At 45.4% G+C, this 576716-nt stretch overlaps 1 protein-coding gene across 7 annotated transcripts; it reads left to right on the top strand.

Moving 5' to 3' along the window:
• Nucleotides 1-116237: 116237 nt before the first annotated feature.
• Nucleotides 116238-533968, top strand: DACH2 (dachshund family transcription factor 2). Of its 7 annotated transcripts, XM_073589879.1 has the most exons (13): nt 116239-116704; nt 152544-152621; nt 284844-284959; nt 357329-357460; nt 426340-426498; nt 433675-433847; nt 454918-455053; nt 463354-463428; nt 509693-509838; nt 510225-510372; nt 517780-517923; nt 519514-519579; nt 533169-533968. In XM_073589879.1, the coding sequence occupies exons 1-13, from the start codon at nt 116322-116324 to the stop codon at nt 533204-533206; spliced, it is 1794 nt and encodes a 597-aa protein (XP_073445980.1). In that variant the 5' UTR covers nt 116239-116321; the 3' UTR covers nt 533207-533968. The 7 variants fall into 7 exon arrangements, with proteins under 7 accessions (XP_073445985.1, XP_073445982.1, XP_073445980.1 ...); XM_073589884.1 differs by lacking the exon at nt 426340-426498 and having other exon boundaries at nt 116238-116704; XM_073589881.1 differs by lacking the exon at nt 463354-463428 and having other exon boundaries at nt 116238-116704.
• Nucleotides 533969-576716: the final 42748 nt, after the last annotated feature.

The following is a 576716-nucleotide window of genomic DNA, read 5'->3' as shown; positions in this document are numbered from 1 at the left end:
AGCAGAGAAGGATGGGGAGCTCACCTAGAGGGAAGATACCTGCAAGGAACATGGCCCAAGAACATCAGCTTACAGTCCTCAAACTACCGAGAACTACGAGCAGTTTGGGAAACGCTGAAGAGAAACAAGTCATGCCTACAGAACCAGCATATAAAGATCATGTCGGACAACGTGACCACAGTGGCCTTCCTACGCCACCAAGGGGGTCCAAGGCACGGGAAGCTTCAGGACCTAGCGGCTCGCATCCTCACCTGGGCAGAAAACAACACCCGTTCCTTGTCAGCAATACACCTGGAAGGCTCCCAAAACAATATAGCCGACTACTTAAGCAGGCAAGAAGTCCAGGCCACCGAGTGGGAGCTAAAAGAAGAGATCTTCATGAACTTGTGCCATCGCTGGGGGACACCCCAACTGGACCTCTTTGCGACAAGAAGAAACGCCAAGCTGGAGAGGTTCTACTCCCTCAATCCGGCGGACCATCCGGAAGAGATCGACGCCCTGAACCAGAGCTGGAGAGGGGGACTACTATACGGGTTCCCCCCTATCGCCATAATACCAAGGGTTCTCAGAAAGATCCAGGAGGAGGGAGCTCGGGTGATGCTAATCGTACCCTTTTGGCCCCGGCGGAGTTGGTTTCCCCTCCTCAAGAAAATGGCTCAGAAGGGACCACTCCATCTACCAACGTCGTCGGACCTACTTGCCCAGGGCCCAGTTCAACACCCAAACCCAGGAAGTTTGCAACTAGCAGCATGGATCCTGAGAGGGACATTCTGAAGTCGAGTGGCCTCTCGGACCAAGTGATCTCTACATTACAGGCCAGCCGTAAACCTGTCATGCGGGCAATATATCGTAAGATCTGGAAGAGGTTCTGCTCAGAAAGTGGTAGTGCCCCTTTAGACCTGTCTCGGCCCAATATCCCTCAAATCCTAGATTTCCTACAGGCAGGATTTGATAAGGGCCTAACCCCGAGTACACTCAAGGTCCAGATAGCGGCCTTAAGTACTTTCTTCAATTTCTCCCTATCCTCCCATCCATGGATAGCGCGATTTACCAAAGCCACCCAGAGGTTAAGACCCACATTAAGAAGGACGGTCCCCCCGTGGGACCTAAATCTAGTCCTCAACTCTCTGTGTAGACCCCCTTATGAGCCAATATCAGAGGTAGACATTGCAAAGCTCACACAAAAAACCGTATTTCTGGTAGCGATCACCTCAGCCAAGCGCTTAGGGGAGATCCAGGCCCTCTCAGTCCAGAACCCCTACATTCAGATCTTTGAGGATCACATAGTGCTCAAGCTAGACCCGAGGTTCCTCCCGAAAGTAGCATCTCCGCAAAATCTAAACCAGGAGATAATCCTACCCTCATTTTGTCCAGACCCAAAGAATGATAAAGAAAAACTGTTCCATTCCCTGGATGTTAGACGTGCAGTCTTCCGCTACCTAGAGGTCACCCGGGATTGGCGACAGGACACAAAACTATTTATCTAGTACAGCGGTAAAAATAAGGGTAAAAGCGCAGCTACACAGACCCTGGCAAGGTGGATTAAGACAATTATCACCTCGGCGTACGAGGCCGAAGGGTTTCCTATACCGGTAGGACTTAGGGCCCATTCCACTAGGGCAATAGCGACATCATGGGCAGAGAGGGCGGGGGCCTCAGTAGATCAAATATGCAGGGCCGCCACCTGGTCTACACCGAACACTTTCTGTAGACACTATAAGTTGGACACTTTGACAGCTAGCCAGTCGACCTTCGGTCATAGAGTGCTACAAGCAGTAGTCCCACCCTAAGCGAATTCCTACTTTGGTATTCCCCATGGTGCTGTCAGGATAGGACGTCCTGGAAAACGGAGATTAGACCTACCGGTAATGTTATTTCCAGGAGTCCATCCTGACAGCACTGGTAGTTCCCTCCCTAGGATTTGTACTGGTGTCAATATGCTTGTACCAAATCTCAATAAATTTTAATTGCATCCATACTGGTGTGGTACTTGGAAAATCACTGGAGTGTGGTGTGGGAGGGGACCTTTTAACCTCTCGTGTATTTCCTGTCCCTGTAAGGATGAAAGGTCAACCCCCCATGGTGCTGTCAGGATGGACTCCTGGAAATAACATTACCGGTAGGTCTAATCTCCGTTTTTCAGTGTTGTTTCATACCTCACCCTGTATCTCAATGTATGGGCCCTGAGGGGGATGGTTGATTCATAGAACAAGCCCTTGCAGCATGCAGACATTCTAAAACAAATTGAGCAGCGGGGCCAAGAATCTCCGAATTTATGGTCTTTCTTTAAAATTAAAGGGCACCAGAGGTTGATTCCTGACCCCCACATCCTTGGCAATGCATATGTAGACCACGCAGCCAAGGAAGCTGCACTTACGGGCGATGACAAATATCCCCAAGAAGTCATCGCTGCAGTCACTAAAAAACCCCGAGAGCCCCCCTTGTTTTTTCTCCTTCAAGATCTCGTAAAGACACAAGAGAAGGATGGAGACTCATCTCTGTTCAATTCCCTTGAGTCCCTGCCCATTGAAGGGGACGGGCTAGCGCCTTACATCCCAACAACGATTAAGTCTTTGCTCAAATTTCAAGCTACAAAGGTGTTAAAATTGTTCATATTGATCAGTGTAGACTTCTTAATTATCTTACTGGGATTTCTGGTAAGGACTGATACTCCACTTTTTTTTTTCTATTTTCTCCAGGTCAGCCGAAGATTTTCATATTCGACTCCTAGAACCATGGATTTATTGGATGATCGGGAGAAGATGCTTCACACTATACAGTGGGACTCTGATAGTGTGAGAGGGGGAGAAGATCAGGAAAATCCAGAAGCCAAAGAATGAGAAGAAAAAAACGAAAAGACTTAACTATTGTGCAATTTTTCGGGACTATTTGAATTATTTTTTTTTATTATGTGTTTGTGCTATTTTTAGGGACTCTTGCCCACACACACACACACACACACACACACACACACACACACACACACACACACACACACACAGCACTGAATTACCTCAATATTCTTATTGTCAATAATTCACCCATGAATATTACAGCACTGTATGTTGTACTCTGGACAGAGTACAAGAGGGGGATTTGTAAAAGAATGGTCAGCTATAATATACTGAGCTGCCATGAGCAACGAGGCAGCCATCTTATGAAAGTTAGGAAAGAATATATTCAACTTTTAGAATAGAAATAATACGATGTACTCTGTAAAAGCAGATGGGGGATGTAAAATGAGATCATGCCCATTAACAAATTTAGTAGATGTGCATACAGGTAAATTGGATCAGCCTCAGGGCAATGAGAAAATAGAACCAACGAATATATGGTAAATATGAGTATTTATGATAGTGTTAGTAGGAAACAGACTTCTGCAATTGTCAAATGTATGAATTTATGGGTTTAGTCTAAGAGCAGTAATAAGATTAATGACAGTAGTTAGAGATAATATTGGATTTATGTGTTTTTTAATGTGGTCTGGTGAAAAGCTAATTACTGATGTAATGTTGTGCCATTTCATCCTTTGTCCAAAAAGATATGATGTAACCATATACGCCCTTTTGCTATAATATGTATACAGCTTTCTTTGTTTGCATAATGTATAAAAAGCCCCTGTTACTGTTGCTCGGGGCCATTCCATCGCCATCATGCCACTGTGCCTCACTATGGCCAGGGCACAGAGCCTTATCATCGCCAGACTTCCTAGCGAATCTCTGCCCGTCTGAATTCCTGTTTTTACCCGCATATTTCAACTTCTCTGACTTTCTGTTCTGTTTTGCCATGTATCGCCGAATAAACTTCGACCTCAGCTTGATAAGAGATCGTCTACGACCTTTTTCCCGGCTCTTCCAACTCTCCCAATTAGGACTTTTTCTTACAGGGTGTAGGTGTTAGGTTGGGTGGTAGGAAAAGGAGGGAGGTGGGTTTATCTTGTGGGACTATGGGACACTGGGGTGTTTGGGGAAACACTGGCACTGCCTGATCTGGCCTATGGACATTGGACATGGACTGAGGCATGAGACGCAGGACCAGCTCTAAGGTCAGTGCGGGGGTTGGGAATGGTGGGCTTGAGTGTGGGGTGTTTAGTTTAGTCTTGTATATATTTGTATAGTTTAGTTATTACATATATATATATGTAGAATATTTATTTATTAAAAAAATGCTTATGTATATATTTGTCGGCCTTTGTTTATTTTATTGTTTGTTATTAGTTTGTTTGGTGACCGGACCAGAAGGTAAGTTATTATTAGTTATTATTCTGAATATATATATAATATGTGTGACAGGAGGGAATGAGCGGCTGGATCGGTGTTTAGTATGCGGATTATTTTCTGGCTGATATTCTTGTTATGTTTCTTTTATTATTATTGTTATGTTTTTCATTTTTATAATAAAAGATCTACAGGATGTAACTCAGGAATGTAATGTATGTACACAGTGACTGCACCAGCAGAATAGTGAGTGCAGCTCTGGAGTATAATACTGGATGTAACTCAGGATCAGGGGTGGATTAAGGGTAGCCAGGGCCCGGGGCAGTTCAGACTCTGTGGGCCCCCCTCGTCACGTGACGGGGGTCACGAATCGTAGAGCCACACTCTACATAGAGAATAATGGGGCCTCCAGCACCGACCTCCACCCGCAGAGCCACACTCTACATAGAGAATAATGGGGCCTCCAGCACCGACCTCCACCCGCAGAGCCGCACTCCACATAAAGAATAATGGAGCCTCCAGCACCGACCTCCACCCGCAGAGCCCCACTCCACATAGAGAATAATGGAGCCTCCAGCACCGACCTCCACCCGCAGAGCCCCACTCCACATAGAGAATAATGGAGCCTCCAGCACCTACCTCCACCCGCAGAGCCGCACTCCACATAGAGAATAATGGGGCCTCCAGCACCGACCTCCACCCGCAGAGCCCCACTCCACATAGAGAATAATGGAGCCTCCAGCACCGACCTCCACCTGCAGAGCCCCACTCCACATACAGAATAATGGGGCCTCCAGTACCGACCTCCACCTGCAGAGCCCCACTCCACATACAGAATAATGGAGCCTCCGGCACCTACCTCCACCTGCAGAGCCCCACTCCACATACAGAATAATGGGGCCTCCAGCACCGACCTCCACCCGCAGAGCCGCACTCCATATACAGAATAATGGGGCCTCCGGCACCTACCTCCACCCGCAGAGCCGCACTCCACATAGAGAATAATGGAGCCTCCAGCACAGACCTCCACCCGCAGAGCCGCACTCCACATACAGAATAATGGAGCCTCCAGCACCTACCTCCACCTGCAGAGCCCCACTCCACATAGAGAATAATGGAGCCTCCGGCACCGACCTCCACCCGCACTCCACATAGAGAATAATGGGGCCTCCAGCACCAACCTCCACCCGCAGAGCCGCACTCCACATAGAGAATAATGGAGCCTCCAGCACCGACCTCCACCAGCAGAGCCACACTCCACATAGAGAATAATGGAGCCTCCAGCACCGACCTCCACCCGCAGAGCCACACTCCACATAGAGAATAATGGGGCCTCCAGCACTGACCTCCACCCGCACTCCACATAGAGAATAATAGAGCCTCCAGCACTGACCTCCACCCGCAGAGCCACAATCCACATAGAGAATAATGGAGCCTCCGGCACTGACCTCCACCCGCAGAGCCCCACTCCACAGAGAATAATGGGGCCTCCAGCACCGACCTCCACCCGCAGAGCCCCACTCCACATAGAGAATAATGGAGCCTCCAGCACCGACCTCCACCCGCAGAGCCCCACTCCACATACAGAATAATGGAGCCTCCAGCACCGACCTCCACCTGCAGAGCCGCACTCCACATACAGAATAATGGGGCCTCCAGCACCGACCTCCACCTGCAGAGCCCCACTCCACATACAGAATAATGGAGCCTCCGGCACCTACCTCCACCTGCAGAGCCCCACTCCACATACAGAATAATGGGGTCTCCAGCACCGACCTCCACCCGCAGAGCCGCACTCCACATACAGAATAATGGGGTCTCCAGCACCGACCTCCACCCGCAGAGCCGCACTCCACATACAGAATAATGGGGCCTCCGGCACCGACCTCCACCCGCAGAGCCGCACTCCACATAGAGAATAATGGAGCCTCCGGCACCGACCTCCACCCGCAGAGCCGCACTCCACATAGAGAATAATGGAGCCTCCAGCACCGACCTCCACCCGCAGAGCCACACTCCACATAGAGAATAATTTAGCCTCCAGCACCTACCTCCACCCGCAGAGCCATACTCCACATAGAGAATAATGGAGCCTCCAGCACCTACCTCCACCCGCAGAGCCGCACTCCACATAGAGAATAATGGAGCCTCCAGCACCGACCTCCACCCGCAGAGCCACACTCCACATAGAGAATAATTTAGCCTCCAGCACCTACCTCCACCCGCAGAGCCATACTCCACATACAGAATAATGGGGCCTCCAGCACCGACCTCCACCTGCAGAGCCCCACTCCACATACAGAATAATGGAGCCTCCGGCACCTACCTCCACCTGCAGAGCCCCACTCCACATACAGAATAATGGGGTCTCCAGCACCGACCTCCACCCGCAGAGCCGCACTCCACATACAGAATAATGGGGTCTCCAGCACCGACCTCCACCCGCAGAGCCGCACTCCACATACAGAATAATGGGGCCTCCGGCACCGACCTCCACCCGCAGAGCCGCACTCCACATAGAGAATAATGGAGCCTCCGGCACCGACCTCCACCCGCAGAGCCGCACTCCACATAGAGAATAATGGAGCCTCCAGCACCGACCTCCACCCGCAGAGCCACACTCCACATAGAGAATAATTTAGCCTCCAGCACCTACCTCCACCCGCAGAGCCATACTCCACATAGAGAATAATGGAGCCTCCAGCACCTACCTCCACCCGCAGAGCCACACTCCACATAGAGAATAATGGAGCCTCCAGCACCGACCTCCACCCGCAGAGCCGCACTCCACATAGAGAATAATGGAGCCTCCAGCACCGACCTCCACCCGCAGAGCCGCACTCCTCATAGAGACTAATGGAGCCTCCAGCACCGACCTCCACCCGCAGAGCCGCACTCCACATAGAGAATAATGGAGCCTCCAGCACCGACCTCCACCCGCAGAGCCGCACTCCACATAGAGAATAATGGAGCCTCCAGCACCGACCTCCACCCGCAGAGCCACACTCCACATAGAGAATAATGGAGCCTCCAGCACCGACCTCCACCCGCAGAGCCGCACTCCACATAGAGAGTAATGGAGCCTCCAGCACCTACCTCCACCCGCAGCGCCGCACTCCACATAGAGAATAATGGAGCCTCCAGCACCGACCTCCACCCGCAGAGCCGCACTCCACATAGAGAATAATGGAGCCTCCAGCACCGACCTCCACCCGCAGAGCCGCACGCCACATAGAGAATAATGGAGCCTCCAGCACCGACCTCCACCCGCAGAGCCGCACTCCTCATAGAGAATAATGGAGCCTCCAGCACCGACCTCCACCCGCAGAGCCGCACTCCACATAGAGAATAATGGAGCCTCCAGCACCGACCTCCACCCGCAGAGCCGCACTCCACATAGAGAATAATGGAGCCTCCAGCACCGACCTCCACCCGCAGAGCCGCACGCCACATAGAGAATAATGGAGCCTCCAGCACCGACCTCCACCCGCAGAGCCGCACTCCACATAGAGAATAATGGAGCCTCCAGCACCGACCTCCACCCGCAGAGCCGCACTCCACATAGAGAATAATGGGGCCTCCAGCACCGACCTCCACCCACAGAGCCGCACTCCACATAGAGAATAATGGAGCCTCCAGCACCGACCACCACCCGCAGAGCCGCACTCCTCATAGAGAATAATGGAGCCTCCAGCACCGACCTCCACCCGCAGAGCCGCACTCCACATAGAGAATAATGGAGCCTCCAGCACCGACCTCCACCCGCAGAGCCGCACTCCACATAGAGAATAATGGAGCCTCCAGCACCGACCTCCACCCGCAGAGCCGCACTCCACATAGAGAATAATGGGGCCTCCAGCACCGACCTCCACCCACAGAGCCGCACTCCACATAGAGAATAATGGGGCCTCCAGCACCGACCTCCGCCCGCAGAGCCGCACTCCACATACATGGCTGCTCTCAGTGCTCTGTGCTGTGCGCACAGGACCTGTGATGAGGTCACAGGAGGGGAGGAGACAGGGGTCACATGATCGGGGCCCTGACACCTTACCTCCTGTGATCTCATCACAAGCCTTTGCACGCTACTTGTAGATGCTGCTGGTAGCAGAGCACATAATGCCGCCCCCACGGTCACTCACTTTTAGGCTGTGTGCACACGCTGCGGATTAGGTGCGGATTCATCCGCGCGGATTTTGTAAAATCCGCAGGTGAAACCGCAGGTCAAAAGACCTGCGGTTTGACCTGCGGATTGCTCTGCGGTTTTGCCCTGCGGTTTTTTATCTCCTCAATGGAGGAGATGGCAAACCGCAGCAGAATCCGCAGAAAGAATTGACATGTCAATTCTTTCTGCGGATTGAAAACCGCAGATAATCCGCGCGGAAAATTCCGCACCGTCTGCACTGCGGTTTTTGATTCCCATAGGGAATCATGGTACTGTACACCGCAGCAAAAGCTGCTGCGGGTCCGCAGCGGCCAAAACCGCTGCGGAACCGCAGCAAAATCCGCAGCGTGTGCACACACCCTTAGGTGGGGAGAAGATGGAGTGCCATTGCAGCAGCCAGCAGGAATGTGGTGGGGGCCCCCTTAGAAGCTCTTGTGGTGGGGGCCCCGGGGCTGAAGCCCCGCCTGCCCTGCCTATAATCCGGCCCTGCGCGGTGGCGGATTATAATGGGGCAATTTACTGGCCTGGGCTGTGGGCCCCTTAACCCCACTGGGCCCGGGGCAACTGCCCAAATTGACCTCATTATAATCCGCCACTGCTCAGGATCAGTAATGTAATGTATGTACACAGTGACTGCACCAGCAGAATAGTGAGTGCAGCTCTGGAGTATAATACTGGATGTAACTCAGGATCAGTAATGTAATGTATGTACACAGAGACTGCACCAGCAGAATAGTGAGTGCAGCTCTGGACACACCCCAGAAGAGGAGGAGCGTCGCAGCTGAGCCTCTGCAGGCTGGGGTTTTGCTAAGCTCCTGGGAAGGGAGGTTTTTTTTCCTGCAAGGACTTTCCATCTGCCCCCTTCCCAGGAAAGAGGACTCTACCTGGGACTGAGCGCCGGGGCTGTGCCCCTGGCTCCCACCCTCCGGCAAGCCAGCTGGGGGTGGGGGGCCTCATCCACCACCAGGAGGCCCAAGGCACAGCCAGCCAGTCCCAGGGATGGGGAAAAAGAGGACCCCAGGGGGCCGCAAGGCTCCAGGGTCCGGGACCCCCGAAGTGAAGGCTGTGGCGGGCCCTTCCCCCGGAGGTGCAGCAGCCGGCAGAGGTGAGGCGGGGCCCCCCCTTAACATCTGGGGCTCCAAGGTTGCGGGAGAGCCAGCTACCACCTACGCCTCCCGCATTCATGCCCACCTCTCCGAGTATGAGGAGGCCGGCAAGCAGCTCAGGAGACTCCGGGGGGAGTTGGAGGGAGCCCGGGTCATCAGTAAAAACAGGCTCCCTGCCTCAAAGAGAGCGGAGGTCACCGCCACGGTCAAGCGGCTGAAAGGGGAGATTCGGGCCCTGGAGGACCGGCGAAGTACCATCATGGCCGGCAGCGGCCCCTTCCAGGAGAAGCTGCAGAACGAGGACCGGTTCAGGGCCATGGCCGGTGGGTCTCCTGGGGGGTCAGGAGTCCCCATCCAGGTGGAGGAAAGCGAGGAGGTGGAAGAGCAAGATGGCGCCCACACCACACCCGGGCCACCTCCACCTGAAGACCTGGTGGACACCAGCGTGAGCCAGGTAACATGCAGCGGGATAGCCCCCGAGCAGGTGGCCCTCCCGCTGGACTCCAGTAACGCGGAGGAAAGCGGGAGCAAGGGGGAGGATGGAGGGAGCGGGAGTAGTTCTGAGGGGGGCTGCCTCATCCTTAAACAAGTACGGCAGACGGAATCCCCAGCACGGTTTGGCACGCTGTTGTTTGGGTATGAGGTCTGCCCGGAGGATGAGGCAACCGGGAGGAGGAGAAACAGGAGGCGCAGGCGTAAGGCCTCTGAAGGCGTGGAGGAACAACTGGTTTTTGCTCCTCTTCCCGGGGCCCCTCTGTCCCGCTGTGTGGAACCCGCTACCCACCCCGGCTCGGGCCCTGTGGTGGGTCCGCAGCGAGGGAGCGGGGAGAGAGATGACTGTTGTGACCTGACTGTCGCATCTGGTGACAGTTCAGACCAGGGCAGTGACATGGAGGTCGGTGCTGGTTGTGGTGTTGGTGGTGGTGTCCAGGCTCAGCCCTCGGTGGCAGGGGGGGCTGGCCTGGCACCAGGTAAAGTTGGTACAGCCAGGGCCGCACCTCCGGTGGCGAGTGCTGGGGCTTCTGGACCCCCCACGTACGGATCCGCTAAGTCTGGATCACTAGTGGGGGTCCAGAAGCCTAGGAAGGGCGAACAGAACATCAAGCAGCAGCTGAGGCGGTGCAAAGTGCTGGTAGCTCCCATGTCGGCACCTGTGGTGAGAGCGGGGTCTCCGGCACGTCGACCCAAAAAGGGGTCCGTGCAGGGGGCTCCGCCGCCGCTGGGCGACGAGGGGGAGTGGCCGGCCTTGCCTGTCTCAAGTGGTGGGCATAGGGTGGCGGCGGTGGTCCGTGAGGGGGGCGTGGCCTCCCCGAGTGTTGCCCGGCCTGCAAAGGCTGTGGCGTGCGGGGGGGGCATGTCCTCCTCGGCCGTCGTCCCATCCACTGCGTCTGTGTCGCCCGGGGGGCGTGGCCTCGCAAGGGGTCGCTGCTCTGCCCGTGGTGGCTGTGACTGGCGGGGGGGCGTGGCCTCAGCGGTCGCGGCTCCGCCCGCTGTGCTCGCGTCACCCGGGGGGGCCGCGGCTCTGCCTGGGGTGGCTGCGACCGGCGGGGGGGCGTGGCCACTGCGGGCCCGCTGCCCTCTGTCCCACCCACCCTTCCAAGTAATGCTGTGCTGCCCCCAAAAGCTGGCGGGGAGTTGTCGGGGTCCCCGGCCCACCTACCTTCATCTGAGGGTACGGGGACTCTGGCGCTCCCTGGCAAGCCGGCGGCGGGGGTGAAGAAAAGTGCAGGGCAGGGAGCGGTGCCAGTGGCCGTCCCTGCCCAGAGCAAGGAAAACTCAGAAAAAGAAAAAAAAATGGAGCTGAAACCAGGAGCTGCTGTTGCTCCTAGGCCCAGCCAGGGCAGAGTGCATGATGTCATCTGCACTGAGGCATTTAAAGGGGCAGCAGCGCTCCTGGACAGGAGCTGGAGTAGCTCCCAGCAAGAGAGCTCAGGGCCCCCAGCAGGCAAAGAGAGGAACTACACTGGTTCGGGAAATGTAAAAAATGTAAATAATGTTGCTATGTTCACCAATTGTGCGAGTGAGAGTGAGTACGAAAGTGGAGTGGACATATTTGAGGAGATGTTTGCTGAAGTGAATGGTGATATGAGTGACATGGATGAGGGAGTGAGTGCTACTGTGAATGTGGGTGACTGTGCTGGGGTGAATGCAAATAATAAAAGAGTGAATGGGAGAGTGAGTGGGAGGACGAATGAGGGTGCTGGCACAAGTGGTGGTAGTGGTGGGAGGGCTGGCCCGTCTGCCCCCCTGGCCGCAAGACCCCAACATAGTTATGCGGGGGCCGCGGCTGGGGGTCGGGGTGGTCCTCGGGGTGGTCCTGGGGGGTCTCCTCACCTCCGGGCTCCAGGGACGGCGCTTTGCACCACCGTTTCCAGGAGGCCCTCAAAAAAGGAGAAAGGTCGATAGTGGTAGAGGGGAGGACAGTGGACTTGTCTTTCTGGATAGAGAGACACGGCCTTGCTGCCTTCCAAAACCAAAGGGAGGGAGGGACTGTTTGGTCTCTCCCCACAGTCGGGCAGGGGCCGCAAAGGAGGAATGTGGTCCGTCTTAGGTGGGGGGGCAGTGAAGCTTGTCCACCTAGGAGCAAGGTGGTGGAGCTCCTCCTTAAGATGGGCTTCGGGGCGAATGACGTCTTTGCCCTGATACATCCTTCGGCGTCCCGCTTCTTCGACGTCAGCTTTGTGCGGCCAGAGGGGCTTGAGCTCTTCTGGTCTAACTATGAGCTGGTGCGGGAAGAGCCCGGATGGCGAGACTTCGTTGCGCAAGCGGTGTCTCGCCAAAATTCCGTCAAGCGAGTGACCGTGGTCACTTGTAACGAGTCACTTGCCGGCGTGGACATTATGACGTGGCTTTCCCGTTACGGGGAAGTCACCGAGGTCCCCAAAAAGAACAGGGACGAATTCGGCATCTGGTCGGGGGGCTGGACCTTCATGGTTAAACTGAAGCTTTCCGGCGGCACGGTCACCCACATCCCTTCCTCGGCGTTCCTGGGAAGGGACAGGATCCTGGTCTTCTACCAGGGGCAACCGAAGATCTGCCCCAAGTGCGGCGACCCCACTCACTTCAGCGCTAGCTGCAAGGTACAGAAATGTGCCTTGTGTGGTGGGGTAGGTCATCTGGCCGCCTCGTGTAAAGACATTCGGTGTCACTTGTGTGGTGACCTAGGTCACCCTCTCAGCCGCTGCCCTCGCTCCTTTTCTAATGCCGCTGCAGGCCCGGCGGGAGGAGTCCGTGAGGGAGAAACCTCTGACAGCGCTCCTGCAGCTGTGGCAGGTGGTGGCGGAGGGGAAGGGGCTGAGGGACCGGTGAGGAAGGGCAATGCCAAGGTGAGGGGCCCCGCGTATGTGCGGAGGCAAGAAAAACGCCATGGGGTGGGGGGCAGGTGAAGTCTCGGGCAATCGGGTCGATGCCTGCTCCTCCCTCCAGGCCCGTGGCAAAAGCCTCTGAGGTCCTGAGGGAGAGTCTGGTGAGAGAGGAGATCAGGAGGATGGAGAGGGAGGATAAAGCGGCTGACTCGGACGGGTCCTCACAGTATGAAAGTGTTGATGAGGAGGTCCAGGAGCAGCCTACAGCAGCGGGTGGCAAAAGTAAACGTGCCAATCATAACAAATCGGGGGGGAAGAAGGCTGGCAAGCCTTCAAAATCTCCCCCGCCCCAGACCACCAGGGTGCGCACGGAAGGGCCCGCTGACCCCCCCTCTGATTGATCTCTCCAACCGGTTCAGCGTCCTCGGAGGCTCGGATGATGGGCCGCAAGACGAGGATGCTGGGCCGGGGGTACCACCGGAGGGTCCTTCGGGGGATGGTGGGGTCCGTCCCTCAGGGGGCAGTGTTCCTCCTGGGGGGGGACAGACCTGGAACCCGGGGGCGAGGACACCGGGGGGGTGGGATGGACACAACGGGAGCTTCCCTGAAAAGGAAGGTGTCCGACCCCTCCCCAGGTGGAGGTGATAGCAGTGGTAAGAAGTTGGCCATCCAACTTGATCACCCATGATGGCGGAACTCGCCCCGTTGACGCTGGCATCTATTAATGTTGCCAGCATAAAGTCAGATGCGACTCGCTTCACGGCCTTTGATTTTTTTCTCCCGGATTGAGGCAGAAATTTTATTCTTGCAAGAGACCAGACTAACAGACATGGGGGCCATCTATAAAGCACGGAGGGAGTGGAGGTGCGGGCCCTCATACTGGTCTCTTGCGGCCGAGCCGTATAGCGGGGTGGCAGTCCTTTTTAAGACTGCAGCTGTTGAATGCCGACGGGTTACTGAGTTGGAAATGGGGAGGTGCCTGATCCTAGATGTCTTCATGAGGGGACAAGAGCTCCGGCTCATCAACATCTATGGCCCGCAGTCCAAGTGGGACCGCAAATGTCTCTTCCTGAGGATCAAGCCCTTTCTTTTTACGAGCCGGCAGGTGGTCTTCGGTGGGGACTTCAACACCATTACGAGGTCCCGTGATCGGGGGGGTCCCGGAGATCGCCTGGCTTATGATAGCGTCGCGTTGAATAGCATAGCCAGTGAAGCTCGCCTGGTGGATGTCCACATCCGGCACACCCCAGGTCACGGAGGTTTCACCTACCATAGGGGTAGCTGTAGGTCTAGAATAGACAGGTTTTTTTTGAAGGAGGATGCCATCTTTTCTGCTGTGTCCGCCGTTGAGGTGGAGTTCTCCGATCACTGTCTAATTTTCTTTTCTCTGAATGTTGCAGAGACTCATCGGATGGGAAGAGGGCTGTGGAAGCTCAATTCGTCCCTGCTGGAAGAAGCGGAGGTGAGACAATCCTTCGAGGATTTTCTTCAGAGCCAGGTACCGCTGTTGGATCTCTGTAGTAGTAAGTCAGAGTGGTGGGAGATCTTCAAAAAGCGGGTGGCGGGGTTCTTCCGTCAGCTCTCGAGCCTCAGGAGTCTGAACAGGCACCGCTTGTACCAGGCCCTGGGGAGGAAACTCGAGCAGCTTGTCTCGACTGGAGGTGACCGTGAGGAAATCTCCAGAGTGAAATCTTTGCTCAAGAGGTGTCAGTATGATAGACACACATCTTTAGTTTTTGAGAGGGACTTCGGGAAGTACCGCTCGCCCGACCCTTACAGAAACTGTAAGATGTCAGTGAATTGTAAGATGGTGACAGGACTGATCGACAGTACGGGGTCCCTGAACAGATCCAAATCAGGGATCCTGGAGGTGGTCAGATCCTTCTACTCACACCTCTTGGAAAAGAAGGATCTGGATCGGGACAGGATGTCGGCTTTCCTGGCTGAAACCGTCCCTGAGCCAGGGGGTGATCCCTCTCTTGGTGTTTTGGCAGAGGAAATCAGGGAAGAGGAAGTGAGACTGGCCATTGATGGGCTTCGGCCCAAGAAATCGCCAGGTCCGGATGACTTAACATCCGAGTTCTATAAGACTTTTAGGGACTCCTTGGTCCCCCTCTTGACAGGGGTGTTTAATGAGTGTCTCTCCTCGGGCACTCTTCCCGACTCAATGAGGAAGTCAGCCCTCATTATTCTGTCAAAGGGTAAGGATCCGTCCCGTATCGAGAATTGGCGTCCCATAGCGCTTCTCGATACGGACCTGAAGGTTCTGGCCAAGGTGCTGTTTAATCGGCTGGTGAAGTTTGCACCCCGGCTCCTTTCAGGGGCCCAGCATTGCTCTGTTCCAGGCCGCAGTACTTTTAGTGCTGTGCTCGGTGTCCGAGAGGCAGTGGAGCAGGGTAGGGCAGGTCACTGGAAGGGGTACCTGCTGTCATTAGATCAAGCGAAAGCCTTTGACCGGGTCAACCACGAGTACCTCTGGTCCGTCCTTTTGAGGTATGGTCTGCCTGGGAGATTTGTAAAATGGTTAGAGGTCTTGTACCAAGGGGCTGAGACTTTTCCGCTGGTGAACGGTTGGTCAGGTCGCCCTTTTGAGGTGGGTTCTGGGGTCCGTCAGGGCTGTCCACTGAGCCCGCTTTTATATGTGTTCGCGATCGATCCCTTCCTAAGGAAGGTAGATCGTGGACCGTTGGCGGGAGTCGGGATGGACCAGGCGGGCTCTGGGTCCTCTCTCAGGGTGGTGGCGTATGCCGATGATGTTTCCCTTTTCGTGTCCTCGAGAGGGGAGGCGGATTGGGTCATGTCGGAGGTAGTGCGCTACTCGGTGGCATCCGGGTCCATGATCAACCGGGATAAGTGTGAAAGTCTCTGGCTGGGAGGGGGAGATCCCAGGTTTGGTCTCCCGGGCACCCTTCCAGGGCCCCAGGCCACCGCCACAATTCTAGGCATCGAATTTGGCCCCGGGGATTACCCCCAGCAAAATTGGGAGGGCAGACTTAAGATCGCCGCCCAAAAGGTGGACCAATGGAAGGGTTGGTCTTTAACCCTGAGGGAAAGGGTTGCCCTGGCTAAAGGCTTTCTGCTACCTTTATTAATATACCTGGGCAGTGTGTGCATCTTGCCGGAACCTCTCTGGACACGGGTCTATAGCCTGTTCCAATTGTTATGGGGGAATAGGCTTAAATCATAGAATCATAGAATCGTAGAGTTGGAAGGGACCTCCTGGGCCATCTGGTCCAACCCCCTGCTCAAAGCAGGATTCGCTAAATCATCCCAGTTAGATGTCTGTCCAGCCTCTGTTTGAAGACTTCCATTGAAGGAGAACTCACCACTTCTCGTGGCAGCCTGTTCCACTCATTGATCACTCTAACTGTCAAAAAGTTTTTTCTAATATCTAATCTGTGTCTCCTCCCATTCAGCTTCATCCCATTGCTTCTAGTCTTTCCTTTTGCAAATGAGAATAAAGTTGATCCTTCTACAATGTGACAGCCCTTTAGATATTTGTAGACAGCTATTAAGTCTCCTCTCAGTCTTCTCTTTTGCAAACTAAACATTCCCAAATCCTGCAACCTTTCCTCATAAGACAGGGTTTGCAGACCGGTCACCATTCTGGTCGCTCTTTTCTGAACTTGCTCCAGTTTGTTGATGTCTTTTTTAAAATGTGGTGCCCAAAATTGGACACAATATTCCAGATGAGGTCTGACCAAAGAGGAGTAGAGGGAAATAATTACTTCACGTGATCTAGACTGTATGCTTCTGTTAATACATCCTAGAATTGCATTTGCCTTTTTTGCTGCTGCATCACACTATTGACTCATATTCAGTCTGCGATCTATTAGTATACCCAAGTCTTTTTCACATGTGCTGTCACTTAGCCCTATTCCTCCCATTCTATATATGCTTTTTTCATTTTTATTGCCCAGATGTAGTACTTTGCATTTCTCCCTGTTAAAAACCATTCTGTTAGTTGCTGCCCACTTCTCCAGTTTATTTAAATCTTTTTGAATCCTCTCTCTCTCTTCTCTAGTATTAGCTATCCCTCCTAGCTTTGTGTCATCAGCAAATTTAATCAGTTTACCCTCAATTCCTTCATCTAAATCGTTGATAAAGATGTTGAACAATACAGGGCCCAGGACAGAGCCCTGTGGTACCCCACTTGAGACATTCTTCCAACTGGATGTGCAGCCATTTACGACCACTCTTTGGGTCCGATCACTAAGCCAGTTATGAATCCACCTAACAGTTGCCTTGTCCATTCCATACTTAGTCATTTTTTCAATAAGGATTGTATGAGAGACTTTGTCAAATGCTTTGCTGAAGTCAAGATATACTATATCTACAGCATTTCCTTGATCCACCCAATCAGTAATACCATCATAGAAGGAAATTAAATTAGTCTGACATGACTTATTAGTTACAAACCCATGCTGACTCTGTTTAATCACTTCATTCTTATCCAGGTTAACCTAATCAAGAGGGAGGTTACATACCGTACGAGGAGACTAGGCGGGTTGGGTATGGTCAACCCGGTGGTGTTTCTAGTAAACACCTTTCTTAAGACTAACATCTCCAACCTCTGGCTAGAGAGGGCTCCTCCGTGGGTAGTCTCCTGCAAGGGTTGGCTTTGGCCTTTCTTCCAGGAATGGGAGACAGGAGGGCAGGTGAAGGACCTACGCACACCTACGCACACCTCATGGGCATCTCCCGGCTTACGCTACCCCGGTTCTGAAGGTGATCCGCCGGTGGTGTCTGGGAATGTGGGAAATCAGGACCATGTCGAGGCAATGCCTTGACAGGAGGGTCCTGTTGACCCATTTACAGAAGCCCCTGGCCCTTAAGGATTGCCCAGGCCGGGATCTGGAGGTCGGGCTGGGGCTTTTAAATTCTAAGCGGATCCCCATGAAGTTTTGGGACTTGACCTGGTGTTGCTTCCACGGGAGGCTGTATGTAAAGGATAACTTGAAGTGCAGGAAATCCGATGATCGGGGTTGTCCCCGTGAGGAGTGTGGCGACGTGCTGGAAAGCAAGGAGCACTTCCTGCTTCAGTGTCCCTTTAAAGCAGAGGTGTACAACAGGGTGGGTGCTTCCATACGCTGGCCGCGGCTGGCGTCCCTCTCCTACGCTGAGTGGGCCTATGGAGCGTTCAGATCCCTGGTTGGCCGGTTCCCGTGCACTTTATTCCTAGTCAGTGTAGTGGTTAGGTTCTACACTTGGAATGCACGGTGCCTAGTTTCGACGCGGAAAAAAACCCTCCCAAGGGATGAGGTGGTAGGAAACATCTTGGGTGACCTGGTGAAGGTCCGTTCTTTGGAGTTCGAAAGGTTGGGTGTGAGGAAGGCCTCTTGGCTTTGGAGAGGCCTCTCCTTTTAAAAACGCACTCAAGGGAGAGCTAGCTCCGTGTGAATGAGGGTAGGGATAGCATAAGTTTCACTGGGTGTGCTAGGGACAGAAGTAGGGGCAGATAGGGACAGGGAGGGACAGGCACTGAGGGACAGATAGAGAGTTAGTTATGATAAGTTAGGTAGAGTAGGGACAGGAAGGGACAGATAGGGACAGTTTCTTTAGGGACAGAAGCAGGGACAGTCTTAGTTGTTGAGGGACAGGGTGAATGAGTTAGTGAGGGACGGGGCCTCGAGAACTCCTTTTCCTGGTGGTGGGCTAAAGCATGCCACTCTAGTCTTTTGTTTTGGAAACATAGAGCATTGATGGATATTGGGCTTGCAGGCACTGAACTTGGGCCTGTAAGAAAAGTTTTGAAGGGTATGGTGTATTTAGTAATGATGAATAAGGATGTTATGACATTATATTTAATTGGTGTATTATGTGTTATATTGTATTGTATGTTATTATGTGTATGTGTTATTATTTTCTGTTAGTTAGAGGGCATGGGAGGGTATAGTGAGGTTGGGAGGGGGGTGAATGGGGGAGGTGAGAGTGGAAAAAATCAAAGGAACCCAAGTCAAAGGGAAGTGGCAAGTGGAGATGGACCATGGAGGAAAAAGGCATGCTGGAGCACATCGGAGGCAAATGGTGGAGGGTTTTTTTTCTTGAGGGGCATAAAACTTTCGTGCTCCTCAAGTAGATGTGATAAGGCCACGAACTTTTATGGACCTTGTGGAGTGATAGGCCATGGACGTATATGGACCTGTGGTGAGGGAAAAAGGTGGGGGGGGGGAAAAAAAAAAAAAATGAAAAAAATATAAAAAATATATAATAAAAAAAAAAAAAAAGGATAGGGGTGTTAAGCTCAGTGGGGGTTTTTCTTGCCAATTTAATGGCTAAAGTTATTTTTGAGGCAGTATGGGCCGGAAGTATTTCTTTTGTTATTTGTATATAGGTATGGGTGGGAAGCGTGAAAGGGTATGCATGAGGATGAATGGATTTTATCTGGGTTTTTATTTTTATTTTTAAATTGTATAGTGTTGTTGGAGAGTTCCTGCTGGGGGCCCTCCAAGCTGGAAAGCTTGAGGACCACAAAGGACATTGCAAGTTTTGCACAGGCGTTGTATGTTTCTGTATGGTTTTGTCTTGGTTTTTAGTTCTGGAATGTTGTTTTTTTCTGCCTAATGTATTATGTATTGTGTTTTGATATTTTTATAATAAAAAGAGCTACAGGGTATAACTCAGGATCAGTAATTTATGCACACAGTGACTGCACCAGCAGAATAGTGAGTGCAGCTCTGGAGTATAATACAGGGTGTAACTCAGGATCATTATAAGTAACAATGTGTACACACAAATTTCATTGTTTATCTAGAATAAATTTAGTAATAAATAAGATGTGGGATAGATGTAATCTGTTTTTACAATTCTGATACATAATATATAATTATTGTTGCACTTTTCAGAGAAACTGTTGATATTTTATTCACACTATGATTGTTACATATGAAGTCTGAGTCTTTGAGGACCAGTGACTGTTATATATAGTGGTACAGTAAAGGGTGTTTTGCGATGATGTCAGGATCACGTGATCAGTCCATGTGATGTCTGCCTCACTGGTGGGAGGGGTTAGGCCCTATGTAATGGAGGTTGGTAATTGCCACAGTGTGAGTGTGTTTCTGAAAGCTACAGGAACTTGTGTGGACTCAGCCTGGAACTTGTATGCAGGATTCCCGTGCTGCAGAACTATAGCAGCAAGACTCGGAAGAACCCCGGGAATGGCACCTGGCGGATGCCGCAGGACCTGGCAGCCGCTTAGTTACGCCCGTCCCGTGCAAGGGGTGAGTCTGGGACCAGTGGTTCTCCAAGCTGGCTACCAGAGCGAATCAATAAAATATATATAATTATATTTTCCCTTCAACCATGACAGCACCACATGAGAGAGGGATCCGCCCCGCCAGGACAGGAACCTACTGAAGCATAAGGGGCGGCACCTCTCCCCCCGCTTCAGTTGGGTTCCTGTCCTGGAACGGGATCCCAGTCTGACAGCGGCGGTGCCTGTCATGGATGAAGATGGACCCAGGGCCGTCCTGGCGCGGGAAGAGCAGGTTCAGCTTACCTGCAACGCTGGCCATCGGTATCCTGGAAGCGCAGTTCCCGGGGTTCCTCCTGCAGGCCCCGGGTTCGTGCGGGTGCGGCATGGCGTCCTCAGTGCGGGGCTCTCCTCCGTGCCTCCCTCCCCCTGGGCGTCAGGGGAAGCCGGGAGCGGTTTCCGGCGTCTGACGTCAGCGGCGCGGTGCACCTTGGGAATGCGACCGCTGATGTCACAGATGCGACGAATCATGGCGCCTGGTGCGGCACCGGCCACAGAAGGTGACGGCCGGCGGTCGCAGGGGGAGGGGTACCGCTCACCGGATCACTCACCGGAGGCATCTATAAAAGAGGGAGCAGGGTGGCCAGGTGTGACAATGGAGTCTCAGGAGGAGCGTTCACCATCTCCAGTGTCTCTGCCTCCGTCGCAGACCTCTGCACGCAAGCATGGGAGCCGTTCAAGCGGCAAGAGCAGCAGCCGCCCGAGCCATAGATCGAGGGATTCCTCGAGGTCAAGAGAGCGCAGGCCGCATGCTCCAACACAGCCTCCGAGTCCGGTATCCGACTTTTGGGTGGTGAGTGATCTCCGTGAATGTTAGACCAATATTAATAGGGTCCCTCTTGTGTGTTATTTTTTCCATAGGGAAAAGGCAAAAAAGCAGTGAGCAAAAGAAATAATAGAGAGTGTGCTATATGCCAGAGCCCCTTAGCAAAAGATTGGCAAAAGGACCTTTGCGCCAGATGTATCCAGCAGACTATGGCGGAGGAGGTGCCGAGCCTGGCAGCTAACCTCAGATCAGTCATAAAGTCCGAGGTAGAAGGGTCACTTAAAATATTATTAAAGAAAAAGAAAAAAAGTAGGAGAGTCTCCCCAAGTTCTTCATCAGGCTCTTCCTCGTCTGAATATCAGATTGAACACGGATCTTCCTCCTCCTCGGATAGTGATACGGGGGCCAGGCCATGTTTCCCAGTAGAGGATACAGATGCTCTCCTTAAGGCCATTAGGGCAACCATGGGCCTACAGGAGGAGAAAGTAACTAAATCCCTAGAGGATGTAATGTTTGGGGGGTTGCAGGAAAGGAAAAAGCGCACCTTTCCGATCAACGACAAAATCCAAGCACTCATTGAAAGAGAGTGGAGGAAGCCTGAAAGATCGGGTAGTCTTCCCTCCTCCTCAAAAAGGAGATATCCCTTTGAGCCTAAAGATAGACATCTGGGACAAGGTCCCAAAAATTGATGCGGCAGTATCCAGATCATCAAAAATATCGGTCCTGCCCCTAGAAGACTCAGGAGTGCTGAGAGATCCGCTAGATAAGAAAGCAGACTCCTACCTAAGACATACATGGGAAGCAGCGGCAGGGGGCCTGAAACCGGCAATAGCCGTCACTTGCACAGTCCGATCCTTAATGATCTGGTTACAACAGCTGGAAGAAAAACTCGCATCCAAGGTGTCAAGGGAAAAAATTTTGGGAGAAATGTATCTGCTACACGGAGTAGCCGCCTTTTTGGCTGACACCTCTGCCGATTCCATGAGGTTGACGGCGAGGGCAGCGGGGTTATCAAACACCACAAGGCGGGCATTATGGCTTAAAGGCTGTCCAGGAGATGTACAGTCAATAGCTAAATTATGCTCTCTGCCGTGTGATGGACAATTTCTTTTTGGAAAAAATTTAGATGACATCCTTGAAAAAGCTGGGGATAGGAAGAAGGGCTTCCCCAGATTTATGGGAGATCAAAGAAGGCCGCCCTTTCGGAGGGGAAAATTCAATAGAGGCCGTCCCCCGGGGGATCGAAAAAGATGGGAGGACAAAAGAAAGAAAGAATCCGGATTCGTGTTTGGAGGAGCCACTTCATCCGCAAAAAAGTCCCCTCAATAATGCCAATGTCCCTGTGGGGTGGACACTGATGCTCTTTTATCAGGAATGGGAAAATATATCTTCCAACACTTGGATTTTAAACATCATCAAAAAAGGCCTAAAATTTCCTTTATTTTCAACGGCCGAGAGCATCGTTTGTGGTGACCCCCGTCAGGAAAGGGTTAGAAGAGCAGTCGGCACTAGAAGCAGAGATCCTAGGTCTGCTGGACAAACATGTTCTGATCGAGGTTCCGAGCGAACAGGAAAGGAGGGGTTCTACTCACCCCTCTTCCTAATAAAAAACCGGATCATTCATTCAGAACAATTATAAATCTCAGAGGCCTCAACCAATGGATAGAAAACCAGACTTTCAAAATGGAGTCAGTCACTTCGGCCATAAAGCAATTGTGGTGTATGGCCGTAGTCGACTTAAAGGATGCCTATTGCCACATCCCGATCCATCCAGAGTACCAGAAGTACTTAAGGGTAGCTCTCTACATCCAGGGCAACCTCAGACATTTTCAGTTCAGAGCCCTCCCATTCGGCATATCCATAGCCCCGAGAGTGTTTACGAAGGTAGTAGCAGAGATGACAGCCTTCCCCCGAATCCACAACACAATTACAATACCCTACTTATACGATTTTCTAATTGTGGGCAACTCGGAACGTCACTGCGTTGAACAAGTGGAAAGGGTAACAGAGACCCTGCAGAGACTGGGCTGGATGGTAAATATCAAGAAGTCAGTGCTACAACCCCTAAAAAGACAAACATTTTTGGGACTCATCTTGGACTCGGAACAGCAAATTTGTCTTTTACCAGATGCAAAGGTGGAAAAGGTGAGGAATATGACCTTGGCAGCAATAGACCAACCTCACACGACCCTGAGAGGGGCAATGTCCTTACTAGGCACTCTGACAGCCTGTATCCCAGCGGTCAGTTGGGCACAATTTCATACCCGTCAACTGCAAGCAGAGATCCTATCAGCACAGAAATTGCTAAGAGGGCATTTAGAAGGAAGGCTGGAACTTTCCAGAAAAGTCAAAAACTCTCTCAGATGGTGGCTGGACAGAACAAATCTAGCAGCAGGTACATTGTGGCACAGGCCAGTATCCGACGTGACTCTAACGGACGCAAGCTCCTCGGGGTGGGGAGCATACCTGAGAGGACAGGCAGCCCAGGGGTCCTGGGGACGCCAAGAACAAAACGCATTATCCAACTTAAAAGAATTAAGGGCAGTAAACAAAGCCCTAAGGACATTTATCCCCAGTCTAGAAGGTCGCAATGTCCGGATCATGTCGGACAACAGAGTGACAGTGACTTATATCAACCACCAGGGAGGGACAAGGTCACACTCCCTAATGAGCGAAACCAGCGAGTTCTTTCGCAGAGCAGAACGACACCTACACTTTCTAACGGCCTTACCCATCAGAGGGGCAGAGAACATACAGGCCGATTTTCTAAGCCGCAACACGTTAAGACAGGGAGAATGGGCCGTAAATCACTTAATGTTCCAAAAGATAGTACAACTCTGGGGAGAGCCAGTAATAGACCTCTTTGCCAACAAAAGCAACAGGCAGGTAAAGAGATTCTATTCATTGAACCCAAAAGAAGACCCATGGGCAGTAGACGCATTGCAAATTCCGTGGAACTTCAAACTGAGTTACGCCTTTCCCCCGGTAGCTCTTATCCCGGTGGTAGTGAAGAAAATAAGAGAGGATCAGGCCAGAGTGATCTTGATAGCCCTGTTCTGGCCAAAAAGGCCCTGGTTTTCGCTACTACAGATGATGTCCCTCTCAGACCCATGGGTGCTGCCAGAGATTCCAGACCTGCTAACTCAGGGTCCAGTATTCCACAAGCAAGTCAAGGGGTTCCATCTGACGGCGTGGATTTTGAGAGGTCACTTTTAAAAAGTAGAGGGTTCTCCCCGGGGTTGGTGGCTACACTGATGAAAAGTAGAAAGCCAGTAACAACCAATATATACGGTAGGACATGGAATAAGTTTCTGCAGTTCCTAGGAAAACCGCTAGATCAAGAACCCCTGATCAAGGCTATCTTAGAGTTCTTGCAGGCAGGACTACAACTAGGCCTAGCGGTAAACACACTCAAAGTACAAGTTTCAGCACTAGGCGCTCTATATAACTGTAATATAGCAGCAAATAGATGGGTAGCTAGATTCATTAAATCCTGTCACAGGTCTAGACCAATCCCCTTGCTAAAAGTAGCTCCCTGGGATCTAAACCTGGTGTTAAAAGCTCTCACGAAGGAGCCATTTGAACCTGTCCAACAAATACCAGTGAAATACCTTACCCTAAAAACCATTAATTTAGTGGCCCTTACATCGGCACGTAGAGTGAGTGACTTGCAGGCCCTCTCAGTTAACCCACCTTATACCCAGGAGTACCAAGACAGGGTTGTCCTAAAAACAGACCCTGCTTATTTACCGAAAGTTGTATCAGATTTACATCGTAGCCAGGAAATTGTCCTCCCCTCCTTCTGTGACAATCCAAAATACACGGGTGAGGAGAAATTCTATAATCTAGACGTCAAAAGAGCCCTCTTAGAGTACATTTCAGTGACTAGCCAGTGGAGGAGGTCCCAGTCCCTATTTGTAGCCCTCCAGGGTGCCAGGAAGGGTTACGGAGTATCAAAAGGGACTATTGCCAGATGGATTAGGGAGGCCATTAGTGTAGCCTACTCAGCTAGTGGCGTTCCGATTCCTGACGGCATCGAGGCTCATTCCACCAGAGCCGTGGCGACCTCCTGGGCTGAAAAAGCAGAGGTATCAATTGAGCAAATTTGTAAGGCCGCTACCTGGGCCTTACCCTCAACCTTCTTTAAACACTATAGATTAAATCTATCCTCCCCTGCTGACTTATCCCTTGGTAGAAGGGTGCTGCAAGCGGTGGTCCCTCCCTAAGGTGTTTGGAAGTCTCCAAAAATCTCTCATGTGGTGCTGTCATGGGTGAAGGGAAAACCACCATGGTTACTTACCGGTAGCCGTTTTTTCCAGAACCCATGACCGCACCCGTATATTCCCCCCTCCTTTTTCACCGTATGGGTGTGCACAATAGTCGGGTGCATTTGTGTGATGTGGTGATGGATAAACGTGTAACTAACCGGGAAGTCCTCTCAATGCTCTGTAATCCAACTGAAGCGGGGGAGAGGTGCCGCCCCTTATGTTTCAGTAGGTTCCTGTCTTGGCGGGGCGGATCTCTCTCTCATGTGGTGCTGTCATGGGTTCCGGAAAAACCGGCTACCGGTAAGTAACCATGGTGGTTTTTCTCTTCTATCCTTTCTTTTCTGCCCTGAGTTACTGTATAATGTGAAGCAAGAAAACAGAGGGACATGGAGGGTTAATGTATCCAGCGAGTCCTGTAACAGATGACACCTGAGAATTGGGATTTTATTTACTCGCGCTCATCTGCATTTTGAACATATGTTTAGCACATAAATGCAAATCAGATGTTTCTCTTGCCAGGTATTAAAATAACAAAGAGAATGGATAATAGTCTGCCCCTGTCCTGCCATACAGAAAATGTCAGAAGTGATTACTCACCTGAGCGGGGGAGGGGTTGGGGCAGATGTATCGCAGGTATGTGACTGTCAGACGGTCCGGACAGATATTGTGGATGAATCTTCACCCAATGCGAGGGTCCCCATCGCTGCACGATGTTGTTACACCGCCTGCAGCCGCATTGTTGGACCTTGGACCTATACTAACAGTGATCTGCTCTAGGGTTAGTTTAGGCATTTTGTTATCCTGGGCACATAATTATAAAGAAACCTAATTAATCAGTGTAATATTCATAAAAAATAACTCACTGTATGAACAGCAACGTGCATTCCCATTAAAATCAACAGGAAGCGTATCCAGAGGGTATATGAATCAGTTTCTCATGAGGATTTTGCAGCTCCATCCATTTACAACCTAAGGCTATGTGCCCACATTAGCGTTTTTAAACGCTCAGGAAACTGATTCCCCCTTCCCAGAAAATGCGCGTCTTTTTTCTGCGCGTTTTTTGCAAAAAAGCCGCACGTTTTTCATGCGCATTTTCTGGGAACATTGGGGAAGGCTAAAAACGCTCAGCAATGCGCAAATGAATGAGCATGCTGCGTTTTTAGCCGCTAAGTGATTCCTGAGCGGTTAAAAACGCATGCATTGGCACAAAAAGCCAAAATCGCATGCAAATTAATTTGAAGCATCTTTTAAGCGTTTCTGCAGCGTCTGAGCCGGCACAAACACTGCGGAAACGCTTAAAAAAGTGCAACGTGGGCACACAGCCTAAATAAGAAAAAAACACTGTATGAGCAAAAACAGAAAGGACACTCTTGTAGGTGTTTACTGTAGGCCACCTGGACAGACTGAAGATATGGATGAAATCTTTTTACATCAGATGTCTCTGTTCTCAAAAAAATACGACATGGTGATCATGGGGGATCATAACCATCCAGATATTTGATGGGAATCTCTCTCAGGCAAAAGTAATAAGTCCAGAAAATTCTTATCTTCTGTCGCTGACAACTTAGGGTATGTGCACACGCTGCGGATTGGGGTGCGGATTTGGCCGCGCGGATTTTGTAAAATGCGCAGGTAAATCTGCAGGTCAAAAGACCTGCAGTTTTACCTGTGGATTAGCCTGCGGTTTTGCCCTGTGGTTTTTCATCTCTACAATGGAGGAGATGGCAAACCGCAGCGGAATCCCCAGAAAGAATTGATATGTCAATTCTTTCTGCGGTTTAGAAACCGCGCGGAAAAATCCGCACCGTACTGTACACCACAGCAAAAACTGCTGCGGATCCGCAGCGGCCAAATCCGCTGCGGAACCGCAGCAGAATCTGCAGCGTGTGCACACACCCTAAAACTTTCAAAAAGTGGAGGAGAGAACAAGAGTATCTGCAATCTAGGACCTAATTCTTACCAACACGGAGGAAATGGTTGAACTAAAGGTGGCCCTGAATTTAGGAGGCAGCGATTGTGCTATCCTTGAATTTTGGATTACAAGAAGAGGAAGACCAGCGAGAACTCAGAAAGACAGATTTTAATAGACTCAGAAATAGGGTAGGAAAGATGCAATGGCTGGTGTTCTAAAGGACAGAAATCTCCAAGAAGGTTGGGAGATTTTACTAAATGAAATTGTCACTGCACAATCGGTAACAATCCCAAAAAGAAGGAAGAATTGGAATTTAAAGAGACCATTGTGGATGAACACAGAACTTAGTCACTTGTTAAAAAGGAAAACAGAAATGTATATCAAATGGAAAGAGGGGGCATATCTAAAGGAGAATATAATGCTGTCTGCAGGGAATGCAGGGCAAGGATAAGGCACTTGGATAAGGAATGCCATAATTAACCAGAGCCAGCATTAGTTTGTAGCAAACAAGTCATGCCAGACTAATCTAACTTCCTTCTATGATGGAATCACTGACTGGGTGGATTAGGGAAATGTGGTAGATATAGTATATTTCGACTTCAGCAAGTATTTGATAAAGTATCTCATACTATCCTTATTAAAAAAATGACCAAATGTGGGATTTGACAAGTCTATGATTGTGGATTCATAACTGGCTCAGTGATCGTTCTCAAAGAGTGGTAATAAATGGTTGCACATCCAATTGGAAGAGTGTTTCCGGTGGGGTACCACAAGGTTCTGTCCTGGCCCCCTCCTTGGTCAGGCCTCATCTGGATACTGTGTCCAGTTCTGGGCACCACAATATAAAAAAGACATTGAAAAACTGGAGCAACTTCAGAGTAGAGCGACCAGGATGGTGAGCAGACTGCAAAGTATGTCTTGCGAGGAACGTTTAAAGGATCTGGGAATGTTTAGCTTGTAAAAAAAGAAGGCTAAGAAGAGACTTAATAGCTGGCTACAAATATCTGAAGTGCTGTCACAGTGTAGAGGGATCATCATTATTCTCATTTGCATATGGAAACACGAGAAGCAATGGAATGAAACTGAAAGGGAGAAGACACAGATTAGATATTAGAAAACAGTTTTTGACAGTGAGGGTGATCAATGAATGGAACAGGCGGCCCCAAGAAGTGGTGGTGAGTTCTCCTTCAATGGAAGTCTTCAACAGAGCCTGGACAGACAAATGTCTGAGAGGGTTTAGTGACTCCTGCATTGAGCACACGGTTGGACACGATGACCTTGCAGGGTGCCAGTAAGGGTTACGGAGTATCAAAAGGGACTATTGCCAGATGGATTAGGGAGGCCATTAGTGTAGCCTACTCAGCTAGTGGCGTTCTGATTCCTGACGGCATCAAGGCTCATTCCACCAGAGCCGTGGCGACCTCCTGGGCTGAAAAAGCAGAGGTATCAATTGAGCAAATTTGTAAGGCCGCTACCTGGGCCTCACCCTCAACCTTCTTTAAACACTATAGATTAAATCTATCCTATATATAGGTGGACATGGCTCACTGGTTAGCACTGTACTATGTGTAGTGCAGTATGGTGACTCAGTGGTTAGCACTGTATTATATATAGGGAAGCACGGTGACTCAGTGGTTAGTACTACTATATATAGGGTAGCACGGTGACTCAGTGGTTAGCACTACTATATATAGGGCAGCACGGTGACTCAGTGGTTAGCACTGTACTATATATAGGGCAGCACGGTGACTCACTGATTAGCACTGTACTATATATAGAGCAGCATGGTGGCTCAGTGGTTAGCACTGTACTATGTATAGGGCAGCATGGTGACTCAGTGGGTAGCACAGTACTATATATAGGACAGCATGGTGGCTTAGTGGTTATCACTGTACTATATATAGGTCAGCAAGGTGAATCAGTGGTTAGCACTGTATTATATATAGGGCAGCATGGTGGCTCAGTGGTTAGCACTGTATTATGTATAGTGCAGCGTGGTGACTCAGTGGTTAGCACTGTACTATATATAGGGCAGCACGGTGGCTCAGTGGTTAGCACTATTGCTTTGCAGCGCTGAGGTCTTGGGTTCAAATTCCACCAAGGACAACATCTGCAATGAGTTTGTATGTTCTCCCCGTGTTTGAGTGGGTTTCATCCCAGCCTCCTAAGACAGGGAATGTAGATTGTGAGTGAGCTCCGATGGGGACAGTTATGATGTCTGTAAGGTTCTGGTTTGGCTTTGTAAGCATAATAAATAATAACTTACCAATTTTGCAGACTGATGGCAAAGCTAAGGATTATATGTATGAGCCCTATATCTGTGTGTCTGTGTCCTGCGTGACGCATAATATGAAGGCATGTCATCAGATAAGATATTTGTGACTTGTTTGTTTTTCATCTAAACTAGAATCTGCCTTTAAGGCTGGAGCCACACTAGCGAATAAATCGGACGAATGCAATGCAATAAAAAAAAAAATCGCATTGCATTCGTCCCAATGTTTTCTATGGTGCAGCTCCCATCATCTGATTTTTTTTTTTTTCGGAACGTTTCCTCGGACCGAGACAATCGCAGCATGCTGCGATTGTCACTGATTTTTGGATCGGACTCGCCAATGCAAGTCTATGGGTGCGATTAAAAATTTGGATTACAAACGGACCACAAGTGTGACTTGCGATAAAATCGCAAGACTTCTCCAGGTCAACAGGAAAGAACATCAAGCATTGGCATTGGATGTCAATTGGATGCTTAGATGCAAATAAAATCGGTTCATCGCCGGAAATTCGGATGACAGACGGATCCCTGGACAAGAAACCTTTGTGCGATTTCGTACCGTAAAAATCGGACCGATTTTTTAATCATTGTGTGTGACTCCAGCCTAAATCTCATTATCATGTGTGAGGTGTTCCTGTGCAGGGTATACAGGTGCTAGGAGGAGAGCAGGTATATACACAAGCAGGCTGTAATATGTTAATATATTTGGAGTCTTTATAAAGCATTGTAAAGCTTTTTTAGTTACAAAGTATCAAAACAAGAATGTGGTGCAAGATGTGTCCACTGGGTGGCACTGTGGGAGGGTCCTGGTCTGCTGGAGTTTTGCACTGGTTTAGAGTCACCACCAGTAGTTGATGCATTTTAATAACTGACTGAAGAGATAATGAGAAATATCCATCAGCAGTACACAGGGGAGACCCCCTCATATGTAACCCAAAATCTGAGCCAGGTGTTTATAGACAGGATGGAGGAACAGTGTGAAGAATATGCGGGACCCCGATCACTAAAGTCAGAGGCCCCTCTATTCACAGGACTGATGGACACAGCTGAGCCCAGTGCACAACAGGAGTAGTAGTCACCTAGAAATCATTACAGCAGAATAGATTTGGAAGAAGTAAAAGAATCACTGGGGTGTTCTCTGGCTCAAAAATACTCTGTGCTGCTGGACATCCCACTCTTCCCACTATGTTACTCTCAGTCTGATATCAGCAATCTCTCCTCAAATACTCTGTTCTGCTGGAGATCCTGCTGTTACTACTGCCTCTCACAAGTTTAGCAAACATGTCTTCTGAAATACTCTGTGCTGCTGTGGATCCTTCTCCATCCACTATGTAGCTGTTAGTCTATGACCTTACTTGAGATCCATACAATCTACTCCTGAAACACTCTGTGCTGCTGTGGATCCTTCTCTATCCACTATGTAGCTGTCAGTCTATGACCTCCCATGAGATCTACTCCTGAAATTCTCTGTGCTGCTGTGGATCCTTCTCCATCCACTATGTAGAGGTCAGTCTATGACCTCCCATGAGATCTACTCCTGACATACTCTGTGCTGCGGATCCTTCTCTATCCACTATGTAACTCTCAGTCTATGACCTCACTTGAGATCCATACAATCTACTCCTGAAATACTCTGTGCTGCTGTGGATCCTTCTCCATCCACTCTGTAACTCTCAGTCTGTCACCTAAGGCTTCTTTTACACTTCCCGTGGTTTTTGCTTTTAGGATCGCCCATTTTTAGGTTTTGAAAACTAGGGTGAAAAAAAAAACGGCGTTCCGCAAATACTGTGTACCGCAAAAGCAAGCTTCCGTTGTTTTTGACGCACCATTGATTTCACTGGGGGCCATGTTCATAAGCCGTGAAAAATATCGAGCAAGCTCGATATTTTTTCATGGCCGTAAATACGGCCCTCATGGCCATACGGCAAGTGTAAAAGAAGCCTAACATAAGATCTGCACACTTTGCTCCTGAAACACTTTGTGCTGCTGGAGACCCTGTTCCTTCCACTATGTTGCTCAGAGTTTGACGTCTCACAAGATCAGCCCACTCCTCCATCTTTTACCAGGTTGCTGTTAGTCTCAGGGTCTTTCTACAAGATCATCACTCTACTGTCCTGAAATACTCTGTGCAGCTGGGGACATTGCGCACATGATATTACACTGATTTGCTCCTTTAGGATGCATATGATGACATGCAGGCTTCCTCCCCTAGGAGATCATACATGGCGGCAGCGCAATGAACAACGTTCTTCTGCAGAAAGTTTTCAGGTGCAGATGAAGCCTGACGTGGATGAGTGACAGTCGCTCTTCGCACATTGCGTCCGCCACCTCTGTCACGAATATGGCTGATCCTCCCCAATGCAGAGATCCAGATGTCCCGGCATTCCTTCACTGCTGATGGATGGAAGAGAAGCGGCGCTCTAATTAATTTAATAGAGTATAAATGAGCTGATTATTTATCATGGCTGACAATTGGAATTATCAGATCGCTCCGTTACAATCAGCGCTGATCCGTTATTTATTGATTCCGCTTCAGGCACCCATTAAAACAGCGCATTTCATTTCACAGCGGCTCGCAGCGCAGACACAGATGTTACGACTCACAACTTCCATCTCAATATCTGGAGCTGAGGTGAGAAACGCGACAGCCGCCATCACTGTCAGGGAGATCCTGCCAAATATGAGATATTACCAGCAGGAAAAGACGGGGAGTGGACAGTGTGCGGGGGAGTACAATGGTGGAGGCAAATGCAGATATATGGCACTGTGCAAAAGATAAAGGCATGTGTGGAAACAATGGTGCGGAGTGAGAAGCGTTATACACGGAAATGGCTATAGTGTATCTTTATCAATGAATGAAGAAGAGAATGTAAATCCATCAGTATTTGGTGACTGACCATCACCTCCATCATAAGTATCTGGTGACCGCCCGTCGCCTCCATCATCAGTATATGGTGACTGACCATCACCTCCATCATCAGTTTCTGGTGACCGCCCGTTGCCTCCATCATCAGTATCTGGTGACTGCCCATCGCCTCCATCATCAGTATATGGTGACTGGCCATCACCTCCATCATCAGTATCTGGTGGCCGCCCATCGCCTCCATCATCAGTATCTGGTGACCGCCCGTCGCCTCCATCATCAGTATCTGGTGACTGCCCATCGCCTCCATCATCAGTATCTGGTGACTGCCCATCGCCTCCATCATCAGTATATGGTGACTGACCGTCACCTCCATCATCAGTATCTGCTGACCGCCCGTCGCCTCCATCAGTATCTGGTGACCGCCCGACGTCCCCTTCATCAGTATCTGGTGACCGCCCATCGCCTCCATCATCAGTATCTAGTGACCGCCCATTGCCTCCATCATTAGTATTTGGTCACTAGGACAAAGGTCTGAAACGCGCATCGGGGTGTGTGACTCACCAGCATCTACAACCCGCCAGGTAATCCCATTCTCCTCTCCCACCTTTCCCACAATCCTGCAGTGACGCTACTCCTCTGTACATAGTACCCTTTCACAGCTGCAATTTCATAATTCTAGGGCATCTGTCCAGACACCTCTATAAAGGAACACCTATACTGAAATGACTCATTTGAGATAAATACTTCTCCTTGCTGTTCCTGGGTAGTGTGCCTGGGTCCTGGACTCTATATTATACCTCTCTGAGGGATACCATTACATTTTTTGTAACATAATACTGCACATATATTTACCTGCTCTGCTTGATCTATTTTAATCCATATATGTCTTTGGCATATACCTTACCTGGTGGTCTTTGGTTTTTACTCTTAACATTTTTACTGTGTTTAATCATGTTATCATTTTATTAATTGTGCGGGCCCCCTTTTGCTGTGGTGTTACCACTTACTAATTTCTTGTTTCAATAAAGGTATTTTATTTTTATATAACTGGTTACATTTTTTCCTTGACCACATGTTCGGCTTCCTCCTTTTGGTCCTCACAATCTCTCCCAATGCTCTGCCCTTCATCCTCTTTGCAGATACAGTATATATCATCTCTCACACAGGAAATGTTATATACCACTCTGTTTTAGTGTATAAGTACAATTGTGCTCAAAAGTTTACATACCCCGGCAGAATTTTTGCTTTCTTGGCCTTTTTCAGAGAATATGAATGAAAATATCAAAACTTTTTCTCCACTCATGGTTAATGGTTGGGAGAAGCCATTTATTGTCAAACTACTGTGTTTGCTCTTTTTAAATCATCTTTTTATGCTTTAACCCCAATTTTTACAATTCTGACCACTGTCACTTTATGTGATTATAGCTCTGGAACGCTTCAACGGATCCCACTGATTATGACATTGTTTTTCCGTGACATATTGTACTTAATGGTAGTGGTAAAATTTATTCAATATGACTTGCGTTTATTTATGAAAAAAATGGAAATTTGGCAAAAAGTTTGAAAATTTTGCAATTTTCAAACTTTTAGTTTTTGTGCCCTTAAATCAGAGAGTGGTGTCACACAAAATAGTTAATAAATAACATTTCCCACATGTCTACTTTACATTAGCACAATTTTGGAAACATAATTTTTTTTGTTAGGACATTATAAGTGTTAAAAGTTGACCTGCAATTTCTCTTTTTTCCAACAAAATTTACAAAACCATTTTTTTGGGACCACCTCATATTTGAAGTGAGTTTGGGGGGTCAATATAACAGAAAATACCCAAACGTGACACCATTCTAAAGACTGCACCCCTCAAGGTGCGCAAATCACATTCAAGAATATTATTAACCCTTCAGGTGCTTCACGAGAGCTAAAGCAATGTGGAAGGAAAAAAATGAACATTTTACCTTCTTCACAAAGAATTTACTTTGGAACCAAATTTTTATCTCCACAAGGGTATCACGAGAAAATGGACCAGAAAATTTGTTGTACAATTTCTCCTGAGTACGCTGATACTCCGTATGTAGGGGAAAACCACTGTTTGGGCTCATGGCAGGGCTCAGAAGGGAGGGAGCAACGTTTGACTTTTTGAACACAAAATTGGCTTGAATCTATGGTGGCACCATGTCGTGTTTGGAGACCCCTTGATGTGCCTAAACAGTGGAATCCCCCAATTGTAACTCTAACCCTAATCCCAACCATAACCCTAACTTTAGCCCAACCCTAACTTTAGAAATAATAGCAATAAAATGGCTTTAAACTTAACTTTTACTAGTTAGTTTCTAAAAGGAGGTCAATGACCTCAATAAAAACATTTGAACAATTTACCATCATACAAAATACAACAACAAAATATAAATTGTCTCTCTCAGCTCCCTCTTCGGGAAGAATAGCCGGCAGTTCAACTTCCTGTTTGAGAAGAGGGGCCAGTTTTAGACATTTGTCACACTATATAAGATAATTGTGTGACTCAACAAGCAGCTCAAATGCCATTATTCAAAGTTCAGAAAAATGAGCTAATTTTTCACAGATATGCAAGAAAGCAAAAAAAAAAAGCAATGTCTGCGTTAGGAGCCAGGCTCCTGCGTCTGCTCTGCAGGAATCCAGACCCTTACATTCTGCGGTCTCTTGCTCTTTATCTACCGCAGAGGAGATTGCCTTGCAGCAAATCTCTCCAGGGGCTAAAGGCCCCGTCACACTAAGCGACTTACCAGCGATCCCGACACCGATATCAAGGTGTCAGGATCGCTGGTAAGTCGCTATGTGATCGCTGGTGAGCTGTCACACAGACAGCTTCCCCAGCGATCAGCACAGCGATGCCGAGCGTGCGGCATCGCTGGACATCGCTGTAAAAAATAATAAAAAAAATAAAAAATATAGTTATTCCCACCTTCCGACGTCCTGTTCAGCCATCCGGCCTCTCTCCACGCTCCGGTCCCAGTGATCCTTTGCATGAATGACCGCGAGACTTTGTTATCCCTCGAGACCGTGACATCTCACGGTCATTCATGCAAAGGATCACTGGGGCCGGAGCGTGGAGAGAGGCAAGATGATTGAACAGGACGTCGGAAGGTGAGAATAACTATATTTTTTATTTTTTTTATTATTTTTTACAGCTGATCGCTGGTCTCCCGCCTGTCACACACAGCGATGAGTGCTGGCCAGCGGGAGACCAGCGACCAAAGAAATGTCCAGAGGTTTCTTCCAGCGATCAGCGATACCGGCAGGGGGGCCGCTCGCTGATCGCTGTCACACACAGCGATCTCGCTGGTGAGATCGCTGTTACGTCACAAAAGTTGTGACTCAGCAGCGATCTCGCTACCGAGATCGCTTAGTGAGACGGGGCCTTAAGTCTCTCTGTCCTCCTACTGAGCATGCTCATGAGACGGTTTCCCATTGGTGATCGGGAGTCATGTGCTCAAGTCCTGCTCCAGATCTCATTGGTCCATCTCGGAGATCTGGAAGCTTCCGGAAGGTCCCGGCTGCTATAAAAAGCACGCATGGCCATTCCGCCATGCGCTAGTATAGACTATACTGCTATGTGTGAATGGTGACGGATGTATGATTCTAGTGACTGACTTATTATGAAACCCCTTCCCTCTGATATTACGCATGTGGTTAGGGAATTAGTTCAGTAGTCTGCGCTAGTCTGTGGCAAGCCTTAGGCCACTGTGCACACCGCACCTCTGCGCTAGCGTCCGACATAGCGCCTGCTTTGTAGCTGTGTCATCCAGCGGCAGTGTCCTGCGCTGCAGTTGCAGCCCTTCTTGGCGTTTGCAGTAGTGACGCCGCACACACACGGTAGGTCTAGACGAACGCAGCCCCTCTGTCTTAGTTCCTGCTCCTGTGACCTTATACCGTGTGTGCATTTACCTGAGGCCTGTGACTCTAACAGGCTCAGCCTTTTTGTATGTTTTTGTTGCGGCACCTCTGTGTGTGAACAGAGCCCGCTCTGCGCACTTTGGGTGAAGTTGAATCCGTGCGCATTATACCGCCATATCGCTCTTCTGTCATTACTCAGCAGCGGTTGTAACACCTACTGCACGGTGGACCCCGAGCGGTGAACGCACTTTATTATTTTATTTAGTGCGTTCCGCCGTTCCTAACAGTCTGCCACATATATACTTGATGCAATAAATAAAAGGAACAATCTCACCAATTGTTGGTTTTTCTTTTTCTTTTCTTTGGCTGCAACTTCAAGAACTGGAGGTCCCAGTGTAAATCCCTGTCAGTTCCTGTTTCTGGTTGACCCTGGTACCCCATATCTCCCACTCTTACAAGGGCTGTCCACAGCTAGCCCTGATTGCTAGCCAGCCATGAACTGACTCTGCGTGCCTCCGACGCGTTTCCTCAGCAAACTGGTTCATCAAGGGAATGGCACAAATAATCCTTATCAGGAGCAATTGGGCAGCATAGCTCCACACCAGCGATCTCAAAAAAGGCAATATCCACAGCAGAAACCACCCCTCTTAAATAGAATGTATCATTAGTGAGTCAAACGTCAAACCACCTGGTCTATATTAGATCAGGGTTATCATCATAGTGGGAGCTACCTTGTAAACAGGATATCCGATTCGCTCCTTATCCAGGTGGAGCATAGATACACACATTAACCCCCACAATTTCCCTCACCTGTTCATATTATTCTCCATCCCATCATGGGATATATACCGATCTCCATATGCATCCAGTATCGCCATATCCCCGGCATTAATTTCCAGATCGCTGTATCGCAAGTACATTCCATGAGCCTCACTTCCTGTCTATGGCATGCATATGGAACACATAACAACCACCGGATCATTTCCGGGTTTCCACCGATCATTACAGGAAAGATGTATATCTTTGTACCGTGTTAGCCAGTAGATAGAAATATATTCAGAACTGAGAGTCCTCAGAGGTTGATACCATTTAATGGCTAACGGAAAAGATGGTAACACATTGCAAGCTTTCGAGACTACTCAGGTCTCGTCATCAGGCATTTACTAATACAAAATCTGAAGAATCACATTTATGCACAACACAGCACAGAAAAAATGCAATAGATAAGACAAGTGACGTGAAGCAGAACTATCGTTATGGGAGAGTGATGGACGGTTAGGGCTGGCTCCAGGTTTTTGTGTGTCCTGGGCGAAAGAGTGTCAGTGGGCCCCTTTAACACATACCACAATTCATTATGCTCCGATACGGCAGAGAAATATTGGTAAAGTGCAATGACAAATACACTTCTTACATTACATGACTGATATCTATTTTAAATTCTACAATAGCTCAAAAACCGGACAGTATATTCCTCCATACAGTATTATGGCCACCATATAGTGCACCATACAGAATAATGAGCCCCATATATTGCTCCATACAGAATAATTGGTCCCATATAATGTTCCATACAGTATATGATGAGCTCCACATAATGCTACAGTATATGATGGTCCCCATATAATGTGCCATACAGTATAGGACGATCCCCATAGAGTAGAATGAGCCCCACATATTGCTCCATACAGTATAATGAGTCTCATATAAAGCTCCATACAGTATATGAGGGGGCCCCATATATTGCTCCATACAGAATTGGCTCCATATAATGCTCCATACAGAATAGGCCCCATATGTGCTCCATATAATGCTCCATACCCTAAATGATGCCCCATAAATAATGAACCCCATATGATGCTCCAGTATATGATGGGCCCCATGGATGATGCTCCATTGTATGATGGACCTATATTATGCTCCATATATAATGGGCCCCATATGCTCTAGTATATGATGGGCCCCATAGGATGCTCCAGTATATGATGGGCCCCATGGATGATGCTCCATTGTATGATTGGCCTATATTATGCTCCATATATAATGGGCCCCATATGATGCTCTAGTATATGATGGGCCCCATAGGATGCTCCAGTATATGATGGGCCCCATGGATGATGCTCCAGTGTATGATGGCCTTATATTATGCTCCATATATAATGGGCCCCATATGATGCTCTAGTATATGATGGGTCCCATAGGATGCTCCAGTATATGATGGGCCCCATGGATGATGCTCCAGTGTATGATGGGCCCCATTTATAATGCTCCAGTGTATGATGGGCTCATATAATGCCCCAAACATTAAAAAAAGAAACACCTCTCCTCGCTGGGCACTGCTCTATTCTAGACTCCTCAGCGTTGCCATATTCCAGATTTCTGTACTTGGACTGTTCAGGCAGATGGCGTACAGACGTGACATCATCGTGCTCTCTGATCTGAATGTCACTGCCAGGAAACGCGGAAGAGGTCACAGCGGTGGAGCAGGGAGAGGTAAGTATTGCAAGTGCTGGTGCCCTGAGCAAGCACTGGTGGCCCACTCATGGGCGACGGCAGTGGCACAGGGCCCCTCATAGTACGATGGTGTCTGTGATGGCGAGTGGGCCCCCCCACCGTCAGAGACTTTTGCGTACTGTGAGGGGCCCTGTGCCAGTGCTGTCACCCACGAGTGGGGCCCCCCCCACCTGCTCAAGGCCCCGGCACTTGCCTGGGTCCGCCAGGTGCTGACGCCGGCCCTGTAGACAGTTGTGGTCGTAAATATTGGACCAGTTCATAGATAAGGAGTGAAAGTTTTATTGTCTTCTGATTGGGGTCTGGTAATGTGTTGTGATGCTCCCACAAGGTCTTAGGAGCAAATTTCTTAATTGATGTAAAAAGACATAAATCCATTCGACACATTCATTCATGCTCTGAGTGTGTCAAAGGTTGTCATGAGTTTATACTCCCAGACCCTTCTGTCTCTGAGATTTGAAATTAACTTTCAATACAAGTAATTTCATATCTATGGTGCTGTGGTCAAGCATACAAAAATATTTTGCCACAGGTAGGTCCATTCTTTTTTCTCTCATTGTGTGCCAATGAGAATTCATCCTTGTTCTCAGTTTTTGCCTTTTCTCACCCACATACAGACCCCTAGTTGGACATTTAGTACAAATAATGAAGTACAGCACATTAGATGTGATGCAGCTGAAAGTACCTGGGATCTTGTACTCCTGATGTGAGTTGGGGATCTTTATCTTGTCCATGGTCATTAAAAATTGACAGGTTTTACATTTTTTCTGGTTGCAAGGAAAGGTTCCTGTAGCTGTTGGGGAGGATAGGGAGCGTCTGACAATGATGCTTCTTAGATTTGGGGGCTGCCTAAAACACAGATGTGGGGGGTCTGGAAATATGGATTGTAATCGGGCATCTTTTTGTAGTAAAGGTTGTAATTTCCATGCAGCTCCCCTTAGCACTTCCAGATTTGGATTGTGGGTGACTACTAGAGGCACCCAGTTATTTTCTTCTTTAGCTTTGTAATGTAGCAGGTGATTCCTTGATATTCTGGTGGCTCTTGTAATCTGGATTTGAATTGTTCTTGGATGGTAGCCCTGATTCAAAAAGGTCTTTCTGAGGCGACCAAGGTTTTCATCTCTATCCATGGGGTTGAAAAATATTCAGGATTGAGAGTCCTCAGTAGTTGATACCTTTTAATGGCTAACTGAAAAGATGGTAAGACATTGCAAGCTTTCGAGACTACTCAGGTCTCTTCATCAGGCTAGACTAATACAAAATCTGAAGTCACATATTTATGCACAATACAGCCTAGAAAAAATGCAATAGATAAGACAAGTGACGTGAAGCAGAACTATCAATATGGGAGAGGGAGAAACATAAATATAAACATTGGACCAGTTCATAGATAAGGAGTGTGGATGTTTTATGGTCCTCTGATTGGGGTCTAGTTCTGTGTTGCCCCGCAAGGTTTTAAAAGGAAATTCCTTAATTGATGTAAAAAGACATAAATCCATGCGACACATTCATTCTGTCACGCCGTGCTCACCTGGGGGCGGGACCTCGGTCCCGACGTCATCTCTTCCGGAGCTGCGGTCACTCCGGGGGTCCCGTAGGGTGCGCACGCGCAGCTCTCGTCCCCGGGCCTCCTCCTACATGTCACGTTTGCGCTTGCGCGCTCCTGTCAGTGCTGTATAGGGCTTGGTCCTCTCTATGGTAATGGAGGACCTGACCCGGAACCTGTAGTGGTCATGTGCTTTCTGGCTAGTTCCTGACCCGGAACCAGTAGTAGTCATGTGCTATATCAGACGACCTCCCCCTAGGGGAGGTGCCTGATTATTGTTTTGCTTCCTGGCTTGGTCTGCCGTGTCCCTGCCTGGCTGTGCGCTGTACTCAGGTCCTCTGCCTTGCACTCTGTTGTGCCTCTTGGCACACGCTCTGAATCTGCACTCTGCTTTGTACTTGGTTGTGCCTCCTGGCACACGCTCTGACCCTGTGTTCTGTCTCGTACTCGGTTGTGCCTCCTGGCACATGCTCTGACACTGTACTCTGTCTCATACTCGGTTGTGCCTCCTGGCACACGCTCTTACCCTGTACTCTGTCTTATACTCAGTCGTGCCTCCTGGCACACACTCCGATTCCGTGCTCTGTCTTATACTCAGTTGTACCTCCTGGCACACCTGCTGCCTGACTCAGTGCTCTGACGTGCTCCTTGCACGCTTCCTGCTTCACTCACACCCGGACGAACGAAGTCTCTGTATACCACGTGTTCCCGTGTCCACACTTTACACGTTCCTGCAGACACTCTCACCCACTCGTGTCTCCTGTGAGCCGGCCGCCTGGTGCCAGCAGTCGTGGTGCCTCACCCCCTGGGGCTTGCCCCTGACACTCCCTGTATAGGGGGTGGTCTTCACTAGGTCAGCTCGCCCTGGGAGGGTTGGTGTCACGACCCAGAGGGTCCACTCCAGGAGTCGTCACACATTCCAGCACTGAGAGTGTCAAAGTTCGTCATAAATTTGTACTCCCAAACTCGTCTCTCTCTCTGAGATGTGAAGTTACCTTTCAATACCAGTAATTTCATATCCATGCAAGATATACATCTTTCCTTTATCCATGGGGTTGGAATCTATACGATTGTATCTGATGGCTTGGCTGTAGACAATAGAATTTTTTATGTGTTTTGGAAGCTGTCCCATTTAAAGTATGTTGAACGGTCTATTGGCTTCTGATACAGGGATGTCTCTATTTCATTGTTCATTAGCTTAATGATGGTGTCTGAAAAGTTAATCTCAGTGCAGGAATAGTTGAGTTCTAAGTTGATGGTGGGATGAAATTGTTAAAACTGTTCATAGAACGTCTTTAGCTGCGTCTCAGACTCCGTCCAGATGATTAAAATATCATTAATGTAGCGGTAGTAGGCCAGAAGCCTGATGGGACATGAGGACAAAAAGTCACTTTCAAGCTTGGCCATGAAAAGATTTGCATATTGTGGAGCCATTTTACTTCCCATTGTTGTGCTAGTCTCCTGTAGATATATCTTGTCAAATTCAAAGTAATTGTGGGTGAGGATGAATTTTATAAGGTTCACCACAGAATCAGCATCAGTCCCTGTATTTTCCATGAAGAATTTGCAGGCATTTAATCCGTCCTGGTGTGGGATATTAGAGTACAAAGATTCCACATCCATGGTGGCCAGGATGGTTCCTTCTGGTAAAAGACCTATTGCTGCTAGTTTATTCAATAGGTTAGTTGTGTCTTGAATGTAGCTGGGTGTATCCTTTACCAGTGGTTTAAAAATGTGCGCTATACATTTATTTCTCAGTGCCAGTAAAAAGTGGCACTGAGGCATAAGTACCCTTAACTGCCACCGTTAAAAGGCATATCGACGGTCGTTAAGGGGTTAAAAAGAGAAAACACAGTAGTTTGACAATAAATGGCTTCACTGAACCACTAACCATGAGTGCAGAAAAATTTTGGTGTTATCATTCATATTCTCTGAATAAAAGCCAAGAAGGCCAAAATTTTGCCGGCATATGTAAACTTTTGAGCACAACTGTATCTACTGCTACATCCAGCACGTGTTTTAAACACTCAGTTGAATCTAGCAGAGGACACCCCTGGACCTCGGCCAGGTAAGAAGAAACTTTTCTTTTCTTGTAAAGCCGCACTATGGGGGTGCATTATACTACTGTGTGGGTGCATTACACTACTAGAAAAACCCTCAGTGCTAGTGGGGATGTCACTGAGGCACTCCAGTTCAGCCCAGCTGGGAACAGAGCCTCAATGACCGGATCTAACCTCGATGACGTCTCCACCGGTCACTGAGGCCATGCTCACAGCCGCTCAGTCACCAGTGGTTCTCAGCCTGGACGGTCACATCTTGGTACCATCCAGGTTGAAAACTGTTTATCCCCCAGACATGGATTATGGCGTGGGACAGAGCAACAGACAGGTATGGAATATTGTTGATTTTTTTATTTTAGTTTTATTACAGGAGATCGAGGGCTTCGGTGGAATTAGGTGAGTTTGTAAGTATGGTTTAATTAAGATTATTAAAGGAGTCTGTATCATTCTTTCAATTAAAGGACTTTTTCTGGGTGTCTGTGTTTTCTTACAATGTAACTATGGGGATAGTAATGGGGGTGTCTTATTGATGCCTATTACTAACCTCAGGGCTTAATGTCACCTGACAATACAAAGGTGACATCAACCCCACAAATATGAACCCCACTTGCCACCACTACATCGCAAGTGGTAAGAGCCGGGCAAAGCGCCAGAATTGGCACATCTAATAGATGTGCCTTTTATGGGCAGCTGTGAGCTGCTATTTTTAGGCTTGGGGGGCCAGTATCCATGGCCCCTTACCAGCCTGAGAATACCAGCCCCCAGCTGTCTGCTTTAGCAAGGTTGGTTGTCAAAAATGGGGGGGACCCCACCTCATTTTTTAAAATTATTTAATTAAAAAAACAGTGTAGGGACCCCTCTATTCTTGATAACCAGCCTTGCTGAAGCTGACAGCTGAGGGTTGCAGCCCCCAGCTGTGAGTTTTGCCTGACTGGTTAGCAAAAATACAGGGGAATCCACGCTGTTGTTTTTATTATTTATTTACAGCGCAGGAGAGGCTGATGAATACCCCCATCCACCACTCCTGCTCTCAGTTATTAGCGGCTGCAGGTGTGTGAAGATAGGATCAGTAGTACCATCAGCTGACAGTGACCGTAGGTAACCTTTATATCTCAGATCACAGCTGAGCGCTCACGTTGTCTTTTGACAGCGTGGGAACGGCAGCTCTCTGACCGGTGGGGATGATTTCACCACCAATTGGAAGCGGTGTTTGCTGCGTTGCCATGCACATGACAGCGTGGCAAACACTGGATGTTTGGGCCCCCCATTCAAGTGAATGGGGTCCGGGTCTAGGTTCGGGTTTGAGTCCTGATACTGTTCTGGTACCCGAACCCGAACTTTTTGTAACTGTTCGGCCGAACCAGATGGACCTGAACATCCAGGTGTCTGCCCATCTCTACTCCTGTGTATAATGTCACTGATGATCACTGTGTTACCTGTACACTGACACTATATACATAACTCCTGTGTTTAATGTCACTGGTGATCACTGTATTTCCTGTACACTGACACTATATACTTAGCTCCTGTGTATAATGTCACCCAGGGCTGCCACTAGGAATTTCGGGTCCCCATACTGACAAAATTTTTGGGTCCCCCTTGAGACTCCACCCAGGCTACACCCCAGCCCAACCTCCACCCTTTGAACTGTCCAAAGTCCCACCGTGCTCTCTTTGAAAAACTCCACTTCTCATCTATCACATATTAACAGTTCCCATCACTAGATCACACATATAGCCAGCAGCTTTTGTTTTGGCCAAAAGATTTTTTAAGCCGCCACCATAACACGGTAGACACTTTTGGCTGTGCCCTAATCTACTGTAACCGATTAAATATTTGTTAGAATATGCAATACAATTTAGGCATATTTTTATTTTTCAATTTTTAAAATGACCAATAATGGCAGGCACGGCACTGATTAAGGATCGTGCCTCTGACTGCGTAGCCCCCATAGACTTAGCTAGAGGGTCAGATTATGGTGCTAGAATTCCCCCCTCCCACTATTCCCTCCTGGTGATGCTCTATTGGGACCCCCAATGACCAATGGGGGAAAGAGGAAGGGGTGGCCAGCTACACCCACAGGGGTTAAATCCAGGTACCAGGGGTCAGTGCTTCCTCTTTCTCCTCGGCTGACCCCTGGTAGCTTTTGTCCTGCGGACCACCGGATCTCCTCCTTCTCCATGTCTGATCCCATGATTGAGGCCCTGCGGCAGAGAGCAGCACAGGAAGGTGAGCCATGGGTGCGAGCCCTTTTACCTGGCCTCGGAGTTCACCTCCCTGTGCCCTCTCTGGCCCCTCCGGCGCCCCACGAGGCCGCATGGGACCCCTCATTTCCCGACATTTTAGGCCCTGGCCCCTCTGGCACTGAGGTCGCCTCTGTGCAGGAATCTCCCATAGAACCCAACCCCACAGGTCCCCTGGTCTCTTCCCTGCCTGCCGTCCCGTTAGAGCCCAGTTCCTCACAGCCCTGCACCCCAGGCCCCGAAGCGTCCTCCCTACCGGCCCCCCAGACAGATCCCGGGTCTTCAAGACCTGAGAGGCCCCCAAAGCGAACCCACCTCCTGCGTCCTTGCTTAGCTCCAGTCGCATCGCAGTGTCCTGTTCTGGCAGACGCTCCATGCGTTCTTCTAAGCCCCTGGAGCGTCTGCGTGTTGATGGTGGGGCCGTGCGACGGGTTCCATGCTCCGCTGCATCTAGGCCCCTGCTCAGGACAGCATCGCAGTGGACCCCTGCAGGTTATGAATGAGTCACCGTAGGAGGCAAAAACAGAAATACTAGCTAAGTCCTGAAAACCAGAGAAGTTGGCAGCTATCTGATTGCAGACCCCTGAACCTATCAACAACAGCTAGCAGTAGCCGTGGGGGATTCCTACGGTGCCCTAGACCCCTCGATCACAGCCGGAGAACTAAATAGCCTAAAGACAGAAAGGGAAATCTAAACTGCCCCAGAGCAGACCCCAAAGCAATAGGCAGCCCCCAAAATATAATGACGGTGAAGCAAGATGAAAAAACGCTAACACAGATAGAAAGATAGGCTGAGCAAATGATGGGGCCCAAGCTAACTAAATAGGACAGGATAGAAAAGCTGCTGTCTGCAATCCGCAAAAACTCTATCAAAACAAGAGCCAACAGACTGATCGGAAAAAAGCCCTGAAGACGCTAGACTTCAAAAAGACTAAATCAGTACTCAGGTATTTTCTGAAGACAGAGCAAAAAGGAATTCAACTCACCCCAGCAGGGAATGGCAGAAATCCAGAAAAACAAGGCAAAACAAAACCAAAACACAAATGCAAAAAGCAGAGCAGAAAACTTAGCTTTTGAGGAGCAGGAATCAGACTGGTCTCCTAGAATCCCTCAGAGAAATCACCAGCAAGGCAGAAGGGCGTTGGCTGCCTTATATCCAGTCAGCAATTCCCGTCACCCAGTCATCATCATCCTGCTCAGGTGTTTGGTAATCAGCCTCACTACCTTCCTTCACCAGAAGAGGGAGTTCGTCAGACCTCAATGGTGAAGGGGAAAATGAACTCACAACAGTACCACCCCCTTGAGGAGGGGTCACCGAACCCACATCCACGCCACCAGGGCAATCAGGGTGAGCCCGATGAAAGGCACGCACCAATCTTTTGGCATGAATATCAGAGGCAGAGACCCAGGAATTATCCTCCTGACCATAACCCTTCCACTTAACCAAATACTGGAGTCTCCGTCTAGCCAGACGGGAATCCAGTATCTTCTCTACCTCATATTCCATGTTACCTTCAACCAATACAGGGTCCGGAGGTGCCACCCCAGGAACTACTGGTTCAACAAACCTCTTCAACAAGGACTTATGAAACGCATTATGGATTTTAAATGTGACAGGAAGAGCCAGCCGAAAAGAGACCGGATTAATAATCTCCCAAATCTTGTAAGGTCCAATAAATCTAGGCTTAAACTTAGGAGAAGCCACCTTCATAGCGATATTTTTTGATGATAACCAAACCATATCACCAACCTTAAACTGGGGACCAATGGTCCTATGTCGGTTGGAAAACCGCTGGGCCTTTTCCTGGGAGAGAGATAACTTATCCACCACTTGGTCCCAGATCTGGTGCATTCTCTCCACCACAGTGTCAACACCTGGGCAGGCAGAAGGCTCCACCTGCCCTGAAGAAAATCGAGGATGAAACCCAAAGTTACAAAAAAAAGGTGACATCAAAGTGGCAGAACTAGCTCTATTATTTAAAGCAAATTCGGCCAAGGACAAAAATGAAACCCAATCATCCTGATCAGCGGAAATAAAACATCTCAAATACGACTTGACCACGACTTGATGTTTAGCTCCCTCCAACCAATGTCTCCACTCCTCAAATGCCCATTTCATGGCTAACAGTTCCCAATTCCCCACATCATAGTTACGTTCAGATGGGGAGAACTTTCGGGAAAAGAAAGCACAGGGATTCATTTTAGATGTTACAGGATCCTTTTGGGATAAAACAGCTCCTGCACCAATCTCAGAAGCGTCCACCTCTACCTGGAACGGGAGTGAGACATCATAGTTGCCGCAAAACCGGGGCAGAAGTGAATCTTCGCTTCAGCTCCTGAAAGGAAGAAACAGCCTCCGGAGACCAATTCAACACATCAGCACCCTTCTTAGTCAGATCAGTCAATGGCTTGGCAATACTAGAAAATTTTGCTATAAATTTCCGATAAAAAGTAGCAAAACCCAAAAACTTCTGGAGGGCCTTCAAAGAAGTGGGCTGAACCCAATCATAAATGACCTGTACCTTGGCCAGGTTCATTTCAATAGTTGATGGAGACAAAATAAATCCCAAAAATGAAATCCTCTGTACCCCAAAAAGGCATTTCGATCCTTTTACATACAGGGAATTCTCCCTCAAGATCCGGAACACAGTCCGAACATGTTCCACATGAGAATACCAATCCTTGGAGAAGATCAAAATATCATCCAGATAGATAATCAAAAATTTATCCACAAAGTCTCGGAAAATGTCGTTCATGAAGCACTGGAAGTCAGAAGGGGCATTAGTGAGCCCAAAAGGCATCACCAGGTACTCAAAATGTCCCTCCGGAGTATTAAACGCCGTCTTCCATTCATCCCCATGCTTAATGCGGATAAGATTATACGCCCCTCCTGAGGTCAAGCTTGGTAAACCAGCAAGCACCTTTAACTCTGGAGAATAGATCCGAAATCAGGGGTAACGGATACTGATATTTAATAGTAATTTTGTTGAGGGCACGATAATCAATACAAGGCCTTAATGAACCATCCTTTTTGGCCACGAAAAAAAACCCAGCACCTAAGGGTGAAGAGGATGGTCTAATATGACCTTTCTCCAACGCCTCCTTAATATAGGATCGCATAGCCTCGTGCTCGGGTAAAGATAAATTGAAGAGCCGACCCTTGGGAAATTTACACCCCGGGCTCAGTTCAATTGCACAGTCATAGCTCCCATGAGGAGGCAAAGACGCAGACTCATTCTCACTAAATACATCATAAAAGTCCGCCAAATGGTCAGGAACATCATGCGACTGAGGAGAAGTGGAAAAAATCGGAGCCTCACTAAGGGCACACCGACAACCCCAACTCACGACAGACACAGATTTCCAATCCAAAACTGGATTATGAATTTGCAACCAGGGAAACCCCAGAACAATGGTATCATGCAAATTATGCAACACCAGAAATCTGCAATTTTCTTGATGGTCTGGGGCGACCCGCATTACCACCTGGGTACAAAACTGAGGTTTATTTTTCGCCAAAGGAGTAGCATCAATCCCTCTCAAAGGGATAGGTGTCCACAGAGGTGTCATAGGAAATCCACAACGTTTAGCAAAATCCAAGTCCATTAGATTCAGGGCTGCTCCCGAATCCACAAAAGCCTTGGCGGAAAATGTGGACAGGGAGCAGATCAGAGTAATTGCCAGAAGAAACTTAGGTTGAACACCACCTACAGAAAACGTGTGTGCAAAACGTTTCTCTCGTTTAGGACAGACAGAAATAATATGCGAGGCATCTCCACAAAAAAAACACAGCTTATTACGCCTTCTGAACTCCTGACGTTGCTCCCTGGAAAAAACTCTATCACATTGCATAGGTTCAGACACTTGTTCAACAGGTGGCAACACCTCTCGTGCAGTCCTGCGTTCATGTAAACGCCGATCAACCTGAATGGCTAATGACATAGAATCGTCAAGACCAGAGGGAACAGGAAATCCCACCATAGTATCTTTTATGGCTTCTGACAAACCCTTCCGAAAGAGAGCTGCCAAGGCATTATCATTCCAGGTAGTAAGGACCGCCCACTTTCGGAATTTCTGACAGTACAATTCTGCAGAATCTCGACCCTGGCTCAATGCCAACAGGGTCTTTTCAGCCTGATCAATAGCATTAGGTTCGTCATACAACAACCCCAAGGCTTGAAAAAATGCGTTCACATTAGTCAGAATAGGATCATCTGGTTTCAAAGAAAACGCCCAATCCTGGGGATCGCCACGCAGCCAAGAGATGACAATTTTAACCTGCTGCGCGGAGCTCCCTGACGAGTTAGGCTTCAAGGCAAAAAATAATTTACAATTATTTTTGAAATTCAAAAATTTAGACCGATCCCCAAAAAACACATCAGGAGTAGGGATGTTTGGTTCAGCAGCATGTGAATGAGCAAGGTAGGTGGAAATTCCCCGCACTTCCGCAGCGAGCTGCTCCACACGATCAGACAATTGCTTTATCTCCATTGAGAGAAAAAAAAAATTCCCCCTACGGCCTCAGAGATATAGAGGAAAAAATATACACACATTTTTTTTTTTACAGTTCTTTCCTGCTATTGAGTACCCTAGGATCTGCGGTATGGCTGGTGATTCTGTTATGAATGAATCACCGTAAGAGGCAAAAACAGAAATACTAGCTAAGCCCAGAAAACCAGAGAAGTTGGCAGCTATCGGATTGCAGACCCCTGAACCTATCAACAACAACTAGCAGTAGCCGTGGGGGGTTCCTACGGTACCCTAGACCCCTCGATCACAGCCAGAGAACTAAATAGCCTAAAGACAGAAAGGGAAATCTAAACTGCCCCAGAGCAGACCCTAAAGCAATAGGCAGCCCCCAACATATAATGACGGTGAAGCAAGATGAAAAAACACTAACACAGATAGAAAGATAGGCTGAGCAAATGATGGGGCCCAAGCTAACTAAATAGGACAGGATAGAAAAGCTGCTGTCTGCAATCCGCAAAACCCCGATCAAAACAAGAGCCAATAGACTGATCGGAAAAAAGCCCTGAAGACGCTAGGCTTCAAAAAGATTAAATCAGTACTCAGGTATTTTCTGAAGACAGGGCAAAAAGGAATTCAACTCACCCCAGCAGGGAATGGCAGAAATCCAGAAAAACAAGGCAAAACAAAACCAAAACACAAATGCAAAAAGCAGAGCAGAAAACTTTTGAGGAGCAGGAATCAGACTGGTCTCCTAGAATCCCTCAGAGAAATCACCAGCAAGGCAGAAGGGCGTTGGCTGCCTTATATCCAGTCAGCAATTCCCATCACCCAGTCATCATCATCCTGCTCAGGTGTTTGGTAATCAGCCTCACTACCTTCCTTCACCAGAAGAGGGAGTTCATCAGACCTCAATGGTGAAGGGGAAAATGAACTCACAACAGGTCCCACTCCCCTTGCCACTCAGCCCGGGCCCTCCTCTCAGCCGACTTTCTCACCGTCGGCTAGAAGGACTCCATCGGCCGTGGCCAGGCCTCAGCCGCTGGCTCCACCTCCCCTGGCTTCTCCTTCTGACGTCGCGTGGGGGGCGGAACATCCCCGCGTCATTCTGGCTCTTCCACTGCGCCCTGGGGGGATGTGAGGGGCGCGCCGCCAGTTCCGGCCGCTGGGACAGGACCACAGCCCCAGACGCCTATGACTCTGCCCCTCGCTGCCTCCTCTCGCCCTCCAGCGGGAGAAGGAATACCGACCCCGCCTCGCCTCCTCAGTGGGCGTAGGGATGCCACCCACTAGGGAAGGCAGCGGAGCCGGTTCAAGAGCCTCAAATGCTGCTGCAGAGCATGCTGTTCCATCCTACCAAATTGAGCAGCGAGCTCTGCACCAAAGACAGTATAATGCACCATGTCACACAAGTACACCAATAAACACAAACACATGCAACACTAACAAGTTAACCGCACATTATACACTGCCAACACCCCCAATGACACAGACATACACATGCAGCCAACCCACTCACGACGACCCGTCAATCACATGCTGCGCACCCCCTTGCCTCATATCACCGCCCTCCTCAACGCCCCTTACTGTACCCGCGATCACGGCCCTTGACCAGCACGTGTAACACAACATCCATGAGCAAAGTAAACCAAAGAAAAGAGGCATGTAAAAGAAGGGATCACCAAAACAATATAATTAAATACAAAAATATAAACCTTTAATGGAACCAACAAGAACAAAACAACACTCAGTGCAGGTTAAAAACAATTAAAACCGCATAAATGCAACCATTACATACAGACCCCGAAAAGGGTACATGCCTCTGTACAGACCCCACAAATTACAATGCAAATGTTAAATCACAAAATCACATTAAAAGGCCACCAAAAGCACCTAACACTCATAAATCTATGGTTACTGCAAGATAAGCAGAAAAAAAGGTCCAAGGAACCTAAATGCAGTTACCCCCCGAAGAGAAAAACACCATATGACCTGCTATGGGTAAGGAGATGCTGGTAGGAAGAGGTTCAATCCTGCAGAGAGTGTAGGTGGAGTGGCGTGGGGAGAGGCAGAGGCATAAGTAACGCCCTCCTCAACGCCCCTTACTGTACCCGCGATCACGGCCCTTGACCAGCACGTGTAACACAACATCCATGAGCCACGTGCCCCCATCACACCCACTAGCCACAGCGGTCAAAGGCGTAGACGCCGCAGAGCCCATCCTCCTCTGCAGAGTCCAACCACCAGTCCAACAGTCCCCGCAACCACTGCTACCACCACAGACGCAGCACACGTAGCAGCCACCACAGATCCCGGTCAGCCAGATGGCATTCCCCGTCCTCTTCAGAATGGTTCGACACATCCAAGAGTCGCAGCAGACATTCTCATGCCTCTGTCCGAAGACGCCGTTCACACCGCTCACCTGCCAGAGAGCTTTTGTCTCCACACAGAGCTGCCTCTGGCCGTTTTTTTAGCCACGAGTCTGCCGAGGCTCCACCCTCAGAAGGAACCGATCAACATCAGGCGCCGGCTAGGCCGCTGCCGTCATGTGCGCCATCCTTGGCTGCCAGCCGCATTGGAGATCCATCCATGCATCCACAACCCGCCCTTGTCTTGCAACGGGCATCATCACCAGCTAACAGCAAGGGAGTCCAATCCTCAGCTCCCTGGGCCTCCGCTCACTATCAAGCCAGATCTGCAGTGGGAGCTGGAGTTCCTCTACCCCTGAGAGAGGCACTGCCTGCGCCAGACAGCGGTGAGTTATGCACAGTCGTCAAGCACCACACCATACACAACGCAGGAGAGTCCGATTTAGCGTCAGCCATCAGGGGGCTTGTCCAGCAGTTCTCACGCTCAGGTTCATCACCCGACACCAGGACAACACCGCAAACAGCCTACGCAAGAATGATTCTTACTGTGGAGTCGGCCCTTTGGGCACACACATAGGCCTAGAGACAAAGCATAAAATCTGGAATAATGACTACGTGGATATATGGTCGCTGCTATCAGCAATCCACTACCTTGACGATTCTTATTTGTAGGCCCAAGAGACTCTAAACTCTGCCACTTCCTTCTCGAAAAATTTAAGTTTATTGCGGGTAAATTCGGGGTACCCTTATCACCTGAAAAAACAGTAGGCCCCTGCAATGTTCTGCCCTTTTTGGGCATTGAAATAGACACTAAAGCGATGGTTTTTCGCCTGCCAGCCCATAAATTGGAAAAAACACTGAGGATGGTGGAAGTTTCTGCGAGGTCAAAAAAGTCACACTTCAACAACTGCAGTCCCTGCTAGGTTTGCTCAATTTCACCTGCAGCATAATGCCGGTTGCCTTTGATCCGCGCTTCGGTTACACCGGCTACTTGGCAAGTCTACGGTAAGGCGTGGAAGGAATAGAGCTCATTAATTCATGGTAAGCCAGTCGACAGATGCGACTGTGCGAGATGCGAGGTTTTGGTAGAATTCTTAAACCGGCTTAAGCTAAGAGGCGCATCGGGTACATCTGCGCAACACAATTTATTAGGCTTAGGCTACTTTCACATTTCAGTTTTTTAGCATCCGGCACAATATGTTAAAACCGGATCCAGCGTCGGATCCGTTTTTTTCTCATAGAGTTTCATTAGTGCCGCATTGCGCCGGATGGCCATGCGTCACTTCTGGCTTTTGCTGGATCCGGCAAAAATTGTCTGTCCGGCGTTTGGAAAAAAACGTTCCATGTAACCAGACCGCTTTTTAGAACTGCGCATGCCCGGAAGATGTTCCCTGGCATGAATTTTTACCCTGGAAGTGTTGAGAAAATCTCTCTCTCTCTCTCGTCATGCGATGTTCCTTTAAATTTCTGCTCCAGCGTATCCGGCCAAACGAAGGATCCGGTGTCAGCGTTTTCTGGCGGATACGGTATTGCGACTTTTCACTGCAGGCCGCCGGATTACTAAACCTGAAATGTGAAAGTAGCCTTAGTGTTCTATTTTTAGCTAATGGGATGGGTGGACGTCACCAAATATTTTTTCATTAGACAGGCCATTAAAGGCTGGATAAGACTTCAACCTAGCCAGGAGTGTCGTCGTCCTATCTCCCTGAGCCTACTGAGCGATATTATAGCAATCAGTGTGCAAATCACAGTTCGAAGCTGCCCTGCTATCAGCAGCTTTTGCTATCACCTTTTTTGGGGCACTTCGCATTAGCGAGCTAGTTAATCAGTGATGATGTAGTGATATGCAGCGACGCTCTGCGCATTCGCATCGTGCGGAAATCCAAATGCGATCCCTCCGGCAGAGGCTCATGGGTCCTAGTGAAGTCATCCAATGGCCCTGTATGCCCGATAAAAAGTAGTCAAGCGCTACGCGAGCCTAAGACAGGAAAGCAGATTCTTCCTCGCACAGACGGGTCCCCCCTTACCAAGTACCAGTTTAGCGTGATTTTTAAACAGTGCCTTCAAAAAGTAGGCGCTAACCCATCAGAATACGGTACACATTCCTTACAAATAGGAGCCACCACTGAAGCGGCCACAGCAGGAGTATCGGAAGAAGAGGTGCAGAGAGGATGGAAATCCTCATGCTTCGCCAGGTATATAAGACCAGATTTGCTCTATTAACACATCTTACCGTTCGCAGGAGTCTGTAAGCCCACAGTGTGGATAGTAGGACACTCGTACGTCTTCTGGGCGAGGAAAAGGGCCGAACTGCGGCCAGGCGGGCTAAACCTGGGTTTGCCAGGGCTAAAGGTCAATTGGAGAGGAGTCAGAGGCCTAAAATGGCAACAAATGTTCTCTGAGGTGCTATAAAGGCAAAAGGACCGGTGAAATTGGTATTGCATGCTGGTGGTAATGACCTGTGTACAAGGAAAAGTACTGCGCTTTGCACGGTAATAGCTGCGGACATAAAGCACTTTACGTATCTGTTCCCACACATGGTGTTGGTATGGTCAGAGATAGTTCCGCGAGCGGTATGGAAAGGAGCAGATAAAACCAAAGGCCATTGAAAGATCAAGGAGAAAGGTCAATGCAAGGATGGCTAAGATCGTGAAAGGAGGTTTCGGCATCGTGGTATGACATTACCAATTGGAAGGAGGCTGCCCAGGACTCTTGAGGCCGGATGGAGTCCATCTGACGGACATTGGGCTTGATATACTTTATTTTTGTCCGGCTTGCAGGATGGGGTTGAACAGGCCCTAAGGCTGATGGGTGGGGGTCGGAGTCCTGTGTAGGTCATACACATGATCCTCCGTGGTGGAAATGCCGGGAGGAGCAAGGGTCTGTAACCCTCATTAGCCGGTTCGCATGTCTATCACAGATGGGGCCTGCGGCGATTGAGCCAGTTGCAGGGAGTAATTTGCCCCTCCCTGCATGGTGTAATTTAATTAATAAACTGTGACCGACCTGTTCAACCCATCCCTGGCCTGTGTTCGTTTTATTTGGGGGGGTCCAGCGGGAGGGGGGAATGCACCGTCTACGCCGCAAAATGGGTCTGCGCAGTCAGATTAAGGATCGTGCCTCTGACAGTGACTTGACTATACAGGGAGTGTCAGGGGCAAGCCCAAGGGAGTGAGCCACCACGACTGCTGAGACCAGATGGCCGGCTCACAAAAGACACAGCTGAGACGGGTGCGTGCATACACGAGAGGGACCCCCGGAGAGCCCACAGGGACCCGGCACTGGGGACAATGAGGCAAGACAGGCGTGACAGTGGGGATCATGCAGCGCAAGCAGCATGACAGGCATGACGGGCATGACATGAGCGCAGTCAGACAGGACCTCTGTCCCCATTATTCTGGCTCCTACAGACCAGTTAGATGCTCCTAATCAACTCGTTACCTGCATTAAAGACAGCTGTCTTACATAGTCACCTTTATAAAAGACTCCTGTCCACAGAATCAATCAGTCAGACTCTAACCTCTACAACATGGGGAAGACCAAACAGCTTTCTAAGGATGTCAGAGACAAGATCATAGACCTGCACAAAGCTGGAATGGGCTACAAAACCATAAGTAAGACGCTGGGTGAGAAAGAGACAACTTTTCGCGCAATAGTAAGAAAATGGAAGAAATACAAACTGACTGTCAATCAACATCGATCTGGGGCACCATGCAAAATCTCACCTCGTGGGGTATCCTTGATCATGAGGAAGGTGAGAGATCAGCCTAAAACTACACGGTGGGAACTTGTTAATGATCTCAAGGCAGCTGGGACCACAATCACCAAGAAAATCATTGGTAACGCATTACGCCATAAAGGTTTACAATCCTGCAGTACCCACAAGGTCCCCCTACTCAAGAAAGCACATGTGCAGGCCCGTCTGAAGTTTGCCAATGAACACCTGTATGATTCTGTGAGTGATTGGGTGAAGGTGCTGTGGTCAGATGAGACAAAAATTGAGCTCTTTGGCATTAACTCAACTCGCTGTGTTTGAAGGAAGAGAAATGCTGCCTATGACCCAAATAACGCCAACCCCACTGTCAAGCATGGAGGTGGAATCATTATGTTTTGGGGGTTTTCTCTGCTAAGGGCACAGGACTACTTCACCGCATCCATGGGAGAATGGATGGAGCCATGTATCATAAATTCCTGAGTGACCACCTCCTTCCCTCCGCCAGGGCATTAAAAATGGGTCATGGCTGGATCCTCCAGCAAGACAATGACCCAAAACATAGAGCCAAGACAACAAAGGAGTGGCTCAAAAAGAAGCACATTAAGGTAATGGAGTGGCCTAGAGAGTTGAAGCTCCGAGTTGCCAAATGTGACAGCCTCAAAATCTTAATGATTTAGATCTGATCTGCAAAGAGGAGTGGACCAAAATTCCTCCTGACATGTGCGCAAACCTCATCATCACCTACAAAAAAGTCTCACTGCTGTGCTTGTCAACAAGGGTTTTGCCACCAAGTATTAAATCTGGATTGCCAGAGGGATCTGCTAGCACCACGACAAAGTCCTGCACTGACAGGAAGGGTCCCCGGCGTGTCTCTTCACTCACCTGTGCTGCGGTCAGGTCTTCCCTTCCCCATGCTCTGCATGCTTCCAGTCAGTCCTCTAGCCATGTCCTTAGGGCACATGCGCGTGCACTCCCGCCCTCTTAAATGGTCAGCATTTGCACTTGCTATTTCATTCCCAGCCAATAGCTGTGGGACATTATATATTGCTTCCTCCCCACGTGGGAGGTGTGACGACGAGCGCACCCTGTGCCACCAATATGTGACGATCCCACCACTGACACGGGTGGGTCAGCGGACGGAGGGACGCGACGCACTGCCGGCACACGGCTATCACAGGCACAGTGGGGGCTTATCTTAGTTATCCCACCACCGGCACCATGTGACAAAAATATACAGCAAGCTAATCTTGCTCTAACAATTTACCGCAGGGGGGTTATTTTGGATGCCCCACCACTGCTAACAACCTTCCAAGAACTGCGGGGATTTATGTATATCCCACTTTCTCAGTTCCACTTTGGAACTTGCAGCTCTCCGGCGCCCCCCCTTACCCTCAGGTCAGTCAGGGAACTGCACCTAGGATAATTAGTCGCCGGATGGGCTGCTTGTTGTGCACGGGCAGTTAGACTACTGCAGTAAGGGAATTATCAATGCGTTGGCCTCAGCCACTCATTCAGCAATATAAGACCCTTCCGGACTGCAAACTAACCTAACCAACCACACACACCACGTTGTCACCAGCCACAATTCACTTAATCAAAGAGTTAATCAAGAGGGTCTGTGGCAAACCCCCAAATTAGTAGCGATTATCTAAAAAAGGCGCATAGTTCATTTCTTAGAGCATGAAGGCAGACTGATAATTTTATCATTTATTCCCAAAAGGTGGGCAGTGATTACACAGATAAAAAGTTGTTATAAAGTTGAGACATTAAATATGTACATTGCGAATATACAAAAATAACATGGATGAAAAGACAGAAATTACACTTACAGTTGCTTATGGTTCTTTAGGCAATCCCATGTGGCTCGGGGGATTGGCAGCAGCCCGACATCCCAAGACATCGGGTAGGTCTTGTCAGCATGCAATCTGTAGCTCAAACTGACTGAATTTTGGGAGGGAATACCTTATCCCTTTGGGTTTGTGACCTCAGGAAATGGGCGGTCTGGTGAGGTCCAACCCCCCTACTCTCTAAGTTGCAATTTATCTAAAAACTTATAATAACCATATCTTAACGAGGGAAGCTCGCATAAACTCACCAAGGGTATCATGTTTCCCATTTTATCGAACCCAATAAGACAACACCAAGCATGCTGTAATTAAAACACTCCATTTGGGAGCAATCCATATCTCAGTTTCTGGAGGGGTTAGAGCCGTGAAAATTAGAGGTTAGAAAGCTGGTCTCATGCCCTTCACAGAAATGTAATTATTATATCTCTGCCACGAGGGAGGGGCACGCTAGGGCTTTTTTAAAATATTTCCTGTACCTGTAGCCAGCCTCATGGCCAGGACAAAGACACTATTTCCACTCAGCTTAATTAACATTCCTAGCTGTGGTGAGGAGCCAAATGCTTGTAACAGGAAGTGTCCTATTACCAATGTGGACACAGAGCTGTTAAGGAGGGGGGGATGCTGCAGTTATGTGACAAGATTTTCTCATCAGAGTGAAATGGGAGATTCTAGAATGTTCCAGAAACATCATACTTTACATAACATTTTTCATTACACCTCCCCCTTTTAGAGGGCGCTACGGAGGCATAACCTGACGGTAATCTGACATGCGCACCTCAGCAGGTTCGCCCCGGCGGGACAACCCTTCTGCATTACCATGTTCGCTGCCCTTTTTGTGTTATACAGTAAAGTCGTACTGTTGAAGGGCAAGGCTCCAGCGGAGCAACCTTCCATTGGTTCCGGACACTGTGTGCAACCAGCTCAGAGGGTTGTGGTCGGTTACCACCGTGAAGGTGCGCCCGTACAGGTAGGGCTGCAAATGTTGCAGTGCCCACACCATGGCCAGACACTCCTTCTCAATGGTGGAGTATGCCACTTCCCTTGGCAAAAGTTTCCGGCTCAGGTACAACACGGGGTGCTCCTGGTTCCCCGAGTCGACCTGGCTGAGCACAGCACCGAGGCCAAACTCGCTGGCGTCGGTCTGTACCAGAAATGGGTGACTGCTGTTGACTGCTTTCAACACGGGTGAGTCACACAGGGCTCTTTTCGAAGCTTGGAAGGCTGCCTCACAGTCATCTGTCCAGTTGACTGGGGTAGCCTCTGCTTGGTGAGGTCAGTCAAGCATTTTGCAAGGGCGCTATAGTCCTGTACGAACCGCCTATAGTACCCTGCAGTGCCCAAGAAGGACTTCACCTGTTTCTTGGTCCTGGGGGTGGGCCAGGACACGATTGCATCCACCTTTTCTGGCTCCGGACTCATGGAACCCCCGCCTACCCGGTGCCCCAGGTAGTGGACCTCGCTCATGCCTATCTGGCACTTTCCCGGCTTAATAGTCAAGCCTGCCTGATGAAGACGCTTGAGCACCTCCTGGAGATGCTGAAGGTGTTCCTCCCAGGTGGAACTGAAGATGGCGATGTCGTCGAAGTACGCCACCGTGTACTCATCCAGTCCCCGGAGCAGGTCGTTGACCATCCGCTGGAATTTGGCAGGGGCATTTTTCATGCCGAAGGGCATGACTGTGGACTCGTACAGCCCAAAGGGGGTGATAAAGGCAGATTTCTTCTGCGCCTCAGGGCTCAGGGGAATCTGCCAGTATTCCGACTCAAATCCATGATGGATATGTACCTTGCTTACGCCAATCGCTCAAGCAGATCCTCGATGCGCGGCATCGGGTGGGTATCAGAGGTTGTGATGGCATTGAGCCCCCTGTAGTCCACGCAGAACCGAGTGGTTCGATCCTTTTTAGGCACGAGGACTACAGGCAAGGCCCACGTGCTTTTTGACCGTCGAATCACCCCCAGCCTTAGCATCTCATCGATCTCTTGGCGCATGACCTGTTACACCTCCTCAGAGATCCGATAAGGTGTTCGCCGTAGTGGGGCGTGATTCCTGGTGTCCACCTCATGAACCGCTATCTCCGTCCTCCCAGGTCGGTTGGTGAACACGGCCCGGAAGGGTTCCAGGGTGGCCACCAACTGCGACCGCTGGGATACGGTTAACAAACCACTTATCTCCACGTCCTCAATGGACCCATTGGCCTTGGCTTGGGCCAGCATGTCTAGGAGGGGATCTTCCTCCCCATCCTCGGGCAGGTTGCAGACCGGTAGGACGCAAGCTTCACGTTCGTGGTGCGCCTTCAGCATGTTGACGTGAAAGGCCTTGCGCCTACCCCGAGCATGGTCAAGTGTGACCACGTAGGTGACCGGGTTGAGCTGTTGGTGGACGACGTATGGGCCTTCCCAGGCTACTTGAAGCTTATCCGTTGGTACGGGGACCAGTGCCCACACCTTTTGACCCACCTGGTAGGTCCACTCCCGGGTGTTCTGGTCGTACCAGTGCTTCTGGTCAGCCTGAGCATGCGTCATGTTGTCATGCACCAACTGCGTCAAGGTCTGCATCTTGTCACGGAAGCGAATGACATAATCCACGATGGACACTTCTGTGGGGTTTGGTTCATCTTCCCAGGATTCTCTTATCAACCCAAGGGGTCCCTGGACTCGCCTGCCATACAGGAGCTCGAAGGGGGAGAACCCCGTCGAGGCCTGTGGAACTTCTCTGTAAGCAAACAGCAGGTGTGGGAGGTACCGCTCCCAGTCGCGCCCTTGGGTCTCAACCAGCATGCGGAGCATCTGTTTGAGGGTACCGTTGAAGCGTTCACACAAACCATTAGTCTGTGGGTGATACGCACTCGATACCAGGTGCTTCACCTGAATTTTCTCACAGAGAGCCTCCATTAGGCGAGACATGAATTGGGTCCCTTGATCGGTAAGCATCTCCCTGGGAAATCCTACCCTTGAAAAGATGGTCACCAGTGCGTCAGCCACCTTATCTGCCCTGGATGAAGACAGAGCTACTGCCTCTGGGTACCGGGTAGCGTAGTCTACCATGGTGGGAATGTATTGCTTTCCGGAGCTGCTGTGGACGGCCAGCGGGCCTACAATGTCCACCGCGATTCTCTGGAAAGGCTCCTCTATCACTGGCAAAGGGATAAGGGGAGCCTTAAGAGCAGGCCCTGCCTTACCCACTTTTTGACAGGTGGCACAGGAGCGGCAGTATTGTGTTACATCTGTCCCCATCTTGGGCCAATAGAAGTGTTGAGACAGCCGTGCCTTTGTTTTGCTGATCCCCAAGTGTCCAGTGAGTGGAATCTCATAGGCAATCCGCAACAACTCAGTTCTGAACTGAAGGGGGACAACCAGCTGTCTTTCCCTCAACCACTCCTTTTGGGATTCTCTGGGTACTGTCTCCCGGTACAACCTTCCTCGTTCCCAGAACACCCTCTCCTTATCAGGCTCGGAGGTGGGCGTCTCGGAGTGGTGTCTCAATTTCTCCAGGCTTGCATCTGAGTGCAGAGCAGCCTGGAACTCCTTGCTGGAGGCAGCCAGAAGTGACGTCAGAGTTCCTTCCTTATTGGGACCCTCTGGAACCTGCTCTGGGTCCACCTCTGGTTCATTCTCTCTTGTAGCAGAAGAGGGTCCAGAAGACAGGGCGCTACCTGCGATCTGGGCACTCTGACTTCGTGTGACAGCTGCTACGTATGCTGTTTCCCTGGGGATTTCTACAGACCCACCAGTCGGTGCTGCTATGGGCTCTACCTCCCCATCCACCCCCAACACTTCAGGAGCCGTGCTACTTATGGGCCAGTTACCTTCCTCGGTGGCACTGGTCAGTTGCATGGCATTACCTTCCTCATGGTGTCCTTGAGGCTTGTAGCAAGACGGGCCCCCACCAGTATGGGTTGAATGTTGTCGTTAATCCTCCCAACCACACCTCCCACCAAAAGAACAGAGGCGTTGGGCCCAGAGGCCTTGGCTGTGGGGTTCTTCAGCTTTTCCGGACAGGTGAAACAGAGGTGACCTGTCCGATCGCAGTTGTAACACTTGCAACTGTCAGTAGTAGGCCTGGTGTTGGCAACTGGGACAGGGCCTCCGGAGAGACGGCTAGCTGGGGCACTGGGGTTTGTTGCAGGCTTTCCCCCTCTCCAGCTGGTGGTGACTGGCCTCCGCGTCTCTGGCTTCCGGTTGGCCTCATAATTGTCGGCGATCTGCGCCGCTTTGTCCGCATTCGTTGGTTCGCGGTCCAGGATGAACTGTCAGACCTCAGCTGGGCAGAGATGCAGGAACTGGTCTTTGATCATCAGGTCCCGCAGCAGCTCAAAGGAGTCAACGGACAGTCCATGGATCCACTGGTCAAAGTGGGTCCTTGCACCACATCGCTATAGCTATCTGTTATGAGTTCATTTTCTCCTTCACCTCTGATGAACTCCCTCTGCTGGTGAAAGGAGGTAGTGAAATTGATCTGGATGGGAAGAACCTGTCATCTGAACAGATGGAGTGCGATTGGACATCCGGAATTTCTGAGTGGATATAAGGCAGCCGACGCCCTGCAGGGTTGCTGGTGATCTTTCTGCTCTGAGCTCTGGCATCCAGTTTAGTTCCTGTCTACTAAAAGCTAAGTTTTTGCTCTGCTATTTTTCCATGAGATTTTGTCTCTTTACTTAGTGTTTGTGTTCAGCCTGTCCTGGTTGGGACGGGCTGAACTCCATTTTTGTCTCTGATCAGTTTATCTCTTTGCTCTGTCTTCAGAATATACCTGAGTGCTGATATAGTGATTTTGAAGTCTAGTGACTTCAGGGCCTTCTCTATCAGACGTGTTGGACATTATTTTTGGCAGGGTTTTTTGCATGATTGCAGCCAGCATCTTTTCTGTCCTTTCCTATCTAGTTAGTTGGGCCCCATCATTTGCTCAGCCTGTCTTTCTGTCTGTGTTTGTGTTTTCATCTGTTTTTCACCGACAATACATGTTGAGGGCTGTCTATTGCTTTGGGGTCTGCTCTGGGGCAGTTTAGATTTCCCCTTTCTTTCTTTAGGCTTATTTAGCTCTCCAGCTGTGACGAGGGGTCTAGGGCACCGTAGGAACCTCCCACGGCTACTGTTAGTTGTGTTGAATAGGATCAGGGGTCTACAATCCGCTAGATACCAACCTCTCCGGTTTTCTGGACTTAGCTTGTGTTTTTGTTTTTTCCTTCTCCGGTGACTCATTCATAACAGAATCACCAGCCATACCGCAGATTCTAGGGTACTCAATAGCAGGAAAGAATTGTAAAAAAAAAAAAAAAAAGTGTCAGAATTTTTTTTTTGTGTGTATATTTTTTCCTCTATTTCTCTGAGGCCGTAGGGGGAATTTCTTCTCAATGGAGACTAAGCAATTGTCTAATCGTGTGGAGCAGCTCACTGCTGAAGTGCGGGGAATTTCCGCCTATCTTGCTCATTCACATTCTGCTGAACCAAAGATCCCTACTCCTGATGTGTTTTTTGGGGATCGGTCTAAATTTTTGAATTTTAAGAATAATTGTAAATTATTTTTTGCCTTGAAGCCTAACTCATCGGTGAGCTCCGCGCAGCAGGTTAAAATTGTCATCTCTTTGCTGCGCGGCGATCCCCAGGATTGGGAGTTTTCTTTAAAACCTGATGATCCTATTCTAACTAATGTGAACGTATTCTTTCAAGCCTTGGGGTTGTTGTATGATGAACCTAATGCTATTGATCAGGCTGAAAAGGCCCTGTTGGCCCTGTTGGCATTGAGCCAGGGTCGGGATTCTGCAGAGTTGTACTGTCAAAAATTCCGAAAGTGGGCAGTCCTTACTACCTGGAATGATGGTGCCTTGGCAGCTCTCTTTCGGAAGGGTTTGTCAGAAACCGTAAGAGATACTATGGTGGGATTTCCTGTTCCCTCTGGTCTTGACGATTCTATGTCATTAGCCATTCAGGTTGATCGGCGTTTGCGTGAACGCAAAACTGCACGAGAGGTGTTGCCACCTGTTGAACAAATGTCTGAACCTATGCAATGTGATAGAGTTTTGTCTAGCGCGCAACGTCAGGAGTTCAGAAGGCGTAATAAGCTCTGTTTTTTTTGTGGAGATGCATCTCATATTATTTCTGTCTGCCCTAAACGAGAGAAACGTTTTGCACACACATTTGCTGTGGGTGGTGTTCAACCTAAGTTTCTTCTGGCAATTACTCTGATCTGCTCCCTGTCCACATTTTCCGCTAAGGCTTTGGTGGATTCGGGAGCAGCTCTGAACCTGATGGACTTGGATTTTGCTAAACGTTGTGGGTTTCCTATGACACCTCTGCGGACGCCTATCCCTTTGAGGGGTATTGATGCTACTCCTTTGGCGAAGAATAAACCTCAGTTTTGTACCCAGGTGGTAATGCGGGTCGCCCCAGACCATCAAGAAAATTGCAGATTTTTGGTGTGGCATAATTTGCATGATACCATTGTTCTGGGGTTTCCTTGGTTGCAAATCCATAATCCAGTTTTGGATTGGAAATCTTTGTCTGTGGTGAGTTGGGGTTGTTGGTGTGCCCTTAGTGACGCTCCTGTTTTCTCCACCTCTCCCCAGTCGCATGATGTTCCTGACTATTTGGCTGATTTTTATGTTGTATTTAGTGAGAATGAGTCTGCGTCTTTGCCTCCTCATAGGAGTTATGACTGTGCAATTGAGCTGAGCCCTGGGTGTAAATTTCCCAAGGGTCGACTTTTCAATTTATCTGTACCCAAGCACGAGGCTATGCGATCCTATATTAAGGAGTCGTTGGAGAAGGGTCATATTAGACCATCCTCTTCACCCTTAGGTGCTGGGTTTTTTTTCGTGGTCAAGAAAGATGGTTCATTAAGGCCTTGTATTGACTATCGTTCCCTCAACAAAATTACTGTTAAATATCAGTATCCGTTACCCCTGATTTCTGATCTATTCTCCAGAGTTAAAGGTGCTTGCTGGTTTACCAAGCTTGACCTCAGGGGGGCGTATAATCTTATTCGCATTAAGCATGGGGATGAATGGAAGACGGCGTTTAATACTCCGGAGGGACATTTTGAGTACTTGGTGATGCCTTTTGGGCTCACTAATGCCCCTTCTGTCTTCCAGTGCTTCATGAATGATATTTTCCGAGACTTTGTGGATAAATTTTTGATCATCTATCTGGATGATATTTTGATCTTTTCCAGGGATTGGGACTCTCATGTGGAACATGTTTGGACTGTGTTCCGGATTTTGAGGGAGAATTCCCTGTATGTCAAGGGATCGAAATGCCTTTTTGGGGTACAGAGGATTTCATTTTTGGGATTTATTTTCTCTCCGTCAACTATTGAAATGGACCCGGCCAAGGTACAGGCCATTTATGATTGGGTTCCGCCCACTTCTTTGAAGGCCCTCCAGAAGTTTTTGGGTTTTGTTAATTTTTATCGTAAATTTATAGCTAATTTTTCTGGTATTGCCAAACCATTGACTGATTTGACTAAGAAGGGTGCTGATGTGCTGAATTGGTCTCCGGAGGCTGTTTCTTCCTTTCAGGAGCTGAAGCGAAGGTTCACTTCTGCTCCGGTCTTGCGGCAACCTGATGTCTCACTCCCGTTTCAGGTAGAGGTGGACGCTTCTGAGATTGGTGCAGGAGCTGTTTTGTCCCAAAAAGATCCTGTAACATCTAAAATGAATCCCTGTGCTTTCTTTTCCCGAAAGTTCTCCCCATCCGAACGTAACTATGATGTGGGGAATTGGGAACTGTTAGCCATGAAATGGGCATTTGAGGAGTGGAGACATTGGTTGGAGGGAGCTAGACATCAAGTCGTGGTCCTTACTGACCACAAGAATTTGATTTACTTGGAGTCGGCCAAACGCTTGAATCCTAGACAGGCTAGGTGGGCCTTGTTTTTCACACGTTTTGATTTTGTGGTCTCTTTTCTTCCGTGCACTAAGAATTTCAAGGCAGACGCCCTCTCTAGGAGTTTCTTTGCTGATTCTCCTATTTTGACCAAGCCTGCTACCATCTTTGGTGAAGGGGTAGTTCTTTCTGCCATCTCGCTCGATTTGAGTCGTGCTCTGGAAGAGTTTCAGGAGGACAAACCTGAGTGTTGTCCCATTGGAAAATTGTATGTTCCTGACCAGTGGAGGAAGAGAGTAATGTCTGAAGTTCATTGCTCCGCATTGGCTCGTCATCCAGGTATTTTTGGTACTAGAGATTTGGTGAGTCGGTCTTTTTGGTGGCCCGCCTTGTCTCGTGATGTCAGGAATTTTGTGCAGTCCTGTGGGACTTGCTCCCGGTCTAAACCTTGTTCTCGCTCTAGTGGGTTGTTGATGCCTTTGCCGGTGCCCAGGAGGCCATGGACCCATATTTCAATGGATTTTATCTCTGATATGCCTGTCTCTCAGAGAATGACTGTTATTTGGGTGATTTGTGATAGATTCTCTAAGATGGTCCATCTTGTACCACTCCCTAAGTTGCCATCTTCCTCAGAGTTGGTGCCCTTGTTTTTGCAACAGGTGGTTCGCTTGCACGGGTTTCCTGAGAACATTGTATCTGACAGAGGAGTTCAGTTTGTTTCTAGATTTTGGAGGACTTTCTGTTCCAAGCTGGGAATTCAGTTGTCCTTCTCCTCTGCGTTTCACCCTCAGACCAATGGGCAGACGGAGAGAACAAACCAGACTTTGGAGTCGTATTTGAGATGTTTTATTTCTGCTGATCAGGATGATTGGGTTTCATTTTTGCCCTTGGCTGAATTTGCTTTAAATAATAGAGCTAGTTCTGCCACTTTGATGTCACCTTTTTTTTGTAACTTTGGGTTTCATCCTCGATTCTCTTCAGGCCAGGTGGAGTCTTCTGCCTGCCCAGGTGTTGACACTGTGATGGAGAGAATGCACCAGATCTGGGACCAAGTGGTGGATAAGTTGTCTCTCTCCCAGGAAAAGGCCCAGCGGTTTTCTAACCGGCATAGGACCATTGGTCCCTGGTTTAAGGTGGGTGATATGGTTTGGTTGTCATCAAAGAATATCTCTATGAAGGTGGCTTCTCCAAAGTTTAAACCTAGATTTATTGGACCTTACAAGATTTTGGAGATTCTTAATCCAGTCTCGTTTCGATTGGCTCTTCCTGTTACATTCAAGATCCATAACGTGTTTCATAAGTCTCTGTTGTATTGTAAGGGTTCCAATGGATTGTGATGAATAAGAAAATGCTCACACAAGAATCAAATTTACTAAATTGATTTACTTAATAAGTGATAAGATCAAATAATAAACAGTATAAAACTATAAATACATATGCATTAATCAGAAACAAGCATTATTCATACGTTACATTATTCAGATAGACGTCGACCAGTCATCCTCCAGGAGCCAAGAGAGCCAGAGAACATGTGTCCTAGTTCTTTTAAAATGTCCAGCTAAAAGGTGTGTCCAGCCCCACCATATGGGGAATGATGTCACAAGTCTATTGTCCATTGGCTATAAACACATCCCCTCAATACCTGTTTTAACCAGTATATAATACAGGAAGCTAGAGGGGGCCTCATGTGTGCCACATGGCAGAAATACAGCAAGCTGGAGGAGGGGCTTCGGAGCACAAGATAACATCCATGGGGAAAGTTAACACACCCAATCTAATTAAGGTAGTTGCCTTGAATATCAATGGTCCTTTGTTGATGGATAAACAAATGACCAGTAATTTACATTCCTTTATCTTAAGTAAGTTTCAGTGACCTTTAAGCTTACTCATCTCAGTGTATATTATATTAAACTGATTGAAACCATATAAAAATAACTTGTACTATACATTCCACCCCTGGTTTCAATCACTTTAATTAATTAACCTGCCACTAAACTGTACCATTTATCATTATGTGCTTTGCTCCTTTATATATATATATATATATACACACTCACTGGCCACTTTATTAGGTACACCTGTCCAACTGTGTGTTAAGACTTAATTTCTAATCAGCCAATCACATGGCGGCAACTCAGTGCATTTAGGCATGTAGACATGGTCAAGACAATCTCCTGCAGTTCAAACCGAGCATCAGTATGGGGAAGAAAGGTGATTTGAGTGCCTTTGAACGTGGCATGATTGTTGGTGCCAGAAGGGCTGGTCTGAGAATTTCAGAAACTGCTGATCTACTGGGATTTTCACGCACAACCATCTCTAGGGTTTACAGAGAATGGTCCGAAAAAGAAAAAAAATCCAGTGAGCGGCAGTTCTGTGGCCGGAAATGCCATGTTGATGCCAGAGGTCAGAGGAGAATGGGCAGACTGGTTCGAGCTGATAGAAAGGCAACAGTGACTCAAATTGCCACCCGTTACAACCAAGGTAGGCAGAAGAGCATCTCTGAACGCACAGTGCGTCGAACTTTGAGGCAGATGGGCTACAGCAGCAGAAGACCACACTGGGTACCACTCCTCTCAGCTAAGAACAGGAAACTGAGGCTACAATTTGCACAAGCTCATCGAAATTGGACAGTAGAAGATTGGAAAAACGTTGCCTGGTCTGATGAGTCTCGATTTCTGCTGCGACATTCGGATGGTAGGGTCAGAATTTGGCGTAAACAACATGAAAGCATGGATCCATCCTGCCTTGTATCAACGGTTCAGGCTGGTGGTGGTGGTGTCATGGTGTGGGGAATTTTTTCTGGGCACTCTTTGGGCCCCTTGGTACCAATTGAGCATCGTTGCAACGCCACAGCCTACCTGAGTATTGTTGCTGACCATGTCCATCCCTTTATGACCACAATGTACCCAACATCTGATGGCTACTTTCAGCAGGATAATGCGCCATGTCATAAAGCTCGAATCATCTCAGATTGGTTTCTTGAACATGACAATGAGTTTACTGTACTCAAATGGCCTCCTCAGTCACCAGATCTCAATCCAATAGAGCATCTTTGGGATGTGGTGGAACGGGAGATTCGCATCAGGGATGTGCAGCCGACAAATCTGCGCCAACTGTGTGATGCCATCATGTCAATATGGTCCAAAATCTCTGAGGAATGCTTCCAGCACCTTGTTGAATCTCTGCCACGAAGAATTGAGGCAGTTCTGAAGGCAAAAGGGGGTCCAACCCCTTACTAGCATGGTGTACCTAATAAAGTGGCCAGTGAGTGTATATATATATATATATATATATATATTTGCTACCAATAGAAAACCGCTTGGTAAAAAATAACATCCTGGGCTTAAAACGGAACAAAAACAACATTGGACCAACAGGTAATGAAATATCAAATGTCTGTAGAAATCTTCTTTCTTCGGATCTTCTTGACCGCAATTTTTAAATGAGTCTCTGTTGCAGGGAAGCATGGGGATTATTATGCCCTCATCACTTTGGGGTGACTTCACTACTTTCCCTGGTTAGCAAAAGAACAGACTCTGAAGAGCAATCTGTCCCTGCCCTTCATGACATTAACCCCTCGTTTCTCCAAAGCAATGGGTGAGGGAAATGCAGGTGTCCATGGCTGAGCATAAGAGTACCTTTCATATTCTATTGCTGCAGCTGTTCAGGGCCTCACTTTATATGCCATTTGCATCAGCTGGCAGTCATGAGGATTCACCCTGGTTGACGGTTCAGCATCATCTGGGCTCAGTCTCAGTGCTCAATTGGACATCTTCAGTCTACACACAAGACACAGCCTGCACTGAGGGAAAGTGAAGTTCACAATCATACTTGAAAGTTCCAAAGTCTTGGCAGAGCTAACTCAGTCCAAAGCAACAGTCCAAAATAACTCAGTCCTGGTGGCTTGTTTTCCACCCCTTGATCAAATGTTTCAAACAAAATTACCGTAGGTTTGTTGGTCCAAATTGTGCCCAGAATGACCTTTGAAATTTTCTACTGTAGCAAATATTTCTACTCTAGATAATAATACTACATAAAATATATATCATATGTGTATGGACTTATACACTGATCAAACACATCAAATTCATGTCAATCACATTTGCATAAGAACGATGATCATAATTACCAGTACAATTATGTTCATGGAGATCACAAAATAATGTTACTACTAATCAGAATCAGTACAATTACATGTTAAGGAAAACCGAACCCAAACCAATTTGCTATTAACCTAATTCTAGCAAATTATTATTTTTACATAATATACATATTACATCAACACACACTCTGGCTAAACCTATTGCACTCATTCAGTAAGCAGAAGAGATTCTCATTTATACAGTATATAGACAAACACACACTTTGGGTACCCACACATTTGCATTGCATGACTCAGGTGTAGGTGAACAAAGCTATATCAAGACATTAACAAACTAGCATTCATTGAAATCATTTAACATATATGTTCTTCAAAACCCAATTTGCACGGGAGCTCCCAAAAAATAAAAAATGTTAAAACTCAAAAATAAGTCATAAAATATAATCTTATATTAGATGGACTCCTTTTTCACTACTGCAGGAATGAACAATTTACTGTGCACTGTATTTACATGTTAATTAAATGGCCAAGGTTTATTCTTTCACTCCTGCAAACAAACAAAAGGTTACTTACACACCCCACCCCCCAATCCAACATGTAGTGGACTGAAAAGAGAAAAAAAAACAATTCCTTTAAAAACCAAGAATGCTAAACACAGTACAATTAAAATTCAGAAAATGAGCTCATAAAAAATACAAATATACCAAATAAAAAGTAAAAATACCACGTGGATTTTTTCTTTGGCTGTGAACCAATTTTAATCAAGGGATATCCATGACAAATACACAAAGCACATACAATGACAATACAACACTTAGTACAAATAAGTCATCTATTATCTTGTCAACCCCCCAGTATATTATCAGTCATCTAACTTTAGGTCAGTCTTAAATTCATTGTCTGTACTGTCACTCCCTCTTTGCCTTGTATGGTTCTCTCACAATGGCTCCCACATACAGAATCATCTTATATCTGCTGTGGTCTTTTGCCTTTTAAAACATCAAGGTCTATTACAAACCCTCAGGTGAGGAATGCACATTTATGCATCACCAAGACCAAACCCAATTCATCATAGATCAGCCAGCGCATACGTCATAGTATGCTCACAGGAGTATTTCTCATCATATATCAGCCAGTGCATACTTCACATTATGCTCACAGGAGTATTTCTCCAAGAAACTCTAGATTGAAAATAAACATCATTAGACATAAAAAAAAATGGTAAAACTGTTCAAACAACAATTTTCAGGGATATTCAAGAACTTTTATCTAAAATGTGCATTTAAAATTAGTCCATGAGGGAATCTTGGCAGGGGGTGTAGTATGCCATGGTATTGGAAGAGTGCAAGGGGCGGTTACAGTGGGGGCTTTGCATGCCTCCATCAGGTGTCCCACCTCTATCTTTCCAACCCCACATCTCATTTGTCGCCACCCTCTTGGGTCTGGCAAGTTGCAATTTACCTTTTCTCCTCAGATCTTGCCATCTCCTCAACAGGTCACTTGTAGAGATCCCATCTATCTCCTGGAATGGAACCCCACTAGCTATCAGGTCACAAAACAACTCCGTCATGCTCTTTCTAATTTGAGTATCATCCTCTTTTCTCCTTTCTTGATCTACTCTCTCTACTGTACTATTGTTTGATACTTTTGCTCTCTCTAGAGCAGATAGCTGGGAGATTAGATTGCATGCTGTGTAGACAGTAGTGGAATTTCCCATAAGTGCACTGAACATAGTGAACAATGGGGCTTTGTAAGCAGCTGGGGCGCCTTCTATGAACTTATTCTTCATCAATACTGTCAATATTGCAGCATCTGGTCCCTTCCAATCCTCAACAACAGCAAAGTGATCATTCAGGTCAGGCAAAGGATTGCGAGTTATACCTCCTATGCATGCAATTTCTCTCAATCTCTGAACTCCATCTGCAAGAGTCTCCCATCGTGTCTGTGGTATTAATTCCATGGGAGAGTCATACACTTGTGCCACAGAATCCCTCACCAAATGCAACAAAGAGAAATTCTCTGCAGTGTCCCTTGCACGTCTCATTTTTAGACGTACCATAGGATCAGTACAAATACTACAAAGTCCTATTGCCTCAAGACGGTTCAAGATTATAGTATCGGCTCCCTGATCCCATAATCTGAGAATCCATGCTAACAAAGGTTCTCCTGCTTGCTGCCTGTACCTGGTAGCTAATTCTGTTAATTCTCCAGCTGTATAATTCCTAGTTACTTCGGTCATTGAAGCTTCTGCTCCTGTAGCTGCATTTCCTGCATCCATCCTATCTCCACTACGCTGTGTGACTTCTCTCCTAGTTTTAGTAGTCACAATTGGTCTGGCTTGCTTTTCTTCCCCATTTGTCTCGCTGTCAGAGCCTTCCCATTCTGGCAAATCTGGCCATTTCTCACGTGCAATCATGGTTCTAATCTGTGCAGTACAAATATCTGACACTGGCCGCTGTCTCCTCCTGCGCCTATTCTTATTCACATTTTTCATTACATAAGCTTCAAAATTCCCTTGCATATTGTCATGCTGTTTCATTTGGTCTCTCAAGGCTGATTGCAAGCTAATCCTTTGCTCTATAGCTGTATGCAGCTCTAAACGCAAATGATCTATCTCCTCCTGTAAGTTTTGAGACACTTGCACAAAAATCCATCCAACGGCTGCTGCAGCTTTGTGCTCTTTTGCATCATACCTTGAGAGATCAAATTTGCCAGCCACATCCTGAGGATGCGATAAGCACTGTCCCTCCATATATTTGTTACATTCCTGTGCCATTTCAGTCCACTTTCCTGGTAGTACCCATTCTGGCAAAGATCTGACACTACTCTCAACGGCTTTCCTACTCTTAACAAACTTATTCAATTTTGCAAACATTTTTATTCAAAACAATCCCACTTCTGACACCAATTTGTATTGTAAGGGTTCCAATGGATTGTGATGAATAAGAAAATGCTCACACAAGAATCGAATTTACTAAATTGATTTACTTAATAAGTGATAAGATCAAATAATAAACAGTATAAAACTATAAATACATATGCATTAATCAGAAATAAGCATTATTCATACGTTACATTATTCAGATAGACGTCGACCAGTCATCCTCCAGGAGCCAAGAGAGCCAGAGAACATGTGTCCTAGTTCTTTTAAAATGTCCAGCTAAAAGGTGTGTCCAGCCCCACCATATGGGGAATGATGTCACAAGTCTATTGTTTATTGGCTATAAACACATCCCCTCAATACCTGTTTTAACCAGTATATAATACAGGAAGCTAGAGGGGGCCTCATGTGTGTCACATGGCAGAAATACAGCAAGCTGGAGGAGGGGCTTCGAAGCACAAGATAACATCCATGGGGAAAGTTAACACACCCAATCTAATTAAGGTAGTTGCCTTGAATATCAATGGTCCTTTGTTGATGGATAAACAAATGACCAGTAATTTACATTCCTTTATCTTAAGTAAGTTTCAGTGACCTTTAAGCTTACTCATCTCAGTGTATATTATATTAAACTGATTGAAACCATATAAAAATAACTTGTACTATACATTGTTAAAGAGGTTTGTTGAGCCAGTAGTTCCTGTGGTGGCACTTCCTGACCCTGTATTGGTTGAAGGTAATGTGGAATATGAGGTTGAGAAGATACTGGACTCACGTCTGGCTAGACGGAGACTCCAGTATTTGGTTAAATGGAAGGGTTATGGCCAGGAGGATAATTCTTGGGTCTCTGCATCCTATATTCATGCCGAAAGATTGGTTCGTGCTTTTCATCGGGCCCATCCTGATCGCCCTGGTGGCGTGGATGAGGGTTCGCTGACCCCTCCTCAAGGGGGAGGTACTGTTATGAGTTCATTTTCTCCTTCACCTCTGATGTCTGATGAACTCCCTCTGCTGGTGAAAGGAGGTAGTGAAATTGATCTGGATGGGAAGAACCTGTCATCTGAACAGATGGAGTGCGATTGGACATCCGGAATTTCTGAGTGGATATAAGGCAGCCGACGCCCTGCAGGGTTGCTGGTGATCCTTTCTGCTCTGAGCTCTGGAATCCAGTTTAGTTCCTGTCTACTAAAAGCTAAGTTTTTGCTCTGCTATTTTTCCATGAGATTTTGTCTGTTTACCTAGTATTTGTGTTCAGCCTGCTCTGGTTGGGATAGGCTGAACTCCATTTTTGTCTCTGATCAGTTGATCTCTTTGCTCTGTCTTCAGAATATACCTGAGTGCTGATATAGTGATTTTGAAGTCTAGTTACTTCAGGGCCTTTTCTATCAGACGTGTTGGACATTATTTTTGGCAGGGTTTTTTGCGTGATTGCAGCCAGCATCTTTTCTGTCCTTTCCTATCTAGTTAGTTGGGCCCCATCATTTGCTCAGCCTGTCTTTCTGTCTGTGTTTGTGTTTTCATCTGTTTTTCACCGACAATACATGTTGAGGGCTGTCTATTGCTTTGGGGTCTGCTGTGGGGCAGTTTAGATTTCCCCTTTCTTTCTTTAGGCTTATTTAGCTCTCCGGCTGTGACAAGGGATCTAGGGCACCGTAGCAACCCCCCATGGCTACTGTTAGTTGTGTTGAATAGGATCAGGGGTCTGCAATCCGCTAGCTACCAACCTCTCTGGTTTTCTGGACTTAGCTTGTGTTTTTGTTTTTTCCTCCTCCGGTGACTCATTCATAACAGCTATCGTGTGGGCCACGTTGGAGGTTCCGGAACTTCTTTCGGTACACCTCAGGTGTCAGCCGGTATTTGGCGATCAGAGCCTGCTTGATGGCATCATAGTCGTCGTCTTCTGGCGGGAGAGAAGCGAACGCCTCCAGGGCTTTGCCTTTTAGCCCCGGGGTCAAGTACCTTGCCCATTGGACCTTATCCAGCCGGTACTGTCGGCAGGCTTTCTCAAAGGCTCGCATAAACGTGTCCAAGTCCCCGTCCTTTTCCATCATGGGAAAATGCTCTGGCCGGGTTTTATGACTTTTGACGCTGCTGGGCTCACGGCTTTGGGCTATGGAGGATGTTACCCCTTGCCGGAGCATCTCCAGTTCATGGGCTCTCTGGGCTTCTCATTCAGCCTCTTTTGGCTTGGGCCTCCTGCCGATATTGCTGGATCAACCTCACCCGTCCCTCACTGGCTTTGGCGGGGAGTTCGTCCAAGGCCGCTTGCAGGTAGGGGCCCAATCTGTCCGGATTGTATGTGGAGCCAGCGCTCAGGAGTGGAGCATCTGCTGCAGGCCCATTGTTACTTGAGCCCGCTTCTGCGTTCACTGGGCTCTGGTCTTTTCCCGTTGCACCAGAGCCGCGATCAATTGGGCTTTGTTTTCGTTCGTGGTGTTGATCCGCCACACCCGGCAGAGGGCAATAAGAGCGTCTTTCCTTTACTGCTTATACCACTCTGCTCCCATCGTAGCTATGGTTGTCAAATAAAAGATAGAAAAGAAAAACAAAGAGGGAGGGAATACTCGCAAGTACACAAAATTGTCTCAAGGCTAGTAACCACTGAGTCGGTTCTCCAAAACCTATGGTGCAGGATTCCCGCAGGAACTGTGCAGGTCTTTAGTGAGAGGAATGATTTCTCAAACCAAATCACTAATGATCTATGAATATCCCACCGCTCTGCCACCAAATTGTGACGAAGAGCGCACCCTGTGCCACCAATATGTGACGATCCCACCACTGACACGGGTGGGTCAGCGGATGGAGGGATGCGACGCACTGCCGGCACACGGCTATCATAGGCACAGTGGGGGCTTATCTTAGTTATCCCACCACCGGCACCATGTGACAAAAATATACAGCAAGTTAATTTTGCTCTAACAATTTACCGCAGGGGGGTTATTTTGGAGGCCCCACCACTGCTAACAACCTTCCAAGAACTGCGGGGATTTATGTATATCCCACTTTCTCAGTTCCATTTTGGAACTTGCAGCTCTCCTTACCCGCATGTCAGTCAGGGAACTGCACCTAAGATAATTAGTCACCGGATGGGCTGCTTGTTGTGCATGGGCAGTTAGACTACTGCAGTAAGGGAATTATCAATGCATTGGCCTCAGCCACTCATTCAGCAATATAAGACCCTTCCGGACTGCCAACTAGCCTAACCAACCGCACACACCACGCTGCCACCAGCCACAATTCACTTAATCAAAGAATTAATTAAGAGGGTCTGTGGCAAACCCCCAAATTAGTAGTGATTATTTAAAAAAGGCGCATAGTTCGTTTCTTAGAGCATGAAGGCAGACTGATAATTTTATCATTTATTCCCAAAAGGTGGGGAGTGATTACACAGATAAAAAGTTGTTATAAAGTTGAGACATTAAATATGTACATTGCGAATATACAAAAATAACATGGATGAAAAGACAGAAATTACACTTACAGTTGCTTATGGTTCTTTAGGCAATCCCATGTGGCTCGGGGGATGGGCAGCAGCCAGACAACCCAAGACATCGGGTAGGTCTTGTCAGCATGCAATCTGTAGCTCAAACTGACTGAATTTTTGGGAGGGAATACCTTATCCCTTTGGGTTTGTGACCTCACGAAATGGGCGGTCTGGTGAGGTCCAACCCCCCTACTCTCTAAGTTGCAATTTATCTAAAAACTTATAATAACCATATCTTAACGAGGGAAGCTCGCATAAACTCACCAAGGGTATCATGTTTCCCAGTTTATCAAACCCAATAAGACAATACCAAGCATGCCGTAATTAAGACACTCCATTTGGGAGCAATCCATATCTCAGTTTCTGGAGGGGTTAGAGCCGTTAAAATTAGAGGTTAGAAAGCTGGTCTCATGCCCTTCGCAGAAATATAATTATTATATCTCTGCCATGAGGGAGGGGCACGCTAGGGCTTCTTTTAATATTTCCTATACCTGTAGGCAGCCTCATGGCCAGGACAAAGACACTACTTCCACTCAGCTTAATTAACATTCCTAGCTGTGGAGAGAAGCCAAATGCTTGTAACAGGAAGTGTCCTATTACCAATGCGGACACAGAGTGTTAAGGAGGGGGAAAGGGGGGATGCTGCAGTTATGTGACAAGATTTTCTTATCAGAGTGAAATGGTAGATTCTAGAATGTTCCAGAAACATCATACTTTACTTAAGATTTTACATTACAGGAGATGCCTGAGTAGCCTTCCTATTTCACAGTCTAAGTTGTGTAAGCTTGCATACCAGTCCCCGCTGCACTCAACTGCAGATTCTGCCTGCTGCACTCTGATACAAATACTGCTTGCTGCACTCTACTACAGATCCTACCTGCTGCACGCAACTGCCTACCCTGCCTGCTGCACTCTGATGCAGACCCTGCCTGCTGCACTTTGATACCATCATTACCTCCTGCACTCTGATGCAAACCCGGTCTGCTGCACTCAGGTGCGATCTCTGTCTGCTGCACTCTGATGCAAACTGTCTGCTGCATTCTAATAATGAGTGCAGCTCTGGAGTATAATACAGGATGTAACTCAGGATCAGTAATGTAATGTATGTACACAATGACTTTGCCAGCAGAATAGTAAGTGCAGCTCTGGAGTATAATTCAGAATGTAACCCAGGATCAGCACAGGATTAGTAATGTATGTACATAGTGACTGCTCCAGCTGATTAGTGATTGCAGCTCTGAAGAATAATATACGATGTATCCAGAGCTACCAATTCAGCAGTGACGCTAAGGCTATGTGCACACGGTGCAGAATCACCTGCGGGTTTTTCCGCGCGGAACCGCAGGTAAAACCGCATGTAAAGTGACCTGCGATTTTCCTGTGATTTGGTCTGCGGTTTTGCCCTGCGGTTTCACACCTCTACTATGTTAAAGGTGTGAAACCGCTGCGGAAACCGCCCAAACAATTGACATGCTGCGGTTTGTAAACCGCAGCAAAACCGCGTGGAAAAAAACGCACCGTGAGCACAGCGTTTTTGAAAACCCATAGGGTTTCATTGTACTGTACTTGGTCTGCGGAACTGCTGCGTTTCCGCAGGGCCAAAACCGCTGCGGAAACGCAGCAGAATCCACAACGTGTGCACATAGCCTCAGAACACCTAGCCATTTCTTTTCATATAGCTGTTAGGATTTGGGTGCAGCGGATGCAATAGGATGATGAAGTCTCGTGTGATGTTCTCAGGGGCGTAACTACTGAGGTTGCAGGAGTCGCAGCTGTGACAGGGCCCCTGAGTGCTTAGGGCCTCGCCCAGTCCAGCAAAGCAGCAGGCTTCATGTGGGACCTGGGCTTCCATCACGTCCTGCGCCCTGAATCCTCCAGCATGGACTCGGTTATTCCTCCACCTGAGCTCTGCACTCCACCCCCCAGTGTCTCAGGTGATGGAGGATGAGACCTGCTGCCATCACTCAAAGCCGACACCTCTTAGTGACCAGTCACATGGAGCTCTGTGACTACAGAGTGCAGGTGGAAGGCACGCACGATAGCTGTTGTGCGTACAGGACTTGTGATGAGGTCACAGTGTGTGCAAGACTGCTGTGCTGGTTGTCATGGATGAGGGTAAGTTTGTGTGTGGGGTCAGGAGGGGTTTACAGTGTGGATGTAGCAGAGCTGTGTTTGTACAAGGTGTACTGAGCAGAGCCCTGTGTGTACGAGGTGTATGGAGCAGAGCCACGTGTGTACAAGGTGTACGGAGCAGAGCCATGTGTGTACAAGGTGTACGGAGCAGAGCCGCGTGTGTACGAGGTGTACGGAGCGGAGTCGGGTGTGTACGAGGTGTACGGAGCGGAGCCGGGTGTGTACGAGGTGTACGGAGCGGAGCCGCGTGTGTACGAGGTGAACAGAGCGGAGCCGCGTGTGTACGAGGTGTATGGAGCGGAGCCGGGTGTGTACGAGGTGTACAGAGCGGAGCCGCGTGTGTACGAGGTGTACGGAGCGGAGCCACGTGTGTGCGAGGTGTACAGAGTCATGTGTGTATGAGGTGTATGGAGCAGAGCCATGCGTGTATGAGGTGTGTGGAGCAGAGCCGCGTGTGTGCGGAGCAGAGCTGCGCGTGTACAAGGTGTACGGAGCGGAGATGTGCGTGTATTTTGGCATGGGGGCCCCATTTGAAAGTTCGCACCGGGGCCCATAACTTTGTAGTTACAGCCACTGGATGTTCTTATACATACACAAGCCCATGAAGGACTGTAAGTAAAATGAATGATAACTTCTGGTATTGAGATCTGGGTGATTTATCTCTATTGTCACAATGCTCTGTTCTCTGTTCCATGGCTAAAAAGAATTCGAAAACATCATGGATTTCCCAGAGATTTATCTTGGTTTCAATCACAATTCGGCAGAGAGAAATACAACTTTATTAAGGACTCCAAAGGCATTATTTTAGACTTTGTACACAAGTTTCTCTCATCATCCACCTGCTGCAGTGATTTATATGACAGGGTCCTAAATAGAAATCATGTGGTCTCACAGCAAAAGTTTCACTTGGGGACCCCCCTCAAAAAAAAAAAAGATATTTTTTCCTCACAACTTTTAAGGACAAGTAAAGGGACTTGTATAGCTGCACAAAAACACTTAGCGCTCATGACCCCATTATATTCCTTACATGAGGAGCAATATTACAGTAGTTATATTCTTATACATAGAGGTAGTATTATAGTAGTTATATTCTTGTATATAGGATCAGAATTATAGTAGTTATATTCTTGTACACAGGAGCAGTATTATAGTAGTTATATTCTTGTACATAAGGGCAGAATTATAGTAGTTATATTCTTGTACATAGGGGCAGTATTATAGTAGTTATATTCTTGTATATAGGGAGCAGTATTATAGTAGTTATATTCTTGTACATAGGAGCAGTATTACAGTAGTTATATTCTTATACATAGAGGTAGTATTTATAGTAGTTATATTCTTGTACATAGGGGCAGTATTACAGTAATTATATTCTTGTACATAGGAGCAATATTATAGTAGTTATATTCTTGTACATAGGAGCAGTATTATAGTAGTTATATTCTTATACATAGAGGTAGTATTATAGTAGTAGTAGTTATATTCTTGTTCATAGGGGCAGTATTACAGTAATTATATTCTTGTACATAGGAGCAGTATTATAGTAGTTATATTCTTGTACATAGGGAGCAGTATTATAGTAGTTATATTCTTGTACAAAGGGGGCAGTATTATAGTAGTTATATTCTTGTACATAAGAGCAGTATTATAGTAGTTATATTCTTGTACACAGGGGGCAGTATTATAGTAGTTATATTCTTGTATATAGGGGCAGTATTATAGTACAGTTGTGGCCAAAAGTATTGACACCCCTGCAATTCTGTCAGATAATACTCAGTTTCTTTCTGAAAATGATTGCAAACACAAATTCTTTGGTATTATAATCTTCATTTAATTTGTCTTAAATGAAAAAACACAAAAAGAATTGTCCTAAAGCCAAATTGGATATAATTCCACACCAAACATAAAAAAGAGGGTGGACAAAAGTATTGGCACTGTTCGAAAAATCATGTGATGCTTCTCTAATTTGTGTAATTAACAGCACCTGTAACTTACATGTGGCACCTAACAGGTGTAGGCAATAACTAAATCACACTTGCAGCCAGTTGACATGGATAAAAGTTGACTCAACCTCTGTCCTGTGTCCTTGTGTGTACCACATTGAGCATGGAGAAAAGAAAGAAGACCAAAGAACTGTCTGAGGACTTGAGAAACCAAATTGTGAGGAAGCATGAGCAATTTCAAGGCTACAAGTCCATCTCCAAAGACCTGAATGTTCCTGTGTCTACCGTGCGCAGTGTCATCAAGAAGTTTAAAGCCCATGGCACTGCGGCTAACCTCCCTAGATGTGGACGGAAAAGAAAAATTGACAAGAGATTTCAACGCAAGATTGTGCGGATGTTGGATAAAGAACCTCGACTAACATCCAAACAAGTTCAAGCTGCCGTGCAGTCCGAGGGTACAACAGTGTCAACCCGTACTATCCGTCAGCGTCTGAATGAAAAGGGACTGTATGGTAGGAGACCCAGGAAGACCCCACTTCTTACCCCGAGACATAAAAAAGCCAGGCTGGAGTTTGCCAAAACTTACCTGAAAAAGCCTAAAACGTTTTGGAAGAATGTTCTCTGGTCAGATGAGACAAAAGTAGAGCTTTTTGGGCAAAGGCATCAACATAGAGTTTACAGGAGAAAAAAAGAGGCATACAAAGAAAAGAACACGGTCCCTACAGTCAAGCATGGCAGAGGTTCCCTGATGTTTTGGGGTTGCTTTGCTGCCTCTGGCACTGGACTGCTTGACCGTGTGCATGGCATTATGAAGTCTGAAGACTACCAACAAATTTTGCAGCATAATGTAGGGCCCAGTGTGAGAAAGCTGGGTCTCCCTCAGAGGTCATGGGTCTTCCAGCAGGACAATGACTCAAAACACACTTCAAAAAGCACTAGAAAATGGTTTGAGAGAAAGCACTGGAGACTTCTAAGGTGGCCAGCAATGAGTCCAGACCTGAATCCCATAGAACACCTGTGGAGAGATCTAAAAATGGCAGTTTGGAGAAGGCACCCTTCTAATATCAGGGACCTGGAGCAGTTTGCCAAAGAAGAATGGTCTAAAATTCCAGCAGAGCATTGTAAGAAACTCATTGATGGTTACCGGAAGCGGTTGGTCGCAGTTATTTTGGCTAAAGGTTGTGCAACCAAGTATTAGGCTGAGGGTGCCAATACTTTTGTCTGGCCCATTTTTGGAGTTTTGTGTGAAATGATCAATGTTTTGCTTTTTGCTTCATTCTCTTTTGTGTTTTTTTTTCATTTAAGACAAATTAAATGAAGATAATAATAGCAAATAATTTGTGTTTGCAATCATGTTCAGGAAGAAACTGAGTATTATCTGACAGAATTGCAGGGGTGTCAATACTTTTGGCCACAACTGTAGTTGTAGTCTTGTACATAGGAGTAGTATTATAGTTGTTATATTCTTGTATATAGGGGCAGTATTATAGTAGTTATATTCTTGTACATAGGCAGCAGTATTATAGTAGTTATATTCTTGTACATAGGGGGCAGTATTATAGTAGTTATATTCTTGTATATTGGGGCAGTATTATAGTAGTTATATTCTTGTACATAGAGGCAGTATTATAATAGTTATATTCTTGTACATAGGGTAAGTATTATAGTAGTTATATTCTTGTGCATAGGAGCAGTATTATAGCAGTTATATTCTTGTACATAGGAGCAGTATTATAGTAGTTATATTATTGTACATAGGGGCAGTATTATAGTAGTTATATTCTTGTACATAGGGAGCAGTATTATAGTAGTTATATTCTTGTACATAGAGGCAGTATTATAGTAGTTACAGTATATTCTTGTACATAGGGGCAGTATTATAGTAGTTATATTCTTGTGCATAGGAGCAGTATTATAGCAGTTATATTCTTGTGCATAGGAGCAGTATTATAGCAGTTATATTCTTGTACATAGGAGCAGTATTATAGTAGTTATATTCTTGTACATAGGGTATGTATTATAGTAGTTATATTCTTGTACATAGGAGCAGTATTATAGTAGTTATATTCTTGTACATAGGGTATTATAGTAGTTATATTCTTGTACATAGGGGGCAGTATTATAGTAGTTATATTCTTGTATATAGCGGGCAGTATTATAGTAGTTATATTCTTGTACATAGGGGCAGTATTATAATAGTTATATTCTTGTACATAGGAGCAGTATTATAGAAAAAATTTGGAGCTCTGGATCAGAGCAGCAGAGCTCAGACTTTTAGTCTAAAATATTCCATAACCCCATCCTGACTGTGCTAATTTTTGAGATTACCATTTTGTTTAGAGATTATTTGTGGGTTTCGTGGTTACAACATTTATTGTGGTGTAAAAATGACATTCTGACATCAGGATTCTTCAGATCAGGACAAGTATAACATTACAAAGTGTACACAGGGTTTTTCTATATATAAGTAGTTAAAAAAAATTATATTATTTTACAAAGTATTTTTTAAACTTTCTATCAATGGAGTTGAGTGTTGTTGCCATTTTCATCTCTTTATTGCATTGTTTGGGGGCACCTTGATTGGAAATTGGTAATTGTTTGTCTTTTTTATTTTATTTTATGCATGACTAAACAATGTTATTTATAGGTCAACAGCAAAATAGTTTAATTTTTTTACTGCTTAATTTAATAGTTCACTTAGGAGACTTGAGCCTGCGATTGCTTAAACTTTATATTGCAAATATTGCAATAGGTATTTCAGCATATTCTGAATCCACAGTTTGTGCTTCATGGGTAGATTGTGGAAGGAACGTGTTCTGCTGAGGCCGTGTACCTTCTGTAATAAATGTTTTTTGTTTTGGTTTGTACTCTCTAATCTGTAAAATCTCAACCAATGTTACTGCTCATGGAGCGCCCCGCGGGGCCTGGGGGTTTTCGGTACCGGTCCCGTCGACTTCCATGGGGGACGGCGTCACGTCGGCGGCGACCCGGTCCGTGGCCCAGAGGTGTCCAGTAATAAAATAGGGGAAAGTTGTGTGGTATTTTTGTGATAAAAAAATGAAAATAAAATTATTAGATTGTGAAATACGTGACGCCACCTGTGGTATTCTAGTCAGAGGCGACCAGCTCTGCGGTGTTGCTTCTCTGGGATGGATGTTAGGTGCAGCTATGATGTTGTAGCCCTCCACAGGTAGGGCTGTAGTCCCAGGGCAAAGATGTTAAATAAATAGTCAAAATGGCTGTAAACGTTGGGGTGCAGATAAATGAGAGAAAGACACAGAGGGGTGCAGTTTCTTTACCTTTTACTGGTAATAGGTTGCAGTCCGGAGTATCACATACAGTCTGGCTCGCCTGGAGGCATTCAGGGGATCCACCTTGCCAGGTGGGGATTTAGGACCTTCCTTTCTGCGCTATGTGTGTGGGTCTCCGCTGCATATAACTATGCTGCGACCCTCTATTCGTGATGGTTTCACTAACCTGTATGGCTGTCAGCGTGAGCCTATTCCATGGGTACCGTTCTCTTCACCGCCAGCCCCGGGCTCCTTATCCGCTGGAGTGCCCTCAGGTGTTCAATGTGCACAGGAATTTACAATCCCCTGTACTTTCAGATTCGGCTATCAGGGGGTACAGTTCCTGTCAGCCTAGGACTCTGATGTCCCTTTTCTCTTTATTAGCGCTTCACTCAAGGGTCTGCTATATGCAGTATTTAGCTTCCCTAGAGTCTCTGCTGTTGTCCTTTCCCTCTTCACAGATCAGCTCCCTGTCTTCATCTAACAGGATCTTCCAGAAAGATCTCTTTACCTCACGTCCTCACGTTTAAAACTGTCATTTCTCCTCACAGCTCACAGCTGTTTCGTTTCCATGACAACCCCCTCAGCTGATTTCTAGCTGACTCACCAACCCCCTCTGCTGGCCAGAATTTATAAGGCATCTCCCTTTTCTGACCTGCAGCAGGAAATTGTGATTAAATCTTTGCTGCCTGGCATGGGGTTCCTTTCTGCCTCCAAGCATGACTTTACCCATTAGAGGGAGGCGATGTCACTGTGACAACCGGACTCTGGGGTGTCACATTCCCCCCAAATAAGTTCAGTACTCCTGGACTGAGGAAAATATAACAAGAATTGCTAACAACAACAATTAATGCAAATCTACAAAGTCTTAAAAATGTAAAAATTATCAAAAACCAGACAAGAAAAAAAGAAAACAATGCAGTTACTGCAGCGAACAGTCCTTAAGCTGCTGTCCAGGAATTGTCTTTGTGCTTGTACCTGGAGTTTGGTTGGTGGGAACCGCCTTAACCCACTTTTTTTGTCGTCCCTGGGCATGGCTACAGGGCACTCTGTAGATGGGCCTGTTTTTCGGCCACGCCGGCGGCTTATTTCAAAGGCCTTTTTGGAGTAACTATTTACAAATACAGTTCTGACCACACATAGTCCTGTGGCCCAATTGTCCTTTAACTGGTTATTGCGAATACTTAAAAAGGTTCTTACAGTAAGTCTCTGTAGGCTCTCATGCTTAACGGTTACTACTATATATTCTCATTACTTTATTTACATTATGCAATCTCTGTAAGGGGCAGGGATTTGACCTCTAGTACTATGAGTGGATCTATGCAGTATAGGTATTTCTGATGACCTGACCTGTTCTCTGATGTCTACTGTTGGTGCACTAGTCACTACACTATAAGTAGACTTGTGTAAGATAGGTATTCTAGACTGCCTTCTCTCTACTCCTAGACTCACCATGAGATTGTCAGATTCGCTGTTAGCAGGGGACAGATTTCCGCATTCCTCTGCAGATGTGGTATCTGTTACTGGAGCCATTTCATTTAGAGTCTCTTCTTCATCTGGTGGAGTAGGCTGATGAAAGGTTAGTACTGGTACTACTATTGCCTGATTTACTTGTGTCCACGTCCGAGGAAATTCTCCAAGTATAGTTTGAATCTTTTCTTCCACCTCTACTGTAGGCTGTGGAGTGTCTTGGACTTCTTTCTTGTACTTCAATAAATCAGGGCACATCTTTAGATGATCTCTTGAGAGTGCTTCTAAGGTTTCTCCTCCATCTTTGCTGATGATGCATACTTTGGTGTTATTAAAGTCTGAAGGTATCACAGTGTATGGCTTTGCTTTCCACTGGTCATCTAGTTTGTGAACACGTCTCTTTCTTTTAAGTACTTGTTCTCCTGGTGTCAAGGGAACTGCAGAGGCGTGTTGGTTGTAATTCCTTTCCTGTCTCTGTCTTGCTTGGGACAAACTTTTCTCCACACATTCTTGTACTTTGCGGTATTGTTGCTGCCGCTCTGTATCCCAGTCTGCATCTGGTGATGTCTCAGGTGTTAAGACTCCCATGTCTAAATCAATGGGTAACTTGCCAGGTCTTGCTCTCATCAAGTAGGCCGGAGTGCAATTGGTGGCGTTTACCGATATATGATTATATAGATCTACCAGATCTGGCAACTTCTCTGGCCACTGGTTACATTCTTCCAGAGGTAAGGTCTTCAATAAGTCAATTACCACCTGGTTCATCTTTTCACACATGTCATTTGTCTGTGGATGGTATGGCGTCGTTCTGATTTTCTTGCAACCGTACATGTTGCAGAACTCCTGAAACACTTCTGCTTCAAAGGCTGGACCTTGGTCGGTGAGCACTTGTTCAGGGTATCCGTGCGGTCGACAAAAGTGTTGCTGAAATGCCTTGGCTGCTGTCTTCGCCGTTTGGTCTTTAACAGGCACAACTACCAAGAACCTTGAGTAATGGTCCACGATGGTCAAAGCATAGGTGTAGCCATTCCTACTCGGAGTTAACTTCACGTAATCCAAGGCTACCAGTTCAAGCGGCTGTTTTGTGATGATCGGCTGTAATGGGGCTCGCTGGTTGTTTCAGTCTTTTCTGCACAGGTTGCATGGGCCACATTCTCGGCACCACTTCTCAATGGAACTCCTCATGCCAACCCAGTTGAATCTTTCACAAAGTAGAATTTCCAACTTCTTCCAACCGAAGTGTCCTGCTCCATTGTGGTACGCCTCCAAGACCATGGGAGCATCCCTCTTTGGGTCTACCACCTGCCAGACCAGTTTGTGTGTGTGCGAGTTGATGTTCCTCCGACACAGTTTACCCTCGTAGATAAACAGCTTGCCTCTCTCCTTCCATAGTTGCTGTGCTTCCTGTGGGTCATCTGGACCAGGGTGTGCATCAGCTTCTGACAGGCACTCCTTTACTAGGCGAACAGCTGGGTCACTGTCTTGCATCTCTGCCCACTCATGAAGGGGTAATGGGTTCAACGTTACCTCTCGTACGATAAAGCACTTATTCCTTACTCCTTGAGAGTGCTGGGCTGCATTTGGATGGTGGAAGGTTGGTAACTCGATTTCTTCGAGTTCTTTTGGATCTTCTCCCCCGTCTGGTGAATTGGGCATCCTGGACAGCGCATCCGCTTTAGCGTTCTTATGTCCTGCTCTGTATTTGATGGTTAACTCATAGTTGGACAACCGGGCCATCCATCGCTGCTCAAGTACCCCAAGCTTCGCCGTTTCAAGGTGGGTTAGCGGATTATTGTCCGTGTAGATGGTGAACTTTGCTGAAGCAAAGTAGTGCTTGAAGCGCTCTGTTACCACCCAGACTATGGCGAGGAACTCCAGCTTAAAGGAACTGTAGTTGTCGGGGTTCCTCTCAGTGGGACGAAGATTCCTGCTGACGTAGGCAATCACTCTCTCTCTGCCTTTCTGCACTTGTGACAGCACTGCTCCCAATCCCACGTTGCTGGCGTCAGTGTAAAGTACAAATGGTTGGTCATAGTCAGGGTAGGCCAGGACCTCATCTCCTGTGAGGGCCAATTTCAACTTGGTGAAGGACTCTTCTATCCTTTTGTTCCACTCGAACGGAAGATTTTTGTTCTTGGCCTTCTTGGATTGGCCCACTAGAAAATCTTGCAGCGGTGCTGCTATCTAGGTGAAGTCCTTGATAAATCTTTGGTAGTAGCCTACTAACCCAAGAAATTGCCTCACTTCATGGATAGTGCTGGGTCTTTTCCAGTCCCAGATAACGGTGACTTTGTCAGGATCGGGTGCTACACCTTCCGCGCTCACCACATGGCCTAGGTACTGCAACTTGGGTTTTAAAAGGTGACATTTGAACGGCTTTACTTTCAGGTCAAAGTTTGACAGGGCTTCGAATACCTCGGCTAGGTGCTTCAAATGGTCTTCGTAGGTTTTGGAGAAGACGATGATGTCATCCAGGTACAGCAGAATGGTTTCAAAGTTTTTATGTCCAAGGCAGCATTCCATTAACCGTTGAAATGTTCCTGGTGCATTGCTGAGCCCGAACGGCATGTAGTTAAACTCGCAGAGGCCCATTGGTGTTGTAAACGCCGTCTTCTCTTTGTCTGCCTCTACCACAGGAACCTGCCAATACCCACTGGTGAGATCTAAGGTAGAGAAATAATTAGCAGTTCTCAGTGCAGCTAGTGATTCCTCAATTCTAGGCAATGGGTACGCGTCTTTATGTGTAATGCTGTTAATCCGCCTGTAGTATACACACATCCTCATAGTATCATCTTTCTTCTTAACGAGGACTAATGGAGCTGCCCAGGGGCTACAACTACTGTATCTCTGATTACCCCAGCCTCCTTCATCTCCCGTAACATACTCTTGGCACATTGGTAGTGTGCTGGGGGTTCAGGCCGGTGTCTCTCTTTAATGGGAGGATGATCTTCGGTGGGCATATGATGTTGAACCCCTTTTGCCTGCCCAAAGTCTAGAGGATGCTTGCTGAAGACCCGTTCAAATTTTCGAGCCACCCGGTAAGCCCCATGCTTTTGGTGCGAAGGGGTGGAGTCAGTGCCTACGTGTAGCTGCTGACACCAATCCTCCTGCTGCCCTTCAGAGCCATTCTCTTCCACCTTGTCAGACAGAAGCAAGGGTTCTAGTGTCTCGATTGCATTGTTACTGACGGTGAACAATTTAGCAAGGGTGGCATACCGGGGTAACTGGACCTCTCTCTCCCCACAATTTAAAATGCGTATTGGTACTCTCCCCTTGCGGACATCAACTACCCCTCTGGCTGTCAGGATAGTGGGTCTACTATCAGAATACATGGGTTCTACCAAGGCTTGGCAATCTTGACCCCTTAGGCCTATTGCTGCCCGACACCAAATTAACATATCACTTCTGGGAGGTACTGCAATGGGGAAAGGATCACTTACTCTGACAGTGCCGACTTCTCCACCAGACAGCTCTACCTGTTGTCTCTGCATCAGGGCTCTGATCTCCTTTTGCAGGACCCGTTGCTGACTGGAGCTGGCGGTCTCGGCTACCTGTTGTAACAAAACAATAATTTCTCCAAGACAATTTTCAATTACATTAGTGCCTAAAGTGATCATAGGATGGCATTCTCGTTTGTCAATATCAACTATTATCAAACCTTGCGATTGCAATTCTACTCGGCCAATTTTGATGGTCACCTCTTTATATCCCATCTGAGGCAAGGGCTGACCATTACTGGCAAAAATGGTAAGGTCTTCATCTGGGCTATGAGTAATGTCCGAATCTGCCCAGTACTGCTTAAAAAGAACATATGGTATCGTTGTCACCTGGGAACCGGTGTCCAGTAAAGCATTCATCGGAAAACCGTCAATCACGACAGGCAAGACTGGTCGTCCTCCTACGTACTTGTCTCGCCAATTTGGTGGGCCTGGTCGTCTTACTCCTAGGGGTTGGCCCTTTGCCCCAGGGGTTGCTTGTTTAAATGACAGTATCTTGCTAGGTGTCCTGCCTTGTTGCAGCGGCGACAGATGGGCTGTCCATCCTCATCGTAACAATCACTGTCTCTCCCTCTGGTCGGTGGGATCCTCTTCTGCTGTCGCCACGGGACATCTTCTGGACTGGAGGCCAGCTGGATCGTCTTCTTTGGAATCACTTGCAGGGACTGCACAGTTTTTGTGAGTGTAGCCACACTTTTAGTTAGTTCCTTGACTTGGAGACGTAAGTCTGCAGCAGAATCCTTATCTTGGGACAGCTTGTCAGTCTCAATAGGGGTCTTTGGAAAGAATGCTGTCTCCTGCTGGAATGTAATTGCAGGATGCTTAGAGGGCTCTGTGCTGCTAGGGTTCGGTGCACGCAGCACTCTGATGGCTCTATCCTTAAGGCCCTTTTACATTTAGCGATGCACCAGCGATCCGACCAGGTCAGGATCGCTGGTGCATCGCTAAATGATCGCTAGTGAGCTTTCACACAGAAAGATCTCACAGCGATGCAGCAGCAACGCAGCGCACGATACTCACCTTTCACACACAGCGATGAAGACGTCCTCCCGCCCGCCTCCACGCGTCGCTCGTCGTCACAGCAGGAAGCCCCAGCAGGAAGCTGACGACGAGAAATGGAGCCGGACATTCTCGCGCGATCAGCGATAACCAGCGCTAGCGATATTGCTATGTGTAAAACCCCCTTTAGTGTGCAAAGTCCTATTCAGGATTTTGTAGCGCCATTATGCGCCGCTGTGTCCTTTGGTTGTTAAGGCCCGTCACACTAAGGCCTCTTTCACACTTCCGTTTTTGACAATCAGTCTAGATCCGCCAATTTCGAAAAAAAACGGATCCGCCATTTTTCTTTGCGGATCCGTTTTTTTCCCCATTGACTTTCATTATTGGCGGATCCTGACTGATTGCCGTCCGTTGCATCCGTTTTTGTGAGGATCCGCCACAATGTTAGTGTCCGTCAACATCCTCAAAGATTTCCAAACGGAGCTTGCAACGTTTTTTTGGCCGGCGGATCCCCCAGACACTGAATTAACCCCAAATTCTGTCTGGCTGCCGGACAAAAAAAAATTCAATCTCTCTCTCTCTCTCTCCCTCCTTCCCGGCCAGCGGTTCAAATTTCCTCATTTTCAGGATCCGTCTAAAAACGGATCCTGTGCCATCCGTTCACATCAGTTGAGAACGGATCCGCTTGTCTGCCTCTTTGGCGGATTTTAACTGATGCAAATAACTGAAGTGTGAAAGAGGCCTAAGCGATATCGCTAGCAATATCGCTGTAACGTCACTGGTTTTGTGACGTAGCAGCGATATTGCTAGCGATATCGCTATGTCTGATACTTACCTCCGACCGGCTCCCCCGCTGGTTATCGCTGATCGCGCGAGAACGGCCTGGGCCATTTCTCGTCGTCAGCTTCCTGCTGGGATTCCTGTGGCGCCGACGAGCGACGCTTGGACACGGGCGGGAGGACGTCAGGATCGCCTCATCTGACAGGTAAGTAGTGACCCCCGACCCCTGCTATGTCGCTGGTGAGATCTGCCTGTGTGGCAGCTCACTAGCGACCACTTAGTGATGCACCAGCGATCCATATCGTTGTCAGGATCGCTGGTGCATCGCTAAGTGTGACAGCACCTTTAGACTGGAGTCCCTCTATGAACGCTCTCAGGATCAACCTGCTTTACAGCCCATAGTGCCTCCTGAAGATTAAGGGCATTGTCCCATATACTGTCCTGCACTCTCTGTTTGCACCCAAAAAATCTCATTTTTATCTCTGTTGCAGTACGGGTATCAAAAGTGTCTTTCAGTCTGGCTAAGATTTGTTTGACAGTTCTTTTATCAGTGTCTGGCCAGGACTTTACTTCCCTCTGAGCCGCATCAGTTAACTGGCCAATGAGGATACTGACTTTTTGGCTTTATGACAGGGGGTACACTTTGAATAAACTACATAGTCTTTCTTTAAAATCGCTCAGGGTGTGCGATTCCCCTGAGTACTGTGGTAACCAGGCCGCTCCTGGTATATATGGCATTGATAGCGGCATTATGAGGACTGCAGCTGCGACCGCTGCTGAATCTTCACCCACGTTGAGCATTTTCTTCCTGCTTTTTCACTTGCTCACTAACGTCAGAGCACGGGCAGGGGCTTCGTGTCGTGCTTTATTTCTGGCTCTGTCCACAATTGCATGTCCCTCTTTGCTCACACATGCTGTATGATGCAGTCATGGCGGTTATTTGAAAGCTCAGTAAAGTCTTTAGCACTCAATTTAATAAAGTCTATGGCGCACAGTACCCAGCTTTGTTAGGCTCGCTAAATCCTCTTCGTGACGCCAGTTGGAGCGTCCCGCGGGGCCTGGGGGTACTCGGTACCGGGCCCATCGACTTCCATGGGGGACGGTGTCACGGCGGCGGCGACCCGGTCCGTGGCCCAGAGGCGTCCAGTAATAAAATAGGGGAAAGTTGTGTGGTATTTTTGTGGTAATAAAATGAAAATAAAGTTATTAGATGGTGAAATACGTGACGCCACCTGTAGTATTCTAGTCAGAGGCGACCAGCTCTGCGGTGTTGCTTCTCTGGGATGGATGTTGGGAGCAGCTATGATGTTGTCGCCCTCCACAGGTAGGGCTGTAGTCTCAGGGCAAAGATGTTAAATAAATAGTCAAAATGGCTGTAAACGTTGTGGTGCAGATAAATGAGAGAAAGACACAGAGAGGTGCAGTTTCTTTACCTTTTACTAGTAATAGGTTGCAGTCCGGAGTACCACATACAGTCTGGCTCGCCTGGAGGCATTCAGGGGATCCACCTTGCCAGGTGGGGATTTAGGACCTTCCTTTCTGCGCTATGTGTGTGGGTCTCCGCTGTATATAACTGTTAGGACTGGCGGAACGCACCAAATTACAAAATAATAGTAGGTGCGTTCGCAGCCCGGGGTCCACCGTGCAGAGGTGGTACACAGCTGCTAGGTAATAGCGGAAGAATAGAGCGGCGTAAAAAAAGTCACACATGGGTTACGTCACCCAATGTGAACAGGAGCGGACTCTGTTAATTCACAGAGCCGCAAAGCCGCTGAACATGGATGCCGGAGCCTGTTTAACTCACAGATCTCGGCACAGCAAGCGGCCACAGAACTCTACCCCAAGGACACGGGGTTAGAGTCTTTCTAGGCCCACTGAGTGCACGGCGTCGCTGCTAAGAGCGCTGCTATAGACGCTGACTATGGATTGTGGAGCATGGGGCACTGAGGCGTGCCGAGTCACTGATAATGGCTAATGCCTGACTCAAACTCTGACCTACCTACACCTAAGCCTGGGCGCTAGCAGGCTAGGCTGCACAACACATGCGAACCAAGGGTAGGGGTTTCATAATGAGTCAGTCACCAGAGACATTCATACATGCATACACCACTCACTCCTTATAGTCAGAAAATACAGGCTATCCTAGCGCATGGCCGAGAGGCCATGCGAACCTTTTATAGCCGCGAGCGTCCGGGACCTTCCTGGCTTCTCGGATGGGCCAATCCGAACACAAGCAGGACCTCAGCACATGACCCTTGATCTCCAATGGGAGATCACTCCACAGGCATGCTCAGTGGCCCGACATGGGGACTTGGTCCCTGGAGAATCTCGCTGCTGAGCAGCATGCATTGCCATAGCTGTGCCAGAGGTGGCAGCAGCAAGCAAACCCACGGAGCTGGTCTGGGCAGAGCGCCGGGACCGACGAGTTTGCTGAGCAACCTCCTCTGTGGCTGGAGAGGAATGGGAGACCGCCGGAAGTAAGGCTCGGGATTCCCGCTGAGAAGTGACAGGAACCCGACGCCTAACAATAACTATGCTGCGACCCTCTATTCGGGATGGTTTCAGTAACCTGTACGGCTGTCAGCGTGAGCCTATTCCATGGGTACCGTTCTCTTCACCGTCGGCCCCGGGCTCCTTATCCGCTGGAGTGCCCTCAGATGTTAAATGTTCACAGGAATTTACAATCCCCTTGTACTTTCAGATTCAGCTATCAGGGTGTACAGTTCCTGTCAGCCTAGGACTCTGATGTCCCTTTTCTCTTTATTAGCGCTTCACTCAAGGGTCTGCTATATGCAGTATTTTAGCTTCCCTAGAGTCTCTTAGTCTCTGCTGTTGTCCTTTCCCTCTTCACAGATCAGCTCCCTGTCTTCATCTAACAGGATCTTCCAGAAAGATCTCTTTACCTCACGTCCTCACGTTTAAAACTGTCATTTCTCCTCACAGCTCACAGCTGTTTCGTTTCCATGACAACCCCCTCAGCTGATTTCTAGCTGACTCACCAACCCCCTCTGCTGGCCAGAATTTATAAGGCATCTCCCTTTTCTGACCTGCAGCAGGAAATTGTGTTTAAATCTTTGCTGCCTGGCATGGGGTCCCTTTCTGCCTCCAAGCATGACTTTACCCATTAGAGGGAGGCGATGTCACTGTGACAACCCGGACTCTGGGGTGTCACACTCACAATAACTATATGAAGACAAATAGTGTTAGAGGTATCAGCCGAGGGAGGGAGAGGTGAGCTTGTGCTTGACAGATCAGAGAGAAGAGGAGGTAGAGCAATTGATTATTAAGGATGGTGCAAAAAATAGGCAATAGATACAGAGGAAAAAAATAAGATACTTTCTGAGTTGTAGAAGGGAAAATCACTCCAGGAATAAAGCTGTGCTGACATAAGAGCTAGAAAATGCAGCAGCATCTTGGACTGTCATCATGTCCACCAACTAAGTAAACGTAATCAATTATATAATGTGAGTGGTATCCACATCCTTTATAGAGGTCATCTCAAGTCAGGCATTTATGTGATATAATCATGGGCTGGGCTTACACTGGAGGGGTGTGACTAGGCATGTGCCAGGTCTTTACCAGAGCCTCTGGTGGTGAGGATAGGTTAGGCTGCTGGTAGTCACCAGGTACCAATCCAGGGCAGTCCCTGAGCCTGCAGCAGCTGACTGAAGGGTCAGAGACTCGGGTATGAGGTACAAGAGAACGGAGGCAAATACTGTATGTGGTCTGACAATTTGAGTTAGAAACTTCTCCCGTGAACTGGAGTGAACTTACCGCTGCACTTTGAGGCATTTTCTCACTGTGCTAGCGGAGATCTCACCGAGGTTGCCGCAGTTCAGGGGCTAGGCTAGGAATGCAGACTCAGTGACCATCAGTAACCCCGATGGCATCAACGCTAGTCACTGATGCTGTGCTTGCAGCAGCTCATTCCCCAGTGGTTCTCAGCCTGCACGTTTGCATCTTGGCACCGTCCAGGTTGCAAACTGTTTATCCCCAGACATGGATTACGGCATGGGACAGACCGATAAACAGGTGACAGATATGGTTGTTTTTTATTTTTGTTTTATTACAAGAGACATTGGCTTCAATAAAATGGGCGATGACGTGAGTATGGTCTATTTTAGAATCTTTAAAGGAGTCTGTGTCATTCTTTAAATTAAAGGACATAATTCTTGCAGTGTCTTTATTTACAATACAACTGTGACGCTAGTCAAAACCCACGGCTATCCCATGAATAAGCGCAGTCAGACGTTCCAGGTCAATACCAAAAGATCACGTAGTAAACCAAGGGAAAATATGAAATCGCAAGTCAGGTCACATTGCCAGGGTTAGAATTCCAGAGAAACAGCAAATAAGCAAAAGGGGCAATAACAAACAGGTAGTCTGAACACGATCCAAAGGTCAGCAACGGAATATCAAATGCAATGGGGCAATAACAAACAGGTAGTCTGAACATGGTCCAAAGGTCACCAACGGAATATCAGATGCAAAGGGGCAATGACAAATGGGTAGTCTGAACATGGTCCAAAGGTCAGCAGCAGAAGCAGAATATCAGATGCAAAGGGGCAATAACAAACGGGTAGTCTGAACACGGTCCAAAGGTCAGCAGCAGAAGATCAGAACTTACAGCACAGGGTACAGGCAAACACACCAGAGAGCACCAGCTTAGAACAAGCTTTTGACTGACAATGATCTGGGCCAGACAGCTCACCTAAATAACAGGGCAATTACCAAGAATATGCAGCACCTGTGGAAGTCTGTGCACCTTCCAGTCAGATAGGTCAACCAAGCTGTCAATCAAAGCACCGACAGCTCAGCACGCCAAAGCACAGGATAGGATGCCAGAGCTGTCCATCACAGAGTCCTAGACACTCTGAGCAGAGGAATCATGACAACAATTATAAGATAAATAATGGATAGGTGTCTTATAGACGCCTCTCCATTTATAAGCTGTGGGATTGCTGTCAACGGGCAATACAAAGGTGACATCAACCCCACAAATCTGAACACCACGTGCCACCGCTACAGGGCATAGATGTGCCTTTTCTGGGTGGCTGTGGGCTGCTGTTTTTAAGCTGAGGGGGCCATTATTAATGGTCCCTTACCAGCCTAAGAATACCGGCCTCCAGCTGTCTGATTTAGCAAGGTTGGTTGTCAAAAAATGGGGGAAACCCCACGTCGTATTTAATTATTTACATAAATAATAAAACCAGCATGTCGACCTCTCTATTCTTGATAACCAACGTGCTAACGCTGACAGCTGAGCATTGCAGCTCTGTCCCCAGCTGTCAGTTTTGCCTGGCTGGTTATCAAAAACACAGGGGAAACCACGCTGGGTTTTTTATTATTAATTTTGAGCGCAGTAATAAAAATATTGGAGAAAGAGAACCAATCACAAACTAAAATGTTTCTATACTAATGCACAAAGCATGGGCAACAAACAAGGAGAATTGGAACTACTAACGCAGGAGAAGAAATATGATGTCATTGGAATCACTGAAACTTGGTGGGACGATACACATGATTGGAATGCAAGGCTAGAAGGATACAACTTATTTGCAAGAAACAGACTTGATAAACGAGGAGGAGGTGTCGCATTGTATGTTAGAAACGCGTATATCTGCACAGAGATAGAAGCTTCAGACTGGGAGCTCTGTGGAAACTGTTTGGGTAAGAATACAAGGACAGAACAATGGAAAGGACACCATTGTAGGCATTTACTACAGGCCGCCTGTGCAAGCTGAAGATATGGATGAACTCTTTATACATCAAATGGCCAAGTTCTCCAAAAAATATGACATAGTTGTCATGGGAGATTTCAACTATCCTGACATTTGTTGGGAATCTCTCTCAGGCAAAACTAACAGGTCAAGGAAATTCTTATCCTCTCTTGCTGACAATTTTATCTTCCAAAAGGTAGGGGAGAAAACAAGGGGATCTGCTACCTTGGATCTAATCATTATAAACAGGCAGGAAATGGTTGAGGAGGTAAAAGTGGCTGGGACCCTAGGAGGTAGCAACCATGCTATTTTAGAATTTTGGATAGAGGAGGAAGACCTGTGAAGACTCAGACGTCAAGGTTAGATTTCAGAGAGGCAGATTTTAAGGGATTCAGAAAGAGAATTGGAGGGATCCAATGGCTGGATATCCTTAAAGACAAAAATGTCCAGGAAGGATAGGAAATCTTGAAAAATGAAATTCTCAAAGCACAATTGTTGACAATTCCAAAAAGAGGGAAGAATAGGAAGCATTTAAGGAAACCAGGATGGATGAACACAGAACATAAGCACATGCTAAAAAGGAACAAAGAAATGTTTATAAAATGGAAAGAGGGAGGCATATCTAAAGAAGAATATAATGCTGTCTGCAGAACCTGCAGGGCACAAATCAGATTAGCTAAAGCTGCAAATGAATTGAGGCTTGCAAGAGATGTCAAAAGCAATAATAAAGAATTTTGGGGATATGTCAAAAGTAAAAGAAAAGTCAAAGATGCTATAGGATTTTTACAGGACAAAAATGATGAAATGGTAAGACAGGATGTTGAGAAGGCCGAACTTTTAAATTCCTATTTTGCATCTGTTTTCTCTAAGAAAGGAAATGTAGCATCAACTGTTCTTCACTGTCCTATTAAGGGAATAGAAGAATCCAGGATATCTATAAACAGAAAGATAGTGAGGAAACACTTAGCTAACCTAAATGAATTCAAGTCTCCAGGTCCAGATGAATTACACCCCAGAGTAATGAAGGAGATAGCAGAATAAATTTTGGAACCCCTCTCCATAATCTTTGAAAATTCTTGGAGAACAGGAGAAGTCCCTGAAGACTGGAGAAGAGCAAATGTTGTTCCTAGCTTCAAAAAGGGGAAGAAGGTGGACCCAGGCAACTATAGGCCATTGAGTCTGACTTCTATACCAGGAAAGATCTTTGAACAAATTATTAAACAACATGTATGTCAGTACCTGGATAAGAATGAAGTGATTAAACAGAGTCAGCATGGGTTTGTAACTAATAAGTCATGTCAGACTAACTTAATTTCCTTCTATGACGGAATCATAGATTGGGTGGATCAGGGAAATGCTGTATAGTATATCTTGACTTCAGCAAAGCATTTGACAAAGTATCTCACACAATCCTTATTGAAAAAATGACTAGGTATAGAATGGACAAGGCAACTGTTAGGTGGATTCATAACTGGCTTAGTGATCGGACCCAAAGAGTGGTCGTAAATGGCTGCACATCCAGTTGGAAGAATGTCTCAAGTGGGGTACCACAGGGCTCTGTCATGGTCCCTGTATTGTTCAACATCTTTATCAACGATTTAGATGAAGGAATTGAGGGTAAACTGATTAAATTTGCTGATGACACAAAGCTAGGAGGGATAGCTAATACTAGAGAAGAGAGAGAGAGGATTTAAAAAGATATAAATAAACTGGAGCAGTGGGCAGCATCTAACAGAATGGTTTTTAACAGGGAAAAATGCAAAGTACTACATCTGGGCAATAAAAATGAAAAAAGCATATACAGAATGGGAGGAATAGGGCTAAGCAACAACACATGTGAAAAAGACTTGGGTATACTAATAGATCACAGACTGAATATGAGTCAACAGTGTGATGCAGCAGCAAAAAAGGCAAATGCAATTCTAGGATGTATTAACAGAAGCATACAGTCTAGATCACGTGAAGTTATTATTGCCCTCTACTCCTCTTTGGTCAGACCTCATCTGGAATACTGTGTCCAGTTTTGGGCTCCACATTTTAAAAAAGACATCAACAAACTGGAGCAAGTTCAGAAAAGAGCAACCAGAATGGTGACCGGTCTGCAAACCCTGTCTTATGAGGAAAGGTTGCATGATTTGGGAATGTTTAGCTTGCAAAAGAGAAGACTGAGAGGAGACCTAATAGCTGTCTACAAATATCTCAAGGGCCGTCACATTGTAGAAGGATCATCTTTATTCTCATTTGCACAAGGAAAGACTAGAAGCAATGGGATGAAATTGAATGGGAGGAGACACAGATTAGATATTAGAAAAAACTTTTTGACAGTTAGAGTGATCAATGAGTGGAACAGGCTGTCATGAGAAGTGGTGAGTTCTCCTTCAATGGAAGTCTTCAAACAGAGGCTGGACAGACATCTGTCTGGGATGATTTAGCGAATCCTGCTTTGAGAAGGGGGTTGGACCAGATGGCCCATGAGGTCCCTTCCAACTCTACGATTCTATGAGGTGCTGGCTGATGAATATTCCCATTATCGGCTCCTGCTCTCGCTGCTATTAGCAGTAGTCCCATCAGCCAATGCCATTGACGGAGGTAAAATTTTTACTTCCGATATCAGCTGCAGGGTCACGCTCTCATTTGACAGCGTGGTAACCGAGGCTGTCTAACTGGCGGTGATGATTTTACGGCCTATCAGAAGCAGTATATGCTGTGCTGTCATGCACATGACAGCGTGACAAACACCTGGTGTTCGGGAGTCCATGTGTATATAGTGTCAGTGTGCAGGTAATACAGTGATCACCAGTGACATTATAAACAGGAGCTCTGTATATAGTGTATAGTGCACAGGTAATACACTGCTCACCAGTGACATTATACACAGGAGCTCTGTATATAGTGTCAGTGTACAGGTAATACAGAGATTACCAGTGACATTATACACAGGAGCTCTGTATATAGTGTCAGTGTACAGGTAATACAGTGATCTTTAGTGACTTTATGCATAGGAGCTCTGTATATAGTGTACAGTGTATAGTGTCAGTGTACAGGTAGCACAGGGATTACAGGTGACATTATACCCAGGTGACATTATACACCATGTCCGTTGTCCAGCCTGATCCACCATGTCCTTTGTCCAGCCTGAACCTCCATGCCCCTTGGCCAGCCTGGCCCACCATATTCCTTGTCCAGCCTGACCCACCATGTGCCTTGTCTATACTGGCCCTCATATGTGCATCTTGGACTCCATATGTTCTTTGTCCTGGTCTTAAGTTATATCCATCCTGCCCCCCCATATGTGGGTCCTTGCTCCCATATATTCATCCTGGCCCCTGTATGTCTCTTGTCCCGGCACACCAAAAAATATCCATTGTAGTCCCCATATTTCCCTTGTCCGGGCCATATATCCATCCTGGCCCCCATATGCACCTTGTACTGGCCTCTCATATATCCATCCTGGCCCCCATATACCCCTTGTCCTGGTTCCTCCCATATGCCCCTTGTCCTGGCTCCCCCATATAATCATATTGCCCTATGTCCCTTGTCCTGGCCCCTTCCCCATATATCCATCCTGGCCCCCCATATGTCCCTTGTCCTGCCCCCATATATCCTTCCATCCTGTTCCCCATATACCCCTTGTCCTGCCTCCCCCATATATTGATTCATCCTGCCCCATATGCCCCTTGTCCTGGCCCCCCCATGTAACCATCCTGCCCTCATATGTCCCTTGTCCTGGCTGCTCTCCCATATATCCATCCTGGCTCTCCATATGTCCCTTGTCTGGCCCCCATATATCCTTCCATCCTGTCCCCCATATGTCCCTTTTCCTGGCCCCTCCGCATATATCCATCTTATATGTCCCTTATCATGTTCCATTCATCCTGGCCCCCATATGCCCCTTGTCTTGGCCCCCCCGATATAACCATCTTGCCCTCATATGTCCCTTGTCCCGGCCCCTCCCCATATATCCATTCTGGCCCCCATATGCACCTTGTACTGTTATCTCTGCGGAGAGCTGGGACACGTGGCTTCAGCACCGCCCGTTAAACTAGGAGGAACCGAGGCTGGGAGATGCCGCCCGGAGCCAGAACAGCAAGAAAGGATAATCAGAAGTCCCACCAATTTAGTTTCCGTGTGTCTCTTAGTCTGGGCCAAAATGGATGGTCGGGCCATCCGCTGCCTGGTAGATATGGGCTCTCAAGTAACTACGATGCCGGAGTTATATTTTAAAAGACATTTTCCTGAAGCAAAGAGGCCTGAGTGGGGGCCAGTGACCAAGTTGACGGCCGCTAATCAACTGCCTATCCCGGTCGCAGGGGTGGTGTGGATGCAGATTAGGGTCTGAGACAAAGACTTGGGCCGCAAGGGGGTGGTGTTAACCTTAGGCGAGACCGAACCTGGACATACGGTCACCCTAGGAAGTAATGTGCTTAAGGAGTTTGGAAGCCTTCTAATTGAGTCTCCGGATGTGTTCCTGAAACAGTGGAGCCCGCGGATGCCCCAAAGAAGAGTTTTTCAACAATTGATCCGGATGGCTCAGGCGCAGGAGGTCTCCTGTGATGGAAAGGTGCTGGGAAAAGTGATCATTCCGGCTACAACCAATCTTGTCATACCACCGGGCTGGCTCCAGAAACATGAGATAAGGGTAAAACCTTCCAAGTGTCACCTGTTTCGCACTCAGATTGAGTACCTAGGACATGTGGTCTCTGCAGAAGGTGTAAGGCCGTCCCGTGAGAAGATTGCAGCAGTGCAGGATTGGCCCGTTCCGAAAGGCCGTGAAGGATGTCCAAGCTTTTTTGTGATTGACCGGGTACTATCGGCAGTTCATGAAAGACTTCACCCGTGTTGTGAACCCGTTGTTAGAGCTGCTGAAGGGAGTGCTATCTGGGGCTAAAAAAATGGGAAATTCAGTGGGGAGAGCGTCATGGGAAAGCGTTCCAAGCCTTGAAAGTGGCTCTGAAGGAAGCATCAGTCCTGGCCTACGCCAATTTCTCTCTACCTTTCATTCTCCATACAGATGGGAGTTTGCATGGGCTTGAAGCTGTGTTGTCGCAGGTTCAAGACGGAAAAGAGCGGGTGATAGCTTACGCGAGTCGTTCTCTCCATGACTCCGAACGGAATCCGGATAACTACAGCTCGTTGAAGTTATAGTTATTAGCGTTAGTGTTGGTCATGACATGGCCATGACAGAGAAGTTTGCAGAATACCTGTCTGGGTCTGAAGTTCTGGTGCGCATCGATAACAACCCACTGGCTCACCTGGAGAAGGCGAAGTTAGGGGCAGAATGGTCAAATACAGGTACAAAATTGCTTACAGGCGGGGAGCTGAAAATACACATGCAGATGCGTTATAAAGAGTGACACACGAGAAGCCCAGCTCTAATCGAGATGAAGAGCTTGAGGCTGAAAGTTTCTGAGTTCCGAGGCTCCATCAGGACGTTGACAGCTACGTGGGAGCAAGCTCGAGCAGACCCCCGGGAAAATGTGTTGGGGCAGTCCCGTGACGAGTGGGTGCGGGTTTAACAGGAAGACAGAGAGCTTGCCATGTTCGGCAGTGGGTGGCCCTCAAGCAGCTGCCCTGCTGCAAAGAGAGAGGCCCTATCTCCTGGGACAATACAAATCCTTTGACAATGGGAGAGGCTCCACCTGAGAGACGGATTGCTGTGCAGGAAGATTCAGTTGCAGCGGGCCTTTTCTGTCACTTGGCATGTCATGATCCCTGAAATGCTGCTGGAGCAATTGACACGGAGGAACATGAGAGAGGGGCTCACTTCGGCCAGGAGAAGACCTTTCAGTGGTTGCAGAAACTGGTTTACCATCCCTTGCGGAAGGCGGCGGTTGAAAAATTGTGCCGGCACTGTAGGTGCTGCGTGCTGTCCAAACCTCCGGAGCAAAGAGCCCCCATACAAATAATTGTGACCTCAGCCCCATTAGAAGTGTTGATGATCGACTATTTGACAATAGGTCCAGCCCATCAAGGGTACGAACATTGTTTAGTAATGGTAGATCATTTCACTAAATTTGCCGTCGTGACTCTGACTCGGGAACGAACTCGAATCCGCGGCTCATGCCATCTGTAAGAACTTTATTCAGATGTACGGCTGTCCGAAGAGAATACACTCAGACCAGGGTGCTTGTTTCTTGGGACGAGTAATGGAAGAGTTGTACCATTTGTATCAAATTGAGACATCTCGAACAACGCCTTACCATCCTCAGGGCAATAGAGAGTGTGAATGATTCAATCGAACTCTCATCAAGATGTTGAGAACATTGGAGGAGGACCGTATGGTGCGCTGGCCAGAATTCGTAGCAGAGTGGGTGAGGGTATACAATAACTGCATACATCGTACCACAGGGTACAATCCTTACACTCTACTCATCGGCACGCCAGGGAAGGGGATCACCGAACTGAAACTGGACCCAGAGAAGGACTACCCACGGACGGGAGTGTCCACCTGGGTACGAGAACATCACCATCGACTACAGACGCTGCATCATCTGGTGCAGACCTGGTTTAAAGAGTTGGAAAATCCAGAGACGGCTCCTCTAAGGGGGACATCTCTGCAGGCCGGAGATCGGGTGTTAGTACAAAAAAACACCCTCGAGACAAACTAGATCACCGATGGGAGAAAACACTGTACCGGGTGAAGTGACGAGTCAATTCTGAAGGGCCGTCTATGAAGTCCAGCCTGAGGGTGAAGAAAATGCTTGTCCTGGCCCCCCATATTACCATCTTGTCCTCATATATCCTTTGCCCTGGCCTCCCCATATATCTATCCTGGCCCTCATATGCACCTTGCTCTGGCCCCCCCCATATAACCATCTTGCCCTCATATGTCGCTTGACTTAGCCCCTCCCCTATGAATCCATCCTGTCCTCAATATATCCATTTTGGCTCCCATATGTTCCATGTCCTTGCCCCACCATATATGCATCCTGGCCCCCATATGTCAATAGTCCTGGCCCCTCCCTATATGTCCCTTATCCTGCCACCATATATCCATTCTGGCCTCCATATGTCCCTTGTCCCACAAATATATACACTGCTCCCATATGTCCCTTTTCTTGCCCCCCCATATATCTATCCTGGCCCCCATAGGTCCCTTGTCCTGGCCCCGCCCAAATATCCAACCTGATCCCTGCATACATCCATCCTAGTCCCTTTTCTTGGCCCCCTGCACCATGCAGCATTAGCAGAAAGAAAGAAAAAAAAACACATTCCTCTCACCTGCCTGCGCTCCAGGTGTCGCATGGCGCCCTCCTCTACAGATTCAGCAGGCTTGTGTTAAAATAGCCGCTGACCTAGCTAAGGTTGGCGTCTGATGTGTGTGCGCACCCGTTGCAGGCGGCACATGAAACGTCATACGCTGGCGATATCAGACACGTTCATCGGGACGTGCGATGTGGAGGTTCAGGTAAGAAATGCTGCGTGCGTGCGCACCTGCACATACTGTCTGCGCTTTTAAAGGGCCAATGCCCCTAAAAACTACTTACCGTATATACTCGTGTATAAGCCGACCCGTGTATAAGCCGACCCCCTAATTTTGCCACAAAAAACTGGGAAAACTTATTGACTCGCATATAAGCCTAGGGTGGAAAATGCAGCAGCTACTGGTAAATTTCAAAAATAAAAATAGACACCAATAAAAGTTAAATTAATTGAGACATCAGTAGGTTAAATGTTTTTGAATATCCACATTGATTCTGGAGCCCCATACAGTTGTGGCCAAAAGTATTGACACCCCTGCAATTCTGTCAGATAATACTCAGTTTCTTCCTGAAAATGATTGCAAACACAAATTCTTTGGTATTATTATCTTCATTTAATTTGTCTTAAATGAAAAAACACAAAAGAGAATGAAGCAAAAAGCAAAACATTGATCATTTCACACAAAACTCCAAAAATGGGCCAGACAAAAGCATTGGCACCCTCAGCCGCCTAATACTTGGTTACACAACCTTTAGCCAAAATAACTGCGACCAACCGCTTCCGGTAACCATCAATGAGTTTCTTACAATGCTCTGCTGGAATTTTAGACCATTCTTCTTTGTCAAACTGCTCCAGGTCCCTGATATTTGAAGGGTGCCTTCTCCAAACTGCCATTTTTAGATCTCTCCACAGGTGTTCTATGGGATTCAGGTCTGGACTCATTGCTGGCCACCTTAGAAGTCTCCAGTGCTTTCTCTCAAACCATTTTCTAGTGCTTTTTGAAGTGTGTTTTGGGTCATTGTCCTGCTGGAAGACCCATGACCTCTGAGGGAGACCCAGCTTTCTCACACTGGGCCCTACATTATGCTGCAAAATTTGTTGGTAGTCTTCAGACTTCATAATGCCATGCACACGGTCAAGCAGTCCAGTGCCAGAGGCAGCAAAGCAACCCCATAACATCAGGGAACATCCGCCATGTTTGACTGTAGGGACCGTGTTCTTTTCTTTGAATGCCTCTGTTGTACCCTCGGACTGCAGGGTAGCTTGAACTTGTTTGGATGTTAGTCGAGGTTCTTTATCCAACATCCGCACATCCGCATCTTGTGTTGAAATCTCTTGTCAATTTTTCTTTTCTGGCCACATCTAGGGAGGTTAGCCACAGTGCCATGGGCTTTAAACTTCTTGATGACACTGCGCACGGTAGACACAGGAACATTCAGGTCTTTGGAGATGGACTTGTAGCCTTGAGATTGCTCATGCTTCCTCACAATTTGGTTTCTCAAGTCCTAAGACAGTTCTTTGGTCTTCTTTCTTTTCTCCATGCTCAATGTGGTACACACAAGGACACAGGTTGAGTCAACTTTAATCCATGTCAACTGGCTGCAAGTGTGATTTAGTTATTGCCAACACCTGTTAGGTGCCACAGGTAAGTTACAGGTGCTGTTAATTACCCAAATTAGAGAAGCATCACATGATTTTTCGAACAATGCCAATACTTTTGTCCACCCTCTTTTTATGTTTGGTGTGGAATTATATCCAATTTGGCTTTAGGACAATTCTTTTTGTGTTTTTTCATTTAAGACAAATTAAATGAAGATAATAATACCAAAGAATTTGTGTTTGCAATCATTTTCAGGTAGAAACTGAATATTATCTGACAGAATTGCAGGGGTATCAATACTTTTGGCCACAAATGTATAATGCCCTGTACAGTTCATGAAGGGCCCCATAAGATGCTCCATACAAAATATACCCCATATAATGCTGCACAAAGGTTAATAATGCCCCATAAGATGCTCCATAGAATAATATGCCCCCATATGCTGCCCCATAAAGGTTATGGCCCCATAAGATGCTCCATAGATTATGCCCCCATAAGATGCTCCATAGATTTTTCTCCCATAAAATGATCCATAGATTATGCCCCCATAAGATGCTTCATAGATTATGCCCCAATAAGATGCTCCATAGATTATGCCCCCATAAAATACTCCATAGATTATGCCCCTTATGATGCTCCATAGAATATGCCCCCATATGCTGCTCCATAGAATATGCCCCCATATGCTGCTCCATAGACTATGCCCCCATATGCTGCTCCATAGATTATGCCCCCATATTCTGCTCCATAGAATATGCCCCCATATGCTGCTCCATAGAATATGCCCCATATGCTGCTCCATAGAATATGCCCCCATATTCTGGTCCATAGAATATGCCCCCATATGCTGCCTCATAGAATATGCCACCATATGCTGCTCCATAGGCTATGCCCCCATATGCTGCTCCATAGAATATGCCCCCATATGCTGCTCCATAGAATATGCCTCCATATGCTGCCCCATAGAATATGCCTCCATATGCTGCCCCATAGAATATGCCCCCATATGCTGCTCCATAGACTATGCCCCCATATGCTGCTCCATAGAATATGCCCCCATATTCTGCCCCATATAATATTCCCCCATATGCTGCCCCATAGAATATACCCCCATATGCTGCTCCATAGAATATGCCCCCATATGCTGCCCCTATATGCTGCCCCATAGAATATGCCCCCATATGCTGTTCCATAGAATATGCCCCCATATGCTGCTCCATAGAATACAGTATGCCCCCATATACTGCTCCATAGAATATGCCCCATATGCTGCCCCCATAAGATGCTCCATATATTATGCCCCCATATGCTGCTGCAAAAAAAATTGCCATACTCACCTCTCCTACTCAGGACCCGGCACCTGAGATATTCACCGTCAGCGATATCACGTGACCGCTGAAGGCAGGAAGGGAGACCGTGGAGAAGCGGGGCTGCAGAGACCGTGCCAGGAGGGGGTAGGTATAGCGATATTCACCTGTCCCCGGTCCATCGCTGCTCACCGCTGTCTGCCCTTCCTATGTCAGTGACTGTTCAGCCAGCAGAGGGCACAGAGCGCACTAACCACATCATCGCGCCCTCTGCTGCCTAAACGTCACTAACACATGACGCAGCAAAACAGCGGTGAGCATCGATGGACCCGGGACAGGTGAATATCGCTATACTTACCCCCTCATGGTGCGGTCTCTGCAGCCCCGCTTCTCCACGGTCTCCTTTCACGCCTTCAGCGGTCATGTGACACCGTTCATTACACTCATGAATATGCGCATATTCATGAGTTTAATGAGCGGTACCACGTGATCACTGAAGGCAGGAAGGGAGACCGTGGAGAAGCGGGGACTTCAGAGACAGCGCCAGGAGGGGATAAGTATGATCTCTGATACCCCCACTCCCCCGCCAACCCTCAGGTATATGACTCGTGTATAAGCCGAGAGGGGGACTTTCAGCCCAAAAAATGGGCTGAAAATCTTGTCTTATACACGAGTATATACTATATGGTGCTCTTTTTTTTTTCTTCCCCTCTATGTCTCTCATTCACAGTAAGGGCCCACCAGAGATTTCTCCAGTACTCCACTAGGTCAGTCCGACTCAGGCTATAATCACTGCTGGTATATATTTATGTATACAATATATTCACTGCTGGTATAGGGTGGGTGCAGAAAGTATTCAAACCCCTTTAAATTTTTCACTCTGTTTCATTGCAGCTATTTGGTAAAATCAAAAAGTTCATTTTTTTCTCTGCACCTCATCTTGATGGAAAAAAACAGAAATGTCAAAATTTTTGCAAATTTATTAAAAAAGAAAAACCAAAATATCACATGGTCATAAGTATTCAGACCCTTTGCTCAGACACTCATATTTAAATCAAATGCTGTCCATTTCCTTGTGATCCTCGTTGAGATGTTTCTACTCCTTCATTGGAGTCCAGCTGTGTTTAATTAAACTGCTAGGAATTGATTTTTAAACACACACACCTGTCTATATAAGACCTCACAGTGCAAGTCAGACCAAATAAGAATCATGAGGTCAAAGGAACTGGCCAAGGAGCTCAGAGACAGAATTGTGGCAAGGCACAGATCTGGCCAAGGTTAAAAAAGAATTTCTGCAGTACTTAAGGTTCCTTAGAGCACAGTAGCCTATATAATCTTTAAATGGAAGAAGTTTGGGACAACCAAAAGTCTTCCTAGACCTGGCCGTCCAGCCAAACTGAGCAATCGTGGGAGAAGAGCCTTGGTAAGAGAGGTAAAGAACCCCAAGATCACTGACTGAGCTCCACAGATGCAGTAGAGATGGTAGAAAGTTCCACAAAGTCAGCTATCACTGCAGCCCCCCACCAGTCGGGCCTTTATGGCAGAGTGGCCCGAGAGAAGCCTCTCCTCAGTGCCAGACATATGAAAGTCCACATAGAGTTTGCTAAAAAACACATGAAGGACTCCCAGACTATGAGAAATAAGATTCTGTGGTCTGATGAGATGAAGATAGAACTTTTTGGAGATAATTCTAAGCGGTTTGTGTGGAGAAAGCCAGGCACAGCTCATCACCTGCCCAATACGATGCCAAAAGTGAAACATGGTGGTGGCAGGATCATCCTATGGGGGTGTTTTTCAACTGTAGGGACAGGACGACTGGTTGCCATTGAAGGAAACATGAATGCTGCAAAGTAGAGAGATATCCTGGATGAAACCCTCTTCTAGAGTGCTCTGGACCTCAGACTTGGCTGAAGGTTCACCTTCCAACAAGACAATGACCCTAAGCACACAGCTAAAATATCAAAGGAGTGGCTTCAGAACAACTCCGTGACCATTCTTGACTGGCCCAGCTAGAGCCCTGACCTAAACCCAATTGAGAATCTCTGGAGATATCTGAAAATGGCTGTCCACCAACATTCATGATCCAACCTGACGAAACTGGAGAGGATCTGCAAGGAAGAATGGCAGAGGATCCCCAAATCCAGGTGTGAAAAACTTGTTGCATGATTCCCAAGAAGACTCATGGCTGTACTAGCTCAAAAGGGTGCTTCTACTCAGTACTGAGCAAAGGGTCTGAATACTTATGACCATTTGATATTTCAGTTTTTCTTTTTTAAGAAATTTGCTAAAATTTCTACATTTCTGTTTTTATGGTTAAGTCAAGATGGGGTGCAGAGTGTACATTAAAGAGAAAAAAACCAAACTTTTTTGAATTTACCAAATGGCTGCAATTAAACAAAGAGTGTAAAATTTAAAGGGGTCTGAATACTTTCTGTACCCACTGTATATACAGTTGTGCGCAAAAGTTTACATACCCCGGCAGAATTTTTGCTTTCTTGGCCTTTTTTCAGAGAATAGGAGTTATAACACCAAAACTTTTTCTTAACTCATGGTTAGTGGTTGGGTGAAGCCATTTATTGTCAAACTACTGTGTTTTCTCTTTTTAAATCATAATGACAACCCAAACCCCGAGCAAAAGTTTACATACCCTGATGATTTTGGCCTGATACCGGGCACAGAAGTTGACACAAATGGACTTGAATGGCTACTAAAGGTAACATCCTCACCTGTGACCGGTTTGCTTGTAATCAGTGTGTGTGTGCATAAAAGCTGAGTGAGTTTCTGGGATCCAGACAGACTCTTGCATCTTTCATCCAGCCAATAACGTTTCTGGATTGTGAGTCATGGGGAAAGCAAAATTATTTGCTCTAAATGTATTTAGGAGGCCGTAATGGCACAGCATTTATTAAAAATATATAGAGTAGGACCCCCCATATGAGATTGCCTTGGCGCGGCGGGGTGGCTCAATTGAATTGATCAATTTTTTTGATAAATATCTCATTTTTGAATACAGCTAGACATTATGTGCATATGCACTCCAATTTATGCGTTCTAACCTTAAGCAGTGCTGGCTTCCCCCTCTATTTTCTTGTTGTTGGTTTGTGGCTCACCACCACTGTTGCCGTGCACGCTTGGTTATGTCCGCCATAATTTTTCTGTGTTCATTGTGATGGATTAGGCTGCTGTGCACACACACGGCAGCCCCACCCTGCCCCAAGCTTTATTTAATTGTGCACCTGTGTCTGGACCAACATCGCCCTTCATCTATGTTTGCTGGTCAGGCAATGTGTGGAGGCCATTCCTGATATGTCTGTGTTCAGACCTGGTTGGCCTTCATCTGCACTTGCTTCATCTGGCTTCATGGGAGCGATCCAGCAATGTTCAGGTACAGATTGCACTTGATGTGGTCATGCTCTAAATGTATTTAGGAGGCCGTAATGGCACAGCATTTATTAAAAATATATAGAGTAGGACCCCACATATGAGATTGCCTTGGCGCGGCGGGGTGGCTCAATTGAATTGATCAATTTTTTTGCTAAATATCTCATTTTTGAATACAGCTAGACATTATGTGCATATGCACTCCAATTTATGCGTTCTAATCTTAAGCAGTGCTGGCTTCCCCCTCTATTTTCTCAAAATTATTTGATTCCTTGCTGATTTGCTAAGTTTGCCCACTGACAAAGACATGAACAGTCTATAATTTTACGGGTAGGTTAATTTAAACAGTGAGAGATAAAATATCAAATATAAAATCCAGAAAATCACAGTGTATAAATTATATAAATTTATTTGCATTTTGCAGTGAGAAATAAGTATTTGATTCCCTGCCAACCATTAAAGGGAACCTGTCACCTCCTTTGGCCACTATAATATGCGGCCACTGCCTTTCAGGGCTTATCTACAGCATTCTATAATGTTAAAACACAGAGAAACACAGTACAACAAATGTGAAAAAATACTCTGCTGTAAAAAAAATATATCTAACAATAAACAGCAAGTGCTACTAAAAAGATGATAATAAAACAGGGTATTTAGTTGATACTTTTTTTTTGCAAAAAATGTATATTAAGCCGCTCTACCAACGCCAAGGTATACCCCTCAGAGCAGTCCTATCCAATGTATTTAAAACCTGACCATGTGAACAGTACCTGTTGTGAGTTCATTTTCCCCTTCGTCACTGTGGTCTGGTGAACTCCCTATTCTGGTGAAGGAAGGTAATGAGCCTGATTATCAGGCACCTGAACCTGATGAGGATGACTGGCTGAGTGGAGTCACGGACTGGATATAAGGCTGACGACGCCCTTCTGCCCTGCGGGTGATTTCTCTGTGGACTTCTAGGACACCAGTCTGATTCCTGCTCCTCTAAGCTAAGTTTTTCTGCTTTGCCTGTTTGCTTTTGTGTTTTGTTTTTGTTTTCCTTGCTTTTCTGGATTCTGCCATTCCCTGCTGGGGTGAGCTGAATCTCCTTTTGCCTGTAACTCTGTCTTCAGAATATTCCTGAGTACTGACATAGCTTTTTTGAAGCCTAGCGTCTTCAGGGCCTTTTTCACTGTCAGTCTGTTGGCTCTTATTTTCATAGGGTTTTTCACGGATTGCAGACAGCAGCCTTCCTGTCCTTTTCTAGCTAGCGAGATTGGGCCCCGTCTTTGCTCAGTCTATCTTTCTGCCTGTGTTAGTGTTTTCATCTTGCTTCACCGTCATTATATGTTGGGGGCTGCCTATTGCTTTGGGGTCTGCTCTGGGGCAGTTTAGTTTTCCCCTTTCTTTCTTTAGGCCTAGCAATTTCTCCGGCTGTGATCGAGGGGTCTAGGGCATCGTAGGAACCCCCCATGGCTACTGCTAGTTGTGTTGATAGGTTCAGGGGTCTGCAATCCGATAGCTGCCAACTTCTCTGGCTTTCTGGACTTAGCTAGCATTTCTGTTTTTGCCTCCTACGGTGACTCAATCATAACAAGTACCTATATGAGCAGGATTCAGAAAGGTAATGTCTGAAGTGGACACGCTGTGTGAGACGACTTTATATGTGAATGGCCCACAAGAGAGGGGTGGAGACCTCCCAAAAACTTGCAAAAGCAAGAGACCAATAGAATACAAATGCATGGGCCATGCACATAGTGAATAAGTCGGTAGGACAGTATTCACACCACCAAAAGATGTTATCATCTTTTTACTAGCACTTGCTGTTTATTGTTAGATATATTTTTTTACAGTAGAGTATTTTTTCATGTTTGTTGTACTGTGTTTCTCTGTGTTTTAGTCTCTTGGTGGTGTGAATACTGTCCTACCGACTTATTCACTATGTGCATGGCCCATGCGTTTGTATAGCATTCTATAATGCTGTAGATAAGCCCCCGATACGACCTGAAAGATAAGAAAAATAAGTTTTATTCTACTCACCCGGGCGTGACATCGATCTGGTGCATCACTACTTGTGTATTCTTAGTGTGAGATCAGTGGCCCAAAGTCATTTAACCCCTTAAAAACATCAGTTACTTATTTAAATCTGTGAAATGGCCTATTTGCCCACTTTGATGCCAATTCTGATGCCCAGAACCGATATGGGCGAGGCTGAAGGGACCTGGGTTTGATGCAAGGCATCACTATCATCTGTGTATTGTTAGTGTGAGATCAGCGGCCCAAATTCATTTAACTCCTTAAAAACGTCAGTTTACTTATTCAAATGGCCAAATCGACTGTCTCCCCACTTTGATGCCAGTTCTGGAGAGCCCGGGTTTTGATGTGGGGCTCCCTGTTCTATATGTCTACAGTGTGATATCAGTGGCCCAAAGTCTTAACCCTTTCATTAACTCCCTTCGGTGCCCACTTTGATGCCCATTCTTGTGCTAGTTTTATAATTTTTGTAGCTGTTTTTAAGTGTATTTACATCAGAGCACCTTGCTGCATTGTATGTTATTATTGTGATGATTATTTATTTTTTGTTGTTAAACCTATAAAAAAAACAGAAAAAGAAACAATTGCCAAATAAGAAACTGACAAATAAGAAACCAACTTCAGCCTCATCAAAATCTTAATAATGACTTAGAGATGATCTGCAGAGTAGTGGATCAAAATTCCTCCTGACATGTACGCAAACCTCATCATCAGCTACAAAAAACATCTGACTGCTCTGCTTGTCAACAAGGGTTTTGCCACCAAGTATTAAGTCTTGCCAGAGGGATTTATTTCTCACTTCAAAATGCAAATAAATTTATGCAACGTGACTTTCTGGATTTTATTTTTGGTATTCTATCTCTCAATGTTAAAGTTAACCTACCCTTAAATTATAGACTGTTCATGTCTTTGTCAGTGGAAAGACTTACAAAATCAGCAAGGGATCAAATACTTATTTCCTTCACTGTATATATTTATGTATACGGTATATTCACTGCGGCTATATATTTATGTATATGGTATAATCACTGCTGGTATATATTTATGTATACCCTATAATCACTGCTGGTATATATCTACCAGAGAGTTAAAGTTTCTAGTCCGTATTTACCCTGGGTTGTCTGCCTGATGGGCTGGGACGTTGTCTTCATTAATGTCTGCTGGGATGCCAGTGATCTTCGTTGCCTTGGAGAAAAGAAGAGAATTTGTTACAATATTTATTTTTCATTATTTATTTTCATTATTCATCATTAATTAATTTATTTTTTTTTGTTTATATTGATTATTCTAATATGTTTTATAATTAGACACTGGATGATATAGTGATTAATTTATTTATTCCTAATTAATTGATTATTTATTATTTTCACTATTTATTTAATCAAATGATATAATGGCTTATCTATTGATTTATTTGTTATTTATTTAATTAATTCCATTATTTATTGGTTGAAACAAGAGGGGATTATAGGGAGAATAATGGGAAGGGCAAGCTTCTAAGTGTAGTAGTTAGTTATCAAAGGTATATACTCAGTGTGAATACACTCACCTATTTGGTGTCTTGAGATACTGCATGTAGATCCAGTCCCTGGATCACTCCATTCCTCTTTCCATTCAGATTGCTGCAAATATCTGGGAACTATTGAGAGCACTGGACAGTACTTTCATAGGTTATAACACTTGGTGAATGTTTTTCCCAACAATATGCGCTCCTGAAGGATGATGATGGAACTTGATATTTAGATTCAAAGATGATTTTTATTTTTAATTCAAAATAGAATACAACCGGTTTCGACTGCTAAGAGTCTTCCTCAGGTATAATGTCAGGTATATTTGTGGCAGACTAGTATCCATTGGAAGTCCCTGGGACGGTGCGCATGTGCATGCCGTCACTCCTCCATATACTTCCGACAGCGCCATTAGGACCTGCATGCGTTCCACGATGCGGTCCACCAGGCGCATGTCTGTAAGTATGCTTAATCTTGGAGTAGTATGACGGGTGCATGCGCCGGAGAGGCCGGCTCGGACATCCGGCATTTGGGCACTTATGAACATTATCAGCACGTCTATTGGTCCAAGGCTATGATAAAAAGACCCTCCTAACCTGCTAAGTCACGCCCACGGAAGAAGCAAAGAGCAAAACGCGCATCAGGGCGCAGGGGGGCACTGCCAGACCACCTGATCACCTGTACTATATTGTGTACCACCTGGGAATAAGGTAATAATATCCCTTTACTTAAAGCACAACCTAACTGCAGGCTATAGATCTATATACATTTTGGATGGGGAGATTACTAGCATTGATGCTCCAGCACTCATTTAACCTTTATGGTTGTTATAACTTATAATGAATTTTTTATATCTTAATTATAGCTTATTGCAATATGTGAATTTATACATACAGTGGGGAAAAAAAGTATTTAGTCAGTCAGCAATAGTGCAAGTTCCACCACTTAAAAAGATGAGAGGCGTCTGTAATTTACATCATAGGTAGACCTCAACTATGGGAGACAAACTGAGAAAAAAAAATCCAGAAAATCACATTGTCTGTTTTTTTTTCATTTTATTTGCATATTATGGTGGAAAATAAGTATTTGGTCAGAAACAAGCAATCAAGATTTCTGGCTCTCACAGACCTGTAACTTCTTCTTTAAGAGTCTCCTCTTTCCTCCACTCATTACCTGTAGTAATGGCACCTGTTTAAACTTGTTATCAGTATAAAAAGACACCTGTGCACACCCTCAAACAGTCTGACTCCAAACTCCACTATGGTGAAGACCAAAGAGCTGTCAAAGGACACCAGAAACAAAATTGTAGCCCTGCACCAGGCTGGGAAGACTGAATCTGCAATAGCCAACCAGCTTGGAGTGAAGAAATCAACTGTGGGAGCAATAATTAGAAAATGGAAGACATACAAGACCACTGATAATCTCCCTCGATCTGGTGCTCCACGCAAAATCCCACCCCGTGGGGTCAGAATGATCACAAGAACGGTGAGCAAAAATCCCAGAACCACGCGGGGGGACCTAGTGAATGAACTGCAGAGAGCTGGGACCAATGTAACAAGGCCTACCATAAGTAACACACTACGCCACCATGGACTCAGATCCTGCAGTGCCAGACGTGTCCCACTGCTTAAGCCTGTACATGTCCGGGCCCGTCTGAAGTTTGCTAGAGAGCATTTGGATGATCCAGAGGAGTTTTGGGAGAATGTCCTATGGTCTGATGAAACCAAACTGGAACTGTTTGGTAGAAACACAACTTGTCGTGTTTGGAGGAAAAAGAATACTGAGTTGCATCCATCAAACACCATACCTACTGTAAAGCATGGTGGTGGAAACATCATGCTTTGGGGCTGTTTCTCTGAAAAGGGGCCAGGACGACTGATCCGGGTACATGAAAGAATGAATGGGGCCATGTATCGTGAGATTTTGAGTGCAAACCTCCTTCCATCAGCAAGGGCATTGAAGATGAAACGTGGCTGGGTCTTTCAACATGACAATGATCCAAAGCACACCACCAGGGCAACGAAGGAGTGGCTTCGTAAGAAGCATTTCAAGGTCCTGGAGTGGCCTAGCCAGTCTCCAGATCTCAACCCTATAGAAAACCTTTGGAGGGAGTTGAAAGTCTGTGTTGCCAAGCGAAAAGCCAAAAACATCACTGCTCTAGAGGAGATCTGCATGGAGGAATGAGCCAACATACCAACAACAGTGTGTGGCCACCTTGTGAAGACTTACAGAAAACGTTTGACCTCTGTCATTGCCAACAAAGGATATATCACAAAGTATTGAGATGAAATTTTGTTTCTGACCAAATACTTATTTTCCACCATAATATGCAAATAAAATGAAAAAAAAACAGACAATGTGATTTTCTGGATTTTTTTTTCTCAGTTTGTCTCCCATAGTTAAGGTCTACCTATGATGTAAATTACAGAGGCCTCTCATCTTTTTAAGTGATGGAACTTGCACTATTGCTGACTGACTAAATACTTTTTTTCCCCACTGTATTAGAATTTTTCATGTTTCCTGGAAGCTGCACTTTATTGACTTTGTAACTTTGGTCTGTACATATGGGTTCCCCCTTTGTTGGGGTATGTTTGTGTGTAATATGGAAATGTGGCTTTTAATTTTTTTAAAATTTTTCTAATAAATGTTAAAATTTAATAGATCTATGGTTCTCTTCATTTAGTTAGCAGTTTAATTCACTGCTTTCTTGGTTTGGTATATACAGTATTTATGTACACGGTATAATCTCTGCTGGTATATACAGCTCTGGCAAAAATTAAGAGACCACTGCACAGTTTTATAAAAATCAGCTTCTCTACATGTCTGACAGCCATTCCATTCCAGTGTCAGTTGAATTCCAGCCAGAGTACGCCTCATTCTACTTAATGTGCTTCTGATTAGGTGATCACCTGAACTAAATCTTATTTAACGAAGGAAAGTATAAAATACCCTGCTGTGGTGTTCATAATCCTCTTGCAATAGGACAAGCTGGATGGCAAAACAAGTGCTAGTAATATCCCAAAAGTAATAGGAATGAAAAAATAATTTTTAACCATGCCAAAGGAGATGAAAAAAAAAATCTTGAGTGAGGAAAAGAAGGACTCAATTCAGGCTTTACTAGCAGAGAAATACAGTGAGCGTCATGTTGCCTCCATCCTTAAAATTTCTAAGATGGCAGTCCATTACGACAAGGTCAAGCAGCAGACATTGGGGACAACAAAGCTACAGACCAACAGAGAGTGAAAATGACTCTCCACTGACCGGGATGACCGTCATCTTATTCGAATGTCACTCAGCAACCGCAGGATGACATCAAGTGACCGCTAGACAGCTTTCAAACAGTCCAAGCTCATCATCGACGCAAGACAGATCAGCGATCTGCATAACGACCTCGTTGATCGCTGAGTACCCTTCACACAACTTAATTGTAACCGGTTCAGACCTGTATCGCTGAGCTCTGCGTCGCTAACGACGTCGCTCGTCGTTTTTAAGCTTCAAACACAGCGATGAGTGCTGGCCAGCGGGACGCCAACGATGGAAAAATGGACCTGCTCATTCCAGCTCGATCAGCGATAGCCAGCGGGGGGTCCGAGCGCCGCTACACTTCACACTTAGCGAGATCGCTGTTGCGTTACAATATCGGTGACGCTCGAGCGATATCGCTAGCGATCTCGCTATGTGTGAAACCCCCTTAAGCCGCAGGTCTTTTGACCTGAGAATTTACCTGCGGATTTTTCCAAATCCGCAGGACCTCGAACTACGTGTGCACATAGCCTGACATGACCACTTACATGCTAACCGATTTGCTTCGGTATCTTTTCTGCTTAACTATTTATTTGCTGGAGGGATTGCCTCTGGATGTCTCACTGTTTAACTCTTGCAGTGTTGGAGTGAGCTGTCACCCTGTGCAATGTGCGCACTTCCGTACTAGTCTATGAAGCCCCCCCCAGACACCTGCAGTCACAATTGACCCTTGAAGTGCAGATCGGCATCTCTTCCAACACGCACAGCGTCCGGTTAACCCCTGCTCTGCTAGATGGAAGAGGTATTTCATCTTTGCGCAGAGGGAGATTTAACCCTGAATTAACCCTTGTATTGCTGTCTCCTCCTTCCAGTTAACCCCACCGGTCCCGGATGTCCTCCCCTTGTGGGCGGCAGGTAACCCCTGCAGTCCGCGATGAGGAGTTAACCCCTCGGTGTCGGGACGGCGCGGAGCCGGGACACGTTCTCATCAATAGCTTCCACAGAGTAGCACAGCGGAGCCCCGCCCCGTCCCGTCAACACCCAATCCTCGCGGAGCTCCGCCCCCTCCGCGGTCGCTGATTGGCTGCGGCGTGGTGTCGGTGGTGTGTGTGGCCGCTCCGCGCCCCGGGCTCCGGCACTCACTCAGAGGTAGCGGCGGCGGCTGCAGCTTCTTCCCGGCCGGGAGCCCGAGTATGGCCGTGTCCGCGCCTCCTCCTCCAGTGCTGAGCCCGGCGGAGTCTCCGCTGCTGGGCGCGTACAGCCCGGCTCCCGGCAGTGGCGGCAGTGAGTGCCGGATGGTGGAGGTGCACGGGGTGCGGGTGGCGTCCTTCGTGCTGGACGGGCAAGAGCTGATCTGTCTGCCGCAGGTGTTCGAGCTCTTTCTGAAGCACCTGGTGGGCGGGCTGCACACCGTCTACACCAAGCTGAAGCGGCTGGACATCACCCCGGTGGTGTGCACGGTGGAGCAGGTGCGGGTGCTGCGGGGGCTGGGGGCCATCCAGCCGGGGGTCAACCGCTGCAAGCTCATCACCCGCCGGGACTTCGAGACGCTGTACCAGGACTGCACTAACGCCAGGTCAGAGCCCGACACCATGTGTGCCCTGAAATGTACCATGTATACTGTGGGCTGTGCCCCAAAATGTACCAAGTGTGCCCTATGTGTGCTATGCCGTAATGTGTCCTGTACCAGGACTGCACAACGCCAGGTCAGAGCCCAACGTGTGCCCTGAAATGTACCACTGTGTGCTGTGCCCCATAATGTGTCCTGTACCAGGACTGCACTAACGCCAGGTCAGAGCCCGACACCATGTGTGCCCTGAAATGTACCATGTATACTGTGGGCTGTGCCCCAAAATGTGCCCTGAAATGTATCATGTATACTGTGTGCTGTGCCCCATAATGTACCAAGTGTGCCCTATGTGTGCTATGCCGTAATGTGTCCTGTACCAGGACTGCACAACGCCAGGTCAGAGCCCAACGTGTGCCCTGAAATGTACCACTGTGTGCTGTGCCCCATAATGTGTCCTGTACCAGGACTGCACTAACGCCAGGTCAGAGCCCGACACCATGTGTGCCCTGAAATGTACCATGTATACTGTGGGCTGTGCCCCAAAATGTCCCCTGAACTGTATCATGTATACTGTGTGCTGTGCCCCATAATGTACCAAGTGTGCCCTATGTGTGCTATGCCGTAATGTGTCCTGTACCAGGACTGCACAACGCCAGGTCAGAGCCCAACGTGTGCCCTGAAATGTACCACTGTGTGCTGTGCCCCATAATGTGTCCTGTACCAGGACTGCACTAACGCCAGGTCAGAGCCCGACACCATGTGTGCCCTGAAATGTACCATGTATACTGTGGGCTGTGCCCCAAAATGTGCCCTGAAATGTATCATGTATACTGTGTGCTGTGCCCCATAATGTACCAAGTGTGCCCTATGTGTGCTATGCCGTAATGTGTCCTGTACCAGGACTGCACAACGCCAGGTCAGAGCCCAACGTGTGCCCTGAAATGTACCACTGTGTGCTGTGCCCCATAATGTGTCCTGTACCAGGACTGCACAATGCCAGGTCGGAGCCCGACGCCGTGTGTGCACTGAAATGTACGAAGGATACTGTACATGTGTCCTGATGTGCTGTGCTCCGAAATATACCAAGTATGCCTTATATGTGCCCAGAAATGTACCAAGTATGCCCTATGTGTGCTGTGCCCCATATTGTGTACTGTATCAGGACTGCACAACGCCAGGTGAGAGCCCGATGCCATGTGTGCCGTGAAATGTACCAAGGATGCTCTGTCCCAAAATGTGCCAAGTATGCCCTATATGTGCACTGAAATGTACCAAGTTTACATTGTGTGCAGTGCCCAAAAAATGTGTTCTGTACCAGGACTGCACCAATGCCAGGTCAGAGCCCGATGCCTTGTGTACCCTATATGCGTATGCTGTGCCCCATAATGTGTCCTGAAAAGTACCATCCATACCCTATATGTGCCCCATAATGTATCCTGTACCAGGACTGCACCAACACCAGGTCAGAGCCCAACACTATGTGTGCCTTGAAAATATGCCTTGAAATGTTCTGTGCTCCATTATACCGTAAAGGAGTGTGGCCCATAATGTGTCCTGTACCAGGACTGCACCAAAGCCAGGTCAGAGCCTGACACCATGTGTGCCATGTATACCCTATATGTGTCCCAAAATGTGTGCTGTACCAAGACTACTCCAACGGCAGGTCAGACCCGGCACCATGTGTGCCCTGAAATGTACCATGTATACCCTATACGTGCCCATAATGTGCCCTATGCTAGTACTACCACCAATGCCAGGTAAGTGCCCGACACCATGTGTGCCCCAAAATGTGCTATGTATATCCTATGTGTGCTGTGCCCCATAATGTGCTATGTATACCCTATATGTGCTCCATAATGTGTCATGTACCGGAACTGCACCAACAGCAGGTCAGAGCCCGACACCATGTGTGCCTCATAATATGCCTTGAAATATTCTGTGCCCCATTATTCAGTACGGAGTGTGCCCCATTCTGTACCATGTGTGACCTGACAGGTGCTGTGCATCAAAATCTACCATGCATACCTTATATGTGCCCTGACAAGTGCTGTGCCCCATTGTACAGGATGGGAATGTGCCCAATAATGTGTCCTGTACCAGGACTGCACCATGTATGCCCTATAATTTGCCCTGACATGTTCTGTGCCCCATTATACAGGACAGGAGTGTTCCCCATAGTGTACCATGTGTGCCCTATATGTGTTCTGTATTAGGACTGCTTCAATGCCACGTCAGAGCCTGACACCATGTGTGCCCCATAATATGTGCTGACATGTGCGGTGCCCCATAATGTGCTGTGCTTCGACACGTGCTATGCCCCATAATGTGCCCACTAATGTACCGTTTCTGCCCCAAAATGTGTCCTCTTCCAGGACTGCACCAACACCTGGTCAGAGCCCAATGTCCTGTGCCCCATTATATAGTACAATAGTGTCCCATAACAGAGCTGCACCTACGCTAGGCCAGAGCTCAAATTATGTGCTGTGCCCTGTTACACAGTACAGGAGTGTGCCCCATAATGTGTTCTGTGCCTCATACCTTATGATATAGTACAGGACTACACCAATGCCAGGTCAGACCTCAAAATACAGTATGTGCTGTGGCTAATAATAATAATAATCATCTTTATTTTTATATAGCGCTAACATATTTCGCAGCGCTTTAGTTTGCACACATTGTGAGCCCCATCGGGGACAGCGATGACAATCTAAATTCCCTATCAATATGTCTTTGGAATGTGGGAGGAAAGCGGAGAATTTTAGGAAACCCACGCAACCACGGGGAGAACATACAAACTCCTTGCAGATGTTGTCCTTGGTGGGATTCAAACCCAGGACCCGAGCGCTGCAAGACTACAGCGCTAACCACTGAGCCAGCGTGCTGTCCCGTAATGTGCTCTGTGCCTCATTCTGTAGTACAGGAGACTTCCCTATACTGTGCCCCATAATTGGACTAGGTCAGCGCCAGGTCAGACCCCAAAATGTGTCCTGTGCCTCATTATTTAGTACGCCTGATTATGTGCCCTGTGCCTCCTGATGTCTCCTCCTGTACAGTCTGAGTTTGCCTTATGTTTTGTCCTGTGCCTCGCGTCTCATTACGGGTATTACACTATAGATGTTAGCTGCAGTCTTATGTAACACCCCAGATAACAGGGCTGTGCCTCATGTACACCTCATGAAGTTTACTGCACCGCATCTACAGTGATCGTGTCACACGTCTGCTACCTAAACGCTGCCAACTTCTCTGTACATCGCCTCATATAGTCCTACGTCTTCACCCCCCTCTGGACTGTGCCTCAGACCTTACACCCATGGAGGAGTTGGAATATGCCTAACAGGCGGCGAGCAGTCCCCTGTACTATACTGTTTACTTACTGAGCCCACCCTCCTCATACTATGTGCCCCCAAATTACTCATTGTATACTGTGCCTCGAGTAGATAGGAAGAGTAATGCGGCGACTCATAGTCGCCTTATTGTGCCTCACAGGAGAGAAGTTTTCCCATCATGTTTGCTTCTCCAGTCTGAGGCAGCGTGCACAGTGTGCATCAGTCTGGGGCACTGTATACACTGCACTTGATGTTGTTTTTTTCTGCTTTCTCTTTTATTTATTGTTTCTCTTCCATTTATCGCTCTATTGTCCCCATACTTGGGATGTTTGCTGTGATATCTGGTACTATTCCCTTTATGCACTGTGTTCTGTCCCTAAAGTGCACCCTGAGCCCCCGAGTCAGAGCCGCGGGGAAGTGGAAAGTGGATGATGTTTGTAAATAGATTAAAAAAAAAAAATTACAAATTAAGAGGGAACACAAAGCAGAGAGGGCTAAAAAGTATCATTTTTTTTTTCCGGCCTTTGAGTACAGATAATGTAGTAGATGTCACCTGCAGTCCTATGTAACACCACAGATAACAGTGATAACTCTCTGAGCACAGATAATGTAGTAGATGTCACCTGCAGTCCTATGTAACACCACAGATAACAGTGATAACTCTCTGAGCACAGATATTGTAGTATATGTCGCCTACAGTCCTATGTAACACCACTGGAAACAAACATTTCCAGTGGTGTTACATAGGACTGCAGGTAAGGTAGTATTTCCACGCGCTTTATAGATCTTCTGGTACAGTAGAACGCATGAGATGTTTAGTTTTGTATGAAGTGATGATGTGGATGGGAGATGTCTCCTGACTCAGATGATTTACAAGTTTGGTGTAACTTGGGTAATTGCTTTGCAAGCAGTTTTCTCCTCACAATGCGTTGGATTCTGGACACTTTGTGGGCAGGATGTATACTCCTGAGGGCTGTTATCAGGACTGCGCTGTGGACGGTTACACTTGTTTCTTTCTCCCTGTGGACTCCACTTGCCTCCTCACATGTAATAACACATGTACGTACGTGTGCGGCGTGTGAACTTCTGCACTGCTTTGTATTGTGCAGTCACTGTCCTCATCACTGACATTAGGCTCCGTGTTCTATGTGTTCCTGTTTGTGGTGTATTTTCTGTATTCTGCTTACACCTGCAGCCTGGATATCCGGATATCCCCACTGTTTCGTGCACCATGACATAATGAGGTGTACGCTGCTGTGTGCATGCTCACCCGACAGCTGTGGAATAGTCAGTTGCTTTACTTTGTCTGTAGCTATTTGTTCTGTGCGCACTCTCTAGCTGTTTTGTGCAGTGTTAATACCAAATGTCCTCTATATTATAGGTGCTCTACTTCTGTAATATTTATTACAAATTTCTGTCCTCCTGGTGCGGTGACTGTTACTGATTCTGTCATACTTGTATATACAGTGTATTATTGTGTAGACCAGTGTTTAAGTGCCGGCTGTGCAAATTGCATTAAAGGCCCCTGAGGTGATAATCGTACCCTGCTGCACCGCATCAATATAGTGCTGCTATGCTCTGGGGGCACCTACTACAGGTGGGGGCTCTCCAGCTAATAACTTCCAACACGTGCTGGCAGCAATCTGTATACCCGAGATTTAGGGACAAGGCTCGTTTCCAATGTCAGATGGATATGCCAAAGTAGCGTAGCTGGGAATGTTATTTGACGCAACAAATAGTGTATTATTGTATCTTAGCTAAGGTGTTGCACAGGACTGCAGGTGACGTCTAGTACACTATCTGTACTCACAGAGTTATCACTTTATCTGTAGTGTTACATAGGACTGCAGGTGACATCTATATTATCTGTACTCAGAGTTCTCACTGTGTTATCTGTGGTGTTACATAGGACTGCAGGTGACATCTAATACATCATCTGTACTCCGTTATCACGCTGATCTAATGCTGGAACTCCAAATAATCGCATCTTCAGCTCAAGTTCTCCTGTAACTTCCAGATCCACGCTTGAAGGCGCAGTCTTGTTTGCGGTGAGTATCTGGTGTGACGCTTCGCACAGTGATGTGTTATTAATGGAAAAATGTTTGCAGAATAGATGTCTTAATAGAGTCTGGTGTCTCTAATTTGTGTGTGGTAAAGATAACCCTCTCACCACCGCTGTGTGCTACATCTCTGCTCTGTATACTGTGTATTTGCATGTGTTACACGTACAGCGGCACCGACTTTGTCATTTAATATATACTTCGGTACTGTGTAATTTTGTAATAACTGTCAGCTGCAGTCCTATGTAACATCACAGATAAGTTATAACTCCCTGAGTACAGATAATATAGTAAATGTCACCCGCAGTCCTATGTAGCACCACAGTGATAGTTCTCTGAATACAAATAATATAGATGTTACCTGCAGTTCCATGTCACACCACATATAACACAGTGAATACAGGTAATAGTAGATGACACCTGTAGTCCCATGTAACCCCACCGATAACGTGGTGGAATCTTGTACATCTGTATTTGTAGACTGATATATTTTATGGTTAGTCTGTGACGGCCGCCTCTCTGACCTTCTTTCCCACAGTTTGCTGCCATCCTGTGCGTATGTCACGTTGTGGGTACTAATATCAGCCCTTGTGTCATTATTTTAGATGGAGGCATCATTGTATCTTCTTACCTGTGTGTAATGGAAACATTGTACATTCCTTTCCTAATGTTGGTGCTGCTGTTGTTGGCATTTGCACCTGTTGTTGGTGCTTGTAGCAGGACTCTTACCACTGTTAGGTCTTTCTTTTGCTCGGATGGTCGTTCTTGGTTTGTATGAATATGATCATCATTCTGGCTCTAAGTGTTTAGGGCCCGGGCCCCTGAGCTTGGTTTTTGTCACTTTCAGCCTTTTGCCAGGTTATGAGCGCCATTGCACAGATTGCTGTGAGCTGGGGTCTGAGGATAATATAAATGATTTGTCAGGAAGATTAGAAATGTCCGGAGCCCCTCCTGACCCCTACACTGCCGGCCTCCCCTCATTCTGCAGCCGGTCCTCTCCAACTTCAAGGGACAGTGCTGGAATGTGGGAATTTGGGTCAGCAGGGGATGTGGCCTCGGACCTCCATTTACGCACTTGGCATCTTTTTCTGCTTTTCATTTCCAGAAAATAAAATCAAAGCCTCAATTAAAATGAAAACAAAAATTATAAGTTTTTATGAAAACTGATTTTGGTTTCCTTTTTTTAAATTTTTGTTTGGGTTATTTTTGTTCCCTGCTTTGACTGTGATCATCTGGCACTGATCAATGACAGATTATAGGGATTTTATTATAATATTTATATTTTGCATCAATGTATCTGCCTATTGATTTGTAAAATCCTAAGGAATAGAAAAAAATTTGTCCTCAGACGTGACCGGAGACTACAATGAATCGTACATAGGAAGTGTATAAAGCGGGATGATGGAGTGCTACAGATTGTATTCCCTCCTGAAACTGCAGATGTGCCATATGGGATCACCGGATCCAGTGGTGCACCTCTTGTAGGGGTCATTGCACCATGTCTAGCACTATCAGGATGGGATCTAATGAGATCTGCCATGCCATATATCCTGTGCAGTCCTGACACCGCAGCAGCTGTAATCCCTCAGTTTGCAGCAATGTTCCAGTACCGGTGACTGGTATCAGTCTGGACTCAGTGATTGTCTAGACTGGATGCAAGTGCAACAAATCCTCAGCTGTTAGGTAGGACAGAGTTTTAGCTTCTGTGTATAACCAAACTAAATTCTATTCAGAAATTTGCAAAACTTTTCAGTGGTCACTCATTGAAGTCCTGATGTTCCCTGGTCTAGAGAGACAGCGTCCAGTGTAATTACCGTATATATTTTCATTGACGATGTGATGACCGGAGCCTGAAATTCTTCGCCACTGAACACATTTTCCCATTGGCTCGTCCACCAGATTTACTTGTCCGAAGAGAGGTTTTATGTGATGGGGCTGATTAAGGAACACAGACTCGTGGAAATTAATTGGCTCCGTAAATAAGTTCAATATTTTATTCCACCAATGGCCCAGACACGGAGCCAAGAGCCGGGGTAATTACTCTGCGTCACTGATCGGGCCAGAATCATAATCACTGGTTGGCAAATATGTGCAGTACTGAAGCTGGTGGCGGTTATGGATTTTTTTTTTTTTTTTTTTTGTTATGCACCGGTTAGAATCTGTTCACACTTTAATACTTATAACGCAAACATTATATGGAAACATTGTGACTTTACATGATGGGTTTTGCGCCCGGGGGAAAAAAATGTCATACACTTCTAAATATAGTTATTTTTTGGGCGTTGATTTCTGCTTGTTGCTTGCTAGGGAAACTAAAAAACCCAGCGTAAAAATTTATATATACAATTTTTTGTTTTTTTCCTTTAAAATTATGATTTTTTTTTAATACATTTTGCTGCAGATGTGTGCAAATCTGATAACAAGCCAGGAGACATTGATGGGGTATAAAAGGATTAAATGTGTTTCTGAGATGAGTTTCGTTACACCATAGTGTCATCCCCTCCTGCCACCCTGCTCCGTGTGACCCCCGCTGATGGGCCGCTCGCCTGACCTCCTCCTTATTCTCCCCTTGTTACGCTACACTTTCCTCCAGACTTTCCTTTGATACATTTTTCTTTGCTTCTGTATTTTTTGTTTTATTAAACTTTTGTATCTGTTTTTTGATTTTTGAATACTCTTAATATTTTTTTTCCTTCCGAGCTTTTTTCTTGACCCGCTGCCCACTATGTAGCAGTGCGGATATATTCCCACCTCTTACCGCTTAGTCACAGGGGCCACATCTGGTGGGTGACAGCTCGGGATCTCTGCTCTTGTGGGTCATAAATGCTAAATGGTTTTGTCGCCTGTATGAACCAGCCGGTCCCTCCCCGATGTCCGCGCACCTTGCGCCTGCCATCTTTACATTTATCACTGTCTCTTTATGGGGAGCCCCCACCTCCATGTTTACATTGCTGCTGCCGGCCGGACCCCATTGGAGGCTCGCACACATCGCCTCTCGGTTCCTGTTGAATATTCAGTAGTGTTATTCACCAAGCCTCTTTATTTTTTTTCTTTTTCCCATCTCCTTTCTTCTCCTTTTCTTCCTTTTCACAGCGCCGGGACCTGTACAAATCTGTGTCGCTTCAAATCAAGCCCCTTCTGCGGAGATAACATAATGTTAAGTTGCGTTTTGCTCCAGAAAGGGGATGCGCAGCATTTACACCCAATAAGGCTGATTGTGGCAGCGCATGCAAATGCTGTTTTGATTTATCTCTCTTTGCACTTTTTTCCATTTGAATTGATCCTGCATTAATTTTGCGGCGCGGCTGTGTGAGGCTGCAGATGTTGCCCTGTGTTTAATAAATCAATGAGACAGATCTGAATGAATCACTTCACATAGATTCTGCCTCTTGGTTTGATGTCTGCAAGTTATTCTTAGCTTGTTATCATGACAGATGCATTAATGTCCTATACACTGTCAGCAATCAGCAGAGAGGTTGGAGACGTTTAAAGCGACAGTGGCGGAAAAAAATAAAAATACAAATGGAGAAAGAAATCACTTTGTCACGTTCGGGCGGGTGCCTTGTGAAAGATACATTGTATTTATACCGAGAAACAAAATGGATCAGCTGTTTCAGAAAATCCCAAATGTTCACTTTCCTCTTTTTTGTAAACTTTTTTTTCCAATGAAAAATAGTTGTTAAAAAGTTTAAAAATGCATTAAAAAGCCCAATATCAAAGCTTCATGATCACAAGTTATCCATTAAGTTGATTTTAGTTAACCTTAAATGTGGCAGAATTAACCCACAACTGAGCATTTTTGCACCAAAGTTAACCCTATAGGATTTTCAATCTGGAAAATGTTGTCACCTAGCTGCTACACCGGTGTCCGCCACATACGTAACAGGTATAATACATTATTTTTCTATCTGCTATCTGTAAAATTGTCTAACAACCATCTGTCATTACCGCTGCCACTGCTATTGGCACCCAGCTTTTTTAACGCCCTCCAAAATGAGTGTGCCTCGTTATTTTGTAATAGGGGTAGGATACACTTGTCGTTTGGGGTTCCAGTAAAGCTGGGTGACACCTCAGTTACAGCTGCAGTAACATATTTGTCATCCAAGTAAAGCTTGTGTGTTTTGTTGAATTTTACTATAAATTCGTCCCATATTTTTTCCTCCCAAGTAGATGAATTTATAAATTGTTATTGCCGGGATCATAGGGGGAAGGGCGGAGGAAGGGGAATGCGCCTCGTGTGGATCCTGATCCCACACGCCAGGGTTTACTATTGAACAAGTCATTATTTGCAAAAGGAAAAAGGGAAAAATCAATAGGAAAATCGTGAGTTTAGTGAAGCATTTTTCACATTAACATTTGACTGTAATGAAAGTGACAGCAGCGGATTATGAACGATTATGGCGTTTGGTAAATGTCACCTATCAATCTCACGGTATGCGGAGGGGAGGAGCAGGGACGAGGGGAAGCAGCTGCTCCGGGTAAGATTTGTAGAAACTCTGCCTTTTATTAAACTCCTACAACCTGCCGGAGACGAGTCTGAAGACGGACGGTCATAAAGATCTGAAGAATCAATCAGCGCTGGCGAATACGTCACAGATACAGGGGAGCGATCCATGCACCGCGGCATTGTGACTGAGAACACTTCTGCTGCTACTTCTTGCGTTTTGAAATTTTCATTGACTATTTAAAAAAGAAATTAAAGGATACAATTTTGACAGAAGTGTTGTGAGCAGTGTCGCCAAAAATCCGTGCATTATCCATGTTATCACTGTCCCCATCATTGCTCTCATCGTCATCCTCGTTATCATCGTTCTCACGCTCTTCTTTACAGTTCATTACACTTTATATTATTTACATTAAGGGAAGCTATAAAGCTGTTGAGTATTTATCCCTGAGATGTATCCTGGCGAGGACCGGTCACTACAGTAGGAACAGATCCTCAGGGCTTCCCAGCAACGTTGTGTCACAGGATTAAAATCTGTGGGCAATTGGTCAGTGACTTGCTGTGGTTGTAAATTGCATGTAGTTTGCGACACCCCTAAGACTTAGAATACGCGGCGACACTTGTAGTCTAGTCTAATTGTGACGTTGATTCTGATGGTTTCCTGTTGAGTTGTGACTTCGCACCACTGTGACATAAGGTGTAAATGATTCCAAATACCATGTAATCCATTTTCCGTCTTGTTGCAAGTAGCAATAGGCCCAAAGCTCAGAAGACGACCCCTTTTGGAGATGTCTTTCTACTATAGTGCTTGGATTTTAGATTAGACTTTATTACTGATCTGTATTGTATTCAGTGATCGTAAAGAGTGTATGTCCTGTAGGAATAAGGGGATCCTCAGAATTGTACCTTGTGGGGGGCCGCTGAACCCTGATGGGGTCTGACCTTGCTGTGCATCCTAAAACAGATTTGTCGCCCTTCTCTACATCCACTCTTGTATAAGGTTCATCTGTCTCTTGCACTTTCTGAGCACCGAGTCTTCCTTCTCATTGCTGAAGGCATAAAGCGCGTAACAATATCATGTATTACGTTACAGGAGATTACAGTGGAGAACTATGAATGATTAATGGGCTGTACAGAAGAGCGCGTCTATTCACTAAAGATCCCAGCAGATCAGGCAGCTCGGCTGTCGCAGCGCCATTACCAGTGATCCCGCAGACCTGCAAAATGACCGATCAGCGTCTGCCTGTGATAAGCGGTGCCTAGTAATGAGCGGCACCGCCAAATGTATGGGAGATGCCTCCTAAACCAGAACATACCCCAACTCCCATCATCCACTCCTGTTATTTGCATACTGAGGGTCCCGATCTTCACATTTGCAGACAACTGCCTGTTACCATTGCTTTAATGTTCAGATTTTCTCTGCGATTGACTCGTCTTCCTCTTTTGGGCCATAGAGACCGCCACAAATCTTTAAACAAAAGCGCCCATGCCCCCCGCCCTCCCTCCTGCCTTCCCGGGGCTCAGACGTGGTACAAAGTGTTTTGACGTTCGCTTATTGCTCCCCGGTGTTGATTTATGACCTGCATTGTTTTAATTAATAGAAATGTGAGGTTTGTTTAAGCGTGCGGTTCCTGGCAGATTAAATATTAGACACATACATCCAATTTGTATTTCTCTCCAAGTTCCACATAGTAATCGCTGCTTCCCTACAATGGAGCTTATCTCATGTGGCTTAAAGGGAGATGACACCTGAAATCTCTGATGATACAGATTGGAAAGAAATGTATCAAAGCAGCTCCATAAACCACCAATGCTTCAGAAATCTGCCCTAAAACGCACAGGAACCACATGTAATATAGTAAATTTACTGACCCTAATTGATGAATTTTAATATTTTTAATGACCCGGCGGTCAGTGATCAGCTGCAGCTGTCAAGTGGGGGTATATGGGCATCTGTGGTCATTGTAAGCAGAACTGAGGGATGTCTGGGAGTAACGGGAGAGTACCATATATACTAAATTATTTTACATGCATTTCATCAGGGTGAAGCTTTTTCATAATCTCTCGCAACCTTTATAATTAATTTCCATAAATGTATAATACCGCCACCAGGTTCAAGAATTCAACTACTATAATACTACTTCTATGTATAAGACTATAACTACTATAATACTGTCCCTATGTACAGGAATATAACTACTATAATACTGCCCCTATGTACAAGAATGTAACTACTATAATACTGCTCCTATGTACAAGAATATAACTACTATAATACTGTTCCTTTGTACAAGAATATAACTACTATAATACTGCCACTATGTACAAGAATATCACTACTATAATACTGCTCCTATGTACAAGAATATAACTACTATAATACTGCCCCTATGTACAAGAATGTAACTACTATAATACTGCTCCTATGTACAAGAATATAACTACTATAATACTGTCCCTATGTACAAGAATGTAACTACTATAATACTGCTCCTATGTACAAGAATATAACTACTATAATACTGTTCCTTTGTACAAGAATATAACTACTATAATACTGCCACTATGTACAAGAATATAACTACTATAATACTACTCCTATGTACAAGAGTATAACTACTATAATACTGTCCCTATGTACAAGAATATAACTACTATGATACTGCCTCCTATGTATAAGAATATAACTACTATAATACTGCCTCCTATGTACAAGAATATAACTACTATAATACTGCTCCCTATGTACAAGAATATAACTACTATAATACTGCTCCTGTCTACAAGAATATAACTACTATGATACTGCCCCCTGTGTATAAGAATATAACTGCTATAATACTGCTCCTATGTACAAGAATATAACTACTATGATACTGCCTCCTATGTACAAGACTATAACTACTATAATACTGCTCCTATGTACAAGAATATAACTACTATGATACTGCCTCCTATGTACAAGACTATAACTACTATAATACTCCCCCTATGTATAAGAATATAACTACTGTAATACTGCTGCTTATGTACAAGAATATAACTACTAGAATACTGCCCCTATGTACAAGAATATAACTACTATAATACTGCTCCCTATGTACAAGAATATAACTACTATAATACTGCCCCTATGTACAAGAATATACTATGATACTGCCTCCTATGTACAAGACTATACTGTAATACTGCTCCTATGTACAAGAATATAACTACTATAATTCTGACCTAAAAAGAAGTAATTGCACCACTTGACTGCTGTATTGTCACTTAAGCATGTACATTACTTTTTACATGTAGCTGTCATTTCTGCTTTTTGAGCATCCTCTCTGGTGCACAGAACTTGCGCTGCGTTTCGTTTCACACGTGACCTGTAGTTTTTATCTGCGGTTTATTAAGTGATTTTATATTGTTTTCTAGGAGCTTGAAAGTGCTTGGTGCGGCTGCGTGCTATCGGGTGTCAGGAGACTGATCTCGGGTATCTGCTTGCCATGTGACAGGTTGAGAAAGCGCAGAGGGGAAAAAATCGTATTGATTGGTCTCTGTATTAAAGTTTGAGATCAGCAGCAGAGGCCGAGCTGCGCGCCTTGTTTTATGATTTTCTCAGCTGCCATTGATCTCTCCATTTTATTGCATTCATTATTTATTAAAAGAATTTGCAAGCTAAACATAACGTTAAGCCGCTCGGCACACGGGGACCGCACTTAGGAAATTGAATGGAAATTGCATTAGAGGTGAACATCTGTGCTGTCTTTTCCACTCCTGCTGTTTATGGGTCTGTATAAAAGTTGTATTGGATTAACAGGGAGCCCTAAAGTGGAAACAAAATATGTCCGCTCCCGGTAAACCATTCCACATGTGTGATCGTATCGGGCCTGGGATTGCTTTTGTAATATTTTTTAATATGCATATGTATATATTTTTTGTAATATCTTTTTATCATTCTACCTCCCAATATTTATTTTGAAAACTCACACAAAGGTATGTGCCATAAAGGAAATCTGTTCTCCATACACGGACCTCTGGGTGAGCTTGTGAGCAGGTATGAATGAGTGCAGCTGCAGTATAAAGCACAGCGAGTAGCAGAAGTTGGAGCCTCGGACATCCATTAGATGTCACCCAGAGGTAGCGTCTTGTATAAAGTGTATGAGACCGTCATCGAACATTCACTTGAAAGCTGGCTCCAACTAATTCCAAGGTGCTCATAGCTCCCCCAAATCCTTCAGACATGTGTTTTCTTGAATCCTCTATTAAGGGGCACAAATCTACAAAGATCCCATGTTTCATAAGAAATAACTTTCAAAAAGTTGTAGAAAGTTATGTTACAATAATGCAAGAATTTTGGAGTGAAACTGCCAGAAATGTAGCAAATTTTCTTGTTGATTTGTATTGACGCCAGACATTGAGACTTTGGCCCGGATTAATGAAGACTGGCGTTGTGTACACGTTCCTAAGTGCGGGGGGTTCAGATAGACAAGGTGCTACATTCACTAAGCGGCAGGTTCCTTACCAGAAATGTTACTCCAGTTGAAGAGGAGAGTAAAGTTTTTCCTGCAAGTAACGCCACGGAATCTGTTGCCTGGTGTTGCTAGCTGCTCCGCTTGATTCACAGAGGCTCTCCAAAACGGACCAACGCCAAATTTTTTTTGCAAAAATGTTGTGACATTTGAAGGTGCTTTATGCCAGAGTTCTGATGTGCACACGATGTTACATAAGCACCTTGGTGTTTTTATGCCAGACCCGGAGAGCTCTGCCACATCCTTGCAAAGTGGGCAGAACTTGGTCGGGGCAGGGTGAGGCAGTTGAGAAATGCCCCAACTTAATTAGTGCTCCCTTCATTAAGACTGGCCTACAGAACGCCAATGAGAATGAATCAAGGTCTTTGTGTTTAGCTCGTCATCATATCCATGATTTCTGCTTTCTGTGAATAGTAACGTTCTTATTTGCACGCAGACGCTGAAAACTTGTCCAAATCTAAAGCTTCTGACAGCGAAGGCTTTGCCGCTATGTTCCCACTTGATGACAACGCGCAGTGAACACTTGGGCATCACATCTGTTTTCTGTTCTGGTGGTTTGTTCCATTTTATCACCTTTTATACAAGATGTATCAGAGCGGGTGCAATGTCTGGGTTGTCGTTTTATGAGATTGACTAGACTGGATACATTTGTAGATATATTCCGCTTTGTGTTAGGACTTGACCGCACTTTGCTTCTAGTTGTTTATTACTTTTTTTTTCAGCGACTCGATGCAGAAATCTTGAATTTTATTAGACGTTGCACATCTGGTAATTAATTTGGCTCTTGTTTCGATCCAGACTGATCTTTGCTTCTGTATGGGACCTACAGACCCTATATAATCCAGTGTAGTGACCCCGGCGGTGCGCACATCTCACCGGAGGAGGCTCCTCATCTATTGATTAGTGCTGTTTTGTAAGCATCTATATTTCATGGCGGGCAGGAGGTTTCTAAGTTACGGACTCCGCCAGTTGTTGTGTCCTGCTGCCTGAATGAGGGATAAATAATTTATGGGACACCAATGGGAATAGGAGTTCTTCGTCAATCTTTAATAGACGGACACATGAAAAGTAGATTTAAAAATTACAGTGGCAAATATGCAACCATCTCCTCAAATACAACGGCAGCCGAGCAGAGAAATCCCCATAAGATGTTCTAGTTTATCAGATATCTAGGAATTGGAGGAGAAAATGAAGCTGTAATGACTGAGGGTCCTGCTGAGCACGGTGGGAGTTGTAATTCGAAAACCGCTGGATTGCAGTATGCTACATATATTTTTGGATCTCGTGTTTGTATGATGTGCTGATCGGCTGTATTGGGGTGTCCGGCAAGCTGACGCCGGGGGTTTCAATTTTATTTAGATGCTGTTTGTACTCTGGAGGAGTCAGCCTTTCCCCCAAATTGTCACGTCGGGCAGACCCCAATAACTGTTCTGCAACAAGCCATGCACCTGCGTACCCATCACGTCGGGTGGACCCCAATAACTGCGCTGCAACAAGCCATGCACCTGCGTACCCATCACGTCGGGCGGACCCCAATAACTGCGCTGCAACAAGCCATGCACCTGCGTACCCGTCATGTCGGGCGGACCCCAATAACTGCACTGCAACAAGCCATGCACCTGCGTACCCGTCATGTCGGGCGGACCCCAATAACTGCGCTGCAACAAGCCATGCACCTGCGTACCCGTCACGTCGGGCGGACCCCAATAACTGCACTGCAACAAGCCATGCGCCTGCGTACCCGTCATGTTGGGCGGACCCCAATAACTGCACTGCAACAAGCCATGCGTCTGCGTACCCGTCACGTCGGGCGGACCCCAATAAGTGCACTGCAACAAGCCATGCACCTGCGTACCTGTCACGTCGGGCGGACCCCAATAACTGCACTGCAACAAGCCATGCACCTGCGTACCCGTCACGTCGGGCGGACCCCAATAACTGCACTGCAACAAGCCATGCACCTGCGTACCCGTCACGGGCGGACCCCCAATTACTGCACTGTAGCAAGTCATTCATCCACATACTCATCGCATCGTTGGACAGGGGGTTATTCCCAGAAGATGAGTGCTGACCATGAATGAAAGCAAGCGGAGATTTTCCAAACCACAAGGAACAGATGAAGAAAAAACATTAGAAAATTGTCTTAAAGGGGTTGTCCCTTAATGTAAGAGTTAATGACCCAGGGTGAAGTAATAAATGAAGATTCTCCTGGACCGCTGAACTCTCTCCTCTCATTACCACTTCCATGTCTGGCGGTGGCGCTTTGTGACTGAGTGCAGCTGGTCAGCAGCCACTGATCGACCTCAGTCTTTACATTCCATCAGAGCTGACGGCTTGCTTTGGCTGCAGCCTTCACAATGCATCCAAGATAATCAGTGGTCACGGAAAGTCACGGAAAGCTCCGTACTGGATGTGGCTGCCGTGCTGCGTATACAGGAGCAGCAGTGGTCTGGGAGGTGAGTATACATGTTTACTATGCCAGCGCTGACCCCATAACATTAACTTTTAAAGTAAGGGACTACCCCTTTAAATTGATTGTCCAGAATCAGGTAAACATGGCTGTCTTCTCTTCAGAAACAGCTCCCCCACCCCCTGATGGTGGTGTCTGTAATTACACCTCTGCCTCTGTGAATGGAGCCGAGCTGTAACGCCACACATAGCATTTGCAAGGAAGGGTGTGGTTCGCTGTTCAGCCATGAGTATCGAAACCTGGATAACCTCCTTATCCTTTTAGTTACAGGGCAAAACATTTCCTGCAAAACTGATACCTGCAGCTTGTGTGGTGTGCAGAGGATTGTCTGCACTGGGTTGGTCCAGACTGGTTTCTAGCCTCTGAGCACAGACGCCAGCATTCCTATTCACTGACAGCAAGCATTGATCCTGAAAATGTTGACAAACAAGCTGCACCTCTAATTCTAAACCTGAGTGACAGTGTCATTTACAGTCACATCCAGAGCTGCAGTCTGAACCCGCACTCAGCACTGTTATGGAAATATATATGTATATGTATTTCATCTAGCTCTCACTTGCCTGCTATAGGCTATATACTGCTATATACTCCATATACTCATGTATTCTTATATAGCCATATGCACACATACGTATTTACAGATTGAACTCTATAACTAGTTGGTGGAAATGACCTCCTGCCCCCCCCCATGAGAGAGTCTGGGGAGCTGATGTGATCTCATGATAGCATTGTCTTGTGACATTTGTCCCAGACACACAGAAGACGAAGTTAGGCCAGATGGTCCAAGCCGATATTGGAGTCTTGCTGACATTGGAATACAAGGGGCAGTATATCATCTGATTCTTAAGTCACCTTAGGTCGGACGCCCATATATGTTCATGTATTTAAACTGACCAATTAGATTAAAAGTTCAGCCTTTATGTTAAGGAGTAACCACTCCTTTCTGCACGAACTGATAAAAAACCATGAATGTGAATAAAACCAGCAGAGTTTTGCTGGATGGTATTGCTGCTAACCAGGTGTGGCGTCTTTCCTTCCTTGAGCGCTCAATAAGACTGTCTAATTAGGACAGGCCGCAGCACGCACAAGGGTATCTCTACCTAATCAATCAAATTTCCATGTCAATTTGGCGCCCAACGTGGGGCGCCACTTGATGTAGAAATTTATATGGGTAGATATACCCTTGTGCGTGCTGTGTCCTGCTCAATAAGACTAATTTGGGCAGGACACAGCACGCACAAGGGTATATCTACCCATATAAATTTCTACATCAGCACCACACTGCTGTGTGCATCATTAGAGATTGGGGTATCGGTTGCTGCGGAGAGACGTTCCAGGGTATCTAAAGCCGTGGAGCATCCGAGCAGCACAAGAAAGGAGATGCCCTGCACCGTCATTCATTATTGCTCCCACGAGGCACTTCTCATTCAGACAGCGATGAGAGCAGATTATAACTGCAGCTTTGACTGTGACTAGAGTATAAGGGTATGTCTACGAGTGGCAGATTTGTTGCAGGCGTTTCTAGGAACATCATCTGGGTGGGATCAGACAAGCAAATATGCACCAAAGCGGCAGAGTTATTGGTGCAGATTTGGATGTGATTGGAGTATAAGATATGCTGTGGGTTGGGATCTCTACAAGATCGAGAAGACCAAGGCTTTACAATCGGGTGAAGTTTACCTGAGTATAAAAAGCCATTTCAAAATTTTCATCCAGAAAAAAACTGATTCAGTGTATCCATGAAGATTGGCTCCAATATGGATGTGTGTGTATATAGATATATAATGTATATCTGTATGTGACTGAGACATGGATGTCTGACTCCAACCATGTTTACACTTGTCAGTCTCTTACGCTGGGTTCACACAAGCATATTTCATGCTCCTCTTATGGGCTGCAGTGCATGGTTTGGCGGCATGTCTCCCTGGTGGGTCTGAGGCTGAAGATTGTGAAAGGCTGAGTTCACACAAGCGCATTAGGTAGCCTTGTTGCAAGATTTATTTTTGCTGGAAGGAGGAGTTGCAGTTTTAGTTTTTAAATGACGGAAATCCGACGTATCACATCGTAGTGAATGGGTCCGCCAGGTGCTGTGTGCATCGGTGGTCATGGGACACATCCTTCCCTGCAGGGTTTCCATTTTTCTGCCCCGATAATGTAAAAATAACTAAACGGCAGTGTGAACCCGGCCTGACTGTGGATTATTCGGAGGTCCTCTCCACAATGTTCTCTGTTTTACTTAGGACTGCGTGTTTTCTCTGCTGTTCGTGGCTGTGGCGGCTCCGTGTAAGGCACTGTATGACATATCCGTGCGCTGTGCCTGGGTTTGCTGCAGGCGGCACATTAACGTCTTACACTGAGCGCTCAGTCACAGTGGTTGAAGAAGTAATTAATAACGAGGCCCACTGTCAGGGTTTCCAGATCGCTGACATAATCATCTGTGGTCAGCGATGGCTGCGCTTAGGTGGAATTAAAAGGATTTTCCGCTTAGATCAATGGTTCTGTAACGTTGTAATAAGCATTGTTTTATTTCCTGACCATTCTCTAGGTCTCTGCTTGATGTCGGTAAATAAAAAGTTGTCTTTACATATAGAGGGTTAAAATGTGTAAAAATCTAATGCCTGTCGCAGCTGATGGTTTGCTACCATTGGGGTTTGTGCACACGTTGATGTAGAAATTTCTGCATCTCTTGGCAGGTAAAACACTTCCTAAAATAAATGCTTTTCTGACGCGTTTTTGGTTTTTAGATTTTTTTCCGCACTCATTAGTATGGGTGAAATCTGCATCAAAACACTGACGGAATTGACATCCTGCAGATATAAACCTGCAAGTCTAAACTAAGCACCGTGCACACGAGACGCCAGGCTTTTCATTCACTTTGCTGACATGTGGAAAACTTCAGGTTTTGTGACAAATCTGTGCAGAGAAAAACGCGACGGTGTGCACAGACCCCTACAGCATCTCTCACTTAGGCAATCCGCTGAAGCTGCACTCATCTCTCCTGAATTATTTGCAACAATGTATTGGGCTGTTGAGTGTACAGATGTTCTAGAGCGGATACATTGTTGCAATAGTAGAGCAGTGAGATGTGTTCTATCAGGATGTCTCTGGACTCTGATACTAATGTTCCTTATTCCCTGACAGCAAGCAGAAATCTTTAACACAAACCCGCTCCATCCCAGAATCTTTTAAGTTCTTCTGTGTGCTTTTTTTTTTTTTTTTTTTTTTTTTTTTTCCCCTGTTGCCGCCTGTGTCAGGCCATGTGCACACGTTGCGGATTCTGCTGTGGATCTGCAGTGTTTCAGGCTCTGCGGGTCCGCAGCAGATTTAGGTGCGTTGTACAGTACCATTGTTTTCAATGGTAAACTGAAAAACGCTGTGCACATGCTGTGGATTTTTCCGCGGGTTCAAATCCGCAGCAGGTCAATTCTTTGTGCGGAATCCGCAGCGGATTCACACCTTCTCCATTGTAGAGGTGTGAAACCGCAGGCTCATCTGCAGGTAAACCGCAGGTCTTTTGACCTGAGAATTTACCTGCGGATTTTTCCAAATCCGCACGGAAAAATCCACAGCAAACTACGTGTGCACATAGCCTCAGACGTCACTGTAGTACTTGCATTCTGTTATACATGCACCAGGTGGAGCAGGATGAGCAGCGTATCATTTCCCAGAAAGGTGGAATTGTCGTAGAAAATGTTCTGAATAAATGACACGAGACACCACGATCTAGAATCCCGCATCTCTGGTTCCTGGGTCATTGGTCGAGTGCAGCTTTATGTACGATCAGTCCAGGAAAAAGTTAATTTGCAGGAAGGAGAGTGGAAGTCTTGGCAGAGCCCAGTAGCTGGTGGCTTCACACGAACTTCTAGGAAATCCCATCAGGAGACAGGGGGCGAAGCTGGCATCTGGTGGAGCCGTCTATTTTTAGGAGAGATAGAGCTTTCTGACATGTCCCCCACCCAGGGCGCACGGCTCCCTCCGCAGATGGGCTCTTATTTATTACCGTCATGTAGGACAGAATTGATTGTCTTCTAAAATTAATTTTTTGTTTGCCTCCAGCCCTCCTCTAATAGAGGACACAGTAGCCTGTTTAATGCAGAAATACTGTTTAATCACATTAATATCTCAGCCCCCCCAGGCCGTGAAGTTAATTGTACAAACGAACAGCAAAATCCGTATCTTTAAGTTCTTTTTATGAATAACTTATGTAAATCGCTTCTCTCCTGCCCTTCAAAGCACTAATCATGTAATTAGGAACGATGTGTAATAGGTTCAGTTTGATACAGAAGAAGGGGGGTTAATGTCAGGAGGCAGAAATCTGCGATCGGATGGTAATATCTGGATTGTAACCTGTACGGGGGGATGAGGACTATCCCCCCCCAATCTCACTGTACAAAGTAGGAATGTCGTCGCAGAATATCAAATACGGCGTTATTCCAGGTTACAGGATGGACTGTTGTCAGGTGCGTGCAGTCACAGGTGGAAATGATACATCGGTGTAGTGAGGCCTGGAGGCTTCTTCATTGCAAGATATAAATTGAGTGATCTCATAATAAGAGGAATGCATTTACTTGTAACTCTGATCTCTCGTAACATCATTAACGGGCAAAGTGCTTGTAAACCAACCAATTTACTTTTTGAAGAATGAGCTCTTTTTCGTTTTGTTTACTGCCTGCTGTCTAGGTTACCGGCCACTGCTGCAGTCTGTCGGCAGCGGAATATCTCCTAGGAAAAGGAGTGCAACAAATTTTGCTATAGAGATTGTGAGTGCTGCTCTGAAGTTGTGCACATCAGTCTCTGCGCCAGAAGCAAAGTGATGGTGCTGGTCCAAAGGAAAACGGGAGGCTGCGAGGGAAAGGAGCAATGTGCTCCTGATTGAGACCTTGGGGCAATCCCTTTACAGAAATGCTGATCCTGCCATTCACTATGAAATAATGGGTTTTGGGTTAGAAGGAATTTCCAAGTCTGAAGCCACTTTCTAAAAAAAATAAAAAATTATATATATATACTGTGTGTGTGTGTGTGTATATATGTGTGTGTGTATATATATATATATATATATATATATATATATATATATATATATATATATAATATATAATATATATATATATTTTGGCCTGTCCTTTTCCATATCTCCACCACGGCTTGATTACCTCCTCTTCTGCTTAGCCCATGAAGCCTCCAGAGGATCCACCTCCATGTTTTTGTCACTGGTCCTGAAAATTAAGAGAATAGGAAGACGAGCAGAGTAGTCGGCACGTGACCGGGAAGGGCAGAAACCTGGAGGAAGATGGTCATTGTGCAAGCTCTGGAATGGGGCAGAATTGTCACTGCAAGAAAATGGCAAGCTGTGAGATGTCTGCAGGTTAGATTAGTGTGCAGAATAGTAAAATGTCAGGGAAGCCCCTTTTAAACCTTACATTGTAATCACTTAACTGTAGGAGTCACAGGGCCTCAGAGTTGAAATAAAGACATTTAGTATTATTTCTGATTGTCAGCCTCAGTAATTGGTCCATATGTTTCCTGGCTCTCGGCATTAATCGCTGGGCTACTCGTGGCCTCACCAAATTCCTCGCCCCTCTGACCATGGCCATTTAAAAGCTGTTCTGTGCGGTGGATGCAAAAGTTGAGTTACTTTCCAAATCCGTTACTTCTGACTGCTGAAGTCTGAGATGAGAGCCTTGTCTGCTTTTATTCTGTGTATTAGATTCTCGGCTACATAGTATCTGGTCAGGATCTGATGTTTTAGCAGCTGGTATTGCTTTTATTTATCATCTTGATGTCTCTGGTTCTAGCTCCAGTGTTAACCCCGTCCTTGCCTACAGACTGCAGACGAGCCACGCAGTTATATTTGGTGTTTTCACTTTTCACGATAACATTGAGTCCTTCCAGAAAGATGGACATTAATAAGAATTTATAGCATCAATTTTTAGAATCGTTTGAAATGTCTCCTTTACGGCATCCAGACAGAGAAGTTGACTCCTTCGAAGCAAAATCTTAGCGGCTGGAGCTGGGTTTATATTGTGCGCTGACCGTTCACTTGATGGCTCCAATAATGGGGGAGGTACAATATATATTATGAGCCGCGTCTGCAGCTGTGTAATCTGGTCTTGTGAGATGTGTGGCTGCAATGCTCCAGTATAAAGAGTGGTGCCGGGGACAAAAGCTCACGTAGGGCATTACCCGGAAATGCCGGCGGTAACTTCATCGTGAAATTGGCATACAGGAGAAGGCAAACCTGGATGTGTCTGCTGCGCTGCTGGATCAAGAAAGAAATCCAAGCAAAGTGGGGAAAAAAAAAGTTAATTCAGTTAATGTCAATGCATTTTTGAGCTGGACAGACTTCTTCCTTGGGCAGGCCACATAACTGTTACAGAAAGATGCCTGCAGTGAAATAGATTTTAAAAATTTCTTTTGGAATCTTCAATGTGGTTTTGTGTGGAGGAATGAGTCTATTTGACTTGAACACGCGCTCAACTTTGTTCCCTCTGTGATTGGATTTCTTCATTAATCCAGAAGAGCAGCAAACACCTCCACATCCTATATGGTTAGTATAAATAACACTGCACTGTTACTTTAAACGTTGTGTGACCGGTCATGGCTACATTATACAGGTTACAGCACTCTTTTCTCTTCAAAGTGCCTATGTGGTATATTACCTGCAATGTTCTAGATTTCGCCATAGTCAGTCAGTCTACACTTTTTTTCCTTTCTATTCATGAGTCAGGAGGCTCAGGATGAGCAGTGCTATAGTTTTACCATTGCTGAGCAGGTAGACGCCTCCGGACAGTCTGGCGCTGAAATCCTGAAGTTTTGTACTAACGATGTTCCCACATGGGATTATTTCACCATTTATTGGTCTCCTGTCTCTGGGCAGGAGCCTTGATTATTCCGGTCCACGGAGACGCAAGTTTGTTAAAATCCCCAAAAAATTAACAAAGGAAACAATCATCATTTTACATAAATGCCATTGGACAATGTAACAGTCTGCGGGTGCGATTCCGAATTTCCATGACTTTCCCTTCTGGTCTTCACACGTGGGTCTGGGAGGAGGAGGAAGGCTGGTTTCTTGGATTCGCCATCATTTCGTGGCGCGGCTAACACCTGGTTATTCATTCTGCCGATTTGACCGCCATCCACTTGTTTTATTGGGTGTTTCATATTCTCAGAAATGATGAGACCGCGTCCTAATTGTTTTGTTGGCTGTTGCTGGATGAGTTTTTGTTCTTCCAACTGGTCCCTATGTTTCCCAGAGCTCGTATATAAGTGGTCTGCGGCACCACCAGACTTGGGTCAGTGGGATGGCTTCTAATTGTGCCGAAATACTCTGTACTGCTGAGATCTGTGTGTCAAGCTTTCTGCAGGTTGGTACATTGCCAGTGGTTAAGTGTGGCCCGTACGGGTGTCCACAGCTCAAGGTGACCTAGCAATACTCTGCCTATGATGATGGGGTCTTCATAGGTGGTCTGTTTGCTCCACGGTGGTGAATTATTGCGCCCAGTGATGGGTAAGATTGTGGTGATGTGAGCAATCACCAGGAGAGGGGTTCAGAATTCAAGTTGTGCAAGTGTGTGATTATTTTTGGATTCTTCACAACTTTCAAGATCTGTTTATGGTCAGGAAATGAGGACTTTCTCTGTATTCAGGGGATGGCAATAGAGTCAGAACTAATACTTCCCACACTTGAGGGTTTGTAGACAATCCTGTCATCAGCAGGAATCCCTCCCATTCTGATGGCTTGTTACATTGTGTCAGGAGTCTGTGTACTGCACCTCATACAGTGTTTAGACTGGATGCATTTGTAACGAGCCCTCAGCTGGCGGAAACATAAGATCTGTACAGAATGATATTCTCTGCATCCTGTCAGGGAATGGAAACATTTATTACATTTGTTATGACATGATTTCTCAGTAATGGTGGGGATGCAGTATTACTCAAGAGGCACAGGCATGGAGGCACGGCACTCGCATCCATCTACAGAAGAAGCGACCCATCTAAATACCAATAACTATTGGAAACTGATTAATTACAAGACCTCAGTCAAATGGCTTCATGATTTAAGTTGCCAGTAAATCGAAGCGTTGTCTAAGGGTTTGTGTGCGAAGGGAATCAGGAGTGTGGAGCCTCCCCAGTCTGAGATGCTCGTGAGACCTCCGCTTACCGAGGCTTGAACAGAACTTATACTAGTATAGACCGACGCTAATTACACAAGATTGACACTAATGCAAAATCGAGCAGAATGCGTTGACATGTCACCTCTGATTACCGTCATACCAGTGACATATAGAATAATCTATATGAACTGCAGTCACTCCAGAGCTGCAATCACAATTCTGCTGGTGCAGTCACTGTGTATATACATTACATTACTGATCCTGTGTTACATCCTGTATTATACTCCAGAGCTGCACTCACTATTCTGCTGGTGCAGTCACTGTGTACATACATTACATTACTGATCCTGAGTTACATCCTGTATTATACTCCAGAACTGCACTCACTATTCTGCTGGTGCAGTCACTGTGTACATACATTACATTACTGATCCTGAGTTACATCCTGTATTATACTCCAGAACTGCACTCACTATTCTGCTGGTGCAGTCACTGTGTACATACATTACTGATCCTGAGTTACATCCTGTATTATCCTCCAGAACTGCCCTCACTATTCTGGTGGTGCAGTCACTGTGTACATACATTACATTACTGATCCTGTACTGATCCTGAGTTACATCCTGTATTATACTCCAGAGCTGCACTCACTATTCTGGTGGTGCAGTCACTGTGTACATACATTACATTACTGATCCTGAGTTACATCCTGTATTATACTCCAGAACTGCACTCACTATTCTGCTGGTGCAGTCACTGTGTACATACATTACTGATCCTGAGTTACATCCTGTATTATCCTCCAGAACTGCCCTCACTATTCTGGTGGTGCAGTCACTGTGTACATACATTACATTACTGATCCTGTACTGATCCTGAGTTACATCCTGTATTATACTCCAGAGCTGCACTCACTATTCTGCTGGTGCAGTCACTGTGTACATACATTACATTACTGATCCTGAGTTACATCCTGTATTATACTCCAGAGCTGCACTCACTATTCTGCTGGTGCAGTCACTGTGTACATACATTACTGATCCTGAGTTACATCCTGTATTATCCTCCAGAACTGCCCTCACTATTCTGGTGGTGCAGTCACTGTGTACATACATTACATTACTGATCCTGTACTGATCCTGAGTTATATCCTGTATTATACTCCAGAGCTGCACTCACTATTCTGGTGGTGCAGTCACTGTGTACATACATTACATTACTGATCCTGTACTGATCCTGAGTTATATCCTGTATTATACTCCAGAGCTGCACTCACTATTCTGGTGGTGCAGTCACTGTGTACATACATTACATTACTGATCCTGTACTGATCCTGAGTTACATCCTGTATTATACTCCAGAGCTGCACTCACTATTCTGGTGGTGCAGTCACTGTGTACATAACAAGTGCTTCTCACAAAATTAGAATATCATCAAAAAGTTAATTTATTTCAGTTAATTTATTTATTTCTGATCTCATGAGAACTTTCTGAACGTCCCGCGAGCAATGGACGTGGGTGGAGGACGTCCTCATCGCTGCGTGTGAAAGGTAAGTAACGATCGCTGCTGCATCGCTGTGAGATCTGCCTGTGTGGCAGCTCACTAGCGACCATTTAGCGATGCACCAGCAATCCTGACCGGGTCGTATCGTGGTCAGGATCGCTGGTGCATTGCTAAATGTAATGGGGCACTTACTGCCGATCAGTGCAGGATTACTAATGTGTGAAGTGACTGTACTTATGATAAACTTGTGTGATTTCCTGTTTTTGCTTTCTTTGATTATTTAGCCATGTTGTCACTGGATCCCTCTTTAATGTCGCTTTCCAAGTGTTGATTATTTTGACCACTGCTCTTATTTCACTCATGTTGCATTTTTTGCTCTAAAACTCAAGATATTCTAAAAACACACCTTCATTATGTCACCTAATCAGTGCCATGAAGTAAGATTCTACAGCAGGCAGGAAAGATTGTGTGCAACCGGTTTTATTTTCATTTATTCAACACGTTTAGTTTATTATTTGAATCTGCTTTTTCTCATGTCGTGTTTGTCACTCTGCTCTCGTTCAGTTGCTTTTCATCTTTTTGTAACATTGTGTATTGCATTGTGTTATCAGTTAAGGCTGTGTGCACACGCTGTGGATTTGGCCGCTGCGGGGCCGCAGCAATTTTTGCTGCGGTGTACAGTACCATTATTCCCTATGGGAATACAAAACTGCAGGGCAGACGGTGCGGATTTTTCCTGCGGTTTTGAAACCGCAGAAAGAATTGACATGTGAATTCTTTCTGCGGAATCCCCTGCGGTTTGCCATCTCCTCCATTGTGGAGATGAAAAACCACAGGGCAAAACCGCAGAGCAATCCGCAGGTATTTTACAAAATCCGCGCTGCCAAATCCGCACCCCAATCCGCAGCGTGTGCACATACCCTGAAACTTTTTATGTATTACTTTCTCGCATCCTCCACGCTCTGTTTTGGCTGCTTGAGGCTGTGTTCACACACAGCGGTTTTTTTTAGCGTTTTTTTTACCACGGTTTTCGCTATAAAACCGCTAAAAATAAGCTTCCCAGTCATTTCTATGCATTTTGCACATTGAGGTTTTTTTACCACGAAAAAACCGTATCGCGGTAAAAAACGCAGCATGTTCATTAATTTTGCGGATTTTCCCTGTTTTAGGCCTCTTCCATGCGGTTTTAAACCGCTGCGGAAAAAAAACGCATCAAAACCGCGCAAAAAACGCAAGCGGGAAAAATAGGTGTGGTTTCTGGGAAGGGATTCAGGTTTTTGAGCAGAAAATTTCTGCAACGTGTGCACTTAGCCTTATATTCTTCAGTGTGCGATGATTTGTTTCTTCCTATTCCTGTTAGTGACAGGAGTGCTGCTCTCACACACGGGTCGGCTCCTTAGGTTTGTGTGTTTTTTTTTTTTTGTTTTTTTTTTTTGTTTTTTTTTTTACCATTTTGTTGTTTGCGCAGTAATTCTTCAGTAAATCTGCGGTGTGTGAATAAGCCCTTCATGCATAATAGGACTTATTCTGACACATTACTTCTGCAAATTGCTTTCCCTTGAGTTAGAGTGATCTGTGAGTATAAACCTGGGATGGACGTAGGAGCTTGTTGGATGCTGCTCACAATAGACATTCAGTAATGAGACATAAACGGGAATGCATTGTTTTTTCCAAGATTATGTTGAAAATTGTAGATGTACGGTATGTTTTTTTTAATTTCTAGCTGGGAGGAAACTTTTACTACATACACAATATTTTTGCACACCATTTAGTGTGGAATTCTTATTGCTTCCATGTGAATACATGATCAGATATTGTGTAGGTATTCAATATAGGGTAACAGTCTGGGGGAAAAAAAGGATTGGAAACTGTTTGGACTCTTTAGAGGATCTGTTGAAGTTTCCGAAAATGTGATCCATTCATGTAAATGCATCTGTCGAGGCGGCAAGCACAGATATTTCTGCAAATCCCATCGAGATGCAAAGGACAGTCATTGAGATGTTAGCAATAAATCTGCTCCATGTGAATAGACCCTAAAAATTGTTTTCCTGGTCATCTCATTTTTGCCTAAAAAAGTATAAAAAATGTGTTATAAATGTCAAAATATGAAATGGTTCTGTAGGCATTAACCCCTAAACCTATGAACTATGTATAAGCACTCCTTCTCTGCAGCGCCGCCACCTGTGAAACAGGCCTTAAAGAGACGGCATCCTCATTTTTGCAACATATTTATAATGTTTTGTTTTTACTTTTACCGTGTCTTATGGCGTTCATCACCCGGTGCCCCCAAGAGCTTGCAATCTATATGGCTGTAAATGCAAGAGCAACTCTGCCAAAGGTCGCCAGACAAATAGAAGAGTTCAGAGCCGCCTCTTGGGCCATAAAGCCATCTTTATTGCTTCCATCCGTCTTCGGAGATGCACCCCACAATGGGAATTGTTGAGGCCGTTACAAGGTGCAGTCCCGGTTCCATTTGCCTACAGTAAATAGGTTGTCAGACGTGTCAGGCAGAAATAAATATCCGGCTGCTTAAAAGGGGAGCAGGGTTGGCTCAAAGCATCATTGAGAGGATTGATTTATCCGCCGCGCGGTAATGACTGCAGATGTGGCTCTGTTATTCTAGGGCGGCAATGAAGGTGATGAGCTGATAATGCCGGGATGGACGCGGCCGCTTTTAATTACCGACTGGCGTTTTATTTGTGCTCGTTCTGCTTTACTCCGGGTTTGTGTGTTTTATTGATGGGTGACCTTGGGGCTTTTATTTTTTTTATTTTTTTGTGATTTGTTTTTAGGATGTTTTATTCATGATGAATGAAGTAGAGGCACACTAGCAAGTATTCATCTCATCCACAGACGTCCATTTATACGGCTAGAGGGAACATTAATTGCTGTTGGACCGCCAAATCTTTCAGAACTAAGAGGATGAGGACCAATTCTGAATCATTAGTGTGAATCGCATGTCAGAAAACATTCACCAAAAAGTTGTCCTGTCGACAGACATGTAACAAGAATAAAGGAGGCGCATAGTGCACCGTGCGGCAGAACTCTTGTACGTTCAGCCTTCAGGGGAGTTTGTGGCTTTTTGCTGCCAGTTTCTTCCTCTACATTTCTCTCCAGCTATTGGGTGTTTCCAGAATACTTTTCGACATAGATTTCGAGTCCTGAAGGCTTCCCTATGGCTGCTGATGTAGAACTGTCCGCCTCTCCGTCTCCACTATTCCTGTGCACTTTTGGATGTGCTTTTCCTCATGTAGGTCCCATTGTGTAGTGTTTCTTACACATTTCACTTTTATAGGGTTCTCTTGTCAATTTTCCTCTTTCCACCACATCCAAGGAAGGTCCTTGACTTTCACAAGTAGCAAATTATCAATTGGGAACTGTATCCGGAACACCTACGATGTTTGGAGATGCTCCGGTTCCGTTGAGACTGCTTGTGCTTGGGAATGACATTTCTGGATCGGTCGGTTGGTCGGTCGATCGACTCTTGTCTTTGCCATCACAAATCAAGCAAAATGATTAAAACTGGACATTTTCAAGCCTTAAAGCCACTATTCATAGGATAATTGGTCATGTGACTGTAAACAAAAAAAAAGTGAGGTCGGAGATGAATTATTAATTGATCACTGGTTAATCTGACCTGTCTTGCATAGCTTTTAAAGGGAATACGTCAGAAGGTTTTGCTATGTAATCTTGTAAGCAGCATGATGTAGGGGCACATCATTGTGTCACTTAGTTAACTGGCTGCAGCAGTCATGATAAAGTGACAGTTTTCACTGCTGAAGAGCTCTGAAAGCTGAACCCTGTATAACCCCGCCCACACCACTGATTGGCAGCTTTGTTCCTAAACAGTTCACAGAAAGGTGCCAATCAGTGTTGTGGGCGGGGTTACAGAGCACTGGACTATGAGGCACAAGACATCTAGTCCTGCACTGGTAGTCTCCTGCTGATACAACACTGATTGTATTGAAACAGATCCCAGTAAGGCTACTTTCAGATTTCCGTTTTGAAGCATCAGGCGCGATGTGGAGAAAAATGTGAAAACCGGATCCGGTGCCTGTTGCCACCATTCCGGCTTTTTTCCCATAGACTTACATTATCGCTGCATTGCGCCTGATGGCCATGCGGCGTGTCCGGCTTTTGCCGGAAACAGCAAAAAATGCCTGTCCGGCGTCTGCAAAAAAATGTTCCATGCAACGTTTTTTGACAGCGCCGAACCGCTTTTTTGCAGAGCGCATGCGCAAAGACGCTCTCTCCCTCTCCTGCACTGTATCCGGCAAAAACAGATGATCCGGCAGGCTGCGGCTTCTACCGGATCCGGTTTTACAACTTTTCGCCGCAGCCCGCCGGATTTAAAATCCGGAAATCTGAAAGTAGCCTAAGTGACACATCGCTGGTATGGGGGTCTAAACCCCTTTAATGTGCAGCTCTCAGATGATATGGCAAAATCCTGCTGACAGATTTCATTTAATGCTCTGGCTTCTTTATTTTCCTGCCAGTCTTTTCTATTATTGTTCTTGTGTCTCAAGCTTTTCTGTATTGGACACCTGGAGATAGAATTATATCCGAGACATTTGACCTGATGAACTTTTTTTTTATTCACAGGTGTCGATAATGACCACAACTGTCAGATTATTGGTTTATGTTCTGTTCCTGCTGAGACTGATAAGTTGGAGCAAAGAGACGGGCTGCGATCATTGACAACTATTGTGACCATTTCCCTTCATCCACTGACAGATCAGCTGCGAGGTGCACAAGCCTCCTGCCCAGAGATATAAAGTGTCAGAAGTGATGCATCATAGAATGGTAGAATTGGAAGGGACCTCCTGGGCCATCTGGTCCAACCCCCTGCTCAAAGCAGGATTCGCTAAATCATCCCAGTCAGATGTCTGTCCAGCCTCTGTTTGAAGACATCCATTGAAGGAGAACTCACCACTTCTCGTGGCAGCTTGTTCCACTCATTGATCACTCTGTCAAAAAGTTTTTTCTAATATCTAATCTGTGTCTCCTCCCATTCAGTTTCATCCCATTGCTTCTAGTCTTTCCTTGTGCAAATGAGAATAAAGTTGATCCTTCTACAATGTGACAGCCCTTTAGATATTTGTAGACAGCTATTAAGTCTCCTCTCAGTCTTCTCTTTTGCAAACTAAACAATCCCAAATCCTGCAACCTTTCCTCATAAGACAGGGTTTGCAGACCGGTCACCATTCTGGTCGCTCTTTTCTGAACTTGCTCCAGTTTGTTGATGTCTTTTTTAAAATGTGGTGCCCAAAACTGGACACAATATTCCAGATGAGGTCTGACCAAAGAGGAGTAGAGGGAAATAATGACTTCACATGATCTAGACTGTATGCTTCTGTTAATACATCCTAGAATTGCATTTGCTTTTTTTGCTGCTGCATCACACTGTTGACTCATATTCAGTCTGTGATCTATTAGTATACCTAAGTCTTTTTCACATGTGCTGTTGCTTAGCCCTATTCCTCCCATTCTGTATATGCTTTTTTTCATTTTTATTGCCCAGATGTAGTACTTTGCATTTTTCCCTGTTAAAAACCATTCTGTTAGTTGCTGTCCACTTCTCCAGTTTATTTATATCTTTTTGAATCCTCTCTCTTCTCTAGTATTAGCTATCCCTCCTAACTTTGTGTCATCAGCAAATTTAATCAGTTTACCCTCAATGCCTTCATCTAAATCGTTGATAAAGATTGGGAGAGAGAGAAAAGAAAAGTTGTAATTTGTGTAGATTCTACGACTTTCATTGGTTGGTGTAACTTTATGTACAGGAGAGAAGTTATCCTACAGGAAAACCCTGCGCCCCCCCCCCCCCCGTCAGCATCGTTGTTTTTAAGAATCTACGTTTCATTGACAAACTATTCCTTGTGCTTTTAAAAGGATATCCCGGCCATCTGGTCCTTGGTGCATCACTTGCATCTCTGCATCATATTTGATGGAGGCCAGCCCCTCTTATAACACTCCAGTACTGATATAACCTCCAGACATTACACCATATGTGACTGATATCAGCCTCTTATAATGCTCCAGTACGGATATAACCTCTAGACGTTACACCATATGTGACTGGTATCAGCCCCTCTAACACTCCAGTACTGATATAACCTCCAGACATGACACCATATGTGTCTGATATCAGCCCTTCTTATAAACAGGGCTGTGCAGTTGTTAAGCCAAACCTCCAACTCCGTTTCTCTGACTCCCCCTTACATGGCTTATGTGTAAGTGATAAATTTACTGTAAAAAATGGTAAAATCAGGCTTTTAATCACTTATGATACCATGATTAAGATATTTAGATAGTACATAAAATGTATTTATTGGAATACAACTTTAGAACACAAACTTTAATAAATTGTAACCATACAATACACTATGCAGTAATTAGGGAAAACAGTTCAACAAAAACATACTGCATAACATTTGTGGAGTCTATGAATTTGTTCTGAGAAATAGTATCGCCTCCATCACATCCTCTTTCATAGATGACATCAAATCAGACCCTTATATACTTGAGTATAAGCTAAGATCTTCAGCCCATTTTTTAAGGCTTAAAGTCCCCTTCTCGGCTTATACTCGAGTCATATACTCCAGGGGGGCGTCAGAGGAAGGGGAGCGGGAGTGTCAGACCATACTTACCCCCCCTGGCGCGTCTCTGCAGAATCCCCCCCCCCCCCCGCTTCTCCCATGGTCTCAGGCTCCTTTCTTAAGTGGTCACGTGGTACCGCTCATTAAAGTCATGAATATGCACATATTCATGACTAATGAGCGGTAACACGTGACTGCCGAAGGAAGGAATAAAGACTGTGGAAGAAGCGGGGCTGCAGAGACTGCTCCAGGAGGGGTAAGTATATGCAATATTCACCTGTCCCCGTTCCATCGCTGCACACCACTCGGTCCTCTGTCTGTGATGCTCAGGTCAGAGGGCGCGATGACATAATCTGAACAGTCACTGACAGAGGGACCCGGAAGACAGAGCGGTGCACGGCGGTGGAACGGGGACAGGTGAATATCTCAGGTGCCGGGGCCCTGAGCCAGCGGTGACACCGGCACCTGTCCCCATAGCGCACCGGTGTCCCCGCCTGCTCAGGACACCGGCACCTGGCCCCCAGCGACGAGAGACGTGAGTGTCATTTTTTTTTTATTTGCAGCTGCATATGGGGCATAATCTATGGAGCAGCATATGGGGCATAATCTATGGAGCATTTTATGGGGCAGCATATGGGGCATAATCTATGGAGCATCTTATGGGGCCATAACCTTTATGGAGCAGCATATGGGGCATATTATTCTATGGAGCATCTTATGGGGCCATTATTAAACTTTTTGCAGCATTATATGGGGTGTATCTCATGTACAGCACCATGGAATCAATGACGCTATATAAATAAATATTAATAATAATAATTTTATATGGAGCATCTTATGGGGCCCATCATGAACTGTATGTAGCATTATATGGGGCTCCTGATTCAATATAGATATTCAAAAACAGTAACTTTAACCTACTGATGTCTCAATTGATTTTACTTTTATTGATATCTAATTTTATTTTTGAAATGTACCAGTAGCTGCTGCATTTTCCATCCTCGGCTTATACTTGAGTCAATAAGTTTTCCCAGTTTTTGTGGCAAAATTAGGGGGGTCAGCTTTTACTTGGCTCGGCTTATACATGAGTATATACGGTATATACAGTGGGGAAAAAAGTATTAAGTCAGACACCAATTGTGCAACTTCTCCCACTTAAAAAGATGAGAGGCATGTAATTGACATCAATACAGAAAATCACCTTGTCTAATTTGGCAAGATTTATTTTGAAAATTATGGTGGAAATTAAGTATATGGTCATTAACAAACATTTATCTCAAATTTTGTTATATATCCTTTGTTGGCAATGAAAGAAGTCAAACCTTTTCTGCAAGTCTTCACAAGGTTGGTGTCAGATCTCCACATTTTTCCTGTCTAATATACTGTAATTATTTTAAGGATGGATAACAACCTCTCTACACTAACTTGGGTTGGTGGCAAAGCACTAACCACATGGGCAACATCTCTAACAATTTCAGGGTGTTAAGGATTTGCCTCGTGCGCAGTCAGTTTTGCTGAACGATTGAACTAGTCTACTTTGAGAGAAAGTGAAACATTTTGCTGGTATCTGGTCAGTCTGTTTGCTCTGGGAGTGGGATCGCTTTGCCTGCTCCATGTTAAAATATTTTTGCAGAATTAAATTCCTCATCTGATGAGGCTGAAGATATGGCTGCAGTAGCACTAGAAGACCCCAGTCTTCCTGCACTTGGCGGTCCTGTAGCCCACTTGCGCTGCTACTTCAGTCAGAGCTTCTTTTCCTTTAGTAAGCTGTTGATCATCTAGCAATATAAGATGACTTGGGTCCACATAAACAGCTGCCAAAAGAATTTTATTTTCTAATAGTGTCTCCCTCCGTTTCATTGATGCCGCAATGCCATCTGCGATTGAATCTCTTCTTTGGGACAGGCAAAACAAGTTATTCCACTCCTTTATAAAAATGCCAGGAGTTAAATCCTCAGCTAGTAACTTTTTAGTCACTTTAAATGGGTGATGAAGCAATTCCTTCAATTCAGCCACCTGTGTCCATTGACCTTCGTGTAGTGTTACCTGAGGGTTGGCCATATCTACAAGGAAGGGTTTCAGCTCAACCAATCGCTCAATCATTAAATAGGTGCTGCCCCATCGAGTGGCATGATCCACAATTGCCCCTTTACCAGGACGTCTCTTCAGGATGGAATCAATGTCTGGTTTTTGGTGCCAGAACTCCAATGTCCTCACTTTGTTAATCAGAACTGCAGTATGTCCCTCGTCCAGACTCTTATTGCCGGCTGCAGCATGTACACAACGTGGCGCATGTGATGAAACTACTTCAAAGCTTTCTCATTCAACAAGATCATCTAATTAAGTATCATTTTTCTGTTCTTCTGTAGTAATATCTGTTTGTTCCTCTGTTATTGGAACAGGACTGTGGCCTTCCATCTCCAACATACTGAATGTGAAATGTTCTTCTAGCTGCTGCTCACCTTCATTATTCTCATTCATCAGTGTAATTGTACTGATAATGTATGAAGCATTGCCAGTTTCAATATCAAGGACCTGTTCTTTTTTGAGTTCATAATCTTGCAGATCTTTTTCCACTAAGGCCTGGAGAAACTGGCTGCTGTGATGAGCTTTTAGTATCTTTTGGGGTCAGTGTCTTGGTAACAATTTTCTTGTCACAAACAAATGGAACGTTTGATAGCTAAATAGATCACTCTGTGATGTGTGTAGGCATCCATTTTAAGAAATATGAAGTGTATATTTTTAAGATCATACTTTTGGTTATGGGCTTCATCAATCACTAATTTACTATTTTTTTTTTTTCTCTTTCCAGAGAAACACCAAGTTTGTGGTCCATTTCTCCATTGAGAGCTGTAAAAGCTGGTTGTGCAAATAACAATAATGGTACACGGTCAGTCACAACAAGCACTGAGTTGTCTTTTATACATCTGCTGTCATTGTTACAGTAACGTCCTCATTTACAAAATATCTAGTACCTGATGTTTGAGACGCTCTTTCCTCCTCCTTTGCCTGGTGGGAAGTTCTGGGCTTTGATTTCTTGGTGTCGCTCTGATCTTTCTCAGTCACAGCTTTGAACACTTCTGGGTGTAAGCATTGTAAGTGTCTTTTTAGATTGGAAGTTCTTGTAGGAGGATTTTTTTTTATCACTGCTTGAGTTTGCACTGATTTTTGAGCTTGCAGCATTTGTTTTCACCTGTCATACACTGACACACAAAATATTTATCTTGAGTTGATGTGAAATGCTCAAATACAGCTGATGTCATAGAAAGCTTCTTGGGCCCTTATAACGCTCCAGTACTGAAATAACCTACAGACATTACATCATATGTGACTGGTATCAGCCCCTCTTATAACGCTCCAGTACTGATATATCCTCCAGACATTACACCACATGTGACTGATATCAGCCTCTTGTTACGCTCCGGTACTATTACAAGCTGTTGATCGCCCCGGGTTTTGTCAGTTTCACCAGTCCTCAGACAATCATTGCTCCACTATTCTGATCAATGGGTAACATTAAACGTAATAATAGTGTCCTCCTAAATCAGCCGCTCTCTAGAATTCAGTCTGCGGAAAATAAAAATAACATTTAGCAGACACTCGTTGAGCTTTCACCTCTATTAAAGCGTCTTTCCATTCACCTCCCATAGTATAAATGATGGTTCTCTGCCTCCTCGGGGCAGCGTTACATCCTCCTCTCCGCACTCACCTCCTATTTATAATAATGGCTCTGAGCAGCGGTAATAAACGCTGTAATAGGGTGGTGTCAGCGCCGGAGCTAATCACCTCCGTACTGTGGTATGTGGCGCGGAGCACATGACTCCACTACTCGCCGCCGCTGGAGATATTAATTTCATCGGCTTACGATCCCCAGTAATGGATAGGAGATTACACAGCATGCTCCGCAGTCGTTACACGCTCCCCACCAAATTGCTTTTTAACTAATTAAATTTAATACAGTCCTGTGCCAGCGATTTATGAGAAGTGGCACCAGCATTCAAAGTGTTAAATGCAAATCCCTTTCCAGCACTAGGGCCGCGGTCCGCTAACACTTGTTCCGCAGTTCGCTCCGTTATAAAGTGTCTGTAGCGTGGCGCTCCGCTCCTCCGCGTGCGTGCGAGACTTCCTGTCACTGCGCTGCGGTGGGATCAACTCTGTGTTCTTGGATCTGCTGGGATTGTGCACCTAGAAAAATGGCTTGTAACAATGTATCAGTGCTGGAGTGTCTGGAGTCCAGCCTGAGTGTCATGTTCCTGATACAATGTCACAGTCAGGACCGGAGGCGCTTGTGCTGTTGGATTTTACGCAGATTTCCTAAAGTGGATACTTTGTTACGACCTGTAAGTCTTTTGACGTGACAATGTTCGGGAACCAGATAGTTTCTGCTCACTGACAGGAGGAATAGTTTATTACAGATGAGCGACTCAAATCTCGGAAGATCGAGTTTGCCTTTCATTTCACCCCCAAAAATTCTGATTTGCTAGAATCTTTTTTGGCTGGATTCTGAAGGGTCGGAAGGGGGTAAACAAAATAATCACCTCTCCCATCACTTTCTCCGATTCATACTCCTCCTCAGATATTGTGACGCTAAGGCTGTGTTCACACGTAGCGTTTTTTTCGCGGATTAGCCAATAAATCCGCTATAAAAATGCTTAAAATAAGCTTCCCATTCATTTCTATGCATCTTGCACTTTTTGTGCATATGGATGCGTTTTTTACCGTGAAAAAAACGCTTTGTGGTAAACGCAGCATGCTCATTAATTTCGTGGATTTTTCCGCATTTCTAGCTCTCTGTGTGTCTGGAACCGCACAGAAAAAAAACGCATAAAAACCGTGCTTTTTTTCACAAAACGCGCAGAAAAAAACGCGCGGTTTCTGGGAAGGAATCCGGTTTTTGTGCAGAAATTTTCTGCATACGTGTGCACATAGCCTAACTTGTCTGGTCTCTCGGCCCAGTGAGCGCCGAAGATGCTGGAATGTTGCACTGGACGGAGCAACAGGTGATGTACATTTTATTTTCACGCTGTTCATAATTTAACATGTTTGATTTGCGGTGAATTTCTCTGCCCTATTTGATTCAATTTTGTTCGATTTTTCACCTCTATTCGTTACAATGTAACCGTGTCGCGATGACTTCACAGAGAGAATGAGTTTAGAGCAAAAACTCAGCTGTTTCTGTGTAAAGCTCATATTGCAGGGGCCTGGATCACACTTCCGTTTTTTAAAATCCGTCTAAATCCGTTTTTTTCCGTTAAAAACGGATCCGCCTTTTTTTTTTTTTTTTTTTGAGGATCCGTTTTTTTTGTCCCATAGACTTCCATTAGCGGCTACCGCGGATCGGTCAAAAAAACGGATCCGTTTGCGGCAAAACGGAAATGAATCCGTTTTTTTCACACGTTGACGGATGCATGCGGATGCCAAAAAACGGATGTGTGAAACAGGTGTTAGGGTCTGTTACAGTTGGATCCGGTCTAGATAGCTTCCTGATTTGTTCAGCAATGGCTGCAAGGTACCAAACTATCAGGTACAGGCCGGGGGTCACACAAGTGAGAGTATCGGACTGATTATGGTAATGACACTAGGCTGAAGCTCTGTCAGTGTCATCTGAGTGTGATCTTTTGTAACTGCGAGAATCTTATCACAGGTGTAGAGCATGCAGAGAACTTAACTTCTCCATCTTCATCATTGTCTTAGTCCATGGATGTTTCCCGCGCAAGTTTCGAATTCCGGAGCCAATCGCACGCTGCCACATTGTTTTCTCATGCCAAATTTGAACAAGAAAAAAAAAAACAGATCTGCTCAGTCCCATAGTATAGCACTGGCCGCTAAACCAGTGGATTGCACTTGGTTCAGGATTTTCTCTGAATTTGACGCAGGTGAAATCTGCATCTGAGGTCACTGGCAGGTCACCTGTGTTTGATGCATTTTTTTGCATGCGCTTTTATTTTTTGTCGCTTGAAATAAAGCTAATTGAAAGTTGGTGTCATGATCCATTTTTGGATTTATGCAGCTCTGGTTACACTCAGTTTAAAACTTTTCCTTTTGGACCATCGGTGTTAATGTAAGTTTTTCCCCGCTCTCAATCTGGTGTTACTGCATTGCTGCTGGGTTTGCTGATGCAGGTGGTGACCACTCCCACCATCCTTTAAAAGGTCACCTGATGCATCAGCTCACTGTTGGTGATACAGTTCATTTCTGGAGACCAGCCTAGCAGGTGCAGCTCTCTGGTGTCAGCCACGACTGGTGTTTGGAGTCCAGTTGCTGTTATCTGTGTTGTGGAGCTTAGCAGCGGAGTACATAAGCTAAGTGTGATGTTTTTGCTACCATGTCCCTTTGGTGTTTGTCACTTCCCCCTGTGTGTTAGCTGTAGTGCCAAGGCTAGCGTCCTACGCCGGCAACGGCACTAACCAGGACAGTTTAGGTGACAGTGAGGGACGAGGTATGCTGACGGCGGTGAAAGGAAGGATCCACATAGGGCGTTAAGTGATTACAGGGTCAGGCTTACGTGGTGTCCATCCCTCATTCCCTTTTGGTAGGGCTTTCCTTTCACCTATGCTATCCCCGTTGTGAGTGTGCTGTGCTGTCCGTTGACCGACCACCCTCAGGGTCGAGTTACACCGTGACAGTTGGCTTCTGGGAAGGAAAAAAAGTGATTTCCTGTTTGCAAATATATTGAGGTAAGTTCCCACGGTCAGTAAACGCTGTGGGTTGTACGCTGCATACATCTGCAATGTTGAACCTGAAGCGTCCAGCTGTTACAGCATAGTGGATGGGATTTCGAGAAATCCCATGCCCACTATGCATGCACCGATGCCCGCGGCTCACCCACAGAGACGGACATGCGGCGCATCTTTCCAGTCCGCAGCATGTCAATTTTATGTAGTGGAGACACTCTCTCTGCTGTGTAAATTACCCATTCACTGTCATTAGATGCAGTAACAAGGCATTATCTTCCTAGTCACATGTGTATTAAGTGCGGGACTGCAGCTTACTACGCATGTGTACTAATTTAAATAACAGCGAATTTGGTGACACAGCCTGAAGTACATGACAGGAAGTGGAGGAAAGCACAGAGAGAGGTCTTCTCCTTTTTAATAAATTAATTAAAAAAAAAAAAAAAAAAAATGGCGTGGGGTCCCCCTATATTTGTTAACCAGCCAGAGTAAAGCAGACTACTGGGACTGTTATTTCAGGCTGGTAATGATCCAATATCCATGAATCTTACCAGCCTGATAATACCAGGCTGCAGCAGTCTGCTTACCTTGGATGGTTAGCAAAAAAAATAGCATGGGATCCCCCTATTTTTGTTAACTAGCCAAAGAGAAAGTGGACAGCTGCGGCCTGGTATTCTCAGGCTGGCAAGGCCCATGGATTTTGGCCCTCAGCAGCCTAAAAATAGCAGCTTGCAACCTCTCCACAATTTGCACATCCAAAGATGTGCCAATTGTGACACTTTACCCAGCTCTTCCCACTTGCCCTGTAGCGGTGGCAAGTGGGGTAATATTTGTGGAGTTGATGTCCGCTTTGTATTGTCAGGTGACATCAAACCCACAGATTAGTAATAGAGAAGTGTCTATAAGACACCTATCCATTACTAATCCTATAGTTAGTTAGGTCCATATATATTTGGATAGACAACATTTTTCTAATTTTGGTTCTAGACATTACCACAATGAATTTTAAACAAAACATTTCAGATGCAGTTGAAGTTCAGACTTTCAGCTTTCATTTGAGGGTATCCACATTAAAATTGGATGAAGGGTTTAGGAGTTTCAGCTCCTTAACATGTGCCACCCTGTTTTTAAAGGGACCAAAAGTAATTGGACAATTGACTCCAAGGCTATTTCATGGACAGGTGTGGGCAAAGGAGCTGTCCATGCAGGTGAAACAAGCCATCCTTAAGCTGCATAAATAGAAAAAACCCATCCGAGAAATTGCTACAACATTAGGAGTGGTAAAATCTACAGTTTGGTACATCCTGAGAAAGAAAGAAAGCGCTGGTGAACTCATCAATGCAAAAAGAACTGGGCACCCACGGAAGACAACAGTGGTGGATGATCGCAGAATAATCTCCATGGTGAAGAGAAACCCCTCCACAGCAGCCAGCCAAGTGAACAACACTCTCCAGGAGGTAGGCGTATCAATATCCAAATCTACCATAAAGAGAAGACTGCATGAAAGTAAATACAGAGGGTTCACTGCACGGTGCAAGCCACTCATAAGCATCAAGAATAAAAAGGCTAGACTGGACTTTGCTAAAAAACATCTAAAAAAACCAGCACAGTTCTGGAAGAACATTCTTTGGACAGATGAAACCAAGATCAACCTCTACCAGAATGATGGAAAGAGAAAAGTATGGCGAAGGCGTGGTACAGCTCATGATCCAAAGCATACCACATCATCTGTAAAACACGGCGGAGGCAGTGTGATGGCTTGGGCATGCATGGCTGCCAGTGGCACTGGGTCACTAGTGTTTATTGATGATGTGACACAGGACAAAAGCAGCCGTATGAATTCTGAGGTATTCAGAGCCATACTGTGTGCTCAGATCCAGCCAAATGCAGCCAAACTGATTGGTCGTCGTTTCATACTACAGATGGACAATGACCCAAAACATAAAGCCAAAGCAACCCAGGAGTTTATTAAAGCAAAGAAGTGGAATATTCTTGAATGGCCAAGTCACCTGATCTCAACCTAATTGAGCATGCAATTCACTTGTTAAAGACTAAACTTCAGACAGGCCCACAAACAAATAGCAACTGAAAACCACCGCAGTGAAGGCCTGGCAGAGCATCAAAAAGGCGGAAACACAGCGTCTGGTGATGTCCATGAGTTCAAGACTTCAGGCAGTCATTGCCAACAAAGGGTTTTCAACCAAGTACTAGAAATTAACTTTTTATTTACAATTATTTAATCTGTCCAATTACTTTTGGTCCCTTTAAAAACATGGTGGCACTTGTTAAGGAGCTGAAACTCCTAAACCCTTCATTCAATTTTAATGTGGATACCCTTAAATGAAAGCTGAAAGTCTGAACTTCAACTGCATCTGAAATGTTTTGTTTAAAATTCATTGTGGTAATGTCTAGAACCAAAATTAGAAAAATGTTGTCTCTGTCCAAATATATATGGACCTAACTGTATATGGTAAATAAGACACAGCCCGAATAAAGTCCTTTAACCCCTTCCTGACATGAGACGTACTATCCCGTCCACGGTACCCGGGCCCGTATGACCGGGGACGGGATAGTACGTCTACCGCGATCAGCGGCGCCCACGTGGTGAGCGCCGCTGATCGCGGCCGGGTGTCAGCTGATTATCACAGCTGACACCCGGCACAATGTGTCAGGGGCGGTCACGGACCGCCCCCGACACATTAACCCCTTGCACACCGCGATCAAACGCGATCGCGGTGTACCGGGAGTTAAAGGGAAGCATCGGCAGGGAGGGGGCTCCCTCCGTGCTTCCCTGAGCCCCCCACGGCAGCGCAATGTGCAGCGCTGCTGCGGGGGGCTCCTATCCTCCAGGCCCCCGAATCCAAGATGGCGACGGGGGCCTTCGGGGGCCTGGGGAAGCTGGCTTCCTCAGTGCCTGCAAAGCGCAGGCATGAGGAAGCCTTGTGCACTGCCTGTGACAGATTGCTGATCTGTCACAGTGATCTGTGATGTGACAGATCAGCGATCTGTCACAGGACAGTGATGTCCCACCTGGGACTATGTAATAAAGTAAAAAAAAATTAAAAAAAGTGTAAAAATAAATTTAAAAAAATCGCCAAATAAATTAGTAAAAAAAAAAAAAATATTCCCCAATAAATTCATTTTTTTAAAATATAATAAAAAAAAAAAACAATAAATGTACACATATTAGGTATCGCCGCGTCCGTAACGACCTGCCCTATAAAACTGTCCCATTAGTTAACCCCTTTAGCGAACCCCTTAAAAAATAAAAATAAAAAACGAAGCAAAAAATAATGATTTATTATCATACCGCCAAACAAAAAGTGCAATAACGCGAGATCAAAAAGACGCATATAAATATCCATGGTACCGCTGAAAACATCATCTTGTCCCGCAAAAAACAAGCCGCCACACAGCATCATCAGCGAAAAAATAAAAGTTATAACTCGCAGAATAAAGCGATGCAAAAATAATTATTTTTTATATAAAATAGTTTTCATTGCATAAAACCGACAAAAACATAAAAAAACGACCTAAATGAGGTATCGCTGTAACCGTACTGACCCGAAGAATAAAAGCGCTTTATCAATTTTACCGCACGCGGAACGGTGTAAACGCACCCCCCCAAAAGAAATTCATGAAACGCTGGTTTTTGTTCATTCTGCGTCCCAAAAATCGGAATAAAAAGCGATCAAAAAATTTCACGTGCCCGAAAATGGTACCAATAAAAACGTCAACTCGTCCCGCAAAAAATAAGACCTCACATGACTCGGTGGGTCAAAATACGGAAAAATTATAGCTCTCAATATGTGGTGATGCAAAAACTATTTTTACAATAAAAAGCGTCTTTTAGCGTGCGACAGCCGCCAAACATAAAAACCGCCATAAATAGTAAATCAAACCCCCCGTCATCACCCCTTTAGTTAGGGAAAAATAATAAAATAAAAAAAATGTATTTATTTCCATTTTTCCATTAGGGTTAGGGCTAGGGTTAGGGCTAGGGCTAGGGTTAGGGCTAGGGTTAGGGCTAGGGTTAGGGCTAGGGTTAGGGCTAGGGTTAGGGCTAGGGTTAGGGCTAGGGTTAGGGCTAGGGTTAGGGTTAGGGCTAGGGTTAGGGCTAGGGTTAGGGCTAGGGTTAGGGCTAGGGTTAGGGCTAGGGTTAGGGCTAGGGTTAGGGCTAGGGTTAGGGCTAGGGTTAGGGCTAGGGTTAGGGCTAGGGTTAGGGCTAGGGTTAGGGGCGTGTTGGGGTTCGGGTTGGAGTTAGAATTGGGGGTTTCCACTGTTTGGGCACATCAGGGGCTCTCCAAATGCAACATGGCGTCTGATCTCAATTCCAGCCAATTCTGAGTTGAAAAAGTCAAATGGTGCTCCTTCCCTTCCAAGCTCTGCTATGCGCCCAAACAGTGTTTTACCCCCTCATGTAGGGTATCAGCCTACTCAGGACAAATTGCAAAACAATTTTTGGGGTCCAATTTCTCCTGTTACCCTTAGGAAAATAAAAAATTGGGGGCAAAAATATCATTTTTGTGGAAAAAAAATGATTTTTTTATTTTCACGTCCGAGTGTTATAAACTTCTGTGAAGCACTTGGGGGTTCAAAGTGCTCACCACACATCTAGATAAGTTCCGTGGGGGGTCTAGTTTTCAAAATGGTGTCATTTGTGGGGGGTTTCCACTGTTTAGGTACATTAGGGGCTCTCCAAAGGCAACATGACACCCGCAGACCATTCCATCAAAGTCTGCATTCCAAAACGTCACTACTTCCCTTCCGAGCCCTGACGTGTGCCCATACGGTAGTTTTCTCCCACATATGGGGTAGCAGCGTACTCAGGACAAATTGGAAAACAACTTTTGGGGTCCAATTTCTCCTGGTACCCTTGGGAAAATAAAAAAAATGGTGACTAAAAGATCATGTTTGTGGAAAAAATACGAATTTTTTATTTTCACGCCCGGGCGTTGTAAACTTCTGTGAAGCACTGGGGGGGTCAAAGTGCTCACCACACATCTAGATAAGTTCCTTGGGGGGTCTAGTTTACAAAATGGTGTCATTTGTGGAGGGTTTCCACTGTTTAGGTACATTAGGGGCTCTCCAAAGGCAATATCACACCCGCAGACCATTCCATCAAAGTCTGCATTCCAAAACGTCACTACTTCCCTTCCGAGCCCCGACGTGTGCCCATACAGTAGTTTTCTCCCACATATGGGGTATCAGCATACTCAGGACAAATTGGACAACAACTTTTGGGGTCCAATTTCTCCTAGTACCCTTGGGAAAATAAAAAAATGGTGACTAAAAGATCATGTTTGTGGAAAAAATACGAATTTTTTATTTTCACGCCCGGGCGTTGTAAACTTCTGTGAAGCACTGGGGGGGTCAAAGTGCTCACCACACATCTAGATAAGTTCCTTAGGGGGTCTAGTTTCCAAAATGGTGTCATTTGTGGGGGGTTCCACTGTTTTGGTACATCAGGAGTTTTCCAAACGCGACATGGTGTCCGATCTCAATTCCAGCCAAAAACGTCAAATGGCGCTGCTTCCCTTCCGAGCTCTGCCATGCCCCCAAATAGTGGTTTACCCCCACATGTGGGGTATCAGCGTACTCAGGACAAATTGCACAATAACTTTTAGGGTCCTGTTACCCTTGGAAAAATAAGAATTGAGGGTGAAAAGATCATTTTTGTGGAAAAATTATGATTTTTTAATTGTATGGCTTTATGTTATAAACTTCTGTGAAGCCCATGGGGGTTCAAAGTTCTCACCACACATCTAGATAAGTTCCTTAGGGTGTCTAGTTTCCAAAATAGTGTCATTTGTGGGGGGTTTCCACTGTTTTGGTACATCAGGGGTTTTCCAAACGCGACATGGTGTCCGATCTCAATTCCAGCCAAAAACGTCAAATGGCGCTGCTTCCCTTCCGAGCTCTGCCATGCGCCCAAATAGTGGTTTACCCCCACATGTGGGGTATCAGCGTACTCAGGACAAATTGCACAATAACTTTTAGGGTCCTGTTACCCTTGGAAAAATAAGAATTGAGGGTGAAAAGATCATTTTTGTTGAAAAAATATGATTTTTTAATTGTATGGCTTTGTTATAAACTTCTGTGAAGCCCATGGGGGTTCAAAGTTCTCACCACACATCTAGATAAGTTCCTTAGGGGGTCTAGTTTCCAAAATGGTGTCATTTGTGGGGGGTTTCCACTGTTTTGGTACATCAGGGGTTTTCCAAACGCGACATGGTGTCCGATCTCAATTCCAGCCAAAAACGTCAAATGGCGCTGCTTCCCTTCCGAGCTCTGCCATGCGCCCAAATAGTGGTTTACCCCCACATGTGGGGTATCAGCATACTCAGGACAAATTGCACAATAACTTTTAGGGTCCTGTTACCCTTGGGAAAATAAAAATTGGGGTGAAAAGATCATTTTTGTGGAAAAAATATGATTTTTTAATTGTACCGCTGTACGTTATAAACTTCTGTAAAGCCCTTGTGGGTTCAAAGTTCTCACCACATATCTAGATAAGTTCCTTGGGGGGTCTAGTTTCCAAAATGGGGTCACTTGTAGGGGGTTTCCACTGTTTAGGTACATCAGGGACTCTCCAAACGTGACATGGCGTCCAATCTGAATTCCAGCCAATTTTGCATTGAAAAAGTCAAACGGCGCTCCTTCCATTCTGAGCTCTGCCATGCGCCGAAACAGTCGTTCCCCCCCACATATCAGGTATCTGCGTACTCAGGACAAATTGCACAATAACTTTTGCAGTTCAATTTCTCCTGTTACCCTTGGTAAAATAAAAAAAATTGAACCTGAAGTATTTTTTTTATGAAAAAAAGTTAGATGTTCATTTTTTTTTAAATATTCAAAAAAATTCCTGTGACGCACCTAAAGGGTTAATAAACTTCTTGAATGTGGTTTTGAGCACCTTAAGGGGTGCAGTTTTTAGAATGGTGTCACTTTTGGGTATTTTCTATCATATAGACCCCTCAAAGTGGCTTCAAATGTGATGTGGTCCTAAAAATAAAATGGTGTTGTAAAAATGAGAAATCGCTGGTCAACTTTTAACCCTTATAACTTCCTAACAAAAAAAAATTTTGGTTCCAAAATTGTGCTGATGTAAAGTAAACATGTGGGAAATGTTAGTTATCAAGTTTTTTGTGTGCCTTATCTCTGTGATTTAAGGGCATAAAAATTAAAAGTTGGAAAATTGCGAAATTTTCAAAATTTTCGCCAAATTTCCGTTTTTCTCACAAATAAACGCAAGTTATTTGAATGAAATTTTACCACTAACATGAAGTACAATATGTCACGAGAAAACAATGTCAGAATCACCGGGATCCATGGAAGCGTTCGAGAGTTATGACCTCATAAAGGTACAGTGGTCAGAATTGTAAAAATTGGCCCGGTCATGAACGTGCAAACCACCCTTGGGGGTGAAGGGGTTAATTGAAATAATGACACCGACTCCTTTAATAGATCTCAATTAAACCATACAATACTTACTGCATCGGCTAATTGCACCGCCACCCTCGATCTCCTGTAAGAGAAATAAAATAAAAAAGCAACAGTATACCATACTTGTCCTCCGAGAAGATATACATACTGTCCCATGACTAGTCCAGCTGTTACATCTGGACGCCTTTGGCTCAACGGTGGCATTATGCCACCACTCAGCCTGACATCCAGAACACAGTGGAGCTTGAAGATGATCATCGGAGATTGCTCGGTCCCCGGCGGAGACCTGCACTGCAGTTCTCATGGTCAGCTGATCGTGAGAACTTGGCTAGTGACCGGAGATGTCCCCGGCGGTCACGTGCATGGCAGTTCTCGTGGTAAGCTCAGCTCATTGTGAGAACTGCAGTGTACGCGAACCTTTGGCTGTGGCACAGGGTACACCTTTATTTAAATTAGTTCACATGCGTAGTAAACTGCATTCCTGCACTTAATACGCATGTGACTAGAAAGTGCGGTTTTACCGCATCTAATTAAAGCCTATGGGAAATTTGCGCTGCAGAGACTGAATGTCTCCACTACATAAATAGACATGCTGCGGTCTGGAAAGGCACACCACATGTCCGTCTCCACGGGTGAGCTGCGGGTGACTGTGCATACATAGTGGGCTTGGAATTTCTTGAAATCCCATCCACTATGCTGTAACATAACCTGCAGCGTTTACTGACCGTGGGAACATAACCTAATATATCTGCAAATAGGAAATCACTTTTTTTTTCCTTCCCAGAAGCCAACTTTCAATTAACTTTAAGTTAAGCGCATGCGGAAAAAACGCATGTAAAAAAATGCATCAAAAACGCAGGTGACCTGCCAGTGACCTCAGATACAGACTTGGTGCAGATTTCACCTGCGTCAAATCCTGACCGTGTGCACATACCCTAGGGTGATTTCAGACTTGTGTCACACTCGGATGTAATTGTGTGAACCTACCTCACTGAGGGTTTGTAACAGTTGCATCCTGACTCTGGTCTCCAGACTGATACATTGTAGCAAACTATCAGGACAGGAGAGCGCTTTCTGCAGCTGTGCTTCCCGGCGGTATTATTTTTCCTGTGTGCATGCGCTGAACATATGTGGGTTGTTTGCAGAGGATTGTGGCGGGGTATGGAGCATCTCTGTAACCTTTGCGGTGTCCTCCAGAGCGGTGCAGCGGCCCCTCCGGACTGCTCTCGGCACATCTTCATTCTCATTACAGCCGGTGCTAATCATCTCCGCTGTTTATGGCATAATGCGCGGCCGCCCCGTCCGGCGTCCCTTCTGTCCCTCCTGGGAGTGTGCGAGGATCCTCCGCTGGTTCAGTGTAATTATGAGCCGTGCACCGTCCACCGGCTGATGGATATCCTACACAGAAGCGATATTCTATTCAATGGGTATTGAGATATGAAGGAGCTGTCTGATGCAGTCCCTAACTGCGCTGAGGAACTGCGCCCGGCCCGCGATTCATGGGGCTCCAGGCTCATAAATTCACGCTATTTGTATCTCGTGTGTTTCACCCGCGGCTCGCGACCTTCAAACAACTTTCCTTTGTGCAGAAAGGGCCGGTTCTGTGCGTTCTGAACATCTGCTGGAAATTGACTTTCCTGGATGGATAGGACGTGAAATTCATTTTCCTCCGCAAGGTTACGCGATGCATCAGCGCCGTCGTTAATGTTGCCCGCGATATGTACTGTTGCCGAGAGGAGACACTACCGCACATTTGCAAATCGGGGACAAAATTACGTAAATGCGGTTTTATATTACGTAAGGGTCTGTGGTTTTTTTTTTCTTTTGATAGACTGAAAAAAAAAAAGTGTTTAAACTTGAGGGAAAAGTGTAACCTTGTTCATCCTGAGCTGCTGGTTCATGAATAGAATGCCAGGGCTACAGTGCAGTGTGAGAAGAGAAACATTGTGACATAATGCTGATAGTTACAGGTGTACTTGCCCCTCCCCAGTGGAGTGTTTTTGGAATATCTTGAGTATTGGGGGTCCGCCCAGCAGCAGGTCCCCTTTAATTCTGAATGGAATCCACTTGGGGAATGTTGATATTTAGAGTGGGATTACGTTATATTTTGATCCACATAAGGAGCTTTATTTGCCGTAGATTACACAAATACTTTGGATAATACCGAGATCAGAACTATTTTTTTCGGGGGCGGGGGAGGGGTGGGGGGGGGGGTTGTTTGCACCTTCACCACATCACACGACCAGCTGGTCGCCAGCAGTTGGGCATTTTTATTTCCTTGAGATTCAGGTGCAAATTTGATGGCAGAAAACCTCTATGTGAAGTTGTGAGGATGGTGGGGGTCGCGACTACGCCGGCTATAAATATCGCGGATTGTATTGCTAAGCTGATTTAGTAACACGATACCAAACACTTTCCGTTACTTTTGTTTCTGGAGATTAAATGGAAAATGAGATTAAAATGAGAGCGGAGTTCACGGGAGATTCAGGTTCACGGAGAGGCAGAGTCGCTACATCGCAACCTTCAGATCAAGTCCTAGATGTCCCAATGTATAAGAACATAACATTGAGCCCCGTATTATGTACAGGGGGTCCGCAAAACAAAAATCCCCCGAATATGAGCGGCTCAGACTATTAGCTGCTCATAGTGTCTGCTTAGCTTTTCACCGCACTTCTACTACTTCTACTCTCTCCCCTGTACTCTCATCCCAGCCATGAACCAGGAGGTTCAGGATGAACACTGCTGTACATTCCTCCCTGTTAGTAAGAGAGATATATCTAGCATTACAATCTTATGCTATCACTTATTTAGTATCATTGCATTTTTAGTAAACTTTTCACGTCAGAGACATTTTGGCCCTGTTCCCCTGTAGTGGGAATACTGGCTTTTTTTTTTTTTTTTTTTAATTTTTTTTTGAGAAAATCTGCTGAATTTAACAGTTCTAGCAAAGTTAATGTGACATTATAAAAATTCCCGTCCACTGTGGAACTGAGCGGTTTTTCATTTTTTTTTTTTTTTTTCCCTTTTATAGGCTTCCGTGTGAAGCGTGAAAAAAGGTCTTTAAAAAAAAGAGCAATTGTGTTTTATGTGCAGAATGCCAGCGTTTGTACTCTAAAAACTACATAAAAAAAATTGCTGCTGTACAAAAGCAATGATGAGAGCAGGTTGGTGTAGGGTCTCTTTGTGGAGCAGCTCTGTATTTTGATGGCGATCTTTGCAACCGGATCCTGATTGAAGTCAAGACTTCCGACAAGCCAGATGTTTTCTGAAAGTGCAATTGATTTTGATGTAGTTCTGGAATTGTGTTCACGAACCAGAAGGCTCTGGATGATCCCAATGTGTTGGTGGAGGGAAATGTAGCACATTCACGCCACCATTTGTGTTCCCACACTTTGATTATCCCCAGGACTGCCCACTTATCTCTTCTCCGGTTGCCTTGCTCCTTGGGAGCATGAGGCGCAGACAACTATGGGATCTGAGATGTAACAGTGACACTTTTGGGGTCCCTCTAGTGGTGTTTGCTCCCCCTTTGTAAAGTGGGGATTGGGATTTGATATTGCTCTCTGGGTTTATTTGTGAAATGCACAATCCGGATGGAAATGCAGCTATGTTTCTGGGCTGATTTCTGGAGCGCTGCGGCAGATCAGGAGGATCGCATACTGTGTAGCTTTCTCTAGAGGTTATCCCTGCCAGGAGGAGCTGCTGGAGGGGGCAACCAGCGACATAGTAATATCTGTGTCTTGTGCCCTTCTCAAACGCTTTGAAGATACAAACCTGCAAAGAAGAAATCGGCAAACTTGTGAGATTTCACAAAACCTCATTCTCTTTGCTGGGGCTGTAAGGGTATGTGCGCACACATAGTTTTTAGGGTGTGCGGATTTTGTTGGAAAATCCGCAGGACAAAAGTCCTGCGGTTTATCTGCGGATTAGCCTGCGGTTTTGCCCTGCGATTTCACACCTCATAATAAGGTGTGAAACCGCAGCGGAAACCGCACAAAGAATTGACATGCTGCGGATTGTAACCCACTGCAAAACGGCGCAGAAAAATCTGCAGCATGTGCACAGCGTTTTTTTTTCCCATAGGAAATAAAGGTACTGTACAACGCAGCAGAATCCGCAGCGTGTGCACATACCCTAAAAAGTCGTGTTGGTTCTGCTATGAAAACTTATTATCTAAACAAGCCCAAAACACATCTGGAAAAGCTCCTTATTAGACTATGGTCTGTATTTTACATCAGTATTTGTAGCCAAAACCCGGAGTGGGTGATAAATCCAGAAGTGGTGACGGGTTTCTATTAGACTTTTCCTCTCATTATTCCAGTCCTGGTTACAAATACTGATGGAAAATACTGAACGCGTGAATAAGTTTCTGTTTTCTTGCGGCGGCTTTGAAGAGTTTTTGGACTTTATCTTTTTTTTTTTTTTTATTATTTTTCCGCAGTGTTTTTTATTGGACGGCCTCTAGTTTGAAGCAGATTCCATCAAGAGCCGCTTCATAGAAATGACTGCACTTTCTACTTTCCCACTAGGTAGTTTTCAGTATCTGAAGTAGGAAAAAATGTCCTAAACATTGAACCTATAAAGAGCACAGTGGTTCTTACACTAGAAATGAGTAGGACGAAACTTTCAGGAGTCTTTACATTATTTGTATGGCTTTTTAAATTTTTTTTTTATATATAAAGTGGATCTGCTCTGTGACACCAATTTCAGAATAGTGAGCGCAGCTCTGGAGTGTAATACAGGATGTAACTCTGGATCAGTAATGTATGTACACAGTGCCTGCACCAGTAGAATAGTGAGTGCAGCTCTGGAGTATAATACAGGATGTAATTCAGGATCAGTGATGTAATGTATGTACACAGTGCCTGCACCAGTAGAATAGTGAGTGCAGCTCTGGGTTATAATACAGGAGGTAACCCAGGATCAGTGATGTAATGTATGTACACAGTGACTGCACCAGCAGAATAGTGAGTGCAGCTCTGCAGTATAATACAGGATGTAACTCAGGATCAGTAATATAATGTATGTACACAGTGACTGAACCAGCAGAATAGTGAGTGCAGCTCTGGAATATAATACAGGAGGTAACCCAGGATCAGTAATGTAATGTATGTACACAGTGACTGCACCAGCAGAATAGTGAGAGCAGCACTGGAGGTGGTGGTGGAGACTGGATGTCCTTACAGCTGGAATCTGTGACTAAAATTGAGAAATTTAATAGTTCAGACTTATTGGGTCACAGAGGTAAAGTTTCCGAGTTAATGGTGGGTGTAGTTGTTTCTCTGGATAATGGGCCAGGATCTTGTCTCCTTCCATGTAATTGTATTAGTTTTCTTAGTGATTGGAGCGATCTCAGTGGTTTTGCATTTAAAGAAATGAGATGAGCCTGAATGTGATTAGTATTAGAGGTCCCTGTAACTTGGTAAGAGCAGCGTCGGTGGGGGATGGGGGAGTGTTGTGATGGAGGGTGACAACCTCTGGACGTCCTGTAGTAGTTGTCGGGGGTTTGTTGTCAGCAGGATGTTGGATCGGCCGTGTTCTGGAGAACCTCCTTATATGTTGTGTATATACTGCATGCGATGTTGTGGGGTATTTTCCCTGGTGCGCCCCTTTTATCTGCCCTCTTTGTCAGCGGTTTCTTGAGTCTTTTTGGTTAATTTGCAGAGTTGGAAATTTTCCTAATTATGAAATACAATTAGTGGCAGGAAAGAGAAAGCCTTTATTCTCCATGAATTCAGTGCGCCCCATCCCCGGCGCTGACTATCCATACTTGGTCTCCAGTGGTCCGCCGGTGACATCTGCGATGAGTTGGGCCGTTCTTTGCCCGGTGTTAATTACCGGCTTTAGTTAATAAATATGTCGGGATTTAAGCGGCTGTGTAAGTTTTTTATTTTTTTTTCCGTTTTGTAAGACTCGTGAATTTGCAGTTAGATCCAGATTTACAGCTCGGTGACAGACAGCGGCGCATAAATAGAGGTTAAACACACAATTTACATATTAATTTCATGATTCATTTATCTAATGATTTATGTGGATATAGATTGTGTTTAATCCTCGCGCTGCTCTTGTTTCCAAGCATGACGAGCAGAATCGCCGCACGCAGCTCCGGAGTAATGATGTCTGAATAGAACGGCGGGAGGCTGCGCCGAAGAGAACACTCACAATGTGCGGACTCAGCGCGACTCTGGCTTTGTGGAGCCTCCAAGACATCGGGAGAGGAAAACCTAAACGGACAAGATATTGCAGGTCCCCAACCTTGAAAAACTACAACTCCCAGCTTGCCCTGACAGCCACAGGTAACTGGTCTTTAAAGAGGATCTGTTTAGTCTTGTATACATTGACATTTATCATATCCTGGAGCTTATTTTTTTTTTTTTTCAATCCCAGCCTTATGGTGACGTTCCTCTGTTATTCCTCCTGGAAGTGTATGAAAGCTGTCACATCTTGGCTGTTGCTATTTTCTCTGATCTTGGTCCATCCAGTTATATTTCTATAATCCAGCATCATTTACTCCAGCAATTTTGGCTATTCTAGAATCAATAAAAAATAATCCACATCAGCAACCACAGAGCAGAATAAACAAATTTTTTTTTTAATTATATTTTTAATTTTTTTTAATATTTTTTTTTTTCCTTTTGCCTCTCTGTTGTGGAGATTTTGGCAATGTATTTGGCACCTAATGATATTACTATTACGTCCAAGTGGTTTTTATCAGATAGCAATTTATACAGGGAGAAGTGCTGAAAACCGCTCTTTGACCGAAGTAGAGGAGTTGAGATTGCTAATATCTGTGCAACGGAGAGGCAAAGTGGGGAGAAAAAAAAAAAAAAATTTTTATTCTGCATCAATTGGTGTGCAGTTATTTAATATGAAAAAATTGGTGAACTGTTCTCCTTAAACAAATAAGTACAACATTCTCGGAGACGATTTTTTGTTTTTCAGGAATTGGTCTAAAAATTATTTTTGCAATTGGGTTTTACTAAAAATTTGTCACCGTTGCACTTTTACTTCCCTGCACGTTTTTGACCGCAGAACGAGTTAACTGAAAATCTGTCAGTGAGCTTTGTACTGGGGAGTTTGGAACAGTTTTATCTGTCTGTTTCCTGATATTTTCATCTGACCACATAAAAGTTCAGCTGAAGTTTGCGTTTTTATAAATTCACTGAAATAAAGAAGCTACAAAGTTCCTGCCTGTCAGAAGATGATTTCTCCGCTCCTTCCTCAGCCAGTAATGTAATGTGCAGGTAAACAAGAAATCATAAAAACTAGACTCTGCAATATTAGGGTATGTGCACGCCCTGCGGATTGGTCTGCAGATTTTTCCTCAGGGATTTTGCAAAATCCGCAGGTAAATCCGCAGGTCAAAAGACGTGCGGTTTATCTGCGGATTAAGCTGCGGTTTTGCCGTGCGGTTTATCATCTCTACAATGGAGGAGATGGTAAACCGCAGTGGAATCCACAGAAAGAATTGACATGTCAATTCTTTCTGCGGAACGAAAACCGCAGCAAAAACCGCGCGGAAAACTCCGCAACGTGGGCACTGCGGTTTCCATAGGATATAATGGTACTGTACACCACAGCTAATTCTGCTGCAAATGCGCAACAGAATCCACAGCGTGTGCACATAGCCTTATAGTAAATTTATGTATTTTTCCCTAAAAAAAAAATAAATTTTAAGTTAAAGAAAAAAAAAATACCCCGAAGGAGTTCACTCCTTTGAACACTATTAGGGTCCTTCCCAAAGAGAAATCCAGAATGGGATGTTCAGTGTGGCAGGAGCATTAGGGGGTGGGATGAAATGCAAACTATGCCTTCACCTTTTATCTACTGTTCCATACCCCAGAGCTGTATTCACAATGCTGCAGGCTTCAGAGCTGAAATCTTAGTGCGCTACTTGTTTGGGGTCTGTGGTGATCTAGGTGATTGGTGACGTGGTAACTTCACGTGGCTCAGCCTATATGTCAGTTACATTTCTCCCCCATCCGTTGATTCACATTGCCCTTCTGTTTGGCGCCGTTGGACCCTCCGTGCGCGATGTGATCTGTGCGATAATCCCACCCATAGGCCCAGACATGACCCCAATATCACAGAACTGTATATGTCTCACACGTGGCTTTTTGTCGGTAGAGGCTGAAATTTGGCACAACTTCTGACTGTAGACGCTGTGTAGTAACACATGATGGGACCAGTGGCTGCAGCCCACCCTTGTCCAGGGACCTCCAGTCTGCAGACACAAAGGAGCATCCTGGGCAGGACCACCCCGTGCTGTGCCGAGCCCCCGGCTGCGGGGAGCAGGTGTCACACTGTATGGAAATGACATTCGCAGCAGAATAAATACTGAAGCGTCTGTCACTTCACCGGGAGAATAATCCGCCGCCGAGCGTTCCCATCCATTGTGGCTCCGCGCCGCTGACATGCCTTCTCCGAGAATTATTTGCAGTTTATCTCTGAGTTTTTATGTTTTTTATCAGAGCAGCAGTTGATCTGCAGAAGAATAAAAAAAAGTGGTAATTGAGTATTTTATCAAACGCTTCTCAGAAAATGGACTTTGCACGTCATAAATGAAGATTAAAACATTTGTTGGCAGCGAGGAGCAAATTGCAATGATTTATTATCGGAGGCATCGCCGTGTCAGAGGAAGAAAGACAAAATGGCACAAAATAAATATAATTGTTACTGTGACGGACGAGCATCTGCGAAGGGGAGGAAATGGCGCGATTGTGATAATGTAGCATTTGGTGATGGTGATACGTGGCGTGTGACTGCGATCACGGTGCTCAGACTACTCACTGCACTGCGGGGGACAGATCCTGGTGGGATGGTACTAATGCTAGGGCAGAACATCCGGCACTGTTCATCCTGAGCTGCCTGCTTCATGGACAGAATGGCAGGAGCTCCGTGAAGACTGACACATCAGGCGTCTCCTGTTTCTTGAAAGGCGTTTGGTTGGTTAGGGCTGAGAAAGTGGAATGAATGCAGTAGAGAGGATGTGTTTGGGCTGGTTGTAAAGGGGCTGCCACTTTATTCCAGTCCTCCATCCAGAGGGCAGGACCATCTGCAGTTGGCTTCTATGCCATTGCTTCCAATTGGCATTTCTAGGGGTGATAAATCACCCCTCCCATGGGCTGGCGCGTCGTCGGGGGGGGCCCCTCCCACGGGCTGGCGCGTCGTCGGGGGGGGCCCCTCCCACGGGCTGGCGCGTCGTCGGGGGGGCCCCTCCCACGGGCTGGCGCGTCGTCGGGGGGGCCCCTCCCACGGGCTGGCGCGTCGTCGGGGGGGCCCCTCCCACGGGCTGGCGCGTCGTCGGGGGGGGCCCCTCCCACGGGCTGGCGCGTCGTCGGGGGGGGCCCCTCCCACGGGCTGGCGCGTCGTCGGGGGGGGCCCCTCCCACGGGCTGGCGCGTCGTCGGGGGGGCCCCTCCCACGGGCTGGCGCGTCGTCGGGGGGGCCCCTCCCACGGGCTGGCGCGTCGTCGGGGGGGGCCCCTCCCACGGGCTGGCGCGTCGTCGGGGGGGGCCCCTCCCACGGGCTGGCGTGTCGTCGGGGGGGCCCCTCCCACGGGCTGGCGCGTCGTCGGGGGGGCCCCTCCCACGGGGTTGACAGGTGTCAGAAACTTGAGGGAAACTACCGTAAATGCATTCTCATTTTTTTTTTAACCCTAAGCTCCCATCTCCAGGAATGCAATACTAAGGCTGCAGTGAAGACTGACAGACATGGCTATAGGACAAAGTGTGGATCTACATTGCAGACATCTTTGCCATTCAGAGCCTGTATAAAGCTGAGTTATGACCTCTCTGGTCCCTCTGTCTCGGCTTATATGGATATCAGAAATGGTTGACAGTTGTTTTTATTTAGTGACTGTCTTTACCACTCAATCCCCTTCTCGGTGTTTATGGGGTGTAATGTGCAAATATTGAGACCCTGAAATCCAGGCCGAGGCAGAGCAGCGTGACTTCTGAGCAATGGCCGGCGGGCAGACTTCCTCGCAGTGGGTGTAATCTGTGACCATTGACTGTACATGGAATCACTGATGCACGAGCGCCGTGATCGAGATGGATGGCAGCGCATTCGACTCCGCGCCCCCAAGAAACGAGACATCACCATGAGTGCGTTTGAAAGACGAACATGAAAGAACTACTGCTCCAATCATGTACAGTGTTGGAAATAAGTATTTGATCACTTGCTGATTTTGTAAGTTTGCCACTGACAAAGACATGAATGGTCTATAATTTTGCCGGTAGGTTAATTTTAACATTGAGAGAATATCAAAAATAAAATCCAGAAAATCACGTTGTATAAATTATATAAATTTATTTGCATTTTGCAGTGAGAAATAAGTATTTGATCCCCCTGGCAAACAAGACTTAATACTTGGTGTCAAAACCCTTGTTGACAAGCACAGCAGTCAGACGTTTTTTGTAGGTGATGATGAGGTTTGCGCACATGTCAGGAGGGATTTTGGTCCACTCCTCTTGGCAGATCATCTCTAAATCAAATACACCTAAGGATATCCCTCATATAGGGCCATAAATCAAAAAGAAGGCTTTACACAGTTCTATATCATAACAGCATAATCTTTATTGAAAAAAACAATAAAACAGATATAAACAAAGGGTAGATACCACAAGGTACAGGAAACAAAAGGTGGGTATATACCCAGGTTATTAGTCTCAAGACAACTATGCAAAGTGTCAGGAAAAAAAATTGGTTTTATACCATTATGCACATACAAAATCCAGCACTAAGTATAATAATGGTGGTTACATTCATAGGGATTCTTTTGTAAAATGCAGCTAGGGGCACATACACAAAATAATTATTAGTAAAGGCTCAAGTTGCTACAGTTACTATCAAGTAACAATATATGACAAAATGTGCTCTAAGTTGCATAGAACAACGACAATATATAAGATCACAAAGTAATACATTCCATGATAGTGCCAAACAGAAAAAAAAGTCTTTTACCAATTAAATATGCATACACATAAAAAGGTTTAGTTACAAAGAGGATGAACCCGACGCGCGTTTCGCTATAAAATGCTTTGTCCTGGGGTAAATAAGTATTTGATCCCTCTGGCAAACAAGACCTTAATACTTGGTGGCAAAACCCTTGTTGGCAAGCACAGCGGTCAGATGTATTTTGTAGTTGATGAGGTTTGCACACATGTCATGAGGAATTTTGCTACACTCCTCTTTGCTGATTATCTATAAATCATTAAGATTTTGAGGCTGTCGCTTGGCAACTCGGAGCTTCATCTCCCTCCATAAGTTTTCTATAGGATTAAGGTTTGGAGACTGGCTAGGCCACTCCATGACCTTAATGTACTTCTTTTTGAGCCACTCCTTTGTTGCCTTGGCTGTTTGTTTTGGGTCATTGTCTTGCTGGAAGACCCATCCATGACCCATTTTTAATGTCCTGGCAGAGGGAAGGAGGTTGTCAGTCAGGATCTTACGGTACATGGCGCTCCATCCATTCTCCCATTGATGCGTTGAAGTAGTCCTGTGCCCTTAGCAGAGAAACACCCCCAAAACATAATGTTTCCACCTCCATGCTTGACAGTGGGGATGGCGTTATAAGCAGTATTTCTCTTCCTTCAAACACAGCGAGTTGAGTTAATGCCAAAGAGCTCAATTTTTGTCTCATCTGACCACAGCACCTTCTCCCAATCACTCACAGAATCATCCAGGTGTTCATTGGCAAACTTCAGACGAACCTTCACATGTGCCTTCTGGAGCAGAGGGACCTTGCAGGCACTGCTCGATTGTAAAACTTTACAGTGTAATGTGTTACCAATGGTTTTCTTGGTGACTGTGGTCCCTGCTGCCTTGAGATCATTAACAAGTTATCCACCGTGTAGTTTTAGGCTGATCTCTAACCTTCCTCATGATCAAGGATACCCCACGAGGTGAGATTTTGCATGGTGCCCCCAGATCAGTGTCGATTGACAGTCATTTTGTATTTCTTCCATTTTCTTACTATTGCTCCAACAGTTGTCTCCTTCTCGTCCAGCATCTTACTTACGGTTTTGTAGCCCATTTCTGCTTTGTGCAGGTGTCTGATCTTGTCCCTGACATACTTATATAGCTCTTTGGTCTTGCCCATGTTGTAGAGGATAGAGTCTGACTGATTTACTTTGTGGACAGGAGTCTTTTATAAAGGTGACTATGTAAGACAGCTGTCTTTAATGCAGGTAACAAGTTGATTAGGAGCATCTAACTGGTCTGTAGGAGCCAGAACTCTTAATGGTTGGTAGGGGATAAAATACTTATTCCTCACTGCAAAATGCAAATACATTTACGGTATATAATTTATACAATGTGATTTTCTGGATTTTATTTTTGATATTCTATCTCTCAATGTTAAAATTAACATACCCTTAAAATTATACACTGCTCATGTCTATCAGTGGGCAAAGGATCAAATACCCATTTCCCCCACTGTAAATGGCTCCTGTTGGAAAATAAAACCTGAATGACATGAATAAAATTATGTGCCCCCCTCTCATTAGTGGGTTTGGACACTTACAAATAGAAGCACAGCATCTAGCGCTATAGACTGTGACCAAGACACCTCTGTATTGTCTGCAGGAGCTCTGCCCTGGGGTCTTAGTACAGTTGCAGATTGGACCCCCCCCCTATTTCTACAGACAGGACTTCAAAGTCCCTAGGCTCAGGATTTCTAGAGCTGATTTACCAAAATAGACAGGACTGCACCCTAACACAACCCCATTCACTGTCCGAATGGATGAGTCTGAATTAGATCCCCCACATCAGCCAGACGGGCACAAATCCCCATGTTCCAAAATGCGTTAGTGTCCTCTGAAGAAGTGAGATCTACAATATGCAATATTGCCCGCCCTGTTGACATCGGACGCTTAAGGCTATGTGCACACGCTAGCGTTTTTAAACGCTCAGGAAAAGGATCCCCTTCCCAGAAATCGCGCGTCTTTTTCCGCGCGTTTTTTGCGCGATTTTTGACGCGATTTTGACGCGTTTTTTGACGATTTCTGGGATCATTGGGGATGGCTAAAAACGCTCAGCAATGCGGGGATTAATGAGCATGCTGCATTTTTAGCCGCTAAGCGATTCCTGAGCGGTTAAAAACGCATGCATTGGCACAAAAAGCCAAAAACGCATGCTAATTAATTGGATGCATCTTTTAAGCGTTTCTGCAGCGTCTGATCCGGCTCAAACGCTGCGGAAACGCTTACAAAAACGCATCGTGGGCACACAGCCTTAAAGAAACCTGTGACAAGGTAATTGCCCCCAAAGAGCCACCACACCCTGACTGTTCTCCTTTATTCCTCATAGGTGTCGCTAGTAGCCCCAATCCAGGAGTCTGTTTTTGACGGCTGCTCCCATTGCGTGCTGATTAGCTCTATCAGTCAAGGAGGCGAGACGCTGCAGAGCCAAGATAAGCTTCCTACTCCTTATTCCTGCCCTGCATGGCCTCATCGATGCCTCAGAGGAAAGGGACCATCCTCACAAGCCCGGTCCTTAGTGACGTTCGTCATGCCATACAGGGCAGGAATAAGGCGTGGGCAGCTTATCTTGGCTCTGCAGTGTCTCCGCCTCCTTGACTGATGGAGCTAACCAGCATATGGGACAAGTCACGTCACTTGTATTCCTTTAAAAAGCCTCTATAGTTGTATGGGGGTAAGTACTTTCAGCCCTGTAATGTAAGGCACTACTGCTGTTTGGTTAAATGTGTCCAGGCGCCAGGTATTTCCTCTAAATCCTTCTCTTTTCTCATTAATCGTCTATTACCAGTCGCTGCAGACAATGTATCAATATTCAGCCCTTCAGGTGATACAATGTAGATTCATGGCCTCCCATCCTTCTGTATTGTGGCTCTCCGCTGGCTCCTTGAAGGAAAGTTTTATTTAGTAAAGTGCAGAGGAGGGGCGAGACTCTTCCCCTGTTTTATATCCTCTCTTCTGGGATCATCTTTTACTGCCTCTTGCTCTCCAAATTTCAAGGTCAGCATTCCTGCACACTTGTAATGGTCCCAACAGAAAGATAAATATATATTGACGAAGCCTCGAACTCCAGCTCTTCTGGTTGGTGAAGGTCAACAGCTCCTCCGAGGTGTTCCGCAACCTTCAAATGTCTATAGGTTAGCTCACTGATGAATTACACCGCGGCTGCAGCGGAGGGAAGATGTACAGAGGATCTGCAGGGAGGTGGGAACTGCTCTTCCTTCCCAGGCAAATCCTCTTCATGGGCGAGAGGAGACAGAATCTGCATCACCTGGATTGTTACTCCTCGTAAATAGCTACACATCCACAGAAGTATGCAACAGCACAGAGGGCGCAAACACTTCTGCAAATGTGTTATATTATTTTACTAGTACAGCATGTACAATGACTGCACCAGCAGAATAGTGAGTGCAGCTCTGGAGTATAATACAGGATGTAACTCAGGATCAGTAATGTAATGTGTGTACACAGTGACTGCACCAGCAGAATAGTGAGTGCAGCTCTGGAGTATAATACAGGATGTAACTCAGGATCAGTAATGTATGTACACAGTGACGGCACCAGCAGAATAGTGAGTGCAGCTCTGGGGTATAATACAGGATGTAACTCAGGATCAGTAATGTAATGTATGTACACAGTGACTGCACCAGCAGAATAGTGAGTGCAGCTGTGGGGTATAATACAGGATGTAACTCAGGATCAGTAATGTATGTACACAGTGACTGCACCAGCAGAATAGTGAGTGCAGCTCTGGGGTATAATACAGGATGTAACTCAGGATCAGTAATGTATGTACACAGTGCCTGCACCAGCAGAATATTAAGTGCTGCTCTGGAGTATAATACAGGGTGTAACTCAGCAGCAGTAATGTAATGTTATGCACACAGTGACTGCACCAGCAGATTAGTGAGTGCAGCTCTGGAGTATAATACAGGAAGTAACTCAGGAGCAGTACAAGATAAATTATGTAAATTTCTTAATCTCTGGTTCTTTGTGCTTAGTGCATTACCTTGATGAGGGAGCCTGCCTGCACTGATTGTCAATGGCAGTTTTTGCTTCCAGTATTTGTCTACTTTTTATTAGTTTAAAAATGTGCCTAAAATAGACTGCCTCTTCCAACCCATTCGAGCCTTCTTGACCATTTATTTCTTTGCACTGTTGCTTGTGTCCCCCAGTGGTCTCTTCCTTGGTGCATCAGTTGAGCCGTCCTATTCCAACTGATCCATAAGAAGTCCTTTCCTAGCTCTTTCCTCAGTTTCTGGATGAATGATGGGATATTGGCAGTGACGTCGGCATCACTACGGAAGAGCAGCGTATGTTCAGTAGGGGAGAATGTTAGCTTTTTAATGTTTAATAGTGTTCTTCAAAATATAGTAAGTAAATTTAGAGGACCTCCGCTGGCCCTCATTCTGCTGCTGGGGTCTCCTGGCAGAGTCCTGATATTCATTCCAAGCTGGAATAATAGAGCTAGAAAACTGATTTCAGAATTCTTTTCATCTGATCTAGAACAAACAGTTGTGTGCTGATTCCCTGCAGTGGTCCCCTTATACCCCCTGCCAGAAGAAAGGTGAATAGAGGGGTCCAGTAAATGTGTTTTTTTTTTCTCCCCCCCCCCCCCCCCCCCTTTAATTTTAAAACTCCTGAATCAATTTTAAAACTAACAAGGTCAAGTGGACAACCCCTTTAAACATAAGAGTAAAGACGCAATACCTTCCTATGGATGGGCAGCGTGGATGACACTGGTCATAATGCACAGACCCCATTATTCCTCATCTTACTCTATTTGCTTTGAAGTTCCTTGAGCAATCAGAAAACTAAACTTTCTTTTTGCAAACATAACTTTTTCTGTTCTTTGTTTGCTCTGTTCTTGCTGCTAGTAAGTCCCACAAAACAGAAGAGAGGGGGTCCGACGGGAGCGTCTCACTTCTAATGACAAGAAGCTGTTAAAATCATCTTAATCAATCATTCTTGTCATGGGGACACAAAGATGTGAATGTAACAAAACACAAGATGCAGCGCGTGGGGGGGGGGGGTATTGTCTTCCATGTTTACACATTTGGATTGTTCTGTAATCTTGCGTTATTTTTTTAGATGTCTTGTCTTCCGCACACAATGCCGGGAAATTATTCTCTCTTAAAATAAAAATAGAGACTTGCCCTGTGGTCAACCGTGGCCCCCGACGCCTGTCAATCACGGGGGGGAGTTTGTGGAGACATTTAATTATGAGATAATGTAGTCATCACGATGCTCTCGTATAAGTGACAGCTTATTTTGGATGGAGAGATCCACGCTTCCTCCCCTGGGGTCAAAGATGTTCCCGAGGTTAACTTCATAATGACAAGTCCTTTATAATCACATTCTGACATTGAGTAGATAGGAAAAAAAAAAGAGAGAGCGCAATTATTCTAATAAATTAATAACAGTAATAAAGCGCGCCCATAATTGCATAATGTGCAGGTTGTCAGCCGCGTTTTCTGTCACTCGCTGGGAAATTTTATTGTATCAGCAGTTCTTACACAACATTAAATTGACTTAAAATCATACATGGATCAGAGAAGTTTACAGCGCCGGAGAGGGAGAAGAGCGAAGCCGTAATTGATGTTCTGAGGCTAAAAATATATTTGGATGAAAAGTGAAAAATAAAGTATGCGAGGCTCCTGATGCTTTCTGCGATATTTTATACTTTGCAGAATAGAATCTGAGCATTTTGGTTAAATGAATAATCCAATGAAGGTATGTTCTGCGTTATCTGATATTCTGGATTATGAGTTGCTTTACACTTGTTTATAAGGATAAATAATCTAATATACCTGGGATGGGAACGTTGTTTGGGTCCTATGCTGTAGACACGGAGAGATCTCTGCTTACACATTGTGGCTCTGTTACCTTGTAGCATTGCTGATGACTTTCAGTAGCTGGGCTTCCTAAGAAAATTTATCCACAACCAGTCATGTCTAAGTGACCTGGCTCTTCAGTTACCACCTACAGACTGGTATATGGGAACAACTACATAATTATCCTTCCTAAGGCGAAGATTGCCCTTTGTTCCACTCTTTTGGGTGACTATCCATTTCTATAGCAGTTACGTGGTCCAAACTGCCATACTTTCAGATAGGAGTCAGAACTCGAGTTCTCTAATGCAACGCTCAAAATGCATCTCATAAGGGTTGTTTCATGCTGAAATTCATTATTTCTGCAGCCACCACTAGAAGGAGCTCATTCTACAGAGGTACAAGAAAAGATTGTCTACAGCCACCACTAGGGGGAGCTCCCTGTATATAGAGATACATAAGATCCTGTCTGCAGTCACTATTAGCGGGGAGCTCCCTCTATACAGCGATACATAAGAATCTCTCTGCAGCCACCGCTAGGGGGAGCTCCTTGTATACAGAGATATATGATAAGATCCTGTCTGCAATCACCACTAGGGGGAGCTCCCTGTATAGAGATACATAAGATCCTGTCTGCAGCCACCACTAGGGGGAGCTCCCTGTATACAGAGATGCATTATATGATTCTGTCTGCAGTCACCACTAGGGGGAGCTCCTTGTATATTTTAAATACATAGGACTCCGTATAATGGATACATTACACTCCTGTGCTCCCCCTGATGGTTGCAGAGTCTTGCATGTCCGACCCTATAAATGTATATTCTGAATGGTTTGGGTGCAGGTATTGAGCCTAAACTTGATAGTTAGGTAAAGCTTTCAGTAGAAATCCTTATCATATGGCTGGAATTACAAATACAATTGGCCTCACATTTGTAGCCACGGATTTTGTTAGAATGTCCTTAGAATCTGTTCAGCTTCTTTTTGGGCGCACAGTCCACTGCTGCATGAATTTCTATGTATATTGGGTCATGTGCTGTCGGGCAATGTAAATTCAGAATATGAAACCGTTGAAAGCTCTGAATATACAATTCGACATCCACAGGGACTTGGTAATGATAAAGGTTAACAGACTCTATCCCAAAATAGATGTGATTGGGACGGTATAAGGAGAGAATGGTCAGAATCCGGGACAGAGACTGTACGCGGTATACTTCATAATCTACATACAATTATTCACAAAGGATATCACCCGAGGTCCATGAGGACAAACCTGGATATGGAGACGTGCAAGAGGGAATAGGCTGCACACGAAGTGCAAACAGTGACTGCAGATATTTAAACTCTGAATACTGAGTGTAGGATAGCGAGTGCAGCTCTGGAGTATACTGGATGTAACTCAGGATCAGTAATGTATGTACACAGTGACTGCACCAGCAGAATAGTGAGTGCAGCTCTGGAGTATAATACAGGATCTAACTCAGGATCAGTAATGTATGCACACAGTGACTGCACCAGCAGAATAGTGAGTGCAGCTCTGGGCTATAATACAGGAGGTAACTCGGGATCAGTAATGTAATTTATGTACACAGTGACTGCACCAGCAGAATAGTGAGTGCAGCTCAGGAGTATAATACAGGATGTAACTCAGGATCAGTAATGTATGTACACAGTGACTGCACCAGCAGAATAGTGAGTGCAGCTCTGGAGTATAATACAGGAGGTAACTCCAGATCAGTAATGTAATGTGTGTACACAGTGACTGCACCAGCAGAAAAGTGACTGCAGCTCTGGAGTATAATACAGGATCTAACTCAGGATCAGTAATATATGTACACAGTGACTGCACCAGCAGAATAGTGAGTGCAGCTCTGGAGTATAATACAGGGTGTAACTCAGGATCAGTAATGTAGTGTATGTACACAGTGACTGCACCAGCAGAATAGTGAGTGCAGCTCTGGAGTATAATACAGGATGTAACTCCAGATCAGTAATGTAATGTGTGTACACAGTGACTGCACCAGCAGAAGAGTGACTGCAGCTCTGGAGTATAATACAGGATGTAACTCAGGATCAGTAATGTATGTACACAGTGACTGCACCAGCAGAATAGTGAGTGCAGCTCTGGAGTATAATACAGGATCTAACTCAGGATCAGTAATGTATGTACACAGTGACTGCACCAGCAGAATAGTGCGTGCAGCTCTGGAGTATAATACAGGATGTAACTCAGGATCAGTAATGTAATGTATGTACACAGTGACTGCACCAGCAGAATAGTGAGTGCAGCTCAGGAGTATAATACAGGATGTAACTCAGGATCAGTAATGTATGTACACAGTGACTGCACCAGCAGAATAGTGAGTGCAGCTCTGGAGTATAATACAGGATGTAACTCCGGATCAGTAATGTAATGTGTGTACACAGTGACTGCACCAGCAGAAGAGTGACTGCAGCTCTAGAGTATAATACAGGATCTAACTCAGGATCAGTAATGTATGTACACAGTGACTGCACCAGCAGAATAGTGAGTGCAGCTCTGGAGTATAATACAGGATGTAACTCCGGATCACTAATGTAATGTGTGTACACCGTGACTGCACCAGCAGAAGAGTGACTGCAGCTCTAGAGTATAATACAGGATCTAACTCAGGATCAGTAATGTATGTACACAGTGACTGCACCAGCAGAATAGAGAGTGCAGCTCTGGAGTATAATACAGGATGTAACTCAGGATCAGTACAGGATCAGTAATGAGTGCAGCTCTGGAGGATGTAACTGCAGCGTCCTGGAGTTTTGCAGTGGTAAGTTCAGGTGGACGTATGTTGAATAGAAGAATTTGCTCCTACAGTATTTGGAGACATCAGTATATAGATTTACTGTGGTGCAATGTTTGGTAGTCTTGTATCATTGTGGCAGATTCTTTTATACTCCTACCATGACTGCACGGTTTCTGGCAATTCATCCTGTATATTGTGTGACCCGTTGTAGGGGTCAGCAGTGACATAATTTACATAACGTGCATCTCTGCTGTTACATTTGAATAGTTTTGTATCCTCATGTTTCCAGCCTCACAGTTATCGCAAACCTTCTGTAAGTTCTCATCACAATGAGGTTGAATGATACAATGTGAGCCGGCGAGTGTCGTAAGATGAAGTGATAACACCCAACAATATGCAATAGGCGCTTGCATCAGGTGCAACACTGAAATCTCCTCTGCACGCTTCTCTCCATGTTGTCTGGGTTTCTTCCTCCTGATTGCGTAATGGTCTTCTTTTTATTTTAAAAGGAAATGTAGAAATGAACGAGACCGTCACCGATACATTAATTCCAGCTAGTGTGTGGCCAGTCTCGGTGAGGGGTCTGATGGACTGTGAGGCTCCTGGTCCAGGCATCCAAATGAGTCAGACGCTCCTGACCAGTGGCCTTAGCCTCTGTGGACCACTCCAGAAGTCTTGCTGCAGTCTGTGACATACAGAGACATGGAAAAGTTTGTGCACCCCTGGTCAAAATTACTGTTATTGTCGTGCAGTGCTTGGTTAACTCCTTGTCATTCTGGCTGCTTGGCCCCGATAAAATAAATAATAAAAAAACCAAAAAACTAGACTCTCCTCCTGTGCCGTCGCCGTTCCCACGGTATTGGCATTCGATCTTTCAGTGGCTCTTGTGCAGGTATTTTATCTGGACCAAATATTTTACATCAAGAAGGGGTTGTCCTAGTAGTGCTGAATTAAGAAATTTGAAGATTAAATGATCTAAAAAAAAGACCTAAAATTAAAGATGACATGTTTCTTTTGTATTTTAGGCAAAAAATATATATATTTTTTCACCTTTTTTTACATTTTAAAAATTACAAAAAGGAAAATGTCCCAAAGCAAAAGTTTGTGCACCCAGCATGGATAGTATCTAGTAGCTCACCCTTTTGCAAGTATCACAGCTTGTAAGCACTTTTTGCAGCCAGACAATCTTTCAATTCTTGTTTGAGTGATTTTCCTCCATTCTTCCTTGAGGAATTGCTCCAGCTCTGAGAGATTCCTGGGGCGTCTTGCATCCTCTGTTATTTTGAGGTCTAGCCACAGATTTTCAATTTTTATCAGATCAGGGGACTGTGAGGGCCATTGTAAAACCTTCAGCTTGCGCCTTTTGAGGTCGTCTATTGTGGATTGTGACGTGTTTAGGATCATTATCCATTTGTAGAAGCCATCCTTTCTCTTTAAAGTGCAAATGCATATATTTGGTAACCTGAAATATTAAGTGCCAATACTTATCAAAGATCATCACCAAAAGAGATCTATATTAAAAGTGAACGATGTGCACATATTATACAGGTAACCAATGTGCCCTGTCACATGAGGTAATACATTTTCGGGCTTTTCACATATTAATATCACTGCCATTTAAAGTGCTCTTATGAGGACTGTTACTCTGCATTTATTTAGATATAGCTTTGCGGGTTGTTGGCTAACACTGAGACATTGAGATTAGAGGTATATGTGGGATCCTAGTATACAAGATTTTTTTGCATCTATAGGTACCTGTTATTTATTTATTCAGTCGCCTTGACAGCACCACGAGAGAGGGGATCCGCCCATCAGGGACAGGAAACCTACAGACATAAAAAGGGCGGCCCTCTCTCCCGCCTCAGTTGGTTTCCTGCCCCTGACAGGGAAGCCTCTTCAGACACACCTGCAGAAAATCAAAGATGTTCCCAGGCCTGGCTGGTCAACTCAGGCAGCGGGAGGGCCCCTGCCTCGGCCTGTCCGGTGTCCTGGAGGGGCCCACGGCAGGGGGACTGCTGGTGAGGGAGCAGCAGGACAAAGCACCCTCTGGGGGGGTTGACTTTAAGGGGCCCATCGCCACAGTACCGGGCAGGCCACCTGGATTCGCCTGCTGGCCCCATCCGGGGAGGGTACCATCGGGGGAGGCCAGCTATTAAAGGAGCTGCAATGGTGTCCAGGTGCTTCCAGGGCCACCGGCCGTTCTAGGCTGAGCGTGAGTGCCGCTAAGCAGCTTGAGGCTGGGCCGGGACCAGTATGGGAGACCAGACCGCAGCTGTGATCATGCATTTAAAGCACCGCAGCGCAACAACAGCAGCACTAGCATTCGCCGGAGCACCCGCAGCAGCTTCTCTCTGGGAAGCCCTATGGATCAGCTTTCCAACAGCAGTCTAGTGGCAGTAGCCGCCTTACAGGAGCTAAGTCCAGTCAGAAGTCTTAAGTCCGGCAAGTCCTCAGGCCGCAGAGATACATCATTGGCTGGGAAGGACCCCCCGCAGATTAAGGTACCACTCACAGGCCATGGGTAAGTGATCTCCGTGAAAGTTCACTTGGCGATATATTGTCTCCACTTAGGTTCCGCAAAAACCAAACACAGGGAGTGTGCTGAGTTTGGCGTTCCACTCCCTGGTGGCCACTGGAAAAGGCTGTGCAAACCGTGCCTCCAGAACCTAGTAGCGGAAGAGACTCCAGACCTGACCACCACTCTGAGGGAGTTGGTCAGACGGGAGGTCAGGGGTACAGTTAAAGCCCTATCAGAGGAAAGACTTGTTAGAGGTAGAACCCAGGCTCTCTATTTCAGATTCAGGCAGCGTCTTAGGGGAATTAAAATCCTCGTGGTCTTCAGAGGCCAGAGGAGGTCACTCATGCTTCCCACGTGACCAGATAAATCGGTTCGTGAAAGCAGTGATCAGTACTATGGGTATTGAGGAGCTCCAGTCAGAAAGATCGATGCAGGATCTTATGTTTAAAGGACTAGACAGAAAGACTCGTAGATCCTTTCCAGTCGTTGATAAAATAAATTCCCTGATTACTCGGGAAGAGAAAAAACCCGAAAGAAAGGGTTCCTTACCGCCAGCGTTTAAAAGGTGGGAATAGCGTTAGCCGCATGGGATAAAGCCCTAAAGTTTGTTGTGGCAGTGGCCAAAGCTTGTAAAAGAACCTCTCTACCATTCGAGGACTTAGGTAGTTTAAAAGATCTGCTAGACAGAAGGGCGGATGGGTTCCGTAAGGGGTGCATCAGCGGACTCTGTAAATCTAGCGGCCAGATCGGCCACTATCTAATGCTGCCCTTAGAGCCATATGGCTGAAGTGTTGGCCAGGAATATCCCTTGTGAAGGGGGCCATCTATTTGACTCCGTGCTAGACGTGTTATTGGAAAAAGCGGGCGATAGCGAAAAATGGTTCCCTTACTTGGGAAGACCCCCATACAGGATGGACTCTAATAGAAGTTGGTTCGACCAAAGAAGGTCGAATAGAGAGAACCAGATACGACAGCAGCAGGAGGAATGGTAGAGGATATATGTTCAATTCTTCCCTTGACCGCAGAAAGCCGCAATGACTGACGGACCAGGTCAGAGGCAGGCTTTTACACTTCTGTCCGGCCTGGACAAATATTTCAAATAGCCATTGGATTCGGAGAGTCATTAAGACAGGACTAAGATTTGAGTTCCCGGGAAACACCTAATTACAGATTTATTTTGACTCCTGTTTGTTCTTCATCTACAGAACAACTGGCACTGAAGTCTGAGGTCCGGGAACTTCAGCAGAAGGGAGTCCTGGTGAAAGTTCCAGAGGTACAAAGAGATAAGGGATTCTAATTCCCCCTCCTTTGGTCAAGAAGCCAGATGGCTCCTTCCGTACCATCATAAATCTCAAAGGCCTTAATAAATTTATTTTAATTCGCTCCTTCGGAGTCAATTAAATCTGCCATAATGCTATTATTCAACGGATGTTTAATGGTGGTCTTAGACCTTAAAGACGCTTACTATCACATCCTGATACACGCAGACCACCAGCAGTTTCTAATTGTAGCAGTTTCATTAGGTGGAATAGTAAGCCAGGAGTTGGGATGGATTCTAAATTTCAAATAATCAGTTGCAGGCCTGGAAGTGCAGCAGTTCCTTGACCTTGTCCTAGATTCCAAGATACGAGAATGTCTGTTACCGGAGTCAAAAGTGGACAGTATTCCACGATAAACACTCAGGGCAATACATAACCTTTCGGTCACTCTAAGGGGGGCAATGTCACTACTAGGCTCACTCACTTCACGTATACCACAGTTCTCTAGGCCCAAGACCACACCTGAACCCTGCAGTGGGACGTGTTGCACAACACTTGTTGGCTAGAAGGTCACCTAGAGAGGAAATCTACATTATCCTACGAGTCAGTACAATCACTACGATGGTGTACACAGATACCGTACCTGTAGAGGGGTTCCCTAGGTAAATCATATCTCCCGAGTCATAACCACGGATGCTAGTCCCAGGAGCTGGGGGGCGCATATGGGGGATATGTGGGTCCAGGGGGTATGGACACCATCTGAGCAAGATTACTCATCTAATTTAAAAGAGCTATTAACTGTGGAGCGGGCCCTAAGTAGTTTCCTTATGTCCCTACAGGGCCAACAGTCAGGCTTCTCTCAGACAATCAGATAGCCGAGGTTCATTTATTACCCCTTACATTCCTCCATATAAAGGGATAAACAATATCACGGCCGATCTCCTAAGCCGCAACAAGCACAAACAAGGAGAGTGGGTACTGAACGGGGCCATATTCAAATAGATCGTGCACATGTGGGGGCCCCAGAAATAGACTTGTTTGCCAACAGAAAGAACAGACAACTACATCAGTTTAGTTCTTTGGATGCCAGAGAAAACCCGTACGCAGTGGACGCTCTCCTAGTCTCGTGGAACTTCAGCATGGCCTACATCTCCCGCCCACCCCCCTACTGAATCTAATACAGACAGTGCTGGGGAAGATTTGAGAAGACAAGGCTCGCCTAATCCTGATAGCCCCATTCTGGCCTAGGAGACCATTTTTTCCTTGGTGGAGGAAGAAGTCTGTGATTCGGCCATGGATTCTGCCAGAGCTCCCGGATATCCTCTCCCAGGGTCCAGTATTCCATCTGCGAGTGTCCAACCTACACCTAGCAGCTGGTTATTTGAAGGGGCACTACTGAGTGGGAAGGGCTTCTCTTGGGGGCTACTCAACACCCTATTGAAAAGCAGGTAACCTTCCACAACAAATATCTGTCAGAATTTGGGAAAAAATTCTTGTCGACCTCTGGGCCGGAGGTTGGTCAGAAAATTTGCATTTACCAGATATTGGAATTCCTACAGAAGGGGTTAGAGATGGGTCAAGCCACGAAGACGCTTAGAGTCCAGGTTTCGGCCCGAGGGGCACTATACAACCGTAACCTAGCGGGCAACTACTGGGTATCCAGATTCATAAAAACAGCGGCTAGGTCCAGGCCCATCATTAAAAAGAAGCCAGTTCCATGGAATCTGAACTTGGTGCTATCAGCTTTAACAGTAGCCCCGTTTTGAGTCTATTGATTCTGCCCCCATTAGAATCCTATCCTTCCAAACTGCCCTGCTAGTTGCGCTAACGTCTGCTAGGGGGGTCAGTGATCTGCAGGCTCTCTCTAGACGTCCCCCGTATACTCAGTTTAGGGAAGACACAGTTGTACTAAAACCAGACCCCTTGTATCTGCCCAAGGTTGCTTCAAAGTGTCATAGATTACAAGAGAGAGTCCTTCTGCCGGAATCCTGTTAGCCAGTCAAAAAAAAAAAAAGAGCTTCATTACCTAGATGTAAGAAGGTGTCTCCGTAGTTATGTTTTGGCCACAGATCCATGGGAAAAGGACATTTCCCTATTTGTATCCTTTCAGGCAGTTAGGAAAGGACTTGGTGTCCAAAAACACTTTAGCCAGGTGGATTAGGGAGGCAATTTCTTGGCTTATACAACAGGTGGTGCAGAAATCCCGGAAGGTATAATGGCACACTCCAATCGGGCCATGGCAACATCCTGGGCAGAAAGGTCGGAGGTATCCATTGAGGACATATGTAAGGCAGCTACGTGGTCCTCTCCATCCATGTTCTTAAACCACTATAGATTGGATTTAGGTGATTCCTCCGATCTCAACTTTGGGAGAAAGGTGTTTGAGGCAGCTGTTCCTCCTGAAGCTCTTCTCATCTCTGTAAATCTCTCGTGGTGCTGTCGTGGCGACTGAATAAATGCTTAGCTACTTACCGGTAGCGGTGTTTTTCAGGAGCCCATGACAGCACCTTTGCATTCCCTCCCTTTTTTCACGTATGGATTAGCACCCTTCTTTCGTGAGGTAGACCTTAGTCACGGGTGTGAAGAATATTTAGTTTGGATGTGTGTGTATATATATATATATATATATATATATATATATATATATATATATATATATATATATATATTATAATATATACACTCACTGGCCACTTTATTAGGTACACCATGCTAGTAAGGGGTTGGACCCCCTTTTGCCTTCAGAACTGCCTCAATTCTTCGTGGCAGAGATTCAACAAGGTGCTGGAAGCATTCCTCAGAGATTTTGGACCATATTGACATGATGGCATCACACAGTTGGCGCAGATTTGTCGGCTGCACATCCCTGATGCGAATCTCCCGTTCCACCACATCCCAAAGATCCTCTATTGGATTGAGATCTGGTGACTGAGGAGGCCATTTGAGTACAGTGAACTCATTGTCATGTTCAAGAAATCAATCTGAGATGATTCGAGCTTTATGACATGGCGCATTATCCTGCTGAAAGTAGCCATCAGATGTTGGGTACATTGTGGTCATAAAGGGATGGACATGGTCAGCAACAATACTCAGGTAGGCTGTGGCGTTGCAACGATGCTCAATTGGTACCAAGGGGCCCAAAGAGTGCCAAGAAAAAATTCCCCACACCATGACACCACCACCACCAGCCTGAACCATTGATACAAGGCAGGATGGATCCATGCTTTCATGTTGTTTACGCCAAATTCTGACCCTACCATCCGAATGTCGCAGCAGAAATCGAGACTCATCAGACCAGGCAACGTTTTTCCAATCTTCTACTGTCCAATTTCGATGAGCTTGTGCAAATTGTAGCCTCAGTTTCCTGTTCTTAGCTGAGAGGAGTGGTACCCAGTGTGGTCTTCTGCTGCTGTAGCCCATCTGCCTCAAAGTTCGATGCACTGTGCGTTCAGAGATGCTCTTCTGCCTACCTTGGTTGTAACGGGTGGCAATTTGAGTCACTGTTGCCTTTCTATCAGCTCGAACCAGTCTGCCCATTCTCCTCTGACCTCTGGCATCAACAAGGCATTTCCGGCCACAGAACTGCCGCTCACTGGATTTTTTTTCTTTTTCGGACCATTCTCTGTAAACCCTAGAGATGGTTGTGCGTGAAAATCCCAGTAGATCAGCAGTTTCTGAAATACTCAGACCAGCCCTTCTGGCACCAACAATCATGCCACGTTCAAAGGCACTCAAATCACCTTTCTTCCCCATACTGATGCTCGGTTTGAACTGCAGGAGATTGTCTTGACCATGTCTACAGTGGGGGAAAAAAAGTATTTAGTCAGTCAGCAATAGTGCAAGTTCCACCACTTAAAAAGATGAGAGGCGTCTGTAATTTACATCATAGGTAGACCTCAACTATGGGAGACAAACTGAGAAAAAAAAATCCAGAAAATCACATTGTCTGTTTTTTTTTCTTTTTATTTGCATATTATGGTGGAAAATAAGTATTTGGTCAGAAACAAAATTTCATCTCAATACTTTGTGATATATCCTTTGTTGGCAATGACAGAGGTCAAACGTTTTCTGTAAGTCTTCACAAGGTTGCCACACACTGTTGTTGGTATGTTGGCCCATTCCTCCATGCAGATCTCCCCTAGAGCAGTGATGTTTTTGGCTTTTCGCTTGGCAACACGGACTTTCAACTCCCTCCAAAGGTTTTCTATAGGGTTGAGATCTGGAGACTGGCTAGGCCACTCCAGGACCTTGAAATGCTTCTTACGAAGCCACTCCTTCGTTGCCCTGGCGGTGTGCTTTGGATCATTGTCATGTTGAAAGGCCCAGCCACTTTTCATCTTCAATGCCCTTGCTGATGGAAGGAGGTTTGCACTCAAAATCTCACGATACATGGCCCCATTCATTCTTTCATGTACCCGGATCAGTCGTCCTGGCCCCTTTGCAGAGAAACAGCCCCAAAGCATGATGTTTCCACCACCATGCTTTACAGTAGGTATGGTGTTTGATGGATGCAACTCAGTATTCTTTTTCCTCCAAACACGACAAGTTGTGTTTCTACCAAACAGTTCCAGTTTGGTTTCATCAGACCATAGGACATTCTCCCAAAACTCCTCTGGATCATTCAAATGCTCTCTAGCAAACTTCAGACGGGCCCGGACATGTACAGGCTTAAGCAGTGGGACACGTCTGGCACTGCAGGATCTGAGTCCATGGTGGCGTAGTGTGTTACTTATGGTAGGCCTTGTTACATTGGTCCCAGCTCTCTGCAGTTCATTCACTAGGTCCCCCCGCGTGGTTCTGGGATTTTTGCACACCGTTCTTGTGATCATTCTGACCCCACGGGGTGGGATTTTGCGTGGAGCACCAGATCGAGGGAGATTATCAGTGGTCTTGTATGTCTTCCATTTTCTAATTATTGCTCCCACAGTTGATTTCTTCACTCCAAGCTGGTTGGCTATTGCAGATTCAGTCTTCCCAGCCTGGTGCAGGGCTACAATTTTGTTTCTGGTGTCCTTTGACAGCTCTTTGGTCTTCACCATAGTGGAGTTTGGAGCCAGACTGTTTGAGGGTGTGCACAGGTGTCTTTTTATACTGATAACAAGTTTAAACAGGTGCCATTACTACAGGTAATGAGTGGAGGAAAGAGGAGACTCTTAAAGAAGAAGTTACAGGTCTGTGAGAGCCAGAAATCTTGATTGCTTGTTTCTGACCAAATACTTATTTTCCACCATAATATGCAAATAAAATGAAAAAAAAACAAACAATGTGATTTTCTGGATTTTTTTTTCTCAGTTTGTCTCCCATAGTTGAGGTCTACCTATGATGTAAATTACAGACGCCTCTCATCTTTTTAAGTGGTGGAACTTGCACTATTGCTGACTGACTAAATACTTTTTTTCCCCACTGTACATGCCTAAATGCACTGAGTTGCCGCCATGTGATTGGCTGATTAGAAATTAAGTCTTAACACACAGTTGGACAGGTGTACCTAATAAAGTGGCCAGTGAGTGTATATTACTAACCAGGGAGGTCCTCTCATGCTCTGTAATCCAACTGAGGCGGGAGAGAGGGCCGTCCTTTTTATGTCTGTAGGTTTCCTGTCCCTGAAGGGCGGATCCCCTCTCTCGTGGTGCTGTCATTGGCTCCTGAAAAACACCGCTACCAGTAAGTAGCTAAGCATTTTCATGATATCCTGCATTAATTAAGAGATTGTCTCTTCTCATATTTCACATTTTGTGTAGCCCTATTTATTATATTTATCATTTTTTTAGGGCTAATACATGATGTTTTGTTGACTTTGAATATGTTTTTTGGTGGTTTTATAGCCTCCTACTGGGCATTTCTGTTTAATCTTTTTAAATTTATCATTAAACTTGTTTTAATGTCACTGCATCTCTTTTCTTTGGCTACTACGTGATATTAGTCCGATTTTGGTTTTTGAGTTTATGCTATAAAAGTGCCAGTTTTGGATTTCTTATTGGGACAAAATTTGATTTAAATCTTTAGGCCGTCTGTGAATTTGAGTCAGTGACCAGAATTTTTTTTTTTTTTTTACTAGGTTGGCAACCCTGAGTGCTAGGAGCTGCTTAGAAGAACCAATGGCTGCTGTTTTTTTGGCGCATTGTTAGAGGAGGATGGGTTTCTTATACAGCTGGGAAATTTTCATCACCTGGGCCTTCCTAATGATGATGGTTAACAAGTCATACCCCTAGCAGGCTAATTCAGGTCTGAACCCTGGGTCAAAGTTATTTGAGCAGACAAATCACCATGGGTGCCAAAACGTTTACATTCGCCCATTTTCCTTTTTGTTATTTTTAAAATGAAGGGAAAGAAAGAGACTAACAGTAACTTTGACCAGGAGTGCCTAAACTTTTACGCCACTTCTCTGGCATCCTGTCCTTGTTTTGCACTTTTTTAGTGGAGCTGGGAGAAATTGGTGTTGAAATGGGATAAGTTGCAACTTGTTTTTTTTTTTTTTTTGCAATTCTCAGTTGCGCTAAAAGTTTGACCTTTCAAAGCAATTTACTCCAGAATTCTGTCAAAAACTGCTATAATGCATCACGTGGCTCACGGGATGTCTCTGCTACATGCAGGTGTACAGTCCGGCTGCTTCTATGAATCTTCATATTACTGCAGTTTTGCGCCAGACCCGAGTATCAGATTATCATACATTGGTGTGCGGTATGTTGTGCTCTAGTTGTTCCATGGACTCGCTTATCCGCAGTTTTGCAGTCTTGTCACATGTGACTTATCGGTGAGGTAGCGGCTGGAGAATAACAATATATATCATTATTTGTATTGATTCCTTCTTTCATGTGATGGATACAGGCAGTGACAGGTGCGCGCTCTTGGCGTTTCTTCATCTTTTACATATCGGGATGTTTTCTGCCTCTTCAGCAGTTTTTCTTACTTACTAAATCCACTTTGTTACTTACGAAGACCAATGTGAATTCTGTTCTCCTGAGACCGAGGCGGCTCCGGATTTGTGTTCATTAGGATGTATCTGTCAGAGTTTCACTGGATGTTACATGATCTAACCTACAACTAAAGCCAAGGGTGAAAATAATTTTTTCATATGAAGTTTGGGGGGGGAAATGTATCAAAACTTTTTTTTTTTTCTTTTTTAAAGACCGGTCTTGATTTCCAAGTTCCTTGGCATTACATACATCAAATTTATTAACCCTCCGTCAGGAACAATATTCGCACTAACTCGTAATGGAACAATGTGCCTGTCAAGCGCAGGATCGAAAAATGCCTAGAATATCTAATTTTCTCAATTTCAGTGATCTAAAAGTGATCAGAGACCTTCATAGGGATGTAATAAGAGACTACACATTATCAGGTGCAAAACAAACCCATTACTCAACATAAAAGTAATAACTTTGATATACACAAATTTCAAAATTCCTGAGAAGTACACTTTCATTTGTAAGAATATCTGCCTTATTTATATGAAATATCCACAAACCTTTCTCTATCCATTCATAAAACAAGCTAAATAAACAAAAGTAATGACTAAAAACATTACATACCAACCTTATAAAGTGTGATGTGTTTGGGACCAATGAGCCTGAGAAGCCAGCACAGCTATATCTTCCTTCCTGAAGCTCTGCAGACCAACTGTAGTATCAGGTTTCACATAGCAGCTAGAGCCAGGAGACTATCTAGAGGGAGGGGGTTTCCTGAAAATCTGGTGAGAAGGGAGAAATGAAAGTAGAAGAGCTGTGCCTGTCAGATCCATTGTTCCTGACGGAGGGTTAACAGGTGTGCCTCTATAGAAAATTCATGATGCTGTGGTTGACCACACACCGTTTTGTTAAATCCCACCCACTTTGATTGACGGGATTAGCAAAAAAGATACAAAATGTTATGACTTTGACTCCAGAAGTGAGCACTTTTTTTATGGGTGCCGCAGTGTGAAGAACAAAGATTTATTTATTTTTGTTTAATTTTATTTGTAACTATAATGTATCATTTGTAAAACAGTAAATATGTGATTACCAGTTAGTTTATTGGACGGAAGGTTTACTAATCTATAAGCTACATTTCACCACCTGTTAAGCCCCGTAATTGCCATTATTTACCCTGCAAGATGGAAACTAGAGAAGGTTGCAAATTAGAAAGTATCCATTAAACCGTCCCAGACACATTTTTCTTTCTTTTCACAATGTGTCACACTCCATATTACGGCCATCAACAACCAGTCAGATTTCATCTTTTACTTTCCTATTGTAACTGATGTAACGATTGTTATAGCAAACTCTCGTTATTGCTGACGATATTTTGTGTCTGACTTGTTGCAGTCCCTTGTTCTAGATTAGCAGGCAAGTGCAATAATTGCACATTATTTGGCCACATTTTATTGAAGTTTCTTTTATAAACCTGTTTAAGGTGAATTTAGAGCGTTTCTTGTAATATTTTGCGCTCTCTGGGGCATTTCACGCTATCCGTAGTCTCTATAGTGAGAAGCGTTAAGGCATGGCACCAATGAGCACTACACATCAGGCCTAGTTTTACTTTTTCTCATTTCGTTTTCTGTTTGATTTTTGTTCCCCCCCCCCCCCCCCAACAACATAACATGTATTATTAAATATTTTGTACTTTCGCATTTTGTAAGCAAGCGCCAGAACTGGTTCCAGAGTGACAGCCGGGAATTGCAGACGTCTGCAGAAACAGGACGCGCGGGCAGCAGTGAGAAATGCTTCTCGTTTGTAAAGTCCTGGAGCCGTTGTCAATATTTTCCCTGTACGTTTCTATGATCTTGGCTTCTCATGGCGTTGCCACCTTTCTCCTCCCAGGATCGTGGTGTCGGCAGATTATACTTTTTACTCATTCACCTCTAATTTCTGAACTGCAATTAGGTCTAAACTTTTCGCCTGGCCCCGGCTTCACTGCGAGCTTTTCAGGAGAGCAATTAGGAAGAGTCGGGTGAACAGGTTAAAAATTTATCCATCTCTATTACTCTGACTGATTGAGCTATTAAACTGCGGCAAACTCATTCTTTATTACCCGGCTGCTTCTCTGACGCACTTTGACCCACGCAGGTTCTGCATTCAAGACGAGACTTACAGAAACTGCTCAGAAATTGTTAGGCAACTCGTGCAGTCAATGAAGTGGATTCTGCACTGCAACAACGTTTCAACGCAGCAGCTTTTGTTGTGTGTGGTGCCCTCAGGGGTTAATTGAAGTTGGCTGCACATTTCTGTACCTGCATTGTAGTTTAGTAACGGAAATGGCAGCATATAGCACCCATCAAAACCTTTTACACCTGGCCCATACCCTTCAAAATCCCTAATGAATAATTTTCCTGTATTCCAGAGATTGATTGTGTAAATTCTCCATATCGATTATGGTGTGAATATGGGTCAGTAAAAGGGTCTACTTTACCTTCATTTCATGGGGCAAGTGAGCATTCTTTTTTTCTAATACAGAGCTCTCCTTATCTCTGCTATAGAATTAAGTAACTTTTTATTAGTCTGCAGCCACCACTAGGGGGAGCTCCCTGTATAGAGATACGGTACATAAGATCCTGTCTGCAGTCACCACTAGGGGGAGCTCCCTGTATACAGAGATGCATAAGATCCTGTCTGCAGTCACCACTAGGGGGAGCTCCCTGTATAGAGAGATACATAAGATCATGTTTGCAGCCACAACTAGGGGGAGCTCCCTGTATGCACAGATACATGATAGGATCCTGTCTGCAGTCACCACTAAGGGGAGCTCCCAATATACAGAGATACATGATAAGATTCTGTCTGAAGTCATCGCTAGGGGGAGCTCCCTGTATACACAGATACATGATACAATCCAGTATGCAGTCACCACTAGGGGGAGCTCCCTGTATACAGATACATGATAGGATCCTGTCTGCAGTCACCAATAGGGGGAGCTCCCTATATACAGAGATATAACATTCTTTCTGTAGCCACCACTAGGGGGAGCTCCCTGTATACAGAGATACAGAAGATTATGCCTGCAGCCACCCCTAGGGGGAGCGTGAGAGGTTGTGGCAAGGTGCACTGAGCCAAAAACAAAGTACAGAATGCCGTGAGCTTCCATAAGTGGTGGCTGCAAGAAGAAGAGATTTTACTCTGTAAATATATGGTTGTGTGATGGATCACACAGTACTTTCAGCTCTTTTTCAGGTAGATGGAGGTGTTGCTGTACAGTAGAGATGTGATGCATTTAATGCATTCAGTTCACAGATCTAAAGTAACTTTTATTAGAGCTGTGTGCTACATTTTACCACTAACACTGTTTTTGGAAGAAATGACATTTTGTGTGTGGTATTTTTTTATTTTTTTCCCTCTGCTTTTGTTCTCAAAATGCTGTAAATGATGTTTGCTGGTAAGGCCTGTTTCACACTTCCGTTTTTGTGTCCGCCAAACGGATCCGTTTCCGTTTTTTTGACGGAAACTGATGCAAACGGATCCTTTTTTTTCAAAACGGATCCGTTTTTTTGACGGATCCGCGGTAACCGCTAATGGAAGTCTATGGGACAAAAAAAACGGATCCTGAAAAAAAATGGCGGATCCGTTTTTTTACGGAAACCAACGGATTTTGACGGATTTGAAAAAACGGAAGTGTGAAACAGGCCTAATCGATAAATATTAAATGACATTTTTTGGTCACTTTGTAGCATTGTCCTCCTCTTGCTAGATATTGAATTGCTTTAAGGTATATTATGGATTTTTTTTTTGTGCCACTTTATTTTTTTTCCCTTTTGCAAAACATGAGTCAAAGCGAAGTTGACTGATTTGTATTGTTAACAACCATCGATCATTTATGTACTAAAACATTAAAAATATTTATTATTTCTATAGCGCAAACATATTCTGCATCACTTTACATTATAGAGGAGACTTGTAGAGCCAGTAGGGACATAACAGAGTAACACAATTCAACAGGTACTGAGAGGAGTGAGGGTCCTGATCACAAGAGCTTACAGACTGAGGACATAGGGGGGACCCGAAAGGTAAAATGTATAATGTGTTGTACAATACAGCCATAATATAGTACCTAGGGTCTGCTCATAACGCTGCATGAACCGGTCCCAGGCCAGTGTGTCAGTGCAGACAGGGCTGTTAAGTGCATGGGTGATATGAACAAATGCCACGGCTGATTTTTAGGAAAATTTTGGAAGGGCAATTCAGGGATAGTGGGATAATTGAGGCGGTAGGCCAGTGTAAAGAAATACGTTTTTAGGCCACACTTAAAATTGAATGCATTGAATGGCTCAGTGGTTAGCACGGCAGCATTTGTATGTTCTCCCCGTGTTTGTGTGGGTTTCCTCTGGGTACTCCAGTTTACTCCCACAATCCAAAGACACACTGATAGGGGACAGTACCAATAATGTCTGTAAAGCGCTGTGAAATTAATGGCGCTATATAAATGAGTAAATACAAAAGTAAACTATTCTATTTGTCCTTGGTAATGTACTTTGTGCAGCACGAGAGAAGTCTGTAGAAGGGAATGGGAGGTTCAGATTATTGAGGATGTTAGTCTTAAATCATTATCAGAGCAGAGGGCATGGGTAGGGTGGTAGACTTAGACGATGGAGAAGAGATTTAGGGGGGTGCTGAACTGTGGAGCGATTTGTGGGTGAGACTGATAAGTTTATATTGAATTCTGGAATGGATGGGTAACTATTGCAATGGCTGGCACATGGTAGAGGCATAAGTGTAGGGGTTGGAGAGAAATATGATCCTGGCTGCTGCATTATGGCCGGATTGGCGAGAGGAGAGTTTAGTGAGAGGGAGACCGATCTATAGAGAGTTGTAATAGTCCAGGTGAGAATGAGTAAGAGCCATAGTCAGAGATTCTGCAGAGTCAAAGGTGAGAAAAGGTCAAATTCTAGCTATGTTTTTGAGATTTAGGTGACATGAGTGAGCCAGTGATCGGCTATGGGGAGTGAAGGAAAGATCTGAATCAAGAGTGACTCCAAGGCGGACATGGTGCTGGGGAGTAATGGTGGAACCACACACGGAAATGGTAATGTTGGGCATAGGTAGGATAACGGAGGAGGGAAATATGAGTAATTCAGTTTTTGACAAATTAAGTGTTAGACACAGGTAGGACATGATGTTGGAGACAGCAGATAGACAATCCCTGGTATCTGTAGTAATGGGGGGTGATGTCAGGATACAAGGTGTATAATTGGGTTCACCAGGATAGAGATGGGACTGAAAACCAAATCTGATTGTTTGTCCAATAGTGGCAGTATACAAGGAGAAGAGGAGGGGGCCTAGGACTGATCCCCAATAGTAAGGGGAAGAGGAAGGAAGCTGGCAAAAGACAGTGAAGGAGCGGTCAGAGAGGTAGGAGGAGAACCATGACACAAGTGTCCTTGAGGCCGATAGAATGGAGTATAGTGAAGTAGAGCTGGGGATCCACAGTGTCCAGTGCTGCAGAGATCCAGGAGAACAGCAGGAACCAGGGACCATTAGATTTACATTGGGAACTTTAGTGTGGGCTGTCTCAGTAGAGTGTAAAGAGCGGAAACCAGATTGTAAAGGGTCAAGAAGAGAAAACGGCAAACAACTAACAAAAAATTACCATAGACGAGTATGAAGGTTGCTAACGGAGTGTATTATGTGCAGGTGTTTTTTGGCCTGTGTGAGACTAATCGGTGGGACGTGGATGTGACTTGTCCGCACTTTCTGTTCTGTGTGGTGATGAGACTATGAATCCTGTAATAAATCGGATTCTGTGTAATTAGAGCCATTATTAGCCTCGCTGCATCGTTCATGTCTCCGTCAGTCTTCCAGCTAAATGGCATGTTGCACGATGGATGAATGTATCTCGTCGAGCCAAGTAAGCTCTTTTCTGCTGCCTTCGTGGAGGAGACTTGACCATCGATGACCAGTGGAGGTCGAGGAGTGAAATCATTACTTAATAGCATGTAAACACTGGAGATGTGAGACGCGTTGATCAGATTCATTTTACGTTTTCGCTCTTCCTCTCGTTTTCCATCTTGTTTCATTGAGAGAATTTCTGGACATGATGATTCCATTGGGACGCGCAGCAGAGAAATTTGATTAAATGGATGCCTGGGGTCATCACCTTGTCTACACGCGCTGCAGCTCTCAGCATTAATCCTGGAATGTTAAAAATGTCTGACCTTGCCGTGTGCGAGCGCCGCTGCGCTGTGGAAGGACTCGTGTATGGATGGGAACCATTCACTACAGTGGGAACTCGGGGACCTCGGACTGTCACGTCGGTTCGTTCTAGGCAAGGAGAATGCAGTTGTGTTGGTGAGAATGGCGTCTGGTGTTTTTTTTATTTTTTTATTTTTGTGCAGCTGTTTCTGAGGAATATTCTTTTTTGGTTCTGCTCTTTTTAGCAAAACAAAAAAAAGTTGCAAGAAAAAAAATTACATAAATGCCTAATGAAATAAACGAAACAAAAGGAATGTGTCCGCAGCATCTTGTCGGTTATTTGCTCTGATCTGTTGTGGAAGTGCTGACAGCAGTGTGCAATATCCTTGGTCAAATATTCTTCCTGATTACTGATCTTATCTCTGCGCGACGTTTAATTGCTACATTGCTGCACAGTTTTCATTCTGCTTCTAATTTCTCGAGACCGTTGATTGACTTTTGGTCGGTCATTTTTACCCCTGGACATTGGTCAAAGTGGAACCGGAAATGGATTTGGGGGATTTTTTTGATTATAGGTTTTATGAAGAATTAGAAAAAAATGTATTTGTAACAGATTGAAGTCGCTTAATTGACAACATAGAGAAAATCGGAACCAATCGAATCCCTGGATGTCGACTCCGGTGGCCAAGTGACCGGTCAGGCTTCTTAAGTGTCTCAGAACAAGGTCCCTTTTAATGAGAAAAGTGATCCATCCCATCCACATCCAGGGATTCTCTAGTGAATATTCTCTACAGTAATTACACTAGCGATATTCATCGTCATCCACTAGAACTAGAGGAAACCCATGCCTATGGTATCCAACGCGTTTCACCATCTCTATTCTGCTGGGATTCGGTGCTGTTTCCTGGAGAAACTTTTTAAACCATTAAAATTTATAATGCTGAGAAAACTAAACATCATCTGAGACGCTGCCGGCCTCTTATAACTTGTATACTGTTACACTACCTGCTCTCTTGGCCAACGGTGAGGACCAATTCCTGAACGTGGAGTCCAATGCATTTCACCAACTTCCACTTTTTTTTTTGTTGTATTCTCTAATGTAAAGAGGCGTCTAGTGACTGATTCCATTAAATGCTCCGTTTCCGTACATATTGACAGTGATGTATTAGGAATGTTGACACAATGTTACGTTTTTACTATAAAGAATTTATAAAAGTTTTTTGCAAGTTTAATTGACTCCCTCTTATTGCGCCTCCTGTCCCAGTGTCTTCAGGGTAATCAGCCCTGTATCCGCAGCTCCTTGCAGCGCTCCCACACCACATGCTGCAGACGTTCTCTCCTCCTGTCACTCCATTTGTGTCTTTTGTTAATGAGCACATTGCTGACTGAACAATGGCTGGATCCTTGGACGCTGAATTCCATTCCCACACGATCCCCCTGTCGCCTCGGCCATGTGCTCCCCTTTGTGTGGGGTGTCCTCCCATTCTCATGGTCCTGATAAAGCCCTATTACCGACTGAGACATTGTGACACCTGCCGGCGCTGCTGACCTGGCGTCTGCTGCCAGGCTCCATCTCATCTGCCCTCCGTTATTTCCCTTTTATCTTAGGACGTATATACAGTATGTTATCTCAGGTTTACAGTCACTTCCTGATGATTTCCCAAACAAATCTGCGACCGTTATTCCGAGCATTTACTACTCCCTGAGCTAATGGATGTTTCCCCCGTTGTCCAGTCTGGTTCTGCATGGCAGCTGGTCATCACTTCTGGCGTCCGGGGCACCTGTGACGCAAACAAGACTTGGTGACGTGATGTGACGCAAACAAGACTTGGTGACTAGTGATGGTGCAAATCCAATTGCTCTTCTAGATATCAACGTGCAGTATAAAAAACTCCAATTCTGCCATTGTTTTTGCTTTTATTTATTTTTTTTATAAATTTGCCAAATAAAACCCTTAACCTCTTGGTTTCTGTTGCCTTATTCTGAGCCAATTTTGTTTTCCAATGAGGTGGTTTGTTTGCATGGTGAACGGTAGTTTTTAATGTTTCCATTTTCGCACACGTGAAACTTTTGGATCACTTTTTTGGGGGGTCACAAAGTAATCAGGGTCGTCTTATTTATTTACCTTTTGTTGTTGCCGGATAAATAATGTAATATTTTATTAGCTCAGAAAATTACAAGTGGAGCAATATCAAATGAGTTTAATGTATTTGTTTTTCCCCATTTTTGAGAATTAAATTATAATATATATAGTATTAAGCCTCAGTTTTCGGCTGCTACTAAAGTAATCAGTTCCACGACTGCCATAAGTGCCCATCTGTGCCTGTCTTTTGTGTATTACTTGGCGTGTGACGGTGGTAGCTTGCCTCCCTAGTCTAACCCTAGCTTTTGCCTAACTGCTTACATGCCATAGTCTTTATTAGCTGCATCATCTAAGGGATTACATTGCTGGGTATCGTTTGTCCTATCCTTGCAGTTGCAGGACGGTATCTGATGTTGCTGGCGGCCTCCTCTCCTCGGACTGCACCATCCAGTCCCTAATGGCATGTGTCCTACTATAAGGCGTTGGTTACAAGTCTCACCTTATAGCTGTTGCTGACTTTTGCAGTCATGTGAAGTGTTAGGACTTGTAGCAACTAAGTAACTCTGTTTTGCACTTTGTTTTGCATTTTCGTTTGGCGGGGATGGAAATGGTGCCGTATATAATCAATCTTATGTTTCCGTTTGTTTCTCCCAGCCTTGTCCATGTCAGGCAGGTGGAGCACTTCACCGGTGCTCCGGTCTTCTTCTCGCGTCCCCCTGTATAAATCTGCTGCGCTGCGGCCTCATGGCGACCAGTTGTTATCCTGTTCTGTAATTAAAGGCACGTAATTCCTTTCAGCCGCTCTGCGGAGTTCACGAGTTGATTATCTGCCCCCTTCTCCCGTCCTCACTGTCCAGACAATGAAAACGAAGATACAGTAGAACTCATTTTCCCATTATTGATTTCACGCACCAGCTGGCGGCTTTTTCTCTCTTGTTCGTTTATATAACCCTCTGGGCAACTTTTATTTTCTTTAAGTACTTTTCTTTGACCATCTGCTAAATGTAATTCTTTTAATAATTAAAGACTTATCGTCCCTTTCCAAATAAACAAAAATGCTGGCGATGCAGCTGAGAAAGTGACATTTGTCTTCTGCCTCCTCGTGCAGACACAACTTCAGGTTAACTCCTTGTGGAAACCAACCAAAAAACTGATACAGTAGAGGAAACAATTATTTTCTTTACATTTATTAAAAGAATTGAAACTTTATATTTTATTATTAAATATACTGAGCATTGTAATATTTGCCGCCCGGAGAGGGAGACGTGGAATGCTTTGCCTCTGGGAGGTTATTTCCATTTCCCACTGAGCCCATGGAAGACTTTATCCCCCATTAGCTGAGTCTTTTTTTATTTTAACCCCTTGTTGCCTGCCCCCATGAATGGGTCACGCCACGTGGTGTCTGATCTGTCATCCCAGCATCGTCCTTCATTGTTCCTCTTCTGGGATTATTCCTAGAAATGTTTAGTGAAGAGCAAAAAAAAAAATCTACTTTTTTTTTTTTGTAAGTGTTTATATTCTCACTATAGTTTTATCAAAATATAACAAATAACAGTGTCATGTATCACATGTGGGCGATCAGCCGATCGGCATCATATTACGGATAGTGTGACTTTGCCTCCTCGGCTCGTCTGGCCTTGTCCCTTGACGTGGTGATAAATAAACTGTTAAATTTTGTATCAATATCGTAAGCATTGTCATCTGGCTGATCGGGAAACAATGGCACAATGGCGCTGCGCAGTCAGATTACAGGAAATATGACCCTGTTCAATTAGTAATATGTCACGCCGTGTGATGAAACGCTGATTTATCGAGCCATTTTTCAGAGGTCAGGAGCGCCGCCCATTTGAGCGACAACCAGGCGGCGTCACAGATGGAGAAATTGTGTGGTGTGATCCTTACTGTAATGCTGCCGGAGATTCTCACTATAGGGAGAAAAATATTGCTACTTGCATCTTAATCCGAGCAGTCTGGTTTCTCCCTCTGTCTTCTTTACCCAGTGTATAACCTCAGACCCCCCCACCCCTTCACATTTGCCCTAAAGTGACAGAATTTTTGATGGTAAAGAGCTCCCTGGTACCACTGCAGTCCTGTAATGAGAACCATCGATGTAACAAGTCCACCCATGACATTCCTTCGTCCTGAATCTGCCCCCCACCGGGAGCTTCATGCTATGGGTTTATTGGGGGTGGCCTCGGACCCTCAGCTCCGGTGACTGAAAATATTAATGATATTGTAGTTTAAGCTTCGGGGAACAGTTAAGTCCCTCATCTGTCCCCCACAACTGTGTCCAGTGCACAAGATCCATGGACGGGGAAGAACATAAGCAGTCGCACAGAGCCCGGACCCCAACCCCATCCAAAACCTATAAAGGGATCGTGAGCCTGACTACCCCCAACAAAAATCTTCACACAGACACCTCTGGAGCGGGATCTCCTACAGCCGCACTAAGCTGTGTATCTAACAGACCAGAGGATAGTGTATTTCATACTATTTCACAGCAATATCAAATTTCATGCAAATCCTTGAAATTCAGTTGTTCCCGGTGAGATATTGTGACTATGGGAAAACGCTTTATGCTGTTGCAGAACTTTAGATTTCAGCATTATTATTCCTCCATGGCTGGAACATAGCAATGTGTATATGCAGAAGTGAAACCCTGTGGGAAATGTTCATGTTTTTGGTTATTTGTCACGCAGTTCTGGTGATTTTCTATCCTTTACATGACCATGATGGTGTAGCTTTTATATCCAAAATTTATAAACATTTGGCTCTAGGGCTGATGTGAAACCACAAGTCAGAATGTCCGCTGACAGCCGCAGTATGCTGGGAGTTGTAGTTGGACAGTCACCGGTCGGAGAAAGTTTCTTTATACACTGCATGTAAGGATGCGGTGCATTTCGCAGGCAGAAAGCCTCTTTTTATAATTTGACCTCATGATGTCATTAGGACTATTTCAGGAATGCTTGGTCCTAAAGCTGGAAACCGAAATAGTAATGTGTCAAAATGCACTTTACGTCCCTGTGATGGAGCCATTGCGTGTTCAGTCCCCTGTGTGGCTAAACCTGCATCAAAAAAGGTACAAGTTAAAAATGATGCAAAAGTCCGCGGCTGGTACAGTGTGTGTAAGTTTTCTTTTCTTTTTCTTTTTTTTTTTTTTCTCTTCTTCTTCTTCTGGGCTTTAAGGAATTTTCCATCTTTGCTGTTCCGGGTCTTGGGTATAATTGATGCTGGCACAGGACATGTCGCCAGCCGCGCACCACGTGAGTAGTTTGCTCTTCCATCGGTAACTTTTTGTTTTTTTTGTTGGAGTTGTCGTGACTCTTCGCAGAGCTGCTGGGGAACCTGCGAGTGTTTGCTCAGCGAGATGAAAGCCGTACTTCGTGTTTGCTTTTGTGGATCGGAGATTTTTGGTGTTTGTTTGTTTAGCGAGTATTCCCATCTTTCATATTTCCATCCTTATAAACAAGATCTGGTTCCGTGCAGCTGCGTCCCCGCTGATTCCTCTGCAAGACCCAGCAAAAATAAATGTATCTGGTGAAGTGCAGATAATCTCTGCATGAACGTCCAGAGTTCAGAGCGGCCATCTTGTCCATGAGAAAGTACTGATCGCAGGACAGCCTCTCGTGGAGGCGTGTTGTCCAAACTTTTTAGAAGTGACATTAATGGGGGCTCTGCTTCTGGGGGCAAGTCTTTATGGCATCAGTGGGGACCATGTGCAAAAACAAACACAAATGTCAAGGAGATGACTCAAGCAGAGTAGGGTCCTTGGCTGACGGCGCTGGTGGAGATGTCGCTGATGGACAGTGAGACACTGAAGTGTGAAATATAGGTTCGCTGGCAGTCCTGTCCTCGTATACATGGACGATTACTTCGTCCATATCATTCGGTTTCCATTATTTCTGCCAGTGACTTTAGAGGAAACGAAGACATCCTTACTAGGGGCGTCGACTCTGGAAGTCTTCACGCCACACCCCAATAGATGGGGGATTATATATGGAGGGTCCTGCTGGAGCGACTTTGTGGCATCCGATGTGTCCGGTAGTTGGCCGTTGCCCTCATTTTGAGCCATCTGATATTTCACTTTCTCTGCTGCATCGTAACAGGAGTTACTAAGTGATCGGTGACTTTCTTTATCCCCCATGACTGCACCACGGAGAGAGGGGACAGGGGACAGGAAACCTACAGATAAAAAGGCGGTACCTGTCTCCAGTGTCAGTTGGTTTCCTGTCCCCATAGGGAACCTACGGACTCACCAGTCAACGGATGCCGGGGCCAGCCAGTCCGGAGGTTCACAGCGGGGGCTCCCTGTCCCGGCTGGGGTGGTAACCCGAGGTGCCACCGCTGGAAGGTCAGGGGGCTTCCAGGGTCTGTGGGGGGGGGGGGGAGAGGTGGCAGAAGGGCTGCTGAAGACCACCTCGCCCAGGAATCTCCGCTTCAGGCACAACGGGCGCGGGAAGCTGCCGGTGGAGTCGGGCCGCTGCAATGCATCCCTGGGGAGCGGCGGCGCGGCCTGCTGACGTCACCGCCGCAATGCACCTCTTGGAACCGGCATCTCAGAGCGCATAGGCGGGGGGCCGAGCTGATGACGTCAGATGCCGGGTGCGTGCAAAGCATCTCTGGGAGCCTGGAGTGTTGGGAGGAAAAGGCAGGGGAGAAGGAAGAAAAAAAAAAGCAGCGCTCCCCCACGAGGCATTGACTGGGAGGGGAGCGAGGATATTTAAAAAAGAAAAAATCGCTGCATCTCCTGGAAGCATGAGTGGGCCTCCAGAGCAGCAATCACAGCCGGACATTTCCTCCGACACAGGGCACCAACGGCAACCGCGGCAGTCACCACAACAGCAGAAACGCCGTAAGAAGGATCCCAAAGACCAGCCACAGCGGCACAGCAGCAGCTTCTCAGGGTCCAGGCGCAGCAAGGAGTCCAGTGGGGCAGTGACAATAAAACAAAGCGTCGGCAGACCCGATGGTCCCTCCAGATCCGGTATCCTTCGGCTTGGTGGGTAAGTGGACTACGTGAATGTACAACCTGTAACTAGGGCCTCCCTCTCTTTTAGGGGAAGATGTGCACGCAGAAGGCCATCCACAAGATTTGCCCACTTTGCAAAGAGGAGCTTTCCACGGGGTGGGGGAAAAGGCACTCTGCCAAACGTGCATTGATCACACGATTTGTAAGGAGTCTCCAAGGTTCGCCTCCGACCTTGGGGCCCTGATTAAACACCAGATAGAAGACACCGTGAAAACCCTCCAGGGAGGAAGCAAAAAGACATGGGAAAGCTAAAACCAGGGACCCCGAACCCCTAGTCAGGCCTTAGCGATAGGGAGAGCGAACCTTCAACGTCAAACTCAGACAGTTCAGCATCCGACTCCTCATCCTCCGAAGAAGGGGGTCGCAGCTGTTTCCCGATCGAAGAAACGGATAGTTTAGTGAAAGCAATTAGAACAACTATGGGGTCGGTAGACACCAGACCCAAAAGAACTATCCAAGATGCTATGTTCAGTGGGTTGGAACAAAAGAAGAGGAGATCATGACCCATGAACGAGAAAATTCAAGCTCTAATTCAGAGAGAATGGAAAAGGTTGGGAAAAAAAAAGGGGCCTCCTGACTCCAAAAGGGAAATATCCCTTTGAAGACCCAAGCTGTTCTTATTGGGAAAAAGCGCCAAAAGTGGATGTAGCGATAGCAAAGCCTCAAAAAAATTCGCCCTGCCGTTTGAGGATATGGGAACATTAAAAGACCCCAAGGACAAAAAAGCGGAAACATTCTGGGAGGCAGTCGGAGGAGGACTGAAGCCTGCCATAGCTGCCACATGCACTGCTAGAGACTTAATGGTGTGGCTAGATCGGTTGGAGGGCCAGCTGAAAAACAAAACCCCAAGAGGCACGATTTTAGACTCAGTCCCATTGATGAGAGGAGCGGCGCACTTCCGTCTGGCAGCCAGGGCAGCCTCATTTTCAAATGCGGCAAGGAGAGCACTCTGGTTCAAATGCTGGACGGGGGACTTGCAGACGAAATCCAAACTCTGTTCCATTCCCTGTGAAGGCAAATTTCTTTTCGGCCCCATGCTGGACGATATTCTGGGCAAAGCGGGGGATAAAAAGAAGTCTTTCCCCAACCAGTCCAATTTCCCCTTCAAACGGTTTCTGAGCAGCAAATTTATATAAAGAAAGCTGCCTAGAAACTCTCAGGATAAGTGGGAGGACAGAAGAGGGAAAGGGTTCATGTTCGGGAAACCAGCAGACAAGAAACCACCCCAATGAAGGTGTCTCCCAGGTAGGAGGAAGATTGGGCTTTCTAGTGATAAGCAACTCCCCTTCTCACTGCAGGGACCAGCTGAACAGGATTTTGGAAACACTAACCAAACTAGGTTGGCTTCTGAATCTGCCAAAATCTCGGACGACCCCGAACTAAGTACAAGAGTACCTGGGCATTACCATAGACTCGCTCAGACTGGAGTGCCGTCTCCCAGAAGGGAAAATGACACACATGAAACAGATAGCGACAATCACAAAGACTCACACAGCGACAATACTAAGGAAAGCCATGTCCTTGCTTGGCTCAATGACAGCCTGCATCTCGGCTGTCAGTGGGCCCAGGCCCATACAAGAGATCTCCAGTGGGAGACACTGGCTGCAGAGTTTTCTCTGCAAGGAGATTTAGAGGGGCGGTTAGACATCTCATCAGAAACAGCCCACTCACTGCAGTGGTGGACAGAGCCATCCAACCTATCCCAGGGAGTCCCTTTGGTATTGCCGATATCTTGAGTTCTTACCACAGACGCAAGCCCCAGGGGGTGGGGGGCTTACTTGGACGACCAGATAGCACAAGGGGTCTGGACGGTGGACGAAGTAGCAGCTTCCTCAAATATGAAGGAGCTCTTAGCCATAAAACTCGCCCTCCTGTATTTTCTGGACTCCCTCAGGTCCCACCACGTAAGGGTATTTTCGGACAACCGCACAGTAGTCGCTTACTTGAACCATCAGGGGGGGACAAGATCCCGCGCCCTAAGGGAAATGACAAAATCAATTTTCCAGTGGGCAGAGGGAAATCTAAGCTCACTGACTGCACTACACATAAAAGGGACAGACAACGTGATGACAGACTTCCTAAGTCGCACACAATTAAGACTGGGAGTGGGAGTTAAACCAGGGAATTTTCGCTCAGATCACGACGTTTTGGGGGAAACCCTGTATAGATCTATTTGCCAACAGAACAAACCGGAAGGTAGAAACCTTCTGCTCCATAAACCCCTCCGGGAAACCGTTAGCCCTGGACGCCCTTATGATTCCCTGGCACTTCCCCCTTGCCTATGAGTTTCCACCAATAGACCTAATTCCATCAGTTATGAGGAAGATTCGGGAGGGCAAGGCAAGGGTAATATTAATAGCCCCTTTCTGGCCAAGAAGGATGTGGTTCTCTTGGTTGAGGAGGATGTTCATCTCCGACCCTTGGGTCCTCCCGGACATCCCGAACTTACTCTCGCAGTGCCCGGTACTGCACCCCCAGGTGGAGAACCTACATATGACAGCCTGGAATTTGAAAGGGCGCTGTTGAGCAACAGGGGGTTCTCCAAAAATTGTGTCCACTCTCCTAAGGTTCAGGAAACCGCTAACCACTAAACTGTACGGGAGGATCTGGAGGAAGTTCCTCTCAGTATCAAACACCAGCGCAGGGGGGGAGGTGCCTCTATCAAAAATCTTAGAGTTCCTGCAGAAGGACTTAGAGCAGGGCTTAGCTACCAGCACATTGAAAGTTCAGGTGGCGGCCCTAGGGGCCCTTTACAACTATGACTTGGCAGGGAACCGTTGGGTGGCCAGATTCATCAAAGCAGCTGGTAGATCCGGGCCTATACCTTCCCTAAACACTCCTCCCTGGGCTCTAAACTTGGTCCCCTCAGGCCTGTCCAAACCTCCCTTTGAACCGTTAGAAGAGGCTCCACTAAAATTGATTACACTCAAGACCTCCCTCTTGGTAGCCCTGACATCGGCCCGCAGAATCAGTGATATTCAGGCCCTGTCAGCTTTCCCTCCGTTTACTCAGATCCTTGAGGATAGGGCGATACTTAGGACAGCCTACCTGCCGAAGGTAGCATCCCGATTCCACAGGACTCAGGAAATCTCCCTCCCCTTCTTATGCCCCAGTCCCAAAAACAGGGGAGAAGAAGCGTTACACACATTAGATGTGAGGAGATGCCTAACTGACACCTTGCGGCCACCAGGGAGTGTAGAAAGGATAGGTCTCTTTTTGTCTGCTTCCAGGGGCCAAGAAAGGGGCGAAAGGCATCAAAGAGCATGCTGGCAAGGTGGATAAGAGATGCCATCACCTTATCGTACTCGTCGCAGGGGGCAAACGTCCCAGACAGAATAACAGCCCATTCTACAAGAGCGGTGTCGACTTCCTGGGCAGAGAGAGCAGGCGTCTCCATTGAGCAGATATGTAGAGCCGCTACTTGGTCCTCTCCTTCGACTTTCTTTAACCACTATCAGCTGGACCTAGGCACCTCCTCAGATCTAACCTTTGGTAGAAGGGTGCTGGAGGCAGTGGTCCCCCCTAATAGTCTCTGCAATTCTCTCCGTGGTGCCGTCATGGGGGATAGAGAAAAGCGTAGTTACTTACCGTTAACGGTATTTCTCTGAGCCCATGACGGCACCCGTATATTCCCTCCCTACACGCATGGGGTGCGCACTTATTGTAAATACAGTTTAAAGTCACGTGGTGTCTCCTCTACGCAGTTTAATGATTATAGAAATTTCGTATTTTTTCTTAAGATGGTTGTGTTAGTATTAGCCTGAAGTGCCGTTAATGCTCTGTAAAACAACTGACACGGGAGAGAGGTACCGCCTTTTTATCTGTAGGTCCCCTCTCTCCGTGGTGCCGTCATGGGCTCAGAGAAATACCGTTAACGGTAAGTAACTACGCTTTTTCTACTGCAATCCAGTCAGTAATGGTGGAGACCCACTGCTGAACGAGGGCTTATAAAGTATCACTTCCCAGGAAGCAGAATGTCACATGTTAGGAAGTCGTCCACTTTCCCCTATTCATGTACTTATGACGCCTGCACACCTGTGTGTTCACTTCCCAGTGAAATGGAGCCATTTTTTTTTTTTCCCATTTCCGTTGCCTCCAGGGTTTTCTCATCTTTGTTTCACATGAGCTGGTGATGATCCTCTCTACCGCTCTATCCAGGGACTGTCCGCAACAGATCAGTGACAAGAGCATGAAAGTCTGATGGACACGGAAGTACGTCTCTCCTCTGCCCGTCCGCTGTTATTCGCATAATATTTAATGGTCGAGGATGATCTGCAAAACGTATGAGGAAAGAAAGATCGGAGTCTCACGGACCGTAATGTTTTTGGATACTTAGGTCTTAGAGCAGCGAAAGACAGTATGGTGCTGGATTAGAAATAACGGCGACCAAAGCTATGGGAGAAGAAACAAAACGGAGCCGATGAAAGCAGATACCGTAATAATTACCTGCAGTCCTACGTAACACCACAGATGCAGGTGCTTCTCACAAAATTAAAATATCAAAAATTGTATTTATTTCAGTTCTTTAATACAAAAAGTTAAATTCATGTATTATATAGCATCATTACAAACAGAGTGATCTATTTCATCTGTTTATTTCTGTTAATGTTGATTATGGCTTACAGCCAATGAAAACCCAAAAGTCATTATCTCAGTAAATTACAATACTTTATAACACCAGCTTGAAAAATGATTTTAAAATCTGAAATGTTGGCCTCCTGAAATGTATGTTCAGTAAATGCACTCAATACTTGGTCAGGGCTCCTTTTGCATCAATGCGGCGTGGCATGGAGGCGATAAGCCTGTGGCACTGCTGAGGTGTTATGGAAGCCCAGGTTGCTTTGATAGCAGCCTTCAGCTCGTCTGCATTGTTGGGTCTGGTGTCTCTCATCTTCCTCTTGACAATACCCCATAGATTCTCTATGGAGTTAAGGTCAGGGGAGTTTTCTGGCCAATCAAGCACAGTGATACCATTGTTTGTAAACCAGGTATCGGTACTTTTGGCAGTGTGGACAGGTCCTGCTGGAGAATGATATGTCCATTTCCAAAAAGCTTGTCAGCAGAGGGAAGCATGAAGTGCTCTAAAATTTCCTGGTAGACGGCTGCTCTGACTTTGGTCTTGATAAAACACAGTGGACCTACACCAGCAGATGACATGGCTCCCCAAACCATCACTGATTGTGGAAACTGCACACTAGACCTCCAGCAGCTTGACTGTGCGCCTCTCCACTGTTCCTCCAGACTCTGGGACCTTGATTTCCAAATGAAATGCAAAATTTACTGTCATCTGAAAACAACACCTTGGACCACTGACAACAGTCCTGTTCTTTTTCTCCTTGGGTCATGTAAGACGCTTCTGAGTTGCCTATTGGTCATGAGTGGCTAGACACAAGGAATGTGATACTTGTAGCCCATGTCCTGGATACGTCTGTGTGTGGTGGCTCTTGAAGCAATTATTCCAGCAGCACGCCACTCCTTGTGTATCTCCCCAAATTTCTTAATCCTTTCAAGGCTGCGGTTATCTCAGTTGCTTTTGCCCCTTTTTCTACCACACTTTTTCCTTCCACTCAACACTTTTCCATTAATTTTCCATTAATATGCTTGGATACTGCACTCTGAGAATAGCCAGGTTCTTCAGCAATGGCCTTTTGTGGCTTACCCTCCTTGTGGAGTGTCAGTGACTGCCTTCTGGACATCTGTCAGGTCAGCAGTCTTCCCCCTGATTGTGGAGCTACTGAAACAGACTAAGGGACGTTTATAAACGCTTAGGAAGCCTTTGCTGGGGTTTTTGTTCTAATTTACTGAGATAATGACTTTTGGGTTTTCATTGGCTGCAAGCCATAATCATCAACATTAACAGAAATAAACACATGAAATGGATCACTGTCTGTAATGACTCTATAGAATGAGTTTCATTTTTTGTATTGAAGAACTGAAGTAAATACTTTTTGATATTCTAATTTTGTGAGAAGCAAGTGATGACTCTTTGAGTACAGATAATCTAGTAGATGTCACCTGCAGTCCTATGTAACGCCACAGATAACAGTGATAACTCGGAGTACAGATAATGTAATGGTTGTCACCTGCAGTCCTATGTAAATCTACAGATGACTCCCTATTTGTGATGTAGTGGAGCCATGGCTGCTGTACATCTATGTTTGTCGCTGTTGTCCTCGATTATCAGACACATTGTCCCTTTCCACCTTTGTGCTTGCGATCGTATTAGGTTTTAGCAGAAGATAAACATAGAGGCCAATGACTCTGGTAATCCGGTGGGCCACATTTTTCTGCCAGTAAAGAGATTAGGTCGGGAGATGACAAGACTGTAATTAAATAACAATAAAAGAGACAATACCCGGAGATATTGTGGAGCGAGGTGACGGCGTCGGGGTGGCCGAAGGTAAACGAACCTCTGGAAACACAAGGTGGATGAAAACCGTGGAAGGTTTCAATTATCTCTGATGTGTATGAGAAATGGACGGCACAATGTGATCGCTGGGGGGATATCGTGTCCTGTAATGGCAAAGTCGACTGCGCCCCCTGAGCTTTAACCCCTGAAATCTCCAAAATCCTGGAAGTAAAAATACTTCACTTTTACTCCTTCACATTCAGATATCATTTTTTTTTTGTCTGGGTAAAGCTGAGTGACAGTATGGTGCTCTCAGATGGATCATCCTGGAGTCATATGGACATGTATTTTTAAAACTATTACTTTTCTTTCATCTTATTTTGGTGAATTCAATAATGAGCAATAGAAACAAGGCAAAAAGCGAATATCGGGATTGTGCAGACTGGATACAATAGTGACGAACCTTCAGCTCTCAAACGTTTATTTGTGCAGTTTCCAGTCACTGACAAGCGGATACTAAAAATGGAAACCATGTATGTTATTACAAGTTCCCACCATTTCTGGAGATCGGGACATCCCTCTAAGCCCCCTTTCGCGCATCATTTTTTTGGCACTCCCAACATCTCATTCCTCAGTGCTTTACAGCTGGGGTAGTCGCATTGGCACCGCTCCTGGCTGTAAAGTATTTACCCCCCAGATATGGATTACGCCGTGAGACTTGACTGTTTGCCGGACAGGTATGGATATATTGTTTTTTTACTTCTTTCAGGAGATTGAGGGCTTCGATTGGATTAGGAGAACAATAAAAATGGAAAACCTGTGTGTTTATTTCGTGAAAAGACTTTATTCTTATTGTGTGTGTGTTTATTTAAACCTTGAATAACCCTAGGATTAGTAATGGATAGGTGTCTTACCTTACAATAGCAAGGTGACATTAACCCCTTATTACCCCACTTGCCACCTCTACAGGGCAAGTGGGAAGAGACGGGCAAATTGCCAGAATTGGCGCATCTAATAGATGCGCCTTTTCTGGGCAGCTGCGGGCTGCTACTTTGAAGCTGGGAGGGGCCAAGATCAATGACCCCTTACCAGCCTGAAAATACCAGCCCCCAGCTGTCTGCTTTAGCATGGCTGGTTGCCAAAAATGGGGGGACCCCATGCCGTTTTTTTAAATTATTTAAATATTTAAAAAAAAAAGCATGGGAACCCCTCTATTCTTAACTAGCCTTGCTGAACCTGACAGCTAAGGGTTGCAGCCCCTAGCTGTGAGTTTCGTCTGGGTGGTTATCAAAAATAGGGGGAGGACCCACGCCATTTTTTTTTTCATTTTTATTATTTATATTCAGCGCAGTAGTGGCTGATGAATACTCCCATCCGCCGCTCCTGCTCTCACTGGAATTAGTGGTAGTAGGTGTCGGATGATGGGATCAGTTGTCCCATCAGCTGACACCAGTGACCAGAGGTTAATTGAGCATGCTCAGTTAAAAAAATGGAATCCGTCGCCGGATTCCGCCATTTGATTGTCTACGACGGATCGGTCGCCCATAGGCGTCCATTGTAACGGACGGCGACGGATCCGTCGCTGTCCGACTTTTCAACAGACACAAAAAACGTTGCTCTGTGCATTGTGTCCGGCAAAAAACTGATGTGTGAAAGGGGACTAAAGAACATTAATAGTTTACCATAAAGATGTAATTTCTTGGCTGCCGTTAATGCTGTTCTTCTCTTTACTCTACGGCCTCGTACACACGTCAGGGTTTCAGCATCACTGTTTGTATGAGCAGTTGCCACCTGTTCTGAGTTTTGGAGACGCTCCTGGTTTTGGTAAAGAAATACTGATGAAATACTGATCAAAATTGCTGACAGATATTTGGCATAACATTAATCTTTAGCCAAGTGGGTGTGATCCTCAGCTTTATTTAGGTCAGATTGAGGACCATGCCCCCTTTTCTAAAGAGGCTAGATTTCCATATAAGGAACAGAAGACTATATTACAGGAACGAAGCGGCACAGGAACAAAAGAAAAACATGGCAGGTGCCAGATTCTGTTTAAATATAACTTTTATTTATTTATTTTTATTTTTTTGCTGTATTTTGTCTCTTGAGGGGAATTCATGTGCGATCAAGTTAATTGCCCGTCAGGTTTTTATAACTGTGCTTGAATCCTAAATATTCCCCTGCACTGTCATAAGACGTGTCCCCCACGCGCTCACTGAGACCATTCACTTATGGACTCTCAACAAAAGGAGTTTGCTTTGCTGGAGCACAGAGTAATGAAGTGTGACGCCCCCAGCTGTCATCTCACCAGTGCCCTGACATCATACTATACCGCGGCCATAAATCACCCGCATCACATCTCCTGTCACTGCTGCAAGTCCAGCAACAGCCATCTCTGAGCCTTATAGTATCTGTGTATCTGCAAGATGAAGATATTGCTTTGAAGACAATTTTCTAATCGCATTGTGCAGAAATGCTCCATATAAACAATACCAAATTATATATCAAAAACTCCACTATAATCAGGAAAAGCACAAACCATTTTCTATTCTCATATTTGACTTCTGATAAATAATGCATCACGATGATTTACCATGTACAAGAATATACCTACTATAATACTGCCACAATGTAAAAGACTATAACTACTATTTATACTGCTTCCTATGTACAAGAATATAACTACTATAATACTGCCCCTATGTACCAGAATATAACTACTATAATACTGCCCCTATGTACAAGAATATACCTACTATAATACTGCCCCTATGTACAAGAATATAACTAATACTGCCCCAATAGACAAGAATATAACTACTTTAGTACTGCTCCTATGTACAAGAATATAACTACTATAATACAGCTCCCTATGTACAAGAATATAGCTACTATAATACTGCCCCTATATACAAGAATATAGCTACTATAATACTGCCCTCTATGTACAAGAGTATAACTACTATATTACTGATCCTATGTACAAGAATATAACTAGTATAATACGCCCTTATGTACAAGAATATAAGTACTATAATACTGCTCCTATGTACATGAATATAACTACTATAATACTGCCCCCTATGTACATGAATATACTATAATACTGCCCCCTATGTACAAGAATTTACTATAATACTGCTATGTGCAAGAATATAACTACGATAATACTGCTCCTATATACAAGAATATAAGTACTATAATACTGCTCCTATGTACAAGAATATAACTACTATAATACTGCTCCTATGCACAAGAATATAACTACTATAATACTGCTCCTATGCACAAGAATATAACTACTATAATACTGCTCCTATGCACAAGAATATAACTACTATAATACTGCCCTCTATGTACAAGAATATAACTACTATAATACTGCCTCCTATGTACAAGAATATAACTACTATAATACTGCTCCTATATACAAGAATATAAGTACTATAATACTGCTCCTATGTACAAGAATATAACTACTATAATACTGCTCCTATGCACAAGAATATAACTACTATAATACTGCCCTCTATGTACAAGAATATAACTACTATAATACTGCCCCCTATGTACAAGAATATAACTACTATAATACTGCCCTCTATGTACAAGAATATAACTACTATAATACTGCTCCTATGTACAAGAATATAACTACTATAATACTCCTATGCACAACAATATAACTACTATAATACTGTTCCGATATACTAGAATATAACTACTATAATACTGCTCCTATGTACAAGAATATAACTACTATAATACTCCTATGCACAATAATATAACTACTATAATACTGTTCCTATATACAAGAATATAACTACTATAATACTGCTCCTATGTACAAGAATATTACTACTATAATAAGATATCCTGAGTTGAGCACTTGTATTCCTAGGTTATGTTGGGACATGTTGTGGCCATTTATCTCCTGTTTTCTTATTTTTCCTCTTCTTTCTTTGTTTGGGGAGAGATTCCTAGTGAGCAGTTTCCCATGCTTTCTTTCCAGATTCTCTGACGATAAAATATGTTGATTACTTAGCAGAAAGATGAGCAGAGAATTAACAGTTGCATTTATTTGGCTAAAATGCCTTAATACAGATCAAACAAATCTCCTGTGCTTTTCGCTGTTTCTTATGGAGGGTTCATGTGAGTCGTGTTCCAGGACCCCACAGCTCTCGGGGAGCTCGGCCCTCGCCCATAAGCACATAATCCTTTCTCGATTGCAGCCCTTTTGACATCCAAATACCCCTTTCATCAGCCTTAATCCATCTGTGTGTTTGTATTGAAGAAGACTATGAAGCTGCCGGCTGTAAACCACCTCTCCGAAGGAAAACATACAGCGCTTAACCGGCTCCTGGAATGGAATAGAGGACGCACACAATGCAAAACCTTTAGCTATGGTGGCCCAATGTGTCCCTTACATGAGATGTTCATAGGTTTTTGAGGGGGTACTGATTTATTTTCTTGACTGGGTCCGGCTCTTTATGGGTGAGGCCTCTAGATTCTAGGTCAATTCTATTATAAAAGATCTTTGAATAAACCTTGTGTTTGACACCATTGTCTCCCGATTGATATGGATTAAGTTGATATTTTGTAGTCAATGTGAAACTTGTTTCCTGTGAGTCAGATTGTCTTTATGTGCAGACAATTGAGACAAGCTGAAGAGATGTTAAAATTCAGTAGTAGTTAATATGGAAATCTTGGTCCCTGAACATGTGAAACCAAGGAGGATCTGAGTTTAACAAACCACTGAATACCAACAATGGCATATTAAGCCAGAGGAACCCAGGGAGGATGTAGGACCTTGGACAACCTTACACCAGGGAGGGTCAGGGACAATGGACCATCTGACAGCAGGGAGGATCTGTGACCATACATCACGTGACACCAGGAAGGATCTGGGACCATGGTCCATTTGACACCAGGGAGTATCTGGGACATTGTATTACCTGACACTAGTGAGGAGATTGGACCGTGGTCCACTTGACACCAGAGAAGAGCTGGGACATTATACTACCTGACACTAGGGAGGATCTGGGACATTGGACCACCTGACACAAATGGGACCTGGGACTATGTACCACCTGACACCAGGAAGTATCTGGGACCATGGTCCAACTGAGACCAGGGAGGATCTGGGAGGTGTGACTATTATACACCAGGGAGGATCAGGCAGTGAATCGCCGATGTTCTCCACTACATAGCACAATAATGAATGCTTATTTTCCTGCATCTATCTATTATTTAGTAACTTTTAATATTTTCTGTCTTCTGTGGATCTGACATCCATGTGTGATCACCATTACTGTGAGTGTGCACCGTGTCCTTGTTTTGTCATTTTTACATATTGTGACCTGCGCTAAAGCAACAATGTTACGCAGCCACAGGAGAAGCTGCTGGACTAATGATACATGGCGGAGATTTATCCCATCAGATGTCTGTTTTAACCTCCTTCTCATCTGCGCAATTCATGCTCCTGTTTCCTCTCGTTCTGTCTGTACATTGGGCTCCATCTGCTCCTATGTCATGGAGGTGACGATCACTGTCATTGAGTCACTTACATTTAATCCAGGACTATAAAAATACTGGGATAATTGCGAGAAATGTCTGACCTGAAAGCTGCATTTCCTATTGCATGAGATTAGTATAATGTATGTTGTATCTGTCACTTATAATTTACAGCACAACCTCCAATCTAAAGGAATAATCACTGTTTAGACACTATCATAAGGTGCAGGTGGAGCAGCCTTTGTTCCATTGATGAAGACAGAAATGATGCTGTTGACATTTTTTCACTGAAACTAATTTTAACAGTTGTAGAGATGGAGATGCCCATTACGGGATATATATCATTACTAATCCTATACGGATCCGGCGTTATATCCTGTAGTATTCTCCAGAGCTGTACTCTCTATTCTGCTAGTGCAGTCACTGTGTAAATACATTACGTTACTGATCCTGAGTTACATCCTGTATTATACTCCAGAGCTGCACTCACTATTCTGCTAGTGCAGTCACTGTGTACATACATTACATTACTGATCCTGAGTTACATCCTGTATTATACTCCAGAGCTGCACTCACTATTCTGCTGGTGCAGTCATTACTGATCCTGAGTTATTATTATTTAGTATTATAGCGCCATTTATTCCATGGCGCTTTACATGTGAGGAGGGGTATACATCATACATACAAGTACAGTAATCTTAAGCAATACAGGTCACGACTGGTACAGGATGAAAGAGGACCCTGCCCGCGAGGGCTCACAATCTACAATGGGATGGGTGAGGGTAGAGCTGGTCATGCAGCGGTTTGGTGGATCGGTGGTTACTGCAAGTTGTAGGCTTGTTGGAAGAGGTAGGTCTTCAAGTTATTTTTGAAGGTTTCCATGGTAGGCGAAAGTCTATGTTGTGGTAGAGAGTTTCAGAGTAGAGGGGATGCGCGGGAGAAATCTTGTATGCGATTGTGGGAAGAGGAGATAAGAGGGGAGTACAGAAGGAGATATTGTGAGGATCGGAGGTTTCGTGCAGGTAAGTATCGGGGGATGAGGTCACAGATGTACGGAGGACTCAGGTTGTGGTTGGCTTTGTATGTCATGGTTAGGGTTTTGAACTCAAGTCTTTGGGTAATGGGGAGCCAGTGCAGGGATTGACAGAGGGGAGAGGCCAGGGAATACTGGGGGGACAGGTGGATTAGTCGGGCAGCAGAGTTAAGAATAGATTGGAGGGGTGCGAGAGTGTTAGAGGGGAGGCCACATAGCAGGAGGTTGCAGTAGTCAAGGCGGGAGATGATGAGGGCATGGACTAGGGTTTTTGCAGATTCTTGGTTGAGGAATGTAAGGATCCGTGAAATATTTTTGAGTTGAAGTCGGCAGGAAGCGGAAAGGGCTTGGATATGAGGTTTGAAAGAGATCAGTGTCAAGGATAACCCCGAGGCAGCGAGCTTGTGGGACTGGAGAGAGTGGGCAGCCGTTTACTTTAATGGATAGGTCTGTTGGGGGGGGGGTCACGTGAGATGGGTGAAAGATGATTAATTCTGTTTTGTCCATATTAAGTTTTAGAAATCTAGTGGAGTTACATCCTGTATTATACTCCAGAGCTGCACTCACTATTCTGCTGGTGCAGTCACAGTGTACATACATTACATTACTGATCCTGAGTTACATCCTGAATTATACTCCAGAGCTGCACTCACTATTCTGCTGGTGCAGTCACTGTGTACATACATTACATTACTGATCCGAAGTTACCTCCTGTCGATCTTTTATTATAAAAATGAAAAGCATAAGAATAATAGAAACATAACAAATATTGCTGATAAGAAAAATGCGGACGGCACCGCTATTACCGTGCATCAACCAGTGGCGTGCGGCAGGCAGCAAGCTGACATCCAGGACTCCCGGGTGCTTGACCTCGTAGTGATCAAATCTTGGATTTCATGTAGAGAAAGGTCGCTCTCAACAGGATGAAATGTGAATCTTTATTGACACATATAATTACATGTCACGTCAGAGGTGTGGTAACATGAGTGCAAAGAAGCTGACAACGGCCATTTCGCGCTATTCGAGCGCTTCTATGGGTCCATAGAAGACCCGTAGAAGCGCTTGAATAGCGCGAAACGGCTGTTGTCAGCTTCTTTGCGCTCATGTTACCACACCTTCGACGTGACATGTAATTATATGTGTCAATAAAGATTCACATTTCATCCCGTTGAGTGCGACCTTTTTCTACATGAAATTCAAGAAACATAACAAAAATATCAGCCAGAAAATAATCAGTATACTGAACACTTGTCCAGTCGCTCATTCTCCCCTTACACATATATACAGAAGAATAACTAATAACTTTCTCCTTCTGGTCCGGTCACAAAACAAAATAATTAATAAAATAATAGCAAACAAACTATATACCATACATAAACTTTTTTTTAATACATACATTTACATACACACATGCAAACACATACTATACAAATATATACAAGACTAAACTAGACACCCTACACTCAAGTCCACCATTCCCAACCCCCGCACTGACCTGAGAGTTGGTCCTGCGTCTCATGCGTCCATGTCCAACGTCCATAGGCCAGATCAGGCAGTGCCAGTGTTTCCCCCAAAACAACCCAGTGTTCCTTATGATAAACCCACCTCCACCCTGTTCTCACCACCCAACCTAACACCTACATCCAAATATAAATCCCCATATACAATAGAGAAACACTACAATATCTGCAAACAAAGCCCAAGTTCCGCGCCTGCAGCCCTACATCACTGTATACCGATCACACAAAAAAAATCTACAGTGTCAGCAGCAGCCCACCACCAGGTAAGGATATGACCAGACTTGGGTACACTAAAAGAAAAGCCTCTCCAGAGGAGAGCGGCCCTACTTGTTCTCAGTCTCTCATACTCCAGAGAGCGCACCTTCACCAGGTCACCGAGTATGGTCCTAAACACATCGTCCAGTGGGAGGATTTTCCGTTGTGTCGATACTAAGCACTGTGCGTTTCACGTGTGATATCTCACCACTGCGCTAACTAGAAATAAGGTGCCAGTTTACCATGGAAGCAGTGCCAAGCCAAGTCCCAAAACTTCGAGGGGATCCTGCTAGAAGTCAAATAATGCAACCCCACCCCAAGATCCCGACTTGGGCAAACCCTGAGCGACAGAGGCCTCTAGAAATGGGTCAACAGAACCTTAATGTCAAGGAGTTTCTTTGGTAGAGTCCTGATCTCCCACATTCCCAGACCCCACTGGCGAATTACCTTCAGAACCAAGGTAGCATAAGTCAGAAGATGTCCATGCGGTGTGCGAAGATCCTTCACTTGCCCTCCTGTCTCCCAGTCCTGGAAGAAAAGCTGAAACCATCCCCTACAGGAGAATTCCCACGGAGGAGCCCTCTTTCTCGAGGTTTGCAATATTGATCATAATGAAAATATCCACAAGTAATACCACATGGTTGACCATACCCAACCCTCCTAGTCTCTTCGTATGTTAAGTAACCTCCCTCTTGACCAGGTTCAGTCTATTCCCCCATATCAGTTGGAAGAACCAACTGCAAGATGCACACACTGCCCAGATAAATCAGTAAAGGGAGCAGGTAAGTTTTGATCAGGTTTACCCTTTCCCTAATGGTCAAAGACCAACCAACCCTTCCATTGGTTCACCTCCTGAGTGGCGATCTCTAGCCTGCTGTCCCAATTTTGTTTGGGGTAATCCCCCTGGCCAAATTCGATGCCAAGGACTTTTGCAGAGACTTTGGGTCCTGGAAGGGTGTTGGTAGTTACTGCTGTTTCACAGTTGACACCAGACGCAGCTGATCCTTTATATTAGGATCTTGTTGACCAGTAGCGCCAACACAGAATAGGTCTTTGGGAGGACTGGGACTCGCAGCCCCGTAAGCCCACCACACTGCTGCCGCTTCTCAACTAAGTGATCAACAGCAACAGCATTCAGATGCGCCGAGGCTACCTGAAATTCCCCCGACATTGGTCCACTCCCTCTTCCGACTGAGGAGCGCACCAAAGTGTCGTGGCCTGAACGTTTGCCTGCCGCCGGGCCGCCCTCACGGTCCAGTCTCTCGGCTGGTGTACCTGCTGCTATGTCCCCGCTACTACAAGCAGAGACGGAGCTCTGCGCCTCACTTCCTTGCTCTGTACTCTCCCCGTGCCTTTGCACCGGATCCACAGCAGAACCCGGCCTGGGCTCTGCAAACGGGGCTGTAGGATTTGGAGCTGATCTCTTCCTGCTCACAGCTTGCCTTGGTTCCCTGCATTCTGCGCAGTATTAACAGGCTGTGTACAGTCATTTGATGAAGGAAAAACAGTCTGTTGCAAAATGAAAGTTCAGCAATTTAAGGTGATGTTTGACCACAGTCCTGCTCACCTTGTACAGTAGCTACCAGCAGAATTGTGAATGCAGCTCTGCAGTACATTACAGGTAGTGATGGGAGGTGACGGCGTTTTCATAAATCTTATCTTTGGTCTGGTAGACTATCAATCCCAAAGTTTATCTTACTCTGTCGCCTCATTGGGGGACACAGAACCATGGGTGGTATGCTGCTGTCCACTAGGGGGCGATACTATGCATAATCTGAAAAAGATTAGCTATGGCTCCTCCTCTGCCGTATACACCCCTGGACGGCGTCAGCCTTCTCCAGTTTTTGCTTAGTGTCGCAAGGAGGCACACCTAAAGAATTTTTCTTTTTTCTGTTTTTTTTTTCTTCCGGATGACAGATGAAGAAAAGTGGGTTTCCTAAGTGAGACTCCCGGCATGGCTCCTTCTGCGGCCCCCTATTATGGGGTGCCCAGTTGAAGTTGAGATGGCGGTTCCCTATGTCGCTCCGTCCCCAGTCCTGCGGGTGCTGGTTCGAAGTTGAGACCCCCCTCCTTCCCCAATTCCTTTTGGTCTTGGGTTGAGGGCGAGGCGAGGAAGAAGCCCCCTCACGGTGACAGCAGTACCCTCCCTAATCCCCCTCTGGGGGTATTAGGTTGAGACGCCGCAGGTAGGGTCTGTTCCATGGCAACCCGCACAGCATCGAGGGACCCCAGCCAGCTGCGGGCTCCTGTCGGGGCAGGGGGGAGTGCGGGCAGGCATGGCACATGCAGACACAGGGCTCTCTGCGCCCCTGTCTGTGTCAGCATTAGTCTACAGCCATCACAGGGCCCCGCTTCAGATGTGGCCCCACCGCTAGCCTGCCTTTCAATCCGGGGGGGGGGGGGGGTCCGGTTAAAATCCGACCCCTCCCCCTGGACTACCGCGCCCGCCTGGAGCCCTTCCTGGGCATAGAGGTCTAATTTAGGCCGCGGCTTCGGCCTAGCTGAGGTCGCCGCCTCTCCGCCCCCCGGATGACAAATATGACACTCCACAGTGTCATAGAAGGGGCGGATCGAGTCAGAAAGGGTGCGCTTTTACATGGCCCTGCGTGCTCTTTTCAGCTCTCCGCCCCCTTCTTCCTCCTCATCTCCTCGGCGGCCATCTTCGCTGCAGCAGACGCCGTCTGATACAGCAGCAGCAACGCCAGCAGTCTCCAGGGGGCACAGGACTGTGAATTGTCGGCGCTGGACCTAGGGGCACACGGGTGGGGTAAGATCACAGCCGGGTTCTCTTTACTCGGCTGTGAATCCATATTACCTAGAAGGCTTTCCTATAGTTTCCCCTGCGTAGCCACCCCTGTACGGTCCTCTGCTAGCCAACATCTGTGCACTATGCCTGGCTCAAGGAAAAGAACCAGGCAGGACTGTTTTTATGCTTTCTGCAAAGCCACTCTCCCCAGTGGCACCACGTACCTGCACTGCAAGGATTGTATCCTAAATACTGGGTCAGAGCCCCAGGAAGCCCCTATCATTGATTCAGCGGCCGCTACCACGCCGGAATTGGCTTCGCAGATGTCGCAGTCTATGACACCGTCCATAGATAATCTGACCTCCACATTACTCCAGGCTCTGCAGGGTCATGTCTCGACTATGAGCGTTACCCAGCAAAGGGACAGCTCCACCCAGGGACAGGTCGTTTCTGGCTCTCCCAGACGTAAGCGGACCTACACGTCGCGTTCCTCTGCGTCATCCCATAGCACACGGTCATCCCCCTCCAGGGAGAGACACCGTAGTTTCAGGTCGCCTAGACCGTCCCCTACCAGAAACGGACAACGCAGATCTCCGCAAGAAGACCTCCGCCCCAGCTAACCCACCAGGAAACGCCTGAGCGATACGCAGGATTCGGAAGGCATCTGTGACTCCGACTCAGACAATGAGACAGAGAGGTCTCTGATCCCTTGTCCCCCTAGCAACACAGTGCTAGTTGAGGACATAATCTCTTCCATTCATCGGGTGCTGGACATTTCCGATCCAACTCCGGAAGTCCCAGAACACAAGATTTGCTTTGAAGGTGTTCTGAAACCACTTAAGGTTTTCACTAACCACCTGGAATTTCAAACGATCCTTACTAAGCAGTTTTCGCAGCCTGAGAAGAAATTCACCAATCGCAAATATTTGGAGGCTAGGTACCCCTTCCCACAAAAGGACACCAAGCAGTGGACCCCCCCCCCCCAGTCTCTAGACTAGCAGCACAGACCCTCCTCTCACTGCCAGATAGCTCAACCCTCAGGGACGCAGCAGACCGGCAGGTAGAACGCATGGCTCGTTCATTGTTCGAAGCGGCAGGGTCCTCCCTGGCCCCCGCGTTCGCTTCAGTTTGGGCGGCCAAGGCCATTCTGGCTTGGGCCAAAACATTGCAAGATGGTCTCCAAACTTAAAATCCTGAGCTGTCGGACCAAGCGGTTCAAATAGCAGTAGTAGCAGATTACATGCTTCATGCAGCCCTTGACTTCGCAAGAGGTGTAGCAGGGATAGCAGCAAACGCCATCACAATTCGGCGTTTCCTCTGGCTGCGGGAATGGGAAGCGGATGCGGCCTCAAAGAAATCCCTCACGCATCTCTCGTACTTCAGTGGATGACTTTTCGGTGAAAAGTTGGACACAATGATATCCAACGCCACTGGGGGTAAGAGTACCTCTCTTCCTCAACTAAGACCTAAACGCACATTTAAACGGCATAAACAAACTCGATTTCTGATCCTTTCGAAATTCTTCGGGCTGGTCCGTCTCGCGCCCAGCACAAAATCGTAACCGCTCTCCACGCAGGGACAACCCATGGGCGGCGCAGAGGCCGGACAGGACCTGGCAGTCGAAAGCAGGCCAGGCGAAGCCCAAAAGAGGAAAACCTCAGAATTTCGCCTCCTCATGACTCACGAACTCCGGAAGACACCCCACCAGTAGGCGGATCACTTCTACTCTTTCAGCAAGTCTGGCTGCCTATTACAGAAGACAGGTGGGTCAGGGAAATGGTGTCTTCCGGATACAAGATACAGTTCACTTCCAGTCCACCGAACCGGTTCTTCCTCTCTGTTCCACCAAAACCGCCAGACAAGGCTCGTGCCTTCCACCAGGCGGTCTCCTCTCTCCTTCAAGCATGAGTCGTAGTACCGGTTCCCACGACCGAATGCTTCCGAGGGTTCTACTCCAATCTGTTCGTAGTCCCCAAGAAAGGAGGCAGTGTCCGGCCCATACTAGACCTAAAACAACTCAACAAATATGTACGGGTTCGTCATTTTCGCATGGAGTCCCTTCGGTCCATCATTGCGTCCATGGAGCAGGGAGAATATCTCGCCTCCATAGACATACAAGACGTATACCTGCAAATACCAATTGCTCCCGCCCATCAAAGATTTCTCAGGTTCGATCAACCAGGACCACTACCAGTTAGTGTCTCTCCCGTTCAGACTCTCCACGGCTCCCAGAACGTTTACCAAGATCATGGCAGCCACCATGGACGTTCTACACTCCAGAGGCATTGTAGTCGTTCCATACCTGGACGACCTTCTCATCAAGGCTTCCACCTTCAAGGACTGCGAGGTCAGCGTCTCAAGCACAATCGACACTCTGAGTCGCCTGGGCTGGTTAGGCAACTTGCAAAAGTCATCGACTACCCAGAGTTAGTCCCTGATCTTCCTGGGGATGCTATTCGACACCTCCAGGGGTCTGGTGCTCCTTCCCAGGGTCAAGGCACTGGCTCTCCGTCTAGGAGTTCGCATACTCCTCCGCAATCCTCCCCGATCTCTCCGGTTTGCCATGAGAGTACTCAGTAGGATGGCAGCAGCAATGGAGGCGGTACCATTTGCCCAGTTTCACCTCAGGGCTCCTCAACTAGCCATCCTCAAATCATGGGACAGGAATCCTTTCTCCCTCGACCGGGAGTTATGGCTCACATCTGGAACCAGGAGGTCCCTAATCTGGTGGCTCAAGCCAACCTCACTTGGAGAAGGAAAGTCCTTTCTCCCAGGTCAATGGAAGGTCCAGACCGCAGACGCGAGCCTGACAGGTTGGGGTGCGGTGCACCTACGTCACAAGAAAGCAAGCTAACGGGGGCACCACCGAAATATAAAAAGGGGATCCAACCCTGGCCTACAACCTATATATCGGGGATCACCCTGAATAGGAATTTAGCAAAAATATTACAATTTTTATGTATTTAAATTAAGCACAGCAAACAGCAAAAACACATTAAAAACATTAAAAAATGGTCACACATGTGACACATTCAAAAGATATACATATCTCATAATAATTCACAATGTGGTACATAAAAAACAAACGTTTTTGGAATGTACTGAATAAACCCCATTTGGCAATACCTCAGCCTGAAGTCAGGCTCCAAAAGCAGACCAGATCATCCAGACCAGAAATGGGCTGTAAAGAGTGCAAACAACCAAAGGACATCTACATGTCCACCTTCAAATAATATACATGTACCACATTGTGAATAAGAGTATGCCAGAGCTATATACAGTGGGGCAAAAAAGTATTTAGTCAGTCAGCAATTGTTGACCGATGCACAGTGACACCATCTGCAGCAAGATGATGCTGCAGGTCTTTGGAGGTGGTCTGTGGATTGTCCTTGACTGTTCTCACCATTCTTCTTCTCTGCCTTTCTGATATTTTTCTTGGCCTGCCACTTCTGGGCTTAACAAGAACTGTACCTGTGTTCTTCCATTTCCTTACTATGTTCCTCACAGTGGAAACTGACTGGTTAAATCTCTGAGACAACTTTTTGTATCCTTCCCCTGAAAAGCTATGTTGAATAATCTTTGTTTTCAGATCATTTGAGAGTTGTTTTGAGGAGCCCATGATGCCACTCTTCATAGGAGAATCAAATAGGAGAACTACTTGCAAGTGGCCACTTTAAATACCTTTTCTCATGATTTGATACACCTGGCTATGAAGTTCAAAGCTCAATGAGGTTACAAAACCAATTTAGTGCTTCAGGAAGTCAGTAAAAAGTAGTTAGGAGTGTTCAAATCAAGAAAATGATAAGGGTGCCCATACTTTTGCACCGGTCAAATTTTGTTTAAATGCAGATTGCACATTTTCTGTTAGTACAATAAACCTCATTTGAATCCAGAAATATAACTGAGTCCATCAGTTATTAGATATATGAAACTGAAATACCTGTTGCAAAAACCAAAATTGTTATAAAGAAAAAAGGTTAACATTAATAGGGGTTCCCAAACTTATACATATGACTGTATATCTTTTGAATGTGTCACATGTGTGACCATTTTTTAATGTTTTTAATGTGTTGTTGTTTGCTGTGCTTAATTTAAATAAATAAAAATTGTAATATTTTTGCTAAATTCCTATTCAGGGTGATCCCCGATTTGTGGCCTATTCTTTTCTGCTTGTGACTGGCACCTACATCACTAAGCACAGGGCAAGTGGTCACCAGTGGAAGTGAACATGCCCATCAACATCCTGGAAATTCGGACCATCTTCCTGGCTTTGAAAGCTTTTCATCAATTACTGGCAGCCTCTCATATCAGAGTACAGTTGGACAATGCCACGGCGGTGGCATATGTGAATCACCAAGGCGGGACCCGCAGTACCCAGGCGATGAGAGAAGTGGCGCATATCCTCCAATGGGTGGAAGACACGAGGTCGGTACTCTCTGCAGTCCACATCCCGGCTGTGGACAATTGGGAAGCAGACTTCCTCAGCAGGCAAGGAATGGACTCGGGGGGAGTGGTCTCTCCACCCCAAAATTTTTCGCCAGATCTGCCATCGTTGGGGGGGACCCCGGATGTGGACCTAATGACATCCCACCTCAATGCAAAGGTCCCCAATTTCATGGCCAGGACACGCGATCCGCGGTCGCTCGGAGCAGATGCCCTGGTTCAGGACTGGACCCAGTTCCAACTTCTGTACATTTTTCCACCTCTTCCCCTGATATCCAGAGTTGTGAGAAAGATCAAACAAGAGGGGGTTCCAACCATCCTGATCGCGCCCGACTGGCCCAGACATACATGGTACGCCGACGTCGTACAACTTACAGCAGACGTTCCCTGGCGTCTCCCTGACCGTACCAATCTTCTGTCACAAGGCCCGTTCTTCCACCAGAACTCAGGGGCCCTCAATTTGACGGCGTGGCCCTTGAGACCTGGGTTCTAACCCAGGCAGGGCTCTCACCGGATGTCATTAGAACCATGATCTGGGCACGGAAGCCAGCCTCCGCCAAGATCTATTACCGTACCTTGAGAGCTTTCTTTACCTGGTGCGAATCCCGTCGCCAGATCCCACTCCCTTTTTCCCTCCCAAAAGTTCTTGGTTTTCTTCAATCGGGCCTGGACGCCAGGCTATACCTGGGCTCGCTTAAGAGCCAGGTGTCAGCGCTCTGTGCTTTTTCAGAGACGCATTGCTAACAAGTCGCAAGTGAGGACTTTTCTCCAGGGGTCTCCCAATTGGTTCCCCCCTACAGACGTCCACTGGAAAGGTGGGACCTCAACCTGGTCCTGACAGCATTGCAGGCACCACCTTTTGAACTCCTTAAGGAAGTCCCACTCCACCTTCTGTCACAGAAGGTGGTTTTTCTGGTGGCAATCACCTCGCTGCGCAGGGTGTCTTAATTGTCAGAACTTTCCTGCAGACTGCCTTTCCTAGCCTTTCACCAGGACAAGGTGGTTCTCCGTACAGTACCATCTTTCCTTCCGAAGGTTGTGTCCAACTTCCACCTCAATGAGGAAATTTCTCTGCCCTCCCTTTGCCCGGTTCTGGTTCATAGAGTGGAGAAGGCTCTGCATACGCTTGACCTCGTCAGGGCACTGTGTATATACGTGTCTAGGACTGCACCCTTCCGGAAGTCTGATTCCCTTTTCCTTCTTCCGGAGGGCATTCGCAAAGGTCTGCCGGCCTCCAAAGCTACCCTTGCCAGGTGGATCAAGTCCACCATACAAGAAGCTTACCGACTTAACAATTCTCCTCTTCCGGCCGGTATCACGGCACACTGTACACGGTCAGTAGGGGCCTCCTGAGCCATTCGGCACCAGGCTTCAGCACAACAAGTGTGTAAGGCGGCCACTTGGACTAGCCTACACACGTTTACGAAACACTACAGTGTTCATACCCAGTCCTCAGTCGATGCGAGCCTGGGTAGACGGGTTCTGCAGGCGGCAGTGCCCCAAGTTTAGGGACCTGTTAGCACAATATTCGTCCATTGCTTCCCACCCAGGGACTGCTTTGGGACGTCCAATGGTTCTGTGTCCCCCAATGAGGCAACAGAGTAAAGTAGATTTTTGTGTACTCACCGTAAAATCTCTTTCTCTTAGCCTCTAATTGTGGGGGACAGCTCCCACCCTGTTGCCCTAACTGGCCGTTGTTACGGTTCAGTTCTCATATTGTTCTTTGAGCTCGTACATAGTAGCCTTCTTACAGGCATGGTTATGTTTCTGTTACATTCCTCCTAATGCTTTTGCACAAAACTGGAGAAGGCTGACGCCGTCCAGGGGTGTATACTGCAGAGGAGGAGCCATAGCTAATATTTTTCAGATTATGCATAGTGTCGCCTCCTAGTGGACAGCAGCATAACACCCATGGTTCTGTGTCCCCCAATTAGAGGCTAAAAGAAAGAGATTTTACGGTGCGTACACAAAAATCTCCTTTTTCACATTATGCAGTGTGCTCCTTTGTGATCACTTTTCTTGTAGCCGGGGTCGGTCTGTGGATCACTTGAATGGGGCAGAATTGGGTAAAGGAATAAAGAAAACCATAATGGAGTAAAGAAACCATCATTTTCACAATTGTAACCATCACATAAGACACCAAGCTTTAGTAGGTCTTCTCTTGGGCTTTCCTGTATTAATATTATCTTTTGCCTTTTCCGGGGCTTTTTCTTCTGGGGAAATAGAAATAATTGATGACGTTGTGTACATTTTTGTAGGAAGTGACCGTACAAAATGTTCTCTCTCATCTTTCAACTATCGGCTGTTACTTTTCGAGGAGACCTGCAGCCAGACTGATGGTGTCCGGCAGAGGTGCGGAGAGGTGTTACGTGTCACTATTGGAAAAGCTTTGCATTCCTAGTGATGTGTTGGATTTAGTATTTGCTGGCCACATGACCTAGTCGCATACTTTGACACTTTGTTGTTATTTTTGCATTATATTATTTGTGAAATTTTGTTTTTCTCCGCGGCGTCCTGTCACCCGTCTTTATAGTTGCAACATCTCTTGCATCGTCCCCAATAGTCTCCCATACTGTACGCTTGGGTCTCACCAGAATTGCCTATATCCCTGTCCACTTTGACCTTGTAATTCCGCCCTCGGTTGGAAATGTAATGCAGAGTGACGAAGATAATATTGTTTACACAAACCTTAAGTGGAGTGACATTATAGTCAAGCAAGTGTCACATCACCCTAAGTGAAGGCGGCTTAATTACCATAATCCTGTGAATACGAAGATCCCGGGGCCTCGACTAGCATAATAATGCGCCTTTCTGCACAGTGCATGGAATCATCCATTAAAGGGACCAGTTCTCCCTTGTGACACTGAGATATCGGGGGGGGGGGGGGGGTCCTATTGCTCCTCCTGACACTTGTGTATTATCCGCTATATGCAAAATGTAACATTTAATATCTTCTGTGATTTCAGATGGAATTTTGTGTCAATAACAAAATCTGTACATGATTTCTCCTCTGGGATCTGTCCTTTAACCTTGGCTCCTCTCACTTGCTCCTAGTCTTGGCTTCTCCAGCCTAGCTTCAAACAATGGCTCCGCCCACTTGGCCCCTTCCATATGACTTCTGTTTAACCCTTAGTCTTGGTGCCTCCCACTTGGCCTCTAGCCTTGATTTCTCCAACCTGGCCCCATGCTTTTTCTCTGTGTACCAGGCCCCTAGCTCCTCCCAAATGGCGCCGTTCCTTGATTCCTCTCACATGGGCCCTGGTCCTAGCTCCATCCACATGGCTCCATGTCTTGGCTCCTCCTGCCTGACCCTATGCTTTGGTTCCTCGCACCTGGCCCCATGCCTTGACTTTTTCTGCCTGCCCCTAGCTTCTCCCATAAGGCTGCATGCTTTGGGTCCTCCTTCCTGGTATCTAGCTCCTCCCACTTGACTTAAAGCCTTGGCTCCTTAAGCCTGACCTTATGCTTTGGCTCCTCCCACCTAGGCCCTAGTCCTGGCTCCTTCTGCGTTGCCCCATGCCATGGGTCATCCCTCTTAACTCCATGCTTTTGCTTCTTCTGCCTGGCCCATAGCTCCTTCCACATGACTTAATGCATTGGCTTCTCCCACCTAGCCCTGGCTCCTCCTGTTGCCCCATGCCTTAACTCCTCCAACCTGGCGCCATGTCTTGGCTCCTCCCTGTAATGTTAAATACGTGATGTAGTAATATAACATAGCATTGCATTTATGATAATGTAACAATGTATCCTCACTGTGCAGTGATTTTCTGTCTTGCCCATATATAATAATGTTTCACCACCCTTTAAATACTAGATCACCTTATCCCCTGTACTTACATACCCGTACTCCTGCAATAACCAACCATTATACCTTTCTTCAGGATTATATAGCATTTCTTTGTTCCATGCAGATGGCTCGTTTGCTCATTTATTTAGCAGCATCTGCTCTGCTTCTCCATCTCCGCAGGTGCTTTACTGGAGGCGTGGAGTTTAGTAATGGAGCCCAGTGGCTCCCCCTTATGGGCTGGTATATAGAGGTTGCTGGATATTTGCAGCTGTACTTGGTCTCTGCTTTGCGACACCTGTGATTACAGCTTGCGGTTATGGTGATGGTTGGCTAGTTGATGCCAAAAAGTGGAAAATGCCATATAGAAGAAAAGGTAGGAGAAAGTGATTGATACAAAACGAACACATGGAGCAAGTCCAAAATTGGGGACAAGGGGAATAAATAACAAGTCATGTGCACGTCACCTAAACCAGGTAGGAAAAATCGTCCAATCTGCGTACAGAAGACAGTTCTTTAATTATGTAATATTTTGCCCTCTGATAAGTAGTGTACAAATATTAAAGGACTTGAGAAGAGGTGAGATTGCCTGGTGCGTTGCCAGGATAATTCTTCAATATAAATGCAGTCATTAAATTCTTGGCTTCCACATTAATCGTGTGACTGTCAGGATTTGTGGACTGTTGGGCGCCTTTTTAAAGGGTTGTTTGTTACCGTATTATATACTTGGATGTAGACTATTTTTCTAAAAAAAAAAAAGTAACCCCCCCCCCCCCGCCCTCATCAAAATAGCAATAATTGTAAACTTTGATATGTACGAGATCAAAATTATTCTAATACATAAATTATATTTAATATAAAACAGTACACCAAACAATCCATAATCATGTGTTAATAAAAAAAATACCAAATAGTGATGAAAAATTATATGGAATTTTAAAATGAATTAATCTGTAAAATATATAATAAACTGTAATTAAATCTAGAATCTAAGGATCCTTAAAAGCAATGTTTTGTTACATGTCTCTTTCCTGGGTTGTGGCAAAACGGATCCAGCGAATGGAGAGGTTAATATTGTGTGACTGATCATCCTGAAGACTGAAAGTAACCACGGGCGCACGGAGATTCTGTTTCCATGGCGTCATGTCATAAATCACCCATCATTATGAACCATTGTGAGGGTCTTGATGGCTTCACGCTGACACTTTGCCCCAATTTGTATTTGGGGTCTTTTTTTACTTTTGCGTCTTATCATGAAAAGGTTGTTTCCAAAAAATGTAAAAACAAAAAGAACAAAAGCCAACGTTTTGTGCTGCAGCTCATCTCTTGACATTTGGACGTGGCGGCGTTGAGCAGTTTTCCTTGCGCCACTCACAGATGTGTTTCTGAACATGGCTGTAGCACGGCCGATGAAATAAAATAACCCACCAGAGGAAGAGATCCGAGGGCGGCCGCTGGTTGCCGTGGCGACCTAAACTGATCAATTTCCTGTCACCGTTATAAAAGAGTCACTCTCCTGTGGCCACAGATACTAATTACAAATGCAGGCCTCTCGCTAACATGTTCAGTTTACAGATTAAAGCCGTTCATGCTTAATTTATCATTTATCCCGTCCTCCCACATTCGTAGCGCCGGACGGGATGAATAATAACCGCGCTTGTTTAGCGAAATTTCAACTTCACTAATTAGTTTTTGCAGTCGCCACATTAGGAGGCCATTTATGGAGACCGGCGACAATCCGCAGTGGCGTCCAATCACACCGTGCGGCTTTTTATTTGTGTTGCCTCCCTGGGCATGAAAGTGAAGACATGGCTTGGTTGCAGTCAGCAGCGCAAACAATAAAACTATTACTTTTGTGTTAACGGTAACTCGCAAAGTCCTCACATCAGTAGAAAGATGGTGCCAGTCCATCCTGAGCCTCCTGGTTCATGACTGCAATACCAGTGTGGTGTATACTGACACCATCAGTGAGGAAGCCACAGCTCGGCACACCACATGCCGGAATGGGAAAGCTGGGGGCCAACACTGGCCTAATTGTGTATATAATTTAGTAAAACAAAATGAAACCTTTTATTTCCAATAAAACGCAAGTCTAAAGGTAAATTCACACGAAGCAGTTTTTTCCTCTGCTGCAGTCCTGATCTCTTGGCCGGAAAGATGCTGCAGATAAAAAGCATCTTTTCCTTGTTTTTTTCTTGGGTTTTCCTTGCTGTTTTTGCTGTGGTACGGGTATGCTAGCTTTGTCTTGTGCGCATGCTGGTAAAGTTTAGTGTTGAAAAAGATAGAATCAAGTTTAAAAAAAAAAAAAGCGCAGCAGAATCTGATACCTGCGTTTCTTCAGCGCTTTTTCACCACCCATTCATTTTATGCGATGAAAAACGCTGAAAAAAGCGACAATCTCCATTGTGCAAAAAATGCAGCTGAAAATTTCCAAAAAAGCTGCCACAATGCCACGTGTGAACTTGGCCTACGGATGATCCAAGAGATGTACAGAATAATTGTCTGAGGGTTGTTACAATGTGTCAGTGTAGGAGACATCCTTCTGTGAAGCTTATCAGCACTGGTACATTGTAACCATCCCTCCTCTGTGGGAGCAGGACTAGGCATGGACTGGTTTTCAGTCTCTGCTTGCCTAAAGTGAATGGGTTTGAATGTATCCGCACAGGGGCCCAAGAGGTCCGAGGCCACATTCACCCCCAGAGCAGGAGGCATTGTGCATTTAGAGTGGTATATTGGACTGCAGAGGGCCCATATATTGTTCTCACCCAGGGGCCCTTATCTGTCTGTGTGGTTGTTTATATGAAAATATCTTGACAATTGGGACCAAAATCGATAAGAAATCTGCAGCTTTCATTATCCAGTGAAGCGGATCCCTGCAGCTGTACATTAAGCCTATGTCATGTCAGTCAGACCCCTTCTCCTCCTGGCAGCTCCACCCTGTTGTCAGTTTCCCAGGCATTGTCTTCTTGTGTTAATCAGAAGTCAGAAGAATTTCCCTGGAGAGCTGAAGTGAGCAGCGAGCTCTTCCAACTGCTTCCTTACCCAGCAGCTGCCTCCCGGGGGCTCAGGGGGCCGCGTGCCCCATCGAACAGCCTGTGCTCGCAGGTGCTGCTGCGCCTCTGGTATCGGCTCGGTGACTTTACAGCGGGAATTTTACATTATATCAGTGTCGAGGGTGAAGCTTCAGCGCCTTTAAATGAATGGGAAAAGTGGTCGGTAACGGAGAGAAGTGCACGCTGGAATCCGAGAGGCGCTGAGAGGCGGATACATGGACACTTGTTTCTGCACAAGGTGAACGCGCCTGAGATTACAAGTCCACCAACGCTCTGGCGTCAGATCGTATCGGACTTCCACCAAAGGCCTCCAGCACTTCTCTCACGGGGGGACACAACTTTCTGCAGACCCTGAAGGTCCATTTTTCTTACAATTTTGCATCCAGGGCAGATGAATGTCGTGTCTTCTCCTCTAGTCTCGATTACAGAAATAATCTGCTCAGATTTCTGTCCTCATTGTGAAGAAAACATCTGTGACAAGAAAAAAACAAAACATTGAGATTGAAAACAGAATTCTAAATCAGGAGATGAAACCAAAATGTCTCCTAATGTTAATGCTTCAGTCTTGTGTCATTTCTGCTTCACCCGATTATCAGCCGCTCAATGGTTAGTAGAAGTTCTTACAATCCTTATTCTCCCATAGATGTTCCGTACCGCTCCAGTAATCTGCAAGTGCAGCTCAAGAGTAATGAGTCAGACTTGGCTGCAAAACCACAAACAACCTGAAGACCGGGGTGGCGCTGTTCTTGGAAAACACAGGCACTGTATGGGGTATTCTACGATCAGTCCGATCTTACTGATCTGTGACTGGCCCATTTACATGTAATGTGAATATTTCCTGTGGAGCGTCCGCATTCTTCGGACCCATGTTATGTTCTATATCCCTATGAAAACTATATAAATTCAGCCAACTTTTGGGGTTTCTTCAGATGTTGCATTCATTTTTGTCACAATGTTCCCTAATCTGCAGCATATTGCTACAGTTTCAGACTCTTAAACCTGGATATTGTCAATTCTGGTGGCCGCAGCGCAGTAATGCCGGCGTATTAATAATCCTCAACTGCACCTAATAAAGTGCACCACAAGATCGTTCTCGCATCACTATTACTGCCCTGAACCGCTGCAGAAGAAGAGAACGTCGAACCCCAGATTGATCCCAAATACCGAAGATGGCAGAACGCAGACCCCTCGCCCGCCACCATCTAGCTCCAGTGACATGCTGTTCTCCGGCTCGGCAGCTAATTATCTTATTTATCAGCATTAATTGTTGGTGCATATAAAGATCTCCGGCATTTTATTTACAAGTGTCACATGAATTTCTAGAATGGAAAAACTAATTGCAGAATAACTTAATGTTTGATAGTTTGGGGGATTCTGTAATGTGGAAACAGATGTTAAGTGCAGGAATTATCCGCAAATGATCGTCTGTTAGCTGAAATTTAGCCCCTTATCTCCTGCCGCTCTGTAATAATAGCAGCATCTTATTACAGGTCTGTTTCCCCAAATTTCTTCCAGTATTTTAGACTCCGTTATAGGTGAAACATTGTCAATGTCAAATATGTCACCGTCCAATCATTCTATAGGGTGGATATAGAAATAATCTACATCAACAGCAGTCATTACATGAATTCTGTACTGATCCTGAGTTACATCCAGTAATATACTCCAGAGCTGCATTCACACTTCTGCTGGTGCAGTCACTGTGTGCATTCATTACTGTACTGATCCTGAGTTACATCCTCTATTATATCCCAGAGCTGCACTCACTATTCTGCTGGTGCAGTCACTGTGTACATACATTACTGATCCTGAGTTACATCCTGTAATATACTCCAGAGCTGCACTCACTATTCTGCTGGTGCAGTCACTGTGTACATTACATGACTGATCCTGAGTTACATCCTGTATTTATACTCCAGAGCTGCACTCACTATTCTGCTGGTGCAGTCACTGTGTACATACATTACTGATCCTTTGTTACATCCTGTATTATACTCCAGAGCTGCACTCAATATTCTGCTGGTGCGGTCACTGTGTACATACATTACTGATCCTTTGTTACATCCTGTATTCTACTCCAGAGCTGCACTCACTATTCTGCTGGTGCAGTCACTGTGTACATACATTACATTACTGATCCTGAGTTACATCCTGTATTATACTCCAGAGCTGCACTCACTATTCTGCTGGTGCAGTCACTGTGTACATACATTACATTACTGATCCTTTGTTACATCCTGTATTATACTCCAGAGCTGCACTCACTATTCTGCTGGTGCAGTCACTGTGTACATACATTACATTACTGATCCTGAGTTATATCCTGTATTATACTCCAGAGCTGCACTCACTATTCTGCTGGTGCAGTCACTGTGTACATACATTACTGATCCTTTGTTACATCCTGTATTATACTCCAGAGCTGCACTCAATATTCTGCTGGTGCAGTCACTGTGTACATACATTACATTACTGATCCTTTGTTACATCCTGTATTCTACTCCAGAGCTGCACTCACTATTCTGCTGGTGCAGTCACTGTGTACATACATTACATTACTGATCCTGAGTTACATCCTGTATTATACTCCAGAGCTGCACTCACTATTCTGCTGGTGCAGTCACTGTGTACATACATTACATTACTGATCCTTTGTTACATCCTGTATTATACTCCAGAGCTGCACTCACTATTCTGCTGGTGCAGTCACTGTGTACATACATTACTGATCCTTTGTTACATCCTGTATTATACTCCAGAGCTGCACTCACTATTCTGCTGGTGCAGTCACTGTGTACATACATTACATTACTGATCCTTTGTTACATCCTGTATTCTACTCCAGAGCTGCACTCACTATTCTGCTGGTGCAGTCACTGTGTACATACATTACATTACTGATCCTGAGTTACATCCTGTATTATACTCCAGAGCTGCACTCACTATTCTGCTGGTGCAGTCACTGTGTACATACATTACATTACTGATCCTGAGTTACATCCTGTATTATACTCCAGAGCTGCACTCACTATTCTGCTGGTGCAGTCACTGTGTACATACATTACATTACTGATCCTTTGTTACATCCTGTATTATACTCCAGAGCTGCACTCACTATTCTGCTGGTGCAGTCACTGTGTACATACATTACATTACTGATCCTTTGTTACATCCTGTATTATACTCCAGAGCTGCACTCACTATTCTGCTGGTGCAGTCACTGTGTACATACATTACATTACTGATCCTGAGTTATATCCTGTATTATACTCCAGAGCTGCTCTCACTATTCTGCTGGTGCAGTCACTGTGTACATACATTACTGATCCTGAATTATATCCTGTATTAAACCCCAGAGCTGCACTCACTATTCTGCTGGTGTAGTCACTGTGTACATACATTACATTACTGATCCTGAGTTACATCCTGTATTATACTCCAGAGCTGCACTCACTATTCTGCTGGTGCAGTCACTGTGTACATACATTACATTACTGATCCTTTGTTACATCCTGTATTATACTCCAGAGCTGCACTCACTATTCTGCTGGTGCAGTCACTGTGTACATACATTACTGATCCTGAGTTACATCCAGTATTAGGGTATGTGCACACGCTGCGGATTGGGGTGCGGATTTGGCCGCGGATTTGGCCACGCAGATTTTGTAAAATCCGCAGGTAAATCTGCAGGTCAAAAGACCTGCGGTTTTACCTGCGGATTGACCTGCGGTTTTGCCCTGCGGTTTATCATCTCCACAATGGAGGAGATAGGAAACCACAGCGGAATCCACAGAAAGAATTGACATGTCAATTCTTTCTGCGGTTTTGAAACAGCAGCAAATCCACGCGGAAAATTCCACAGCGTCTGCACAGCGTTTTTTTTTCCCATAGCTTAGAATGGTACTGTACACCGCAGCAAAAACTGCTGCGGATCCGCAGCGGCCAAATCCGCTGCGGATCTGCAGCAGAATCCGCAGCGTGTGCACACACCCTTATACTCCAGAGCTGCACTCACTATTCTGCTGTCTTCTGTGCGAGAATCTCCCTTGCATAGAGCTCATACTCATTCAGGTACTGTATTTTCCTTCCTTCCTTGTACTATCGGAGCTCGGCTAAGCTTTCTGCTGTGTTGTTCCCACCGTGGGTTTCGTACTCCTATTTACTTATCTGCTGCATGTGATTGTTTCCTTGCAGATTTTCGTGATCTCTCTAGTTCAGGATGGAGTTGTTGATCAGCAAGCAGAGGTCCTATAAAGTGAGATTAGAGTGAGTAAGTGACATTACCTGGACTGGTCCTTTAATTATATTCTGATGGATCTAAAGCAAATAATCTCAGTGACCGCCCTAAAAGTTGGTGATTTTACCCCTTGAGTGGCAGAATTGAGTTTTCCTCCTGTCGTGTGTAAGTGATGTATCATTTTGTGGCGCAAACTCTTGAGAATCTTAAACTTTGGGATCAGGAGTGAAATGTGGCAATGACGGGGGAACATGAAGGACGTGCTGAGCGGCCGCACAATGCGCTATCGTAAATGTGTCTGTCTCCTTGTCCGTGCTCCTCCAGTGTCGTCTTACATCTGTGCTGGAGGAAACCTCTGTACTGGTGCTAATGGTGGAGAGATGAAGGCGCCGCAGAGGGTCTTGGGGTCTTGATTTCTTTTTTTTTTTTTTCTTTTTTTGACAATATCTGAGTGTAATATCACAGGATTGTAAGATCGGAGTCAGTGATGTCTGTCCCACCTGCAGTAAGACTAGGGGATTCATGCCGTGGTCCACATTGACTAAGGCCAGGGAGGACCCAGTGGGATTCCTCTACTAGAAGTACGTTCTGATTTGAAGCCCTCAGTGATCCCCCAATGTCCCACCACTAACGTTTGTCCTAGATGAGACGAAGTCTTAACCCCCCAGACCACCTTGCCCCTATGGTCAGCCCCATCTTTCTTTCTCTACATCTGCCCATTGTCCCTACACTAGCGCTACTCCCTGGACTGGTTCCCAGTTTATGATGGCTCCTCAAGCCTTAATCAAAAAGTTGGGAGATTAATGTTTGAAAAACCTTTTGACATGTGATTTTTTTTGTTTGTTTTTTTTTTTCTGGTGGCCCGGGTGCTGAGACCCTCACTGATGGCTGTCGTGAAGGGGTAGAAGCGGAGGTCAGTACCTTTATGACTTTGGTGATGTTTTCTGGTCTCTGATCGGATGTACATTTGTGGCCAAAATTATTGACACCCCTGCAGTTTTGTCAGATAAAACTCAGTTTCTTCCTGAAAATGATTGCAAACACAAATTCTTTGGTATTATCTTCATTTAATTTGTCTTAAATGAAAAAACACAAAAAGAATTGTCCTAAAGCCAAATTGGATATAATTCCACGCAAAACATAAAGAGGGTGGACAAAAGTATTGGCACTGTTCGAAAAATCATGTGATGCTTCTCTAATTTGTGTAATTAACAGCACCTGTAACTTACCTGTGGCACCTAACAGGTGTTGGCAATAACTAAATCACACTTGCAGCCAGTTGACATGGATTAAAGTTGACTCAACCTCTGTCCTGTGTCCTTGTGTGTACCACATTGAGCATGGAGAAAAGAAAGAAGACCAAAGAACTGTCTGAGGACTTGAGAAACCAAATTGTGAGGAAGCATTAGCAATCTCAAGGCTACAAGTCCATCTCCAAAGACCTGAATGTTCCTGTGTCTACCGTGCGCAGTGTCATCAAGAAGTTTAAAGCCCATGGCACTGTGGCTAACCTCCCTAGATGTGGACAGAAAAGAAAAATTGACAAGAGATTTCAACGCAAGATTGTGCGGATGTTGGATAAAGAACCTCGACTAACATTCAAACAAGTTCAAGCTGCCCTGCAGTCCGAGGGTACAAAAGTGTCAACCCGTACTATCTGTCAGCATCTGAATGAAAAGGGACTGTATGGTAGGAGACCCAGGAAGACCCCACTTCTTACCCCGAGACATAAAAAAGCCAGGCTGGAGTTTGCCAAAACTTACCTGAAAAAGCCTAAAACGTTTTGGAAGAATGTTCTCTGGTCAGATGAGACAAAAGTAGAGCTTTTTGGGCAAAGGCATCAACATAGAGTTTACAGGAGAAAAAAAGAGGCATTCAAAGAAAAGAACACGGTCCCTACAGTCAAACATGGTGGAGGTTCCCTGATGTTTTGGGGTTGCTTTGCTGCCTCTGGCACTGGACTGCTTGACTGCGTGCATGGCATTGTGAAGTCAGAAGACTACCAACAAATTTTGCAGCATAATTTAGGGCCCAGTGTGAGAAAGCTGGGTCTCCCTCAGAGGTCATGGGTCTTCTAGCAGGACAATGACCCAAAACACACTTCAAAAAGCACTAGAAAATGGTTTGAGAGAAAGCACTGGAGACTTCTAAGGTGGCCAGCAATGAGTCCAGACCTGAATCCCATAGAACACCTGTGGAGAGATCTAAAAATGGCAGTTTGGAGAAGGCACCCTTCAAATATCAGGGACCTGGAGCAGTTTGCCAAAGAAGAATGGTCTAAAATTCCAGCGGAGCATTGTAAGAAACTCATTGATGGTTACCGGAAGCGGTTGGTCGCAGTTATTTTGGCTAAAGGTTGTGCAACCAAGTATTAGGCTGAGGGTGCCAATACTTTTGTCTGGCTCATTTTTGGAGTTTTGTGTGAAATGATCAATGCTTTGCTTTTTGCTTCATTCTCTTTTGTGTTTTTTTTTCATTTAAGACAAATTAAATGAAGATAATAATACCAAAGAATTTGTGTTTGCAGTCATTTTCAGGAAGAAACTGAGTATTATCTGACAGAATTGCAGGGGTGTCAATACTTTTGGCCACAACTGTAACCACAGTGATCCACCATCTAATATCCTGTGGATCCACTCACGTCGCTCATGTTCCTGAGAATTGTGTAAAGCCCATCCCTCTCGTTTCACCAAACTTTAGTGTTTCGGAGTCTAGAATCGTTCTAATTTTTTCTATCATTCCTTTCCCTTTAAAATCTCTCTTTTTTGGGGGTGTTATTGTTTTTGGGTTTACAGTCTTGTTAATAAATGGTTTCCTGATCCGTATTGTTCTGATTTCCATTGCTAAGATGATTTGCCCATTATTCCCGACTTACGGACCTTACAGTGTTTGTGTTCTGTGCTGGTAAATGACCGGCTGCTGACACTGTATTTTCAGTACAGGGAGCTCCGATCGCCCCTCTGTCAAAACCCTTGTATAAAAATAGGGATGTCCTGTTTAATACAAAGTAAGGCATGTGCAGACCCCAAACTTACAAGGAGTGCTGGGAGATTTCAGCTCTTAATTCCTGAACACTCACTCTGCGGGTTATCCACAATTTAGGTCTCCAGCGATCAGAAACACTTATCTGTGGTGTGCATAGGTGGTAACTTGGGAATCGCCCTATAAATGAATCTGAGCCCCTAATATTCGCACCTCCTTAAAGAGGGACCTTTATTGTGCTTATTAATGGTAGTAATGAGCTTTTGCCCTGTTTCTGGGTGACAGGTGGTTTCAGTTGTTGTCCTGAGCTGTTTTATACGTTATGCCCTGTTTTATCTGTCTTCACAGCTAGGGGGCGCTGTTACATTAGTGTCTTTGGGGATTTGCTGCCCTCTATGGTGGAATGTGGTATTGCAAGAGACATAAAATATAACTCTTATTCTATATAAGAATATGATTCTCTTTTCTTTAGTAGTTTTATCCCACACTTTTTGTAGTAAATATTTTCACGATTTTTTTATGTTCTAACTGTTGCAATATCCTTCTCAGGCTTCAACATTCTACCGAGGTTTTGTTTTAGCTGTGTAATTGTACAGCAGGACCTGCATTAACCTTCCATCACAGCCACATGTTCCTCTGAAATGACTTGGCGCAGACAGATAACGCTGTCGCCCTTTCTCGTGTCATTTCAAGGCAGGTGCGGGTCAGGAGTTTAAAGAGTTAATATATTTGTGTTAAAGCAAAAGAGATCAGTTTTGAATCATTTGAGTCCATCATTCATATATAATATAGACTGTAATAAAAGCTACTTGGGCCGGACATTAGGAAAAGTTACTGCTTTTAACATTAATAGCTTTTATATTTAGTTGCTCTTCTAGGTGGGGGCGCTGTTGCATTAGTGCATTTGCTGTTACTGGTGGTGAAAAGTGGTACTGCAAGTAATCCCCAATACTGAGGTGCAGAGTGTGAACCTATTGAAAGGAGTCGTTCTCCTCGGATCCTACAGGTGTTCTTCCTGCAATCTCCCCCATCCTCGTATGTGTCCTCAGGCTGCTGTGAGGACAACAATCTACTTTTGGATCAAAGGTTCAGACACTGAAATTCAGCATGGCTGATTGATCTTCTCCCAGTTATATTACCCAAAAATTAAATACACACTAGCTCTTTTCCCACTGTTACCAAATCTGAGTCTACGGATGACTATAGTGTAGTATCACAGCTACTTTAAAGGAAATTTTTTGAAAGTTTGTGTTTTAATTCTTCATTTTTTTTTCCTGATCTTTTCTTTCTGTCAGTAAATTAAAACTTTGTAGTTCACATTGAAAGTCTGAGCGTGCATGTACACGGGGAGGATTATGTCTGAGCGTGCATGTACACGGGGAGGATTATATCTGAGCGTGCATGTACATGGGGAGGATTACGTCTTGAGCGTGCATGTGCATGAAGAGGATTAAGTCTGAGCGTGCATGTACACAGAGGATTATATCTGAGCGTGCATTTACACAGCGACGATTATGTCTGAGCGTGCATATACATTGGGAGGATTATGTCTGAGCATGCATATACACGGAGAGGATTATGTCTGAGCGTGCATGTACACAGAGGATTATATCTGAGCGTGCATTTACACAGCGACGATTATGTCTGAGCGTGCATATACATTGGGAGGATTATGTCTGAGCATGCATATACACGGAGAGGATTATGTCTGAGCGTGCATATACATGGGGAGGATTATGTCTGAGCGTGCATATACATGGAGAGGATTATGTCTGAGCGTGCATATACATGGGGAGGATTATGTCTGAGCGTGCATATACATGGAGAGGATTATGTCTGAGCGTGCATATACATGGAGAGGATTATGTCTGAGCGTGCATATACATGGAGAGGATTATGTCTGAGCGTGCATCTACATGGGGAGGATTACGTCTGAGCGTGCATCTACATGGGGAGGATTACGTCTGAGCGTGCATCTACATGGGGAGGATTACGTCTGAGCGTGCATCTACATGGGGAGGATTACGTCTGAGCGTGCATCTACATGGGGAGGATTACGTCTGAGCGTGCATCTACATGGGGAGGATTATGTCTGAGCGTGCATATACATGGAGAGGATTATGTCTGAGCGTGCATATACATGGAGAGGATTATGTCTGAGCGTGCATATACATGGAGAGGATTATGTCTGAGCGTGCATATACATGGAGAGGATTATGTCTGAGCGTGCATATACATGGAGAGGATTATGTCTGAGCGTGCATATACATGGAGAGGATTATGTCTGAGCGTGCATATACATGGAGAGGATTATGTCTGAGCGTGCATATACATGGAGAGGATTATGTCTGAGCGTGCATATACATGGAGAGGATTACGTCTGAGCGTGCATCTGCATGGGGAGGATTACGTCTGAGCGTGCATGTGCATGGGGAGGATTACGTCTGAGCGTGCATGTGCATGGAGAGGATTAAGTCTGAGCGTTCATATACATGGTGAGGATTACGTCTGAGCGTGCATATACATGGGGAGGATTATGTCTGAGCGTGCATGTGCATGGAGAGGATTAAGTCTGAGCGTTCATATACATGGTGAGGATTACGTCTGAGTGTGCATATACATGGGGAGGATTATGTCTGAGCGTGCATATACATGGAGAGGATTATGTCTGAGCGTGCATGTACACGGAGAGGATTATGTCTGAGCGTGCATATACATTGGGAGGATTATGTCTGAGCATGCATGTACATGGGGAGGATTAAGTCTGAGCGTGTATATACATGGGGAGGATTATGTCTGAGTGTGCATGTACACAGCGACGATTATGTCTGAGCGTGCATCTACATGGGGAGGATTACGTCTGAGCGTGCATCTACATGGGGAGGATTACGTCTGAGCGTGCATCTACATGGGGAGGATTATGTCTGAGCGTGCATATACATGGAGAGGATTATGTCTGAGCGTGCATATACATGGAGAGGATTATGTCTGAGCGTGCATATACATGGAGAGGATTATGTCTGAGCGTGCATATACATGGAGAGGATTATGTCTGAGCGTGCATGTACACGGAGAGGATTATGTCTGAGCGTGCATATACATTGGGAGGATTATGTCTGAGCATGCATGTACATGGGGAGGATTAAGTCTGAGCGTGTATATACATGGGGAGGATTATGTCTGAGCGTGCATATACATGGGGAGGATTATGTCTGAGCGTGCATATACATGGAGAGGATTATGTCTGAGCGTGTATATACATGGGGAGGATTATGTCTGAGCGTGCATATACATGGGGAGGATTATGTCTGAGCGTGCATATACATGGAGAGGATTATGTCTGAGCGTGCATATACATGGGGAGGATTATGTCTGAGCGTGCATATACATGGAGAGGATTATGTCTGAGCGTGCATGTACACGGAGAGGATTATGTCTGAGCGTGCATATACATTGGGAGGATTATGTCTGAGCATGCATGTACATGGGGAGGATTAAGTCTGAGCGTGTATATACATGGGGAGGATTATGTCTGAGTGTGCATGTACACAGCGACGATTATGTCTGAGCGTGCATCTACATGGGGAGGATTACGTCTGAGCGTGCATCTACATGGGGAGGATTACGTCTGAGCGTGCATCTACATGGGGAGGATTATGTCTGAGCGTGCATATACATGGAGAGGATTATGTCTGAGCGTGCATATACATGGAGAGGATTATGTCTGAGCGTGCATATACATGGAGAGGATTATGTCTGAGCGTGCATATACATGGAGAGGATTATGTCTGAGCGTGCATATACATGGAGAGGATTATGTCTGAGCGTGCATATACATGGAGAGGATTATGTCTGAGCGTGCATATACATGGAGAGGATTATGTCTGAGCGTGCATATACATGGAGAGGATTATGTCTGAGCGTGCATATACATGGAGAGGATTATGTCTGAGCGTGCATATACATGGAGAGGATTACGTCTGAGCGTGCATCTGCATGGGGAGGATTACGTCTGAGCGTGCATGTGCATGGGGAGGATTACGTCTGAGCGTGCATGTGCATGGAGAGGATTAAGTCTGAGCGTTCATATACATGGTGAGGATTACGTCTGAGCGTGCATATACATGGGGAGGATTATGTCTGAGCGTGCATGTGCATGGAGAGGATTAAGTCTGAGCGTTCATATACATGGTGAGGATTACGTCTGAGTGTGCATATACATGGGGAGGATTATGTCTGAGCGTGCATATACATGGAGAGGATTATGTCTGAGCGTGCATGTACACGGAGAGGATTATGTCTGAGCGTGCATATACATTGGGAGGATTATGTCTGAGCATGCATGTACATGGGGAGGATTAAGTCTGAGCGTGTATATACATGGGGAGGATTATGTCTGAGTGTGCATGTACACAGCGACGATTATGTCTGAGCGTGCATCTACATGGGGAGGATTACGTCTGAGCGTGCATCTACATGGGGAGGATTACGTCTGATCGTGCATCTACATGGGGAGGATTACGTCTGAGCGTGCATCTACATGGGGAAGATTACTTCTGAGCGTGCATCTACATGGGGAGGATTACGTCTGAGCGTGCATGTGCATGGAGAGGATTAAGTCTGAGCGTTCATATACATGGTGAGGATTACGTCTGAGCGTGCATCTACATGGGGAAGATTACTTCTGAGCGTGCATCTACATGGGGAAGATTACTTCTGAGTGTGCATGTGCATGGGGAGGATTACGTCTGAGCGTGCATGTGCATGGAGAGGATTAAGTCTGAGCGTTCATATACATGGTGAGGATTACGTCTGAGCGTGCATATACATGGAGAGGATTATGTCTGAGCGTGCATATACATGGAGAGGATTATGTCTGAGCGTGCATGTACACAGCGACGATTTTGTCTGAGCGTGCATATACATGGGGAGGATTATGTCTGAGCATGCATATACATGGAGAGGATTATGTCTGAGCATGCATGTACACGGAGAGGATTATGTCTGAGCGTGCATATACATGGGGAGGATTACGTCTGAGCGTGCATCTACATGGGGAGGATTACGTCTGAGCGTGCATCTACATGGGGAGGATTACGTCTGAGCGTGCATCTACATGGGGAGGATTACGTCTGAGCGTGCATCTACATGGGGAGGATTACGTCTGAGCGTGCATCTGCATGGGGAGGATTACGTCTGAGCGTGCATGTGCATGGAGAGGATTAAGTCTGAGCGTTCATATACATGGTGAGGATTACGTCTGAGTGTGCATATACATGGGGAGGATTATGTCTGAGCATGCATATACATGGAGAGGATTATGTCTGAGCATGCATGTACACGGAGAGGATTATGTCTGAGCGTGCATGTACACAGCGACGATTATGTCTGAGCGTACATATACATGGGGAGGATTATGTCTGAGCGTGCATGTACACGGAGAGGATTACGTCTGAGTGTGCATATACATGGGGAGGATTATGTCTGAGCGTGCATTTACACAGGGAAGATTATGTTTGAACATGCATATACATGGGGAGGATTACATCTGAGCGTGCATCTACATGGGGAGGATTATGTCTGAGCGTGCATGTACACGGAGAGGATTACGTCTGAGTGTGCATGTACACGGGGAGGATTACGTCTGAGCGTGCATGTACATGGGGAGGATTACGTCTGAGCGTGCATGTACATGGGGAGGATTACGTCTGAGCGTGCATGTACATGGGGAGGATTACGTCTGAGCGTGCATATACATGGGGAGGATTACGTCTGAGCGTGCATATACATGGGGAGGATTATGTCTTTCTAAGGTATATGGCCACCTCAAGGAGTGGAAAGATTTGTGCCAGTAAATATAAGTCCTGAGGTTGAAAAGCCATACTGCGCTAATACTTCACACGGTTGCACCCAATCTGTAAAATGCCATTTACTACACACATCTCTCTTCTACAACTTGCTACATGTCATCACTGCAGGAAAATGAAAGGATCAGTTCAGAGTCCAGAATGTGCAGCTCCCAGGAATGTTCAGACTGGACACAATGTAACAAGCCCTATACTCTTGTGTGCCACTTTTCAACCTCTGCTTGCTGTCTGTGAACGGTAACATTGATGTTTATGGCATTAACCAATGTATATGAACCTTCTACTTGCTGTGAAGTAGTAGGTGATTTTAGTAACGAGTACCGTATATTGTAGCTTGTTAGGTTATTTAGTGGCGGAGGACCGTATCATGTGACCCTTCATCAGACCTCATGTGGTTAAACCCGTGTTAAACACATGATTCTACGAGGTTTTGCCTCTACCCTTTAAGAAGTAATCGATATAGAAAATACCAGCGAGTAACGGAGCGGTGGGAAATCCGATAGCGAATCTTCTGGAGAATAACTGCGCCCTGGTTTTATAGTTCTGGATGAAAGTGACGGCGTCTTTAGCGGATTCCTCATTCGCTTTTATCGGTGTCACTGTGGATGTCGTAATTCTGGGTACTAACAGACTAAGTGAGAGCAATTCCCTCTTATACCGGGACCTTTCCTTCTGTTATTGGACTATAACAATAAATGGAGACGAAATCTGCAGAATCCCAGCAGCGGAGGAAGAATGATACCCTGTAATGTGGCGTCATATCATGTCACAGGTCCTTAGATACTCTGGTCTGCCACCAGATCATCACAGCCCTCTCCTAAAACACTGTGCTGCCTGAAATCTGTCTCTGTCACCCCTCAGTGTATGATCTTCTGTGCTGCAGGGGAGACCCTGCTCCTTCCACGCCATGAATCAGCCTGTGACCTTCCGCACGATCAATACTCTTATTATTATTGCTTCTTCCAATATGTACCTTTCATTCTGTGACTCTACAGAAGATCAGCACACGCTTCTGAAATACTCTGTGCTGCTGACCACGCATGCTCACTTCTCTGGTGGCCTTCTTGAGATTGGAGGGGTCCTTCTGTGGTTTAGAATCCAGGCTTCATAGATGACCATCAAAGCTGATACTTAGTAGCAAACACAGAGCTGTCAGCTACAGTCACTTATTGTGGTGGTTTAGACTTGGGATGTAGATTAACGTTCCCACTCACTGACAGCAATCCGTGATCTTAAATTGTGAAAAATATTAAGCAGCAGAACTTTTGATGTTCAGTGAACAGATTAATATGCACAATGTCCCTTTTATATTCACCCCCCCTGTACAGATCGCCCCTTTTTTATATGTTTCGTTGCACTGCAGACCCCCAGATTTTTTTTTTTTGGGGGGGGGGGGGGGGGGGGAGTTGGTCAGAAGAAAATCTTTCATGGGAAAGTAAATCTCTGGCATTTCCTGGTCTTCAGTCCTCGCTCTTGGATTGCAATTATTTCTTTAATGTTTTGGATTGTGGAAAATCCAGGAGTTATTTTTGTGTCGTGAACGCTGAAAAGTCAAAGAGGCAAAATATTAAATGGAGATTTAGACGATTATACATTTGTTTCTCTTCTACAAACATTAGTTGCCATGAAAGATGGGAAAATGTTCCTCTGCGGGGCTGAAGGTTGGGGGGATGGTACATCGGCCGCAACATGAAAGCTGGGACCCCAGTCATGGTGCTCCTATACTATAGGACTATAGGGCATGTGGAACCTGTGAAGATGGAGGTAATGCAGCAAGACCCAGCTAGGTGCACGTCTCACAGCTGAAGGGTTGTCACAGTCGCATCTAGTGTTCAGTCTCCTCTTATGATTACAAATAGTAATTTGTCTATACTGGATACATTTGTAGCTTGAGTTTCTTTACAACCTGTGCTCCTGGAAACATATCTGTGCAAAAGGAGATTCATTGTATCGCATCACTATATTCCAGAAATAATGACCAGCAATCCTGAGACAGGATGGGTGCTTATCCTCTGGATGCACCAACTTTTCCAGGGTGCGATATGGGAGACGATATGACATTCTGCCTAAAAGTTTTCACCCATATCCACAGCTTCTTTTAGGGGCCACCGCCCTCCACATTGCTTGTCCATGCACTTGGCAGCCTGTTCCCTGCCTCCCCAAAAGATTAAGATTAAGCTCAGGGAATGATCAGTCTACGGTAAAGGAAGCGTCATTTTTGGTTACTATGACTTGTAGCTTGTATAACTTCTCGCCTTCAGTGTAATATCCGTGTGAGGACCCCAACCCACCAAGTACAATAATAAGGCCATCTCCGCTTATGTGGGAGAGGGACCATTAGGCCGGGTCAGACTTGCGAGAAACTAGGACAAGTCTGGCATGTCAATACCCGGCACTGCCGCCGGCACTCGGCTCGGAGTGTGCGGCTCCATGTATTTCTATGCAGCTGAGCGCTCCGATCCGAATGCCGGCGGCAGTGCCGAGCACTGAGACGCGTAACTCGTCAGAGTTTCTCGTAAGTCTGACCCCGGCCTTAGAGGGATTGTGTCGTGCAACTTTTATACTCCAGGTTTATGGTGTAAACTGTTAGTGGAATCTGACTAAGTCTACTAGAAAGTTAGAGAATGTCTACATCACAGGGGTTCTCCATCTTAAAGCAAAATCTGAAAAAGAAAAAAGGAAATCTTTTCCTCTCTTTCTTTTCACAAGTTGGAAAGCTCCTATTATATTCTACGTAAATGTGAGCGATGAAGCTTCATTTCCAGTAGACCGGCCGCTCTCTGTATTGCCCTCCCCCATGACCCCGGTCCCTCTATCTCGGCCTTTGGCCATCAGTCCCGTTTTCTACCTGACGGTCTTTCCTATATTTTCAGAGAATGATTTTCCCTCCAGAAAGATCCGATGCGTCTACAGAAGCTGAACTAGATCTTCTTTACTTTTATCAAATTCTCAATAAATCTTTCATGACAGTTTATTTAACAAAGTGTCATTGAGACTGTGCGGCTGATGGATGTGACCCGAGCAAGATCAACACCAAATGTTTGTAAATGTCACTCCAATGTGAGCGGACGGGGAGGGGCGCCAAAAAACAAACAGCAACATGTTTATCTTTATTTTCTGATCCCCGAGATGCAATTTCCAGTTTATAAATTAAAAATGAGATTTTGCTTGGAGATCCAGTCGGTGGGCGATGAGAGCGTTCACTGCTGCTACATTGTTACCATTATTGCCACAATGATTCCTAAAGGAATATTTAATAAATATTGTAGCGCAAAGCAGCCGACACGGAACATCTCCGATTGGGGTTTTATCCTGCAGGCTGCTCTACGGATCCATTATATTGTCATCTATATGGGAAGAGCATTCAGTATTTTACCGTAATCTTACTGCTGACAACCTGCCAATATATCCTGTGTGAGAGGCCGTCAGCCCCGGGGATGATATCACTGGTATGAGGACAAGATCAGATGTGATGTCAGAGTATTTAAGGAGAGCAATGTGCCAGTTTTATGGGAGGCAGTGACCTGGGAGAGCAAAGATGGCAGTGCTGTCTGTTGGACCACCTAGGGTCTTAATCTGATGCAGTAAAGCCCCTTAATGCACCGTCCTATAATATGTCCGTCTGAATAATAAACATCAGGAAGAGATGGATATTTCAGGCCGAGCTTACGGTCGTCCCATGAACTTCCCGCCGTTCACCGTTGCCAAACTCAATATTAAGCAGCGCAATCAGCAGAGGAGATTAGTCGTGTAGTGTTGGTTCACGAGCGCTGAGGATCTTGCTGGCTCGTCGCCAACCCAAACTCTCAGTGGCTAAGTCAGGAGCCGGAACGCGGTCTGATATTTAATTGAATCCTGGAAATTAAAATCTAAAACATTACTGGCCAAAATACAAAGAAAATGGAAGTTCAGAATCCAGATCACGCTGCTTTAGACTGTTCCTGGGCCGATGCTCCAAGGCTGTGCAGCGCAGATAACTGCGACCTCGTGGACTGAGCGCCGTTCCCTTAATCCACTGCCATAGACGAGACAATTAATCCCGATCCAATTAGTGTTCTGACGAATATACTCATTTGGGAAAAGGTAAAACAACCAAAAAATGCAAAGATTATTAATATCCTCCTGATAATCTGCATAGCCGGATATCCTTCCAGCCGCTCATTGTTTTTCCCTGTTATAATATTTTATTAAATTTTCATCAAAGTTTAATGAAAAGTTCTGCAACTTCCTCTACTAGAGTTGAGCAGCAAGATTTGTAGGACCCTGGTCTAGAAGCTTCCAAGCCCAATGAACCTCCTACCTGCCGCCATTAGTGGCGGCTGCTCTGATTCACGTGTTGTGGCGCTAGGGAGGCCGGCGGGTAGGAAGAGGTTCACACCGCTCTGGTGTCTGCTGACCTGGGATCCTGCTAACCATTTGGATGAAAAAAAATAAGAACTTGGTTTTCTTTTTTTGGTTCTTTCTTTCATGTTCAAGAAAGAACCAAAAAAAGAAAACCAAGTTCTTATTTTTTTTTCATACAAAAATACACAGTAAACCCCCCCATGGGTTTGGAAAAGAGCACACAAGTGGTAAAAACACTTAAAGGCTGACATTTGGGCGGATGGGTATTTGATTACGTTTTTTGAATAAAGACAAAATAAATTGGGGCTGATACTTTTTACAGCTGATAGTTCACCATTGTTTCCAGTGTAGTCAGTGGTACTCATAGAATCATAGAATCGTAGAGTTGGAAAGGACCTCCTGGGCCATCTGGTCCAACCCCCTGCTCAAAGCAGGATTCACTAAATCATCCCAGACGGATGTCTAGCCATCCTCTGTTTGAATGAAGACTTCTTTTGAAGGAGAACTCACCACCTCTCGTGGCAGCCTGTTCCACTTATTAATCACTCTATCAAAAAGTTTTTTCTAATATCTAATCTGTGTCTCCTCCCATTCAGTTTCATCCCATTGCTTCTAGTCTTTCCTTGTGCAAATGAGAATAAAGTTGATCCTTCTACAATGTGACAGCCCTTGAGATATTTGTAGACAGCTATTAAGTCTCCTCTCAGTCTTCTCTTTTGCAAACTAAGCAATCCCAAATCCTGCAACCTTTCCTCATAAGACAGGGTTTGCAGACCGGTCACCATTCTGGTTGCTCTTTTCTGAACTTGCTCCAGTTTGTCTTTTTTAAAATGTGGTGCCCAAAACTGGACACAATATTCCAGATGAGGTCTGACCAAAGAGGAGTAGAGGGCAATAATGACTTCACTCGCCTGTATTCAATCCTGGCTGAAGAATTTTTTCTGCGCTGATACATTGTAGCAATCTGACAAGACTTCGGCTACATTTGTGCTTCTGTTGCCTTAATCTCACTGCGGCGTGTAGGCACTGATACATTGTAACAGCCTTTTTTTGTCATATCTGTATTGGCCTGAATGATTTTATTCACTGACCGAGAGCAGAGATCTTGAAAATAGGAATTTAAACCCCGTTGTCCTCAGTAACGCTGCTGAGCCTGTAGGACACCGAGAACATTGGATAAAAAATGTACAAAAGGCTGAAGCCAATGTGGTTGTACTCGGTGATCTAATCCCCTGTGGAGCGTCCAGGTCGTCACTGTCACTTTTGCACGGCATGTAATCTTCCCGGTTCAGGATCCGTATTCATTAATAGCCTTCCCCCTAACAAAGTAGTTTGTGAATCGGCTTCTTTGTTACAAATTTTTAAGTCAGTGGCACGGCTTTTAATTTAGCCGATTCGGGTCTCTGAATCCAGAGGTTACAGGGTGTGTTATACTTTAATTAAAAGTAACCAGTGATTTAATGGCTATTGTGAGACTTCAACTTATAAAGGAGCAAAAAAAAAAAAAAAGTTGATGGGGGCGGACAGTCGAAGAGACGTTAAAACCCTTTACTTGCTGTGCTGCTACACAACTGTACACTGATCAGCAAATTATTCCTGTATCTACTGCACCACGATAAATGTCCAGGAAAATTACCTTAGTCCAGCATTAATAGCACCTAATAGATGCCAGATTATCAGAATTTCTGGATCATTAGAAACAGAATGGATTAGTGTACATGGTTTAGTTGCACTTTCTTGTATGTGGCTTGGCCCCTCCTCGGAGGATGTTTGACTCCCTCTCCTCGGAAGCTGCTCGGCTCTCCTTTCCATGGGGGTGGCTCGGCCCTCCCTTCCTCGGAGGTGGCTCCTGCAGCCCAAAATGCTAGAGAGACCAAATCCGTTTCTTCTCGTGGAATCTGCGCTGCAGACAGAAGCGCTTTCTTCTACATAATTGTTGCACCATATTTGCCAGCGAGATCCGAATCTACCATCTGATACTTTGTAACTTTCCTGCATTCTTTGCCTGTTCTCAGAATCTCGTGGATCCGTCTAGTCTTTGGTCCAGTTCCTTGTCTTGCCTCGCGACACTTCGCAGCTCTTGTTTCTTGTAACCTGACAGATTGTGCGGGGGATGGAGTCCGTCATCACGTCGGGGCCCCTCTTCTTGCAGATCGTCTGTGGGCAGGGGACATATGGACGTGACGCTCTCCAAGGTACCAGCGGGTACAGGATCCGTGTCTCAGGGCGCCCGTTGGCACGTCTGGCAGCTCGGCTCCCTGGGAAAGGAATTGCTTTCAAACATGAGTAATTGATGAATTGTATGTAATATGTAAATAGGAATGCATAAATCTTCTGAATGACAGCTTAATTTATGTGAGCCTTTAAGAATGCGGGATTAGATTTTAATTAAATATCTTCAAAGGCACCCTGACTTGGTAAATTTTTTTTGGCTGCTGCTCTGATCCTTCTGCCATGGAGAAGGGGAGGGTGCTAAAGAATTAGGAATTTTTTCTGTACTGTTGAACATTTCTGGCCGAGGTCCCTGACCCATTGCTTTCTGGTTTTGGGACTACAACTCCTAGCATGTCCTGAGAGATGCCGACAATCTAGGAGGTCCTTCCATCATTGATGCATTGTCACAGACTTGTGTGGAGTGTCCAGCCTAGAAACACTTGTAATAAACGTGTAACATGTTTTCTGTCCTCCGGATGTAGGTAAGAATGTTTCTGGTCACTGGAGCTAGAGAAGATGGCACAAATAATGATGAATCGGAACTTAATTCCTGATTCATTCAATGATTTTCTCCAGAATTCTGTTGCATAAATGTTTAAAATGTTCCACAAAATTAGGCAGAACTCAAGGTTGCAAAATAATTACTTTTTCAGTATTTTTTTTTTCATGCTGATATGTAGACATAAAGCACATATTTGCCCATCACATACAGTGCCTAAAAGTAGTATTCAACCCCCTGCAGATTTAGTAGGTTTGATAAGATGCAAATAAGTTAGAGCCTTCAAACTTCACACAAGAGCAGGATTTATTAACAGATGCATAAATCTTACAAACCAAAAAGTTATGTTGCTCAGTTAAATTTTAATAAATTTTAAACATACAAGTGTGGGTCAATTATTATTCAACCCCTAGGTTTAATATTTTGTGGAATAACCCTTGTTTGCAATTACAGCTAATAATCGTCTTTTATAAGACCTGATCAGGCCGGCACAGGTCTCTGGAGTTATCTTGGCCCACTCCTCCATGCAGATCTTCTCCAAGTTATCTAGGTTCTTTGGGTGTCTCATGTGGACTTTAATCTTGAGCTCCTTCCACAAGTTTTCAATTGGGTTAAGGTCAGGAGACTGACTAGGCCACTCCAACACCTTGATTTTTTGCCTCTTGAACCAGGCCTTGGTTTTCTTGGCTGTGTGCTTTGGGTCGTTGTCTTGTTGGAAGATGAAATGACGACCCATCTTAAGATCCTTGATGGAGGAGCGGAGGTTCTTGGCCAAAATCTCCAGGTAGGCCGTGCTATCCATCTTCCCATGGATGCGGACCAGATGGCCAGGCCCCTTGGCTGAGAAACAGCCCCACAGCATGATGCTGCCACCACCATGCTTGACTGTAGGGATGGTATTCTTGGGGTCGTATGCAGTGCCATCCAGTCTCCAAACGTCACGTGTGTGGTTGGCACCAAAGATCTCGATCTTGGTCTCATCAGACCAGAGAACCTTGAACCAGTCTGTCTCAGAGTCCTCCAAGTGATCATGAGCAAACTGTAGACGAGCCTTGACATGACGCTTTGAAAGTAAAGGTACCTTACGGGCTCGTCTGGAACGGAGACCATTGCGGTGGAGTACGTTACTTATGGTATTGACTGAAACCAATGTCCCCACTGCCATGAGATCTTCCCGGAGCTCCTTCCTTGTTGTCTTTGGGTTAGCCTTGACTCTTCGGACAAGCCTGGCCTCGGCACAGGAGGAAACTTTCAAAGGCTGTCCAGGCCGTGGAAGGCCAACAGTAGTTCCATAAGCCTTCCACTTCCGGATGATGCTCCCAACAGTGGAGACAGGTAGGCCCAACTCCTTGGAAAGGGTTTTGTACCCCTTGCCAGCCTTGTGACCCTCCACGATCTTGTCTCTGATGGCCTTGGAATGCTCCTTTGTCTTTCCCATGTTGACCATGTATGAGTGCTGTTCACAAGTTTGGGGAGGGTCTTAAATAGTCAGAAAAGGCTGGAAAAAGAGATAATTAATCCAAACATGTGAAGCTCATTGTTCTTTGTGCCTGAAATACTTCTTAATACTTTAGGGGAACCAAACAGAATTCTGGTGGTTTGAGGGGTTGAATAATAAATGACCCTCTGAATAAACTTTTCACAATTTAAAAAAGAATTAAACAAAGAAATAACATTCTTTTTTGCTGCAGTGCATTTCACACTTCCAGGCTGATCTACAGTCCAAATGTCACAATGCCAAGTTAATTCCGAATGTGTAAACCTGCTAAATCTGCAGGGGGTTGAATACTACTTGTAGGCACTGTATGTGCGACCTGGCGTGCAGCAGCCTCAGTCATGGCTGACCTTCATCCTCCCGTGTTTCCTCGTTAATGTTATGAACGAATTATTCCGCTCACGTCCTGGGGGTTATAAGGACTATTGTTGGTCCAGAGCTCGGAGTCACCGACCCAGAACACATAATTTCCTCACGTTTGATCTGGGCGGCAATGATTAATATTGGCCTCTGGTGGGGGAACCTGACGTGGTAACATGATTCCCAGCAGGACATCCCAGGCAGTTAGCAGGTAATACTAATTACAGGCCAGGCTTAATACTGATGCATAATAAATGTATTGTGTTCTTTGTATCTGTCGCAATCACAGCAGCTTGGACCTGTTCACACTTGCGTCATTCTGATGACGTTGACGGTCAGTTTTTTTTTTCTTTACTTTTTTCTGCAATCTACAATTCTCATCATTGAAATTACAGCACCTGAAGGATACGTTGGTGATCTGCAAATGATGGAAAAATGAAAACGGAGGCCCTGATTCATTAAGATATTTTTCAGTTTTCTGGTGTAAAACTAAAATTGCAAATTTTTGCACAGTTTGGAAGTGCATACAAATTGTGACTTTTGGCGCTTTCACACCTGTCAGGGTGAGACGACACGGTCATTCCTATTCAAACTTACACCACTTTAGTGACACATTTTGCCCGTACTCCAATGTAGAGCATGTGTAGTAGAGGCGAACGGGAGGTATAAGATGCTCCTCATGCTGCTTTGTTAGGCGCCTCTTACTCCATCGGTTGCTCATTATGACTGACGAGAGCAATAGTGGTCTGAATGAATCGGGAACCAAGTTTTCACATCACAATTTCTCCAGTCTGAGGCTTGTGCAGAAATCCCGGCACCTCCAACCTCGGCTGATGTCACTGAGGTTATTAATGATCGTCTGAGGACGGTTCTGCCGCTGATTGAACTTGGGCAATTCCTCAAGATCCGCTGCTGGCAGCTCCTGTGTAATCGCTGACCAATGATGCCCTGATGTGCACCATGGAGTCGTACGGAGATGCTGCAGCCATGGGAGCAGGTTTAGGCCACACAGGAGGCTCACAGTAGCGCGAGAAATATGTGGCAGTAGTGTAGTCGTAATAGTCCTGGGAAACTGGAGAAATGGCTGAACCGCTCGTTCTACCACCAAATCAATGTAACACTGACCTGTTAGTGCACCTGGAGGGAAGACTGGAGGGGTCCGGCTACTGGACATTATGCCCCCACCATAATCCCAGGAGTAGGACCGGTGTTATGTTGCCATCTTTTTTGAACACCTTTTCATGACATCACTGACATAGTCTCCAGACTGATCTCCAGATATCACTGCATCCAAGAGAAAAGTAGACCTCATTGCTGAAGAGGAAATGCCTCCACTCCAGCCTCCATTGCCGACTTGCTTTGCACCGTATTGGCCTTTAAAAGTGGCGGGGTGAGGTTATTGGACTCCTGTAGCCGAAGTCTGGTTCGTAGTCCCGTCTCATGGAGACGCCGCTGACCGTTTGTGTATACTGTTTGGCATCTTAGCCTCTGTATGTGATGTCTCTGAATGGATCCCTGCGTGCCGTGCTTGTAATCTGACGGTCCATCCGTGCGAAGGATCTCATCTCTGCACCTCGTGCTGTCATTTCTGGTTGCCATTGTTCTCCCAACCATTGGGACAGACAACTTTACCCAGTGCTGTCACCTCACCCTACAAGCGCAGGGATAAACCAAGGTCTCTGTCATGGATCCTGTCCTCACTGTGTGAGAAGTAGCAATAATATTGGCACATGGAGAGCAGGAGGCATCACACCATCCTTCCAGAAGACCTCGGCCTGGATGTGACAATTCTCTTAGTGACGCCAGATACGACCTCATTTTGTATAACAATTTGGTGCTTTAATTTCAATGGTCAGACGTGTTTATATTTATATCCTGATGTGTGTGGATCTATATGTCTGATGGCGGCCAGCACTGGAGATGACACGTGGCAGTAAATGTCTATAATGGCTGATATCAGAGAGCAGTAGCTTGTATTCACTTATTTGACAATTCATCAACACCACAAATAAGTGATAACTGTGAGTACAGATAATGTAGTGATGTCCCCTGCAGTCCTATGTAACACCACAGATAACACAGTGATAACTCTCTGGGTACAGATAATGTAGTATGTGTCACCTGCAGTCCTATGTAACACCACAGATAACACTATATCTACATGCACTGGCCGCTCTTTCGCACTGTGACTAATCTGTTCTCATCTGCATCGTTGTGTGACAACCTGATCTGTAAAGAGATTTAATTAGACTCTTATTAATTTTCATCTTTAGAGGCAGAAACTTCTTTTCATCATTTGTTTATAATGAGGTTTAATCTTGAGCTGGAAAATGCAGCAAAATAGCAGAAAGATGAGAAGAGATGATGCAGATGTCCGTTATTGACTGCAAATAAAAGCGTAGCTGTCAGTCACAGAATAATTCCGCCCACTGGACTCCTGAGCGTAGAGGAGCCGATGACTGAAGCCCACGTTATACTGAATGTGTCCGCACATCTGTACATCAGTGTTTAGCTTCTCCTGCTTTTTCGTCTGCTGCATCAGACTCCGCACTCCGCGGCTGGTTCCCTATTTGTGCCATTGCATTTCTTATTCTATATTTGATGGTCATTTGTTATATTTTTTCCATGATTGTAGGACTGTGTTTCATATGTGAGCTGGTGTTAAGAACATGGGACATAATTATTGCATGTGCAGCCAATACCTTCTGACCCGTGACCTGTTACTTCTCACAGCTGAGGATCTGTTGCTCCTCATAGAATAGTTGGCAGCACACATCTCCCTCCTTGCTACAATGAATCGGTGCTGAAAAAGTGTATCAAGGTTAAAGCCAAACGGAAAACAGTCTAGATTGGAGGAAGTTGCACCAAACCCCCTGCTGTGAACGTTTTGGGTCCAGAGGTAGAGACCAAGGGCATTGGCAAGAACAGTATATGGGGCGCTGAATCCAGATTAGCTTCATACAGTCGGAGCCCAAACTTTCGAGATGGACTCAAATTTGGTTTTCACATTTTGCCTCTTCAGTGTTTTCGATCTTTTAGTTGGATGTTTCTATGGTTACTGATGTACAATTTTAAATATTTAATACATTTTTGCATTTTATTGACAAATCCATGAAGTTCCTGTAATGCCACAAAATTTCCAATGCCCGCCTTATTCTTTGACTTCTGCCCTTCGTTCTGACCCCCAGTAATGCCAGCTTTGTCATTAATTGGTTCAGTTCCTTGTCATGGAGTCAAATAGACAATCAGAAGCTGCTTTTATAACGGCACTGGTCCTGTGTAAGGGAAATGGATCATCAGAAATTGACGAGTTGTTAAAAAAAGCTTTTCGTATTACATGTATTTTTTTTTTTTTTTAAATTGTCATTGTGTTTTTTTTCACATCACAATTCTTACTAAAATAAAAAATTTGAATTAATGTTGCCAATTTCACCCTGACCACTGGTTGATTTTATTTTTAGACTTAAACTTTCAGTTGTTTTAGGAAATTCACATGTACATTATCCACAGTTAAGACACTGACCCCATGTTTTATACCGAGGGACCTAATGAGCATGTGAAAAGTTCATTGTGAATGGAGGAGGTGAGCTGTGACATCACCTGTTGTGAATGGTGGATCCTGTGTTATCTACTATATAAAGGTGTTATCAGTCATTGTATAGGAGGAGGAGGTGAGCTGTGATATCACCTGTTGTGAATGGTGGATCCTGTGTTATCTACTATATAGAGGTGTTATCAGTCATTGTATAGGAAGTGGTGACATCACCTATTGTGAATCGTGGATCATGTGTTATCAGCTGTGTATAGAGGTGTTATCTCCCTCTGATGAAACTGATGAGAAATCTTCCTGAAAGATCAGAATGTTAGTGTAGTATAGCCCAATAGCCAGTGTGAAAATGGCAAGTTGCTATTTTGTTTTTATGTAACGATTGTGGTATTAACACAAATGCCAAAATGTTTTAAAAATACTTGAAGCACTAAAACCAGAGCTATGTGAATAGATTTGCAGGTCATCATTGTGATGTCAGAGGATCTGGGGATGTCGTCAGGTAGGAGAGGGGTTCGCACAGCTCTCTTCCAGCGGTCATGGGCGACTGTTGTGGCCGCTAAATCATGGTCCTCCGAGTTTAGTTGCTCATCTGTAACAACTCTGATTTAAGCAATAGCTCATGTTCTCACGTCACATTCCCTTTAATTACCGAGTTCCTGGGTGCATCTGAAATCTCTATCATTTGTGGAAGTAAAAGCTGCAGATCCCTTCACTGGAGGCCCAACGCCTTCTCTGCAGCTAAGATGTGACATTCGGGGCCGCCGAGCATCGCACGCCTTTGTTTTGGGTTTTGATTAATGAGCATGTAGTTTGGACTCTAACCTTAGACCTTGGTACAGTGTGAACCGCTCCCAGCAGATTAGGGGTTACACGTCCCTCATTCCCCGTTATAGCCTCCCTGGCGCTACCGCTCTTTATTTCTTTTTCAATGGTCCCAAGTGGCAGGAGACCGGAGGCAGCAGGAGCCATCGTCTGTAAGGCGCCAGTGCCCTGGAGTCTGTCCTCATTGTGGTCCTGGTGCCACCTGCCTGAACCTCCATAAATCTGTGTGTACAGGAGATCAGTGGGTGCACGGCAAGCCCCCGACGTGCGCTGAACTGTGGAGACGGTGCAGACTTTATGCACCATACATCCAGGCCGAGCCTGCTGTAATAGTCTTTTTGTATCATTGCTTACACTCCGCAATGTTGTTTACTTTCTTGTTTTTGAAACTGTCAACATTTTCAACTCCCTGTACGAGCTGACGGCTATCTGAGGTAACGGGCAACTCTACATCATGTACTGTGCTAAAGAGTCTTGCATTTACTTACGTAATATGATGTCACCTGATGTTCACAGTATACCACCACCTAATGAGCCAAGCACTGGAGGACACGCATGCTCAGTCACCTCCATCTAATGAGCCAAGCACTGGAGGACACACATGCTCAGTTACCTCCATCTAATGAGCCAAGCACTGGAGGACACACATGCTCAGTCACCTCCATCTAATGAGCCAAGCACTGGAGGACACACATGCTCAGTAACATTGACGTAATAAGCCGAGCGCTGGAGGATACAAATGCTCAGTCCTCTCCACCTACTGAGCCAAGTGCTAGGGACACACATGCTCGGCTCATTAGCCAGATGTGACTGAGCATGTGTATCCTCCACTGCTTGACTCAGGTGGATATGACAGCTTGGGTGTCCTCCAGCACTCGACTCATTAAGCGGATGTGACTGAACATTGGAGGACACACATGCAGAGTTATTCACCTAATGAGCCAAGCATTTTCTTTGACACACATGCTCAGTTACCTCCATCTAATGAGCTGACTGCTGGAGGACACACATTCTCATTGACATTCACCTAATGAACTGAACCCTAAAGGACAAATGCTCAGTCACTGGTGGAGACTCATTCTCCTTCACATGAGTCAAGCACTGGAGGACACACAAGCTCTGTCACTTTTCACTTGACTGGATCTTCTTTCTCATTCTTACCTGAACAGCTGATACTGTGCAGTTTACAGAAGAGTTGATGGATGTGTGAGTAACCAGTACGACTTCCCTTCACTGCTCCATGCTGCAATCATTCTCTTACTTAATGGGAATTACCTTGAATCTAGAGTTCTATAGCTGTCACAGGGGGAAGGAGTCAGATCAGGCAACTTGCTAATGTTTATATTTACAGCTGCCAGAGGGGGGAGGAGAGTGAATAGTGTACTTTTTAAGGACTATGCTTGCAGCTAACAGGGGATTGGAGACTTACTGATGTGGAGCATGAAGCAAAAGATACCACAAATGCATGCAAGGGATCATGTGACTGCTTAGCATTCCACACCCAATGCTGCTGGAGACCAGTGAAGATGAAGGGAGCGATGAAGGGTTAAAAGTAAAGAATTTTATTTTGGGTTGAAGGCCGACTGAGAAATGTAGAATGGCAGTATACTAATATCTGGGCCTTTAGGAATCTTTTAGGCTTGGTTTGTGGGATATCCCTTTTAAGGAAAGTCTCAGTCAGTACTTGGAATCAGAAAACTTTACGAAACAAAGTATCAAGCTAAAAGTTAACAGAATCGGTCTCATTAGCAAAGCGGAAACCTGGAGGAAGCATCTGCAGATGGAAGGGAAGACGGACCTCAGGAGGAGACAATGCCGTAATATTTGTATTGTGTGGTAAGACGCAGAGAATAATAAGAACTCTGCAGCCAAGGAAATGCCCGCGCTGTAATAAGACCGAGTGTTCAAGGACCAGAATTTAGTGGAAATATCGTCTGAGCCACAAGCCGCCCGCTGTGGGAGGAAATACTGGAATGTTTCCCCTGGTTTGGGCAGTGATGGAGGCGACCTGATGTGTGCGATATACACATATCGGGCCACCCCTTTGGTCTCCCAGGGCCGTGTGTACGTTTTCCTAAAGATACATTGTATGTCATATCAATTTGTCTTTTGAGAATGATACATTGCCATGTAATGTTGTGAAATGGCAAAACGGCCACATGACGCCCAAATAAATGGCGCTCTCTGGTACTTACAGCTCTGGCAAAAATTAAGAGACCACTGCACAGTTTTATAAAAATCAGCTTCTCTACATGTCTGACAGCCATTCCATTCCAGTGTCAGTTGAGTCCCAACCAGAGCACACCTCATTCTACTTAATGTGCTTCTGATTAGGTGATCTCCTGAACCAAATCTTATCTAACAAAGGAAAGTATAAAAAAAACCCTGCTGTGGTGTTCACAATCCTCTTGCAACATCACAAGCTGGATGGCAAAACAAGTGCTAGTAATATCCCAAAAGTAGGAATGAAAAAATAACTTTTCTCCATGCCAAAGGAGTTGAAATGAAAGGTCTTGAGTGAGGAAAAGAAGGGCTCAATTCTGGCTTTACTAGCAGAGGGAGACAGTGAGCGTCATGTTGCCCCCATCCTTAAAATTTCTAAAATGGCAGTCCATTACAACAAGGTCAAGCAGATGACCATCATGTTATTCGAATGTCATTCAGCAACCGCAGGATGACATCAAGTGACCTACAAATGGAATGGCAAATGGCAGCTGGGGTGAAGTGCACGGCAAGAACAGTTCATAACAGGCTCCTAGAGGCAGGACTCAAGTCAGGTAAAGGTAGAAAAAAGCCTTTCATCAATGAGAAGCAAAGGAGAGCCAGGCTGAAGTTTGCCAAAGACCATAAGGATTGGACCATAGAGGACTGGAGTAAGGTAACCTGAGGTTAGCATCCTCAATAATCAGAACCTCCCACTCCCATCTCCAAGACTTTACACGTGCTGCGCCAATTCTTTGGAATGCACTTCCCAGGTCAATACGATAAGTCCCCAATCCCCACAATTTTAAGCGTGCCCTGAAAACGCATTTATTCAGACTGGCCTACCGCCTCAACACATTAACCTAATCTATCCCTGGGTGGCACAGTCAAAAGTTTTACCATAACCAGGTTCCCCGCATCATGTTCCCTGCATCATGTTCCCACATGCTTTATGCATCCATTAGCTGTCTGTGTCTGTACTGTTACACACTTAACATTATGGCTGGTCCAAACAATCAGGGTAATTGTTACCACCCAACTTTCGTGTCTACCTCTTTCCTTATAGACTGTAATCTTGCGAGCAGGGCCCTCATTCCTCTTGGTATTTGTTATAATCTATGTGATTATTGTTATGCTGTAATTGTCTGTACAAGTCCCCTCTGAAATGTAAAGTGCTGCGGAATATGTCGGTGCTATAGAAATAAAATGTATTATTATATTATAAGGTACAAGGACCTGGAGAGGCATACAAGCCACAGTGTCTTGCACCCACTGTGAAATTTGGTGGAGGATCGGAGATGATCTGGGGATGCTTCAGCAAGGCTGGAATTGGGCAGGATAATCGTTGCGAAGGACGTATGAATCAAGCCGCATACAAGGTTATCCTGGAAAAACAGTTGATTCCTTCTGCTCAGGCAATGTTCCCCAACTCTGAGGACTGGTTTTTCCAGCAGGACAATGTGCCATGCCACACAGCTAGGTCAATCAATGTGTGGATGAAGGACCATCACATCAAATCCCTGTCATGGCCAGCCCAATCTCCAGACCTGAACCCCATTGAAAACCTCTGGAATGTAATCAAGAGGAAGGAGTGGCATAAGGTCAACCAAAGCAGTGTGAAAGACTGGTGGAAAGCTTGCCAAGAAGCATGAAAGCTGTGATTGACAATCATGGTTATTCCACAAAATATTGATTTCTGAACTCTTCCTGAGTTAAAACATTAGTATTGTTGTTTCTAAATGATTATGAACTTGTTTTCTCTCCATTATTTGAGGTCTGCAAGCACTGCATTTTTTGTTATTTTGACCATTTCTCATTTTATGAAAATAAAAATTTAGTGCTTGGAAATTCAAAGACATGTTGTCAGTAGTTTATAGATTAAAAGTGCAAATTTACATTTTACTCAAAAATACACCTATAGTGAGAAAAATCAGACAAACTGAAAAATTTGCAGTGGTCTCTTAATTTTTTTTGCCAGAGCTGTATATGAAAATTGTGATGGAAGTGCAGAAAAAGAGGCTTCCGACGCACCTGGAAATTAAGAGGAGCTGAACGAGTTCTCCACAAGGTGCTGGAAGATTTTTGGAGGGTGCAGTAGCTTGAACACTCAGGTCAATGGTCTCCTTTGGCTTCTTGACGATCTCCTACTACTGCTGGCTCAGACAGACCCCTGGGTAGGTGCCATGGCTGCTTCTTCGGACCACTGATGGGTTATGCTTGCTCACCAATGCTGAGCACCAGCTACCGCTTAACTTGTTCCTCCAGAGCCAATGCAGATTTCCCTCTGTCACCAGCTAGGTACAATACATTTTTGAGCCACCCAATGTATTAATTAGGGCACACAACAGGGGCAATGCTTCTTCATACCAATCACATGGGCATAAATCTCTGCATCATCTTCCTGGTGTGACAAACCATGCCAATGTCTCCATCATTATGATGCCAGAAATTTGGCCATTCGAGACTTTTCAGTGAATGGACCCCTCACTGTCGCTATCAATAATGGATGGTTTTATGTCACGTAGGTTGACCCCTCAGACGTACAGTGAGTACCAGAAATGCTGAGGAATCCCCTGAGAGTCACCAATTATGGAATTAAATGAAGGAAAAAGAGCGCTCTGAACCAACACTGCCGCCTGTACTTTCATCTGATGGGCCGGCACAGGTTCTTGTGATCAGCTGGAGATATATAAAGAAACCTTAGAAATCTTGTGGCCTCTTTTTTATATAATGGCTAATTATAAGCATTTAGATGGGTCGTCTCAGATTAGAAAAACTTGTCTGCCTACCTCCAAAAGCCTGCCCACCTGTCTCCAGGTCCTGCCTTGTATTGGAGCTCCGCTCCCATGAAGTGAGCGGTGCAGGGCCTGTAGATGGAGGTTTTGTTGTTTTAGGAAGAAGACAGCCTTATTTATCTAATCTGACATTCTTTTATCATTCTGATATATTTGAACCCTTAACCTGTGAGTCCGTGTTTATTATGAGCCCCCAATGAGGAGTCCAGGTCCCACCAGAGCACGTGCGGAGCACTGTTTCTCAGTCCTGCACCCTTTCCCATGTTGGAACCTGCTCGCTTTACTTTCGGCCATGGCGGTTCATTATTAGGTTGAGTGCAGTATATTAATGCCACTCTGTGCGCCAAGAACAACACCAAGATGAAAGCTTCTTCCTGCTGAGTTTCCTCCAAAACAGACCGTGGTTTCTGGAAGGTTGTGTCGAGAGCTGAGAGTTTACAATGTATGTTCAGACACTAAGAAGGCTGGAAAATAAACCATTGCCAGGGGCTACAGGGACGTAGAGGCAACTGCTGAACCGCAGCACCCCAAGGTGGAAGATTGATTAGGGCAACGAGCTTGTATTGAGCACAGTCATCTGGGGGATTCAGGGCAGGAGAAGCGGCTGCCGTTACGTCTGTTCTAAGGTGAGAGAGTTTTTGTTTTTGTCCTGCACAACCCTGAATAATATGGCAGCTCAGTGTATCAGAAAGAATATCAGATGCTCTATGTGGAGGACAGTATTGGGCCGCACCTGTTGATTCAATTCAGTTTTTTCCTTTATTCCCTTCTCCGCTGTATAACCTCTGATCTGCCAGCCCCCCGTGTATAACCTCTGATCAGCCAGCCCCCCGTGTATAACCTCTGATCAGCCAGCCCCCCGTGTATAACCTCTGATCAGCCAGCCCCCCGTGTATAACCTCTGATCAGCCAGCCCCCCGTGTATAACCTCTGACCAGCCAGCCCCCCGTGTATAACCTCTGACCAGCCAGCCCCCCGTGTATAACCTCTGACCAGCCAGCCCCCCGTGTATAACCTCTGACCAGCCAGCCCCGTGTATAACCTCTGATCAGCCAGCCCCCCGTGTATAACCTCTGACCAGCCAGCCCCCCGTGTATAACCTCTGACCAGCCAGCCCCCCGTGTATAACCTCTGACCAGCCAGCCCCCCGTGTATAACCTCTGACCAGCCAGCCCCCTGTGTATAACCTCTGACCAGCCAGCCCCCTGTGTATAACCTCTGATCAGCCAGCCCCCCGTGTATAACCTCTGACCAGCCAGCCCCCCGTGTATCTCCGACCTGTGAGATCCCCGTGTATTTACCGCCAACCAACCCCTCGTGTATAACCTTCAACCCACCAGCCCCCCCCCCGTGTATAATCTTCGACCTGCCAGTCCCGTGTATGACCTTCCACTTTCCAGCCCTCGTGCATAATCTCTGACCTAAAAACACACGTGACATGTGACCCATGCGGTTTTCGAACTTTACTGTTTGGGTTCGCCCATCTCTAGTCACCACTGCTCTGCTGACCCCATAACTGCAGAGTCCACACCTCCTTTAGTATCAGCACAAACACTGCGCCCCTGCTGGGAGCTTCATGGCCGAGCATGTGCAAGAAGCCATACATCGCCAAGCATTGGATGGAGTCGGGTAAAGCCACCACCGCTGGATTCTGGAGGAGATGCACTTCTCTATCTACGTCTGATGGAGGAGTTTGGTGATTCCAGCAGGATGTTACCCTCCGACTGCATTGTGTCCTCTGTACAAATGGTGGTGGGGGATAATTCTATAGGTTATCAGGGGGCGGCCTCGGACCCCCAGCTCCAATGATGGGAAATGTTAATCTTCAGCACAAGACATTCAGCTTTGTGGGAAAAGTTTGGGGAAGATCCTTATCTGCCTCCTATGACTGTGCCCAGTGCACAAGATCCATGCAGACATGGAGGGAAGAACATGAGCGACCGCACAGAGCGCGGACCCCAACCTCACCTATAATGGAGGTTGTGAGCCCGACGGACCCCAACAACAGGGTCTGACCCCACAAATGATCTTGTGGATGAAGGGACAATAATTCCCAAGAGCAGAGCTGTTCGATCTGCAGAGGGGTGCCTCCATATTAATGTCTATGGATGTAGAAAGAGGGGTCAGAAAATCCTCTGGAGGTGGATGTGGTGGGCACATTCTTATCTCTGTGTAGTGTATTTCTAAATTTCCTTCCCATAAATCCAGCTGTGATCCCCCCACCTACCAGGCATAGAAGTTTCTGGCCGCCTCTTCCCTATTGACATGTTTTCCTGAGAAATAAATTACTTGCTTTTGTCTTTGTAAGTTAGAGTCTCCGTTCATCAAACTGTGAGAAGGCGCCGCGTTATTGTCTTGTCTCGTCACCAGCAGCTGCAAAGATTTTCTCTTCTTTTCCCCTCTTGTTGCACTGCTTCTTCTTAGACGACCCGAGGTGATCGCTCTGCACTTAATCTGTAAATTATAAGCTGCACGGCTGTATAGAGGGACAAGTGCAGCGGAAGAACGTGGCCATCAGACGACTGCGGCACCAAAGCGCCAGCATTCCCCTAAAGGAAGGTAAAAACCAGTGAAGTAAATAGCTTAGGCTAAACATGAGTGATGGCTTAAAGACAACGAGAGAAAGGAACCATGGAGGCGCCTCTGCCGCGCTGCGACGTCTGCTTTATTATAAGTAGCGGAATTTACAAATCTACAAAATAAAACGTTCTGATCTGAATTAAGAATAAAAAATAAATTATTTGAGATTTATTTGTGAAACACAGGGCTTAGAGTCTACCTCACTCATTGCACCGCTTCGGCCTCCAGGGTCGGTTTATATTTATTTCTCCATTTTACTGAGTAAACTGTGTACATTGCAAGAAACCATGTTCAGGTTTATTTTTCTTCTTGGTTTGAACCTTCATTCCAGTGTTTAGTAATCCGTTCCGGGCAGCTGCCAAGGGCACAACTGAAGTCCAAAGGGACAAATACGCCCATAATGTCATGTCTAGGTAGAATGATGGCCGGGTGTGTAATGTCCTCTGAATTGGGTTTTAAATGTTTGAGAAGAAGAGACAGAGTGGCCCTGTCCCCTTTACCTTGCCCTGTGCCCCTTTACCTTTGCCCTGTGCCCCTTTACCTTGCCCTGTCCCCATTTTCCTTGCCAGTTTGTTTTTTTCCTTTAAATATTTACATAATGTTACAATGTAACAAATGAGGAAATGGCAAAGGTTCATATTATGGGATTTGGAGGCAGCAACTTTGGGCTCCCTGCCCTAAAATGGTGGGGATTGATGGCATGAGCCAGTGGCAGCAGGACGCTGGCACCCATGGAGGGTAGCAGGGTGCTGGTATTTAAGTTTTATGTCCCCTTCATTCTGTAAATGTTGGGACTGACAGTTAAATGAATTAGTCCAGGGTTATGAAAGCATGGTTTCTTTCTTTAAGAAACTGCACCACTCCTATCTACAGGTTGTCTGATATTTCAGCTCATCCCTAATTCTAATAATGGTGCTCAGCTTCAGTACCGTAGACCACCTCTCCACAGGTGTGGCACTCTTTTTCCAAGAAATCATCCATGATTTTCTACGCCTTAATGTTGACTTTTTTTTAGTTTCGGAGGTCCCTGCTGCCCTGAGTCATAAGTTCTTTGTCACATGAGACACATTTACAGCTCTTAGCATTGACAACCAGTATGAGGATTTTTGTGAATTGTGTGCAGGGAGCTGGCGGATATTTTGATGGCTTCTCTGGTGGATTGCTGTTCACATTGTGGCTCTTGTATCGGGGTGAACGCCATTGCACCTGTTCTTTGATTCCTACCTCTCAGAATTCAATCAGAACATTTGCAATAGTCGCTCCTGACCTCCCCAGTTTATGCTCTGAGCGCCAAAGTGATTTGTTTCAGTTGATGCCTCGAGGAAAGAGAAGATGAGGCAGAAGCTGTCAGGCAGGCGACATGATGTGCTTTATGATAGACGTCATCAGAAGCCGCAGAACAAAGCTCCGCCGGGTGGGAATAGAGTCTTACAATGCGCCCAGTCTGTCACATCACAGCGCCGCCTTCATCTGCTATTCTGTGTGAGCCGGGGGCTGGGGATCATACACAGTGACAGGGTCGCACCGCTGACAGCCTAAAACGTATCCACCTTAAATCTCAATGATCAAATATTCAACTTGTAAATCGTCCCAAAATAAAATGTGTAATTCATTATCGATGGGGAATGGAAAACAAAAGTATCAACTAAATTAAGAGCCAAATTCCCAATCATTTCGAGAACCAAAGCAAAATATTGTAATGACAGGCGGATCACAGCCACGGCTTCTGATGTGATGGTGATTGTGTCCTGGGAGATCTACCCCCCTCAGAGTGATCAGCTGCTCCTGGACAGTCTGTGGCACAATGTGGCATTATCGATTGCTCCAATACATAATGTCCAGAGGTTCTCGGGTGGATTCAGGTCTGGGGAACGTGAATCTTGCATCAAAACCTCCATCATGCAGGAGCGGTAATCATACTTTGACTACATGAGTCCGCATTGTCTTGATCCAGGAGGAACCTGGGTCCGTCGCCCCAGCTTGAGTAGTAATTCCTCCTAGTTGAGGTTGGCATAGTAGTTTGTGTGATCCTACAAGTATATCCCTCCCCAGACTGGAAGACAGAAAACATCCTGTGTTGAAGGTGCAATCCTGGAGAAGCTTGGTGACCTGTCAAATCTGGGCTTCCGGCGCTGCCTTAATCTATTGGAAGTGACAACAACACGAGCAAATCGCAAAACTGGAGAAGAATCGGTCTGGAACGATGATGATGGAGTAACAGTCTGTGGCACCACCTGCGCCGCTCCATCTTCGGAAGACGTCTTTCCACCAGTTTGAGTCGGCGACATTGATTCACAGTCTCTTATGCATCTTACTGATGTCCTTGAAGTTTGAGGTTTCTTCTGTGATGTGTTGGGGCTCAGCTAACTTTAGGCCAAGGGCTTAATGATGTATAAGAAACAAACTGAGCTTTACTTACCTTATACTTATTTTTTTTTTTTTGTAACTTTTAGTGCTTTTAAGCCTGTCCTGGCCAGCTCCGCCATAACGTGACTCTGCATGGCCAGCAAAGTCCTCACCATTTACACCATGAAAGGTTAGGGCAGAACTGTACCATCCTATTCCATCACTTCCTTTCTGTCATGATTAATCGTGGCCTTCGTGTCGAATTCCCTTGTTTTCTGCATCTTTGCTTGTCAGAAAATGGAGACTTTATAAACGGAGATTAAAAATTTGCACAAACTCAAGGGCACATTCAGATATACTTTGAAATCTCGGGGAAAAAAAAATCCATAATTGCCCCAGATTTTATCCTTTACATTGCAAAGACGGAAAACTGCGGTGAATCTGTGAGTCTACATGAATGATTGACATGTAATGGATTTGAAATAAACACTGTGCATCAACTTCTGTATAATTTTTTTTTTTCTGCAGCCCGTGAATGAGATTTAGTAAAGTATCATCCACTTTACTGTTACTGTAATAAGCTGGAAAATCTGCAGTTTGTTTGGTACATGTGAACCATAGTGATTTTCCCACATAGAATCTGTATTTCACAGTTCACACAGCGCCATTTACCACTGCGGATATTCTTGTAAAGGAGGAGTCGGGAGCCGCACCGTTCGCCCTTTCCATGTCTGTAGGTGATGCAGATCTCAGATCCGCTGCAATATGTGCATAAATTTGCAGCAATTGCTTGCCATTCTTTAAATGTGCTGGCATTGTAAAATGCAACCACTTCTCAAGGAAATGCACAGGAAATTCTGCACATGTGTCCTCATCACTAATCTGCAGCTGCATCTCCCTCCTCTCCTTCTCGGATTGTGTATTTCCTTAGACAGACTTTTTGCTGATTTGTCCTCTTATGTGATGATTTGCAAAGCTTATATTTATTTCTTAGTTGTGATAGGACGGTAGGTTACGCTTTCAATATCCGTCTATTGCATTATTTCCCATCGTCCACCTATCCCTGTGATCCTACTTGTGGCCGCCTGTCTTCCGGAGGCTACATGTCTCTTGGGTCAAGAAGAGTTTAACTACCTTTTGGCTTGTAAGAAACTTGTCATAAATTCCAAATAAAAGGGATTTTAATTTGACCTTAATATGATTCTAAAAATAAACCAGAATTATTTCTTTTTTTATTAAGACAAGTTAAGAATAAAAATGTAATAAAATGTTTAAGCGATTTATCTGCCGGTCTCGCTGCAGAAGAAATGCCCTAAATAGGCAGCGTCTTGCATGACCGGGGCTCGCAGGGGACATGCTGTCTTTATATGGGATAATTGGAGACTAAGGGGTACGATAACATCGGGAACCCTGTGTATCGCTGGTAAAGTGCAGTCATTTGTTACATACTTATACTCCAGTCACATCCAGAGCTGCAGTTCTAATCTTGCTGCAGGACCTCACGTTTTACTACCTCCCCTCCTGGTCAGTGCCTGTGGGTTTTGGTGGGGGCTTTTTTTTTTTCCTACCCCAGCTGAGCTTCCATAATACAACTATTATGTAACGAAACTATGTTATCACAGCACTTGTACATGAAACACACTGGACTGCAGGAATTTAGCTGCACTGATACATTGTAACAAGCAGTGGCATAACTGAAGTCCCATGGGCCCCACTGCAAAATTTGGACCTGGGCCCCCACCTCCATGTTGGTCAGATGCAAGGGCCCTTGTAGTATTCTAGATTGATTAAAGACATACTTGTAATAGTGTCTCCATCATAACCATAGTAATTTTATCATGGACCCCATTCTGGTATAATGACCCCAATCCTGGACCCCATTCTATTATAATGACCCCCATTCTGTACCCCATTCTGGTCTAGTGACCCTCATCCTGGACCCCCATTCTGGTATGATGTTCCCCATCCTGGATCCCCATTCTGGTATAATGTTTCCCATCCTGGACCCCCGTTCTGGTATAATGTTCTCCATCCTTGACCCCCGTTCTGGTATAATGACCCCCCATTCTGGTATAATGACCCCCATCCTGGACCCTCTTCCTGGTATAATGTTCCCCATCCTGGTATAATGACCCACATCCTGGACCCCATTCTGGTATAACGACCGCCGTTCTCGTATAATGACCCCCATTCTGGTATAACGACCGTTCGCCTTCCCTTCCCCTGCACCCCTGCCATGCAGCGTCCTTTTCTGTAGCTGGTAACTATAACTTCGGTGGTCTGTCATGGACTGTGTATGATGGTATTGGCTGGCGCATGTGATGCAGAGCAGGGAGAGCCGGAGGGTCCTGCGCTGCAGTAAATTCGGCTGAATGTACACCTTTGGACGCCCATCTAGCTGAAATAGGTGCTGGCGACAGCAGGACCCCTTAAACACAGATCGGTCGTGGACACACACTCTGCGACTGTGAACGATAAGCCCCTGGTAGCAAGAGAGCGGAATGTCTCCATTGGAAACACTGTACCAAACTCTCCTCTGTGAAAAGTATTGGATCCAGGCAGGTTTTCCACCTGTAGAAGTAAGAAATGAAACTCCATTCACTGCCAGTCAGCAGAGGTCTTCAATGGTGAAATGCGGAAAATGGCACAAAACTTTCCAACAGGTCGCTTTGTAGCACAAAAGCGAATCATAATGTGCAGTTCCACCTGCTTTGGAGGTGATGGTGGCCCCCTGACCTCTGGGCCCCTGAGCGGCTGCACCAATTATGTCTGCCCCTGATTAGAAGCCACGCCCCTCACTGCTAACTCCACCCACTTTCCAGCCTTTAAAAAAATGAATGATAAAAGAAAACTGTTGCAAATTATAGCAGAAGTATGGTAAACAAGTCAACGTTTGCTACTTGTTATCATTAAACAATTGGCGCAAAGACATTAATAAATCTCCGTCTGTTAGAAAGTTGCTGAAATCTCCTTAGAAATGTCTGTAACCAGTAGCCCTGGAGAAGAGATGATGCGAGTGAGCGGCCTCACGTCTCCATTACCAGGATGAAGACCTCCTGCCGCAGCTCTCCGGTCTCACAACATTGCACATTTTATGGATTCGTCATAATTCAGGACGTCAGGGGAGGGGGTCCGGCATCTTGTACCGGGGAATTGTATTTTATTGTTTTATTTGTTGTGGATTTTTTTCCTTTGTTATTTATAGTTATCTCCACAAAATGAGAGAATGAAGGCGAAATGTCAAATAAATTATCCCAAAACGCAGCTGATCCCATAGGAAGTAATGAAATAATGTCCTTCTGCAAAACACTCTCATTAATCTTATTACATTTACCAGGGCTACAAGAGAATTCAGAGCCCTCGTCCTGCTGCGTGCAGCGGTATACAGATGTCACCTGCAGTCCTATGTAACACCACAGATATCATAGTGATAACTTCCTGAGTACAGATAATGTAGTATGTCACCTGCAGTCCTATGTAACACCACAGATAACAGTTATAACTCCCTGATTACAGATAATGTAGTAGATGTCACCTGCAGTCCTATGTAACACCATAGATAACAGTGATAACTCCCTGATTACAGATAATGTTGTAGATGTCACCTGCAGTCCTATGTAACACCTTAGATAACAGTGATAACTCCCTGATTACAGATAATGTAGTAGATGTCACCTGCAGTCCTATGTAACACCCTAGATAACTCATTTTTGTGTCCGAGTGACCATCTTTCGCGTCTCCAGCTTCTCCAAGTTATGTTACTAATTACTTTTCATCTTAATTAAACTTTAGATTCAAATGAATTTGTTAATTTAAATGGAGACAAAAACTCAGACAATTAAGCAGAAGCGTAAAAACATCAACAAACAATCAGGGCACAATTAAAGAGTAATGGCCGCTTCCCCGCGCCCCGGAGAGCTCCGAGCCGCCGTCTCATCGTCAGGAGATGTGTTTTCTTGAGATGAGTAAATTCTCTCCATAGATTATTGGATCATCTTAACAGAGACATAAAATTTCTTCGGATTTTTAGAATCTTCTACATAGAGCGACAAAGGAACTGGGAAGGCAAAAATGATACAGTGTGAGAGGGCGGAGCAAGACACCATAGACAAAGTCCACACATAGTATGGGCTCATTGAGGGTATAGTTATCTGTAATGTGATTATGGCGCTCTGTAGTCCTTGTGTGGGGCTGTGTGTGGGGCGCTGCAGGCTGTCTGTGGGGCACTGCAGGCTGTGTGTGGGGCACTGCAGACTGGGGCACTGCAGACTGGGGCACTGCGGGCTGTGTGTGGCGCTGCAGACTGGGGCACTGCGGACTGTGTGTGGCGCTGCGGGCTGTGTGTGGCGCTGCAGACTGGGGCACTGCGGACTGTGTGTGGGGCGCTGCAGACTGGGGCACTGCAGGCTGTGTGTGGGGCACTGCAGGCTGTTTGTGGGGCACTGCAGGCTGTTTGTGGGGCACTGCGGGCTGTGTGTGGGGCACTGCAGACTGGGGCACTGCGGGCTGTGTGTGGCGCTGCAGACTGGGGCGCTGCGGGCTGTGTGTGGGGCGCTGCGGGCTGTGTGGGGCACTGCAGACTGGGGCACTGCGGGCTGTGTGTGGCGCTGCAGACTGGGGCGCTGCGGGCTGTGTGTGGGGCACTGGGGACTGTGTGGGGCACTGCAGACTGGGGCACTGCGGGCTGTGTGTGGCACTGCGGGCTGTGTGTGGGGCACTGCGGGCTGTGTGTGGGGCGCTGCATGCTGTGTGTGGGGCACTGCAGACTGGGGCACTGCGGGCTGTGTGTGGCACTGCGGGCTGTGTGTGGGGCGCTGCGGGCTGTGTGTGGGGCGCTGCGGGCTGTGTGTGGGGCACTGCAGACTGGGGCACTGCGGACTGTGTGTGGGGCACTGCGGGCTGTGTGTGGGGAGCTGCAGGCTGTGTGTGGGGCACTGCAGGCTGTTTGTGGGGCACTGGGGACTGTGTGGGGCACTGCAGACTGGGGCACTGCGGGCTGTGTGTGTGGCACTGCGGGCTGTGTGTGGGGCGCTGCGGGCTGTGTGTGGGGCGCTGCAGGCTGTGTGTGGGGCACTGCGGGCTGTGTGTGGGGCGCTGCGGGCTGTGTGGGGCGCTGCGGGCTGTGTGTGGGGCACTGCAGACTGGGGCACTGCGGACTGTGTGTGGGGCACTGCGGGCTGTGTGTTGGGCGCTGCAGGCTGTGTGTGGGGCGCTGCGGGCTGTGTGTGGGACACTGCAGACTGGGGCACTGCGGACTGTGTGTGGGGCGCTGCAGGCTGTGTGTGGGGCACTGCAGGCTGTTTGTGGGGCACTGGGGACTGTGTGTGGGGTACTGCAGACTGGGGCGCTGCGGGCTGTGTGCGGGGCGCTGCGGGCTGTGTGCGGGGCGCTGCGGGCTGTGTGTGGGGCGCTGCAGACTGGGGCGCTGCGGGCTGTGTGTGGGGCGCTGCGGGCTGTGTGTGGGGCGCTGCGGACTGTTTGTTGGGCACTGGGGACTGGGGCACTGCGGGCTGTGTGTGGGGCGCTGCGGGCTGTGTGTGGGGCGCTGCAGGCTGTTTGTGGGGCACTGGGGACTGTGTGTGGGGCACTGCAGACTGGGGCACTGCGGGCTGTGTGTGTGGCACTGCGGGCTGTGTGTGGGGCGCTGCGGGCTGTGTGTGGGGCACTGCAGGCTGTTTGTTGGGCACTGGGGACCGTGTGTGGGGCACTGCAGGCTGTGTGTGGGGCACTGGGGACTGTGTGTGGGGCACTGCAGGCTGTGTGTGGCGCTCTGTACTCTGTGCCATAGTGTGTGATACATTTCTGGTGATCTGTAGTCGTTCCTCTGTACCTGAAGACGGAACCAGACTGGTTCTGCAATGAATTGTCATTTATGCAATGAAAATTATTTTTTTTCTACCTATTTTCACATCATTCGGTGGCATCCCCACATCCTGTCCTCCTGCTGTGCATCTTTTGATTGTAATTTCTTATGGTGCTGTGCAGGCACTACATAGTGTACTGTAGGTGCTCTTTGGACAGTGTGTAAAAAGTGCTCTGCAGGCAGTGTGTGCGGGGCACACTGTAGGTAGTATGTGGGATGCTGTTTAGGCAGTGTGAGCCGGGTGCTCTCTAGGTGTGTGGGGCACTCTGTAGGTTGCGTGTGTTGGGTGCTCTGTAGGTGGTGTGCACGTGTTCTGTAGGTGGTGTGTGGGGCGCTCTGTGGGCAGTGTATGGTGGGTGCTTTGTAGGTGGTTTGCACTGGGTGCTCTGTAGATAGTGTGTGGGGCGCTCTGTTGGCAGTGTATGGTAGAAAAAACAAAAATACAAAGCGCACATAGGGTGTATTGTCTTGAAGAACCACAATAGCAAGCAAGCCCAATCAGTTAGACTCACCTGTTGAAGTTGTGTGAGTCACAACAAACTGGGAATCACTCATAAAGGTCCGGTTGTCGCTGGTATCCCACTGGTAGTAAATGAAACAAATCCAAAGTGGAAAAAAGAGTCGGGCTGAATAAACCGCGCTGACCAGAAAAAAACGCACCTTCGGCAGTCCATATAATAAAAAACTTCTTTAATAAGCCTACGTGTTTCGTGGCAAAACCAGCCACTTCATCAGGGCATAACAAACAATCACAAATTCAGGATATAAATACAATCACAAACTGTTTCAATACACCTTTCTTTGACATCATTTCCTGTGGAAACACCCATATATCATATAAAACAATGTATATAAATAAAAAATGCTTAAATATTGTGATTAAAATCCAATAACATATCTATCAATATCATGGAAATTTTATACACCAAAATAACAAAAAATATATATGATAAAATAAAATGCAAAAAAAATGAACTCGAACCCACCACTTCAGAACAACTCAAAAATGTAGTTTACGTGTCTTAGCTCACTGGACCACACCAAATCCACAAACCCCTTGAGATCCTCATATGTAACAAATACCCCACTTATTTAATTATTTCACCAAAATATGTCTAAAAAAGGTCACTAATTTCATTTAAACCCATTGGTTGGAGTGTATTTAATTTATATATCCAATAAGTTTCCTTTCTTTTTAAATTTTGTATTCTATTCGGGGTATGTTCGGATACATGATCTATGGGAAGCACCGTCAGAGACACAGAACCCTAATGGAACACTGCGGGAGTGACGGGACAAACCATGTATCATATATCCCTTCCGAATGTTAAACCTATGGGAATTAATCCTCTTATGTAAAGGTTGAGATGTCCTACCTACATATTGCTTCCACATTTGCATTGAATCAGATAGATGACAAAACTGGTCATACATGTCATCCTATATCTGATCCTAAATTCCCCACTCGGATAACTAAAGGAGTGAAATCTATCAGTAGAATCAATTACAGATCTACAACACTGACAGCCCTTCCTGTTACATTGAAAAGCGCCTTTTTTCTCATGTGGTATACTACTGTTTAGTGAAATATCCCTTGAGGAGATAACACTGGGGGCTAAAATATTCTTAATGGTGGGAGCCCTCCTAAAAATCAACCCCGGCTTCTGATCCACCACCTTATTCCCGTAAGATTGATAGAGGTGTGGATAATTATGATGCGAATTTTATAACCACTTTTTCTGTACAGAATTCTCAGATTCGTAGCATATTGGAAAAACACTGGAAAATTGTTTTAAATGATCCAGTTCTGAATAAAGTGGTGGATCAGAAGCCGGGGTTGATTTTTAGGAGGGCTCCCTCCATTAAAAATATTTTAGGCTGAGTTCACACGTGGCGTTTTTTTCGCGTTTCCGCGGCGGTTTTAACCGCGCGATTTTGCCGCGAAAACGCGAAAAATAAGCATCCCATGCATTCCTTTGGGATTCCGCAATGCTGTGCTAATGCTGCGGTTTTTACCGCGGCGGAATCACTTCGCGGTAAAAACCGCAGCATGCTCATTATTTTGCGGAATCGCGGCGATCCCGCACCCATAGGAATACATTGTTCCGCTTACTTCCCGCATGTGGCTGTGCAGACCATGCGAAAAGTAAGCAGAGCAATTGCGGATGGTACCCACGGTCCGGAGGAGAGAAGACTGTCCTCCGGGCTTTGGGTACCATATCCCTGTAAAAAATAGAATTTAAAATAAAAAATATTGTTATTCTCACCTTCCGGCGTCCCTCGCAGCCTTCCCGCTTCTCTCCACGCTCCCGGTCCCAGTAAGCCTTTGCGAAAATGCCCGCGATGGCGTTCGATCTCGCGGGATCGCGAAGTCTCGCGGTCATTCGCGCGACGTCATCGCGAATTACCGCGAGACGTCGCGATCCCGCGAGAACGGACGTCATCGCGGGCATTTTCGCAAAGGATTACTGGGAACGGCTGCGCGGGACGTTGGAAGGTAAGAATAACACCATTTTTTTTTTTTTTACATTCTATCTTTTACTATTGATGCTGCAGGTGGCCTCAGTAGTAAAAAGTTGGTCACACTTGTCAAACACTATGTTTGATGAGTGTGACCAACCTGTCAATCAGTTCTCCAAGCGATGCTACAGATCGCTTGGAAAACGCTAGCATTCTGCAAGCTAAATACGCCTGCAAAATGCTAGTTTTTCCGCGGGAAAATCGCGGGAATTTAAAATGCGATTTTCCCGCGGAATGGAATTCCGGAATTCTCGCGGTAATTTCCGCGAGAGTTCCGTTACGTGTGCACTTAGCCTTAGCCCCCAGTGTTATCTCCTCAAGGGATATTTCACTAAACAGTAGTATACCACATGAGAAAAAAGGCGCTTTTCAATGTAACAGGAAGGGCTGTCAGTGTTGTAGATCTGTAATTGATTCTACTGATAGATTTCACTCCTTTAGTTATCCGAGTGGGGAATTTAGGATCAGATATAGGATGACATGTATGACCAGTTTTGTCATCTATCTGATTCAATGCAAATGTGGGAAGCAATATGTAGGTAGGACATCTCAACCTTTACATAAGAGGATTAATTCCCATAGGTTTAACATTCGGAAGGGATATATGAAACATGGTTTGTCCCATCACTCCCGCAGTGTTCCATTAGGGTTCTGTGTCTCTGACGGTGCTTCCCATAGATCATGTATCCGAACATACCCCGAATAGAATACAAAATTTAAAAAGAAAGGAAACTTATTGGATATATAAATTAAATACACTCCAACCAATGGGTTTAAATGAAATTAGTGACCTTTTTTAGACAAATTTTGGTGAAATAATTAAATAAGTGGGGTATTTGTTACATATGAGGATCTCAAGGGGTTTGTGGATTTGGTGTGGTCCAGTGAGCTAAGACACGTAAACTACATTTTTGAGTTGTTCTGAAGTGGTGGGTTCGAGTTCATTTTTTTTTGCATTTTATTTTATCATATATATTTTTTGTTATTTTGGTGTATAAAATTTCCATGATATTGCTAGATATGTTATTGGATTTTGATCACAATATTTAAGCATTTTTTATTTATATACATGGTTTTATATGATATATGGGTGTTTCCACAGGAAATGATGTCAAAGAAAGGTGTATTGAAACAGTTTGTGATTGTATTTATATCCTGAATTTGTGATTGTTTGTTATGCCCTGATGAAGTGGCTGGTTTTGCCACGAAACACGTAGGCTTATTAAAGAAGTTTTTTATTATATGGACTTCCGAAGGTGCGTTTTTTTCTGGTCAGCGCGGTTTATTCAGCCCGGCTCTTTTTTCCACTTTGGATTTGTTTCATTTACTACCAGCGGGATACCAGCGACGACCGGACCTTTATGAGTGATTCCCAGTTTGTTGTGACTCACACAACTTCAGCAGGTGAGTCTAACTGATTGGGCTTGCTTGCTATTGTGGCAGTGTATGGTAGGCACTTTGTAGGTGGTTTCCACTGGGTGCTCTGTAGGTGGTGTGTGAGGCGCTCTGTGGGCAGTGTATGGTAGGCACTTTGTAGGTGGTTTCCACTGGGTGCTCTGTAGGTGGTGTGTGAGGCGCTCTGTGGGCAGTGTCTATAGTACATTTCTGGTGATCTGTAGTCTGTTTTGGAGGACTGTAGTACCATTGCGATTCTGGTGATCTGTACTCTGTGTTTGTGGTCTTTTTCTGGTTCTCTATGGTCTTTTGAGGTCCCGGCTGAAGCCCACTCATTATATCCACAGTGCGTTTCTTAGGCGGTTGGCTGAACTGTTGTCATTTTCCTTTTTTTTGCAGATGGTGACGCATTTTATGCTTTCTTGTAAACCCTTCTATGTATCCTCCTTGACATTCACTGATCTGTTCTGTGATGGGAGATGATTTGCAGAAAGCGGATTTTATTGCCAGGACTTTTCTAGTAATGTTAGTGGGTAAATCCGGTTACGGTGAGCGGTAAGCGCCAGACGAAGGGGCGCAGATTTCTATATTCCTGCATTTTTATGCATCGGATTGGAAATTGAGACTCTCTTCTTATGAGGTTCTCGGGGCCTGAAGGAAAATCTGTGCTGCTGATGGGTGAGGTTAATGCTGTTAGCAGAGCCCCCGGCTGTAGAATCATCCATCATCCTACATATAGGGACGGTGAGCCCAGAGGCGCAGGGCTCTTCTCCACCTCGGCACTCCTGTCCCCAATTCTTACTGCAAGGATGTAATCTGCAGGTTATTCCCCAAATCCTGCGCTGGGAACAACTAACCCTCTTATATCTGTCATTATCTCTGTGCCTGAAGAAGAGGAAGAACCCGTGACGTCCATCACTTAGAGATTTCTATCAATGTCTGTCATTTATCGCCGACATTTTAAGATGCTTGTTCGATAGTCCAAATTTATTGTCACATTTTTAGCTGTTTTGGGTTTACTTTATCTATTTATCTATATCTATGATCTATTATATATCTATTATCTATGATCTATCTATTATCTATCGATTATCTATATCTATTATCTTTCGATTCTATCATCTATTATCTCTATTTATTTATCTATTATCTATTATCTACCCAGAGCCGGACTGGCCATCTAGCAATTCTGGCAAATGCCAGAAGGGCCTGTCTGGTCGTGGGCCGCCATTTCTGCTACGTTGTTAACAGAATCTGTGTTCTCAAGACACCCATACTGTTAAGAGTTGTGATGGAGCGCAAAGTTGAGATGACTCCGTCACTTACCCCAGCAGGTCACAGGTATCATTAGAAAGATTGGTCTTGTAGAAAATCTTCCTTTCCTCCATCCAGGGTAATATTCGTAATATATCCCCATCTGGTGCTCGGGGACAGCAAGGGCTTGTGTGATTTGAAATGCCAGGACTGAATTTCAGCCCCAATCCGTACCTGGATCTACCTATCTATTATAAATCTGTCATCTATTTATTTATCTATCTATTTATTATCTATCGATTATCATCTATCGATTATCATCTATTATCTATGTAACTATCTATTATCTATCATCTCTCATCTATTTATCTAATTATCATTGATCTTTTTATTTTTCTATGTATCCATCTATTGCCATCTTGTTGCCATCTGTCGTGCTGTAAACTTTTCTTTCCCCTGAAATGAAGAGATCAGCAAGATATATTCTTTTAATAACTTGTCCAAATTGAAAAATAATTGACATTTTGTAATCAGAGCCGGAGGAGACGAGAGCTGATTATCTGCGGGATAAGTGACACCCGGAGATGTGCGCCGCTCACTGTAATAATTTCTGGGTTGTTAAATCTTCATTATTGACATTACTTAGTTACAATTTGACACAAATCATCCCTGACGATCCCTAGATCTGCACCGAACACCCACTGCAAAAGGTGTAAAGTATGGTGGCTGCTATGGGGTATGAGGAGGGCAGCGGTTTCCGCACAGGATAGCCCCACCACCTGTATGTACAGCACTCCGCCTCTGGTGCACTTTTGGCAACTCTTAGAAGTGAGAATTATCCTGAAGTTCATACTGCAACTTTTTTTCCCATCTTTTCAGCTTTTTCAAAATGTTTGCTGCTGTTGAATTGAAACCTTAAAATAAAAAGCACAGACGCAGGAAAAAGGAACAAAAATCTAAAAAAAAGAAAACAAAGTTGAAACATTCACTGTTTACATCCAGAGGCTGATAACTCACAGATAACTAATGTCTCACAGCTGAGACTTTGTCACAGTGTAACAGGCTAGATAATCACTTCTTTCCTCGGTAATGACAGCTTGTTACAATGGTTTATTGTTACAATGGAGTCTTATTGATATATTGTAATCATTGGCCCTGTGAGCAGGAATAGCTCTGTCGCCCTCACCTCTGGACTTAGCAATATTGTTTTCATTCATTTACAGCAAGCAAAGATTGAGAAGTGATATTTGTTGAAAGTGAGTCCTTGGAAGTTTTCAGAACTTCTCTTCATGTAATGATGTCATTTCCACAATAATGTCATTATATTCTCCTCCTCTTAGTGAGGACAGGACACACTTTCCTATAAGGTATATAAGGTCTGTGTCCATTGTGTCCCCACAGCTCCAGGCCCGGGAGACCCCCAAAGCGATCGCTGGGAGTTGCGATTCAGGAGAACGCTCGCCTGCTGCCGCACGGGGTCCAGAGTCTCTTATCTCCGGGACTTCTGTCACACACAGGTAATAAAAACCATCACCGATCACCCTCTGCAAATAAACTAATATTCAATGGGTTCGGGCTGAAGGAAGAGGGGTCAGTATCGATTGTGTCCTAATCATGGAGGGGGGAGAGTAGTGTCCACATATAGAGGTGCAACGGGGGAGCCCTGACTGGGATCCATGGGCCTGTGATGGTTCATTCTGCTAAATGAGAAGCCATAAAATACGTGAACCCACAAACTGCCCAATATACAGAGCAATCTCTATTTATAAATATTGGATACCGGATTGTTACATTGTATAAATCAGTTTGAAATCCAGGTGACGTTTGACTCTGGACCCAACCGCCCATAAAAAGAACCTGTGTGTCACCCAGTAATGACCATATACGTGCAAACATCCATTCAGACCTTATCCTGGACTGATCCTCAGTGACATCCTGTATTAATCTATGTTCACACGTTGCGTTTTGCCTTTTTTTTCTGCAGGCAAAATCTGTTCTCTTAGCAGCAAAGAAGCTGCTTAGAAGAGCAAGGTTTTGTTTTTTTTTGCTGAGTTTCTCATGCTCCTACAGTTTACTGCCTGTTGTTCCTGAGTTTTCTGCACCAAAAACGCAGCAAAATCTGATACCTGCGTTTCTGCTCTTACCCGTTCCTTTCTACAGGTGAAAAAATGCAAAAACACTGAAAAAAATGACGTGATGCAGTTTTTCGATTCAGTCAAGAATAAAAACCAATGTGTCTGTGCATGAGATTTCTGAAATCTCACGGCTTTTGCTGGTACTGTGAAACGCAACTTGTAATTTACGTTAAAAAATGCAGCAAAAACTCAGTGTGTGAACATGGCTTAATACTCCACAGCTGTAGTCACCCTGTACATACATTACTGATCCAGAGTTACATCCTGTATTATACTCCAGAGCTGCACTCACTATTCTGCTGGTGCAGTCACTGTATACATACATTACATTACTGATCCTGAGTTACCTCCTGTATTATACCCCAGAGCTGCACTCACTATTCTGCTATTGCAGTCACTGCGTACATACATTACATTACTGATCCTGAGTTACATCCTGTATTATATTCCAGAGCTGCACTCACTATTCTGCTGGTGCAGTCACTGTGTATATACATTTCATTACTGATCCTGAGTTACCTCCTGTATTATACCCCAGAGCTGCACTCACTATTCTGCTATTGCAGTCACTGCGTACATACATTACATTACTGATCCTGAGTTACCTCCTGTATTATACCCCAGAGCTGCACTCACTATTCTGCTGGTGCAGTCACTGTATACATACATTACATTACTGATCCTGAGTTACATCCTGTATTATACTCCAGAGCTGCACTCACTATTCTGCTGATGCAGTCACTGTATAAATACATTACTGATCCTGAGTTACATCCTGTATTACACTCCAGACCTGCACTCACTATTCTGCTGGTGCAGTCACTGTGTACATAGATTACATTACTGATCCTGAGTTATATCCTGTATTATACCCCAGAGCTGCACTCACTATTCTGCTGGTGCAGTCACTATGTACATACATTACATTACTGATCCTGAGTTATATCCTGTATTATACTCCAGAGCTGCTCTCACTATTCTGGTGGTGCAGTCACTGTGTACATACATTACTGATCCTGTACTGATCCTGAGTTATATCCTGTATTATACTCCAGAGCTGCACTCACTATTCTGCTGGTGCAGTCACTGTGTACATACATTACTGATCCTGTACTGATCCTGAGTTTTATCCTGTATTATACTCCAGAACTGCACTCCCTATTCTGCTGGTGCAGTCACTGTGTACATACATTACATTACTGATCCTGAGTTACCTCCTGTATTATACCCCAGAGCTGCACTCACTATTCTGCTGGTGCAGTCACTGTATACATACATTACATTACTGATCCTGAGTTACATCCTGTATTACACTCCAGACCTGCACTCACTATTCTGCTGGTGCAGTCACTGTGTACATACATTTTATTACTGATCCTGAGTTACCTCCTGTATTATACCCCAGAGCTGCACTCACTATTCTGCTATTGCAGTCACTGCGTACATACATTACATTACTGATCCTGAGTTATATCATGTATTATACTCCAGAGCTGCACTCACTATTCTGGTGGTGCAGTCACTGTGTACATACATTACATTACTGATCCTGAGTTATATCCTGTATTATACTCCAGAGCTGCACTCACTATTCTACTGGTGCAGTCACTGTGTACATACATTACTGATCCTGAGTTATATCCTGTAGATCTTTTGTTATAAAAGTGAAAAACATAACAGTAATAACAGAAATAGCAAGAATATCAGCCAGAAAATAATCCGTACACTGAGCACTGGTCCAGCCGCTCATTCCCTCCTGTCACACATATTATACATATATACAGAATAATAACTAATAATAACTTCCACCTTCTGGTCCGGTCACCAACAAACTAATAACAAACAATAAAATAGACAAAGGCCGATATAAATATATACAGAAACATTTTTTAAAAAAAAATATATATATGAAATAACCAAACTATACAAATATATACAAGATTAAACTAAACACCCCACACTCAACCCCACCATTCCCAACCCCCGCACTGACCTGAGAGCTGGTCCTGCGTCTCATGCCTCAGTCCATATCCAACGTCCATAGGCCAGATCAGGCAGTGCCAGTGTTTCCCCCAAAACCCCAGTGTCCCACAAGATATACCCACATCCCCCTTTTTCCCACCACTCAACCTAACACCTACACCCAAATCTATATCCCTATATACTATATCTACAGAAACACTACAATACCACAATACCTACAAATCCCAAAGCCCAAGTTCGGCGCCTGCAGCCCTACATCACTGTATACCGATCACAAAACAAAAATCTACAGTGTCAGCGGCAGCCCACCACCAGGAAAGGAGATGACCAGACTAGGGCACACTAAAAGAAAAGCCCCTCCAAAGGACAGCGGCCCTATGTGTGCCCAGTCTCTCATACTCCAGAGAGCGCACCTTCACCAGGTCACCGATTATGGTCCTAAACACATCGTCCACTGGGAGGATTTTCCGTTGTGTCGATGCTATGCACCGTGCGTTCCACGTGTGATACCTAACCACTGCACTAACTAGAAATAATGTGCAGCGGTCCCGGCCACCAAGGTTTCTGAATGCTCCATAGGCCCATTCTGCATAGGAGAGACCGGCCAGCCGAGACCTGCCAATGGAAGCGCCCACCCTGTTGTACACCTTTGTGTTGAAGGGACAATGAAGCAGGAAATGGTCCATGCTTTCCAGCACGGTACCACAATGCTCCCGAGGACATTTCCTGTCCTCAGCGCTCCTACACTTCAGTTTGTCCCTCACACACAGTTTCCCGTGGAAGCTGCCCCAAGCCAAGTCCCAAAACTTCGAGGGGATCCTGATAGAATTCAAAAGATGCAAACCCACCCCAAGATCCCGACTTGAGCAATCCCTGAGCACCAGAGGCGTCTGGAAATGGGTCATTGGGTCAACAGAACCCTATTGTCAAGGAGAGACCCCACCGGCGAATTACCTTCAGAACTAAGGTAGCGTAAGCCGGAAGATGTCCATGCGGTGTGCGAAGATCCTTCACTTGCACTCCTGTCTCCCATTCCTGGAAGAAAGGCTGAAACCATCCCCTACAGGAGAATACCCACGGAGGAGCCCTCTCTGACCAGAGGTTTACAATATTGATCTTAATGAAGGTATCCACAAAGAATACCTCCGGGTTGACCATACCCAACCCTCCTAGTCTCCTCGTACGGTAAGTAACCTCCCTCTTGACCAGGTTCAGTCTATTCCCCCTTAACAGTTGGAAGAACAAACTGTAGACCCGAGTCCAGAGAGACTTCGGCAAGATGCACACACTGCCCAGATAAATCTGTAAAGGGAGCAGGTAAGTTTTGATCAGGTTTACCCTTTCCCGGAGGGTCAAAGACCAACCCTTCCATTGGTTCACCTTCTGAGTGGCGATCTCTAGGCTGCTGTCCCAATTTTGTTTGGGGTAATCCCCCTGGCCAAATTCGATGCCAAGGACTTTTGCAGAGACTTTGGGTCCTGGAAGGGTGTCCGGGAGATCAAAACCAGGATCTCCTCCTCCCAGCCAGAGACTCACACTTATCCCGATTGATCTTGGACCCGGATGCCTCCGAGTAGCGATCTACCTCTGACATCAGCCGCCCTGCTTCCTTGTGAGAGGAAACAAAAACAGTGACATCATCGGCATACGCCACCACCTTCAGAGTGGCTTCCGGTGCTGCCCGGCCCATCCCGATACCAGCCAACGGTCCACGCTCCACTCTCCTAAGAAGTGGGTCAATCGCAAACACGTACAGCAGCGGGCTGAAGGGACAACCCTGGCGAACACCAGATCCAACCTCAAAAGAGCTGCCAATCCAACCGTTCACAAGCGGGAAGCTCTCAGCCCCACCGTACAAGGTTTTAAGCCAATCGAACCCCCCCCCCCCCCCCCCCGGCAGGCCATATCTCAGAAGGACAGACCAGAGGTACTCATGATTAACCCCATCAAACGCTTTTGCGTGGTCCAGTGACAGCATGTACCCCTTCCAGTGACCAGCCCTACCCTGCTCCACTGCCTCCCGGACACCGAGCGGAGCACTAAATGTGCTGCGACCTGGAACAGGGCAATGCTGGGCCTCTGAAAGGAGTCGGGGGCAAATTTCACCAGCCGATTAAACAGCACCTTTGCCAGAATCTTCCTGTCTGCTTTGAGAAGCGCTATGGGACACCAATTCTCAGTGCACGATGGGTCCTTACCCTTTGACAAGATGATCAGGGAAGACCTCCTCATTGACTTTGGCACAGTGCCCAAGGAAAGACACTCATTGAATACCTCAGTCAAGAGGGGAACTAAAGCGTCCTTAAAGGTCTTTTAAAACTCAGATGTTAAGCCATCTGGACCGGGCGATTTTTTTTTTTTTTTTTTTTTTGGGCAAGCCCTTCAATCGCCAACTTAACTTCCTCTTCCCTGCTCATCTCTGTCAAAATGTCAAGAGAGGGGTCTACCCCTGGTTCAGGAATGGCTTCAGCCAGGAAAGCTGACATCTTATCCCAATCAAGATCCCTCTTCCCCAAGAGGTGCGAGTAGAAGGGTCTGACAACCTCCAGGATCCCTGATCTGGATCGCCTCAGGGACCCCGTAGTGACGACCAGTCCTGTAACCTCTTTACTATTCACTGACATCTTGCAGTTTCTGTAAGGGTTGGGCGAGCGGTACTTCCCGTAATCCCTCTCAAAAACCAAAGATGCGTGTCTATCGTACTGACACCTCATGAGCAAAGATTTCTCTCCGGAGATCTCCTCGCGGCTGCCTCCAGTTGAGACAAGATGCTCGAGTTTCCTCCTCAGACCCTGATACAGGCGGTACCTGTTCAGACTCCTGAGGCTCGAGAGCTGGCGGAAGAATCTCGCCACCATTTTCACCCACCACTCTGACTTACTACTACAAAGATCCAGTAAGGGTACCTGGCTCTGAAGAAAATCCTCAAAGGACTGTCTTATGTCCGCTTCTTCCAAGAGAGATGAATTGAGCCTCCAAAAGCCTCTTCCCATCCGGAGAGTCTCTGTAGGATTCAGAGAAAACAAAATTAAACAGTGGTCGGAGAACTCCACCTCAACAACAGACACTGCTAAAGAGACAGCTTCCTCCTTTAAATAAAACCTATCTATTCTGGACCTACAGTTATCTCTATGATAGGTGAACCCCTTGTGGCCTGGGGTGTGCCGAATGTGGACATCCACCAGGCGAGCCTCACTAGCTATACAATTAATGGCGACGCTATCATAAGTCAGCTTGTCTCTGGAACCTCCTCTATCTCGAGGCCTCGTGACAGTATTGAAGTCCCCTCCAAAGACAACCTGCCGACTTGTAAAAAGCTAGGGCTTGATCCTCATAAAGAGACACTTCCGGTCCCACTTAGATTGGGGACCATAGATGTTAATAAGCCGGACCTCTTGTCCCTTCATGAGGACATCTAAGATCAGGCACCTCCCCATTTCTAACTCAATAACCCGTCGGCATTCCACCGGTGCGGTAAAAAGGACCGCCACTCCGCTATACGGCTCGGCCGCAAGAGACCAATAGAAGGGCCTGAGTCTCCACCCTCTTTTGGCTTTGAACACTTCTGCCATGTTTGGCAGTCTGATCTCTTGCAAAAAGAAAGTGTCAGCTTCAACACGGCTGAGAAAATCAAAGGCCGCAAATCTGGCTGTATTTGACTTTATGCTGGCGACATTAATAGATGCCAGCGTCAACGGAGTGGGTACCGCCATCATTGGTGACTGAGTTAGATGGCTTTCTTCTTCCCACTCCCCTTATCCTCTTCCTCAGAGGAGGAATCTTTCCCCCTCTTTAATGACACAGATGTGTCCATTCCCACGTGATTTTTCTTTTTGTCGTCCTCGTCTCCGGGCCAGTCCCTCCCTTCAAGGACCTTACATTCCCAGAAGAAGGAGACTCGGCACCCCTTGTAAGCTCCGCCGAAGCCAGAACCTCAACCTCCGCTTTCTCCTCAGAGGAAGAGATGTTCTCAAGGGCTTGGAACTGATTAGAAAGACCAACCAGAGGGGAGTCAGTTTTTCCTTTCTTAGGTACCTTGGTCAGAGTGGGATGTTTTATCTCTCTTCTTTCTCTTCTTATTGGTGCCGAGCTTACGCTTGTTTTCTAGCCACTGCCTATTATCCTCATCCATACTTTCATAACGGGAGGATTCAGAGGCAGTGGCAGTTTCCTCCCTGTGGATCCTCCTGACCTCCTCATCCAACTCATCATCCCTCGGGGCCTCAGCAGCAAGACTGTCATCCAGGACAGGGGTCACCGCAGTAGCCCGGGGCTTGCCCAGATCCCTCTCCTGTCTGCGCTTGTCTAGACGCCTCAGCTGGGCAGGCGTATTTTTATTCCTTTTCCTCCTTGGCCCCTCAGCTCCCTCACCCCTGCTAGTCCTTTTCCCAGCAGAATCAGCCTCACGGCTTTCTCCCACCGGCGTCACGACTGCATTAGCGAAGGAGCGACGACAATGGCTGAATGGGTGACCTAAGTCACCACACAGGTGGCACCTAATCTCCACACAAGATGCAGCAAGATGGCCGATATCCCCACACAATGCACATTTCTGCACAGTGCAGATTGCACTGAAGTGTGTGGGGTCACGGCACTTGTGACAGAGCTTCGGTTGCCCCTGGTAGAAGACCTGGATACGATCTCTACCCAGGAAGGCAGATGATGGAATGTGGGCAACCGTACCACCTGAACGCTTAAGTTTTACCATAAACATCCAGGCCCCTGACCAGATACCATACTCATCGCTGTTTTTCTTTGGCACTTCCATCACTTCTCCATATCTGCCAAGCCACGTCATGATGTCATAACAAGAAAGCAACTCGTTACAAGTCATCATGGTCACTTTCTTGTCTTGATTTTGGCGAGACACCGCCTGGATGGCAAAGTCTCGCCAGCCGGTCTCATTTGTTCCAACTCATAATTCGACCAGAAGAGCTCAAGCCCCTCTGGCCGAACAAAGCTGACATCAAACTCGGGCGTGGAATAGGGATGTATCAAGATGTAGATGTCAATAGCCTTGAAGCCCATCTTCAGCAGGAGCTCCACAATCTTAGACCTTGGAGGACACGCATCACTGCCCCTCCACCGAAGACAGACCACATTCCTACGCACACTACCTGGCCCGGCTGTCAGAAGGGACCACACTGTATTTCCCCCCCATTTTGCTCTCGGAAGGCCCCGAGGCCATGCCTCTCTATCCAGAAGGATAGATCAACCTCTCGATCCTCTACCATTAGTGATCTCTCCCCCTTCTTTAGAGCCTCCAGGAAATGCCGCTGCAACATGCCGTCCTCAGAGCCCGGAGGCGAGGAGGACGCCCTATTTCCCCCGGAGGTGACAGCGGCATAACTACTAACGGGTACTGCCACCACCGGGGGGGCAACCGGACCAGTGACCACATCAACACCAACAGTATCATTATTACCCACCTCCATAACACCCTCACTCTCCACCAAACCAGCAACCACACCAATAGACAAATTTCCTCATCCACACCTCCCACCACATTCTCTCCTGCTGGACCAGTGACAACAGGGGGTGACATTTTGACCTCCACATCATCAGGCACAAGGGGCTCAGTCTCCTCCACAGAACTGGAGGCGACCTCACCCCTGGACTTACGGGTGCCCTCCGCATCATCAGTTGGTAATTTCCGTTGCTTCACTAGGCGCTGCTGATCTTTTGCCGCTGTGAGGTGCCGCTGATCCTTCATATCAAGATCTTGCTGACCAGCAGCGCCAACGCAGAGCAGGATCTTGGGAGGATTGGAACGCCCAGCCCCGACAGACCCCTCACACTGCAGCCGCTTCTCAACTAAGTGATCAGCGGCAACAGCATTCAGGGGTGCCGAGGCTACCGGAGCTGCCCCCGACACTGGGCCGCTCCCCCCTCCCACTGAGTAGCGCACCACAGTATCGTGGCCTGACCGTATACCCGTCGCCGGGCCGCCCTCACTGTCCAGACTCTCGGCTGATGCATCTGCTGCTACGTCCCCGCTACCACCAGCAGAAACGCAGCTCTGTGCCTCACTACCGTGCTCTGTACTCTCCCCGCGCCTTTGCACCGAATCCACAGCAGAACCCGGGCTGGGTTGGGCAGCGGGGCTTATACAGCGAGCTGACCCTGCAGCTGATTCAGGGGGTAGAGGGAGGGGGGCATTTACAAAAGTCACCGCTTCCTGGAGCTTTGGCTTGTTCTTCTTTATCTTTTTCTTCTGGGCCCCCAGGTGCCTCCTTTGGTAAATCATCACCAAGATGGAAGTTCTGAAGGCACACTGGGGACTCCAGGAACTTGATCTCCGCCATTAGTGCCCCTCCCTGGACGCTGTTGTCACTGTCCTCCCCAGAGCCAGCAGAACTGCGACCAGGTGCCAATGTCGCTTGTCCAGCAGGGAGCTCGCTGCACGTGGCCTGCGGGTGACCTTGCAGGCTGCCAGGTGGGGCTTTCTGCTGGTCATCATCATCATTGTCGTCGTCGTCGTCGTCCTCATCATCATCCACCTGGCTCTCAGGCTGCAGCCCCATCTTGCAGCTTTGGTGCTTGTGCAGCGTAGCTCCTCCCGGAGCCTCCTGATGGTCTTACTTGCCTCTTCATACTCACGAAGGTGACTCATGACCCGGGAGGCATAGGTGAACACAGACTCCTTTGGTTTCTGCAGCCCCCAACTTTCCTCATTGAGGTCGGCCTTACCTCCATGAGCACTCAGCTTTCCTCCGGAAGGACCGCCATCTTGCACGCTGCTAGCAGGCTTCTTCTCCATGTTGGAAGCCTTACGGCTTCTCTGGGTCTCTGCAGGCCTGGGGGGAGTAGGAGCCACATTGCTGCGACTCCTGGTGGAGCGTCTCACCCCCAAGTCCTCTGATGTGCAGGCCGGTTGCTGGTTTCTTCTGTTCTCCGCCGGCCTGGACTGGGAAACAGAAGCCTGGAACATGGCTCCTTCACTCATCCCAGGAAACCCATTCCTCCCCGGGTAGGAGAGAGAGCAGGTCCCTGGATGGAGAGGTGTTGATTCTCTGGAACTCAGGAACACTCAGCAGAATCAGTGTCGACCGCACACACAATCACTACAATGAGCAGTAGCTGAACAGAGCTGCATTCACTATTCTGCTGGTGCAGTCACTGTGTACATACATTACTGATCCTGAGTTATATTCTGTATTATACTCCAGAGCTGCACTCACTATTCTGCTGTTGCAGTCACTGTGTACATACATTACTGATCCTGAGTTATATCCTGTATTATACTCCAGAGCTGCACTCACTATTCTGCTGGTGCAGTCACTGTGTACATACATTATATTACTGATCCTGAGTTACCTCCTGTACTATACTCCAGAGCTGCACTCACTATTCTGCTGGTGCAGTCACTGTGTATGTACGTTACATTACTGATCCTGAGTTATATCCTGTATTATACTCCAGAGCTGCACTCACTATTCTGCTGGTGCAGTCACTGTGTACATACAGGATATAACTCAAGATCAGTAATGTATTATACTCCAGAGCTGCACTCACTATTCTGCTGGTGCAGTTACTGTGTACATACATTACTGATCCTGAGTTACATCCTGTATTATACTCTAGAGCTGCACTCGCTATTCTGCTGGTTCAGTCACTGTGTACATACATTACATTACTGATCCTGAGTTACATGCTGTATTATACTCCAGAGCTGCTCTCACTATTCTGCTGGTGCAGTTACTGTGTACATACATTACTGATCCTGTACTGATCCTGAGTTACATCCTGTATTATACTCCAGAGCTGCACTCACTATTCTGCTGGTGCAGTCACTGTGTACATACATTACATTACTCATCCTGAGTTACATCCTGTATTATACCCCAGAGCTGCACTCACTATTCTGATGTTGCAGTCACTGTGTACATACATTACATTACTGATCCTGTACTGATCCTGAGCTACCTCCTGTATTATACTCCAGAGCTGTACTCACTATTCTGCTGTAGCTTAGATTTTTATAATAACAATATTTGATAATCACAGGGGATGATGATGTGTTCTCACACCTAGTTTTGGAGAGAATTCTTAGAAATCTTCGCTATTTTCTATCTGAGTTATTACCTTCTGGTTTTCTCTCCCCTCCCCCACCCATCCAGTTTGTCCTTTTCTTAATGGGGATTTTTACTGACAGGTAACCATCGTGTCCTCATCCTTGTGGGATCCTCGCAGCTCAGAAACCTTTAGATGTGACATCTTCTCTGATGTGTACATGTTATATATTAATATGATTAAATTAATGAGCGGCAGAGCTGCTGCCAAACTACAACCGTCCGGCTGGTGCCACCACAGAGGTGAATCTCGTCCCCCCGCTTGTGGTGATGGGATCGCGAGGAACCTGCGCATTGTCATGGTGATAGATGTCGCATCCTACGGTGCATTACATCCCATCTGTCCCCAAAACAACACAATATATGTGACGGTCGTCTAAACATCTAAAGATCCGCAGAATCCAGTATCGCCCCCCATCATCTCTATAATTTATGCTTTAGCGACGGCCGCCTCTCCAGGGGAAATAACAAATTATCACATCTAAATAACACAGAAGATTCTCTGTTTTCTCTTTTCCTCTGCGCGTTTGACGTGTAATATGTGACTGTCTGCGCTGACCCCGATCTGTCGTCCACTAATTGTCTCCATGACTCACAGAATGGAAGAAACCTCTGAATATTGGAAACCACAACTGATATGTTACATGTGATCTTATTTCATGGGCAATGAGATACAATTGTATCCAGCGCAGATAGCCCTCTGTGCGCTGAACAGCCCCTGAATCCAGAATGATACATTGTAACTCTGGCTCCTTCACTCTTACGGGGAGGATTCGTCAAGATTCAGGGTTCTTATGCTATTCTTGATGAAAAGCTGACTGGAGGATGATGAGCCACGTTGATTAAGAAATCCACGCCTCTTAATGAATGCATTGCTTCTTTAGGTCTTTTAAAGGGAACCTGTCACCCCCCAGGGTGTTTTAAGTAAAAGAGCCACCTTCAGCAGCACTAAGGCTGCACTCTGTGAAGGTGGGTCTTCTGTTTCTGACCCCTAGTAACACAAAAATATTGACTTTTATAAATAGCTCCTCATACCTGTAATGTGTCCCATAGGTATGGTGTGTCCCCTTGTATCGGCCGTCTGCCAGCCGTCCATCCTGCCCCTGTTGTGTCTGGGCGCCGCCTCCTCCTGTGTAGTATGCCTATGCTGTGAGGAAAAAGAAAGAGGAGGAGGGGGATGGGGGAAGCTGCAGCTAGAGTTGTCACAGCACAGGCATACAACGCTAGCTGCAGCTTCCCCCATCCCCCTCCTCCTCTTTCTTTTTCCTCACAGCACAGGCATACTAAACAGGAGGAGGCGACGCCCAGACACCGGACAGGCATGATGGATGGCTGGCAGACGGCTGAAAGTGGCTCTTTTACTTAAAAAGCGCCCTGGGGGGTGACAGGTTCCCTTTAATGTAGTAATCTACGGCAGCTGCCAGCTGGAGGAGGTTGCTGTTATTGGGGACCACGTTCTAGGAAGTTCTAGTGGATCTGGTGGTCCTCCATCCTCCTTCGTCACCTTCCACTAAAGCTCCAACCTCTTTTTCTAAGTGGCGAGGTTGGAATGTAAACTTCAAAATGTGCTAAATCTTGGCGAAGCCTCATGTTATCGCCATCTCCTGCGTCACTTCACAAGGCTGACTGTCCATTCATTGGATGCAATGTGGCGCCATAATATGAAAGTTCCGGATGTTTTTCCCCTTTGGCTGCGCTCTGCTCTTACCCTTGTTCCGCAGGTTCCTTCACCAGCGATGACTTTTCTTCCTGAGATACATGAAGTGCTTGAGTTCTGCCTGGAATTGATGTAACTTGATTAAGTCCGGATGCACAAATAGCATAAATTACACTCCTCGTAAATGTTATATATCGCGCGGCATATGGCGAGTCACAAAGAATTGTTAATTAATGCTTTCAGCGGTGGTGACTTTCTGCAAGGCGGTGACATCTCGGAGGTTTTAGGTAAGTGGTGGAGAAGCCATATGTTCATCCTCAATGGAACGTGCTGGAGGTGACGGCGGATTCCTGCGGCCGCGGGGAAGGTAATCGCCAGAATTGGTGCAGATGAACCCTCTAAGGCAGTGGTTCCCAAACTCCAGTCCTCGCGGACCCCAACAAGTCATGTTTTCAGGATTTCCATAGTGTTACACATGTGAGAGAATTCCTGATGCCTTGATGAAACTTCCATCACCTGTGAAATACTAAGGAAATCCTGAAAACATGACCTGTTGGGGTCCGCGAGGACTGGAGTTTGGGAAACACTGCTCTAAGGTGTTTCCATTAATTTCTAGAGATCATAGATCATCCGGGTTTAGATTTTTTTTTTTTTTTTTTTTTTTTTCAAGATTATCAAGTTTAATGGATTTTTGTTGAGATGCTCAAATCTGTTCATATAGGGCTGAAAAGATCATCAGGACATTTTTCCTAATGGAATATCTGAGTTCACCTGTTCTGTCCCAATATTCGGCTTATTTCTCTTGTGTAATTTCATCCAGAGAATCTGCAGCGATCACTTCACAACCAGCGCAGGTGAGATTATAAAAAAATCACATTGACACACTGTAAAAAAAAAAAAAATCAGCTGCTCGAATTGATGTATAGTGAGGATTTTAGATCCACTTGTAACATAATCAGCTGCAATGACTGCACGTGTGAACACAGCCTTAATGGTTTCACATGTAAAGCGCCATGGAATAAATGGCGTTAGAATAGTAATAATAGTTAATGTCGAAATGTTATTACATTAATTCTAATTGCTCCAATGCAACTAAACTACGGAAAAGTTTGTAGCCACGTCTTCATCACATATCTCTGTCCCATTTATGTATACAGCTCCTCTGAAGATCGCTGTGTCTCCATGGCGACCTCTTCTTAACAAGCCGTGTCTAGCCCGATCCTGGAGTGTTAGATTACAGATTTGGAATCTTCTCTGATGGATTCTGGGTTACTGGAACTTGCAGAGCAGTGATGTCCGATTTTAAAGAAATATGTTAAAAAGATTTTCAAAACATTCACTGTTTGAATCAGCACCTTTGTGAACAAAGTGATTACATTTGCAAATCTGTTTTTTTTTCATCTGTACCTCGTTACATTGTGTCTTCTACCCTAGTTACATCAGGAGCTGCATTTGCAATTCTGCTCAATGGATAGATGATGCAAGCTGTTAGGTCACGTGTCCGAACATTGAAAGAGGCAGAATTGTGAATGCTGCTCTAGATGTTTTTGGAGGATGAAGGATAATTTAGTCCTTGGACAGAAAACTATTGATGAAGCCAACGCCTGGTGATGAGAATGCAGTGTGCCGGAATAAGTGTTATAGGATGCATTTGTCCATTCTCCTCCAGGCTGTGATGTAATAAACACTCACCCTCTGCTGTTGGGTAGATGTAATGGTCGTACCCTGGTGTCTTGTATTCGGCAAGGTCACCTTCCGCTTTATTAGTGGCCCGGCCGCTCCAGCTTCTGGTACATGAGTCACAGGAACATGTGTCAAGTAGAAGATCTCTTAACATGAGCGTGCGTCAGAGCCGCGCAGTTACAAGCTCTTTAGTTAATGGTGTTCTCTTAATAAGGGAGAATCCGTCCTCTCTGCCTCCATATAAGGGCGCTTAGTACAGAGTCCGCGGACACGGAGGAGGGAGACAGATCCAAACTCTGCCTTCCCAGTGATGTCTTTGTGCAGAGGTAAATGACTTAGATTATCGTTTGCTTTTATCTCACCCGTTTTGCTAGTTTGCTCCAATGTATCAGACTGTAGATCAGAGAATTGTCTAGCCTGGATACAATTGTACCACATCCCAACCTGTGAAGAGTCTCCGATCTGTTGAGTTTTTTAACCTCCGGATATTCACTAAATTTGATTGTTTCCAATGACTGACAGCAAGCAGAAATCCTGAACAGTGTAAGAAATTAGAGTGCAAAATCTTTTAAAAGTTTCTGATGTGTAAAATTTAACAACGATTAGAGCTGATCTGTCATCACATTTAACAATGCAGACTACATACTTGTTAGATGACACCTGATGAAGCTGCTGTACTTACTGTGAAAATTCTGGTCACAATATCTGTATGACCCTGATATCAATATGAGCGGTTTTTTGAGTCCAGCTATAGTGACCCACATATCCTGACTGACAGTTACAGCTTCTACTGAGCAATGAGAGATATCATCTGCAACAGAGAGGAAGGACACTGAGGAGCTGTTAATTAGACAAACTGGGCAATGACTGAGCAACAGAAGAGGGGAGGGCAAAGATGAGCTGTCAATCGGGCTACATGGTTGGGTGTTTAGCAGGGTGGCGCGATGCAGAGAAACTGCTATATAAGGTTAGGTGGGTAGAGTGGCAGGGAGAGGGATCCCTTAGCACCTGTCCGGGTGGATGTGTGGAGGTTCACAAGGGACGATAACAGGGAGGAGGATCACTGAGGAGCTGTCAGTCATAAGTGTGGGAGGTTCAGCAAGAAGCAGGAACACTAAGGAGCATTTATTCAGGCTATGTGAGGGAGGTTTAGCAGCAGGGAGGAGCTGACAGTGGTTGGGTTTGCGGTTCAATAAGGAGGCACACTGAGAAGCTTTCACTCAGGCTAAGTGAGGGTGGTTCAGCAACAGGTAGCAGAGGCCTGAGGAGCTGTCAATCAAGATAAGTGAGGGAGGTTCAGCAGCAGGGAGGCGGAACACTGAAGAGCTGTCAGTACATGGGTGGACGATTCAACAAGGAGGAGGGACACTGAGGAGCTTTCATTCAGGCTAAGGGAGGGACATTTAGCAGCATGGAGGAGAGACACTGAGAAGCTTTCATTCCTGCTAAGGGAGGGACATTTATCCGCATGGAGGAGGAACACTGAGGAGCTTTCATTCAGGCTATGTGAGGGATGTTCAGCAGCATGGAGGAGGAACATTGGGGAGCTTTCATTCATGCTGTGAGGGAGGTTCAGCAACATGGAAGAGGAACACTGAGAATCTTTCATTAATGCTGTGAAGGAGGTTCTGCAACATGGAAGAGGAACACTGAGGAGCTTTCATTCAGGCTAAGGGAGGGACACTAGCAGCAGGGAGGAGGAACATGAAGGAGCTTTCATTGAAGCTGTGAGGGAGGTTCAGCAGCAGGGTGGAGGAACATTGAGGAGCTTTCATTCAAGCAAAGGGACGGACATTAGCAGCAGGGAGGAGGGACACTGATGAGCTTTCATTCAAGCTAAGGGAGGGACACTGAGGAGCTTTCATTCAGGCTAAGTGAGGGAGAGTCAGCAGCATGGAGGAGGAACATTGAGGAGCTTTCATTCAGGCTAAGTGAGGGACATTAGCAGCAAGGAGGAGGGACACTTATGAGCTTTCATGCTGTGAGCGAGTTTCAGCAGCAGGGAGGAGAAACACTAAGGAGCTTTCATTCAGGCTTGGTGGGTGAAAATTATATTTAACTTTCAATAAAGGTTGTACTGAGATAAAGTTTCACTGTATGCACACCAGCTTCATCAGGTCTAAGAGATTTGTTGCATAATTTAAGTCGTTTGGATTGTGAAATCTGGTGACAGATCCAGTTTATACCTCATTTACATATTAAAGATCTCATTATCTGTTAATACTTTTGTATCAGTTTTTTTCTTTTCTTGCTTGCTCTGCTGTCCCTGACTTTTGCTGCTGCAGGTACTGCTGCCCTCTCATACGGCAGTATCTGTAACCATGGAGACATATAAATCTGCATACAAGATGCATACTCAAAACGGGAGATAATTAATCAAGTCTTTCCTCAGTAGCTTCAGTTATTTTAGGTGCATAATAGCAAATGAAACCAATGATCGCTAAATGTGGACGTGATTGCCATGAATCCTCTGATTATGCCGGATGAAGAGGCTTCTGTGAATGCGTGGCAGAAAGGCAGATAAAGGCTTATTCCCAGGAGCAGGGAGTAATTGGGGATTATCACAGTCCTTTGTACTGGTAGCACCGTGCTCGGTACGTGGTTGCTGGCATATTAGTGGTGTGAGGGGTGCGGATCGCCTCCTGCTTATTGTCGTTATCGCCCCAGACGTCTCTAAAATGACTTTAGTGCCTAAATATCCTTGAGTGAGCGAGAGCCGAGCCGGGAGCGTCTTATTTCACCACGCACTTAGGCAGAAAACGCGGCAGCGGCGGCCTCTCGACACTCACTACGCTCAGCGGAGTGCAATTGACTTGGCCCCAGCGATTGTAGGAGCAGGTGACTTGATTACTCTGAAATCAGGCGGAAAATGTCCTCTTCTGGTTACTCGAGTGAATCAGTCAAATTATCGAGTGGCACAACGAATTCGAGGCCTCGGGCCATCAGAGCTGCCACTTTGTATAAGTCAAGCCTTCACTTAGTGTGAAATTTTCTGTTTTTTAATGTCATTCTCTTTCATTTATTATTCTTTTTACCGCTAATTCCCATGTCCAATGACGGATCTATTGCGCTGCCGTATAAACAGACACAAAGGATGAAAACTTCCAGGATGCAAAAGGCTCCGATGACTGCAGCCGTGGTTGACAGGCATGGATTCACCTTCCCAGACTGTTTCCCCACTATTTTCTCTTTAACACCCCAAATAACTGAGGATGGGGGGCTCTACCGCTGAGCTGGAATAAAATGCCAGAACTATAGTAAAGTCTGACACAATGTAACAGGCTGGGAATGTAGCCTTGTCTGTCCCTGTGCTTGTAGCACTGTGGGGTTTGTAATGGCGACCACATATAGGAGGGTCTGTAGGGGCTTTATGTAGGGGTTCCTACAGTAGGTATGTTATCGTGCACACAATGTAGAATCAGCACGTGACGGGCGAGTGATTCACTGTGTATAAATAGGGGCCGGTGCCTTTTTTCCCCATAATTGTCTTAATTGAATCAATTATCCATTGTCGTAACGGGCAGAAAATGGAATAAAATTGTTTAAAATGCATAAAATAAGAAGTCGGTAAGCCGCAGATGTTCGACTGTGGATTCTGCACTCGTCTTAACTGATGTCATTTCTGTTGTCACCAAAACTAGTGAAAAATTTGTGTTGTGTTCGCTGCATAGACGACTGTTATTGTAACCAATCCTCAGCTGTGAGAAGTACTGTATCAAGACCAGCTTTTAGCACCTAGATTTAAAGAATGTGTATCCAATCCCTGAAGGCAAGCCGAGGTTTTAACCCTCCGTCAGGAGCAATATTCGCACTAACTCGTAATGGAACAATGTGCCTGTCAAGCGCAGGCTAGAAAAATGCCTAGAATATCTAATTTTCTCAATTTCAGTGATCTAAAAGTCATCAGAGACCTTCATAGGGATGTAATAAAAGAGACTACACATTATCAGGTGCAAAACAAACCCATTTACTCAACATAAAAGTAATAACTTTGATATACACAAATTTCAAAACTCCTGAGAAGTACACTTTCATTTGTAAGAAAATCTGCCTTATTTATATGAAATATCCACAAACCTTTCTCTATCAATTCATAAAACAAGCTAAATAAACAATAGTAATGACTAAAAACATTACCTACCATCCTTATAAAGTGTGATGTGTTCGGGACCAATGAGCCTGAGAAGCCAGCACAGCTATATCTTCCTTCCTGAAGCTCTGCAGACCAACTGTGGTATCAGGTTTCACACAGCAGCTAGAGCCAGGAGACTATCTAGAGGGAGGGGGTTTCCTGAAAATCTGGTGAGAAGGGAGAAATGAAAGTAGAAGAGCTGCGCCTGTCAGATCCATTGTTCCTGACGGAGGGTTAATGATGACGAAATAAAGCCTTTTTTATTACAAGACAGCAGAAATGCTCATTACATAGTAATTAAAGGGATTGTCTACACCCGAGGACATGTTTGGAAAGTCCTGCAGTGTGCCGAATTCTAGCGGTGTGTAATGTTAGGCTATGTGCACACGCTGCGGTTTTTGCTGTGGATCCGCTGCGGATTTGGCCGCTGCAGATCTGCAGCAGTTCTGCAGACAGTCTAAAGTACAATGTAAGTGTATGTGATTTACATTCTGCTGTGCACACGCTGCGGATTTTCAACTGCGGAAAAGCTGCGGTTTTGAATCCGCAGAAAGAATTGACATCTCAATTCTTTCCTCGGATTCTGCTGCTGCTTGCCACCTATTCCATTGTCCAGGTGTCAAACTGCAGGGGAAAACCGCTGGCCAATCCGCAGGTAAAACCGCTCCTGTGCTGTGATAGTTGTGTGCACTCAGTAATACTGAGGATTCAGCTGCCGGTATCTGCACCTGTGATGTGATAGTTGTATGTATGCGCTGATACTGGAGATTCAGCTGCCGGTATCTGCACCTGTGATGTGATAGTTGTATGTATGCGCTGATACTGGAGATTCAGCTGCCGGTATCTGCATCTGTGATGTGATAGTTGTGTGGAAACGCTGATACTGGAGATTTAGCTGCCGGTATCTGCATCTGTGATGTGATAGTTGTGTGCAAACGCTGATACTGGAGATTCAGCTGCCGGTATCTGCATCTGTGATGTGATAGTTGTATGTATGCGCTGATACTGGAGATTTAGCTGCCGGTATCTGTACCTGTGATGTGATAGTTGTATGTATGCGCTGATACTGGAGATTCAGCTGCCGGTATCTGCACCTGTTATGTGATAGTTGTGTGTATGTGCTGATACTGGAGATTCAGCTGCCGGTATCTGCACCTGTGATGTGATAGTTGTGTGTATGCGCTGATACTGGAGATTCAGCTGCCGGTATCTGCACCTGTGATGTGATAGTTGTATGTATGCGCTGATACTGGAGATTTAGCTGCCGGTATCTGTACCTGTTATGTGATAGTTGTGTGTATGTGCTGATACTGGAGATTCAGCTGCCGGTATCTGCATCTGTGATGTGATAGTTGTGTGTATGCGCTGATATTGGAGATTCAGCTGCCGGTATCTGCACCTGTGATGGGATGGTTGTGTGTATGCGCTGATACTGGAGATTCAGCTGCCGATATCTGCACCTGTCATGTGATAGTTGTGTGCATGCGCTGATACTGGAGATTCAGCTGCCGGTATCTGCAGCTGTGCTGTGATAGTTGTGTGTATGCGCTGATATTGGAGATTCAGCTGCCGGTATCTGCACCTGTGATGGGATGGTTGTGTGTATGCGCTGATACTGGAGATTCAGCTGCCGGTATCTGCACCTGTCATGTGATAGTTGTGTGCATGCGCTGATACTGGAGATTCAGCTGCCGGTATCTGCAGCTGTCATGTGATAGTTGTGTGTGTAGACGCTAATACTGGAGATTCAGCTGCCGGTATCTGCACCTGTGATGTGATAGTTGTGTGCATGCGCTAATACTGGAGATTCAGCTGCCGGTATCTGCACCTGTGATGTGATAGTTGTGTGTATGCGCTGATACTGGAGATTCAGCTGCCGGTATCTGCACCTGTGATGTGATAGTTGTGTGCATGCACTAATACTGGAGATTCAGCTGCCGGTATCTGCACCTGTGATGTGATAGTTGTGTGTATGCGCTGATACTGGAGATTCAGCTGCCTGTATCTGCATCTGTGATGTGATAGTTGTGTGTATGCGCAGATACTGGAGATTCAGCTGCCTGTATCTGCACCTGTGATGTGATAGTTGTGTGTATGCGCTGATGCTGGAGATTCAGCTGCCGGTATCTGCACCTGTGATGGGATAGTTGTGTGTATACGCTGATGCTGGAGATTCAGCTGCCGGTATCTGCACCTGTGATGGGATAGTTGTGTATACGCTGATACTGGAGATTCAGCTGCCGGTATCTGCACCTGTGATGTGATAGTTGTGTGTATGCGCTGATGCTGGAGATTCAGCTGCCGGTATCTGCACCTGTGATGTGATAGTTGTGTGTATGCGCTGATACTGGAGATTCAGCTGCCGGTATCTGCACCTGTGATGTGATAGTTGTGTGCATGCGCTAATACTGGAGATTCAGCTGCCGGTATCTGCACCTGTGATGTGATAGTTGTGTGTATGCGCTGATACTGGAGATTCAGCTGCCAGTATCTGCACCTGTGATGTGATAGTTGTGTGCATGCGCTAATACTGGAGATTCAGCTGCCGGTATCTGCACCTGTGATGTGATAGTTGTGTGTATGCGCTGATACTGGAGATTCAGCTGCCTGTATCTGCATCTGTGATGTGATAGTTGTGTGTGTATGCGCTGATACTGGAGATTCAGCTGCCTGTATCTGCACCTGTGATGTGATAGTTGTGTGTATGCGCTGATGCTGGAGATTCAGCTGCCGGTATCTGCACCTGTGATGTGATAGTTGTGTGTATGCGCTGATGCTGGAGATTCAGCTGCCGGTATCTGCACCTGTGATGTGATAGTTGTGTGTATACGCTGATGCTGGAGATTCAGCTGCCGGTATCTGCACCTGTGATGTGATAGTTGTGTGTATGCGCTGATGCTGGAGATTCAGCTGCCTGTATCTGCATCTGTGATAGTTGTGTGTATGCGCTGATGCTGGAGATTCAGCTGCCGGTATCTGCACCTGTGATGTGATAGTTGTGTGTATGCGCTGATACTGGAGATTCAGCTGCCGGTATCTGCACCTGTGATGGGATAGTTGTGTGTATACGCTGATACTGGAGATTCAGCTGCCGGTATCTGCACCTGTGATGTGATAGTTGTGTGTATGCGCTGATGCTGGAGATTCAGCTGCCGGTATCTGCACCTGTGATGTGATAGTTGTGTGTATGCGCTGATACTGGAGATTCAGCTGCCGGTATCTGCACCTGTGATGGGATAGTTGTGTGTATACGCTGATACTGGAGATTCAGCTGCCGGTATCTGCATCTGTGATGTGATAGTTGTGTGGAAACGCTGATACTGGAGATTCAGCTGCCGGTATCTGCACCTGTGATGTGATAGTTGTGTGCAAACGCTGATACTGGAGATTCAGCTGCCGGTATCTGCACCTGTGATGTGATAGTTGTGTGTATGCGCTGATGCTGGAGATTCAGCTGCCGGTATCTGCACCTGTGATGTGATAGTTGTGTGTATGCGCTGATACTGGAGATTCAGCTGCCGGTATCTGCACCTGTGATGTGATAGTTGTGTGCATGCGCTAATACTGGAGATTCAGCTGCCGGTATCTGCACCTGTGATGTGATAGTTGTGTGTATGCGCTGATGCTGGAGATTCAGCTGCCGGTATCTGCACCTGTGATGTGATAGTTGTGTGTATGCGCTGATACTGGAGATTCAGCTGCCGGTATCTGCACCTGTGATGTGATAGTTGTGTGCATGCGCTAATACTGGAGATTCAGCTGCCGGTATCTGCACCTGTGCTGTGATAGTTGTGTGCAGGCACAGAATGCTTTTACTGTTGGTGCAGTAGAGGACAAAACCAGCTGAGCCATCACATATTGAGTGCTATGGATGTGATGTTAACGTTTTTACGGGCAGCCGGAGTCCCAGATCCGAGTGATGCAGTAAACATTTAGAGGGCTATGGTTTTATGTGTGTACACATTTACGTTTTGAGGTTTTCGGCTATGTGCACACGTGCGGAAATCTCTATGGCAATTCCGCAACTCCCTGCCGCGGGAAATATGCATGCGGAATTATCAGATAAAAATAGCGTTTTTCAAGCGTTATTAGCTTGCAGAATGCTAGCGTTTTCCAAACGATCTGTAGCATCGCTTGTAAAACTGCATCAGTAGTAAAAGATATAATGTTAAAAATACTTAAAAAAAAAAAAAAATCGTAATATTCTCACCTTCCGGCGTCCCCCGCAGCGTTCCCGATCCTCTCGATGCTCCCGACAAGTCCCGTTCCCAGCGTTGCCTTGCGACAATGACCCCAGATGATGTAACATCACGCGAGACCGCTAATCACATGTCATTGTTGCAAGGCATCGCTGGCAACGGGAGTTGCCGAGAGCATCACTGAGGCCTGGGAATGCTGCGGGGTAAGCCGGAATGTGAGAATATCACAATTTTTTATTTTAATTCTATTTTTTTTTTTTTTACAGGGGTATGGTACCCAGGACCTGGAGAAGAGTCTACTCTCCTCCAGACCCTGGGCACCATCTGCACATTTTCCGCTTACTTTGTGCATTGTGGGCATAGGCACATGCGGAAAGTAAGCAGATCAATGCATTCCTATGTGTGCGGAATTCCTGCACAAAGAATGAGCATGCTGCGTATTTTTCCCCAATGCGATTCCGCTGCGGAAAAATACGCAGCATTAGCACAGCATGTGCGGAATCCCATTGAATTCAATGGGTTGCTTTTTGTATGCGTTTTCGCAGCGAAAAAAACGTGGCAAAAACGCATAAAATCTGGAAAGTGTGCACATAGCCTTAGAATTTCTACTAGAAATCAGCTGAGCCCTTAAACTTTATTTTCTTTTACTTTTTAAAAAGTTGCAAATGCTGATTCAGGCAAAAATATCTGAAAACCTCAAACTCTGCAATGGCGAACATAAAAAACAAACAAAAAAACACATATATAAATAGACTTCAAGCAAGGTGTAAATGGAAAGATGAATAGGACACAAAATAAAAGTATAAAAACCGGCGCAAATGCAATAATGACTCATTGAATCTGGCCCTCGGGGTGCACCTCCCTGACTTGCACAGATGCAATGTATCAGTCTGGAGTCCGGAGCTTTGAAGTGACTCAATTGTGACAAACTCTCCGCTGTGAGAACCAAACAAGCCGCTTTATAGCTATAATGTTTACCAGAACTGATACAATGTAGTAAGTTTATTAATGTTCCTGCCTATAATATCAGACATTCGGACAGGAGGTGCTGCAGCTGTTTTTGCTGTTTTTTGATCTAAGAATAGATTCTCTGGATTGAGCTTACCCTTGGCCCCCAAAGTATCCCAGTCTAATAGACGGTCAGGATGATTTGTGATCTCTATTTGTATCTTGTCACTGATCTAAGCTTCATATTGCCACATTAAAGGACCCAGGTTATGTCATCAGATACATGTTGGGGAATGAGGAGTACAAACGAGTCCCCCTTCCTGAGGAGAGCGATGTTGTGACCCCAGGACCAGCAGCTTTTTGATATTCTTTGCCGGGCCCCTTCTCCTCATATACACTGCTATCATGAACTCTACATAAACTCCTGGTGAGCGCTGCTGGGGGGACGTCAGCGGGATCCATATGTTATCCACATGAGGTTCAGGAATTAGAACTGGATGAAGTTAAATATTCTCTGCACCATTCACGGCCAGAGGCTCAATCACAAGAAAATGTCAGGTATCCGGGATAAAGATCTGTTAGCTGCTGTTGTGGAGGGCATAAATCCAGTAATATGGCTGTGTCCTATAAACATTGTGCCAGGCAATAGTCTCCAGATCACATTGCCTGCTGCACGGGTCTAGTCCTGTACTTAGTCAATGGAAGGGAAGAGCACAATGTTATTTGGGAGGACTTTGATGGCCTCCCTGAAGACACGGGGGGGGAGGGGTTAAGCGGGTGCTCTAGTCCGCTGGCCTGAGACCGTATGGACAAGGGCACATACCACTGAACGCCCGCTCTTCCTTCCCCTAGGGCATAATACTACTCGGACAGCACAGGGTGAGAGTAAAACAGTGTGGCAATAATTTATTGAACCAGAAAACAGGCACATAACACATAGAACAGTCCCAGCACAATACCCAAGATGGTGCAAATTACAGAGTCTCCCCCTTCCGCTGACTCTCCATAAGAGCACTCTGTGACTTCAGAGCTTCCAGGACCGACTACCCCACCTGTGGCCCACACAGAGAGGAGGTAGCAACAATCTTAGGAAGCTACCCAAGAGCAGTGAGGTAAGAGGCCAAGTGACCTGATTGTCCCAACCTGGATTCTTCAAGATGTCTCTGAGGGTTCAGTGATGGTCAATGAAGCAGATCTGTATTATACCAGCTGGGGTCATGGTCCCCTAAGCTGACATCCTGTAGTCTCTTGGAACAGAGACAGTGTCTCCTTGTATAGTTCACAACTGTACTTCAATCAAGCATCCACAGGGGGAAGGGGTGATGATGTTAACCCACATTGTTCGATAATTTATAGTTTATCAACAAAACTGCATGGCCCAGTACAATTTGTAATCAACATATCGGCAAACATCATTGTTTATTGACTCTGTGTATCTATTTTGCAAAGATAACAGTGCAACAACCTGTAGGAGCTGAAATTAGAGGTAAATAACCACCATTCATCAATGTACAAATATCAATTCAACCTGCAAGAAGAGTCAATAACTCAGACAATAATCTATGATTCTGGGCCTACAGAATTTATGTCTGGCATAACTATTATTATTCTTGTTTATTATTATAGCGCCATTTATTCCATGGCACTTTATGTGTGAGGAGGGATATACATAATAAATACAAGTACAGTAATCTTAAACAATACAATTCATGACTGGTACAGGATGAGAGAGGACCCTGCCCTCGAGGGATCACAGTCTACAAGAAGAAATGATGTGTCGTCACAACCTCCCCTTTGGATATAACTGATGATTGGGGTCCAGCTGTGACATGGCCTCCCTCATGCAGAGTGGTATGATCTAGTCACTTAGAACCTAATGGGATGACCTGCATTACAAGGCCTGGCCGCCATCATGTCCCATCCTCTGTGCGAAGTTCAGTACATCTACGAAGGATCAGCTGTAAAGAGTTATTGCCATTTCCGCGTTTCATGGCAAAGACCGGAATAACTCTTTTCAGCCTCTACTCATTAGCAGTTGCAATAGTGGAGAGCAGCTGAAATGAATAGGACTTAAAGAAACAGTGTAGCTCAGTAAGGCTGTGTGCACACGCTGCGGTTTTTGCTGCGGTTCCGCTGCGGTTTTGGCCCTGCGGAACCGCAGCAGTTCCGCAGACATGGTACTTTACCATGTTAGCCTATGGGTTTTCAAAACCGCAGTGCTCACGCTGCGGTTTTTTCCGCGCGGTTTTGCTGCGTTTTTTTTCCGCAGCATGTCAATTGTTTGTGCGGTTTCCACAGCGGTTTCACACCTTTAACATAGTAGAGGTGTGAAACTGCAGGGCAAAACCGCAGATCAAAACGCAGCAAAACCGCAGGTCACTTTACCTGCGGTTTTACCTGCGTTTCCGCGCGGAAAAAACCGCAGCGGAATCCGCAACATGTGCACATAGCCTTACTTTTTGCTTTCCATGGGATGCTGTGATGAGATTAACACTTTAAGTCCTGGAGAACAGGCGAGTCATTGGTATTGGGTATCTGAATACTTCAGCTTCTCTCCCCTATATTATTGGGATTTCACTAAATCATTCACATTTATACATTTCAACGTTGTAGCAATCGTTATAGTGCATATTCATTTTAGATGTAATAAATAAGCTCGTGTGAGTGATTGTCGCTGACTTCCATTATACCGAGTATTATCTATTTACGTTGTATAACCCCTCTAAATCAGTTTGTATGAATTCAGATTGTGTGATTAAGAAATGGATGTCCCTTTAACTTTATAAAATGTATCAATATTTGTAGCCGCCTCATGTTCGTGTAGCTATCTTGTATCCTGAGGTTCCGATCTTGCAGTCAGTGTGACTTTAGGGTGAAGAGAACTCTGTGTCGGCCCATCAGTGGTCTCTGTGGGTCAGGAGGCTTCAGGAGCTCGCACTATGTAGATTGCCTTGGATAAATTGCTTTTTATTTCTCAAATATTTGCCCCCGAGGACTAATCTCGCTCCTGCCGCTGCACAGATGTGGAACATGTGGAGTGAATTTAGCCTACACCTGTACTGTAACAGATCCAGTATGTTCAGCTCAGAGCCGCTCTGTAGCGACATCAAAGTCCCCTCCATGGACCCTCAGACTGAAGCGATTTTATTATTTCTAGTGTTTGACTTTCTCTGATTTAGAGGCAATAACAAATGAGTTGATGGAGATGATATGCGGCACCACGTGAGGGAGGCGCCACTTGTACCTCCCGTCCATTTCAGGGCAGAGATAAATATTTTGTTATTAGGCTGTGTGCCCACGATGCGATTTTTAAGCGTTTTTGCCGCGATTTTCGGCGCGAAAACGCTGCGAAAACGTTGACGCACCCCATGCATTCCTTTGGCATTCCGCACATGCTGTGCTAATGCTGCGCTTTTTTCCGCGGCGGAATCGCATCACGGAAGAAATCGCAGCTTGATCATTCTTTTGTGCGGAATCGCAAAGAATTGCTGCGATTCCGCACCCATAGGAATCCATGAGAATCGCTTACTTCCCGCATGTGGCTATGCCCACTATGCGGGAAGTTAAGCGTCTCATGTGCGGTTGGTACCCACGGTGTGGAGGAGAGGAGACTGTCCTCCAGGCCCTGGGTACCATACCCCTGTAAAAAAAATAAAATAAAAATCGGGGTATATTTACCATCCGACGTCCCGCGCTGCCATCCCGGGCCTCTGCGTTCCCAGTAATGCCTTGCGGCAAGGTCCTGTGATGACGTAGTCTCGTGTGACTCTAGCGGTCTCGCAAGATTGCTATAGTAACGCGAGACCAACGTCATCACAAGTCTCGCAAGGCATTACTGGGAACGCTGTGGCCCGGGATGGCAGCGCGGGACGTCGGAAGGTAAATATAACCCGATTTTTTTATTTTATTTTTTTAATCATTTTTAACATTTTATCTTTTACTATTGAGGCCGCATAGGCGGCCTCAATAGTAAAAACCTGGTCACACTTGTCAAACACTATGTTTGACGAGTGTGACCAACCTGTCAATCACTTTCCAAGCGATGCTTCAAATCGCTTTGAAAGTGCTTGAGAAAATCGCGGCAAAATCGCGAACAGAATCGCGGTGAAATTGCGCGGAAAAAAATGCGCGATTTCTGGGAAGGAGTCCGGTTTTCACTGTGCGTTTTAAAACGCTACGTGGCCCATAGCCTTAATGCCAAACACCGCTCACAAATCATATGGGGGCAACGTTGTATCACTATGATGTGTACATCCCCACAATCACATTCTTAAGTACCGTACGTAATTGTATAACGAGACGTTCTGAAATGTGAATCTAATAGATTCCGAGATCTCTGCTAGATGTCAGTGACTTTCCTTCATGTGCTGCACACACCAGCAGCTCATCGCTCTCTCCTGACCTTTTACTTTGTAACTTTGGAATGATACAACATATCGGTGCAGATACAAAGTCCAAACTGTTTACTTCCTGAAGGATTTTCTAGACTGGATACAATTGTAACTGAGAAACGGTTTTTGCTCTCTGGAGCTAGGAACAATATTTAAATCCATTATTGCAAACGAGGATCTTGTAAACAGGGCTGTGGAGTCGGTAAGCTAAACCTACGACTCCGACTGACATATATTGCTTATATTTAGGTGAAAAATGTATTGTAGTACAATGTGAACATCAGACATTTAATCATTTTTATGATACAATAATCAAGATATTTAGATAGAACATAATATATATTTATTGGAATACAAATTTAGAACACAAAAAACTAATAAATTGTAAATACAGTTGTGGCCAAAAGTATTGACACCCCTGCAATTCTGTCAGATAATACTCAGTTTTTTCCTGAAAATGATTGCAAACACAAATTCTTTGTTATTATTATCTTCATTTAATTTGTCTTAAATGAAAAAACACAAAAAGAATTGTCCTAAAGCCAAATTGGATATAATTCCACACCAAACATAAAAAAGAGGGTGGACAATCATGTGATGCTTCTCTAATTTGTGTAATTAACAGCACCTGTAACTTACCTGTGGCACCTAACAGGTGTTGGCAATAACTAAATCACACTTGCAGCCAGTTGACATGGATTAAAGTTGACTCAACCTCTGTCCTGTGTCCTTGTGTGTACCACATTGAGCATGGAGAAAAGAAAGAAGATCACAGAACTGTCTGAGGACTTGAGAAACCAAATTGTGAGGAAGCATGAGCAATCTCAAGGCTACGAGTCCATCTCCAAAGACCTGAATGCTCCTGTGTCTACAGTGCGCAGTGTCATCAAGAAGTTTAAAGCCCATGGCACTGTGGCTAACCTCCATAGATGTGGACGGAAAAGAAAAATTGACAAGAGATTTCAACGCAAGATTGTGCGGATGTTGGATAAAGAACCTCGACTAACATCCAAACAAGTTCAAGCTGCCCTAAAGTCCGAGGGTACAACAGTGTCAACACGTACTATCCGTCGGCGTCTGAATGAAAAGGGACTGTATGGTAGGAGACCCAGGAAGACCCCACTTCTTACCCTGAGACATAAAAAAGCCAGGCTGGTGTTTGCCAAAACTTATCTGAAAAAGTCTAAAACATTTTGGAGGAATGTTCTCTGGTCAGATGAGACAAAAGTAGAGCTTTTTGGGCAAAGGCATCAACATAGAGTTTACAGGAGAAAAAAAGAGGCATTCAAAGAAAAAAACACGGTCCCTACAGTCAAACATGGCGGAGGTTCCCTGATGTTTTGGGGTTGCTTTGCTGCCTCTGGCACTGGACTGCTTGACCGTGTGCATGGCATGATGAAGTGTGAAGACTACCAACAAATTTTGCAGCATAATGTAGGGCCCAATGTGAGAAAGCTGGGTCTCCCTCAGAGGTCATGGGTCTTCCAGCAGGACAATGACCCAAAACACACTTCAAAAAGCACTAGAAAATGGTTTGAGAGAAGCACTGGAGACTTCTAAGGTGGCCAGCAACGAGTCCAGACCTGAATCCCATAGAACACCTGAGGAGAGATCTAAAAATGGCAGTTTGGAGAAGGCACCCTTCAAATATCAGGGACCTGGAGCAGTTTGCCAAAGAAGAATGGTCTAAAATTCCAGCAGAGCATTGTAAGAAACTCATTGATGGTTACCAGAAGCGGTTGGTCGCAGTTATTTTGGCTAAAGGTTGTGCAACCAAATATTAGGCTGAGGGTGCCAATACTTTTGTCTGACCCATTTTTGGAGTTTTGTGTGAAATGATCAATGTTTTGCTTTTTGCTTCATTCTCTTTTGTGTTTTTTCATTTAAGACAAATTAAATGAAGATAATAATACCAAAGAATTTGTGATTGCAATCATTTTCAGGAAGAAACTGAGTATTATCTGACAGAATTGCAGGGGTGTCAATACTTTTGGCCACAACTGTATGTAATACACAATGTAATATTGATTTACATGTGTGTGTGTGTATGTGTGTGTGTGTATATATGTGTGTGTGTATATATATATATATATATATATATATATATATATATATATATATATATATAAACACTATGTAATAAACTATGTAAGTGGCAAAAAACAGTTTTCAACAAAAACATACGAAATAACATTTGTGCAGTCTATGAATTTGTTCTAAGAAATAAAATTGCCTCCATCAGATCCTCCTTCATAGATGACCTCAAATCTGACCTAATAATTTTAAGGCTAGAGAACAACCTCTACACTAACTTGGGTTGGAGGCAAAGCAGTAACCACATGGGCAACATCTCTAACAATTTCCGGGTATAAAGGAATTCCCTCATGCACAGTCAGTTTTGATGAACGGTTGAATTTTTCTATTTCTTTGAGAGCAAGTGAAACATTTTGCTGAAATATGGTCAATCTGCTTGCTATAGGAGATGGAGTGAAATCTTTTTCCTTGCGGCAACGCTTTGCCTGCTCCATGTCATCCAAATACTTGTCAAAGTCAAACGCCTCATCTGATGAGGATGAAGATATGGCAGCAGTAGCACTGTCAGGACCCAAGTCCTGTTGCGCCTGGCAGTCTTCTTGTAGGCCACTCATCTTAACTGCTACCTAAATCAGAGCTTCTTTTCCTTTAGTAAGCTGTTGATCATCAAGCAGTATACGAGGACTCGGGTCCACATAAACAGCTACCAGAAAAATTTTATTTTCCAATAGCTGTGTCTCTCTCCGTTTCATTGAAGCAGAAATGACATCTGCGATTAAACCTCCTCTTTGGGACAGGCAAAATAGCAAGTTCTTCCACTCCCTTATGAAGATGCCAGGAGTTAAATCCTCAGATTGAAATTTTGTAGTCACTGTAAATGGGTGATTAAGCAATTCCTTCAATTCAGCCACCTGTGTCCATTGACCTTCATTTAGGGGTTACCTGAGGGTTCGTCATATCTATAAGAAACGGTTTTAGTTCAAGCAATCGCTCAATCATTAAATAAGTGCTGCCCCACCGAGTGGCTTGATCGACGCTTGCCCCTTTCCCAGCACGTCTCTTCAAGATGGAATCAATTTTAGGGGTTCTGGCGGCAATAACCAATTTCCTCACTTTTCCAATCAGATTTCCAGTATGTCCCTCTTGCTGACTATAGGTCCCGTCACACACAGCAATCTCGCTAGCGAGCGCTGATTTTGTGACGCCACAGCGATCTCGCTAGCGACATTGCTGTGTGTGACTTGGATCAGCGACCGGCCTCCCTGCTGGGTATTGCTGATCGCGCTCCATCGTCTTGGGCCATTTTTTGATCATTGGTCTCCCGCTGGCCAGCGCGCATTGCTGTGTGTGGCAGCGAGAGACCAGCGATCAGCGACGCTGGTTTCCAAGTTAAACAGCGGGTAACTTAGATACCCGCTGTTTACATTGGAAACCAGCTTGCTCGCTGGTCCTGATCGCTGGAGGGGCTGTCTATGTGACAGCTCACCAGTGATCAGCTAACAATGTCCCAGCGATCCCATCCACGTTGGATCGTTGGTGGGATCGCTGGGACATTGATACTTGTAACGGGGCATTATCTCTTATTGCCAGCTGCAGCGTGTGCATAACACAGCGCATGTGATGAATAGGAAAGTGTTTTGAAGCAGCTTCAACACGATCATCTATTTCTACAGTATAATTTTGCTGTTCTTCTGTAGTAATATCTGTTTGTTCCTCAGTTACATGAACAGCACTGTGGCCTTCCATCTCAAACATACTGAATCCTAAATTTTCTTCTAGCTGTTGTTCATTACTCTCATTCATCAGTTTAATTGTACTTATCATGTTTGGAGCATTGTCCGTTACAATAGCAAGAACCTGTTCTTGTGTAAATGTAGCCTTAGATCAGGAATAGAACAGCCATTTATAGGACATTTCATAACTTTCCCAAATTCCTATGAAAAAATATTCAGCACATTCTGCATTGAACTACTGTACCCAATTTATTATATATTTTAGGAGTCGGTCCATTTTATACCGACTCCGACTCCCACCAAAATGAGCTCCGACTCCACAGCCCTGGTTGTAAATGGTACGAAAATGTTGCAAGAAAGTTTTAAAACTGTTCATTAAACAATGATGAAACGGACGGGAGACCAAACGCAATGCAAAACAATATCTTGACTCAAATTCCAATTTGAACCTTAATGTGAGTTTAATCCCTTAATAAACAATGTGATGTGAATGCAGCGGTTACTGATTGGTTGCAGTGGTTATGAGACGTTACACCACTTGACGACCTGCTAGGGGAAAGTAAGAAATCTGATCAATTTCAATCCCACACGTCAGACTCTAGTTCACAAGATTAAGCTGGAGTTATTGGGTGTAACATCAGACACTGACGGATTTGTGCATCTATTCAGTGTATTCCAATGGGCATGAGTCACGTCACAGCAGGTGCTGCACATCCACAGGTATCGCAAAACCTACTGCTATTGCACCTAGAGACATGAAAGGGTTAATATGAAATCTTCAACGCAGAGAAACTTTTATAGTCAAAAGCTACTTTCTGCGGAATCTAATTAAAGTTACTAAATCCTCCCGATAGTTTCTATTACTATTAGTTAATATTTAGCTTCCTCCTTCGTTATGTATCTGAATTTTCATTGTTAATACAGAATAAAAAGTTTATGTTGCATATTGGGATCATTTTCCCATATTTCCATATTATCTCAACTTTTTATAGTTCTCGTTCACTTTAAGAATGACTTTTTTAGAGTGTCGTAAAAAATGTAATTTACAAAAACTAATTTTTCTTCTTTTTTTGGTATTTTGCGTCTATTATTTTTAAAATTACTTTTATATTAAAATGGTCATAAAGTTGGTGCGGATTGTGGGTGGAATGTGTCTTTAGATAATTTCTAATGTCTTGTTCTTTTTTTTGTTTGAATAATAAAATCATAAATCGGAAAGTGAAATTAATTGAAAAAGCTTACATTGAATGTTTTTTATGTTTTATCTGCAATTTAAAACTGTCAATTTCCCCCCACAGAGTCAGAGCAGTTATTATGGCTTCTGCCGTTTTACAAATTTTGACATTAATGAAAAACAAAATCATTTTTATGGACTGGAAAAAAATGTTTTAAGGGTCCGTGTTTTGTTAGGCTGCAGATTATTTTACATTCTTAATCAAACTTGTGCCTATACGATCTGCATGCACGAATATATGAAAAACACAAAAACGGTACCTTATTATACAATTGGAGAGAATTTCCTGCTATTACCATTAGGCAATTGTTAGATTTAATATTATGTGCTGATTTATAAAGGGTCAGAACAATTTTTTAATTTATACAGCGCTGCAAATCTGTGAAGACATGGAGTTGATGAAATTGTGTCTGCAGCTACCACTAGGGGATCTCCCTGTATACAAAGATGCATAAGATCCTGTCCGTCATCACCACTAGGGGGAGCTCCCTGTATACAGAGATAGATGATAAGATTCTTTTTGTAGTCACCACTAGGGGGAGCTCCCTGTATACAGACATACATGATACGATTCTGTCTGCATCCACCACTTGGGGGAGCTCCATGAATACAGAGATATATGATAAGATCCTGTCTGCAGTCACCACTAGGGGGAGCTCCCTGTATATATAGAGATACATGATAAGATCCTGTGTGCAGCCACCACTAGAGGAAGCTCCCTGTATACAGAGATACATGTTAAGATCCTGTCTGCAGTCACCACTACGGGGAGCTCCCCGTATACAGAGAAACATGATAAGATCCTGTCTGCAGCCACCACTAGGGGGAGCTCCCTGTATACAGAGATACATGATAAGATCCTGTCTGCAAACACCACTAGGGGAGCTTCCTATATACAGAGATACATGATAAGATCCTGTCTGCAGCCTCCACTAGGGGATCTTCCTGTATACAGAGATATATGATAAGATCCTGTCTGCAGCCACCACTAGGGGGAGCTCCCTGTATACAGAGTTACATGATAAGATCCTGTCTGCAGCCACCACTAGGGGGAGCTTCCTATATACAGAGATACATGATAAGATCCTGTCTGCAGCCTCCACTAGGGGATCTTCCTGTATACAGAGATATATGATAAGATCCTGTCTGCAGCCACCACTAGGGGGAGCTCCCTGTATACAGAGTTACATGATAAGATCCTGTCTGCAGCCACCACTAGGGGGAGCTACTTGTAAACAGAGATACATGATAAGATCCTGTCTGCAGCCACCACTAGGGGGAGGTCCCTGTATACAAAGATACATGATAAGATCCTGTCTGCAGCCACCACTAGGCGGAGCTCCCTGTATACAGACATACATGATAAGATCCTGTCTGCAGCCACCACTAGGGGGAGCTTCCTATATACAGAGAAATATGATAAGATCCTGTCTGCAGCCACCACTAGGGGGGGCTGCCTGCACACCGAGATACATGATAAGATTCTGTCTGCACCCACCACTAGGGGGAGCTCCCTGGATACAGAGATATATGATAAGATCCTGTCTGCAGTCACCACTAGGGGGAGCTCCCTGTATACAGAGATATATGATAAGGTCCTCTCTGCAGCCACCACTAGGGGGAGCTGCCTGCACACCGAGATACATAATAAGATTCTGTCTGCAGCCACCGCAAGGGGGAGCTCCATGAATACAGAGATGTATAAGATCCTGTCTGCATTCACCACTAGGGGACCTCCCTGTATGCAGAAATATATGATAAGGTCCTCTCTGTAACCACCACTAGGGGGAGCTCCCTGTATGCAGAGCTACATGATAAGATTCTCTCTGCAGTCACCATTATGGGGAGCTCCCTGTATACAGAGATACATGATAAGATACTGTCCGCAGTCACCACTAAGGTGAGCTCCCTGTATACAGAGATTCATGATAAGAGTCCGTCTGCAGCCACCACTAGGGGGAGACTCGCAGCCCTGTCCTGAATAGACTTTATGTGCTCATATGTGGCCTCCACTCCATTCATTGTCTGTGACTGTTATCTGCTATTTCCATCAGTTCCATAGACAATGAATGGAGCGGAGGCCGTGCATGCACGCCTCCATTCTATTCAATATAGGGCTGCAGAGTTTCTGTACTTATTATTATGCATTGCATATATAGCGCCATCATGTCCTGTAGCGTTTTACAAGCATCATCACAGTCCCCATTGTGTCTCTCAATCTATATTCCCTATCAATATGTAGGGTCTTTGCGTGGGTTTCCTCCAGGTTCCCCAATTTCCTTCCACACTCCATACACGGGGAGAACATACAAACTCTGCAGATGTCCTTGGTGGGATTTAAACCAAGGACTGCAAAGCAACAGTGCCAACCCGTGAGCCACTTTGCTGCCCTATATACAGTACAGTGCTAACCATTGAGCCAGCCACTGTGCTGCCCTATATACAGTACAGTACTAGCCACTGAGCCAGCCATTGTGCTGCCCTATATACAGTACAGTGCTAATCAGGGAGCCACTGTTCTGCCCTGTATACAGTACAGTGCTAACCACTGAGCCACCATGCTGCGCTGTATACAGCAGTGCTAACGACTGAGCCATCGTGTTGCTCTAGAATCATAGAATCGTAGAGTTGGAAGGGACCTCCTGGGCCATCTGGTCCAACCCCCTGCTCAAAGCAGGATTCGCTAAATCATCCCAGTCAGATGTCTGTCCAGCCTCTGTTTGAAGACATCCATTGAAGGAGAACTCACCACTTCTCGTGGCAGCTTGTTCCACTCATTGATCACTCTAACTGTCAAAAAGTTTTTTCTAATATCTAATCTGTGTCTCCTCCCATTCAGTTTCATCCCATTGCTTCTAGTCTTTCCTTGTGCAAATGAGAATAAAGATGATCCTTATACAATGTGACAGCCCTTGAGATATTTGTAGACAGCTATTAAGTCTCCTCTCAGTCTTCTCTTTTGCAAACTAAACAATCCCAAATCCTGCAACCTTTCCTCATAAGACAGGGTTTGCAGACCGGTCACCATTCTGGTTGCTCTTTTCTGAACTTGCTCCAGTTTGTTGATGTCTTTTTTAAAATGTGGTGCCCAAAACTGGACACAATATTCCAGATGAGGTCTGACCAAAGAGGAGTAGAGGGAAATAATGACTTCACGTGATCTAGACTGTATGCTTCTGTTAATACATCCTAGAATTGCATTTGCTTTTTTTGCTGCTGCATCACACTGTTGACTCATATTCAGTTTGTGATCTATTAGTATACCCAAGTCTTTTTCACATGTGCTGTTGCTTAGGCCTATTCCTCCCATTCTGTATATGCTATTTTTATTGCCCAGATGTAATACTTTGCATTTTTCCCTGTTAAAAACCATTCTGTTAGTTGCTGCCCACTTCTCCAGTTTATTTATATCTTTTTGAATCCTCTCTCTCTCTTCTCTAGTATTAGCTATCCCTCCTAGCTTTGTGTCATCAGCAAATTTAATCAGTTTACCCTCAATTCCTTCATCTAAATAGTTGATAAAGATGTTGAACAATACAGGGCCCAGGACAGAGCCCTGTGGTACCCCACTTGAGACATTCTTCCAACTGGATGTGCAGCCATTTACGACCACTCTTTGGGTCCGATCACTAAGCCAATTATGAATCCACCTAACAGTTGCCTTGTCCATTCCATACTTAGTCATTTTTTCAATAAGGATTGTGTGAGATACTTTGTCAAATGCTTTGCTGAAGTCAAGATATACTATATCTACAGCATTTCCTTGATCCACCCAATCAGTGATTCCGTCATAGAAGGAAATTAAGTTAGTCTGACATGACTTATTAGTTACAAACCCATGCTGACTCTGTTTAATCACTTCATTCTTATCCAGGTACTGACATACATGTTGTTTAATAATTTGTTCAAAGATCTTTCCTGGTATAGAAGTCAGACTCACCGGCCTATAGTTGCCTGGGTCCACCTTCTTCCCCTTTTTGAAGATAGGAACAACATTTGCTCTTCTCCAGTCTTCTGGGACTTCTCCTGTTCTCCAAGAATTTTCAAATATTATGGAGAGGGGTTCAAAAATTTCTTCTGCTATCTCCTTCAGTACTCTGGGGTGTAATTCATCTGGACCTGGAGACTTGAATTCATTTAGGTTAGCTAAGTGTTTCCTCACTATCTTTCTGTTTATAGATATCCTGGATTCTTCTATTCCCTTAATAGGACAGTGAAGAACAGTTGATGTCACATTTCCTTTCTGAGAGAAAACAGATGCAAAATAGGAATTTAAAAGTTCGGCCTTCTCAACATCCTGTCTTACCATTTCATCATTTTCATCCTGTAAAAATCCTATAGCATCTTTGACTTTTCTTTTACTTTTGACATATCCCCAAAATCCTTTATTATTGCTTTTGACATCTCTTGCAAGCCTCAATTCATTGTCAGCTTTAGATAATCTGATTTGTGCCCTGCAGGTTCTACAGACAGCATTATATTCTTCTTTAGATATGCCTCCCTCTTTCCATTTTATAAACATTTTTTTCTTCCTTTTTTGCATGTGCTTAAGTTCTGTGTTCATCCATCCTGGCTTCCTTAAATGCTTCATATTCTTCCCTCTTTTCGGAATTGTTAACAATTGTGCTTTGAGAATTTCATTTTTCAAGATTTCCCATCCTTCCTGGACATTTTTGTCTTTAAGGATATCCAGCCATTGGATCCCTCCAATTCTCTTTCTGAATCCCTTAAAATCTGCCTTTCTGAAATCTAACCTTGACGTCTGAGTCTTCACAGGTCTTCCTCCTCTAGTTATCCAAAATTCTAAAATAGCATGGTCGCTACCTCCTAGGGTCCCAGCCACTTTTACCTCCTCAACCATTTCCTCCCTGTTTATAAGGATTAGATCCAAGGTAGCAGTTCCCCTTTTTTTCTCCCCTACCTTTTGAAAGATAAAGTTGTCAGCAAGAGAGGATAAGAATTTCCTTGACCTTTTAGTTTTGCCTGAGAGAGATTCCCAACAAATGTCAGGATAGTTGAAATCTCCCATGACAACTATGTCATCTTTTTGGGAGAACTTGGCCATTTGATGCATAAAGAGTTCATCCATATCTTCAGCTTGCACAGGTGGCCTGTAGTAAATGCCTACAATGGTGTCCTTTCCATTGTTCTGTCCTTGTATTCTTACCCAAACAGTTTCCACAGAACTCCCAGTCTCTGAAGCTTCAATCTCTGTGCAGATATACGCGTTTCTAACATACAATGCGACACCTCCTCCTCGTTTATCAAGTCTGTTTCTTGCAAATAAGTTGTATCCTTCTAGTCTTGTATTCCAATCATGTGTATTGTCCCACCAAGTTTCAGTGATTCCAATGACATCATATTTCTTTTCCTGCGTTAGTAGTTCCAATTCTCCTTGTTTGTTGCCCATGCTTTGTGCATTAGTATAGAAACATTTTAGTTTGTGATTGGTTTCTCTTTCTCCAATATTTTTATTAATTAGATTCTTTTGTCTTTGTTCTTCCTGTTCTTCCTTTCGACTTCTAATAGCAGAGTTCTCAATAGCATTTGTCAGGTGTATGGCTTTTTCTAGTCTTTTGCTTCCCTTCCCATGTTGTTCTAGTTTAAAGCTCTCCTTACAAGTGTAACAAGACGACTTCCAAATACATGTTTTCCAGTCTTCGTAAGGTGCACCCCATCTCTAGCAAGTAGTCCATCGTAAAGGTAACTCACTCCGTGATCCAGAAATCCAAATCGTTGCTGACGGCACCATCGACGTAGCCAGTTGTTCACCTGCAGAATCTTATTCCACCTCCTTGTTCCATGACCATCCACTGGGAGGATGGAAGAGAAGACCACCTGCGCTCCCAGTTCTTTCACTTTCTTGCCTAAGTCTTCAAAGTCTCTGCAGATGGTTTCCAGGTCGTTTCTTGCAGTGTCATTTGTCCCCACATGTAGTAGCAGGAATGGGTAGTCATCTGTAGATCTCAAGAGTCCTGATATCCTGTCAGACACATCTTTAATTTTTGCACCTGGAAGACAGCACATTTCTCTTGAAGTTATATCCGGTCTGCAGATAGCGGCCTCTGTTCCTCTCAACAGGGAATCCCCCATGACCACCACTCTCCGTTTCTTCTTCACAACATTTTTCTTTCTCCATCCAGGAGGACTCTGAAGGCGTACAAGGTTGCTGTTTGTGGGCAAAGTCTTATCCTGATGTATTTCTTCATTGGTTTCCTGCATGAGAGCCTGGTACTGGTTCCTGAGCAGTATGGGTGCTGACTGCCTCCTGGTCCTCCTGCTTCTCTGGGTCACATGTCTCCATTCCTCTGTTTCTTCAGGTGCACTTCGAATTTCTTCTCTTTCTGTAACATGAAGAGATAATTCTGCTCTGTCCAAGAACTCTTCGCCTTCCTTAATGATCTTCAACGTAGCTAACCTCTCTTCGAGACTTTGCAACTTTTCCTCCAACAGGGACACAAGCTTGCATTTGTGGCATGTGAAGTTTGGCTTTTCCACTGGTAAGTCTGTGAACATGTAGCAAGAAATGCAGCTCACCAAATGGCTCCTGGCCTCTTCCATATTGAGATTTCTTAAAAACTATGAAAGATGAGCCAAAATTCCGATTTCCTCTTTTCAGCTGCAACAGCCAAAGCCCAGTGATCGTTGAGCTCGCGGGGACTCTTCACTTATCCCAGAAGGCACTGGGAATATGCAGATGATCTCCTCAAGACTCTTCCCCTGGAAGATACAGTAGTGCTAACCACTGAGCCAGCATGCTACCCCATATATAGTGCTAACCACTGAGCCACCATGCTGCTCTTTATACACTTACAGTGCTAATCACTGTGCCACCATGCTGTCCTACATACAGTACAGGGCTAACCAATGAGCCACTGTACTGCCCTAAACTCAGTACAGTGATAACCAATGAGCTACCGTGCTGTCCTATATACAGTACAGTGTTAACCATTCCGCCACCGTGCTGCTCAGTGAGCCACTGTGCTGCCCTGTATACACTACAATGCCAACCACTGAGCCACTGTGCTGCCCTATATACAGTACAGTGCTAACCACTGAGCCAACATGATTCCCTATGTACAGTGTGAACCACTTAGCTACCGTTCTACCCTGTATACAGTAAAGTACTGACGACTGACCCACCTTTCTTTTTCTGTCCCCACATCACTTGCTTGGAGGTTCAGAGCGCCTATCTCAGGATTGCGGAGATCCCTGCAGTTGGACCCCCAGTGATCAGCAATTTATTCTCTATCCTATGGATAGGGTATAACTTTGTTTACTGGGTATAGGGACTATTGTCGGACATGCTGTACGGTAGGACGACCTGCTGGACAGAGCTGAATAATGTGTATGTTGTCAAAGCACAAAAATGTGATCTCTGCTGTATCAGTGTATGTCGTATACGGTACATTGTATATAGAAAGGTGGAACGTTGTTACATTCCCCTCAGCTACTCCAGCAGTAATGAATGTGTTTGCTCCTTCATTTAAAATATTTAAATGATCACAATATAATCGCTGCTTCCCTCGATCCCAATATAATCTCTGATCCCCCCCGATCACAATATAATCGCTGATCCCCCGATTACAATAGAATCGCTGAGCCCCCCCGATCCCAAAATAATCACTGAGCCCCCTGATCACAATATAGTTGCTGATCCCCCCGATCCCAATATAGTTGCTGAGCCCCCCAATCCCAATATAATTGCTGAGCCCCCCGATCACAATAGTCGCTTAGCCCCCCGATCACAATATAGCTGCTGAGCCCCCCGATCACAATATAATTGCTGAGCCTCCCCCCGATCACAATATAATCGCTGAGCCCCCCAATCACAATATAATTGCTGAGGCCCACCCCGATCACAATATAGTCGCTGAGCCCCCCTATCACAATATAATTGCTGAGCCCCCGCGATCACAATATAATCGCTGAGCCCCCAATCACAATATAATTGCTGAGGCCCCCCCCCATCACAATATAGTCGCTGAGCCCCCGCGATCACAATATAACCGCTGAGCCCCACGATCACAATATAGTCGCTGAGCCCCCCGATCACAATATAATCGCTGAGCCCCCCGATTACAGTATAATTGCTGAGCCCCCGATCACAATATAGTCGCTGATCCCTCGATAACAATAGAATCGCTGAGCCCCCCCGATCCCAATATTATCGCTGAGCCCCCCGTTCCCAAAATAATCACTGAGCCCCCTGATCACAATATAATTGCTGATCCCCCCGATCCCAATATAATTGCTGATCCCCCCGATCCCAATATAATTGCTGAGCCCCCCGATCACAATATAGTCGCTTAGCCCCCCGATCACAATATAACCGCTGAGCCCCCCGATCCCAATATAATTGCTGAGCCCCCCGATCACAATATAGTCGCTTAGTCCCCCGATCACAATATAGCCGCTGAGCCCCTGATCACAATATAATTGCTGAGCCCCCCGATCACAATATAATCGTTGAGCCCCCCGATCACAATATAGTCGCTGATCCCCCGATAACAATAGAATCGCTGAGCCCCCCCATCCCAAAATAATCACTGAGCCCCCTGATCACAATATAATTGCTGATCCCCCGATCCCAATATAATTGCTGAGCCCCCCGATCACAATATTATCGCTGAGCCCCCGATCACAATATAATCGCTGAGCCCCCCGATCACAATATAGTCGTTGATCCCCCTGATCACAATATAGTCGCTGATCCCCCGATTACAATAGAATCGCTGAGCCCCCCCGATCCCAATATAATCGCTGAGCCCCCCCCCCGATCACAAAATAATCACTGAGCCCCCTGATCACAATATAATCGCTGAGCCCCCCAATCACAATATAATTGCTGAGCCCCCGATCTCAATATAATTGCTGAGCCCCCCCGATCACAATATAATCACTGAGCCCCCGATCTCAATATAATTGCTGATCCCCCCCAATCACAATATAATCGCTGAGCCCCCCGATCTCAATATAATTGCCGAGCCCCCCCGATCACAATGTAATCGCTGAGCCCCCCCGATCCCAATATAATTGGTGATCCCCCCGATCACAATATAGTCGCTGAGCCCCCCGATCACAATATAATCGCTGATCCCCCAGATCACAATATAATCGCTGAGCCCCCCATTCACAATATAGTCACTGACCCCCCGATCACAATATAATCGCTGAGCCCCCCGATCACAATATAATCGCTGAGCCCCCCGATCACAATATAATCGCTGAGCCCCCCGATCACAATATAATCGCTGAGCCCCCGATCACAATATAATCGCTGAGCCCCCCGATCACAATATAATCGCTGAGCCCCCGATCACAATATAATCACTGAGCCCCCGATCACAATATAATCGCTGAGCCCCCCGATCACAATATAATCGCTGAGCCCCCCGATCACAATATAATCGCTGAGCCCCCCGATCACAATATAATCGCTGAGCCCCCCCGATCACAATATAATCGCTGAGCCCCCTGATCACAATATAATCGCTGAGCCCCCTGATCACAATATAATCGCTGAGCCCCCCCGATCACAATATAATCACTGAGCCCCCCCGATCACAATATAATCGCTGAGCCCCCCGATCACAATATAATCGCTGAGCCCCCCGATCACAATATAATTGCTAATCCCCCGATCACAATATAGCCGCTGAGCCCGATCACAATATAATCGCTGAGCCCCCCGATCACAATATAATCGCTGAGCCCCCCGATCACAATATAATCGCTGAGCCCCCGATCACAATATAATTGCTGAGCCCCTGATCTCAATATAATTGCTGAGCCCCCCCGATCACAATATAATCACTGAGCCCCCCGATCACAATATAATTGCTAATCCCCCGATCACAATATAGCCGCTGAGCCCGATCACAATATAATCGCTGAGCCCCCGATCACAATATAATTGCTGAGCCCCCCGATCACAATATAATCGCTGATCCCCCCAATCACAATATAATTGCTGAGCCCCCGATCTCAATATAATTGCTGAGCCCCCCGATCACAATATAATCGCTGAGCCCCCTAATCACAATATAATTGCTGAGCCCCCGATCTCAATATAATCGCTGAGCCCCCCGATCACAATATAATTGCTGAGCCCCCCGATCACAATATAATTGCTGAGCCCCCGATCTCAATATAATTGCTGAGCCCCCCCGATCACAATATAATCGCTGAGCCCCCCGATCACAATATAATCGCTGAGCCCCCCAATCACAATATAATTGCTGAGCCCCCGATCTCAATATAATCACTGAGCCCCCCGATCACAATATAATCGCTGAGCCCCCCGATCACAATATAATTGCTGAGCCCCCGATCTCAATATAATCGCTGAGCCCCCCGATCACAATATAATCGCTGAGCCCCCCGATCACAATATAATTGCTGAGCCCCCGATCTCAATATAATTGCTGAGTCCCCCCGATCACAATATAATCACTGAGCCCCCGATCTCAATATAATTGCTGAGCCCCCCCAATCACAATATAATCGCTGAGCCCCCCGATCTCAATATAATCGCTGAGCCCCCGATCACAATATAATTGCTGAGCCCCCCGATCACAATATAATCGCTGATCCCCCCAATCACAATATAATTGCTGAGCCCCCGATCTCAATATAATTGCTGAGCCCCCCGATCACAATATAATCGCTGAGCCCCCTAATCACAATATAATTGCTGAGCCCCCGATCTCAATATAATCGCTGAGCCCCCCGATCACAATATAATTGCTGAGCCCCCCGATCACAATATAATCGCTGAGCCCCCGATCTCAATATAATCGCTGAGCCCCCCGATCACAATATAATTGCTGAGCCCCCCGATCACAATATAATCGCTGAGCCCCCGATCACAATATAATTGCTGAGCCCCCGATCTCAATATAATTGCTGAGCCCCCCCGATCACAATATAATCGCTGAGCCCCCCGATCACAATATAATCGCTGAGCCCCCCAATCACAATATAATTGCTGAGCCCCCGATCTCAATATAATCACTGAGCCCCCCGATCACAATATAATCGCTGAGCCCCCCGATCACAATATAATCGCTGAGCCCCCCGATCACAATATAATTGCTGAGCCCCCCGATCACAATATAATTGCTGAGCCCCCCCGATCACAATATAATCGCTGAGCCCCCCGATCACAATATAATTGCTGAGCCCCCGATCTCAATATAATCGCTGAGCCCCCCGATCTCAATATAATCGCTGAGCCCCCCGATCACAATATAATTGCTGAGCCCCCCGATCACAATATAATCGCTGAGCCCCCCGATCACAATATAATTGCTGAGCCCCCGATCTCAATACAATTGCTGAGTCCCCCCGATCACAATATAATCACTGAGCCCCCGATCTCAATATAATTGCTGAGCCCCCCCAATCACAATATAATCGCTGAGCCCCCCGATCTCAATATAATTGCTGAGCCCCCGATCACAATATAATCGCTGAGCCCCCCGATCACAATATAATCGCTGAGCCCCCCGATCACAATATAATCGCTGAGCCCCCCCGATCACAATATAATCGCTGAGCCCCCCCGATCACAATATAATCGCTGAGCCCCCCCGATCACAATATAATCGCTGAGCCCCCCCGATCACAATATAATTGCTGAGCCCCCCCGATCACAATATAATCGCTGAGCCCCCCCGATCACAATATAATCGCTGAGCCCCCCGATCACAATATAATCGCTGAGCCCCCTTGATCACAATATAATCGCTGAGCCCCCTTGATCACAATATAATCGCTGAGCCCCCCGATCACAATAAAATCGCTGAGCCCCCGATCACAATATAATCGCTGAGCCCCCCGATCACAATATAATCGCTGAGCCCCCCCGATCACAATATAATCGCTGAACCCCCCCGATCACAATATAATCGCTGAGCCCCCCGATCACAATATAATCGCTGAGCCCCCCGATCACAATATAATCGCTGAGCCCCCCGATCACAATATAATCGCTGAGCCCCCCCGTTCACAATATAATCGCTGAGCCCCCTTGATCACAATATAATCGCTGAGCCCCCCGATCACAATATAATCGCTGAGCCCCCCGATCACAATATAATCGCTGAGCCCCCCGATCACAATATAATTGATGAGTCCCCCCGATCACAATATAATCACTGAGCCCCCGATCTCAATATAATCGCTGAGCCCCCCTGATCACAATATAATCGCTGAGCCCCCCCGACCACAATATAATCGCTGAGCCCCCGATCACAATATAATCGCTGAGCCCCCCCCCCGATCACAATATAATCGCTGAGCCCCCCCCCGTTCACAATATAATCGCTGAGCCCCCCGATCACAATATAATAGCTGAGCCCCCCAACTCCGCCAGCTTACGTTCTGCAGACATTTGTCACACCAGGACATTGCAGACATTTTCCTACGTTTGGTCTGAGCCCATTTCTTGCGGCTGTGGCTCTTCTACAACCGATCGCTGAAAAATGCGACACACTTAGAAGTTGCTTTTCAGCCTCCGTACCCGGATGCAACTTTTTGAATATTGACACCTTTTTGTTTCCTCTCGTCTTGTTTGTTTTTCCAATGTTAAAGGAAATGTAGTAAGCGACACATTTCTAATTATTCATCGTTATTTTATTTCTCCATTCCGGGCAGAAGGTGTCGGCGAGAAACGTAAGCGCCTGCCATTTGTATTCACTATCACTTCTAAATGCTGGGATTACCTGACTGATTGTTCTCTATAAAACAGCCATAATGTAATCTCAGACCTAATACTCCAACAGCCATCCACTAATTAAAACCGCAATTATATTTTTGCTCAAACAAAACGACTTAATAAACATTATCGCAAACTGTTTACCCTTCCCAAAAAAACAATTTATGCGCACTAATACAATTTCCCATTAAAGCGGCTGCCAGGTAAATTAAAAACTCTTGAAATAGTAAGTAAGTGGGAAATTAATTCAACAGTTTAATCTAGAGCTAATAACAGTTGCAGCTCAGAAAAAGATTGCTACAGTGGGGAGTTAATTAACAGCTTATTCCCTATTTGATAAAACTAATCCACTCTGATTCCAGTTTAATTTTACCTCCATGTAATATAAAGCCACAAGCTGTTTCTGGGGCCGCTAATTATTAGCTTTGTCCTGTGGCCACACGCTCTATAAAAGTCAGCAGTATCGCCGTAATAAGAGCGGGATGTTAAGTGCTCACCGCTGACTATACGTCACACAGACATCGTTACAGCCGGCGGCTCCGGGGAGCGCCAGCCGGTTCCGTGCGTTCCACAAATGTCTGGAGTGAAGAAATGGCAGCCGCTCATTTTCTGCCAGATTTAAAGATTTTGTTCCACATTTTGTGTCTGATATATTGACCTTTTTTTTATTCTGAGCACTATCCAGGCATTTCCCTATCCTTAGTTGCTGCACAAGGCTTCAGTCCTGATTATTAGGGAAGAAAATAAATTCACATTTAAGTTCTAAGATTTTATCTTGATTAAAGGGAAACTCTGAATGAGAACTCTGGGCAGATTACTAGCAAATAGTAACTCATTGGGGCATGTGAATCCACTGATTGTCCAGAAGAAGAGCGCTGCCCCTAACATGAAATAAGTTTGCTCACTTACAAAGTTCTGCATCCTGTGACTTTCCTGAGTGGTTGAGAGGGAATTTTCGGGGTCTTTATGGCAACTCATCAGGATTATTTGCAGAGATACAAGTGGAGAGGCATTTAAAGGGATTCTGTCACCCCATTTTTCGAGTATCAGCTGCGGCCACCGCCATCAGGGGCTTATCTACAACATTCTGTAATGCTGTAGATAAGCCCCCGATGTACCCTGAAATATAAGAAAAATGAGTTATATTATACTCACCGGGGGGGCGGTCCGGTCTTGGTCCGATGGGTGTTGCGGTCCGGCCCCTCCCATCTTCAACGGCGATGTCCTCTTCTTTGCTGCCTGTCGTGGCCCCTGCGCAGGCGCACTGCTCTGCCCTGTTGAGGGCAGAGCAGAATACTGCAGTGTGCAGGCGCCGAACCTCTCCCGACGCCTGTGCACTGCAGGACTCTGCTCTGCCCTCAATAGGGCAGAGCAGTGCGCCTGTGCAGGAGCCACGACGGGAAGCAAAGAAGAGGACATCACTGTTAGAAGATGGGAGAGGCCGGACCGGACCGCGACACGCATCGGACCCAAACCGGACCGGACACCAGGGTGAGTATAATCTAACGTGTTTTTCTTATCTTTCAGGTTACATCTGGGGCTTATCTACAGCATTACAGAATGCTGTAGATAAGCCCCTGGTGGCGGTGGGTGCAGCTGATAATCGAAAAATGGGGTGACAGATTCCCTTTAAGTGCATCATTCACAATCCTCCATCTCTACTAAATAATAAAATCAAATTGGAAAATACTATAAAATTCTCCTTCTTTTCCCTGTCAATGTCATTCAATGGTTCTTGATATTTTAATGGTGACTTCTTGGTCTTGATCAGATTCTCCGCCATGTTTTCTTTCACTAAAAGCAAGCAGAGATTTTGAGAAATTGAAGAGCAAAGTGTATTTGATGCAGAACTTTCCGTTTTACCGTAATTGACCCTTGTGACTGGAGGAACCAGGATCAGGTCCAGGGTTTGAACTACAACCCCCAACAGGAAGCTGCTGGTCCTACAGAACTAAAACCCCCAGCAGTAAGCTGCTGGTCCTTGCTTTCCATGAATACCTATACAGTTGCAGTTTCTATGCATTTCTTCACCTCCATATTCATGGTGTCCTCCCAGGAGCTTCCGTTGTGTAATATCTGTGGCTTCTTTCATGGCCGCTCCTTGTGTTTGACCTGAGTGCTCTCATCTTGCCCCTCGTAGCGAGCTGCACACATATCAATTGCTTCTCTTCAGTGTTTGCTCTCAGCCTCCTCTTCTCCCAGCACTTAGCTCCTCACAAGAAGACTTTGTCTGCAAATTAGCAGGTATGCCTTAATGAGAGGCTGCGTTCAAGTGCGGAGCAGGTAACGAGGATCACGCCGTCCAACGCCGAACGTTAATCGCCACCTCGGATCATCAGCGCCAAGTTATTATCCTGTGAACCAGGATCCAGGGATTTTCATCCCTTGTTCTTGTCGTTTTAGGTCAATGGAAGTAACGCAGTAAAAGGGATGATGCCATTGTCTAAAGCTTGTGTTTATATAAATTAGTTCTCCATCATCGGAGTACATGGAAAAATGAATCATGCCCTCATTCACATGCCATGTTTTCATTTAAATAACACCGCCATCATCCATGGATTGCAATTATTTACGAACGACTCCATCATCTCTATTGTGTATCTATAATGTGCTTATACCCTACTCAGACAAATGTTGGGACCACCTGCACATCCTGGTAGCGTCCAAATCCCTGGTGCTACAGGGATCATGATCTGTGCAGTCAGGAAGCAGAAGTGATTGGGAAGCAACATCCGTGGCTTTGGTGCAAATGAAAAGGGTTTACTGTATTATGGCCCCCATATAGCCCTCTATAGAGTATAAAGACTCCCATATAGCCCTCCAAATAATATAATGGCCCCCATATAGCCCTCCAAATATTATAATGGTCCCCACATAGCCCTCCAAATATCATAATGGCGCCCATATATCCCTCCAAATATAATGGCCCCCACATAGCCCTCCAAATATAATGGCCACCATATAGCCTTCCAAATATAATTGCCCCCTCATAGCCCTCCAAATATAATGGCGCCCATATAGCCCTTCAAATATAATGGCCCCCATATAGCCCTCCAAATATTATAATGGCCCTCACATAGCCTTCCAAATATAATGGCGCCCATATAGCCCTCCAAATATTATAATGACCCCCACATAGCCTTCCAAATATCATAATGGCGCTCATGTAGCCCTCCAAATATAATGGTCCTACATAGCCCTATAAATATAATATCCCCTACATAGCCCTCCATATAGTATAATGGTCCCCATAGTTACTCCATATTGTATACTGCACCCCATAGTACCTCACCACTCTGCAGAATGGCCACCACTAGCCTTCCAAACAGTATAACTACCCCCATACAGCCCTCTGCACAGTATGATTGACCCTATACAAACCTTCACACTGTATAATTTATTGCATACAGTATAATGGCACCCATGTAACCATCCAAATATTATAATGACCCCACATAGACCTCCATATAAGATAATGGGCCCCATAGTTCTTCATATTGTATACTGCAGCCCATAGTTCTCCATATAGTATAATGCATCCCCTTAGTCCTTCATATAGTATAATGCATCCCCTTAGTCCTTCATATAGTATAATGCACACTGCATAGTATTACATATATAATGCACTCCCTATACTCCTTTATACATTATTATGGCCAGCACAATTTACTCATTGATTGATAAATAGCAATACTCCCCTCTCTTCCTTGTTCCCCCACTGCTCCCGTCTCTGCAGCCCAGCGACTGCCATGTAGCGACGTCATCGCGCCCGCTGCGCTGAGACGTGGGATGCCAAGGAAGAATGATGTGAGGGAGAGCATCAGTTGACGTTCCCTCCTCCATCATTGCTTTTAACTGTATTGTCATCCAGAATGATACAGGTGAACTTGCGAGTATGGTCGGAGGGGGGTTCCGGTGCTGAGACTGGCACTGGGCCCCCCGACTCACGGGCCTCATAGCAGCTGCGTGGCTGCCACCATTGGCACAGCGCACAGACAGCAACTACACAGCAAACTGGCTCGGAAGGATTTTGCAACTGAATGAGTTTTTCTTCAGTGCAAAAAAAACGGTGTCGCGCTTTCGCCGCCCGCAGCATCTGACTTTGTGGAAACTGTTGAATACTGCGGCGTTATTTCATTGCAGAGTTTGTGCTTATTTTTCACTGCTGTCCTATTTAGTCCGCGCCATTGCCGGCAGTTAATGGCGTTATTGAGTTTCTCCCGCAGAATCTTTTAGGGCTTTTATCTCGGAGCCTTAGATGTGGATATAATATAATTTTCAGCCGCCATGTCAGAGATCAGTGCGCTGAAATACCACTTTGTGTAATCAGGAGGTGTGATAATGAATTTCTGTACTTGAATGAATGTTTCGTTGAGCAGAGGAGAAGAAAGCAATGCTGCCATTTACGGCCTTAAACTCCTCACTCACTAATGAACATTCGGGGCTGAATGCTCCTATTAATTCCTTTCAAGCCGCACAGAAAAGCGGCTGCAATTTTCTCATGAAACTTTTTTTTTTCTGTGTCAATAACATGAAAAAGTGAAGACACAAAGTCAATTGACTGGTATTTATAGTCTAATGAGGCTAGCATTTTAAAAGCCAAATCACTTTAATTGCTCTGTGCTCGCCAAGCGCTCATTTACATAACTGTTTAAAGTCTCCGCTCAATTTCTTATCAACGTCTCGCAAACATTAGAATTTAGGGAAAGAGAGAGCGAGAGATGGCTCTGGTACCGCCGCCGTTCCCGGGGAGTCTGGAAACCAGGGAGCCATAAATCCGCCAATGGGAGCAATGACGGGGATCATGTACAGGAATCGAAATGGTCACAAAACGTAAAATTGAGCACATTTCTTATAGACTTTGGGGGAATTCAAAGGAGTTTAACAATATTAGTGTTTGCTCAAAAACGTGAAGATTTTCTGCCTTTTTGTTCCCAGAGTGTCACTTTAAAAAAGTGGGTGAGGTCTTAGAAAAAGGTGGTTGCAACCATCCCATAGCAAATATACTATAATGTGCAGCAGAGAAGTAGCCGACGATGTAGCGGAGATTTACACCGATTCAGCGCTCCCGTTTGTTTCCACTCCACCAGCAAGTAATAGGAGCTGATCTGTTGTACCTGGCAGCTGAGTATTGGGGGCGCAGGGAGGTGACCCCCACTGATCTGATCTGTGGATAGATCATCAGTATCATAGAGATGGAAAACCGCTTTAAGCTTATGTGCACACTGAGTTTTGATATGTAAGATGATTGGAAACTCTTTAAGTTTGTGAGGAGGATATAGAGAGTTTGTGCTCAGTTTCTGATTTAAAAAAATCAAAAATGCTTTAAAAAAAAAAAAAAATCAAGACTGCTGTTTGAAATGCCTTTTTTGATCCCCTCCCCGCCTCTCATTTATCTTTTTAAAGAAGCACTCCTCCTCCTCCTCCCATCAAAATTTTTAACTTCTTAGTATATTGCAGTCATATTATAGGGCACTGTGTACTTGCAATTGTTCATTTTCCCTTTCTACCCATATAATTCTTCTCTTTTCTCTGCTCTGTGTAGAAATAGGAAGTCTCTTTTCCCTGCATTTATCATTCTCTTTTCACCTCCTGATCCAGCTGGTCTCTCCTCCCACTGGGGGACCTTTGCAGTGCCTCATGACTCATGCATGGAGAATTGATTTCCTGTTTCTACATAGAGCTTAGTCAGCTCCTCAGTTATTAAACATGATGTCATAGACCTAAGGGAAAAGAGAAGAATAAAGTGGTAGAAAGACAAAATGAGAAATTGTACGTGCACAGTGCTATATAATATGATATATGTTAAGAGGATGACAACGAGGAGAAGGATGAGGTGGATGAGGAGGAGGAGCAGTGCTGCTTTAATTCTTCACAATTTTTAAAGAATTTGCTTGATGTCAGTGAATGGCAACATTAGGTTTTCACCCTTTGGACTAATAATAAGTTGGAGCTGAGGGTTTGGTATGCCGGGTTTTCATGTATGCACTGATTCGGCTTCTTTTCCCCTTCTGTATTTGTACAATAAAAAATAATATTGTGGTACCGTGTTAGCCAGAAAAATTTATGTAAATACTTATGTCCCAAAAAAAGAGACAAGTATTCAAGGAGTGATACCTTTCTTGGCTAACCAGAGAAATTACATTTGCAAGCTTACAGAGCTCAGGCGGCCCCTTCATCAGGCTCCATTACAAGTGTATTACTGAGAAAAGATATCAACATTTATATAGGAATTACACAAGGACATGTGTAATTCTTGCTAGAGAAAAGCCAAGGAAATCAAATTAAGGTTTTTGTTATACATGCAGATGAGGTGGAAGTTTTCTATTAGAGATCTGAAGACCTTCTTGTGGAGGTGTGAACTGTGTCCATGTAATGAGTCATGAATCCAGGTGTCAAATTGAGTCCTATTGTTAGAGATTGAAACATATTTATCAACTTGAACTCTCAGATTTTTCTTTCTCTGTCACTACTAAAATGACCTTTCAATATTAGGACTTTTACATACTGTGTCCAGGTCTAGAGAAATGTATTCCTACAGGCATGCCCAGCTCATATTTTATTGTATGTCTATGCAGATTCATCCTTGTTTGTAGTTTTTGTTTTCTTCCCTGATGTATGTCCCTGCATTGCACTTTTACGTTGTATCATGTACACCACATTGGAGGATGTACATGAAAAAGAGTCTATGATCTAATAGTGCTGATTTGTGTTGGGTATGGGGACTTTTATCTGTTGGTGATATACTGTATACCCAGGAAGAATCATCCGTCAAACACGCGTCGGGGTCCGGAGGTACAACTTGTCACTTGACAGTAATTTTCCGGTGGACACGTGCCCAGGTAATATGCAGAGGATCGGGGATAATATTGTTTGAGTCTATCTAGTCATATTAAGGGATGCTATGATGGTAGAAGGCTATGGGAATTTCTATTGATGGCAAAACCATGTCTTTAATTCATTTGTGATCCGTTGCTGTGTCTTTCTGCCATGCATATGTGCTGCACTTTCATTGTATATGGATATGTTTACATATGCAAGTCAAATAATGATTGTGAATATGTAATGATTTTGGTTGGTACATGTCTATTAGATATTTTATAAAGTATTTATACTATTTGAAGTGTCATTAAATGATCTCTAATATGATGTAATGGACAGATCAACTATTTTCTATACTTGGGTATTTCTGTGTCCCCTTTCTAGATGGCCTCTTTTTGCATGGTTTAAGGCACCAATTTGTTTTGTTTAATTTATTTTGTGTCAGATTTTTGATGTTTAAATAAACTTATTTGTGTTATGAATTGTAGTTATTTCACTGTAGGATCTATATGTTTATATATGTCACGAAGTGTTGCCCATCCTTTTGTAGGATTAATGGGCATGGGTAGTATGCTTATTACTTTATGCAATAATACTACTGCATACAATGTGGCAATAATACTACTGGATATGTTGTCCCATCAGTGGCCGGATTCTCAAAGTATATGGAACAGAATATTCCCGCTCCATAACATTCCCACTCCCTGGTTCTGTAGATTCGCTGCCATTAATTTAAAGATATGTTGAAAAAGACTCTGGTATAAAATAAGAAAATAATTGACCCTCGCCCTCATCGATCCCCACAGCTTCCATTACAGAGCTTTCCTGTCCGCACTTGCTTTTGCTCCCTGATCCTGTACATGACACAGATGTCCATAAGGTTTTTGTCCTATCTGGGACGTTTATGGCTTATCGACATGATAAATGTCCAATAGGTGATGGTCCCACCATTGGGACTCCCATCTATCTTGAGACCAGGACTCCATCTCTTATCCACATCATTTTCTAAGCTCCAAGAGAAAGGAATGGAGAGATACGCTCCTCATAGACCACCTCTCCACTCCTGATGGTACATGATGGAGCACTGTCCTCCGAGAGATGTGGATCCCAACAGCAGAACTTCCTTTTATTGGGCACTTATGACCCATCCTGTGTCTATGCCACATGTCTGAGGTGGGATCAGCCCTAAAATGAGGTTTCAAATTCCTAGTTTAGTAACACTTTATACATAGTGGCATGGGTGCAGAGGGGTGTGGAGATCTGGGGCCCCCTGCAATGTGGACATCTCCCTTTGTAGTTGTGTCTGTTTTTGGGGCTGCTCCCCTGAATGTCACCACATATTGGTTGTTGGGGTCCGCTAATGACGTACCTGCAGTAATATCACATTAGTGTGCACTACAGTGTAACAGGTGCTTCATTCCTGGATACTTTGTATCCGTCTTGCGGCGCAGTATCTGGTCACATCAGATTATTACCGGCCAGTAATGTGACTGTAATATCTTTGTATGTGTCGCCTCAGGACCGGCCGGATTCACCTTCCCTCTGTAATGAATACTAATGTGTCGGGGGGCCGCGCTCGAGTTTTGCCTTCTGTCCTCCATTTGTGAGATGAGGAGACAGGAGCAGGGAGATAACAATTAGTCACTGGGATGGGGGCCGCAGCCCTGGATCCAGCACTTTATTCATCAGGATTGTCTGCGGGAAATCGGAGTAGACAGCGGCTTGAGGACTTTCCAAGATTTCTTCCGCACCGTTCCATGTTTGCTCTGCTGAACAATGGCGTTTGGCTCATTAATGGTCCTGTAAAGTGGGTTGTATCGGGGGAGGGGAGGCGGGGGGCACGGCCTCTTCCTTTAATATTTCTGTATTTCTCAAGATGCACTTATCGTGATGGATCAAATTAAACTAAGTAGCAATGTCAGAATAAATGTAACGGAGAGAACAGCATGTCCTGCGGTCGGCTCTGGCGTTCGGCGGAGAACACGAGCGCTTTATGACTCGGATTTACATATCGCCTTTATTTTGTGCTTTGTGCGCATTTGTACAGTCAATTTGTTTAATTTGCCGGGTGCAGGTTCCTCCGCATCCTTCACTTTACATCATCAGCTCCTTTAAATACATAAATAATTGTTGTGTGCTCTGGAAAAATCAATGACGCTCGTTAGAACATTTCAGGAGCTTCCGGACGGTTAACGCTTTCCATGCTGGTATCTGTACCACGGCTGGGAATCCATCACTGCGGCAGCTGCGGTTAATGGTGGTTACAAAGGGATCTGACGGGTCCTGTACAAAAAGTAATAATCACACAATACTCCATGTAACTAAATGACTGATTCACACTTTATCCTACCCCGGCATTCATCTTTGTTTAGTGTCCATTGCCGTTATATCTTGTGCTGGATATCACTGCTCTGGCATACTCCTCAACAACGAGTGTATTATGGCTGCACTCACTATTCTGCAATTCTTCATATAGGTACACAGTGACTGCACCAGCAGAATAGTGAGTACAGCTCTGAAGTATACTACAGGATGTAACTCAGGATCAGCAATGTAATGTATGTACACAGTGACTGCACCAGCAGAATAGTGAGTGCAGCTCTGGAGTATAATACAGGAGGTAACTCAGGATCAGTAATGTAATGTATGTACACAGTGACTGCACCAGCAGAATAGTGAGTGCAGCTCTGGAGTATAATACAGGAGGTAACTCAGGATCAGTAATGTAATGTATGTACACAGTGACTGCACCAGCAGAATAGTGAGTGCAGCTCTGGAGTATAATACAGGAGGTAACTCAGGATCAGTAATGTAATGTATGTACACAGTGACTGCACCAGCAGAATAGTGAGTGCAGCTCTGGTGTATAATACAGGAGGTACCGTAACTCAGGATCAGTACAGGATCAGTAATGTAATGTATGTACACAGTGACTGCACCAGCAGAATAGTGAGTGCAGCTCTGGAGTATAATACAGGAGGTAACTCAGGATCAGTAATGTAATCTATGTACACAGTGACTGCACCAGCAGAATAGTGAGTGCTGCTCTGGATTATAATACAGGATGTAACTCAGGATCAGTAATGTAATGTATGTACACAGTGAGTGCACCAGCAGAATAGCGAGTGCAGCTCTGGAGTATAATACAGGATGTAACTCAGGATCAGTAATGTAATGTATGTACACAGTGACTGCACCAGCAGAATAGTGAGTGCAGCTCTGGGGTATAATTCAGGATGTAACTCAGGATCAGTAATGTATGTACACAGTGACTGCACCAGCAGAATAGTGAGTGCAGCTCTGGGGTATAATACAGGATGTAACTCAGGATCAGTAATGTAATGTATGTACACAGTGACTGCACCAGCAGAATAGTGAGTGCAGCTCTTGGGTATAATACAGGATGTAACTCAGGATCAGTAATGTAATGTATGTACACAGTGACTGCACCAGCAGAATAGTGAGTGCAGCTCTGGAGTATAATACAGGATGTAACTCAGGATCAGTAATGTAATGTATGTACACAGTGAGTGCACCAGCAGAATAGCGAGTGCAGCTCTGGAGTATAATACAGGATGTAACTCAGGATCAGTAATGTAATGTATGTACACAGTGACTGCACCAGCAGAATAGTGAGTGCAGCTCTGGGGTATAATACAGGATGTAACTCAGGATCAGTAATGTAATGTATGTACACAGTGACTGCACCAGCAGAATAGTGAGTGCAGCTCTTGGGTATAATACAGGATGTAACTCAGGATCAGTAATGTAATGTATGTACACAGTGACTGCACCAGCAGAATAGTGAGTGCAGCTCTGGAGTATAATACAGGATGTAACTCATGAGCAATAATGTAATGTATGTACACGGTGACTGCACCAGCAGAATAGTGAGTGCAGCTCTGGGGTATAATACAGGTGGTAACTCAGGATCAGTAATGTAATGTATGTACACAATGACTGCAGCAGCAGAATAGTGAGTGCAGCTCTGGGGTATAATACAGGATGTAACTCATGAGCAATAATGTAATGTATGTACACGGTGACTGCACCAGCAGAATAGTGAGTGCAGCTCTGGGGTATAATACAGGATGTAACTCAGGATCAGTAATGTAATGTATGTACACAGTGACTGCACCAGCAGAATAGTGAGTGCAGCTCTGGGGTATAATACAGGATGTAACTCAGGATCAGTAATGTAATGTATGTACACAGTGACTGCACCAGCAGAATAGTGAGTGCAGCTCTGGGGTATAATTCAGGATGTAACTCAGGATCAGTAATGTATGTACACAGTGACTGCACCAGCAGAATAGTGAGTGCAGCTCTGGGGTATAATACAGGATGTAACTCAGGATCAGTAATGTAATGTATGTACACAGTGACTGCACCAGCAGAATAGTGAGTGCAGCTCTTGGGTATAATACAGGATGTAACTCAGGATCAGTAATGTAATGTATGTACACAGTGACTGCACCAGCAGAATAGTGAGTGCAGCTCTGGAGTATAATACAGGATGTAACTCAGCATCAGTAATGTAATGTATGTACACAGTGAGTGCACCAGCAGAATAGCGAGTGCAGCTCTGGAGTATAATACAGGATGTAACTCAGGATCAGTAATGTAATGTATGTACACAGTGACTGCACCAGCAGAATAGTGAGTGCAGCTCTGGGGTATAATACAGGATGTAACTCAGGATCAGTAATGTAATGTATGTACACAGTGACTGCACCAGCAGAATAGTGAGTGCAGCTCTTGGGTATAATACAGGATGTAACTCAGGATCAGTAATGTAATGTATGTACACAGTGACTGCACCAGCAGAATAGTGAGTGCAGCTCTGGAGTATAATACAGGATGTAACTCATGAGCAATAATGTAATGTATGTACACGGTGACTGCACCAGCAGAATAGTGAGTGCAGCTCTGGGGTATAATACAGGTGGTAACTCAGGATCAGTAATGTAATGTATGTACACAATGACTGCAGCAGCAGAATAGTGAGTGCAGCTCTGGGGTATAATACAGGATGTAACTCATGAGCAATAATGTAATGTATGTACACGGTGACTGCACCAGCAGAATAGTGAGTGCAGCTCTGGGGTATAATACAGGATGTAACTCAGGATCAGTAATGTAATGTATGTACACAGTGACTGCACCAGCAGAATAGTGAGTGCAGCTCTGGGGTATAATACAGGTGGTAACTCAGGATCAGTAATGTAATGTATGTACACAATGACTGCAGCAGCAGAATAGTGAGTGCAGCTCTGGGGTATAATACAGGTGGTAACTCAGGATCAGTAATGTAATGTATGTACACAGTGATTGCACCAGCAGAATAGTGAGTGCAGCTCCGGGGTATTATATGACGATAATTTTTGTGAATATTGGGTGGGATGCTTTTGCGGTTCCGTCGTACTGTTTGTGGTAGAATCCGTCTTGCTTTTTATTTTTTTTTTTAGTACCTGACAAATAGTGGTGATGTGTTAGTGATACATTTCTTGGTTGCTTGGGTGTCATTCCTATAATGTTTCTCTCTTTTTTGCATAGTATAATGTACAGAACTCATTATATCCGGAGAGTGCAGCACATTTAGGGTCTGATGAGGGGAGAAGTTTGCAGTAAATAAATGAGAGATGTTCCTTGACTTTATGCACAGGTTGCTCTTGTTATAAGACCCTCTTATAATGTCCTGGGTGTTTTTCTCGCCTTCAGTATAAGGTTGTACGATGACTCGGGCGCAGTCGGTGTCTGTTTACTCAGAGAAGGTTTGTGGTGCAGATGGCAGATGGCGCGATCCCTCGGTGCCCCGGCCGTTTATAAGAGCACAAGTATTAATAATTTAATGACAACGCCATAAATCTGCGCCCGACCAATCTAGCAGATGAGGCAGAACTTTATATTTCCATAATGGAGATTATATCTGAGAACGTTTCTGATTGTTGCGTTTTATGAACCTCCAGAGTTTATTATGAAAAACACAGACTATAGAAAGTCTTCACCAGCGTCTGCGAGCGGAGTGTCCGTGATTACGCTGCGTAGGAGGCACTGACGTGCGCTTTGCAGATGCAGCGCGGGCCACACAACACTGTTCATCCTGGGCCTCCTGGTGCATGTATACAATGCAGGTGTAAACTGACCCTTAATAGGAGCATGCAGTTAGAGAAAAGTACAGATCCCTCTGACAAGGGAGATCTCTGCACCATTGAGGCTTGTACAAAGTTGGATGATGACCCATCTTAAAGGATTTCTCCAGGAATTTCATATTGATGTCCCAAACCTTAGGATAGGACATAGATATTTGATTGCTGGGGGTCAAATTGCTGAAATCACCTCTTTGCAGTCAGATAAAGGAGAAAGCACTGAAGGGGATTTAATATTGCTGCTGCAAAAAAGTTTCTGGTCTAAAAAAAAAAGCCACAATTTCTGCCGCACTCACGCCATTTTTTACTGCTTTTCAGGTGAAGTACGCATAGAAGTTTAGTTCTAGAAATTTACTGTGATTCCCACCAGAAATAGCTTAGATGATGAATGCAGAATCCATGTGATGCTTCTTATGCCAGCGTACTTTAGAATTGGCATCACCAATCAATACAGTTGTGTCTGTGCCGTGACGGCACTTCAGTCCCAGTTACCGCAGTTTGATATTGATTTGGACTTATTAAGGGGAATTTGTTAAAACTGGAGTTTCATATGATGCCAGTGTGGTGTGAGGAGTGCCAAATCCAGTAATAAGTTGGATGTATCTTTTGGCACTGTGCAACATTGTATCAGCAGCACACAAGATTCCCTCATACTTGGATGCCTTTTCGGATCCTGGTGGACCTCCCCTTTAAGTGTTCAGATTTACAAACTGTCTCCTTATTCATCGCTTTGTAATGCAGATTTTGTTCCTTCTCCTTCATGATGATATTGAGGTCATCCTCGTGGTGATAGGTTTAGGACCTCATTTTAAAGAATCTGCATTAAGATTTCCTTGAAGCCATTGTTACCTCTGTTTCTCAGTGAATTAAGAGACCATTTTACCTTTTTGCATTATTTTTGGAAGAATTAACAGCACTTTCTAATTTTATGATGTGTTTTCTTGCGAGATCAGACGTAGCAGCAGCTCCAGGGCACCAGCGCCTCCATAGTTGGTGGGAGACCTGTTACTGATTGGCAGCCCAACATTCTTTCCCTCTTTGTGACGATCTGTCTCCACACCCAGGACACCCCCACTGACCTCACATACAGAAATCTACATGCCATCAATGCTCAGGGGCTTATAAACAATCTGCAGTCATCTTTGGCCACAATCTCCTCCCTCTTCTGTCCAGACTCTGCATTGTCACATTATAATTGTGACTCTGAGTCACTACTCACGGACAAACTATGAGTCAGGGTAGTCAAAAGGTCCGAGGTTAAATACCTGGTGGGCTCATAGTACAGGCTCCGTTACACATAACGATGTCCCAGCGATACCACCAACGATCCGACATGGATGGGATCGCTGGGACATAGTTAGGCTGATCGCTGGTGACCTGTCACATAGACAGCCCCTCCAGCGATCAGGACCAGCGAGCAAGCTGGTTTCCAATGTAACCAGCGGGTATCTAAGAGCCGCGCGGCTCTTTAATACCCGCTTTTTACATTGGAAACCAGCGTCCAGTGTCGTTTATCTCTGGTCTCTCGCTGCCACATGCAGCGATGCGTGCTGGCCAGTGGGAGACCAACGATCAAAAAACGGCCAAGGACGTTTGAGCGCGATCAGCGATACCCGGCAGGGGGGCCGGTCGCTGATCCATGTCACACACAGCGATATCGCTGGTGAGATCGCTGTGGCGTCACAAAATCAGCGATCTCGTTGGCGATATTGCTGTGTGTGACGGGGCCTTAAGACACGGGCAGGGTCAAAAGCCAGAAGAGTACGTCAGGACTGGTTAGTAAAACAAACAAATAGATAGAGCTTGAGGTCATATACCTGAAGCCAGAGAGCGTCAAAAGCAGGAGGATACTCTACAAAAACAGTTACGACAAACCCTAAGTTCAGCAACAAGGCCAGAGGAACGAGACACCCCAGGGCTAAGTAACGGCACCTAACTTAAGTAAGGCTACAGCTGCCACTGACTACTAACAGCTCGCCAGTTAAATACCTTGCAAATGATTAATGATGGGAGGAACCCAAGGAAACACCCGCAGACAAGACCAGATTTAGCATCAGGGCTGTCAATCAGAATGCTGACTGCCCTGCACACCCCAGGATCAGATTGGATGACTGGACTGTCACTTCCCAAAGCTGCCAGTCCATTTCACACACTCCACATCCCATAGGACGGCTGAGTTGTTACAGCGTCCGTGTCCACAGTCCATGTTGAAATCGTGCCAATAATAATACATTTCAGAATTCCCTGGATGAAGCCGCGTCGGCTACATGGAGAAAGACCCAGCACAGACAGCAGCCGTGACACATGCTGCAAACACTTTATCTCTAAATCTCCTCTAGGTGCGGAACGTCTGTGAAGAAAATCCCTTTCAAGAGAAGGCTTCATCTACTATAAGTTCATGCTGAAAACTTATAACTCTGCTCTTCATCTGGCCAAACAAGTGACTTCACCGCCTTCATCATATTACTAGTCAACGATCTAACACCACTCTGCAAAACCTTTCACTCCCTACTGAGCCCTAAAGTGCAGGCCTCGGTCACCAACCTCAGCGCTGACAATCTGTCACTTATTTCCTACAAAAAATCAACTACATCTGTCAGGACACTTTTGCACAATCCACATAAGAGTCTTGATCCTTGAGTCTGTAGCAGAAGTAGAAGTGACCTGGCTCCTTGCATCATCTCCCCCTACTACCTACTGCAGTGACCCTATTTCCTCACATCTCCAGTCCCTTTCCCCAGCTGTCACCATTTAACTAAAATATTTAACCTCTCTCTTTATTCTGGTATCTTTCCCTTGTCATTTAAACATGCCATCATAACTTCTTTGCCCATCCCTGGACCAGAACTATGCTGCTGACTTCAGACCTGTCTATAATCTTCCCTTCATCTCAACACTCCTGGAATGCTTGGTCCACTCCCGTCTATTCCGCTATCTCTCAGATCTCTCTCTTCTTGATCATTTATAATCCGGTTTCCGCTCTTTAGACTCTACTGAAACTGCCCTCACTAAAGTCTCTGATGATTTCTTAACAGCTAAATCTAATGATCACTGCTCCCTGCTGATCCTCCTGGATCTCTGCAGCATTGGACATTGAGTAACATAGTAACATAGTTTTGAAGGCTGAAGGAAGACCTTATGTCCATCTAGTTCAGCCTATTTTTATTGCAGCTGTTCTGCATTGTTGATCCTGGGGAAGGCAAAAAACCCACAGAATAGAAGCCAATTTTCTCCATAGGGAAAAAAATTCCTTCCCCTAAGCTGGGTCAACCATCTACCTATAATATTCTGTTATTCGTAACCTTCTATACTGTTACTCACAAGAAAAGCATCCATTCCTTTCTTAAATTCATTCAGTGAGTTGGCCATCACCACTTCCTCAGGAAGAGAACTCCAGAGCCTCACTGCTCTTACCGTGAAGAACCCTCTTCTATGCTGGTGCAGAAATTGTCTTTCCTCCAAACGAAGAGAATGCCCCCTTGTTCTTGTCACAGTCCTTGGTACAAACAGTTCATTGGAGAGATCTCTGTATTGCCCTCTGATATACTTGTACATATATATTAAGTCTCCCCTAAGTCTTCTCTTTTCTAGAGTAAATAGACCTAATTTTGATAACCTTTCTGGGTATTGTAGTGAACCAACTCCATTTATCATTTTAGTAGCCCGCCTTTGAACGCTTTCAAGTTCAGTAATGTCTTTCTTGAGCACCGGCGTCCAAAATTGCACACAATACTCCAAGTGTGGTCTGACGAGTGATTTGTGCAGAGGGAGAATTATGTCACTAGCTCCTCCTCACTATGCTTCACTCCATCAGGCTCAAGGACACCGCTCTCTCCTGGTTCTCCTCCTACCTCTCTGACCGCTCCTTCACTGTATCTTTTTTTGGCTCCTCTTCTCATCCCCTTACTATCGGGGTTACTCAGGGCTCAGTCCTAGGCCCCCTCCTTTTCTCTTTGTATACTGCCCCTTTTGGACAAACAATAAGTAGATTGGGTTTTCACTACCATTTCTATGGCTGATGACTCAATTATACACCTCGTCTCCTGACATCACGCCTACATTATTACATAATACCAGTAATTTCTGTCTGCTGTCTCTAACATCATTTATTTCCTGTGTCTAAAACTGAATCTCTCCAAAACTGAACTTTTCATGTTTCCTCCCTCCACTAACCTGCATGTTCTCGATATTGCAATTTCTCTCTCTGGTTCTACCATAACATAACTCCCAGCAGCACGCCTGCTGTCTTGGGGTTATATTTGACTCAGAACTTTCCTGTTAGGCTGTGTGCACACGCTGCGGATTTTGCTGCGGTTCCGCAGCGGTTTTGGCCGCTGCGGACCCGCAGCAGTTTCTGCTGCGGTGTACAGTACCATGATTCCCTATGGGAATCAAAAACCGCAGTGCAGACGGTGCGGAATTTTCCGCGCGGATTATCTGCGGTTTTCAATCCACAGAAAGAATTGACATGTCAATTCTTTCTGCGGATTCCCCTGCGGTTTGCCATTTCCTCCATTGAGGAGATGAAAAACCGCAGGGCCAAACCGCAGAGCAATCCGAAGGTAAAACCGCAGGTCTTTTGACCTGCGGTTTCACCTGCGGATTTTACAAAATCCACGCGGATGAATCCGCACCGTGTGCACACAGCCTTAGGCGTCGGATTTCTGTCGCTGCACAGCGAGAATCCCGAGCCTTAATTCCGGCGGTCTCCCATTCCTCTCCAGCCGCAGAGGAGGTTGCTCCGCAAACTCGTCGGTCCAGGCGCTCTGCTCAGACCAGCTCCGTGGGATTGCCTGCTGCTGCCACCTCTGGCACATCTATGGCAATACATGCTGCTCAGCAGCGAGATTCTCCAGGGACTAAGTCCCCATGTCAGGCCACTGAGCATGCCCGTGGAGTGATCTCCCATTGGAGATCGAAGGTCACGTGCTCAGGTCCTGCTCGTGTTCGGATTGGCCCATCCGAGAAGCCAGGAAGGTCCCGGACGCTCGCGGCTATAAAAGGTTCGCATGGCCGCTCGGCCATGCGCTAGGATAGACTGTATTTACAGACAATGTGGAGTGAGTGATGTATGCACATATAAATGTCTCTGGTGAATGACTCATTAAGAAACCCCTACTCTTGGTACGCATGTGTTGTGCAGCCTAGCCTGCTAGCGCCCAGGCTTAGGTGTAGGTAGGACAGAGGTTGAGTCAGGCATCAGTCCTCACCAGGGACTCGGCACGCCTCAGTGCACGTGCTCCACTTCATAGCCAGCGTCTATAGCGGTGCTCGCAGCAGCGACGCCGCGCGCTCAGTGGGCCTAGAGGGACTCTAACCCTGTGTCCTTGGGGTAGAGTTCTGTGGCCGTACACTGTGCGCTCTTTTGGCTGGGCTCCGTGAGCTAAACAGGCTCCGGCATTTACATTCAGAGGTTGTGCGACTCTGTGCATTAACAGAGTTCGCACCTGTTCACATTGGGTCACGTAACCCACGTGTGACTGTTTTTACGCTGCTCTATTCTTCCGCCATTACTTAGCAGCAGTATACCACCTCTGCACGGTGGACCCCGGGCTGCGAACGCACCTACTTTTATTTTATAATTTGGTGCGTTCCGCCAGCCCTAACATTTCCTTTATCCCTATATCCAATCTCTCGCTTGCTCATGTCACCTGCATCTTAAAAAGCATCTCCAGAATTTGACCTTTTCTCACCTTTGACTCTGCAGAAACTCTCACTGTCGCTCTTATTCACTCTCGTCTGTACTACTACAACTCCCGTCTGATTGATCTCCCTCTATCCAAACTGTATTATCTCCAATCCATCCTGAATGCAGCAGCCAGGGTCGTATTTCTGTCCAGCAGTTACACCAATGTCTCCAGCCTGTGCCAGTTTTTACACTGGTTGCCCATCTGCTACAGAATACAACTTAGCAAAAAAAAAAAAAGCTGGAGTATAAGTTGTTAATCATGCAAAATAGAAGCATGTTCACACCGTCCATTAAAAAGACAAACCTAACAGAAACAACATGAACATATGCCCTGCTGTAAGTAAATAAGTAAAAACAATAGTGCATATAAATTACATTGGGTACTTAATAAACACCATTTTTGATCAAAAAAGCATAAAGCCATTGCACCAGCATCAAGGTGTACCCGAATTTGGTTAGGTTTCAGGTTTCTGCACTTGGTGCAGGTAAATGTGCGGCCTCCCTTTCTTTGCGCAGGACATTGCGCTTGTATATCTTCCCATTACGGGGTATCTATATTCAGGACTCGGTCCTGCACAACCCTTATTCACATTAACTTAGAATATAAATAAACTTATCTCTCACCCACAAATTGCTCCAAAGTTCTGCACCGCCCTATATCTCCTCCCTCATCTCTGTCTATGACCAACACGTCCCCTCCGCTCTGCAACTGATCTAAGACTAACATCCTCCATAATCCACAACTTGCACCTCCATCTCCTAGATGCGCCAGTGCTCTGGAATGCACTACCCCAAACGATCGGACTAATATCTCGTTATCTCGTCCCCATGTTTATAAGCGGGCTTCAAAAACACATCTGATATTGGATTTTATATTTCCGGACTCCTGGTTAGATACGCTACTTAGTGCCACTATTTCACAAAGTTTCTAGGAGACACATTTTATTAACCACTCTGTGTCTCCGGAGGCATTAATAAATATCCCTCACATTGGGGCTCTAAGAGCAACATTTTTTGTATGTTTTCCCTTGAACTACCCCTTTCTTTCTATGTGAGGACAGACTATACACTGTGTTCCAAATTATTATGCAAAAAAATATTTCCTCATATTTTCTCTAAATTACCTAAATGAATTGCAGTCATTGTTATTTTCCAGTCATCTAATATTCTAGTATAATTGCAATGTTTTTGAACAAACTGCCTATGAAAACAGTATATTTTTAAAAATAAGAAACACTCAAAATGCATGTTCCAAATTATTATGCACAGCAGAGTTTTCAACCTTTTTTATTTTGAACAAAAAAAATGGTCAATTGTGAAATTATAAGCATTATCAGCTTATAACAAAATGAAATCAAACAGTGTTCAAGTCAAAACTTTATTCTAGGTGATGTTACATTTGCACATAGGACCCCTTGTTGGAAAGAAGCTTCTGAACTCTCTCGTCCATTGAATTTGTCAGTTTTTGGATGGTTTGTGCTTCAATTGTTTTGCATGTGGACAGAATACCCTCCCAGAGCTGTTGCTTAGATGTGAACTGCCTCCCGCCATCATAGACACTCCTTTTGATGATGCTCCAGAGGTTCTCAATGGGGTTGAGGTCAGGGGAAGATGGTGGCCACACCATAAGTTTGTCCTCTTTTATGCCCATAGCAGCCAGAGATGCAGATGTGTTATTTGCAGCATGAGACGGTGCATTATCATGCATGAAAATGATCTTGCTGCGGAAAGCACGGTTCTTCTTCTTGAACCATGTCAGGAAGTGCTGTTTTAGAAACTCCACATAGATTATGGAGTTCATCTTTACCACTGCAGGGATCCTAAAGAGGCCGACAATCTCTCTCCCCATGATTCCAGCCCAAAACATTACTCCACCTCCTCCTTGCTGGCGCCTTAGCCGTGTTTTCATGGGGTGTCCATCAACCAGCCATCCTCCACTCCATCCATCTGGACCATCGAGCGTTGCACGGCACTCATCACTGAACAAAACAGTTTGGAAGTCAGTCTTCATGTATCGTTTGGCCCACTGGAGCCGTTTCTGCTTGTGTGCAGTGGATAGAGGTGGTCGACAGGATGGCTTACGCACAGCTGCAAACCTCTGAAGGACCCTGCATCTTGTTGTTCGGGGGAAGTTGGAGGCACCAGCAGCTTCAAAAACTTTTTGCAGCTGCTCTTTTAACCTGACGCAATTGCCTGTTGGAAAGAGTCCTCAATTTTTCCTTATCAGCACGCACACGTGTGTGCTGGGAATCAGCTACATACTTCTTGATTGTGCGATGATCACGATGAAGTGTCTTGGCAAATTTGATTGTAGTCATGCCTTGACCTAAATACTCCACAATTTGTTGCTTCTCAGCAGCCGACACATCCTTTTTCTTTCCCATTTTGGCAAAAAATGTAGGCTGCTTAATAATGTGGAACAGCCTTCTTAAGTAGTCTTGCCTTTATTTGGACACACCTGCCAAACTAATTTGCACAGGTATCTGCAATTGCTTTCAGTGATATTAAGAGCCCTGACACACATCACCATCAATGAGTTTAAATGGCAAACAAAAAAATTCTAACCTTATCACTCCGAAACTCTTTTTGCATAATAATTTGGAACACAGTTTATACTAAGTTTGGCACACATTCTTTAACTATTTGAGCGCCGTTTGTAAGTTTTTAGTTTACATACACTTTAAAAACACATCTGTGTAGACAAGTCTGTAGCCTGAGCTCAGTAATACGGTATTACTCTCCCCTGTTCCCTCCTAAATGTCAGTCATTATCTGCTCACCCTATTTTTCTGCCTCCACATCCTCCATGATCCCAATAGCACATGGTGACTGCATTCAGACTGATCCTGGCTGATGACGGATCCTGTGGCTTTATATGGAAACCCCTATTTATTATACTGATGGCCGGATTGTAGATGACGGCACGTTCTACCAATGTGCCCCCCTATTAAGCCCCCGTTACACACTGCGATATCGCTAGCAATATCACTGTAAAGTCACCGATTTTGTGACGCAGCAGCGATATTGCTAGCGATATCGCGGCATGTGATACTTACCTCCGACCGGCTCCCCCGCTGGTTATCGCTGATCGCGCGAGAAGCTGCTGGACCATTCCTCGTCGGCCACTTCCTGTGGCGCTTCCTGCTGTGGAGACGAGCGACGCATGGACGCGGGCGGGAGGACGCAGGATCGCCGCGTCTGACAGGTAAGTAGCGACCCCGGTCCCCTGCGATGTCGCTGGTGAGATCTGCCTGAGTGGTAGCCCACTAGCGACCATTGACCATTGACATGTCCATTCTTTCTGCAGATTCTGCTGCGGTTTGCCATCTCCTCCATTGAGGAGATGAAAAACCGCAGGGCAAAACCGCAGAGCAATCCGCAGGTAAAACCGCAGGTATTTTGACCTGCGGTTTCACCTGCGGATTTTACAAAATCCGCGCGGATTAATCCGCACCTAATCCGCAGCGTGTGCACACAGCCTTACACCTCTTCCATTATGAGGTGTAAAACCGCAGATAAACCGCAGGACTTTTGTCCTGCGGATTTACCTGCGGTTTTCTCTCCAAAATCCGCAGAGACAAAAAACTATGTGTGCACATAGCCTAATATGGACGTGTACAGACAATAAAGTGCTGTGGTATATGTTGGCACTATAGAAATAAAATTATTATTAATCCTATGATCACAGCTGACGTTATAATGAGGCTCCAGTTATTAGGAAATCCATTACCTGATACAATGTGATTATTAGGTTCACTTCCTACTCTTTTAAGGTCGGCTCTTCAGAATCTGCTACAAAATCCGTGTGTTACTTGCAGATTTTATTTTGCAACATCAAAAACTCAGCAAATACTAATTGTGGGAATTATTATTATTATTTATTTATATAGCACCATTGAATACATGGTGCTGTACATGAGAATGGAGCCTTACTTGCAAACTGATGAAATCCACCCTGATTATGCGCATAGAATTGACAGCCTGCGGATTTGAATAATGGAACAAAAGACTAGTTCTAGTCTGATTTACGCAAAAAAAGAAAAATAAAATGTGTGTTTAAGTAAGTTAAAGGAAGCCCACCACCTCCTTCTCCTCTTCACCATCGTTCTCCTCCCATCAAAATTTTCACCCTATTAATATATTGCTGTCATCATATTATACAGCACTCAGCACTTACAATTTCTCATTTTCCTTTCTACCCTGATAATTCTTCTCTTTTCCATTAGGTCTATGTCATCACGTGATTAAATAATAACTGAGTAGCTGAATCCTCCTACGCTCTATGTAGAAACAGGAGGTCTATTCTCTCTGTATGAGTCATCATTGCAAAAGTCCCTAAAGGGGGAGGATGGAGCAACTGGGTCAGGAGATGAAGACTGGGATGATAAATACAGGGACAAGAGACTTCCAGTTTTTACATAGAGCAGAGAGTAGAGAATATTTTACTGGGTAGAAAGGGAAAATAAGCAAATGTAAGTGCACAATGCTGTATAACATGATGACTGCAATATATTAAAGGGATAACAATGTTAATGGCTTCACTTCTTTAAATATCATCTGTTTTTTTCAGTACACATCATGTAATACTGCTGCTGCCTCATCTGTCAATGACTATAATGTTCATCCTGAGCCTCCTGGTTCATTAATAGAATTCCAAAAATATTAGCGGTTAGAGAAAATTGTTCGGAGGGTTTTGCCTATGTAAAATGGTTTACAGTTAGGCTAAGTGCACACGTTGCAGAAAATTTCTGCTCAAAAACCTGAATCCCTTCCCAGAAACCGCACCTATTTATCCGCGGCGTTTTTTTGCGTGGTTTTGATGTGTTTTTGATGCGTTTTTTTCCGCAGCGGTTTCTAAACGCATGGAAGAAGCCAAAACCGCAGAAACATCCGCAAAATTAATGAGCATGCTGCGTTTTTTACCGCGATGCGGTTTTTTCGCGGTAAAAATCGCATCAATGTGCACAAAAAGTGCAAAATGCATAGAAATGACTGTGCAGCTTATTTTTAGCGGTTTTATAGCGGTTTTATAGTGAAAACCGCTAAAAAAATGCTGTGTGTGAACACAGCCTTATACTCCTATCAAGGTGTTTGAAAAGTTGGTGACCGAGTTTCTAGGAACAGTGTTCCAGCAGGATGGCATACAATGTATCTGTAGATGAATGTGCCACTCAGGGTCTGTGGAAAGTAGAGTAGCAGCCACCATGGGCACCGCATCACTTCCAGATATTCCCAATGAAAACTGGCATATAGTGTAGTGTCATGTAACATTTGAGGATTAGATACCATTCAGGATCTGTAGAAAACTGTGTAGTAACCACGGTGGGCACTTATGTATCACAGCAAAGGAGAAGTGAAGGATAACGCATACAAAGAGTGCAAATCAAGAATAAGGCAGATTTGTAGCCATTCAGGATCTGTGGAAAGTTGGGTGATAGTTCTACTGGGCTTTATAGCAGCTTGCATCCCTGTAGGAGACCACGATAGTTATGGGATGAGGATGGAGTACTCATGTTTCTCGTGATTTACAGGGTCTGGCATTCAGTTTCATCGATGATTCACAATCTGCCGCCATCCGCGAGTCGTTAACGGTGAAGAATCGCTGCAGAACGCGCTTCAGTCATGATATCACGTAGGACTGAAATATGGAATAAAACCTCAACTGTGCCAAATGGATCCGGCCGAGATCAAAAGGCAAATGTGCGGCGTCCTCTTTCATCTCCAGCCTTCCATTTCCAGGGAGAGCGACCTTTTCTCCAGCTTTCAGCACTTTCGCCTTTTTGATCTTAACCTTGTAATTTTCTTTAAGAAAAGGGGGAAGACCTTAAAAACTTAACAAGACAATCAGACAATTCACAAGGCTTTTATTGAGCAAATCGAGGAGTGTTTTCTATGAGTTGCAGGAGGAAAGCTGGACGGCTAAGTTTATGGTTTGTGATGAGTGTTACTTCAAGGAGGGGAGAAAACAAGGGGTTAAACAGCATGTTTCTACAAAGCAGAAAGTAGAAGAAGGAAACAAACAACAAAGAAGTAAAAATAAACAAACAAGAAAAAAAATTGTAACAATCTTCAATTCTCTTCTGCTTTTCTGTGTATTCCCCCGGACAGATGGATGACAGCTGTTGTATCAACCTTGTCGAGTGTCTCCCAGCTTTCCAAAACTCCTGAATGGCCAATCTGTATAAATGGCAGAATTGATTGCGAGGTTCTGGAGTTGTGGAATTTACGGTCAGCGTGATCATGCGTGAGCTGAGGGTCTCTGCCCAGCAGTTTGCACGATCAGTGAGGGTCTCGGGACCCTGGTCCCCATCAATCTACAGGACAATTAATGGGCTATAATATTCACAAGATATTGATAGATTTATATATTATAAGTTTATAGTCACCTTTGAAACGCTTTCCCTTGTCAAATGATGCAGTATTGCTGGGTACAGGGGCACACATAGAAATCCTTGGATGCCATGATTACTGTTCATCATGGCACCTAAGGGGTTAAACTGCTTTGCTCCTTGCTGACGTCAATCATAGCCATTAACAGATGGTGTCTACTGTGTAGGATGACACTAGGCGGGGGTGGGGCCATTTGGTGCTAGACCGTCCCCTGCTCATGGATTCCATAGCAGTCACGGGCCTGCTGCAAATTGGTGGTACGCTGCTCTAGCGATGTATAAAAGCTGAGTAACAATCCCCCACTGGCGCAATCATGGAAGCCATATTGGATTTTCAGACGCAAGCTTAACTTAGAACCAGTTCAATAGAGTTTCGAATGCCCAAGTGCAGGGCTGGATGCACCTTGGGGTTACGGGGGGTTAATTAGCATTAACGCCTCAGCTTCTGGTTCACAGGACTTATGGAAATGATGACTTGTGCATCGATGTATTTACTGTGTGTATATATGTATAAAAGATATATATATAGGAGACCGTTTCCATCCCTGATCTGAGTGCGGCATTCTTTGCTCCGTCTTTCTGTTATTTCTTTCTGCACCCTCCCCCCAAGCGCCAGCATGTATCCGCGAGCCATGCTGCCATCACTTTATTCTCGCCCAGTGTTGGTTGCGGAGCGCCGGTTGTAAATGTAATTAAGTGTTTTGTTTTAATATCAGAACAAGCATCAGTTCACCGACTCCGGCGTTTGGTTTAATTAATTTCCAACCATGGAATCCGATTGCTGAGTTTTCCTAATGTAGTTGTTCGCAGTTTTGACAGCGCGGCTTTGTCTGATACGAGGTGATGAGGACGGATGTGTTACGGGATCATCGCACTCGGACTGTTGGGGGTCAAATTCTGATGCCTAGTCCGGGGCCACACGGAACCTGCAGGGCTGGTGACCGGGTCCAGTCTTCTCATTATGCAGAGACTAGGTTTACTTACCCATCTGCAGCTTTCCATCATCACCATTAATAACGAGGTCTGAGGATCCAAACTGACAGTAGAAGATGAGCAGATCTTCGTAGGAAAAATTGCTCATTTAGTGTTCTGATCGCTGACTTCATTCGGCAAAAACAGAGCTTTCTCTGCACAGTGCTCGCTGCAGCCAGTACTGTCAATCACAAATGCAGGAGGCGGGGCATTCAAAACCAGAGGGCGGGGTGGAGTGCTGAACCTACTGGCCACACCCACTGTGCGCTAGCACCCTACATAGCATATTTGTCACGTGTGTGATTTCTTACAGAGGCGATACCCCCTCCATGTCAAAGTTTCCTGTTTATATCCAGAAGCTGAAAGTCTAATTCTGACCTCAAACTTCTCATTGTTAAAGCTTTGCCACAATTGTATCCAGTGTATTAAATGCTCTCAGGACTCCAGACTGATACATTGTAAAATCTAGGGGATTTGTGCGGAATGTCTGACCTGGATACCTTGTAACAAACCAGTCCAGTGGTGCAGTACTGAGCCTTGTTCCTGGGGTTCTAGAGGGTCCTAGTATTGGGACCCCAGCGATCAGAAATTTACTATATAGCCTGCGGATTATTGATCACTTGCTGCATTTTATTTGAATGTATGCCTACCGACGAGTCTGCGAGGAGGTGACAAGTGTCCTCCAATCACATCCAAAGCTGCGTTCACACATGCAATGCTTTTCTGGTGCTGGCGGTGTCTTTGCTGTACAAAGGAGATTGACAGAACTCGCTACATCTCCCTGAGTGCTGCGCAGCAGGATATTTAGGGATATTTGTGAGAAAGGTGAAAAATTAGAAATGAAATGCCGTTTGTAGGGTGAATTTCCAGCGTTCTCCTGCTGTCAAGTACATTTTGTGTCTGACAACAGAAATGTCTCACAATTTACTTCTTTCTTCCATCAGGACTCACGGCGGCTGCTATGGCGGAAGCCATGAAACTCCAGAAGATGAAGCTGATGGCGATAAGCAGCCTCCACGGGAGCGGCAGCCAGAACGGGACCGAGTCCGAGAATGAAGAACTCAACTCTAATGCAGGTTAGCGGCTGCAATAGCTTCGGTGTGCGCGGGCAACGGGGTCAATGTGCTGGAGCAATGGAACCAGTGTGTGCGGATAACAGCATCGGTGTGCTCGGGCTATGGAATCAGTGTGCTCGGGCAATGACGTCAGTGTGCGCGGTCAACGGGGTCAGTGTGCTGGAGCAATGGAACCAGTGTGTGCGGGTAACAGCATCGGTGTGCTCGGGCTATGGAATCAGTGTGCTCGGGCAATGACGTCAGTGTGCGCGGGCAACGGGGTCAGTGTGCTGGAGCAATGGAACCAGTGTGTGCGGGTAACAGCATCGGTGTGCTCGGGCTATGGAATCAGTGTGCTCGGGCAATGACGTCAGTGTGCGCGGGCAACGGGGTCAGTGTGCTGGAGCAATGGAACCAGTGTGTGCGGGTAACAGCATCGGTGTGCTCGGGCTATGGAATCAGTGTGCTCGGGCAATGACATCAGTGTGCGCGGGCAACAGAATAGGTGTGTGCGGGCAACGGTGTCAGTGTGCTCAGGCAATGGCGTCAGTGTGCGTGGGCAATGGAATCGGTGTGCTCGTGCAATGGCGTCAGTGTGCTTGGGCAACGGGGTCAGTGTGCGCAGGGAACAGAATTGGTGTGCGCGGGCAATAGTGTCAGTGTGCAGGGACAACATAATTAGTGTGCTTGGGCAACGGTGTAAGTATGTGTGGGCAAAGGGGTCAGTAGAGCCACCAAACATTGCAAGGTTACTTATATAGTATTTGTTCTCTAGTTCTTTGCTGTTTGCAAGATCTCTGCTTGTTGTTAGTGAGAAGAGTTTTAGAAATAAAAAATAAACATCTGTCCTGACCAAAATACTTCTTACAGCTGAGGGTTTGTTGCAAGTGTATCTGCTGGATATATTCTCAATAGAAGCAATCATATAGGTGGGCTGAGGACGTTAAATGGATATTAAGGGGCCCAAGACATTGAAGATTTTTAAAAAATAGTCCCTTGGCGATTCTTTCCTGACCTCCAGCGTCACATGGACAGTGAGGTATCGATCCAGCTCGATAGTCTGGTGCTTGTCAGGAAACAAGCTCGGGAGGCTGAGGCTCGTTTAGTGCTCAGAAAACACCTTGAGCACTTAACGCCTTATTTGCCTATGAATTAAAATACAAATTTCTCTGCAATGCAGCATCAGATAGAAGATATAAAGGTGTCGATGGATTTCCATTTCAAATGCCTTCATGCCCAGATATGCTATTTGTGGCGGGTTGATCTTACTGACAGATTCCCTGTACAGTCAGGTCTCTGCTGCAGAATTTACAAATGCAAATAGATCCTAATGTTCTGAAGGCCCCTTCCTTCCTGCAATGTAGGTCGACATTAGGACAGTGCTAAGGCTCGATGAGTTGTGAGATGGATATGGGTAAGTAAGTGAACCCCTATCCTTAGTACATCAGTGGCCTCAGGATTTGCTGGAGCTTCTGTCTGCACTCGTCACTACGTTGCCCTGACTTTTCTTTTTCCCTGGCGCCAGTCCTTGGCCTTTTCATATTTTGTCTTGTATTTTTGGATTTTGACGGCGCTTGCTGATTGTCATTTCTGCTCCAAGGTGACCCGTGCTTTGTTCCAGCCTGTAACTAGTGTAACATTTCACACTTACAGCCATGTGCACACACTAAGTATTTGCAGAATTTCTGCATCTGTTGGCAGAAAAAACGTTGTGTAAAATAGGTGCGTTTTTGACTCATTTTTTTTAATTGCATTTTTGTTGCAGATTTTTCCCCACAAATTTTTACGGGTGAAATCTGCAGGAAAAGTGCTGAAAAAATTTATCGTTAAATATTTATATGCGTGGTAAATCTGCAAGGAAAAACCAGCAACGTGTGCACGAGACCTCAGGAGTCTCATTCACTTTGAGGGTACCGGGAAATCCTTCATGTTGTGTGTCAAATCTGCACAGAAAAAACGTGATACAAATCTACAACGTGTGCACAGACCCTTTTGATACCATTGCTGTACTAATCCCTACTGATGCCCCACAGAGACTCCTGCTTTTATCAGCACTTCGCCGTAAAGAGGCCTCGGGGTGCGGCGGCCATACTGTGGAGATGTCCTTTGTGTTTGCCTTTTGTTGTTTTTCCGTATAAACCACTGATTAATTTCAACATCTGTCCAATATCCAGCGGTCAGAGGATTGGATCCCAGGGTACAAGTCGCAGTAATGATGGGAGTTATTGGTGATTGACAGGAGAGCGTGGCAGGAGCTGGCAGACAAGCGCAGCCACCATCCAAGTGCCTCAGGTTAAAATTAAATCATTAACCTCCTAATTGGGATTCTTCTGTTTGATGTAACGTGAGCATAAAATACATTCTTTTCTGGGTTGTTTGTTACGGACATGTAAGGAAACTTTGACATTTTGAATGACTTAACTCTTCTGACAGTTATTTATCTGGTGGAAGCAGAGATGGACCTGACCTGTTGTCCTGTTCATCCTGATCTTCTTGTTTCATGAATAAAATGATAGAAAGGCAGTGAGGACTGACACTTGTAGTCCATGGTGTAGGAGAGAAGCGACAGTCAGGAATATGTGTCTGCCTCATGAAATACGGTATATCTGCCATTGGAGGCACATAGTAATGTTGTAACAGCAGAACGCTCCTCTCCTGCAGTAGAGAGGCCAGAATCGGGCACAAACTGCAGATTTTGGGTCTTTCTTCCCTTTGCTGTTTCTGTATTCACACCATTTCTCCCTCCTTGCTGGCTGGTTGCAAACTTTTTGTACAACGTGAAGTTGCGCAAAAAACATCTGACATTTCCAGGTGTTTTACCCCAGAATTATTACAAATGCCACTTGCTGAATTGGAGCCTTTTTGTTTATTTTCTGATTTTTCTACGGCAGAAAAAAGAAACATAGGAAATCAAAAGAATTGGGAGACAAACAGCGAGTGAATAGAAGGTGCCGGATCCGCGATTCCGAGCTGCACTAAGTACGGCACATAATGACAGGAACATGACTCCGCATCTAGATGTGAAGCATGAGTAAGGTCTCCTCGCTGCGTTTCATTGAGCTCCAACGAGATATTGTGTTTTATTGTTTCAGGAAATTAGTCCGTGTGCCGCGCCGCTCGCAACGTTCTAATCCATCAGTAAAGGTTACGGCGGCGCAGAACTGCTGGAGAATTAATGGCTTAATGACAATAATTGGAGCTGTCACAAATCGGCGCATTCTGTAACTGAGTGGCACTGCGCTGGTACTCAGCGGAAGTGATTGAGGCTTCCGGTGGGGGGCATCTACATTCGTTATGTAGGAATATTCCGACACCAGGGTCTTTGGTGCAATGTGATCCAGTCGTGTCCTGCAATCTGACCGTTGTGCAGTCCTGCAGATGCCGCACACGATTGTCCGAATGCCACAGTTTTATGTGTATGGCTTCTCCCTGCTCAACTCGTAGCGGCTACCGACAAACCTTGTGAGATTGGAGATGATCAGATGAAGAATGTCATCAGGAATTGGAGGATTATTCGGTTCTTCCTGTAACACGGGGTAGTGATGGCTACGCTGTCTGCTCTTTGTCCTTGGCATTGACCTTGGCAGCGTCAGACAACCTCCTGGTAATCCAGCACTGAGCATCTGATGGCAGATGAGTGGTTTCCGGATCACTGGGAATTTACTGTAAGTCATCTTGTAGCCGTCGATCCATCCATCTTATGTGTGTCTTGGCGGTTAATGTATGGAGTGCGGAGATGGAGAAGTTTCCCATAAATCAGCGAAGTCGTCTTTTCCACTGATTGCTTTTTAGAGAAAACTGGAGACAGTAAATTCTTCCCTTTGCTCGTTGCATCATTACAATTAAGCGATCGGAAACAAGCTCATTTACATTTTATGTCTCCTCTCAATCATTCGGAGGTCCGTGAGCCAGTGCCAGATCCCCCCCCGTTAGTCACATCGCTCCCATACCATTGGCCTGGATGGGGCAGCCGCTGGATGCTGCTTGTCTGTGGGGTTCATTTCTGTCTGATCCTAAAATGTGATGAGATGGGAAACCATTTCTTTTTTTTTTTTTTTTTTTTTTTTTTTTTTAATTTTGTGATTCATGAAGACGAGAAAAACAAAAGTGATGAACCAAAAACGCAAACACTAAGGAGATCATCACAAGAAAAGACGCCGTTAAAGGGATAAACTCTGATCCTGTAGAAATAAACAATCTGGGATGTGATATTTGAGTGCTGAAAGTAAAAATCCTTTAATCCAGCACCTAATTATCCAGAAAGGACACTTCTTTTGCAAGTTAAAGTAATCCTGTGGACACGGCCGGTGTGTATGGCGGACACTAGTTGACTGGATGTGACCGCGTTTCAGGGCAATGACGAGGTCTGCGATTCATCAGGAAGTTTTGGGCAGAACTCTTTCATAAAACAAAGTATTTGTGCAACTTGGGACTACTTTTTTGTTGTTTTTTTTTTCAGTCATCTGAGGCAACTTTTAGAAAAGCTGAATAACTAGGGCGAGGTTTGGCCAAGGGTGCCCTACAAATTTACTTTGTTGCATAAATTCTGACAGAACAGCATGCGGCCCCTGATTGGCTTGAATTTATGGTGATGGCACTTGGAAGATGTGCAAAATTCTATAAAGACATGCACTATCCATATTGAAGACAGAACTGGTGTTATGAACTGACCTGGGTTTGAGTTGTGGAATTGCAATTTGCAACCACTAGGGGCAGCACTGGCAGGTAGCGTAGTAAGGAATAGCCAGAGGTCGCGGTACACAGGAGCAGCAGTATAGTTGAAGGTTCTGCAGGTTCTGTAGTCAGGAATAGCCAGAGGTCGGTACACGAGAGCAGTGGTATAGTTAGGAGGATAAGCAGGAATCGTAGTCAGGATATAGCCAGAGGTCAGTACACAGGAGCAGCAGTATAGTTGAAGGATCTGCAGGTTCTGTAGTCAGGAATAGCCAAAGGTCAGTACACGGGAGCAGCAGTATAGTTGCAGGATCTGCAGCAAGCATAGTCAGGATATAGCCATAAGTCGGTACGCAGTGCAGCAGTATAGTTGAAGGATCAGCTGGTTGCATAGTCAGGAATAGCCCGAAGTCAGTACACAGGAGCAGCAGTATAGTTGAGAGGATAAGCAGCTAGCGTAGTCAGGAATAGCCAGAAGTTAGTAGACTGGAGCAGCAGTGTAGTTGAAGGATCAGCTGGTTGCATAGTCAGGAATAGCCCGAAGTCAGTACACAGGAGCAGCAGTATAGTTGAGAGGATAAGCAGCAAGCGTAGTCAGGAATAGCCAGAAGTTAGTAGACTGGAGCAGCAGTATAGTTGAAGGATCAGCTGGTTGCATAGTCAGGAATAGCCCGAAGTCAGTATACAGGAGCAGCAGTATAGTTGAGAGGATAAGCAGCAAGCGTAGTCAGGAATAGCCAGAAGTTAGTAGACTGGAGCAGCAGTGTAGTTGAAGGATCAGCTGGTTGCATAGTCAGGAATAGCCCGAAGTCAGTACATGGGAGCAGCAGTATAGTTGAGAGGATAAGCAGCTAGCGTAGTCAGGAATAGCCAGAAGTTAGTACACGGGAGCAGCAGTATAGTTGAGAGGATAAGCAGCTAGCGTAGTCAGGAATAGCCAGAAATTAGTACACATGAGCAGCAGTATAGTTGAGAGGATAAGCAGGTTGCATAGTCAGGAATAGCCAGAAGTTAGTACACGGGAGCAGCAATATAATCTTTGATGAAGCAGCAAGTGAAAGGAGAGCTTGACTAAAGGCTGGGAGCTCCGTAATCTTGCAAGTAAGAAAGTGCAATGCCAGGTTTAAATAGGATGTTCAATCAGGAGATTTACAAGATGCGGGAATTTATAGGATGGACACAATCTGGAATTACACAGGTACTTGTACCCGAGTTAGCAAGAAACTGTCCAGCTAGCTGAAATAGCTCAAAGGGAAGATCTGCTGCCTGGTGCACCAGAGTTGCTGGGTATGAGTCCTGACAATTGGAGAAGATGCCTCAAATTCATTAAGAGTTGTATAAAACGCCTGTCATAATGAATGGGTTAAAATTTCCACCATTTTCAAAATCTCTGCTTGCTGTCTATAGAAAGAAATGTTCTTGTTGACACATGGAGTTGAGGAGCCAGTATAGACCTAGAACTTCTGATTGTATCCAGTCTGAGCCTCAGCAGCAGAACCCTATTCTGTCCCAGTAGTTTGCTACATTGTGTATAGTGAATGTATCCGCTGATGACGGAGTATTGGGTCAGTACGTCTTTTCACTGCAGGGGTCGTTAATTATTAGCTTCGTGCAAAACTTAAGGGGATTTATTAAACTTTTTTATTAAACTTATGGGCCCCTAATAGAATGAGATGAGGTGTGGGGGTCCCTCCATGGCCCTTATCGGATGCCCATAAGAGTTCAGCTCCAGTAATTTACGCTGCTCTGTATTTATTTTGTGCATGATGACGGATACACAATGTAACACTGGCTGTAGAGGATTTACAGAAATGTAACTCCTCCAAAAATATTTTGCTTTGCAAATTTTAATTACCCAATCGCTGTGCCGGCGTTAAAAGGAAGCAACAGCTTAAAACCATTGAAATCTTTGCATTGTCGCTGATTTCATGTTCCTGGCCAGGCGCTCATGTTCTCCGCTCCGCACCTGCAGAATTTGCCTTATTGGAGCGGCATCTTACGTCTGTGCCAGCGGGCGGTTCATGGATCATCGGCAGGAGACGCAGGCTCAGAACCGGAGTGTAACGCCGTGAAGACGCACACCTGCTCGCTTCTTCCCACAGATCAGTGGCTGCACATCCATAGCCGATCTCCCAGTGCCAAACAGAATTTCCCAGCACCGACTAATTGTCAGAGACTCTGCGAGACCCGCAGTGAAATGTAGCAGGAAAGTCATGTCTGTGACTCGGAGCGAAAGTTATTCGTCTTCTGCTTCACCAAACTCCAAATCTACATAATCTAAATTACCTCCATACACTCCACCATGATCATCTGGTCTACAGCGCAGGCGCCTTAAAGGGAAACGGACATTTTACAATTAATTAGTGGAGAACAGTAACATAAAACACAACTTCTGTCCTGTTCATATAGCGAAAGAGGAAAACACAACATGCAGAACATAGAAATGCTAAAGTTCTTAACATACATGTTCTTGCACATAGAGGCAGTATTACAGTAGTTATATTCTTGTACATAGGAGCAGTATTATAGTAGTAATATTCTTGTATATAGGGGCAGTATTATAGTACTTATATTCTTGCACATAGAGGCAGTATTACAGTAGTTATATTATTGTACATAGGAGCAGTATTATAGTAGTTATATTATTGTACATAAGAGCAGTATTATAGTAGCTATATTCTTGTACATAGGGGCAGTATTATAGTAGTTATATTCTTGTACATAGGGGCAGTATTATAGTAGTTATATTCTTGTACATCAGAACAGTATTATACTAGCTATATTCTTGTACATGGGGGCAGTATTATAGTAGTTATATTCTTGTACATAGGGGCAGTATTATAGTAGTTATATTCTTGTACATCAGAACAGTATTATACTAGCTATATTCTTGTACATGGGGGCAGTATTATAGCAGTTATATTCATGTACATAAGGGGCAGTATATAGTAGTTATATTCTTGTACATAGGAGCAGTATTATAGTAGTTATAGTCTTGTACATAGGAGTAGTATTATAGTAGTTATATTCTTGTACATAGGGGGCAGTATTATAGTAGTTATATTCTTGTACATAGGGGGCAGTATTATAGTAGTTATATTCTTGTACATAGGGGGCAGTATTATAGTAGTTATATTCTTGTATATAGGGGCAGTATTATAGCAGTTATATTCTTGTACATAGCGAGCAGTATTATAGTAGTTATATTCTTGTACATGGGGGCAGTATTATAGCAGTTATATTCATGTACATAAGGGGCAGTATATAGTAGTTATATTCTTGTATATTGGAGCAGTATTATTGTAGTTATATTCTTGTACATAGGAGCAGTATTATAGTAGTTATAGTCTTGTACATAGGAGTAGTATTATAGTAGTTATATTCTTGTACATAGGGGGCAGTATTATAGTAGTTATATTCTTGTACATAGGGGGCAGTATTATAGTAGTTATATTCTTGTACATAGGGGGCAGTATTATAGTAGTTATATTCTTGTATATAGGGGCAGTATTATAGCAGTTATATTCTTGTACATAGGAGCAGTATTATAGCAGTTATATTCTTGTACATAGCGAGCAGTATTATAGTAGTTATATTCTTGTATATAGGGGCAGTATTATAGCAGTTATATTCTTGTACATAGGGAGCAGTATTATAGTAGTTATATTCTTGTATATTGGAGCAGTATTATAGTAGTTATATTCTTGTACATAGGAGCAGTATTATAGTAGTTATATTCTTGTACATAGGAGTAGTATTATAGTAGTTATATTCTTGTATATAGGGGCAGTATTATAGTAGTTGTATTCTTGTACATAGGAACAGTATTATAGTAGTTATATTCTTGTACATAGGGGCAGTATTATAGTAGTTATGTTCTTGTACATAGGGGCAGTATTATAGTAGTTATGTTCTTGTACATAGGAGCAGTATTATAGTAGTTATATTCTTGAACATAGGGGCAGTATTATAGTAGTTATATTCTTGTCCATAGGGGCAGTATTATAGTAGTTATATTCTTGTACATAGGAGCAGTATTATAGTAGTTATATTCTTGTACATAGGGGCAGTATTATAGTAGCTATATTCTTGTACATAGGGGGCAGTATTATAGTAGTTATATTCTTGTACATAGGGGGCAGTATTATAGTAGTTATATTCTTGTACATAGGGGGGAGTATTATAGTAGTTATATTCTTGTATATAGGGGCAGTATTATAGCGGTTATATTCTTGTACATAGGAGCAGTATTATAGCAGTTATATTCTTGTACATAGGGAGCAGTATTATAGTAGTTATATTCTTGTATATAGGGGCAGTATTATAGCAGTTATATTCTTGTACATAGGGAGCAGTATTATAGTAGTTTTATTCTTGTATATAGGGGCAGTATTATAGCAGTTATATTCTTGTACATAGGGAGCAGTATTATAGTAGTTATATTCTTGTACATAGGCGGCAGTATATAGTAGTTATATTCTTGTACATAGGGGCAGTATTATAGTAGTTATATTCTTGTATATAGGAGCGGTATTATAGTAGTTATATTTTTGTACATAGGCGGCAGTATATAGTAGTTATATTCTTTTACAGAGGAGCAGTATTATAGTAGTTATATTCTTGTACATAGGAGCAGTATTATAGTAGTTATATTCTTGTACATAGGGGCAGTATTACAGTAGTTATATTCTATTACATAGGGAGCAGTATATAGTAGTTATATTCTTGTATATTGGAGCAGTATTATAGTAGTTATATTCTGGTATATAGGAGCAGTATTATAGTAGTTATATTTTTGTACATAGGCAGCAGTATATAGTAGTTATATTCTTTTACAGAGGGGCAGTATTATAGTAGTTATATTCTTGTACATAGGAGCAGTATTATAGTAGTTATAGTCTTGTACATAGGAGTAGTATTATAGTAGTTATATTCTTTTACATAGGGAGCAGTATTATAGTAGTTATATTCTTGTACATAGGAGAAGTATTATAGTAGTTATATTCTTGTACATAGTGGCAGTATTATAGTAGTTATATTCTTGTACATAGGGGCAGTATTATAGTAGTTATATTCTTGTATATAGGAGCAGTATTATAGTAGTTATATTCTTGTACATAGGGAGCAGTATTATAGTAGTTATATTCTTGCACATAGGAGCAGTATTATAGTAGTTATATTCTTGTACATAGGGGCAGTATTATAGTAGTTATATTCTTGTACATAGGGGCAGTATTATATTAGTTATATTCTTGTATATAGGGGACAGTATTATAGTAGTTATATTCTTGTACATAGGGGCAGTATTATAGTAGTTATATTCTTGTACATAGGAGCAGTATTATAGTAGTTATATTCTTGTACATAGGAGCAGTATTATAGTATTTATATTCTTGTACATAGGGGGCAGTATTATAGTAGTTATATTCTTGTACATAAGCGGCAGTATTATAGTAGTTATATTCTTGTAGGCTGCTTATAAAACGTGTATTTCCCATCTGTGACATGAAAATGGTGTAAGAAGAACTTGTAAAGTGAGGCCATTACTCTCTGCTTTCATCCTTCCCCCCCCCTTCTCGTGTTGTTTGGTACATAACTCATCATTTAGCGGATTACAGCTCCTTTTCGAGTTTATTCACTGACTGGGACGTGACACTTTTCCACGCTTTTAACTATCATACAGTATTAAATAAACGCAGTCACAGACCTGCCATGTACCATGGTATTTAACACCGCTCTCGCTCTCGGCTCCCTTCGCGCACAGATTAAAGCCCTCACTTTGCTTTTGGTTGAAATGCAGAGCTTCCATGCATGATGTAGTAATTGCTTTCTTGCTTTCCCATGTGAAATATCAAACAGCACTAAGTATTTCTTCTTCTAACTCAAATGCAGAAACTGCGTGTTAACTCTCTTGTCAACTTGCTTCCAGCTCAGAGGATTCTGAAAGGCAAAGGACAGAACTAAACAGGAGAAAAGGAAATAAATAAAAACTGTCACAAATGTGCGCAAGATATACCTGAAAAAGAAATGGTAGACACGTAAAAGTCCTATTTGTGCTACATAGTTTGTGTAGTTTTCATCTAATTATATTTTGATATATCTGCTCAATTAACCCCTTAAACACTGGGCGATTTTTCCATTTACTCACTTCAATTCTTTTCCTGTCCTCATTCTAAGAAATATAACTTTTTATTTCTCCAGAAACATTCCTGTACAAGGGCTTACTTTTTGTGCTACAAGTACCGTAGTAGTTTTGTACTACACCATTATTTATATATATATATATATATATATATATATATATATATATATATATATATGTCCTGAGAAAAGGAAAATATAACCACCAAAAAAGAGTTTGTATTGCTACTCTCCGAGACCAGCATTTTTTTTTACTTTGCAACCAGGAAAGAAAGTGAAAAATGTGATGCAAATGGTAATAATATTCTTAATAGTCTTTGTGACTGGCGTTGATATGGCCTAAGATTCGCCAAAATGTTGCTTGATAAATTGAAACTTTAAACAAAATGATTAAACAAGTGTATCATTCAGCAAGAATCTGTCATAAATTTGCGCACCATGTAGTCTGTTTGTTTGAAAATGTGACCTGCTGAATTTTTTTACTTTTTTTTTATGAAGTGTCTGACCCCCCCCCAAAAGAAAGCACAAAAACAAATGCAAAATAAATAATAACAGTTACAATAAATATAATAATTATAACGAAACATCAAAATTAAAGTTAGAAATAATAGATATTGACCCGTGTTGTTTGTTTGCTTCTTGTAAGGTTAACATTGACTGATATTTCTTTTTAGCTTGGTCACATGTGGCTGATTTCTTGCAGACATTTTTGCCTTTGCAAAGTCCAACCATCTGGATAGCGCAGTTAGTGCATGGACGTATGCAATCCCCCTTTACAGGAAGATGTTACAGAAATGTCTGCATTAGATCTGCTGCATATGAATATGGCCGTAAGCTCCATTATTTTCATTGCTGCTTATTTGCATAAAAAAGCTACAAAAAATGCAAAATAAAGTGAAAAATTTTACTTTTTTTATATTGATATTTTTTTTTACCTTCTTCCCTTTGCTGTTGTCATTTTGTTTCAAATAGGAAGAAACAAATAATTTAAAAATAAACTGTCTTTTTTCACATTTTTTGCCTTGGTTACCTGTGCAGCCGCTCGCTCATAAATGCAAAAACATCGTTCTCAATCTGTTAAAGAAAACAAAAAAAAAAATAAAACAAAACAAAATGCCAGCACAGATCCATCACTCGGAGGAATATTTAAGGAAGCGTCAGGAGGGAGAAACTCATTGGTTTAATGGAACGCTGTCAGGAAAAATCAGCGTCAGCGGCGACGCGAGGGCAGAATTGATACTTCTGCAGTGACATGTTAAAAGAAAATGCTATGCATTATTAAGGGGAGCTCGGAATCTGTCAGCTGGATGATTGCCGAGTTAGCAGAGGAAGGACGACGCTTCTGAAGCTGAAAAGGAATGGCGTAGGCACAGATCCATACTGTCACCTTTCGTGTTCGACACCCACCACAAACACACCGCCGCCGTCACACGCTCCGCACTTGTTGGGTTTTCTTCCACATTTTTAAGGGCTTCACGTGTCATCCGAGAGAAGAATTTCTCTTATTTGTATTATTCTAGGAAACAAAAGACACTGGAAGAGTAAAAATGGCAGAAGTGGCAGAAAATGTTAATTGTAACGTAAAAGACCTCGCATGTGAAAATAACAGTCAGCCGCATTCTCTCCACGCTCGCACAGTCGCCTTCTGCGCTCCCTTGTTTCGGCTCACAAATAGAATGCCAGGACTGAAGGCAGAACGGTGACCGCAGAGCACGACCATGACGGGGCTGCTAAGGATAAGTCGCTCTGGCCTTCTGTTTCAGAAGTGATTTGCAAAGTCCTTTCTGATTATTGTTAATGGCCGCTCTGTTCCGATTTGGCAGCAAACAAGCAATTTACCATTAATTTCTAGTGCAGATAAATGCTGCGACTTTTAGAAAGCGACTTCTTAGCAGCCGCACCCATACTGAGCAGTACTGAGACCCCAGCCGGACATTTATACTGGGGTTGGGTGCGGGTGAAGTTATGAAATGATACAATGTTCCTTTTATTTGTGTTTGTGGTGATAACAATAATCATCATTGTAATGGCGTCTGATGGCGATTACCAAACAGGAAGATGCTGATCAGGGCAGAATTAAGCTGCTGCTCCATGTTGTGGGGTGTGTCATGCTCTGTCCAAATTTTGATGGTTGCCTTTAACCCCTCCAACCTCAAGCCCATTTTCACCTTCCTGACCGGTCCAAATTGTACAATTCTGCCACTGTCACTCTGAGGTTAGAACTGTGGAACACTTCAATGGATACCACTGATTCTGAGACTGTTTTGTTTTTTTTAAAGCATATTGTACTGTATGATAGTGGAAAAAGTTGTTCAGTATGATTTGTGTTTATTTGTGAAAAAATCAGAAATTTGGCAAAAACTTTGCACATTTAGCAATTCCCCAACTTTTCATTTTTTGCCCTTAAATCAGAGATATGTCACACAGAATAGTTAATAACATTTTCCATATGACTACTTTACATCAGCACAATTTTTTAAACATAATTTTTTTCTGTGTTAAGAAGTTATAAGGGTTAAAAGTTGACCAGCGATTTCTCATTTTTCCAACAAGATTTGCCAAACCATTTTTTTAGGGACTACATCAGATTTGAAGTGACTTTAAGGGGCCTATAAGATAGAAGATACCCAAAAGTGACACCATTCTAAAAACTGCACCCCTCAAGGTGCTCAAAACCACATTCAAGAAGTGTATTAACCCTTCAGGTGCTTCACGAGAACTGAAGTAATGTGGAAGGAAAAAAATGAACATTTAGCTTTTTAGAAATTTTATTTTACACCCACATTTTTTGCTTTTCACAAGGGTAACAGCAGAAAATGAACCCCAATATTTGTTGTGCAATTTCTCCCGAGCACGCAGATTCCTCGTATGCAGGGGAAAACTACTATTTGGGAGCACCGCTTGGCTTTAATGCAAAAATGACTGAAGCCTACAACCATGTCACATTTGGAGAGCTCCTGATGTGCCTATACAGTGAAAATCCCCCACAATTGACTCCATTTTGAAAATTAGACCCCTCAAAGAAATTGCACCATACAATTTGTTTTGGAAATTTTGTCCCAGTACAACAATACCCCTTATGTGGTCCAAAAGTACTTTTCAGGCACAGTGCTAAGCTCAGAAGGGAAGAACAATATTGGATTTCAGATTTTGCTGGACTGGTTTGTGGGTGCCATGTCCCACTGGGAGAGCCAATGAGAACAGCTGAACTCCATACTCACTTGTGAGAGACTCGCACGAGAACCTGGCACTGCCGCCGGCACTTGGACCGGAGCGTGTGGCTGCATAGAAATACATGTAGGAAATGACATCACGTAATTACACACCTGGACCTGTTGAAGCGTCTGTGTACGCGAAACGGCTGTTGTCCGTCTTTTTTTCCCCGCATGCCTCATGTTATCTGCCCGTCCTTTATTGTGTGACCTTTAATGGTTGAATAAAGAAACACTGCACTGCAAATCTGGGTGAGTGCAGCATCATTTTCCTTCTTTTACAAATACATGTAGCCGCACGCTCCGGTCCGAGTGCCGGCAGCAGTGCCAGGTTTTCATGCGAGAGACTAAGTGACCCCATTTTACAAACTACATGTCTCAATGAATTCATATAGGGTGCAGTGATCATATTGACACCACATGTGCCTCACATAATTTTATACCATTGTGCAGTGAAGAAGAAATAATTACGTTCTCATCACAAAAATTTTATTTTAGCACCCGATTTTACATTTTCACACTGGGAAATGGGTAAAAATGGCACCAGAATTTGTCACGCCATTTATGCTGAATGTAGAAATACCCCATATGTGGCTGTACAATACTACATAGCCATACGGAGAGACTCTGAAGGGATCGAGTGCTGTTTGCCTACAGGAGCTCAGATTTTCCTAGAATATTTGCAGACTCCATATACAGAGCCCCTAATTGCTAGAAGAGCAGAATCCCCCCCTCAAGTGACCCCATTTTGAAAATTTTTCCCTTTTGGGAATTTATCTACAGATGTAGTGACAATTTTCACTCCATAGTAACATAGTTATTAAGGTTGAAGGAAGACTTTAAGTCCATCTAGTTCAACCCATATCCTATTTTAACTTGCCCTAACATGTTGATCCAGCGGAAGGCCAAAAAAAAACCAATTTCCAAACAGTAAGCTTCACATTTTGGGAAAAAAATTCCTTCCCGACGCCACATACAGCAATCAGACTAGCTCCCTGGATCAACGCAATATTAAGGAAACTAGTGTATATACCCTGTAATATTATACTTTTCAAGAAAGGCATCCAGTTCCTTCTTAAATTTTAGTAGGGAATCACTCATTACAACATCATATGGCAGAGAGTTCCATAGTCTCACTGCTCTTACAGTAAAGAATCCGCATCTGTGAGTATGCTTAAACCTTCTTTCCTCCAGACGTAGAGGATGCCCCCTTGTCCCAGTCACAGGTCTAAGTGTAAAAAGATCATTAGAAAGGTCTTTGTACTGTCCCCGCGTATATTTATACATTGTAATAAAATCACCCCTAAGCCTTCAATTTTCCAAACTAATTAACCCCAAGTGTAATAACCTGTCTTGGTATTGCAGACCCCCCAGTTCCCTAATAACCTTGGTCGCTCTTCTTCTGGGTGTTTTCCAGAAACAAGCAGCAGTGGATGTTGCCGAGTGAAAGTTGCAAACTGCCATTATAGTGACCAGTACATTGTAGTGACCAGTGTGCTATAGTGACCAGTACTGTGTACATTGTAAGCTCTTATGAGCAGGGTCGTCATTATTTTTGCTTTAATTGCTTTAATTATTGTATTATCTTTAACTGTTACTTATGACTGTTGTATATAAACCTCTGAATTGTGAAGCGCTGTGGAATATGTTGGCGCTATATAAATAAAAATTATTATTATTAGTGACTAGTACATTGCACCCACCAGTATGTTATGCCCAGCTCATGCTTCTGGAGACACACACCTGTAAATTAGGTGGGCTCTCATCGCTTCAGAAATGCCAAACATGGTGATGCTATGTGTGGTTTAGGTACACTGTGAGTATCAGAAGGGAGGGTAGGCATTTGGATTTGTGAGTGGAGATTTTGCTGAATTTCTTTTTTCGGATGAGGAGCCATTTCGCTTTTCCAGACCCTTTGTACTATCAGTAACATGGAAGACCCCTATTTTTCTGTTAACAGATGACAGACCTGAATGGTGACTTGCTTTTTTTGTGGATTGAGTTGAACTTTTATTGGGAACATTTTACATAACGTTTGGGATTATGTTTATCCTGTGCTCTACGTTGAGCAGTTTACGATTTGCATCTAAATCTCTGAGTGACGTGACAGATTAAACCCCAAGGGATCCATTCACTATAATGAGGCAGTAGAGTTACTCTGGATTCCGTCTGGCTTCTGTTCAGTGGATTCCTTCTTTTCAGAAGTGCACAAAAATGGGGCTGACGGCACTTTTGTGTAATCGTGAAAAGATGGACACCGCCGGATCAGAGGTCCTATGACGTCCACAGTGCCTCCATCTGCGTCATTATAGGCAATCTTCCACCGGGGGTTCTGTTTGAATCATGTATTTCAAAGATTTACACGGAAACCCCGGTACAAGCGCTCAGCGTAAAGAGCAGGATAAATGTGTGCTGATCCTTACTGCGATCTTTGGGAGGCAGAATGAAAAAATCAACAGCTGGTGAAGAATCGGTTTTATTTTTTACGCCATTGCTCGTGCGGTATACGTGATTAGGTGACTTTATTCTTCAGGTCGGTGCGATACCAGATTTATATGTTTTTTTTTATGTTTGGCTGCTGTCCCACACTAAAAAAAACGCTTTTTATTTTTTTTTTCTTATTGTGAGCTTCGGGGCCCACACCGGGACAGTAAAATTAACCCTCAGCACAGCTTATCCTGAATATTTCCCACATGAGATGTCCATAGGATGCGTGGAGGTGCAGAGTACGTTGCGTTTTCCGCCCGTGATCACGGACACTTGAGCACCAGTCAGTCAGTCATAAAATTCTGCATTTGGCAGAGTGCTCGGATCATAATGTAATAGAAGTTGATTAGATAATATTCTCACATCTGGACTGGATGATCGACGCTCGTCTTACAGCTGCCGGCTTGATCCCAGGATTGCCACAGGGAATTGCTGCGTGTCATGTGGGAGCTGGATATCGGCCGCAGCGGCTGTAATTCACACTCTGATTCATTGTCACATGTATCAATGTACACAGTCTGTGCTGGGTGACATTTACTGTATTAATATCTCCATGTATTCCAGATCATCAGGTGGAAGATTCGGACATAAAATGAAGGACATTAGTAACAGATTTTTGTCTCCAGTCCACTTGTTTTAAAGGTTAAATCACAAGTTCTCCGCTGAGAAACATTGTACCAAAAAGTCATATATTTACACTTACAGCCTGTATTACATGCCACAGGAGCATTGACATTCTGTGCACTTGATATGTGAAACAATTAGCAAACTTTAGAAAATCCTCCAATACCTTACAGGTACAGCACGGGCGGAGGGCAGTGCAGATGACTTTATAAAGTCAAGTGTAAGGATTGTACTTCCCAAAATGCTAAGATGCATTATCTCTGAATATCTGGAATCGTGAGTGCAGCTCTGGAGTATACAGGGTGTGATTGAGGATCAGTACAGGATAAGTAATATATGTACACGGTGATTGTACCAGCAGAATAGTGAGTGCAGCTCTGGAGTATAATACAGGATGTAACTCAGGATCAGTACTGTAATGTATGTACACAGTGACTGCACCAGCAGAATAGTGAGTGCAGCTCTGGGGTATAATACAGGATGTAACTCAGGATCAGTAATGCAATGTATGTACACAGTGACTGCACCAGCAGAATAGTGAGTGCAGCTCTGGAGTATAATACAGGATGTAACTCAGGATCAGTAATATAATGTACGGTATGTACCCAGTGACTGCACCAGCAGAATAGTGAGTGCAGCTCTGGAGTATAATACAGGATGTAACTCAGGATCCGTACAGGATATGTAATGTATGTACACAGTGACTGCACCAGCAGAATAGTGAGTTCAGCTCTGGGGTATAATACAGGATGTAACTCAGGATCAGTAATGTAATGTATGTACACAGTGACTGCACCAGCAGAATAGTGAGTGCAGCTCTGGAGTATAATACAGGATGTAACTCAGGATCAGTAATGTAATGTATGTACACAGTGACTGCACCAGCAGAGTAGTGAGTGCAGCTCTGGAGTATAACACAGGATGTAACTCAGGATCAGTAATGTAATGTATGCACACAGTGACTGCACCAGTAGAATAGTGAGTGCAGCTCTGGAGTATAATACAGGATGTAACTCAGGATCAGTAATGTAATGTATGTACACAGTGACTGCACAAGCAGAATAGTGAATGCAGCTCTGGAGTATAATATAGGATGTAACTCAGGACCTGTAATGTAATGTTTGTGCACAGTGACTGCACCAGCAGTATAATGAGTGCAGCTCTGGAGTATAATACAGGATGTAACTCAGGATCAGTAATGTAATGTATGTACAGTACACAGTGACTGCACCAGCAGAATAGTGAGTGCAGCTCTGGAGTATAATACAGGATGTAACTCAGGATCAGTAATGTAATGTATGTACACAGTGACTGCACCAGCAGAATAGTGAGTGCAGCTCTGGAGTATAACACATTAAATTACACTGGTCAACAGCATTTTTGGTGCCAAAGATATTTCATCGAATTTAGGGTATTTTTGGGGTGCTGATTCTGAATATGTCATCAGTTTTGCCAGATTGGCTCAAGTTTTTGAGATTTTTGGTATCTTATTTATAGCACTTGTTGGTAAATGCGACGCATCATCTCATTAATTTCTTTGGATTAGTACTTGAACTGAGCAGTTCTCAATATAGTTTTGTGTTAATTAGTGTTCTAAAAGTTTGTTCATAGCTTGATTTTTGCACTAACTTTATGTTGTTGTCTGTTTTCCAGTGAAAAGCATGAACTCATCATGAAGAAGTTGTCTTAACGATCCAGACTCATTCTGTTACATTTGTGGTGAATATACACTGCCAAAACATAGAAGAAACATAACAGACTTCGTAAAAAAAGTGTATTTTGCCTATTTTGGGGTTATGCTTGGGGACCAAGACAAGTTTTGGGCACCACACATAGTGTGCAAAGCATGTATCGAATTATTACGAAAATGGAGCAAAGGACAAAGAAAAAGCTTCAAATTTGGTGTTCCAATGGTGTGGAGAGAGCCAAAAAATCATCATGATGACTGTTATTTATGGTAAACACAGGTACAGGCACATCTTCACAATGAGGGACAGGCCTTCTTGCAGATTCCATGTTACTCCCATTTTCGTTTCTTATGCTTATTGAATCCTTGTACTTGCACTGCACAGAAATAACAGTCATCATGATGATTTTTTGGCTCTCTCCACACCATTGGAACACCAAATTTGAAGCTTTTTCTTTGTCCTTTGCTCCATTTTCGTAATAATTCGATACATGCTTTGCACACTATGTGTGGTGCCCAAAACTTGTCTTGGTCCCCAAGCATAACCCCAAAATAGGCAAAATACACTTTTTTTACGAAGTGTGTTATGTTTCTTCTATGTTTTGGCAGTGTATATTCACCACAAATGTAACAGAATGAGTCTGGATCGTTAAGACAACTTCTTCATGATGAGTTCATGCTTTTCACTGGAAAACAGACAACAACATAAAGTTAGTGCAAAAATCAAGCTATGAACAAACTTTTAGAACACTAATTAACACAAAACTATATTGAGAACTGCTCAGTTCAAGTACTAATCCAAAGAAATTAATGAGATGATGCGTCGCATTTACCAACAAGTGCTATAAATAAGATACCAAAAATCTCAAAAACTTGAGCCAATCTGGCAAAACTGATGACATATTCAGAATCAGCACCCCAAAAATACCCCAAATTCATTAAAATATTTTGGACACCAGAAAAAAAAATTTTTTTCGTTGACCTGTGTTATTTATTGTGTACATCCTGTATGTACATAATGGCTTTGATTCATTAAGACTTTTATTTTGCTTGGCAGACTTAAAGAAAGGTTTACTGGATTAAGATGGTAAAAGAAAGCAAGAAATTAATTGAGGTGTACGCATCTTAATGAATTTGGCTCATCTTACAACTGTCATGTGACTGATGTTACTCCAGTGACTTCAGTACATTTCTGGCATAATCTACACCAGTTTCATAGTAAAAATTAAGTGGAATATTACAGATAGTCCTGCCGCACCCAAGCTTCACCCACTTTATTAGAGCTTACAAGTATCAGCATTAAAATGCCAAACGTCTGAACAATATTGGAAGACTTGAAGTTGCACAAAGTTTCTCCTCCATTTCAAGGAGTTTTCCTGCAGAATTGGGGCTAACCGCACTGCTGTTTGTAGAGATTACTTGTATGTATGAACAGAAGAATGACGTTCAGCCAATTATTATGTGTCTGTTCCCCTTTAAATGAGTGAGAAATCTGTATGTGATTGTAATTTGTTATTTTTTTCTTGCCATTTCAAAATTATTAGTTTCTTAGAAAAAGGATAATTTTCTAAAATATCTAAAATCTTTGGTTATTTCTTTGCCATCAGGGGTGACAGTCGGACGCAGCCATTCCCATTACAGCCACCGCCAGTTGGACTTTGTGGGATGATGATGTTTTTTATGAACAATGTTGGCTAATATTCTGGTGAAGGCAGCCACAAAGAAATGTGTCCGTTCTTAACTATAATGATACACTGTAGCGATTGCATGTGTGAGCAGTACTGCGATAGTCAGTTTGCTGAAAAGTATCAAGTATCGTCTGTGAAGCATATACGGTACTTGAAGAGGCCAGACCTTTGTTTTCTACCAATCAGCTTCTAACTAGAGATGAGTAGTGTTGAGCGATACCATCCAATACCGTGAAGTATCGGATCTGATTGGATCAGACCGATACCCAAAAAGTATCGGGTATCGCTGATTCCGATACCGGAAACCCCATTCAAGTCAATGGGACAGAAATATCGGAATTGAAAAAACCCCTTTCTTTACTTGTACATCCAGTTCGGGAGGGGGGAAGAGTGTGGGCGGTGCGTGGGCGGACACTGTGCGTGCCTGTGTGTGCAGGCGGGGTCTGTGCGGGCCTGCCGGGGGTCTATGCGGGCCTGCCGGGGGTCTGTGCGGGCTGCCGGGGGTCTCTACGGGCCTGCCGGGGGTCTGTGCGGCTTGCCGGGGGTCTGTACGGGCCTGCTGGGGGTCTGTGCGGGCCTGCCGGGGGTTGTGTGTGTGCAGGCATCGTCCGATGGGACTACAAGTCCCATCGGGCTATGCCTGCTACAATGACAGTGATTGACACATTAGCCAATGATGGGACAGTAGTAGTCCCATCATCCGGCTAATGTGTTGAATGTAAAAAAAAACCCAAAAAACATACATACTACATACATACTACATTCATACAACATATATACTACATTCATACAACATACATACATACATACTACATACATACTTCATATATACTACATTCATGCAACATACATACATACAACATACATACTTCATATACAGTCATGGCCAAAAGTATTGACACCCCTGCAATTCTGTCAGATAATATTCAGTTTCTTCCTGAAAATGATTGCAAACACAAATTCTTTGGTATTATTATCTTCATTTAATTTTTCTTAAATGAAAAAACACAAAAGAGAATGAAGCAAAAAGCAAAACATTGATCATTTCACACAAAACTCCAAAAATGGGCCGGACAAAAGTATTGGCACCCTCAGCCTAATACTTAGTTGCACAACCTTTAGCCAAAATAACTGCGACCAACCGGTTCCGGTAACCATCAATGAGTTTCTTGCAATGCTCTGCTGGAATTTTAGACCATTCTTCTTTGGCAAACTACTCCAGGTCCCTGATATTTGAAGGGTGCCTTCTCCAAACTGCCATTTTTAGATCTCTCCACAGGTGTTCTATGGAATTCAGGTCTGGACTCATTGCTGGCCACCTTAGATGTCTCCAGTGCTTTCTCTCAAACCATTTTCTAGTGCTTTTTGAAGTGTGTTTTGGGTCATTGTCCTGCTGGAAGACCCATGACCTCTGAGGGAGACCCAGCTTTCTCACACTGGACCCTACATTATGCTGCAAAATTTGTTGGTAGTCTTCAGACTTCATAATGCCATGCACACGGTCAAGCAGTCCAGTGCCAGAGGCAGCAAAGCAACCCCAAAACATCAGGGAACCTCCGCCATGTTTGACTGTAGGGACCATGTACTTTTCTTTGAATGCCTCTTTTTTTCTCCTGTAAACTCTATGTTGATGCTTTTGCCCTAAAAGCTCTACTTTTGTCTCATCTGACCAGAGAACATTCTTCCAAAATGTTTTAGGCTTTTTCAGGTAAGTTTTGGCAAACTCCAGCCTGGCTTTTTTATGTCTCGGGGTAAGAAGTGGAGTCTTCCTGGGTCTCCTACCATACAGTCCCTTTTCATTCAGACGCCAACGGATTGTACGGGTTGACACCGTTGTACCCTCGGACTGCAGGGCAGCTTGAACTTGTTTGGATGTTAGTGGAGGTTCTTTATCCAACATCCGCACAATCTTGCGTTGAAATCTCTTGTCAATTTTTCTTTTCCGGCCACATCTAGGGAGGTTAGCCACAGTGCCATGGGCTTTAAAGTTCTTGATGACACTGCGCATGGTAGACACAGGAACATTCAGGTCTTTGGAGATGGACTTGTAGCCTTGAGATTGCTCATGCTTCCTCACAATTTGGTTTCTCAAGTCCTCAGACAGTTCTTTGGTCTTCTTTCTTTTCTCCATGCTCAATGTGGTACACACAAGGACACAGGACAGAGGTTGAGTCAACTTTAATCCATGTCAACTGGCTGCAAGTGTGATTTAGTTATTGCCAACACCTGTAAGGTGCCACAGGTAAGTTACAGGTGCTGTTAATTACACAAATTAGAGAAGAATCACATGATTTTTCAAACAGTGCCAATACTTTTGTCCACCCTCTTTTTTATGTTTGGTGTGGAATTATATCCAATTGGGCTTTAGGACAACTTTTTTGTGTTTTTTCATTTAAGACAAATTAAATGAAGATAATAATACCAAAGAATTTGTGTTTGCAATCATTTTCAGGAAGAAACTGAGTATTATCTGACAGAATTGCAGGGGTGTCAATACTTTTGGCCACAACTGTACATACATACTTCATATATACTACATTCATACAACATACATACATACTACATACATACTTCATATATACTACATTCATACAACATACATACATACTACATACATACTTCATATATACTACATTCATACAACATACATACATACTACATATATACTACATTCATACAACATACATACATACATACATACTACATACATACTTCATATATACTACATTCATACAACTTACATACAACATACATACTACATATATACTACATTCATACAACATACATACTACATGTTACATACATACTACATATATACTACATTCATACAACATACATACTACATATATACTACATTCATACAACATACATGCATAGTGCATACTACATACATACTGCATACATACAACATACATAAAACATGCTACATACATACTACATACATACATACATATAGACATACAGTACATATAGAATAGAGTACATACTCACCATCACTTGTCACTTTGATCCCCGAAGCCAGTGTCATCTTTAAAAAATATTAAAATAACAAACAACCGATATACTCCCTGATCCGCAGAAATCCACGAGTGTCCCACGACGATCTCCCGTGGAGAACAGCAGCATCAGCCGATGCCACCGCTCTATAGGGGCCCCAGGAATACAATGGCGGGAGGTAGGTATCCTTCCACACTGTATTCCTCCGCCACTGTAAAAAAATAGTCCCTAGTCTCACTTTTGGCATTGCTGTGTGAGAAAGTTCCCACGCAGCTTTTGCCATAAAGTGAGACCAGTGAACTATAGTAACCTCTCAGTGATGCAGTGCAGGAGATCGTCGTGGGACACTCGTGGATTTCTGCGGATCAGGGAGTATATCGCTTGTTTGTTGTTTTAATATTTTTTAAAGATGACACTGGCTTTGAGGATCAAAGTGACAAGCGATGGTGAGTATGTACTCTATGTTATATGTACTGTATGTCTATATGTATGTATTGTATGAATGTATTGTATGTAGTATGTATGTAGTATGTATGTCTGTAGCATGTTTTATGTATGTTGTATGCATGTAGTATGTATGTAGTATGTACTATGTATGAATGTAGTATATATAGTATGTATGTTGTATGTATGTTGTATGTATGTAGCATGTAGTATGTATGTATGTTGTATGAATGTAGTATGTACAGTGGGGAAAAAAGTATTTAGTCAGCAATAGTGCAAGTTCCACCACTTAAAAAGATGAGAGGCGTCTGTAATTTACATCATAGGTAGACCTCAACTATGGGAGACAAACTGAGAAAAAAAAATCCAGAAAATCACATTGTCTGTTTTTTTTTTTCATTTTATTTGCATATTATGGTGGAAAATAAGTATTTGGTCAGAAACAAAATTTCATCTCAATACTTTGTGATATATCCTTTGTTGGCAATGACAGAGGTCAAACGTTTTCTGTAAGTCTTCACAAGGTTGCCACACACTGTTGTTGGTATGTTGGCCCATTCCTCCATGCAGATCTCCTCTAGAGCAGTGATGTTTTTGGCTTTTTGCTTGGCAACACGGACTTTCAACTCCCTCCAAAGGTTTTCTATAGGGTTGAGATCTGGAGACTGGCTAGGCCACTCCAGGACCTTGAAATGCTTCTTACGAAGCCACTCCTTCGTTGCCCTGGCGGTGTGCTTTGGATCATTGTCATGTTGAAAGACCCAGCCACGTTTCATCTTCAATGCCCTTGCTGATGGAAGGAGGTTTGCACTCAAAATCTCACGATACATGGCCCCATTCATTCTTTCATGTACCCGGATCAGTCGTCCTGGCCCCTTTGCAGAGAAACAGCCCCAAAGCATGATGTTTCCACCACCATGCTTTACAGTAGGTATGGTGTTTGATGGATGCAACTCAGTATTCTTTTTCCTCGAAACACGACAAGTTGTGTTTCTACCAAACAGTTCCAGTTTGGTTTCATCAGACCATAGGACATTCTCCCAAAACTCCTCTGGATCATCCAAATGCTCTCTAGCAAACTTCAGACGGGCCCGGACATGTACAGGCTTAAGCAGTGGGACACGTCTGGCACTGCAGGATCTGAGTCCATGGTGGCGTAGTGTGTTACTTATGGTAGGCCTTGTTACATTGGTCCCAGCTCTCTGCAGTTCATTCACTAGGTCCCCCCGCGTGGTTCTGGGATTTTTGCTCACCGTTCTTGTGATCATTCTGACCCCACGGGGTGGGATTTTGCGTGGAGCACCAGATCGAGGGGAGATTATCAGTGGTCTTGTATGTCTTCCATTTTCTAATTATTGCTCCCACAGTTGATTTCTTCACTCCAAGCTGGTTGGCTATTGCAGATTCAGTCTTCCCAGCCTGGTGCAGGGCTACAATTTTGTTTCTGGTGTCCTTTGACAGCTCTTTGGTCTTCACCATAGTGGAGTTTGGAGTCAGACTGTTTGAGGGTGTGCACAGGTGTCTTTTTATACTGATAACAAGTTTAAACAGGTGCCATTACTACAGGTAATGAGTGGAGGAAAGAGGAGACTCTTAAAGAAGAAGTTACAGGTCTGTGACAGCCAGAAATCTTGATTGCTTGTTTCTGACCAAATATTTATTTTCCACCATAATATGCAAATAAAATGAAAAAAAAAACAGACAATGTGATTTTCTGGATTTTTTTTTCTCAGTTTGTCTCCCATAGTTGAGGTCTACCTATGATGTAAATTACAGACGCCTCTCATCTTTTTAAGTGGTGGAACTTGCACTATTGCTGACTGACTAAATACTTTTTTTCCCCACTGTATGTATGTTGTATGAATGTAGTATATATGAAGTATGTAGTATGTATGAATGTAATATATATGAACTATGTATATATGTATGTTGTATGAATGTAGTATATATGAAGTATGTATGTTGTATGAATGTAGTATATATGTAGTATGTATGTTGTATGAATTTAGTATATATGTAGTATGTATGTTGTATGAATTTAGTATATATGTAGTATGTATGTTGTATGAATGTAGTATGTATGTATGTTGTATGAATGTAGTATGTATGAAGTATGTATGTAGTATGTATGTTGTATGAATGTAGTATATACTGTATGTAGTATGTATGTATGTTGTATGAATGTAGTATGTATGTATGTTGTATTAATGTAGTATGTATGTATGTTGTATGAATATTGTATATATGTAGTATGCATGTTTTTTTTTTGTTTTTTTTTTACATTCAACACATTAGCCGGATGATGGGACTACTACTGTCCCATCATTGGCTAAAGTGTCAATCACTGTCATTGTAGGAGGCATAGCCCAATTGGACTTGTAGTCCCATCGGACGATGCCTGCACACACACACAACCAACGCCCGCACAGACCCCCGGCAGCCCGCACAGACCCCCGGCAGTCCCGTACAGACCCCCGGCAGGCCCGCACAGACCGCGCATCATGATGCGCACAGACCGCGCATCATGATGACATCATTTCAGCAGCCAATCACAGCCACAACACTGGTTCATTGCATTATGGGAACTTCCAATTCCGGTATCCGATATTGTAAAAATATCGGTACTCGGTATCGGAATTCTGATACAGCGAATATCGGCTGATACCCGATATTTGCAGTATCGGAATGCTCAACACTAGAGATGAGCGAAAATTTTAATGTCCGGTTCAGATTACGATTGCCGATTTTGCAATATTCACCGATTAATTCGTCGAATATTCTCCAAACATAACTGAACGCCATTTAACTCAATGGGAGGCAAAAACAGACGCATGCACAACACTTTGTAACAACCCCAAATGCTGCCAAAACACATCAAATGAGGGGCAGACACCAGGAAAGTGGCCTCAATTCACCCACTGTACTAATTGCAGCATGGCACTGCAGCAATCAGCCAGGCATAAGGTATCGGGGTCTAGGACAGCATTTACAGCTTTCAATTGAAGTATGACGAGGTGGGTGAGGGATCGGCATAGGCGTCCTGTGCTGGGAGCCCTGATACCACATGCAACACCTCTACTTGCTTTCATGCTGAATAACACTCAGGTGGCACAAATATCAGTTTTGTAGACTACCATTGTCTGAAAAATTTAAGGATAGTAACACAGGCAATTGAGTACAAGGTAGTGGAAGTATTACGATTTCGGAGGCCAACTGCTACAGGCAACACGCATGAAGGAGACCCAACAAGGAGTGTTCACATTTCCAAAAATTAGTGGCAGACATCAACAAAGTGGCATCAATTTCACCACAGTATAGAAATAGTATAATAGCGACTGACAGGTCTTTCACTACACCCAATACAGCAGATGGACACACCCTACAAGGAGTGTTCATATTTTAAAAAATGAGGACCTGACACCACCGAAGTGGAATAACTGTCACTAGAATAGAAATAGTATAATTGGGACTGAGATGTCTTCCACTGCTGCTAACTCAGCATATGTAGACCAACCATGGGTGTTCCCATATTAATATATGTTTGATTGAGGACAGAAGCACATACAGTCTAAAGCTTACCTAGTATCAAGTAAACATCACAATTAGAATGTCCAGAAAGGAGATCTCCTCCTGATAAGTGTATGTGAGCCTGACGTCACAGGGGTTTTCCCCACCCGACGGCGCTAGTCTAAAGCCCCCGTTACACATAGCGATATCGCTAGCAATATCGCTGTAATGTCACTGGTTTTGTGACGCAGCAGCGATATTGCAAGCGATATCGCTACATGTGATACTTACCTCCGACGGGCTCCCCCGCTGGTTATCGCTGATCGCGCGAGAACGTCCTGGACCATTTCTCGTCGGGCGCTTCCTGTGGCGCCGACGCGTGGATGCGGGTGGAAGGACGTCAGGATCGCCGCGTCTGACAGGTAAGTAGCGACCCCCGACCGCTGCTATGTCGCTGGTGAGATCTGCCTGTGTGGCAGCTCACTAGCGACCACTTAGCGATGCACCAGCGATCCATATTGCTGTCGGGATCGCTGGTGCATCGCTAAGTGTAACGGTACCCTAAGGCCGGATATTGTGCAGCCGTGGGTCCATGTCCCACCGCGCATGCGCTGACACAGCTTGGCTGATTGGGATCCCTATCCCTACGCTTTTTTGCTACAGCCCCCCGAGGAAGCCCACGTGAAATGTGCGTTGGTGCTGCTGCACTGGGTCCCAGGTGGTGAATATGGGTAAGGGCAGTTGCTGGTGCATCTAAAATGTTTTTTTTTTGTTCCCTTAAAGTGACATACACCATTTTGTTAGTGATCTATATATGGCTTCCTGGTGTTGAGTCTTTCACCCACTGCTTCTATTTGCTCAACACATTTCACCTGGCAACTTTGTGATGTTTACTTGATACTAGGAGAGCTTTAGACTGTGTGGGCGTCTGTCCTCATTCATGTTGCAGATAGTGCAGCAAGAAGGTACTCATGTCAGGCTCTACCATGAGGTCTGAGCCCATGCTGTGTTGGTGGCTGGGTAATAAGGAGGCTCGTTTCCTCCATCCCCTCCCGCCAACCAGAAACAACAGAGAGGGGAGGATTATCCTCTTCATCCAACAGTTGCTCGCCCATCACTTCTTCCTCCTCCATTTGCTCTTCGGATCTTGCACCTTCGATAACCGTTTGTCTGTTATCACCAGCCCCCCTCGATCGCAGTAATCTACCCTCCTTGGCACCCGCCTGTGTGACGACAGTCTTGAACTTAGAGACAATGTTATCCCTTCCACAGCCTCCTCTGCATCCTCCTCTTCTTCTGGGACCAGCATCTCCTCCCGCAGGCTATTCAAAGTCTGCTCCAGCATATAGATGACCAGAATAGTGATGCTGATGACAGCGTCGTCAGCGCTAACCATCTTAGTAGCCATTTTGAAACTGTGCAGAAGGGTGCAGAGGTTTTTAATCTGTGTCCACTCTGTAGACGTGATATGCCAAGGAAAAAGAGAGATTTCAGCTCACTCCAATTGCAGATTCCAAAATATTCTGATGATTCCGAGCAACTAATTCGTGTCTCTGCCAAGACACTGGGTTTAGACAAGAAAAAGGGAAGAAGAATCCAGCTCCAAACGTGATATGCGCCACGTCCATACTGCATTGACCCTGGCTTTACCACATGACATACTGCGTCAGGGCTCGTTGCTGCTGCCACAGTCGCTACAACATGTGCAGAGTAGAATTCCACTGTGTCGGCACTTCGCTTATCAACCTGTTAACTGGCATGGACAAAGATCTCTGTATCGATGCAAGTTGATGAGCAGAGGGGTGCGAACGGCGGAAATGAGCACACAGATTACGTGCTTTCTGGAGCAGCTCACCCAGGTCAGGATAGTGGCTGAGAAAACGCTGTACCACAAGGTTGAGTATGTGAGCCATGCAAGGTACATGTGTGAGCTTGCCTTGCTGTAGGGCCACCACCAGGTTTCGCACCATTATCGGACACGGCCTTCCCTGGATGCAAGATCAACGGAGACAGCCATTGATCGAGCTCAGCCTGGAGAGCTGTCCTCAACTCTTCAGCTGTATGACTGCTATCTCCGAAGCATATCAATTTTAAGACTGCCTGATACCGGTGAGCCCTGGCTGCGCAATACGGAGGTGGTGGGGTTCGCTATGCACTGTTGGAACACATGTCTCATGAAGGCAGATGTTAAGGGTGCAGGTGGAGGTCCTAGAGGAGATAGAAGAGGCAGAAGCAGTGGAGGAAGTGTTAAATGTAGAGGTTTTGTCATGCATGCCTTGGGGATTCCAAGACTTGTGGAGCAGAACCTGTCCCCACAGCTACCAGAGTCACCCAATATCCTGTCGGCGAGATGCAACGCCCTTGGCCATGCTTACTTGTCCAAGTGTCTGTGATGAAATGCAACCTGACAGACAGAGATTTTGTCAAGGAACGGGTGATGTCTGCGACATGCTGGTGTAGCGCAGGCACAGCTTTCTTAGAAAAATAATAGCGACTGGGTAATTGGTACTGAGGAACTGCGACGGCCATCAGCTTTTGGAAACCATCTGTATCCACCAAGCAGAAAGGCAGGATTTGTATGGCCAACAAATTGGAGATGGTGGAGTTCAACCTCTTAGCTTTGTCATACTTAGGAGGAACCAATCTTTTCCGTGGCTACAACTGTGGAACTGTGCAGAGTACAGTGAACTGGCCAAACTGCTGGACCCTGAGAGAGGTGCAGGGGGAGATGTTACTGTGGATTGAGAAACTTGTGTGATCGCTCTCTGAGATCAGTCGAAAACAGCATGCATGTCCGCTTCCGTTACAGCTGAAGGTGGCCTCTCTTTCAGCGTGACTGGAGCGGGTAAAGAACCCGAGGTTCTGCGGTCAAAGACCTGTGTCTCAATAGTCGGCATGGTAACAGAGAAGGAGAAAAAACCAGCAGATGCGATTGATGGGGCAGCTGATGGTTGTTGATGTCTGCTGGTCCGCATTTTTGCGCAGTGGGATTCCCACAGTAAAGCTTGTTGATTGCACATGTGAAGGTTCATATATGTAGTAGTCAAATTATATATTGCAGTTTTTACCTTGGCTCTTTTTTTTTTTTGCAAAGTTGGCAGATTGTGATTTGGCTCATCCTTTGCAGTGTCAAAAAAGGCCAAGGCTAGGCAACACTTGCCACCCCTGCAAGCAGCAGACCCGCGGACGCTGCTGGTCAGAGGCACAGTTGTGGCTGAGGATGCATCACTCGTCACTGCATCACTACGTGTCTGCAACGTATGGCGCAATGTAACCTCCTCGTCTTCCTCCTCAGATGACCTACTCAGCTGTGTGCCAACTGGGATCTAACACCTCATCATCATCCACCATGTTATCACATTCCTCACCATTGGAGTCACACTCCTCCTCTTCTTACCCTGACAGCACAGGTCAGTCCACATGAGCCTCAGATATCTGAATCTCATCAGGATCATCTCCCCCAGAGGTTGCCATCTGATGATGAGGGTCCAGATGCTGTTCGGACCGTACTTATTCCTGCTCCGGATCCAGGCTAGAAAAAATTTTGGGCATCGGTGCAGATTTCCTCTTCTTGACTCTGCGAAGCTTTTGAGTACCTGATGACTATGGCATAGAATGTGTGAACAGCTCTTGACTCACCCATCTGTGGTTCCGTACAGTCAGTTTAACAGTTCGATAGTTGGGATGCGGGAGAAAGCAAGGGCAATTTGGTTGCCACATCTGTGGAGTCTACTGGGTGTGATGTTAAGGTGGTGGAAGAGGAGGAGAGGCCACTTGAAGCTGCACTTGTCATCCACTCAAGTACATGTGCGATGCCCGCTAGGGCCGGGGATACTCGGTACCGGGCTGGTCAGTTCCTCTGGGGATGTCATGGCAGCAGTGACCCGGTCCTAGGCCCTGGGCATGTAATGAAATAAAGATGAATTTGGGGAATAAAGATGGGAATAGTTTATGACAACACCCGTGGTGTTTGGCAATGATAATATGGTCGACGCTGCAGTTCAGATCCACTGGGGCAGTTGGTGATGCAGCAGAGTTGGTACAGCTCTCCATGGGTAGAGCTAGGCCCCAGGGCAGTTATGGTGTTAAATGTGATGAATGGTGGTTGTAGTGCAAGGCAGGTGATGCTGTAAATAAGTCAGAGGACACAGTGGAGTGCAGTCTTCACACTTTTACTCAGTTTTTCCAATTACAATCCCCAGCTGGCGTGCTGTGTCCTCTGGGTCGGTGGTCCAGCCAGCTCTCAGGTAATTTGGTGTACACTGTGCCAGAACCCCCTTCTGATGTTCCTTTCCTGGCTATCTGGCTGCCTTTTCAGCGAATGTGTATGGAGTCGGCTGTAGCACATACAGTCGCTACAGCCTCCGGTTTGCTAGCTGAGTCCTTAGTTTCTCCACAAGTCTGGGGCCGGTCCCCTACTGCGACTTGGTCCCTCCACCTGACTACAGTCGGCGTGGATTCGGGCGCCACAGGTGGATTCCTCACTTCCCATGCCCCTAAGACCCATTCATTCTCTCCTCCTTGCTCTCACACTGCGCTTGTCTAGAGACGTGCTCCTCTCTCCTTCAGTCCCCAGCACCATCTGTCTACCTCTCTCCAACTATCTCCTGTTTCTATGACAACTCCCTCTGACTCCTCCCCTTCTACTTTCTCCACCCACACCCTCTACCTAGCTCCTCCCAGTCCCTGAGAGGTAAAGTGTTGGATATCAGTGTGTGGGTTCTGGGTAGTGCCCCCTCCTTACCTGAGAGCAGAATAACACACCTCTAGCTGAGGTGCAGTACCTCTGTGGCGACTGAACCCTCAGGAGCGCCACACATGCTCTTTCTGGGCTTCATCGACAAAGTGTACCGCTGTGTGTCTGCTAAAGAAAAGTAGTGGTGTAGCCTGTCCAGTACCATAAGTTGTTGTCTTTGCATAGGAAGTGACATTGCTTCACTAGTGCTTTCACAAACATTACCACCTACCCCACTTACACCTTGAACACCAAGCCTAACTCCCCTTCCACCATGGCCTTGCTTTTTCCCAGTCATGTTCCTCAGATAGTGTGGTAGGAGCACAGTATTAATAACCAAAAATTAGATTTTAAACTCTTCACAACCTCTGCAAACAGCTGAATTTCAGTGACAGTAAATTCAAGGTTGAAATATGGTGTGCTGTATCGTGCTATTCACAGAAAAAAAATGGTTTGAGTGTTGATGAGGCCTGTATGACAAAGAAGTTATGCTACAAACAAATTTAAAGTCAGGCCCCTTACTGTATGACACCAGGGAAAGAAAATTTTTTTGTGGCCTATGGATCAGGCCTCTATAACACACTAGATGCTACAAACTATTTTTAAAGTCAGGTCCCTTACTGTATGACGTTAATAACAGAAGAATTTGTTTGTGGCCTCTGGATCAGGCCTCTACAGCTTCATTTCTACCCAAACAAATGACAAAGTGTGATACGGCAGGTTGTCTAACTTTTTTCAACTGAAAAAATACACTTTTTTTTAATGTGCCTTAGGTCTGCAGACAGTATTATATCACCACAGCATTAATATATTTTCACTAGCTACATGTGAATTAAAATGCTATACTCGTGCATGGATCACAATAGTAGCAGTGAACAGCATCTGCCCTGCTGGCTTTGTTTTTGTACCTCAGTAATGTCCCAAAAATAAAAAAAAGTGCAGGAAGGTAAATTTAACAGCCATGCTGGACAGTATCTGATCTGACTGATATACAACCACCTATCTATCTAGCTAAAATATGGTATACAGCAGGCTTTTCACATTTACCTATTGAAAAAATATTATTTAGAATGCTATACTCGTGCATGGAGCACAATAGAAGCAGTGTACAACACACTTGTAGGACATGTGCCCTGCCCGATTTGTCTGTGGACCTCAGTAATGGCCTCCCCCCCAAAGAAAAAAAAAAAAAAAAAATTCTGAAGGTAAATTTTACAGCCACAGTGGACACTGTCTAGCTACGCTATCTGACTTTTATTCAACCGCCTAACTAGCTGAAATCTTGCTGCTAACAGTGGCAGCGTCAGGAGCAGCCTCTCTGCTAAAACAAGATGTCCGCTATTTATATGGAGAGGGACATGTGATTTCAGCAGCCAATGACGCAAACCGTTGTGTCAGAACATTGTGGGTGTTTCCTGCGCCCTGATTGGCTAGCCGCAATGTGCACACATAAAGTTAGGGAAAAAAAACTGCTGTGCTGTGCTTACAAGAAAGCCGCACCTCTGAGCTCTGCAAACCCCCTCCCCTCATCAAACACTCATGATACACCACCATTATTGTTGCTAAAGTGCTGAAAATATTTATGTGGCAACTCACAAAAATCCGAATGTGCCATTTTCTTGCCGAATTTAGGTTTGGCGATCGTTTTCCCAACAAATTCACTCATCACTACTTCTAACTCCAGCCAATAGGGGGTGCTCGCTGCAAACTTTTTTAATTTTTTTTTTTTTTTTTTTACTTTAAAATATAAAAGGAATTTGACTTTATGCAAAAAAAAAAAAAATGTCTATTAAGATAAATAGTGAAGTGATCTAGCTTACTATTGGGGATCTTTTTGGATTAAAAAAGCAAAATGGAGATTGAGGTTGGACATTACGTTTATGGACAGTCCATCTGTTGATTTCCATCCTCCTCCAGGAGAGGCTGAGCCCGGATTGAAGCCTCCATTGTGACCAATACTCACAGATCAGAGATGGCTCATGTGTCCTCTCATTTGCATTATTATATTGGAGTCGTTGCAACAAATCTCCAAACATTTATAAAGTCCACGATATAAAATGATCCAGACGGCAACAATGTAGCAACAGCATGTGACAAAGCAGGACGCAGTCTGTGACAGGTGGATGAATGTTCCACACCATCTTTACACAGCAGTTTGCATCGTTTCACCCCATTTGAAAGGTGTGGGGTTCCGGACAAAATAGTACACCCCAGTGCCAGTTCCCTTCCATTTCACTGCCAGGACCCTGTCTGTCAATGGAACTTTTCTCCCTGTGCGGATACCATGTGACTGCTGCAGACAATCTGTGGCCACAGCAGTGACCAACATGTCACTACGGCCACCAGTGATTGGCTGCAGCAGTCACATGTCTGTAACACTAGGTTCTGATCTTTCTGTACAAAGCTTATATATAAAATCCACAAACTTCTTAAGAATGTAGTAGCTTATCACAGTAGCGGTGTGTGACGAGTGCTGTATATGAAACCTAAGTAACAGGACAATAAAGAAGCATTGTCCTAAGTAGCTATAAGAGACCAAGTCCCTGCTGAGGTTGCTGTAGCTCTTCAGTTCTTCTCTTGAACCAGAAAACTCAAGATGAGCATCTATAGGTTTCTCTCATATAGGGGAGCGCAGCATTGCATGGAATTATGGGACGACCATAGTAGCAAGTTCTTTTCAGGAGAAAGAATGTAGCAGAGAGGTTGGGTGCATTTGATTCTCACAAAATTTAGAATATCATCAAAAAGTTAATTTATTTCAGTTCTTCAATACAAAAAGTGAAATTCATATATTATATAGAGTCATTACAGACAGAGAGATCTAATTCACGTGTTTTTTTCTGTTAATGTTGATGATTATGGCTTACAGCCAATGAAAACCCAAAAGTCATTATCTCAGTAAATTGGAATACTTTATAACATCAGCTTAATAAATGATTGTAAAATCCGAAATGTTGGCCTCCTGAAACGTATGTTCAGTAAATGCACTCAATACTTGGTCGGGGCTCCTTTTGCATCAATTACAGCATCAATGCGGGGTGGCATGGAGGCGATCAGCCTATGGCACTGCGGAGGTGTTATGGAAGCCCAAGTTGCTTTGATAGCAGCCGTCAGCTCGTCTGCATTGTAGTGTCTGGTGTCTCTCATCTTCCTCTTGACAATACCCCATAGATTCTCTATGGGGTTAAGGTCAGGCGAGTTTGCTGGTCAATCAAGCGCAGTGATACTGTTATTTGTAAACCAGGTATTGGTACTTTTGGCAGTGTGGACAGGTGCCAAGTCCTGCTGGAGAATGACATTTCCATCTCCAAAAAGCTTGTCGGCAGAGGGAAGCATGAAGTGTTCTAAAATGTCCTGGTAGACGGCTGCGACGACTTTGGTCTTGATAAAACACAGTGGACCTACACCAGCAGATGACATGGCTCCCCAAACCATCACTGATTGTGGAAACTTCACACTAGACCTCCAGCAGCTTGGATTGTGGCCGCTCCACTCTTCCTCCAGACTCTGGGACCTTGATTTCCAAATGAAATGCAAAATTTACTGTCATCTGAAAACAACACCTTGGACCACTGAGCAACAGTCCAGTTCTTTTTTTCCTCGGCCCAGGTAAGACGCTTCTGCCGTTGTCTGTTGATCATGAGTGGCTTGACACAAGGAATGTGACACTTGTAGCCCATGTCCTGGATACGTCTGTGTGGTGGCTCTTGAAGCAATGACTCCAGCAGCAGTCCACTCCTTGTGAATCTATATTTTTGAATGGCCGTTTCTTAACAATCCTTTCAAGGCTGGAGAGCGTGTCCCGGTTGCTTGTGCACTTTTTCCGTCCACTCAACTTTCTATTAATATGCTTGGATACAGCATTCTGTGAACAACCAGCTTCTTTAGCAATGACCTTTTGTGGCTTACCCTCCTTGTGGAGTGTGTCAGTGACTGCATTCTGGACATCTGTCAGGTCAGAAGTCTTCCCCATGATTCTGGAGCCTACTGAAACAGACTAAGGTGTTGTGATCTCATTTTCTGGTCTGCCTCTGGTTTCTGGTGAGGGAGCTGGTTGTGTTGACAGAGGAGTTGTGAGTTCTCTTTTCGGGCTCCCTCTGGTGGTGGCAGGAGGTAGTGAAGCTGATCTAATTAACAGAGACCTGCCACCTGATAATGAGGAAGAGGATTGGACATTTTGATTCTCAGACTGGATTTAAGACAGCCAACTCCCTATTCCCATTCTGGTAATTTTTTCCTGCCTCCTGAGGTCTTAGGTTCCAGCTCAGTTCCTGCCTTCTCAAGCTAAGTTGTCTTTGCTAATGTTCACATTTGATTTGGTTTGGTCTGTTCAGTTTTTTGTGTGGTCAGCCAGCCCCAGCTGGGGCTGTGCTGAATTTCCACTCTTATGTCACTGTATGTGCCAGTTTGCTTTTTGTCCCTTATTAGATTGGCCTCTTTTTCTTCTGTTCTCAGAATATGCCAGAGTGCTGATATAGTGGGAGAAGTCTAGTGACTTCAGGTTATTTTTTTGCTATCAGAAGTGTTGGACATTTTTGCAGGGTTTTTTGGCGTGATTGCAGACAGTATCTTTCCTTTCCTGTCCTTTCAAGCAAGTGTGGGCCCCATCGTTTGCTCAGCCTATTTTCCTACCTGTGTTCGTGTTTTCATCTTGTCTCACCGTCACTACATGTGTGGGGGCCGTCTATTCCTTTGGGGTCTGCTCTGGGGCAGTTTTAGATGTCCTCTTTTCTTGCTTTAGGCTTATTTAGTCCTCCGGCTGTGACGAGGCGTCTAGATTCATCGTAGGTTCGCTCCACGGCTGCAGTTAGTTGTGTGGTTAGGATCAGGGGTCTGCAATCCACGTAGTTACCAACCTCTCTGGTTTTCTGTGACTTGGCTTGGTCTTGTTTTCCTCCTCGGTGACCCATTCATAACACTACGGGACCTTTTTAAATGCTTAGGAAGCCTTTGCAAGTGTTTTTTGTTAATTATTCTAATTTACTGCGATAATGACTTTTGGACTTTCATTGGCTGTAAACCATAATCATGAACATTAACAGAAATAAACATGTGAAATAGATCACTGTGTTTGTAATGACTCTATATAATATGAGTTTCACATTTTGTATTGAAGAACTGAAATAATGACAGGCACAGTACTGCTTAAGGAATGTGCATCTGACTGTGGAGCACCATGGACAAAGCTAATAAAATACGGACAGTGCCCAATTCACCCCCCCTCCACACACCACTCCCCTCAGTAATGTACTAATTGGGATGCCCTGCTGTCCAATGGTCCTTAACCCCTTCCTGACATCTGACATACTATCCCATCCATGGGACCCGGCCCCTATGCCCATGGATGGGATAGTACGCCATAGCGATCAGCGGCGCTCACGGGGGGAGCACCGCTGATCACGGCCGGATGTCAGCTGATTATCACAGATGACACTCGGCACTATGTGTCCGTGACCGCCCCGGCACATTAACCCCTGGCACACTGCGATCAAGCACGATCGCAGTGTACCGGGGTTTTAGGGAAGCATCGGCAGGGAGGGGGGGCTCCCTCCGTGCTTCCCTGAGACCCCCGCAGCAGCGCAATGTACAGCGCTGCAGCTGTGGGGGCCTCCTTCCCTGCTGGTCCCCGGATCCAATATGGCGGCGGGGACCTTCAGGGGCCTGCAGGGAGCCGGCTTCCTCACTGCCTGCAGAGCGCAGGCATGAGGAAGCCTGCTGCAGTGCCTGTGTCAGATCGCTGTCACATGACAGTGATGTCCTCCCAGGGACAGTGTTAGGCTAGTTTCACACTTGCTTTTTTTTGCAGCGCGTTTTTCCCGCAAAAAAACGCATTGAAAAAACGCATACATAAGCATACAACTGCTGCGTTTTTTTCAAGCATTTTTATGAGCATGCATGAAAAAAACGCAGCGTTTTTATGCGTTTGTATGCGTTTTTAGCGCGTTTTTACCGCGTTTGCGTTTTTTTCCAACATTTTTAGGTGGCCCCTCACACTACCCAAACCATGACTTTACTAACCCTAACCCTGACCCTAACCCTGACCCTGACCCTAACCCTTAACCAAATCATACTTAACCCTAACCCAAACCCTAAACCCTAACTAACCCTAACCCTGACCCTAACCCTGACCCTAACCCTAACCCTGACCCTAACCCTTAACAAAACCATACTTAACCCTAACCCTGACCCTAACCCTGACCCTAACCCTTAACAAAACCATACTTAACCCTAATCCTGACCCTAACCCTGACCCTAATCCTTAACCAAACCATACTTAACCCTAATCCTGACCCTGACCCTAACCCTAACCCTGACCCTAACCCTTAACAAAACCATACTTAACCCTAATCCTGACCCTAACCATGACCCTAATCCTTAACAAAACCATACTTAACCCTAACCCTGACCCAAACCCCAACCCTAACCCTGACCCTGACCATAACCCTAACCCTAAACCCCCTTAACTAACCCTAACTCTAACCCAAACCCCTAAATTCCATGGTTTAAAAAAAAAAACGCATATGCAAAAAAACGCATACATGAGCATGCCAGTGCGCACATATGCGCATCCATAGGCTATAATGGCCATTTTTAGCGCAAAACATGCGCATATGTGCGCATGCGCTTTTTTGCAGGGCCAAAAAATGCAACATGCTGCGTCTGGAAAATCCCAACGCACACCCCAAAAAAACGCAGCGCATGAAAATCGCATACATGCGCTTACCAGCGCGCAGGTATGCGCACCCATGTTAAATATAGGGGAAAAAACGCATGCGCAGGTGTGCGTTTTTTTCCAGCGCTAAAAAGCGCAAATGTGAAACCAGCCTAATAAAGTTAAAAAAAAGTGTAAAAATTTTTTTTTAAAAAATCGCTAAATAAATAAAAAAAAAATCCCTAATAAATTCATTTTTTGGAAATAAAAAAAAAACAACAAAAGTAAACATATTTAGTATCGCCGTGTCCGTTACGACCGGCCCTATAAAACTGTCCAATTAGTTAACCCCTTTAGCGAACCCCTTAAAAAAATAACAAACAAAGCAAAAAATAATGCGTTATTATCGTGCCGCCGAACAAAAAGTGCAATAACGCGCGATCAAAAAGACGGATATAAAGAACCATGGTACCGCTGAAAACGTCATCTTGTCCAGCAAAAAAAAGAGCCACCACACAGTGTTATCAGCGAGAAAATAAAAAAGTTATAGCTCGCAGAATAAAGCGATGCAAAAATAATTATTTTTTATATAAAATAGTTTTCATTGCATAAAAGCGCCAAAGCATAAAAAAAGACATAAATGAGGTATCGTTGTAACCGTACTGACCCGAAGAATAAACCCGCCTTATCAATTTTACCGCACGCGGAACGGTGTAAACGCACCCCCCAAAAGAAATTCATGCAATGCTGTTTTGTTGTTCATTCTGCGTCACAAAAATCGGAATAAAAAGCGATCAAAAAATTCATGTGCCCGAAAATAGTACCAATAAAAACGTCAACTCGTCCCTCAAAAAAGAAGACCTCACATGACTCGGTGGGTCAAAATATGGAAAAATTATAGCTCTCAAAATGTGGTGATGCAAAAACTATTTTTACAATAAAAAGCGTCTTTTAGCCTATGACAGCTGCCAAATATAAAAACCCGCCATGTATAGTAAATCAAACCCCCTTTACCACCCCATTAGTTAGGGAAAAATAATAAAATTAAAAAAATGTATTTCCATTTTCCTATTAAGGTTAGGCTTAGGGCTAGGGTTAGAGTTAGGGCTAGGGTTAGGGCTGAGATTAGGGTTAGGGGTGTGTTGGGGTTAGGGTTGGAGTTAGAATTGGGGGCGTTTCCACTGTTTGGGCAGATCAGGTGCTCTCCAAACGCAACTTGGCGTCTGATCTCAATTCCAGCCAATTCTGCATTGAAAAAGTCAAATGGTGGTCCTTCCTTTCCAAGCTCTGCCATGCGCCCAAACAGTGTTTTACCCCCACATATGGGGTATCAGCCTACTCAGGACAAATTGCAAAACAACTTTTGGCGTCCAATTTCTCCTGTTACCCTTGGGAAAATAAAACAATTGGGGACTAAAAGATCATGTTTGTGGAAAAAATATGATTTTTTTTATTTTCACGCCCGGGCGTTATAAACTTCTGTGAAGCACTGGGGGTTCAAAGTGCTCACCAAACATCTAGATAAGTTCCATAGGGGGTCTAGTTTCCAAAACGGGGTCACTTGTGGGGAGTTTCCATTGTTTAGGTACATCAGGGGAGTCCAATCCCAATTCCAGCCAAAAAAGTCAAATGGCGCTGCTGCCCTTCCGAGCTCTGCCATGCGCCCAAATAGTGGTTTACCCCCACATATGGGGTACCAGCGTACTCAGGACAAATTGCACAATAACTTTTGGGGGTCCTGTTACCCTTGGAAAAATAAAAATTGAGGGTGAAAAGATCATTTTTGTGGAAAAAATATGATTTTTTAATTGTACGGCTGTACATTATAAACTTCTGTGAAGCCCTTGGGGGTTCAAAGTTCTCACCACACATCTAGTTAAGTTCCTCGGGGGTCTAGTTTCCAAAATGGGGTCACTTGTGGGGGGTTTCCACTGTTTAGGCACATCAGGGGCTCTCCAAACGTGACATGGCGTCCGATCTGAATTCCTGCCAATTTGCATTGAAAAAGTCAAACGGCGCTCCTTCCCTTCTGAGCTCTGCCATGCACCGAAACAGTGGTTTCCCCCATATATCAGGTATCATCATACTCAGGACAAATTGCACAATAACTTTTGCAGTCCAATTTCTCCTGTTTTACCCTTGGTAAAATAAAAAAAATTGGACCTGAAGTAATTTTTTTGTGAAAAAAAGTTAAATGTAAATTTTTTTAAACATTCAAAAAATTCCTGTGACGCACCTGAAGGGTTAATAAACTTCTTGAATATGATTTTGAGCACCTTGAGGGGTGCAGTTTTTAGGATGGTGTCACTTGGTATTTTCTATCATATAGACCCCTCAAAGTGACTTCAAATGTGATGTGGTCCGTAAAAATAAAATGGTGTTGCAAAAATGAGAAATCGCTGGTCACCTTTTTACCCTTATAACTTCCTAACAAAAAAAAATTTTGGTTCCAAAATTGTACTGATGTAAAGTAAACATATGTGAAATGTTACTTAAGTTTTTTGTGTGCCATATCTCTGTGATTTAAGGGCATAAAAATTCAAAGTTGGAAAATTGCGAAATTTTTGCCAAATTTACGTTTTTTTCACAAATAATCGCAAGTTATATCAACGAAATTTTACCACTAACATGAAGTACAATATGTCACGAGAAAACAATGTCACAATCAGTGGGATCCATGGAAGCGTTTCAGAGTTATTACCTCATAAATGGACAGTGGTCAGAATTGTAAAAATTGGCCCGGTCATGAACGTGCAAACCACCCTGGGGGGTAAGGGCGTTAAAGGGGAAAGCATCTATGGCCACACCTACAGGGGTTAAATCCAGGTACCCAGGACAAAATTTCCTTTTCCCTCCAGTGGTCACTCACATGGAAAAAAAAAAAATTGGTGCAAAAGCAACTGGCCAGACTTGTGGATCACACCTAGCTGGGGACGCAATCCAGCCCTGTTGGAAATTTTCACAATAGTTGCATCTGTCGAGATATGGGCCAAGCAGTTGAGAAACTCGAACATTCGCTTTCAAACAAAAAGATGACAACTGCTACAGTGCTTGAACCATATGTCATCTGCATCTTTGCCCATACTCGCTCTTTTACGTAGGTTAGCACTGCTATACTTGGTAAACAATATCTGGTGCCGAGCCACAGTAGTGGCGGAGATAGATGATAATCTCATTAACCCACTCTTATCTTCCGGTTGGCAGGCCTTCAGAATCCAGCTTCCCAACGCGCAACCTTCTGGCATTCAGTGTCTGCCATCCCGCCTCAGTTTCGCCGGCTACCTGGCAGGTTTATGGTAAGGCTTGGGAGGAATGGTGCTCATTAATTCAGGGTAGGCCAGTAGACAAATGCGACCGAGCAAGAGGTGTAGTGACGATGGAATTTTTGGTTCAGCTAAAGGAAGGAGGGGCGTCGGGTACGGTGGAGCAACGGAAATTATCGGGATTAGCTTTCTTCTTTCAACTAATGGGGTGGGCCGATATAACAAAACTCTTTTTCATCAAGCAAGCCATTAAAGGCTGGAAAAGGCTTCAACCAAGCCATGAATATCGCTGCCCCATTTCGCTGAGTTTATTGCATGACATTATTTCAAGAGCCCCATCAGTCTGCAAATTGCAATACGAGGCGACCCTCATATCAGCAGCCTTCACTATCGCCTTTTTCGGTGCACTGCGCATTAGCGAATTGTTACCTCAATCGAAAAGCGCGTCAGAAGGCGGTTTAATTAACGAGGACATAGTCATATGCAGCGACGCTCTGCGCATACAAGTGCGAAAATCCAAGTGTGACCCAACTGGAAGGGGCACGTGGGTGCTGGTTAAATCAGCAAATGGCCCAGTATGTCCACTTAAAATAGTCACAGATTATGCGGTAATAAGACACGAAAGCAGATTTTATCTCTCTCATACAGACAGGTCCCCTCTTACCAAATATCAATTTCAGGCAATTTTCACGTTATGCTAAGAAAAATCCGGCACTAATCCGAAGGAATACGGGACACATTCTTTCTGAATCGAGGCAGCCACAGAAGCAGCTAGGGCAGGAGTATCAGAAGCCGAGGTGCAGAGAATGGGTCGATGGAAATCCGCATGCTTCGCTAGATACATAAGACCTGATTTGTTGAATTAACACATTTTATCTCTTACAGGAGTGGAAGTTTGGGTTTTAGGACATTCATATGTCTATTGGGCGGCAAAGAGGGCCGAGCTACGGCCTGGTGGAAAGAGTCTAGGCTTCCCGGGTGTAGAAGTCAACTGGAGAGGGATAAGAGGCCTCCAATGGCAACAAGTGTTCCAAGAGATGGTTGACATCTCCAGGAGGGCGAAGCGCCCGGTGATAATAGTGTTACACATTGGGGGCAATGATCTTGGCAAGCGTAAAATTGCTGATCTTTACAAATGGATGACAACAGACATCGAATGTTTTACATGTTTATTCACGAATATGGTATTGGTGTGGTCACAAATTATACCACGAGCCGTCTGGTGGGGTGCAAGAGATGAAAAAGCCATAGAGCGAGTAAGAAAAAAGTTCAACGCGCGGATGGCAAAATTCGTGAGGGGAAAATGTGGTATTGTGGTTCGTCATCACCAGCTGGAAGGAAACAACACGGGTTTATTAAGATCGTACGGCGTTCACCTTACGGACATTGGCCTCGATATATTTTTTTCCGGCTTGCAGGATGGAGTTGAACAGGCCCAAATATTGATGGGTGAGGGTCGGAGCCCTGTGTAGGTCATACACAGGGTCCTCCTGTCAGAAACACCACACTGCACTTGCTCACTGAGCCAGTGCGCGTGTCCTGAGTACAGAGACTGTGCACAAAGATACCTGCGGAGCGGGGTCTCAGTGGTGACGATGCATGCTCCAAGCTCACAGGACCTGAAGAACGTGACTGCTGGGGGCGTGGCCTCAGCGCCACAGAGCCAGGAGCTGCAGGGAAGTTCCTAGAAAGGTAACTACTGGACAATGTTACCAAGGGGCATAGACAGAGACAGAAACCCGATCAAGCCGGGTCAAAGCACGAGATAGCAATACAGTACCAAAGAGTTAGACAGAATGGATAGTCAGAACGTAGCAATAGATTAGAAAAGCAGAACGGGCAATGGACGGTACAATAGGGACAAACTGTAACGGAGTAACGATAGCCAAGCCAGGAGGTCAGAACCGGAGAAGACAATAGTACCAAAGTGAGAGACGGAGTACAGAGTGAGGGAACAGGCCGGGTCATACACGGAAAGCAAACAAGCAATGCAGAATACACGCACACCAGGGGTCAGACACACCAGAACAACAGTATAGCTGACAGAGAACCCTGGTAAAGAGTGAGTATAAATACCCCTCCCAGATCCAGAAAGAGGCCACGAACACTTAACCCTGTGAGTGCAGCGCAAGAACCCTGTTCAAACCATGACACCTCCGTGGCGGAAGAAGTAGAGGAGGGCAAAGGTTCGTGACCGCTCATTGGCCAAATCACCTGTCGATCGCAGACAGGATCTCAGCCATGAGCCTCCCGTTACGATTACGAAATGTAATTGCCCTTCTCTGCTTAGGTAATTAATAAACTGTGACCAACCTGTTCAACCCATCTAGGTCTGACTGTGTATTCTTTGCGGGATTGGTGGGAAGGGGGGGGGGGTGAAGGCACTGCTTAGGACAACACACAGGTCTCCACAGTCTGGCAGGCACAGTACTGCTTAAGGAATGTGGATCTGACTGTGGAGCACCATGGACAAAGCTAATAGAATACGGATAGTGCCCAATTCACCCCTCCCCACACCACTCCGCTCGTTGATGTACTAATTGGGATGCCCTCCTGTCCAAGGCTCCTTAAAGGGTAAGGCATCTATGGCCACACCTACAGGGGTTAAATCCAGGTACCCAGGACAGAACTTCCTTTTTCCTCCTGCGGTCACTCACTTGGAAGCTTTTGTCCCACCCTCCCTCCCTTACATACTTCAATGGGGGTAAATCGCCATACTGACTGCTATGGAGATGTATATATGTGTACTATATTTTATTTATAAAAAAAAAAAATAATTATGTATATAACTAATCTTTGTTAACAATATTAAGTCACAGCAGAAGAGGTAGAGGAGGGCAAAGTTTCATGACCCGCTCATCGCCTGTCGATCGCGGACAGGATCTCAGCCACAAGCCTCCCGTTACGAAATGTAGTTGCCCTTCTCTGCTTAGGTAATTAATAAACTGTGACCGACCTGTTCAATCCATCTAGGTCTGACCGTGTATTCTTTGCGGGATTGGTGGGAAGGGGGGGGGTGAAGGCACTGCTTAGGACAACACACAGGTCTCCACAGTCATTAAATTTTTGATGATATTCTAATTTTGTGAGAAACACCTGTATATACATATTTATATATATATATATATATATATATATATATATATATATACATACATATCTAACTATCTATAGATATATCTATCCATACATATATCTATGGATAGATATATATCTATAGATAGATATCTCTCTATAGATATATCTATAGAGATATACAGTATATAGATAGTAGCTGAAGAGCCCAGGCATAGTAACTCACTGTGGTTAGTTATAACAAATTATAATGATTATCCTCTATCCCATAGTCCAATTCCCATATACCCATCATACATATCCTCAATCCTATAGTCCCATGCCCATATACCCATCTTACATATCCTCCATCCCATAGCCCAGTGCCCATATAACCATCACACATCTTCCATCCCATAGTCCCGTGCCCATATACATATCATACATATCCTCCATCCCATAGTCCCGTGCCCATATTCCCATCATACATATCCTCCATCCCATAGTCCCGTGCACATATACCCATCACACATCCTCCATCCCATAGTTCCATACCCATATACCATCATACATATCCTCCATCCCACAGTCCAGTGCCCTTATACCAATCACACATCCTCCATTCCATAGTCCTGTACCCATATACCCATCATACATATCCTTCATCCCATAATCCCATGTCCAAATACCCATCATACAATAATGTATGTAAATCCCTGTGGAATTAAGTGACTAAATAAATAAATACATATCCTCAATCCCATAGTCCCATGCCCATATTCCCATCACACATCCTCTATCCCATAGTCCAGTGCCCATATTGCCATCGTACGTCCACTATCCCAGAGTCCCGAGCCGAGTGGTGCTGAGCAGGAAGTTCCCTGAGATGTGCTGTTATGTAACCTGGCAGTGTGGCTCTGTGTGCGGTCGCTGACACGATTTTCTACGCCGGTAACAATAGAACCTGGCAGTAATAGAGAAGGGGGGGATTTATTTCTGTCATGTGCTCTCTGCTCCTTTCTGGGGGGGGCAGACAATGGCTGGGAGCTTATGTTCCTGGGAATGCTAGATTTCTCCCACCTGACCAGTGTGTGCTGAGATGTTGTGAAGCTGGAAAACTGTTGCTCATAGCAGCCAATCACAGCTCAGCTTTCTTCTTTTAAACAGCTCTGGTGAATTGAAAGATGCTTAGTGATTGATCTATAGATCATCTATCTATAGATATTCACTTAATATTCTTATATTTTGTGTGAGTAAACATTTTATTTGAACATGGTATGTAATGATATTATGGTCTTCAATGAAAAATGTAAAATTAGAGGTTGGACAAAGAAATGACATCACAATTCTTTTTTTTGTTGTTAAATAATAGAACTTTATTTAGCTTACAAAACGCATGAAAATCCGCATAAAAAACACATGGATTTTTACCTGTGTTTTCTTCCAAGAGATGCAGAATCTGCGCAGAAAATTCCACTGGCAAATCCACAACGGGTGCACATAGCCTTAGAATGTAGTGTTTCGGAATTACATTGTTGTGTTTCGGTGTTACAGTATGTTGTCGTGTTTCGGTGTTACGATGTTGTGTTTCAGGGTTACATTATAGTGTTTCGGAATTACATTGTCGTGTTTCGGTGTTACGTTGTCATGTTACGTTGTCTATTTTGGTGTTACGTTGTCGTGTTTCCGTGTTACGTTGTCGTATTTTGGTGTTACGTTGTCATGTTTCGGTGTGACGTTGTCGTGTTTTGGTTTGACGTCTTGTTTCAGTGTTACGTTGTCGTGTTTCGATGTTACATTGTTGTGTTTCGGTGTTACGTTGTTGTATTTTGGTGTTACGTTGTTGTGTTTCAGTGTTACGTTGTCGTATTTTGTTGTTACGTTGTCGTCTTTCGGTGTGACGTTATCGTGTTTTGGTTTGACGTCTTGTTTCAGTGTTACGTTGTCGTGTTTCGGTGTTACATTGTTGTGTTTCGAGGTATCACTGTCTTCTTTGTCTGTTTGCAGTGCGCAGACTTCGCCGCGCCGTTATCTTGTTGATTTTCGTTGTCGTCTTCCAGAGTCGCTAATGGAAATGTTTTCTGTTTAATGACTCTGAAATCCTGTTTGTAATTAGATGTGGGAATTGCTGATACTTGGTAACAGATGATCCTGGAATAATAATATGAGTGATGCTACAGCGAGGCCTCAATCCTCCCAAATCTACATCATTTTTCATCTTATTGACATGGCAGGCGCCTGAGAACAAAGCAGTGCCAAATACCGACACTAGGAAACTGTACCGACAGTGATCGCTTCACGTTATCTCTTCTCCTGTGATTATTTCTTCTTTGCCCCCCCAAGGTCACAACATGGAGACTGCGGGGATCTAGCACTGACACCTTTCCTATAATTCTCAAGGTACAGAAATCCACAGCTCATACTGGGAACCATTTACACCTGAACAGAGAACAGTTAATAGATCCATTGATCAGTTTTTCTTGTACGTTGAAAAAAAACCTCAGGGTTCTCCAATCTAAGAGTTTGTTCTCCAATCTAAGAGTTTGTGAAAGCTGGAGCAGTCTGTCTTGCCTTCCAAGTGCTGTCTGATTTTCTTTCACTGACCCTCAGACTTGCATTGCTAATTTTGATCTGACATCTCTGCAATTGCAGACCTGCTTGATCCACTAACATTCACACACTTGTAAATGGCCCCATTCACTAATATACTGTTAGGTCCATATATATTTGGACAGAGACATCATTTTTCTAATTTTGGTTCTAGACATTACCACAATGAATTTTAAACAAAAAATTTCAGATGCAGTGTCATGTCGGACGCTGTTCACACCACAGCGTCCGGCAGGCAGCGGTAGTTCCATCTCCGTCCACTATAGCCTCAGTGGCGCCGGCTTGATTTTACTCAGGTTATCTGGGGTTAATCTAGCTGGAAATCAGGTGGGATGTTTGGTCACGCCCACGGTCTTTAAATAGTCGTGCTGGCCGGTGGGCGTCGCCGATTATAGCTTGTGTTTTGTGCCAAGTGGTTCCGGTCTGGAGTGGAGGTGTTGGAGAGAGAAATTCATAGCTGGTGTCGTATGATCCGTTGTTACCTTTTCGTCTTCCTATATTTGTGCTTTGTTTTGCCCTGTTCACATTATAGTATTGTTCTGTGTGGTTGCGGCGCGGTGTGGTTTGAGTTCTCCCTGTCTGTCAATACTGTGTGGGTTTTGGTGGTTTGACAACTCACTGGGTGGAGGGTGGAGGGTTCAGCTTAGGGCTGAGCAGGAGATAAGGAGAGGCTGGAGGCTCAGGCATTTGCACCTTTAGCAAAAACCCTGGGTTGAGGGTCAGACAGAGTTTTCCCTAGTTTGAGGGACTCCGCAGGGGCCCGGGTTTTGTCAGCCTCCTTCGACCTAAGCCTCGCATAACATGCAGTTGAAGTTCAGACTTTCAGCTTTCCTTTGAGGGTATCCACATTAAAATTGGATGAAGGGTTTAGGAGTTTCAGCTCCTTAACATGTGCCACCCTGTTTTTAAAGGGACCAAAAGTAATTGGGCAATTGACTCCAAGGCTATTTCATGCACAGGTGTGGGTAATCCCTTCGTTATGTCATTCTCAATTAAGCAGATAAAAGGTCTGGAGTTGATTTGAGGTGTGGTGCTTGCATTTGGAAGGTTTTGCTGTGAAGGAAACATGCAGTCAAAGGAGCTCTCCATGCAGGTGAAACAAGCCATCCTTAAGCTGCAAAAACAGAAAAAACCCATCCGAGAAATTGCTACAACATTAGGAGTGGCAAAATCTACAGTTTGGTGCATCCTGAGAAAGAAAGAAAGCGCTGGTGAACTCATCAATGCAAAAAGACCTGGGCACCCACGGAAGACAACAGTGGTGGATGATCGCAGAATAGTCTCCATGGTGAAGAGAAACCCCTTCACAACAGCCAACCAAGTGAACAACACTCTCCAGGAGGTAGGCGTATCAATATCCAAATCTACCATAAAGAGAAGACTGCATGAAAGTAAATACAGAGGGTTCACTGCACGGTGCAAGCCACTCATAAGCATCAAGGATCAAAAGGCTAGACTGGACTTTGCTAAAAAACATCTAAAAAAGCCAGCACAGTTCTGGAAGAACATTCTTTGGACAGATGAAACCAAGATCAACCTCTACCAGAATGATGGAAAGAGAAAAGTATGGCGAAGGTGTGGTACAGCTCATGATCCAAAGCATACCACATCATCTGTAAAACACAGCGGAGGCAGTGTGATGGCTTGGGCATGCATGGCTGCCAGTGGCACTGGGTCACTAGTGTTTATTGGTGATGTGACACAGGACAGAAGCAGCCGAATGAATTCTGAGGTATTCAGAGCCATACTGTGTGCTCAGATCCAGCCAAATGCAGCCAAACTGATTGGTCATCGTTTCATACTACAGATGGACAATGACCCAAAACATAAAGCCAAAGCAACCCAGGAGTTTATTAAAGCAAAGAAGTGGAATATTCTTGAATGGCCAAGTCAGTCACCTGATCTCAACCCAATTGAGCATGAATTTCACTTGTTAAAGACTAAACTTCAGACAGAAAGGCCCACAAACAAACAGCAACTGAAAACCACCGCAGTGAAGACCTGGCAGAGCATCAAAAAGGAGGAAACACAGCGTCTGGTGATGTCCATGAGTTCAAGACTTCAGGCAGTCATTGCCAACAAAGGGTTTTCAACCAAGTACTAGAAATGAACATTTTATTTACGATTATTTAATCTGTCCAATTACTTTTGGTCCCTTTAAAAACAGGGTGGCACATGTTAACCCCTTCACGACCTATGACGCCTACGTAGGCATCATGAAAAGCAGTGCCCAAACGACCTATGACGCTTACGTAGGCGTCATGCTATAAATAGCCCCCCTGCGGGTCGGGTGACCGGGGTCACTGAAAGGTCACCCGACCCGCACACAAAGGACCCTTCAGAGTTAACACCTGGGGGTGTGGCTTAGCCCCCACGTGCCTACGATCGCTCTGATTGGCTGTTAAAAGTGAAACTGCCAATCAGAGCGATTGTAATATTTCACCAATGAAAATTGGTGAAATATTACAATCCAGCCATGGCCGATGCTGAAATAGCATCGGACATGGCTGGACACCGAGACCCGACCCCCCCACACCGACTGACGACACCGATCGGCTGCCGCCACCTTCTGACGGCACCGATCGGCAGCCGCCGTCATGATCTGCCCCCCGCCTGCCTTCCGCCCCCCCAGCCCTCCGATCATCCCCTCTCACCCTCCGATCACCCCCTCACCCTCCTTTGTGCCTCCGATCTCCCGCTATCCGTCCCGGTGTCCTGCCGTCCAGCGTCATGGGCGCCGCCATCTTGCAAGATGGCGGGCGCATGCGCAGTGCAGATTCATTCATTTATTTTGATCACTATGATAAACTTTCATAGTGATCAAAATAAATAAAAAGTAAATCACCGCCCCCCTTATCACCCCCATAGGTAGGGACAAATAATAAAAATTTTTTTTTTTTTTTCCCATTAGGGTTAGGTCCAGGGCTAGGGTTAGGGTTAGGGCTAGGGTTAGGGTTGGACTAAGGGTTAGGGTTGGACTAGGGGTTAGGGTTGGACTAGGGGTTAGGGTTGGACTAAGGGTTAGGGTTAGACTAAGGGTTAGGGTTGGACTAAGGGTTAGGGTTGGACTAAGGGTTAGGGTTGGACTAAGGGTTAGGGTTGAATTTAGGGTTAGGGTTGGAATTGGGATTAGGGTTGGGGTTGGGATTACGGTTAGGCTTGTGGTTAGGGTTAGAGTTGGGATTTCGTTAGGGGTGTGTTGGGATTAGGGTTGTGGTTAGGGTTATGATTAGGGTTGGGATTAGGGTTAGGGGTGTGTTGGCGTTAGGGTTGGGGATAGAATTGAGGGGTTTCCACTGTTTAGGCACATCAGGGGCTCTCCAAACGCGACATGGAGCCACCATTTATTCCAGCCAATTTTGCGTTCAAAAAGTCAAACGGTGCTCCCTCCATTTCGAGCCCCGACGTGTGCCCAAACAGTGGTGTACCCCCACTTATGGGGTATCGGGGTACTCAGGAAAAATTGCACAACAACTTTGGGGGTCTAATTTCTCCTGTTACCCTTGGGAAAATAAAAAAATGGGGGCTAAAATAATTATTTTTGTGGAAAAAAAAGATTTTTTATTTTCACGGTTCTGCGTTATAAACTTCTGTGAAGCACTTGGGGGTTCAACGTGCTCACCACACATCTAGATAAGTTCCTTGGGGGGTCTAGTTTCCAAAATGGGGTCACTTGTGGGGGGTTTCCACTGTTTAGGTACATCAGGGGCTCTGCAAACGTAACATGACGCCCACAGACCATTCCATCAAGTCGGCATTTCAAAACGTCACTACTTCCATTCCGAGCCCCAACGTGTCCCCGAACAGTGGTCCCCCCATATATGGGGTACCAGCGTACTCAGGACAAACTGGACAACAACTTTTGGGGTCCAATTTATCCTGTTACCCTTGTGAAAATAAAAAATAGTGGGCTAAAAATCACTTTTTGAGGAAAAAAAAATATTTTTTTATTTTCACAGCTCTGCGTTATAAACTTCTGTGAAGCACTTGGGGGTTCAACGTGCTCACCACACATCTAGATTAGTTCCTTAGGTGATATAGTTTCCAAAATGGGGTCACTTGTGGGGGGTTTCCACTGTTTAGGTACATCAGGGGCTCTGCAAATGTAGCATGACGCCCACAGACCATTCCATCAAGTCTTCATTTCAAAGCGTCACTACTTCCCTTCCGAGCCCCAACGTGTGCCCAAACAGTGGTCCCCCCCCACGTATGGGGTACCAGCGTACTCAGGACACACTGGACAACAACTTTTGGGGTCCAATTTATCCTGTTACCCTTGTGAAAATAAAAAATAGTGCACTAAAAATAATTTTTTGAGGAAAAAAAAATATTTTATTTTCACGGCTCTGCGTTATAAACTTCTGTGAAGCATTGGGGGTTCAAAGTGCTCACCACACATCTATATTAGTTTCTTGGGTGATCTAGTTTCCAAAATGGGGTCATTTGTGGGGGGTTTCCACTGTTTAGGTACATTAGGGGCTCTGCAAACATAACATGACGCCCACAGACCATTCCATCAAGTCGGCATTTCAAAACGTCACTACCTCCCTTCTGAGCCCCAACGTGTGCCCAAACAGTGGTCCCCCCCACATATGTGGTAGCAGCGTACTCAGGACAAGCTGGACAACAACTTTTGGGGTCCAATTTATCCTGTTACCTTTGTGAAAATAAAAAATAGCAGGCTAAAAATTTATTTTTTGAGGGAAAAAAAATATTTTTATTTTAACGGCTCTGCGTTATAAACTTCTGTGTAGCACCTGGGGGTTCAAAGTGCTCACTATGCATCTAGATAAGTTCCTTAAGGGGTCTAGTTTCCAAAATGGGGTCATTTGTGGGGGAGCTCCAAAGTTTACGCACACAGGGGCTCTGCAAACACAACATGGTGTCCGCTAACGATTGGAGCTAATTTTCCATTCAAAAAGTCAAATGACGCTCCTTCCCTTCTGAGTCATGCCGTGCGCTCAAACAGTGGTTTTCCCCCACATATGGGGTACCAGTGTACTCAGGACAAACTGGAAAACAACTTTTGGGGTCCAATTTATCCTGTTACCCTTGGGAAAATAAAAAATAGCGGGCTAAAAAATCATTTTTGAGGAAAAAAAAATCATTTTTTTATTTTCACTGCTCTGCGTTATAAACTTCTGTGAAGCACTTGGGGGTTCAAAGTGCTCACCACACATCTAGATAAGTTCCTTCGGGGGTCTAGTTTCCAAAATGGGGTCACTTGTGGGGGAAATCCAATGTTTAGGCACACAGGGGCTCTCCAAATGCGACATGGTGTCCGCTAACGATTGGAGGTAATTTTCCAATCAAAAAGTCACATGGCGCTCCTTCCCTTCCGGGCCTTGCGGTGCGCCCAAACAGTGGTTTATGACCACATATGAGATATTGATTTACTCAGGAGAAATTGCCCAACAAACTTTAGGATTCATTTTATCCTGTTGCCCATGTGAAAATGAAAAAACTGAGGCCAAATAAAATTTTTGTGAAAAAAAAAGTACTTTTTTTTTTTTTACAGATCAATTTGTGAAGCACCTGGGGGCTCAAAGTGCATACTATGCATCTAGATAAGTTCCTTGGAGGGTCTAGTTTCCAAAATGGGCTCACTTGTGGGGGAGCTCCAATGTTTAGGCACACAGCGACTCTTAAAACAAGACATGGCAACCGCTAAACATTCAAGCATATTTTACATTCAAAAAGTAAAATGGCGCTCCTTGCCTTCTGAGCCCTGCCGTGCGCCCAAACAGTGGTTTATGACCACATATGAGGTATCAGTGTACTCAGGAGAAATTGCCCAACAAATTTCAGGATACATTTTATCCTGTTACCCATGTGAAAATTTAAAAAACTGATGCTAAAATAAAATTTTGGTTGGAAAAATTAAAATGTCCATTTTTTCATTCCATGTTGCTTTAGTTCCTGTGAAGCACCTGAAGGGTTAATAATCTTCTTGAATGTAGTTTTGAGTAGCTTGAGGGGTGCAGTTTTTAGAATGGTGACACTTTTGGGTATTTTCTGCCATATAGACCCCTCAAAGTGACTTCAAATGTGAGGTGGTCCCTAAAAAAAATGGTTTTGTAAATTTTGTTGTAAAAATGAGAAATTGCTGGTCAACTTTTAACCCTTATAACATCCTAACGAAAGAAAATGTTGTTTCCAAAATTGTGCTGATGTAAAGTAGACATGTGGGAAATGTTATTTATTAACTATTTTGTGTCACATAACTCTCTGGTTTAACAGAATAAAAATTCAAAATTTGAAAATTGCAAAATTTTCAAAATTTTCGCCAAATTTCCATTTTTTTCACAAATAAACGCAAAAATTATCGACCTAAATATACCACTATCATGAAGCCCAATATGTCACGAAAAAACAAACTTGGAATCGCTAGGATGCGTTGAAGCGTTCGTGAGTTATTACCTCATAAAGGGACATTGGTCAGAATTGCAAAAAATGGCCAGGTCATTAAGGTCAAAATAGGCTGGGTCATGAAGGGGTTAAGGAGCTGAAACTCCTAAACCCTTCATCCAGTTTTAATGTGGATACCCTCAAATGAAAGCTGAAAGTCTGAACTTCAACTGCATCTGAATTGTTTTGTTTAAAATTCATTGTGGTAATGTCTAGAACCAAAATTAGACAAATGTTGTCTCTGTCCAAATATATATGGACCTAACTGTAGGTGCGAGTGTGATCTTTGAGAAACACTGACATGGGAATGAGCCCTGACAGTAATGCAGTAGAAGGAGCAATGCTCCACAGCAGCACAGAGTATTTCTGGAGAAGAGTGTGCAGGCAGTGTCACCTCCACACATGCCGAGGTCAGTGACATTAGGATAGCATGCCGCAGTGTAATCCGGAGACAAAACCCAACGAAACAACATCTAATGGTTACAATCAATGTACAGTTCAACAAAGTGTTATGGTTAGTGTTACATAGGACTGCAGGCAAGAGAGAGAGCTATCACATACAGTAGATGTATGGTGTTACATAGGACTGCAGGTGACATCTGTTGCATTATCTGTACCCGGAGAGATATCACTGTGTTATCTGTGGTGTTACACAGGACTGCAGGTGTCCTCTACTACATTATCTATACTCAGTACTCACTGTGCTATCTGTGGTGTTACATAGGACTGCAGGTGACATATACTACATTATCTGTACTCCATATTATCACTTATCTGTGGTGTTACATAGGACTGCAGGTGACATATACTACATTATCTGTACTCCATATTATCACTGTTATCTGTGGTGTTACATTGGACTGCAGGTGACCTCTACTACATTATCTATAGTCAGAGAGTTATCACTGTGTTATCTGTGGTGTTACATAGGACTGCAGGTGACCTCACACGTAGGCATGTAGAGTTTATGAACTCCTTAGAAACCTCCCTTTCTATCTGTAAGCCACCTGCTACGTTTCTGTAGCTCCGTGACAATGTGACGGTTCCGTGCTTTGCTCCACCTCTGCTTCTGTTTAGAGGAATCGGCTTATTTGTCATTATGCTTAATTTGCACGTACCGCGCAGAAGTAAAGGCCAAGGGATGTAGGCCGGGAACACAGCTGCACTCGCGGCACATTTAATTGCCTCTCCATCCTCCACCTCATTTATCTTCATTTCTTCCCAATTATAGCAAATTATCAATAGTCTCTGTAGCATCAGAATCTTAATCCCTTTTATTCGGGCCGCATTAGTCGGTGGCAGATGAATTCTTGGAGGGAGCCGGCCCGAGATGCCGCGTTCTTCCACCTCTGGCAGATGGTGCCGCTCACAAGAAATGGGACGAAGCATTTGGAATTTGTTCCCGGCTCCGGATTTGGAATTCAAGCTGTCAATATATTGTCAAACCATAATGAAGGGGCCAGCACTTCTAAGCCGCGGACACGGCGATTACTGGGACGGCGGCGCGAGGTGCATAACGAGCCGGTGTCACCCATCCAAGAAGATTTACATAGAAACTATTTTTGGGGTTTGTAACAATTTGGTTGTTGGAAAATATAAATATTAATTAAAAAAAAGTCTAAATATAGAAGAACCCGGAAGCGTGCAGCCCTGCGATAGAAGGAGCAGGGGCGCGATTAAAGGGACGTGTCTGGACCGATCGGAAGAGTTCTAGAACATTTACAGCAGTCCCGGTTAGTTCAGCTAAATCTTCGAAAAGTGGTCGAAGCGTCTCAGAGGAGGCGAAGCTGAAAAAAATCATCAAAGTGGTGGAAATAATGGCAGAAATGTAGTGCGGTCCCTGACCCGAGGAACATGTCATCAAGACTTGGATGCAAACATCCGATTTGATGAATCTGGGATTTTGGGTTTTAGTTCCTCATCATTATCAAGATCTGTGCTTCCTGTTAATGAATGGAAACATTCTTTTTTATGCCCAGAAGTTGAAAACTCAGCTATAAGAATATCTCACAGACGAGTTTTACTTCCCATGGTGTCCAGTCTAGACGAGCCTCTGTGTGCTGGACATCGATACTGACTCCAGGTGTGAATGTCTGTGATTGCAGCTCTGGAGGTGACTGCAGAATTAGACCCTTTTCTTGTTGTGCAATTCTGCTTTCCTTTGTCTTTTTGGGCTGGAAATGGAAGAACATTTCTTAATATTTTCTTACAGAATGTTTTTTTTTTTTTTCCGTTCTTATACTACGATCCCAAAAAAATGCATAGCTGATCTCATCTAGAAGTGAATTGCAGCTCTGGATGTGATTGGAGTATGAAGGATGTAATGTTACAGTGCAGCTCTGCATGAAAATAGAGGATAGATTTAACGAATGTAGGAATGTAGGTAGTGACAGGTATAACATACATTATAAGAGGATAATTGTGAGTGCAGCTCCTGAAGCCTCTGGTACATAAAATGGGAAGTGACTGTCGTTTATATTGTGGCTAGAATAACATAGAAAATATTAACAGATTTTTTGCGCAGCTTCAGAAGTAACTAGTATTTAACAGAATATAAGGGAAGAATTGTGAATGCAGCTCTGGATGTTCCTGATTTGTAAGATGGGATGTTTAGCTCAGGTTGTGAAAGGAAAGCATACCTTAGGCTACTTTCACACATCAGGTTTTCGGCGTCAGGCGCGATCCGGCGTCGTGCCGGAATGCCGGATCGGGAAAATGTTTTGTAAAACCTGATGTGCCGGATCCGGTTTTCTGCCGGATCCGTCTTGTTCTTGACAGACAAAACCGGATCCGTCTCATCCGGTTCATCCGTTTTTCTATCTGTTTTTTCGACGGATTACGCCGGATCCGATTTTTAAAATTGACCCTTGTGGCCCCTCAAGGCAGAGTACACTGGCAGGATGACAGAGTGTGAAAGATTTGTGCCCTAACCAAACTTGTGTACCTTCTGGACCAACAGTATATACCTTTGCCAACCAAAGTTGGCTATCTTGTCATGGTCTTACTATTTTTACCTTTAGGCCACAGGTGTGTACCTGGTTGTGTTTTATGCAAAGTATTTCACCTTTTAACAAAAGTTGTGTACATTGTTAGGAAATCACCAACAATAAACACAACTTTTCAGGTGAAATACTTTGCTTCAAACACAACCAGGAACACAACTGTGGCAAAAAGCTAAAATTTACCCACAGTTATATACCTGGTTTTGAATACCTTTTTACCTTTTAAATACCCTGTATTTAACCTTTTTTTTAAACATATTTCGCCGCAGAAAGAAATGACAGACAACCAGTGTAAACAATAATTTAACTTTTATTTAAAATATTTTTTTTTGTGTAAACTGTTTTTAAAGTTAAAAAAACTTTTTTAATAAAGGTTTGAAACCAACCAAATGGGCATTTTTATTACAAAAAAAACATTGTAACTCGGTGTAGTGTGGGGTGGAAATACTGCTGGAGGGGCTGCGGGACACTTCGACAATGGGAGTGTGGAGAGAGGACTGGGATCGTGGTGGGGAAGGAACAGTTAGAGGTGAAGGTGTGGAAAAAGCTACAGAATGGGTGGACATGTGGGAGGCAGAAGAGGTGGTGGGCGGTGGAGTGGAGGGTTGGGCAGGGACTGTAGGAGCAGATGATGTTGATGGAAAGTTGTATGGGGAAGGAGTTTGGTACGGGGAAGGAGTTTGGTACGGGGCAGGTTGCTGGAAGTGGGGAGATGTCTGGTACTGGGGAGGTTGCTGGTACTGGGAAGGTTGCTGGTACTGGTGAGGTTGCTGGTATGTAATAGGAGGGGGAGGATGGAAAGTGGCTGGAGGGGGTGCAGGTGGAGGAACTACAGTGGTGGGAGGTGGAGGTTGGGAGGTAACCTGCTGTAGAGCACCGTGGCACGAATGCATTACATGCATCTGCTGGGTAGGAGATAGTGTTGCCATGCGCTCCACAACAGACCTGAAAAAGGTGTGGTTTGGCGAAGATCTTGCTTCTGAATGCATGGTTTGCAGAAGTGTCTTCACCTCCAGAATGCTGGAGTTGATCTGCTGAAAGCCTGCGGAGATTTGCTCTGACAAGACTTTTAGACTGTTCTGGAAAGATGCATTCAGATGCAAGAACTCTGGCGCATAACTCTTTTCCTGACCCCTCTGCCGCTGCCGCCCAGTACCCGCAGGTGTACTAGAGGTGGCAGGGGCAGAAGGGTGGGGTAAAGGGAAAGCGATCTCCTCACCAGCAGCTTCATGTAATGTAGGCGGCCACGATGCTAATGTGCTGGTGGATGGGACAGATGGGTCGAATGTGTGGGAAGGCTGGGAAGGTGCAGATGTACCGGGGCGGTCGAAGTGTCCCTCGGTGCCGGTCTCCTCAGGGATCGCCTCAGAAGGGTCCAATCGTGCAGGCTCCCGAGTGCTGCTCACCGTGCTGTGGAATAAAGAGAAAAAAAAACAATTAAAATACTGACATGGTATGGCCCTGGCTGAAAAAAAAAGTTACATCTAACATTTTTTTTCACATGTGGTGTGTAATATTTACCTTCTAGTGACCATTGTTTCCCGGAGGAACGACAGGGCTTGTGCGTACTTGTACTTGCTCCTGCGTCCTCCAGATCCACTCGGGGCCCGCATCTCTTTATTGAACTCCTTCTTGAAACGATCCCTCACAGACCGCCACCGATTCACAATTCTGTTCCCTGAAACGAGAAAGGAGTGGTTAGTATACAACATCAGTGTTTCACAAACTCCAGTCCTCATGGTCCCCAGGGGTCATGTTTTCAGGATTTCCATAGTAAATAGAAATCCTGAACACATGATCAGTGGGGACCACGAGGACTCGAGTTCGGGAAACACTGGTTTACATCAAGCAACCGGTACTGTATATACTTACGCTCTTTAATCTGGGCCCGAGCATCGAGGTCCTCCCAGCGGTCCACAAGGAGCGAACAGATTTCCTCCCAGAGTCGTCGGGTAACGATAAGGTCAGCGTGGCGGCGGTCAGCCATATTCCAGAGCGGCTCCCTTTCTCTGACGAGATCGATGAGGCGGTCCACATCAATCCCTCCATCCTCACCGTCAGAGTCGGGAGCACGCTGTGAAGGCTGTTAAAGAAAAAGACAAAAATAACATAATTAGCCTCCACAAAAGAAATGAAATAAAAAGTGCAAAAAAACAAAGCAAAAATATTTATACTTACACGCTGGTGACCGCCGCGTTGCTGTCGCCGACGACCCTGGGAGGCACTGCGAGGACCTCTTGGCCGAGCACCAGATTGGGAAGACTAGAGAAGAAAACAAAAAATGTTATGTCTTTGGATGTAGGCATTTGTTTGCTGTGTGTGGTCTGCAGAACATTGTTTTCTATGTGTTGTGTGTAGTGTGATGTTGTGTTTCTGCGTTTGATGCAAAAAACTTACCAATTGTGAGCCCACTCCAGGTGTCTGTCCACCCCTTCCTTCTTCTTCTGGGAGCTCCTCTTCATCTTGTGAATCCTGTTTTGAAATAAAAGGCAATGAATAGACATATATTACAGAGATGATGGATTTTGGAAATAAAAACTTACCGTCAAACGCTGACGATGCGAGGGAGGGCTCCCAGAAGATGATGTGCTGTCTTCCTGGTGGCCACACTCCATGCCTGTGGGTGGTGTTCCACCTGCTGCCATTGCTGCTGCTGCTGCTGCATCTCTTGGGCGGCTGTTGAATAAAGAGAAACAAAGGGCCAATGAATATCTTGATATTCAATAGCCCTAGTTTGGAGGAATGGGGGATTTGATAATTACCGTCTCTCATCTGCTGCTGGCCTCCCCTCCTCAGCATGTTCCATTTGCTGCTCCATTTGGGGTGGTGGTGGTGCTGATGGTGCTGCAGTGGTCTCCTGCCTTCTCCTGCTGCGCTTGGTTGCTTTCTTGGGTGGCATGTTGGGTGTGGCTGTGGGTCCCACTGTCTTGCTTTTATATATGTCTTGTGGGCAGAGCTACTGAGCATGCTCAGACCAAAAAAACCGGATCCGGCTTTCGCCGGATCAGGCGCATTGCGGCGCTCATAGGCTTTCATTGTGTGAAAAAGTCGGACGCGCCGGATCCGGCGTGTCCGGCTTTTTCGCCGGAGACAAAAAACGTTACAGTAACCGTTTTTTCCAGACGCCGGATCGCGACACATTGCCGGATCCGGCGAAAACCGGATGAAACGCATGGCCATCCGGCGCAAATGCAAGTCAATGGGGGGGAAACCGGATCCGGCATTGCATTTTGCCGGATCCGGTTTCTGTCAAAAGCGCCGGATCGCGCCTGACGGCGAAAACCTGATGTGTGAAAGAGGCCTTACAGAATTATGACTGCAGCTCTGGTAGTAAATGGAGTATGACATTTAATTTGAATGTCAACTTAGTTTATGACTAGTAGATGATAAGATGAGGTCGGAATTGTGCTTACAGCTCTGGCAGTAATTGGAGTATGACATACTGTACAATTTGAGTGTCAGTTAGTTTATGACCAGTAGAAGCCAAGATGAGGACAGATTTGCGGTTACAGCTCTGGAAGTAACTGAAGAATACCAAATTGAGTGCAGCTTTGGATGTTACTGGAGGACGTGACACAATGTAGCTCTGTGCAGAATAGTTACTTTGTGTCCAGTGAAATGAGAGAGCTGTCCTTGGGCAGCACCAGGTGCTAAGCTGCTGCTTTTCTGACATCTTGTCAGTTTGTCTGTTTTTTTCCCACTCGGTTTTCTCCTTTTTGTTTTAATGTTTCTCTTTTTTTTTGGAAAGTTTGGACGGGCGCTGAAATTTTCAGCTTTTCATTACATGATTATTAAAAGATTACTTCACCTCAGCAGTGACAGACATATTTTTTAAGTATGACTGACTGATGGACAGACTGGGAATTGCAGAATTAATGGGCACATTTCAATGCTTTGGCAAAGGCTCTGCAGTAATTACATCTCTCAACCACTTGATACATTTTTGGATCCGGCCCAGTAAAACCATCTCTGAGGCTTTTCCAATCTGACACTTTAACCTGTTTTAAATCAGCGCTCCCTTCAGCGACCGACTCCTGCATGAAACGCCCGCGCCCGACATAAAGGGGCTTCTGACGGGGACTTTGAGGAAGAATTTCTTCAAATCTTTATTGGTCTTTGCTCATTAAAATGTGTAGAAAATAAGTATCTGCTGATTCCACCTCCAAGATGGAGACACTGGAGCCGCCGCTCACTCGGCAGTAAAGCTGCCGTGTTTTCTGCTTTACTTCCATCATTCTCTATTGGATCCTTCTCCGAATCCCCTGAAGGTTTCATAGCGGAGGTCGTCTCGTGGCCGTGTCTCCTGCACTGCAATATTTTCTCTGATGACCCCTCATTGTATGTAAAAATGAAAATTTCCAGAAATCAAATCGCCGGCTCAATCTGTGCAGACGATGAAGAAGCAGCGACTGCTGTGAGATTTTATCTTCGAGGGTGCAGAATTGTGAGTGCTGCTCTGAAGTATAATCTGCAGTGTACATACTGTAGTGACTGCATGTAGTCTGGGCTTTTCCTCTTCAGGGGCAGTGACTTTCTTGTATCGCCTCTGCCGACACTTTGTATGTTCTTGTAGGTAATTTTTGGGGGTATCTGGATTCTCATTATTCTGCAGAGAACGCTGAATTTTAATTTCCACTCTTGTATTGAAATGCGCAGAGCCCCCGGCACCGTCTGCACGAGGCTTCCAGGCTATTAAGCTCTTCTGAATATTCCCTGCACCTGTCCGGATCATATATCTCCGCTGTCACAGAACATATGGACAGTAAATAGTGTTTCTCCAATAACACGGATAATTCCGGGAGTGCGGCGCCCAAGTCACCTTCATCTCATTTATTGGCTTTGATTTATGGACTAAAAACACAAAAACTTGGAAACCTGATGTTCCAAATGCAAAGTAAATCAGCTCTTTACCTTCCTCTGAAAAAGTCCCTTGTAGTGTTCTCCATGGACGCCATGCGGTGTGGGGGAGGGGAAGGTATATCGGCGGTTTAGGGGCTGTCGCCCATTGTGTCTGCCGTACATCCTCCATGTTTAATCTTTATGCACAATGTTATTCACTGACCACATGAGCCATGTAACTATTTGTGGGGTTGGAGGTACTGTATCTGCATAAGTGTAACCGGAACATAAGAAAGGAGCATAAACTGCACCATGCAGTGATACAATGTGCACCGCCCCTGATATCTGCCATGTGAGGGTGATCAGAGTGATCATGATGCCAAGGTTTACAGCCTCCTGTGGATGAGAATTCCTGCTCGTCTCCCGCCCGTGGTGGGCGCTGGTGATGTTATGACAGGGATCTTACACCTGTCCTATCCCAGTGAAAATGGTGGCACACAGCTCCGCAGTCATCAGTAGACGGGACCGCCCCAGCCCCGCTCCCCACCCACTGCTGAAGAATTCCGAGCCAGAATACCCCAAACCCATTAAACTAAGGCACCGTCTGTGGGATCTACCAACAATCAGATCTGTATCTGACCGTCGGAGGGGAAAGGAAAAAGCGAGCGGTGCGAAGATAAATGTCCGACCCCTTTTTCAACGTAGAAGAGAAGCTGCAACTGATTCCACCCCAAATTGAGAACCCCGAGCACAGATATTATAATAGATGTTGATGAGAGATGACACCGGAGAGATCACGCAGAATCCCACCCGCTGTTACCTTTATGTCGCAAATATCTCTCTACTGCTTTCTGTCGTCTGGGCAATTACTTGATTGACCGACAATTAACAGAGGAAGCCAAGGCTGTTTACACTAAGGCCGGTTATTGGGAAACTAACAGTGAGCGTATGTATATACACCTCCAATTCCAAAACATGGAATATGTATATACACCTCCGATTCCAATGGATGGAATATTTATACCCCCCAGTAAGGTCACTGCTAACTCCACTATAACCCAAGATCTACTTACTGCCACCACCAGTCATTTATGCAGGCCAATTGGATGCCTAACCGGTAGAGTATGGCTTTGGGGTGCGGATTACAGAGCAAAAGGAACAGAGGTGTTAAATTATCTATTTAATCCAGAACATTAGGCAGTGTTTGTAATAAAAAAAAATATATGAAAGGTTTTACAAAGGGGACAAAACAATACAGCATATACAGTTACATAAAATGGATTAACAGAGAAACTTACTGCGCTAGTAATCCAATTGAAAACTTCTGGTTAACGTGTATCAATCCTACACTGAGATGTACCATCCCTGGCACTGAACACAGATCATAATTTGCCTTGTCCTTTTTATCAGTGCCTGAGTCACACCCAAACCCCCCTTCCTTGTTGAGCTCACGTGAGCTGGGTTGTGGGATGTTATGAAATTCCACAGGTATGAGATATCTTTGCCACTGAAGATTGCAGATGTTGGAGATCGCCACCATATTTTTTTTTGTCAGGATTTTACTTTTCCAGAAATGGTAAACATGAGATGGCTCGTATCAGCAGTCTGACCACTACTGATTTGGTGCTTAGAAGAGACAGGTGTCACAGTAATGAGGAAATATGCATATTCTTCTCTGATTAGTCCTGAATTTGAAAATGTATGTCTCATCAATATCGGATCTAGACAAACCCCAATATTCATAACTTTCCACCGATGTTCAACAGTCTATTGTAAATGTTTTGATGAAAGAAAGCTCATCATGGAGAGCACAATAGGTATCCTGCCTTAATTGTTTGTTCACACAGGGAAATCATGGCTTCAAAGTGAACTTGAATGGTTAACTCTTCCAATTAACTCTTCCTATTTTAGTTGATTTCCTCACCTCCCTGCTATGCGTAATTTCCCATATGTCAGCTGGGCAGTTCTATTTCAAAGAAACTTATGAATTAAAAATTAATTTAAACTCTTTTTCCTATTAGACATTTTGTGAGAGAAGAGGAGTGTGAATGCCCCCTCACTGGAGTTTCTTTATGGATTTTGATGTTTTCTATGACAGGTGTCACCTGCAGGCCTATGTAACACCACATATATCACAGTGATGACCCTCAGAATACAGATAATGTAGTAGATGTCAGCTGCAGTCCTATGTAATACTACAGATAACACAGTGGTAACTTCTCTGAGTACAGATAGTATAGTACATCTCACCTGCAGTCCTATGTAAAGCACAGTGCTTATGTAGTAGTGTTTGCACTATGAGGTCTGGATGGAGTAACCCTTATTAGGGTGTAGGTGCAGTCATTTCTGTGCAGTCTCCTGCTGTCACCCTGTCACTGGGCGCAGTGATTTAGGATGTGGCTTGTGATATATAGTAATGGCAGCCGCCTGATGCATTTTTGGACTTTCTTACTGTAACCCTACAGTGGAGTAAATGTTGCTTTTGCCTTCCTGAGTGGATGATTTGTGGGATTTAGGTTTTTTTTGCTTCTGAACTTGATATTGAACAAAGAACTAATCTGATTGCCGGCTCCTGCAGGAATTCGGTGCACGGACGTGAACGACATGATATGCTCGCGACTAAATTCTCGGAGATAAAAGGCGTCAGATTGCGGGTGACAGCTGAACATGTTGTTCACTCGCTCAGCATTCAGCTCGCGTTTTATTGTCTAATTGTGACCATCTCGTTTGCCTCCTTTGAAATCCATAAAGAGCCGCGAATCTGTGCAAGAGTAGCGGCTCAGTGTTATAATGTGGGTGACAGAACTAAAACCATAACCACCCTGCTGACCCCCCAAAGAAGGGACCGTGCAGCCCTCACTGGAGACAAGGGCGGTTTCCATTAGGTGATGTGAGAAGGGACTGGATAGATATTGAATGTTTAGTCCAATAGAACCTCCACCTCTGTTATTGTACTCACTATTGCTGGAAACAGTCAGCAAGCTTGTAGACTTGTATCACCTCTACCAGCTCCAATAATTCAGGAGGCGGTAATAAGCATACAGACTTGGCTGATGGCACCTCTCAGAGAAAGATCTAACCACACACTGGACAAGCAGGGAATGCTGGGAGATCTCAGCTCTGAATACAACTTTGGACCACATTAAAGTGATATTGCTAAAATGTAAAATCCGTAGGACAGGCGATAACTGATGGCTGGAAGACCGATCACTGTGACCCCTCACCATCCTGAGATCAGGGACTTTAGGAGCCCCTTTTATTAGGATCAGCCTCATTGTCACTGAATGCAGCAGGGGTTGAGCATGCACGTCTCCATTCATAACTGCAGAGCACAGCTCCTTGGCTTCAGAGCCCCGGTCTCAGGATTATGGGGCATCCCAGCAGTTGGACCCTAGGTGATCAGTAAGTTCTCCCCTGTCCTTGGATAGGGGTAATTTAATATTATGGTAATGACCCTTTAACCCTTGGGTTTCCACAACTTCTTGACCTGCTTTCATGTCTCCACTCATCAGAACAATCCGCTTTGGAATATACTTTTTCACACCTCCTTGTATTTATGACACATGTTCTTCTGATCCATGGACAAAAAAATACAACTGTTTTTCCAGCTTTCCAAAGATAAATATCTGAGACGACTCAAGCGACAATGTTCGGTGCTTGGCCGTGGACTCCAGCCGGCCAGTGGGTACAACACAATAGTGATGGAGCAGAGAGAAGGCCTGCCTGAAAAATCTAAATCCTTTATTTCATGGAGTTAAAATCCAAAATAGTAAAATACAAAAAGACCCAAAATGAGAATCTAGTCATTATATGGTTAGAATCATAGAATTATAGAGTTGGAAGGGACCTCCTGGGCCTTCTGGTCCAACCCCCTGCTCAAAGCAGGATTCGCTAAATCATCCCAGACAGATGTCTGTCCTGCCTCTGTTTGAAGACTTCCATTGAAGGAGAACTCACCACTTCTCGTGGCAGCCTGTTCCACTCATTGATCACTCTGTCAAAAAGTTTTTTCTAATATCTAATCTGTGTCTCCTCCCATTCAGTTTCATCCCATTGCTTCTAGTCTTTCCTTGTGCAAATGAGAATAAAGTTGATCCTTCTACAATGTGACAGCCCTTGAGATATTTGTAGACAGCTATTAAGTCTCCTCTCAGTCTTCGCTTTTGCAAGCTAAATATTCCCAAATCATGCAACCTTTCCTCATAAGACAGGGTTTGCAGACCGTTACCATTCTGGTCGCTCTTTTCTGAACTTGCTCCAGTTTGTTGATGTCTTTTTTAAAATGTGGCGCCCAAAACTGGACACAGTATTCCAGATGAGGTCTGACCAAAGACGAGTAGAGGGCAATAATGGCTTCACATGATCTAGACTGTATGCTTCTGTTTATACATCCTAGAATTGCATTTTCCTTTTTTGCTGCTGCATCACACTGTTGACTCATATTCAGTCTGTGATCTATTAGTATACCCAAGTCTTTTTCACATGTGCTGTCACTTAGCCCTATTCCTCCCATTCTGTATATGCTTTTTTCATTTTTATTGCCCAGATGTAGTACTTTGCATTTTTTCCTGTTAAAAACCATTCTGTTAGTTGCTGCCCACTGCTCCAGTTTATTTATTTCTTTTTGAATCCTCTCTCTCTCTCTTTTCTAGTATTAGCTATCCCTCCTAGCTTTGTGTCATCAGCAAATTTAATCAGTTTACCCTCAATTCCTTCATCTAAATCATTGATAAAGATGTTGAACAGTACAGGGCCCAGGACAGAGCCCTGTGGTACCCCACTTGAGACATTCTTCCAACTGGATTTGCAGCCATTTACGACCACTCTTTGGGTCCAATCACTAAGCCAGTTATGAATCCACCTAACAGTTGCCTTGTCCATTCCATACCTGTCATTTTTTCAATAAGGATTGTGTGAGATACTTTGTCAAATGCTTTGCTGAAGTAAAGTTATACTATATCTACAGCATTTCCCTGATCCACCCAATTAGTGATTCCGTCATAGAAGGAAATTAAGTTAGTCTGACATGACTTATTAGTTACAAACCCATGCTGACTCTGTTTAATCACTTCATTCTTATCCAGGCACTTACATACATGTTGTTTAATAATTTGTTCAAAGATCTTTCCTGGTATAGAAGTCAGACTCACCGGCCTATAGTTGCCTGGGTCCACCTTCTTCCCCTTTTTGAAGATAGGAACAACATTTGCTCTTCTCCAGTCTTCTGGGACATCTCATGTTCTCCACGAATTTTCAAAGATTATGGAGAGGGGTTCAAAAATTTCTTCTGCTATCTCCTTCAGTACTCTGCGGTGTAATTCATCTGGACCTGGAGACTTGAATTCATTTAGGTTAGCTAAGTGTTTCCTCACTATCTTTCTGACTATAGATATCCTGGATTCTTCTATTCCCTTAATAGGAATATTCTATTCCCTTAATAGGTTATATCACATCGCCTACGTGTTTTAGAGCAATATTATTCTGTGGTTTCTCATCGTGGAAGAAGGTATTTCACAATGAGTAAAAGAGGCTGGTGAAAAAATCCTGCTGAATTGACTCATTTATTCTTTGTGAAATACCTTCTGCCACGATGATGAACCACAAGATGACATTGGATTGTAATGCGTAGCGCAGTATGATGGCATTCTCAGCTTGAATCTCTCTGGTTTTTATCTACTTGAAATAAAGGGTTCAGTCAAATTTTCTTCCAATCCATCCCGTTTCAGGCTCTGGATTGGGATGGATGAGACAGGAGGAACACGTCGCCCTCCTGCTGGAAGCTGCGGCTTAGTATGGATGCGATTGATGCTTTTTCTGACCCAAGACTGGTTGGATTCCAAGAAGAAGTGCTAGTAATGCCAGGATGTTACAAAGCGGGTTGTTTTGATGCTTTGGGACGTATGAGAGAAGGTGACAACATGTTGGAAGCCCCTTTAAATGTTGTAAAGTTTAGATTCTGTCCCAATTATTAATCCATGAAGCAAACGAGAATCTCCAGTGTCACCGGTATCTAGACAGCAGTGTCGGCTCTTTGCATTTTCCTGTGTAAAATCGTCTTCTAATTCAAATACTTTGTTTTTTTAAAGTCAAAGAAAATTGGGGCCAAAACCCCCATAACCACAAGACCCCATTAAGTAACTATTACAGTGATGAGCGAGTATGCTCGTTACTCCAGATTTCCCGAGCATGCTCAGGTGATCTCCGAGTATTTGGATGTACTCGGAGATTTAGTTTCTGTCTCCGCAGCTGCATGATTTGCGGCTGCTAGACAGCCTGAATACATGGAGGGATTTCCTAACAAACAGGCAATCCCCACATGTATTCAGGCTGTCAAGTAGCCGCAAATCATGCAGCTGCGGAGACAGAAACTAAATCTCCGAGCACATCCAAATACTCAGAGATCACCTGAGCATGCTCGGGAAATCTCGAGTAACGGGTATACTCGCTCATCACTAGTAACGAACCCTCAACTTTTGACACTGAACCTTTCCACGGTCTTTCCCCCTAAGATAATGAGTGGAACTGTCATGGTTGGAGAATTGGATGGAGTTTGTTGTCGGCTTGTTACAAGGTATCAGACGGACGTCTGGATAATTACCTGGATCCAGTTGTGTCCTCCTCTCAGGGAGAAGCAGCCATGTGCATGTAGCATGAGTGCTGCCTCTGGATGGAGACAAACTGTTCTCATTCACTGACAGTGAGCAGAGGTCTTAAAAGTTGTGAAGAACTGTGGAGCAAAGTCTGACTAGAAGGTGTAAGCTTACCATGAAGTAGTAGAGACTGAATCTACCGGACACTGGGAAACCCCTTGACCGTAGAGACAATCTGAGGGAGTTTTTGTAGGGCTTTGCTGATTATTTCCATCTTCTGTTCCAGGTGGAAGTGAATCTTCGTGGGATAAGGAGAAGCTCCAGTCTCCGATCACCACCGGAGGGTCTCAGCACGTTCTCGGACATGTCACGCTGTCAGGACAGTCCGCCATCGGAGGTGCACATCCATTAAGTCCTCTCCAGCAAAATCACCTACTATCCAACAGTATGTATCCAGGGACAGTACAGAGCAGCACCCCTGTCACCCATCCTTATCTCCACCTCACACCCAGAGCTGAATTCACAATTCTGGTAGATGGCTGTGAGCCATTTTAGGCTGCACAACCCATGTCCTCTTACTGGTTCAGTTTCTGCATAGATCGTAATCTGGCAAATTACTGCACGTTAAGAGAGCAGCCAAGATAATAGAAAAAGTCCATGCAGCACCCAGCAGAGTTGAGACTGCAGCTCTGGAGGAGACTGGAGCATGAGAAGAGCTGTAACTAAAGGGCCAGTCTCGGTTTAGAATTTATCATTTTCATAATCCATGCTTGCTGCTAGTGAATGACAGATACTCATCCTGACCTATTCATTCTCACATCTGAGCGCTTGTCTGTGGATTCAGATGGATAATCCTCTATGAGCCAAACACAGCGACAGCAAAAAGTCCCCCCATGTCCTGACCGCCAGTCTATTAACTCTTCTGTACCGATACATTGTAACGGACCATTAGTGACAGCGTAAGTTCTCTGACTTCCGATATAAACAAAATGATTCACGTTCACTGACGTCAAGCAGAGATTTAACAGTGAAGTAAGCCATGAAATCTGTTAGAAAGTCCCAAAACCCTTCAGTAGACCATGATAAGATGCATTTACATAGGACTGCAGAGGCTCTTTACATGATTATGCCCGAAGCCGGTAATTGTCTGGGTCAGTGTGTAATTCATGCCTCATCTTATGCAAATTGTAGTTTTAGTTCATCATCATTTTAAAAATCTCTGCTTCATGTCACTGAATGAGAGAAAACCTATGCGGACATATTCATGCTGACAGCAACAATCGCCCTCTTGTCCAGGATTGCAGTCTAAACTCTGCTGCTACATTCTAACAAACCAGAGGTGGCAAGGCAGGTTCTCTGTCTCTGCATGGAAAGAATCTGGTATTAATTCACTGACAGCAAGCAGAGATGTATACAATAGCGAGGAAGTAAAATACACAATCTGATAGAAACCTGCAGACCTCGCGAATATTCCTTAAACTTAATTTACATGGGACTGCTGAAGCTCCGTACATTGTTATACCTGCGGCTTGTCGATCGCTGGGTAATTCTTGGTTAGATTAGAGAGACGACGTCTGTGATAAGCTGAGAGGAGCCGGGAATGTGGTGCCGGCTTACCCCACGGTAATTACCGAGTGTCAGCCTGTGACTGCAGGAATCCTGGACATACCTTATTTTTCACTTTGTAAGATGCACTTTTTTTCCTCCAAATTTGGGGGAAAAATGGTGGTGCGTCTTACAAAGCGAACATGCCTTACCATAGGCTGTGATCAGGGGGTGTACAGGTGTTCGGCGGTTGCTGGCCGGTGCTGCGGGTGCCTCCGGTGCCCAACGGTGCTGCGTGTGTCCGGCGCTGCCCCGGGGCTCTGCCAAAATTTTACAACAGGCCAGAGCCCCGGCATTTCCACGGTACCCTGTTTGTGCGGTGGTTCCGGTAAAAAAATGGCTGCCGGCGCATGTGCAGATGTGATCTCGGGACCAAGATCTCGAGAAATGAGATTTCAGCGCTGAGGATTATAAGAGGCACCACAATTATATTAAAAAATATTTTTTTCTTATTTTTCTCCTCAAAATTTTTGGGATGCATCTTATAATCCGGAGCGTCTTGTAAAGCGAAAAATACGGTAATCCGATATCACAGGGAAGTGATCAGTCAGCTTGATGGGAGATAGAACAAAATGAGCGTCAGCTCCCCGGTCCAGCACCTCATTGTCACCAGTGAGAACTCAGGAACTCTTCACCGAACCGTCTGTGCATGTGTGACTGACCACTGTTGTAAGTGCACGGGCACCTTTATACTCCAGTCACATCCAGAGCTGCGATCCCAGTTCTGCTGTACTGTTATACTCCAGTCACATCCAGAACTGCGATCCCAGTTCTGCTGTACTGTGTTATACTCCAATCACATCCAGAGCTGCAGTCCCGCTCTGCTGCACTGTGTTGTACTCCAGTCACATCCAGAGCTGCGATCCCAGTTCTGCTGTACTGTTATACTCCAGTCACATCCAGAACTGCGATCCCAGTTCTGCTGTACTGTTATACTCCAATCACATCCAAAGCTGCAGTCCCTCTCTGCTGTACTGTGTTGTACTCCAGTCACATCCAGAGCTGCGATCCCAGTTCTGCTGTACTGTTATTCTCCAATCACATCCAGAGCTGCAGTCCCACTCTGCTGTACTGTGTTATACTCCAGTCACATCCAGAGCTGCAGGCCCACTCTGCTGTACTGTTATACTCCAATCACATCCAGAGCTGCAGTCCCGCTCTGCTGTACTGTGTTGTACTCCAGTCACATCCTGAGCTTCATTTAAATGTTTTCTAGTTTCCTGTTAGTTCTCAGGGTCCAGTATTCCCTAATTTGTGGCTGATTCAGCAGTGTAGTAGCAAAGCTGCTCAGATGTGACTAGAGAATAGTGAATAAAAGTAAAAGAGTAATTCATGTGACAGCTTTGGATGTTACTGTAATATGAGGCATAATGTAATAGTGGAACTGTAAATGCCGCTCTGGATGTGACTGGGATATAAGAAGAGTTGTCAGCAGAATTCTGAATACAGCTCTGAATGTAACTGAAGTATTAGTCTGAATTGTGATTACCGCTCTGGATGTGACAGGAACATAGGTCAAAAGTGGAAGAAAATGTAACCACTTTATAACATACAATACTGTGAAAAAGTTTTAGGCAGGTGTGGAAAAATGCTGACGTCAGAAATTTTATACGTAGAAGTGGTAATAGATTATTTCTATCAAATAATAATATGCAAAGTGACTGAAGAAAGGAGAAATGTAATTCACATCAGTATCTGGTGACTGCCCGATGCGTCTATCATCAGTGTCTCGCGACCGCCCGTCACCCCATCATCAGCATCTGGTGACCACCCACCGCCTCCATCATCAGTATATGGTGACTGCCCATCGCCTTCATCATCAGTATCTGGTGACCTCCCGTCACCTCCATCATCAGTATCTGGTGACCGCCCGTTACCTCCATCATCAGTATCTGGTGACCGCCCGTTACCTCCATCATCAGTATCTGGTGACCGCCCGTTACCTCCATCATCAGTATCTGGTGACTGCCCGATGCGTCTATCATCAGTGTCTCGCGACCGCCCGTCACCCCATCATCAGCATCTGGTGACCACCCACCGCCTCCATCATCAGTATATGGTGACTGCCCATCGCCTTCATCATCAGTATCTGGTGACCTCCCGTCACCTCCATCATCAGTATCTGGTGACCGCCCGTTACCTCCATCATCAGTATCTGGTGACCGCCCGTTACCTCCATCATCAGTATCTGGTGACCGCCCGTTACCTCCATCATCAGTATCTGGTGACCGCCCGTCACCTCCATCATCAGTATCTGGTGACTGCCCATCGCCTCCATCACCAGTATCTGGTGACTGCCGGTCACCTCCATCATCAGTATCTGGTGACCGCCCGTTACCTCCATCATCAGTATCTGGTGACCGCCCGTCACCTCCATCATCAGTATATGGTGACTGCCCATCGCCTTCATCATCAGTATCTGGTGACTGCCCGTCACCTCCATCATCAGTATCTGGTGACCGCCCGTTACCTCCATCATCAGTATCTGGTGACCGCCCGTCACCTCCATCATCAGTATCTGGTGACTGCCCATCGCCTCCATCATCAGTATCTGGTGACCGCCCACCACCTCCATCTTCAGCATCTGGTGACCAACCGATGCCTCCATCATCAGTATCTGGTGACCACCTGTCCCCTCTATCATCAGTATCTGGTGACCGCCCGTCACCTCCATCATCAGTATCTGGTGACCGCCCGTCACCTCCATCATCAGTATCTGGTGACCGCCCGTCACCTCCATCATCAGTATCTGGTGACCGCCCGTCATCTCCATCATCAGTATCTGGTGACCGCCCGTCACCTCCATCATCAGTATCTGGTGACCGCTCGTCGCCTCCATCATCAGTATCTGGTGACCGCCCGTCACCTCCATCATCAGTATCTGGTGACCGCTCATCGCCTCCATCATCAGTATCTGGTGACCGCCCACAACCTCCATCATCAGTATCTAGTGACCGACCGATGCCTCCATCATCAGTATCTGGTGACCGCCCACCACCTCCGTCATCAGTATCTGGTGACTGCCCGATGCGTCTATCATCAGTATTGCGTCTATCATCAGTGTCTGGTGACCGCCCGTCACCCCATCATCAGCATCTGGTGACCGCCCACCGCCTCCATCATCAGTATCTGGTGACCGACCAATGCCTCCATCATCAGTGTCTGGTGACTGCCCGTCACCTCCATCATCAGTATCTGGTGACCGCCCACCACCTCCATCATCAGTGTCTGGTGACCGCCCATCGCCTTCATCATCAGTATCTGGTGATCGCCCACCACCTCCTTCATCAGTATCTGGTGACCGACCAATGCCTCCATCATCAGTGTCTGGTGACTGCCCGTCACCTCCATCATCAGTATCTGGTGACCGCCCACTGCCTCCATCATCAGTATCTGGTGATCGCCCGTCACCTCCATCATCAGTATCTGGTGATCGCCTTTCGCCTCCATCATCAGTATCTGGTAACTGCCTGTCGCCTCAATCATCAGTATCTGGTGACCGCCCAGTGTCTCCATCATCAGTATCTGGTGACCGCCCGTCGCCTCCATCATCAGTATCTGGTGACCGCCCACTGCCTCCATCATCAGTATCTGGTGATCGCCCGTCACCTCCATCATCAGTATCTGGTGATCGCCTTTCGCCTCCATCATCAGTATCTGGTAACTGCCTGTCGCCTCAATCATCAGTATCTGGTGACCGCCCAGTGTCTCCATCATCAGTATCTGGTGACCGCCCGTCACCTCCATCATCAGTATCTGGTGACTGCCTGTCACCTCCATCGTCAGTATCTGGTGACCTTGTGTCACCTCCATCATCAGTATCTGGTGATCGCCTTTCGCCTCCATCGTCAGTATCTAGTGACTGCCTGTCACCTCCATCATCGGTATCTGGTGACTATTCACCATCGCCTCCATTGTCAGTATCTGGTGACTGCCTGTCACCTCCATCGTCAGTATCTGGTGACTGCCTGTCACCTCCATCGTCAGTATCTGGTGACTGCCTGTCACCTCCATCATCGGTATCTGGTGACTATTCACCATCGCCTCCATTGTCAGTATCTGGTGGTTGGCTGTCATCTCCATCATCAGTATCTGGTGACCGCCCGACGCCTCCATCATCAGTATCTGGTGACTACTCACCACCGCCTCCATCGTCAGTATCTGGTGACCACCTCTCGCCTCCATCATCAGTATCTAGTGACTGGCCGTGACCTCGATCATCAGTATGTGATGACTGCCCATCGCCACCATCGTTAGTTTCTGGTAATCACCCGTCGCCTCCATCATTAGTATCTGTTGATTTTCCGTCACCTCCATCATCAGTATCTGGTGACTACTCACCACTGCCTCCATCGTCAGTATTTCATGACCGCCCGGCGCCTCCATCGTTAGTATCTGGTGATCGCCTGTCACCTCCATCATCAGTATGATGGTGGGTGGTCACCAGATACTGATGATGGAGGTGACGATCGGTCCATAGATACTGATGATGGAGGTGATGGGCAGTCACCAGATACTGATGATTGAGTTGACAGGTGGTCACCAGATACTGATGATGGAGGTGATGGTCAGTCACCAGATACTGATGATGGAGGTGATGGTCAGTCACCAGATACTGATGATTGAGGTGATGGGTGCTCACCAGATACTGATGATGGAGGTGACGATCAGTCCATAGATACTGATAATTGAGGTGACGGGCCGCCACTAGAAACTTATGATGGAAGTGACAGGCGGTCACCAGATACTGATGATTGAGGTGACGGGCGGTCACCAGATACTGATGATTGAGGTGACGGGCAGTCACCAGATACTGATGATGGAGGCGACGGGCAGTCACCAGATACTGATGATGGAGGTAACGGGCGGTCACCAGATACTGATGATGGAGGTAACGGGCGGTCACCAGATACTGATGATGGAGGCGACGGGCAGTCACCAGATACTGATGATGAAGGCAACAGGCGGTCACCAGATACTGATGATTGAGGTGACTGGCGGTCACCGGATACTGATGATGAAGCGACGGGCCGCCATTAGAAACTAATGATGGAAGTGACAGGTGGTCACCAGATACTGATGATTGAGGTGACAGGCGGTCACCAGATACTGATGATGGAGGCGATGGGCAGTCACCAGATACTGATGATGGAGGTGACGGGCGGTCACCAGATACTGATGATAGAGGTGACAGGCGGTCACCAGATACTGATGATGAAGCGACGGGCCGCCATTAGAAACTAATGATGGAAGTGACAGGTGGTCACCAGATACTGATGATTGAGGTGACAGGCGGTCACCAGATACTGATGATGGAGGCGATGGGCAGTCACCAGATACTGATGATGGAAGCAACGGGCAGTCACCAGATACTGATGATGGAGGTGACGGGCGGTCACCAGATACTGATGATGGAGGCGATGGGCAGTCACCAGATACTGATGATGGAGGCGATAGGCGGTCACCAGATACTGATGATGGAGGCGACAGGCAGTCACCAGATACTGATGATGGAGGCGACAGGTGGTCACCAAATACTGATGATGGAGGCGATGGGCGGTCACCATATACTGATGATGGAGGCGATAGGCGGTCACCATATACTGATGATGGAGGTGACAGGTGGTCACCAGATACTGATGATGGAGGCGATGGGCGGTCACCATATACTGATGATGGAGGCGATAGGCGGTCACCAGATACTGATGATGGAGGCGATGGGCGGTCACTAGATACTGATGATTGAGGTGACAGGTAGTCACCAGATACTGATGATTGAGGTGACTGGCAGTCACCAGATACTGGCGATGGAGGCGACGGTTTAGTCTGGCAGCAGCTTCCATGCACTTGGGTTTCGGATGATACTTTGATTCTTTTGCTGGTGATGAGATAAGACGCGACTGATCGGAGGAGGGCGGTGAATGATCGGTGTCTGCCTGAAGTCTGCTGCTTCTCCGGGATTAGTGTCACCAGTATATGTAACCTCTCCTCTTCTTCCTCCTTTTTTGTCTTTCAGGATTAGACCTGCCGTTCATGGTGATGCCCCACCCCCTCCTTCCAGTCAGCTTACCGCCTGCATCCGTTGCCATGGCAATGAATCAAATGAATCACCTTAATACTATCGCCAACATGGCCGCAGCTGCTCAGATGCACAGTCCTCTGTCCAGAGTGGGGGCCTCCGTTATCAAGGTAAGAACAATGGCGGCTCGGGGGGTCCGGTGCAGACGCTGGCGGCAGAGCGGGGTCCTCCTGGCGTCACACTGCGCTACATTGTATCACCGCCATTCCTTGGCATTCCAGCTGTTATCTGTGCGTCAGTGGCCTCATGAAGAAGCGCCCTGCAGCTCCGAGGAGACCCCTGCTGTGGACCCCAGGCTGATGCTCCACAGATCCCGCTGTGCAGTGAAGGGTTAACCCTGTTTGCATATTTTATGGCATTAAGAAAGGTGCATTTTAGCCCGTAGCTGCTGTACAAAATGCCAAGAAAACCTCTGCACAATGCTATTCAGCCTGAGAGCATCAATATGGCCGCTGGTTCTGGAGCCACGTGCCACCTGCCGCCATATCACCCTCCGTGTATCCCCGCAGACGTCTGAGAAAGCGGAGAGGTAATGGGCCACATAGGATTAGTGGACATCATAGGGGGGCGTCCTCATAAAGGGGCGCAGTCATCCTATGTGTCCCCTGCACTCGCAGACTGTAGAGGTGGGCTAATAAAGAGCAGCAGAGGTCCCCTTTAATAGTCGTCTGTCTCCCAGGTGCAGATACATTATAAAACAGCGGGAAACAACAGAAACTGCTGCAATAAACAGCGGGAAGGAAAAGCTCCAATAACCAGAGAAAACATTCACAGTCTACAGTATATACATGGGCATCATCATCATCTGTCACCGGCCAGAGAAATAACACCACTGCCCCCAATATACTGGCCTGTAATGTCGGGGGTCTCGGGGATAAACCTCAGTCAGAGGTATGCTACACTAATGTAATGTATGTACACACTGACTGCTAGAGTGAGTGCTGCTCTGGAGTATAATACAGGATGTAACTCAGGATCAGTAATGTAATGTATGTACACAGTGACTGCACCAGCAGAATAGTGAGTGCAGCTCTGGAGTATAATACAGGATGTAACTCAGGATCAGTACAGGATCAGTAATGTAATGTATGTACACACTGACTGCTAGAGTGAGTGCTGCTCTGGAGTATAATACAGGATGTAACTCAGGATCAGTAATGTAATGTATGTACACAGTGACTGCACCAGCAGAATAGTGAGTGCAGCTCTGGAGTATAATACAGGATGTAACTCAGGATCAGTAATGTAATGTATGTGCACAGTGACTGCACCAGCAGAATAGTGAGTGCAGCCCTGGGGTATAATACAGGATGTAACTCAGGATCAGTAATGTAATGTATGTACACAGTGACTGCATCAGCAGAATAGTGAGTGCAGCTCTGGAGTATAATACAGGATGTAACTCAGGATCAGTAATGTAATGTATGTACACAGTGACTGCACCAGCAGAATAGTGAGTGCAGCTCTGGAGTATAATACAGGATGTAACTCAGGATCAGTAATGTAATGTATGTACACAGTGACTGCACCAGCAGAATAGTGAGTGCAGCTCTGGAGTATAATACAGGATGTAACTCAGGATCAGTAATGTAATGTATGTGCACAGTGACTGCACCAGCAGAATAGTGAGTGCAGCCCTGGGGTATAATACAGGATGTAACTCAGGATCAGTAATGTAGTGTATGTGCACAGTGACTGCACCAGCAGAATAGTGAGTGCAGCTCTGGAGTATAATACAGGATGTAACTCAGGATCAGTTATGTAATGTATGTACACAGTGACTGCACCAGCAGAATAGTGAGTGCAGCTCTGGGGTATAATACAGGATGTAACTCAGGATCAGTAATGTATGTACACAGTGACTACATCAGCAGAATAGTGAGTGCAGCTCTGGGGTATAATACAGGATGTAACTCAGGATCAGTAATGTAATGTATGCACCCAGTGACTGCACCAGCAGAATAGTGAGTGCAGCTCTGGGGTATAACACAGGGTTCCCAGGGTTGTCCCTTGAGCCCGCTGCTGTACGTGTTTGCGATTGACCCACTTCTTAGGAGGGTGGAGCGTGGACCGTTGGCCGGGATCGGGATGGACCGGGCAGCACCGGAAGCCACTCAGAGGGTGGTGGCGTATGCCGATGAATGTCACTGTTTTTGTTTCCTCTCACGAGGAGGCAGGGTGGCTGATGTCAGAGGTAGATCGCTACTCGGAGGCATCCGGGTCCAAGATCAACCAGGATAAGTGTGAGAGTCTCTGGCTGGGAGGAGGAGATCCTGGTTTTGATCTCCCGTACACCCTTCCAGGACCCAAAGTCTCTGCAAAAGTCCTTGGCATTGAATTTGGCCAGGGGGATTAGCCCAAACAAAATTGGGACAGCAGGCTCAGAAGGTGAACCAATGGAAGGGTTGGTCTTTGACCCTCCGGGAAAGGGTAAACCTGATCAAAACTTACCTGCTCCCTTTACTGATTTATCTGGGCAGTGTGTGCATCTTTAGGGAGTCTTTCTGGACTCAGGTCTACAGTTTGTTCTTCCAACTATTATGGGGGAATAGACTGAACCTGGTCAAGAGGGAGGTTACTTACCGTACGAGGAGACTAGGAGAGTTGGGTATGGTCAACCCTGTGGTATTCCTTGTGGATACCTTCATTAAGATCAATATTGCAAACCTCTGGAAAGAGACGGCTCCTCCGTGGGTATTCTCCTGTTGGTGATAGTTTCAGCCTTTCTTCCAGGAATGGGAGACAGGAGGGCAAGTGAAGGATCTTCGCACACCGCATGGACATCTTCCGGTTTACGCTACCTTGGTTCTGAAGGTAATTCGCCGGTGGGGTCTGGGAATGTGGGAGATTAGGACTCTGCCAAGGAAACTCCTTGACAATAGGGTTCTGTTGACCCATTTCCAGAGGCCTCTGGTACTAAGGGATTGCCCAAGTCGGGATCTTGGGGTGGGTTTGCATCTTTTGAATTCTATCAGGATCCCCTCAAAGTTTTGGGACTTGGCTTGGCGCTGCTTCCATGGGAAACTGTGTGTGAGAGACAAACTGAAGTGTAGGAGCTTTGAGGACAGGAACTGTCCTCGGGAGCATTGTGGTACCGTGCTGGAAAGCATGGACCATTTCCTGCTTCATTGTCCCTTCAACACAGAGGTGTTCAACAGGGTGGGTGCCTCCATTGCCTGGTCTCGGCTGGCCGGTCTCCCCTATGCGGAATGGGCCTATGGAGCATTCGGAGACCTTGGTGGCCGGGACCGCTGCACTTTATTTCTAGTTAGCGCAGTGGTTAGGTATCACACGTGGAACACACGTTGCTTAGTATCGACGCAATGGAAAATCCTCCCAGTGGACGATGTGTTTAGGACCATCACAATAGTGAGTTCAGCTCTGGGGTATAATACAGGATGTAACTCAGGATCAGTAATGTAATGTATGTACACAGTGACGGCACCAGCAGAATAGTGAGTGCAGCTCTGGGGTATAATACAGGATGTAACTCAGGATCAGTAATGTAATGTATGTACACAGTGACTGCACCAGCAGAATAGTGAGTGCAGCCCTGGAGTATAATACAGGATGTAACTCAGGATCAGTAATGTAATGTATGTACACAGTGACTGTACCAGCAGAATAGTGAGTGCAGCTCTGGGGTATAATACAGGATGTGACTCAGGATCAGTAATGTATGTATACAGTGACTGCACCAGCAGAATAGTGAGTGCAGCTCTGGAGTATAATACAGGATGTAACTCTGGATCAGTAATGTAATGTACCGTATTTTTCGGACCATAAGACGCACTTTTTTCCCCCAAAATGTTGGGGGAAAGTGAGGGTGCGTCTTATGGTCGCAATGTACTAACCTCCGATCATGGCTGGTGCGGGTGCCGCGGGGCTCTGTAGTGCGGTGGTGGCAGCGGGCTGTGCTCCGGTGCAGGGGTAGTGGCTCTCTGTGCTCCGGTGCAGGGGCGGCGGCTCCGCCGGCATTTCCTCCAAGCCCGGAGGCCCCTGCACATCCCTTGCCGAGATTTGAATCTCGTCCCCCGAGATCTCGGGACGAGATCTGAACCTGCACATGCGCCGTCCCCGAACCGGCGGCCATCTTCCTGGCGTCCATGTTCCCGGAGGCCACCGCAACATGGCGGCGGCCAGCAAGGGATGTGCGGGGGCCTCCGGTCTTGGAGGAAATGCCGGCGGAGCCGCCGCCCCTGCACTGGAGCCTGCACCGGAGCACAGAGAGCCGCCACCCTCACCCCATAGGGCCCACCTTCCCCAGCCCTGCTGCCCCAGCACAGCTGCTCTAGCCCCAGCACAGCACAGCTGCCCCAGCACAGCTACCCCAGCCCCAGCACAGCTGCCCCAGCCCCAGCACAGCTGCCCCAGCACAGCACAGCTGCCCCAGCACAGCCCAGCTGCCCCAGCCCCAGCACAGCCCTGCTGCCCCAGCACAGCCCAGCACAGCTGCCCCAGCCCTAGCACAGCTGCCACAGCCCAGCTGCCCCAGCACAGCCCACCTGCCCCATCACAGCCCAGCCCCCCAGTACAGCCCAGCTGCAACAGCACAACCAACCTGCCCCAGCACACAGCCGCCACTGCACGAGCCTGGACCACTGAATGACCCCTGTGACCACTCCACCTGTGCCGGATCCCTTCCCAGGTAAGCTGAATTCGGACTGTAAGATGGACCCCTAATTGACACATTATTATTTTTTTCCCTATTTTCCTTCTGAAAATTGGGGTGCGTCTTATAATCCGAAAAATACGGTATGTTCACAGTGACTGCACCAGCAGAATAGTGAGTGCAGCTCTGGAGTATAATACAGGATGTAACTCAGGATCATTACAAGACAAGTAATGTAATGTATGTACACAGTGATTCCACCAGCAGAATATTGAGTGCAGCTCTGGGGTATTATACAGGATGTACCACAGGATCAATAATGTAATGTATATACACTGTGACTGCACCAGCAGAATAGTGAGTGCAGCTCTAGAGGTATCTCAGGATCAGTAATGTAATGTATGTACACAATGACTGCACCAGCAGAATAGTGAGTGCAGCTCTGGAGTATAATATAGAATGTATCTCAGGATCAGTAATGTAATGTATGTGCACAGAGACTGCACCAGAAGAATAGTGAGTGCAGCTCTGGATGTGATAATTATGTATAGTTTGTATATAGTAGATGCCATTGATAGAGATATGAAGAGAAGCGTAGTGTCTAGATCACGTGAATGAATTATCCCCCTCTACTCCTCCTTGGTCAGGCCTCATCTGGAATACTGTATCCAGTTCTAGGTTCCACATTTAAAAAAAAAAACATTTAAAAACTGGAGCAAGTTCAGAGAAGAGCGACCAGGATGGTGAGTGGACTGCAAAGTATGTCCTACGAGGAACGGTTGAAGGGTCTGGGAATGTTTATCTTCAAAAACAAAGCCTAAGAGGAGACTTAATAGCTGTCTACAAATATCTGAAGGGCTGTCACAATGTAGAAGGATCATCATTATTCTCATTTGCACATGGAAAGACTAGAAGCAATGGGATGAAACTGAAAGGGAGAAGAGAAGATACAGATTAGATATTAGGAAAAAACTTTTTGACAATGAGGGCAATTAATGAGTGGAACAGGCGGCCACGAGAGGTGGTGAGTTCTCCTTCAATGGAAGTTTTCAAACAGAGGCTGGACAGACATCTGTCTGGGATGATTTACTGACTTCTGCTTTGAGTACGGGGTCGGATACGATGACCCTTGGGGTGCCTTCCATCTCTGACATTCTAGGACCCTATGATGATGGCCGCAGACTCCTTTACAGCAGAGTTCTCCTGCCGTCTCAGCTGTTTGTCTCTTTTGCTCAGATGTTCGCTCTCTTCAGCTCTTCTTTGTAATCCATTATATCAGGCTGCAGCGACAGTAAAACCCTTTTGTGCGTCTCTCATAACCGATTATCTTTGCTACTTGTTCCGGCCGAACATCTGGAAATTAATGTTTTGATAGAAAATAGTGACAGTGATACGGGAAGCCTGAGAGCCAGCAGTGTTCACACTGTGCAAACATTAGTCCGTCAGGAGGCTGCCAATCATACATGTACTTACTGGATGTGACGGCCGTCATGCTGTTAACTCCCTCACTGCTGGTTGGTTACAAGCTCATAATGTTTGATGGATACAGCCAGGGAATCTGCAGTGAAGTTTCGTGCTAATTCTGCATGGAAACCTAATGATCGACATAGTGAAGATCCGTGAGCCTGCAAACCTGCGATCAGCGGCAGAAATCTCTGGGTTGGCCCTTCGTTTCTGCCACAAAAAATGAACATCGAATTTTCAATCATTCTTGTGAACACAGCCTAGGGGTCTGTTCACACCTCGTGCTTCCCACCAAAGTAACCTCATCCTGCGGAACAGAACAGCAATACCCCTATAAAGTGCAATAAATCTTGGGGTCTCGCCCAGAGTCTGGAGGAGACTGGTGTGAACTCGTCTTTATGAAGCCTTGTGGCTAATTAGCGCATTTATATAGAGCGACAGGAGCGACGCCGCGGCTGGAAGTGGCGCATTGTCTCTGTGCTATTGATACTGACAGCGCAGAGGAAAAGCAGGAATTAAATCTGCCACACGGAGACGGAGAAATGACGGAAGATCTGACTCTTCTGTAAACAGTAAGAATCTGATGAAATGTCACCGACTCCTTCCGGAGCTGCGCTTACATTAACATTTCACTGGAGGATTACAGCTCAACCATCTCTAAAGGTACTGTCACACTTAGCGATGCACCAGCGATCCCGACCAGCAATATGACGCGGTCAGGATCGCTGGTGCATCACTAAGTGGTCGCTAGTGAGCTGCCACACAGGCAGATCTCACCAGCGACATCGCTGGGGACGGGGGTCGCTACTTACCTGTCACACCAGGCGATCCTGTGTCCTCCCGCCCGGCTCCACGCGTCGCTCGTCGTCACAGCAGGAAGCGCCGCAGGAAGCTGACGACGAGAAATGGTCCTGGACGTTCTCGCGCGATCAGCGATAACCAGCGGGGGAGCGGTCGGAGGTAAGTATCAGACACAGAGATATCGCTAGCAATATCGCTATAATGTCACTAGTTATAGCGATATTGCTAGCGATATCTCTTAGTGTGACATCCAAAATAGTGTCAGCGATCACCCGATATTCGATCCTCAGATGGTTTGCAGATTGGACTGGTCCTTTAATGTGTGTGGCGTTTTAAGGTGAAAGTGTGGCCCGTAGCGGGGAATTCTCGCCTGGAGTATTACACCTTTACGCAAATTTTAAAATTCATCTTAGAAAAAGATCAGCTTCAACCTATTATGGACCTAGTAAAAACTAACAACCAGAGCTGCATTCATAATTCTGCATTCCCAATATGGAGTATCCTCCACTCACACACAAATTGTGAATGAGACTTTAGATATTATTGGATTAGAAAATAGAATTGTGAATGCTGCTCTGGATGTGACTGGAGAATACTCCACACTGTGATAGCAGAACTGTGAATGCAGCTTTATTTTACTAATATCTTTTACTAGATATACAAGTGCTTCTCACAAAATTAGAATATCAAAAAGTTAATTTATTTCAGTTCTTCAACGCTAAAAGTTAAACTTATATATTATGTAGAGTCATTACATAGTGATCAGTTTAACGTGTTTATTTCTGTTGATGTTGATGATTATGGCTTACAGCCAATGAAAACCCAAAAGTCATTATCTCAGTAAACTAGAAAACTTTATAACACCAGCTTAAAAAATGATTTTAAAATCTGAAATGTTGGCCTACTGAAATATATGTTAAGTAAATGCACTCAATACTTGGTCAGGGCTCCTTTTGCATCAATGCGGCGTGGCATGGAGGTGATCGCCTGTGGCACTGCTGAGGGGTTATGGAAGCCCAGGTTACTTTGATAGCAGCCTTCAGCTCGTCTGCATTGATGGGGCTGGTGTCTCTCATCTTCATCTTGACAATACCTCATAGATTCTCTATGGGGTTAAGGTCAGGCGAGTTTTCTGGCCAATCAAGCGCAGTGATACTGTTGTTTGTAAACCAGGTATCGGTACTTTTGGCAGTGTGGACAGGGGCCAAGTCCTGCTGGAGAATGACATTTCCTTCTCCAAAAAGCTTGTTGGCAAAGGGAAGCATGAAGTGCTCTATAATGTCCTGGTAGTCGGCTGCGCTGACTTTGGTCGTGATAAAACACAGTGGACCTACACCAGCAGATGACATGGCTCCCCAAACCATCACTGATTGTGGAGACTTCACACTAGACCTCCAGCAGCTTGGATTTTGGCCTCTCCACTCTTCCTCCAGACTCTGGGACCTTGATTTCCAAATGAAATGTAAAATTTACTTTCATCTGAAAACAACACCTTGGACCACTGACAACAGTCCAGTTGTTTTTGTCCTTGGCCCAGGTAACACGCTTCTGAGGTTGTCTATTGGTCATGAGGGGCTTGGCACAAGGAATGTGACACTTGTAGTCCATGTCCTGGATACGTGTGTGTGTGGCGGCTCTTGAAGCAATGACTCCAGCCGCAGTCCACTCAAAGTGAATCTCCCCCAAATGGCCTTAAAAATCCATTCAAGGCTGCGGTTATCCCGGTTGCTTGTGCACCTTTTTCTACCACACTTTTTCCTTCCACTCAACCTTCCATTATTATGCTTGGATGCAGCACTCTATGAACAGCCAGCTTCTTCAGCAATGATCTTTTGTGGCTTAGCCTACTTGTGGAGTGTGTCAGTGACTGCCTTCTGGACATCTGTCAAGTCAGCAGTCTTCCCCATGATGGTGGAGCTACTGAAACAGACTAAAGGACCTTTATAAAGCCTTTGCAGGGGGTTTTGTTAATTATTCTAATTTACTGAGATAATGACTTTTGGGTTTTCATTGGCTGTAAGCCATAATCATCAACATTATCAGAAATAAACACGTGAAATAGATCACTCTGTCTGTAATGACTCTTTCACTTTTTGTATTGAAGAACTGAAATAAATTAAGTTTCTGATGATATTCTAATTTTGTGAGAAGCACCTGTATATTTAGAAGATAGTAAAATAAAGCTGCATTCACAGTTCTGCTATCACAATGTGGAATATTCTCCAGTCACATATCTAAACTCCCATTCACAATTTGTGTGTGAGTGGAGGATACTCCATATTGGGAATACATAATTGTGTATGCAGCTCTGGTTGTTAGTTTTTGCTAAGTCCAAAAGCTATACAATTCTATGTTATCTGTATCTTTCATTGCAGTCACATCTAGAGCTGCGTTCACAATTGTGCTATCACTGTATTCCGTATCCTCTAGTCACTCAAAAAATTATGAAATGAGCTCTAGATATTAATAGTTCATAAAATATTGATAAAATAGAATTGTGAATGCTGCTCTGGGTGTGCAGCTCTTTTTTTTATTAATATCTTCTATTGCAGTTACACTCAGAGCTGCATTCAGAATTCTATGTTATCTGTATTTTTCATTGCAGTCTCATCCAGAGCTGCAATCAGAATTCTGCTATTACAATGTGGAGTGTCCTCAAGTCACATCCAGAGCTGCATTCACAATCTTCTGGCTGCCAGTTATCTGTTGCCCTTTTGTTGGAAGACCACCCCCTGCAGGATTCGTACGCCAGAGATTTTTGTATTTACATATTTGTGGTAGATAAACTCAAACATGATCTTTTGTGGACAAGCGCATGCGCACTTTCACACGAGTTTTGTGTTTGTTTTTTTTCTAAGCTTTAAATTGATTCAAATTATATCCATGTTAAAACCTCCATGTGAACATAGTCTAGTAGTGAAGGTGAGCGGAGGAGGTATCGCTTCTTTCTATACATTGTCAGCGCCACATCATGGCTGTGCATATAGGGGCTGCGGTCAATATCTATGAGCCCTTTGGAGAGTGAGCCCAAAGTTATTAATTACAAGTTATTTTTTGTGAGAAAAATTTCCATATATACAGTTATGCTCAAAAGTTTACATACCCAGCAGAATTTTTGCTTTCTTGGCCTTTTTTCAGATAATATGAACGATAACACCAAAACTTTTTCTCCACTCATGGTTAGTGGTTGGGTGAAGCCATTTATTGTCAATGGCTTAGTGAAGGATGAGTTCAGGAGAAAGGTGTGAGATGAAGAAGTGGCTCCTAAGAGGAGAAGGATGTGGTTTTCTTTGATAAGATAAATTTCAGTTTCTTGTATTATTGTATGTAAAGTTTGGTGAAATGACAGCAACCATTAAGTGTTTGTATGTGAATTGGAGGGGTTTCCAGCTGCCTACTTTGTGCCCTCTTCTCCCCTTCCTCCTCTTATCTCCTCCATGCCACACTTCCCACGTCCTGGGCCCAAGTGTTTAGTATCCGCCATTAAACGTCATAAAAACATTTTTCTTATGAAATCATAACTCTGTTACATTGTTCCAATATCGGCCTTAAAAAGCTGATTGGCCGTGGGGTCCGCGGAGATTCTGGCAGCGGCAGCGAGTATAAAGTATATGGAGTGAGACGGAATAGTAAAAAAATCCAAAATGGCAAATAAAACCGGTGTGAAAATGCCGGGAATCTTCAGATTTTGTGGCTTTTTTCTCTTTCAGGCTGTAACGCCGCTCATTGATTGGATGGGTGATTGTTAACCCCTTGTTGTCTAAATGACAACAAATGAGCACTTTTGTTCTCATTTGTAATAAAATAGATGAACTTACAGTGAATCTGTAACTGGCGGAGACGACAGAGTAGTCGCCTAATGAAGCACGGCAGATTGCGGCTAAGTAGCTGAATAGATGGCTGCTTATTACCAGCCTGAAAGACGCCTCTGTAAACGCTGCTGCTCGCCGGGAGATTACCGGAAAACTTACCTGCTATGTCGGCGAATGCAAAGGTTCAAGGGAGAGAATCTGCACGGAATTTTGAAGGGTGACTCTGCCCAAAGCCTAAAGTGCAGTAGAATATCCAAGATGTTCTGAGGTGGCTTGTATCCAAAGACAGACAGGACCCAGACCCCGAGCTTCACTGCAGGAAATGTGTGACTTCAAAAATATGTATCTCATTAATGTCCTTCATCATCGCAAAGAGCGCAACAAAGTTACTGCTGTCTCATGAGTCACATGGATTGGTGTCCAGCACCTGCAGAAGGGAGACGACCTGTCAGTGTGCTGGGAGCAGCGACTAATATCATCCTGATCAACATCATAATACAATTACACAACTCTATTATACTGAATACAATTACACTACAACCCCCATCATCTCCCGACCAATGGACACAACCAGAATCCGCAATACAACTGTATTATGCTAAATACAATTACACTACAACCCCCACCATCTCCCGACCAACAGACAAAACCGCAATACAACTCTATTATACTAAATACAATTACACTACAACCCCAACATTTCCCAACCAATGGACACAACCAGAATACAACTCTGTTATACTAAATACAATTACACTACAACCCCAACATCTCCCGACCAACAAACACAGACGCAATACAACTCTGTTATACTAAATACAATTACACTACAACCCTAACATCTCCCGACCAACAAACACAGCCGCAATACAACTCTGTTGTACTAAATACGATTACACTACAACCCCAACATCTCCCGACCAACAAACACAACCGCAATACAACTCTGTTATACTAAATACAATTACACTACAACCCCCACCATCTCCCGACCAACAGACAAAACCGCAATACAACTCTATTATACTAAATACAATTACACTACAACCCCAACATTTCCCGACCAATGGACACAACCAGAATACAACTCTGTTATACTAAATACGATTACACTACAACCCCAACATCTCCCAACCAACAAACACAACCGCAATACAACTCTGTTATACTAAATACAATTACACTACAACCCTAACATCTCCCGACCAACAAACACAGCCGCAATACAACTCTGTTGTACTAAATACGATTACACTACAACCCCAACATCTCCCGACCAACAAACACAACCGCAATACAACTCTGTTATACTAAATACAATTACACTGCAACCCCAACATCTCCCGACCAATGGACACAACCAGAATACAACTCTATTATACTATATACAATTACACTACAACCCCAACATCTCCCGACCAACAAACACAGCCGCAATACAACTCTGTTGTACTAAATACGATTACACTACAACCCCAACATCTCCCGATCAACAAATACAGCCGCAATACAACTCTGTTATACTAAATACAATTACACTACAACCCCAACATCTCCCGACCAATGGACACAACCAGAATACAACTCTATAATACTAAATACAATTACACTACAACCCCCAACATCTCCCGACCAACAAACACAGCCGCAATACAACTCTGTTATACTAAATACAATTACACTACAACCTCAACATCTCCCGACCAATGGACACAACCAGAATACAACTCTATTATACTAAATACAATTACACTACAACCCCATCATCTCCTGACCAACAGACAAAACCAGAATACAACTCTATAATACTAAATACAATTACACTACAACCCCCAACATCTCCCGACCAACAAACACAGCCACAATACAACTCTATTATAATAAATACAATTACACTACAACCCCCATCATCTCCCGACCAACAGACACAACCAGAATACAACTCTATTATACTAAATACAATTACACTACAACCCCCATCATCTCCCGACCAACAGACACAACCAGAATACAACTCTATAATACTAAATACAATTACACTACAACCCCAACATCTCCCGACCAACAAACACAGCCGCAATACAACTCTGTTATACTAAATACGATTACACTACAACCCCAACATCTCCCGACCAACAAACACAGCCGCAATACAACTCTGTTATACTAAATACAATTACACTACAGCCCCAACATCTCCCGACCAATGGACACAACCAGAATACAACTCTGTTATACTAAATACAATTACACTACAACCCCATCATCTCCCGACCAACAAACACAGCCGCAATTCAACTCTATTATACTAAATACAATTACACTACAACCCCAACATCTCCCGACCAATGGACACAACCAGAATACAACTCTATAATACTAAATACAATTACACTACAACCCCCAACATCTCCCGACCAACAAGCACAGCCGCAATACAACTCTATTATACTAAATACAATTACACTACAACCCCAACATCTCCCGACCAACAAACACAGCCGCATTACAACTCTGTTATACTAAATACAATTACACTACAACCCCAACATCTCCCGACCAACAAACATAGCCGCAATACAACTCTGTTATACTAAATACAATTACACTACAACCCCAGCATCTCCCGACCAACAAACACAGCCGCAATACAACTCTATTATACTAAATACAATTACACTACAACCCCCATCATCTCCTGACCAACAGACGCAAACGGAATACAACTCTATTATACTAAATACAATTACACTACAACCCCAACATCTCCCGACCAATGGACACAACCAGAATACAACTCTGTTATACTAAATACAATTACACTACAACCCCAACATCTCCCGACCAACAAACACAATCGCAATACAACTCTGTTATACTAAATACAATTACACTACAATTCCCAACTTCTCCCGACCGACGGACACAACCAGAGTACAACTCTGTTATACTAAATACAATTACACTACAACTCCCATCATCTCCCGACCAACAGTCACAAACGGAATACAACTCTATTATACTAAATACAATTACACTACAACCCCAACATCTCCCGACCAACAAACACAGCCGCAATACAACTCTATTATACTAAATACAATTACACTACAACCCCAACATCTCCCGACCAACAAACACAGCCACAATACAACTCTGTTATACTAAATACAATTACACTACAACCCCAACATCTCCTGACCAACAAACACAACCGCAATACAACTCTGTTATACTAAATACATTTACACTACAATTCCCAACATCTCCCGACCAACAAACACAGCCGCAATACAACTCTATTATACTAGATACAATTACACTACAACCCCAACATCTCCCGACCAACAAACACAGCCGCAATACAACTCTATTATACTAAATACAATTACACTACAACCCCAACATCTCCCGACCAATGGACACAACCAGAATACAACTCTGTTATACTAAATACAATTACACTACAACCCCAACATCTCCCGACCAAACACAACCGCAATACAACTCTGTTATACTAAATACAATTACACTACAATTCCCAACTTCTCCCGACCGACGGACACAACCAGAGTTCAACTCTGTTATACTAAATACAATTACACTACAACTCCCATCATCTCCCGACCAACAGACACAAACGGAATACAACTCTATTATACTAAATACAATTACACTACAACCCCAACATCTCCCGACCAACAAACACAGCCACAATACAACTCTGTTATGCTAAATACAATTACACTACAACCCCCATCATTTCCCGACCAATGGACGCAACCGGAATACAACTCTCTTATACTAAATACAATTACACTACAACCCCAACATCTCCCGACCAATGGACACAACCAGAATACAACTCTATAATAATAAATACAATTACACTACAACCCCAACATCTCCCGACCAACAAACACAGCCGCAATACAACTCTGTTATACTAAATACAATTACACTACAACCCCAGCATCTCCCGACCAACAAACACAACCGCAATACAACTCTATAATACTAAATACAATTACACTACAACCCCCATCATCTCCCGACCAACAGACACAACCAGAATACAACTCTATAATACTAAATACAATTACACTACAACCCCAACATCTCCCGACCAACAAACACAGCCGCAATACAACTCTGTTATACTAAATACGATTACACTACAACCCCAACATCTCCCGACCAACAAACACAGCCGCAATACAACTCTGTTATACTAAATACAATTACACTACAGCCCCAACATCTCCCGACCAATGGACACAACCAGAATACAACTCTGTTATACTAAATACAATTACACTACAACCCCATCATCTCCCGACCAACAAACACAGCCGCAATTCAACTCTATTATACTAAATACAATTACACTACAACCCCCATCATCTCCTGACCAACAGACGCAAACGGAATACAACTCTATTATACTAAATACAATTACACTACAACCCCAACATCTCCCGACCAATGGACACAACCAGAATACAACTCTGTTATACTAAATACAATTGCACTACAACCCCAACATCTCCCGACCAACAAACACAACCGCAATACAACTCTGTTATACTAAATACAATTACACTACAATTCCCAACTTCTCCCGACCGACGGACACAACCAGAGTACAACTCTGTTATACTAAATACAATTACACTACAACCCCAACATCTCCCGACCAACAAACACAGCCGCAATACAACTCTGTTATACTAAATACAATTACACTACAACCCCAACATCTCCCGACCAACAAACACAACCGCAATACAACTCTGTTATACTAAATACAATTACACTACAATTCCCAACATCTCCCGACCAACAAACACAGCCGCAATACAACTCTATTATACTAAATACAATTACACTACAACCCCAACATCTCCCGACCAACAAACACAGCCGCAATACAACTCTATTATACTAAATACAATTACACTACAACCCCAACATCTCCCGACCAATGGACACAACCAGAATACAACTCTGTTATACTAAATACAATTACACTACAACCCCAACATCTCCCGACCAAATACAACCGCAATACAACTCTGTTATACTAAATACAATTACACTACAATTCCCAACTTCTCCCGACCGACGGACACAACCAGAGTTCAACTCTGTTATACTAAATACAATTACACTACAACTCCCATCATCTCCCGACCAACAGACACAAACGGAATACAACTCTATTATACTAAATACAATTACACTACAACCCCAACATCTCCCGACCAACAAACACAGCCACAATACAACTCTGTTATGCTAAATACAATTACACTACAACCCCCATCATTTCCCGACCAATGGACGCAACCGTAATACAACTCTCTTATACTAAATACAATTACACTACAACCCCAACATCTCCCGACCAATGGACACAACCAGAATACAACTCTATAATACGAAATACAATTACACTACAACCCCCAACATCTCCCGACCAACAAGCACAGCCGCAATACAACTCTATTATACTAAATACAATTACACTACAACCCCAACATCTCCCGACCAACAAACACAGCCGCATTACAACTCTGTTATACTAAATACAATTACACTACAACCCCAACATCTCCCGACCAACAAACATAGCCGCAATACAACTCTGTTATACTAAATACAATTACACTACAACCCCAGCATCTCCCGACCAACAAACACAGCCGCAATACAACTCTATTATACTAAATACAATTACACTACAACCCCCATCATCTCCTGACCAACAGACGCAAACGGAATACAACTCTATTATACTAAATACAATTACACTACAACCCCAACATCTCCCGACCAATGGACACAACCAGAATACAACTCTGTTATACTAAATACAATTACACTACAACCCCAACATCTCCCGACCAACAAACACAACCGCAATACAACTCTGTTATACTAAATACAATTACACTACAATTCCCGACCGACGGACACAACCAGAGTACAACTCTATTATACTAAAAACAATTACACAACAACCCCCAACATCTCCCGACCAACAGACACAAACGGAATACAACTCTATTATACTAAATACAATTACACTACAACCCCAACATCTCCCGACCAACAAACACAGCCGCAATACAACTCTATTATACTAAATACAATTACACTACAACCCCAACATCTCCCGACCAACAAACACAGCCACAATACAACTCTGTTATACTAAATACAATTACACTACAACCCCAACATCTCCCGACCAACAAACACAACCGCAATACAACTCTGTTATACTAAATACAATTACACTACAATTCCCAACATTTCCCGACCAACAAACACAGCCGCAATACAACTCTATTATACTAGATACAATTACACTACAACCCCAACATCTCCCGACCAACAAACACAGCCGCAATACAACTCTATTATACTAAATACAATTACACTACAACCCCAACATCTCCCGACCAATGGACACAACCAGAATACAACTCTGTTATACTAAATACAATTACACTACAACCCCAACATCTCCCGACCAAACACAACCGCAATACAACTCTGTTATACTAAATACAATTACACTACAATTCCCAACTTCTCCCGACCAACAGACACAAACGGAATACAACTCTATTATACTAAATACAATTACACTACAACCCCAACATCTCCCGACCAACAAACACAGCCACAATACAACTCTGTTATGCTAAATACAATTACACTACAACCCCCATCATTTCCCGACCAATGGACGCAACCGGAATACAACTCTCTTATACTAAATACAATTACACTACAACCCCAACATCTCCCGACCAATGGACACAACCAGAATACAACTCTATAATAATAAATACAATTACACTACAACCCCAACATCTCCCGACCAACAAACACAGCCGCAATACAACTCTGTTATACTAAATACAATTACACTACAACCCCAGCATCTCCCGACCAACAAACACAACCGCAATACAACTCTATAATACTAAATACAATTACACTACAACCCCCATCATCTCCCGACCAACAGACACAACCAGAATACAACTCTATAATACTAAATACAATTACACTACAACCCCAACATCTCCCGACCAACAAACACAGCCACAATACAACTCTGTTATACTAAATACGATTACACTACAACCCCAACATCTCCCGACCAACAAACACAGCCGCAATACAACTCTGTTATACTAAATACAATTACACTACAGCCCCAACATCTCCCGACCAATGGACACAACCAGAATACAACTCTGTTATACTAAATACAATTACACTACAACCCCATCATCTCCCGACCAACAAACACAGCCGCAATTCAACTCTATTATACTAAATACAATTACACTACAACCCCCATCATCTCCTGACCAATAGACGCAAACGGAATAAAACTCTATTATACTAAATACAATTACACTACAACCCCAACATCTCCCGACCAATGGACACAACCAGAATACAACTCTGTTATACTAAATACAATTACACTACAACCCCAACATCTCCCGACCAACAAACACAACCGCAATACAACTCTATTATACTAAATACAATTACACTACAACCCCCATCATCTCCTGACCAACAGACGCAAATGGAATACAACTCTATTATACTAAATACAATTACACTACAACCCCAACATCTCCCGACCAATGGACACAACCAGAATACAACTCTGTTATACTAAATACAATTACACTACAACCCCAACATCTCCCGACCAACAAACACAACCGCAATACAACTGTTATACTAAATACAATTACACTACAATTCCCAACTTCTCCCGACCGACGGACACAACCAGAGTACAACTCTGTTATACTAAATACAATTACACTACAACCCCAACATCTCCCGACCAACAAACACAGCCGCAATACAACTCTATTATACTAAATACAATTACACTACAACCCCAACATCTCCCGACCAACAAACACAGCCACAATACAACTCTGTTATACTAAATACAATTACACTACAACCCCAACATCTCCCGACCAACAAACACAACCGCAATACAACTCTGTTATACTAAATACAATTACACTACAATTCCCAACATCTCCCGACCAACAAACACAGCCGCAATACAACTCTATTATACTAAATACAATTACACTACAACCCCAACATCTCCCGACCAACAAACACAGCCGCAATACAACTCTATTATACTAAATACAATTACACTACAACCCCAACATCTCCCGACCAATGGACACAACCAGAATACAACTCTGTTATACTAAATACAATTACACTACAACCCCAACATCTCCCGACCAAACACAACCGCAATACAACTCTGTTATACTAAATACAATTACACTACAATTCCCAACTTCTCCCGACCGACGGACACAACCAGAGTTCAACTCTGTTATACTAAATACAATTACACTACAACCCCAACATCTCCCGACCAACAAACACAGCCGCAATACAACTCTATTATACTAAATACAATTACACTACAACCCCAACATCTCCCGACCAACAAACACAGCCACAATACAACTCTGTTATGCTAAATACAATTACACTACAACCCCAACATCTCCCGACCAACAAACACAACCGCAATACAACTCTGTTATACTAAATACAATTACACTACAATTCCCAACATCTCCCGACCAACAAACACAGCCGCAATACAACTCTATTATACTAAATACAATTACACTACAACCCCAACATCTCCCGACCAACAAACACAGCCGCAATACAACTCTATTATACTAAATACAATTACACTACAACCCCAACATCTCCCGACCAATGGACACAACCAGAATACAACTCTGTTATACTAAATACAATTACACTACAACCCCAACATCTCCCGACCAAACACAACCGCAATACAACTCTGTTATACTAAATACAATTACACTACAACTCCCATCATCTCCCGACCAACAGACACAAACGGAATACAACTCTATTATACTAAATACAATTACACTACAACCCCAACATCTCCCGACCAACAAACACAGCCACAATACAACTCTGTTATGCTAAATACAATTACACTACAACCCCAACATCTCCCGACCAACAAACACAACCGCAATACAACTCTGTTATACTAAATACAATTACACTACAACTCCCATCATCTCCCGACCAACAGACACAAACGGAATACAACTCTATTATACTAAATACAATTACACTACAACCCCAACATCTCCCGACCAACAAACACAGCCACAATACAACTCTGTTATGCTAAATACAATTACACTACAACCCCAACATCTCCCGACCAACAAACACAACCGCAATACAACTCTGTTATGCTAAATACAATTACACTACAACCCCCATCATTTCCCGACCAATGGACGCAACCGTAATACAACTCTCTTATACTAAATACAATTACACTACAACCCCAACATCTCCCGACCAATGGACACAACCAGAATACAACTCTATAATACTAATTACAATTACACTACAACCCCCAACATCTCCCGACCAACAAACACAGCCGCAATACAACTCTATTATGCTAAATACAATTACAATACTACCCCAACATCTCCCGACCAACAAACACAGCCACAATACAACTCTGTTATACTAAATACAATTACAATACTACCCCCAACATGATTGGACCCTGGACCTGACTTTATTATATTCTCTACATAGAATACTACTACCCCCAGCAGAGCTGTAGTACATATCTGTTATAGATACAAAGCTTGTAGCTGCCCACATGACGCGATCATTTGATGTGACTGCATGGCTAGAACACTACTACCCCCAACCTGACCGTAATGCCATTCTGTTACATATACAAAAATACAACCCCCAGCGTGACCGGGCTCCTGAATATGACCGTAGACTCGGCACTCTACAACCCTCAGCATGCCCCCAAGCTCAGCCGTATGTAGACAGAGGAGGTTTCCGGCCTTTAGTCTTTTATGTGAATTTTCCCATTAATTTCTCAATCACTTCTCCGGATTTTACCTCTCTGGATTTTACTGACTTTCCTGTTCTTCTCGTCTCGATGTTAACTCTCTCGGCGACGTCTGTCTCTTGGAGTCATTGGCCATAGTGGAGCGTGAGGTTGGGGCTGCGGGTGCCTTGCTGTGCTGTTCGCCATTCATTGGATTTTTCAGGGTTGCTGTGCCACCGTTCGTTCTCTGCAGAATTCAGAGAGAAACATTTGGGGGAATCCTCATCCCGCCGTCACCGTCATTACTGTCACCGTCCAGAAATCCAGGGTGCAAATGGATATGTGGGGAAACTGGCGCCTCTTTGCTCTCTAAGAAAATAAATTTTCAAATGTCCCCAATAAGTGACCCCTACCCCCATCGCCTTTGTATATCGCAGGGGTAAACATGCCGGGGGCTGCGGTGGATACACCTGTACCTTGAGTACTGGGGGGGCTCCTTCTGCATGATATATATACACTGTTCTTTGTGCTTCTTCCTGCAGGAGAGGATCCAGGACAGCCCCTCGCCCACCCCGTCCATAGAGGACAGCCAGCGGCCCGGCAGCCATGCCTCCTCACACCAGAGCAGTAGTGTTTCCAGTTCACCCTCCCAGCTGGACAACATGCCTGACCGTGTCAGTGAGTAACTAACGCACTTCTTATGTCTCCCCCGTACCCCAATGTCTCTGCCGTTCCTCCTCCATCACCCCCTCATCATGCTCGTTGCTCCTTTGTACATTCTCATTTTAAAGGGAATCTGTCCCCAGAGAATTACATAATGTATAAATCAGGATTTTGTGTCACATTACATTTTTGGAATTTTTTTAATCATATCATGATCTAAATTAAAAAAGAAAATCTGTAATCTTACAGTTTTCACACTGGTCCCTGGGGTTATTTTAGACTCGTACATCTAGTCCTTTCAGGGAAATTTTTCATGAGACTCCTTATCATCACAGGCAGATTCCACTGACAGCTAACACAGGATCCACTATTCACAATAGGGGATGTGATAGCTCACCTGCTTCTCCTGTACAATGACTGATAACACCTCTATATACAGTAGATAACACAGGATTCACAAATCACAATAAGTGATGTCACAGCTCACCTCTTCCTGTACAATGACTGATAACACCTGTATATACAGTAGGAAGCCCAGGATCCACCATTCACAGTAGGTGATATCACAACTTACCTGCTCCTCCTGTACAATGACTGATGACAACTCTATATACAGTAGATAGCACAGGATCCAACATTCACAGTAGGTGATGTCACAGCTCACCTGCTCCTTCTCCTGTACAATGACTGATAACACCTCTATATACAGTATATAACACAGGATCAGGATCCACCATTCACAATAGGTGATGTCACATCTCACCTCCTCCTCCTGTACAATGACAGATAACACCTCTATATACTGTAGATAACACAGGATCCACCATTCACAATATGTGATATCACATCTCACCTCCTCCTCCTGTACAATGACTGATAACACTTCTAGATACAGTAGATAACACAGGATCCACAAATCACAATAAGTGATATCACAGCTCACCTGCTCCTGTACAATGACTGATATACAGTAGATAACACAGGATCCACCATTAACAATAGGTGATATCACAGCTCACCTCCTCCTCCTGTACAATGACAGATAACACCTGTATATACAGTAGGTAGCACAGGATCCACCATTCACAATAGGTGATATCACAGCTCACCTCCTCCTCCTTCTGTACAATGACAGATAACACCTGTATATACAGTAGGTAGCACTGACTCCACCATTCACAATAGGTGATATCACAGCTCACCTCCTCCTCCTTCTGCACAATGACAAATAACACCTGTATATACAGTAGGTAGCACTGGATCCATCATTCACAGTAGGTGATATCACCGCTCACCTCCTCCTCCTTTACAATGACAGATAACACCTGTATATACAGTAGGTAGAACAGGATCCACCATTCACAATAGGTGATATCACAGCTCGCCTCCTCCTCCTGTACAATGACTGATACCACCTCTATATACAGTAGATAACACAGGATCCACCATTCACAATAGCTGATATCACAGCTCACCTCCTCCTCCTTCTGTACAATGACAGATAACACCTGTATATACAGTAGGTAGCACTGGATCCACCATTCACAATAGGTGATATCACAGCTCACCTCCTCCTCGATTACAATGAAAGATAACACCTAACAGGATCCACCATTCACAATAGGTGATATCACAGCTCACCTCCACCTGTACAATGACTGATACCACCTCTATATACAGTAGATAACACAGGATCCACCATTCCTAATAGGTGATGTCACAGCTCACAAAAAATCATATAAAGCCCCTATAAAACATATACTTTATTAATTCTGTTAAAAGAAACCAACAAAATGGTTTCACACCACAAAAATGCAAACACACACAAAAACAAAAAACGTGCCAGAAAACCTTCACAAAATACACAATAGGGGATTATCTAGAAGTCCCTGGTATGTTGCCTAAGCTCACACCTTCCTGGCTGTGGAGGTTGGCACCCTAGGGGGGAGCGTATTGGTGGCGCCTCCGCTCCGCGTTGACTGTCCCTAGTGACCCTGATAAAACCCTACAACCAATAGGAGATCCCTCTACCCAGATGATAAGGGAACCCCTAACAATATACGTAGATCACTCCTATGTCTAAAGGGAGCCTATACCCCAAAAGATAAAAACAAAGTGAAGAACACATTTGGCATTCGTGGCATTGATAATGCAAGAGTTGATACAATCTTTCCACACTTCTCAGGTCTTAAAAATAAACAAAGAATGATGTTTTTGAGGAAACAAGATCCCCCCTATACTTATTTTTCCAAAATACCTGAAAATGACCAATGTAGGCCTAGCTGATCAATGGTCCTGAATAGATTAATAATCATGTGATCTATGCAGTTCGTAGGAAAGATGATTAGGAAGTACCAAGGTCCCTGTATGACCCATCAAAAGATATATGAATACAGTTGTTTTTACTCACAGTGCACCCGGCACCAGATAACCAAGACATAGATGCTTTTCACTATGGCAGATAGAGTTAATAGAACAAACAACTGTTGCCACAGAGTGGGTAAACGTAAAGCGGAGCTTTGTGATACTTCATCAGCTGATGTTAAATTGATACTCATCTTGCAAGATGCCACCTGCCCTCCATAGTTATCGCCTCAACACGTTTCGCCTCTCTTGGCTCATCAGGAGGCCCAATATGGCCATAACATGTGTCCCGATATGGTGTGATATGTAAGCGCCGACGCACTACCCCTCCATTTAAATAAGCCACCATAGTAGCTGTAAGGCCTCCCACCTATGTCATGGATGGGAAGTCTCTACTGCGCAATCGCGCTTAGCAGAGTATTCCATGCGCATGCCCAAACTGGAACTCATAGTCACAGCGTCCAATCAGACATCAAGGCTCCTACTTCCATTTCCGGACAACGGGGATGTAATACCAATATCGCCTCTCTGCACATGCTCAAGGTGTAATGCGTCACCACAGAGCCGTGACGATGGAGCGCCACAATAGTGTATTATGAGAAATGTTCCAGTGCGCATACTCAAGGGGGAACGCACCGCCATGTTCACAAAACAGATTTGTGGGCATAATGATATCCTACTACTGCGCACACTCAAAATGGAGCGCAACAAGGACCCCAATGAGACGTAAACCCGGAAGTGTACCAAAACACTGATGTATTATAGATAACTCAAAACTGCGCACACTCATATTCACACAATCTGCCACGCTCCTGTACACAATGCATCATTATTGCGCATGCTCAGGACAATATACACTGTTCAAAAAAATAAAGGGAACACTTAAACAACAGAATATAACTCCAAGTAAATCAAACTTCTGTGAAATCAAACTGTCCACTTAGGAAGCAACACTGATTGACAATCAATATCACATGCTGTTGTAGAAACGGAATAGACAACCAGGGCTGTGGAGTCGAGCCAAACCTGCAACTCCGACTCCTCAATTTCCCTTACACCGACTCCACGACTCCGACTCCCACATATATTGCTTATATTTAAGTGAAAAATGTATTGTAGTACAATGTGAACATCAGACATTTCATCATTTCTATGATCCAATAATCAAGATATTTAGATAGAACATAATATCTATTTATTGGAATACAACTGTAGAACACAAAAAACTGTAATAAATTGTAAATATGTAATACACTGTGTAATATCGATTACATATATACAGTACAGACCAAAAGTTTGGACACATCTTCTCATTCAAAGAGTTTTCTTTATTTTCATGACTATGAAAATTGTAGATTCATTCTGAAGGCATCAAAACAATGAATTACCACATGTGGAATTATGTAATTAAAGTGAAACAACTGAAAAATATGTCTTATATTCTAGATTCTTCAAAGTAGCCACCTTTTGCTTTGATTACTGCTTTGCACACTCTTGGCATTCTCTTGATGAGCTTCAAGAGGTAGTCACCGGAAATGGTCTTCCAACAGTCTTGAAGGAGTTCCCAGAGATACTTAGCACTTGTTTGCCCTTTTGCCTTCACTCTGCGGTCTAGCTCACCCCAAACCATCTCGATTGGGTTCAGGTCTGGTGACTGTGGAGGCCAGGTCATGTGGCGTAGCACCCCATCACTCTCCTTCTTGGTCAAATAGCCCTTACACAGCCTGGAGGTGTGTTTGGGGTCATTGTCCTGTTGAAAAATAAATGATGGTCCAACCAAACACAAACCGGATGGAATAGCATGCCCCTGCAAGATGCTGTGGTAGCCATGCTGGTTCAGTATGCCTTCAATTTTGAATAAATCCCCAACAGTGTCACCAGCAAAGCACCCCCACACCATCACATCTCCTCCTCCATGCTTCACGGTGGGAACCAGGCATGTAGAGTCCATCCGTTCACCTTTTCTGCGTCGCACAAAGGCACGGTGGTTGGAATCAAAGATCTCAAATTTGGACTCATCAGACCAAAGCACAGATTTCCACTGGTCTAATGTCCATTCCTTGTGTTCTTTAGCCCAAACAAGTCTCTTCTGCTTGTTGCCTGTCCTTAGCAGTGATTTCGTAGCAGCTATTTTACCATGAAGGCCTGCTGCACAAAGTCTCCTCTTAACAGTTGTTGTAGAGATGTGTCTGCTGCTAGAACTCTGTGTGGCATTGACCTGGTCTCTAATCTGAGCTGCTGTTAACCTGCGATTTCTGAGGCTGGTGATTCGGATGAACTTATCCTCCGCAGCAGAGGTGACTCTTGGTCTTCCTTTCCTGGGGCGGTCCTCATGTGAACCAGTTTCTTTGTAGCGCTTGATGGTTTTTGCCACTGTACTTGGGGACACTTTCAAAGCTTTCCCAATTTTTCGGACTGACTGACCTTCATTTCTTAAAGTAATTATGGCCACTTGTTTTTCTTTACTTAGCTGCTTTTTTATTGCCATAATACCAATTCTAACAGTCTATTCAGTAGGACTATCAGCTGTGTATCCACCAGACTTCTCACAACACAACCCCATTTAGAAGGCAGGAAATCCCACTTATTAAACCTGACAGGGCACACCTGTGAAGTGAAAAGCATTTCTGGTGACTACCTCTTGAAGCTCATGAAGAGAATGCTAAGAGTGTGCAAAGCAGTAATCAAAGCTAGAGGTGGCTACTTTGAAGAACCTAGAATATAAGACATACAGTATTTTCAGTTGTTTCACACTTATTTGCTAATTATATAATTCCACATGTGTTAATTCATAGTTTTGATGCCTTCAGAGTGAATCTACAATTTTCATAGTCAGTCATGAAAATAAAGAAAACTCTTTGAATGAGGTGTGCCCAAACTTTTGGTCTGTATTGTGTATATATATATACACAATATATGGGCGGCACGGTGGCTCAGTGGTTAGCGCTGCAGCCTTGCAGTGCTGGGGTCCTGGGTTCGAATCCCACCAAGGACAACATCTGCAAGGAGTTTGTATGTTCTCCCCGTGTTTGCGTGGGTTTCCTCCGGGCACTCCGGTTTCCTCCCACATTCTAAAGACATACTAATAGGGAATTTAGATTGTGAGCCCCATCGGGGACAGTGATGATGATGTGTGCAAAATGTAAAGCACTGCGGAATATGTTAGCGCTATATAAAAATAAAGATTATTATTATTATATAACACTATGACTTATCTCAGCTAAGACAAAACCTAGATCCTCAGGCTACATTCACACCATGGGCAAATCCAGGATCAAACCTATGGGGGGGGGGAACCTCATACTGTTCCGCAGAACCTCATACTGCACACCTCAGCTGCTGCAGAACCTCATACTGCACACCCCTACATTTGAAAATAAAGCCTGCACCTTAAGAAGATGTGCTGATGAATGCAGTCTATTTATTCCAACTATCAATTGATGTTGATGTGTTACTGAAGACGAGCAATGCCTGTCCTGGGTGTCCTTTTGGGCAGATGTGAGGTGTACCTGACTGGTGCTAAAAAAAGGAGTGTTAAGCCCCTGTTAAACATAGCGATATCGCTAGCAATATCGCTGTAACGTCACTGGTTTTGTGACGTTATGGTGATATTGCTAGCGATATCGCTATGTCTGATACTTACCTCCGACCGGCTCCCCCGCTGCTCATCGCTGGTCGCACGAGAATGTCCTGGACCATTTCTCGTCGGGCGCTTCCTGCTGGGCTTCCTGTGGCGCCGACGAGCGACGCGTGGACGCGGGCGGGAGGACGTCAGGATCGCCGCGTCTGACAGGTAAGTAGCGACCCCCGACCCCTGCTATGTCGCTGGTGAGATCTGAATGTGTGGCAGCTCACTAGCGACCACTTAGCGATGCACCAGCGATCCATATCGTTGTCGGGATCGCTGATGCATCGCTAAGTTTAACGGTACCCTTAGTCTGTGTGCTACTCGGCTTTCATTCTTTTTGGTACAGATAAGATATGGATAGACAGATATGGATAAATGGATAGAGCAGATTTCTAATCTGCTTTTGCTATTGAAAACATTATCTAAGAGCTCAAAAACCTTTCAGGTGATGCGGATTTTTAAAAAGCTGATCTGCTTTTGCAGCTGAAAAACGTATCCTCAAAAAATGCAGGAAAAATGCTGTGTGTGAATGTAGCCTTAGATCAGGAATAGAACAGCCATTTATAGGACATTTCATAACTTTCCCAAATTCCTATGAAAAAATATTCAGCACATTCTGCATTGAACTACTGTAACCGATTTATTATATATTTTAGGAGTCGGAGTCAGTCCATTTTATACCGACTCCGACTCCACCAAAATGAGCACCGACTCCACAGCCCTGTAGACAACAGATGGAAATTATTGGCAATTATCAAGACACACTCTATAAAGGAGTGTTTCTGCAGGTGGGGACCACATACCACATCTCAATACCAATGCTTTCTGGCTGATGTTTTGGTCATTTTTGAATGTTGGTTGTGCTTTCACACTCGTGGTAGCATGAGACGGACTCTATAACCCACACAAGTGGCTCAGGTAGTGCAGCTCATCCAGGATGGCACATCAATGCGAGATGTGGCAAGAAGGTTTGCTGTGTCTGTCAGCGTAGTGTCCAGAGGCTGGAGGCGCTACCAGGAGACAGGCCAGGAGATGTGGAGGGGGCCGTAGGAGGGCAACAACCCAGCAGCAGGACTGCTACCTCAGCCTTTGTGCAAGGAGGAACAGGAGGAGCACTGCCAGAGCCCTGCAAAATGACCTCCAGCAGGCCACAAATGTGCATGTGTCTGCACAAACAGTTAGAAACTGACTCCATGAGGATGGTCTGAGTGCCCGACGTCCACAGATGGGGGGTTGTGTTCACAGCCCAACACCATGCGGCCCTCCAAAGAAATGCCCCTAACACCATTACTGACCCACTGCCAAACCTGTCATGCTGAAGGATGTTGCAGGCAGCAGATCGCTCTCCACGGCATCTCCAGACTCTTTCACGTCTGTCACATGTGCTCAGTGTGAACCTGCTTTCATCTGTGAAGAGTACAGGGTGCCAGTGGCGAATGTGCCAATCCTGGTGTTCTGTGGCAAATGCCAAGCGTCCTGCACGGTGTTGGACATTTACCTACAATGTACTTGAGATCCGGGTACATCCGAAGGACATCCCAATGTCTGATTAATACTTCCCTAACATTCTGATGTTGGTCAAAGGTACCTATTATTCTCACGATCTCAGGAGGAATGTCTCTATTGCGCTTCTGCAAACGGTGTTGTCTCTTCTCCTTTTCCTCAAAATTATATGCTGTGTCCAAAACATGTTTAGGATAGCCTTTCTCCCTAAACCTATTGTACATATCACCTGCTTGGCTGTGTAATATGTCACTCTCAGAACAATTCCTCCTAAGTCACAGGAATTGACCCTTGGGAATCCCTCTTTTGAATGGAATTGGATGATGGCTCTGCCAATGTAGAAGGCTATTGGTGCTAGTTGGTTTACGGTAGATGCAGGTGGATAATCCCCCCTTTGGCTCTTTTTTAATTTTTACATCTAATAATGCTATTTCGTCCTTGTGAATTTCTGAATTGAAGCCAAGACCAACCTTGTTAATGTTCAGCTCAACAATAAACCTTTCAAATTGGTCCTTGGTGCCTGTCCAGACAACAAAAATGTCGTCTATAAGCCTGTACCATATAGATATCAAATCTTGCCACCATTTGATACCCTCTCCAAAGATGTCACAGCTCACCTCCTCCTTCTCCTGTACAATGCCGTCCCTGTCTCATCCATTTCTTGTTGCCCCGTCCTCCATGCTGATCTCGTACTTTGCTGGTAGAATTTGCCCCCTTTGTGATTGCCCCCTCCACCATCCTTCGCCATGGATTCTCCTCTGTGTTTTCTTATGACACGCTACGAGATTCCCTTATTAACCTCTCGTAACGTTCTCTGCAGCCATATTACCCCGAGACGGAGACCTCACTGATCAAGAGACTGGACCCAGTATAAAGAAGATGATGAAAGAGAAAGGTAAGAGACCCCTGGGCACCAAATCTGTGTTATCATCTACCCCTGAATATATAAAATATTCCCTGGCCGCGCAGGTCTCATCCCACCACAGAACAGGTGTCATCCCACCGCCGCACAGGTCTCATCTCACCGCCGCGCAGGTATTGTCGCTCCACTTGCTGGTTATGTTGGATGATTACACTGATACAACCATCGTTCGCTGTCTGTGCACACACCGGTTTGCTGTGCACAAGGGAATAATCACCTACAATCCAAACCATTTCCTGTTACACTTTATGCAAATAACAACAATCTGACAAAAAAGTGACATTCGCCAACAAGCACGAGAGCGAAGAGCGCTGTGTCCTTGATCGGCCGGATTAGTTCGACACCGATGTACAATTGGTCAGCCAGATAGTGATGGGGAGATGATGGGAGTGAAGCGCAGCATTCTGGTTCTTTCTAAGAGACTTTTCCATTTCTCTACTCATTTGAGATCCCTGTTTGCCGATAGTGAGTATAAACCATGGTGGTTACACAAACTGAGCGAATGTGACACATTGTAGATACAATGTCTACAGTGTAGAACGTAAACTGCAGCCATTAGGCTTCTTTTACACTTGCCGTGATTTCCATGGGGCCGCAAAAACGGCCTGCAAAAATACATTGGACCGCCATGTGCCACATGGCTGTGAGGGCCGTATATACGGCTGTGAAAAAATCTCAAGCTTGCTCAATATTTTTCATGGCTCACGGACACGGCCTCTGTTTAAATCAATGGTACCGCAAAAACAACGGTAGCTTGTTTTTGCGGTGCACCATATTTGCGGATTGCCGTTTTTTTCCTGCAGTTTGTTACAACAGGGATAAACGGCAATCCGAGAGGGTTTTTTGCGGCCCATATTTGCGGGAGACCGCAAAAATCTCAACAATACAGCCTGTAAAAACGGGCCGCAAAATACTCGGCATGTGTAAAAGTAGCCTTAGAGTCTGTGCACATGTTAAGTATTTGGTGCAGAAATTTCTGCATCTCTTGAGAGGAAAAACGCTGCATAAAATAGACGAGTTTTTGCCACTTTTTTATTGCAGATTTTCCCCACTCATTATTATGGGAGAAATATACAGCAAAAACGCTGAAAGAATCAACGTAATGTAGATTTATATATAGCTGTACCAAATCCGCAAGTCACAAAGAAGCTCCGTGTGTACAGGTCCAGTCTTTAAACTGCGGGAGTAACAGAAGAGCATTTATATTTGCAGTTTTCATGCACCTATGGATGACCCCCATCAGTAATGCAGCAGGGGTGCTACAAATGACCCCCATCAGTAATACTGCAGGGGTCCTATGTATATCCCCCATCAGTGATGCAGCGGGGGTCCTATGAATGACCCCCATCAGTAATTAAGTGGGGGTACTATGAATGACCCCCATCAGTGATGCAGTGGGGGTCATATGAATGACCCATATCAGTAATTAAGTGAGGGTCGTATGAATGACCCCCATCAGTAATTAAGTGGGGGTTGTATGAATGACCCCCATCAGGAATGCAGCAGGGCTTCCTATGAATGACCCCCTTCAGTGATGCATCGGGGGTCGCCAGTGCCCTGGACCATTAGCGCCGTCCTTGAGTCCCTTCCACCAGTCCAGTATTGACCCCTTTATTTATCAAGCACCTTGAGGAAAATACTGCAGTAATTATTGTGCTTCGACCTCTTAATTTTTTCAGATTTTTTGCTAAAATGCAAAAAATAAAAGTTATATTTTGTTATTTTTCTAAATATTCTTTGTGGAGTTTTTATGTAACAGTTTTCTACTCTCAGCCCTAACCCTGTGATATCCTGTACATCGGGGATCTGATGACTTCTCCCTGTCTAATCCAACCCCGACACATAGTGTTAGAAAAAGGGAAGTGAATGAAGACTGTATAGCATCAAAATGTTGCGTCCCCCTTATACCGCTCCCCTGGTCCCATCACTTGATTGTTCAGTGTTTGCACAGTCCCCGGCGTTCAAGGTGACATCTCGTTATCCGGGGTCCTTGTTATGCGGCGCACACAGCGCTCAGGACTATCGACTCTTCACGACGCTGTGAGATGTGATTAGCCTTTAGTTTGGTAAATGGGAATCTTGACACGGAGCCGACACGTCAGCACTTTCTGCGCGCGCTGCTTACATGTCAGTCCGGGACCGGATACTCGCAGCATTCATGACAAGGAATATATATATTCTGGGGGTGACACTGGCGTTACACACAGAAGCTACAATTCAAGATGTAACAATGCAAAACAAAAATGGAAAAACCTCTGTAAATAATTGTCCACGTTTGAGCCGACAGGATCCATTATTGGAGCGGTGTCTTTTCCGCGTCCCCTGTTCTGCGCGCTCCTGTTACCTCGGGGTCCTCCGTGCTGCAGTGCATTGTGGGAGATGTGGAGCTTTCAGAGAATTGTGAGTGCAGCTTTGGATGTGACTGGAGTGTAAAGTTTTTGTAAAATTCCTGTGTGCAGATTTCTCACCGCTCAATGCTGAAATCATTATCGGAGCATGTGAATCGCAGCGAGGAATAAAGGGAAATAAATCCATAAATTACACAATAACCGTGATAAATCTGTGCCCCCCCTTACAGCCCCCAATTTTAGTTTGTTGTTTTTTAAGCTTGGAACCTAAAGCAAAAGGATCACCATTTATTAGGAGTGAGAAGTGAGCGCGGCACACCGCGGCGGGGAGCATATGTCCGCACATCTGCTTTCAGTAACATCATCATGATTTTAAAAATGATTTATAGCGCGGCATGTCATAAATCGCCGTCTCCACTGTAACTTACACATGTGAGAACACAGCGAGGAGAACAAGACCGGGGCCCGGCCGATCCTGGGGGCCAAACCTCAGCGTCAGCTCGTCGTCATCCATCACTGCCGACAACCAGCCTGTGTAATGTGAGGTTGTCAGCCCCGCCCCCTTGATATGACGTGATCATTGGCTCATCGGACATTCTCCAGGCTTGAGCCTGATGACTGGTGGAGCAGAGATCCGGAGGGGATTTATCCTTGGGGGGCTCCAGGTGCAGCATCGTCTGGTGCGATCCTGCGGCCTCCGCTTCATGCGGTGATAAATGAAAATGACCCAACGTTAGCTAAAAGAATTAAGGCAAAATCATCTGGAAATAGGTGCAACAGAGCCGTGACGAGGGTCCGGTGATCCCTCCCGGGACAGCAGGTTACACAAATATTTCGGATTTCTGTGCAGTGATATCTCCAGATGGAGTGTAAAAGAGGAAAGTGGTAAAAAACGGGGAGAAACTCGTCATCAACGCCTAATGCAAAACTGAAGACGTTCCGTTAAAACACACGGCATCCATCATAGCGCCATTCTCCTCCCTCCGAGAAATCACACAGCTTATTGTTTTTTCTTTAATTGTTGCTAATTAAGTAAAGGAGGATGACCATGCTCGATGTAATGTGCGACTCTCGTCTGACTTTTTTGATTTGCAGTTTTCTGATAAATGTCTGTCACGGCCTGATTTTTGCTTTGCAGTTGCAGTTTCACTTCTGCAGCTTCGGAGCAGAAATCTCGCAGCATGCCCTGCTTGTCTTTGCTGTCTTTACACCACATACTAAGGACGGGATCTGCTGATATCGAGCATGCTGACTGTTTCTAATAAAAAAAAAAAATGGCAGAATTGTGAATGCAGCTCTGAAGTTTTTCCAATACATGCCAAAAATTCCCATTCACTAATTCTGTACATTTTTCGGACAAGCTGTGGATTTTTCTCCATTGTTCACAGCACAAAGCACCAAATATCTGTGTATCCGGCGACCGACACATCTGGGATTGAGCGTTCAACTGTGATCTAGAACATTCAGCAGCACATTTCACGTGATGATACAATGGTCTGTCTCATTGCGAGGTCTCAGGATACAATGTTGTCGGTCTGTCTCATTGTGAGGTCTCGTGATACAATGTTGCCGATCTGTCTCATTGCGAGATCTCGTGATGCAATGTTGCCGATCTGTCTCATTGCGAGATCTCGTGATGCAATGTTGCCAGTCTGTCTCATTGTGAGGCCACGTCATACAATGTTGCCAGTGAGTCTCCTTGTGAGATCTCATGATACTATGTTGACAGTCTGTCTCATTGCGAAGTCTTGTGATACAATGTTGACAGTCTGTCTCATTGCGAAGTCTCGTGATACAATGTGGCCAATCTGTCTCATTGAGAGGTCTCAGGATACAATGTTGCCGACTTGTCTCATTGCGAGATCTCGTGATACAATGTTGCCAGTCTGTCTCATTATGAGGCCTCGTGATACAATGTTGCCAAACTGTCTCCTTGTGAGATCTCGTGATACAATGTCGCCGGTCTGTCTCATTGTGAGGTCTTGTGATACAATGTTGCCGATCTGTCTCATTGCGAGATCTCGTGATGCAATGTTGCCAGTCTGTCTCATTGTGAGGCCACGTCATACAATGTTGCCAGTGAGTCTCCTTGTGAGATCTCGTGATACAATGTTGCCAGTCTGTCTCATTGCGAAGTCTTGTGACACAATGTTGCCAGTCTGTCTCATTGTGAGGCCTCGAGATACAATGTTCCCGATCTGTCTCATTGCGAGATCTCGTGATGCAATGTTGCCAGTCTGTCTCATTGTGAGGCCTCATGATACAATGTTGCCAGTCTGTCTCATTGTGAGGCCTCGTGATACAATGTTGCCGATCTGTCTCCTTGTGAGATCTCGTGATACAATGTCGCCGGTCTGTCTCATTGTGAGGTCTTGTGATACAATGTTGCCAGTCTGTCTCCTTGTGATTCTTCGTGATACAATGTTGCCGATCTGTCTCATTGTGAGATCTTCTGATACAATGTTGCCGATCTGTCTCATTGTGAGGCCTTGTGATACAATGTTGCCAGTGAGTCTCCTTGTGAGATCTCGTGATACAATGTTGCCGGTCTGTCTCATTGTGAGGTCTTGTGATACAATGTTGCCAGTCTGTCTCGTTGTGATTCCTCGTGATACAATGTTGCCGATCTGTCTCATTGCGAGGCCTCATGATACAATGTTGCCGATCTGTCTCACTGTGAAGTCTCGTGATACAATGTTGCCAATCTGTCTCACTGTGAGATCTCATGATACAATGTTGCCGATCTGTCTCATTGTGAGATCTTGTGATACAATGTTGCCGATCTGTCTCACTGTGAAGTCTCGTGATACAATGTTGCTGATCTGTCTCACTGTGAGGTCTCGCGATACAATGTTACCAATTTGTCTCAGGTTTCATTTCTTAGTAACTTTGATAAATGTTAATTACGTTTCTCGGATCCTCATTGAACTGACCCAAGTATTCGTGCTCTTGATCTGTGTGGCGCTCACACACCAATGGCATCTTCATCATGGAGGAGATTATGTTAATGCCTCAGATCATTGACAGAAATTCCAATATAATTGTCTTGGTCGTTTTCTCGGAGTAGCCATAATTATCTCTTTTTATAGGGGTCGTCCAAGAGGGGTGTGATCAAGTCAGGTGCGTGAAATAAATGCAGAGATGAAAGCGGGAATCAACGGAAGATTTCTGCATCCATCACATGAGTGATGCAGAAAAACAGCAATTGCATCTGTAGAGCTGTTCATCCAGGGCTGTCTGCTTCATACATAGAATGCAAATGTTATAGTGAAGACTGACACTCAAACACCTGGTGTAGGAGAGGGAAAAATAGGCATCAGAATGGCTGTGTTTGGGGTCAACTCCCATCTGGGCTGGATGCTTTTTGCACTTTTATATATATTGTTTTTATAAAGATTAATGCCAATATTAAAGGGGTCATCCAGGGGAAAAAATGGCTACTTTTTATTGTTTTTTTTTATTGTATGTAGTTGTTATTTTGGTGGCGGGGAGGTGGAATCTTCTACCTTTTTCTAAGTACAGACCATTATTTTGAGGTTGTTATTGATGCCCCCAGGTATCATCCCTTATACTGGAAGCCACAGAGAGCGGTGTGAGACAGTGACCGGCATTGTTGTGAATGGCCGATATGTGTCGCAGCAGAGGAGGTCCTCTGCGCTGTAAGCCTGAAATGTTGCTCTGGGAGCTGTAGTTCTACGAGCCTTGTTTTTGTTTATAAAGGGGGGCTTACAGTGTTAGCCGGAGAGCTGGGCTGGACTGGCTAACCACACACACCTCCCACCTATGGGGATGGTTTCAGCTACATAATGTGACTGTGGTTGGGTCACATGTTCGGTGTTGTAAGGTCCTGAATGGCCTCTGTGTTGTAAGGTCCTGTGCGTGGAACAGATTCCTGAAGAGCACATGGTGAGGCCATGGACCTGAATGGTCTCTGTGTTGGAAGCACCTAGGAGTGGACCGATTCCTGAAGAGCACAGGGTGAGACCAGGTACCTGCAGAGCCTGTGGCGGCTAACTGTGGTGGGGAAGTTACCGTCCTCCTGAGGGTCTGGAATGTTGAGTTTGGCCTGTGGAACAAGTCAGCGTGTGGAGTGGAGCTTCTTCGGGAACCTAGGACTGACAAGGAGTCAGCATGAGGAACGGAGCTCCAGGAAGGTAACCCAGAGTATGAGGGACTGTGCGGTCACCCACGGTAACTGGATGAAGTGAGGATCATCGTGTTTAGTGACTGCAATCTAATGTTATGTGGCATGGAGTAAAGTTGTGATAGACATTGGTACGGCGTGCGGTCGCCCACGGTAACTGGACAAAGATTAGTCTGGTGTGTTTAGTGTCTGTGAGTTAAAGCCGTGTACTGTGAAGTGTTACTGACTATATGTTAGGTCTGTGATATATAGCATGGCCTATAGTGGTTTATGCTGAGTTTAAATAAACCGAACGGACTGTTTAAGCTAGAAAACGGTAAAGGGTCAGCGCCAGGACGACCTGTTGAGAAAATGGTTGTCACGTTCAAAATATAAAACAATGTCTCAAAAATACTTTGGGTCGGATTTATTTCTTAATTTTTACCTATTTTTCTGCAGTTTTTCCTGTTTAATGGTATTTCTTTGTTTTGCACCAAATTCTTTGTTGGTTGCTCTTTTACTTAAGTCTTTTTTCTACTTGTTTATTGGTTTGTCTTTTTTCTCTTTTTTTGCCATTGTGCACTCGGGTTTATGCGGCTGATTCATTCTTTGTGACTTTTTAAAGGGTGATTAAAATATTTGTTCATTGTCCTGTGTGTCCTCCATTGTTTTTTTCTTTTACATGCTAGAAATGTTTTGTGCATATGTTCGAGATCTGTGCGACACTGTAACAGATATGAAACAGGCGCAAAAAAGGTAAAAGACAAAAGAGCCTTTTTAATTTAGTTCAAAAGTCATAAACCCAGTTGCTTCATTATGAATAAATTGGTGCTAAAAAAAAACAACAATGAATATATCAAGAAAGAAAAGTGACTTAAAACCCCCCACAATTGATGTATCGAGCCCTTCATTTCCAAATTATGGGGAAATAATTCATAAAAGTAGGATACATTTACATAAACACTTCCGTGACGCGGCCGCACTTTTACAATCGTTCAAGGAGTTTAACCTCTTAATGTGTTTCTAGGAGTCGGTTCGGAAAGTTTGACAAACTTCCAGGGAAATCTCCATGAAATTTCTGTGTTACATTAAACTTTAGAGAAAAAAAAAGAATCAGTCGTCAACTAAAGCCTTGGTGCCAGCTACGGCTTTGTACAAGGTAACCTTGTGTTTTCCTGCAGCATAAAGCCCCTTTTCCCCGTCCCCGGGGACCACGCTCAGCGAGGTATAAACAGGAACGTAAAAGGTGGCTGCATCTGCTGGGGATCTGCGTTTCCCTTTATAAAAGTTCCTAAATGAGCTGAGAAGTGTTGATTATAAAGTAGCGCGCTGATCTCAGATAGGAGAGGAACGCCGGGCTCGGCTTTGAGATAAGAACTTGATAAAAACCGTGTAAAAATAAATAAATAAATAAAAGATGCAAAACATTTTACTTCTGAAAAGAAAAAAAATATTTGAGATTAACATTTCCTCTGTCGCGTGCCAAGATTTCCGCGCATTTGAACCGCGAGCAGTTGGCTCGTTTTCAAAACGGATAAATAATGATGTTTGCGGCAGAAACAATTATCCTAAAAAAAAATCATTTGAAAGGACGCGGCGCCTTTCTGCTGCTTATAAAGACGACATTCAATTTATAGAGAGAGCGCGTTACATATGGGGTGTGAGAGCGCCACTTACATCTCGCAGCCAGTTCTTAAAGGCTCCGGCTCATTGATGTGCGCAGAGCGGTGGCGCGCCGGCGTTTGAAGTTCCGTTTCTGTGACACCGAGCTTTTTAATCGTTCTGTCGGCTCGCTTGACATCTGTAAGAGCGGATTCGTGAAAACTTCTGCCGTTCCTCGTTTTTTTAAACTTGTACTTATGTGTGAGAGGAAAGTAATTAGCGCCAGGCATCGGGGCGCTTAGCCCACCCCCAGGGCATTGGGAGACCCCAGAGACTCCAGGAGAGAGGAGCTTGCTTGATAGTGTGCTGGGACTTCCCGCTGTGAGAGAGAACTGAATCTCCCCATCAGAGATACAGAGCTGGTGGCTCGTTGGGGATGACGGGAATTCTTGTGTGTGTTACATTTTTGGTTCTTTTTCTGTCTGGTGAAGGCTGCAAGGGCGATAAACCATTGGTAGAACCTGTGTGCAAGAGGGGGCTACATACACCTCCAAAGCAGCAGGCAGCTTCTGTAACCAGGGCTGTGGAGTCAGTGTCATGGAAATTGAGGAGTCGGAGGTTTGGCTTACCGACTCCACAGGCCTGTCTGTCACAGCCACAGCAGAGTACCCGTATACTGTGCTTGCACAGGGGCCCCATCTGTCTGGGTCGGCCGCTCGTGGGCAGTGTCTATGCTTTGTCTCCTTTTATCCAAAACTCCTAAATTTCTTGACATTTCGACGCCACGTTTTTAGCTTTGGAGTAAACCCCCTGTTGTATGATGCGGCTCAAAGGTGATGCTGGTGGTCCCCAGATGTTTCCTCTTCCAATCAGCTATCAGGGGGTCACATCATAGGTGTTTTTGGGATGTCACTTCTATACTTTTTCTCACTGCCACAGACAGGTTTTTGGATTCAACAAAAGTCATTCAGGAAATTAAATTTTATCCAAAATCTCCAACTGGACTGATGAGATCCTCTTATACGAGGGAATATACCCAATATTGTGTCGGATCCGGGACCACCAAGGACCCTTTGTTACACTGCCTGGTAAAGCACGCATCTTCTTCTGAAGAGCAACTTCTTCTGGGCTTCTTGGATGAGAGCGGATCTGGAGAACGCTGCTACATTGTATCCGTTCATTCCCAGAGAGGGGTTTCAGCTCTGACCTCAATATTCAGGGGGTGTTGATAGCAGCACCCCCTGTGTAAATGTGGGATCTGAATACCGCCTCCAATGACGCAGAAAATCTAAAATCCTCCATAGACGCTTGGTCGCTTTTTTTTTTACACGCCGCCCGTAAAACATTATCAAGTTGTAACCGATGATTTACCAAAGAATCCGACGACTTTCTGCCAAGTATTGTGTCCAGGAATCTGCAGCATCGCCTGTAAATAACGAGGACGGGGGTCTCGCTGCTCAGTATCGGCAGAAGAGATGGCCGTGACCGCACAAAGCGTGGATTTAAGTGTATAGAAATACAATTAAGCTTTATGGCGCGGCTGCATAGAAGAGCCACGGCCGGTGGGATCCCAGCCAGCGCTGCTTACAAATCACCGCCACCGAGAGGCCGCAAAACCGAGATTTTCTACCTCCGAAGGCGGAATTTATTATCTCGTGTAAATTGATTTTGGACGCCTTTCAATTGCCATTGGTCTTAACTCCCGAGCCAACAGACACGCGTTCTTCTCACTGTTATGGCTCTCATCTTGTTCTGCCACAGAAGCCGCCGCGAAAGCCACCAAGAACAACAGTGTGTCCAATGAGGTCACAGAAAGGCCTCCAGCAGCACAGAGTATTTCAGGAAAGAGGTGTGCTGATCCAATGGGAAGTTTGCAGAAATGCCGTTTCTCTCAGCAGCGCAGAGTATTTCAGGAGAGTAGTACTGATGTTGTGGGAGGTCACAGGCTGAAAGGTACACAGGAGAGGATTGTGCTGGCCTGAAGGAGTAGGATCCCCAGCAGCACAGAGTATTTCAGGAGGGGCTTGTCCTGATGTCAGAGACTGAGAGTTCCATACTGGAGGGTGCAGGGTCCCAGCAGCACAGAGTATTTCAGGAAAGAGGTGTGCTGATCCAATGGGAAGTTTGCAGAAATGCCGTTTCTCTCAGCAGCGCAGAGTATTTCAGGAGAGTAGTACTGATGTTGTGGGAGGTCACAGGCTGAAAGGTACACAGGAGAGGATTGTGCTGACCTGAAGGAGTAGGATCCCCAGCAGCACAGAGTATTTCAGGAGGGGCTTGTCCTGATGTCAGAGACTGAGAGTTCCATACTGGAGGGTGCAGGGTCCCAGCAGCACAGAGTATTTCAGGAAAGAGGTGTGCTGATCCAATGGGAAGTTTGCAGAAATGCCGTTTCTCTCAGCAGCGCAGAGTATTTCAGGAGAGTAGTACTGATGTTGTGGGAGGTCACAGGCTGAAAGGTACACAGGAGAGGATTGTGCTGGCCTGAAGGAGTAGGATCCCCAGCAGCACAGAGTATTTCAGGAGGGGCTTGTCCTGATGTCAGAGACTGAGAGTTCCATACTGGAGGGTGCAGGGTCCCAGCAGCACAGAGTATTTCAGGAGATGTATGTCCTGATGTCATAGACTGAGAGTTACATGCTGGACGGAGCAGGGTCGCAGCAGCACAGAGTATTTCAGCACTCTTACATCCTGGCCCGTGCTGCTGCAGAGCGCGGCATCGCCCTTGTCTCAGTTTGTCGGAGGATTTCTTCATTACTTTTCCGCAGATACTGCTCGGCCAGCAGTATTATTGTTGCGATCGTCTCTTAGATCCTGATCGCCGGGTGACTGACAGCTCTGGCAGGTAGTGAATGAAGACTGACAGTGTAATATACAAAATGCAGCGTTCACAAAACTCCGGCCTGAAGTTTTTCCATGACGCAGCATTTTTATTGTGAAGACGGCGGTTTTTTTCCTACTTTGATATAAATGTCTCATTTTCTTTCCGGAGCGACATATTTGTTTTGCTCAATAAAGAAGGACGTTGTTTCTGAAGTTGAATGTATTTAACCCCTCTTATGCCTGAGCCTTTCTCCATAACGTCTGAGAAGCGCTAACGGAGGGATCCTCTGTAGGAAAAATGGTCTCTCCGACCTCCAGAGCTGTAATCCGTGTGCAATATAGGAGCGATGCTGCATTGTATTGGGGTAATTGCCTTATGTTCTCCTCCCTGCCGCACTAAGCCGTCTCCATTATTACAGCCTGTACCTGTTGTATCAGGTGGTACAGTACTGATATAGTGGAGGTAAGTAAATGGTACGGCACTGATATAGCAGAGGTGAGTAGATGGTACGTCACTGATACAGCAGGGGTGATAAGGTGGTACAGTACTGATATAGCAGAGGTGAGTAAGTGATACAGTACTGATATAGCAGGGATCATAAGGTGGTACAGTACTGAAATAGCAGAGGTGAGTAGGTGATACAGTACTGATATAGTAAAGGTGAGAAGGTGGTACAGTACTGATATAGCAGATGTGAGTAGATGGTACGGCACTGACATAGCAGGGGTGAGTAGGTGATACAGTACTGATATAGCAGAGGTGAGTGATACAGTACTGATATAGCAGAGGTGAGTAGATGGTACGGCACTGATATAGCAGAGGTGAGTAGATGGTACGGCACTGATATAGCAGAGGTGAGTAAGTAAAACAGTACTGATATAGCAGAGGTGAGTAAGTGATACAGTAGTGATATAGCGGGGTGAGAAGGTGGTACAGTACTTATATAGCAGTGATGCGTAGATGGTACGGCTCTGATATAGCAGAGGTGAGTAAGTAATACAGTACTGATATAGCAGGGGTGAGAAGGTGGTGCAGTACTGATATAGCAGAGGTGAGTAGGTGATACAGTACTGATATAGCAAAGGTGAGTAGGTGGTACAGTACTGATATAGCAGATGTGAGTAGATGGTGCAGTACTGGCATAGCAGATTTGAGTAGGAAGTACAGTACCTGCGGTCTGGAGGATAGTCGGGTATTAAGGGCTTGCAAATGAAAACATACGAGGGTTGGGTATGATGTACAGTCACGGTGGTCAGTAGGGTTGTCAGGCAATCTATGGTTTGGCACTGGTTGTGTATAACACAGAAGATAATCCTACAGAATTGTTTGTGAAAATTCAGCTTATAGCAGGTCTAAGATCAGGCTTTGATAATACATCCGAGTTCAGAAAAAGCAACACCTAGACCTGGTATTGAGGTGAGCTGGCCCTTTAAATAAAGGGCCCTGCAAGCTAAGTGGTCCTGTGCCCTGCACAGGAGATCACCTATCCTTGCCAGTCCAGCTGGAGGGAGATGTGGCGCTGGCTCGGGGTGGGTGTGTAACCTAAACATAATAGGGTCTGATTTAGTTACTTTCAGCTCCCTAAATCGCCTCCACAGCTGCATTCACAATTCTGCTGGCTCCTCACTGGTCCTAGCTGCAGAGCACATTGCCCTGCTGGTTAAGCTTCACATGACGTAGTCTTTACTCCAGGCATTGTATAGGAAGCCTGCACATCGTGGTTGCAGCTCTGTAACTAGAGTAGATCTGCGCTGTGACGTGAGATCGCCCCTTGCTCATTCTGTAATCACAGCAGAGCTGAAGTTCTGGGCCATTGTGCATGGTTTTAGAAACCTCAGTGCCTTTGACTAAATTAACCCCTTAAAGAAGCTAATGGCGCCGCAGCCATCAGGCGCAAGGTTCTGTCTTGTTCTTTCTGGAAATCCGCTTTGAACTTAATGAATTATTGAAGCAATTTGTTTGGCGTAACGCCGCCGCGTCCACGTGAATTTGTTTTCTTAATTCCTTCGTCTCCAGAACAGTTGATCGTAAACGGCTTCTCATTAAAAACAAAAAATGTCTTTATTTGTGTAGTGAAGTTTTTGATGATTATTCTCTAATCGCATGAAATGACTCCTCCGTCACCGGCGGCGCCGAGCCGCCATCATTTACTTATTACTTTATCTCCTTTTGAATGTTTTTGTTTCGCCGCTTCTTCACACGAACATCTAAGATGTCCTTGTTCTTCTAACACAACTCAATGGAAACCCGCAGAGACCCCCATTAGTACCAGGGAGGACGAGCTGCGGAGGTCTTCACAGGCGAGCCGCAGCGTGCAATATACGCGGATTAGTTCTCATGGACGCAGATTCTTTTTGGACCTGAACTGTTCTCCACTTCAGAAGATATCCAGGTTTCCTGATCATCATTGACACATTGTATCCACTTACTGTTGTGTCCTCTATTCACATCCAGTTACCTCCAATATTGGGGCTTGGATGGTGCAGTCTGGACTCAGTGGACATTTTTATAAGTTTCTCCAATTATGAAAAAACTTTTAGGCTGTGTGCCCACGTTGCGTTTTTTAAGCGTTTCCGCAGCGCTTTTAGACGCGCATTTCTGCTGCAGAAATGCTTAAGAAAAGCATACAATGTAATATAATGGAATCCGCACATGTTGTGCTAATGGTGCGTTTTTTTTTTACCGCTGCGGAAACGCTAAGCGGAAAAAACACAGCATGTTTATTAATTTTGCAGGAAAGCAGCGTTTCCGCATACATTCAATTGTATTGCAAAAACGCATAGGAAAACGCTTAACAAAAGAGTCAAAAACGCTTACAAAAGCGCTTCATAAAATGCATGCGTTTTCCCGGGAAGAGGGTGTGCGTTTCCGCTCAGGAATATTCTGCATGAAAAACGCTACGTGGGCACATAGCCTTACTGTTACTGCTGAATGTAGCATTTAGGTAAGACAATCCATGTATTCTCGAAAACTGAATGTGGAGACAATATTGATTCTTACACATTCGTCCTACTGAGCCATCAAAGAGAATGACTGTACTGCGGCTCAGTGGATAGCACTATATAGTGGCTCAGTGGTTAGTACTATTGCTTTTCAGTGCAGAGGTCCTGGGTTTGGATCCTCCCAAGGACCTGCAGTTTGTATGTTCTCAGTCGGACCCACAGTAATCAGCAAGTTACGGTATCCCCTATCCGATAAGTTAACGTGATTTTTGGACAATAACCCTTTAATCACATTTTTGGAAAACATGTTGTTGGCTTCGCTGGTGGCAGCATGCGCTGCGGGAATGACGCTGGTGGTGATGGAGTGATACATTAGATGCAGCAGGGGAACCGCATAGTCGTCATTGATGTAATGCATCAGTGGAAGTAAAATGTAACCGAACATCAAGGCAGTAGAGGTAAGGTTGAAAACCGCAGGTCTGTGCCAGGATCAGGATGACCTGGCGGTGGCACTTTCTGTAAATGTTACAGTCTTGTAGTGGCTCTACCTCGTACACGTCGCTGCTGGCGTGGTGCTTCATGGTACATGTCACTGCCTGGTGGTGGCGCTCCCTGGTACATGTCACTTCTGGTGGTGGCGCTCCCTGGTTCATGTCGCTGCCTGGTGATGGCACTCCCTGGTACATGTTGCTGCTGGCGTGGTGCTCCCTGGTACATGTCGCTGCTGGCGTGGTGCTCCCTGCTACTTGTCAGTTCCTGGTGGTGGCGCTCCCTGGTTAATGTCGCTGCCTGGTGATGGCACTCCCTGGTACATGTCGCTGCTGGCGTGGTGCTCCCTGGTATATGTCGCTGCTGGCGTGGTGCTCCCTGGTACATGTCGCTGCTGGCGTGGTGCTCCCTGGAACATGCTGCTGGTGTGGTGCTCCCTGGTACATGTCGCTGCTGGCGTGGTGCTCCCTGCTACATGTCACTTCCTGGTGGTGGCGCTCCCTGGTTAATGTCGCTGCCTGATGATGGCACTCCCTGGTACATGTTGCTGCTGGCGTGGTGCTCCCTGGTATATGTCGCTGCTGGCGTGGTGCTCCCTGGTATATGTCGCTGCTGGCGTGGTGCTCCCTGGTACATGTCGCTGCTGGCGTGGTGCTCCCTGCTACGTGTCGCTGCTGACGTGGTGCTCCCTGGTGCATGTCGCTGCCCGGTGGTGGCTCTCCCTGGTACATGTCACTTCCTGGTGGTGGCACTCCCTGGTTCATGTTGCTACCTGGTGGCAGCACTCTCTGGTACATGTCACTGCCTGGGTGCGGCGCTCCCTGGTACACATCGCTACCTGGCAGTGGCACTCCCTAGTACACATCGTTGTCTAGCTGTGGCGCTCCCTGGTACATGTTGCTGCCTGGTGGCGGTGCTGCCTGGTATACATCGCTGCTCCATAGTGCACATCGCTGAGGACTGGTTTTGAGTTTATTGTGATTCTGGAACCGTCCTATTTGTTGTTGTTATATATAAAGTATAATAGTCGTTGTTTCCACTTGATCCGAGTTGTCGCCACATATCAGGGCCTTGATTTATTTCCCCTCCCCAGGACTTTATAAATTGTCGCATTTCTCGCTATTTTTACTTCCTCTCATGAAGAGAATGTAAATTTAGTCTTTTCTTTTATCTGGAGACATGGCGGCTTTTTTTATCGCCTAGTTTGTTCTGCTCGTTAATTTTTCTGTACAATGAAGTTGGACGTTGGTGTTAATGTCCTGGAGGCTGCGGCCGCCACATCCGAGAGATGAGATTAGCGAATACTCAGCGCTCAAGTCACTCGCTGCCGGTTAATGGCGCAGCCCGAGATTATTTTATAGGTCTTTTATTACTGTTATTTTTTCGCATCGGACACTTAAATAAAACTTGTCCCACTGCTCAGATATTCCACCTTATGCGGTACACATCATATAGAGAGCGGCATATATCTTATGTGGAGTGGCGTACATTTTATATGGAGAGCGTACATCTTGTAGCGGTGTATTTTTTATCACACTTTTGGCCATATAGTGAACAAAGATGGTGCAAGGTAAAGGCTCATATAAATATAATGTACCCACTGATGAACATTGGTCTGTTGGCTGCCTGTTGTGCACATGGATGATGCGCGCTCTTTAGTACACAGTGTAATTTTCCTGCTGTATGTCCACTCATTATATGTCTCTTTGTGTCACACGGTATACATCTTTGTGCTTCACATCCCCTTGTGCCGCGCGCCATATGTCTCCTTGTGCCGCGTGCCATATGTCTCCTTGTGCCGCGCGCCATATGTCTCCTTGTTCCTCCCTCCATACTTTTCCTTGTTCCTCCCTCCATACTTCTCCTTATGCCGCCCTCCATACTTCTCCTTGTGCCGCCCTCCATACTCCTCCTTGTGCCGCCCTCCATACTTCACCTTGTTGCGTTCTCCATACTTCTTGTGCCGCCCTCCATACTTTTGCTTGTTCCTCCCTCCATTCTCCTCCTTGTTCTGCTCTCCATACTTCTCCTTGTGCCGCGCTCCATACTTCTCTTTGTGCTGTCCTCCATACTTCTCCTTGTGCCGCGCTCCATACTTCTCGTGCTGCGCTCCATACTTCTCTTTGTGCTGTCCTCCATACTTCTCCTTGTGCCGCCCTCCATACATCTCCTTGTGCCGCCCTCCATACTTCTCCTTGTTGCGCTTTCCATACTTCTTGTGCCGCCCTCCATACTTTTCCTTGTTCCTCCCTCCATACTCCTCCTTGTGCTGCTCTCCATACTTCTCCTTGTGCCGCACTCCATACTTCTCTTTGTGCTGTCCTCCATACTTCTCCTTGTGCCGCGCTTCATACGTCTCCTTGTGCCGCGCTTCATACGTCTCCTTGTGCCGCGCTTCATACGTCTCCTTGTGCCGCTCTCCATATTTCTCCTTGTGCCGTGCTCCATACTTCTCTTTGTGCTGTCCTCCATACTTCTGCTTGTGCCGCGCTCCATACGTCTCCTTGTGCCGCGCTCCATACGTCTCCTTGTGCCGCGCTCCATACGTCTCCTTGTGCCGCGCTCCATACGTCTCCTTGTGCCGCCCTCCTTACGTCTCCTTGTGCCGCCCTCCATACGTCTCCTTGTGCCGCCCTCCATACGTCTCCTTGTGCCGCCCTCCATACTTCTCCTTGTGCCGCCCTCCATACTTCTCCTTGTGCCGCCCTCCATACTTCTCCTTGTGCCGCCCTCCATACTTCTCCTTGTGCCGCCCTCCATACTTCTCCTTGTGCCGCCCTCCATACTTCCCCTTGTGCCGCCCTCCATACTTCCCCTTGTGCCGCCCTCCATACTTCCCCTTGTACCGCCCTCCATACTTCCCCTTGTGCCGCCCTCCATACTTCCCCTTGTGCCGCCCTCCATACTTCTCCTTGTGCCGCCCTCCATACTTCTCCTTGTGCCGCCCTCCATACTTCCCCTTGTGCCGCCCTCCATTCTCCTCCTTGTGCCGCCCTCCATACTTCCCCTTGTGCCGCCCTCCATACTTCCCCTTGTGCCGCCCTCCATACGTATCCTTGTGCCGCCCTCCATACGTATCCTTGTGCCGTCCTCCATACGTATCCTTGTGCCGCGCTCTGTACGTCTCCTTGTGCCGCCCTCCATACGTCTCCTTGTGCCGCCCTCCATACGTCTCCTTGTGCCGCCCTCCATACTTCTCCTTGTGCCGCCCTCCATACTTCCCCTTGTGCCGCCCTCCATACTTCCCCTTGTGCCGCCCTCCATACTTCCCCTTGTGCCGCCCTCCATACTTCCCCTTGTGCCGCCCTCCATACTTCCCCTTGTGCCGCCCTCCATACTTCTCCTTGTGCCGCCCTCCATACTTCTCCTTGTGCCGCCCTCCATACTTCCCCTTGTGCCGCCCTCCATTCTCCTCCTTGTGCCGCCCTCCATACTTCCCCTTGTGCCGCCCTCCATACTTCCCCTTGTGCCGCCCTCCATACTTCCCCTTGTGCCGCCCTCCATACTTCCCCTTGTGCCGCCCTCCATACTTCCCCTTGTGCCGCCCTCCATACTTCCCCTTGTGCCGCCCTCCATACTTCCCCTTGTGCCGCCCTCCATACTTCTCCTTGTGCCGCCCTCCATACTTCTCCTTGTGCTGTCCTCCATACTTCTCCTTGTGCCGCGCTCCATACTTCTCGTGCTGCGCTCCATACTTCTCTTTGTGCTGTCCTCCATACTTCTCCTTGTGCCGCCCTCCATACATCTCCTTGTGCCGCCCTCCATACTTCCCCTTGTGCCGCCATCCATACTTCCCCTTGTGCCGCCCTCCATACGTATCCTTGTGCCGCCCTCCATACGTATCCTTGTGCCGTCCTCCATACGTATCCTTGTGCCGCGCTCTGTACGTCTCCTTGTGCCGCCCTCCATACGTCTCCTTGTGCCGCCCTCCATACGTCTCCTTGTGCCGCCCTCCATACGTCTCCTTGTGCCGCCCTCCATACTTCCCCTTGTGCCGCCCTCCATACTTCCCCTTGTGCCGCCCTCCATACTTCCCCTTGTGCCGCCCTCCATACTTCCCCTTGTGCCGCCCTCCATACTTCTCCTTGTGCCGCCCTCCATACTTCTCCTTGTGCCGCCCTCCATACTTCTCCTTGTGCCGCCCTCCATACTTCCCCTTGTGCCGCCCTCCATTCTCCTCCTTGTGCCGCCCTCCATTCTCCTCCTTCTGCCGCCCTCCATACTTCCCCTTGTGCCGCCCTCCATACTTCCCCTTGTGCCGCCCTCCATACTTCCCCTTGTGCCGCCCTCCATACTTCCCCTTGTGCCGCCCTCCATACGTATCCTTGTGCCGCCCTCCATACGTATCCTTGTGCCGTCCTCCATACGTATCCTTGTGCCGCGCTCTGTACGTCTCCTTGTGCCGCACTCCGCTCTTTGTTCGCACACATCCTTTGCTGACTTCCATTATAAATTGTTACATTTTTCCATTTGAGCCTCTATAAATGTACCAATATGTTTCTGTGCACACATTGAGTAAAATCTCTGCAACGTTTCTGCATCTCTTGGCAGAAAAAAAAGCAGCTACAGAAATGTGCATATTTGGTGTGTTTTTTCCATGTGTTTTTATTGATTACCGCACAGAGAAATGTCACGCAGAAGATTATTTTCTGCACCAAATCTGCAAGTCAAAAATACTCAACGTGTGAATGACACTTCAGTTCTCTCATTCACTTTAGTGACATCAGGATTGCTTCAGTTTATCTAAAAAATCTGCAAGAAAAAACACTCTAAAAATGCACCAAGTCGGCAATGTGTGCACACAGCATAATAATTATGGTAAATTGTTACATCCCCCCGGAGAACCCATAATCCGGGATGCAACAGTATTCGGGTCTCTGACACTTCAGCGATTCCAATAACTTGTAACCAAACTGCTTCCAGTAATGAGAAGATTAGAACAATGGCGAAAACAAGACCTCTCTCCCCTCCGGCCCCAGTGACTTGGCCGTGGCTCGTCTTCCTGTAAATCCCTCATGGGCCGTTCTCCAGGACGCCCCCGATCTGCTCCTTGTTAGAGAATCTCATGTTTGGAATCCGTTTATGGCCGGGGGTGGGGGGCGCATGAGCAGCACTGGGTCTGATCGCGGTCAATTTCTTCATCAGCGCACGCTTTCTGGCTACAATTTCAAAGCTTAATTATAAGAAATGTAAAAAGGTGAAATACCAGACATGGAGCGAGACGGCTGAGCTCTCCTTGAGTCATCAGGGCTGTGGTAAAGGACGTGTAAACTTCTTCAGCGCTTTGTTACTGCTCCAATAAACCAAAATAACACGTGAAGCAAATTTAATAATGGTTTGATAAAAAAATAAAATCTTTTCCCGTTTTGTGTATACAACATTCATGCTGAGCTATGTCTCTGCACTTGCAGAGTACAAACCCACTGGGCCTGATTTCTTCATTTCCAAATCAATGTTCATGAATTAGTCTAAAACATCAGAAAACCCGCATTGATATAAAAATGAGAAAACGAACCCACAAAAGATGACATATAATAAAAGGCGCAAATTGTTTGATGAATTTGTCGCAAGTCAGAAAGTCCCTAAATGAGGGGAAATCGTGCCAAAAATGGGTGGAAACGTATTCATGAATGGGCCCAGCGCGTATTCTTCTCCTGCACTCGTGCTACTCCACTGCCTACTCTACAGGTACATTGCTCCGTACAGGAGCTTCATACACAAAACGGTGGATTTTAGGATTCTCTTGTATTTTAAATCCACTAGAACAATACAAAAAATGACAAGTCTTCAGTATTTTTTAACATGTTGAGTTTTTTCATAAATTCCTGGGTACAGTTTTGATTTTCTTGCAGTACAAGTGAAGTATTTCACACAATCTTGGATTTGTCACACTCCTGAGGGTTTGCTACAATGTATCGGAGTAGGTAGAGCAATGAGTCTGGAGCCCAGGACAGGAGATTTATGCTTCTTATAATTTCAGGAAGGAGATACGAAAAATCTTTCCAGGGGTTACTAGAATAAATTTACACAAAAAATGTAGCATTTTTTTACAAAAAAAATAATAGACCACAAACTTCTGGCTTAGAAAACTTCATGTATTTTCATCTTCATGAAACAGACTTCAAAATAAGCACAGTCTCCAAGAATGCAATAAAATGTCCCCCATTATGTCATTCAATTGGCAGCCCATCCTAGTCAAGTTTCAGGGTGGGCTGCAGTCTGGAGAAACACATACCTGTGTCTCAACTGGCAGAGGAGCTGTACAAGAGAACAAGGAGCAGGGCTGTGACATCAAAAGAAATAAATCTTCTCCTCGGCTGACTGAGTATGGAGACTTTGCCCTTAATCAGCCGAGGTGAAGATTTATTTCTTCTGATGTCACAGTCCTGCTTCTCCGCTTAGTCAGCCAATGTGAAGATTTATTTTTTCTGATGTCACTGCATTGCTCCTCGTTCTCTTTACTGCTCCTCTGCCAGTTGAGACACTGGTGTGTGTTTCTCTAGACTGCAGCCCATCTTGACGCTTGACTAGGATGGGCTGCCAATTGAATTACATAAAAATAGGAGCTAGTTTATTACATTCTCTTGGAGACGTCCTGTAAAAGAATAATTTAGCTCAAAACACAAAAAAAGCCATAAAACAAGAAAAAAATTGGGAAAAAAAGAGGCAATTGCAATAATGACCCTACATTTATTAGAAAGTTGGAGAATTTATTATTAGGCAATGATTATTTCCATAGGCTGGACATTGCCCCTTTAAGTCTTTATGGCATTATTAAACCAGAGATTACAGGGCTGTCCTGCCCACCGCCATCTTTCCTGTAGACTCGTGTGTTCAGCATTGCCGCTGTCGTCGCTGGAAATTTTATGTCCTTCTCTCAGCAGAGTTTGCGTAGTAAATGGGTACAAGACACACAAGTCATTTGGGAGCCGGGCGGCTGTTAGCGAGGAGCAGCGAACGCCACGACGCAGGTCACAAGCACAAGGACATATATTATTACTGGAAAACAATGGTGCAACCAATCCGAGCCTTAATGGGGCCATTCAGCAAAGAAGTAATTCACCCCAGAGGAAGAACGTCTGTGGCTCCAGACAAGCAGCACCTTAAACATTTGCTGGGTGATTGCAGTGTCTGCGCCGGTGATTGATACGTTCAGCAGCAGAAACCGCGGGGAAGAGTCCGCACCGAAAATCATCTCCATAGAGGACGGGAAACGTGCTTCTGGAAATATACTCTAGTCACCTTCAAAGCTGCATTCACAGGAACTCCACAGATAACACAGTGGTAACACTGAGTACAGATAATGTAGTAGATGTCACCTGCAGTCCTATGTAACACCACAGATAACATATTGATGACTCTCTGAGTGCCTATGATGTAGTAATTGTGACCTGCAGTCCCATGTAACACCCCTGATTACACTGCGGTGTGTAGATCCCAAAATTGGATTACTTTGTGCTAAGTTGATACAATGTATTAGGTAACGCTCCTGCCTGTGATGATACAATGTTTCAGGTAATGCTCCTGCCTGTGATGATACAATGTTTCAGGTAATGCCCCTGCCTGTGATGATACAGTGTATCAGGTAATGCTCCTGCCTGTGATGATACAGTGTATCAGGTAATGCTCCTGCCTGTGATGATACAGTGTATCAGGTAATGCTCCTGCCTGTGATGATACAGTGTATCAGGTAATGCCCCTGCCTGTGATGATACAGTGTATCAGGTAATGCTCCTGCCTGTGATGATACAGTGTATCAGGTAATGCCCCTGCCTGTGATGATACAGTGTATCAGGTAATGCTCCTGCCTGTGATGATACAGTGTATCAGGTAATGCTCCTGCCTGTGATGATACAGTGTATCAAGTAATGCTCCTGCCTGTGATGATTCAATATATCAAGTAATGCCCCTGCCTGTGATGATACAGAGTATCTGGTAATATTCCTGTCTGAGATTATTATTATTATTTATTCTTATAGCGCCATTTATTCCATGGCGCTTTACATGTAAGGAGGGGTATACATAATACATACAAGTACAGTAATCTTAAACAATACAAGTCATAACTGGTACAGGAGGAGAGAGGACCCTGCCCGCGAGGGCTCACAATCTTCAAGGGATGGGTGAGGATACAGTAGGCAAGGGTAGAGCTGGTCGTGCAGCGGTTTGGTGGATCAGTAGTTACTGCAGGTTGTAGGCTTGTCGGAAGAGGTGGGTCTTCAGGTTATTTTTGAAGGTTTCGATGGTAGGTGAGAGTCTGACATGTTGTGGTAGAGAGTTCCAGAGTAGGGGTGATGCGCAAGAGAAATCTTGTATGCGATTGTGGGAAGAGGAGATAAGAGGGGAGTACAGAAGGAGATCTTGTGAGGATCGGAGGTTTCGTGCAGGTAAGTACCGGGAGACGAGGTCACAGATGTATGGAGGAGACAGGTTGTGGATGGCTTTGTATGTAATGGTTAGGGTCTTGTACTGGAGTCTCTGGGCAATGGGGAGCCAGTGAAGGGATTGACAGAGGGGAGAGGCCGGGGAATACCGGGGGGGACAGGTGGATTAGTCGGGCAGCAGAGTTTAGAATAGATTGGAGGGGTGCGAGAGTGTTCGAGGGGAGGCCACTGAGCAGGAGGTTGCAGTAGTCAAGGCGGGAGATGATGAGGGCATGGACTAGGGTTTTTGCAGATTTTTGGTTGAGGAATGAACGGATTCGTGAAATATTTTTGAGTTGAAGTCGGCAGGAAGTGGAAAGGGCTTGGATATGTGGTTTGAAGGAGAGATCAGCGTCAAGGATTACCCCGAGGCAGCGAGCTTTTGGGACTGGGGAGAGTGGGCAGCCATTTACTGTAATGGATAGGTTCGTTGGGGGGGTCACGTGAGATGGACGAAAGATGATTAATTCTGTTTTGTCCATGTTAAGTTTCAGAAATCTAGAGGAGAAGAAGGATGAAATAGTGGACAGACATTGAGGGATTCTGGTTAGTAGGGAGGTGATATCTGGTCCAGAGATGTAGATCTGTGTGTCATCAGCATAGAGGTGATACTGAAAGCCATGAGATTCTATGAGCTGATACAGTGTTGTCTGAGATGATACAGTGTAATGCTCCTGCCTGTGATGACACAATGTATCCGGAAATACTCCTGCCTGTGATGATACAGAGTAATGCTCCTGCCTGTGATGATACAGTGTATCAGGTAATGCTCCTGCCTGTGATGATACAGTGTATCAGGTAATGCCCCTGTCTGTGATGATACAGTGTATCTGGTAATACTCCTGCCTGTGATGATACAGTGTATCAGGTAATGCACCTGCCTGTGATGATACAATGTATCAGGTAATGCTCCTGCCTGTGACGATACAATGTTCAGGTAATGTTCCTGCCTGTGATGATACAGTGTATCAGGTAATGCGCCTGCCTGTGATGATACAATGTATCAGGTAATGCGCCTGCCTGTGATGATACAGTGTATCAGGTAATGCTCCTGCCTGTGATGATACAGTGTAATGCTCCTGCCTGTGATGATACAGTGTATCAGGTAATGTTCCTGACTGTGATGATACAGTGTATCAGGTAATACTCCTGCCTGTGATGATACAGTGTATCAGGTAATGCTCCTGCCTGTGATGATACAATGTATCCGGTAATACTCCTGCCTGTGATGATACAGTGTATCAGGTAATGTCCCTGCCTGTGATGATACAGTGTATCGGGTAATGCTCCTGCCTGTGATGATACAGTGTATCGGGTAATGCTCCTGCCTGTGATGATACAGTGTATCGGGTAATGCTCTTGCCTGTGATGATACAATGTATCAGGTAATGCTCCTGCCTGTGATGATACAGTGTATCAGGTAATGCCCCTGTCTGTGATGATACAGTGTATCTGGTAATACTCCTGCCTGTGATGATAGTGTATCAGGTAATGCGCCTGCCTGTGATGATACAATGTATCAGGTAATGCGCCTGCCTGTGATGATACAGTGTATCAGGTAATGCTCCTGCCTGTGATGATACAGTGTAATGCTCCTGCCTGTGATGATACAGTGTATCAGGTAATGTTCCTGACTGTGATGATACAGTGTATCAGGTAATACTCCTGCCTGTGATGATACAGTGTATCAGGTAATGCTCCTGCCTGTGATGATACAATGTATCCGGTAATACTCCTGCCTGTGATGATACAGTGTATCAGGTAATGCTCCTGCCTGTGATGATACAGTGTATCAGGTAATGCTCCTGCCTGTGATGATACAGTGTATCAGGTAATGCTCCTGCCTGTGATGATACAGTGTATCAGGTAATGCTCCTGCCTGTGATGATACAGTGTAATGCTCCTGCCTGTGATGATACAGTGTATCAGGTAATACTCCTGCCTGTGATGATACAGTGTATCGGGTAATGCTCCTGCCTGTGATGATACAGTGTATCAGGTAATGCTCCTGCCTGTGATGATACAGTGTATCAGGTAATGCTCCTGCCTGTGATGATACAGTGTAATGCTCCTGCCTGTGATGATACAGTGTATCCGGTAATGCCCCTGCCTGTGATGATACAGTGTCAGGTAATGCTCCTGCCTGTGATGATACAGTGTATCAGGTAATGCGCCTGCCTGTGATGATACAGTGGTTGGTGTCTTGCCTGTGATGATACAGTGGTTGGTGTCTTGCCTGTGATGATACAGTGGTTGGTGTCTTGCCTGTGATGATACAGTGTATCGGGTAATGCTCCTGCCTGTGATGATAGTGTATCAGGTAATGCTCCTGCCTGTGATGATACATGTATCGGGTAATGCTCCTGCCTGTGATGATACATGTATCGGGTAATGCTCCTACCTGTGATGATACAGTGTATCGGGTAATGCTCCTGCCTGTGATGATACATGTATCGGGTAATGCTCCTGCCTGTGATGATACATGTATCGGGTAATCCTCCTGCCTGTGATGATACAGTGTATCGGGTAATGCTCCTGCCTGTGATGATAGTGTATCAGGTAATGCTCCTGCCTGTGATGATACATGTATCGGGTAATGCTCCTGCCTGTGATGATACATGTATCGGGTAATGCTCCTGCCTGTGATGATACAGTGTATCGGGTAATGCTCCTGCCTGTGATGATACATGTATCGGGTAATGCTCCTGCCTGTGATGATACATGTATCGGGTAATGCTCTTGCCTGTGATGATACAGTGTATCGGGTAATGCTCCTGCCTGTGATGATACAGTGTATCGGGTAATGCTCCTGCCTGTGATGATACATGTATCGGGTAATGCTCTTGCCTGTGATGATACATGTATCGGGTAATGCTCTTGCCTGTGATGATACATGTATCGGGTAATGCTCCTGCCTGTGATGATACATGTATCGGGTAATGCTCCTGCCTGTGATGATACATGTATCGGGTAATGCTCCTGCCTGTGATGATACATGTATCGGGTAATGCTCCTGCCTGTGATGATACATGTATCGGGTAATCCTCCTGCCTGTGATGATACAGTGTATCGGTTGGTGTCTTGCCCTGATACGTGTGAGCGTTGGTGTACTCCTTCCGTTGTTGCAGCAGGTGTCGCCTGCAGACGCCTTTGTTCCCTTCTCACCAGATATTTACAGCAAAACATTTTCCCAGTGATTGAATTTTCAGAGTAGTAAAATCGCGGAGAGAAATCTCCCTCCCAGCAGCTTTACTGCTCCCCAGACGCCGAGCTCCGAACCTTGTATCTGTGAGGACGCAAACAGAATATTACTAGAAATATAGATCTATTTTACTGTGTTAACCGGCTCTGCGGCCGCACAGAGGACGCGCTCACTGCACCGCCGGGACCGCCACTCGTTCACGATTAGTTCTGCAAGGGGGGCATTATTTTATGATAGTGTGGCGGGCGTAATGTGCCGCTGACTGCTCGACACCGCTGCTTTATAAAGGTTATTTTACATCTATACAGCCGCCATTACTTTCTGCACTACTTGCGTTTAATGGATGGCGGGGGACGTCATATTTCTGAAGTCGGCGCGGGGCGCGGGCGGCCCCTTATAACCTGCCCGATAAAGTAGTAAAATAACCCTTAATAAAGTAGGAATAATTACTCCGGGCCGGAGACTGGGAGCTTCGCTGTGCACCGTCATGGAGCGCTCAGCGCTCGCGCAGGCAGGAGTGGGTTTATTTCTGGAGATCTCGCGCCCGGTGTTATGGGGGGAGCAGGATAAGGGGGCGTTTAATGTTATAAAAGCTGCTTACAATGTTTTCTTTGTGTGGACAGAGGGGTTTTATGTCCTCATGTAAATGACCCTTCAGCGGCTGGTGACGGAACGCTCTGCGTGTTTCTGGATAGATTAGGTGCTATTGATCACCAGATCTCTGCTTGCTGTCAGTGAATGGTGGCATGCTCATTTTAGCTCAATGCTGAAACCCCTATCACTTCTCACACCTGAAGTTTTGCTACAGTTGTATCCAGTATCTGTCCTTCATCCTGAATAGCTCTGGACTATGATGCAGATGGGGTGAAATCGGCTGCAAATCCACATTAAAGTCGGGATCCTGCAGCTGATTTGTGACTGTAAAATAACGAGGTGTCCATCCGATAATTCGTCCACTTGGCTTAGCCCACAGCGGATTGCCTAGACTGGATACAGTTGTAGCAAATCCTCAGCTGTGACAGATTTGGGTGGGAGTCTCAAAGAAGTTTCATTGTATCTTCTGTAGCCAAGGTTTTACATCAGGATTCCTAGCAACATTCACGGTAGCCAAGTAATGGCAGAAAACTATATATACTGTACAATACAGAGAACTGCCTCTCCACGCTGCACAGACTTGTTTTAAAAGGGATTGCACAGGACTAGAAAAAGATGGCTGCTATCTTCCAGAAACAGATCCACACCTGTCCAGGGCTTGTGGCTGGTTTTGATGTAAATGGCCTGAAAATGCCATAACCCAAAAAGACATAACCATGGTGCTGTTTTTTTGGGGATGAAAGCAACTGGGGTTTTTTTTTTTTTTTTTTTTTAAATCCAGACACCCCCTTTAAGTCTCTCCATTTTTCTATTCCTCCCAGATTGGATCTCAGAGCTGCAGAATACAATCCCCCTCCTTCTCACACTGATTCTACCAGAATACACCTACTCATTGCATGCTCTGTCAGCATCTGGCTGCTTACTGTTTCTGTGTTGAAGAATTCATTGGCATTACCCATCTCCTTGCTGACTGTTTTTCCTCCTGGCTTATTTGGCATCTTTAAGCATTTCTTTATCTAATTATTAGATAATATTTGGCTGCTTACTGACTGTTTCTGGGTGGAAGCATACATAGGCATTAACCGTCTCCTTGCTGGCTGTTGCTTCTTGGGTATTGAAACTTTTGAGAATTTCTCCTACAGACCATTGGATAATATTTGGCTGCTTACTGATTTTCTGGTTCCATATCTTTTCTTTTTGCACTTGGAGCAGAATTAAAGGGTTAAGAAGAAACTACGGTAATTTAAGAAGCCAAAGCCGGGATTAGAATTATTAGGCTGTGTTCACACACAGCGTTTTTTTTTTTCGCGTTTTCCCCACGGATTTACCAAAAAATCTGCGGGAAAAACGCAAAAAAGAAGCTTCCCATTCATTTTAATGCATTTTGCACTTTTTGTGCATATTGATGCGAATTCCGCATTTCTGGCTAATTCCTATGTGTCTGGGGACGCACGAAAAAAATCGCGGAAAAAAAGCGCGTTTTCTGGGAAGGAGTCCTGTTTTTATGCAGAAATTTTCTGCATACGTGTGCACATAGCCTTATTATTCTTCCATTTTACATTCAGTTTTTCCTCTCGGCTAAATAATTTGGATGAGCGGAGACCTCAGAGTCATAAAAGAGCAATCCCACGCCCCAGACACTTCAGAAACGGGTCAGTTATTTGTAGAGGGGTTAGATTTGATTCCTTTGGTTGTCGCAGTGATGTCGCATGGTGTGGGACCTGTAAATACACACGTGGTCAAAATTGTTGGTACCCCTCATTTAACGACTGAAAAACCCACAATGGTCACAGAAATAACTTGAATCTGAGAAAAGTAATAATAAATAAAAAATCTATGAAAATGAACAAATGACAGTCAGACATTGCTTTTCACCATGCTTCCACAGAATTTCTTTTTAAAAACAAAACTCATGAAATAGACCTGGACAGAAATGATGGTACCCCTGAAAATAATGTGACAAAAGGGACATGTCACATCGCGGTGTGTCCACTAACTAGCATCACGGGTGTCTACAATCTTGGAATCAGTGAGTGGGCCTGTATAGAGGGCTACAGATACTCACTGTGCTGTTTGGTGACATGGTGTGTATCACACTCAACATGGACCAGAGGAAGCAAAGGAAAGAGTTGTCTCAGGAGAAAGAAAATTACAGACAAACATGTTAAAGGTAAAACCTCCAAGCAGCTTTATGTTCCTGTGATTACAGTTGCACATATTATTCAGAAATTAAAGCTACATAGGACTGTAGCCAACCTCCCTGGATGTGGCCGCAGGAGGAAAATTGATGACAAATCAAAGAGACGGATAATACGAATGGTAACAAAAGAGCCCCAAAAACTTCTAAACAGATTAAAGGTGAACTTCAAGCTCAAGGAGCATCAGTGTCAGATCGCACCATCCGTCTTTGTATGATCCAAAGTGGACTTCATGGGAGATGACCAAGGAGGACACTATTGTTGGAAAAAATACATAAAAAATGCAGATTGAATTTGCGAAACTACATGTTGACAATCGATAAAGCTTCTGGGAGAATGTCCTATGGACAGATGAGACAAAAATGGAACTTTTTGGCAAGGCACATCAGCTCTATGTTCACAGTTGGAAAAATGAAGCATATCAAGAAAAGAACACTGTCCCTACTGTGAAACATGGAGGAGGCTCTGTTATGTTCTGAGGCTGCTTTGCTGCATCTGGCACAGGGTGTCTGGAATCTGTGCAGGGTACAATGAAATCTCAAGACTATCAAGGGATTCTAGAGAGAAATGTGCTGCCCCGTGTCAAAAAGCTTGGTCTCCGTCACTGGTCATGGGTCTTGCAACAGGATAATGACCCAAAACATACAGCTAAAAACACCCAAGAATTGCTAAGAGGAAAAGATTGGACTATTCTGAAGTGGCCTTCTATGACCCCTGACCTAAATCCTATTGAGCATCTTTGGAAAGCACTGAAACATGCCGTCTGGAAAAGGCAATCTTCAAACACAAGACAACTGGAGCAGTTTGCTCTTGAGGAGTGGGCCAAAATACCTGTCGAGTGGTGCAGAAGTCCCATTGACAGTTACAGGAATCGTTTGATTGCAGTGATTGCCTCAAAAGGTTGTGCAACAAAATATTAAGTTAAGGGTACCATCATTTCTGATCAGACCTACTTCATGAGTTTTATTTTTTTTTTATTCTGTGGAAGCATGGTGAAAAGCAATGTCTGACTTTCATTTGTTCATTTTCGTAGATTTTTGATTTATTACTTTTGTCAAATTCAAGTTATTTTTGTGACCATTGCGGGTTTTTTTGTGATTAAACGAGGGGTACCTACCAACAATTTTGACCACGTGTGTATGCGACATGACTCTCTGGGTCCCGTCCCTTTAAGTTCTGCCGCTTTTCCTCCATTCTCTTGTGATAACATTGATACAGCTTAAATGAGGAGATCCGTCATCCACAATTGGACTGATTTCTTTTTTTAATCCTTTGATACGGACAATCTGACAATCGCACAGATCTACGAGGGTTTTTTTTCTTCGTTAATGGCTTCTGTTTATATAAATATTAATGAAGCGTTAATGTTCGTTTGCGCGGTTTGCTCGCTGTAAGTAGGAGAGAAAGCTGCTGACACAGCACCAGGATTATGGCTGCAATGAAGTCCTTGCTGCGCTGTGGTTGCGGAGACATCTGTCGCCCCATATGGGCTCATAAATATTTGTATCAAACTTGTATGGAGGCTCCTCCACCCCCCCGCCGCTCACGAGACGAAGTGCCGGGGAGTCACAGGTTGTGTAAATCTAAGGTATAACCCATGTGGTACTTTTACTTTTCCCCAAATCTTCTTTCGTCTTCGAAATGTCGTCTCTGGCGAGTCCCAGCATGGACTGGAGGATGCTGAGAGTATTCCCTGTGTCCATAATCATGGGCCAGGACTGCGACAATCTCTCTTCTGGGGTCATAGAACTACACATAGTGCCCCTAGGGAGGACATTTAGGTGGGTCCGGGCCCCCTTCACTTAGTTTACATGGATTTAAAAAAAGTGTTCAAGCAGGGGCGAGCAGCAGGGCATATGCAGCACGCTTTACTTTGCCCCTAATAGTGATTTTTGGGGTGTCGTTAGTGTCTAATCTGTAAGGTAAACATATAGAAGTCCTTCCTGCTGATTATTTCCTTTCAGTAAGGTATAAATGTAACCATTCATACTGACTTGGTCCTAAGTCCTGTAAGTCGAGCGGAATTAAGATTGTTCTCTTCAGGAATAAATTGTGTGTCCAGAGAATTAGGCGTAATAACAAAACCTAAAAAATGCCGGCAGTGTCATACAGCCAGGTTACACCCGAATAATAACTGGAGGGTCTCCAGATATACTGGACCCTCTGACCGGACTGGCGGGGGCTCGAGGACAATTTGACCCTCCACAGATCAGGTCCTGCCTAATGTGATCGTCGGGAGAGGGGACGACTTCTTTCCATTGCTGTAACGATGTACTAAGATGACGCTTCTGTATCATTCTATACATCCAGTGTATTAGTGTCATAACCGCTATAAATTCGGCCAACTGCGCATCGCCGCCCTGGACTGCTGCCACTTCCTACATTAATATGGTCAGAAAGTGTCCTTATTTGTTGGAGGCAATAAATTGCTGATATATTTTCTGTGCTAATTACAAGATAAATAATGAGGCTGTAAAATACGTGAAATAGCGAAGAAAAGAGGCTGATAGCAGAGAGTAAAGTGTGGCCCCATTCATATGGTCATATTTCATGGACAGAACACATACCCACGATATTCTGTGGGGGCTTTCAGACGCTCCGGTCTTCTTTGTAGATTAATAATCAGGTCGTCCGATTCACAGATCAATCTTGCACATCTCCGAATGGATCCCTGGCGTAACAGCTGCCGCATGGATGCCGTCCATGTGCTGTTCGGATGGACGAATGGGGTCAGGATATGTCCTTTAGGCTGGGATCACACATGCGAGAAACTCGGACGAGTCTTGCATCTTAATACCCAACACTGCCGCCGGCATTCTGGAGCGGAGCGTGCTGCTGCATAGAAATGCATGCAGCCGCACGCTCTGCTCCCGAGTGCCGGCGGCAGTGCCGGGTATTGACGTGCGAGACTTGTCCGAGTTTCTCGCATGTTTGATCCCGGCCTTAGAGCGTTTCTGAAACTGAATATAAGTCATACCTTGCTCCATTAACATCCAGAGCTGCACTCTGCTGGTTGCTCTTGAAGACAGACTGTAGATTGCGGCACCCAATGGTAAGACGTGGCATAACTGCTTGCCTCTAACTGTATAACTGCCAGTGGATCTCCCACAATGCATTGCTCACTGGTGGAAACAGATAAGTAGCAGAGTTATGAATGCAGCTCCGGATGTGACTCTTTATAAGACATAAAGAACTAAGTTTTTCCTGTTTCACCTTTTTTCTTTTCAGTTGTGCCTATAAAAGTCCATTTTCTCCTTTTTTCATTTGTTTTTCTTTCCGTTTTTTTTTTTCCTCTGTTCACCATTGTGCCGGTGTTTTTTGGAATCCAGATGTTTGTGGCCGATTTATTATTTGTGACCTTTTAGAAAGCAGCAGTATTTTTGCCCTTATGTATTCCAGGCCCCCTGGTACCTCCACCTCTAATGTTGAGTGCAATATTTTAACAGATTTTCTATAAAAAAGACACAACAAAGTTAAGACAAAAATAAAGAGCATTGTTGATTTAACACAAAATTCATGGATCGTGTGCGCTGTGATTGAACCCCATAGAGAAGTGACTGAAAACAATGGCGGATGATGAATTGGGGCCATAGAATTGTTCATGATGCTGTAGCTTCAGAGCTGAAATCTCCCATTATTCCCAGCGTCCTGTGGTGACTTGTATTCTGGGACGGCACCCTCTCGGAACTTGACGCCCGGGTACACCTCTGTAACTGCCCTTCATTTTTACACAATTTGGCCATTTCTTAATATTCTTCCACAAATATTTTGCGGGTGGAGATTCCCTTTATGTCTCCATGGTTATGGTTTGTACTGATACATTGTATCTCCGACATTCCATTGTTTGTCCAGCATAGGTGTCATGTTATTGATGGGTTCTGACGTCTCATCTCTGCTCGGCTCCTCCGTATTGAATTGGTCATAAAACGGAGCCCTCCACTTTATGACCCTCACTCCCCACGGGCTCTGCAGCCTCATCCTTCACACTTAGAAGGTTCTCTGATTTTAGGACAGACCATCTTATCCTAATGACACAAATGAGAAAGTCAAAGGAGGAGGAAAATGTGGAGTCTGTAAGAAAGACTGAGACTAAATGAGGGCGTCCTAATTGTCTGCACCCTCCGGAGGCGCAGGATGTGACTGCATTTGGGAAAATGCATCATAAAATGTATTGAATGAAAAGGAAATTCTATAATGCAACATAAAGCACTAAATGCATCCTGTAAATGCGGAATATGGCACAAAAAGCAATTCTTTAATTGCAGCACATCTCTGTCCCTCACCTTGGCCTTCAGTAGGCATATTGGTGTTATCTGAAAATGCAATCTGGGCCTCTAAAAAAAAGTGTGTGTGTGTGTGTGTATATATATATATATATATATATATATATATATATATAATTTTAATTTTTTTTTCAAAAAATATCCATCTCTGAGGCAAGGTGGCGACTAATAAGTGCGGGTACAGTCCACCCGAGGGTTGTCACCCAGCTGTCTGCAGAGTCTAATGACTACAACCAATGATACCATATATGTGCCTGTGCGAACTTCCCTCGTGAAGATATTGTTATTGTAAAGTTTTAGTAAAGAATCATAACTTAGAGAAAGGGGGGTTGGACCTCACCAGACCGCCCATTTCAAGAGGTCACAGACCCTGGACTATAAGGTATTCCCTACCAAATTCCACTCAGGTGGAGCTACAGAGTCCGTGTTGACAAGACGTGCAGATGAGTGGAGACGTGTGGCTCCACCTCCACCTCCACATGGTCTGCCTGATACCGCTGATACCGACTAAGCACATGTGAGTGTTACTTTCTGTCTTTTTAATCCCTTTATGTTGTATTTGTATTGTACATATTTGATGTCTCAGTTTATAGCAATTTTTATCTATGTAATCACTGCCCTTTTGGGAGTAAATGATAAAATCTATTAGCTCTGTCTCCATGCTCTAAGAAACGAACTATGCGCCCTTTTTAGATAATCGCTACTAATTTGGGGTTTGTCACGGACCCTCTTAATTAACTCTGTGATTAAGTAAAGCGTGGCTGTTGGCAGCGTGGTGTGTGCAGTTGGTTAGGCTAGCTGGCAGTACAGATGGGTCTTACATGCTGAATGAGGGGCTGCGGCCACAGCATTGATAATTCCCTTACTGCAGTAGTCTAAGTGCCCGTACACAACAAGCAGCCCATCCGGCGACTACTTACCCTAGGTGTAGTTCCCTGACTGACCTGAGGGTAAGGGGGGCGCCAGAGAGCTGTGAGTTCCAAAGTGGAACTGAGAAAGTGGGATGTACATAAATCCCCCGCAGTTCTTGGAAGGTGGTTAGCAGTGGTGGTGCATTCCAAAAAACCCCCCTGCGGTAAATTGTTAGAGCGAGATTACCTTGCTGTATATTTTGGTCACATGGTGTCAGTGGTGTGATAACTAAGATAAGCCCCCACTGTGCCTGTGATAGCCATGCGCCGGCGGTGCGTCGCGTCCCTCCGTCCGCTGACAAACCCGTGTCGGTGGTAGGATTCTGACATATTAGTGGCACAGGCTGCGCTGTCCGTCACAATTTGGGGGCAGCAGTCTGCTGTTCGTCACATTTGACGTGACAATGACATGAAGTTGTGCTTTACGGTGTACTTCCATTCACTTGAGTGTGTCAGTCTTTACTGTACTTCTGGCTTTCTACGCATGAACCAGAGGGCTCAGGATGAACAGAGCTATATGGGACTGGTCTAGAAATGGCAGTGGTGGAGAAAATTTTGAGATTGCACACAAGAAATTGTCTGTGGGTTGTTCTACATCAAGAGGTGAGTGATGATGTGGGGTCTGCGCGTGCCCACCATGTCCCGTGCACTATGGTTGCGTTTGCCTCCCAATGCCAAAGACTGACTCAACCCTTTTAATGCCAATAAAGAGGCCACATATAAAACATCAATGAAGACAAGGTACTGGGCACACGGCATTCAGTGGGTCTCACCCTGTAGACAATTTTAATCGGGAACCGCTCCCTCCTACTGCCGGACTCATACGGCGCATCGGTGCCATGTGTGGTCAGCATTATGGGATTGGATCTGATCACTTACACATTTATCCTCCATGTTTTCCAGTGCGATTCCAATCTGAAAGAAATCTGATGAATGGGCCGGGGCCGATCCTCCCCAATACGCTGCCCCATAATCCGCTCCTCACAAGCCATTACCGGAGCGGAGCGCGCCGCGTGACCTTGGTCTGCCAAACATGTTTGGGTAGCACAAAAACTTAATCATAAGGAGTGATAAGTCGAATCTTTCTTTTTTACTGCTCCTTTTTTCCGTCTTGGAGCTGGATATTTATGGCTTGGGGGACAGGTAGGATATGAACAATGGGCGCAATGGAGTCCAGGGTTATCTCATCTGTGCACAAATGCTGTTAAAAATCGATGTGACCTCTGCTGCACTGTCATCCCAATTCCCACCCTCTGCGTCCTATTTGTCTTTCTTGGGATGCTCGGATCTGTGCGCTGTCTGCGGCCGTCTCTCTTGGGCCAGATTATCAAAATGAATCATTGCCCGCACACCTCTTATTTTTCTATTTATTTTCTAGCTCCTGACTCGCAGCCATGAAATATGAGACTTTTTGCATTTGATCCTCGCCGCAGCCGGCAGCACCTAATTTCGCCGTGTCTCTCTCTTTTTAACGGAGAGTAATGTTATTTTGAGACTTCAATCTTTAGTGCATGGAAACACTGGAGTCGCGGCGTGACGCTGGTCCTCGCCATCAATACTCGTTCCCAGGGGCAGAATGCACCATAAGCCGTGTGCCCTCCACTGGTCAGGCTGCAGATGTAGCGGTCAGCGATGGCGGAGGACACGCCACGCCTGATGGAATCACCGGTGAGAGCGCAGTGCTGTTGTCATGATCCCAGTGCAGGTTTTGACCTGCACGTCAGGGGTTAATGTCTTGAGCTCAGTGCAGGCTTTGACCTGCACGCCTGGGGTTAATTATTGTGGCCTCTCTTTGGTTCAGGGAGAGCTTTTTATAGCCCTGAGAAGCTCCAATCCCTGTCAGTTATACTTTTGCCTTTGGCCGAGTGTTGTGACCCCTGTGTGCCTGTTTGTTGTCTTATAGCTTGCTTATATGGTTCTGATCTGGTTCTGTCCCCCGTTGTGAGTTTGCCTGTTGATTCTATACTGTATAGCTGCCTCTCTGGTTTCTGACTTCTTGGCTACGTCTTGACTATCCGTTCTGTCTTGCCCTTTGGTAATTGTCGTGCTATCTCGTGCTTTGACCCCGGCCTGATCTGGTTTATGTCCCTGTTTATGCCAATTAGTAAGTTTGTTCTGTAGTTACCTTTCTAGGAGTTTTCCTGCAGCTCCTAGCTCTCTGGAGTTTAGGCCACGCCCCCAGCAGTCACGTGTTTCAGGTCCTGCGGGTCTGAAGCATGCATCTTCTCTGCTGCTGCCCGCTCCACAGGTATCTCTGAGCACAGGTTGTCAAAGGCTACCTTCACACTAGCGTTTTTTTGCGCTGCACTGCGAGCGAAGTCCAAACGCATACAGAAAACGCATCAAGCGTTTTGCATGCGTTTTCTTATTTTATGCGCATGCGTTTTAGCCAGTTTGTAGCCATATTGACTCTTAAAACGCATGCGATTTTTAAATGCAGGCATGCGCATGTCCATGCACACGCCTGCGTTCCCATAGACTGTAATGTGTTTTTTTTGCGCATTCGTGCGCATGCGTTTTTTTGAGACAGGTCGCACGGACCTAAATGCAAGAGGTTGCGTCCAGCGCGCCTGGGCACACACTACAAAAAAAAGCATGCGCACGAAAACGCATACGAACGCGTTCAAACGCTAGACCATGCACCCCCATGTTAAAGATAGGGGCTCAGGATGCTTCACATGTAAGCGCACGATGCGCTACGCTAAAAAACGCTAGTGTGAAATCAGCCTAACTCAGGACACGCGCACTGGCTCAGTGAGCAAGCGCAGTTCGGTGTTCCTGACAGCTGTCAGCAGATCCATTCAAGCCTCTACGTGTGATTGATTAGCAGACAACAAGCAGAGATCTAGTAAATACTGACACATTGACACCAGATCTATTTCTACAGAAATGGAGGACTTTATGTCCATTCCACATCCTGAATGACGAGCTGATCGGCAGGTGGTGAATTAATTCCAATTCCCACAGAGCAAGGGGGCCCAGACTGATATTACCTGCACTGGTACATTGTAACAAAGCCTCTGCACAGGAGGGAGATTAGCTCACAGAGGATATTTTAGGTTGGATACAATTGTTACAAACATTCAGTTGTGAGAAGAGTTCAGTGTGTGAACGTTTCTAAGCCACTAGATGGAAATAATCAATGATTCCTTTCGCTAGCGGCAGAAACCCTGAAAATTGTGAGCAATTGAAAGAAAAAAAAGTTTATTGAGAAGTTATAGAACTTTTTGGCATGAGATTATTCTGGTTAATTTACAGAAAACCTCTCTAGTGACTTTCTATACTTTGTTTTATTTTGGGTCCAGCCGTTGAGACCCCCAACAATAAGCCGCCATCCAGCGATGGGTTATAATGGTCAGTGTTTCTATTGATTTGGAGGGGTCTCAGCTCTCAGACCCCACTGATAACTCTGTCTTCATCCATTTTATGTAGTAAATGCAAATCTAGTTTTTGCCGTTGAGATGCTGCTGCAGAACTTCTTTGCACTCCTCAGTAAGAGTCCTGAAGCAATGTCACTTTTACCTCCCTGTCCCAGGTAAATTCCCACAAGGATTAGTCCAGTCCCCAAATCTGTCATCAGAGCTTGGCATCTAAATAAAGCAGCAGCGCAGAGTAAGTGTCGCCGTCAGCCGCCCATATTAATGCCATTCGTCACTGGTTAATATCGATGGCGCAATAAAGATACATTGTAACATTGTGCTCCTGATAGACGAGCGCCAAAACGGCACTAAACGGCGAGACCTAGCGGGAGCTGCCAGACACTTTTCCAGGTCTTAATCTTGGGAGATAATTCTGGAGACGGCCGGTTTAATGCGTGCGTCGCCTGTGATAAATACCCACCCTCATCCGGATGAGAAATAAATACCAGGCGAATACAAAGTGTGAGTCGTGTTCTCTGTCCGCAGACGTCTGGTAATGGAGATCTCGGCTGTCGCACAAGGGTCTGAGCAGTGAGTCCGCCGCAGAGCACGGCACGACGGGCGCAGTCCCGCCATTTAATCACGTCCCGATCAGATCCGATTCGCCCGTCCCCGAGGGAGCTTTATAAAGGAAAGAAAAAAAATGCAATTCTGCCGAGGTCTAATTGTAAATCTCGGCATTAATATGACATGGGTGTATGAGAAATGGAGCCATAAGGAGACGACGTGCAATGGCCTCCGACAAAACAAATGGATCAGGTGCTCGGCTCCATATATTCGGAGGAAGGTTTCCCAAAAAGCAATTGCAGCTGAGATTCTCTCCATAACCTTTTTTTATGTGCCAGATGCATCGCCGTGATGTATGTTACTGTGCGGCTCCTCTGAAAATGACTCATTTTAAATAGTATCCGAAACATTATTTCAGCGTAGTTTATGCGCCGCGATGAATCCGACAGGGAAATTGGACGCTTATCAAACTACTTTCCTCTTCCAGCGACAATATAACGTTTTGGCTTTTTCTAACTAGAATTGGGGTCGTCATTGCAGATACAGTTGAGTCAGAGGCGGCTGGCATTGGGCCACGTGGTGCCCCCCGGACACCTGAGGCCATGTCCTTGTGCAGGAGTTCGGAGAACCAATCTTGTCTGATTACTTCATTTTTTATGTGTTTTCCCCTTTAATTGATTCGTTTCTGATATTTTTATTGCCTTTTTTTTTATTTAGTGCAGAAACATGTTTTGCAGTTAAAAACACAACTGCACTTTTTAGATGTTTTCCACCTCTCCTTTTGGGCCCAAGTTTTCAATTGTTTGATTGATTAAAAGCAGCAGATTTTCTGCACTCAGAAAAAAACGGCTATGTGTGAACATGGCCTAAGGAAGCAGCAAGAACGGGGCCGACGTTACAGATTGGGCCTGGACACTTGGGGGCTCGTGGGGTCTCTGGACTGATGCAGCAGAGTTTGTGAACATGGATTTAACTTCCTTTATTCTGAAATTAGTTGGTATCAAAAATTATAGAAAAATTTCAGATTTTCTGTAAGGTGGAAATCCAGTGATCCCCCGGAATCTGCTGCTGGTCCTTCTGGTTTTGATCTGTGAGAAGTCCAGGGATTGTGACCATGATGGGGCTAGAGGCTGCGCGTTACACAGTCCTCGGGCTGTTTCACATTTTAGTTGCGGTTTTTCCCTTCCTCCGATCTCGTGACCTGAACTAACGGCATCGTGTATGACATGACGACACCATTGTGGTTGGGTCAGGAATTGCGCAGCTTGAATTAGACATCTGGAGATAAGCTTCGTCATCAGATCCCTTCCACTATACTTCTCTGTGTGCTGCCAGTGTCTCTTTTTTATGCTACATTCACACATCCGTGTGTCACAGTCCGAGTAAGAACCACAATGCATGGATCGTCTTCGGACCCCTGACCTGAACTCCACAGCCATTTCCATATAGTATTACACCCAAATCCATATATCCATCCAGATCTAATCCTGCTGTCTCCTGCCAGTTCACACAATCATCTATAAGGGAAACAATGCAGACTGATTCATTTCACCTACACAGATACATTGCAGCAAACGATCCAGGCAGGAGACTGATTTGTGCTGTTCATAGGTTTACATTGCATAGAATTATGTACACAGGATGCAAAAGTAACAAACCCTCAGCTGGGAGATGTATTGTGTCTGTACAGATTTTAAGACTGTGGATTAAAAAAGGACCATCCCTGTTCACTGACAGCAAAAAGAGATTTTGAAAACAGTGGGGCAAAAATTAGCAAAACCAAAGTACTTTATAGATCTCATTCACCTATGTATTAGTGAATGTATTTGTGAAGGATGAGAAATTCAGCAACTACCACGTGTGAACAATGCCCTACAGCAACTCACAATCCAACCACATCTGCTCCCCCTGCATCTCCTCCCATCCCCGTGCCACTTCTCCACCTGCAGATTCTCACATCCTTGCACCACTTCTGCTCCACCTGCTTCTCCTCCCATCCCTGCGCTACTTCTGCTCCACCTTCATCTCCTCACATCCCTGCACCACTTCTGCTCCACCTGCATCTCCTCCCATCCCTGCGCTACTTCTGCTCTACCTACATCTCCTCCCATCCCTGCGCCACTTCTGCTCCACCTGCATCTCCTCCCATCCTTGCGCTATTTCTGCTCCACCTGCATCTCCTCCCATCCCTGCGCCACTTCTGCTCCACCTGCATCTCCTCCCATCCCTGTGCCATTTCTGCTCCACCTGCATCTCCTCCCATCCCTGCGCTACTTCTTCTCCACCTGAAGCTTCCCCCATCCCTGCACTACTTCTGCTCCACCTGCATCTCCTCCCATCCCTGCGCTACTTCTGCTCCACCTGCATCTCCTCCCATCCCTGCGCTACTTCTGCTCCACCTGCATCTCCTCCCATCCCTGCGCCACTTCTGCTCCACCTGCATCTCCTCCCATCCCTGCGCCACTTCTGCTCCACCTGCATCTCCTCCCATCCCTGCGCCACTTCTGCTACACCTGCATGTCCACCCATCCCTGCGCCACTTCTGCATCTCCTCCCATCCCTGCGCCACTTTTGCTCCACCTGCATCTCCTTCTATCCCTGTGCCATTTCTGCTCCACCTGCATCTCCTCCCATCCCTGCGCCACTTCTCCAACTGCATATCCTCCTATCCCTGCACCACTTCTCCAACTGCATCTCCTCCTATCCCTGCACTGCTTCTGCTCCACCTGCATCTCCTCCCATCCCTGCGCCACTTCTGCTCCACCTGCATCTCCTCCCATCCCTGTGTCACTTCTGCTCCACCTGCATCTCCTCCCATCCCTGCGCCACTTATGCTCCACCTGCATCTCCTCCCATCCCTGTGCCACTTCTGCTCCACCTGCATCTCCTCCCATCCCTGCGCCACTTCTGCTCCTCCTGCGTCTCCTCCCATCCCTGCGCCACTTCTGCTCCTCCTGCATTTCCTCCCATCCCTGCTCCACTTCTGCTCCACCCGCATCTCCTCCCATTCCTACGCTACTTCTGCTCCACCTGCATCTCCTCCATCCCTGCTCCACTTCTGCTCCAACTGCATCTCCTCCTATCCCTGCACCACTTCAGCTCTACCTGCATCTCCTCCCATCCCTGCACCACTTCTGCTTTACCTGCATCTCCTCCCATCCCTGCACCACTTCTGCTCCTCCTGCGTTTCCTCCCATCCCTGCGCCACTTCTGCTCCACCTGCATCTCCTCCCATCCCTGCGCCACTTCTGCTCCACCTGCATCTCCTCCCATCCCTGAGCTATTTATGCTCCACCTGCATCTCCTCCCATCCCTGCGCTACTTCTTCTCCACCTGAAGCTTCCCCCATCCCTGCACCACTTCTGCTCCACCTGCATCTCCTCCCATCCCTGCGCTACTTCTGCTCCACCTGCATCTCCTCCCATCCCTGCGCCACTTCTGCTCCACCTGCATCTCCTCCCATCCCTGCGCCACTTCTGCTCCACCTGCATCTCCTCCCATCCCTGCGCCACTTCTGCTCCACCTGCATCTCCTCCCATCCCTGCGCCACTTCTGCATCTCCTCACATCCCTGCGCCACTTCTGCTCCACCTGCATCTCCCTCTATCCCTGTGCCATTTCTGCTCCACCTGCATCTCCTCCCATCCCTGCGCTACTTCTTCTCCATTTGCATCTTCTCCCATCCCTGCGCCACTTCTGCTCCACCTGCATCTCTTCCCATCCTTGTGCTACTTCTGCTCCACCTGCATCTCCTCCCATCCCTGCGCCACTTCTGCTCCACCTGCATCTCCTCCCATCCCTGCGCTACTTCTGCTCCACCTGCATCTCCTCCCATCCCTGCGCCACTTCTGCTCCACCTGCATCTCCTCTCATCCCTGCGCCACTTCTGCTCCACCTGCATTTCCTCCCATCCCTGCGCCACTTCTGCTCCACCTGCATGTCCACCCATCCCTGCGCCACTTCTGCATCTCCTCCCATCCCTGCGCCACTTTTGCTCCACCTGCATCTCCTTCTATCCCTGTGCCATTTCTGCTCCACCTGCATCTCCTCCCATCCCTGCGCCACTTCTCCAACTGCATATCCTCCTATCCCTGCACCACTTCTCCAACTGCATCTCCTCCTATCCCTGCACTGCTTCTGCTCCACCTGCATCTCCTCCCATCCCTGCGCCACTTCTGCTCCACCTGCATCTCCTCCCATCCCTGTGTCACTTCTGCTCCACCTGCATCTCCTCCCATCCCTGCGCCACTTATGCTCCACCTGCATCTCCTCCCATCCCTGCGCCACTTCTGCTCCACCTGCATCTCCTCCATCCCTGCTCCACTTCTGCTCCAACTGCATCTCCTCCTATCCCTGCACCACTTCAGCTCTACCTGCATCTCCTCCCATCCCTGCACCACTTCTGCTTTGCCTGCATCTCCTCCCATCCCTGCACCACTTCTGCTCCTCCTGCGTTTCCTCCCATCCCTGCGCCACTTCTGCTCCACCTGCATCTCCTCCCATCCCTGCGCCACTTCTGCTCCACCTGCATCTCCTCCCATCCCTGAGCTATTTATGCTCCACCTGCATCTCCTCCCATCCCTGCGCTACTTCTTCTCCACCTGAAGCTTCCCCCATCCCTGCACCACTTCTGCTCCACCTGCATCTCCTCCCATCCCTGCGCTACTTCTGCTCCACCTGCATCTCCTCCCATCCCTGCGCCACTTCTGCTCCACCTGCATCTCCTCCCATCCCTGCGCCACTTCTGCTCCACCTGCATCTCCTCCCATCCCTGCGCCACTTCTGCTCCACCTGCATCTCCTCCCATCCCTGCGCCACTTCTGCATCTCCTCCCATCCCTGCGCCACTTCTGCTCCACCTGCATCTCCCTCTATCCCTGTGCCATTTCTGCTCCACCTGCATCTCCTCCCATCCCTGCGCTACTTCTTCTCCATTTGCATCTTCTCCCATCCCTGCGCCACTTCTGCTCCACCTGCATCTCTTCCCATCCTTGCGCTACTTCTGCTCCACCTGCATCTCCTCCCATCCCTGCGCCACTTCTGCTCCACCTGCATCTCCTCCCATCCCTGTGCCACTTCTGCTCCACCTGTATCTCCTCCCATCCCTGCGCCACTTCTGCTCCACCTGCATCTCCTCCCATCCCTGCGCCACTTCTGCTCCTCCTGCATCTCCTCCCATCCCTGCGCCACTTCTGCTCCTCCTGCATTTCCTCCCATCCCTGCTCCACTTCTGCTCCACCCGCATCTTCTCCCATTCCTATGCTACTTCTGCTCCACCTGCATCTCCTCCCATCCCTGCTCCACTTCTGCTCTACCTGCATCTCCTCCCATCCCTGCACCACTTCTGCTCTACCTGCATCTCCTCCCATCCCTGCACCACTTCTGCTTTACCTGCATCTCCTCCCATCCCTGCACCACTTCAGCTCCTCCTGCGTTTCCTCCCATCCCTGTGCCACTTCTGCTCCACCTGCATCTCCTCACATCCCTGCGCCACTTCTGCTCCACCTGCATCTCCTCCCATCCCTGCATCACTTCTGCTCCACCTGCATCTCCTTCTATCCCTGTGCCATTTCTGCTCCACCTGCATCTCCTCCCATCCCTGCGCTACTTCTTCTCCACCTGAAGCTTCCCCCATCCCTGCACCACTTCTGCTCCACCTGCATCTCCTCCCATTCCTGCGCTACTTCTCCAACTGCATCTCCTCCTATCCCTGCCCCACTTCTGCTCTACCTGCATCTCCTCCCATCCCTGCACCACTTCTGCTCTACCTGCATCTCCTCCCATCCCTGCACAACTTCTGCTCCTCCTGCATCTCCTCCCATCCCTGCGTCACTTCTGCTCCACCTGCATCTCCTCCCATCCCTGCGTCACTTCTGCTCCACCTGCAGCTTCCCCCATCCCTGCACTTCTTCAGCTCCACCTACATCTCCTTCTATCCCTGTGCCATTTCTGCTCCACCTGGATCTCCTCCCATCCCTGCGCTACTTCTTCTCCACCTGAAGCTTCCCCCATCCCTGCACCACTTCTGCTCCACCTGCATCTCCTCCCAATCCTGCGCTACTTCTGCTCCACCTGCATCTCCTCCCATCCCTGCGCCACTTCTCCAACTGCTAATCCTCCTATCCCTGCACCACTTCTCCAACTGCATCTCCTCCTATCCCTGCACTGCTTCTGCTCTACCTGCATCTCCTCCCATCCCTGCGCCACTTCTGCTCCACCTGCATCTCCTCTCATCCTTGCACCACTTCTGCTCCACCTGCATCTCCTCCCATCCCTGCATCACTTCTCCACCTGCATCTCCTCCCATCCCTGCGCCACTTCTGCTCCACCTGCATCTTCTCCCATCCCTGCGCCACTTCTGCTCCGCCTGCATCTCCTCCCATCCTTGCACCACTTCTGCTCCACCTGCATCTCCTCCCATCCCTGAGCCAATTCTGCTCCACCTGCATCTCCTCCCATCCTTGCACCACTTCTGCTCCACCTGCATCTCCTCCCATCCCTGCGCTACTTCTGCTCCACCTGCATCTCCTCCCATCCCTGCGCCACTTCTGCTCCACCTGCATCTCCTCACATCCCTGCACCACTTCTGCTCCACCTGTATCTCCTCCCATCTCTGCGCCACTTCTGCTCCACCTGCATCTCCTCCCATCCCTGAGCCAATTCTGCTCCACCTGCATCTCCTTCCATCCTTGCACCACTTCTGCTCCACCTGCATCTCCTCCCATCCCTGCGCTACTTCTGCTCCACCTGCATCTCCCATCCCTGCGCCACTTCTTCTCCATCTGCATCTCCTCACATCCCTGCACCACTTCTGCTCCACCTGTATCTCCTCCCATCCCTGCGCCACTTCTGCTCCACCTGCATCTCCTCCCATCCTTGCGCTACTTCTGCTCCACCTGCATCTCCTCCCATTCCTGTGCCACTTCTGCTCCACCTGCATCTCCTCCCATTCCTGCGCCACTTCTGCTCCACCTGCATCTCCTCCCATCCTTGCGCTACTTCTGCTCCACCTGCATCTCCTCCCATCCCTGCGCCACTTCTCCACCTGCATCTCCTCCCAGCCCTGCGCCACTTCTCCACCTGCATCTCCTCCCATCCTTGCGCTACTTCTGCTCCACCTGCATCTCCTCCCATCCCTGCGCCACTTCTGCTCCACCTGCATCTCCTCCCATCCCTGTGCCACTTCTGCTCCACCTGCATCTCCTCCCATCCTTGCGCTACTTCTGCTCCACCTGTATCTCCTCCCATCCCTGCGCCACTTCTGCTCCACCTGCATCTCCTCCCGTCCCTGCACCACTTCTGCTCCACCTGTATCTCCTCACATCCCTGCACCACTTCTGCTCCACCTGCTTCTCCCATCCCTGAGCCAATTCTGCTCCACCTGCATCTCCTCACATCCCTGCACCACTTCTGCTCCACCTGCATCTCCTCCCATCCCTGCACCACTTCTGCTCCACCTGCATCTCCTCCCATCCTTGCGCTACTTCTGCTCCACCTGCATCTACTCCCATCCCTGCGCTACTTCTGCTCCACCTGCATCTCCTCCCATCCCTGTGCCACTTCTGCTCCACCTGCATTTCCTCCCATCCCTGCACCACTTCTGCTCCACCTGCATCTCCTCCCATCCCTGCGCCACTTCTGCTCCACCTGCAGCTTCCCCCATCCCTGTGCCACTTCTGCTCCACCTGCATCTCCTCCCATCCCTGCGCCACTTCTGCTCCACCTGCATCTCCTCCCATCCCTGCGCCACTTCTGCTCCACCTGCATCTACTCCCATCCCTGCGTCACTTCTGCTCCACCTGCATCTCCTCCCATCCCTGCGTCACTTCTGCTCCACCTGCATCTCCTTCCATCCCTGCGCCACTTCTGCTCCACCTGCATCTCCTCGCATCCCTGCGCCACTTCTGCTCCACCTGCAGCTCCTCCCATCCCTGCGCCACTTCTGCTCCACCTGCAGCTTCCCCCATCTCTGCACTACTTCGGCTCCACCTACATCATCTTCTATCCCTGTGCCATTTTTGCTCCACCTGCATCTACTCCTAAACAAGCACCACATCTGCTCCTCCTGCAGCCCCATTTTATGGGCTCAACCGCTTATTTATAGTGTATTACCTGTCACGCCATGGTGGTCGCACTGGGGACACAGCATGACTTAGTTTTCTTTAAAGTTTGAAACTTTGTAAGTAACTTAAGAAAACTATTTGTGCCTTTGCTAGAAGCAGAGTCATGACGGTGTGGCGCTGTGTGGAGGCCGATGTGATGATTCTTCCCTGTCTTCACCGTTTTTATGCCCTTTTAATAGATGTTGATGTGCTCCTGCCGCCATATAAACCTCTCATCTCCTAACGACTTTCCTTCCTCCGTTTTGTTACAGATGAAATCCAAATCGCCATCCCCATCATAAAGCCGACCTTGGAGAAAGTTCATCTGGTTGGACAGACCTTACCTCCCGGGTTCCCGGCGCCATTCCTCTTCGCGGACGGGCTGTCATCCGTAGAAACGCTTCTCACAAACATTCAGGTATCTGTCTGGCAGGAGATCCTACAGGGGGCGCTTAAAGAGCCGGCGTTCTGAGAAGGAAGCCGAGCGGCTGAATGAGGAGATCTTCCGCTTTATCATTGTCTGTTTCGCTGCTTGCCGTCAGGGAATGGAGTTCCTGTTCACATTCAGCACTCATGGGTATGACTTATTGTATCTTTTATGTAATTAGTAAATATTTGTGCAGCTTCTGGGAATTTCCTAGAGTGGATACAATTGTAACAACCCCTCAGTTGTGCGCAGGACTAGATCAGGACCGGATTTGGCCTCTGAATGTGATCAGCAAGTTTTTTTCGGGTGTAGGAGGTGACTGATCAGAGTCTGGGGTATCACCAAGCAGTTTTACAGCAATTCTCTCCTTTTTTTAGGGCCTTCTTAAAGTCGCAGTGGACAATGCCAGAGTACAAGAAAAGCAGATACAACAGGAAAAGAAAGAGTTAAAAATGGAGCTGTGTCGGGAACGGGAACTGAGGGAAAACCTGGAGCGGCAGCTGACGGCCGAACTACAGAGCCGAGGTGAGTGCTGCCCCCAGGATCCCCCATAGACCCCCAGGATGCAGAGGAAGGGGTTTTACTGCCCGAGCAGGAATTGGGGGGGGGGATATGTGGGGGACCCACCGGTAATAACAAAGTTCAGCGGGAATATTACCTGCCCGAGCAGGAATTGGGGGGCACGAGTGACCCCACCGGTAATACGAGGTTCAGTGGGAATATTACCTGCCCGAGCAGGAATTGGGGGGCACGAGGGACCCCACCGGTAATATGAGGCTCAGTGGGAATATTACCTGCCCGAGCAGGAATTGGGGGGCACGAGGGACCCCACCGGTAATACAAGGTTCAGTGGAAATATTACCTGTGACATCATCAGCATAGTCCGTGACCTTATACATCCCACTCCATCTACTACCCCGACGCTCCTTCTGGCAAGTTTTGCAAAGATGAGAATCATTTTCCACTAGAACAATCACTCCCATCATCCAGTTGTCAGCAGTCAAACAGGATCTCAGCAGGTGGCAACAATCAGATTAATGTCCAAATGATTCCCAATGGTCAGTGATTGCTCTGATTCTGCAGTACTATGTGGTCATTGCATGGCGCTATGATTTGGCATCTGTATGGCGGTATTACATGGGGGAAAAATTCATCATCTAAGTTCTGCCCCCAGGAAGCGTCACATCACATGAGCACTGCATGGCGGGATTATGTGCACAGTGTGGCGGTACTGTATGTGCAGAGCACCCTTATCCTTCTGCCCGCGATTGCAGGTTCCCGTATCCTTGTTTCGCCTTGTTCCAGGTTTTGATTCATAAAGTTCCGGGATTTACAGACTCGTTTCCTTCTCTCCATATTTTCTTCTGAAAATTAACAGGATTTAAACCGTTTCCTCTATCTCTGCGACCGCGGGGATGGTCTGATATCTAGAAATGGAAGGAAGCGAGACTTTATATCAGTGACACGTAGTAAAATATGGCGGCAGCGGGCGCAGATCCCGTCATTAGGCTTAATTGCACGCACTTATCTCTGCGGATTTATAACCAGTTCTGGGGAATACGACGTCTACTGCCCGATACAATGTAACACAGTGATGGGACGCCACATCTGTTAGTGGATATTATCGGGGGTCTGCAGGTCGAGACCCCCACTGATTCCCAGGGCAGAGGGGCTGTGGAGGCTCGGACCATGCACAAACCCCCTGTGGCCATTCTATATGGATTTTTTACCCCTGTGCAAAAATATAGCGTGAGGTAAACCTAAAATCTCCACCAGGTGCCTCATGGAGGGGCTCGCGGCATTGTGAAGAGTGGTGGGGTCAGCAATAATCTTACTGCATTCGGCTGCGATTACTCCCCAGGATCTCTTTGGGCACCCCCTGTTTAGAGGTTTACTAGAACTGCAGACCCCTTTAAGAAATTGCTCAGGTCCTCAAGGAAAGAGTAAAACTCCACCAAGAAAACTAAATTTGGAAGCAGCCACACATAACACCGGAGAATACCTCAATTTTATTTTTTTTTTTTTAAAGGAACTTAAAACCCTAAATCTATGGAAAGAAGATAATTATTGCTTGTAATGCTTATTTACTACATTGTTTGCTCTAGTCACATCCAGGGCTGCAATCATGATTGAGCATTTACATTAGCGGCACAGTCAAAAATCGTATCCAAATCGGTTTCTGTTGACATTGGTCACGGTTTTGCGGTGATTTTTTAAACTTAGAAGTCTCTTTAATGTGTTATCTTCACATAGAAAAGGTTCCAATCCAGGCAAATGCATGTGCATACTATCAGTGTTCAAATCACAGCAGTTCATAGCACTACACAGTACAAGGCATCCTTTAGATTGCAGTCACTACACACGCTAGTCCTCCACTGACTAGTTCTCCTGGGTGTCCTGCACCGCTGTAGCACAGTCTCTACTCACAGCCGTACACAGTCCAGGATATCCTCCGGGCACCATATCCACCTGTTTTGCAATCATTACATGCCAGTCCTCTTTTGGGCACAGGACATCCACCTCCGGTTCACCTCCAGGCACAGGACTGTCCACATCCGAGACCAGTTACCGTGAATGACTTGCATCAATGTGTACGCTATCAGTGCCAGGCCTATTGGCTCCGCTCTGTCCTGTGCTCTGCACAGCAACAAGCACCAACTCACTCTGGCCCTGACACACCTGAAACTCACTCAGAACTCCTCAGATCTGACTAACCCTTTCCTGCAGGGTTTTTAACACAGCAACCTGTGGCTTTCAGCCACATGGAAAACCTGGATCTGGAAAGGAACAAACTAATACTGCATTCTGTTTCAAACACAACATCCAGAGCAGGTTTTCCCTACCTCTGTCTTGGACACTAACATTTACAAGACTAACACTTACTTTTATTATCTGTCTGCATACCTATTGTCTTCAAACACCCCTGTGCATATTCTGGGGAGACTACACAGCGACCTCTACCTGTGACATCGATCACTGCTTCCCCATTGCAATCCCAGCTATGCCTGTGACCGCAATGCCTCCTAATAGCCTCAATACGCCTCTGTGCATAGCCTGGGGAGAACACACAGCACCCCCTAGCTGTAACAGGGGTCACTGCCTCACACATCCCCCTCCCCTGTTCAAACCTGTGGGGTTGAACACTTGGCATCCCACATAGGCGCGAGACAGGGCATCTGCATGCCCCCGTGACATCCCCGCCCGACACTGCACCAAGAAACCAAAGTAGGGTCCGGAATTATCGATCAACACATACATCCATCCCCTTTGCATTTCTCCTCCATACTTCATAACAGGGCCACCCACCACGCCGTTCTCCGTTGCAGCGCCATGCTCACTTTCACGTTTAACCATAGATTTGGGCCGATTTTGGGTGGTCTCAACCTTGTTTATTTTGGGCTCACTAACCCTTCAGCTCATCCTGTCACCTAAGTATTCGCCTTCGGACCTCTCAGACCATTTCCTCCGTACCCTTACCCATGCCTCGGTGACTACGTCCGCACTCCGCCCCGGCAACTTCGAGCATCGATCTTTATTACGTCGCACCCGAACCTGAGCCTCCCGACAATGCTGTCTAACGAGCGCTCTATCTATTTTACCATTACCCCCAGCCACATCCTTGGCCGGTGCCAGAGGGTTCCTCGTGCGCACATCCCCAGTCGCCTCCACGATCACACACTCCCGGTTCTTCTCGGCGTTCTTTTTAAGTCTGCGGTTTTTACACCAGTTTCTCTGCATGGGACCCTGGAACTGAGTTGTCCCGAACTTACCAGGGGACATTTCCAGCTCTGGGTTCAGTGGAGTCTCCACATCTTCTACTGCTACAACCTCTATGGCAGGGGTCTCAAACTCGGCAGAGTAAATGGGCCGCACACATAAAAAATTTGAGCTGGTGGGCGGCACTCCTTTCAAACTTAATACACCTCGCACACACACGGCTCCGCTCCGTCCACCTCGTACACATGCAACTCCTCTCCTTACACCTCGCACGCACCCATCTCCTCTCCGTACACCTCGCACACACGCGTCCCCGCTCCGTACACCTCGTACGCATGCGACTCCCCTCCGTACACCTCATATACACGCAGCTCCTCTCCGTACACTTCGTCCGCACGCGGCTCCACTCTGTACACTTCGTACGCACGTGGCTCCGCACACTTCGTACGCACGAGGCTCTGCTCCGTACACTTCGTTGGCACGCGGCTCCGCTCCGTACACTCCGTATGCACGCAGCTCCGCTCTGTACACTTCGTACGCACGCGGCTCCTCTCTGTACACCTCGTACGTACACGGCTCTGCTCCATACACCTTGTACACACACGGCTCTGCTACATCCACCCTGTAAACCCAGCAGAGTCCTGCAGATGCTGAGGCCCCTGTTCATGTGACCCCTGACTCCTCCCCTTCCTGTGACGTCATCACAGGTCCTGTGCTACAGAACAGCCATCGGGCACTCCTGAATGCGCGCCTTCCACCTGCCTCAGGGAGTGAGACATGTGGAGATAAAAGCACATGTAACCTTTTTTTTTTTCCTTAAGCTGTGTGCTTAAGTTTGGTTTTGCTCCTGGTGGCCATTAGGATTATTACACAGTGGTGTCTTTTGTTCTAGTTTGCCCCCGGTGGTGGTGAGCGTCATTGCACTCTGGTTTCTTTAGTTTAGTGCATGTGATCTAAAGCAGGTGTGATTGCTGGCTCTTACCTATAAAAGAGTGTCAGGTGTTACAATCACTGTTGGTGATAGTGTTCATTTCTACCATCCTTGGTAGAGGAAGGATCTAGAGAGAGGTCCTGGCAGCTCAGTCAGAGCCCTGTTGTGGAAGGAGTCAGAGGTTATTTCCTTGCAGCTCTGACAGAGCTTGGTGGCAGCTATTCAGGAGGAAAGCTGCATTCTGGTGGTGGACTCTGTTGCTGGGAGCAAGAGCAACAGAGCAAAGCTAAGTGGTGTTTCCCTGTCTGTATTTTTCCCTGGTGTGTATTAGTACAGCGGTTGGGCCAGTGCCTGCATCACCCAGCTCCCTAGCAAGGGATAGGTGTAGGGTGACAGGTATCCTGATCGGCGCCCGGTGCGGAACCGGCCTAGGGAACGTTAGGAGTGTGAGGGACACTGACTCAGGGGAGTGCAGGAGGTCTCCACGTCCCCGTTCCCCATCGCAGGGCCCACCGTTGTAACTGTTTTCCCTTTCCTCGTGTCTTGTTGGTTTAGTTACCGGCCTGCGGGCCGTGTCACGCAGGACAGTTTCACATGCCGTGTCTTGTTGTTTCAGTTACCGGCCTGCTGGTCGCGTCACACAGGACGGGTCCACGTGACACCCTGTAGCAGATATCTCTGACTTGACATCTTTGGGTTCTGCACTAGAAGCATTATTTTCATCCTCCCCTGCCAATACCTCTAGGGGAAAACTATTGAGATTACACTCTGTCCCTAGGCTAGCGACCCCTATGGCAGGTATCTCAGCATCTTCGGTTTCTGCCCCCAGCACAACTTTTACCGTGAGAAGGTTGACCCTGGTCTCCCACAGGGACCAAAACAGGGGCAAGTTTTTTCCCAAAACAGCCCCATATGGAAGGGTCTTCACCACTCCCACCGCATGTTTAATGTCCCCACTTGGTGTGGAAAAATTAACCTCAGCAGTTGGGTACTCCCGGATTTCCCCATGGATACCCACCACCTCCACTTTTCGTCCTTTGGGGTTGTCCCCGGCAACAAAGGACCTATGGACCAAAGTCATTCTGCTCTCTGAGTCCATGAGAGCCTCTGTGCGGTACCCGTTCACAAGTACCTTGCACAATCGCTGTTCGCTGCCACCAGTGCCCGCAGTGGTGGTACAGACTGGCTGGGCATACATAGATACATGGTGAGTATACCCGCAGTCCATGGGCTCAGAAGTCACAGAACAGTTACTAGCCCCATGTCCGGGCTCTGGCATAATGTCCTGAGTGGGTTTATTCCACTCAATCAATTCTATAGGCAGGTCCAGGTTGCCCAGGTCCCTTTGCCCGGCCCAATGCTGCATGGTGGCTGGCAGAGTCCTCACCATCCGATCAGTCACAGCTCTCTGCATCATCTCGAATGGGGAAAAAAACTCAGGCTGGAGCCACTCCTCCACCAACCGCAACAAGTCATTTGCCTGAGACCTGGCTGTCTGAGACTCTACATAGGTCCACTGGTACACCCAATGATCACCCCTTACCTTTAAGTTCTCTTCATGACTCTGCTGATTGCCCCTCAACTTAGGGGTCTCTTCTTCACACCGCTGATGCTGCTTCTGCCACTGCATCTGCCACACCTCTTGCTGCTGCCGCGCCTCTTGCTGCTGCTGGAATAGCAATGCGTCCTGCTGCCACTGCAGTGCCTTTTGCTCATGCTGCTGCCGCATGAGGATCACCTCTTTCAATAGTTCCTCCATATTTCCAGTAGACTTGCACAACAACATGCAGCACTCTTTGGGGTATGCCTCAGTTCATACTGCCCGCATTCTTCACCATATGTAAGACATCGGTAGCACCGTACACAGTTATGAGGCAGTGACCCACAAAGTTCAAACATAAAAGTCTCTTTAATGTGTTATCTTCACACACAAAAGGTTCCAATCCGCGCAAATGCATATAACTTCAGTGCATATTATGAGTGTTCAAATCACACCAGTTCATAGCACTACACAGTACAAGGCATCCTTTAGATTGCTGTCACTACACACGCTAGTCCTCCACTGACTAGTTCCCGTGGGGGTCCTCCACCGCTTGTATCACAGTCTCTACTCACAGCCGTACACAGTCCAGGATATCCTCCAGATCGCAGCCGGGCACCATATCCACCTGTTTTGCAATCGTTACATGCCAGCCCTCTTTTGGGCACAGGACATCCACCTCTGGTTCACATCCGGGCACAGGACTGTCCACATCCGAGACCAGTTACTGTGGAAGACTTGCATCACTGTGTACACTGCCAGTGCCAACCCTAATGGCTCTGCTCTGTCCTGTGCTCTGCACAGTAACTGCTCTGCACAGAAACAAGCACCTATTCACTCTGGCCCTGACACACCTGAGACATACTCAGAACTCCTCAGATCTGAATAACTTTCCTGCAGGGTTTTTAACACAGCAACCGAAAACCTGGATCCGGAATGGAGCAGACTGCAACACTATCATACTGCAATCTGTTTCAAACACAACATCCAGAGCAGGATTTCCCTACCTAACATGTCCAAGACTAACACTTAATTTTATTATCAGTCTGCATTGCAGTCACAGCTACGCCTGTAACTGCCATGCACACCCATGGTCGTCATACACCCCCGTGCATATCCTGGGGAGGCTACACAGCGACCCCTACTTGTGACTTCAGTCACTGCTTCCCCATTGCAATCCCAGCTATACCTGTGACCACAATGCATCCTCATAGCCTCAATACCCCTCCGTGCGTATCCTGGGGAGAACACACAGCGCCCCCTAGCTGTAACATTGGTCACTGCCTCACAGTGTGAATAGAGTAGATGGTAACTTAAAAAGTAAAATTGGAAAAATTAAGGCGGCTCGTCTGAGGTCTCCAGTCCCCGGTGCCGCGCTCATGGATGCCACCGGTGGGGATTGATCTCTAGACATCATCACATTGTATCAGTGCAGGTTCACAGATGTTCTGGATAAACACAATTTCCCACATTTCCAGTTTTATGTGAAAGAGGTTAGAGGAGTGCGCGAGCGGAGGCTTTACTGTGTGTTTAGTCAGCGGCGTGGAGTCGCTTCCACACGAGCAGTAAGTGGATTATAGTCACAACCTCGATCTGCGCAGCGATTACCTGGAGAAAGTGATTATCGTAGAGTGGAGGCTGCAACCGCGCGGGGACGATGCGCTCGGCAAGAAAGCGGCTTTTCTGGGAGAATATTCCTGGGAGAGCGTGGATGACCGTAACCGACAATCCTTGTGTCTTACAGCAACTATTCAGAAGCGCTTGAAAAAAGAGAAAAAGGCGAAAAGAAAATTACAAGAAGCGCTGGAATTCGAGTCGAAACGACGAGAACAAGTAGAGCAGGCACTTAAGCAAGCAACGGCGGGAGACGGCCTCCGGATGCTGAACGGTAACAACACGCAGACCTTTGTCAGAGCAGAGGAGTGGACCGGGAAAGAAATTAGGGGCTCAGACCCTGCTCGGTGGGGGAGGTGTTACACCGAGGGGTCATCTCTATATGTAGAGCAAGTACTGTGAGCTCATGTGTTACATAGGACTGCAGGTGACATCCACATCATTTGTACTCAGAGTTATCACTGTGTTATATGTGGTGTTACATAGGACTACTGGTGAAAGCTGCCACGTTATTTGTAGTCAGAGCGTTATCGCTGTGTTATCTGTGGTGTTACATAGGACTACTGGTGAAAGCTGCCACGTTAGGCCTGTTTCACACTTCCGTTTTTGTGTCCGCCAAACGGATCCGTTTCCGTTTTTTTGACGGAAACTGATGCAAACGGATCCGTTTTTAAAAAACCGGATCCGTTTTTTTGACGGATCCGCGGTAACCACTAATGGAAGTCTATGGGACAAAAAAAACGGATCCTGCAAAAAAAATGGCGGATCCGTTTTTTTACGGAAACCAACGGATTTTGACGGATTTGAAAAAACGGAAGTGTGAAACAGGCCTTATTTGTAGTCAGAGCGTTATCGCTGTGTTATCTGTGGTGTTACATAGTACTGCAGGTGACATCTACTACATTATCTGTACTCAGTTATCACTGTGTTATCTGTGGTGTTACATAGGACTGCAGGTGACATTTACTACATTATATGTACTCAGAGAGTTATCACTTTGTTATCTGTGGTGTTACATTGGACTTCAGGTGACATCTACTACATTATCTGTACTCAGAGAGTTATCACTGTGTTATCTGTGGTGTTACATAGGACTGCAGGGGACAGTTACTACATTATCTGTACTCAGAGAGTTATCACTGTGATATCTGTGGTGTTACATAGGACTTCAGGTGACATCTACTACATTATCTGTACTCAGAGAGTTATCACTGTGATATCTGTGCTGTTACATAGGGCTGCAGGTGGCATCTACTACATTATGTGTACTCAGAGAGTTATCAGTTATCTGTGGTGTTATAGGACTGCAGGTGACATCTAGTACATTATCTGTTGTCAGAGAGTTATCACTGTGTTATCTGTGGTGTTACATAGGACTGCAGCTGACATCTACTTCATTATCTATAGTCAGAGAGTTATCACTGTGTTATCTGTGGTGTTACATAGGTGACATCCATTACATTTTCTGTGGTGTTACATAGGACTACAGGTTCAATTACAAATTAATTTCTGCTACCCATAATTACAAGTTTCTTGGCTTTCTAATAGACATTTAAGTGTCTGTCATGGTTTTGTGAGTAGAAATCTTTTGATAACATCCAGAACACCCTTTACGATCCCACAGCTGATGGTTTGGTCCAGTGTGTTAGTGCAGACAGTTACACTTGAGCTGAACACAGAAGCAGCAATCTTCCTCCAGTCCTGATTTGTTTGTTACAGTGTATCAGTCTGGAATGCCGGCTGTTTAGCTCACATAGGATTGTCTGAACTTCATACAATTGTAACGGACCCTCAGCTGTGGAAAGTGTTGGGTCAGAATCGGTTTTGAACCTCCATTCACACATTCTTATGTTTTGTCTTTCAGATGCTTGTATTCCCGAAATGGAGACAGAGCACAACGGCTCGCAGCACGACAGCCCGCCCATGCAAGGTAAAGGATGAGTGTCCGCCATGGCGCAGGATTAGCCGCGCTTTCCTGTAAAGCCCCAGAATTGATCTTGTCACAGGCTCTTTTATTGCCCGGTGTCACTGGCCCTGCGCACAGCACAGTAATTTACTGCTCCGCCGGTGATTGCGGCTCAGCCGCTCCGCGTCACGTTGTCATTTTTTTATTTAGTTTTTTTTTTATTTGACCTTTCGCATTCAGCGGGTTTCTGTGACAGGACGACGATGGCTTCACAAGTGAAATGTGTGAATGTAAAGATGTCGCCGTTAATTGTGCCCCAGAGCGTGGGAACTGCTCCTGTCATTAAAGGGACGGTGCACAGAATAACGAAGCCACAATGGGGATTTATTACATTCTCCAAAGTAGATGAACGAGGAACCGAGACCTAAAGGGTCAAAGGAAACATTTCAAAAGGTTTTTAATCCTGTAAAAAAATCCACTGCACAATGAAAGTTCTATAAGATACAATGTGTCACTGGGTTATAGTTTATGTATCGATATTCTGCAATACACAGGACTATCCCAAATGTTCGGGGGAGCGATCCGGTTGTCAGCACCAGTTGTCAGATCAGACGACTGCTTGTGACCCAAGTAAAGGCTGTGATATTCCTGAATGGCCGGCAATGATCGCGGCCCATAATGCACCAGTGACAGCTGTCCCTTTCCCCTCCTGGGTGGAGCTTACTTGTCACATGACCGCCTGCCCAGTCTCCTATATATATAATGAAAGATTATAACAATCTGCTACAATGTAGAAACCGTAATGTAACATCATGTAGATGGAGCTGCGATGTTCTGCAGGGACACGGCCCGTAAATGGCGGGGAGCCTACCTGGGGCATTTATGGCTGCTCCACAGGGTCCTGCTGGAAAAAGCACCTGTCTCGGATCGCCCTGGTAATTATCGGAGCTCTATAGATATGTCTGGGGTCTCCTTCCCCCCCCCCGCAGCCGCCTCTTGAATGTCCAGAGCTCGTGTCCGGCTTCTTTCTTGAGATCGATGAGGGGCTTGTATCATTTGTGTCATATTTAATTCCCCGATCAAAACATTCATACATTTCCTTTTTTTTCACTATTTTCCATTAAGGTTGGGATTCTCTGACATTTTTTAAAGGGTCCTTGATAGTAAATGTCTCCCTGTTGGGATCTCCAGCGATCAGCTGTAATCTGTGGGGATCTATGGTGTTACGTGCTCATGATCCCTGCAGCGCTCCCTCTGGAGAAGTCAAGTATTACATGGTGCCCATTCTTGTCAATGGACTGTCTGTGCCATGCAGGGCAGGACGAGTCCTTCAAGAAGAGACCCTCTTTATAACTGCGGTTGCTGATTGGAGGATTCCCCTCTATGGTAATGGGTGTATATTGTGGACCCCCATGAGGGCCGGTTACAGCCAGCAGCGTCCTCACTTCCGGCCTGTCGGCCTTTTTAGCTCTGTCGTCTCCACTTTGCATAAAGTAATCGCCCAAATCAATGATTTTTGTAAATGACATTGAGGCACAATCGAGGGAGCAGCAAAAGACCTTTTTTTTTTATTTCTTAATTTTTTGCTGGCAAAGGCAAATTAAATTAGAGAATCTTCCACAAGTCTGGAGCAAGCGAGCGGCAGCCATTAGCCGGAGCGCAATATTTTCTCTTTACTGCTCGCTGCCATTTAGTTATTATCCTATTGGAAATCTAATTATAAACCTTTTACTCCCCAGTCAGACTTCTCCGTTTCTGCAAGCTTAGCACTGACAAGTGAATTCATTACATTTGATTGCTCGCGCCCGGATTGACTCGACTTCTCTCCGAGACCTAGAAGCCTGCGCAGTTTCTCCGATTCCCTGTTTGCACATTAGTGGAACCGCTCCTTTAATTAATTAGTATGAACAGCAGTAACATGAACTGCTGAACAGAAAATAACTTCCTTTTATGATCGCGGCGAGAATTTCCTTCTCTTTTTTTTGTCTCGTTCTACCTTTTAGTTAAGTTTTGGTTTTGTTTTATTAGCGCAATTGGCGTCCGACATAAAGTGTAGAAATACGGAGGCAATGACGAGCGGGAAGAGATGGGAGCGAGACTCCATCCAACCTGCCAGGCCATTTTTGGATGTTTCTTAAAGGGCAAGGTCCATTATTTCTTGCACCTTCCGGTTCTGGGCTCCGAACATTCACATGAGAACTGCTGAAGAGCGCTGATCTGTAGGGATCTTCACGGCGCAGTTCCAGCAGATTTGATTGCTGCATGCAGCACGGTTATAGCAGATTTGATTGCTGCATGCAGCGCGGTTATAGCAGATTTGATTGCTGCATGCAGCGCGGTTATAGCAGATTTGATTGCTGCATGCAGCGCGGTTATAGCAGATTTGATTGCTGCATGCAGCGCGGTTATAGCAGATTTGATTGCTGCATGCAGCGCGGTTATAGCAGATTTGATTGCTGCATGCAGCGCAGTTGCAGCAGATTTTCTGGCTGAACATAGCAGATTTCTGTGCTGGCCTGTCTCACCGCTGTACATGGGCTGCACGGCTGGGGTAATAATGATGTGTCGGACATATTATGTGTCCCTCTACCCTCCCTTGGTCCAGAGTGATAAGCAGATGCCGCCGCTTGTCTCCACTCATGTTCTGATGATACAAGATCTTCGCACTTTGATGGAGTCGGTGTTGGGAACTTTTTTAAAGCTCCATCTACATCTTCTCCACACAATGGATTCATGTGTATGTGTGAGCCCAGCACCCCCCAGAGAGACGACCGCCCCCCACAAATCGTGTTCTGCCAGTCAGCATCTCTGCCACGAGCGCCGGCCTGGTGTATTATTGAGCAGTGCTTATCTGTGAGCGCTGCCATGGCCACAAGGTGCTGAGATCAAGGCTGTTGGCGGAAAGCAGGCGGCCGCTGTAATAAAGGGGGATTCCACCTATATTCATCTCTAGATACGAGGGTCCAGCTCACAGCCAAAGATCTACTCAATCAGTTCTGCAACAGTACATGTGATGTCGACAGGACCATGCATCAGTGGAGCGATCTACAATGTATTAGTGCAGTGAAAGCGGCTCGGACTTCAGACTCTTAAAGGGGATGTTCAGGAATCTCAAAATAGTTGCCCAAAAGCAAGAATTGTTCTAAAATATTGAACCCATCACTTTCCTGTTTGTACCCCTCCACTCCAGCATTGCCGCTCTAGTGGTCTTCGCTGCTGTTGTTATAAGGATGTCACACTTCCATGCGAGTGACACCGCTAAGGCAAGTGATTGGCTGCAGTGGTCATATGACCAATGAAGATGGCGTCATCCTTGCAAGACCAGCGGAGGGACCACCAGATCGGCAGCATTGGAGCTGTGGGGTATTGTGGGGTCAGTTACTGTTGTTGGTTGCATGTACGTGCCCCCTTTACATTCACACAGATTTTACTTCTCTAATTGAAATTGTAGCAAATTATCAGCTGTGAGAAATGTGTTTTGTTTTTTTTTGTTAGCAAACTGAAATTTTGCTAATTTTTTCTCAAAAATTAGTTTGCTAAAATTGTGCCCAGAATTTGGGATCTTCAAGGATCGTCCTGATCCTTTGCCTCCCAGATTTCCCTGGGGGTGGTCCGCTCCAGATGATTTACCATTGCCATGTCCGAGCTTCTGGTCCAATCTCTCTTCCTGTCCGCTAGCACAGGCAGCATCGGAGGAGCTCAGGAACGCTGAAGATGGCCGGATCCAGCGATGTTAAAGAGCTTGTAAGCACTGCGCTCCTTGCCTAGGAAATCATTCACCAGTTATGACTACAGAGGTGGCTGGTAACTAAGCAACAAGGTCCCTTCGATCTTGAGAATGAAGAGGACTTTTAATAATAGGTAAATTGCAGACTTGCTTGGTTTTTTTTTTTACAAATTTACCAATTTAAGGTAATGAAAAAATCCCTTTAACAGCCTGAACTCCAGACTGATACATTTGGGCTGATGGCCACCATCACCTCCACCTTTGTAGCTCAGCTATAATATAAGCGATCTACCGATTGCATGTTCATCTCCTTCTTGTTGTTTTAAAACTTATATAAAAGATGAAATCCCCGTCTTTCCCAGCTTTACGATATAAAAAAATACTCAGGTGCGTTGTGTATCACTGCATCCAAAAAAGTCCGGTCTATCTATCAATGAATACAACTATTTCAAATGCGTTGAATGCTAAAGAAAAATACATTAAGACGCCCAGATCTGTGTTTTTTCCCCCCTAAAACTGCAATAAAAAGTCATCAATATGTGGTATGCACCCCGAATTGTCATATGAAACTACAGTTCGGCCCAAAAGAAACGTCGTCAGAAGAATAATAGTTACGGGTCTCAGAATTTTTTTCCCTACTAAAATGTAAAAATAAGGATCCAAGTTTCTGACGGCAGAATCGCGCCGACCTGGAGACTCATCGGCAGGTAATGTTACAGCATAAGAAGCCGCAATTAGTGTTATAAAAAGAAAAGAGGAACGCCGAAATAAAAAAGAATGAAAACACCAGATTTATTGTTTTTCCGGCTCGGCATTTCCTAAAATATAGGGAATAAGAAGTGATCAGTATGTTATGTTTACCCCAAAATCGGATAAATGAAAACTGCAACTTGTCCACCAAAAATGTGCCTTCAGGTAAAACGGCAGAAAAATAACGTTATGGCTCTTGGGAAACACGGAGGAAAAAAACAAATGCGCAGAAATGAGAATTTGTCTTAATGAAGATCGGATACAATTGTAACAAACTCTCAGCTGGATTAGATCTGTGCAGATTTTCAGCCATGAGAGGAAACCGAGATTTGGAAAGGACTGAGCATCACGTGATGAGCGGGGACCCACGGACCCCTCACCGCCTCCACTGATCGGGATGTAGGCCGAGCCTCTGTTTAAAGCTTCCATGACACATTGCACCAGCAGCTCAGCATTGAGATTGATGGCGCTCGGATTCTCCATCTTCTCTCTTTCTGCAGCTCGCGGTGATTTAGCTGTATCTTCGGCTATAAACTCTGCGTCCTGAGGGAGAATTCCTATTATTGAAGGATTTTCAGCTCTCGGAGAATTTGTGAGATCTTGACTCGGAGTAAAATCCTTTCCAGGTACGTTGCTTAATAAGCCAGTCATGCATCTCGATGGCAGCGGCAGCTGTAAAGCGGGCGAGCAGGCACCCGGGGGCCATCAGCACATTTTACTGTTACACAATATCATTTATACTGGTTTTATATAGTGGATATTACCCCCAGAGAGCCGGATTAAGCGTCCTCCTAAATCTCCCATTTTGCTCACCTTTGTATAATGCGCCTTTAATGGAACGAAACCTGCGGAAATGAATATTTGATTAGAGCGAAAAACCCAATAAAGGAGGCAGTTACTGCGCAGAGACGCGGACAAATCTCCGCACGCGCAGCGCCGGAACGCCGTAAAGCTGCCGATCGGTAAAGTGGTCTCCTGTGTCCTGGAGGTTTTCGGCTGCCAGCGCCTGGTATCCAGATGGAGGGGCGCCGTACCCACCCGCTCACCCACAGCAACCAGAAAATGTGTGCTGCGATCACCAGATCCTTCCCACACTGACGGGTCTATGGTGGAAAGAGCACAGTCCACAGCAGCACAAAGTGTTTCAGGAGAAGAGTGTGCTGATCTTGTCACAGACTAGGAATTACATAGTAGAAAAGTAGTGGTCCGAGCAGCACAGAGTATTTCAGGAGTTACAGATTTGTCACTAAACCTGAAGGGATTCCTGACGTAGAAAAGTGAGTGAGAATCCTGAGGTCTCGTGACAGGGTGCTTATTGGTGACTTGCAGATTTAGATCTGTTGCGTTGATTCTTTCAGCTTTTTTGCTGCAGATTTCACCCATAATAACGAGGGGGGAAAAATCTGCACCAAAGTTGCCTGTGAATAATGCAGCAAAAACATGAGTATTCTGCGCAGCAAGAGATGCAGAAATGTCTGCACCAAATACTTAACGAGTGCACCGACCCTGATAGGTCATTGACCGGGGTCACAGAGAAGCACAGAGTATTTCAGGACCTACTTAGTCGCTGTGTCGCCTCCTGCGCCCGCCGTGCGGCAATTCTGCCTTGCGCAGCAGATGTCGGTGCAGAATGTGGAAATCAGGTGATGTCTCTACATGGAAACCCTAAATAATGAATTATTTCTACTTTTTCCATCTTTTCCTTATAAATTATAGAGAAATGTCAGCGCTTTGTTTACTCCTCTGATAAATTAATGATTCTCCACGATTGTTACTTTATTATTTAGGATTTCATGTTGTCATTTTCACATAAAGTATTAATCAGCAATCACTTTCTGTGGGGAGCGGCGCCCAAATATCAGTGTGTATAACTGCATCGGGCGCAGAGGGGCGAATCCAGGGGGACAGCGCCCCGACCTAATGTCCCCCACTGTAGCCACCCCTGAATGTTAATGCCCCCCACTATAGTCACCCCTGAACATTAATGTCCCCACTGTAGTCTCTCCTGATCATTAATGTCCCCCACTGAAGTCACCCCTGAACATTAATGTCCACAATGTAGATACCCCAGAACATCTTTGTCCCCACTGTAGTCACCCCTGAACATTAATGTCTCCCACTGTAGACACCCCTGAACATTAATATCTCCCACTGTAGTCACCCCTGAAAATTAATGTCCACAATGTAGACACCCCAGAACATCTTTGTCCCCACTGTAGTCACCCCTGAAAATTAATGTCCCCCACTGTAGACACCCCTGAACATTAATATCTCCCACTGTAGTCACCCCTGAACATTAATGTCCCCCACTATAGACACCCCTGAACATTAATGTCTCCCACTGTAGTCACCACTGAACATTAATGTCCCCCACTGTAGTCTCACCTGAACATTAATGTCCCCCACTGTAGTCACCCCTGAACATTAATGTCCCCCACTGTAGACACCCCTGAACATTAATGTCTCCCACTGTAGTCACCCCTGAACATTAATGTCCCCCCACTGTAGTCTCACCTGAACATTAATGTCCCCCACTGTAGTCACCCCTGAACATTAATGTCCCCCACTGTAGTCTCACCTGAACATTAATGTCCCCCACTGTAGACACCCCTGAACATTAATATCTCCCACTGTAGTCACCCCTGAACATTAATGTCCCCCACTGTAGACACCCCTGAACATTAATGTCCCCCACTGTAGACACCCCTGAACATTAATGTCTCCCACTGTAGTCACCCCTGAACATTAATGTCCCTCACTGTAGTCACCCCTGAACATTAATATCTCCCACAGAAGTCACCCCTGAACATTAATGTCCACAATGTAGACACCCCAGAACATCTTTGTCCCCACTGTAGTCACCCCTGAACATTAATGTCCCCCACTGTAGACACCCCTGAACATTAATATCTCCCACTGTAGTCGCCCCTGAACATTAATGTCCCCCACTATAGACACCCCTGAACATTAATGTCTCCCACTGTAGACACCCCTGAACATTAATGTCCCCCACTGTAGTCACCCCTGAACATTAATGTCCCCCACTGTAGACACCCCTGAACATTAATGTCTCCCACTGTAGTCACCCCTGAACATTAATGTCCCTCACTGTAGTCACCCCTGAACATTAATATCTCCCACAGAAGTCACCCCTGAACATTAATGTCCACAATGTAGACACCCCAGAACATCTTTGTCCCCACTGTAGTCACCCCTGAACATTAATGTCCCCCACTGTAGACACCCCTGAACATTAATATCTCCCACTGTAGTCACCCCTGAACATTAATGTCCCCCACTATAGACACCCCTGAACATTAATGTCTCCCACTGTAGTCACCACTGAACATTAATGTCCCCCACTGTAGTCTCACCTGAACATTAATGTCCCCCACTGTAGTCACCCCTGAACATTAATGTCCCCCACTGTAGTCTCACCTGAACATTAATGTCCCCCACTGTAGACACCCCTGAACATTAATATATCCCACTGTAGTCACCCCTGAACATTAATGTCCCTCACTGTAGTCACCCCTGAACATTAATATCTCCCACTGAAGTCACCCCTGAACATTAATGTCCACAATGTAGACACCCCAGAACATCTTTGTCCCCACTGTAGACACCCCTGAACATTAATATCTCCCACTGTAGTCACCCCTGAACATTAATGTCCCCCACTGTAGTCACCCCTGAACATTAATGTCCCCCACTGTAGACACTCCTGAACATTAATGTCTCCCACTGTAGTCACCCCTGAACATTAATGTCTCCCACTGTAGTCACCCCTGAACATTAATGTCTCCCACTGTAGACACCCCTGAACATTAATGTCCCCCACTGTAGTCACCCCTGAACATTAATGTCTCCCACTGTAGTCACCCCTGAACATTAATATCTCCCACAGAAGTCACCCCTGAACATTAATGTCCACAATGTAGACACCCCTGAACATTAATGTCCCCCACTGTAGTCACCCCTGAACATTAATGTCCCCCACTGTAGACACCCCTGAACATTAATATCTCCCACTGTAGTCGCCCCTGAACATTAATGTCCCCCACTATAGACACCCCTGAACATTAATGTCTCCCACTGTAGACACCCCTGAACATTAATGTCCCCCACTGTAGTCACCCCTGAACATTAATGTCCCCCACTGTAGACACCCCTGAACATTAATGTCTCCCACTGTAGTCACCCCTGAACATTAATGTCCCTCACTGTAGTCACCCCTGAACATTAATATCTCCCACAGAAGTCACCCCTGAACATTAATGTCCACAATGTAGACACCCCAGAACATCTTTGTCCCCACTGTAGTCACCCCTGAACATTAATGTCCCCCACTGTAGACACCCCTGAACATTAATATCTCCCACTGTAGTCACCCCTGAACATTAATGTCCCCCACTATAGACACCCCTGAACATTAATGTCTCCCACTGTAGTCACCACTGAACATTAATGTCCCCCACTGTAGTCTCACCTGAACATTAATGTCCCCCACTGTAGTCACCCCTGAACATTAATGTCCCCCACTGTAGTCTCACCTGAACATTAATGTCCCCCACTGTAGACACCCCTGAACATTAATATATCCCACTGTAGTCACCCCTGAACATTAATGTCCCTCACTGTAGTCACCCCTGAACATTAATATCTCCCACTGAAGTCACCCCTGAACATTAATGTCCACAATGTAGACACCCCAGAACATCTTTGTCCCCACTGTAGACACCCCTGAACATTAATATCTCCCACTGTAGTCACCCCTGAACATTAATGTCCCCCACTGTAGTCACCCCTGAACATTAATGTCCCCCACTGTAGACACTCCTGAACATTAATGTCTCCCACTGTAGTCACCCCTGAACATTAATGTCTCCCACTGTAGTCACCCCTGAACATTAATGTCTCCCACTGTAGACACCCCTGAACATTAATGTCCCCCACTGTAGTCACCCCTGAACATTAATGTCTCCCACTGTAGTCACCCCTGAACATTAATATCTCCCACAGAAGTCACCCCTGAACATTAATGTCCACAATGTAGACACCCCTGAACATTAATGTCCCCCACTGTAGTCACCCCTGAACATTAATGTCCCCCACTGTAGACACCCCTGAACATTAATATCTCCCACTGTAGTCACCCCTGAACATTAATGTCCCCCACTGTAGTCACCCCTGAACATTAATGTCCCCCACTGTAGACACCCCTGAACATTAATGTCTCCCACTGTAGTCACCACTGAACATTAATGTCCCCCACTGTAGTCTCACCTGAACATTAATGTCCCCCACTGTAGTCACCCCTGAACATTAATGTCCCCCACTGTAGCCACCCCTGAACATTAATGTCTCCCACTGTAGTCACCCCTGAACATTAATGTCCCTCACTGTAGTCACCCCAGAACATTATTTCCCACTGAAGTCACCCCTGAACATTAATGTCCACAATGTAGACACCCCAGAACATCTTTGTCCCCACTGTAGTCACCCCTGAACATTAATGTCCCCCACTGTAGTCACCCCTGAACATTAATGTCCCCACTGTAGTCACCCCTGAACATTAGTGTCACCGCTGAACATTAATGTCCCCCACTGTAGTCACCCCTGAACATTAGTGTCCCCCACTGTAGTCTCACTTGATCATTAATGTCCCCCACTGTAGTCACCCCTGAACATTAATGTCTCCCACTATAGTCACCCCTGAACATTAATGTCTCCCACTGTAGTCACCCCTGAACATTAGTGTCTCCCACTGTAGTCACCCCTGAACATTAATGTCCCCCACTGTAGTCACCCCTGAACATTAATGTCTCCCACTATATAGTCACCCCTGAACATTAGTGTTCCCCACTGTAGTCACCCCTGAACATTAGTGTCCCCCACTGTAGTCACCCCTGAACATTAATGTCTCCCACTATAGTCACCCCTGAACATTAGTGTCTCCCACTGTAGTCACCCCTGAACATTAATGTCCCCCACTGTAGTCACCCCTGAACATTAGTGTCACCGCTGAACATTAATGTCCCCCACTGTAGTCACCCCTGAACATTAGTGTCCCCCACTGTAGTCTCACTTGATCATTAATGTCCCCCACTGTAGTCACCCCTGAACATTAATGTCTCCCACTGTAGTCACCCCTGAACATTAATGTCTCCCACTATATAGTCACCCCTGAACATTAGTGTCCCCCACTGTAGTCACCCCTGAACATTAGTGTCCCCCACTGTAGTCACCCCTGAACATTAATGTCTCCCACTATAGTCACCCCTGAACATTAGTGTCCCCCACTGTAGTCACCCCTGAACATTAGTGTCCCCCACTGTAGTCACCCCTGAACATTAGTGTCCCCCACTGTCGTCACCCCTGCATATTAATGTCCCCCACTGCAGTAACCTCTGAACATTAAGGCTGCGTTCACACGATGCAGTCGCATTTTAATTGCAACAAAAACTAATTTTGCCAAAATCGCAGAAAGGCAACGTTGAGTGGTCTCCACCCAAAATTGAAAAGTGATCTGGTAACATTATCCTGAGCCGCGCAGGATCATAGGGGCAGAAACAAATTGTGACACGTAGATGCTGACAGCTGATCTCTTGTTACAATGTATCCAGATCTCCCAGCCCTCTACATGTGTGGACGTCTCTATCCAGAGTCATTCTGGAGTCAGATCACAATCCTCCGCTATGACCAGCTGGTTCTGAATGTAGGCAACAGATCAATGAGAATTTATCCAAATACCCAGAATGAACATACTGAACCAGCAGGGAGTGCAGGGGGATGTCAGCTCTAAAGTATCCTGAATGCAGCTGTGGACAGTAGCGGAGTAAACTGGTGATGACTTTATGAGTGCGTATAATGCAGCCAGACCGTGCACTGTAGCGGGCGCATACACCAGCTTGTCGTACACCCTGTATGCACAGGTCTCGCTGCTGCTAATTAGCGATTTCCTGCCCCTAATGAAGCAAGCGGCCAGCTCCGGATTAACATGCAGCCGCTGCGCTCCTTTGTTTGTGCTTCCAGATGTTTTGGCTTTATCTACAACTCAACTCCTGACAGCTCGAGCTAAATGATAAATCACTGATATTACCATGAAATGCAACCTGAAATTAGAACGTGGCAGCGACTGAAAGTGCTCGAAAGGTCCGCGTCACCTGGGGGGTCAGTCCTCTGCGCAGGGGACCGCATACCCTCGCTGCATGGCATTATTATCCCTGACAACACCAGAGATTTAGGGACACTTCCCCTTTAATGTGTCCTGATAACAGTAGTAGCAGTAGGTTGCATTAGGAAGCACAGAGAATGGCATGGATGCTCGGATAAAGGATATTTCTCCACACTCTGATTACATGATGCTACAAAAAACCTCTGGAGATCTGGTGACATCCAATAAGTCTCTTCAGAAAAAGAGACTTGAATATAAATGACCTTTCATTAAGATTAGTTACTGAAGGCAGGACAGCAACACCGGCGCTGATGGTAAAATGGCGTCACCGGCACTAATAACTGATTGTAGAATGGTGTCACCGGTGCCATTCAGCTGATTGTAGGACGGCGTCACCGGTGCCATTCAGCTGATTGTAGGACGGCGTCACCGGTGCCAATCAGCTGATTGTAGGACGGCGTCACCGGTGCCATTCAGCTGATTGTAGGACGGCGTCACCGGTGCCATTCAGCTGATTGTAGGACGGCGTCACCGGTGCCAATCAGCTGATTGTAGGATGGCTTCACTGGCGCTGATCAGGTGATTGTAGAATGGTGTTACCAAAGCTGATGGTAGAATGGCATCACTGGTGCTGATCAACTGATTGTAGAATGGCATCACCGATTGTACATCAGCTGTGTGTACAGCATGTATATTTGTGTATACGGCACGCATGTGCGTGTACGGTATGTGTATGTACAGCATGTATATGTGTGGACGGCATGTGTACAGCGTGTATATATGTGTATTTACAGTATGAGTATTTGTGTGCAATTGTGCCTGTATGTAGCTGTTAGACGCCTCTGAGTAGTACTTGAAAAACATGTATGAACAGGTGTGTATCTGTATTTTTGTATAGTAGGTGTAAGACTTGTGCGGCACGGTGGCTCAGTGGTTAGCCTGGGTTCGAATCCCACCAAGGACAACATCTGAAAGGAGTTTGTATGTTCTCCCTGTGTTTGCGTGGGTTTTCTCCGGGTACTCCGGTTTCCTCCCACATTCCAATATCATGCTGATAGGGAATTTAGATTGTGAGCCCCATCGGGGACAGTGATGATAATGTGTGCAAACTGTAAAGCGCTGCGGAATATGTTAGCACTATATAAAAATAAAGATTATTATTTACGTGTACCTGTATGTTTGTATGATAAGTGTAGGACTTATGTGAACAGTTGTATACCAGTGTTTTTGCATAGTAGGGTAGGACTTGTTTGAGGGTGTGTGTACTTGTATTTTTGTCCAGTAGGTGCAGGACACATATGAGCAGGTGTGCCTGCTTTTTTTGTACGATAGGTGTAGAACATGTATGAGTGGGATTGTGTCTCCCTGTATGTATGTGAAGTTGTGTGATTCATGTTGCCTGACTATATAGTAATTGTGTAGCGATGAGTAGAGCAGTGTCCCTGAATATTGCATGACCCGAGGCCAGAGCCGGTGCTGCTCCTGCATGTGAAATATTTAATGCAACCTCACAACAGATTTACGGAGGCTGCCTTGCTTCTTACTTCTGCAGTATTACACCCAGCATCGAACATTAACCCGTCGGTGACAGGAGTCAGGATATGACTTGTAATTTAGGTTCTTCCCCATTATTATTATTGTCCAGCCTCTTTGTTCCTGGCATAAGATGGCAACACACACATCTTCAAATGCCGTGGCCCTTAGCATAAACTACGCATCCATCAACATAGTATCACCCCAGAAAAAACGGAGAGCAGCGACTGCATGGGCGGCAAAGTGGCGCAGACTGCAGGGAAAAACGCAACCTAGAAGAGACTAGACATGATCACAAATCTGTCATCAACACGTGCAGCAAATGTCACTACAAATATTGACCCAAATGTCGTCTTTATTGGACAACTTGCTGAAATAACTTTGGTAAAATTGTAAGTTTTAAAATATTTATTTTTCTGTTTTCAGAAAACAGGTCGTACATAAAACCTCCGATCATGTACTGAGGGAGAGGACACCATCTGGCGAGCACGCGGTTCACGGGGGGAATCTATTCCACCTTTCGCTGCCTTTGATATGAAAGGAAAGATGGTGAAAAGCAAAAAGCATGAAAGACGGAAGGACTTTTCTGCGTGGTTCCCGCAGTTGCTGCATCAACAACTGCCCCGGCAACGTGATGGCACGGAGAGATTCCCACGAGGTTTCCACACACGATGGCGACAGATCCAAACATTGGAAGCAAAAGAAACATTGTAGACATATTTAACAGTCACTCCCTCCCCATCCGACCTCCTGAGAGTTTCTGTCATTATTTATATTTCTTTTTTTATGTTTATTTTTCCTTTTTCTTTGGGCTACAGCACAGAAATGATGGGGTCTTCATCCCTATTTTTTCTGGCTCCCCCCCAAGGTCTGGATTTGGGATTCCACCGATCACAGAACAATATCGTTGTGTTTATGAGCAGAGCCTTCGTGTACCGGATGTTCAGCAGAGATGACATTTTGGACAGAATTGTGTGTACATTTTTTTTTTTAAAAAAAAAGAGAAAAACAAAATACTGTAAAAATTTTAAAAAAGGAGATGAATGAAGAAGAGCAACGGAGCCATCATGGTGATGGGGAAATTGCTCATTCTGCTGGGAGCTCCGGGGAGCGATGGATGAAGGAAACTTTGCAGTCCGGTTTCTCTGTTGTACAATATTAAGTTAAAGTATAACTTTGTTAAGATGTTCTTGCTAAGATTCAGTATTAAAACTTTTTTTGTTTGACTTTTGAAATCTGATTGTAATTTTATGAAGGATTGGGCATTGACCCGGAGCGCCAACTTGCAATCCAGGCTGCACAGAAGCAAGAAGGAGAGTAATGCATCACAGGAAAAATGGAGCTTTCCTTTAAAATTGTTTTAGGTGTAACATCTAATAAGTTTCTTAAACAGAAAAGCTGATAAAAAATGATTCATTGTGTTATATAAGGTGCAGTCAAGTCCTGAATTCTCAGCTGGTCTATATATATATATATATATATATATATATATATATATATATATATATACAGTGAGAAAAATAAGTATTTGATACACTGCTGATTTTGCAAGTTTTCCCACCTACAAAGAATGGAGAGGTCTGTAATTTTTATTGTAGGTACACTTCAATTATGAGAGACCGAATCTAACAATAAAATCCAGAAAATCACATTGTATGATTTTTACATAATTAATTTGCATTTTATTGCATGAAATTAGTATTTGATACAATAGAAAAACAAGTTAATATTTGTACAGAAACCTTTGTTTGCATTTATAGAGACGTTTCCTGTTGTTCTTGACCACATTTGCTCACACTGCAGCAGGGATTTTGGCCCCCTCCTCCATACAGATCTTCTTCAGATCTTTCATGTTTCAGGGCTGTTCCTGGGTGACATTGAGTTTCAGCTCCCTCAAAAGATTTTCTACTGGGTTCAGGTCAGGAGACTGGCTAGGCCACTACAGGATCTTGAAATGCTTCTTACGGAACCTCTTCTTAGTTGCCCTGGCTGTGTGTTGTGGGTCATTATCATGCTGGAAGACCCAGCCATGACCCCTCTTCAATGCTCTTACTAAGGTTACGGAGGTTATTGGCCAAAATCTCACGATACATGACCCTATCCATCTTTCCTTCAATATGTAGCAATTGTCCTGTCCCCTTTGCAGAAAAGCACCCTCAAAGTATGATGTTTCCCCCACCATGTTCACGGTTGGGACGGTGTTCTTGAGGTTGTACTCATCCGTCTTCTTCCTCCAATCATAGTGAGTGGAGTTGATACCAAAAAGTTCTGCTTTGGTCTCATCTGACTCCACAACCTTCTCTCATGTCTCCTCTGGATCATCCAGATGGTCATTGGCAAACTTCAAAGGATCCTGGACATGTGCTGGCGTGAGTAGGCGGACCTTGTGTGTCCTGCAGGATTTTAATCCATGAAGGCGTATTGTGTTACTAACAGTAATGTTTGAGACTGTGGTCCCAGCTCTGTTCAGGTCATTGACCGGGTCCTCCAGAGTACAGTAGTTCTGGTCTGATTCCTGTCCTTTCTCAGAATTATCCTTATTCCATGAGGCGAGATCTTGCTTGGAGCTCCAGACTGAGGAAAATTGACAGTCATCTTGTGTTTCTTCCATTTTCTAATAATTGCGCCAACAGTTGTTGTCTTCTCACCAAGCTGCTTGCCTGTTGTCCTGTAGCCCATCCCAGCCTTGTGCAGGGCGACAATTTTGTACCTAGTGTCCTTATATAATGTGTGCTTTTCACAAGATTAGAATATCACCAAAAAGTTAATTTATTTCAGTTCTTCAATACAAAAAGTGACTCACATATATTATATAGAGTCATTACAAACGGTGATCTATTTCAAGTGTTTATTTCTGTTAATGTTGATGATTATGGCTTACAGCCAATGAAAACCCAAAAGTCATTATCTCAGTAAATTAGAATAAATAACAAAAACACCTACAAAGGCTTCCTAAGCGTTTATAAAGGTCCTTTAGTCTGTTTCATGGGGAACCATGTCATCTGCTGGTGTAGGTCCACTGTGTTTTATCAAGACCAAAGTCCGCGCAGCCGTCTACCAGGAAATTTTAGAGCACTTCATGCTTCCCTCTGCCGACAAGCTTTTTGGAGATGGAAATGTCATTCTCCAGCAGGACTTGGCCCCTGTCCACACTGCCAAAAGTACCGATACCTGGTCTACAAACAACAGTATGCCTGTTTTTGATTGGCCAGCAAACTCGCCTGACTATAACCCCATAGAGAATCTATGGGGGATTGTCAAGAGGAAGATAAGAAACACCAGACCCAGCAATGCAGATGAGCTGAATGCTGCTAACAAAGCAACCTGGGCTTCCATAACCCCTCAGCAGTGCCACAGGCTGATCGCCTCCATGCCACGCCGTAATGATGCAGTAATTGATGCAAAAGGAGCCCTGACCAAGTATTGAGTGCATTTACTGAACATACATTTCAGTAGGCCAACATTTCGGATTTTAAAATCATTTTTCAAGCTGGTGTTATAAAGTATTCTAATTTACTGAGATAATGACTTTTGGGTTTTCATTGGCTGTAAGCCATAATCATCAATATTAACAGAAATAAACACTTGAAATACATCACTCTGTAATGACTCTTTCACTTATTGTATTAAAGAACTGAAATAAATTAATTTTTGGTGATATTCCAATTTTGTGAGATGCACCTGTATGGACACAGTGACTGCACCAGCAGAATAGTGAGTGCAGCTCTGAAGGATAATACAGGATATAACTCAGGATCAGTAATGTAATGTATGTACACAGTGCCTGCACCAGCAGAATAGTGAGTGCAGCTCTGAAGGATAATACAGGATATAACTCAGGATCAGTAATGTAATGTATGTACACAGTGCCTGCACCAGCAGAATGGTGAGTGCAGCTCTGGAGTATAATACAGGATGTAACTCAGGATCAGTAATGTATGTACACAGTGACTGCACCAGCAGAATAGTGAGTGCAGCTCTGGGGTATAATACAGGATGTAACTCTGGATCAGTAATGTAATGTATGTACACAGTGCCTGCACCAGCAGAATGGTGAGTGCAGCTCTGGAGTATAATACAGGATGTAACTCAGGATCAGTAATGTAATGTATGTACACAGTGCCTGCACCAGCAGAATGGTGAGTGCAGCTCTGGAGTACAATAAAGGATGTAACTCCGGATCAGTAATGTAATGTATGTCCACAGTGACTGCACCAGCAGAATGGTGAGTGCAGCTCTGGGGTATAATACAGGATGTAACTCAGGATCAGTAATGTATGTACACAGTGCCTGCACCAGCAGAATAGTGAGTGCAGCTCTGGGATATAATACAGGATGTAACTCAGGATCAGTAATGTATGTACAGAGTGCCTGCACCAGCAGAATAGTGAGTGCAGCTCTGGGGTATAATACAGGATGTAACTCAGGATCAGTAATGTAATGTATGTACACAGTGCCTGCACCATCAGAATGGTGAGTGCAGCTCTGGAGTACAATACAGGATGTAACTCAGGATCAGTAATGTAATGTATGTACACAGTGACTGCACCAGCAGAATAGTGAGTGCAGCTCTGGAATATAATACAGGATGTAACTCAGGATCAGTAATGTAATGTATGTACACAGTTCCTGCACCAGCAGAATGGCGAGTGCAGCTCTGGAGTACAATAAAGGATGTAACTCCGGATCAGTAATGTAATGTATGTACACAGTGACTGCACCAGCAGAATGGTGAGTGCAGCTCTGGGGTATAATACAGGATGTAACTCAGGATCAGTAATGTATGTACACAGTGCCTGCACCAGCAGAATAGTGAGTGCAGCTCTGGGATATAATACAGGATGTAACTCAGGATCAGTAATGTATGTACACAGTGACTGCAACAGCAGAATAGTGAGTGCTGCTCTGGGGTATAATACAGGATGTAACTCAGGATCAGTAATGTAATGAATGTACACAGTGCCTGCACCAGCAGAATAGTGAGTGCAGCTCTGGGGTATAATACAGGATGTAACTCAGGATCAGTAATGTAATGTATGTACACAGTGCCTGCACCAGCAGAATGGTGAGTGCAGCTCTGGAGTACAATACAGGATGTAACTCAGGATCAGTGATGTAATGTATGTACACAGTGCCTGCACCAGCAGAATAGTGAGTGCAGCTCTGGAGTATAATACAGGATGTAACTCAGGATCAGTAATGTAATGTATGTACACAATGCCTGCACCAGCAGAATGGTGAGTGCAGCTCTGGGGTATAATACAGGATGTAACTCAGGATCAGTAATGTAATGTATGTACACAGTAACTGCACCAGCAGAATAGTGAGTGCAGCTCTGGAGGATAATACAGGATGTAACTCAGGATCAGTACAGGATATGTAATGTACGTACACAGTGACTGCACCAGCAGAATGGTGAGTGCTGCTCTGGATTATAATACAGGATATAACTCAGGATCAGTAATGTACTGTATGTACACAGTGCCTGCACCAGCAGAATAGTGAGTGCAGCGCTGGAGTATAATAGAGGATGTAACTCAGGATCAGTAATGTAATGTATGTACACAGTGACAGCACCAGCAGAATAGCGAGTGCAGCTCTGGAGTATAATACAGGATGTAACTCAGGATCAGTAATGTAATGTATGTACACAGTGACTGTACCAGCAGAATAGTGAGTGCAGCTCTGGAGGATAATACAGGATGTAACTCAGGATCAGTATAGGATCAATAATGTAATGTATGTACACAGTGACTGCACCAGCAGAATGGTGAGTGCTGCTCTGGATTATAATACAGGATGTAACTCAGGATCAGTAATGTAATGTATGTACACAGTGACTGCACCAGCAGAATGGTGAGTGCAGCTCTGGGGTATAATACAGGATGTAACTCAGGATCAGTAATGTAATGTATGTACACAGTGACTGCACCAGCAGAATGGTGAGTGCAGCTCTGGGGTATAATACAGGATGTAACTCAGGATCAGTAATGTAATGTATGTACACAGTAACTGCACCAGCAGAATAGTGAGTGCAGCTCTGGAGGATAATACAGGATGTAACTCAGGATCAGTACAGGATATGTAATGTACGTACACAGTGACTGCACCAGCAGAATGGTGAGTGCTGCTCTGGATTATAATACAGGATATAACTCAGGATCAGTAATGTACTGTATGTACACAGTGCCTGCACCAGCAGAATAGTGAGTGCAGCGCTGGAGTATAATAGAGGATGTAACTCAGGATCAGTAATGTAATGTATGTACACAGTGACTGCACCAGCAGAATGGTGAGTGCAGCTCTGGGGTATAATACAGGATGTAACTCAGGATCAGTAATGTAATGTATGTACACAGTGACAGCACCAGCAGAATAGCGAGTGCAGCTCTGGAGTATAATACAGGATGTAACTCAGGATCAGTAATGTAATGTATGTACACAGTGACTGTACCAGCAGAATAGTGAGTGCAGCTCTGGAGGATAATACAGGATGTAACTCAGGATCAGTACAGGATCAATAATGTAATGTATGTACACAGTGACTGCACCAGCAGAATGGTGAGTGCTGCTCTGGATTATAATACAGGATGTAACTCAGGATCAGTAATGTAATGTATGTACACAGTGACTGCACCAGCAGAATGGTGAGTGCAGCTCTGGGGTATAATACAGGATGTAACTCAGGATCAGTAATGTAATGTATGTACACAGTGACTGCACCAGCAGAATGGTGAGTGCAGCTCTGGAGTATAATACAGGATGTAACTCAGGATCAGTAATGTAATGTACAGTGGGTACGGAAAGTATTCAGACCCCTTTACATTTTTCACTCTTTGTTTCATTTCAGCCATTTGGTAAATTCAAAAAGTTCATTTTTTTCTCATTAATGTACACTCTGCACCCCATCATGACTGAAAAAAAAAACACAAATGTAGAAATTTTTGCAAATTTATTAAAAAAGAAAAACAGAAATATCACATGGTCATAAGTATTCAGACCCTTTGCTCAGTATTGAGTAGAAGCACCCTTTTGAGCTAGTACAGCCATGAGTCTTCTTGGGAATGATGCAACAAGTTTTTCACACCTGGATTTGGGGATCCTCTAATTCTTCCTTGCAGATCCTCTCCAGTTCCGTCAGGTTGGATGGTGAACGTTGGTGGACAGCCATTTTCAGGTCTCTCCAGAGATGCTCAATTGGGTTTAGGTCAGGGCTCTGGCTGGGCCATTATGTCTTCATTGCATTCTCCTTAATGGTGTACGATGTCTGTGTCTAATTCATTAGGAGACGTACACCTCTTAATGACTTGGTACATCGTATTCCTCTAGTCAATGACTGGAGCAACATTTCTGGTGTAAAAAAAACTTAGCCAATTTTACAGAATTTCTTGGAGTGTTGTAGCCACACTGTCCCACCCGACCCTTTCCCTTTTCTGCCCATTATGACTTCGCAGTGCGAACATGACAAACGTCGCCTACAATTTGTGACTCTTTAATGCGTTTTACCCCGTTTTGTGGCGTAGAAGCTGTGATCGCTCGTCCCTAGTGTGTATGAAGTCCATTGTTTGTTCTCTATAATGTCTGGACTTGCGCAGGGATTATATCGATGGTTATCGCCACCTGACTACCTGAGAGCGCTGCGCCGTCTGGTGTGCAGTTTATTTTCGGCGCTGAGTCTCATTACCGGTCATTTATAGATGCGAATGTGATGAATCAGCGCCGATCTCCTAAGAAACTGCGACGGAGCGCGACCGCTGATCATTATTTCAAATGGAAATATTAATTGTAAATAACTGGAAGTCAATTAAGCGCCGGTTCTGCCGGGTAATGCCGATCTTTTATAGTTTTGTTTGAGTTAACGGCCTCATTAATGATTTATAGATGTGGGAGCCGGAGCTTTATCTAATGCACTCCGAGAATAATTACATATGAAAAGGAGAGCGCAGCTCTGGGGACAAACTGAATCACTGACTCCATCCTCACAGCTTTATATAGTAAGAGCAGATGAAGCGCCGGCGTCCGTTATCATCAATACTTGGCTGTTTATTTCGAGTCGCGTTTTACGGAATATTCTCCTTGGTTTGGCGAGCGGCGGCTCCGCACGACGTTAACTTCTGAGACGCTCTGCAAATAAAACATCAAGGAGAATGCAACAAAGGCGCTAAGCAGCACATTTATAATTTAGGCGCTCAATTCATAAAACATTTGGCCTCCCCCCGCGCAGACTTTATTGCATTAATATCTAATCCCTTCCACTAAAACAATTGGGAAGCTGAGACCCTCCCTCCCCCACAGACCTTAACCCTTTACCTGTTATCTAACGAAATCCAACCCTGTGTTCTACAGATGACCACTGGGGGCGCTGTCCATTACACCCTCCAGTCACAGGGGTTTCTGTGTTGTTCTAAAAAAGTTCTGCAAGTTTTTCAGAAACGTTGCAATTTCAGCTGCATTCTCCGAATCTCTGCTTGCTGCGGTTTGCCATATTGTATTCGGTATCCGGAAAGGTTTGTGTTCAGCTCATGGAGAATTGTCGACGCCGATAACATTGTAACAAACCATACACTACCTGAGCAGGATGTGGTGTCTCCTCTCGAATGTTTTCATTCACTGACAGCAAACATTGCTTTAAAGGGGAAATGTATCAGACCGCTAATAATTGGATCAGGTCCTCTCTGTATCTGAAATAAAAGGGGCGACTCCGAACTATAAATGGGGACTGTAAAAACTAACATTTACCACATTAATAATTATATATGTTCTTAAGAGCGAGGAAGTTTTGTTTATTTTATTGTTTACTGCTTGTTGAATATTTTACCGGCCACCTCTGTAATCTATCAGCGGTGGTTGCTCCCCTAGGCAAGTAGCGCAGCGCTTACAAGCTCCTGATTGAGAACACAGGAAAACCCATTTAAAGGGCTCATGAAGACTGGACACAATTGTAGCAAGGTCCGAGCAGCACAGAGTATTTCTGCGGACGACAGGGCATATCTGATGGGACTGAGCACTATAGAGGAAGAAGCATGATCCTCAGCAGCAGAGAGTGTTTAAACGGATTATCGGACAACTTCCGCATCAGAAGCCTTTCCGGTGACGATGCGACTCGCGCAACGCAATGAATGAAACATTGCACAATTCCTGCCCATTTTGCAGACATCTCAGTAGAAGTGCAAGTCACAATGTGATGGCAGCCACACATCTACGGTGGAAAAGAGCAGCTCTGTAGACCCCTATAAAGGAGTTACCCCAATACTAGGGAGCTGGCCTCTCCATGCCTTTCCCTTTAGTCTTCAGATATGAGACATTAGCCTCGAGTCCCAAGTTCTTCAAAAGAGGCCGTGATCAGTCACGAGTCTGTGCAGGTGGACGTCTGACTAAGTAGATGGTAATATGGCAGTGGACCTGTCGGGGGGAGCTGCCACTGTAGTTTTGCATGGTCAGATCCCATTAATACTTTGGCCTCCGTCCAGGGCCTCACAGTCGCTCCCTGTCCTCCCCGGCGTAAATCTTGGAAATGGCGGAAAATGTCTCCAGGTGTCACCCCACTGTTAGTTCCCTAAGTCTGCGGGAAGCTTGCCCTATTCTCCAGAGGAGATTCTGATCACTGGACTGGAAGAAGTGCCAGCAAAGTTTAAACAGTTGAACAAACTTTGGGCCCTTTTAAAAGTCACTTTCTCCATTGTCTCGTGGCACTCGCTGATGTCTGTGCTAAATTCAGAAATTTCACTCAAGACAAAAAAAATCATGTGCATGATTGTGCGTAACCGTCCTTGCAACTTTTTAGAGCAAAAAAAACAATCACAAAATCCTTTAAAATGTTGCACATTAGTCTTCACTTACATCAAACTAAAAAATCCACCAGAAACCTTACAGCAGGCAGAGACCGGAGTGAGAAAAGAAAAAGCAGCATATTTTATGAATATGTCGCAAGTGTCGACACAGAAAAGGAACCGAAAAAATGGATAGGAGATAACTTCCAAACTTGAGAATTCCCTCTAAATCTGATTTGCATAGATAACAATACAAACCCAAAGCTACATTTTTAAAAGTGTCAAGAGGCGCATAGAAATGCCAAAAAGAATCACACTCATTGTGGAAAGTTTGAAGGAAAAAAAAATTATAAATTCCCCCAAAATCTATTAGAAAAATTCATAACTTTGTGTTATAATGATTTACCGTAAATAAAACCGCAGAATTGCTTTAAGTAATAAAGGGAAAACAAATGTGACCGTCACCTCTAAACACTTGGGGGATATTATACATGAGCATTTCAAGGGTTAACTACCCATGTATTATTACACTTTTATTATTATCTATAGCATCATCTTATTTACATTGTGCGTATTTTATTATGTATAGCATTATAGCATTATTTTTTATATTCTTATAATCTTCATCATTTTAATCAATTACTATGTAAATAATTTGTGTATTTATATTTTTTTTACATTTAGTTTCTATTAGTTACAGTGTTGTTATTATTAGCATCACCATTTTAGTGTTACATATAAATTTTATTGTGTAGTGTTGTTATTCATACTATAACATTATATTTAGTTTACAATTATATTAATATTTTTTATGCGTAGTTTTTATTTGTGTTTTTATGTTTAGTTTGAGCATTGACACTTTAGTATTATTTTTTATTGTCATTATATTTATTTACATGTATTGTGTTTATATTATTATTTGTTTGGCTTGCGCATTGACACTATTAATAGTCTGACCATTTTATTCCTTGTATTCTTACTATTTTCTTTCCCTTCGACCTGATTAATGAGATAATTCTCTTCTGGATGTTGCTGCCGATCACGAAGCAGATGTGCAGTCGTAGACGGCGGTCGCTGGGACAGCAGGAGATGAGGACGATGGCCTCACAATGACAACAGTGAATCCCAAATCTCGGGATCAGGTCCTGGCAATTCAGAAATGATATTCTATATTCCTTGATACTTCTGTGCTTTAAGTCCAGAGGAATCTGGGACTGTCTGCACTTAATCCCTCATAACTGCATAACTGAGTCATACTAGTATTCCTGTCCAGTCTCTGATGGTTTATAGGAATATGGGGGGTCATCTAATAGCACATTCACACCCCCAGACGTATGCTGCTAACTGACCGCCAATCGGCTACTTGTCCCTGTCCTGTCCCGTCCCTGGTGCTCTAGTGGTCTCTCTCCTGTCCATGGTGCTATAGTGGTGTCTCTCTCCTGTCCCTTGTGTTACAGTGGTGTCTCTCTCCTGTCCCTTGTGCTGTAGTGATGTCTCACTCCTGTCTCTGGTGCCCTAGTGGTGTGTCTCTCCTGTCCCTGATGCGCTGGTGGTTTCTCTCTCCTGTCCCTGGTGCTCTAGTGATTTCTCGCTCCTGTCCCTGGTGCTCTAGTGGTGTGTCTCTCCTGTCCCTGATGCGCTGGTGGTGTCTCTCTCCTGTCCCTGGTGCTCTAGTGATGTCTTTCTCTTGTCCCTGGTGCTCTAGTGGTGTCTCTCTCCTGTCCCTGATGCGCTGATGGTGTCTCTCTCCTGTCCCTGGTGCTGTGGTGGTGTCTCTCTCTTGTCCCTAGTGTTCTGGTGGTGTGTTTCTCCTGTCCCTGGTGCTCTGGTGGGGTGTCTCTCCTGTCTCTGGTGCTCTAGTGATGTCTTTCTCTTGTCCCTGGTGCTCTAGTGGTGTCTCTCTCCTGTCCCTGATGCGCTGATGGTGTCTCTCTCCTGTCCCTGGTGCTGTGGTGGTGTCTCTCTCTTGTCCCTAGTGTTCTGGTGGTGTGTTTCTCCTGTCCCTGGTGCTCTGGTGGGGTGTCTCTCCTGTCTCTGGTGCTCTAGTGATGTCTCTCTCTTGTCCCTGGTGCTCTAGTGGTGTCTCTCTCCTGTCCCTGATGCGCTGGTGGTGTCTCTCTCCTGTCCCTGGTGCTATGGTGGTGTCTCTCTCTTGTCCCTGGTGCTCTGGTGGTGTGTTTCTCCTGTCCCTGGTGCTCTGGTGGTGTCTCTCTCCTGTCTCTGGTGATCTAGTGATGTCACTCTCTTGTCCCTGGTGCTGTGGTGGTGTCTCTCTCTTGTCCCTGGTGCTCTGGTGGTGTGTTTCTCCTGTCCCTGGTGCTCTGGTGATGTCTCCTGTCCCTGATGCTCTGGTGGTGTCTCTCTCCTGTCCCTGGTGCTATGGTGATATCTCTCTCCTGTCCCTGATGCTCTGGTGGCGTCTCCTGTTCCTGGTGGTGTATCTCTCCTGTCCCTGGTGCTCTAGTGGTGTCTCTCTCCTGTCCCTGGTGCTGTGGTGGTGTCTCTCTCTTGTCCCTGATGCTCTGGTGGTGTCTCTCTCCTGTCCCTGGTGCTGTGGTGGTGTCTCTCTTGTCCCTGGTGCTCTGGTGGTGTCTCTCTCCTGTCCCTAGTGCTGTGGTGGTGTCTCTCTCTTGTCCCTGATGCTCTGGTGGTGTCTCTCTCCTGTCCCTGGTGCTGTGGTGGTGTCTCTCTTGTCCCTGGTGCTCTGGTGGTGTCTCTCTCCTGTCCCTGGTGCTGTGGTGGTGTCTCTCTCTTGTCCCTGATGCTCTGGTGGTGTCTCTCTCCTGTCCCTGGTGCTGTGGTGGTGTCTCTCTCTTGTCCCTGGTGCTCTGGTGGTGTCTCTCTCCTGTCCCTGGTGCTATGGTGATATCTCTCTCCTGTCCCTGATGCTCTGGTGGTGTCTCTCTCCTGTCCCTGGTGCTGTGGTGGTGTCTCTCTCTTGTCCCTGGTGCTGTGGTGGTGTCTCTCTCCTGTCCCTGGTGCTGTGGTGGTGTCTCTCTCTTGTCCCTGATGCTCTGGTGGTGTCTCTCTCCTGTCCCTGGTGCTGTGGTGGTGTCTCTCTTGTCCCTGGTGCTCTGGTGGTGTCTCTCTCCTGTCCCTGGTGCTTTGGTGATATCTCTCTCCTGTCCCTGATGCTCTGGTGGCGTCTCTCTCCTGTTCCTGGAGGTGTCTCTCTCCTGTCCCTGGTGCTCTAGTGGTGTCTCTTTTGTCCCATCCCAGGTGTTCTGATGGTGTCTCTGTCCTGTCCCTGGTGCTGTGGTGGTGTCTCTCTCTTGTCCCTGATGCTCTGGTGGTGTCTCTCTCTTGTCCCTGATGCTCTGGTGGTGTCTCTCTCCTGTCCCTGGTGCTGTGGTGGTGTCTCTCTCTTGTCCCTGGTGCTCTGGTGGTGTCTCTCTCCTGTCCCTGGTGCTGTGGTGGTGTCTCTCTCTTGTCCCTGATGCTCTGGTGGTGTCTCTCTCCTGTCCCTGGTGCTGTGGTGGTGTCTCTCTCTTGTCCCTGGTGCTCTGGTGGTGTCTCTCTCCTGTCCCTGATGCTCTGGTGGCGTCTCTCTCCTGTTCCTGGAGGTGTCTCTGTCCTGTCCCTGGTGCTCTAGTGGTGTCTCTTTTGTCCCATCCCAGGTGTTCTGATGGTGTCTCTCTCCTGTCCCTGGTGCTGTGGTGGTGTCTCTTTTGTCCCATCCCAGGTGTTCTGATGGTGTCTCTGTCCTGTCCCTGGTGCTGTGGTGGTGTCTCTCTCTTGTCCCTGATGCTCTGGTGGTGTCTCTCTCTTGTCCCTGATGCTCTGGTGGTGTCTCTCTCCTGTCCCTGGTGCTGTGGTGGTGTCTCTCTCTTGTCCCTGGTGCTCTGGTGGTGTCTCTCTCCTGTCCCTGGTGCTGTGGTGGTGTCTCTCTCTTGTCCCTGATGCTCTGGTGGTGTCTCTCTCCTGTCCCTGGTGCTGTGGTGGTGTCTCTCTCTTGTCCCTGGTGCTCTGGTGGTGTCTCTCTCCTGTCCCTGATGCTCTGGTGGCGTCTCTCTCCTGTTCCTGGAGGTGTCTCTCTCTTGTCCCTGATGCTCTGGTGGTGTATCTCTCCTGTCCCTGGTGCTCTAGTGGTGTCTCTTTTGTCCCATCCCAGGTGTTCTGATGGTGTCTCTGTCCTGTCCCTGGTGCTCTAGCGGCGTTTCAATAGTCCCAGGTGATTTACTCTATTGATTTCAAACTTTTCATTCAAATCTTCATTCTGCTGTTTCTTTTTTTTTTTAGACTTTTTTGTTTTTTTCTAAACTTATTTCTTAAGCCAAGTTTTCTGACCTCGCGTCTTAGATGTGAGAGCGACTTTGCTTTCATTTCTTGCGCGGCCATAAACACTTCTCCACGGAATGTGATTATTCCAGAAAGGAGAGAATACAAGCCATTGACAAACAACTGATGAGGATCAGCCTAAACCGTAAGGTCAGGGGGAAGGGGGGGCACGTCTGAAAGTAAAATCTCCAGACCACAGAAGAAACACAAACCTGCACAGATTTTATACATGTTTATGGTAAAATGTTTCCTGATGAGAAAGAAAAAAAGTTTCACTGAAGTCGTTTTTATTGCTCTTATTTTCTTAATAGGTTTTGTATGCGCAGGAAATCAATTTCACTTCTAAGTTTTAAAGAGGAAGCGATGATGTCTGCAGGGTAAACTATGTTGAGCCCCCCATGAATCGGGCCCGCTGCCCCCTCACATGCACAGGACCGGGGTGCACTCTGCACGTGGTCATCGCTGGTCACTTAGATTCTTCTATTTGTAGATTTTTTTGTTTTTGCAGGAATAAATTGAACATTTGCAACATAACATCAGGATTATGGGGGGGCTACTTTTTGTTTCTTACTTTATGTCAAATGTTTGTTTTGCAATGACAAAAAAATAAATAAATACATGAAGTTAATAATAAAATAAATAGTGAGATACGTGTGAGCTTTATGCCGTACAATATGGAGATAATCGGAGTTAGACATTGGGAGGAGAGAAGAGACAGACAACCCTTGCAGCCGCTGTTGTTTCTGATGCTTAGCCATTCTGTGTACCAACATATGCTGAGAGAAAACCTATAAAATAGCATCTAACAGCAAAGCTGGGCTCTGTGACTACAGCTTGGCTGCAGTGTCTACAGGTAATCTATGGTAGTCTGAGACACACCTCCTGTCTCATCATTGGTTCAGGCTGCTGCACTCTCCAGCCCCTCTGCAGCTCCGGCTACTCTAATTGGCTACTAAGTTTTTTTTTCCCTTCCCTTCTGCACCTTGGTCGCGTGTGATTGGCTGTAGTGTATAAACACATGGGCATGTGGGAAAGTGACGGGACAAAAGTTGATACGGAAACTGTAACAACCTCCAATTACAGCATTAAGTGGATAAAACTGATAAGAATTCTATTTACTGCTACATATTTTATTTTTTAGAAAACATGGAGAAACCAAAATATGAGAACATAATCTGTCCAATAAATTTTGGTTCAATTACAATTAATTGAATAATTTTTTTTCATGAATGCTAAGTGGATAGAGTCGATGAAACATTTGCCGTATCCCAGTCCAGTGACTATGCCATTATTCCGTGGTTCTGCTCCTATCGGCATTACCGAAGCTTCTTCTGGTGGGCTCAGTGTGATGCCTTGTGGGGGAGCACTGGCGATGGCAGCAGGTAGGAGGCTGCAAGATTCATGTCTGGCAATGTGGCTGCTGGACCAGGGACCGGTGAATCTTTTTTGATCATCTCCATTTCTAAGATGTTTGTAAAATAAAGTATATATAGTGGGTTCGTCACATGCTGTCCATTTCCTTGTGATCCTCCTTGAGATGGTTCTACTCCTTCATTGGATTCCAGCTGTGTTTAATTAAACTGATAGGACTTGATTTGTAAAGGCACACACCTGTCTATGTAAGACCTCACAGCTCACAGTGCATGTCAGACCAAATGAGAATCACAAGGTCAAAGGAACTGGCCAAGGAGCTCAGAGACAGAATTGTGGCAAGGCACAGATCAGCCAAGGTTACAAAAGAATTTCTGCAGTACTCAAGGTTCCTAAGAGCACAGTGGCCTCCATAATTCTTAAATGGAAGACGTTTAGGACAACCAGAAGACTTCCTACACCTGGCCGTCCAGCCAAACTGAGCAATCGTGGGAGAAGACCCTTGGTGAGAGAGGTAAAGAAGAACCCCAAGATCACTGTGGCTGAGCTCCACAGATGCAGTAGGTAGATGGGAGAAAGTTCCACTAAGGCTAGCTTCAGACTAGCGCATTTTACATGCAGCGCACGCCGCCGCTAAGCCCCGCCCCCTGCCCGCCCCGTCCGGTCACTTCCTCCTACTATCGCACACGGCTGCATGCGATCTGTGCACCCTATCTTTAGCATAGGGTGCGTAGACCGTGCGCTAGTAGGATTTTTGTGTGCGCTGCGCACTTTTGAAGGTGCGCCGGTGTGAGCCAAACACACCTTGTTGCATTTTGGTGCGCTCGGCGCACCTTCAAAAGTGCGCAGCGCACGCAAAAATCCTTCTAGCGCATGGCCAGTGCACGGTCTGCGCACCCTATGCTAAAGACAGGGTGTGCAGATCGCATGCAGCCGTGTGCGATAGTAGGATGAAATGACCGGATCGGGCAGGCAGGGAGCGGGGCTTAGCGGCGCCGTGCGCTACATGTAAAATGCGCTAGTCTGAAGCTAGCCTAAGTCAACTATCACTGCAGCCTTCCACCAGTCGGATCTTTATGGCAGAGCGGCTCGACCGAAGCCTCTCCTCAGTGCAAGGCATATGAAAGCCCGCATAGAGTTTGCTGAAAAACACATGAAGGACTCCCAGACTATGAGAAATAAGATTCTGTGGTCTGATGAGACAAAGATAGAACTTTTAGGTGATAATTGTAAGCGGTATGTGTGGAGAAAATACAATCCCAACAGTGAAACATGGTGGGGGAAGCATCATACTACAGGGGTGTTTTTCAGCTGCAGGGAAAGACGACTGGTTGCTATCGAAGGAAACATGAATGTGGCCAAGTACAGAGATATCCTGGATAAAAACCTCTTCCAGAGTGCTCTGGACCTCAGACTTGGCTGAAGCTTCACCTTCCAACAAGACAATGAACCTAAGCACACAGCTAAAATAACAAAGGAGTGGCTTCAGAACAACTCTGTGATGATTCTTGACTGTCCCAGCCAGAGCCCTGACCTAAACCCAATTGAGCACTTCTGGAGAGACCTGAAAATGGCTGTCCACCAACGTTCACCTTCCAACCTGACGGAACTGGAGAAGATCTGCAAGGAAGAATGGCAGAGGATCCCCAAATCCAGTTGTGAAAAACTTGTTTCATCATTCCCAAGAAGACTCAAGGCTGTACTAGCTGAAAAGGGTGCTTCTACTCAATACTGAGCAAAGAGTCTGAATACTTATGACCATGTGATATTTCAGTTTTTATTTTTTAATAAATTTGCAAAAATTTCTACGTTTCTGTTTTTTTTCAGTCAAGATGGGGTGCAGAGTGTACATTAATGAGAAAAAAAATGAACTTTTTTGAATTTACCAAATGGATGTAATGAAACAAAGAGTGAAAAATTGAAAGGGGTCTGAATACTTTCTGTACCCACTGTAGATATTGTAGGGATTCACTCGGGAAGGCATTAGGTACTGTTCACAGGAGGCAATGCCTCTTCTGGACACAAAGGTTTCACAGCAAGTAAACAGTTCATTTATCAGGCACATATGTCAGTGCGGACCACCTGAACAGATTACAGTCAGACATCATACACATAACTGGCCAGATCCGACCAGTTTCAGCATTACCTTCAACCTGCGCTGCAGCAACTTCCAGCACCAAACATAAATGTTCAACTCCGGCCATAGTTCACACTGAGCAGGCTGCAGCGTCCACACAGTTCTCTGCAGCTCCAACACACAGACTGCTCAGCTTTCATAGCTGACCCATGCAGTCTCCGTTCAGAGAATGACCCCAGCACATATCTAGCTGAACTACAACTTTCATTTTGGCTGCACATTGACCAGCAGCACACTTGACTCTGCTCTATCCAGCAGACTGACATATCTAGTGAACACAGACCCTGGTTCTTAGCCAACGTTAGATACATCTAGTCAAGAACTGCATTGCTAGGACTTTACCCTGTCCAATCTGACACTCATACAATATCTAGCACTGAAGAGCAAAAGGTGAACAATGTTGTGATCTGACTTTGGCAGCAGCTCGGGCATCAGTGCGGCGCTTTTGTGATGTTGGGGTGTGGACACTTGTGCATCGTTGCCAGAGATATGGTTGCTTGTAGTAATGTAGACCAACAGTAGGTACAGATACAGAATATGTTTGTGTATCTGATCATTTTACCCCATCGCTTGCCCCGTATATTCTGGGGCCATCACCAGCTGCGATTCTCTTTTTTTGGCAGTCTGATTTAGTAACAATTTATTTCTCTGTTGCCTCAAAGCTAAAACTCAATAAACGAATATTAAACCTTAAACCTGGAGATGATTGAAGGCAAAAATCACCCGTCGGGCATAAAATGAAGCGAATGTTCGGCATCCTCTCTCGGGCCGCCCACAAGCTGCACTTGGAAGATGAGGGCAGGGAATTCGCATGGCGAGGAGCTCGTCTTATCCCGTCTAATTGTTAATCAGAGGATAGAGGCATTAGACGGGTAATAGGACGCAGCGGCGCGTTAATCACCCGATCCGCTCACTGCAAATGTCCTTACAAGAGCCAAATTGTTCATTACTCCGAGAAGGGGAAGAGTCGGAGACTCCTCAGAAGACGCATGATAAATGCGCAAAATTAATTCTAAATTATAAAAATGGGATTAATGAGGATGGAGTCCCCCGACGAGGCGCAAACTTCTCACCGCTGATACTTTTAACTATGTTATACAGAGAGATGATGGAAAAGTAATATCAGGAAACAAACAACAAAACTGCGCAAAAGTGTCAGACAGAAGAAAGTCACCAGCGGCAGCGGCAAATGGAGAGTCCACTGGGCGGGTGTACTTATATAGACTGCTCTCTAACTGGGTGACATATCCAGGGGTGACCTTTTCCTCAGCCCCTTATCTGGGGTGGGACTACAATTGCTAGCAGGCTCTGGCGCAATAATGATATAATGTACAGAATGAAACTCAACATACAATTAAAGATACATTGATATTCCATTAATCCAGCATCCAATGGTCTGGAAATCGAAAATAGTCCTGTAGTAATCATCCACTCTGACATTGGGGTTCATGATGGCCATTGGCCCCAGCCATTGATCACTAGTTCTCAGACTCTATACATTGGTATATATATGTGTATCCAAACTGCCAAGAGTTCAGAATTTCCAGTTACTCAGAACACAAAAATTTTCCAGAATTGTATTAGTTTGTAAATATTTAGCATTTTGTGCAGATGTTGAGATTCGCATAATAACTTAGTTGAGCGCCTGCCCAGTTCTGATTTCCTATCTGCTGTTCCCCTTCCCTACGCTTGGTGTTAGAATTAGCAGCAGGGAAGGGGTTACACACTATCACACAGTGAGGTGATAGCGTCACTGAACGCGGGGTCCACCGCTTGTTCTATGCGACGCTATCACACACTTCTGATCTGGACTGGGAAATATTTCTCATTGGACACTGGATCCAATCCCACATCTCTTTCCTCCCCTGATCTGTGCAGTCAGAGAATACTGATGAAGGTCATATGAGACTGAAACGTTTACGTTTATTACTCTTGCTTTTATCGACTGTTATACAATTAAAGAAAAAGAAAAAAAAGGTCTTTTTTTCTTCTTTTGAATGTATACAATTAAAGATGTATACATCAGCGACGCTGGATGCTGGTTTCTAATGTAAGTGTCTCCTGGATACCCGACGTTTACATTAGAAACCAGCATCCAGCGTCGCTGATCGCTGGTCTCTCGCTGCCACACGCAGCGATGCATGCTGGCCAGCGGGAGACCAGCGATCGAAAAACGGCCCTGGCCGATGCTGCACGATCAGCGATAACCGGCAGGGGGGCCGGTCGCTGATCCCCGTCACACACAGCGATCTCGCTGGCGTGTCACAAAATCACCGTGCCTTAACACTTAGAAATTCAGCTTTGCTACATCCAGGTTTCTTTTACATGGTTACTTCTGGATTTGAATTTATAAACATCTTCTGGTCTTTCCTTCCGAAATCTGTAATTTGAGCCCCATCTCGCCCCATCTATTGCCCCACATCCTCTCTGCCTTCTCAGGATAATGCAGCTTTTTTACATGACGAATTGTTTATAATTTTAGTTTTATACCGAGAACTGCGACGTTTCCATCCAGTGCACGTGATCGGCTCCGTGTTGTAAATCAGCAGGGAAGCTTCCTCTTCCACAATTAACTGGTAACATATGCGGCAGCCGCTGCCGGGAGGCGCTCTAATCCCCCCAAACATTAATGTAGCATCTCTGGCTCTGCTGCAATAAGGCGGCCATCTGTGTTTGCGGGAAACGTGCGGAAGAGCGGACAGAAAGGTCGCAGAGCGCCGCACTCCAGAGAAGCGAGCGCTCAGCCCCTCTGCTGAAAGCAGCAGTAAATACAGATAAACACAATAAACTTGTAAAGGTCGATCATTTTTATTTTCTTAAAAGTATTTTTTTTTACAACTTTGTCATAGAATTTGTGTCACAAGATCTTCAAGATCTGTGCTTGTCAGTGAATGTTCCCATTCGTTATCAGCAATTAGAGATCCTGCAAGTGTTGTTTACAACAATATTGCGCCAGTCATAAGTTCAATTGCATTAACATCAGTTCCGTCATTGTACCGGATGGTGGATTTTCATACAGAAACAGACACAGTTTTAGTTTTATGAAATGAAGTTGGAGTCACCAGAAGAAAGAAGGAGAAAATACCGATATCAGAGCCACATGCAGGAACCGAGGAAATGGGAGGATTTCAGGTAATGAAGATGGCTGTCACGGGGTCCTCCGATACCACACAATCAACAGAGTGAGGGAAGTGTGAACAATCCCAAGACCTTTATTACAGGCAAAATTAGAAGGTCCATAAACAATCCACCACACTGAGGATACAATAGTCCAGAACACGTATGCAGATCAGTAACAGGATAAAAAGTCCAGGGAGATGAGAGTCCAAAAATCCAGTCGCCAGAGGATAAAAAGTCCATACACTTCCCTTTCTCTCTGATGTGCTGTGTTCACACGATGCTCTCCACACAGGAACTGACTTCCCCCGTCCTCTCCTTTCCAGCCCCCTCCCTAGGTCCAGGAGTAGTCTGACGGGTTGGGGTGGTTTTCTGGCCTCCCAGATCTGATAAAGGTGCCTGGGGGATTAAGACACTACAGGAGGCCATGATTAAGAGACATAGATACAGTCAGGCTGCAGACATACAAGGCAACAAGAAAAACACTGAAAATCAGTAAAATAGAAATATATACAAAATGATATCCACATAGCATATCACACCATCACAACCTCTCCCCCCTCATAATAAGGGAGCACACCATGAGGTCTACACAGACCTCTGGCCTGCTTACTTTAGTCCACATTGCTCTATCGTTTATAGTTCCTTGTACAGTGGCAGGGGTAGGTCGGCCTGGGGAGCCTATGGCTCTTGTTGAGACAGTCCATCGGCGTTCTGGTGTTAGCTTCCCCGCTTGTATTGGATGAAGAAGCTGTAGGGTTGTAAGGAGAAGCTTCACCGCACCATTCTTACATTGTCCCCTGATACGTGGTTTAGCCATGTGAGGGGGTTGTGGTCTGTAACAATTGTAAAGTCTCTGCCATACAAGTATGGCTGCAATTTTTTTTAGCGCCCACACGATGGCAAGGCACTCCTTTTCAATAGTGGCATAGGCAACTTGCCAATCCAGTAGTTTCCGACTGGCAAAAGCAACAGGATGTTCTTCTCCGGCAGCGTTCACTTGGCTAAGTACTGCCCCAATCCCAAAGGTGGATGCATCTGTCTGCACGAGGAACCTGCGCTTATAATCAGGGGCAGCCAAGACAGGAGCAGTGATGAGGGTGGTCTTTAACGCTGAAAAGGCATCCTCGCATGCAGTCGTTCACGTCACATTCCTAGGCATGTTCTTGTGGGTCAGGTCGGTTAGGGGCTTGGCCAATGTGCTGAAATTAGCAAGGAATTTTCGATAGTATCCAGCAGTTCCTAAAAATGCAAGTATCTGCTTTTTAGTCTGGGGTCTACACCAGTTGCTAATGGCTTCCACCTTGGCAGGCTCAGGCCTTAGGGTCCCACCCCCTACTCTATGACCAAGGTACTGCACCTCAGCCATCCCTATTTGGCATTTATCAGGGTGAATGGTCAGTCCTGCAGCAAGGATACAGTCTAGCACTATGCCCAAGTGTTTAAGATGTTCCTCCCAGGTGGTGCTAAAAATGGCAATGTCATCCAAGTAAGCACAGGCAAAGTCCTATCATTGTTGTAACAGTCAAACTACCAGTCTTTGGAAAGTAGCGGGAGCAGTTTTCATCCCAAAGGGCATTCGCAGGAACTCAAAAACCTCAAATGGAGTAATGAAGGCCGAGCGCGTCTCCTCTGTTAGCAGTATCTGCCAGTACCCCTTGCTCAAGTCTAACATGGTCACAAATTGGGCACTGGCCAGACGATCCAATAGATCATCAATCCTGGGCATGGGGTAAGCATCACTCTTGGTGGCATCATTTAATCACCTGTAATCAACGCAGAATCGTGTTGTACCATCCTTCTTGGGGACCAGGACGACAGGAGAGGCCCAAGAACTGTGAGATGGCTGAATAACTCCCAGTCGTTTCATCTCCTCCAGTTCGTTCTTTATCATGCCTTGAACAGCCTCTGGCATGGGACGTTGTCCGGGGGTTTCCACAGGGTGGCTGGTGAGAGTAGTCTTCCCCGGCTTTGAGGAGAAAGCAGCAGCCCTCAGCCTTAGTAAGGCGAAAATATTGTCCTTTTGTATATCCGATAAATTGGAGCCCAGGGGCACTTGTTCCAGTGATCCTCCCGCTTGGGAAACCTGGAGAAGATCAGGGAGATACTCGTCATCGGCAATATAACTAGGGGGGTGGCAGACAGCTAGAACAGGCAGAGATCGGTCGTGGTAGTCTTTCAGCATGTTAATGTGGACAGTTTTCTGTCGTCGTTTCATCTCCTCCAGTTTGTTCTTTATCATACCTTGAACAGCCTCTGGAACCCGGTAGGCAGCCTGCTGGATGAGGCGTTGTCCGGGAGTTTCCACATGGTGGCTGGTGTTTTTCCCAGTCTGTTTCAATGTCAACAAAAGCCCTCAGCATATTTTTTAGGGTTCCATTCAAGCGTTCACATAGTCCGTTGGTCTGCGGGTGGTATGGGGTGGTGTGGATGGCTTGAACACCACAGGTATGCCAAAGGGACTGCACCAGATCTGACATGAACTGAGTGCCTTGATCCAATAATATTTCACTAGGAAACCCTACCCGAGTAAAGATGGTAACAAGGGCCTCGGCTACCTTTACTGCTGTAATACTGGACAGGGCCACAGCTTCAGGATATCTAGTGGCATAGTCCCCCACGGTCAGGATATATTTTTTCCCCGACCGGCTGGGGTGGGCCAGAGGACCTATGATGTCAACAGCTACATGTTGAAATGGTTCTTAAATTATGGGCAGGGATTGCAGGAGTACCTTATGTTGAGCTCCTGGATGCCGCATTCGCTGGCACACATCGCAGGTGCGGCAACAATGGGCTACTGACTGCGAGATGCCAGGCCAGTAAAAACTTTGGGTGAGTCTCTTTTCAGTCCTTTTCCTCCCTTGATGCCCAGCCAAGGGGATGTCATGAGCCAGTTGGAGTAGCTGTGCCCTGTACTTCTGAGGGACAATGAGTTGCCTGGTCGTTGCATCAGGGTTGCCCTGGTCACTGACCTTTGTTACACAATTATACAGTCCGTTTTCTCTAGTGAAACCATCCCCATTATCTCCCATGTGCCCAGTTTCTGCCTTTTGTCTAAGGGCTGCTAAGGTAGTGTCACCCTCTATTTCTCTCCTAAACTCGCCTCTGTCCCAAGACTCTCCCAATGTAGTAGCAGTGAACATATCACTTACCGACTCTGATGCCGTTCGTGGTGGTTGCTCCCCGGTGAGGTCCGGATGACGTAGTGCTTGAAGAGCCTGTAGTCTGGTGACTGCTCCCACAAATTGGCTCTGTAACTTCCCAATGTCATTCCCAAGGAGGATATCTGCAGGAAGTCCTCCCATAACTCCAATCCAACACAGTTTTTCTCAACAACCATAATCCAAATGCACAGAAGCTCACTGTATATATTTGCGGGCACCCCACACCAAGACAATGGGAATTCCCAGTCCCTGGTAAATTGCCTCAGGTCGAACCACACATGGGCCAGCGATAGTCAGGAATGCCCCCCATGTCTCTAAATCATGACACTTTGTATTCATCAATTAAGACATCCTGCAGGTGGCGTTGCCGTTGCTCTGGGTAGCTAAACGACCAAGGCCCGAGTCCGTACACTCCAGGAGGAGTATCTATGGTGTTATGGTCGGTGGTCCACTCTGGTGGGGGTGGTGGTAGCTTTTCCTCAGGCGGGATGGAGTGTACAAGATGCACTGAACGAAGTGGGGCTGCGTGGGGCTCCCTCCGAATCCTTGAGGGACAGCCAGACTGCAAATGTCCAGGTTGCCCACACCCATAACATCTCCTCTCTGTGATACCCCCAGGTTGTGGTCAGAACTGTTGGGGCCTAGGATTGTGTGGCGTGATTGTCATCGGCTTGCGACTAGGTGGATGGGCAGATATAATCGGAGGGGGACGGGGCGCGGGAGCAGGCCGTGGTTCATTGTCCAGAAGCCTTCTCCATTGTGGTCAGATAGTAAGGGCTTCATCGGCCAGGGCTGCAGCTCTATCCAAGGTACTCGACGTGCGCTCCCGGACCCATTCCTATACCTCTGCGGGGCACTTGGCAAGAAATTGTTTTATAAGGAACGCCTGTGTAACATCTTCCACAGTAAAGGCGTTTTCTGATTCCAGCCATCTCCGACATGCCTGGGACATCTTATGTGCATACATCCTAAACGATCCCCCACACTGAGGATACAACAGTCCAGAACACATATGCAGTTCAGTAACAGGATAAAATGTCCAGGGAGATGAGAGTCCAAAAATCCAGCTGCCAGAGGATAAAAAGTCCATACACTTCCCTTTCTCTCTGATGTGATGTGTTCACACGATGCTCTCCACACAGGAACTGACTTCCCCCCTTCTCTCCTTTCCAGCCCCCTCCCTATGTCCAGGGGTAGTCAAGCGGGTTGGGGTGGTTTTCCGGCCTCCCAGACCTGATAAAGGTGCCTGGGGGATTAAGACACTATAGGGAGCCATGATTAAGAGACATAGATACAGTCAGGATGCAGACATACAAGGCAACAAGAAAAACACTATGAAAATCAGTGAAATAGAAATATACACAAAATGATATCCACATAGCATATCACACCATCACAATGGCAAATTAAATAATGATGCCATAAACAAGGGAAATAATACCACCATGCACAGCCCAAATAATACCCCACAGCAGTGCACAAATAGATCTTGCAAAAAAGGCTACAAAATAACAACCATGCTGTACAAAAATAATAACAACATACAGGCTGAAGCTAATGCTACCATACAAGGTCTAAATACCACCATGAAGTGCCAAAATAATACAAGTATGAAGGCTTCCAATAATACCAGCATACAGTGACAAAACCCTACCATACACTGCTAAGATAATACCTGCATAAAGCCTACAAATACCAACGTACAGTGCTAACGTTCTAGCATAAATCTACATTACCATCATATACTGCCAAAATAATAGCCTGAAGACTACAAATAATACCCCCATACAATGCCAATACCAGCCTATATACTACCATGATACGAAGTGCAAATTCCATAAACAGCCAAAGTAATACGACCAACAGTGGCAAAACAACAACCGCCATACCGAGGCCATACCTAATACAACCAACATTTGTACAGACCAAGTAATAGCACCGTACAGAGAACCCCAGTGATAACATCTTATAGAGCCCAAATATAAAGTCTGAATAATTACACCATGCACAAACCAAATAACATCACCAAGAGCTTATATAATGACCCCAATAATACAACATACATAATACCGCAGCACAGCACCATATTGATCACCAGAGAAAGTGGGGGGAACATTAATGGGAATGAGCATCTCCTGATCTGCTCAATGCAGAGCCCCTTGCACCCTAGTAGAGTTTTTGTCCCGCCCGGTGTTGCCCCCCCTCCCCCCGCTGCCTTCACGCTCCAGGCCCTTAGTGAAAGTGCTACCAGTTTACATAAAGGTTTTTGGAGCCAACGGAAAAACATTTTCTACCACAAACAGCAAAGGAAACATGGTTCTGTATTTCCTGCTGAGATTCCAGGACTTTGTTCTGCTGATTACCAAGCCCTCATCTCCTCCTGAGCTCGTCCAGCTGCCAGCGTCGTGTCATAGGCAGGGGAGCAGCACAATGGTTGGCGTACGTTCAAACCTTCTGATTTTCTTTTCAATATTTTATGGCCTTGACTTCGGTGACCTTCCTGTTGGCACAAAATGCCCCAAAAATGTTCAGCAAATCTACACATCCAAGCAAGATATACAAATAAAGGAAAACCATTTGGATATTCGGATTATACTGCACTGATCCGGCCACCTCATTCCACTCCAACCCTCATCATCCCTAACAATTCGTTATCAGCTCCATGAAAACAGGAACATTGAGGGTTTTATTTAAATGTAGTGACATTGTTATATAATGTATTATTATGTGTTCCATCATATTATTATATCATATAGTGCAATTATGAATGTGTGTGTACATGTATGAACACACACACCGTGTCAGTACAGGGAAGCAATGATATATGTCCAGAGAATTAACAACATGTTTTGCTCCAAAGGCCATTTTATAATCAAGAACCTATTCCAAGGGCCACAAAAAATTAAAGGGTACTTACATGAATACATCAACAAGACCACCATCAGTACATGAGTACATCCCCAGAACCAAGTTTTGAGTATTTGAAGAGGATTTGGAAAGTTTCTGGTTCCAAAAAATCAGTATCAACACACTAGCTTAAGCCGAGTTTTCAAAGCAGAAATTTACCAAATCCTACTTATAATCTCAAATTTCTAAGTTTTTAGGATTTTTATGTTTTAACATAGCCATGAAGCATGATATGGATTGCTACATGTGTACAAGATTAGAATATTAATCAACACATGAGTGCGGTGCCACAACCTCTATCAATACATGAATGCAAGATCAGAACCACCATCAGTACAAGAATACATCACCAGAACCAAGTTTTGAGTTTTTGAAGAGGATTTGGAGAGTTTCTGGTCCCAAAAAAATCAGTATGAACACAAATTAACTTAAGTTGAGTTTTCAAAGCAGAAATTCACCAAATCCTACTTATAATCTCAAATTTGTAGGTTTGACAATTTTTAAGTTTTAACTTAGCCATGAAGCATGATATGGATTGCTACATGTGCACAAGATTAGAATAATAATCAACACATGAGTGCGGTGCCACAACCTCTATCAATACATGAATGCAAGACCAGAACCACCATCAGTACATGAATACATCACCAGAACCAAGGTCAGTACATGAATGTAGCTCCAGAACCACCATCAGTACATGAATATAGAATCAGAACCACGGTTAATACATGAATGCAGCTCCAGAACCAGCAATAGTTAAAGAATGCAGCTCCAAAACCACCATCAGTACATAAATGTAGCTTCAGAACCACTGTCAATACATGAATGAAGATTCAGAAACACTGTCAGAAATACAGTGCCGGATGTTGATGTGAGCTTGCGAGTTTCTCGCATCACACATGGTAGTGTGATCCTGGCCTGACACTAATCCTCTCATTCCCCGGCCCCCTCATCCAAAATGATAGCACAGTAAATCTTCACCTTCTCCATGGAGTGCTTACCGTTGCCCACCACGTCCTCGCCACCCCTGCGGCGACAGCAGCAGTGTGCTGAGCTCATCATGTCGCTGCATTTCGGGGCAGTGGTTGACAGACCCCCTGCTCTGCCCCAGTCACTGCACCAAAATGTTGGAATGTATTCTTGCCTGAAAGACACAAATACATTTGAATATAGCAGGAAGGGAGCAGCGTTTCAGGATTCCGGAAAGTCGCAATAAATCCTTTGGCAAACCGCATGCAGCCTGCGGGCCGCCCGGCCGTGTGTTGTGCAGACCTGGCATGGAATATTCTCTATGAGCTGCAGACATCTCTATCCTGTCCTGATAGTTTGTAACACTGTAGCAGTGCAAGCACAATGCAACATAACGGAGCTGAGAATAGTCTAGATGGTATACAATTGTATCAAATCCTAAATTGTGAAAAGTAACTAAAATATTCTATTCACTGATCGCAAACAGACACCTTAGGCTACTTTCACACATCAGTTTTTTGCTGTCAGGCAGGATCCGGCTATTTTTAGAAAAAACGGATCCGGCATAAATTTTGGAGAACTGTAGAAACGGATCCGTTTTTCTGCTGGATCCGTCTAGCAGGTTATATCTGTTTCCTGGGGGCTGGCCAATTGGATCTGAGCATGCGCAGACTTAAAAAAACGGATCTGGTGGCTGGATCCGTCTTTTTCTGGATCCGGCGCATTCCGGCGCACATAGACTTTCATTGTAGCAAAAAGCCGGAAGCGTCGGATCCGGCGCTTCCGGCTTTTTCGCCGGAGACAAAAAAAGTTACAGTAGCCGTTTTTTCCACATGCCAGAATGAGACAAGTAGCCGCATCCGGCAAAAAACGGATGAAACGCAATGCCATCCGGCGCGATCCGGCGCTAATGCAAGTCAATGGGGAAAAACTGGATCCGGCATTGCATTTCGCTGGATCCGGTTTTACAAAAAAAAGCCTGATCGCGCCTGAAGGCAAAAAACTGATGTGTGAAAGAGGCCTTAATCTAAGTTTCCCACTTTATGTATGCAGCTCCTCTGCAGATGTCCATGATTAATGAGCAGCCCTGTGTAGCCTGCGCCTCACTCTCCTAAACTTGTACTGTCTGTAGGCCATCAAGAAGAGGAGATGGAGGAAGCAACACATGGCGGCAAGCCAGACTGCACAGGATTTGTTTGGGGTCTGTATCTGTGCTGACATATTGTTTTGTGATGTTGGTCTATTAGGCATTGCTCCCACCTAGCCCGAATCCTACTCCACACTGATGAGGGGCAACACCCCGAAACAGCTGTCTGTGGATGGATACCTGGCCTTGGTATTTCCCTTGTCATATCTGTAAACTCGTAAAGAGCTGGATATTGACTTAAAGGGCCACTTAATATGGTGGTAATGGTGGTTTCCGAAAGGAGCCACTCCTTGGCTGGGTCCTTCCCTGGAGGAAGATCTGGCTAGTCCCGTGTTTGAGACTCTTAAATGAGGCTCCACGGACTTTATTTGCATATTTGTATTTCCCAGGGAGCAATACACCTAGGATTTCACTGATTGAGCGCCTTTGCCGGCTGCTGCAGTGTTTTCTTTGACTGGTCTCCCTGAGGTCAGTGATTGTTTCGTGACATATAGAACTGCACATGTTCTGAAGAAATAAAAACAGAAGATCCTTCATCATCAAGTCATCATTTTCTTAATTGAAATCCATTAAAATAATGAATAAAATATGCAAAAATATACACACCCTCTTTGACTGGAGAATGTGATCTTTTTCCTTTGTGCATTAGAAGCCATGGAGGAAATAGGAGAAACTCTGCAGATGTTAGGACACATTGAACTTGTAGTAATAGCCCCCATATTTTTGACTGTGATCCCCCCAGGAGAGGACAATGCACCTTACACTACCAAGTATAGACTGCAGCCCTCACCCTGAGCGCAATATAGTGACATGAATAATTGCCAGATGTCACTTAAGTATATATTGAGATTTGAATATATCGGCTGAATGTTGGGGGTCACTTACTAACTCAATAGGTATATTAGAGTTACATTTACAGAAATAAGTGGTAAAAAATGGGATTTTCAGTGTAATCCTAAGTATGACCACAAGGGGAGCTAATGATCACAGCTTCCAATATCATACAGCACCACCTACTGGCAGGAGGATTCTCTACAGCAGTATGTAGAAAGAATATAAAGCAACTTGTGATCTCCTACAGTATGAGCTAGAACAGGGCTCCCCAACCTGTGGCCATGATGTGTGGCTCGCAGATGTCTGCCAGCTTGGTGCATTAGCCACAGGACTAGTAAACGGCTATGAAGAGCAGGTCTCCAGATGGTGACATTGTGAGTAGCCAGAGCAGAACAGCAGCTCTGGAGCACATATACTTGTGCGGAATGGAGTGATAAATGTGGCATCCTGAAGATAGGATCATACTGCCATTTATCGGGGTGCTTAATGCTGGATGAAGGGGGGGCTTGATGTAAGAATATGAAATGATAACCCCATGGATGAAGTATAAGGCCTATAAGGGAGGGGTGGGCTCAGGGTCTCCGTGTGCTTTCTGTGAGTCGTCATTAAACAGGTAGTGGGGGGCTCTGGGGGGTCGGTGCGGTGTGTGGGGAGAGGGTGGAGGACGGGATGGGGCTCACAAGGTAAGAAAGGTTGGAGACCACTGATCCAGGACATACTAGTACACCTGATCCCTCCTATATGTGATGAGTTTCCATCTCACATTGCTCATTTCTTTATCGCTATCGTCTAGGAAGACATTTTACTGACACAAATACTCAATGATTTTTCTTATGGGTTTACGCAGTGTCACTAGCCCTCACAGCTCAGTAACAAGCCACCGGCCCAGAGGGATTCACATGTGGATGACCTCTCAGGTATCGGCTGCAGGTCCTCTGACGAACATGAAGAAAAGGCTGCATCTAAATGAATGTGTGGCTGGACGGCTGCCCAATGATTCTGTAAAGGATTACCCCAATGTATTGTCAGGATATATTCATCCCAATGATGAGACCTCAGGGAGAGACGACGTTATTACACGGCCTGGATTTCTAATATATCGAGTACAATGCAAGGTTCCTGTTGTTCTTTCCCTCTACATGATTATGTAAGGGTGTACTCCAAATTCTGTGTGGCTCTCTGCAAAACAACATGTCCAAACAGGAGAAATCCTCCCATACATAAGAAACAACTTCACACACCTCAGAGAAAAAAAGAAATGTGCAGAAAGTACAAGACCTCACTGGACAAAATAGTACTGTAATAATGTCGCTATGTACAAAAATATAACTACTATAAATGCGCCTATGTAACTACTATATACTGCCCCTAAGTACAAGAATATAACTACTATAATACTGCCCCTAAGTACAAGAATATAACTACTATAATACTGCTCCTATGTACAAGACTATATCTACTATAATACTGCTCCTATGTACAAGAATATAACTACTATAATACTGCTCCTATGTACAAGAATATAACTACTATAATACTGTCCTTTATGTACAATAATATAACTACTATATACTGCCCCTATGTACAAGAATAGAACTACTATAATACTGCTCCTATGTAGTAGTTGTATTCTTGTACATACGAGCAGTATTATAGTAGTTTTATTCTTGTACATAGGGGCAGAACTATAGTAGTTATATTATTGTACATAGGAGCAGTATTACAGTAGTTGTATTCTTGTACATAGGAGCAGTATTATAGTAGTTTTATTCTTATACATAGGGGCAGTATTATAGTAGTTATATTCTTGTACATAGGAGCAGTATTACAGTAGTTGTATTCTTGTACATAGGAGCAGTATTATAGTAGTTTTATTCTTGTACATAGGGGACAGTATTGTAGTAGTTATATTCATGTACTTTGGAGCAGTACAATACAGTAGTAGTTATATTGTTATACATAGGGAGCAGTATTATAGTAGTTATATTCTTGTACATAGGAGCAGTATTATAGTAGTTATATTCTTGTACATAGGGGACAGTATTATAGTAGTTATATTCTTGTACATAGGAGCAGTAATATAGTAGTTATTTTCTTGTACATAGGAGCAGTATTATAGTAGTTATATTCTTGTACATAGGGGCAGTATTATAGTAGTTATATTCCTGTACATAGGGAGCAGTATTATAGTAGTTTTATTCTTGTACATAGGGGACAGTATTATAGTAGTTATATTCATGTACTTTGGAGCAGTACAATACAGTAGTAGTTATATTGTTATACATAGGGAGCAGTATTATAGTAGTTATATTCTTGTACATAGGAGCAGTATTATAGTAGTTACTGTATATTCTTGTACATAGGGGACAGTATTATAGTAGTTATATTCTTGTACATAGGAGCAGTAATATAGTAGTTATTTTCTTGTACATAGGAGCAGTATTATAGTAGTTATATTCTTGTACATAGGGGCAGTATTATAGTAGGTATATTCTTGTACATAGGGGCAGTATTATAGTAGTTATATTCTTGTACATAGGGGACAGTATTGTAGTAGTTATATTCTTGGACATAGGAGCAGTATTATAGTAGTTATAGTCTTGTACATAGGAGCAGTATTATGGTAGTTATATTCTTGTACTTAGGGGCAGTATTATAGTAATTATAGTAGTTGTATTCTTGTACATAGGGGCAGTATTATAGTAGTTATATTCTTGTACATAGGAGCAGTATTATAGCAGTTATATTCTTGTACATAGGGAGCAGTATTATAGTAGTTATATTCTTGTACATAGGAGCAGTATTATAGTAGTTATATTCTTGGACATAGGAGCAGTATTATAGTAGATATATTCTTGAACATAGGAGCAGTATTATATTAATTATATTTTTGTCCATAGTGGCAGTATTATAGTAGTTATAGTATTGTACATAGGAGCAGCATTATAATAGTTATATTCTTGTACATAGTGGCAGAACTATAGTAGTTATATTATTGTACATAGGAGCAGTATTACAGTAGTTGTATTCTTGTACATAGGAGCAGTATTATAGTAGTTTTATTCTTATACATAGGGGCAGTATTATAGTAGTTATATTCTTGTACATAGGAGCAGTATTACAGTAGTTGTATTCTTGTACATAGGAGCAGTATTATAGTAGTTTTATTCTTGTACATAGGGGACAGTATTATAGTAGTTATATTCATGTACTTTGGAGCAGTACAATACAGTAGTAGTTATATTGTTATACATAGGGAGCAGTATTATAGTAGTAATATTCTTGTACATAGGAGCAGTATTATAGTAGTTATATTCTTGTACATAGGGGACAGTATTATAGTAGTTATATTCTTGTACATAGGAGCAGTAATATAGTAGTTATTTTCTTGTACATAGGAGCAGTATTATAGTAGTTATATTCTTGTACATGGGGCAGTAACTATAATATTGTCCCTATGTACAATAATATAACAACTATAATACTGCCTCCTATGTACAAGAATATAACTACTATAATACTGCCCCTATGTACAAGGATATAACTACTAAAATACTGCCCCCTATGTACAAGAACATAACCACTATAATACTGCCCCTATATACAAGAATATAACTACTATACTACTGCCCCTATGTACAGGAATATAAATACTATAATACTGCCCCTATGTACAAGAATATAACTACTATAATACTGCTCCTATGTACAAGAATATAACTACTATAATACTGCCCCTATGTACAAGAATATAACTTCTGTAATACTGCTCCTATGTACAAGAATATAACTACTATAATACTGCTCCTATGTGCAAGAATATAACTACTATAATACTGCCTATATGTACAAGAATTAAACTACTATAACCCTGCCCCCTATATACAAGAATATAGCTACTTTAATACTGCCCCTATGTACCAGAATATAACTACTAAAATGCTGCCACTATGGACAAGAATATAATTAATATAATACTGCTCCTGTGTACAAGAATATAACTACTATAATACTGCCCCTATGTACAAGGATATAACTACTATAATACTGCCCCCTATGTACAAGAATATAACCACTATAATACTGCCCCTATATACAAGAATATAACTACTATACTACTGCCCCTATGTACAGGAATATAACTACTATAATACTGTCCCTATGTACAAGAATATAACTACTATAATACTGCTCCTATGTACAAGAATATAGCTACTATAATACTGCCCATATGTGCAAGAATATAACTACTATAATACTATCCCTATGTACAAGAATATAACTACTGTAATACTTCTCCTATGTACAAGAATATAACTACTATAATACTATCCCTATGTAAAAGAATATAACTACTATAATACTGCCCCCTAAGTACAAGAATATAACTACTATAATACGGCTCCTATGTACAAGAATATAACTTCTGTAATACTGCTCCTGTGTACAAGAATATAACTGCTATAATACTGCTCTTATGTGCAAGAATATAACTACTATAATACTGCCTATATGTACAAGAATATAACTACTATAATACTGCCCCCTATGTACAAGAATATACTTACTATAACCCTGCCCCCTATATACAAGAATATAACTATTATAATACTGCCCCTATGTACCAGAATATAACTACTAAAATGCTGCCACTATGGACAAGAATATAATTAATATAATACTGCTCCTGTGTACAAGAATATAACTACTATTATTCTACTCCCTATGTACAAGAATATACCGTACTATAATGCTGCCATTATAGATCATTATTCATAGGTTACAAAAAATTCTTATAACTTCTCCAGATGACATCATATATGCCACATTTTTTAGTTTGCCCCAGGAATGAATTGCACATACTGAAAACACTCTCCTGAGCAGCAGAAACATTTTATATAATATATTCACTTGTGATATTTTCAGATCACGTGATCAGTGAAATCTTCAGACAGAGTAATATTTACGTGAAATGTTTTCTTTCCAGTAATACAAATCGCGCTGTCACTCATGGCTGCCGCTGTACATTGTCTCTTTTCCTACAGTGAGGTCAATGAAGGTAAATAAATGTTGTATGCGGAGTCTACATCAATTATCTGATCACGCATTCATTCTGATAATCTGTTACATGCAGTGCAGGGCTTGCTAGATTATCAGAGGTTCTTTTTTCTGGATTCTGTATTTCTGCAATAAAGGCAAATGCAGAGTTCTTAAACGTTTGTGGCGTAAAGTGACATCAAGTTTAATATTTTATGGCTTAGATTGCTAAGTGATCTAAATACATTAAAGCTCCTCATAGGGTTAAACATAATGTGTAGCTGCATAATGGACCCCCTGAGTGAGTGATAGTGGTGGGTCTTTGATAGCCCGATCCGATACTGTCTACAGATATTGAAACACAGAAAAACACAGTATAACAAACGTATAAAAATACTCTGTTGTAAAGAAGTAACAGTAAACAGCAAGTGCTAGTAAAAAGACGATGCAAAGCAGGGTATTTGGTTGATACGTTTCTTGCAAAAAATGTATACTAAGCCGCTCTACCAAACGTCAAGGTATACCCATATCTGAGCAGTCCCTAACCGATGCATTTAAAAATCTGATCATGTGTATAGTACCTATATGAGCAAGATTCGGGCAAGTAATGTCCGGATGTGGACACTCTATGGAAGACGGCTTTTGTGAGCATGGCCCATGAGGGAGGGGTTGAGATATTGCCTGTATTTTATGAACTTTTTCCCACGCTGTCAGTTCACCTCAGGTCAGCTGAGGACTCCACGCAGCCTCTGTGACATCAGTGGTAGTCAGTGAGGCTGCATGGACTCCCAGGCTGACCTGAGGTGAACTCAGGAGCGTTGGAAAAAGTTCAGAAACTTTCCCACGCTAATCAGTTAATCCCCAGTCAGCCGGGACACCTGCCCAGACATGATTTCATTCATTCTGCAGTGGTTTACAGCAGGGCTGGTAGCATTAGCACCAGTCCCTGTTGTAAACTAGTTAATCCCTTGTGATGGATTGCACCGGGGGACCTGACTGAATGGCAGAGAGGTATGTATATTGTTGTTTTTTTATTTTATTTTTTTTTATTACAGGAGAACAAGGGATTCTTTGGGATTAGCAGAATAATAAATTTGGTCAAAAACTTTGTGTAATTATTTCATTAAAATAATGTTTAATTAATGTCCGTGTGTATTATTTTTTTTAACCCTTTACTACTATAGGATTAATAATGGATAGGTGTCTTATTGACACCTCTCCATTGTTAACCCTGCTTAATGTCACTTTTCAAAAGCAAGGGGACATTAACCCCTTATTAGCCACTGCTAAAGGCAATGGGAATAGAGAGGCTAAGTGCCAGAAAAGGCACATCTTATATTTGTATTCTATGTGTATATATCTCTTCTTTCGTTTGTGTTAACCTGTCATTGGGCTCCATTATATGTCCATTTTGCAAGCCGGCGAGAAAATCTCGTCATACGGATGCCATACGGATGTCACACGGATGCTTAGATGTCCAAAAATCGCATCCTCGCATTGACAACGGATGACATACGGATCACTGTTCAGGGAACATTTCTGTGTATTACATCCGTAAAAAATTGACCTTATTTTTATACGTTTTGTGTGACTCCAGCCTGAGGCCGGGGTCACACTAACCGACGCAAAATACGGTCCGTATTTTACATGTGTAATACGGATGAATGACCCCTAAATAGTGCTCTGTATGTCATCGATAAGCAAAGTGTGGTCGCATATTTTGCGCATGTCAGCATCCGTATGTAATCCATATGCCATCCGTATGGCGAGATTTTCTCGCAGGCTTGCAAAATGGACATTTAACGGTTTTGAGGCCTGCTAACTATTTAAATCATTAGCCTGCACCCTATTTATTGGCTCAGGAACAGGTGGCTGCCTCCATTCTGTCCATTTGTGACCTTGCCTTGACTAGGTGTGTTGGTGTTGTATGTGCAACATGGCAGACAGTCTGAGTTTCAACACAACTGAGCAGGTTCTCTTCAACTGGCTTTTGTCACGCCGCTTTGGTCAACCATACCCAGTGATAGTGGATCCGCGGAGGAGGAGACGCATGTGGGTCCATCCACTTTTGAGGCAACGACTCACAAGAGGTCATTTTCACCGCCTCTATTCTTCTCAGGACACAAGGATGCGCAAAGCTATATCTGCAGATGAGCGACTTCTACTCACATGTACTACACAACCACATTCTCTATGTTCATGATGTGTTGCCTAAAGTATGTATTTTTTGCTTCTTGGACTACGTTTAATGCCCTCACCTTATTTCAGATATGTTTAAACTTATAGACCAGAATGTTATGTGTAATATGTACTGAATATCACGTAGTCATTGTGCGACCAAATATATGTGTGTTAGTAGATATGAATCACTAACAAGTTTGGTATGTATGTACCTGGTCTTTTGTTAATTTGTGCATTCTAAAATGTTCCATTTCTGTTGTTTTTCAGCTTCCTGTCCACTGGTCTGTCTGTCCATTTCTGGCATAGTCAGGTCGACATGTACTGATATCTTGTCAAGACTACATCAACTCGTCATGCCCTAGCCCAGGATGGAAGACTGGTTGAGGATATCAAGGGACTTTGAGGAGGAATGACAGTTTCCTAATTGTATTGGGGCCCTTGATGGCAAACTTATCCGGGTGCGTAAGCTGCCGAACTCTGGCTCCCAATTCTTCAATTATAAACAAAACTTTTCTGTTGTATTGTTGGCTCTGGCCGACCCTCAATACAATTTTATAATTGTTGACATTGAGGCCTATGGAAGGACGGGAGACTCTAGAGTCTTCAATACTTCCATTATAGGTCGGCGGCTACGCACCAACCAGTTGGATCAACCCCCACCACGCCAGCTACCAGGCTCCACTCAAGAATCAGTCCCTTATGTCCTTGTGGCAGATGAGGCGTTTCAGTTAACGCGCAATGTCATGAGGCCATATCCCCGGCGCAACCTGGACCACCGGAGCAGAATTTTTAACTTGCGCCTATCACATGCTCAGCGACTGGTGGAGTGTTCTTTTGGCATTTTTTGTGCCAAATGGCGAGTACTCCAGTCTGCCATTCAGCTGAGTGAACAAAATGTTAATAAAGTTGTTAAAGCCTGTGTGGTTCTTCATAACTTCACCAGGATACATGATTGTTCCTCCTCTGCTGGTGTTGTGCGTTGGCCGGACAATGTGCACAGGGCGAGACCACCTATCAACCCTCAACGTAGACCGCTCTCTGGGCTCAAAGTGTGTGATATTTTCACAAATTATTTTATGTCACCTGAGGGGGAAACTTCTTGGTAAGAGCATGCTGTGTCTATGTTCTAATTTTTTGGCTTATGTCTGTCTAAATATATATTTAAACCCCTTATGATTCTATGACTGTTTAAATGCATTGGTAAGCATATATTAGTATGCTGACACCTTTTTTTTAGAATTGAGACAGAGACGTAAAATGTAGTAGACAAATGTTTACTTTTGCCTTTTTTTTTTTTTTTAAGAAAAACATATTATTGCCATATGATAAATGTGGTAATGGGCCAAATTGGCCTTTGTGCAGATATGAAAATTGGAACAAATAACATTTTCTGACATACAAAACAACCACAAAACCATTAGGCAATACCAAAATGGCAACATTATAAATTTTTGTAGGTCGGGGGAGGAGAAGGCGGAAGACCAGCCTGTGCTTGCTGCTGGCTACTTTGCCCAACTTGGCCATCGCCCTGTGTGGGGGCATACTGTTGCCCATGATGTGGGTAGTGTACTGCCTCCTGGGATTGTGGTTGGTACTGGCCAGAGTGATACTGGAGAGGGGCCTCTTGTTGGGGCTGGTAGGCCCGTGCCTAATACCCACCAAGATAGCCATGTCGTCCCCAACCAGGTTGGGACCAGCCTTCAACACTGGGTGGGAATAAGTGGCCATATTGGTGAGGTTGGCTAGAGCCAGACATATGTGGCTGCTGTTGGAAAGGTTGAGTAGGAGGAGGAAGGGGGTGATGTGTAGGCCCACGTATTTCAGGATCCTCAGAGCCTGCTTGAGCAAGCATGTGTGTGGGGTGTCTAAGGTGCATCAGATTTCTGGGTGAAAGCTGCCACCTCTCCAGATATTCAAATAACTCATATGGGGTATTGGGATGTGTGTTTGTGTGGTAGGGGGCCGGGATTGGGGGGGTGGTCCACTGCTTACCAGACGAGGCACAGACGAGATGGAGACAGTATTCAGGTGTAACAGTTCAAGGTTTATTTCGTTGTCCTCTTGACGACCATTGCCACGTACCGCAGCCGCCTGTACAATTCTCCGTTTCCAGGCCCGGGTACCTTTTTCACCTGTCTTTTAGTCGTGTTGGCGTTCCTCGCGGATCTTTCACTGGGGCCGTCCTAGACGCATCTACTGCCAGCGCTTCACCTGCCCGAGGTTGCCTTCCAGTCGGTACTCCCGGGGCCTCACTTGTCCTGCGGTACGTCGTGTCAGGGCCACCCCCCTGACTGTCCTCTCTGTCAGTCCCCTGGCCGAGCTTTCTCCATTCTCCATCTTCTCTGCTAAGCTCCTCCCAGGACTGACTACTCTGGAACCCAAGCCACTCCTACTTATCCCCTCTCTCACCGGGAATTCCTCTCCTGGGTCCCTATCTCCCCGCCCCCCATGACTACGCGTTTTCTATAGCCGTAAGCTGTTGTCAAGTCCAAGGCTTCTCTCCCCTGCCATCTTGTGGTCATTTCTCAGTACTACACCCTCCTATCCTGCCTTTCCTGGCTGTCACCCTTCTATCCTGTCAATCTCCGTCTCTGGTGTACAAACCGTCCCCTCCTACTGCCAATCACGTCTGTTCGTCAAGTCAACTTCCCCACACTTGCATCAAGCAGGATCTGAAAACATCCTCGAATACGTAGCCTCACCTCACGGGAAAGGGCATGAAGATAAAGGGCCATGCTGCGTGAGTATGCCTCCTCGCCGTCATCATTATTGACTCTAGCCAGATAGTTCAGTACCCCTGTGTCAACATTGGTATGGGTATCTTGGGCAGGGATATGGCGCCTTCTTCTTCCTCGTCGGGATGGTCCAGCAGGCTGTGGGGAGCCCCGGATCTGGGCAGTTGGGCTGCTGCTGATGTTGCCCTGCTCCTCCTGTATGGCCGATGGTGAAGCAGCAGATGGTCCTGCTTGTGGATGTGGTCCTGGTGGTGGGTTTTGTGGCGCAGGCACTGGGTTTTCCTGAGAGGCATCTTCACCCATGCTCCTTGGAGGGAGAGAAGATGGTCCAGCCACCTCATCCCCTACAGACCCAGGATCTATGATGGGCTCGGTATCTGAGCCAGTTCCTCTCTCCGTAAGGTTGGACTGAGTTCTGTTATGAAATAGAACAGAGCCAAAAATAAATCAATTTTTTTGGCCCTGTAAAGTATCTGTGAAATGTGGTGTGAGGTATCTACTTACGGTCTCAGATCCAGAATAGGAGCGAGGAAGGAGGGGCGGTCATAATAAATATATTTTCGCTTTGTGTGGCCCGCATCACCACTCCTGGCTCGCTGCTGACGTTCCCGCCTGTATTGGTCGTGGATGCTGCGCCAGCGTCTCATCACATCTTCTACTGCAATGTGACAGGAAATATTCTCAATTTCACATATTTGCTAGGTCAAATTTATGTGGCCTTCTAGGGTGTGCTTTCTACCCAGGGTGGCATATATAATTGGGGCATCCAGGCCAGATACACAGGGGCACAATAGTTCAGGTATCAAGTAACTACACTTAATAACTTGGTTGGCTAGGAGGATGAGGAGCTTGTGGGCTGGGCCAAATTATGGCAGTGTAAAACCATGGCTCACATAAAAATCTACCCGCCTCATGAGGCAAAAAGTCCAAGCACAGCAATGGGGGGGCTGATTGCCTTTTTTGATGTGAGGTAATTTTAAACAGTTTTTGGGTTGTACTTACTCAGTTGCTGCTGCTCCTCACGTGGCCGATCAGCAAAATCATGGAACATCTGGCGACATATGCGCCTCCATGACGCCTCCTTTCTTGCCCAGTTGGCATAATGGGCATCACGTTGGTCCCAGATTTCTGGCCGCTCTTGCACTAATACAATAAGCATCTCCACATTGAGGAAATATGGCGCCATGACGCTGAAGGACTCCGTGGAGGCGTACTTCCTGGATGTCTGGAGCGCTTTTTGAGCTAATTAGCATGTCTAAGCTTCCTGATGATGGATTGGCCAGAACATTAAAAATTGAAAACTCTATTAGGCTGTGTTCATACGTCGCGTTTTGTTGCATTTTTGAGGCGTTTTTTAACGCGCGATATTGCAGCGAACACGCAAAAAAAAGCATCCCATGCAATCCTATGGGATTCCGCAATGCTGTGCTAATGCTGCGGATTTTCCCGCGGCGGAATCGTATTGCGGAAAAATATGCAGCATGCTCATTATTTTTCGGAATCGCGGCAATCCCGCACCCATAGGATTGCATTATTCCACTTACTTCCCGCATGTGGCTGTGCACACCATGCGAAAAGTAAGCAGAACATTTGCGGATGGTACCCACGGTCCGGAGGAGAGGAGACTGTCCTCTGGGCTGTGGGTACCATATCCCTGTAAAAAATAGAATAAAAAATAAAAAAATGGTGTTATATTCACCTTCTGGCGTCCCGCGCAGCCTTCCCGGGCCTCAGCGACGCTTCCATTCCCAGTAATGCCTTGCGAGACCTTTGATGGCATCGCGGTCTCGCGATAATGTAGCGGTCCCTATTCCTCGTGAGACTGCTACATTATCACGATTTTCCCACAGAATGGAGTTCCGCAATTCTCGCGGTAACGTCCGCGAGAGTTCCGCTACGTGTGAACTTAGCCTTAATGAAAAAAAAATCACATTATTTGTAATTTGTATGAAAGTATCAGTTTTAGTGTTTAGTAAAAATATAAGCGCCCTAAAATACTTTCCATTAGAAGAAACAGGACTCAAAGTACAAATAAATTCCTGCCATGACGCTGCCGGTGAGTACAGCAGCCCAGCGACCATCGGCTGCCGGTGAGTACAGCAGCCCAGCGACCACCAGCCGCCGGTGAGTACAGCATGTGTATAGAAACTTGGCACACACACGTTCAAATGCAGAGTTAAAATGCAAGAATGGTGATTTAATAAGGTACAGTACATACAGTGACGTTTCAGTCTGTATGACCTTCATCAATGTACTGAAACAAAGTGAATATAGAAAAATTAAATAAAGTATATACACAACATGTGCAAAAATATAGCTGGGTACAAAATGCATTCTTTCACAATTTACATGCAAAAAACATCCATAGTATCATAGCCTTGTGGCATAGTATCTAGGTCACGGAGTACAAACAATACAAAAGGTCAGGTAACAAGAAAAAATGGAGAGGCACATACCCCTATGATGCACTGTAAGTTCTCAATATATAGGCAAAAGAAGCCTAGGAGGTAAGAGGATAGATGTCATGGGTTGTGCATTTCAAAAGTTGTTATAGGTTGTGTACCGCAATATGGTGGTGGAATTCAGAGAGAGGGGGAGGTACTTACATACCATACAGTGCTGGGCAGGCTGCTTGTGGCCGTTAATCTGAATCTGAATCTGCAATAGTGCCATAGCAAATCCCCATTAAGGCCGTCATAATGAGAAAAAATATAGATGTGCCCCCAAAGTCTTACCGGTATAATGTGCGCAGTGCGAGTGCCAGCAATGACATGGCGTCCGCCGCTAGTCCCTTGGTGCTGGGTTAATGGAGATTCTATACACAAGTTCACGGATTGGGACCCTACTGTACTTGTGCACCACTATGAGGAAAGGTTGCAGGATTTGGGATTGTTTAGTTTGCAAAAGAGAAGACTGAGAGGAGACTTAATAGCTGTCTACAAATATCTAAAGGGCTGTCACATTGTAGAAGGATCATCTTTATTCTCATTTGCACAAGGAAAGACTAGAAGCAATGGGATGAAACTGAATGGGAGGAGACACAGATTAGATATTAGAAAAAACTTTTTGACAGTTAGAGTGATCAATGAGTGGAACAAGCTGCCACTAGAAGTGGTGAGTTCTCCTTCAATGGAAGTCTTCAAACAGAGGCTGGACAGACATCTGACTGGGATGATTTAGCGAATCCTGCTTTGAGCAGGGGGTTGGACCAGATGGCCCAGGAGGTCCCTTCCAGCTCTACCATTCTATGATTCTGTGATTCACTACTATTGAGTTGTGCCAACGGTTATATTAATACTGGTGAGTACAGCAGCCCAGCGACCATCAGCTGCCGGTGAGTGCAGCAGCCCAGGGACCACCGGCCGCCGGTGAGTACAACAGCCCAGTGACCATCGGCTGCCTGTGAGTACAGCAGCCCAGCGACCACCAGTCGCCGGTGAGTACAGCAGCCCAGCGACCACCGGCTGCCAGTGAGTACAGCAGCCCAGCGACCACCGCACTCCCAACAACCCTCCCGGGGGCCGCATTACACGCTTACGTAAGTCGCAGTCAGTGACAACACGTACAGAACATTGGGAATTTGTGTTACATTTACGACCCTGTTAATTGAACAATTTGAATTGTTTCGGACTTGGGTCTATTTATACCCAGCCGGACACACAAAGGATCACATTGTCTTCACTTTCCAGGCTGCAGCGGTGGAAATCGCTCCTGGGTCAGGCGTGTTCTCATGAGATAGGAATTCATAGAAAGCAGAAGAACACGACTCAAACATTGTTAGCGTTTCCTCTCTGGAGAGATATTAAATAATTTCATGCACAACTGCTCAAAAATATTTTTTAAACTTCTGTAAACACAAGATTGCCAAAATCCAGCATATGCTCGGTGGCATTCAACTCTCCGGAGGAGTGCGGGAACAAAACACGTCTGCTACAGTAATTAATGAGCAGCAATACATATCCGAGAATCTGTCCTATCTGCAGGAATCACATCCTCCCTGCGTCACACCCAGGCAGAGGCAGGCGCTGTCACCTGGGGGCATCACTGTGTTATCTGTGGTGTTACATAGGACTGCAGGTGACATCTGCTACATTATCTTTACTCAGAGATTTATCACTGTTATCTGTGGTGTTACATAGGACTGCAGGGGACAGCTACTACAGTGTCTGTGCTCAGAGAGTTATCACTGTGTTATCTGTGGTGTTACATAGGACTGCAGGTGACATATACTACATTATCTGTACTCAGAGAGCTATCACTGTGTTATCTGTGGTGTTACATAGGACTGCAGGTGACATCTGCTACATTATCTGTACTCAGTTATCAC

Source organism: Dendrobates tinctorius, unplaced genomic scaffold (genome assembly GCF_039654945.1).
Source record: "Dendrobates tinctorius isolate UK_male_01 unplaced genomic scaffold, ASM3965494v1 ptg000114l, whole genome shotgun sequence".
Taxonomy (NCBI): domain Eukaryota; kingdom Metazoa; phylum Chordata; class Amphibia; order Anura; family Dendrobatidae; genus Dendrobates; species Dendrobates tinctorius.
This window is presented reverse-complemented; position numbering and strand designations above follow the sequence as displayed.

Bases quoted from the DNA above. Each gene is read 5' to 3' on its own strand.
- DACH2 (XM_073589879.1), top strand. From the start codon at position 116,322: ATGGCCGTGTCCGCGCCTCCTCCTCCAGTGCTGAGCCCGGCGGAGTCT. The intron at 433,848-454,917 runs GTAAGAACAATG...TTCTTCCTGCAG, and splicing joins TGGGGGCCTCCGTTATCAAG to GAGAGGATCCAGGACAGCCC. The intron at 510,373-517,779 runs GTGAGTGCTGCC...TGTGTCTTACAG, and splicing joins GGCCGAACTACAGAGCCGAG to CAACTATTCAGAAGCGCTTG.